Below are 427,326 nucleotides of genomic sequence, written 5' to 3' on the forward strand. Positions count from 1 at the left end.
ATTTCATTTTCCATCCTGTGGCACCAAAGGGCAGGAGTGGGGAGAGTCGCCCTCAGATTCCTGGTAGGACCATCCATAAGACCGGCAGAGAGGGTTTCTTGGGTAAAACTGCTAGTTCATCAGAAAACTGCTAAAAGGAGCAGCACCTTCTCCAAGCACTAGGTTCAGAATCTACACACTTTAGGCAACTGTGGGTAACCCTGGTCGGGTCAGCTGCCCTTTCGGAAGTTCAGTGGCAGAGCTATATGTGACTGGGGTAGAAATAGGGTACAGAAGATCAAGAGGCAAAGATCTGGGTCTGAGCTCTCACTCACTTAATTCAGCACTCAGTATGCAAATGTGGGGTAAGCAAACCAAAATATTCTGGAGTGAGGAGGGAGATAAAAATGGCAGTCATATTAGTGATGACGAACATTTACTGAGTCCTCACAACATGCCAGGAGCCATGCTGAGCGCTTTCCAAGAATTACATGAAGCAGATGCAGCTGCCCCCATCTGATAGATGGGAAACTGAGGCTCAGAGAGAAGAAATGGCACATAAGGTGACACATGGCTACTACGCAACAGAACCAGGATGTCGACTGAGGGCTAGGTAGCTGCCAAGCTCATGCTCGTATCTCCACGCTCAGGGTGGACAGGAGAAAGGGCACCTGCATTAGACCTGAGACCTGAATTCTAGACAGAGCTCTGCCGCTCAGTAGCTGGGTAAACCCTTTCTCCTCCCCGGGCATCTAAATCCACATCTACAGAGGGACTATCCCGGTGAATTTGGGTGTGTGGTAGTGGCCCAAGATTCTGTGTCAGAGATCAAACTCATTCTCTTCTCTATGTACAGATCAAACAGGTTTTTCGCTGCAACCCACTGCAGGACTGCTGTCAGCTCAGGACTTCCTTGCCAGCCCTGCTTTTTGGTCTTCCAGAGTACCCAGTCCACCACACACCCCTAGTCCCCAGTACACTCTCTTGAACCATAAGTTCCAGGGATGGTCACCCGCCCTTGCCTGCTTTGTGCTGTATATCCTTCCAGGTCTTAACCCCCAAGGCTGTGTCTGTGAACACTGCCAGGAATGGCCACCACCCTACAGGGGCACCAGGCAGGGCTGTGATTCAGCCAAGAGCCCGGATAGAGACATAGTGGTTGTTAAAATATTTAAATAGTCTGAGTAGCTGCTATAAGCTTCCTACATAACCCCTTATGATCCAGCCACTCTCCTGATGCCCCAGAACATTCTAGAATCCAGCCACTGAAGGGTTGATACCTGGCCCAGTGACCACTAACATCAGAACTCATGGGTGGATGCTACCAGAACAGTTGTTAAATATTTTGAATATCACCTCTGGCCCCAAGCACAGGCAGAGCAAGGGGTACTCCCTGAGAAACTTTTCCAAGGATATCAGAAAAGCTCCTTTCTATATCCACTTACTAATGCTTAAAATCAGACAAAACTTTAACTGCAATTAGAAAAGATTCTTACAATTCATTCATTTAGTCCTTCATCATTGCTATTATCTGAATGTTTATGTTCCCCCAAAACTCATGTGTTGGAATCCTAACCTCTAAGTTGATGGTTTTAGGAGGCAGGGCCTTTGGGAGGTGATAAGGTCGTGAGGGTAAGGTCCTCATGAATAGGATTAACGTTCCTATGAAAGAGAGAAACAAATACTGGAAGCGAGAGACAGAGACAGGGAGAGAGAGCCCGGAACTTGTCACTTATGGTAGACCACGCCAGCACTTGAGGAATGTGCAAGATTCATTCACTCATCAATAGTCATCAGCCCTAACAATGCACCAGGCTGTGTTCCAGGTGCCGGGAAACTGCGGTAAATGAGATCAGGACCCTCCATGCTTGGAACTTCCTTTCTTACGGGAAGAGACAAATAAACATGAACCACATATAAATCCGGCAACTGTAGAGCATTAAGGAAGGATGGGGAGAGGACTTGAAGTTCAGGCTGTTCAGGGTTGGCTGCTCTGAGGAGGCAGCATTTAGAGTGAGGGTGTGATAGGAGACAACCAGTGGGGAAGATTCGGGAGAAGTCAGGGGAGCAGAGGGCTTGACATGTTCCTAGGGTTGCCAGAGCCCAGTGGAGGAGCCAACAACAGCCCGGGGGCCACGCTGCAAAGGCTGCACAAGAGAGGTGGCCCGTGTTTGGGCTGCATCATAAAGGATGGATGAAGTTCACTGGGAAGAGAGCCTGAGGAGACTGGCGACTGGGGACTGGGAGACTGCAAGGGGGCAGGCAAAGGGAGGCACAGAGGCTGGAAAGTCTCTTATCACACACAACGTGTATAACATTGGGACTGATAACATTTGGCTTAAACTCACACCAAAGCATAAATTACAGGTATCAGCTTAACTGAAAGTAGTTTTTGATAATGGGGAGCTTCTTGAGCATTTTGTGGTGTTGGCGGGAGGTGGGAGAGGGTCATGGGAAGCCAGAGAAGGAAGGGGAGGCCACCTAACTAATCAACCCTCCTCGCCAGGCATCCTGTTGAGCCCCAGGGCAGCCCTTCTCAGGGGTCCCTACTGCAGGCCAGGAGGCCGTTCTGTACACAACTGCATCACATCTGAAGTCCGTGGAATCTCATGTGGGGACTCAAGCCTGTGTCCGAGGCATGAAGAGCTCATGACTCTGGTGGGTCTCTTAGAACTCATCTTCAACTCTCTCCTTCCATGGAAGGGAGCCCTGAAGCTCTCTGAGAGAGGTGAACAACTTGCCCAAGTTCGCATGCCCAGCTCAAGGTCTCCTCCCAACCCCATCCCCCACTAGCCTTAATATCTCTCCAAGCTGCTCATTATCCAAACTACAGGTTCATTGTTTAAAGCAGGTGGGTGTCACTTAGTTTTTGACGGTTGCCCTGAGATATGCCAAGTTCAAGCACCATGAGGTAGACGAGGTCCAATGCGGGGTATTTATGATGCATGTATAATTCTCAGCTGAGACTCAGACCCCACCCCTTCCACACTCCAGAAAGCACACTGCTATGCTAATGAGCCAGAGGGAGGCTATTATAAAAGGGGCCAATTTTGAAAATTATTAATGTGTCTTTTCTTTGCATTCTAATTGCAGCATTCTTAATTCTCCTTTCTGCACATGGATACGCTGAGCCATATACTAGGAAAAGCAAGAGGAAAACACCTTATTATTTTCAAAATATTACCCCCTCCCACCATTTCACCCCTTCCTTGGTAAAGTTTGCATTCCTGTGAATAACTCTTTCCACATCTAATGGCCATCATGTTTCAAGTTGGTTGGGTTCTGATCTCTATCTAAAATCTATTTTTCTCTCCATCCTCCCAGTCCTCCAATCCGGCCTCGGTAGACCCTGGTGCTAAGATCTCACTTCCCACCCCTAGGAGTCACTATTCAATCCACAAAGAGGCTTGGCTTTCCCCTAACATTGGTTACGTGACTCCTCTAAATTGCTCACCACTGGAGCAGACAGAGATCCCTTAGAACTAAACCGTGTGTGGGTCCTATAGTGTTGGGAGTGAGTAACTTATAGCAAATATGAGCTGATAATTCAACCCAATCACCCATCATGTTCTTCTCCCAACCTCTTTGAATTCTTATCCAGACTCCTGCCCGCCTGATTTAAGAGAGGAAGTGGTGCTAGCTGAGCTAGCTCTAGCAAGAGCAACGTGGCTCTCAACCTCCAGAGGCTTCTTAAACAGGTCTTGGTGTACACATTACTACTATGTTCCTTCTGATCTTGTTATAGAGTCCCATGTCTTTCTCCAAGGTGTTCCAACCAGTGAATTAATGGTCTGAGTTCCAGCTGGAATTGGCCTTTCCTCTCTGGAATAACATTTAGTCTTTAAACTTTCAGAATTCAAGAAAGGGCTTCTCTTGTTCTCTCATTCGCTAATTATTCTATGTCTGTTTCTGACTTTGTCACTGACATGCCTCCCTCAGTTTAGTTTGGGTATTTTTAATCTTCCAAAGATGCAGATACAGGATGCTTATGGCTCCTTGAAATCCTCACTGATTTTAGCCCCCACAGGTAGCTACCACAGACTCACTCATCCAACAATTTTAGTGTGTAGGAAAATGCAGCCTTATTACTCTAATTGCAGTCTGCCTCCTGATAGTGGGGCAGGGGGCTAAGTTTCAGTCCTAGCTACTTTAAAACTTTATTTGGATCTGTTCACTAAAATAGTCCCTTTGGACAGTGTTCAGTGACTCAGAGTTTCCGGTGTTCTGATCACCTCTCTGGTTACTCTGGAAGAGGAATCCGGTGTATACAGGGAGGGGAGGGTGGCTCATGTGACCTTGTGAAGGAGAAGAGCTGGTTTCTAAGGTTAACCATTCTTTGACCTGGGGGTGCTCTTGGGGAGGATTGTCTGTCCTCTTCTTTGCTAACCTGGCTTCCTCTTGTTCCCCTGGTGATAAGATCCTACCAAACCGCACATTCACCCCACTGGGAGTAGAAAGCAGCTTCAAAAAACCTCAGCTCAAGACCACTGTCGGCTGCCCTGAAAAGCCTGCTTTGCTGTGGGCTGTGCCTCAGGATGACACGGGGATGTCTGTGACTTGGCACCTTCCCAGAGTCTCAAACGGGGAGGTAAAGACAGGAGACCCCCTTCTTTCCTCAGGGTTATCTCCACCTTCCTAACGTAGCTTCCTTCTTCCAGGCCAAAGGCGGGAGAGGAGAATATCTAGACGCATCGTCTACCTGCTTTGCTTTCAATCTCTACTTTCCTTGTTTTCTGAGACTAGTGTCTGGTAATATGGGGTAAGGGATGCAACTTTTATTTTGCACCTTTTACATCATCCTCTGTGACTATGAATTGGCAAGCTCCTATCACATGTAGAAGCAGTATATGCACCACCCTACAGGAGCAGTCTTAGAGCTGGTTCTTTCAGGAGGGGCCCACGCTAAGAGAGAGACAAAGGGACTGGAAAACCTTCCAAACAAAAACACTAATATCACACCTTCTTTCTTGCTGTGAAACCTTAATGTAAATGAACATTAATTGCGGACTCCTTTGTGACATCCCCACTTTCCCATCAAATGGGTGACCAGGTCAAGTAGCATAAAGGTCAAGTGCATAGAAGGAAAAGGGAGTAAAAGCCATTACATTTTAAAAATTACTATCTCTGTTTTATTATGATAAGATGATCTTGTATCCACCTTCAATATTTCAGTATTATTAGTAACAAACTATTAACTGATAGTGTCTATAATGCAACTGTATCACTCCAGGGGAATGTGTCACCATGGTTTGTAGTCTAGCCTTGTAAAACGTCATAGGCTTCTCAGTTATCTCAAGACATGATGCAAAAGGTTCAATAATAAATTGCGTCTATAGATTTTCTAAGATGCATGAGGAGTTGATGAATGCCTGAATTTCTGATGCCTCCGAATCATCATTTTGAACCGTAATTTCTATTAATTATATCAATTGCATGGAATGCTTCAGTGCAATTACACTGAACACTTCTGTACAAAGTACAGAAAAGACTGAGCTGAAAGGATGTTTGATCCTGGATACTCTTTGTAAGTTGTCCTTTCCCCTTATGAAATTATTTATGGTCTTATCACTTCATTGTTTTTTAAATGCAGGACAAAAAGTGTCTATCCAACTGAAAGGTCTTGTTACTTTGGTTCTACTTAATCAAGATGTTGCTGTAATTCAGATATAAGCAATCTTCTTGTTCCAAAATTTGAGGCAAACCTCCTGTACTTCTCTTATGAAAGAAATTTGGCGAATCATAGAAAGAGTCTGCTTTAAAACTTGAAAATCCCGGGAGTAGCTCCAGAAAATGTTGGGCGGGGAGCCCCACTGTCATCTTTGAGTTTCAGTACTGAAAACGTTCACTTAGTACTTCTTAATTATAGCTTTCATACCATTGGCACCGCCAAAGGGTCCCCTATTCACTTGATAATCTTAGTTCATGTGCTTCTCTCTGGTTATGATGCCCTGGCTTGAGAGGGGAGCTTGAGGAAGAGGGGCAGCTTGGTGCTCCTGACTATGAATTTGATTTGATACATTAGAGAGAGACTTTAAGTGTCTGGCCTTCCAAAGCAGATTCCCTGTTCAAACAGCATTTGCCGTCATGTCTTTGGGCAGCCTAATGGGTAGAGCATGGACATGAGCCCGTTAATGTCTGGGACTGTGCTGGATTCTTCCCTTTCATAAATGATCCTTGGCTACAGGTGAAGAACACTACTGGGTAAGGCAAGGCCTATGAGAACTAATTTTAAGCCAACAGACTTCCTGCATTCTAAAAATACCTGAGATTTTGGCTGTCTGTAGGAAATGGAGATTTCCGTTTAAGACCATCAAACCTGGGATGGATATTCTCTTCCTTGACAGCTACCAACTTTAGCCACTGGGAAAGTGTACTTATTCACTCAGATGATACAATATTCTGTTTTGCCATATGCAGAGACATGATCTATAATCCAACTGGGAGTACATTTTAAAAATTATCTATGTATTTCCTTTTGTAAATATTGCAACATTCAATAGTTTTTCAATGTCAAATCTATGCCAGCACTCATTCTAGACCAAAGGATTCTCAAACTTTTTGGTCTCAGGATACCCTAACACTCTTCAAAAATTTTGAGGACCCCAAAGACCTTTTATTATGTGGATTATATTTACCAATTTCTAAATTGAAACTAAGACATTTAGAAAATTGATTGATTTTAAGTGAATAATAAATCCATTATATATTAGCACAAATCACATTTATAAATTTTATAAAAGAACCTTATTTTCAAAACAAAGAGGAAAAACTAGTGAGAAAAGTGATGTCATTTTATGTTTTTGCAAATTTCTTTAGTATCTGGTTTCATCTGACAGCTCTGCGTTAATACTCTGCATACAGTCTGTTGTGATAAAAGTTTCAGATAAAGTATATTTAAAAAATCTGCTTCTCATATAGTTATGAAGTTGGAAAAGGGAAAGTGACTTGATAACCTTTTTGGATAATTGGATAATCTGATGCTAAAATAAAACTCAATTAGCAGTAAGTTCTTAAAAGTTAGTAGCAATGAAGAATTTGAAATCGTATCAATTAACTTTTCATTTCCCGTTACATTAAAATCCATCAATCTCCTCCATTAAAACATTTTTTTTAAAGGGAGGTGGGTATTGCTCACTAGCAGAGCGTGTGATTATTAGCATGCAAGAGGTCCTGGGTTCGATCCCCAGTAGTTCCATTAAAAAAAATAATTAAACTCCATTGATCCCTCTTGCACTCAGAATGGATCCTTTAACTGTGCATACTTGTGTAACTTCATGTATTGTTCACTATGAAAATGACAGTTCCCTGAGTTATTCAGGGAGTCTAAAAGTTGACACATCACCTTATACTAGATATACTATATTTAAAAAAAAACCACATTTGTTAATATCACCAATTTAATCAGAAAAGTCTTTAAGGATTGGGGAGCTGTCAAAATGATGGTGGCAGATGCAGCTTTGCCAAAATTCTAATTTTCACTTGAAATTTTGAAATTTATCATGGGCACCTATACTGTCAGCTGTTTTCCTTGAAGTGGCATTTTCATTCATTTTTGAGAAAATGTCTGCCAGATACCCAAATACAAATAACCATAGTTTGACTGTTGGTCATTCTTTCAAGTAATAATGGTGTTTCATGAAAAATACAGCTAGTATAGCTTATACCAAACAATCGCACAAATGCTTTTCCTCAACACAATCACTCTTCATTATGCAAGGGGAATACTTTGTGGGTACCTTCTTTTCATCACATAGACCGTTAAAGGGATGTATGCTTACGAGTCACAATTTTAAAACAAATTTTCACTGCTTCATCAAGGACATTCTCTAATGAAACTTGCTTTTGTTTTTCCCTGCAAGGACATTACAGTGAGGAACACAATGACTATCTGTATAGTTTGATGCCACTGCTTGATTTGTGTTAGGGAGCCAGCAGTTCTACCCACCATCACTTTCTTATGATCATTGCAAAATGTCAACAGGATGAAAAAGACATTTAATGTCTAAACATTATTATGAAAATAGTTTGATCAGCAGTCCATGGACTACACTTTGAGAACTACTTTCAAAGCAGTGAGGATATTCATAAAGTCTCTGCTATCATGGGGATTACATTTTTCTAGAGATCAGACATCAGGGGAGAAGCCAATATACAGATAAATGAATAAGCTAATGTCAGAGAAGTAAGTGCTAATATGAACATATAGCAGAAAGGTGTGCTAGAAAGAAAGACTAGAACAGGATTACCTTATATTGGATGGTCAGGGAAGGCTTCTTTGAGGTGATGACCCTGTGACCAAAAATAAATAAATAAATAAAAGCCAGTCATGTAATGATCTAGAGGAAGAAATTTCCAGACAGAGGGAAGAGGTAGTGCAAAGCTCTGAATGGATTGGGTTTGGTGTGTTCAAGGAAGGCAAAGGAGGCCAGTGTGACTGAAGCGAGCAAATGAGATACCCAATGGCAGGAGACGGGAATACACATCCACTCAAAGGTCCACCTGCCAAGTGGCATATTGATGTGCTGACAGAGCATGGAATTTGCATTCAAATTATTTGCTAGTGTGGTGACTTTAGTCAAGTTAATTAAAGTCATTAGGTTGGGTTCCCTGAGAACTGGGCTCTGAGGTGGTGATTTGCATGCAGAATGTTAACTGGGGAGCCCTGGGGATCCACACCTAAGAGAAATGAGACAAGTAGGACTGGGAAGAGGCAACAGGAACTGTGAATCTGGAACAGCCCTTCAGCGGTGTCGTGAACTGAGGAGAGGGGATGAAGCTTTGAACCCTTTACTTGATAAGTTAGTAGATGTGGCCTACCCCAGGAAGACTGTCTGACTTCCTGCAAGGCAACTCCCTTTCCTGGGGAGGGACTGAGTGCTGATTCATCAGCAGGAGGAAGGGGAGTCTTGATGCTGAGGGGATTCTGGGTGGCACATCACAGCATCCACTTCCTTAGCCTCCCTGAGTTTTCATGTCCTTGTCTATAAACTGGAGATAAAAACCAGAATAAAGGAATGACTCCAATAGGAAAATGTGTAAGAAAGGACTTTACTGACAACGTGATTATGCAAATAGGGGTTGTTGATATTACAGGGAATTTATGTGACTTCAGTGCTTCTGCCATGGATCCTTTATGATCTTCGAACCTGTTTGTACAAATGTAGTAATATTTGTCTCGTATAGGAATTTATCTTCTGAATAGCTGGACTTTCCGAGATAACATTATTTTAACAAGCTAGCAGGTAAGCTGCACTGGAATTTTTCCTGAATGTCAAAACATATATCACGTTTAGTTTTTTTTCCATAGATACCCCTACATATAGCTATTTCTAAGTGACTATAGATCATATTTATCACCTCTTATTTTTCTCCTCTAGAGACCGCTGTCATGAATTACTGGATCATGTTCTCATGTTAGTAGCTGAGGAATTTGCCCAGTTCTCACAGGTAATTATTCTTTTGTTTTCACTCATTATTGCCCTGCTAATAAATTTAGGAAAACTAGGTTAGGGATTTCTTGGGGGAAAAGAAAGGATTCCATGATAAATATGTTTGGGCAACAGCTGCTTAAGCAGTTTACTTACTGCAAAACTTCTTGGAGCCTTTGATAAGCTAAGTATGATCTCTAAGTATGGGATATAGTATGAGGCCTAAGACTACATACAGGGCAAGAATGCATAGACCTTTTTCTCCTAATGAGTAAAATTCTGAAAAGCTGACTTTGAGACATTTTGGTTAAAACTGAATAAAGCTGTGTGTCTCAAAGGTCATCCTGTCATCTGGTTCATCTACATACGTACCCACCCTCAAGTTATAGATGCACAAGCAAAGGCGCATCCAAGAGTTCAGGACAGTGAGGTAATTCTATTTCCAGGAAATCATTCTGGAGAAACACACGAGACTGATCACGATCCAGCCTTCGGCCCATCACACTGTCAGGCCCGTCAGCACCTCTGGGTCCAGGCATCACACTCCCATGTGACTCCTGGGCTGTATGGAGGGATACAATTTCACTATCCATGTATTATTTGGCTCCGCTCGATACACCCAGCAGAAGTTTACATTTTATTTCAAGATGGGAATTGTAAAAACAAATTTTATTCTAATCAAGGCCTAATCAATTCTAATTTTTTAAGAAAACACTTGGCTGCTGGTAGGCTGGGACTCTGATTAAACAGAGGGGAAGGGTGAGGGGAAGGAGTGGAATTGGTAGAGAAAGTGAAGCAAATGTGAAAGAAAAGCAGGTTATCGTCTGATTTCTGACTATTGGAAAAGCAAGTGTAGATGCCTGTGTTAACTCTTGCTCCTCTCTTTTCCTCACTAGAAATCTGGACTAATTCTGTTAGATCACCTAAAGCCAAATTTAAAATTTAGCAACAGTAAGTGTGTATGATGGCTGACTCACATGTGAGGAGACGGGGTAAGAGGTGTAAGACTTTTTTGGTTCTATGACCCATAAAATCAGTCATGCATGTGCTATCCTTTCCTGAAGTGGCCATGGAGGGTTGGGGGAAATACCAGACCGGGAGTCAGGGACCTGAGTTGAAGTCTTGGCTTTGTCGTGGGTTGACTGACATGATCTCTTGGGTAAGTCACTTCATTTCTCTGGACCTCCGTTTCCTCCTCAATCCCAGGTAGAGGCTGAACTGGATGAGGTAACTTCCAGCTCTAATATTTCAGGTTTCTTTGCCTTTTTGACTCTTAAACATTTCTTACATTCTTAAACCTTGACACACTCCCCCACTTATTGTAGGATCAAGGCATTCTTGATCTACAACTGTTATTCAGGGCTGTTTAGCTTCTGACTCCATCCTTCCCTTCCAGCCTCACCTTTCGGCTAACCTAATCCACCAATGACACGTCTGCTTTCCCGCCACCTACTCAGATTCAGTTCACGTGTAAGGCCAGCCCACAGTACCACCTCCATTGTGAGTCCTCCTTGACTACCTTTTCTGGGAAGGATCTCTATCCCTCTAATGCTGATGGCCATTGCTTTGTCTTTGGCGGCCCTACCCGCTTACTATAGAGTACTCTTACTTCTTCTTTCCCATATAAATGTTTATCTTCACAAATATGCTAATATACCAGCAAGATACACAGGGACTTTTTTTTTTTTTTAACTGAGGACAAGGTAATCAAGAGAACAGAGTGGAAGTTTGTCAACTGACTTTTTGATTGATTGATGATTTAAAGATTTCCTATTGTTTTTAGCCATGGTGATGAATTAATTCACACATTCTAACTTGGGCCAATGGAATGGTGACAAGCCACTGATGGCTGATGAGGGCTTCTTTATATCCCTACTCCTAACAATTATGTTACCATGTCCTTATCATCTCTAAGTGTGCATTCTCATAATATTCACCAGTGCCTCTTGAATATACTTCATTCATACCTTACTATTACCTTCTGCAGTAAGAAATATGTGTTGATCAGGAAGTCTTATCAAGGAGATGTTTAAGTAGCTTGCCCTTGGTCAAACAGCTAGCACATAACAAAGTTGAAATCTGAATTAAGACTTTCTGAGTTCAGGGTCAAAGTTCTTATCTGGAGTGGTCAGGAAAAACATACAATAAGAAATCTTTATAAAGTGCATTTCATACCCACTATGCTAAAGAAAGTCTACTTAGAATGTTCTCATTTACAGGATTTCTTTTAAGTATCTGACTGGGCTAAAGGAGTGTTCCTATCTCACTGGTCCATGGTGGACAGAGAGTGAGTTAACAACATTGAAAACTATGGCTCTCCACTTTGGAAGGCCCAAGAAAAGTTATGGCAGAAATGCTGATGACTTCAGTGTGTGGGAATTGGTGTGGAAGGCACCGGGGCTTATTAGAGGCGGCAGGACTACCCCTGACACCTACCGACTTCAGGACACCTGGTGTTAGGGCAGAAGCAGCAGTATAATGATGCCCTGTGGTCAAGACGAAGAAACATCGATGACCACCAGTGTAACCTTGGGCAAGTCACTGAACCTTTCTAAGCCTTATTTTCTCTGTCTCTGAGATGGATATAGCAGAATCTGCTTCCCACATTTGTTGAGAGAATTAAATGATATAATTCATTTACTGAACATCTATTTGCTGAGTGCTTATTACGTATCAAACAACACTTTAGATCTTGGGGATTCAACAGGGAACACATTAGACAAAAATCCTTGCTCCCAGAGATTGTTCGTCTAGAGGAGACAATAAATAAAATAAAATAAGTGAAACTTATAGTACATTAGATGTTGATACATCCTAGGGTGAAACATTAGGCAAGGAAGTGGAGGAGAGGATGCTGGTGGGTTAGGTGGGGTCAGAGAAGGTATCTTTGAGAAGATCACACTGGAGCAAATCTAGAGTATGTGAGGGTCAAGGTACGCAGACAGGCAAAGAGAAAGTAAGAGGGGCAGCCCTGAGGCAAGATCTGTGCCTAAGGCAGAGCAAGGAGGCCGGTGTGGCTGAGCAGAGTGGACACAAGAGAGGAGTAGTAGGTGATAAGGTTAGAATCAGGTCTTATAGGTCATCATGAGGATTTTGTCTTTTAATTTACTCTGGGTGAGGTGGGAAGCCTTTGGAAGGTTCTGGGCTGAGCAGTGACATGATCTGACTTAGGTCTGAACAGCATGACTTTGGCTACTGTGTTCTGAACAGACTGAGGGAACGAGGGAGAAAGCAGGAAGAACGTTAGGAGGTTGTGGCAATAATCCCAGCCAGAAGTGGGAAAGAGCCTCAGAGCAGCCACTCGGGAAAATAACACAATTTCTCCCACGATACTGTGCGGACACGTCCTAAGTACAGCCTAATTTTCATGTGTCTCAGGGCATATTGGGCAGCTGTGGAGACACACTTCCCTTGCTGTTTGGTTGTGGCCAGACATGGAACCCCAAATGACAACCCCCACAGAACAAAGAAAGAAAGTTCTCTGAGCCAGCACTGTCAAGAAATGCTGGTGGCTTCAGAAGCATTATCCAAAGTAGGGAGGGTTCACTTCCCCGTGTGGAGAGGCCACAGCCGTAGGGATGCCAGCTCAAGTCTTCCTCTCATGGGGGCTACGGGAGGGCCTTCTGTTTGTTTCAGCAATCAAGCAGAACACATTACAGATCAGTGAGATTTCAGGTTCTCTGGGGATCAGGTTGGCACTGGCATCATTGATGTAGCACATCCTGGGAAGTCCAACCCGCTCTCCTGGGAGCACAGTTACCAGACCACGGAAGAAAACAACGTGTGCAAGACAGTTTCCACTGTAATGAAATTTTCTCATTACATAGACTTGGCTCCTCTGCTATTTAGAAGCAGGTGGAAAGTTCTTTCTTTTAATGAAATTATTATTAAAAAATGTTTCAGATTCCCTTATACAAGCACTGGTAGATGGCTGGCTCCCTCCCACACTGACCAGCCATCTGGCCTGACCGAGTCGTTCCATGCTTTCATCTGGACATACCTTGCATGAGGTCTTCGACATGGCAGCTATGTAGTTGGCTTTGCCAACCCCAAAAGAAAAGCCAGGCAAGTGTTCCCTTGCTAAAGCACTTCATTTAAGGATCTGGTGAGCAACGCTGCCTGTCCCAGGTTATTCCAGACCTAGCAACCCACAACCATGCAAAAACACAGAGGTTCCCCCAGAGGCCTTCTGCAGCAGCTCCATGGCCAACTGCATTTTTGGTACATGGAAACACAGCCTTCTACTGGAAAAGTTTGCTTGCTACCCACCCTCTGAAAGCTAAGAAATAGGGCCAAGGTTGCAGAGAGGCTGTACCCATTGAAAAGCAGCCATCTTCACTCTCTCCCAGAGGGGTGAAAGTCCAGGAACTGAAGTCCACATGGCACAGCCACTGGTCTGTCTTCCCTTTGGGAGCCGTCAGTCTCCATCACTGTGAAGTGGTGCCCATGTTGACTGTACCTCTGCAGCCTGTATGGGATGGGGTGAAGACTGCGGCTGCATTTCTAACACAGAAATTCTTAAGGGAAAGGACCTGGATTGCTTATGCGTCCATGAATGTGGCCGAAGAAGCCCAGTGGTTAGAGGGATGGCATTACTGTATTAGTGGTAGCTACAGAGACAGCAGCTGCAGGATCAGGATGATCGATCTAGACAGTATATATTTCTTCTTCCTGTGGAACTGTGCCACGGCCAAAGACCACAGTTAAACTCATTTAAAATTCTGGTTTCTGGGTTAGCACATCAGCCTTCAGAAGTATTACTCTAACATGCAAAACTAAAGCATGTACCCCTCCCAAGGTTGTTCTCTGCTCCTAGCTTCCACACTGAGTCTCCTCACAAGGTCAAAGTCCACCTCATCTTTACTTCTATATGATTTGCCCACTCTTCTGCCCACGTTATGTGACTAAGGGTTTTCAGTGTTTCCAAATCAGAGCCCTTAGCAGAGGATTTTATAGGTTTGTTTTTAATGTTTTTAATGTTTTATTTATTTCTATTTGTAGGATTTTATAGTTTTTGAGGATAGCTGTTACATATTAGCTTTGCAAATGCAGACATTCTACTGACCAAATTCGAGAACAGACATGCCCATCTGTCCAAACCCAATTTCCATTCTGATTCTACCATCTTAGAATAGAAATAGATCGTGCTTTAATGTCAGACAGACCTGAGTTTGAATCTTAGCTTCTCCAACTACCAGATGGGTTACTTTGATGGTTTTATGACCTTTCAGAAACTCCTCCCCTGTATTTTAGGGACAGTAACACCTACCATTATGAGTTGATTGTATAAAAAAGGCTCGGCATTTGTCAAGTGTTTGGTTCAAATGAGTGGATGAATAGGTACTCAATAAACCTTATTATAACATTCAGAGGTGAGTGGTCTTTAAGAAATCCTTTAATAATCTTACAGAAATATAAAAAAATGTGTGTATGGAGCACTATTTAAGTATGTCAAAAGTAATTACCAGAGTATTACATAAGCCATATTACATGACAAAAGTCTCTAGAAGATTAATAATGAAGAAACACGGTCTTATGTTAAGTCTTTAATTATTTCTGAGTAATTGGAATGGTGTCAGATAGGGGTCCGATTTCATTCTTCTGCATAACAATATCCAGTTCTCCCAGCACCATTTTTTGAAGAGACTATGCTTTTCCCACGGAGTATTTTTGGCTGCCTTGTCAAGTATTAGTTGAGTGTACATATCAGGATTTATTTCTGGGCTCTCAATTCTGTGCCATTGGTCCATGAGTCTATCTGTATGCCAGCACCATAACATTTTGACTACTATACCTTCGCAGTACATTTTGAAATCAGGAAATGTGATTCCTCCAGATTTGTTCTTTCACGGGATTGCTTTAGCTATTCAGGGTCTTTTGTGGTTCTATTCAAGTTTTAAAACTGTTTTTCTATTTCCGTGAAAAATATCATTGGAATTTTGATAGAGATTGCTTTGAATCTATAGATGGCTTTAAGAAGTATGAACATATGACAATATTAATTCTTCTGATCCACGAATATGAGGTATCTTTCCATTTATTTGTGTCTTCTTAGTATAATTTGGCATTATTTCACTTACTAAGTGAAATAAGTAAGAAAGAGGAAAACAATGTATGGTATCACTGTATGATATCACTTAACGTGGATTCTAAAAAAGTCAAACTCATAGAAACAGAGAAGAAAATGGTGGTTTGCCAGGGTCTGGGGTGTGGGAGGAAATGGGAAGGCACTGATCTCCAGTTATAGGAGGAGTAAGTTCTGGGGATCTAATGTACATCACAATGAGTATAGTTAACAGTACTGTACTATATACTAGAAAGTTGCTAAGGAAGTAGATCCTAAATGCTCTCACCACATTAAAAAAAATGATAGTTATATGAAGTGATGGGTTGGTTAATGCTATGGTGGTAATCATTTTGCAATTCAGAAGTGTGTCAAATCAACGTGTACATCTTAAACTTACACAATATTATATACCAGTTATATCTCAATAAAGCTTCAGTGCAGGAAGAACATTCCCTACTAGGAAGAAAAAAAGAATGAACAAGATGGGAAAGGATTTATGAGATTGGTGTGGATTAAAAAAAGGCTTAAGGATGTTAAAGACCAGTGAACTCTTTAGAAATACATATAGTAGTTTGACTGCCAAGAAAGCTAATGAAAACACAGATTGTATTAGTAAAATCAGAACGTATACAATGAGAGAATTTTATATGAGACTAGCTCTCCAAACCTAAATAGGCATATAGACAAATTGGAGGCAAATAACCAGCATGGTAAATTAATTTTGCATAATATTACATGATTGAAAGTACTGAGAATGTTTGCTCTAAGGAAGTCTGTGGTTGTTATTTTCAAATACTATATACAGAGAAGGAACATGTATGATGTTTCCCACGATAGGGTAGTCATACTACCACCAATACATTACTAATACGTTAATAATAATATTAGTAATACATTAATAAATATTATGCATGCAGTTAATAACATACTGATAATATAGTTAATATTTGTTAGAAAAACATAAAACCAGCAAATCAAACCTGTGATTTCATGGATATTATTGCTCAATTTTGAGATTAAAATCGGTGTTTAAGATACAATGTATTGAAAGAAAAAGCATGACGTGTGTAACAGTGTGAGCACGTGGTATGACAGGTGTCATAGGAACAACACGGGAACACAAGTCACGTGGATAACAGATCAGATTTCTGGGTGACCCCAAGGGAGAAAGTGAAACCCAATGAGTAGAAGCCGCCTGAAGCAGGTTTCAGCTCAACATATAGTAGACTTTCCAATCAGCTCATTCCAAATGGGCTTCTCCAAATGTGAATGAGTTCTCCAACCCGAGGGGTCTGAGAGCATAGGCTAGAGGGCACTTGGTGGGGATGGAGTAGAGATTCACGCGTCGAGTCAATAGCTGGACTAGGTCACTTTCAGGCCCCCTCTGGCCCTGCTATTGTGTGACTGAGTTCTCCACCAAGTTCACTCAGCACAAAGACTCCTGGCCTTTTGGTGCTAAGGAAATCTGTTGTTTGTTTCACTTTATTTGGAAAATGTTGGGAGGAAATCAAGACTGAATTATCAGAGATGCTCTGGGTTCCTATTAGATTGGGGCTGGTAATGATTGCCTTCGGGGCATTAATTTCAGCTAATAGCCATGGTACCCATCTCCAGCTGCGACACATTAGATGGAAGTCGTCACCTCATCCATTCCCACTTTGTTTAGTCTGGAAAAGAAGACCGTGTTCCCCAATAATAAAAATGGGATCTGGGGAAAGAATGAAACTTCCCCTTAAAGGAGAAGGAAAATGTGTGTTCTCAGGCCACTATCTGTGCTTATAGTTTTGAAGTTCTGGGCAAGTTCCTTAATATCTCTGAACTTCAATTTTTTTCTCACCCCTAAAATGGGAACATGATACCAAAAGTCACAGGTGCTAGGAGAACAGTGATCATAAAGTACACAATGTCACTTATCACATAATAGGGGCTCATTAATTCATACGTATTCTTATCAACCCCTTTTCATCGTGATTACTGTTTATGCAGCAAATGGAATGTCAGTAGTAATGCTTCTAATCATCTGCTCATTCATTTGTTCAGCAGATACTTCTGAAGGTGCCTATGAAACCAGGCACAGTGCCAAGTAAGCACCATGATATTCTCCATTCAAGTGACTAAAGGCCAAGCTTGACAGCAATACTGTTGAAAAGTTGTTAAATTATAATAACACTCTACGTTTATCCCCCGGTCTGTGTGTCACAAAATACATCTCATATGAGTTGGTGGTATAGTGGTGAGCATAGCTGCCTTCCACAAAATACATCTCATGTAACATAATCTTGTTTAAGTCTTTTCCCAAATTCTGGGATATAGCAAACTGCAGGAAGGCAGAGACCACACCTGTCTTTTTGGTTACTATAGTCCCCATCTTTAGCACAGAGTCTGGCACATAATGGGGACTTCAGAATAGTAGATAGAATAAAGGAAGGAACTGATGAATCAATGAGATTAGCCCAAAAGAGAGTTATTAGTGGCATCATTTCACAGGTAGGGAAATAAAGTGTCACTGGCTTTGGTATTTACCAGCCACTGAGTCAAGGAGTAATTTCACCAAGTAAAACACTTGTAGGGTAGATGGCATCTTACCTTTCCATTTTCTTGGATACTAACAACAAAATAAGAACAAAGTAATGTAAAATAAATGTGATCTACAACAGCAATGGCAGTAATAACAACAATACAAGAAAGCATCTGCAGGGTGCTTACTATATAAGTCAAGCTTTGTTCTAAGAACTCCATGTGATCGTGGTGACAACCCTGTTGGACAGGTTGGGAAATGTCTTTGTGACTTATTATATCTTTGTTGGCTTCAGCAGAGCATATATTGTCCCCTCTTCAAATCTTTCTCCAGTGGCAGAAATTATAAGCTCCTCGAAAGTAGGCTCTTTGTCTTAATCAGGTCTGTATTCCCAGCACCATGTAGTACACCATAGCAGGTGTTCAATATGCCTTTGATGAATAAATAAGAGAATGATCTAACTGAAGGCCAGAAATGGAAATGCTCGACGGAGCCTAGAGTCTTGAGAAAATCTGAAAAAGCGGACACTTGAACAAAACCTCAGTCGAACTTTGACAGACAGAGGGTGAGTATGACGCATTAGAAGTGTAAGAAGATTACGTATCCTGCCTAAAGACTGGGATGAGATGTGGGGTGGGGAGGAGCTGGATGACCATTTAGCCTCTTATGGGATCTTCCAGTCCTTGGTGTCATGGACCAGATACTTGGTTTCAGTCATCACCCTGTTCCTTTGCCCTTTTGTGCCTTGGCCAGCTTGACTGGTTTACTACTGAGCTCTATCTTTGCAAGCAAAGTGGAGTAATCAAAGCCTATGAGACAGACCTTCTTTCATCATATGAGAGCTTAAGGTAGGAACTCAGTGTTTTTTCCACTAGCATTGGCCAAAGTATGAGCCAGGAGCAGTTGTCCCAGGGGATAACATGGATTTATGAGAAAACAAAACAGAAAAAGGTTCAATGGTCAAATACGTGTGGGAAGTGGAATTTCATCATTGCATAACTTCCCAGAGCCTTTTCTGTGTAAGGCTTTACTAAACACTGATTCTGTCATGGGGCCTGGGGGAGCATGGTGTGCAGAGAATCCCAGACTCTTTAACCATGGGCCCTCGGAGGGGTGTGTGAATGGAATGTCACACAGGACTGGTGCTCTACAGAGCATTATTTTCTAGGGAAGTGCCATCTTAGGTCTTCTCACCAGGGAAGTATTTGTCTATTTCTTAGAGTCCTTGGATATTTATTAATTCACTGACCTGCAAATACAAGGTTTCTTCCCTCTTACATCTCCAGTCTTCTTCCAGCTGGCTTTGTCACAAATGCTCTCTGATCCCCACATCTGCCTGTTTTGCACACTAGAGGGTAGTGTTGAACCTGTTTAGAACTTCCCACACTTGGGACTGAGAAAAAGTATGATGACATTGCCTTTCCTTTTTACATAAATCAGGGGAGCCAAGTACCTAGCAGCTCTCATTCTTACTGTGAAAACCATTGTGATGGGCAGGATTTTGTTCAAAATCCCTAAATCCAAGAGTTCTTGAAAATCCCAGGCCGATTCTCCTCAGAAATTTCTCTGTCTGTACTTGAGTGCTTGGGAGGATCAAGCCTTCATCCGAGTTCTCTAGGGGTTTGTGAGTGAGGGCAAAATAATGACAGAACACACAAAACTAACTAAATAAAGATATTTCCCTGTTTTGTCCTATCTGGAGTTGTACTAAGGTTGGAATGGAGCTGAAACATCCAACAGAGTTTAGTCATGGAGATGCTTCTTAGGCTTTCTTTAGTTTCTGCATAAACTCTGTCTTTCTTTAGCTATCCCAATTGCAGGCTTCCCATCTTCTACTCAATCTTCAAGACACACTTCCAACCCCAGCCCTGCTTAAAAATTTAAAACCTGAGGGGGTCACCATCTTTGAACACTTGTGATTAGCCCTGGATTAGTAAAGTCTTAGTCTAATCCTTTAAGTTTTCATTTATGTTCTTTTTTTTCTATCAACTATATTGTGAGGGCTTCAAGAATCAGGGTGATATATACACTTGCCTGTTTCCTCCCATAAGGATTCAGAACTTGACTGAAAGGAACAGACATCTGTTGGCAGGCCCTGAGCTAGGTCCTTTCATGCTTTAGATCAATTAAGCTGGATTTTGACTGGCTGCAATATCTGTGCCCTTTTCACTAAGTTGTAGATCGTTCAAAAAGTACGTCTGAAATGGCAGAATGCATCGGGTGAACTTATGTCCTGGTTTGCCTATGAGAGACCTGGTTTACGTCTGTTGTCTCGGCATGTGTATATTTTTTTAATTGAGGTATAGTTGGTTTACAATGTTGTGTTAATATCTGGTGTACTGCATAGTGACTAAGTTATACATATACATATATAGACATACATTCCTTTTCATGTTCTTTTTCACCATAGGCCATTTCAAGGTATTGAATATAGCTCCCTGTGCTATACATACAGTAGGACCTGAATTGTTTACCTATTTTATATATAGTATCTGCAAATCCTGAACCCCCAATTTATCCCTCCCCATTCTCTTCAGTGTTTCCTTTCACTCTCAAAAGTAGCCCAGCTTGGTCTATAAGTATTATGATAAACAGGCCCTGAAGTCAGACATTTTGGGTTTGAGTTCTGGCTCTGCCCCTCACTAATTGTGTGACTTTGGGCAAGTTACTTAACATCTCTGGGCTTCACTTCCTTCATGTGGAAATTAGGAGTGATCAGGCCTTCCTAATAGGGTTGTGATGAAGATTAAAGTCAATACAGTAATGCATTTAGATGAATGGTTGGCACATAGTAAACACTCAAAAATGACAGGATGGTCAAAATGGATTCGATCAGGTGAGCACCCCCAGAAAGGCTCAAAGTGACTGCTATGTGTGTCTCTCTCAGAAATGAGAGAGAAGCTAAGGAGTGAGTGCTGATTTTAGGCAAAAGAAAACATTATAGGTAGTGAGTGGTGCTTTATAATAGTGGGTCTTAAAGTGTCTACCCGGGACCAGCAGCATCAGTGTCCCCCACTCCCCACCGCCCCCCGCTTCTTGTTGGAAGTGCAAATTCTTGTATCTTTTGAATCAGAAACTTTGAGGGTGGGGCATGGCAATCAGTGTTTTAACAAGCCTGCCAGGGGATTTTGATGTGAGCTCATGTTTGAGAACCACTGGTCTGGCACCTCCCGGCAATCAGGTCCCCATTTACTGGGGCTGTGGGGTGGTCAGAACCTTGGTTCCCCTGGAAAGCAGAAGGAACAGCAGAGCAGCTTCAACCAGACACAGAGCAGCGCATTAAGCCAGGGAGGTTCTGGGTCAACGTATCCTACCCTGGAGCCTCGTGCCAAGGGCAACCCTAGGAAGATCTAGTCTGTAGGTTGCAAATATAGACTCACAGCCTGAATGTGCCCCACATCTGTATTTTGTTTGGTCTGCTTAAAAAAAAAATTAGCCAGAAATTAAAAAATCAGAAATATTTACATAAAAATCCAGATTTCCAGCATCCCTCATAAATTCAGAATATTCAGCACCTCTGGGTGGCACTCCCATCCAGCCACAATTACTGCGATGGAAAAGCAGCTGCCCCTTTAACCAGAGCATGCAGCCCCCAGCTTCCCCTAACTCCCAGCAGGTCAGCTGCACTCCAGTATGGGTTACCTGCCTTGTCCCCATTCATACCTTAGACACTGCCCCCTGCTCTTCCATGAGAAAGTGTAGGGCTGGAGTTTCCGTGATTTGTGTTAAGTGTGTGGCCCGGGTCCTGATGTGACGTGTGTTGGGGGAGGGTGGCCTCTGATCTTTTGAGTGGGGTCTTGAAAAAGAAAGAATTTAAGTACCCGGAAGGGCTGCTCTTGCTGAGGTTCTTAAACTGCCCTCTGTGTCAGAATCATCTGGGTCAAAGATTAAAAATGCAGCTTTCCAAAGCTGTCATCTTCCCAATCTGGTTTAATAGGGTTGGGTGGGCTGGGCCCGGGAATCTGCATATTAAAAAATCTTCCTTTCTTCCTCCCTCTCTACCTCCACCCCCATTCTGAAGCAGATGGTCCAGGGAACACACTTTGGGAAACACTGAGCTATTTGTAACATTTCATGTGGGATTTATATCTAGGATGGAGTAGGGAGGTGGGAACCACAGGAAAAGATCTTATCACAGGCTGTGTACAAAGAAGGCCAAAGACATGGGGGAAATGGAGTGAAGAGATTGAAGTGTGGTAGAGTCAGATAAAGTCGGGTTCCAATAGCCTGAGAAAGTTCTTTTTTTTTTTTTTTAATATATGTGACATATAACACTGTGCAAACTGGAGGTCTATGCATGTTGATTTCATACATTTATATAGTGTAATACGATTGCATTGAAGTCATAATTAGCACCTCAGTCACATCACATAATTGTCATTTCTTTTTAACCAAACTTGTAAAAACAGAGAGTAAAACAGGTGGTTACTAGGGAATGTGGGGTGGGGGGATAGGGCAGATGTTGTTTAAGGCTACAAATGTGCAATGAGTAGTAAAGAAGTCCTGGAGATCTCATGCACAGTATAGTGAAGACACATAACAGTATGGTGATATACTCATCAAACTTGCTAAGAGACTACACTTTAATTATTCCAACCACTAAAAAAATGTAATCCATAAAGTGTAACTGCCCCTGAACCAGTGAGCCTAGCCTTTGACAGAAAGTGAAAGAGTGATGGTGGCAGAAAAAAAATATAGGGGTGAGATTTCAAGGTGAGGGTCGGCAGTGAGTTATCAGGGCTGAAGGGTGAGACCAAAAATGTTAGTTCTATGCCTCTTGTAGGGCTTAAGGGAGTTACTCTGTAAGTTCCCTTTGAAGGATACTTTGACCGTCTTTGAGTATAAAGAATCAGAACAAAGGGGATAATATTCAATATCTTGTAATAACTTATAATAAAAAAGGATATATATATGCATGTATAACTGAATCACTATGCTAACACAACATTGTAAATCAACTATGCTTCAATTGAAAAAAAGAAGGGGGAGTCCTGGTCCTTCTACTCTCCATCCTTGTCTGACTCCCCACTCCCTTCTCTACTTTCTTTTTTCTTTCCCATCTACTTACAATTGTGGTTTGGTTTTGTTTTCCTCCTTCCCTTCTCTATTTCTTTGTCTCTTTTTGTGTCTCTCTCTGTCTCTTTCTGTTTCTCTCTCTCCTCTCTCTCTGTTTCTCTCTCTCTCCTGATACTTCCCAAAATGTAACTCACAAACAACACAAGTAGATACAGCATCAAAAAATATTCAGGAAAAAGAAAACATCCATCACCCATGCAAGGAGAATCCGGGGGAAGAAACCAAATCTCTGAAAAAAGTTTCTAAAGTAATAAGTCCTTGTCAGATTCCAACCAGCCTGGGCCTCCAAATGGAGAGGCAGAGGCAGAGGCATTTGTCTCCTGTTCCAAAGGCATGAGCAACATCCCACAGAGGAGTTCCACTCCCCCTGTGCTTTTTCCTTTGACCAATTCTGTCAAATGTGCTTTGTCATGTCATTTTAGCACCAGGCCTGGAGCAGTTCTCTGTATAGTAAAAGCTAATGAGCCGTATGGCTTCTGGCAGCATCGGGCAATATACATGCTTCATTTGGAGCAAAGTAAATCCTTGGAGTCTATAGCTGTGTGCGCTGCCTCAGGCTGTCCCTTGTGCTTCATGGGTCTGTAAATATCATAGCTGTGGTCACTGCTCAGAATTATTAATATTCCAGAGGCCTGCTTTGACCCTACCCCCTACAGAGCAGGTTTCAGCAACACACGGCTTCGCATTGGACCACATCCAATTGGAATTTATGACTGGAAGTGGCAAAAGGCTCACAGTATAGCAATGTCTCACCTTCAGCTGGCTCCGTGGCTTGGACTCTAAGGACATCATGGTATTTATTTGATTCAAATCACATTTATGGTGCTTCTGATGTGCTGAGCACTGAGTTCAGATACTAGAGATGGATCGATGACAAAGACCCAACCCCTGCCCCGAAGAAAGTGATCTGGGAAGGGGACAGGGACACGTAAATAAGGTCCCTGTATGCTAAGAGATTTCACGTCTAGCCCTTGGCAGCTTTTGGACAAAAGCTGCCCATTCTTCCATTTGCATCACTTGAACTTATTGATGCTCAAGTGTGGTCCTCCGACAGCAACAGCACCTCGGAGCTTGTTAGAAATGCAGCATCTCAGGCCCTACCCCAGACTGGATCAGATGATAGTTTGAGATGCCCTAATCTAAATCAGGCCTTTCCGAACCTGGATGGGTTCAAAAATCACCTGGTGCTTCCATATTTAAGTGCTGAGCCTCATCCTTAGAAATTCTGACACATCAGATCTGACGTAGAGCTGGCGATTTCTTTCCAAGCCCTGCAGGTACTTATGATACAGCTGGTCTGTGGACTAGCATTTGGGAACTAGCCCCTAACCCTATGGTCCTCAAACTTGTTCGAATATTAGAATCACTTGAGGGGCTTTTAAAAGTCTTGATGCCCAGCCTATAGTCTGAACAGTTAAATCATAGACTGCAGGCATGGGGCTGAAGCAGGAGCAACTTTTTTCCAGTTTTATTGAGAAATAATTAACATACATCACTGTATAAGCTGAAGGCACGCAGCAGCATGGTTTGATTTACATATACTGCAAAATGATTGTCACAATAGGTTCAGCAAACATCCACCTTCTCATATAGGTACCATAAAAAGAATAGAAAGAAACAAAAAAAGGGAAAAAGAATTTTGCTTGAGTGAGAACTCACAGAATTTGCTCTCTTAATTTTCCTGTATCTCATACAGAAGTGTTACGTATAGTCACCACGCTGTACAGTACATCCCTAGTACTTACTTCTCTTGTAACTAAAAGTTTGCGCCTTTTGACCACCTTCTTCCAACTTCCTCTCCTCCTACCTTCTGTATCTGGTAATCTCTTTTTCTATGAGTTTGGGTTTTCTTTTCTTCCTTCCTTCCTTTCTTTCTTTTTTAGATTTCTCATACAAGTAAAATCATACAGTATTTGTCTTTCTCCATCTGACTTATATCACTTAGCATAATGCCTTCAATGTTTATCCATGTTGTTGGAACTGATATGATGTCACTTTTATGGCTAAATAATATTCCACTAAATATATACCACAACTTCTTTATCCATTCATCCATCAATGGACACTTAGGTCATTTCCATGTCTTAGCTACTGTGAATAATGGCAGAAGTCATTTTAAAGCTCCTCCAGGTGACTCTCATGTGCAGCTAAGGTTAAAGTCCACTGCTCTAAACCAGTGATGCAAAAATTTTAACTTGTATGAGTACCACCCAACACACAGTCCCACTGGGTCAGCAGAACTCCAGTGTTTCCTATTTGAAAAAGAGGTGGAACTAGGGCCAAAACCCAACTTTCCCAGCCCCTAACCCAGGATATTTGCCACCTGCAAAACTGATGAGAAGTATAGTGAGGGCTACATTGTGACTACCTGGATCCCTAGTGTGGGGCTAGTTGAGGAAGCTCAGATCTATAGCTCAATAGACAGTCCTTCTGGTCTTAGCTTGGAGACACATTTCAATGGCTAATTCCTTGTCTTGTTCTCCAAGGTAGAGCCTGCCCAGAGCCTCAGATCTCCCAACACAGAGGTGTTTTTCTCAGCACACTGGGCTGTAAACATACTGGTTTTCTTTCATTTTCTCAAGTGTATCCTTTTCTTTCTACCTCAGGGCCTTTGCACAAGCTGTTCCCTCTGCCAGAAATGTTCACTCTCCTGCCCTCTCTCCAGTTACTCCTTCATGAAAGTCTTTCCTGATCTTCCACATGAGATCAAATTCCCCTATTGTATACTTGTGTAGCAACTTGTAACTTTCCTTCATCATCCTTATCACAGTTTTAAATTATGTACTATGCTAATATTTGAATAATTTCTCTAAACAATTCCAATTAAGAGAGAAACCGCATCTCTTTTACTTAGAACTGTATCCCAGCTACTTGCATTGTGCCTGGAACATAGTAGTAGGGATTCAATGAATTCTCAAGTATCCATGCACCACTCATCCCGCAGTAGAGTCCCAGGTCCTTTACATATTCTCCCCGCCCCACCCAAGATCATCACCATTTGCCTCTAACACACAGGCATCATTCTCACGCCATTTGCCAAGATGATCATTTTAGCTTCTGTTAATCTTCCAGGCATATACCACCTCCTTTTTGAATCATCACGCACTCCCCAATTCTAGACTTGGTCAGTCTACCTGAGGTCCCTCCTTCATGTTTGGACATTAGTATTAGCATCCCGCCTCCAACACCCCAAGTGCTCTGAGCCTCCATGGACCTTTCTTGTTGCTGCCACTCTGACACTGGCCTGTCTGCCCACCAGGGATTCTGTCTTCATCGCAGTATTAAGTAGGAAATATTGTTATCAATGTTCTAAGATATCTTGTGCTCCTTATGTATAAAATGAGAATAACAGAATTTACCTCAAAGGGTTGACAGAGAATAAAATGATATATTCTGCATCCACAATATACTGCCCAGTCAATAAATATTTAGAATTTTTATTACTACTAATAACTTCAAAACTCCCACTGGTGCTCACTTCGGCAGCACTATACACTAAAGTTGGAAGGATACAGAGAAGATTAGCACGGCCCCTGCACAAGGATGACATGCAAATTTGTGAAGTATTACATATTTTTAATAAATAAGTCCCACTGGACCCCATGAAATGTTTTAGTGCTGCAGTTTGTACTTATTGAATAAGTTGATGGGACACTAACATGGATTTGATAATAATTTTAAATGAGTTCACATTTTACTGGTTGTGACAGCAGTAAATCCACTAGTACATCTAGGACTGGAAAATAAGGCTTATTTCCATTTTCAGAAAATGTGTGACATGTCTAAGGATTTAAGGGTCCTTTGCAACAATTCCATGCCCTATGACTCCCACACTGGGTTCTCAGGCTGTAAACTGAAGTACACACTTCGGGAAACGTTACACATACAGTTTCTCCTCTCTTATTTCATTTTTCCTTTAAGTATGCTCTGTCAGACAAGCTGGAATACTAGCCTTTTCATCAGAAGTTGCTGCTGGTTAGCCATATGAGGTCAGGACTTTCAGCCCATCTATTCTGGAACAAAGAATTTGAAGGAGGTCAGGGCTAAGCTTTGGTAACTTAGGAGTAATGAAAGGGAATCTCACTGTGGCTTCAATCCCACCAGAGATGGTATGGACAAACTGGAAAGGAAAGTAACATATGCATTTATTTTTTTTTTCAGTCAACAAATCTTTATTGAACATCCTACTATGTGTCGGGAACTGAATTTGGCACTAAGGACTTCCTGGCAGTGTGACCTGAGGCAAGTTAATTAATTTTCCCACTCTCAGATTGTTGTCTGTAAAATGGAGACAGTAATAGGGCTGAAATAGGTGTTAACTAAGATAATGTGAACTGAGAGTGACACATGGTCAGTGAATGATGCAAGGAGTGTTCACTGCTGCTGCTGCTGCTCATGTTGAACCAGGTGGACGCAGTGTTGCCATCGTGACATTCTGAGTCAAGTGGGACACAGAGAAAAGTACACAGAAAATTACAACAGTAATGGATAGGAGGAGTAGAGGGGGTGCTTTGAGCACGTAGGAGAGGCACCTAATTCAGACTTCCTAGAGGAAAGGAGATTTAAGGCTTAATCCCTGAGACATCAAGGCTGAGTAGTAGTGTTAAAGAAAAAATTATTCTTGTGCTTGTTAAAGATAGTAAGGAAGACTTTCTTCAAGAGGGACTATTGTGATGCCCATTGGCACAGGGGAGAGAGCTCAGGGTCAACTCTACCAGTGGAGTGGGGAGTTATAGCCCAGAAGTAGGGCAGGCAAGGTGAGGGGTTGGTGGGTGGAAAATCACTAAGAGTGTAGCATTATTCTTGCCAAACTGACCAAACACAATTCTTGATGAGGGCAGACCATGGGGATCAGATATTACCTGGAATGGTGGGTGGAGGGTGAGGAGTGTGATCAGATACTGAGGGTGATCAAATATCAAAGGTGAGGGATTCTCACTAAATCAACTTGAGAGAATTCTTGCTAAAACTGGACTTTATAAGAGAGAGACAGAAGTTCATGGTTGAGTCTAGTTAAGCACAGGGCTCAGAGGAGACGTGGTTTGGTCAAGGAGAGAATCTCTGTGAGTAGCCCAAGTGAAGAGGGTCCAGGTAGAAACACTATCTCATGGGAAAGGCTCAAGGCTAACAGAACACATTCTCTCCACTCCCACAAGGAACAGCCCATTCCTAGAGAAGGATTAACTTTTGCTGCACACTGGAATCACCCAGGGATCTTTAAAATATACCAATGCTTAGATCCCACCCCCAGGGATTCTGAACTAATTGGGATGGTAGGCAGCCTGAGTTCTGGGGTTTTTTGCTTGTTTGTTTTCCAGACTTATTAAGATATAATTGTGTTCCAAATACCACTTATTGAAGGGACTATATTTTAACCATTGAGTATTCTTGGCTCCCTTGTCAAATACTAGTTGACCATATATTCATGGATTTACTTCTGGTCTCTCGATTCTGTTCCAATGGTCTTTGTATCCGTTTGTATGTCAGTACTACACTGTTTTGAATATTAGCTTCATAATATAATTTGAAATCAGGAAGTGTGATGCCTACAGCTTTGTACAATCTCAAGATGGCTTTGTGGGAATTATCCTTAGGAGGCAAGGATGGTCCAAAATACACAAATCAATAAATGCGATAGACTACATTAATAGAATGAAAAGTAAAAATTGTATAATTATCTTAATAGGTGCAGAAAAAGCATTCGACAAAACTCAACATTCTTTCATGATAAAGACTCACAACAAATTTGGTATAGAAGAAACATACTTCAATATAATAAAAGCCATATATGACAAGCCCACAACTAACATCATACTTAACGGCGAAAAGCTGAAGGCTCTCAATCTAAGAGCAGGAGCAAGACGCAGATACCCACTTTTACCACTCTTATTCGACATAGTACTGGAAATCCTAGCCAGAGCAATCAGGAAAGAAAAAGACAAAAAAAAGAAAAAGAAAAAGAAAAAGATGTCCATTGGGAAATAAGAAGTAAAACTGTCCCTCTTTCCAGATGACATGATCTTGTATACAGAAAACTTTAAAGACCCCACCAAAAAATGTTAGTACTAAAAAATGAATTCAAAGTTTCAGGATTCAAAATTAAAATACAAAAATCAGTTGTGTTTCTATACACTAATAACAAAGTATCTGAAAAAGAAATAAAGAAAACAATCCCATGTACAATAGTGTTGAAATCAATAAAATAAGAATAACTTTAACCAAGGAAGTGAAAGATCTACACACCAAAACTATAAGACAGAGATGAAAGTAATTGAAGAAGAGAAATATAAATGGAAAGATATCCTATGTTCACGCATCAGAAGAGTTAATATTATTAAAATGTCTATATTACTCATATTATGAAATTACCCATATTACCCACTGAAATCTCTATCAAAATTCTGGTGGCATTTTTCACAGAAATAGAAAATACAATCCTAAAATTTGTATAACCACAGAAGACCCTGAATAGCTCTGGGGTGTTTAAAAACTCCCCATGATCCTACTGTGCAGTCAGGACTGTGAACCACTAGGTCTTTTTTCATAGCTATGATGGGCCCTTTGCCCCTAGTATATCAAGCTCTTATCAACTCAACTCTCATCACCTCCAGGGATACAGAATTACAGTCAACCCTCCGTATTCACAGGTTCCACTTCCTCAGACTCAACCAACCATAAATGGAAGATGTTCAGGGGAAAAAAATTCCAGAGAATTACAAAAACCAAAACTTGAATTTGCACACACTGGCAACTATTTACATAGCATTTAGATTGCATGAGGTATTATAAGTAATCTAGAGATGGTTTAAAGTATATGGGAGGATGTCCGTAGGTTATCTGCAAATACTGTCCCATTTTATATAAGGGACTTGAGTAACTACGGATTTTGTTATTAGCAGGAGGGTGTTCTGGAATCAATTTCCCTGCAATACTAAGGGACGACTGTATTATCTCTTGTGAAGCCAACGCTAATTATACTGAAGTAGCGGAGCACATGCCTCTCAGACTTTAGTGCGTAGGAATCACCTCGTCATTGTGTTAAAATGCAGATTTTGATTCAGTAGGTCTGGAATGGGGCCTGAGAGTCTAAATTTCTAAAAAGCTTCCAGATGTTGATGCTACTGGACCTCAGACTGGAACTTGAGTAGCAAGGACCTACATCTAAAACCTTTCCAGTATTTTGAAATTTGAAATAACATATTTCTGAATTACATAGAAAAGCACACCAGAAATGCATACTCCGTAAAGACAACGGAGTATGGTATGACTATCCCTGTTCAAATGCTGTGCTTTATTTTACAGAGGCCAGTTATTAGTAAGTTGGCTGTAAAATGAATAGCTATTCAACAAACTAGGTTTGGGCTATTGGTATTCATTAGAAAGGTAGACACATACACTTTCAGAGAACAGCTCCTTATGGAATGTCTTGAAAAGTACTGAGGAGGAAGAGGTCACAGAGGCAGGAACAGAGAGACCAATATAGCAAAGTTATTATTATAAGTTTTATCTCTGGATTCAGACTCCCTGGGCTAAAAATCTACCATTTTTCTAGCTGTGTATTCTGGGACCAGGTAGTAAACCTCTCTGTGCTTCAGTTTCTTTACTTATGAAATAAAGAGAATAACCTGTTTTCTTGAGCTGTTGTGATGATTATCAAAATAAATATTTGCAAGGAGCCGAGAAGAGTGTTCTCTGGCACATACTATATGATCACTAAAAGCCAGCCATGATTACCTGGCTCACCTTGGGTTGTATTCCCACTTTGTAAAGTGGGGACTGTGATTTTTGTGAGTTCATTGCTTGTTTTGCATCTTTGGGACAGCAGTCTGCCCTAACTCCCCTGTTTGTGGCTACTCCGCTGTCTCTCCTATGTGTGGATCCTTCAACTCTTTGCCACATAGCTCCTCATTCAGCTACTACTATGTGCCAATCACTGTGCTAAGCACCAGGCTACAAAAGACACACCTCTGACCTCAAGAAACTCAGGCAGGGAAAGTGAAACGACAACGAGAATCATGATGGTTACTCGAGATTAGAGGTATCAGACCGGAATGGACAGAAGGCTGGAGGATCACAGAACAGTTAGTCCTTCTACTTTATTTAACGAGTGCCTTTGGCTTTCAAATTCAGAACTGTAACAGTGTTCTATTATAAACAGTTTCCATTTGACCTACACACTCTTCTTATTTTCAGTTTGGGGTTATGTAAAATTAAGCAATATCAAATTTTATTAATATCGCACCATAGAAGTCATAACGTTTTCAGTCCACTGAAAATGACATGTAAAATCCACTGTGAGAACATAATGCTATTTTCTCACTGCCACCCAAGTCAGGGTCAGCAAACTTTTTCTGTTAAAAGCCAGATGGTAAATATTTTAGACTTTGTGCTTTGTGCTACACAACTACTCAGCTCTACCCTTAGATGACTGGGTGTGGCTGTGTTCCAATAAAACTGTTTATGAAAGCAGGCAGCTCAACGAGAGGTCTTGGTCTGTTCACCCTCCCGCCCAAGTGCCCGTTTTCACCTCACAAGTTCTTCATTTAAACACAGGGACAAAATAGTTCTGCACCTTCAGAGATAAAACGATCTCACTATCCCATATGCATTTGTTATCTTTATTCATTCACAAAATGCTTGTTTTCAGAAATCTGTAAGTTGACTTATCTAGAAAGCAGTGTTTTCATCATAGTCTTTAACACTATAACTTTCTTTAATATTTAGAGCTGTTTTTTACAGTGACCAGAAACACTGCAGAAGGAAAGCCCTAAATATTGTAAAACAATTAATTTTTTTTTGAAATTTGAATGCAAGATCACTTACCTTGATAAGCCTCAGAGAACAAGGGTTAAAAATGTGAACTTTTGCTAGTCCACCCAGGGTCAAGTCCTGGCTCCATCATTACTAGCTTGTGATCTCGGGTGAGTTCTTCGCCATTCAGCGCCTCTGTTCTTCACCTATAAAATGGGGATATTACAGTTCTTACTTCATAAGGTTATGGTGGAGATGATCAGATGACCTGTGTAATATGAATAGAACAGCACATATAATAAGCCCTCAATAAATGTAGCTATGGCTTTTGTTCTTTTCACTCCTGCATGTGGAAGGCGACCTTACCTTGTGCTTACTTTCTTTCTGCCAAGAAATTCGCACTGAAGATCAAGGGGACCCTCTTGGCAGGCTACAGCCCATCAGCTGCAGCATAGATGTGTTGCCCTCACCCTGGAAAGTCAAGATGGTATTCAACTAAATGAAAGTGAATTGGAGGTCACTCTGTTTTGACCTTGAGAACATTTCTTAAGCTTCAGCTATATATCTTGGGGTAGCTTTCATCTACACTGGGATTCTTCCAAGTTGGTTAAATGAAACATTAAGAGGGTCAGATGCATGTTAGTACAAATCATGTTGAGTATTCTGTGGATATTCTTACAGATTTGTTTGTTTTTGTTACTGTTGTTTATTTCACTTCATTTCTATTCTTATTTGTTATCTCTACTGAGGTATATTTTGTGGTTGAAGTCAAGGCCTCTCACATATGCATTTGGTATCTTTTAACTAATGGCCCAGAAATCCTCTCTCCATATGCTCTCCAATTTTCCAGCAATCACTATGCTTTGTAGACTTGAGTCAGGTTAGAACCCTATACAGACAGTGATGTCCAAGAGACTATTAAAGGGCATTCCAGCCCTTCAATCAGGTTGTGTGTGCAAAAGTGCCTTGACAACTATAAAGCAGGAGGCAACAATTATTTATAAAGTAACTGCTTTGTGTCTGGCATGTTCTAGGACAGTACTGTCTAATAGAACTTGCCACAATAATGGAAATATGATGTATCTGTGCTGCCCAAAACAGTAGCCACAACCCCATGTAGCTACTGGTCACTTGAAATGTAGCTATTGTGACTAAAGAAACAACATTTTAATTGTATTTGGTTTAGTTCACTTAAATTTAATTGGCCACAGTGTGGTTATAGGGTACCTTGCATGTGTTATAACAAAACAACCTTCTAAGGCAAGTCATATGCCTGTCCCCCTTTATAAAAGAGGGGGAAGTCTCAGAGAAGTTAAGGAAATTTCCAACACTCATAGAGCTAGCAAGTGGCACAGGGTCAGGCAGGATTTACACATCCCGCCCCCCATCTCTCTCTGATGCCATGCCCAGTGAGTTTTCTTCCATATCAAACTCTACAGCACTGTGCTGTAGTACAGTGTAGTATGTATTACTAGTGTTCCTTTGAAATCTATCATTAACAACTAAATATTGTTGTATGCAGATAGAATCACTCGAACCTACTCTCTCCAGCAAAACAAGGGTAGCTAACATGATTTGTGCCTAAGGAGAGAATCCACAATCGCCCATGGATAACCCAGTTTATCCCCTTTTCTTTGAAGACACTGCACAGTCAGTCTTGACCTTGTTTTTCCATCCTCACCACTAAGACAATGGACAATGACCTCAAAAGAACAGTCAGCTATCACAGCAAGCTGGTAGCTTGGGGGCAGTAGCTCATTTCTTCCAGCAAACTTAGACTGAATTGATTTCCCAACACATGTTTATAGATGTGCTCTCCTGAGTTCCACACACAGAGAGCCATTTCCCTTTTGAACAGCTTGTCTGGTTACATCTTGTAGTAATTTATCTGCATGCTCCCTGCCAACTGGTTCGTAGGGAAAACATGTTTGATGCATAACAATAGATCATTTGGGGATAAATCAAATTCTTAATGAAGTCCTGCTTTTTTTCAGCCAGGCATTTTGCTCAGAAGTCTCTCTTGGGCTCTAGTGACTTGAGGAAAGGGAATGTGGGTGCCCCAATCTTTGAGACAAGTAGGCGCACAGAAAGCTGATTTTCTCCAAGACAAGACTAACGACACAGCATCCCTGGGGTCCCTTCTCATGGAGTCCAACTGAAACCACTGAAGTTGGATTGGAGACTAGAGCCTGGAGACAGTTCAGATTAGACCTATGTTTGGAAGAAATGAGAGATCTATTTTGCCCAAAGCCTCACACTTTCCTTGGAGGGATGCCATGGCCGCCCACACACCCTTGTCTTTCCCAGTTCCTGTAAGGAAAAAGAAAGCTACAAGAACATAGAAAGTAGAAAGAAAAGGGGGAAAGTGGGGAAAGTGAGAAGAATGAACTGAACAGAAAATCTAAAAGAAAAAGGAAGAAAGAGAAATGAAGGAATAGTAGGGAGCCACTGAGCAGGAAGAATGCAAGGAAGAAGAAAAGAAATAGATTGAAAGTTTCCATTTAAAACCGTATGTATCATAAACATTGTTACTAGTTAGTTCTAGCTGAGTCCCTGCCACGTGCCAGACTAGGTGTTCCTAAACATTGCTAAGGACGGAGTGAGATGTAGAAAGCTCAAGGAAGCAGTAGTTACTTCCTCCAAAGTCCTTATCCTAAGCATCTATACCACACATCATGTAAGAAAGTGTATGTCTGTCTTACAGCCATTTTATTCTGAATATTTAGAAGCAGAAGAGTCAGAGGCTGAGCAGTGGAGGGAAAAGGCACAATGGGAGAGTCAGACTAACTGATAAAAATTTTTAATCATATCAGTCTGTCCTCATTTTAGGACATGTATCACCCATAGACATGCTTAAATGCCAAGTAAAACACATCTTGCGCTTTGAGTCTGAACTCATGAACTCCCCCGGGGAGCCCTGCAGGGGCTGGTATATGCTTTCCATGGAGTTGGGGGTGCATTTAAAGCTAAATTCTGTGATTGTTTTCTGAGGAGAAAAATGAGCTGCTTTGGTGCTTTTCTTTAGTGAATGAGGAACTCTTTCATCAAGTCAACCCCCTTCCCCAGTCTTCTCTGGCTCCCATTGCCTCCAGGATCATGTCCAAACCCTTTGTCCTGAAATCCAAGGCCTTCCACAGGCTGGCTCCAGACGGTCTTATCAACAGTGTTTTTCCACCACTCTCCACTGCGAACTATCAACTCCAGTAAAGCTGGTCTGCTCCCGCTTTCCTCTGCCCAGAGACACACATGCTGGCCCTGAGAGGACAAAGGACGGCTTCTTCACCTTCCTATGCCTTTGCGCCCGTGATTCCTTTTACCCGGAGTGTTCCTTGCTGCCTCTCATCCTCTTCTAAATCCTACGTAACCTCAAAGCCCCACTGAGGGCCAGTTTCCTTGAGAAAGATTCCCTGACCATCCAAATCCACAGTGACCTCTCCCTCCTCTGCCCCTTCAGGCTATTCAGTTTTGGTGCCACCATGATGGCAACTCTGGGCTGTCATTCAATGATGTCTCAAGTCCCTGGGAAGGAGGTTATTCTCTCTGTCCTGCTAGGCTTCCAGTTCTCTTGTATTCCTTTCCTGTCTCCTCCCTTCATGTTCATCAACACTGTCCTGCTGTCAGTGCTTCCCTGTACATTGGTCCCCATCTGCCATCTCTTTTTGTCATTTGCCAGGAAGCTAGATTACCGAAGTGCCCCCAACCGCAATTAGAGAGAATCACTTCCTCCTCTCTCTTCCTCTCCTCTCTTCCCTAAGGACAATGAGGATCAGCAAATATTTACCATAGTGTTTATTTCATTCTATTTTGTTGCAGCAATGCATGTACACATTCTGTTTTCTCTATTAGATCGTAAGCTCCTTGAGTGTAGGGATCTGATCTTGTTTGCTCCCCTCTTAGTGCCTACCACAGTGGATGATGTACAGAGAATACTCAATAAATGCTTATGAAATGTACTTGTATTATTACTGCATTTCTCAATTGTGACTTAAATACAGGCATACGTGCTGAATGAAGGCTTAGAGAGTATTCTTTTGAGAACAACCATTTCTGGAGAAACAAGAAACATTTAAAATATTTACGGTGGGGGGGTCTTCTCTCTCCTGAGCATAGGCTTCTTTCTCACATGGGCTTTTCTCTCATGGTGGATTAGTTCCCTTAAGGAGATTCAGAGTACTGTTTCCCTAAGAAGGGTGGATATAGGACAAGTGGGGTAAATTTCTCCTAACTCACAGACGTCCAAGAAGTAGAAACTAAGGGGCAGAAACATCAGGTCTCACCAGAACTAGGACTGAGGATGACGTTAAGGGGCAAACCTGTGCTCTCAACCTCTCAGGGCCACCTGGGGTCTCACCACTGCCTCTTCTGGCGCACAAGATACTTCCCTCTCTCAATGGGCTCTCTCCACCACGCAGCCCAGCTGACCCAGGGCTTTGTCTTGTGGTGATCCTAAGTGTATTTCGTAATCTCTCCACTCTTCTCCCCCGCTAGCTGGCAACAGTTGCTCAGTTTTCTAATTCCAACGTTCTGAGTGAAGAATGTGATTACCCTTGCTTACTTTTCCCTGCCAGGCCAGAAGTTCCTGGCAAGCTTCAGGATGGGTCATCTTTGATTCAGGTGCCATCCCCGGTGAAGTCAGCCACGGCTGAGAAGGGCTGGAGGGAGAGGTAACATCAGAGAAAAGATGGCTGCCTAAGCCCGGCCCATCAACAGAGCCTGTGGGCAGGTACAAACCCCTTTTCATTAGGCTGTTCTCCGAAGACAGACACTTTCATGGCAGGGTGGAAAACACAAATTCCTACAGACAAGCAATAGAAATGAGGAAAGCAGTCTGGTGTAAAGCGATGGGAAATGGTGGCTCCAGCAATTGTTAGTGTTGCCAGATCTTTCCATTTTTAAAGAGAAGTAACAAGGATGGATTTTAGTGTGACGTTCCTGAGTTTTAAAACTCAGCCAAATTTATCTGTTCAAGTCAAACCAAACTTATCCGTGTGCCATATTCGCCCTGTGGGCTGTCAGTCTGCAGGTTCTACTTTAAAAACTGATGTGCAGGGGCAGATTTCCTGAAAGTAAGGTAAATGATCTATGAGCAACTTGCCCATTATTATAATTCATTCTCTTTCACTCTAGTTATTTGCATATTAACCCCTCATTAGGTATCTACTGACCAACTTCTTAAATAAGCTTCTTGCTTTGGATTGCTTTGAGAGTAAAACTTGCTTCTGTAACATTTCCGAACCCTTCCAAACTTCTTGCCCAAGTTCCCATGATACTACATTCAACTAGGAGAAGACAAGGCTCCTGGGGGATTTTAGCTTGAGATTTCATAAAAGGTCAGTTTAGGGAAATAATCCCTTATTAATGACATTCTCCTCAGGTTTCTCAAAGACCACCCAGGCCTCTGGCTTGAAGATAAAGCCAGGACTAAGGGCCAGCTGGGTAACTGGCAAAACTAAGCCTCATGCCTTAGGAGCTGTAGAAGGTAGATTTTTGCAAGGTTGGTCTCAGAGGCCAGAACAATGGGCATGTCTGTCTACCTGGGGAGGAGGTGGGTAGGTGGAGAATGGAAACACATGATTACTGAGTGGACTAAGTCGTTCACAGGATTGATCATGCTTTACTGAAAATTTTCTGTGATGCTCAATGGTTACAGCAAATTCCCCAGGCTGTGTTGGCTGCTCCTTCCAAGAACAAAACCAAGAACAAAACTAGTCCACAGGGTGAATGATGTTTTAATGTCTCTCCAAGACAAAGATAGATGTGGTCTCTAAGCTATTTTCTTCAGAAATACCAGAAGAAATATTTCTTCAGAAATAATTTTGGAAGAATCAATGTCAAACATCATTTTTATACTATAGGATTAGGGAAAATGAAATCCCTGAGGGCCAGTGCAGTCATATCCCACGATGAGCCTTGAGAAATAAAGCCAATGCAAGCCAAAGCCACTCACCTAGAGCACACCTGTGATGTGATCTTCCCCTTCTTTTTAAAACCCTTGTGTGTGTGAGTGGGTTTGCAAGTGTGTGTTTTCTTGAAACATAATATTTGTATAGAAAAGAACACACATTTATTTATTAAGTGTACCTCTAAATAAATTATCACAAGATGAACTTATCCATATAACCACTACCCAGGCTGAGACAGAATCCTATCAGTACTACAGAAGCCCCCCCCCAACTAATCCCCCTCCCAGACTTTGGCCCCCTCCAACTCCCCAAAGATAGTCATATCTTTACTTCTAATGCCACAGGTTAGTTTTGCCTGTTCTTGAACTTCATATAACAGAAACAATATTGTGCATAAAATTTTGCGTCTACTAAGTGCAATGGTTGATTCATTACATTGCTGTATAACATTCTATCAAATGGCTATAATGCAATCTTTCTATTTTACTATTGATGAAAATCTAATTTATTTCCAGTTTGGGGCCATTACAAATAATGCTGCTATGAAATTCTCATTCACACTTTGGGTACCCTTAAGAATGAATTTGGTTTGTACCTAGAAGTGAAGCTGTTGACTCATAGGATAGGTACATTTCAACACTGGTAGACATCATCAAATAATTGTCTAAAATGGTTATACCAACTTATACCAATGTACAAGAATTCCTTTCATTTTACATTTTCATCAGCACTTGATATGGTCAGCCTTTTTAGCTTTAGTCATTCTGATGGGCGTTTGCATCCAGCAATTGGGAGGACAGGATTTTTTAGGTTTATCATAGTGTGCAAACTTCTGGTTGCATGTGGCTTTGATGTCACTCAAGTATAGAATCAATGTGTTTTTTTCATCTTTTGTTATAATATTTTTAGATGATCCAAGTGGAACATGTTTTTACAGCATTTTAGACAAAACCCAGTAGGCCTCAACCTGGATATCAGATGAAATGAAAAACCAGTCTTCATGCCTTGCTCATGTGTCCTCTTCCTCCCTTCCTCCACTTGTGCTGTTCTCACTGCCTTTTAACCTTCTCAAGCCCTCTCATTCTTTAGAGACAAACTCCAACTCCTACTCCCCTCAAGCCCTCCTTGATTTTCCTACTCCTCATCTATCGCTTGCCATTGCAATTTCTTTAGCACTTTTAGCATTTCTTTAAATTCTCTGGTATTAAGAGTCACCTCAAGTACTCGTTAAAATTAAAAATTTATTTACCCTACCCTGGTAGAGGGCCTGGGGAAGCTGTATGGTTTTTAAGTGCCCCAGTTGAGTCTGATCAGCAGGGGAATTTGAGAATCAGCCAACATCATAGAATTTGAGAGAAATAAATAAGTGGTCCCAAGTTATGACCACTCTAGTTAGGAATAATACCTAATATGACTGGTCACTCATTCAGCTTCACTAAATAGTCTCCTCCTGCCATCCCCTCACTCTGCCCACCTCCAGCCTCAAGAATTTCAGAAGATGTAGATCTCAGAGACTTCACCTGTTAACCAACCAATGGGACAGCTACATGGCCTGGCTACTCAAAGTGTGGTCCCTGGACCAGCAGCATCAGCATCACTGGGAACCTTTTAGAAATGCACAACCTTAGGCCCACCCCAGACTTACAGAACCAGTGCCTGAAGTTTATTAAGAACCCCCCAAGTGATTTGTATCCACATAAACATTGGAGAAGCATTGCTTTATGTGTGTGAAGGGAATTGCACCAGATGGTCTAGGGGATCCCAGGACCTAAGCAATACAGAAAGGGCATGAGTTTTGGAACCAGACAGTCTTAAGTGAGTCCCAGCTGACAGGGAAGTTACTTAATTTCCATCTCATCTAAGGTCATCTGTAAAATGAATGTACCACACTAAGATGTTATGAGGATTAATGAAGTTACCTAAGTAAAGTACCTGCTTCATAGTGAGAGCTTGCCCATTGAGAACAACTTGCTTTGCACAGTACCTGGTACAGTAACAAGTACTTGAAATGCTACTACTACTGCTGGTCTTAAAGGAGATGGTCCAGATAACGTTATTATAATCATTAACCCCAAGGAGCTTACAATCTAAGAAAAGGAAACAAGGTAAACACATAAAGAGTTTAAAGATGAAAGATTATAATTACAAAGGGATCCTTCTCCAAGTGAGAAGTCCTACAAGAATTAGGATTCTAAGTATGTAAGTATTAAATATATTTCAGGGCAAAGCAACTAACATGTCTAAGCACTTAGCTTATGCTAGGCATAGATTTTACATTATCTTATTCCATAACACCCAACTACAAATGAGATGGATACTATTCAAATTGCTCCCATTTCACAAATGAAACAATTATGCCCCATAAAGTTAACTAAGTGGCCCAAGGTCACCTTAATATTAAGTAGTGGAGCCAAAATTTGCTCCACTGACTCTAGAGCACATACTCTTAAATGGTGGTGATGCTGAATAGTTTTTTTCAAGTGACCTAAGATTCTTCAAAAGCAAGAGAAACCACTGTGGCCCGGAGTGAGTTGAGGGGCTTCACAGCAGAGACCCTGATTCATCCGGAGCAGCACAGACTCAGCAGAATTGGAGAGAGCGGACATGGTCACGACACTGGCAACACCTTGGATGAACTAATTATGCCTTAGTTCACAAAAACTCATTCAGGGCTACTTAGATGAAATAAAAATTGCCCCTACCTGGATGATATTAATGGCTATAGCTTTTAACTTAATGCTGCCACTACCAGAAGTTGGTGTTATCTCTGTTTTGCAGATAAGAAAAAGAGAAGTTCCGTGGCTTGTATAATATAAGGGGAACAATAGGGAGTGATGCTGGAACTTAAACTCAGATCTTCAGAATCTAAGTTTAAGGAAGCGATCATTTGCTCCTTTAGGAAGATCTAGAGGCTAGAGTGACCAACCATTATGGTTTGCTTGGAATTGAAGGGTTTCCCAGGATGCAGGACCTACGGGAAATTCCCAGGTAGACCAGGCTGAGCTGCCACCCCAAAAGGGACCTAAAAACAAAACCCATCCTTGCAGTAAGATATCCCCTTTGGTTGCCCCAAAGGGTCTTCTGTGCTAAGGTAGGGTGCACTGTTCTCACCAATCAGAGATCCAGTACCCCACACCTCACCCAAGACCTGCTCCCTGCTTAGTTCCCAGGGACATGATACCAAAGAGACAGGCTTTTCTTCTCTGAGCACTGACTATACTTCAAATTTTTCTCTGTATTTGCTTCTTCCTTCAGAACTTCCTGCAGCATGTGTCTGTATTGAGTGTAGACCAGTGCTTCTCAACCTTTAGGATATAATCACCTGAGGGGTCTTGCTAAAAGGCAGATTCTGCTTCAGTAGGGCCGAGGTGAAGTCTAAGACTGCATTTACAATAAGTGCTCTGATGTGAATGCTGCTGGCCTGTGGACCACACTTTGTAGAGGAAACAACACCCATTCTGAAAAAGACAACAGGGGCCCTCAGTCTAACACAGCATTCAAACTGGCTGAATCCAAGTAACAGTTGATTTCATTCTCCTCTGAATCTTTCTCTTGGTGTCTTATAGGTACAAGCTCAGTCTTAGACAAATCTGGATTCACACCTACCACTCACTAACCGAGTGACCACAGGCAGGTTATTTAAATTCCTTGAGCTACAGGTCCCTCACCTGTCAAGTCAGGTTGTTATTCTTCTCATAGCCTTAACGTGAAGAATAAAAATAGTGTTTGTTAAGCACACACCACATTCCCAAGTAAACACAGATGTTCTTCACTCTTGACAAAAAGACTACGGTTAGTGTTACTGTTCAAAGTTTCCCTGGTTCAGAAGAATAAAATAAATGTCTAAATCCATAGGATCACGAGTTGGGAAGGTCAAAAGTGTTACCCATTTTTCAAAGGTATTTGCCATGAAGCTCTGATGACCCAAAGAAATAAATTTCCAAATGGCAGCATTTCTGGTTTTCTTTATCCACTTATTCAACAAGTATTTACTAGGGCATGTGATGTGCCAACACAGTGATGTAAAGAACAGGTAAGATTCTTGCTCTCACAGAACTTACTTTCTTAGCAGAGCTTAAAAAATTGCTGGGGGTTGGGGGTGGGGGTGGGGGTGGGAGGGATTCTGCAAGAGCGAGAGAGCTCTCAGATCATGTTAGAAAGACTTTCTGATAACCAGAAATGAATCCTGGTTCTGATACTGGGGGTGCCCTTGCGTAAAAAGACATTGTCTCTGTATTGCTTCATGGTATGACTACTGAATGTTCCAATAGAGAAAGCAGCCAACAGACTGACCTATGTTTTCACAATAGATCATAGTAAATGTGAGGTGAACGTAGTATCTTAACAGTGTTGAAAAGGGGTCACTCCTAGAGAATGTTTCTTGGGAGCAAATTCTTTTCGCAGCAGCCCTCTCTGTACCTCCCACGTATACGAGCCTGGCAGCTCTTGTTGGCTGTAGTTCTGTGAGGGAAATGGCAGGCAAAACTAGCTGATACTCTAGGGAGGTAGGTAAATGGTGGTACAGGCAGGGGACAGTGATGAGAATTTCTTGACAGGGAGGTTAGGCTGCTTTGGTTTCTCTGCCTCCTCCAGCTCATCCTTTCTCATAGCTTTAGGTCTGGCATTTATATTACCAACTTCAGGTTCTAGCCCAAGATCCAGTTGTGCTGGGGCTTAAAAACACAAGTCCTCCAATGTCTTTATGGACAAGGAGCAAATGATCAAGTTCACGCATCACTGGCAGTAGCAGAAGCAAATATACAAAGGACTCATCCCAGAAAACAGGGAGGGTCCATTTCAAGTTCTGAGACCGACTGAAGCTTGGCGCTCCCTGACAAATGTATTCCAGCTGGTTTCATTTCACATGAGACACCAGTGTGTGTGTGCATGCGTGTGCACATGTTTATGTGTCTGCATCTTACAGAAAATGAACTCGGTAAGCAGGAGACCTCCATTTGGTCTTCGTTGTGCTGAACAGCTCTCTCCCAGAGTGGAAGAGCCATTAAACACCAGAGAAGGCTAACTCCGGGCAGTCCGAGCAGATGAGGAAGGTAGCTGGCTTTTGCATGAGGGAATTGAGAAGATTATCACAACACCTAATTAGGAGAGATTTTGTTAAGCTCTTCCTGCCAACTTTCCTATAGATAACGGTCAAGCTGTGGGGCCGTGCGTGCCCTGGACCACGAAGGAAGCAGGCAGCCATGGCCTCCTTGGCACGACGCACCCTTCAAGTTAGCAGACTCTAAGTAAACAACTGATTTCGCTAATCTCGAAGGCTTCCCTCTGGTGTCTAATAAGTACAGCTTTCCTCTCAGTGTTTGCCTCTTCTCCATGGCTTTCTTATGAAATGTGATGCTAGCTGTAGAGTTGGAAGGACAAAGTAAGTGTAATTTGTTATCCAGGACTGTTTTCAACCTTTTTCCAATTATACACATTTTTCTTTTGGCTTTGGCAGACCTGGGTTTATGAGGCTGTTCTTCTGGTCACTAATGGGCTGAAAAAGTGGGCCCCAAGTATTCCTTAAGGGATGTGTTACTGGCCTTTAGTAATTTGCCTATGGCATTAGCTCTGTTGAATGCAGTTAGTTAAATGAGAAAACTAATACTGACTCCTGCTTCTCAACCACTGTCTGCCCTCCTGCCATCCATGTACACCAAGCTTTAACTTGGGGACATTTCATGTAGGGACCAGAAAGCTGTCAGACCAACAGAGATGGAAGCCCAGACTGGGTTCAGTGCTCTTACTGGAATTTGTTCTTTTGTTCCCACTTGCTGGCAAGAAATAATGGATTTAGGAAAGACAGAAGGCTTGTATTTTAAAGTTGTGGGGCAAAAAATAAGGGGCTTGGTGACAGGAACCTTGGTTTATGGTTCTGGGTTGGAGGCTGATTTGATGTGTGACTTTGAATAAATCACTCATCCCACTGTATTTCAGGTTCCTGATCTGTAAAGGGGAGGAGTAATGAGAACTCCCTCTTGTCTGCTGGATGGGTTATGAATCAGAGCTCATGTCTTAATCCTGCCCATTTGCCTGTGGGTATTCTCCACGATTTGGAATTTGTGCCCCATTATTTCCATGTCATCCCTCGGTGAGCTCACCCTTTCTCATAGCTTTAGGTCTGGCATTTATATTACCAACTTCAACTTCTAGCCCAAGATCCAATCTTAGATAGCCAAAATGTTCATTGGAAATTTTCTAGGTGGATGCTTCGCTTTATGAAATTTACTCTTCTATCAAAATTCACCCAGGCCACTTCAGTCTTTATGTAAGAACTATATACACGGCCTGAACAGGATGTGGGCTGTGAGTGCCAATCTGTTACTTCTAACTCTGTGACTTGAGTGAGTCACTCATACACACCAAGCTTGAGATGGAGATGGTCAGACTCCTGTAAATAGAAAAGTCTTGGCAGACTGTCTGTTGTATTACAGACATTCAATAAATAATATCATCCTTCCTATTCTTGAGCTTGTTTGGAATTTATATAATGCCTTTAACTCTCAGGTTGTCTTTTATGTCTATTATACAAAGTTTTCAAATACAGAACAAGAAAGCACATACAGAGTTGACTGTCCAGGAACATTCTGGACATTGAGCCTTGTTTTCCCATGGAGTTCCATGATTAATTTGGAGATAAGTTCTACTGGAGACAAAAATAACTTTTAAGTTATCCTAAAACTACATGTAAGAATGCAGCAGTTTCTGAAGCATAAGAAGAACCATGAAATTTTTATGATAAAATGCCAGTATTAACATTCAACAATTCATCATTCATGTAAAAATACATGGAAACTGAAAATACCATGTCTACATTGTGGAAAACAATACAGTACAGAAGGTTCTTTCTTATCAGATTTGGGAAATTTTCTTACTGATTTTAAGATACTTTAGCACTGGTGGTCTCATAGCTATTGAAGGCACAGTTATTTCAGCTTTCTTTTTAAAGCTTCCTCCGACTTTTAAAAGTAATGGCCTCCCTTCAAAGACTACATTTATACTTTTGGCCACAAGATGTAGTAAAAAAAACAAACAAACTAACTAAAGACCTCTAAGGAGAGAGGTAAAGAAAACAAAAACGTAGAGACAAGTAGAACTGATCTAGAAGGACTGGAACTCAAGTGTGGTAAGTAAAATTTCTAACTCTCACCTGTCCTTCCTAGACCCAGTGCTGGGAATGGACCCCTGCCCAGGCCTTGTCTGTCTTTGTTGCTGTTTTTGTCACCAGTGGTGTCATTTTGTTGTGGTTTCAGAGCTTTTATATTTGCAGGAACTCAGTACTTCAACATTGACAGTAAAGTGAAGGTGAACATATTTCTTTCGAAATTGGCTCTGCTGTCTACGCAGTGTTGTAATAGAAATATAAATGCTGAGATTAGTGAGATTACTGAGGGGTGGTGGTATTGTAATCTTTGAAATCTCTCTATGGGAGACAGAGACAATACAAGTTACTTTCCTTTTATACAGCTAGGAAAACAGTGAAACACTGGTTATATTACTTGCTCGCAACAAAAATGAACATTATGAAGCCTTTTTAAGTGGTGCCTTGCTACCAGCATCAACCTGAGAGTCATGATTTTCCCAAGAGTAAGAAAAATACATGGAACACATCTGTGCACATGCACACACACACTTGCATGTCTATCCCTAACTTAGATACAATGTTTAAAGGAAGAATTAATGGAATAAAACACCTTCAGCTTATGGTAAATGACTTGCTTCCCTCAGAGACGAAAGAACTTTTAACACTGGAAAGTTCTAACTTGAGATCTTTTAAGCTCCAGTGGGCATGAGATCCTTTCGGCATACTATGAATAGACTATGACCTCTAAATCAGAGGAAAGAGACTGGTATTTACAGAATATTCCACAGAAATTCTCTAGTGCCTCAATTTTGACCCTCTCTCTCTGTGTATTAACAAAAAAAATGTATCTGTGGAGATTTGCACTAGAAATCTGCTTCTCTCTTTTACGTGGTTACCACTGCCAGAACTTTCATATATCCTGGAAGAAGATGCTCAGAGAGTGGCTGGAGATTATACAAGTGATGCAAGCACTAGAAAAGTGATTGGGTTTGATAAAATTGGAGGTCCTTGTCCACCCAAAGACACTGGGATTCTATGACTTCCTCTACTTCTTTATTCAGCTGTGATGACGGCATTCACACTTCCACATTCTAGAATATCATTCGTTTAATACTATGGCCAGTGGGAAATGTGTGCGTGTGTGTTTGTGTGTGTGTGTGTGCGTGTGTGTAAAAATCATTCAGGAGAAAACTAATTTTTACATTCACTGGAAAATAACTGATTGATAAACTAATTTATCTTGGTATTAAAACATTCAGCTCCATTGGACACTGTGTAAACCTAAGCACTCAGAAACCTGTGTTCCATACAAGGGGACCAGAGTCATTTTCCAATTGTAAAAGTGAAAACTAGACAGGCCAGAGTCAAAGTCAAAGTGTTAAATGAGGATTCAGATCTCTGATATTTGTGTTCCCCAATTTTCTCAGTCAAGTCCCATTTCTTTCTTTCTTTTTTTTTTTTTTCAATTGAAGTACAGTCAATTCCAATGTGTCGATTTCTGGTGCCAGTCCCGTTTCTTCGTGTTATACTACACTTGATTTTGCTGACCAAGATCACTTAGGACCAGAGTTCCAAACTGCCTGGGATGACAGCATGGGGGAACCCAGGACAAGATAGGTGTGTACTGTAATACAGAGGAAGGTAGGCAGTCTTGAGTAGATCTCAGTGTTATTTATATTTTGTCCACAAGATGGTAGCGTACACTTTCCATTTAATGTAAAGCTGGCTCGTGATTCTAATTTCCCGTAAAGTAGAGAATGATTTGTGTTGAACTGAAGTCAGCCACTCTGGATGTCACTCATTACTTTTTTTTTATTGTGATGAATTGTTGATTTGGAATATATTTAGCTCCGCCACAGCAAGGTGGAGATTCATCAGAAATAAAGAAAACCCAGAAATGTATTGCATTCCAGCTTCTAAAAGGGAATTTGAGAAGTGGGAATACTTGAGACATCTAAAAACCACACACCAAGGATCAGATACTGACATTTTCAAAAATACTACCTTAGTACATCATGCAAAAGACATTCAGGATGTCAAGTTCAATTAATCTTGGGCGAAATTTTGCACAGTATCGAAGTTCCTTCCATGAAACTAGTTTAAGAGAGCTATAGGTGGTTTCCCCTCAAATCCAGGGGGAAAGCTAGACCTTAAATGCTATGAAATTTCCATGAGCTAAATAGGAGGGCAGCATCAGCAAGCTGGCCTGCTCCTCTGCTCTGTGCCTTCCTCCCTCGTCCAGCCCCCACGCCAGGAGGGACAAGACACAGATGGGAAAAACATCTGGCCCTGTCTGCCTCCATTGACCAGAGGGCCTTCTTTGAGGTTCAGATCTTGGGCTCACATCATCTTTTATTTTTTGAACTCTTTTTAAAATGAGAAGCTCAAGTGGGATTTCCTTTCATCTTACTATATTATTTTCAAATTAAATTAGGTCTAATGCTCTGTATCAGAACCACAAAAGCAAGGCTGCAGGGCATCTAAGTGGCTTCCCATTCTGTTGTTCAGAACAGCTGAGCACCCCGCCTAAGGAGGAGCGAGGGAAAGAAGCCAGGAACAAAAGCTGGTACAAGATAACGGCAGAGGGGCAGGAGGGGAACCCCTGCTGTCCCAACTCTGTGGCTGCCTTTCCATTGGGCTCCAGAACCAAGTCAACCCAGACTCTTCAGCCCTCCATGGTCTGGCCTCATCTTAGCTATGCATCTATACTCCCCACTCACCAACAGGCATCCTCTGATCTAACCTACAGAGGTCACCTTACTTCCTCTTTGATTTCTTTCATATTCTTGTCTTTCATATTCTTTTTGGCTTCAGAAACTCTGACCTGAATCAGAAACCCAATAGCTCCAGTTTGTATAGGAGGAGCATTCATGCATCAAAAGTTCTCTAAGAAGCAATGCAAAAGGTGGGCATAGTGAGATTTTTTTCAGGAGGTGAGGGAGTATGGAGAAATGATTAAGAGAGAGAGAGGAGAGTACTTAAAGACATAGAAGAATCAACTTTCAAGACTAACCATGTTTATGATTGGGTAACTCTTCTGGCCTCCATACAAACTGGTATTTTCTCTTCTAGGTTAACACTTTTATCATTACATCTGCCTAATTGTATGGCAAAGTCAATGTAACCTAATGAGGTTTTCTGTTCCCCATATTCTTGACAGGATGAGGTTTTTTTGTTTGTTTTATTTATTTTTTGTTTTGTTTTGTATTTTGTTTTTGTTTTGTAAATAATGCCTTAAATTATATGTGATGGACTGAATATTAGTAAGAGAAATTCATCTTGACAATGCCACACTCTGAAACTTCTAGAAGCCTTAAGCCTACGCCTGTGGAAATTTAAGGATCTGTTAATGCCAGGGTGGAGCTGAAATGCTGTAGAAATGTATGAGAGAACAGAAAAACCATGGACATAGAGGAGAAACCAAGGGGAGGCGGGGTGAGGAGACCAGAGGAAGAAGGGCTAGGGCTAGCTCCCAGAGACCATTACTGACTCAGTGAGTGGACTGGAAGGTAACAGTGGTGTTGCACCATACCCTGAATTCTCTGCACTTTGTACTGCAGTAACAGAAAGACTGTTTTCCTTCTAGAAGTGTGCTCTGTCTACTAGTCTTTAGATAGTATAAGGCAAAATGGAAAGTTATAGAAACACAGTTCCTCAGGGTGGAGTTAAGTGTTATGAAGAGCCCTTCAGTGTTCGGAAGCATCCACTGTCCCTCATGTTCACTCACTCACGCTAGCTAGCTATCTGGATTGTACTATAACATGTTCTTCTTACTTAATGTATTATAAACCTTTTCCCAGGTGATTCAATAACTTTTTCCTAAAATATGAACTTTAATAGCTGCATGACATTCTATCACGTGGAAGCACTGTTTTTGTTGTTTTTTTTTTTTAGCCATTCCTTACAGTTGGGCATCTGGGGTGTTCAGCAGCAAGTTCATTTAACTGAAGCTATTTAAAGATGGAGTGAATGATCTATCTGAAAAACACTGTCACCTCCTTGCCCCTGGAGAAGGGAAAAGCTAGGCTGGACTGCACAAATTGAGGAGGAATATTAGCCCTGGGTGTGTGGCTAGGCCATGTCTTCCAACGCTGAGAGTCCAAGATTACAGCTGCTGGAATGAACTTCCAGTCACCCAAACTGGAGAACTGCAGGAGGAAAAAGCAGACAAGGAACACGATCCTTCCAAAACTGCGGACTCTCTTCCACTGGAAAGAGGGTCTTAGTTTTACGCTCAAAAGGATAACATGTGCTTGGTCTCACAGTCACCTATGAAGGCAAGTATCAGTGGACTGTAGTTCACACAAAGATTTATGTATGGGAAAGTGGTACTGCATGAGGTCCACACTTAAGGTTCGCAGATGTTCTGCACGTAATATCATTCCTTTGTGTGGTGAAAATGAAGAAAGTGTTCCGTTCTTAATTGAGAATCTAGGTGGAGTCAGTCAGCAGGAGGCATGGCCCAAAAAGAGCCCATGGATGTGGGAGGTGGGTCAGTGTCTGGACAGAGTCACTTGTGCAAAGGAAAAAGAGCACACTGCAACAGGCCCTGTGTGCTACGTGGAAGGTTGAAGAGAGTACAGATTCTAAATCTTATTACTATTATTATGACATGCCCTTATTTCCTCTTTCACTTCAAATTTTGTCATTTTCAATAAAAAATAAATTTTCTTCCATAGTTCTTCAGGTGAGGGATGCAAACAGGAAATCAGTAGATTCCCATCTGTCTCTACTTCCCCTTCCCTCATGCACCAGGCTGCAGTGGGAAAAGAGACGTGATACAGAAAAGTTCAGGTGGGCATAAGTGGCTCTTTGCACTAATTCAGGAACAGGAAGGGCTGGGGCAAAGTACCCAGAAGAGTGAGCCAGGATGTGCCTCCTGCCGCCACCCCCATCTTTTAAATCTGAGCTCCAATTCAAATCAGTATATACTGAACACCAATACTATGTCAGGGACTGAGGTGGACTTTGTGATTGTGTCCCCTCAAAATTCATATGCTGAAACCCTAATCCCCAGTGTGATGGTATCTGAAGGTGGGGGTCTTTGGGAGATAATTAGATTTAGATGAGGTCATGAGGGTGGAGCCCCCGGGATGGGATTAGTGCCTTTATAAGAAGAGGAAAGGTGAAAACTCATTGTAGTGGAATCTACAAAAAAAAGACAAATGAACTTATTTACAAAACAGAAAAAGACTCACAGACTTAGAAAATAAACTTATGGTTACCAGTGGGGGAAGAGATTTGCAGATACTAACTAGTATATATAAAATGGATAAACAACTTCATACTGTATAGCACAGGGAACTATATTCAATATCTTGTAGTAACTTATGGTGAAAAAGTATATGAAAATGAATATATGTATGTTCATGTATGACTGAAGCATTATGCCATACACCAGAGATTGACACAACATTAAACTGACTATTCTTCAATAAAAAATATATATTTATATATATATATACACACACACACACACCAAAAAAAAAAAAAAAGGAAGACGAAGGGGAAAGGACCAGAGTTTGTTCTATCTATCTATCTATCTTTTTCTCTCCATGTGATCACTCTCTGCCACATGAGGATACAGCAAGAAGGTAGCTGTCTGCAAACCAGGCAGAGAGATCTCACCAGACACCAAATCTGCCAGTATCTTGATTTTGGGCTTTCCAGCTTCCAGAACTGTAAAGAATAAATGGTTGTTATGTAAGCCACCCAGTCTGTGGTGGTTTTGTTACAGCATCCAACAGACTAAAATAGTGACTGTTTTAAGAAGCAATAATCAAAAGATAAACTCGTTATTTGTTCATTCTAAAAATATCTATTGACTGCCGGTACTGTGTGCCAGGCACTCTGACGGGCAAAGGGAAGACAATGGTGAAACAAATAGATATGGAAGCTGTACTTTTCATGAACTTCTCAGTCTAGCAGGCAATACAGATATTGATTAAAAATGACTTCAGCATTTTAAGAAATCACAGCATTATACCACCTTTTCCCTCATCCAAGTTCTGAACTGTCTGAGAGAGACAAGAAGCCAGACAGGTGGAGTTCCATGTGCCTGCTTTATGTCAGATAAAGCTATTTGGATCATGTGGCTGATTTAGTCAAGTAAGCCTTCTAATGGGCCCCTGAACTGAATTTCTTCATAAAACTACAGACCTCTTTCACAGGAGAGTAATTTAATCTTCTAACTAAGAGTCATCCTTGCAGGAAGACAGAGCCAGAAATCATTCAGGTCCTCTGCCAAAAGCATCCACTGCCAGCAATCTGTGACCACCTTCATCTCCTATCTGACCAGTGGCTAAGCCAGGATGGTCTTGCCAGTTGGCTGGGCTCCTCCATTGAGGGGGAGAGCCACACCCCTGGATAAGCTCAGTTGGTTAAGAGAACAAAAAGCCGGAATGGAATGAGAGACCAGGATGATTACTTTAGTGGAGATTCCTCCACATAATGCCAAAAAAGTTAGGATATACACATTCTTTTCAATTATGATGAATGCTTCAGAAGGGGGAGCCCAGGGTGCTACGGGAGAGCACAACATGAGGACCTAACTTATTCCAAGGAATGGGGTGTGTGAGCGAGGTACGCTTCCTAGTCTCAGGTAGCATGCAGGCTCATTAAAGGGGGGAGAGAATCATCAACAACAACAAGGGTAAATTCTGTACCAGCCATAAGTCAGGTACACAAGGAGTGTGGAGGGACAAACAACTGATGTTTAGTCACCGCTGTTTACTGTTCTTTTAAGTACGTATCTTATCTCTGATCTCTACAGTATTAAGAGATGATGTCATACAGAGACTGTCTACTATATTAATATGTAAATAAAACAATTATGAAGTAAAAGACCTCAGTCACATTAGGGACAAATTCCAAGTCTGGGTGGGTATTTTGGTTTGTTTGCTTTGTATTTTGTTATTAGGTCTACTGGTTGTCTAAGAAACTACCAAATCAGTTGGGCTTTATGACATCATGTAAACAAAATCCTAAATCCACCCAAAACTGCAAACACATCTGAAAATACTTTTAAAAGCAGTTTTTATTATGAAATTAGTACGTATTGGTTAAATCTTTTAGAACATGCAGAAAAGTCCCACCATTCAAGCTCATCCATGGTGATCACTTCGATCTACTACTTCCTTTGCTTTGTATTTATTTTCCTCTTGTGCTTAGTATCTATTTTGTTCTCTTAGTGGTTTTGTTTTGTATGCATAACCAACTCTCAATTATCTGCAGTGGCTTAACTAATTTGTGGATGGATTATTATTTAATCTAAGGCAAATAATCTATGAGAAAATGTTAATGCTATCACAAATCAGTGAAAAACTGCATTCAACAGGTATCTGCTGAACACCTGTTCTGTACCAAGCAGGAACTGCAGAGCGACCAGATGGCACATGCAGAGTTAACTACAACTTGAGGAAGCCCTGGCTCCTCCCCAACCCTCCGGGTGTGGAGGGGGGCAGGCCTGAGCTGTGGTCCCTCTGCCCTAACCCCATCCCAACATGGGTTAGTGGTCCAACAAAGGAAGTACTTCAGAGGCTCTTAATGTTATGAACTCAAGGCTGGAGATGGAGAGACTAGGTGAAAAAGAGGAAGAAAGAAGAAGCAATTCCACTCCAATACTTGAAGAGAGGCAAAGGATAGATAACAACCCCATTATTTATCAGTTAACCTTTTGGTCATTTCCCCGCAAGCCATTAGTAATATAACACGAGTCTTAACTTATTTTATAGTTTTTAGAATTTCAGATAATATATATAGAATGATAACTGGATTCTCAATTGTAGGATAGAAGTTCAACTAAGTTCACATTCAATTCGTTTCATATATTCTATGGCTAGGGTATTTTTAACTTTGGTTTGGGGGTTCTCTACAAGCTGCTTTCCTGGAGCTCCACAGATGAGGTTTATTGGGAATTAGCAATAGTTCTGATTCTTGGAACAGACTTTCTTTTTAAAAATAATTCATTATTGTAACTATTTAAGATGCTACAAAGATCTTTCCCTAAATAATTTAAAAATAATGTTAACATTATTTCTGGTTCTAAGGTAATGCAGTAATACAAGTGTATTAAAGGGAATTTTGGAAAATGTAGCTATAATGATGTGTCTGGTGAGGTGGAAGCTAATTTCATTAAATGCTATGTTTCCTCAAGTGAAAATCTTGATATTTGGAGCCTGAAGATTAATGCAGAGGGTATTAAAAAAAATTGAATGAAGAATCCAAGGACCTTAGAGTAAAGAGCAGATCAAGACCTAAACCCTCTTTTCTGGAGATAATGGTAATTTATCAAGGTGGCCCAGGGAGGCCCCAAACTAGCTCCAGAGGCAGAGAAGTTGTCCAGGGAAAATGAGGATTGCAGATGGAGAAGACTGTGGGTGCTGACATCTCGTCAACCCACAAGTTTTTTTGCTTTCTGGGTGACTGTTAGGATCATACTGTAGATTAGTCTCCCTCTCCCTCTGGCAACAAAAAAATCACTTTAATTTTAATCTGATTTAATTAAGTCTATACATTGATTTGTAAAGCAGCATTTAAAAAAAAAGTATTTACTCTGACACCTCCCTCCTCCAGAACATAAGCTCTCAATTGATTCAAATCTTTTGTGCCTCCCAGTTTAAGTTTGCAATTTTTTTGTATAACTCTCTTCTTTGTTCATGACTTGCATTTTATATAACTAGTGTTTTATGTTTATACATATAAATATATATAATATCAGGTCATTATATCCTATATATATAAGAATATATGAATATTATATCCTGTATATAGCATATATATTTTATATACATAGCAATTGATAAATTTTTCTTTATAATTTCAGATTATTACATATAGATATGAATTTTGATTATTTGTGCTGTACCCACCTTCCAAACCACTAACTGTTTTTCAATTGATTTTTTTGTGATTTTTTAAGTAGAGTATCAAATCATGGGTAAATATCAGTAGGTTTCTTTCTTCCCTTCCAATACTGCTGCATTTTACTTCTGTTCCATGCTTCATTGCCCTGACTAGAATTCTCAATATAGAATTAATAGTGCTGATAGCAATATACTTCTTTTGATCTTAGTTTTAGTGAAATACTCTGCTATATCAAGTACAGTCTTTGATTTAAAATAGTTATTCTTTACCATATTAAGAAGACAGCCTTCTGGTATTAATTTTTTAGATTTAATAGGAATACACTGTAATTTATTAAATACATTTTCAGCATTCATTTAATGATCATAAATTTTCTTTTTTTAATCTTAAATATCAACAGTATTAATAATTCTTTCTTTTAAATAGATTTTTTAAAACCCTTTTTTTGTATAAGCACTATTTGGTCAAAGTGGAATTACATTGTAGAATTAAATTGATGAATACTTTATATTTATATGTTAACTATATATTGATTCATTTATTACTTATACATCTATGAATTTATAATTTAATTAGATATTATTAAACTTACAATTAGTCATATTAATTACTATATATTAATATTTCATATGTGTTTGCTCCACATTTATGAGATATTGGCTTATGGTTTTCTTTTAATACATTTTTTAAAATTAATTTTGGGCATCAGACCTATGAAACTTTACAATTTGGAGACTTTCCACTTTTTTTGTATGCAGAGAACTTTTAAAAAAAAAGTATAGGTATTATCTTTTCTCTAAAAGTTTGAAAGAACTCACCAATTATTTGGCCTGTCAGCCTTTTGTGACAATTCTTTGATAACTTTTCAAAATCTTCGTAGGTATTAATCTTTTATAGCTTTCTACATCATCTTTAATTGATTGTGTTAACTGATATCTTTATAGAAAAATTGTTTATAATTTATTGAGGTATCTAATTAAACACTGCATTTATTTTAACTGTATTTAAAATAATTGTTTAATCAACTTATTGTTTAACTGATCCCAATTCTTACCTCCAGTGCTTTACAGTATTACATTTAACTCATAATTATGTTTTTAATTTGACTCATCTCTCAATCACCCGGCAGAATCATTTGGAATTTTTTTGTAAAGTGCACATAGATGGTATATTTTCTACACCCTTGCATACTGGAAAATTCCTCTTATTGCTTCTCAGATGAATTATGACCTCCCTATGTATAAGATTATGGGTTACATTTTTTTCTCCTAAAAAAATGAAAGAAATTGTCCCATGGACCACTTTTATCTCATATCCAAAAGCAGAAGCCAAATGTGAATCTGACGTTTGTAGATTCGTAGCTGAGGCAGATACTGCTAGTTGTTGACCCAACATCCAGTCTCCTTTCCTACTAACTGAATCTTGATTTAGTTGGGTGTAGAAATATTTAGAACTGAAACTCCATTTCCCAATCTACCTTGCAGAAAGATTTGCCACGTAACATGGTCTTGGCCTATGAATTAATTATAAGTGAAGTCACCAAACAGGACTTCTCAGAAAGAAGGGAAAAAAATTAGCTGGCAAGTGTCCATTTTGCTTTTTCTCATCTTCCTGCCTCCACACAATGTCTGGAGTCCTGGAAACTACCTTGAGAGGGTCACTTAAGGATTGCAGAGGGTAAAGCTAGAAGGAACCTGGGTCCTTGAATGGCATCATGGGCTGCCTTTCCAGTGAACCAGCCATTCATTTCTAGACTTCTTTTACATGTGAGAAAAATAAACCTTATCTTATTTAGGCCATTGCTGTTTGGATTTTCTGTTTTAGGTAGCCAAACAGGTTCCTAAATACTCAGTGGGTAATTGTTTTATTGTCACAATCTTTGTCAGATTTTTATCTATACTTTTTTTTTTAAATGTTTGCAGTCTTGGAATATGTTTTTATATTTCTTTACTTGGAGCTTACTGTGCTTTTTGGAATGATGTGCTGAAAACTTTTTCTAGGCAAAAAAGTTTTAATTATTTTTGGCTTGACCTCTGTTCTCTGCCTTCAGTATCCGTCACCTTTACTTTAAAGCATAACTGGAATGCAATTAATTCACACAGCTTCTGGCCTATGCCTAACTTTGCCATGAATTCACCTAGGACAGCTCCCCTGGCCCATGATAGAATGTGTTCTGCCTCTGTGGTGTGGTTCTCTGTAACTCTGAAGTGTACAGCTTGTGCTGTTACCTGACATGCTGGTTACCTGTTACCATCTCCTCTGAAGCACTTTGCTTAAGGGAACTAGCCCCAGAATGTGAAAGTACAGTGGTAACCAGATGACTACCACCAGTATCACCACCATCCCACAAGTTCCTACCCTGCTTTCTGAAAAAAACAATTTGCAAAATGATATTGAAAGAGACAGGATGGTGTCTTGAACAGCTTGGGATGCTACGAGAAATACCACAGATTGGGTGGCTTAAATAACAAACATTCATTCTTCATGGTTCTGGAGGCTGGGAAGTGTAAGATCAAGGTGCCAGCACCTTGGTGAGGGTGCGGGACTGCTTCCTGGCTTATATATGGCCATCTTCTTAGTATATCCTTACATGGTAGAGGGAGGAGAGAGGACACTTATAAGGGCACTAATCCTATGATAAGGGCTCCACCCTCAGGACCTAATGACATCCCAAAGGCCCACCTCCAAAATTTGGAGGGGAACACAAACATTCAGCCTACAGCAGACAGGGAAGAAGACAACAATGGCCTCCTCAAAACACAGCACCTACCTGATTTAAACACAGCTACCTGGTTTTCTAATGAGTAAAGTTCTTGAGTCAGACAGTGGTAATAAATGAAATAATGTATTTATAATTTTGCTTATGATTCTTTGGTCCCTAATAAAGTTTCTCCCAAATCCTCCCAGTGCATGTCCCACTTAATCTTTCTTCTCTCAACAGAACATCAGAGAGGAGTTTGAATTCATCCCTTACCTGAATCCAGAATTCAAGAAAAGGGCAGTCAAGAAGGCAAATTTCAATGACAAAAGAATGGTGAAGAGGAGGGTGTGTTCCCTATGCACCACACGAGGGGCCACTGGCACAGCTTGTCCAGTGAAAGATCTGTTCTTGGAACATCCCTTTCTACAAAAAGAATTCGCTTTCCTACCTTCTATCCAAACTTCATGTACTTGTCATTTTTATATGACTATGAGGGGGGCTTCTCAAGACATTTCTCCCCTTACCTTTGTACTCTCGTGTTGTCCACTCTGTGCTTTGAAAAATGGGATTCCTGTTACAATGAATAGCTAGCAATTCCAGAGGAGTTTTCATAGTTTCCCAATTATAAAACTTAACTTTGCCATGAACACATCTTTACAAAGACGTAAATTAGGAAGCTAATGTCACAGTGACCAGATCCATGCCTGATACGTTCCCCAGCTTTACGTGGTTAAAGATAACAGTACCAGTTATAAAAAAGTGACTCATCCAGAAAGCTGCGACAGCTCTGATGAAGACTGCCAACAAGACAGAAAGGGGATTCTCACGTCATGGTTAAGAGTTTTGGGGTTTTCCCCCTCTTTTTCTCTGGGACCCACCCACCACTAGCCTAATTTATTCCTTCTGTCCACCCCCACCAGATGCTACAGCCACTTGGGCAACTTAATGAGTGAGTCCCATACTTTCTGCTTACTTTCCTACCTCCTTCCATCACCCTGAATTTTCATCTGAAATACATTTTTTCCTATCCACTGAGCAAAATCTTACACATTGTGATGTTCAACTTAAATTTCATCTCCTCTTCAAAGCCTTCAAAAAAAAAAACTTTCACAGAAAGAACTAATCATTTCCTTCTTTATAATCTCATTCTCATGGTTCACACAATTAGTAGAGAAATGTCTTCACTGTATTGGTTTTTTTTCTTTCCCAATCCTCCCCCTAGTTTGTAAACTCTTTGAGAACAGGCACAATGATATAATTTGTAGCCTAAGCATCTAGCACAGGGTCAGCAAACCTTTTCTGTTAAGGGCCAGATAGTAAATATTTTTGGTTCTGTGGGCTGTATGATCTGTTGCCACTACTCAACTCTGCTGTTGTAACGCAAAAGCAGCCAGTACATAAACAAATGGGTGTGGTATGTAATATTCTGTGGCAGCCTGGAAAATCCAACTATATCCATCCCTCTTTGAATTTGTGAGTTGTAAGTCAGACTATCATATCCAAAAGAGAGTTGATTAAAAAATTAACTTGAAAATGACATTCTGTCAGGGTTACAATTCTTATTTAAGGGTACTTATAATAGTTTCCTATTAGCAAATGTGAACTCACTGGCTTACGAAAACATACATTTTTTGTTGCTATATAGGTCTGTAAGAGGTCGAAAATCGGTCTCACTGGGCTAATGTCAAGGTATAGACACGACTGGCTTCTCCTGACGACTTTAGAGGAGAATCTACTTCCTTGTCTTCTTCGGCTCCTAGAGGCCTTCTGCATTCTTCGGCTCATGGCCCCTTCTTCCATCTTCAAAGCCAGAAACATAGCATCTTCAAATCTCTCTCCCATGCTCTGATCTCTGCTTCTGTCATGCCATCTCTTTCTCTGATTCTGACTCTCTTGCCTCCTTCTTACAAGGATTACATGATGATTATATTGAGCCCACAAGAATAATCCAATACCATCTCTTCATCTCAACATCCTTAAGTAAATCTCTTTCACAAAGTCCCTTTACTAAATAAGGTAATATATTCACAGGTTCTGGGGATTAGGACATGGGCATTTTGGGAAGACCATCCTTTAGCCTACCACAGTATTTAATACTAATTACAAAGAAGAGTTCATCTTTGCTTATGGATCACTTGAAGTACCATTTTTCCTGTCAGTTGGTTCCTACAGAAGATGTTGCTTTTCTTTCCAAAAGCTGACTGCTAGCTTCAGCTGTTAATGAGAAGGACTAGGTGATGCTCCAGTTCTGTCTTTCCCAGGTCCACTCTGAATCTGAGTTCTCTTTGATGGCTGTGTTTGCTTGGAGTAACTGCTATTTTCCATGGGGATATTGGGCTGTGATGTGCATTTTAGACCCTATCTGGCAGAAACAGTACCTTTCTCCTTGGAGTGGGAGCCAGAAACAGATTCCCTTTTGTGCAAAACATGAAACCATCATACTTTCTGTGAAAACACCATGAAACACCTCCTCCCCTCCTTGAGCAATGTTGTTGAAGTCACAAAGGCCCAATAAGGAGCATACTTCTTCCTCTGCCTAAATTCTGAGCCAATTAAGAAATGAGAGGAGCAAGAAGCGAAGAAGAGAAATCAAAATATCACCTTTATTGTTATATTTGAGAATTTTGTCTGAAGCACTAAGCAAATAGGCTTCCTAATACTAAACTCCAGAATTAGATTGATTTACCCACCCTACAGAAGCAGTATGGATACTACAGGTCTCCACAAGTTGGGGCGTGCCCTGCGGAAACTTATGGCAGAGAGGCACAGAGCAAAACTTGTGATTCTTGCAGGCAGCTCACACCCAAGAGGGCATGGCTGAGCAATCTGCAGCTCCCCTCCCAAACTCACCAATCAGATTATTTACCCCACATCCACAGGGAGAAGAAAGAAATGCAGCAAGATCGAGGAGAGTCCCACTAGCGGAGCTCCCTCCAAGTGCAAGGAAACTTCAGCAAGGTTTGGAAGAAACTTCCACCACTGTCAATTCCCTGCTCACCTCAAACAGCTGGCCATCGCTAAGGAGTAGCCCAAGCCTGTTACCACTGAGTCAAGTGGCCCTAAACCAGCATTGCTAGGAACTCCTCAAACACAGACGCTGTTTGTTTTTTTAAAAGTTAGGACAGGATAAGTAATGTCAGTTATGTATAAATTCACTCATAAGGGATTGAACCAAATTACAAAAACATGCTCCTGTTTTAATTTGTATATGCAATTGCTTAAGAGTAAGCATGGCTCACTCTGAATAGTTTGCTTTAAAAGGCACCAGTATCATGAGAAAATACACAAAACTGAGAAACTGAATAAAACATAAAGAGCTGTCAAATGACACATTTTTACCCAGTCTCCCTGATCTCAGTCTCTTTCTTTATTGATGTTCCTACCAGATTAATTTACCTGGAACATACTCTGACCACATCGTTACTCAAAACTTCATACAGAGTGAAATGCAAACTCAGCTTGGAATTCAAGATCTCAGTCTATCTCCAACCTTATTTCTTACTACTTTTGTTCACATAACCTTTGCTTAAATACAGTCAGCCAGCTCATGTCCCTTTACAATTTGTCACTCTATTCTCCCTTTACAATGCCATCCCTTGCACTCACATCTCATGTGTCCCAACCCTACACCCCCCTTAATACTCAATTCAAATGTCACAACCCTCCAGCTAAAAAGAACCTTTCATCCTTCCCAGCTGTCATGTAGTCCTCTGTAGGCCCTGGACTTATATCTTGTTGATATCTTTGTGTCCCCCACTGCAGGACTGCCACGGACGGCTGTGCAGGTTGTGCATGGTGACTCTGCCCTGTAATACTTAGCACATTGCCTTTACATGATAAGCATTTGATCAATAATTACTAATAAATGAATGAATGACTATAAATTCATTGATATCATCATTATCCTTAAGTACTGACGTAATGAATTCAGATCTTCAGACACCAAAAATTCTGAGGTCAGAATCTAAGGAGAAATATGAAAGAGAGACAACACTAAAAGGAGTTTAAATCCTTCATAAGATGAACTCTGGGGTCTAGACTCCCTCTAAAAGAGAGTCTAATGAGAACACACCTCATCACCACACACACAACACACACACACACACACACACACAAAACACAGACAAACACACAGAAATACGCAAGGTGTACAGTTCCTCCCTAGTCTTGCAGATCCTTCCCTGCCAGGACCATGTGTGGTCATGATGGCTGAGCACTGTCTGTGGCAGGCCTGTGCTGGCCCCGCAGGTATGATGTTCCCTATTTTATCCCATTCTCACACCTCTGCCAGGATCCCCTCAGTGTGAGCACATTTTACCACTCAGTTCCTGTGGCCAGCACCAGGGAAACTGCTACTAGAAATGACATCCAGTGCCAACACTTTCTTTAAAAGGGAGCCTACATGGCCTTGTGAAGGAAGGGTCAGAATATACTGTAATAACAATAATGCCGGGAGCCCCCAGTGCCAAGAGATCAGATTCTGAATACATGGACTTTTTTTGAGCTGGATGGCTACCTTGAAATACAGCTTGCTTATTCAGCAGAACTTTTCCCCTGAATAGGTATCACACTCAGCAGAGGGGTAGATAACAGATCAGTGCCCTCCAAACGAAACCGGGCCCCTGGCTACTTTTACTACCACGTATGTACCCAACTGAAAAGAGAAAACAAAACGAGGCGTCCTGACAGGGTAGGATGTCGCTTCATATCCAGATGGCCTGAGCAGTTAGTGCCCCATCTCACTGTTCTCTTACTGACCTCTGTGCCAGAATTTGGAACACATCCACCCATGCAGACAAGCAACACTGTAGGAAGGGAGGCAATATTTCTAGCATCACGGATTACAGGTGTGGGAGCTGACACAGTTGGGTTTGAATTCTGGCCCACTGCTCACAGGGGAAGTTAACTTTTCCTCATTCACCCTCCACCACTTGGGGGGTGTACGATCATGTGATGGGAGGGACTGAGCCAAATTTTCCTTTGTACCCACCAAAGAGAAGAGTGGTTATAAGCACTGATTCTGGAGCCAGACTAGCCGCTGTCCATCTCCAGTCCTGCCACTTCACTACTTAACTGCTCTAAATTTTCTCATCAGTTTTCTCATCTATAAAATGAGACTGCTTATAACAGTACTGAATTCAGAGGGGTTTTTCTGTGAGGATTAAATATGATAGTGTTGGTAAAGCATCTGACACAGAGTAAGTTCTCAGTTAATACTACTACTGTTACAGTGGAAGAAATGACATTCAATTAAATAAATTCCTTTCCTTAAATGCAACAAATCAGAACCTACACCGATTTTCTCTTCTACCCTTTTCAAGTAGCTGTTTTTATTTTAAAAGGTAAACAGTCCCTGTCTTTTCTACAAGTCCCTTTCAGCTCTTATGGTTGAGGACCTCCTATGAGCCTGACTAGGTAACACTTTTAACACATGGGGTGTCTTTCAGTTCTCACTGAGGTTATAAGTCTGTGAGGAAGATAGTATTATCCTCACCCTATGTTGAGGAAACGGGCTCAGGAAGGCTAGGTGAATTGCCAAATGCACTGAGTAGATATATTTGAACCCAGGGTCCTGACTTTGAAGTTTCCTCAACTCCTAAGACTAATTTATGGATCCAAAATATTGATGTTATCAATGACCCAATAATGTAGAAATCGAGGGTATCTGGTATACTGGGGGGACACAAAATGAGACTTCCTACTCTCTTTCTAAATCCAGAGCTGAGACCTTCTATAGTGAGAAGTGGGCCCACAGGTGGCCCCTAAGCCTACATACCCACCCAGTCATAAGCCCACCCTACCTCCCAACTGACCCCAGGAGAAAGCACCAAAAGTAGCTAGTGATTTCCCCCAGACCTCTGTGCTCTCTGCATAGAGACAGGAAATAAGGATCAGAGGCTGCGAGTGCTTGCTACAGCAGCAGTAAGAAACAAAGCCTTGTTAAGAATTTTGTCCTTTCTTTTGCTCACGTGGTGGATCACATTGATTGTATTGTGTACGCTGAACCATCCTTGTGTGTTGGGATGAATCCAACTTGATCATAGAGTATGATCTTTCTTATGTGTTGTTGGATTCTGTTTGCTAATATTTTGTTGAGAATTTCTGCATCTATATTCATCAAAGATATTGGCCTATAATATGTTGTACCCCAGAAATTAATACAACATTGTAAACCAACAATACTTCAATTAAAGAAAAAAAAAAAGAGCCTTTGATGGTGATTCCACCCATCAGCAAAAACAAAATGGCCTAGGTTCTCATCAACCAGATTTTCCGCTCCTCCTCAAAGGATGAAGAGACACAGGAACAAGTAAGTGCAGAAAACAACTGATTAGTTCAACCAAGACTCATTTTTCCTGTGGAAATCTATTGGAGCAGTAAGGGGATGTGAGTAAGGATTCTGTCCTAAATGATTCACACTCCAAAGCTCATTTCATGCCTTCACATCTGCCTATTCTAGGAATGTATCCTCGATAGATGTAACACTCACTTCGTTACTGCAATTTACACAGCTGTCAGTGTAGCTGTCAAAAAAAATAAAGCCTCCTCGTGGTCATTCCACCCCATGGGAATGCTGTAAGATCCTTGAAGAAGCCTCGAAAGAGAAGGTCTGCTCAGATTTTCTACTTCTTCATAATTCAGTCTGGGTAGGTTGTATATTTGTAGGAATGTATCCATTTCTTCTAGATTTTCCAATTTGTTGGCATATCATGAGGAAAATGAAAATCAAACAGCATTTTCAAATCAAATGAGATGGCACCTCACACCTGCTAGAATGGCTACTATCAAAAAGACAAGAGATAAAAAAGGCTAGTGAAGATGTGGGGAAAAGGGAACCCTTGTACACTGTTGGTGAAATGTGTATCGGTACAGCCACAACAGGAAACAGCATGAAGATTCTTCCAAAAATTAAAAATAGAACCATCATATTATCCAGTAATTCCACTTCTCAGTATGCATCTGAGGAAACGAAATCACTATCTCAAAGAGATATCTGCACCCTTGTGTTTATTGTAGCACTATTTACAGCACTACTATTTACTACTATTTACCCCGTGTTTACGACATCACTACCAACAGATGAATGGATAAAGACTAGGTGGTTTATGTACACAATGGAATATAATTCAACCGTAAAAAGAGGGAAATCCTGTCACTTGCAACAAGATGAATGGACCTGAGGACACTAGTCTAAGTGAAATAAGTCAGACAGAGAAAGAGAAATACAGTATAATCTCACTTATATGTGAAATTTGGAAAAAATCAAGCTTATAGAAACAGAAGAAAGATTGGTGGTTGCCAAGGCCAGGGATGGGAGGAAGGGAGGGAAATTGATGAAGGTGGTCAATGGGTACAAACTTTCAGTTTTAAGTTGAATAATTTCTGGGGATGTAATGTATAACATGGTAACTGTAATTAACAATTACTTTATTATATATTTGAAAGTTGCTAAGAGAGTAGATCTTAAAAGTTCTCAACACATACACACACAAATTAAAAGTATGTGAGTTGATGTGACCTTACTGTGGTAATCATTTCACAATCAGCCCTCTGTATCTACAGGTTCCACACCAGTGAATTCAACCAACTCCAGCCTGGGGACATGGATGGCTTGACTATACTACACCATTTCATATAAGAGACTTGAGCATTTGTGGATTTTGGTATCTGAGGGAAATCCTAGAACCAATACCCCATGGGTAATGAGGGATGACTGTATACATACATCAGATCATTACCTTGTACATCTTAAACTTACACAATGTTATGTGTCAATTATATCTCAACCACACTGTAAAAAAAACAAGTAATATAATGTTAAAAATAATAATATGGACAAATTATTTGCCTAGTGTCATATGGAGTGACCCTTGTATTTTATAATTTTGGGGGGAAGAAATTCAAAAACTTACTTCACTCTCATTATATTCCAGTAATATGCCTCTTATCAGTAGTTTATAAATGTATATATTTTTTCATTTTCCATTCACTTTTATAAAGTGTCCAGATTTACACAAACATTTCCAAATGTTTGTAAAAATAGTGTATCAACTTAAAACGCTTTCTTTCTGTTGCAAGCAACAGAGAACAGTGGCTTCAACATGTAAGAATTTGCTTCTTTCACATAGAAGCAGGAAGGAGTTTGTCTACTGTGATGTAGTTGCCCAACAATGTTGTCATGGATTTAACCTCTTTATATCCTTCTGCTGCTCTACCCTTAAAGTAACAGGATCGTTGTTGTCTCCTGGTCACAAGGTGGCTGCTGTACCAATAGGAATAAAGTCCATCTGCACTTCAACTGCTAAGTAGAAGGTATAAAGAACCAAATGCCAAAGAACCATACTTTCTGGGTACAGTTCTTTGAAATAGCTTTCTCTGAAGTCCCATCCAGTGACTTCCATTTAGAGCTCATTGAGTCATGCAGGCATACCTAATCAAATTTCTGGAGCTAGGAGAAAGAGAATTGGAGAGAGAGAGACAGCATCAATTTATAACAAAGAAATCTGTTTATGTAGTGTGGCTCTTAGAAAAACTAAAAGATCTAATTTTTTTTCTCCCCCCAAGGACCAACTTTCACATCCTTGCATGATATTGCCCTTGTTTAGATTGACTTATGACTTTGAAAGTCATTCTGAGAAGTGGAACTGCCTCGTGACCTCACCAAAATTCTAATAAGTGGTAAGATCCCCCCCAAACTTCAATGAAAGCCTTGCTGCTCCCAATGTAGTAGTCATTACTGCTATCAATACTTTTGGAGCACATAGTAAGACTGCAAACACAACTCCCTATGGTTTGGGAAGGGTCATGTGTCTAGTTATGCCCATTGAGTTGTAAGTGAAAGGATCATATATCACTTCCAGCACAGAATATTCTATTGCAATTTGGAAACCTAGAACTCTCTTTCTCTCTGCCATTCAAGATGGTAGCTGTTTTGTCATCCTGGCTTCCAAAGAGAGGAGGTGTAAAGTGGAGTAGAGCTCCCAGCTGACCTGCAATGCATAAAAAATAAACTACTAAGATTTGAAGTTTGCTTGTAATTGCAGCATAACACTGCCTATCCTGAATGATACACTCAGTCATTCATTTACTTATTTAAATAAGAACCCACTCTGCCAGACACTGTACTAGACACTCATACTATAGCAATAAACTAGACATGTCCTTGCCTTCCTGGAATTTATATTCTAATGGAAGAATCTACTGAGGTCTAATTCAGCAACTCTTCAGCCCAGAAAGGAAGGGATATACTGTAGAAGAAAATTACCCCTTCTCCATGAAGACAAGGAAAAATTAGAAAATTCCATCTTGTGATATACTCTTGACAATCTTCTCTGAAACGAGCTGAGTCCAAAGTACATTGGCCCCTCTGCTCCTTCCCCAGGACACCAAAGGGATGGTAACATCCTATTTTAATTTTGAATTTTTAAGTTAAATGATTTGGGAAGGTTACTGAAGAAAATCATTGGAGAAAGAACAGGATTTAGGCAAATGTGAAGGTGTGGAGGGGTCTTCTAGATTGTAGAAGATAAAAGGCACAGAGATGTGAAAATGCAGACTCTTCTCCCCCAAACCAAATAGACCAGAGAAGCATTAGGTTATAGAATGAACTAATTTGACAAAACATCAACTTGAGCTCTTGAAAAAGTAATTTTATTTTGCCTAAGACCCCATATCACTCACAGAGAGATGTTCATTTCCCACAGGATGAAGCCCATTCTTCCTTGAGAGGAATCCTGAGCAGATACACAAATAATTAAACTGAAATAGACCATTTTAACCCCCACTGCAGTTCAAACACCCCAGCCATCAAAGCTGGCCAGCCAAAACCAGCTGCTTAAGATCATCCTTTGAGGTTCAATGAACTAGGGCTTTGTTAGACCAGGAGTGAGAAAGGATTTCAAAGACAAGGGCTCTCCTTGGGAAATGATTTCCTGATGACCTCTTCGAATTACATGCTTTTTCTCATAATACAGTTAGCCCCCTAATCCTTATTCCCTCCACTGTGAATCTCTCCTAAGCCCTCCAGCCAGGCTAGAAGAGAAAGATGGGAGCAATGACCACATCTCCCCAACTGATGACAAAATTTCACAAATTAACCTTATACTCCATAACATAAAATGAACAGGAGACAAGTTTTCCTCTGTTTCTGACTCTGCAAGCTCTAGATAACTTGAATTTGTGTCTTTATCTTATGGTTTACTTTCAAAAACAAAAAGACGCTAAATTGTAAGCCTTGCAATGATACCACTTTCAGATGCCAGCATCAGTGTTACTGTCTACTTTTAATAGCTCCATTACAACGATTTTTGAAGATTCTTTAACACTTTGGTGTTAGCTAAAAAAAACCCAAACACACACATGTTTGAGGTTTAACATCAGGTGTTTGCTTTTTTTCTCTAAAGTTAAGATAATAATCATTTTTTAAACATTTTTAATTGCGTTATAGTCATTTTACAATGTTGTGTCAATTTCCAGTGTAGAGCACAATTTTTCAAATCATTTTTAAAAGGATACATACCATAAATTCGGGTGCCCAGCTTTGATCTAAGACTATTATTATTGCTCAGAAATTTATCAAAGGGCTTTTTACCTCAGGAGTTAATATTACAGCACCCGAAAAAAAAAAGGGGACTAGGAGGAAATGAGTATGAATCCAGTTCTTAGAAGTAAACACACACCCTGGGGCTCAATATCAGTTATGTTAAGAGTGTTCATAATAATCTGTTGTTTAAAAAAAAGTCTGCCTGGAAAACAGGGTTGGGTGAGAATTCCGTCTTCTGACATTAGCTAATTGAATGACCTCGGGAAAGTAAGCCTGTGCAATGACTGCCAGACATGGTACGAAGCATTTCTCATGAATTAACTCATTTACTTTTCATGTCATCACCTTTATGGCAAGTATTATTATCCTCATTCATGACATGAGGAATTTGGTGCACAGAAAAGTTAAATAACTTACCCAAGGTCACAAGTTTCAAAGCAGGTCCTTGCCCTTAACTTTTTTCATCATTGGATGTTCTTTTAAGTCTCAGGCAGCTTCAGCATCATAAGCTTCCAAAATCCTTAGTTTTGAAGCCACACCCACCAGTTTGTTTTCTAAAATTATGTATAATTCTACCAGTGACTTCATGTTTTATGATTTTTTTTCCTTTTAAAAATATTTTCTTTTGAAGACTTCAATCAAAACCTCAAATGAAATCTTTGGCTTGGGTTAAAATTTTCAAGGAGAAGATGAAAGATGAGGAAGGGAGAAAACACCACCAATTATTTCTTTTTCTTTTTAATTTTCTTTTTCTTTTTATTGGTTTGACCATTATTTCCTGAGCATCTCAAGGGAGCCAATTTTAGCTCTATAAAGGTTTTACCGATTTTTCTCTAGGGAACTGGGGCATCATTAATCCACTGAAAAAAGCCTGAAGAGATGGAAGTCAATAAGAAATATGTCATATAAGTATATATTCATCCCTTTGTATTCTATTTTTGTTTGGTTTTTAAATAACCCCATTAAACCAAGAATGACCTAGGACCCAACACATCTCAATTTAAATCTTGCAAACTAAAAAGTCGTTATAGCATGGTGGCTCAGCTCAAGAACTCTAGCGGCAAACGACTAGTTTAAAATCTGCCTCTGCTACTTATTCAGAGTGTGAGAATGTTATTTCACCTCTCTGTGCCTCAGTGAATTCATGTATAAAATGACAACATCAATATCTTTCTTCCGAGGTTGTTTTGAGGTTAGCATGCCACAGTATGCCTATGAAGCACACAATAAATATGTGATGACTATTACTCTAATTATTTTATAATAGTGAGAACCTAATTACAGGCTCTAATTATAAGCTTCTGACTTTCCTGAAGCACAACTTTTCTTTCATTAACTCTAAACACAGGAAAATCAATTACTTAACTACTTTAAAGCATTCTCTATAAACCAGACACTATTCTAAGTGCTTTACAAATATTAACTCAGGTGATCTTCCTTCCAGCCCCACTAAGTAGGTATTGTTATCACACCCATTTTACAGCAGAGAAAACTGAGGCACAAGAAAGTTAAGAAATCTACCCAAGGTCACTATGGTAGTGATAATACATGGATTCTTAAGCCCTATTCACTCTACCCTCCATATCTGTGGGTTCTGCATCCACAGATATTGAGAGCACTGGGTGGATTTCCTGTCACATTAGTGGTTTATAAATAAGAATGGCCCATATTAATAGTATTATTAATGTCTTGGTGGACTTAATGCTGTATAGGAACAAATTCACTGGCAACCTGCTGGGACTAGTGGCATGAATTATAGTAAGTTCAGGTAATTAAAGGTAAATACTATGATTCCCCAATCAGAAGACTTTAAAAGGCCAAGAACTACTGGGTTGAAAATATGCATAATACAAAAAAATCAACTAATATTTGCATAGCAGGTTTCCATATGTGAAGCACTTTCCTATGGATTAAGTCATCTGCTCAATTCAGAAGCTTTATGAGAGTTTATATTATTGTCTCCATTAGAGGTGAAATGAACTTCAGAGAAGTCCTTACTTCAGAGAAGATCCCATGATAGCAAGTGGCAGAGCTCAGAGGCTCAACATAATTGAAAATGTAGAACATGTCTTTGTCTATTCCTTAAAAGACTGAACACAGAATTTGTTTTGAAAGTTTAGGAAGTTGTAACCTGATGGTCTCAGTTAAGAATGATAATGTGGGAGATTATACAATCATAAAATTTTGTGTGGGGTCCATCAACAATCATGTCTCTTAGTCTTCTCATTTTACAAAAAAGAAAATTGAGAAAAGAGCAGTTAAATGACTCTCCTGTAGTCACTTTGAAAATTCATAGCTGTGCTTCTAGTTGAAGATGGCAGATTTAACATATGCTTTACGTTACACTCCATCTCCAAAACCCACTAAAAAGACAGTAAAGGAATTGATTTTAAAGACATTAACCCATAAGGACAAAAAGAATGAGAAGGAAAACAACAACAACAACATTTTGGAAGATAGAAAGCAGATGGTTGAGTGGTAACTGGCTTAGCAGACCCATGAAGCTGAAATTTAAGTTGACAGTGGGGGAAGCCCAGAAGCAACCTGCTTTGTACTGCAAAATCCCAAAAAGGCTCCGAAAGTGGCAGCAAGAAGTACCTCTGAAAGTGGGCACACAGCTAAAGCTGAAATAGGATTTTTTAATAGTGTGTTTGAAAAGCAGTCCCCTTACCCTCCTGGTAGAAGACTGAAGACTAACTCTCTAGAGAGGTTGTATCAGAAAGCTCGTAGACAGAGGGCTGGCAGGCATTACTGAGAGCAGGGGTATCCTACCGAAAACAAGAAGATTCAGTAAAAGTACACATTCTGAATGGCGAGAATCCCAACCTCCTGTCTCACCTTAGCTTCCAGAACACTGACAGCCATGCTTTTATTCCATAGGCTGAAGGCTGAATGATTCTGAACTGGGAATTCTGACCAGCCCAACGTTAAGACTGAAAGATACTGATGGCCAAGTATCCTCTACTGAAATGGCCCAGCTAGATCACGTCAGTGCCACCTAGGAGTCAACAAGTCTTATCCATGTACACAGCTCTTTCTTCAGCTGCATTGTGCTCCTCTCTTAAGATAGCCAGATTTAGCAAATAAAAATGTGATAGTTGGGACATACTGACACTAAAAATGCATTCACTGATTATCTAAAATTCAAATGTTATTGAGTGTTCTGTATTTTATCTGGCAACCTTATCTTTTCTTAAATAAGAATGGACATCCAAGAATCACCAAATGTTTGGGGAAAGCCATGACATAAAGACCAAAACATACTAATTGGGGAGAAGGAACATAAAGAGCAAAAAATGCAAAGAAAGAAATAATTTCAAAACCTGTGCCATCTGTTTTCTCACCAAGTTAAGAAAGGATGTTGTATCTTTGAAACAAGATCAGTTCTTTAAAAAGAAATAGTCTAAAACACTAAAGAGCCATTATTAATTAAAGTTATGATAAGCAGATATGAAAAATTCAATAGAAGAGTCTGAAGGGAAAGCAGAGTTACAAAAAAAGAAAACATAGGGGATGGAGGAAAAAAAGTGATAAATAATTCAAGAAAATTCCCCAGAACTGAAGAGTATGAGTTTTTGGATGGAAAAGACATTTCTGAGCACAAAGGGTGACCAAATGCCCTCAGTAATGAAAAAGTTAAAAAAAAGAAAAGAAAAGAGAAAAACAGAAGGAACGAAAGAGGAAAGGAAGGAGGGAAGGGAGGGGTTGAGCTAAGACAGGTGTCTATTTTAGTACTAGGAGATCAGAATGAAAGATACTTGATAAATACTAAACAATTTGTTTACAGCCACTCTAGTCTAGAATTAATATAGGAGTTTAATAAACCTATCAAGCCCTAATAAATGAAGTTTTACAATAATAATGATACACATGAACAAGCACAATGGACTGAAAAGAACTCTAGATCAAGGGTCAGAGACACGCATTCTAGTCCTATGTTTGCCCCTGTATGACTTTAGATACATCACTTCACATCTCTGGACCCAGTTTTATCACCTGCAAACTGAGGGTTTAGATTATAAATTCCTATAATTCTATTTAATTAAGCAGTCATGAAATACATGACATTAACATAAATTGAGTTTACAACTAAAATATTTTAAAAATCCATATCCCAGTAATACTTGTTAAATATACAGCCTCTTCTTTTTATAAACCGCATTCCCAATCCTCTTTTTTCTGAGATACATTATTTTTATTGTTATATAATAATTATTTTACATTTCTATAATATTCCACAGGTTTCATTCATTCACTAACTCCCCAAATTCCAACTAATGTGAGATATATAGTAATGAATTACACAGTCTTGGGACCTACCTCATGGAGCTTTCATTCTAGTGGGGAAGACACTCAAGAAAAAATTTTTAAATAAACAAATAAATACATTTCTATATGTAATACTATGAAGGAAAATAAGATTCTATGAAAGAAAATAATAAAGGGAACCATTTTTAGAACTAGTGATTAGCAAAGGAATTTCAGCAAAAGTAGCTTTTAAAATGAGAATAAATAAGAGGTTAGGCAAAGAGCAGGCGAAAGAGCTTACCAGGTAGAGGAGAAAGTACATATGAAGGCTTTGAGGGAGAAATCGAGCTTTCAAGGAAATGACAGTGGGTGAGGATGGAAGTGTGAGATTCTCCAGAGGAAGAATGGTATGGGATGAGGTTGACACAGTGGCAGAGGCTAGGTTATAGTCTTTGAATCCATGATGAGGGTGGATTTTGTTTTAAGGACAACTAAATCATTTTAAGCATTGGAGTGGCCTCATCTAATTTATAACATATGATCACTCTGGCTGTTATTTTATCTTTGTGGATCTTCAGCACTGCACTTTGTGATACGCAGCACAGATATTACACCTCGTTGAGAAAATGAAGCACAGAGGAGTTGAGCAGCTACCTTGTGAACAGGTCCAATGCTTAGTTAATATATGGCAGACCCAGATCACTACCTTGGGTTTTCTAACACGACTTACTTAGTACGTTGCTGATGCATAATAGGAACTCAATAAATATTTGTTAAATGAATGTGCATCACACTAGGATATTCTAGCTACTGAGATCTGTGGGTCTTTTGGTAAAGAAAAATGTGGTAAGTTAGCCACCAGGGGGAGTGTATACCTCCCCCATGTAATAGAAACATTGTCCTTGGCAAAGACAATTGGCAGGAAAAAAAAAAATCTTTTAACTGAACAAAGTGCTTTCTCCAGTTTATACCAAAAAAGATTTCATGAAATAGAATTGGCACCATCACAACAGACCCTTTGTTATGTGTTTGAGCCGGCCATCTGTCCATGAGACTCAGCTATGGACAGCCTCCTGATTTAGAGTTCTCCTGACTTTGTGAAAAAAAAAAAAAAAGTGGTCCCTCCAAAGTAAAGCGTAATGAAATGGAAGTAGCAATATTTCCTGACACGATTCAAACTGTACATGTTGAACAAAAGACTTATTTTTTTTCTACCCAGACCTGCTGTTTTGAATTTCCTTGAACTTGCTTCAAAATAAAGTTTGGGAAGAAAACTTTGCCTGTGGCACAGAAATGGTCCAGGATGGCTAGAGGAGTCTACCTGTTGAAGGGAGCTCCCATTGCCCTGAGTGAGACAGGACTGCTTGTTTCTATTCTGTAGCCAGGAGAAAAGTACTACATACAAATGCATCTGGAAACAAAACACACGCGTGCACACACACACACACACACACAGTTAAAAAATGGCTTTAAAAGACTTAGATCTCACCTGCCAACCACTTTTTTCCCCATTTAACAAAGATTGAATTTTATCAACAGCCAATTGTTTGACAAAATTTGTTTGGGGTTCTGAGCCGATAAATGAAACTGGATACAGGTTTGGTCTATACATGTTGTCAGCTTTCACCTGAATTGAGGGATCAAGGAAAGTTTTCCAAAGAGTCTTTTAAAAGTAAGTCGGCCACCTATAATCAATCGATGAGGACCTGATTGGCAGTTCACCAGATGCTAAGAACAGGATTTAATCCTGTGGGAGGAACAAACAAAAGATTGACACATGGTCCCTACACTCAATAGCCAACTCCTTCTTTGCTAGTTTTTAAGGATATTTTCCAAATATTTCATTTTTAAAAAAAATTCAGAGAGTCAGTATCCAGGTAGTTAACTGAGTTTTAATTTTTTTTTTCTGGGTGTATAGAGTCATGAAAAGACATATAAAGACCAAGGATCCTCTTGAGATTCTGTGGTGAGTTATAAAACCTTCTCTTATTTGACTTTCCTCAAATCCTCTTACAGGCAGAATGTCTGGGAAGAAGGTTGGGTGTTGGGAGAAAGTCTAGGGGGACTTTGTGCTTAGTACCTTGGGTGTCTCATTATTACAAAGCTTTGGGCATTTTTTTTAAATAAAGGCGAAGTACCAATTTTGTAACAGAGGCCTGGGAGCTTCTGGGTACATTACAACTAGATTTTCATATTTTCCTTTGCCACTAACTTCTTTAAATAGGAATTCATGATCACTCTAAAAATGCTGGTGAGAGTAGTATCTTCGAGCAGAAATGAGTTTGTTGTGAGAATGACTAGTTTCTAGCATTTCCCAATCATTAATTAAGATAAAAAACAAATAGAAGGAAAAAATAAATCCCTTTCAAATCACAAGAAATAGATTTTAAAGTTTCCTAAAATTATAATTTTTTTAAAAAATTCAACATTCCACAAATATGTATCGGGGGTGACTATGTAGAAGACACTGGCCCAGGTGCTGTGCAAGATTCTAAAAAGATCTATGATACACTCTATCCCCTGAAGCTCTTAGGCACTGGAGAGGAGAGAAGCAGAGAAGTCAAGCTCTCAGAATAGGCAATGTTAAGCTGATAGTGGGCAGGGACATAAGGAAGCTCAAGCTACGTTTTGTAGGGATTCAGAGAAGAGACAGCTCCTACTGCATTTGAGCAAAAGTGCTCTTGAGGGTGGTGGGCAAAAGCGGGTCAAATATTGGAAATCACTCTGGACTTAACTAGGAAATCCTGTCATGTCATTTGATTAGAAAATAGGCTAATTATTGGACAGTACCGAGAATTAAACCTCGAAGTATCTTTAGGACTATCATATAGAAAGTCTTGAATGGCTTTTTGCAGACTCCAAAATTAACTGAGCAGAGAGGTGAAACCATGAAAGACTTTCATCAGAAGTGAGCTTCCAGAAGACTGATTTGGCCGACGTGCACTAGACAAATACAAAAGAAGGACACAAACTCAAGGAGACAGCCACTTAACAGGTTATTGCAGGAGTCGAGACAAGAAGAGAAAGTGTTAATTGGGGTGATAACAATTGCAATGAAAAGGAGGGGATGGAGCTAAGAGAAGATTCAGAAAACAACCCGATATAAAAAGTGAGTTCAATAATGGGGTGAGACAGAGCAAAGAGTCAAATGTTTTTAGTTTGCATGACTAATGTAATATTTGTAGTATTTACAAGAATAAAGAGGCCAGAAGGCAGAATAGGTTTCAAGGAAAAGGGAGTGATTTTGGTATTAAAAATTCTGTGCTGAGATGCCAGTAGTACATATAAAACAAGTCCAGCATATTGTTCGAATTATGGGTCTGGAATCCAGGAGGCAAGGGAGTTCTGGAGGAAAGTCCTATAGAGGCAAGGAGTGGTCACTGAGGCCATGGCAGTGGATGACACTTCTGAGAGAGAGAAGAGGAAGGGAGGGAAGGGGAGGAGAGAGAGAAAGGGGACAGAGGGCAGAATCTTGAGAATGCTTTTCTTTCTCAGCCAAGGAGGAGCCATTTAGGAAACCTGAGAAAAACTATCCATTGCTGCAGGAGGAGAACTACTACTATTACAGTGCCCAGGAAACATTTCAAGAAGGGGATGTCAATAGGTCATATGCCCTGGAGTGGGGAAGGTGAAGGTAAGACTGAGAAAGGAAGCAAAAGCTGGTTTGATGATTTATGAGTCAAAGGTAAAATAGGTATCTCTCCAATTGTTCAGATTGTTTCAATGATGTCAGTTGGGCAGAAGTCACGTTGCAAGGGTGTAAGGAACAAAGAGGATGATAAAGGGGAGCCAGCCACTGGGGGCGATGAATTCAGCAATTCTAATGAGGAAGGAAAGGAGGACTGGTGTACTAGTTTAAAGGGCTTTACGATGGTAAAGCTGGGAAGGACTGCGAGTCCTTCTTACAAAACGGGGAAAGGAGCTTTTGGAAAGCATGGGACTGCCCAAGAGAGGAGAAGCTGCCCAAGAGAGAAGATCCCCGGGTGATATTTGATCATCAGTCCAGGTGGGCACGTTCCATTTGGCAAGAAGGACAAATGCTTTTTAGCCAAAGGAAAGTAAGAGAGTGGATGTGAACAGAGACAAAAGAACGAAGCTTTGAGGTGGAGAGGAGTGGTGAGCAGGGAAGATGGGTCTTCTCAATGAAGTGGGAGTCAGGTGAGAGGTGGGTCTGGCGGTTTGAGAATCACATAGAAGCATTAACGCAACCCCTTGGGTGGCGGTCAGGGGACACAGTGGGAGTAAGGAGTGAGGAATTAAAGGACCGCAGCAATGGAGTTTTTCTCTCTGGCCTCCTAGACCCTTGGGCTCCCATAGGCCCTAACTTTCAGGCCTGAGACTGCTCACAACCAGCCTTCAAAGCCACAGCATTGGAGCTCTTAGCTTGGTAATTCCAAGCATTAAGACCATGCCACCCAAGACTGAAGAAAGAGGCTTTTCCAGGCCCCTCCTGCAAAAGAAGAGATGCCAAGGGCCAGAGCAAAGACGTACCACTGAAAAACAGGACTGGACCCCAGCCATCTTTCTACCACTTGTTGTGCTGACATGTCAGAATCAGAAAAATGCCTGACCTCATTCCTTGGGAAGAGGGAGGTGTGTATCAAAATACATAAATCCTAAAAAGCTCATTGTGAAGGGTAGAGCCCTCGTAATTTGTATTTTGATCACTTTTAAGTATTTCTAAAGTGAGCGCTTATAGGGGTGAGGTAAATAGTCTCATTTTGCTGGGTGCTTGATTAAATTCCAAACATATCAATGTTCTGGGGTGTGTCTGGTGACTCTGATAGCTTTGGGCAGGTTTGCCAAGAAAGCACAAATGTGAGAAGAGCTGCAGTGAAACAAGGAAACTATTCCCTCAGCGGCAGGTTGCAGGGCTGTGCAAGGGAGAGCCGGAGAGCCGCACAGACTTTCATCTCCCCAGTGGAGGGGAGATTAGGATGGAATAAATATAAATTAGCGATGTGGGCAAGAGCTGTTACTACATACAAAACATAACACTTCGTGTTCCATTCAAGGAATGCCAAGCCCTTTGACAGCACTCTTGCTTTCTCTTTGGACTTCACGAAGGCACTTGCTAAGCACATCCCAGGTCCAGAGAGAAGTGTGTCTCTCCACCCACTTAAACAATATTCTCACTCTCTGCTCCTTCTCAACCAACTACTTGCCTTCCTTTCCTTTCTGCTCACCTCTGCCCACCCTTCATCACTAAGAAACCTGCCCAGGAGAAAACAAAGCTGTACTGAACATCCACTTATAGTAGTAGCCCAGGCACTCGCTTACTGAGATCATTATGTGATCATCACAAAAACTGTATAGTCTAGGGATAGTCGAGTGATGGTCAAAAATATTTAATGACTGGTTTGGCACAGCTACCAACCAACCAACCAGAAATAATACGGAAGTTGCCCTGGAACTGAATATTAGAGGCACGCATGGTACCAGGTATGACCTCCTAGTTGCTGGAGTATGGAACTTTTACCAACTGGAACAGAAGTATTTCAATGCTTAGACAAGCAGTATGTTGAATCTTAGCCCTGACTTATCTCCATATTATAGATAAAAATGGGGCCACAGAGGTTTTAAATACCTCACCCAAAGCCATGCATTGAGCACAGGATTGGGATCCAGTGACTCAACTGCAAGGTCTTTTCCACCCCCCTTGCTGGCTCTCTGCCTTCTTTTCTTTGTCATTTTGTGCTTAGACATGAGAATACATAATAATCTGGAGAGGACATGCAGGGGCACTAGAAAACTCCCAGGAAACCCCTAAAGCTGCATTTATTAACTCTCTGCTGGTCCCATTAAAAGTCTTTTCAGTAATGGCAAAGTGGGAGGGGAGGGAGGAAAAACTGACTGAAAAGAAAGCCTATATATTTCCTCTTTTCCCCACAAAGAGGCAAAGAACCTCGTTTATTTTGTTCCTCACAGTACCCCCAGAACCCCGTATGAGGCTGATGCCCAATACAATTCAGCTAAATGAATGAATGAATGAATGAATGAATGAATAATTTCTTCCATTGCTGTAACACTTTATATTCTTGTAAAGTGCCTTTACACCTGATCTCATTGGACCTGCAAGGAGTCCAGCAGGATTGCAGGGCAAATATTATTTGCATTTACAGATGAAGAAGCTAAGATGCAGAGAGCTAAGGCAGTTTGCCTGGTTCACAAAACCAACCATGGTGGATTCATGATTATGACATTTAATGGACAGAAAAGACTAACATCCATCAATCCAACTGTGGAGAACATCTACTCATCAACTCCCTCCCCAAGGCCTCCAGAGGGCAAGGGAATTAGATGGCATTCTTTGAGCAGTTGCCTTATTCTTTTTCTTCTTTTGCTTAATACAAGTTTCCCAAGTGCGGTTTCTGGACCAGCAGCATCAGTATCACCTAGAAGCTTGTTAGAAATGGCAAAATCTTAAGTCCTAGACCCATGAGAATCAGAGTCTGTAAGGGGGTGGTCCAGTGCTCTATGCTTTAAAAGATCTCCAGGTGATTCTGATGCATGCAAAAGTTTGATGGCTACTATCCTGTTCTACCCTCTTATTTTCCTGTCTGAGCCCAGGGAGTCACTTCCTGTTCCCATTGGGTCCTCCGGGACCCTCTGCTCACTCAGTCTTCTAATACTTCTCTCCACCTGAAAGCCTGTAGTATAGTCTTGTTAAAGACAATATTAATTTACCTCCCTGGAGTAAGGGTCAGACTGAAATTTATTCAAATCAAGAAGCTCTGATCCTTCAGGGGAGTCACAACTAAGCAGATGGCCTTAAAGAAGGAAGAGGAGTATGTTGTTAGTTGTGGGTTTGTCATGCATGGCCTTTATTACACTGAGGTACTTTCCTTCTATATCCACTTTGTTGAGAGATTTTAACATAAACGGGTGTTGAATCTTGTCAAATGCTTTCTCTGCATCTATTGAGACGATGATACAGTTTTTATTCTTCGTGTTGTCAATGTGGTGTATCACATTGATTGATTTGCAGATGTTGAATCATCCTGGCATCGTCACAGCCTATTTATAATAGCCAAGATACGGAATCAACCTAAGTCCCCAGCAATGGATGAATGGATAAAGAATATGTGGTGTATATATACAATGGAATATCACTCAGACATAATGAAAGATGAAATCTTGCCATTGTGACAACCCTGAGGGTATTATGCTAAATAAGTCAGATGGAGAAAGACAAATACTATATGATTTCACTCATATGTAGAACACAAAAAACAAGCAAACAAGTAACCAAAAATAAATGAACAACCCAAACCAAATAAAAACAAACATGTAGATACAGAGAACAGAGTAGTGGTGACCAGATGGGAGGAGATGGGGAGGGGGAGGCAAAATGAGTAAAAGGGATCAACTGTACGGTGATGGATGGAAACTAAATTTTTATTGGTGAGCACGTGGTAGTCTATACAGAAGTAGAAAAATTCAATGTTGTACACGTGAAATTTATATAATGGTTTAAACCAATATTATCTCAGTAAAAAGTTAAATAAAAAAAAAAAAAAGAAGGAAGAGGAGGACTTCTGCCTAGTGAGATTCCCTTTGCTGCAGGCCCCAAGGCTGGAGTGAAGTGAGGACACAGGCCTGGGGCCAACTCTTAGTTACAGCCCCAGGAGATCTTTGATGTTCTCCCCTTGCAGTCTGGGGTCCCTGTTTTCAAGAATTTATCAGAATGACTCAGACTTAGGAAACTTGCTCTATGTACCTTGGACAAAATATTTGCTGAGTCAATTCTGTGAGGAGACTTGGATTGACAGTCTAAAAACCTGTTTATAGTTGACTTCCTCTGGCAAACTGCTATCAGACGTGAAGAAAAAAAAATAGCGTCATCGGTTTGGCATATACTGGATTATTCTCAGCATTTGCATTAGGTAGGTAGTCAAGCAAGAGCAGGGAGCAAAAATAAAAAGAAAGGATCCAGTCCCTGCCCTACATCTCCCTCACCACCCGCTCCCTTCTTTCCCAAATTCCCACCCCTGAAAAGACAACCTAAGGACTCAAAAGGAAGATGATTTCTCCATATCTGGATATTCTAATACAGTTAAGAAGATCCTAGTCCTGTTCAGTTGCTGGGTTCTCATATGCTCTCCCTTTTCAAGCTTCTACAATGGATCCATCTTACCAACCACAAAAGTTAGTTAGCTCCTAAACTTTTTGGCTTTACTTTCCTCCCTCCTCTAGGTTCTTCAAGTTATGAAAGCACAATGAGTGAGTGAATGAAGAGAGGGTTGAGTAGGAGAAGACAAAAATGTTGCAATCTTCATTGAAGACAACAGGTGAAGGTCCTGGAATTGGAGTCATGAGACTTGGGTCTCCAGCCACGGCTTTGCCACTTGGTGAACTGAGAGATAGTGGCAAGTGAATGCCCCACTGTGGGTCACTGCAAATCAAGGGGCTTGAGCGAAACAAATCTCTAGGCTGTTTTCCAATTCTTTGATACCATAAGTAGGAAGATGGGACACAATTACATCTTGTTTGGGGGTTTTATTGTCCTTGTCTGAAAACCCAGGTTTGAGGAGAGCAGGTAGACCTCAACCTGTTTATCAGTTTGATCAGTTGGTATTGACTGTCTGCAATATGGAAAAGGGTGTTGTGACTGACTATAGGATCTGCCATGGACATGATAGGGAAACAAGTGAGGGCCAGTTAGTTACATTCCCAGTGCCTCATTCGTTTCCTTCCTAGCTCTTTCACTACTATCAAACATTGGATGCATATGTCTGTTTAATTGTATCTTTGCTGCCTAAAATACAAATATTATCATATTATGGAGTCCAGTGCCTGGTAGAGAGCCTATTACCTGGTAAGTGTTCACTACTACTTTTTGAATAAATGAATGAGTCTAAGTAGCTTAAGGGCACGTCTAGAGCAATAGCACAGAGGACCACACTACACTGGACGCACGTAGAGGGAATGGCTCTGTTCCATATGTTCTCCAAGGGTCCTTGCTATCTTAGATTTTTATTTTCTCTAAGACTGAGCATCAGCCTTCAACTTGATAGAGGAGAGGACAGCAATGGTGGAAGGAGGAATTTTCCTGGGATTCAGTGAACACTTCTCTTGGAAATTGTTTCTTTTTTGAGTATTTTCACTGAGAGTTTGAATAGGAGGCAATTAGCTTGAGAAAAGATTCAAAATGGAGTCTGGCTTCTCCTTATTGCTCTGATTTTCCAACCACAGGTGAATTTTCCTTGAGTCTTGAAGACCTCATTCTGCTCCCCTTTACTCTTCGTTTGTGTTGGAGGGTGCATATTATTATAGTTGGGTATTAGGCTTTACGGAAGGCTGAGAGAGGAGGAGGCTTTCTTGGTAAGCTTGGCTCTGTGGCTTGGCAGTCGCACAATAAAATGACTTTATCCCCAAACCAGATGTTCAAGTTGTTTTAATAATATCTTATGATCCCTCCTCTAAATAAAACAAAAACTCACTCTATCAGAATGTTCTCTGGGATTAGAAGGTTGATCTCTGCTATCTGGTTTTACCCACCAGAGGGTAGTACCAAGACAAATTTGGAATAAATCCCTGGCAAAACTCAGAATTGGTTTGGGATGATTTGCTCTGGATTTTGTATAAAAGTACCTGAGAAAATCAAGATAAGTCTCTAAATGCCTCACAAAGTTTCTAGGTAGACATTGGTCTCTCTTTATTACCAGGAATAGTGTTGGGACATTGAGTAAGTGCTTGTGAACTGGGACTGATCCGCATTTTCCTTGCACAATCAGTTTACCTGGAATCTTAACGTAAGCTTTTCCAGTGCATGTGAAGTTAGAGTCAATGATTGTTGGGATCTTTTTAACTCAACAATTCTAAGACTTTCTGTAGGAATAACTTATTAATTTGTCCAGATTTTCCAAATTTGAATTCAACTGACCTGCTATCATCAGTGGTGGCTACCAACTCAGGGGCACACCTAGAGAGTCAAAGATGATATGCTTGACCCTTTGGTGGGATTATGGGTTTTCTCTGGGACCCAGGCACCTTTCTCTTCAATTTTATAATTTCACATAGCATTCTGTGCCTTTCTCCCATAGCAATATCCTAATTTGTAATTAGATAATTCTGATTAATGTCTAGTGAACAGGAACCATGTATGTTTTATCTCTTCAGCCCTAGAAGAATGCTTAATACAGATATTTTCCCTCAATAAATATCTATTGAAAAAATGAATAAATCAGTAGATGAAATAACGAATGAATAAATATAGCTAGCAATAAGCATTCTTTTGGTAAGGCACTTGAAAACTTGGAAGTAAATTTCAATTTCTTATTAATTAATTAAATATTTGTTGAGCAACAGGTTCTGGGCACTGAGAAATATAAGTTTCTGTCTTTAAGGAACTCAGAGACTCCTGGGGGAAACAGACAAGAAATTAGACTATTTTAACTGATGCCACATGAAAAATAAGAGCAAAAGGTTTTCAAGAAATATAGGAAGCAATGTCTGGCTAAGTCTGGAAGAGATCAAGGATGAATTTCCAGAGGGGATGATGCCAAGTCTTGAAGAGTAAGTGAGGAAAAATCAGTTAAAGAAATGCCTCTAACAACAGATCTTCAACACAAGAGGTGAAGTGTGTTGATCCTTCCCTGTGCATAACTTTCCTGTAGGGTCAATAGCCAAATAGGGGAGAGAATTAGCAGAGAAGTTAAGAGCGGAATCCCTGGAGGCAGACTGTCTGGGCAGGAATCCTGCTTCCACTTCACCAGTGTGCTGTGTGACCTTGAGAAAATTACTTAAACTCTTGGGGTCTTAGTTTCTTTATTTTAGAATGAGAATAATAGTAGTATCTGCCTCATGGGATTACATAAAGAATACATTCAATAAAACATGCACAGCACTTAGAGTAAACACATGGAAGGACAAAATGTTAGCTGTTATTATCATTGTCATCAATATTGAATACTTCCTGGATGTGGCACATGTTGAGAGCATGGTTTGGGGACAAAAAAAGAGAGAACAATGAATCAGGAAAGGACCACACTGATTAAAAAAAAAACTGTATCAACTAATAATAATGTAATAATAAAAAACTGTATCTAATAACCACTAATTTTGGCCCATCCACCAATACTCCATGGGATAGTTCTGACATCACTGATTGTCTGGAGACCAAAATAAAAAAATCTATGGGTCTCAATATATCAATTCCAAACCTGCCTCCTCAGTGCCTGGAACAGATTGGGAAATTAAATCATCATTATATTTATAAATATGTGAAGACCCATCCACATTTCCTAAATATTGTTTGTCAAATCCATTTAATCAGCCTTTATTGAGAAGCTTCCTTATGCATGAAAGTCAAAGATGACTATGACGTGTCCCCTGCCTGGAGAACTGAGAGCCTTATGAGGCAGATGGATGTGTGCTCAGAAAATGAGAATATAATAAATGTGATGACTGTCAGAGGAGAAGTCTGCATGAAGGCCCACTGAAGCATAGAGAAGAGAGCAAAATGTCCACCCAGGAGTCAGGAAAGTCTCCACAGAAGAGAAGTCAGAATATGATGAGCAAATATGGGAAAGGCAAGGTCTCTCGGATTCACTTTGCTATACCCACCAGGCTCAGGAAAGTACCTTGTCACAAGAATGCTCAATAAACAGCTATAATATCACTGAATGGATGAATAAGGAGGCTAGTTTTTCCTACTGCCCATTCTTCTCTACCCCCTCCTCCCCACGACATCTTCCCACACACTCTCTTCAACCCCAGGGGGAACCTCCATTTCATTACTCATCCCTTTCACTGCCTGGTCTTTTGCAAGCCTCTCAAAAGCCTCCTCTAGTATTGCTCAACAACACAGGTGTCCTGGGTGAAGCATAGAGCATTTAAATCATGGGGAAAGCCTGACGCAAATGAGCATCTTCCACTAATTTGTCACTGGAGAGTGTGAAGTGCCGAATCAGGGAAGGACAGTATGTGCTGTGTGGTCATTGTAATAACCATGCCATGTTCCACCTGGCTTTTTCCCCAAACCCCCCTGCCCCTGCAGAGAATAGTGTCAGGTCTGTTGAGGTTCATGTCTACATATGCAGACACGAAACACACGCTGCCCCTGGTGCCAAGAGGGCTGAACTCAAGACGCCCTGTGTCTCCTCACCACCTCATCAAAAAGAAAGGAGACCCTGAAAGAATCTAGGAAAATAGGCCCTCCAAACCATCCCACAGCTGCAAGCAATGTAATGGACCAGACGCTGCATCCTTTCCAATCCACCCTTCCACTCTTCATCAGCCCCACCCCCCTCCATCCTTTCTGTACCCAGATTTTATTCTCAGCGCTAGACAGCCAACAGTCTAAGAGGTCTTCCAAACAAAATCACATTTCCTTCTTTTTTCATCCCCAGAGCATGGTGCATCCAAACCACGTGGCAACTTCACTCCTCATAAATCAATTGTTTAATTGACAGAAGAGAGGATTTGTTTAGAGGCTCACAAGACACAAAATTTCATATGACCTATCTTCCTCAAATGCCCAGAAGACCTTGATAGTCTGTTGTTTTCCCAGGAACTTTGCGACTTCCAAGGTCTGGAGAAGGGTCAAGTGCCTGCACTCCAATTTTCTCCCCATCTCTCTGGTCTGAGAAGACAAGAGTATCATCTGGGATTTGTGGCCAAGTGTAATCTGTGTGGCCTCTTTGTATGAAGATGAGATGAAATGTTTCGATGAATAGGTTTTTTCTCATCCATAGATTGCCCACAATGCTATGCAGAGTCCTCTCCAAGTTTTGGAGTAAAAACAAAACAAAACAAAACAAAACAAAACATGAAAAACTTTCAAGTATTTAAGGAAGCATTTTAGCAAGTGCTGGGGGAATAGCAAGTGGTAAGATTATAGTGAAAAAGAAATGGAGAAAGGAAGAGAACTGAAGCAAAAGGAAAAAGAGGAAAACAAAACAATAATGAGAGGAGGCTTGTATCCAGAAGCGTCTTCCTTTGAGCAGAACTTAAATGCAATTCTAAGTTCAGAGAGGTGAGAGTCAAAATTTGTGTAATGATTTGTAGGTTTTTTTCTTTTTAATATCATGGACTGATTGAGCATCCATGAAGAGAGAGGCACCATGTTTCAGGGAGAGCTGTGCTGTTTTATAATTAGAAAATGTGGGTTGTTGTTTCAGTTCTGCTGATAAAGTGAGTGATATCAGGGACAGCTTCACCTGGCTGGCCTCAGCAGCACATCTTGTACCCAGCTCAAGTCCAACCCCATAGCATATCTCCTCTATGATCACTGTGGTCTACATCACCATAACCTTCCTCCTGGGGGATTGCAACAGCATCAGAAAGGACTGGAAAAATCATCAGCCCAGGGTCTCCTGAACACACATGAGCATCATCTGGGCGTCTCTTAAAACTACCAAGGCCTGGACCCCACCTCAGTTCTGTGACATGGTTAAATGGGCATCTGTGGAGGGTAGCCCTGGCCACTGTATTTTTCAAAGCTCTCCAGATGATTCTAATGAGTCTGCCTTGGCTAAGAATAATTATGCTAGCCCAGTCTCTGGGAAAGTACTTATTCATAGATTCAAAGGATATGTCTGAGTGCCTACTGAGGGTATCAGGAACTGTGCTAGGTATTTAGCAGTGAACATGACAAAATCCTAATAAGCCCTTTTACATTCAAATAGAGAGGGGGGAGAAAATGTATAAACAAATAAATAAACATCATAGTTTCAGGTAGTGATATGTGCTGTACAGAATATAAGACAAGGCAATAGAAAGTAACTGGAGGGGTATGTAAGGGTGAGAAAAGTTTACTCTAGAAGATGATTTTTGGACTGTGACCAGAATGAGAAAAGAATCCTGCCAGAGGATGTAGAAAAAGAGCATTCTGGAGTAGAGGAGAAGCAAGTGCAAAGGCCCTGGGGTGCACAGCCAAGAGACTGAAAGGTCAGCACTGAGGGAGCAAAGTCTTTCAGTAAAACAAGGATGGTGACACCTGTCCCTAAATGATCATATGGCTATGCTACATAGATGGGTGAGGCGTCAGGAAACATTTGGGAAAGAAAAGCCCAATAAAAATACCAAGAGTGTGCTGTTTCATTGTTGTCATATCATCTGATGTAACTCCATGGCCCACATACCAGATGACAGACCCATGACACCCTACTGACTCAGCTGTGGAACACAAACATTGCCCCATGATACAACTCCAGAATCCAGGCCTGAACTTCCCTGGTAAGTCCTGGATAGGTTTTGCACAAATGCAGCTTACATTCTAGAAATCTGTGATAAAAATGCTGAGACAGATTTCCATTTATTGGACTCAACTCTCTTAACGCATGTGACAAAGTTTGAAGAAAAAGTCAAAAGTCCTTCAAATGCACCAGAGGAAGATGAGTTACCAGGCTGTCTAACTGGGTGATGGCCTCCCTAGATGGTCTCTTCCCAGACAACCAATCTGCTTGCCTTTGCAACATACCACACCTTCACCCAGCAAAGGGAATACAGAAAGTCCAGTCATATGATCACTTTTTACTATCCCTGAGAAAGGTACTTTGGAAAAAGGAGGTTAATTTTTTTTGCTAAAATTTGTTTTGTTAATGTTTTTAATCATCTTTAATTATACAAGTCATACATGTTTGCATTCTCCTTATTATCAAACTAAAATATTGTAGAGAAAGAAAAAGTATCTTTGAACACTACCCATTCCCCAAAAGTAACTACTACTGACTGTTTTGATGCAATTGTGTACCTATATATATATGCCATGCCACGGAAAGTGTGCAGAATTTCTTTTCTTTTTACATAACTGGCATCACAGTGAATGTCTCCAAGGAGGCCTGCACAAGGATGCTTACTATGAACATTGTTTGTAAAGTAAAGCTACATACATGGCTATCAGTAGAGGAATACTTTAATACATGGTGGTACATTCACATGATGGGATTCTACGCAACTTTTTAGAAGAACGATGCAGCCAGCCCTGAGTGCACAATTAAAGTTCAAGAGGCATTGCTGAATTTCCTTAACTTTTTTGGGAACTGATTTTATAGTCATCTCTGAGGACTCAGGGAGGTGCGACAGCAAATCGAGACAGTTGGGGCAGGGAAAAGGAACTAGCTCTAAAAGAGGTGAGGCAGAGAGACAGAGTGAGAGAGAAGGTTCGGTTTGGCATCCAAGGCTATACAGCAAACTTGCACGGTTCAGGCAAATTAGCAGCAATCAGGGGATAGCAAGGGAAGGTGAGTTCCAGGAGACAGATGAAGCCCAGAGATGCAGAACTCAAAGCAGATGCTGCTTTGTCATGCTCAGCAACAGGCAGTCCCATTAGTGGTAGCTGGGTTCCAAAGGCTAGCCTGGAATTCAAGGTCAAGACTGCTAGTCCTCAGGGGGAGGGCAGGAAAAACAAGACAGGGCCACCATCCACTGTCCCACATATGTATGTATGTATCATCAAACACCTCCTATGTGTTAAAAACTGTTCTAGGTACTGCAGATACAGCTCTTAATAAGACAAGTACTATTCCTGCCATGATACAGACAAATTTAGCATATTTTATGGTTTCCTATATAGATTGATTATTTTATAGAGCTGAGATTTCTCCCTTGTCCTATAGTCATCGTGTTGGTGTCATACAAGCTGGGTGTCCAACTTCTCTCTCTCTCAATGCTGGACATTTGGAAGGTCATCTATGCACTATCCTTAGTGAGTCATTCCCAGACTTTAATCTATAGGATGTGCACCCGAAAGGCTAAATAAAAACTCATATCACCAGATTCCAGTCCCCAGATCCTCTGCAAAGTAGTTCCAGAATGAAGCTTGATATCTGTGTTTTAAACAAGTACCTGGGACACTTAATGAAGCAGATGATCTGCTATACACACAGAGTTTTCAAATAGTGGTTACCTGGAATTATAGAATGGCAAGCATACCAAGGGCTCACAAGAGGAAGGTACATTCTCTGGAATAAACAACCCACAATTTAAAGCAAATGCTCCTTTGTTGATTCATTCATCTTTTCTCTCTTGATAATGTCCAGAATACACCCCCACTATGTAAATATAGGGTGGAAGTTGTTAAGGTGATGGGATGAGGGTGCAGAATTAGAGGTGACTGAGGAAGATTTAATTTGGAAAGAAGCTCAACCTATGTACAAGAGGGCTCTGGGATGCCAAGAGGTAGCTTGAGTTCAACGGAGTCTTCTAAGACTCAAGCCAGACCGGGCTCTTTCCTGTGTTTCCCCAGCTTCTCCAGGAAAATGACACAATTGGCTGAGCAGAGTAGATCCCAGCAGTGCCTGACAACGAGGCACTAAGAGGAAAGTCCAACACAAAGTGCAGAGGGAGAAATGAGATTCCAGAATAAGGGATGGACTCTGTTATTCAATCAAGGGCTTTACGATAGAGTTGGACAGGCTTTCTCTGACCACCCACGTGAACTGGGTCTCTGTTTCATTCTCAGTTCATTATCCCTTATATAACAAACACTGATGAAATTCCTGCCTTGTGCACTCTTACAGAGCAATGCTTCCTCCCTCTGACATATATTTCACATCTTTTTAGTGTAGTAACTTGATTCTTCTGTTTCTACCTAGCAGGCTGAAATTTCCATGAAAGCAGGAACATGCCTGAGTTTTGCTTCTACTGCCTACCAGGCTGACTCACTGGTGTTACAACAATAAGGCACAAACCAGGGATTGTATCTAGATATGAATGTGTTCCATGGTTCCTGGGTAGGAGAGGAGAAACCAGGTTTGAACTGTACAGAACCAGACACTCACCTGTTGAAAACGTTTCTAATCATCACACACATAACACTGTAAACAGTAGATTTAGTTCTCACAGATGCTTCCTCACTACAAACTTGAAAATGCAGTCTATATAATTGTAAATGTCACATGCATTCATTTCTCTTTTCTTTTTAAATGGGAAAACAAAGGAAATAGAATTTATCATTATACCTATGTTTGTAGGGCACAAACCTGTATTAGTACTATAAATAAAGTTGATCAATATTTTTCTATTCTCTTTGCAAAAAATAGTATTATTAAACCATTGTCATATGAAAAAACAATCAAAGCATATTCAATAAAAAATTTGGTTAGAAAAAATATTATATCAATGTGCCAGGCAGCGCACAAAATTTTTATGTTTTAATTTTTATTTATATGTGCATTATTTGTCAACTTTTAAAAATCTGTAATTTATTCTTTTCCTATAGGCACAATTTTATACTTTTCTTAATGAGGATTCCCCAATCCAGGATCTGCCTGTGGTCATGCCCCATGAACTTTCTGTACACACTTAGGTAATAAACAGCTGTACAACTACTTTAAACTGAGAACACAGTCTCAGTTTAGAAGGTTAATAAGAGTCTAAGATATCAGTAAAAAAAAATCGCAGATTGATTTAGGGTTGCTTCTTCTCTCTTTCTTAGTTTGGGTATATTTCAGAAATATATATTAGGCATATTTGAAAAATTGCAGTCAGAAAGGGGAAGGCTGGTTAATTTCTTCTATGTTTTTCTACCTTATGCTTCTGTTCTTCACTCTTGCCCTAGCTGACCAGCAGTTTCTGAAGGTCAGAAACAGTGGTGAAAAAAGGTCTTAATGGAACTGCATTGGGTAGTTTCCTATTCTCTCTATGGAGGTCTTTCCATAGGTTCAGAAGATATTCTGCACTGGGTTCCTCTCCCTGCAGATCGCTTGATCCTGGGAGATGTGGATACACTTGTTTTGAGTGGTTGCTCCTGACTCCTCCCTCACTGAGGTGTTCACCTCCAGATGCTTGCTGCTGGGATCCCTCTGTACCTGTAGTGATCAGAAACAAGTCATCACTCTCTCTCTCCCAGTTGTTCCACATTCAGTCCTTAGGAAATCCTCTTGCATCCCTTGCTCCATCATGCCCTGGGAGTACAGGCCAATTCCACTGTGGAGTTCTCTCCTGACTCCACTGCCTTTGTTGTCTAACAGATTCCCCAGGCAGCAGTCAGACTGTGCTCCCAACGACACAGTGCTTTCCTCAAAGTCTCCTCGCACTAGACTAGAGGTGATAGAATAGTTGATCACCTATCACTCCTCCCTCTTTATAGTCTTGACCTGGCTCAGAGGTGAAAAATTCACCAACCAGTTCCTCAGGATCTTTTCTTTGTAAATATGCAATTGGTGATTTGGTGGAATTTTCCTTCGACTGAATTTTGGGACCTAGTCATAACTTCAATTTTAACATCCTGTTGCAGTCTTAATTGCCATTGCTTCACTTCATGGTATGCAGTTCCTCTGTCCCTGGGCCACCAAACTGACTAGCCTTAAAGAAGGCATGGTCTTTTAAAAAAGTTAGCTAACATGTGTTCAAATTAGCTCACTCTTCCTCTCATAACTGCTCATTTTAAATTCCTTTGGAAGGAATCAAACTGTACTGAAATACTTTTGGCCAATGCATGGGCTTCTATGAACACAAAATTAATTAATTACTTTACCACCAAGTATGTATGGAGTGTTTCTTTTGTGCAAAGCACTCTGCTAGACATACAAAAAAATCAACACACAACAGAAGTTATGTGAAGAAAGGTTGTGTAAATTATTCTACAACTATTTCACACTCCATCAACCATCTTTTTTTTGCTTAAATGCTTCCCAAAACCCACAGAAGCTAAAGCCAGACTGGTAGGAGTATGTTGCTAATGATATATCAATGCCTCTCTTCAATGAAGGATTAAATCCTGAGTACACTGGAACTGAGAATCTGTCCCCTTCATGTTCCCAAAAGAGAGTCACCCTCTTAGCAGTTTTTGTTCATTATCTCACAGGTGCTAGATTCCATTGTGGTACATCCAATGTGAATTTCCATCTGTCCCTGGCACCTGCATCTTCTTCTTGACTTACTACCTGGACTCTCCTTTTGAAACTGGTTATTTTTAAAATTAGGCCCCTTAGGCTGCATGATTTGATGGAATTCTTCACAGGTCTGATTACTAATGCAAATTGGTGACTAATTCTCAAGTCTTAGGAAAAGGACTTTTTCTATCTTGGGATTGGGTTTCACAAAGATCCTCTTCAAGAGCCCTGAAAGAAGACAGAATCCTTTTCTTGAAGTGTTAACTTCCTCAATCAAGACAGGTTCTGTTGTGAGTTAGATCTCTCCCCACTGCTCTTTGCTTTAGATGGGCGTCGAGTGGGAAGGATGGGTAAACTGCTTTCCTGGTACCCAGGAGACTAAGGAGTGACCTTAGATGTCTTTTCCCAGAGACTCTGGGAAGAAGTTGCAGCTGCCATTTTAGTTTTCTTACAGATAATATCTTGTGTCTTTTTTTTTTTTTAAAAAAAATGGTTTCAAGGAGTAAAATCAAATATATCTTCTTTATGACCACGCCAGGTTCTGCATTTTGCTAAGCACTAAAGGTTTTCTTAGGTCTTAAAACAAGTGTCAGGGGTTTTAATTCTATAAAAAAGAAAGAACTGGATGTTCTGAAGGCAGACCACATGGTCGCCACTTAAAAGTACAAGTTTATAGCAAATGGCTGAAACTTTCTAGTAATGCTGAAATGATTTTGTATAAGTGTACTGTTTCCAAATATTTTTCAGGATTCATTTGGGAATGATTAAGCTAATGTTACATCTTTTCAGTGTTATGAAAAAGATGACTTTCAATTGGAGAGAGATTTCAGCAAATCACTAAGGAAATAAAACCAACCTGGTCCTCTTCTTCCCGTGCTACGAGGAAAGAATGGGCTTTTGTTATTATGGCACCTTAGGACATCTGGGTGTCTGCTACGTAGCCAAAAGAATGAAGAACATGCACCCTCTGGAACTCCTTGAGGAGTTAAGAACTGACTTTTAGTTAAAGTACAGTACTGCTATCATGCCCATGACAACCTTGGAACTCTCAGAAGGCATGCCACCAACTTGCTCAGAAGTCCCAGCAAGGATAAGCTTCATTGCATTATACAAATATACAAATGGAATGAAAAGGACTGGACAGAACCATCTGGGAACAGGTCAAGAGAGGAATCAGCCAGCCAACAGCTGAATGGGTATTGTGAGGACAGCGTGCCTATTGTGGGGACCCCTGCATGCATTTGGACAACCCCGTGCTGACAGGGAGGTCTCCTGAATGTTTTATGTACTGGCTACATTCCCATGAATGCTAGCCTGAAGTCACTGATAGATACATGATGGAGACACAGCTCATCCAAAGTAGGATCCAAGAGAGGAAAAAGCAAAGCAGATGCAGATAAAAGATAATTTATAAATCTGGGTTGGTGTCCTTATGGGTTCAAGGAAAGAAGGAGGCAAGGCCGGAGAAGTAGGTCCAGGATTGCTAGAAGATATTCAAAGGCTAGAATTATTACCTATATTAATCCAATTCCAACTTAACATGGTTATATACATCTTAAGGACATGTTCATTTATGAATTCATATAAAATGTGTCTGTGTGTATATGTGTGTGTAAAGGAATCCATTATAAGAAATTGGCTTACATAATTATGGAGGCAAGCAAATCCCAAGATTTGCAGGGTGAATTGGCAAGCTGGAGACCCAGGAGAGCCAATGATTTGGTACAGTTCCTATATGAAGGTTGGCAGGCATGAGACCCAGGAAAAGCCAATGATTCAGTTTGAATACAAAGGCAGAAAAAAAAGCTAATGTTTTAGTTTGAAGGTAGTCAGCTAGGAATAATTTTCTCTTACTTAGAAGAAGATCAGGCTTTTGTTTCTATCCATGCCTTCAACTTATTGGATGAAGCCCACTCACATTAGAGAGGGTAATCTGCTTTACTCAGTCCACTAATTTAAATGTTAATCTCAAGAATATGAAAATGAATATATGTATATATGACTGAAGAATTGTGCTGTACACCAGAAATTGACAGAACATTGTAAACTGACTATACCTCAATAAAAAAATAATTAAAAATGTAAATTACTCTAAAAAACGTTAATCTCATTCAAAAACACCCTCACAGAAACAACTAGAAGAATGTTTACTAAATATCTGGGCATCTTGTGGCCCATTCAAGTGAACACATAAAATTAACCATCACAATTCCACCCCTTGTCAACTTGCCATCTTCATGCATCTCCTTAAACCATACTTTATCATCAAATGAACACAATAACAGGATCATAATTTTACCCCATATGATACAACTATCCTGAATATAACCTAAAATGCACTAACCCCCTCCCCCCGGAAGAGATAAAGTCCTTGGGTGATGCTTACTCTTTCCCTTGATATCTCATAACTGAAATACTATGATGTAAAGTTAACAGTACTAAAATACTATGCTATAAAGTCAAAACATCTTATGCGAATGATAAGAGGATAACAGAGGGAAGAAAACAAAGACACACACACAAACATAACAAAATAAGGAGGAAATACTCAGAAAATTATAGTCTTTATTTTTATAACTGGTCATGAGGTTGTGACTGGTATTTATAATGATCTTCATCCATTACCCATTCCATAGTCCCTTTGCCTCTAGCAAGATTTCAGCTGGTTGTGGTTCTTTATCTGGTGGGGTGATCCAAACTCTTATTACTGAAGAGTCTGTGCCATTACTAATCCTACTTGGATTGGATTGTTGTAGTTTTCCAGAAACCTTAAACATACGGCGTGGTAATACAAAAAAATGTCCTAAGGGATCCCTTGTGTTCCAGACATACTCTTCCTCACCTTCATTGTGCAGTAGTAGTCCAATTTCCTTTTGGTAGTCCGGATCAACCACCAAGTCAACAGAGTAACTTCCTTCTTTGCCTGTTGATTCAGAGGCATCAGGAGCCCAAAGTGGCCAGGCAGCAGTCTTAACTTCCGGTTCAGTGAATCACTGCTGTGTCTCCTGGTGGAGATATCCCTCCCTTTGAAGCTAAGACCTCCAGGTCAGCAGAGCATAAGGACATAGGAACAGGAAGCAACAATTCTGCTAGTGAGTCACAGGGTAATAGTGATTAGTGTCATTCCCATTTCCACTCCTTAATTGTTCCACCTGTGAGTTCTGGCTCTCAGACAGTATGTATGTTGCATGCTGATCAAGGCATGTATAGCCTTCTAGAGAACTTTGCCATGGCCCCGCAGGGTATGGCCACCTAGCTGACACCATAACCGAGGCTCTGAAAGGCCATGCCACCATTCTGTCAAGCCAGCTGCTTCAGGATGCTGGGGAACATGGTAAGACCAGTGAGCACGGGCCCACTGCTGCTCTTCTTTTGCTGTGAAGTATGTTCCTTGACTAGAAGTGCTGTTGTGTGTGATATCATGATGACGAATGAGGCATTCTCAAGTCCACAGGTGGTAGTTTCAGCAGAAGCACTGCGTGAGGAGAAGGCATATTTGTATCCAGAGTACATGTCTATTCCAGTAAGGACAGAATGCTGCCCCTTCCATAATAGATGGGCTCCAATGTAATCAACCTGCAGCTGATCAGACAGCTGGCTGATGAGCCCAGGGAATGGTGTCATGCCAGGGACTGTGTCGGTCTCCTGCCAGCTGATGGGCACTCAGCAGCGGCTATGACCAGATTGGCCTTGGTGAGTCCATGTTGCTGAGCCCATGCATAACCTCCATTCTTGCCACCGTGGCCACTTTTTTCATGAGCTTATTGCATCCTGACAAGGGTGGCTGGGGAAATAGGTTTATTGGTATCCACAGAATGGGTAAATCTATCCGCCTGATTATTAAAATCCTTCTCTGCTGAGGTCACCTTCTGGTGAGCATTCACCCTCAGATACAAATTTTTTCATGTTTTTTGCCCACTTAAAGAGGTATATCTACGTATCTCTTCCTAAAATTTCCTTATCACTAATTTTCAAATCATATTCCTTCCAAGTCCTTTACCATCCCACCCAAACCATTTTCCACAGTCCATAAATCAGTATATAATCACCTATCTGGCCATTTCTCCTTCCAAGCAAAGTGATCAACCAGGTGCCCTGCTCAGAGTTCTTCCCGTGGGTAAGATTTCTCTTCACCACTGTCCTTCAGAGACATTTCAGAAAAGGACTGTAGTGCCACAGCTGTCCACTTTCAGGTGGTGACTGCACATCATGCAGAATCATCTGTAGGCCAGGCCTACATCTTCTCTTCCTCTGCCAACTGATCAGAGGGAACCCCTCTGAGTCACAGGTGCAGGCTGGGAGAGAAAAGGTAGCACAGCAGGAGTGCAGACCATAGGCATTTGGGCCAATTCTTCATGTAACTGACTTACGCCTGTGGAGCCTGCTCGGGCCTGATCACATATAACCACTTCCATTTGATGATGGAGTACTGCTGTGCATGCCCAACTTTCAGATAACACCCAGTTCACAAGGAGCAGCTCAGCTCACATGGTGACTTGGTGGCCCGTAGTTAACTATTCTGCTAAGGAAGCAGGCCAAGACCTGTTTCTCAAAAGGAGAGTAGTTATGCACAGAGGATGGAAGGGCTCCCCGATGACTCACTTGCAGGGACCTGCAAAGGGCTCCAAACAGCATCCCTCTCTGCTGCTGGCACCTGAAGCACCGTTGGACCTGCTGGTCATATGGTTGAAGTGACAGCAGCTTTCACAGCAACCTGGACCTGCGGCTGAGCCTTCTCTTACTGTGGGTGCCACCCAAAACTAGCAACTTTTCAAGCTGCTCAGTAATGTGCTAGAGTCAAACAAAGAATATGTTGCCTCCAAGATCTAAAAAGGCCTATGAGGCACCGTGCCTAGTTTTTGGTTGTGGGAAGGGCCATAGCAACTTATCCGTCAGCTTAGAAGGGATGTCTGGACACGCTTTGCACCACTGGATTCCTAGATGTTTCACTGACATAGAAGACCCCTGAATTTTTAGTCAGATTTATTTGCCATCCTCTGACATTTATATGTCTTACCAATAAATATGGAGTAGTTGTTAATTTTTACCCATGAAGTCCAATCAGCATAGCTGCATCATTGTAATAGGCCAGTATGATATCTTATGGAAGGAAAATGCAATCAAGATTCCTGCAAACTAAATTATGACATGGGGCTGAGGAGTTGATACACCCCTGAGGTAGGACAGTGAAGGTGTACTTCTGGCCTTGCTAGCTGAAAGCGAAGTGATTCTAGTGTGCCAGTGGACAGGTATGGACAGAGGGCATCTGCCAGATCAATAGCCCATACTAGGTAACAAGGGATGTGTTAATTTGCTCAAGCAATGACAACAGGTCTGGTTCAGCAGTTGTAATTGAAGTCACCACTTGGTTAAGCTTACAGTATTATTCGCTGTCATTCTCCAAGATCCACCTGTCTTCTGCATATGCCAAATAGACAAGTTGAAGAGGGATGTGGTGAGGACTCCTACCCCTGCATCTTTCAAGTCTTTGATGGTGGTGCTACTCTGTGAAATCCCTCCAAGCGTGTCGTATTGCTTTTGGTTTACTATCTAAGCACAGGCAGTATGAGTAGCTTTCACCTGGCCTTTCCCATGACAATAGCCTCCCTCCACAGGTCAGGGAACCAGTGTGGGGATTGGGATTCTGCCAGCTGCTGACTATGTCTATTCCTATTATGCATTCCAGAACTAAGGACATAGCCACAGGATGGGTTCAGGGAAACAGGAGTTTTAGACCTGAGCTAAAATTCCATTAAGCACCCAACCTCATAAGCCCCTATTCTGACTGGTGGACTGCTGTAATATTTTGGGTCTCCTGAAATTAGTGTCAGTTCAGAGCCAATGTCCAGCAGTCCCCAAATGGTCTGATTATTTTCTTTTCCCTGACGCAGTTACCCTTGTAAAAAAATTGTGGGTTCCTCTGAGAAAGACTAGGAGAAAGATAAACAGCAAAAACATTTGGCAGTGTCCTGGGGTTCTTCCTCAATAGAATCCAGCCTCCCCTTCATTTGAGGGGTTCTGTAAACTGACTCAAGTCTTGGAATTGATTGAGGGGCTGCAACTTTCTGTTTTTATGATCCAAGTTAGACTTTGGTTCACTTAACAATGACACTGCTTTATTCTCGGTGAAACTGAAGAGTTTCCTTTCTATATTACAAATCTTGGTATCTTTCTCCATATTGTGTTTGTTTTCAGTGTCTGTGAGCCTACCAGCTTTCTGGGTATCACAGGGCTACTTATTCTGTGCCTACTATTGCCAGGCACTGTTCTGAGTCTTTCCCTTGTATTTTACTTATTTCTCATTTATCTATATATAGTAAGTAGTGTTGTTATATCCATTTTTCAGATGAAGCAATTATATTACATAAAAGCGAAGGAAGTTGCCCAAGGTTGTATGTGCAGTAAATAGTATAATTGTCATGTAAAACCAAGGGGTCTAGTTCCAAAGCCCATGCTTTTACCTCACTTTCCTAGGCTGAACAGGAAAGAGGATAGAGAGAACTCAGGAATCTGTAGTTCCAAGGATATTTTCTCTTTTGTTCTGGATAGTGTCAGAAAAGCCATCTACTATAAGGCAAGTTTGCTGTTTAAAATTCTGTTAGATTGCTTATCTGCATCAGCCCCCATCATGTCCAAAGGAGGAAGGTTCCTCTTTCTATCCAAGATGAATCACTCTCTGTTTAACTAAATCCCATCATTTTATTCCATCAAAAAGAATTTTTAAAAATCTTCTTGCCTGTGTCTTCATTTTTGTCTCTCCTAATTATTTTCCCTTCCCACAGGTATGTTCTCTGTTTAAGGGGAAAAATAACAACAAAAAGTACACAAAAACTTTTTTCAAACCTGTGTTTTCCTCTAAGTCCCATTCTACTTTCTGCTCCCAACTTTGCCAGTTGAATGTCTAGAAAAAAAGGGTCTAAACCTGCCGTCTTCATTTTATAACCTTCCATTTCCTCTGTAACCCACTGCAACTTGTCCTGTGTCCCTACTTTACCATCAAAATAACCCTGCTCCTGTCACCTACAATTTCTTAGTTCCTAACCCAATGTCCTTTTTCTTCACTTGGCACCATTGAGGGCTTCCTCAGTCTTGAAACCCTCCCCTCTCCTGGTTTATAGCCTCCTCTTTCCTGGTTCTTCTCTTCTCTCTGCCTGATGCTTAAATCTTGGTGCTTCCTGGGGTTCTGTTCAGAAACCTCTTCTCTTTCCAATCTTCAAGGTAAGCTAGTTAATGTCACCACCATGCTGCTCTCTTTCCGGAGCTCTCCTCAACTCTGGACTTGGGCATTGGAGTGCTCCTTGAATATCCCCAATCAGATGTTCTACAGACACATAAATTAACTTCCTCATCTTCTCGCCAGTAAACCACTTCCTTCCCATTGATCCAAGTGCTCAAATCAATAATCTAGGAGAAACTCTTAGGCCTTCCTTCTTTTTTGCACCCAAGTTATATGAATTTCACCTCTTAAAAGTATATCAAAGCCACCCTTTCACCATTCCATTGCACTGCTTTGCCTTAGGCACCCCTCCTTTCTTACTTACTAAGCCAGCACAATGACCTCTGTGTCTTCCTGCCTTAGTCTTACTATCTCAAATCTGTCCTTCAGAATGACCTCTCTAAAGCATATTTTGACCCACACACAATGGAATACTACTCATCAATAAAAAAGAACAAAATAATGCCATTTGCAGCAACATGGATGGATCTGGAGATCATCATTCTAAGTGAAGTAAGCCAGAAAGAGAAAGAAAAATACCGTATGATATCACTCATACGTGGAATCTTAAAAAATGACACAAATGAAGTTATTTACAAAACAGAAACAGACTCACAGACATAGAAAACAAACTTATGTTTACCACATGTGAAAGATAGGGGAAATGATAAACTGGAAATTTGGGATTTGCAGATACTAACTACTATATATAAAATAGATAACAAGTTTCTACTGTATAGCACAGGGAACTGTATTCAATACCTTGTAATAGCCTATAATGAAAAAGAATATGCAAAGGAATATACATATGTATTACTGAATTACTATGCTGTACACCAGAAATTAACACAACTCTGTAAAAATAAAAATAGTGAAAAAAATTAAAAGTCATTAGTCCCGTTTCTTCAAAAAAAGTATATTTCTATGCACACAAAAAATATATTCTGTCACTTTCCTATTTATACCTCTTTAGTGGCTCACTAATGTCTGAAAGATAAAGTCCAGACTCTTTAGCAGGTCATAAAAAGTTATTCATGATTTGATTTCTAACATTTGCTCAATTATTCCCTGCACACACCAGCCATCTCCAACAATCTACAATTCCAGGGGCATACCATGTTATCTGTGTCTTCTTTACACACTCTAGTTCCATTGGCTAGAATTCCGTCATTTATCCATTTGAAAACTCTTGAGCATTCCTCAAGCCTCAGCTCAAGAGTTACCTCCTTAATGAAGTCTTTTGTGACTCCCTCAAGCTAAGGTCTTCCTTTTTCCATGCTTCCTTTTTTTCTCATAGTTATTTGTACATCTATAACCCTATGAGGGCTGTACAAGGCTGTACAGTTCAACAAAAATTCCGTGAGCTAGTCACTGTTCAAGGCACTGGGGACACAGCAGTGAACCAACCATAGAAACTTTCTCCTTGGAGTGCTTACATTCTAGTCGGGTGGGTAGATTACGTTTCAGTAAATGTTTACTGAATAAATGGTCAAACATTTCCACAATTTCATTTTTAAGCCAGCCATCAGGAGATATTCTTGGATCCCAGGAATTCACCTTAGCACTTCAGTCTCTCTCAATCACAAGGACAGAAACCTCACAGAATCCTCAAGAATATTTTTCTCTTGGAAGTTTCGTGGTCTAGTCAGGAATCCAGATATTTAATGATGTCACTTAACATGATAAGGAGTGGTGACCTTGCCGAAGAAACTAACCAAGTTGTGAACGTACTAATAAGCACTCAAAGCCACTTTGCCTGCATTTCTCCAGAAAAAGTGAGACAGGGGTGAGACAGGGAGGATGATCCAGTTGATAAAAATGGCCAATAGCAAAGAATTAATAAATCAATAATACGTGGTAAGCATGGATAAGTGATACAGAGAGGGTCTGTTTGCTTGCAATATGACTGATTACAAGACTCATACCTTGGCCCAAATGAACACAGTAAATCAAGTAGCCAAAGACATCAAAAAATAATCAAGTAGCTACGGTGTGTCTACTGTGAGGTTGCCCCACTGCAGGTCTGATGCTCTAAGGACAAGCAGAGATGTTCCTGCACCGCATCCACCCGACAGAAAGCTGTGGGCTTCAATCAGCGAAAATAAAGATCCCAGCACAAAGCAACTGAAAACCTACTCTCTACCTGGAGTATGACACCTCTACTCCCCCTTGTCTTTGGAATTTGAGGCAGGTATTATTATACTCATTTTATACATGAGGACCCAGAAGCTCACAGAGATTAGGTGACTATTTTAGGGTCACACCTCTAGCAAGTGGCAGAGCTTGGATTTAAACCCAGGTCAGCCTGATTCTTAACTCAATCTATGTGCACAGTCTAGATAACTTGAAGGGTTGGGCATTTCCAGACTTGAGAGCATGGGGGTCTGTCTTCTCTGAGCAGGCATTTAAGCTGTCTTGCTCAAAAAGGATCAGGTAACTGAATTTCTGGAGATTAATCCCTGGCCAGTCCCTTGTTTATTTAATCCATCTAATGTGCGTTCAATTGTGTTATAAAAGATTTGAACATGCAAAGGCCTTTGAAAACAATAACAACATGAAAAAATTCTCCAGCCCACACTTAGTGCTTGGCAGCCTGAGTCTGGCCTGAGGCAGGATGTGAGAAAAAATATAATTAGCATCCACTCAGGCATAGAGTCTCAGGCCACAATTTCTTACCCTGGTATTAATCACTGCACACTTGGCCTGAGCCAATGTACACAACCCCAGAGCTCATAGCTTCTCCCACTTCTCCATCCGCCCCCTGGCCAGACACACAGTAGAGCTAAAAAGAGCTTTCAGGTAGAGCCCTGGTCCCATTAGCTCACTCCATGGCAAAGGCAGGGAAAAGTGTTTGGGATGGCAGGTTTTCCAATCCCTGGGGAATCCAAATCCAGACAGATACCCAGAAAGCGGCCAAGTGTTCTTTGGTGGGGAGGGTTCCAGCAGGCAGCTTCTTAAATTGGTAATTGTTCACGCACCACAGGGGGCTCCTCTGGCTGAGCTGGGACTCCCCAGCTACAGCTGTACCGAGATCCCCTCCAGTCCAGACAGATGGAGCAGACAGTCCCTCCCTCCCTCTACATGCTCCAGGAACACCACCGGTACCCACAGACAGAGCCTAGGCACAGGCAGAGGGCTTTAACTTTTCTGTCCCCTTTGGTCATATGTTTTTAAATGCTTAAAATAAAGTGCATGAGATTACAAAGAGAGCCAGTTATATAAAATAATTATTAAATATTGGAAAAATCAAATTTGTCATGTGGTGATATCTGTGCTCAGTATATTTGTTTAATAGTGATTTAAATAACAAGAGCTCACTCCCCCCTTTTTATTTAAACCAGGATTAAGTTTCAAGATCAAGAAAATTAATTTCAATAAACAGAACTACACCCAGCATTGTTTCTTGTGGTGGTAAACTTTTAAGCATATCACTCCCTGAATGATGAGTTTTGTTCTTTCATACTCATTCATTCATTTCTTCAATTCATTCTACTAAAAAAATGTGTACTGAGCAAGGAATTGTGATCACTTCTGACCAAGGATCAGAAAATGATTACTGTTGGATAAAGCTGGCCACGTCTACTCGTTTACATTTGGTCTGTAACTGCTTCCACGCTACATCAGCAGTGTTGAATAATCCTGTTTGAGACTACATGACTTTCAGGGTAAAAAGTATTTACTGTCTAGCCCTGTACAGAAAAAGTCTGCTGACTCCTGAACTAGACCTAGCTCTTACCCTTAAGGATTTTTCATAGACCACAGGAGAAAAAAGATTGAAAACAAATTTCAATACAATGTTATAAGTACACCAACAAAAATTTATCTAAGGTGTAGAAATTACTAAGAGAGGAATGAAGAATGAGGAGCATGCAAAGCTTCCTAAAAGAGGTAACATTTGAGTTGGTTTTGAAATAGAGGTTTGCCATAGGGACCAACTTTCTGGGCAGAGGGTATCACATGAGCAAAGGCATGATGGCATAAACAGCATTGTGCTCTAGAAATGATAAACACCTCACTACCGCTGACATATAGAGCCTTAGAAGGGAGGGGCAGGAGATGACTGAAGAACAAGGCAGAAATCAGACCATAAAACACTTTATGTGCCACCTTAAGGAACTCAGCTACTCTTCCACTGGTATTGGCAGTGCCGTCCAACAGAACTTCCTGCGATGATGGAAATGTTCTATGTCTGCTCTGCTAATAGGATACCCACCTGCCACACATTGTGTCTGAGCACCTGAAATCTGGCTATTGCAACTGAGACACTGAATTTTTAGTTTTCTATCATTTTAACTAATTTAATTTAAGTAGCCACATGTGGTTAGTGGCTTCCATACTTCACAATTCTAAGTGATGGAAACTGAATTGATTTTCACACACAGAGAGGTAGAGTGAAAGCAGTCATGCATAGGTCATATGTAAATGAACAGGCATGGTTAGCCTTAGCCCGGGGGCATCATTTTCTGACTCCTGATCAGAAATGATCAGACCTTGCTCAGCACGTGTTTTTGAGTAGGAAAAGTTAGAATACACAAATAAGTGAGTATGGAAGGACAAAACTATACAACATTAGGAGGGCAAAATACCTCAAACTTCACCACCATGAGAAGCAATGCTGGGTGCAATTATGTCTACTGAAATTAATTTTCATGATCTTGAAACTCAATTTTGGCTTAAATAAAAAAGAAGCGAGGACATGTAGAACGCTCATGTTTGGGAGATGAGGGAGATGTGCATGACATGTAATGATAGGAGTGGGGCAAGAAGACTGATATGCACAAGATATCTCCCACATCAAAGGCAATAGTCACGGCATTTTCCACACATTATTTTATTTAATCCTCTCCGAAATTTATAAGGTAGGCATTACTGTTCTTACTTTACAGGTGAAGTGATGAGTGAGCTATGTGAAGCGGTTTGCACAAGAACACTTGTCCAGAGAACCACATTCTCATCTAGAACTGCTTAACTCCAACCCTGGGGCTTTTTTTTTTTTTTCTATGTTGAGAAGTGGAGATGTGGGAGTTTCACACTATAAAAAGATTTGTTTTTTAAATACCGACAAGAATGACCAGAATTACAACAAGGCATGAAATTGGCCAGCATCCCTACTTCTACATATGATTCAGTCAGTTGGAGATTTTGAGAATTCTGAGTTTGAGTCTGAACCACTTCTGAAGCTGGACTATCTGCTCACCTGAAGGGTTCATGGCAGCATCACTGGGATGTGTGGCGGGACTCCAGAATGACTGATGGCAACAGGAGAGCATCTATTTAGATGAGTAGGTTCTGCTTTCATTACTTATAACTTTACTGTTACCCCTTAAATCAGAGATTTAAAATTCAGCTTGCCAAATGATCCTTCAGACAAGATGATATCTTTAGGAAACATACATACCCAACTACTGGCATTGCCACCTTCTCATTCTGCATAAACTAAACCAGTACGTTAATCAAAAGACTTCCTTCACTAAATCTGCAACTATCTACAAAGTATGTGGATTAAAACCAGCTATAGGATTATGTTTGTAGAATACTGAGCACAGTGCCACTTCATTCATTCATTCATTCAATTCACAAATTTATTACTTTAAGATGTTTTTGGAGCACTTACCATAAATCAGGTTCACTACTAAGTGTTGAGGAGACCCAGATGGACAAGACACTTCTTTATTTTGTAATAACTTGTCAATTACATGGAGACACATGAGTAAACATATTGCTAACTGTGGCCCAACTGACAGGCTCCCAAGAGAGGCATGTGCAAAATGCTAGGGGGACACTGGGAAGAGACTGGTTATATCTGCTGGTGAGGAGGGAGAGGCAGTGTCAGGAAAAGTTTTACTGGGGGAGTAAACTTTAAATTGGGCCTTGAAGGGTGGGAATGATTTCAGCAATTATCTCTTACCTGGAAATCTTTGCCTGCCTTTTCAATGGCCTCTTTGACCTGCCCTTGCCACCCCGTCCCATCAACAGAGCAACCATGTGACCTTTATGAAACAATTCAGACTGCATCTTCTTTGCTCAAGTTCTACAATGGCTTCTAAATGAAATGAGAGTGAAATCCACTTTCCTTAAGAAGTCTTATGATACAGCTTTGGCTGCTTCTCTCCTCATTTCCCTCCAGTCTCTCCCTATACCACTGCCCATGACTGCATTTCAGCTTTTCTGGTTTTCTTTCTGCTTATGGATGAGTTCTTTCTGGATATCAGGTTTATATCAAAGTAAATCTTCAGGCCTTCAAAATATTTATTGTTGCAAAAAAAGATCTAAAATCATAAAATAAAAAATCAAAGAATGTCTTCCTGCTTCCAGTCTCGGAGCCTTTGCATTTCCTGTTCCTGCTACTTGACCTTCTCTGCCCTAAGTCTCCATAAAGCTGTGTTTTTCTCTTCATTAAAATCTCAATTACTGAGAGGTCTTTCCTAATCATTTAAAAAAACATACTCGCCCCACTCCATCCTGCCCCTTGCCTCTCAGGCATTCACACAAAATTCTCTTTACTTCATTACCCACTTTTCTCTTCTTCATTGCCTTACTTAGTATCAGAATCACTGTATTTATTTGCTTTCTATACTCATTCATCTTCCTAAGTAGAATGTAAGCTCCCTTAGATTAGGAAATATAATTATTTTTCTTTGTTTTTTTTTCTCCAGGGCCTAGAATAGTGTTTAGTAAATAATAAATGATCAAGTGGAGAAAGGGAAAGCTTCCCATAGGAGTTCTTAAAGATGCTATTCTTATTATCTAATTACATAACACATTTGTTTTGTTGGTAGCAAAAGTTTTAGAGAGGTAAGCACTAAAAATATGCAAACTGTTATGCAGAAACCTCTTGAGATGTCCTTGTTTGAGATGACGTAAGTTCCCTGGAATGGTTGAGGATACAAGGAACACATTTTCCCCATGTGGATCAGTACAAATCTCAAAGTAAGTCTTGGCTTTTTGATTCTGTTTTCACTGAAATTCCTTGATTTTAACAGCCAATTGCTCAGCCTTCTTGTAAAGCATTTTAGGACATGGGAATGATGGATTTAGGGAATTGTCAGAATGAAAACTGATGCTGTCATAGGTTTTCAGCAGTCAATCCCTATGAAGCAGTAAAAGCCATGCTCATGGCTTAGGTGTCAGAAACTCAAACCAATACTCTGCTGTGTGCCTCATAAACCTTAAAAGGCCTTTTACTAGCTTTAAATATGAACTTATAGTCTTATCATGCTCCTATAGGATCCCCAAAGAAATCATAAATATAGTGAGCTGCCCCTCTATCTGCTAAGATTATCATAGGTCTTTCCCCTAGTTCTGGTCTTTTTAAGGTTCCCAGTGTTCTTTCTTATTCCCTCATGGCCCTGTCCACTATAGGAGAAGGGTCAGGTGGTCTCCTACAAGTCTAGTCAGTAGATATCTTCAGACTTGAGGTGAAAGGGAACAACCTGAACATGGGATTTTGGTTTGAAGAAATCTTCCCAATGTGTATTTCCAGTCTCATTCACAGCTTAGAGGTGGAAAAGAATTAAAAGATAAAGCAGTTCATGAGGAGATTAAATGAACTTAACTATAGAAAGTGAATAGCAAAATCCTGATTATAGTAAGTGCTCAACAAACGATAGCAATTAGCTATGACTGCATCTATATCCTACCACTTAATCCAGTTAAAATCTGATTATGTATCTTCCTCCCATTAGACAGGAGACTAGAGGTCAGAGGATTAATTTCCACAGCACTAGAAATAAGCAAGTGTCTGAAATGCATTAGTCATTCAATTTATGCTTTTTGACCTAGACAGAGCACTGGCTTCTGGGTCCCATGCTATCTCTGAGTAGCTGTGAAACATTGGGTAACTTTGCTTAGCCTTACCAGGTCTCACTGTCCTCATTTGTAAGAGGAAGAGATTCGATTTTATGGTCTCTAAGGCCCTTTCCAATTCTAACATTCCATGGCTCTACTAAAGCAATGCTATTAAGCTAAGGAAGATTATTAGAAACTATTGGAGCCAAATTCCATTTCTCTTTGCCTGTTCTGACCAAATACCCTACAATGATGAATTAGCCAAGCTGATTTCCTAGCAATCCAAGTGATTGTTTTGCTGTTATTAAGATTCCACCCTAGTCTTTCAGAGTTTATTCTAACTCAGAAAATATGGTGGAAGATGGAGATGGATATGAACCAAATGTTACCCCGATCACTTTCCCCTCTCAGCTTCCTAACAGCCTATGTATAGTTCATAAAGGCCTATGGTCTCAGTTAGCAAATAATTATTTAACAGTTCAGTTAAACAATGGCTTAATTTAAAAAAATGGTTTAACTCAGTGAAGCAAATAATTGTGTGTTTACTATGTGCCAGGTACTGGTTACATTCTTCAGATACAGATTAAATGAAAAAAAATCAAAATGTATGTTGACTAAAAAATGCTCTCTGCAAGACTGATACTTACTCAGAGCCAAATTAAACATTTTCTTTTCCAGATAGACAGCTAGATACAGAGATTTAAAGCCAAACCAGTTAATTTCTAAAATGAGTGAAATGTAGGAAATACATGTCTCCTACATTCCAGAGATCACAGATGTAAATAATTAGTACAGAGCCTAGAATTTTATAAATGTTATTTTCCTTCTCCATCTTGTTCAAGTTGACACCTAGAAGTCATTCTGAATTCCTCTGCCACTCACTCCCAGGTTGTCAAGTCTGTCTTATTAATATTGCTGTATGTTAGCTACTTCCCTACATTCCAACCTATAACAACCTTCAAGGTTCTACTGTCTCACTTCTTGCATTAATCTTCTGAATTTTTCCTGTCGCCAGTCTTGACCCCATTAATCTGCTTTTCACATTGAGGCTGAAGTGTTTTTTTTTTAAGTTCAGATTTGTATATTCCAACTGCTTCAACCAGAGACAGTGAGGAAGGGACAGAGTCCACAAATACAGAAATGGCATCAACAATTGGTGACTGAATGCATTTAGGATGGAGTGGCAAAATTTATGAAGAAGAAGGGGTCAAGAATGACTTACACTTTACAACTTCATTAAATAGATGGATGGTGTTGCCACTGGAAAAAAAAAAGGAATGAAGGAGGAACAGATTTGGTGGGGATGATGGTGTAGGGAATGCCATGGCTCACTGCACTTGATCCTCCAGCTGCTGGAAGTGTGGCTGCTGATGGCTCATGCTGATACTTTCCCAGGAACAGCCATCATCAGTTGTTCCAGTGCCTCTCCCTCAGCTCACACCTATGCCTGCATGAGAATTGCTTTGACTAAGTGATGGAGGAAGAAAAATGCCAAGTTAGGTTCATGGCTGTGTCAACTTGGGTACAAGCCAATAATGATTGCTGCTGCATCGCTCAGGAGTAGCTCTAAAAGACAGTGGTGAAGAAAAATCCCCTCAGTGGGCAGAACTCCAGGTGGTGTATTTGATTATCCAATTTCCATGGAAAGAGAAGTAGCTTGAGAAAACATTATTTATGGATTAATTGACAGTGGTAAATAGCTTGTCTGGTTTGTCTGACACCTAGAAGAAAAATATCTGGAAGGTCCAGAACAAGTCTGGTGAAGAGGTATATGGACTGATTTATGAGAGTGAGCACAAAATGTGAATAATCTATACCATACGTAAAAGCCCACCAGAAAGTATCCATGCTAGAAGAGGCACTGAACAGCCTAAGAGACAGAACAATTCAGCCAGTTGACTTCAGTTATTGGCCACTCCAGTGATGGCATGATAGGCGTGTGAATAGAGTAGCCACGGTGGGAGGTAAAGAACCTATGCACAGGCTAACAGTGTGGGCTCACATGCCTCAGGCTGATCTCCTACCATCACTGCCAAATGTTCAACCTCCCAACAACAAAGACCCAAGACGGCACCATCCCTTAAGGAAAACAGCCAGTCACCTGGTGGCAAGTCAGCTACGTTGGACTCCTTACATCCTGGAATGAGCAACAAATCATTTTGACTAGAATTGACACATATTCCAAGTACAGATTCACCTTTCCTGACCACAGAGCCTCAGTAATCACCACTGGCAGAGGGCTTAAAGAGTATTTGATCCACCAACATAACACCATATTAGATAAAAAGACTCATTACACAGTAGAGGAAGTACACTAGTGGTCACATGATCATGGGATCCACTGGCTCTTTAACAGACTGCACCACTCAGAAATTGCCAGCCTATACAGCAATGGAAGGTCTTTTGAAGGTGCAGCTGAGGTACAAGCTTGGAGATGATACCTGTAAGGATGGACTATCATCCTCTATGACATAGTGTCTACCCTAAATCAAAAATAATTATATGGTATGAAAATGAATATATGTATGTATATATATGACTGAAACATTATGCTGTACACCAGAAATTGACACAAGATTGTAAACTGACTATACTTTAATAAAATAATAATAATAATTACTATTATATGGTACAATATTTCCAATACATAGAATATAAGATCCTGGAACCAAGACGTGGAAGAAGGAATGGGACCCCTCTGACTATCAATTCCATTGACACCCACCTCCACACCAGGAATTTGTGCTCTCCAACGCTTCAATTTTAGTATCTTCAGGTCTAGATGAGTCTGTTACAAGAACAGAAAGCTCCCACCAGGGGACGTAGTTTGAAACCCATTAAACTTTAAGTTATGGCTGTTGCCTAATCTCTTCAGTCTACTTGTACCAAGAGAACTGCAGTCAAAGAAATGAATCAGCACACTGTCAGGAATAATTATCCTGATTATAAAGAGGACGTAGAGATGCAGTTATAAAATGAGACAAGAAGAATAGACTTGGCATGTAGTAGATCCACTGGGGCATCTTTTGTAACTTCCTTACCCAGTTTTGTCGTTAAATGGATGTGGAGAGCAGCCAAAGCCTTAGAAGGACATGATGGCCAGAGAATCAGACACCTCAGAGAAGATGGTCTGAGTCACCTTTTCTGGGTAAGTCACCTAAACTAGCAAAAGTGCTAAGTGAGGGTAATCAGAATGGACAGTAGAGGAGGGAGATGGTGAGTGTCAGTTGCAGTGCCAAGACCAGCTAAAAAGCAGGAAAGTTTATAATTTCATCCAACTAATCTTCCTCTTTTAAGTTTCCCCAGGATAAAAGGCAAAACAGAATCCTGGCAGGGGCTGATCCTGTATGTTGAGAACTCATTAGCAGAAGTGAAAGGATCTGGCATCTCAAAAGGTAGACTGTATCTTGAGGTACCCAGACCTCCCCTTCAGCACTGAGGCATTCATTCCTATATCTGACAGGAGCAATATCTGCTGATGGTCCATCGATTCATCTCTCTCTTGGAATTATCCTCTGCTTAAGAGTTTGCCTTAACCCTCTATATTCTTCCCTGGGGCAATCTGCCTGCAATGCAAGGACACAAAAGCTTTTCTTTATTCCCTGAATTTCAGACAGTTCTAAAGCTCTAGAACCCCCTATGTGATCACCTGAAGCCTTTGTTGCAAATGCACTTGAGTTCGAATTCTCCTTCTACCCTCACTTCCTGCCTCCCTCACTTCCTCCCATCAGGACTGTCACCAAGAGCACTCCCCAATAAACTTCCTGTATCTGAATCTCCATCTAAGAGTCTGTTCTCCAGGGAAACCAATTTAAGACAGATGATGAGTTTGGTTTAGGTTGAGGTGAGTGTAGGACACCCAAATGGAGACCTCAAGCAGGAGTCTGGATTCTGCATATTGAAACTCCAAGAAGATATTTGGACGTAAGAGGTAAATTCTGAAGATACCTGCAGAGAAGAGATAGGTGAAACTATGAAACTAGACAAGATTCCTCAGTGGGAGTGCACAGGGTGGCAAGAGTAGTGGCCTGAGAATGGAATCTGAGGAAAACTCTAGGAAGGGGAGAAGGGCTAAGAAAACCAAGAGAGAGAGTCTGATGGAGAAAAGGGCTGAGGGATGAAGGAATTTAAAGGTCATTGATGACTTTAGCAAGAGCCACTGAACTGTGGGGCTAGAAACATGTGTGATGAGCCAAGGAATGAATGGGAGGTGAGGAGGTGACAAGGTGGGTACAGACCAGGGGTCAGAGATTCAAATATTCACTTGGGACAGATAGGTGAGGTAAATGAGTAAACTAAGACAGTTCATTTAATAATGCATGTCCAGACCTACATGTGCCAGGCGCTGTAACAGATACGGAGCTTTTCAGTAGTGATCTGAGGGAAAACAGACAAAGCAGTAAAAAGAATAATTTTTTAAAAATTGAAGTACAGTCAGTTACAGTGTGTCAGGTTCTGCTGTATAGTACAATGTCCCAGTCATGCATATACATACATATATTCGTTTTTATAAAAAAGAATAATTTTGGAACTCTTTGAAAATGAATAAAATAAGACAGGGAAATGGGGCAAAAAGTAGCAAAGTGAATGGGGGGATCATGGAAGACTTCTCTGAAGAGATGACATTTAAATGCGTCCCCGAATAATAACAAGTCAACTATGCAAATATTTGAGGAAAGAATATTGTAGGTCAAGGGAAAATAGTAAATGCCAAGACCCTGAAGCAGGAATGAGCTTGGGGTATTTGAGTGGCTGGGAACTGTCAGTAAGGAGAAGGGAATTGGACAGACAGTGCCTCCCCCCTTTTTTTGCATTTAGAAATTTCTTTAATCTTACGTTAAAGGACATTAGAGGACAAAGAGGACAGTGGCTAGGAACTGTTAGCAAGGAGAAGGGAACTGTTAGCAAATGGAGCAGGAGAGTTAGTCAGGGAGCATTTTAAGTCAGGCCTAGTTAGTCATGGTGAAGATCAAAATGACATACACCTTAGAAGTCAAGCATTCAGAAAGCCACAGGTCAAGCACAAGAATACATTATGCTGGAAGTGACAGAAAGGGGTGGGGACAATGGCAGAGTAAGGAGCACTTGTCTAACCTACAGGCCAGCATCATCTCCTCAGCTCCACTTAAGAATATGGCCTCAGTTTCCCAATCTTCCAATTTCAAAAAAAAAGGAGAAATTTGGATTCTTAAATGAAATCTCCAGTGTCTAAATGATGTCATTAAATTCCAATCTTGTTTTTTAAACATACGTGCATAGTCCAACACTGTGCCTGCAGTCAGCTGACAAATGTGAAGGCCAGACTTAGCTGGCAGGTTTCTAGTTTACAACCCCTGATTCTCAACACTGTTCTAGACTTGGCTAAGACTGGAGAAAGAGAGAAGCAGCCAGCAGGATGACATGGGGCAAAGGGAGGTTCAGTTTTGAATGAGACAGGTTTATAGTCTAAAGAGTAGCCAGAAGTGAGAAGGACGGGAAGGAACAGGAGGGAAAGAGGATGGCAGGTTGAATGAGACCTCAGAAGCAGCAGGAAGGGATCGGGTCTCAGAATTGAGTGGAAGGATTGACCTTGAATGGGAGGACAACTCCCCCATCTTCTAGAACAGGGGTGGGCAAACCAACCCCCAAAGGCCAAACGGGCTCATTGCTGAGTTTGTACAGACCCCAAAGCTAAGAACAATCTTCACATCTTTAAATGGTTGAAAAATAATCAAAAAGAACAATATTTTGTCATATATGAAGATTACATGAAGTTCAAACTTCAGAACCATAAACAAAGTTTTCTCAGCACACAGCCATCTCCACATTCTTGATGGCTGCTTTCTCGCTTCAGTCATAGAGCTGAGTATAATGGCCCACAAAGCCTAAAATATTTACTACCTGGTCATTTACAGAAGCATTTCTGTCCATTCTGCCCTCGTCAGGTCGCAGGCATGTGGGCCGTGTGTGGAGCACACGTGAAGGGATGGCACACGCGCCCAGGCAGGCTGCAGTGACCCAGAGTGTCCTAAGGGAGGGCTCCCTGGAGGCTGATGGGCAGCAGTGAGTCCCCCACTAGATAACAGCAACAGTAGCAGGGAGGCCTCATTTGCAGGAAGGTGTGCAATGGAGTGTGTCAATCAGCGACGCAGACCCAAATGAAGGAAACATTCTTGTCTGCTTCTGCTCAGAAGGAAACCTCAGAAGGTGGGGAAAGTGAAATTCAAGTACTCCCTCTAGTTATTTGTACACCATAATGGAAAAAGAAAAAGGAGAGGGGGATGGGGCTGAGGGGAAGAGAATGCGAAGGGGAGGAAAGCAGAAAGGAACTATGATCTCATTTCTTGGTGGACACCATCAAAAACAGGGTTTCTCAAAGTGTTGCCTGAAGACCACAGGCATCAAATTCACTCAGGGGTACTTCCAGGTGTACTGAATTAGAATTTCCAGGGTAGGGACAAGAATATGCATTTTTTAATAGACGTCTTTTATAATAAACTGCTAATATAGTAAGTAAAATGTTCCTTTAAGTTCTGTGAGCCATTCTAGCAAATTAATCAAATCCAAGGAGGGTGTTGTGGGAACCTCTGATTTATAGCCTGTGGGTTGGAAGCACAGGTAACAACCTGGACTTGCAACTGGCATCTGAAATGGAGGACAGTCGGTAGAACTGAATCCTTAATCTGTGGACTCAGGACTCTGAGGCTATCTCCAGGTAGACAGTGTCAGAATTGAGCTGAACTGTAGGACGTTCAGCTGGTTTGGAAAATTGCCTGGTGTGTTGGAAACAAATCCCCCACCCCGACTGGAATTGGGTGCAGAACTGTTACAAAAAGTTAGACATACAGCTGTAAAATCCGCTGACAGGGGAATGCAGCATGATGGCACCTTTAAAAGGCCTAGTCTATGTGGGGACAGTTACCATACAGTTTGGTGAGGGTGGGAATGAATGCAGGTAGAATGAGAAAAAAAAGTTTTCTGATCAAACTAATTAAAGTAATCAAAGCAACTCAGATGTGCAGAAACCCATCCAAAAAAAAAAAAGTGAAATGATTTTAACCTTTTATTATGCATCCCGCTAGATTTTTCTCTTCTGAAAATCAACTCAAAACCATTTCATATATTTAACAGCAAAAGAAAAAAAGTAAAAATAAAAGTTCCCCAAAAGGATTTATTTTGCATTGCCTACTCAATTTCCACACTTGAGGAAATAACTTTCCAATTATTTCATAACTACTGTGAGCTACTATGACGGAGAGTTGGGGAGGGGAAAGCAAATGTTTATTTCTGCTTCTGTGTAAATGTTATTGTGATACCCAAGAGGCAAATTACATAATAATGCTCCTTTAAGTTGCATAGAATTTCAGGATGACTTCATGGTCCAATAAAGTCCTGAAGCCTACTGTATCTCTGGTTACAGTGTATGACTTGTGTATGAAGTGACTAATTTGGGTTTCAAACACCCTGGAGGGGAAGTACAGTATAGAAACAATACCATCTTCAGCTTCAGTGTCATTAACATTTTTTCACTCAGTGAAGACTTGTTTTGTTCGATGGGGCAGCCAGATGTTTATAGATGACACAGCATACAAAGTGGTAGAAAGCAGAGAACTGGCAAAGAGGAGAGTCTACAATGATTGACAGGCTAAAAGAAATTAAAACTGGCCTTCCTAATTTGATGAGCATGGGACTTCTTAATTGCACAATCCCGATTAGAATTTGACCTTAGCTGGGTAGCAGTTCTCAGAAAATCCTGCCACAAAGTTGATGGTCAATAGTCAAAAGTACAAAGAAGGCATGTCCTGTTAGCTCAGATAACAGGTAACCTCTGTGACTGGTTTGCTACATGGCAAGCACTGTGCTAAGAGCTTTACATGTGTCCCATTTATTTCTGTCACAATTGTGTGAGGTCAGTGCTGCTATTATTATATCCGTTTTCTTTTAGGTAAGGAATCAGAAGTTTAGAGAATTCAAAAAACTTTTCCATGTTCATACTGGCTAATAATAGCAGAACTAGACTTTATACTCAGATCTGTCTGATTCCAGGGCTGCTTCTTTAAATCACTAGACCAGGTGAAACCTTGGAAATTCTCTAAAATCCTCAAAAAAGTTAACATGAACCCAAAATTCTGTTACCCAGAACTCTAGTAACTGTGACTTCTATGCATCCACCTTTGCAGTTCAGCACTGAGTATCCATCAAGCCTCTCAGGGGATACAAAAGTACATTGTCTGCACCTTTTAAAATCTCATAAGTGTATTATGAAGATTAACTGCACAAACAAGTGGAAAATGATACAAAAGAGTTGTATGATCAAGAACTTAAGTCATAGTTGGCTTAATTAATTCACACATTACACACACACATAGACATGCTGGTCAAAATATAAGAAGAGAAAACCAAAAAGACATGGCTAAACTCTACATAAAAAAAGAACAAACATTCCGGTGATCTTGAAATGGAACCATAACACTAAATAATAAACAGACCTACTGGGCTCTGGGTCTGGTAACAGTGAGCAGAAGTTTGGCACCTGTGGGCTACTGGGGAGGAAAAGGCCCCATGTGAGATGAGGGACTAAAAGGAGACTTCCACTATAACAGCTGTTCGAAAAAATCTGCTGGTAACTTTGGTCCGTGCACTAAACTTATAGGATACTGGGGTCCAACGGAAGAAAGAAAGCATAGACATAACTTCACTGTCAAAAAATTTAAACAGCCGTCCAATTCTGTTAACAAGATAAGTGAAGCCTGCAATAACACCACAGCACGGAATCCCTGTACCATCATCACCAATCTACTTCCTTAAAATGGAGGCTGAGGAACAGATTGAAGCCATTGATAAGGAAGGGTGAATACAAACAGAGAGCGAAAAAGACAAAACACCCCCCATTCAGAAGGAGCCTACAAATTAATATTTAAAAATACTTAAAGAAATCTAACGATGTACAAGACAGTTGTAGAAAATATTGTAGTTTGACTTCCTTAACCTCTACTCCTAATTTCCCTTCAACTTTTCCATCCTCTACTTCTAAAGCTAGGAAACAGAGCTGGATCACTGGTGACATTCTTGAGCAGCTGCACAGACCTGTACTGCCTACCATGAAAACTCCTGCTATATGGAATAAAAATTTCTGTTCTATATAACCCCTGTGCGTGCGCATGCGCGCGCGCGCACACACACACACACACACACTCAGCCTCCTCCATTATCTACATCCTGCCCCAGAGTGGTACATTTGTTATAGTCAAGGAACCTACATTATCATCACCCATAGTTTATATTTGAGTTTACTCTTGGTGTTGCACATTCTATTCTATTGTAGGTTTTGAAAATATATGACAGGTATACACCATTGTAGTGTCATACAGAATAATTTCAGTGCCCTGAAAATTCTCTGTGCTTCACCTATTAATACTTCTTTCCCTAACCTGTGGCAACCATTGACCTTTGACCTTTTTGCTGTTTCCAAAGTTTAGTCCTTTATATCATGTCATGTAATTGGAATCATATTTAGTCTTTTAAGATTGGCTTTTTTCATTTGGTAATATGTCTTTAAGTTTTCTCCATGTCTTTTCCTAGCTTGAGAGCTCATTTCTGTTTTAGCACTAAATGATATTCCACTGTCTGGATATACCACATGTTGTTTATCCATTCATCTACTGAAGGACACCATAGTTACTTCCAAGATTTGGCAATTATGAATAAAGCTTCTATAAGCATCTGTATGCAGGTTTTTGTGTTGACATAACTTTTCAACTCCTTTGGGTCAGTACCAACGCCAGATCATATGGTAAGAGTATTTTCAGTTTTGTAAGAAACTGCCAAACTGTCCCTCAAAGTGACAGTACCATTTTGTGTTCCTACCAATAAATGAGAGTTCCTCTTGCTCCACTTTCTTGCTAACATTTGATGTTATCATTATTCTGGATTTCGGCCAGAATAGTTATGTAGTGACAGCTCATTGTTGTTTTAACTTGTATTTCTCTGATGATACACAGCATGGAGCATTTTTCGTATAGTTATTTGTTATCTTTACATCTTTGGTGAGATGTCTATTCAAGTCTTTTGCTCATTTTTCAATCAGGTTGTTTGTTTTGTTACTGTGAGGTTTAAGAGTTCTTTGTATATTTTAGATAACAGTTTTTTAAATCAGATATGTCTTCTGCAAATACTGTCTCCCAGTCTGAGGCTTGAATTCTCATTCTCTTGAAAGATAGAAATTTTATAAGTGGAAGATGTCATTGAAATTAAATACACATATACACAAAATGGATTATTAAACAACAGTATGGACATAGTAGACACAGCTGAAAACAGTACTGGAAAATTGGAAGACAAAGCTGAGCAAATCATCCAAAGTTAGAAAACATATAAATGCTCTTAAAACACATGAAATGAAGAGTGAGAAACTCTAACAAATGTCTAACAAGAACTCAGTAAGCAGAGAACTAGGGAAACGGACAAGAGGTGATCATCAAAATAATAATGGCTAAAAATTTCCTAGAACTGAAGACATAAAATACTCATCTCAACACACTGTGGGAACCTACAGAGTATCAAAGACAAAGAAAATATATTGAAAGATACAAAAGCCAAAAGATAGGTTTTCTACAGATGAATGAATTCTATAATTAGACCTAGAGAAAACTTTCCATCAGCACTAAATTTGTCAGAAGACAATGAAATGTCTTTGAAGTGATGAGGAAAATGATCTGAGAGAGTATAACTCTATACTTAGTTTAACTATCATTCAAGAGTATGGGTAAAAAAAGATGTTTTACATGTAAAGATAGAAAATTTACTAGTCACATATCTTAATAGAAAGATTTACTAAAGGCTGTAATGCAGCAATAAGAAATGGAACTTAGAACAATGTAGGAAACAAGATACAGTTGTAAGCAAAAAACAAGAAATGACCACAAATCAATGATATATTGCTTATTGTGAAGGGAGAGGGGCAGGTGGGTGATGAATGGTAAAAATCGAGTGGAATTTTTTTTTCAAAATTAACACCTAATTTTTCTAACATTGTTTACTTAATAAATTATGTTCTTAATAGAACTAAAATATCATCATACATCAACTTCTTGTATATACAGTTCATTTGGGACTTATTATCTTCCCAATGAGCTATTTGCCTTTTGGCAAACTAGTCTCATACTATTTTGATTATAGTAGCTGTATAATACATTTTAAAATCTGTATGAGGAATTTCACCTTTTAAAATTTTTTTTCCAAAATTTTCTTGTCCTTTTTTATTATTTATGTTCTAAACCAGGGGTCAGCACACTTTCTCTATAAAAAACCAGACAGTAAATATTTCAGACTTTAAGGGCATATAGTTTCTGTCACAACAACTCAACTTTACCATTATAAAGTAATAAAAGTACAAATACTTCTTCTGTGAACGTGTGTGGCTGTATTTCAATAGCGCATTATTTACAAAACAGGCAGCAGGCTGGGTTTGACTGGTGGGGAGCAGTTTGCCAATCCTTGCTATTAGCCATTTCTTACTTCCTGTTAGTTTTCAATACTAACCTGGCTTTGCCATATCCTTTCTGAGTTCTGTCTTCGGGGTTGGTTACTTTAACCACTCAAGTGTCTGTTTTCTGTGTGGTCCTGGCTGTCTTGCCACTGTAATATCATCACTTTTGAAGTCTATGTATGGGGCTTACCTAGTTGAGAGCAGGGACAATCTCTCCCTTGTCTTTATGATTCCAAGATCTAATAGAGTGTTTCTTACTGAGTAGGTACTCAATGAACATTGTCAGAAAAAGGTGGAGAAGGGGAATCTGGAATTCACTGTAACCCTCTTGTTTGATAGTGTGGAAACATTCTTGCTCTGATTTATAAAACTAAGTTTATGACAAAATGGAGAGACAATAAAAAGAGAGTTGTAGTACAGAGAAATAAGGGTTGGAACTAACATAGGAGCTCTCTGGAAACTTGTAATTGGCAGGTGGAGGTCAAAGAGAAACTCATGCTTAAACAAAGATCCAAAGGATGAACAGAAATTTGCAGGCAAAAGAGAAAAGAAGAAGGGAGAAGGCTCCAGAAAGAAGGGAAGATATACATAAAGTCTTAGAGGTGAGAGACAGCATGGTCGATCTGCAATAGGTCAGTGGGGCTGGAGCATGGGGTGGGAGGTGGGATGGAGATGGAAGCAGAGGGTAGTAGATAAAATAATAGACCCAGGTGAGGCAAAGGGTAGGGAGCAACCTGAAGTCTAGGCTTAGGAGCAAACTCATGTATGTAACAGAGATTTCCCAAACTGGGCAAGCAAAGCTCTGGATGAAGTAAAGGGGATGAGTGTATCCAAGCAGGGAAAGATACTAGAATCTTGGGCAAATTGTGATTATCCTGAGGCAGGGGAAGGGGATGAAGCCTTGGTGGAAGGGGCCAGAGAAAGAACAGCCACTCGGTCAGTTGAGAACATCTGCTCACAACTGTAATGGGAACAAAGGGAGGAGGAACACACACACACACCCAGGAGCTCGCTTGCCAAACAGTCGTCAGTGTGGGATTCTCTTGTTCCTGCTCATAGTCTCCTGATCAAACACACAGCAGCAACATGATGTGCTCTCTGGGGCAGAGAAAGGTTTCAGCAGTTGAGGAGGGTGTAAGGGAGGGAGGGTGAATGGGAACATCTGCTCTGTGAAGACACTTGAAAAGTAATCTTTTAATAGCTTGGGGAAAACATCTGGGCCGCACACCCCGAGACCACCAGTGGCGCGGTAAGTGGAGAAAGATTGGAGGAATTGATGAGGAAGGAGGCAGGGTGGATGGAGAATGAGCTGTAAGCTAGAGAGGAAGGACGTGGGCTTGGTGAGAGTGGTGTGGCCCCTCTGGAGAGGTCAATCACCTGTAGACTCTCTCACGCAAGGACCAAAGGCAGATGGAATTTTCACCCACTGAGCTAACAGAAAAGGCTCACTAGGTCCATGCCATTTGGAAAACTGTGCCCAAACCTTCAGTCTTCAGAGTGCTACACACATTAAGTGGTGAACAGCTACCATGAGATAGAAAAAATAAAGCTTTTAAAGGCCTCACTCACTTTCAAGAAGGTGTGTATGGACAGGGAAAAAAGGAGCCAGAATAATTTTTGAGATGAACAGACAGGGCTCCTTAAATGTGACATGTTTCTCATGCATTAGCCCCCATCTTCAGTCAACTCTAACTGGGAAATTCAACCTGAATTACTTAAGATGGGTTAGAACATCCTAAGTTTTCTTCGATTCATCTATCAACAAGTATATTATTGAGTTTCTGTCTTTTCTTAGGACTGTGTGAGACTCTGAAGCCAATTAGGAAAAATAACTTTTAGTAATTAGGAATTGTACAGGGTTTCTCGACTTTCAAAATTGGGAGTTGAGGAAAATGACACACAGGAAGTAAAATTACTTTCAAGGATCATGTAACTGGTAAAGCAGTAGATCCTGGAGAGGATTAGGTTTTCTGACCTTAATTCTGGCATAGGTTTCTCCTACTATCTGCAAGTAGAGTGGTCATATGAAACCTTTCATGAGCCAAAATGGTGTAAAGGGAGGAAGCAACTACCTTAGGATGCATCATGCCAACAGATGTACAAAACAAATCAAGATAAAGCACAGATGCTCACAGACCCAGTTCAAAGCTATGGGTGCTTAATGCTGAGATGCTGAGTGTGGTTCTTGGGAAGAAGCTTGGCGGTGCCACGCTCACTGCTCAGGGTGTGAGCTGCCTCTATAAAGTCTCAATAAAAAACAAACACTGAGCGCTATTTTTGCTTTTCACCTTTTTTTTTCCATAAAAGTGAAAATCCTCTTTAGATTTCTATCAATTAGTGAAAACAGGTACTAATACAGATCTTCCATTAAAGTGCAGTGGCATGAAATGAATTTCTGAAAAGCAGAGGACAGAAGCCCAAGTTCTCTTCCCCACATGGAAGAGCAAAAAAAAAAAAAAATCCTTTCTAGTTGGCAAGGTAAGATGGCCAAACAGGAAACAGTTAGAGGGACCATGCAAAGCTAAGTCTGGAATAACGTGTTTGCTTTGTTGATCATGTAACACTGGGAAAGAGAGAGGCTAGTGGGAGAAGAGGTAAAACAGGTTCTTCTTGGGGAAAGAAACCTGGATAAAGAGGTCAGGGCTGGCCTTTCCCTACATCTGAATAAGCTCTAGTTCAGACACATCTTTGTGCTCCAATGTGTCATTTCTGTAACTTCAACATAGAACAACAGGGCACCTCTACACACCTGGGGCCCATTGCAGTTACAGAAAGGAAGGACTACAAAAGAAAACACTGGGGCTGGTGAAAGGCATAGACACAGTTACGTGGTACTGGGTCATCATTGGGTCAAGACACTATGTTAGGTTCTTTACATCTTCATAAAAACCCTCTAAAGTGGGTGTTGTCTCCCTCACTTTATAAAAGAGGAAACTGAGGCTAAGAGACATCACACATCTAGTGAGTAGAAAGGGAAAGTTAGACGAGATCTCCAACCTCCTCATGTCATGGATGCTCTGGGGCCCATGCCTGGGGTCAGCTCTGCTGGAGTTCATTGCATATGGCTTATTACAGAAATGCAGGCTTGAGTCACATCACATCATGTTACTCACATGTTACTCCTATTTCCCTACCCAACATTTTATATTTGACAAATCAGGTTAAAATGAACCAACAAAGGGCAGCAGATGCAAACAAATACCAAAAGTGTATCTGAACCTTGTGTGTATCTGAACCTGATTAAGCCTTGCTCTGTTCATTGCAGTTGGTGGTACAGATAGCTGGGAATGCAGGGAACTGGCGTCAGAACCATCACCTGGGAGGAGTGAGTAGGAGAACAGGCCCACGTGTGGGAGCTGCGAGGGAGTTCAGTTTCACATGCAGAGCAGTACCTTAAGGAATGGCAGCACACAACAGGTGGTAGGTCAGCAAAGCAATAGGCATCGGAGAAGTCCAAGGCAAAGCACAGCATGTCCTGACCCATGGCAGGAACATATTGGAAGGCAATGTTGGGAATAGACAAGCATGAATACTTGGACTTGCTTGACTAAAGGATGGGACTTCTGCCTAGGCATGCACTGCTTCAAAGGAGACACATTTGGAACAGGAAAGGAAAGGAATTAGCAGAATACAAGAGCAGGCTCTGCCAGGAAACCCAGGCAGACGGGCAGAGTCAGCTGGCACCTGGAGAGCAGAGGCCCACCCACCAGAGACAATGATTCTAGTTCTTGGGAGGTGACTGGCAATAACGCAAGGCCTGCAGCGTGGATGGGTTAACAAGGGAGACACTCACACACAGGAATAAGAGAGGAGTTCAATTCCCAAGAGGATAGTAGAAGCCTACCTCTTCACCTAAATTCAACCCATTCCTAAAAACCTGTTGGATAACAAATGTCCAGATAGTGGGAGCCTACAGTCCCTTATTTAAAAAAAATAATAATAAATTTATGTCCCTCTTTAAACCCAAAACAATATTCCAAAACATCACTAAGTAGCCAGATTGCGATCTGTTAAGGATTTCTTCACAAATAAACTAGCAGTACTTTAGTAATTTTTGTAATTGCCTCATGCACAGAAAAAAATGTATGCATAGTAGATGGGGACAAAATTATGACAAACATTTTTCATGCAGTTGCCTCTCTCAATATACTTGATACTTCCCAGTCTTTCTTCCAATGAATGGGCTTTCCAAAGCATCTTAGGCCCACCAACTTTCTTTATACACTTTCCCATTTTCTTAGAAGACATCATCACTTAATATGGTGAATGTGACAGTGAGAATGCACAACATGTTGAAATAATGAGATGCAATTACATTAGAACAGCTGAGATGCAGCTGTAACACATCTGCACATGTTCTCTAACCTACAATCACATGTGACTTAAGCGATGTCACTGGCATATATATGCTGATGCTTTTTGAGGGGGAAGAGGGTAAATATTTGAGCAGTGGGAGCTTAGACAATGAGGGGTTCCTGTACAAAGGAGAAGCAGGTCTTGGAGATAACAACAGTTACAGATAAAACTGTGAGTTACAATGTTTAAGCCCTTTTTATGTGCCAGGCACATGAAAAACAGTTAATCTTGCTATCAGGCTTTAGGTGGAGTCTAACGAATTCATAAAGCACAGGGTTGCTCTGTTTCAAGGTTAGGAAGAGGCTGTGCAGTCAACTGGAACTCCTGTGTTCCAGCTCCAGGAATCAGGAGCTCCAGGAATCAACAGCCAAATATCCAAACTTGAGTGGGGTGAGTAATCACAGGCTTTTATCATGAAGTAGACACTTTATTGTCTCCATTTTACAGGTGAGGAAACAGAGGTGAGATGGCTAATGAATGGCAGAACCTAATGTGAAACAAGATCTGTACGGCCCAAAGACTGTGCACTGAATGCCAGACTTCCCCCTTGAGAATCACACACATAACTCAGTTAATAAGCATTAGATGCCCAGATCAGTGTTACTTAAACTTGAGTGATATAAAGCATCTTTGAAAGCAGGGATGGGCTAATTTTTCTGTAAAGGGCCAAATAGTAAGGATTTTAGGTTTTGTGGGCTATACATCCTCTGTTGTATCTACTCTATCTTTGTATTTGAAAAGTAACCACAGACAATACATAAACACATGGATGTGGCTGATCTCAATAAAACTGAATTTTCAAAAACCAGTAGAAAGTTGATTTAGCCTCTGGGCCATAGTTTGCTGACCTCTCTAAGGGAAAAATTTCGAATACTCGTGGCCTCAGAATCTAGGGCCTTGAGTTTCAAAAATTCTGACTTGAGACAATTATCTTATGTGGTATATTTATACAATGGAATACTACTCAGCCATAAAAACCGACAACATAATGCCATTTGCAGCAACATGGATGCTCCTAGAGAATGTCATTCTAAGTGAAGTAAGCCAGAAAGAGAAAGAAAAATACCATATGAGATCGCTCATGTGTGGAATCTAAAAAACAAAAACAAACAAACAAACAAAAACAAAGCATAAATACAGGACAGAAATAGACTCATGGACAGAGAATACAAACTTGTGGTTACCGGGGGGGGGGGTGGGTAGAGGGTCGGAAGGGATAGACTGGGATTTCAAAATTGTAGAATAGATAAACAAGATTACACTATATAGCACAGGGAAATATACACAAAATGTTATGATAAATCACAGAGAAAAAAATGTGACAATGAGTGTGTATATGTCCATGAGTGACTGAAAAATTGTGCTGAACACTGGAATTTGACACAACACTGTAAAATGATTATGAATCAATAAAAAATGTAAAAAAAATCTTATGAACTTATTTTTGATTGATCAATGACAAGATGACATTTTTCCTTACTACTGGTGAAATAGTTTTGTTCAAGATTATCCTTAAAACAAAGAAAACAAAAATTCTCTTGTACCACAAGGATTCCCAGCACCCCTCTGACCAGAGTTGGAGAAGCACTGTCCTGAGTGATTTCCCTCCTCCCACCTTCCTTCTGGGACAAGGGGAGAGAAGAGGGTGTGGAGACACAGACAAAAGCCTGGCTTTTGTCACTATTGGGAGGCACAAGGCTTGAGATCTGTACCACAGAGAATAGTCCACCAAGGGGAGAATCAGAGAATTCTCCATTTATTGTTCATAGTTTTCTTCCCTGTACCACTCCCTGCCCTCATCAGAGTGGAGGAGTTCTGATGACTGTCAGGTATCAGATGCTAAGGACAGAGCTTTTAAAAGAAACAGGAACTTGCTCTCCTGGCAGGGAAAAGGAGATAAAAATCTTACAGAAGCAGAACCCCAGCCTCACTCTTTACAGTTGCTCCCTAACAGCCCTTGCTGTCCCTCCTGCTGTTCTTACTAAGCCATACACTTCCTACTCATGTGAGGGCAACACTGATAATCCTGTACCACCCCTTTTACAAATACCTTTCAGGTTGTGGATATCACCCTGTCTGGTTCCAGGCCTCTGACACCTCCTTTCCCTATGTGTCTTTCCATTCTTCCACCTTTATATCTAACTCTGCCCTAGCTTAGAAAAGTAAGTGCTCAGTAAATGGTAACTCTTATTACAGGAGTGCCTCAAAAGCATTTAAGACTCCAAATTCCTTGGGTGGTAAAACAAGACTTCCTCAATCATACTTCCCATTCCCTTGGACTTTAAATTCCATTGCTCTTTTCCCATGCTTCTTTCTCTTCCCCACTCATTTGTCTTAAGACATTATTAATAACCTATCACTCTTTATCGGGTGATATTTTGATAGGGTAGGACTTCTTACCACTCTGTTTCCTTCCTTTTACCACTTCTGCTTCAGTCTAGAATGCCATTTGCAACCCTCCACCATTTTTCATTTTGCCAATTCCACTCATTCTTCAAGACACAGCCCATGTATTGCCTCATCTCTGGAGTCTTCTCTGGCTCCCTAAGTCAAAAGTGGTTATCGCGTTTAATGTTCCCAAAGCACTCTCTTCATACTTTTATCCTATAGCATTTTCTACATTATACTGTAAAGCATCAGTTTACTGTGAATCCAAGAGTACAGGAATATATCTTACTCATCTCTGTGTTTCCCAGTTCCTAGTGCCTGGTAATACAGAGCAGTCAGTAAAGATTACTTGACTGAATGAATGGATACCTTGATCGCTGTGATGATACTGATGTGGAAACTACATTACAGTCCCAAGAACAAATACTCCAATATTCACCTTGGAACTGATTTTTCAGTCTGTTACTCAAAAGAATCATTTTCTGTGTAACTCCAAGATCTTCCTACATCCATCCAAACTTCTTTCATCCCTTTGGAAGTTTGACAAAGCTAGGGGTGCTCACAGCATACAATCTCCTCTTCCAAGAGAAATGTTTTCTTGACCTCTCATGGACTCCTCAGAGATGTCTTCTCAAGAATTATAAAATGCTCTGATAACAGATATCAGATCCACAATCAGCCAGTTACTCTGCCCAGTGTACTTGTGGCAGCCATCATCCAAGCTGTCCTGTTTTCACATTTTCCTTCCCAGTCCTCACTAGTACTTGTATGTATGTGTGCATGTGTGTATGTGTGTGTGTTTTAACTCATTTGATAGCACTGTCAGATTTCCACCTTTGAAGGTCAAAACACAATGATGAACTCTATGTACCCTAAGTAGTTCAATCATTGCTGAAGAGTTTACCTCCCCATCCCTCCAAAAAACACACAAAATACATAAACAAAAATGTCACTGCTTGCTTTAGTTTTAAAATGTTTCTCACTTTTAGCTGGTCTAGACTACCTCTTATCTAACTAAGTATTTATGAGGAGCCTAGCCCTTTGGTACCCCAGGCATTCAGAACTATTTATTCCTTCTCTTTCTTGCCAAAGAAACTGTATATCTACTACTAGTTTGGTAACACACATCCACAACAACGGGCTTTTTACATACAGGCGTAGAGTCGAATACTATTTCTGATCTGCACTTTCAAAGCTACTCCCGGAGGAGTGGCCAAAACACATGAAGAAGACAGAGAGATAATGAACTCAGACAATTTTGAACTTCTCACCTTCTATCAAATCCCATGACTAAAGGTGATTTCGAATTTTGATTTTGTCTATCAATGAGAAACTCATCAGAATATTAGATTCATCAGTTTTTTAAAGGCATATTTTTTTGGGCACCTCTTTTGTGCCAGGCATGCTAGAGGCACTGAAATATAAAATTAAATGGGACCATCAAAATCTTTGAGGCATTCTCAGTCCAGTGGGAAAAACAGCCAAGGAAAGAGGCAGTTATAGCCTCCTGGGGCAAGTGCAATAGTCAAGTGACCCTCAGAATACCACAGAAACATGGAAATGCTAGTTTTGTAAAGGGTAAGCTTAGAGTATTGATTGAAAAGTAGTATTTTCTAATATAAGCACTTGATACTATAAATTCTCCTAAAATCTCTAGCTTCAACAGCATTCCATGACTTTTGTTGTATTTTCATTTTCACTCAGTTTAAAAATATTTTCTAATTTCCTCTGAGGCTTCTTCTTCAACTCGTTAGTTATTTAGAGGTGTGTTTTTAAATTTCCAAATATTTATGAATTTTCCAGGTATCTTTATGTTGTTGATTTCTAGTTTAATTATTTATGGTCACAGTATACATTGTATATGATCACATTTTTTTTTAAATTCGTAAATTTGTTGTTTCTCTTCTTCCTCTGGCCCAGAATATGTTCTCTTTTGCTGAGTGTTCCATGTGCTCTTGAAAACAGTATGTTTTCCACTCTTGCTGGATGGATTGCTCTATTAATGCAAATCAGGTCAAGTTGTTTGATAGTGTTGTTCAAGTCTGTCAAATTCTTGTTGATTTTCTTTCCAATTGTTTTATCTATTATTGATAAAAGAATGTGATCCTTTGTATTTCTCCTTTTAGCTCTATCAGATTTTGCTTCCTATATTTTAAAGCTCTGTTATTTGATGTATGCACATTAAATACTGTTATGTCTTTTTGGTGAATTGACTCTTTTTTAAAATTTTGTAAGATTCCTCTTTACTCCTAGTAATTTTCTTCATTCTCCAGTCTACATTGTCTGCTTAACATAGTCACTTCAGCTCTCTCTCTTTTTTAATTAGTGTTTTCATAGTATAGATTTTCCATCTCTTTACTTTTAACCTATCTATATCATTATATTTAAAGTGAATTTTGTGTAGATAGCATATAGTTGTGTTTTTATTTTAAAATCCATCTTTATCCTTTAATTGATTTAGATTTAATGCAATTATTAATATGGTTAGATTTATGTCTACCATTTTATTATTTGTTTTCAGTTAGTCACCTCTAGTTTTGTTGGTGGTGGTATTATTCTGCTTCCCTTTCCTGCCTTTTTTATTTGAATATTTTTTATTATTTTATTTTAATTTCTCCATTGGCTTTCTGGATATAATCCCTTAGTATTATTATTTTTTTAGTGGTTGCTCTAAAGATCACAATATTCATGCATAAGCTTTTACAGTATGCCTAGAGTTAATATTTTACCACTTCAAGTAAAACATATACTGCTTACAACCAAATAGATTCCATTAGTTTCCCCTCTCAGGTATAGCTGTCATATGTATTTCATCTACATATATTGAAAATCCCATCAGACAATGTTATAAATTTTCCTTGCAATATTCATACATTTTTTAAAATTTTAAGATAAGAGAAAAATCTATTATATTTACTCAGCTATTTGTTATTTCTGTTGATTTTTCTTCATTCTTGAAGTTTCAAGTTTCTGGAATAAGTTTTCTTCAGCCTGAAAAACTTACTTTAGCATTTATTTTAGTGTAGGTCTGCTGGTGACAAATTCTCTCAGTTTTCCTTCATCTGAGAAGGCTTTTATTTCATTTTCATTCCTGAAGGATATTTTTGCTGGATATTGAATTCTGAGTTGATAGTTCTTTTCTTTCAGCACTTTAAAGATGTTGTTCCACTCTCTTCTAGTCTCTATGGTTTCTGATGAAAATTCCACAGTTATTTGACCTATTGTTCTCCTAACCTTTGTATCTTAAAGCCATTGAATTTTGAGGTGGTTTGTTATACTCAAACCCTATAATCCAATCACACTCAACTTCATTTAGGTCTTTGAGAGCCCTTCACTTTCTTTCTTCTGGAAATTGGCATGTTTGGTTCCCTATTCATGAGAACTACACCCTCAAACATGTACACATGTTTACATACTCCCAAATGAGCCACATTACCTCCTCATTTCAGGTTTCAGGTTGTTTTCCTCCTTCCTTGACTCTTCCCTGCTCTGTAAGTCTAGATTAAGAGCCTCTCTTACACATTTCAATAGCACAAACTGTGCTTTCCACATCATAGCTCTTAAAATAAAATAAAACATGTATTGAGCACTCACTACATACTAGGCCTTGTGCTTAATGTTTTGCAAGAATCTGTGAAACAATCCTGTTATTGCTTCTATTTTCCCAATGAGGAAACTGAAGAATGAAATGGCTAATTTACCTGCCCATAATCACAGAGTACAGTTTTTAGTGGTTGAGCCAGGATTTGACCCAGACAGTTTGGCTTCAGAGCTATGTCTTTAGCCACTATTTTAAGCAGCTTCCAACTTACCCTACTGTATTATAATAACCCTTATATTGCTGTGTATAGCCAACAAGAGACTAAGCTTTGAAAAGAAAATAACTGTATCTATCTTGCTCATTTTTGGTATCTTTAATGCTTAGCCTAATCCATGATTCACAGATGGCAATCAGTACATTTTTATCAACTGCATAGCATCAAAACATTGTATTTTATTTCTCAGGTTATGCATGTTACCTCCATATTTTGAGGTTGTAGAGGGATCTTCAATTTTCATTTGTTTATCTCTAGATTCAGAAATCTGAAATATGGTGGGTTCTCAATAAATATTTTCTGAGTGCATGATTGTTGAGTGAAGAGAAAATACACAGTGCAGAGGGTTACCATGCCTTATGGATCAAAAAAGGTGCAGAGGCTCTACTTAGAGAAGCCAGGAACTCAACATCAGTAGAACATAAATAATGGTAAGTGCAGAAAAGTAAGGACCAAGACTTCTGGAATCACTTTTCTATCAAAGTTTGTAAGACTCACTAGTAATCTAATAAATGGGATATAAATTAGAATATACCATTTTTGGTGTACTAACTTATCAAACTGAAATTAATAACATTCAATGGTAGCATGGGTATACTGAAATAACACTAGCATTATCATGCTGGTGGAGATTTAAATTAGGATATTTGTTTCAATAATCCTTAAAAATATGTATACAATGGAGACTCTAATTTCTTTTATGAGAATCTATTCCTAAAGAAATGATGAGAAATACAGACAAAAATGTAGGTGTCTATGTTAGCTAAACTGGTTTAAAAAAATCAGAATCAACCAAAATTATATAGCCATTAAATTTTTGTTTAGAAAGACATGGAGACATACTTATCATACATATGCATACCAAAATAAAAAGCCTGAGAGAAAGTATTCCAAAATGTCAATAGTGATTAACTCTGGGTGATGAAATTATAAGTCATTTGAATTTTCATTTTTATAGTTCCCTGTATTTTTCAATTTTTCAACCATTGGCATGTATTTTTCTTTAATCAGATGAAAACAATAAATGTTACCAAAAGAACTGCAAACTAAGTTTGCAGCTGACCACAAGACCCATCATAAATAAACAAGCTGGAGTGAGCCATTTCAAGAAAACAAACGTAATAACTGACAGGGTGGTGGGAAAGCATACAAGCCAAAGGCCTTTCTCCTTCAGCAAAGTAAAGATTATGTTGCTAAAGACACCCTGGGAAAGCAGTGCAAGCATCAAGGAACCCAAGGATCCAAGACTTGTTGGAAGGAGAACATATAGGTTTACATCTGCCTATTAAATATGACTTGGAGGAAACTTTAAAGCAAATAAATCCCAGCACTCCAGTGCTCTAAGTGAACTGCCAATCCACAGCCAAAGCCAATTCAAGCTTTGGACCTTTGATTTGAAGGCTCTTAGTGAGAAGGGAATTGGAGACCTAAAAATTTAATTCATAGTCCACACCTCTTCATGTGTACTTTAGTTGGCCAGCACTCTACTGAGGGCCTGCTTGGATGATAGTTTCAGGCTGTTGACCTCCCTCCCCCCTGCCTTGATTGTGGCTTGTCACCAGACGTTTAGGAGATGATTCAAGAGCTCTTTCTAGTTCTCCATCCTTGCCTTTGGAAACTAACACATTTCCATACATTAAAGTCTGGTATATAAGGAAAAGTTAGGATTTCATATCTTCTTGAGTCTGTACTGAAAACTGGCTATGACAGGGATATATTTCTTCACAGCTATATTGTAAGAGCAAAGTCTAATTACGTTAGACATTTAGATACTAGAAATATAGATCTCTTTATTTTCTCACGGTGTTAAGCCTGGTAGTTTATTCAAGTGATAGAAGATGATCCACAAATACTGATTCATTGATTGACTGATGATTTTCCTTTTTCCACAGATGGGATGACAAATGCATTCATTTCACCAGAGTTGTCATTCCTCCTCCAACACCATCAGGGAACCTCAAAATTCATTCACAGAACTTTTTCTGAAATGCAGAGGAGACCTCATAGAGCTCCCCAAATACTGTTCCAAGTTGACACTATCAATGCATTAGCACACAGATCAAAGTCTATTTGCCATCCATTTCACAGGATAAAGTACAAACTCCTTAGTCCAAATACCAAAGTGTATCTCTCATTACAGCACCACAGGCCTCCTAACTACCTGTCCATCCCCAAGCAATCACCATTCTGTCTTGCTTCTCAGTATCTAATTCAAATCACTTCCTCTTTTCTGTACTTAGCAATGTGCTTTTAGTTCAGTTGTAGCATTTACTTAATTCAACTTTGGAGACTTAGTCTTATTCATGACAGCATTCATCTTTGAGAATCAGAATTCCTTTCATGGGTTCCCTTATTATAGCTGGACAGGTACTGCACCCATTTTAACCACATCTGTAACTCCAGTACCCAACACAGTGCCTGTCCACATAGTAGATGCTTGGTAAATATTTATTAAATGAGCAAATGATACCCATTAATTGCAAAGTTTATAATAATAAAAAGCTACTATGAATTGATATTTTCTCACAAATTTGCATTTCAGAATTTCATAAATATCTACATATCTTTTAAAGAAAAATAAATAGATTTGAAATAATAAAGTTTAGGGGGATGTTCTGGTTATTAAAATATTTAAGAGAGTTAAATGTATCTATGATATTCAGAGATTGCTAATACCCAAAGACTGCAAAGACAATAAAACAGACTTAATACTGAACATAATTTCAACTTTCTTTGATGATTCAGAAGGTACTTCATGACCAAGCAATACCCTAGGGTCATCATTATGTATCAATTACTCTTACTGGCAATAATGGTTAATAGAAATTTCTGGTAGTTGAATGCCAGATTAACAGGCTGTTCCTGCCTTTGGAGCCCATGTGTACACAGACTCTGCCAGCCCTAGACTGAATGAAGTATTTCTTGATTCTACTGCTTTTAGAGTTTTCCCAATAGAATTATTCAAAGTCTAACTGCATTTGGGGGAATTTCAATTGGTCTTCAACATGGCCAGTTTCTACACCCACCTCCAAATAATAAGATGTTACTTATTCAGCATATTACAATTGCCATTGGAGAGAAATCCCAGGCTCTACTTTCTGTGACTATGTGTGCCTTAAGGAAGTCACTTAACTTCTCTCTTGTGTGGTTCTCTTATCTTTTTAAATTTTAAATTACTTATTATTTCTATTATAGCTATTACCATCATAATTATCTTCTTGTCTCTTAATAGGTATAATCATAGTATCTACCTCAGATTATTATTGTAGGGGTTACACATATTGAAAACACCTGTCAGATAATAGTTGCTGAGTAGAATATAACTATTATTATTGTGATGTTGTCTATTATGTCTATCATTGAATAAAACTCTCAACCAAAAAAATCATCTCCTACCCACTTAGAAACCCTTATTTATTCATTCAATTCATTTAGCATTTTCTTGAGTGCCTACTATGCTCCAGTCTCTAAGTCAGGCATCATAAAAATAAAGATAAAAGAGTCTTGGTATCTCCTCTAAAGGAGTTCGTAGTTTAATAGGAGAGACAGACATATACCCAGGACAGTTACAAAACAATGTGGTATGTGCACACCCTCTAATAGGGACTGGATTGACCAGGCTCAGGGAGGACTTTCTTTAGAAATGATACCAGTGTGGGGTCTTAACAATAAGGCAGGGGGCAAAGGAAGGATGCAGGTGAGATATGATGAGCATTTATCGGGAAGAGGGCATTTCAGATGGAAAGAACACTTAAAAGCAGAGGAGCAAGAAAGAGTATGGTTTTGTTTGGGGAGGATGGAGAGTCCATATGGTTTAGAATTGCTGGAGTTAAAGAACAAGGCAAGGAATGATAAGAGATAGGATGCAAGTGGTAGGCAGGGAGTAGACCACAGAGGAACTTTCAGATCATGAGCCACCGATGGTTTTAAAGCAAAGAGACACTGGAACCACAGAAGTGATGCTTCCCACTGTGTCACTGTCAGAGTTCTTCTGTTCTTTACCAGGACAGTAAAAAGTTGAACCATGGCAGTTTGCACAAGACAAGGGGCATAGAAAACAGTTTATTCCTGAACCAGTGAGGCATAGATTGAGTTTGGGTTAAAACTCTCAAGAATGAAGGATTCTGGAGATGTCCATTTGACCTGGAGTGCCTCCCTCTTTTCCCAGTTAAGCACAATAGCTGGTCAGACAAATAAGCATAGGTAGACAGTGAGTCTCTAGATCTTTGAAGAAGTCCAGAAGAAAACCTGTGCTTTATGAAAGCTGTGTGTGAAGGTCTGGCCCTAGTCTACCCATCTCAATTGTACTTAAAAGCCACCAGAGCCTCCCCTGGGTTTAGGCCATAGTTAGTGGAGAGCCAGGGGTCTGTGTTTACAGACCAGCAAGGGTGTTATGCTTACAGGTGCCTCATAGGCACACGACCCATGACTTACAGCTTTGTATTCCAAGAAGTTCAGCATCCCCACAGCTCAGCCAGCTTTGGACACAAATGTCCCAAAATCAGCAAATAAACACTGTACTGTGGCCAAGACAGCAGCAGCTGCTCTAAGAATATAATGGGGTAAAGAAGGGACACAGAATGTTTTGCTGCATTGTCTCTCACAAGAAACTGGAATAATCCTGAATTAAAACTCCAATGCTGGGCTTTTATGGTTAATAACCCTTGACAAAAGACATACACACCCTGTGCTTATGCAAAATAATGTGGAGAATTTGTGGAGTTCTTGATCTGGATGATTACAGACAAAACTTCTTTTAACACATTCACCTAAAATATTTGGATAATTGAAGGGAAACATCATTTATTGTCTGAATTATCTGAAACTCTCCATTTCAGTGCACTCTACAGACACAGTTCTGAATTACATTTACCCAAGAAATGCTGCTTTGAAAAAAAAAAAAGATTGACATTGGAGGGGAGGGATGGGCCTCCTCAATGCAGTCCAAGACTTTTTTAAAAACAGCTTCAAAAAAATCAACAGGAAAGGAGAGGGTGACATGAAATGCTTTTAACTTTACTGTCATTCTTGAGTCTGTACAGATCCCTCCATCTCCATGAAGTAGAAACATGCTTTCTCAAACTCAAAGCAGACTACCTGAATGATCACATTTAAATCCTATTTAATCTGGAAAAATGTGAGCAATGCATCTGCCAGGACATCAGTAATGAATTTAGTCACTTCAGCCTAAGAAAGAAATCCATCCAAAACTGAACAAGGATGGAGTCTTTGAAGGTGGCCATGATGGAGCTAGTCACAGTGTGTTAACGATCTTAGAAGCTTTTCTCGAGAAGAAGCCAAGGCACAAATGGAACTGACTGACATCAGCTCAGAGACTGAAGATGAAGCCAGTATGTTAACCATTCTTCTCCTCCTTCTCAGTGTCCTAGGTCATCCATCTATCCCAACATTTAAGTAAAATTCCAAAGCATCAAGAACATATGTCATCTACGGACAGTTGTCTTGGCACTGGGGAGGTAACAAGATAGTCCAATTATCTGGTTTTCTTGTATCTATTCCATACTTCAACTGCCCCTGTAGTATACTCACTCACCCATGCACAGCCATACACACCAGGCAGTATTAACTGTTATAATTTTTTCAAAGCCTGTTAATGAATTATACCAAAGTATTTTGTTATCAAAAATCTATAGGGACTGTCAGATTGGGCATTCTGGTGCCTGGCAGTGCCATAATTCTCTTTGTACCAAATCTCAACACTAAATAAATATTAACTGACCTAATTGTCTCCTGTGGTCAAGTTTCTTCAACCATACTGGGAGTTCCTGGAATGCACAGACTCAAGTCCTATCCTTTGTTTGCTTTCTCTATAGCAAAGTGCTTGTAATGGAATGGGCTTGATGAAAGTTACATGTGAATTGATTGGTGTACACAGAAGCATGTTTGTTTGTCATGACATGACACTACATCTTGTTAACGATGTGGCCCAACTAGAAATATTTAAAAGACAAAGGGTTTAACAATGGCTTTTGTAACTAAGGAGTTGGCATTTTAAGGGTAATTATGCATCCTCAGTGAAGAAGAGACTTGGCCAGGGTCACTGTAACTCTGAGCCCTAATACAGCTCATGCAATACTCCCAGATCATTTCAGAAAAACCTGGAGCTCACAGCTCAACTTCTAAGGAGTGAGTACAGGGGCTCTCTCTGTTCTAAGGAGTCAACCAATATTTTCTATCTGTCAGTTCTGGCACATTTTACTGTGAGAACACAAGTTCTGAAATCCCAAAAGAGACCCAGAAGATCACCAAGCTAATCGACAAAGCAGAGCTGGCTTTGGTATATATAAGGGGATACATCTCAGGGAATTTTGCAAAACTTGAATATATGGAGTAAGCAGCTCTAGTGATTCCAAAGAGGCCAAGGGAAACAAATGAGGCTTTATTTGGGGTTATATAAAATGAGACCATGTCAGAAACATAAATCACTGGGGGAAACATTTCAAATCCAAGGTAAACCATAGCTAAATGTTCTCTGTCTGGACAGCTTGCCCTCCAGGAGATCTGAATTTACCCGAGGTCAAATGGAGACTAAGGTCAGAGACAGGACTGGAATAGAACCCTTAATTCCCAATTTGTAGGCTGCAGTTCAAAGCCCAGGCTAAGGATTACACTGAAGGCTAAAACAAGCATTGTAACAGAAATCTGTAAGCCTTTAGTAGAATGGAACAAGTTCATTGAAATCACAGAAATCTCTTCTAGGAACAACTGGTTTATAGGATTTGATGAGTTGGAGGGGTGAAAATGAGACATCATGTGTGGCACATGAATGGCAGCTTCTAAAGCATCTCTGGGGGAAATTCCTAGGAATGGGCAAGCCACCTCTGGGTATGATGGAAAACACTGCTTCAGATACTCTTATTTACTAAATAGAAACAGACTTACAGACATAGAAAACAAACTTACGGTTACCAAAGGAGAAAGGAGGTGGAGGGGAGGGATAAATTAGGAGTTTGGGATTATCAGACATACACTTCTATATATAAAACAGATAAATAATAAGGTCCTACTATATAGCACAGGGAACTATATTCAATATCTTGTTATAAACTATAAAATAAACTTCCAGTTTATGGAGAAGAAGAAAAAAAGGAGATAACTCTTCAGGAGACTTAAGCCAGGCAGATCCTCATGATGACATGAAGCATGAACACTGACATGTTCATGCTTTATCACTGTGACCAGACATCATATAGATATTGGCCAAAGTTGAAAATGACAAATGCTACCAAAAAATAAATAGAATTTTTGAAATGGCCTTGAAAATTGCCCATATTAAATGAACCTTGCTAATCTTGACAGACCCTATTTGTATTCTGTGACTCTCTGGTGTACTCAGAAGAATCTGTCTTCTTACCAGCCACTTCGCTGAGGAGAAGGAAGGGGGATAGACACCCAGCCGCCCGTTACAAAGAAAGGGACTTTAGCGATAATGAGAATAGGAAACACGAAACAGTCTGATTAAATGGAAATGAGATGAAGGGAGACTTTCCAGATTGAAGACAACTTTTCCCTTCAATACAATTATCTAAAAAAGACAGATCAATAATAGTATCCCGCATAAATATGGATCTAAATAAACAGCATCTGATCTCTAGATAAACTGCACCTAGCATTTCACTTTTTAAAAAAGTTATATGGATACTATCATGCCGTATGTATCATTCTAAAAGTTCTTTTTTCACTCAATATCACATTTCTGTTCACTAACCTGTTATTTTAACTGTTGTGTAACATTTCATCTTAAGAAGAGAACATAGTTTATTTACTCATTTTCCTACAGATGGACATTAAGTTACTTCCAAATTTTGCTATTTCCAAACAATGCTGCAATAAACAATCTTGTCCATGTGTCCTTATGCACCTGTAGGGAGACTCCCTCGGGGATATACCTAGAAGCAGAGCTGCTGGGTCATGCAGTTTGCACATTTTCAATCTTACAGGATATAGCCAAATTACTCTCAGATGACCTTCTTATCCTTATTCTGTTTACTCCACAAACTCCCAGAGCACAAGACACCACGAGGAAAGTAACAGGATTTTGCAAAAAGAGTCAGCAGATCAGTGCTCTAAAGCTCCATGGCCTTAAGATAGTCACTAAAATTTCTGAATCTTAGTTTCCTCAACTGTAATATAGAAATGATGATACTTTTCTGACCTTATTCCCTGGGCTTCAGTGAGCAAATAAACTGTGATAGTAAATGAGCTTTGTAAACTAGGAAATGCCGAATGGTGTTACTTATTTTTGTTGATAATCACACATACATAAATCAGTCACCTGCGCTCATCAAATATCTGAGTGTCTACTATGTAAACAGGCAACAGATGAAGACTCGGCTCCTACTCAAAGAATGTGTAAGTTAGTGACTACATTTCATTTTTTTTCCCCAAATTCTTCAGTGACATTGTGCTAACTACTTTACAGGCAACTCCTGATCATTTATGATTCTAAAATTCATTTCTCATTTGGTTATTTGAAATTTAAAACAAAATTTTCAAATGGACACTATGATCAAGTGATTTGGGTCCAAGCTTAAATTGTTGACGTCTAAGAGAACCAATGTATATGGAGTACCGGTTATATATAACAGAAGTTGAGCTAAATAATTTTGTATGTATTATGTAATATACTCTCCCTAACAACTTGCAATGTAAAGTTTTAATAATTTCATCTCACAAATAGGCATCTTGAGGTACAGAGACGGTAACTAACCTGCTTGAAGTCACACAATTAGAAAACAATGGAGTGAGGCTTCCAACCCAGGGCTGGTGATGCGTGCTCTTTTTACTTCTTTACATGTATACATAATCTACTCCACCACTTACAACACTTGTTCTATAGGAAAGTGAATGCCAATAAATGATGAGAAAAGGTAGTGGTAGGTCAGAGAATGTGTGTGCCCCTGGCCAGAGCCACCTCAATCTCCCATTATGAACAGTAAATATGGCAAATCAAGTTATTAGCTGTCTTTCCAGTAATGCCCCCAGAAAGCATTAGTAAAGAGAAGGAACTATAATAAAGAGAAAACATTTCCCTGCGATTGGAGACAGAACTGTTTCCCAGTCCTGTCACAGCAGAGTCACCGTTCTTGTAATGACTAACATCTGTATAGTTCTCTATAGCTTACATACAGAAGTATCTGTAAAATGTCGAAAGATGAAAGGAAACCTTGATGTACGATGGTTTGGACCTTAGAGGCTGTTTTCCCATCCTTTTTTTTCCTTTCCAAATAAGATGCTCATAAATCAGGGTATGTCCGCACTATACAGATTACTATAAACCTGAAGCTATGAGAGAACAATTGAAATCACACATGAAACTAAGTAAATCCCTTCAAGGACAAAGTCTGCTTCTACCAAACTCTACTAGGCTGTGCTGATTTCAGAATTATTTTAAATGGAATTTTATTTGAAGCAGTGATAACCAATTAGAACAAGTGATGGGAAGAAGGTTCCCATTCACGTTAGCAACAAAAACTATAAATTACCGATGAATAAAATCAAAAACAACAAAAAAGAAAAGTATGCACCAAATCTCACTTATGAACATAGTCTGGTTTTGATACTACTGTTAAGCTAAAGCTAGCCTTACAAAATATGTTGGGTGGTTTCCTACCGTTTTATATTTTTTGGAAGAGTTTGCGTAAGATGGGAATTATCTTGTTCCTTGAAGGTTTGCTGGAACTCATCCAGAGTTATCTGGGTCTGGTGCTTTTTCTTAGGAAAAAAAACCTTTGGCTTCTGTTTCCCATTTCTTTTTTGTTTATTGGCCTAGGTTGTTAAATCCATTTTGATACTTTATATTTTCCTTATTTAGGTTTTAAATTCCTTGGTACTATGTTGTTCATAAAATTTTTATAATTAAAAAAAAATTTAAGCATTTTTGTTTATGTCTCAATATTCATTTCAGATTCTATTTATTTGTGTTTTCTTTCTTTTAATTTTTTTTCCCTAGAGTATTATTCATTTTATAGGACTTTTCAAAGAACCAGCCTTCGGTTTTGTTAATTAACGCTACTTTCGGTATTAGTGCATTTTCCTCATTTATTAAAGTTTGCTTTTACCTCAATTTGTTAGTTTATTCTTCAGCTCTATCCAGCATGTTATTTATGGTACCTAATGAATTCTTGTTTTCTTTGTGTATACACAAAGACATATGCACATACACACAGGTATCACATACTTCTTCCCAGGTCTCTTACAGGTTTTTCTTCTCTTTTCTAATATCTACCTGTCCCTGTTTTATAAGCTCTGTTCTTATCTCAAGATTTCTTCCTTTATCTTTTTAAAGATCTTAAATTGTTTATTTAAAGCCCTTTCTGATTGGTTTCTAACTATTTTCTAATACAACAGTATTTCTCTTTCTTAGATTCGTTGTTCCCTGTCGTAGTACAATTGTTTCTCATGCGTTTGGTTGTAAGTCCATCTTCTGCAATAGAATTCTCATCTCTGTGTCCTGAGCTTAACTGTCTTCCATATGACTTGTGACTTTCTAGGTTGGGTCCTTATTGCAAAAGCAATCTTAATGTAGTGCTGGGACCTTTGTTCTCCATTTTTTCTATAGATTGACCTGTGGACTAAGTAAAATTCTTTCCTCATTTTCAAATATGATTTCATATTTCAATATTTAAATATATCTTTTATTTCATTTTTCTAGGTTTGGGCTGAGAAGAAAAGATTTCAGTGTGTGCTTATTCAGTTTTACTTGTATTTCTAATTGTCTTTGCCTTATCTAGTTTAATGATAGTATTTGGCAAGAAATGATTCATGATAGTGGTATCTTTATTGTGTGTCAAAAATTATTTGTAATACATAATGCTTTTTCTTGAATTTTGTCTTCAAATTAATATTACAATCTCTGTTTTCTTTCTTATCTAATAACATCTACTACTGCTCATAATTTTTATTTTAAATGCTAAAAGATGTATTACATATGCTCCTTCACAAGAAATAAATATTTTTAAAATTTAGTTTGAGACTATCTTTAAACAAAACAAATTTGCCCATGGAAGCCTTTGGTTAAAACTAACATATATGATCTGGAATTTTCTTATTACATATACCTATATAGCATGTAACACAGATATATGATCTGTGATAATCTTGTACTGTATTATTTTACAGTTTTCTTTTACTAATCCTATAAAATTGCTGCTTATGAAATTATCAAAAGGTCTTTGTGACTTCTAGCTATTTTTTAGTCTCAGTTAGAAATAAGAAACATCTTTTCAATCCTCTAATTTTCTTCCATTCTTTCCTCATTTCAACAAAGACCATGTCATGGTCTTTTGTTGACATAATCTTGGATTTTAAACCCAAATTATTTATAATATAATAATACTATTCATTTTCTATTTTTGATTTGAGAAAAAATTTGAAATTGACTTTGAGTTCTATAACCATAATATTTTGGTCTTATCTACTTTCTACTTTCATTGGCTTCAATTCTTATACCCAAAACTTTTATATATTTACTTTGAAAGTCTTGATCATTTTGTTTTACCTCATCTTTCAGTAGATTAGAGAATATTTTCATATACAAGTTTTCAAGAGGATGCAAGGTTACTCTATTTTCTCCATATATATATATACATACATATATATATATACATACATATATATACACACACACACACACACATATATATATATATATATATATATATATATATATGCGCCTTGTTTATCATTATATCTGAAGGGCCTGACTTCTGATAAGCATGACTATATTCGCAGAACACATTAATTCAATGACATTTTAGAACTTTCCCATATGAAAGAGCAAGATAATTTAGTTGGTTATAAAATTCTTTGTCAATAGTTGTTTTTCCCTCCCTCAAAATTTTGTAAACATAAAATGTACTGCTATGAAGAAGAATAAGCCTAGGTTTGTCCCATTATTGCTTCTGCAGCTTAAATTTTCAATGAATTTTTCTTTATGCTTCTAGTCCAGAAATCTTGCCTGGGTGAATATAAGTTTAATTATCTTTTCACTAATTTTCTCCTGGAATAGAGTGAGCCTTTAAATCTTTAAAAACGCCTCACTTCATCTCAGTTAAGATTATTTTGTCATATCTTTAATTAATAATTTGACTCTATTTGTGTTTTTTTTTCAGGAGAATAATTTGGTTTTTGGCTTTCATATCTGTCGTATTTAGTTTCAATTTTTAAATTTCTTTGAGCTTTTTCCCTACATTCTCAGAGAATAGCTCAGATTTATCTCTTAAACTGCTTATTGGATTCTGTATGGCACTGATTATGTTCACTACTGCCTCTAATGTGGATTTTATAAGTTTTTGTTAATGTAGTTTCAATCTTTACCATATCAATTCCTTTTTCATCCTTTTATTCTCTTTTTAATTTTATTATCATACCTTGTTATATTTCATGTTATCCTGTTAATCTCACTCTGGTACATTATAATTGCTGCCTTCTTGTCCTGAAGGATTTTATTGTATCTCTACATATAGTACGGTGCTAGTCAGCCAGTTTCAAGCGTAACAATGAGGATAGCCCACCAGGACAGTGCTTTTCCACGTGTGGTGCAGACATGTACAATCAGAAAACGGTTGCTGGTCAGAGGTAAGTAGCTTACATCTAAACAGTTATCAGTGTAGAATGAGATATGAAAAACACTCAATTTCTATACTAGTTTCACTGCTGATCTGTGACAAGCAGTCCCAAGACTAGTGCTGTTCTGAACCACACTCTCATTGCTCTAGATGATTGCAGAGTAACAAGATAGAAAGGAACTGCATGCCTTAGTGCTGCTTCCCTATCCTTGACCACCCTGCTCCAGAACATTACATGAAAGGAAAATAAACTTCTGTCTTCTTCGAAACATTGTCTTTTGGGCTTTTTCTACAGCAGCTTTGCCTATACTTTAACTAGTGCATGGCAATAGAACACTTTCTGAAATAGGACCTTCCTTTTGAGTCTTCCAGTACTTGTCCCTTTCCTTTATTCTAAAGTATTTTTTTTCATAAATCCCATGTCAGTTTTTTTCATCTTTTCCCTCTTTATTTATTCTTGAACATGGAACGGTGTTTTCAGAAAGTTTGTCCATGGACAGAGTGTGTGGGCTGCCTTGGACTTACACTGTGTCATATAACAGAAGAATCTCCTTTTCATCTATACAGCTGCATGTGTGAGCTGGGGGTGGGGGAGAAGGGGTGAGGTTAGGTCAAGGTGATTTACTTTAGCTCAATTCCTAGGTTCTATCACAATTTCACTTAACACATCTCTTCCCTTGTGCTCATCGCCTTGTTCTCTGATACTCTGAACTCATGGTATTTATTTAAAATTCAATTTCCATCATCCACTGTATTAGAGTTCTTTATTTCAGCATCTGCTTCCTCTGCCACACACACACACACACACACACTTTTTGTTTTGTCAGGACCTGTATGTTGGACAGGAGAAGAATATGAATCTATTAGGATTGTACCACAGGTGAGGGACACAGGAGAGAGATGAAGCTTAAAGGTTGCTGGCACTAAATTAAATGTCAATGGGAACCCTAATTTTTTTTTTCCTGTCATCTTCACAACAGGAATTGGTGACTGACTGGATGTTAAGGGAAAGGGAGAGGGAATACTTCAGGATAACTTTCAAGTTCCTAGTGTGAATGACTGGGAAGATGGAGAGCTAGTACTTATTGAAGGAGGAACAGGTTTCCCTGGAAAGAGGATGACTGGGGTTACAAATAAGATACTATTCTAACAGCCAAGGAGAAATTTCTAGTAGGAAGATGCTTGTATACTCTAGAGCTATGGACTGCACATATAAATTTCAAAATCACCGGTATATGGGTAATAACTGAAACCAGGGTCATGAGTGGGACCAGCTTGAGTAAGGTAAGAGAGAAAAAGGCCCAGGAATAATGTGAAGAAAACTATTAAAGAGTCAAGTGGAAAAGGAGGAACAGGGGAAATGGACCAAGATGTAGTTAGAGAAGTATGAAAACTATCAGAAGAATATAATCATGGGGGCCAAAGGAAGAGACAGCTTCAAGAAAGAGGGAATAGCCCACAGAGACAAACGCCCATTCAGAGGCTGAGCCAAGTAAGTATTAAAATCAACCCTCTTGATTCTGGAATTAGGTTGACTACCAGCCTAGCTTTTCAATGTTATTCTGAGTTGTTTCTGAATCCTTTAATTTATATGTATTTTTGTGGGAAATCAAGAAATTCTGCAGTAGAAGCTTTTCTCCAGCTGACTTTCAAAACAGAAGTCTACACTAGTACTGGGTTTTTTGTTTTGTTTTGTTTTTAGTATTTTTGCAAACCTTCTTTTTTGGTCAAGGACCATTTGGTTGCAAATAATAGTATCCTATTCAAATTAGGGTAAGCCGAAAGTGGAATGTTTTTAAAATAACACGAGTGTAATTCATAGAACCCAAAGTCAGGAAGTCTAATGAGGCCTCATGGGGCACTGGAATGAGGAACTGGAAAGTTGTCAGGGACCAAGATAGCTACTTTCTCTCTGGGCCTATCTCTCTCCAGACTCTGTGGTCTCTTGTCTCTGCTTTTCTTTGTTCATCTTCTTAATTCATCCCTCTGTGCAGTTCAGAGCTTTATTTCTCCATGAACAGGAAAGATAATAGCTCCCAAGGCAGTTCCACCCACCCTTTCTCTTTCAGCCCCATCTGAGTTTGCATAGCATTCCTGGATCTCTACCTCAATCTTCTAGAGGAAAGAAATTGATTGGCCAAGTTTGGATCATGCATCCACTCCTGGTCCAGTCAGCTATGAGCAGGGAAAATCATGTGCTCTCTTCCATTCTGAGAATGCAGAGGAGGAGAGCCAGCTCTGAGAAAGAAAGAGGAATAGGAAAATAATTCACTAAACTTCCTCATCTTCCTCATGTCACCCAGTTTCCTTCTTTGCTCAACTTACTGTCTTCACATTCATTTTGTATTTTCATTTCAGAATGTTCTCTTCTCATGATTCTCTGCTCTTATCTTTTAAAAGCCAGGGTTTATTTGCATCTTACTAAAAATTATTCTGGTTGCCATTAAAAAATAATTTTTGAAGATAATGATCTTCAAATGTGTGCAATTTTTTCTGCCATAAATTTTCATAGGCCTAGAGGATTCCTCCTTTCACACAATATAGTTTCATACTCTTCAGAGGTTGCTCTTTTCTTCTCCTGAAAAGAGGACAGATCTATAATTGATGTTTGCTACTAACAGGATATGTGGCTTGCACTTGTGTCCATTCACAAAGGTTTGGAAGAGGCCCCTTATCAAAATATCAAGGGTTGTGTGTCAAGGGGCACAAATTGGATGTGAACAAGTTCTTGCCCAAACATCACTGTCTACCAGGCCTTCTTCTGGTGTTGTTCTAATGGCCTGAGAGATGAATTTCTCCACCCTGGTGCCTTTCCCCCTTATTCTCTAAATTAAGAAAGGGAAGAAAAATTTATAGTCCCAACTTGCACTCTATTACAAGTTTCAGAATATCAAAATCCTGAAGATACTTTTATCTTTAATTTGTCAGAGGTTCACAAAACGTATAGTACATGTTCCATAAAGGTTTCGATTTGACTCTTTCTAAAAGTGCAAATTTGATCATGTCGTTTACCTGCCATTCTATAATCCTTTAATGTATCCTTGAATGCAGAGAAAATTCAAGTGTGTTCCTTTGGAATTCCAAGACCTTAACAAATTGGCCCCTACTTTTCTCACTTCTAGGAGAGAATCTTTAACTATATCCTCATAGGTATCCTAATGGGTCATATGAAATCTACCTGCACTTCCACTGTATACAATGCAGGCTCACACTTCCATGTCTGTATTACCTGTGTCATTCCCTCTACCTCAGAGTCTTATCCCTTCCTCCTTCTGTCTGCATGATAAACTTTCACTCAGCCTGCCAGCCTCAGGTCCATTATAATCTCCCACCTCTGGGGCAGCTGTCAGACTCAGATTTCCATCCTTTCTTCCTCCATGGCACCTGCATCTATGCCTCTATTAATCTAAAAACAATGCACCTTGTTGGAATCACTTTATTATTTTTCACTTGTCTGTTTCCTTGCTAGGCTGGGAGCTCTGTGGAGACAGGGACCACATGTTTTTCATCTCTGTGTATCTAGCTTCTACTTGGAACCAAGTAAGAACTCCATAAATGTTTGATGAACAAACCCATCAGTGTCTAGATATTAAGCTTGAAGATATAAAGACAAAAGTAATGAGGCTGGTAAAACAACCCAAAGGCATTAGTTAAATAGTAATTAATCCACTAGCTAAGTGTTTAGTATAACATGAGCAACTAATTTTCAAGAAGCTTGAGTTACAGAGCTTCTTAATCCTAACTCACAATAACACATCTGGATCCCTGAATACCAGTCAGCTGTAAATTATGTGCCCAGAGACAGGGAGGTAATTAAATGTGTGTGTATTGGCAAAGCTTTGCAGCTTTCTCTTTGTCACATGAAACAAGAGAAAAATGGATTTTTCCAGTAGCTCGTGAGGGAAATACTAATAAATACCTTCTTCATTTGTATAATGTTTTAAAGCTTACAAATTGCTCTCACATCCCATGTAATCCTTAAAACAATCCTGTGAGTTAATTAGAGTATCATAAGCCTACTTTACAGATGTGGACACTTTATAAAGCTCAAGAGGTAAAATGATCACATTGCCAAAAGGCGATGAAAGTAGTACTCAAACTCAAATCTTCAATCCCTGTGTTTAAATCAAGTGCTCATTTCATTAATCAGTTAGCAGAGAAAGCCAAGCAACAAATACGTTCAGCAACTTGGCTCCCAGACAATGACGACATCAATAGCAATTTATTTGGTTACACTATATATGCTATTCGGAAGGTCTCACATCCTTTCACTTGCTTCATACAAACAGCCTTGAAAGTCGATTGGACAAACACCCTACGCTTGTTTAGTTGACAAGAAGTCTGAGGGCCAAGGAGTCTAGGTGACTTTCCCCAGGTTTTTTTCAAAATTAGTCACTGAGAGACCTGATTCCTGACTCTTTCCTTCCATTCCCCTTGTTAACTAATATCTTGATATAATTAAAAGGCTCGGCAGTTGTTAGAGTTAATCCACTCTTTAGAATTCAGAAAAAGATAAATAGAAATAATTAGTCCATGTCTAGACAGCGCTAGACTTGTCCCAGTGGCAATAAATGCCCTATGATGCAATTCCTTTTGTACTAATTCCTCAGGATAGTGTCCAAAATGAATCTGTCATACTCCCTGTGGTGCTTGATTTAGAGTAGCATAGTGTTTAGTATAAGATGCATTTCTACTTGAATGGAAAGTCTCTTATCATTAGTCTAGGGCAAAGGTAAACAGCCATCTTTTAGGGGATGTATTTTGAGCTCTGTGAGTTCATACACTTCCCTCAGCTGAACTTTATGCCTGGGATTTGTATATTTCGTGCCTTCCACCTGAGCACACACTCCTCCAATTTACATGCTCATTTCTGTGCCTGTACATGCAGACCACAAATATACACATGACTTTGCATAATCATCCCTTGTACACACAAACTTTATTTAGACACACACACACACACACACACACACTCATCTTTTTATTATACTCCCCTTTCCCAACAGGAAGGCAGGTATGGACATGTAAGGCATAAATATATCCCTTTGGATGTCTCTCCTCCTCCTTATACCCTACCCCTTTAATTAAATGTGCACATATATATGTACTCACACACAAAATGCCAAGTTTCACAGTGATCAAGAGTCAGGCCAACTTTCAGGTTCTGAATGTGCCTGGTAAATTCTCTGAAATTCACCCTAGGGACCAAGACTGCTGCTTGGGCAAGACAGGAGGGAGGAATTTTAAACCCTGGAGCAGGAAGAACAGGGCAGCACAACTGGAACATAAAATGGGAGACTCTCCTTTAATAAAGTTGAAGGCTGGGAAATAGTCCAATCAAGGGCACCTTTCCACAAATACCTCCCTGACTCAGATATCATAATACTTTAGAAAATGTCCCTGACGAGCTTAGCTTTTTCATCCTTAGGGTTCTCCTTCTCCTGAGAAAGAGTCTACATGGAGGAAAGACCACTGAACACTGAAGAAAGACCCAAGTTTGAAGTCCAGATTGGCCTCTTAAACAGTCTGAGCTTCAGTTTCCTCGTGTATCAAAACGACATGATGACACTCACCGCTCAGTGTTGTAGTGAGAATTAAGTTAAGTGGGACAACATACATAAAGTACCCATGACAGTCTCTGACACAAAACAGGCTCTCAATTAACGACAGGAAAGCATTATGTTATATTCTATAAACACATGACATGTTACCAAAGCCAAGTTGTCTGAGGGGATATACAGAGTGCTTTTTACAAAGCAATGGCATATCAGCTGAATTCCTCATGGCAACATTTTTTTAAATGGGGAGAAGAAACAAAATTTGGATTCTTGATAAAACTTAGTCAAAGATTTAGGAATTCTTTGCATGAGGCTTTGATTTCCAAATAGCTAGGAAAAAAAAAAGATTTTTGCTTTGCCAGGAGAAGTTCAATTTAACCACATAAGTTTTGAAGAAAAAAAAAAGCCCAGATTTCTCAGCAAAGATGACAAATGGGAACCAAGAATCTGGAGATGTGAGCGCTTTTCTAAAAAGGTAGTAACCTGAAGTTAGGTGAGAGTAGATAGAGTATTCACAAGGCAAATTTGAAAGTGGTAACAAACTGCCAGTGTGACTATAACCTTAGAATGCATGATCTCAGTATTTTTTATGCTACCTGTAAAAAAATAAGAAAAGAATGTTTTAGAGATCAAGTAATAATTTGAATGATCTACACATCAGATCACCAGGCAGTGAGGTCCCTATGATAGAGTAGAAATAAATTAGACTTGGAGTCAGATGTTTGGAAAACTTACAAGAGCCTTGGTATCCAATAAAATAGGACTAATATTAGTATTCATCTAGTATCTTATTATACAGATAAAATGAGGTGTTGCCTGTAATGTACTTAGAACAAGTTTAGAATACTTGGCAATGGTAGTTATTATTTTTACTCAACTCATAGATTTATTGTAAAAGTGAAATAAATATACTGTAAAATATTATTTTTAATTTTGAAAGTATACTTAATAACAGCTAGATGTATTCTGAGTGGTGGAGGAGCTCCTAACTCAAATATTCACTTTCCTCCCAAGTGGATCTCTGTAAATTTTTTTATTTTAATTTATTTTTTACATGAGAAATTAAAATGTGGGCATGCTCCTCCTTCTACTCTTATTTCCCCCCTTTCATAAGCTCTTCTGTGCTTCATTAAAGAGAACCACTCCCACCCCACCTCTAGAAAATGTCAAAATGAAACATGATTTTACCCAGAAACTGCTTACCAGCAATATTGGCAAAGCATTTTTGTTCATCTGTCAGGCTTTTTAGCCAAACGTAGCCATTCTACAAAGCTGTACTAAAGCATGAAATAAACTTTTATGTAAAACATTTAATAAAACTGTAAAAGTTAAATAGCTCATAATAAGCAACCATACAAAAGTATGTAGCACAGCTCTCAGTCATTAACTTTCCTTAAGGTTTGAAGGAAAATTCAAGCCATTCTTTTAAACTGCCTAACTTACAGTATGGAATTGAATCAAGGGTATTGCTCCTAGGATTTGTTCCACTTTGATATCAGGGGGATTTCACAATTGTTTCACTGAATTAAATCTGAGATGATCAGATTCTGCTCATAGATGTAAAATTAATTTGCGTAGACACTGAATTTCTTGGAATTCCTGCATTAGGTTTGAGAAGAGAATAGAATGTTTTTTGCTTATTTCTCTAAGTGTGATGCTCAGCAAGAAATGGGTATTGGTTTTGGCTGTGCAGTATCCAGCTCTTCTTCCTAGCATTGTCCTATTTCCTTTGAGGTAGATTCCATTATATGGACTGCTGCAGGTTTGGGGTGTCCCAGAAAAACAGATGTCACTCTTCTCCAGATAAGGCTGAAGAATGTGACCAAGCTATGCTGATCAGAGTCTATCTCACAGGACTACTGTGAATTTTATCAGAATGGTAGCAACAGGAGGGAGATAGGAAATAAACAGTTGGTGCTCATTGGCTGTCACATTGGACGGTGGCACCTTGGTCAGTCCGCTCAATAGTTCCTGCTGCCAAACCCCACAGACTTGTTCAGATTCCTCTACTCCTAAAAGTCCAATGCCCTAACCTTCTCTTTGATTTTGTAAGTATCTTGTATGCCTCTAATAAATTCCTTTCTTCCTAAGTTGTCTATGGTTGTTTATTATTGCTTCTGCTATAGAATCCTAATCGCCACAGAGTATCAAGTAATAGTCGTCCTTGGTTCCTATTTATTTTCAGAGAAAGAAGTACATGTGGTGCAGGAAAATGCCACCAAAAGTAAGAATTATGCAATGATAATTTTCCCACCTCACCATTCTCCCCATGCAAAACACACAAAAGAAAAACATAAAACTCATCAAAAGATGAGTTTTTTTCAACAAAAGAAAAAGCATAAAACTCATCAAAAATTTAACTGAGGAGGTATAGACAAGAAGTATCTGTTCCACACAAAATGATTTTAAATCCCCTAATAGCTGAGAACTTCATATAAATATTTGCCTAATGGCTTGAAAGGCGCTGAGAAGAAATGAAATCCCTGTGAATTGAAACCTTATAGATTACAGTTAGTGGCTCCAAATTGTTTGAGGTTAAGAGGATTTATGACTTATAAAAGACTAGTATTGTTAGCCCTTGCATAAAACAGCTACATCTCACAGGCTCATTTTTACCAGGAGCAGCTCTCTGGAGCCAAAACGATATACAAAAGGCAATGCCAGCTTCTATACTTTGTTCAAATCCCCTCGCCTTTCAGGCCAAGATACCTTGAGTGAAAAAAAATCAGTTAGAAAGTTGGGAAGTAAGCTGGTATTTAATATAATTCCATCAGATCCTTTTCTTTCCCCCCTGAAGTCTTACTTACTGAAGAACTCTTAATTAAGGAGAAGGGAGGGAACTAGACTAAATGCATATGTGATGTATTAAATATCTGACAGACCATTTGCTTGCTGACCTGGCCAGGGAGCCAGAATGCAGAACAAACCTGTAACTAGGCTCAAGGGCAGCCTGGAGCCATCACTGCCAAATAATGGCTGCTGTCTTTTTAAAACTCTCAGAGGTTCACACTGCAGATTTCCTTCCAGTTTCCAGTGGTATGAGAGACACCGCCAGTATAAATCTTGTTGTCACAAAAGAACAAGTTATAGTATATATTCAACCACACACACACAAAAACTTTCAAATAACATTAACTTAAACCCACAAAACCAAGGAGAGTCAGAAGCAAAGCTGAATCTCTGTCCTTAAGTCACCCCATTGTGTTTCAATCTTGAAGAATGCCCAGCTCATCAGAGGGTATCACCAGGGCTGTGTCTGCACGATACTAAGACAGTAAGTCAAACTGGTTAAGAAGAGAAAAGACAAGAGGAGAAGACAAGAGAAGAGAGGAAGGGAAAGGGAAGGGGAAGGGGAAGGGGGAAGGGAAGGGAAGGGAAGGGAAGGAAAAAAGAAGAGAAAAGAAAGGAATCTTATAGTCCAAGTCTAGTTGACAAAGAAAATATAAACCAGTCTCTTTTGTGACTTTTCATCTCAGTGTGTGGACCTAAACACTCTCTCCAACCCCCACAGAGCACCTAATGCTGAAAGAAAGGGAAGAAGCAGCATAGTGCAACTTGGCGATTTCACTCCTACCATCATGGGTTCTAAGCAAAAGTTTTTTCTAAAGCAAAAGTAAACTAGTGTTATTAGTATTTGATTGAACAATGTATAGCCTTTCTTGACTCATTCATGAATCAAATCTTCTAGTTTTCCAGACTCACTTGATTTAAATCATTAGAAGACCTGGCTTTCTTTGGGAATCCATTCTGAAGAACTACAAGCATTATCAAATCTGAGACTGGAATGCTGTCTGAGGCAGTAATCTGAGGCAGTAAATCTTAGTGGTTAAGGACCAGAGCTTTAGAGCCAGAATGACCTGGGTTTCAAACCAACCCAGCAATCACTTACCAGCTGCGTGACCTGCGGCAGGAAGCTCACCTCTCTGAGTGATGAATATTTCACTAATAACATGAATGGAGAAACACCCACTCACAGGGTTGCTGAGAGTATTAAATGAGATATTTGTGAAGCCCTTATCACTGTGCCTGGAATGTGGTAAACCTTTCATATACAGTACCTACATCTGTGAGCATCAATATTTCCAAAGAGGAAAAATAAGACCTCTTTAAGATCAAGATTTGAGGATGCTGAAGTTTCTAGGTGCAAAAATAATCTGCTTTCATTACACGGAAAGTAACTTTTACACAAGGAAAAGGCTGCAAAGGTGATTCATTTGTCATTCTTTCCACAAATATGCCCTATGTGCCAGGCGTTGGGGAACTCGAAGATGAACAAGATAGAAATGGTCCCTGCCCTCCGGAAAATAACAATCTAGAGGACATGAAGACACAGAAGTGGGCAATTACAGCAAGGGGTCTATTCAAGGCTCCATCTCTAATTTATTCCCAAATTAGGAATTTGGGATTAGCAAACACAAACTACTATATACAACATAGATAGATAACAAGGTCCTACTACACAGGGAACTATATTCAATCCCTTGTAATAACCTATAATAAAAAAGAATATGAAAAAGGAGATATATATATATATACACATATGTATATAAAACTGAAGCATAGTGCAACTTGGCGATTTCACTCCTATCATCATGGGTTCTAAGCTCTACACCAGAAACTAATACAATATCTCAATCAACTATCCTTCAATTTAAAAAAATGATGTGGAGAAGTCAACTTTTCTGGCACAAGGGCAGAGCTCTTTTTGTCCTACCACAGATGACAGCAATTAACCTGATACTCTGTGTACCAACTTTTGATATACTGATAATAAATCACTTTTGTCCCTGCATCACATCATTGATTCTCCCAGGCAATTCTTAGAATTTGCCCAGTTACTGAATACGCTTCAAACTATTAAAGGATACTTTAAAAAAGTATCCCATATTGGGCTGGGCCTTCTCCCAAGTTATTTTAAATTAGTGAGGTCACTATTAATACAATCAACTATATTAATAAATGCATAAACATTTCTTGTTAGAAAAAAAAGGTTTGCTTAATGAGAATATTGCCCAACATCACTTTACCAACTCAAGCACCTACTTACACATAATTACCAACTATTTTTTCAAGGGGCTATTGTCCTAGTCAAGTGAGCCCAGCCTGGAGACTGCAACAGAATAGTGCCAAGCACATAACAACAAATGGCTTGTATTTTATTGAGCATATACTACATGACAGCCACTGTTCTAAGCACTTTATAAGTTTTAACAAGTTTAATCTTCACCATAACCTATGCATTAATTTCTTAGGGCTGCTATAATGAATCACCACAAACTAGGTGACTTAAAGCATCAGAAATCTATTTTTTCACAGTTCTGAAGTCCAGAGGCTGGACTACAGGCTGGAAATCTAAAATTAAGGTGTTGATAGAGCCATGCTCCTCCTGAAATCTGTAAGGAAGAATCCTTCCTTGTCTCTTCCAGCTTCTCACTGTTGCCGGCAATCCCTGATGCCCTTGACTGCAGCCGCTTCACTCCAATCTCTGCCTCTATTGTCACATGGTATCCTCCCTCACCTCTCTCTCCCCCGGCCCCTGTGTGTTTGTCTTGTAAGGACACCAGCACAATCCCATTTTAATTTAACAGATTACATCTGCAAAGACCCTATTTCCAAATATGGTTACATTCTGAGGTTCCAGGTGGACATGAATTTTGGGGGACATTATTCAAGCCAGTAGACGAAGGTACTTGTTATTAAGTCAGCCTTAGAGATGAGAAGACCTGGTCACAGGGATGAAGTAACTTTCCAACTTTGTCCAGATAATCAATGGCAGAGCCAAGATACAGCTCCAAAACCCATGCTCTTAGCTGCTACACAATACTGCCTATCAAAAAATATTTCCCAGATGAATGGACAAAATAGTCATAAACAGCTGAACGTCAGCATGCTTGATTATATGTCCCAATTTTACTCCTTATCTTCCCTTTCTGAGACCACTGCACCTGCCTCACAAGTAATATTCTTGTTCTCCCTTCTCAAGCCCACATGATCTAATCATCTTACTACTGTTCTTAAAACTTCAAATCCCTAACTTAGCACAGCAGCCAATAGCCTTTACCTATTGGACTGAAAGGTCCATGTGGACAGGGATTGTGTTCATTTTTGCTCATCACTGTGTCCTTAACAACAAACATGGGTCCCTAGTACCTAGTGGGCTCTCAAAAGTCATTGTTAAGCGAATGAAGAAGAGAATGAATGAATGAATGAATGATTGACCTGGGCCAACCTACATTTCAAGTCTCAGCTCTTGATGCACCCGAGTGCCTCTGCTGACGTTGTGCCCTATGCTAGGTGCATTGTAATCACCCTTTAGGGCCCAGCTCAAACATCCCTTCCCCATCAGGTACATTTAGGCAACACACACACACACACACCCTACACACATAAATTGCTTCCACTCACAGGGTACCATAGAACTTTGTGACATCACCGATGATGTGATGTGTTATGTTTCTTCCTAAGTTCACCCTTGGGATGTCCTTGTGGGCAGATCTGTGTCTTTTTTGTTTTATGTCATCAGTGCTGTTAGAAAGTGGACACTCAATAAAAGTTTGCTGGATAAATGACTGAGTGAACAGTCTAATGTCAATGTGTACATAAACACAGCTTCTTCTTCTATTTTGCCTAGGGCTTGACTGTGCCTATACAGAATCCAGTTTCCAAATAATGAGACAACTTCTTGGCTTTCGAAACTACTCAAGCACAGATATCACACAGCTAAGAGAAGGCTGAAGTTGAAGTCTTGGTTCAAAAATGGACATCCTAGGGGCAAACTCATTATAATACAGTGGAGCCCCCCACCGCTCCCTGAATTCCTATGGGTCTATGAGATGGGTAAGTGAGGTGAAGAGATGAAGAAACTGACAGTGTGATTCCAGCCCTGAGGGCTGATTTTACACAACTGACAGAGCTTTGTTCTTTTTTAATCACATCTGGAGTCCACTTCAAAGTTAAGCCCATGTACTCACTTCCCACTTAATGTAAGTATGGGAACAGTACAGCACAGAGACAGAGAGCAGGGGTTTTGGAATCAGAGAAACCAGACACACTATGGTGATGTGGTCTGTAATCCACCTGTGAGTCGGTAGGAGAGTACGTCTGTGTGGATGTCCCTCCCTTGGTCCCACATCCTCCTCTTTTTACCGTATTCCGATGATCTCCTTCACAGCAGGACTCTCTAAAGAGTTACGGACATATATGTGCACGCATGCCCCACTTCCTCCCCTCACATCCTCTCCAGAACCCTGGTGAGGCTTGTCCCCTCACACTGAGGCCGCTCCCATCAAGTTCAGCACTGTTCTCCATGTTGTCATCTCTCTGTCCTTGTCTTATTTGACCTTTCCACACCAGTCCACACATAAGGAACACCTCCCTTGTCTGAAGTATTGTTCTCCCCTCCTGGCCACTGTTAACCTCACTTTCTCCTATGCTGTCTCTCCCCACCATCTTCCAAACTGTCTCTCTGACCTCAAAATGCCAGCATGCTCCAGGACTCAGGCCAGACCTTCTCGGCCCTCCTGTCTCTCCACTACTGGGTCTTGTCCAGTGGTCTGAAGGCCATATGTATGCTGATGACTCTGCCTGTTCTGGTTTTGTCCCTGGACTTCTTACTCATCTACCTAACAGTTCTCTTGTCAGAGACATAGTGTAGAATAGAAGTAAGCATGGGCCCCACAGAACCAGAGCACCTGGATTTGAATCCCTATGCTGCCACCTTTTTTGCTTCAGAACTTGGAGAATTTCTAGAACTTGTTTCTTTGTCTAAGCAATGGGGATAAGGCCTCACAGGATTCTTTGGAAGATTAAATAAGTTGATATATTTAAGAAGTGTGTACCAGTTCCTAGAACATGCTAGGTACTCAGTAAATGATAGCGATCATTATTACCAGTAGTAGCAATAGGAATATCTTCCCTTAGATATCAAGGCAGCATCTCAAAGTTAATGTCCCTGAAATAGAACTCTGGAGTGTCCTAATAAGCCTCATTCCTACTTTTGTCTTCTCACGTCCGTATCATACTCATTTATCTTATTTTCATATAATGTATTACTATCTGAAATTTCTTTATTTATGTCTTCAATTGTTCATTGTCTGCCCCACCGCCAGTTAAGAAGCTAGGATTTAAGCTTCACTGAGGGTAGGGCCACGTCTGTCTTATTCACTGCTCTAATGCTACCACATCAGTGACTCATATTAATGCATAGTAGGCATGCAATACCCAGCTGCTGAATAAATGGATGGATGAATGAGCGACTGAACAATTTGACTTGGATTTGGTATCTATACTCAGCACTTACTACTCACAGAACATCAGGAAAATATTTAACCTTTATGAATCTTAGTTCACTCACCTGTTAAATGAGATAGCAACGCCTGCTTATAGGGTCACTGTAAATGTTAAATGCACTTAACACACCTAACACAGTGTCTGGCCCAGAGAAAAGCTTCATTATGTGGTAATTAAAAAATGAAAATAATCATTCCTATGAATCACAGAATAGTCTTTAAGAGGAACTGGCACCCAAGGAGTGTAATTCAAGAAAACAAAAAGTGTAGTATATAGCATCATGGACTTTTAGAACTGGAAGGAAACTCCATGAAGAAACTTTTTAATCTATTTCACCTAACAGATGTACAAACACATGACTGGATAATTAAGTGATTTGTCCAAGATCACAGACATAAAAATAAAACTAGAATCCAGGTCCCTCAACTCCATGTCCATTAACCTGACATGTTGCTCTACCCTTTTTCAATTACTTTGATTTTTTTTTTTACTGAGGTATAGTCAATTACTTTGATTTGATAATTAATCTACATACACACGTACCTCACGCATGAAATTCAGGTTGAATTGATTTTCATATGAAAATATATTGTAACTCTTTGAGAAGTATTTCTATAGCTGGCAAGATAGGAAAAGATGGACTAATGTGAACATATACATACCTATTATTTCTCTCTCCAGCACTTCTTCATCCATTCCTTGGTCACCTACTATGTCCAATGCTGTGCTTGATGTGGAAGAAAACAAGTGGAAGACACAGTCCCAACTTTCATGGAGCTCTGTGCACAGACTAGTAGGGAGGACATTTACTCATGCTGGTTACTCAAAAACTTCAGTTGGCTACCCAACAAACAAGTGTTGAGGCCCTGATCTGTGCCAAACATTGCCAGATTCCAAAAATGCGTTGGTGAGACAGAGTGAACTGAAGTGAACTCCTTTCTCCTGTAACAATTTGAGGTAAGGTTGAGGCTGGTGGACAGTGCTACTCCACTTGGTCGTTGGGAGACCAAAATTTCTTCCCTCACCTTCTGCCACCCTCTAGGCTTTGCCATCCATCCTGTGGATGGTAGACACTGGGTCACAGTTGGTTCCAGCAGGCAAGAACAGGAAGCAGAAATAGACGTGACATCCATCACTTGCGTCTGCATTCTGTTTGTAGAGATTTAATCACGTGGCCACACATAACTGCAAGGGAGGCTGGGCAATGCAGGCAGCTGGGCAGCCACGTGCCTGGCTACAATTCTATCACCATGAGAAAGACAAGAACAGGCTTGGGAAGACGGCTGGAAGTCTTGGCCTCAGTGAAAAAGCCTTCACAGTATCCCATCATGCGTACTCGCAATCTAGGGGGAGACAGAAAATAATCAAACCCTTACGAACTATGGTAAACATCATAAGGAAAAGTATATGGGGCCGAGAGCAATGAATAAGGGAATCGACTTGAGTCCAGAGCATCAGGAAGCAGGAATAGCCTACAGGAAGGTCTGGCAGCAGATGGGAAGGGATAGTTTAGAAATTCAGACTCTGGAGCCAGGCTTCTGGGTTTGCATCTTAGCTCTAGAGCTTACTAGCTATATAATCTTGGATGAGTTATTTAACCACTTGTGCGTTAGTTTCTTCACTTTAAAATAATAATAATTGTTATTATTGTCAAATTATAGTAACTATTATCATCATCACGATTATTAGTATATCATAGGTTCCTTTGTTATGAGGATTAATTGTAAGTGCTATGCTCTTGGTGCATACTAAATATAGCCAACACTGCCTAGGTGTTTGCAGAAACATGTACCAGGAGGCCAGGAGTTTATAATCTAAGTGAACTACCTAGTGATGGTTACTTAGGATCTTCTGGGCGAAAGCACAGGCATTTATTATGTCAAGTAATTCAAGAGTTTCTATGTTTCTACCTTTCAGTCTGTGAAAAAGCCCAAGCTTGACTAAATGTGCCCAATATACTGAATGAGGAGAAACGTCTAACTAATAAATCACTGGGCTGCTGCCGCCGGAGCATGTACAAGTAATGTCATTTGCAGTTTGTACATGCTATGGGAAGTATCAAGGAATGGCAGGAATGAACCTCAATCTGTACACTCAGGTGGATATTCCTATTCCTATGTGCCTATTCTTTTATGTTTTAAAAATGAACTAGTCTCAGTTCTAAGTCCCCATTATACTGTGCAGTTGGGGTATTCAACCATGGTCATTTTGGAGGGGGTCTTCCCTCACACTTGGCATTAGGTGGGCTCCAGGGTCTTGAGGAGCCCCCTAAAATGGGGAAGCCCATTTATTCAACAATCACTGCAGAGGTCGGTTAGTTCCAACTTGTGTTTTCTCTGTTCAGATGGTCCCCTCATGTCGTGGGATTGTGATGTGCCTCTGGGGAGTTCAGTGTTTATTCTTGGCCTCCTCAGCCACTGCCCCCTCTGGGATCCAGCCACCTCGTTGGAGCACTGCTGGGGTGATGGCGAGGAGAAGGATGCACACAGAAACCACAAACCTCTGCCCCCTTCTTCCTGTCTGAGAATTATTTTTTTTCCATCTGGAAAAGTCTCACTCTTTACATTTCCTCATGGTCATTCCCCCTCTCCTCAAACTCTCTAGAATATAGCCCCAGAAGATTTCCTCAGTGGCACGGAATTTTGGAAACAAAAATCAGGTAAGGTAGCTGTTTGCATTCTTGTGTTCCCTGCCACACACCTGCCTGAGACAGAGAAGCAAGATCCCAATTAACTGGGGGACAGCCAAGGAGAAAACTCAGGAAGATAGAAAGAAATGTGGAAACATTACTTTGCTACAATGACACCTGTATTTCTGTCCAACCAAGGAGACATCTCCTTCAGAAACTCTTCCAAGATCATCTCTTTGAGAGATTATTCTTCCCTTTTTGCCCTGAGACACTAGGACAAAGTGCGTGACTCCAGTAGCAGCAAGCTTGATACCCAAAAAAGGACAAGAAGCTGGAGTATAGTGAATGTGTGTGTGCGCGTGTGTGTGTGTGTGTGTGTGTTTTAGTTTGCGTTTACATGCTTCTATCAACAGCTGAATTTAGTGACGACTTGCCCAAGTTGTCAATGATTAAAATTCTGTAGTTTTCACACTAAATCTAGGATATCTGGCATTTCTTAAAAAAAAAAAAAACTCTCAAGAAATACTGAATATGTAGTCCCAAATGGCAACACGAGCTGAGCAGTGGTGCCCCCTTCAGATCAAGCATGTATCCTCTGGTTTCCCACAGAACTCCATGCTCTCAACTCCCTAAAATCCATGCAATGCTGGATGCCAGGTATCACTTTAATTGTGATGTCATTTTCTACTGTAGAGTTCGGAAGAAAATAATTATTTTATAGACTCATGTTCCACATAGAGAAATTAAAGACAGACAAGAAGGCATCTTTGCTGTAGGAAAAGCGGGAGAGAGGACATTTCCTTTTGCAAGTAACAAGTATTCTTACATGTTTAATATGCAAGTGAAGTATGTCTGGATCAAAGAGCACAAGTTAAGAACAGAGTTGCCAGATAAAACATGGGACATGAGTTAAATTTGAACCTCAAATAAATAACAGATTTTTTTTTTAGTGGAAATATGTTCCAAATATTGCATGGGACATACTTATACTAAAAAAAAATTACAGCTTTTCTAAAATTTAAATGTAACTGGGCTTCTGGGGTTTGGTTGGTTGGTTTGTTAAATCCAACAACCCTACTTAAGAGGCCATTAGAAAAGAAATCTGCCTCATCACTCATTTCCTTTACCTGTTGTCCACTTTCTGCTATAGCTGCAAAGGGGAAGGGGAAGAAAGGCCCTGGAGAATCAGGAACCGTCCTAGAGCATTTGGCAGCATGCTGGAGAACAGCACCCTCCTTAAATGTAGACGACGAAGACTCTGGTTCACCCCTGGACATGGACATTGAACAAGTGCAGATGCAGAGGACGATGTTTCTTTCAATAGGGAATTTGGCACTAGAGGGAATAAGTTTTGCATGAAAACATTAGAGACCACAAGAACATAAGGTCCCAGAACAAGACCAGCAGAAAGTGGACGATTAAAGGAAAAATACACCTGGACCAGACCAGAGACAATTCTCTATACACAGCTGGTCAAGGGATATTAGCAAATTCTTAGTGAGGATCAATTATAAATTAACATCTGCAATATAGTTGTCCATGGTCACAAATTAAGTTGTGTTTATTATTATGTAAACTAGATGTAGCCCCCACTCCAAAGAACACAGTCATTCATTCTGCATCAAATCTGAGTTAAAGAATCACTTTTCTGGGACTGTGCTGGATGGACTTCTGGGCTGGGTGGTTCTCGGTTCTACCTGAGCACTCTAGTGAAGACTGGAGTTCCCAGAGGGATTAATATTTGGGAAATCGCTCTTCTGTCAGAGGGCTGATTAAGAAGTTGGTTCAGGTCCTGCAGTATGGAACGGGAATCTGAAGGTAAGAATGACAGCCTCCCTGCCATTCTGCGACCTACCAGAGAGTGGGCAGAGAAGGACATGTGAATAAACTGCCGCAACACGGTGTGGTGAGTCTGACAGAGGTAGGTGTGCATGCTCCAGGGGAGGGAATTCTGTCCAGGTTTGAGATATACCTGGAAGGCTTACTTTCACAGGTAATGCCTGAAGTTAAACAAGTGAGAAAAGTGGAAAAGTGGGTTCCAGGCAGGGAGGTCATTTTGAACAAACCCAGAGACCAGGAGAGCCCTGGTGTTGCCTAGAAGGCAGCTGACTAACTGCCAAATGTCAAGCACAGAAAGGTGAGAGATAAGGCTGGAGAACAGGTACGAGCAGGTCATCGGGGCCTTGTGTGGCCATGCTCAGATGCTCAGACTTTCTTTTATAATCACTAGCAAGCTACTGAAGCATTTTAAGTAGAAGTGACAGGGTCTGATGTAAATTTTATGTCAATTTTAAGGAAAGAGCAGACAGAGCAGCTGTAGGGAGACCACTTACAAAATTACTGCAAAGGTCAAGGTGATGGCTGATGAGGGCTTGAGCTACAGCAGTGGGAGGGAAAGGGAAGGAATGAATGGATTTAATATATAATTCGGAGATAAAACCAATAGGATGTGGCAATTGATTGAGTGAGGGAATATGAGGAGTCTTGGATGAGATCACGAAGCCAAGGATGACTTCCAGCTTGGGTGACTGGGTGATGCCAACCAAAATAGGGAATACCAGAGAGGGAAGAAGATGAATTTGGCCTTGGACATGCCAAGTTTTAGATGCCTGTGGAATATCCAGATGGAGATAATACAGGAAGCAGGGCTATTTGTAAGACCTTCAAAGTCCCAGGCACTCTTATTTCTGGAAGCCCCATCCCACATCATAGCAAATATATTAAAATTTTATCCATATCCCACATTAGATCTAATCTTTACAATAAAAATGTGACAGGATTTTTATAATTTTGATTTTTAAATTATTTGCAACTTTAATTTTTGATTCGTGATGATTTTTAAATTGATTACAAGTTGAACTTTTTAAATAATAAATTCACTTTAGTAATGAAATTGACATAATGTTTTAAATGACACATTAACTTAGCTTTTGCAGGGTTGTTTTCATATTTTGGAGTTAATTATTCATCTATTTAGGCCTCGCAGGTGTTGTAGGCCCTTGAAGCTCATAGGCTATAGCACCAAGCCCATCAGATGTGACATAAAACTACCTTGTAAGCAGACAGTTGAACATATAGGCTTGATGTTTAAGACAGACAGAGGGGTATAAGGCAAAAAATACATAAGTTTTGGGTAAAACTATAAGAGTGAATTTAATTGATCCAAGAAAACATATAAATTGAAAAGAGAGCTGAACTAAAGAAGGGACAAGCACCAACATCTAAGAGAAGGTCAGAGGAACAGGGATTTCACAAAGGAGGTGGTGAAAAAGGTAGGGAGAGATTGAAAGAAGAGACCCAAGGGAGCAAAGAATATCAGACAGATCATGGTTGATCACTGGAGTCATGCCAGGTAAAGAGGAATGGTCCACCCAAAATAAAACAAGGACTGAAAACGTCTAGAAGATCGGGCTAGTGCTCTTAGCTGCTATGGGGAAGCCACCACAGACCTTAGAAGGAATATCTCCAGGGACAGAGAGTGGTAAAAACTGAGGGTTGGGAGGGTTGAGGGATGAAGACAGATGAGAAAGTTGAAGTAGTGAATGTAGAAACTGGGTAAGATTGGATAAAGAAAAGCCAATAGTTGGAGGGAGACAGTGCTCAAATTGAGGTAGCTGGTGTTTGTCTACAACAGAAAAGTTTTGAGCACACTTCTGAGCCAAGGAGAAATCTCCAAGACAGGTGGGGATATTAAGGTTAATAGAGAAAGGACGAAATTGGTGAAATGATGGCCTGGAAGAAAGGGGTGGAGTTGGGTAAGGGCTCAGGGCCAGTGTCTCCCTTGCCTAGGTAAAAGGATGTCTTTTCTCCTGGGGACAATTGTTGGGACTTCAGCACATGCTCATTTGTACCATTATTTCTCAGTTCCTGAATATGTCCTGTCCCCTAATAGGACCATGAAGCTCAGACAAGGACTGCCTCTTAACTTAGATGTAGTAAAAAGGGGGACTTTTTAGGGTTAAAGAACTGTAGAAATTATACAGAAAATTCTCTTTCAATCATTTTTTTAAAAGAAGAAATTTCAAAGAATATATATTTATGTCTTCTAAGAACATAATAGTAGAAGAGAGTCTCCCAATTCCAGAGGCAAGAGTCTCTCTTTCCAGCAATTCACATAATAAAAAGAGGAAGAGGAGAAAGAAGTGGAGGGTCTATAACCTAAAAGAAATAGAATCTCCTTTCCTAGTCAGTTACATATCAACCAATGTGAGTTTATCCAAACCCTGTTTGACCCTATTTATTGCATTCATTGATTCAACAAACGTGTGCGGGCTTGGCATTAAGGCTCTAGGTTCCTATGGGGAGTAACCAATTCTGAATGAATACTATTCAATACATAAGGCTGTTCTCTTGTTTTTTTACCCTCAAATGCTTCCTTCCAACTTTGAAGAGTGCCTCACTGCTTTACAGTTCTAGAATTTGATGAACAATTCTCTGCTGACCCTTTCTCAAGCGTGTCCTCTCTACCACAGAGCAGATACAAATGCAGTTCCCTTTGAAGACTTTCGGGTTGGCTCTGGGATGAGAGTGGGTTTGGATTGGTTGTGTGGTATGAGCTACACAAGATGAGAAATGAGCATACTGACGTGATCCCGTATTAGTCAGGAAAATTCTAAGAAACTGTTCCCAAAGAGAGGCAGTAAGAGGATTTTTTCTCTTCTATTAGACTTATATAACTCATCAAATAACAGGCTGCCATTTTAGAATAGTTGGTGTTGGCATGCTGTTGTGAAAATTACATGAAACTATTCTTTTTAGAAAATATTACTTCAGGTTTTAGGTTAAAGCTTGATGCCAAACACAGATGAGTAGTTGGTTTACACAATTATCGCCTTTTTCTTAGAAGTAAGGGTAAAACCTCAGAACATGCCACAGCAGAAAAGCTATTTCTGTCACTGGCTAACAACTGAAGGACATCCATAAACCTTTGGAAATTAATATCCCCCAGGAAAATCTATCTGACGAAAGTCACAAGGAAGTTATTAACTAGAGTTAAGTCACTGACAAGAGATGTTATTAATGATCTCATCAAAATTTCAAGTGCATTTAACTATCACATTGCAAGCCTCATTATTGACGACCCAGCGAATATTAAACTATTTTACAGTAGTTACTTGGCTAGAGATCAAATGAAAAAAGATGAAAAGCTTAAGTTCTAGGTAATTCCATAATTCTTTAGGTTTCACACAATTAAAAAGTTAAAGTCATTAGCCTTTCTGTCTCTCTCTCCCCTAAATCTACCAATCGCTAATACAGTCGGTTTCTTTTAATTGTTAATTGTTCCTTGTTTCTCTTCCAAATGCTGAGGCAGGCAGGATGAAAGTTAGAAAAATCCTCCAAGCCTTGGTTTTCCAAAAGCACTTCAGGAAGCACAGTTTATTTTCAGATTGGAAGAGACACTTGCAAGTACACTGGGTCTTTAATTGCCATCCCTCAAAGAAGTTTTCCACAAGGGAAAGAGGCATTCGCCTTCCCACTCAATTCTCTCTCTCTGAGATCTTGATCCAACTTTCAGGTTGACACCAGGTTAAACCCCAAGCTTTGCCTTTGTTAATGTTCTCCATAAGTGCCAGAGCTTGATCAAGCTCTGATGGTGGGTCATACATTTTATAGTTACATAGTGGTTTAAAAAAAACTTCTCAGAAATAGAGTTCTTTTATAAGGCTTTTTCTCAATTGTAAGTTTATCTGGTTACCTAAGACAACTGTGCCCTCCTTTCAGAGCCCCTGGTTCAACAAACATTTATTGAACTTCTATAATTCACATAACACTGTGTGAGGAGCTGGAGAGATAGAGGTAATTGTGAGATGGCTCCTAGCATTCAAGGAGATCAAAAAAAAAAAAACAAAAAAACACACCAAAAAAATCCAGGCCTTTCAATACTAAGTAAAGATGATACAAGTGGTATGCAAGAAAGCCTAGGACACAGAGAAGAGTAGAAACCTAGCCCAACATGGAAGGAATGAAGGGGAGCACAAAAGCACCCTGAAGTGGGGTGATGCCTGTGCTGAACCCTGAAAAATGAGCAGGAATTCAGAAGGAAGGAAGCTTGTACTTATTAGTGTCTACAACAAGCAGGTGCTTCACACATGGTCTTCCAAGAAATCCTTTCAACAACCCTAGGAAAATAGTATTTTATTCTCTTATTTGTAGATGAGGCTTAAAGAGAGTATACAACTTAGTCAATTTGCAAATGGTAGACGTGGGATTCCAAGCTTATGCTCTTAACTACTGCAGTCTGCCACCTCTGGTGTTAACACTCCTCCCTTCTTGCTCCTCAGGTCTGCCACTGTGATCTCTGCAAAATTTTTAGACAATCCCTCTTCACACACAGACTTGGCAAATCACTTGCTGTAGTGTGTCTGAGCCAGTGTTCTGTGGGCCACTGTGGATGGCCACAGAAGATCAAGACAGAAGGCAGTTCAGGAACCCCACTCTTCCATAATGCATGTCATTTAATGCCTGTACCACATCATTTGGCACTTTATTAAACCATGCTTTCCTTGCTAATTGGTCCACTCATTTATAACCAGATGGAGAACTTTACTCCCCCTGTGCAGCTGGTCAGAGGATTCTTTCAGAGGATGGACCATCCTTGATAGAAAAAGTCTTGAGAAGCCAATTTGGGAAAGATGATCTCCGAGGGGCAAACATGTCAGCTGGTGCCAAAGGGAGCTTCACAAATTCATGTGAGATAAAAAGAATTTAATTGCTCCTGATGTATTAGAGGAAGAAATGAAGGGGAAAGTGAGGGGAATGTAGGTGAAAGGGGCAAGAGAATTGCAAGGTGTAATGTGACTTTTTCGTGACCCTCAATTTCCCAGTAAATCTGTTGTCATGGTAAATGCTCAGTGAGATTATTAAACTCCTTGTGAAACCTGGTGAAGGAGCAGCTTCTGTGTGCAGAAGCCCAAGTAGAAGGGGTTCCAAAAGTTATGCCATAATTCTCAAAGAGACAGCCAACAAGCAGAGTATGGTGGATTTATAGACGTGTGTGTTTTGATCCATCACGTTTTCTTGCTACTGTCATTGTTGTTTTTAATATGAATGAATTTGACAATACTGTAAAATTCAGCATATCTCACTTTTAAAAATCCAGACTTTCAGCTTTTCTTGAAAAGGAGTAAACAATGTGGCAATTCTGGGCCCACAATGCTGTAAGAAAACAATTGACAGGAGCTGGATAAGGTTGCCCTATTAGGTGAGGCATGCATTCTTAAGTTTGTCACAGTCCCCACTATTCCCTTTTACCCTATGTAACTGAGTAAATCTAACCAATTTCCCTCATTTACATTATCTATCTGGTTGCATTAGGCTTTTGAGTTTGTGATCCCTGCTGTAAGGCTGAGAAACTCTCACAGATCTGGTGGTGGTGGCAATTGGAATTACAGGCAATTTCTTCTTGAAGACAAAGGTTGTACAGTTATGCTTTATTTCTGCAGCTAGGGAAGGAGGTCAAGAATTATCAGTTATTAATTATTAAGTAGGTGATTTAAATGTATTGAAGCTTTAGTCCTCACAAAAGCACTGGTAGGTAAATATCATAATTATCCATATTTTACAAAGAAACTAAGACTCAAAAAAAAGTTAAGCAGCTTGGCCAAATCCAGCCTTCTGTAGATGAGAATTGGGATGTGACTCTGGGATGTCAAGGATTTCACTCCTTGTTCTGTCTTAGCCTGACTCTGGACTGTAAGATCTACCATGTCTTTTGTGTTCTCCCACGCTGCCCCAACTAATTACCTAGTGGGTAGACAGTGGTGACCTTTATGGAGGCAGCTGGTGGCAAGCTGTGCAGATGCTCTGGCCATGCTCAAGTGCTTTTGGCTCTGAGCCAACTGGACTGGTGTTGGTGAGTTGACAAATCCTAGTACCCTCTCCAGGGGCTCTGTCCTTTAGTCCATGGTATGTGCCTCCATGTCATGTTTTTCCATAACATATCCAAGATTTGGAGTAATGGTAGGGCAGAAGGAAGATGAAGGGCTTGTGATGAGCTTGGAGAGGTGTGGCCAGAGGAACCAGCCTTTGAAAGTCATGTAGCTTTGAGATCAGTAACTGAGGAATAATAATTGGAAAAAATGGAAGAAAGAAAAAAGGAAGCAGAGAGAGAAGGGAAAGACTATTGGATAAGAACAGAGACAGCCTAAAGAAGAGAGAGAAGCAGAAAATAAGAAAAGGAAGGAGAAAAAAAGAGGAGTATGTAGGAAACACTGAGGGAGACAATCACCCTTGCAAATAACACAAAGCCTTCCACTGGAGGGATGACAAAGAGAGACAGAGATCTCCCCGCTTGGTCTCAGACCATCTCTCCCCACATCTTCACCTCACGGGGCATCATAAATCCCTTCCTTACCTTGTTTACCATACCCAACATCCTTTCTGTTCCTCTTTACAGCCCAAGATTGGATAAATCTTCTCCTCTCTGCCCCTTTGTCACAAGAAAAAAGCTTGAACTTTTAAAAATAATTTTACTAAGAACTGAGGGGAGATAGAAAGAAATATACAAGAAAACATGACAAATGACTAAACATACCACTACAATGTTCTAAGCTTAAAATAGCCAAACCTGATCTGCAAGTTGCCTGATCTAGTCTGAGGTCTCTCTTTCATTCATTCAACAGGTATTTACTGAGTATCTATTATGCACCAAGCATTGTTCTGGGTGCTGGGTATTAACGAGGGAGCAAGACAGGGAAGACTGTGCCCAGACTCCTCTTTCATCATCTTTCAGTCACTGTATCTCCTTCTACCTATACCTGCTTGGAATATTTTGTTTGCAAGTGATTGTAACTCAATTTCAGCCAGTTTAAGCAAAATTGGGAATTTATTGGCTCATATAACTAACATATTAGCTTCAGATGCCAATACAGCATTCTAATGCTTTTCTTAAGATGTCTTCTCTCTCTCCCTCTCAGTTCTGGACACCTCTTTTTAGCTTCACCTTCGATGGGCATTTTTCGTATGGTAAAAGATGATTGCCAGCAGCCCTAACTATACCATATCCTTACAGTGTCTCCTCTCAAGAAGAAAAGGAAGCATCTTTATTAATGATGGTACTAAGACTCCAATGGAGATCTTTGATTGGTCTGGCTTGGGGTCATGTCACCATCCCTGAATGAATTAAACTAATTTGAGTCCCACATTGTCCTAACCTAAACATACAGTGATAGTCACAAACAGGGAGCCACAAAAAAAAAAATAAGTGCACAATAGGTATCTTCACTCCTTGCTCGTCTCAATTAATTAGGATCTAAGAATCAGACATTTTTGAGCACCACAAATCAAAGGAGAGGGCGTATTCCCAAACAAGGCTGGGTTTAAGGACATACCCCATGAAGAAGAGGGTCACTGGCCCAGCTCCAGTCTCACCTTCTTAACTTTTCAAGGTCTCCCCAGTTGACACTGATATGTCTTCTTCACTTTTGCATCTCCTAAAGAGCAGGACATGGTGGTTTGTGTACTGCAGGGACTCTAAAACATCGGCTGAATTGCCCTGGTAAATGCAGCAGTTGGGGGAGAAAAGCAGAGGAAAGGAGAGGAGAGGAGAAGAAAGGAGACAGGGAGAAAAGAGGAGTAAGGCAGTAAGAAGAATTAGGGGAAAGAGAGAGAAAGAGAAGGAAGGAGAGAGGGAGCAAGGGAGCACATCACAGGGCTTCAGAGCCCCGAACCCTGAAAGCCAACAACCGAGTGTTCAACTCCCACACCGTTACCTTAAGAACACAGACAAGACATTAAATGCTCTGAGTCTTAGTTTCATCACAGCATAAGAAGCACAACAATACTTTCCTTACAGGAGACTTCAGAAAATTCCATGCAGTGATGCTTGTAAAGCTCTTTAGCTCAGTTTCTGGTCCAGGACATTCATGTAGTAATAACTTATACCATTTTCCTTCCTTTATACCCAGTATTACTATTGAGGGTAGGGTTACAGAAAGGGGCAAAGTCAGGCCCATAAGGGCCTTAGATGCCTCTCAGAGGCCATGAACAGCTCTCTGAAGAGGTTCGAAATGTGTTCTGGAAAAAAAAAAGTCTGCAACCAAAAAACTCAGACCACTTCTAGAACCTAATCCAAACCAAACCTTTCTGAAGGTCATAACGTGTTCTGAGGTTTCATTCCACTATTTTTCACTTATACAGTCCTCAGCCCTGCCAGGGCTGAGCTAGGATTTGAGCTCAGCACAGCCAAATACCACAAGGGGAAAAAAGTCCAAGCCCTTTGCCCTGAATGTATTTCCAGCTCAAGAAAGAACTGAAAGCCCTGGGAAGCTCTGGGCAGCCAGTGACCCCAGCAGCTGCCTCTTCAGAGCAGCTTCAGAGCATCACTCGGAGGACCTCGAGGCACTGACTGCAGTCCCCAGCTTCCTCTGGTACCTCCAGGGCCACAGACGCAGAAGGGTTCACAGCGGTCCTCAAGCTCCGGCAACCCAACCACAGGCTTGGTGAGAAAGGAAAGCGGCCAAAGTGGGATCAACTGACTGATTTTTCCAGAAAGTATCTTCCCTCCAGCAAGGCCCTTGTAGAATGCAGTCACAGAGCTGATCCGTGCCCACTTTCTTCACGGAAAAGAATTCCCCAGTACTTAGTACACTGCGTGCTCACGAATTCACTTCTTGCAAAAGTAACTGTATGGAAGATAAAATGGGCTGGGCTAATTTAGGAAACTGAGTAGGACAACTATTTGGAGAGAAGTGGGGTAGGGAGAGGAGAGCAAGAAAGAAGGAGGAGGAAAGGAGGAGAGGGAGGGAGGAGAGACAGAGATCAGAACAATCTGTTCGGGTGAAATGGAATACAACATGCTGTCTGGTAACACGTGCTTTCCACTGACACCCATGGCTGTTGCTGGAAATTTGGAGAGTGTTTGTAGGAAGAATGGCTTCTAGGAAACTGCCTTTCTGCACTTAAGATGACAGGAAAAGACGGACTGACAGGCAGGAATCTCTTACTAAGATGGGAAATAGCCATCAATTAGGCCAATGTTTAAGTCACTGATAAAATTGTTTGAAAATGAGAGAGAGAGAGAGCATGTGCATTTTTTGAGGTAGAGAGAGTCTAAAGCTTTCCTTATATATTTAGCACTATAACAGTGCTGAACAAATCAATTATATATAAATAAATTATAATAAATCTCAGTTTGAATCCCAACACTACCATTAACTAGCTATATGACTTTGGGAAAGCTATTTAACCTCATCTTTCTTATCTGGAAAATGGGCATAAACTAGAGACAACTGATAAGGATTAAACATACATAGAGTACATGGTGTCAGGGACATAATCATTCAATAAATAACTGATAATAATATTATTCTTAACAATATTGTTTCAAAGAGGTCTAGAACTCCAAAAAAGTTACAAGCCACTGATCTGGAGAGTTGTCAAGGCCAATTCCAGTTTGAGTCATCTGTGTACCTTCCTAGCCCAAGTTCCCCTCCTACACTCAGCCCAATGTCCTTCCAACTACCTGAGAAAAGGGAGAAGACAAAAACAGGTCACTCTTTCCTCTCAGCCCATCCTCTCTGCACCTCCTTCTTCAACATCTACACACCCTTTTGCTCACCCTGACCAAGCACAGTGATTCTGAGAAATATTTATTGCATGTCTTTGTTGAGCATCAGGATTAAAAGCATGAGGAAGGTCTCTACAGTGAGGTGGGATCAGGACAAGGGCATGATAGCCATGGTCCCTAGAAGTGGTTCTCAAACTTGTGTGAGTATCAGAGTCACCTGAGGGCATGGGAACACATGGATCATGGGTCTACACCCTAGAGATCTGAAAGCAGGGTCGAGAATAGATATTTGCACAACTTGTTCATGGTAACATTACTTACTATAGCCAAGCGATAGAAACTAAGTGTCCACGGACAGATGAATGGATAAACACAATGTGGTATATGTGTACACACACACACACACGCATATACCTAAGGGGGCGAGGAGTGAGAGAGAGTCCCCAAACTTACAGAACAGAGAATAGAATGGTGGCTGCCAGAGGCTGGGGGCAGAAGGGATGAGAAGTTGTTTAACGGGTAAACAGTGTCAGTTTTCTAAGATGAAAAGAGTTCTGGAGGTTGCACAACAATGTGAATATATTTATGACTACTGGGCTATACACTTACAAATGGCAAAGATGGTCTATTTTATGTTATGTGTGTATTTTGCCATATTTTTTTTAAGAAAAAGGAAACATCAATCCCTGGGTTCCACACTCAGAGCTCTGAGTGGGGGTTCTGAGCATTTGCCTTGCAAACAGGTTCCCAGGAGACACTGATGCTCTGTGTGGGGACCATACTGAGAACCAATGGGTTAAGGATTAGGAGCATCACCCCAGGCAACATCGCAGCCGTGGCTGAGAGCTCGTATATCTTAGAAGTGGTAGCCGCCATAGTGTAACTGCAGTCAAAGTCCTCTGGGATTCTACTTCAGATGCCAGATTGGCTCCCAGGCTCTTGAGACACTGGGAAAGGAAGGATAGAGACAGCTAGCTAACATTTCTAATACAACTGCTTCTCAGCTCTTAGCCTGGAAGTCCCTCAAGACAGGGATGGGGCTCCTTAAGACAGGGACTGGCTTAAACTTCCTGAAATCTTCCCCTTGCTTTCAGGTTTTTTCCCAGCAAACTTGGATCAGGAAAAGCAAAACACAGCCACTCGAGGAATATTTATGGAGCACAAAATTTGTATAGGAAATTTCAAAGGGCTCTAACACCAGCTGTTACTTATTGACTATTACCACTATTACTATGACTAAAGATCTAGCACAGCACTTACGACAATGAATTCTCCATGAACGTAATTTTTTCCCATCACCCTGTTTACCAAAGTGCTATTCCAACCTCTACTGTCGTACTCCAGGTCCCTAACCCTCTTTTCCTTCTTGGGCAAATGACTTTGACCTTTGTTAATACTTCTGAAAGATTATTACAAAATTTCCCAATTTTCTACCCCATCCCTACAACTACACATATACTTACTTCTCTAAACATTCTGATCTTCTTCCCCCTGTTTTAAAAGGAGAAGTGTCCTCCTAGGCTAATCTTTCCACCTGTCCTTTGTTTATCCCTGCCTTAGGTCTATGCAGGTGCTTATATCCATCAGCTGTGCCCCTCTTCTTCCTACACATTGAGCCCATCTCTCTCAAATTCCCTCACTGTAGAAAATAAACCCAGACTTAAAAAAACAAAACAAAACAAAAAAATCCAACAGGCCAAAAAAATGCCCCCTCTCTGGCCTCCATCTCTATGAGTTCCTGCTCTCCCCCTCTCCCTCCCTTCCCAGGCAAGTTCTTGGAAATCTAGGCCACCCCTTGCTGATTTCACTTCCTCCTTTCCTCACCCACAGCAGTCTGGCTTCCAGCCACCTCCCCACTCACTCTGTTCTTGTCAAGGTCACGCTGACCTCTGTATTTACAGATCCATGGTAGCTCCACATGCCTCACCTTACTTGACCTTCCCAAGCACTTGGCACTAGGGCGCACTCCCTCCCTGCAACTCCCTCCTCCCCTGACTCTCTCCCGTGTCCATCTGTCTCCCACACACACCTCTGCTCTGTTGCCCTATGAGTGCTTCAAAATCAGTGTCAGAACTGAACTCTGTTTTTCCCTCCAAACCAAACTATCCTCTTCTTTTTCTTTTCTTTTTAAGTGCTTTTAAATGTAAACTTTATTACCCATTCCACTTCTATTAAGTACTGAGCTCCAGAGAAAGCATTTAGGGATATGGTAAAATCTGTGTGATTTGAAGGAGAAATATGTCCATTGTGAAAAATATGGGAAACAAAGCATACTTTTCCCACAAAATTTTGTAGGATGAGATGCAGCTCTGTATCCTCTTCCACTTCTTATTCTTGATAATGGCACGACCACCCAAACCATAAACTTCTTTTTCTTTCTTTTCTCTCCATATTCAGTTGTTCACTGAACCCCATTATCTGTATTTGTTTAACAGTTTTGGGATTCATCTCTGTCACTTCTTTCCACTATTGCTGCCCTTTTTCAGGATATTTTAACACTCATCTGTACCTCATACTAGTCAGAGTGGCCATCATTAAAAAGTCCATGGATGATAAATGCTAGAGAGGGTGTGGAGAAAAGGGAACCCTCCTATACTGTTGGTAGGAATGTAGTTTGGTGCAGCCATAATGGAAAACAGTATGGACATTCCTCAAAAGACTAAAAACAGACTTACCATTTGATCCAGCAATCCCACTCCTGGGCATATATCTAGAGGGAACCCTAATTCAAAAAGATGCATGCACCCCAAAGTTCATAGCAGCACTATTTACAATAGCCAAGACATGGAAACAACCTAAATATCCATCAACAGGATACAGAAGCTGAGGTATATTTATACAATGGAATACTACTCTGGAATACTACTCAGCTGTGAAAAAGAATAAAATAATGCCATTTGCAGCAACATAGATGTACCTAGAGATCATCATTCTAAGCGAAGTAAGCCAGAAAGAGAAAAAGATAAACCACATATTATCACTCATATGTGGAATCTGAAAAAAGAAAAAAAGAGGGCACTAATGAACTCGTCTACAAAACAGAAACAGACTTATAGACAGTACACAATCTTACCATTACCAGGGGAAAAGGGGTGGGAAGGGATAAATTTGGGAGTTTGAGATTTGCAAATGTTAGCCACTATATATAAAAATAGATTTTTAAAATGTCTTTTGTATAGCACAGGGAACTATATTCAGTATTCTTTAACAACCTTAATGAAAAAGGATATGAAAATGAATATATGTACATATATGTATGAAGGGGACATTGTGCTGCACACCAGAAATTGACACATTGTAACTGACTGTACTTCTATTTAAAAAAACAAAACACTCATCTGAATTATTTCAATGGTCTCCTAAGTGATAGAAACGTCTCCAGCCACTCCTGACACCAAACTATCTGCCACAAAGTAAATGGCGATATAGTATAGTGGTTAGAGTACACTGTTCAAATTTAGGCTCAGCCCTTTACCAGCAAGTCATTTGTCTTCTCTGTGCCTCAATTTCCTCAACTGTAAAATGGGAACGATAATAATGGTAACTTTCCTTTTAGGGGTCTTGTGATACCAAATGACTTTGAATTGTTTAGAATAGTGTCTGGGAAAAAGCATATGTTAAGTATTACTTTATTATTATTATTACTGTTATTTACTGCTATCATAGTAAACTTTAAAATAACTAAAATTAAGTCACTCCCTCACTTTAGAATAAGTCAGTTCTATGACATGGCAGACAAGGTCCTCCATGTTATGTTCTCTACCTGCTGCTTCATCTCCTTCTCACGCTCCACCCAAATTCACGCTTGGGTCTTAAAGCCCAAGCCATGCACCCTTAAATTCCTGAAACTGTACATGATTTCCCTGTGCCTGGTACGTTCTAACCCCTCTTGTATACCTCTTCATCCCTCAAAACCCCTAGATTATTTGTGAAATCTGGCTATTTTTACTACCCCTAAATAGAAAAAAAAAATCACTAATTTCTGTATAATACTTCTATGCCTTCCATATACATATGTGTGAACACATGTCTGTATGTAAACACATATGTGTGCATGTACATACATATGTGTGTACACATATACACACACAGTCACGCTGCACTCCCCTTCCAGAAATTCTTAAGGACACGCACTATCTTACTACCTCAAGGTCGATAGACCTGGCATAGAATATGTCCTTACACTGACATTTTACACTCCTGGGTGCTTCAACATTTCCAAAATCATTATTTTTAGCAGACAGTCTCCAGAGATGGCCACCACCCATGCCTCCCCTTGTGGCCTGTGCATGCTGCTCCATCCGTCAAGAGTTTTGACTCTCCTTTTAAAATTAGGGACTTTTTCCTCTCCTTTTAAAATTAGGATGGTTCTATCCTTGCTTTGACAAAAGAATGCAATGAAGTTACATTTTGGAACTTTCAAGCCTAGGCCTTAGGACAACTGGCAGCTTATTCTTTCCCCTTTAAAAAACCAGGCACCATCTCAGATGTCCGATCCCCCTGAGGGCACCTCACTGCAAGGCAGCAAGGCCTGTGGACCAGGGGATGGGGAGGCTGTCTCCTGCCCATCTTCATCATCAGCGCTATTCAGGAAAAAAGCCCAGCCAGGTTTTTCCCTCCCTTAGGTAGGCTGACAAACTGTCCCAATTTACCTGGGAATTTCACAATTTCAGCAGTGAAAGTCTCATATCCCAGGAACCCTCTCAGTCCCAGGAAAACCAGGACAGTTGGCCACCCTTCCTTATGAATTCCTACCACTGTTAATATAATCTCCTGGGTCTCTGAGGTGAGCCATTCAACCTCTGCCTCCAGGAGGCTCTAGGTTGGAAAAGGACATTTATTACCTCCAAGACCAATTTCCTCACAGGCCAAAGAATCACTCTCTAGTCTATTTCCCATCTCCAATCATGCCCAGCCACATGATCCAGCAGAGCTTGCCAGAGGCTAGACAATGAACCCAACTAATACAATGAGGACTATTTCAAAGTTATGTAACTGAAACTTCCTCTAATTATTCAATTCCCGGTGAAATAAAAGCCTAAAAGTTAAACCCCAAACGAAGTCTCTTTTTAAAGCTCAAAGTACAAAAAGTTAAATACATAAAATCAAAAATCCTCTCCTCTCCAATTTCTGTCTGCTCAGTCTCAGCCAGTTGGCATTTGGGTTCCTGCAGCATCTCCTACACTATCTTCCTCAAGAATTAATAAAGCTCTTCGACCTCCTAAGTGCACAGTTTCGGCTCTGCCACCACCACCAGGTAAAACCACCACAAGCAAATGTGAACACTGTAGCCCTCACTGCATAGCACAGCTGTCCCCTTAGCACCCATCCACGTAGGTAATTTAGATCCACAAGGTCGTTGTTGGCCATGAACCACCACCGAGACGTGGTGCTGCTGTCTAGGAAAAGGGGATTGAGAGAAAAAAAAAATCAGCCAAGGCAGAAACGTGAAGGGCAGTTCTTCCCACTCAACCCAATGAGAGATGGAAGGCATTATTGCAGGGTCCTGCCTCAGTTTGTAACCCTCCACTTCCAACATCCAGGTAAGATCGTTTTACTCATTTCCATAAAATTCCTCCTTATATTTGAACTAGTTTCTGTGACTTTGTTTTCCTTGCAGCTGGAGAACCTTGACTGAAACACCATTCTTAAGAAATTGCCTATTAGAGAAGGTACTTTTCCCTACGCCAAAGATCCCACTCATTTGTTTCCCTGAATTAGCGTCTTACATAGATGGAAGAAGCTTTCAATAAAGCACACATTAAATACAATGTGAAAATGAGTTCTGAGAACATAACTGCACAGATGAGAAGCATGAGTAGAGTTTCTTAAACTTTAATGACTAAATTGCATTTTTACTCATTTATCAACCTTTTAAAATATTAATGCTGTGGGATCTCTTAACAGCATTTCTATTTTAGGGGGAAGCTTCCTCAGACATATATCATAGTGTGATATAAGATTTATGGAATTCCAGGACGCTCAGAAATATAGCCCTTATTATGGTTCCCAAACTGCAAACAGGTGAGGTAGATGAATATACAACACATGGATCCAAGGACATTAGATGTCTTTTATAAATAAACCCTGGGTGATTCCAGGATGACAGTGAAAAGATAATCTCCATATTTGAGTGGGAGTAGGGAAGCTGGATCTCATAACCACAATGCTTGCACCCAAAATTCACCATCCCCATGATCATCTCTGTCACTAAGAACAACTGCCACTACTGTGCTCGCCTAACAAGGTGGAAAGGGGCGCTTCCGCCCCATTTCACTCTCTGGTCCAAGTGAAGACACATGAGCCTTCCTTCATAGTCTGTACTACAGCTTGAGCCCATGCTGGAATGTTTAAATGAGACCTTTCTAAAGGCTCAGGAATAACAAAAGGAAAGAAAATGCAGATGTAAGCTGAAGTTCTCCCCATCCCTCTGTTCTAGAAGAAATTCCTTTAAACCATCTGCTACGCCCCCTCCATCACCAATTACCAGGGCCTGGGAAAGTCCAGAAACTTGTCAGGAGCCTACAGCCTCAGGTCTCTTCTGCCCCAGGTGTCCTGTTCCCGGATGCTGCTTCTGCCTTTGCACTGAATCAGACAATACACAGAAATCAGCATCTTCTCACGTCCCCAAAAGAGCACGCACACTCACACATACACACAGCACAGCACCACACAATCTAGACGACTAAAGATTCTACACAGGAGTCCAAGGGAAGTGAGGGCTTACATCACATACATCAAACAAGTGAAAAATCCCTTCCTGAACATTGGCTATCCCCAAATCCCCTACCCACTTTGAGGCTGACAGACATCTCTCCATCTTGCCGTTCTCCTTAGCAATGCCCAGTCTCCTCCACTCATTTCTCATTTCCCCCTCCTTATGTTCTCTCAACCCCTCATCCCCTCAGAAGCCACACAAGTTCCTTTCCTTGTCTTCTGCATAGCAGTTTAGTGACCATCTTTGGCTATTAAACCCTTGGGATACCCTTGGGACCTCATCCTCCACCCCCAGAAATTTATCAAAGAATTTCTTCCACATGCTACAGTGTATTTCTAAGGATAATTCTGCTGAATAGCACTTTAGCTGTATTTGTACAGAAATAAGCCTCCAAAATAAGATAAAATTAGGGAAACTACTTTGCAAATATTACCTGCCCTCAGTGGTCACAGACCAGATCCCATCCAAGCTTCAGGTCTGCCTTTACATGGAGGGCATTACATGGAGACCACCACCACCCAGTGGTACAAGTCTCTCGACATCTAGACCCATGAGACCACAAGCAGGACACAGCAGCTTAGGAGCCACCTTTCAGTAGCTGGCTTTCCACCTGAGGATCCATCTACATTCACTTGAGTGACTCAGGAAATCCCTCCTTTCTGAGAAAACCAATGACTTTCCCCAGCAGACTAAACATGGTCACACAGTAGGTGCAGCATCAGGGCCAGCTTCCAGGGCATGCGACCTGTGCTGCCACACAAGGCCCCACACTTAAAGAGGCCCTGTGCTTCATTTAATATTCTGTAGTCACCACCTTCAAATTCTTAATAGTCACTGAATGAGTCATTGAACATTTTCATTTTGCATTGGGCCCCACCAATTATGCAGCTGCTCCTGCCCAATATTTATGTAAGAGGTACAGGCACAGAGAACGGGGGGTGGGTCTTTTCCTTACAATGGCCTTAGAAACAGCAGCAGAAATGATCTTAGTAGTCATTACATACAAAGCGTCTCTGTGAGATGAGAAAATGGAGTGCCAAAGATGGGGAGGAAATGGCATCAATTCTCAGAACTCACTGGTGGGAGGGCTATTGCTTTGCACAACTCCATGGGGCATCAGCCTCATTATCTTATAGCTGCAGAAGTCACCATCCACCTTATTCTCTATGTGGACTGCTATCCCTGGAGATGGGTCACACAGTGACTCAGAACTAGGTCTCCAAACCAGCATGCTCTCCCCCTTGCACCACCCTAGCTCTGGAATACATCCCGCCTTCCAAAGCATTTGTTCTCTTTCCTGTGTCCACAGGGAACATGCACTTGGGCAGAGCAAAGGCAATATTGGACATTTCTAGGAACAGGTGCCCGGAGAACTGGGGAGGATTCTAAATGGTGATAGAAACCAGAAATTCATAAAGAAAAGGAGGCTCAGGGAACAATTTTTTGTTCTAAATTAAATTTCATAATGCTGGCAGGAAGATGAAAACACTAGAAAGGCAAAGCTGGAGTGGGTGGCTGACAGCTGTAGGCAGCTGGAGTGAAGAGAAAGAATAGGAAGACCATTAATGTGCAGCAGTGGGAAAAGGACCTAGAAATAATGAATGTAAAACCCTACTGAGGAGCAAGATGACACAATTAGAGACACATAATGGGCCAGTAACGTAGTTACTTAGTGCCTTTATTCTCTGCTAAAGGAGTTTTAATTTGCTACTAAGAATTTTGATGTGCTAACATGTATTGCCCAAGGAAAGGAACACACTGTTCAAATCTCAAGGTCATTTTGACAGGGTTTTGAGGCTTCTCCAAATAGGGCATATCTGAGTCCACCTCTGGCAGGAGGTTTGACTGAGGCAAGACTGGGCCTCGGGGTACAATCCCCTTGTGGTCACGTGCAGTCACTGCCCTGCCCCTGTGATTGCCTCTGGTGTTTGGGAATTATTTTTCTATTGGGAGATTCAAAGAAAAATTTTAAAGCATACAATCTTCAACCTACATTAAAGTACAGTCCCAGGGATAGTCTCAGATGGGAAATATGAATTTGGCGAAAAAGCATCTGAACATGTGGAGTAAATTCGAAAACAGAACCATCTGTTGAATAATCGGATCCAGTAGACTCCACACTTTGTACCACCAGCTGCTGTCAAACAGGAGATTATGAAACCTTGTAATAAGTGCTCCACTAAGCCTGTTTTCTTATTTCAGGGTTAACTTGGGGCAGAGCCGCAAGGCTAGGGGGATGAAGCTCTGGAGTCTTTTTACGTAAGCATTTATTCTAAGTGCGTCTTTCAATCTGGCCATGCACTGTGGATGTAAAAGTGACCCCAAGCCTGATTTGTGAGGTTGGAAGAGGAGCATAAAAAGCAAATTCCACCACTCCTCTGCTCCCTCTTGAGTATGAATTCTCACTTCCTCTCCCGTCTGTCCCAGTGTTTCTCCACCATCTTCCATCCTCTGCTCCTCCATGACCCAGTGTGGTCGGACACTCTCGGACATGGCATGGGAAAAGAAACTGAAACGGATTTAAGGATCACTATTTCAGGGCTTTTTTTCTTGGCTTCTGGCTTTGACCACAGATTCGAAGGAGAATTGTTCAGGCAGAGGAGAGTTCAATAATCCTCTCAGTGAAAAGACAAGAGGAAAAGAAGCTGGAACATTCTTCCCACTTCTACTCCATAACATTTCTTATTTCTTTGGCTCCTCTCTGGCTCCACAAACTCTTGTTCTGAGTAAGTCTTGCTTCCGTTGATGACTGAACTACTCTGAGGGTGGGCAGATAAAAGGTCCCTGTGATTATAGTTCCACAAGACAGTTCAGACTTACGAGAATCTAGAGCAAAGGGTTTATTTAATTCAAGAGCTTCCTTATATCTGGTCAAAACCTTAGAGTCTTTCTCAGTTCCTGACTTTTTCTCATTACCCACATCTCATCCAACAACTAGTCCTTTTGCCTGTGTTCTCAAAGTACATCCCAAAGTCCTCTTCACTCCCTCTGCACCTCTGGCCTCAATGACTGTCTCCTAACTTGTCTTGCTCCACCTCAAGCCTATTTCCAGCCAGTAGCAAGAGGGGTCTTTGAGAAGTTAATTCAAATGGTGTGATTTTCTGCTTCAAATCCTCCAAAGGCTTCTTTGCACCTAGAATAAAGTCAAACTCTACCATGTCCTCTACAATCTGGTCTAACATGATATGATCACTCAAATCTATTATCTCATCTATTATCACTCTTCCCCTCACCCACAACACTTCGGAGACACCAGCCTTCCTGTTTCTCAGATAGGCTATTTTGATTCCTAGCTGGGGGTCTTGCCATTGGTCATCTCTCTACGTTCAGAACATTCTCTCCCTGGGTCTTCCCATAGCTTCTTCCTTCTTGCTCTGACCACCCATGAAAGTAGCTGCCACCTCCTGGTCCCCAAGTCACTCTCTTGTCCTCATCTGGCTTGTTTCCTTCACAGTAGTGAACACAATCTGAAATTCAAAGGCTTATGTATTTGATTATTTGCTTGTATACTGCCTATCTTCCTTCACCCAAATGCAACCTTACTGAAGCCTGAGAATGTTTCTGATGTGTTCACTCCTATGCCCAGGCCAGTGTTTAAAAAAATGCCTTGTGAAATGAATAAATTCCTAGCTGGAGATGCCAGAAAGGGATTTGGGACTGAGGACACTCTCTTTTTAAGGACAATCTCTTTTTAAGGCTTCAAGTTCAGTGATTTCAGAGCATCATTTGAAAATATGGGCCAACATAGTGCTTTTGTCTGACAAATACACACATGTTTATCACCAAGGATAACATACTTAGACAACATACACTCTGTGTGGAGCCTGTTTTCCCACTGACACGTAGCTATGAACAGAGAAACAAACCCCACGTTTGGGAAGTGCCCAATCATTTTCAAAGTGCATTCACCCAACAACTCCCTTTACCCTTTCACAGCAGCCCTGTGAGGTCATCAGAGGAGGAATGACTCCTATTTCACCAGTGTTGAAACTGAGGTACAGTGACACTGAATTCCTACAAGGGTTCAGAGACAGGGAGGGAACTACAGCCCAAGCTTTCTGGCTTCCTACTCTGCCAGGCTGCCTCTCATTATTTCATCTGTTGCTCACAATGTCCTTGGGAGGTTGGAAGGGCAGGGTAGAAATCCCTGTGACATTCCAGTGAAATTTTCACATTACACACATGCATGCCAACCCCGGCTGGGGAACCCCAGTCTGCACCGATCGAACTGGGAAACACGGTTACAAGGGGCTCTCTTAATGCCACACAAGTGGTAAGGCAGGCCCTTCCAAGCTGCTGTTCTGTGTGCAGCACTGACAAAAGATGGACCCATGCGTTCTCCAGTGCCACCTGCCCCAGTATCCAAGTCACAGCCTCTCTGATTCCTCTCTCTCCTTTACCACTGAGCACCCACCTGCCCACTAAGTCTCCATGCAAGGTCAGTTCTCCTTAAAACCATCACCCTTTCTCACACCACTCTTCATCCCTTAGCTGCAAGCAAGACTGCTAGGATTACTAAACTAGTGTGTGACCTTGGCAAGCTCTTTAACTTCTCCATGCCCATTTCCTTATCTGTAAAATGGGGGTAGTAAGTAGCACTGATCTCACAGGAGTGTTATGAGGATTATATCTGTCAATGTCTATAAAGCATTCAGCACAGGGCACAGAGCAGATGCCATGGAGCTGTGAGCTGTAATTATCATCATTAGTCTTTCTAGGTCCTCGTTAACACTCCTCTGGATTCTTGTTTCAGTCTCCTAACAAGACCCTTAACTTATATCTTGCCCACCCCCTCCACTCACCACAGAGTTTCTTAACATATAAAATGGACCATGTCACTCCTCAGTTCAGAACCCTCAGTGGTGTTTCGCCGAACTCTGGATGAAATTCAGTTGCTTTATTATAGCCCAAAAGGTCATGGTCTGGCCACTTCATCCTTCTCCCACCTTACCTTATGCCAGTTCTGTTTCGGTAATTTGGTTACAGCCTTACTGGCCCTCTGACAAGTTTCAGAACACACTAAATTCTTTTATACCCCAGATCCTTTGCACATGCTATTTCTGTGTCTTACACTCCTTTCCCTTGTTCTTCATATCCTCTGGTCTCAGCTCAGAGCAGCCTTCCTGTATGCATTATTTGAGAGGGATCAGCCATATTCATGATTTTCTGCCTTGGTCCTCAAATTATTTCTTAACAGCACTTATCAAACTTCCTAATTATTGCATATAATTGTTTCTTTACTTATTTTTGTTGCTCTTTTCTCTCTTCAAAATGAAAATCTTGTGACTGCCAATGAAAAGCCAGTGACTATGTCTATCTTATCACAGAAGTAGAATTTAGAGTAAAGCCCAGGACATATAAGTGCTTCATAAATATTTGCTGAATGAATATTGAAGTTGCATGATCATGACCTAGCCAATATTTTCTCCCCACTTTTGGATAGATGGATGCCAGCATGATGACTGCTATAAACAGTCAAACCCGTTTGAACATGGAGACATGACTTATAGAAATGACAGCATGTGCTCACAGCCAACACTATTTCCAGTCCCATGAATTTTATTTCTCTTGCAGTTTTTGACCACAGCTTCTATTTTAGAAGAATAAATAACATGGAAAAAGTTTCAAAGATGCTTTACGAAACCAGCTTTGAAAAAAAATTATTTCTTGATGCTATACACACACACATACACTTTATATGCATAAAAAGCAAAGCTTCCCAGAGGAGGAAATAAAAAGAGAAGAATGATGGTTGCAGACATATAAATGGATCTGAACAATTGAAATGTCACCCACGAGTTTCACTAAAGAGGAATTAAAGGGAATTTCATTAAATTTCTCCAAGTTTTGATGGGAAGGGAAATGAAGCCTATTAAAATTGGTTGTGTTACTGAAAGTTGAAGCTGTGGCAGTGTGGATGTGTGTGTGTGTGTGTGTGTGTGTGTGTGTGGTGGAAGAAGGGGAGGTGGGTAGATTATTAAGGCCAGAAAACCTCATCAGCAGTGGTGCAGTCCTGCTGCTTGGCACATGCACTTTGAAGATTTCCCATAAGTTTGTAACCACAGAAAGAGCCAAGTAGCTTGGATGTCTGCCTCCTTCCTCCCGCCCTCCCTCCTTTTCTCCCTTCCTTCCTTTCCCAAATCTTGACTGAGCTTCTGCTATATGCCAGGTGCTTTACCAGGCACTATTAAATCAAAGCTGATAAAGACCTAGTCCCTGCACTCAGGGGACCCACTTATCTGTAGAGAAGGAAGTTGCTTAAACAAGAAGTGAGCCCAAACATCACAACTACAAAGGGAGATACAAACTACAAGGGCAGCATGATAACTTTTATTTAGGGGCAGCTAGAGTACTGGGTTATGGTCAGGAAGGCTTCTCAGTGGTGGTGACAACTGCACTGGGCTTTGTAGTTTCCATGGGAGTTGGTGCATTATCAGGTGAGGACAGGCATGCCGTTTGGTGGTAAGAGCCAGGGCAGAGATCCTATACTGCCATCCTGCGTCCTTCAGCTCTACCGCGTTTGTTCACGCATCCCTCTCTTCATCTCCGCATCCCCCCTCTTCCCCCCAAAACTTCCCCCTCGGACAGGCACTGCAAAATCAACCCACATCTCTGCAGTTCAAGGAAAGCACACAGTCTCCAAGTACGAAGCTTTGCTGCTTCCTGGCTGGGTGTCTCGAAGCAAGCTACCTGACTTCTCGGGACCCAATTTCCTCACTGGTAAAATGACAATGAACGTATTACCGACCCACCTTACAAGATTATGTGAGCACGGTAGACAGAAGATAGCAGTGCGTGTAAAGCTGCACTTGCGCTTGAGAGGACCTTTATTTAAAAAAAAAAAAAAAAGTCTGTACTCACAACTGCAAAGCAGCAACCAGGAGCGAAGGCCTACGCTGCCACAGGTGGATGACAAGGCCCGGAGCGTTCCCCTCCTCAGACGCTGGAAGGTTTAACACCCAGAATGCCCTTCGGGAGGCGCTCGCCGAGCCTTCAGTCCACGCATGCGCCTCGCTCTGACGCAGACTCCGTAGCCCCGCGGTCACGCCGCCCTGCCCTGGACGCGCATCTGCCCAGGATCACACTGATGTCAGGGGAAGCCGCTCTGACTCCGGCTCAGGCGCAACCTGACACTGGGGTTTTCTTTCACCAGCCGGCGAGAAAACATGTGGGATGAATTAACGACGCCAACTAGGGAAATCAACAGCAGGCGGACTTCAATCGGCCCCCAGACAAGGGAGCGGGGTGGGCGCCCGTGGGCCCTGCACTGCGAGGGCCTCAGAGCACGCCCGGCCTCCTCCCGCCCCCAGAGTTGCTCTCTGGTCAGCCCTCCGGCCCAGAGACGTGGGATTTGAACCCAGCTAGTCTGGTTCCCCACTAAGGAATTGATGGCGGAGAGAAAGGAGTCACAGTGAACAATATAGACCGAGACCGCATAGAAAGAGCAGGCTCAGACCTCCGCTTCACGTTTGCGGGAAAGCAGTACGAGGGAGCTAGTCTGGGAGGAGGGTCAAAGCCTTACAGCTCATCTTCACGGTCTGGCAAAGTTAGGGCTGGGAGACTGTGCACAGTCAAGGAACAGAACACCTGTAGCTGGAAATGCTCCATCACACTTGGAAATGGCTCTTTTTCCACCCCACACTTGCCCACAGGTAAGTCTTTGTCCTTTACAGTTAAGCAGTAGCTGCTGCCAGCCACACATTTCTCTAGGGGGAACAGAACCAAATTCTGGAGTCACTACTGCTCCTTCCTCCCCTCATCATCCAGTGTCCAGTATCTTCAGCCCCATCTCCTCTCTTCCTCTGGCTGCCCTGATCAAAGGCAGGTTCTCTGTGGAGATACTTCCTGCCTTGGTAGGTGATGTCCAGTTTGAAAAGTACAATCAGTGCTTACAGGTGTCTGCCAGGTGCTACATATACTGGATGTGGAACATCCCCTCCTTCAGAGGGACACGATGTAAGAGGCTGGTGAAGGAGAAAGGAGGATGAGAAATAGGATGCCCCATACCTAACAAACTACGTGAAACAAGGAGAGATGCTGGTTGCTGTTTCTCCTAACTAAAGACTGCTGTCTTAAATCGGTCTGGCAGACAGCCATGGCTTAGGTGCTTTTGTGACATCCTGCTGCTTTTGGCCAAGTGAAATGGATTTCTCTCTTCCTTGGGGAGACATGTTTATTTCAAACAGGCTTGAGAGGAGAAAGCTAAAAGTTTAAAAAAAGGTTAAGTATAACTGGCATTGAAATGGAGTCTTGGATAACCTTTGGAAATTCCAGTGTGATTATTACCTCTGCTCACATCTGAGTTCCACACCCCTCTTTCTTGCCAGAGCATGCTTCTAGCATTTTCCTGGCTCCCCCAGTTTCCCTCTGAAGGTGACACTTCACAAGGCCATCTTCACGTCCTTGTCTCTGTGACAGATGGCCGCCATCATCCGTCCTCCCTAGGAGCTTCCAACGTCTGGGCACACTTAATTAGGCTGTGAGATCAGAATGGGGGAAGGAACACCAGGGTCGCTGCCAGCTAACTGATGTCGTGAGAGGTGGACCACTGGGAAAAGTGTTCCAAGAAGGAGCAACCATAGGCTTGGGCAAGTTCTCCCAGGTACTGTCTTTACGGGACCCCAGCCACTGTAAACAGTGGATTTTCAGTCACACAGGGCTTCCTTTCTTCCTTTTTCCCCCCTTTTAATTGTGGTAAAGCATGTGTAGTATGGAATTCACCATTTCAACCATTTTTAAGTGCATATAGCTCGATGGCATTAAGTACATTTACGTTGTGCATTCATCACTACCATCCATCTCTAGAACTTTTTCACCATCGCAGACTGAAATTCCATACCCATTAAAGACTAATTGTCATACTCCCTCACCCCAGCTCCTGGCAAGCACCATCCTGTCTCTGTGAATTTGACTGCTGTAGGAACCTCATACAAGTAGAATCACCGACTATTTGTCCTTTGTGTTTTTGGCTTATTTCACTTAGCAGAATTTATTTAATTTATTGATATCACATTCAATAAATACAGGTTTGCATTGCATATGGAAAGTGGTGAAAGCCCTTATAAAAATAGGATGTTGTGCCTGCTTTTCTGCATTTTGGCTTTGTCACTCAGCATTTCCTCATGGAATTCCCTCCAAATCAAGTGGCAAGTCGATCTTTGTAATGGCTTAATCCGTGGTTTGACTGTGCTATAATTTATTCAACCACCCCTTCTTGGTGAGCATTTGGTTTTCCTGTGCTTCACATGGCAGCCTAAATGCCACTCATGGATTGTGACTCGGCTTCTGAACGCCCTCCAGAGGCACCCTTCCTCACGCAAAATGTGATCCAAAAGCCTCACAATGGCCTTCGAGGCCCTCAGTGATTTCTCCATTCTCACTTCCTCACCATCCTCTCTGTCCCAGTATTCTCTGCCTTGCTCACTCTGTTCTAGCCACACTAGCTTTCTTGATGCTCCTCAAGCCTGACATGGGCACTTCCACCACTGGCCCTTTGCACATGCTATTCTCTCAGCTCTGGAACATTTTTCACAGCTATCTGCACAGCCCACTTACTCACCTTCTCCAGGACTCTCTCAAGACTCTATCTCTAGCTTCCATGTCTAAGTAAGCAACTCCCCTTTCCCCTTGCATTCTGTATCTCCCTTCCCTTAATTTTTCCCTCTAGCATTTATCACTCATTTTTTTTGTTTATCTGACTCTCCCATTTGACTGTAGACTCTACAGGGCAGGAATCTAACTGTTTTGCTCAATTCTGTATCCTCAGTATCTCCAACAGTGCAATAAATATTAACTAACTGGAACAATGATGCTTGAATAAATGAACAAACAAAACTACATAGATTAATGTGGGATGTGGACCATCATGGGACACAGAATAGCATCTAATCAGAACAATAACAGAGACAGTTTTCATCACTCTATCAAATTAGTTTCACCAAATTCCTAGCGTGGAGGAATTGGTCATAACACTGAAATTGCATTGTATTTGAGGCTTACATGTTAACCACAGATACACACACACACTTAGCTATTCACTGAACTATAAAAAGCTTATTCCATGAGATAGGTCAACCAGTGTTATCCTGGTTAAATCCAGACTCACATCCATCTGGTCCCCATTATAGACAGCTTTGTATCCAGTAGGTTATAAATGAGCAAATGCTGTGATAGAATGGCACAGTAGCTGAGAGTGCTGGTTCTGGGGTCTGACTCCCTGGGCTTGAACCAGCTCTGCCAACTACCTCTGTGTGAACTTGGGACAAATTACCTAACCTGTCTGTGCCTCAGCTTCCTGTGTGTCCAGTGCAAATGAGAAGAGTATCTACACCAAAAGCTTCTTGTTACTATGGTTACCAAAGGGGAAAGAGGAAGAGGGATAAATAGGAGTTTGGGATTAACAGATACACACCACTGTATATAAAATATATAAACAACAAGGACCTACTGTATGGCACAGGGAACTATATTCAGTTTCCTATAATAAGAAAATTCATTGTACACTTTAGATTTGTGCACTTTTCATGCCTGTGTTGTGCTTCAATAAAAAAGTTTAAAAAATGAAAAAAACAGATGAAGATGTAAAAAGCATTATTTTAAAATAGATTTTATTTTCACCCATATGATATGATTTATTTTGGTGAAAAAAATCTAACAGTGTACAATTATTTTTCAAACCTTCATTTTAGATTTCATAAAACAATTTAAAAATCTTATTTAAAAAATTTCTTGTTGCATGGGGCAAATGAGTTAATACAAGTAAAACACTTAGAACAGAATTTGGCTCATAGCACACATTCATAATTATTATAGAGGTTAAGAACACAAACTCCAGAGACAGACTGCCTGGGATCCAATCTAGGCTCTGCTACTTACTAGCTGTGTAAACCTGAGCAAGTCACTTAACCTCTCTGATTCAGTTTCATCACCTGTAAAATGGGGATAATCACAGTGTCTCCTCCCGAGAGTGTCATGAGAATTAAATATGTTGATATGTATAGAACCTAAAGTAACATCTTTGACCCATGTTAAGTGCCATAAATCATGTAGATGTTTCTTGTCATCATCACTGTTATCATCATCATCATATGTGTAGCCCAGATTCTGAGTTACTGAGATGAAACAGCAGACATAAAACATCTCTCACATAAGAGCACTTAAGGAACACCTGTCCTTTCAGAGCCTGCACACAGGTAGTTCTATGCTTTTCCCAGAAGACTTGGACCTGGCATGTATCCCAAACTGCTGCCCCTCCTTTTTCTCTACATCCACAGATTTATCCAAGTCGTCTATGCTCCCAAAGCACCTTGTCTTTGTCTGCAGTTCACCTTCCCTGGCTGGAGGTACTGCAAGTCCCCAAAGCTGTGACCATCTCTCACCAGAAGGTGCAGAGGAGACAGACCAGAAGGCCTGAGGAGGTGGATGGTTCACCACAGGGCCCAGAGAAGAGGACAGAGGTAAGAACTGAAAAGCTCACTGATAATGTCTCTATCTCATGTCTTTCTCTGTAAAGTGGGTTAATCACCACACTGCCTCCATAGAGTCACTTTGATTGAATGAGAGGAAGGATGGGAAAAGCTTAGCCTGGTGGCTGGCACAAAGAGCAGTGATGGGGAGGAGGATGAGTGGGAGAATGCAAGTGTGCTCGGGCACTAACAGAACAGCACGTGAGCATTGCAGGGGTGAGGTGGGGGCGCTGTAGTAAATTGCGTCACCTGCTTCTCCTCCCTAGGGTGGATTATACTTGCCTGCTCCATGGATCTTGGGTTTGTGACTTTTTTAGCTAATAAAATGTGAACGAATGATGTGGTACCTCTGGGCAGTAGCTTTCAGTGTCAGTGTATGGTTTGCCATACTCTCCTGTCCCTGCCTCACCCACCATAGAGCATGTTTTAAGATGGAGTCTCCATCAGCCTGGAGGGCTGAATACTGTGATCAGAGTCCTTTTGCCAGACTGCAACTGACATGTAACACATATGAGAAATGCATTTTGCTTTAATCCACGAAAATGTTTAATTTTTGATTGTGTCAGCCTAAAAGCATTTTGGTGTTGCTGGAGCCTGAAATCAAGGAGGAGAATGTCAAGTGATGTGTGTGGTGGGGGCTGGAGGTCAGATCAGAGCCCTAGCATTCTAAGGGTCTTGAGCTTTGTCCTGTAAATTGTTAGGGAGGTGCCTCAGTCAAGCCCTCCTGCCCTTGAGGGGCCCACAGTCCTGGGAAACATTCTTTGTGTGGTGCCTGATCAAGGGTCACGTAACAATAACCAGCTCCAAAATCCTCCATGCCTCCTTTTTTGCCAAAAGATAAACTCAAAACACTTTCATCTAGCATTTAAAGACCCATATACATGGCCCTACTTACCCTACTCCTTAGCAACATGGATTGCCCACGATAACCACAGTGTTCTACTTTACTGTCTGTGGAACATGTTTTGGCAACCCTGTACATTTCAGCCTTTGTTCACGTCTTTCTCTCCCACTTGTGTTGGGCCTCTTCTCCTTCCAGTCTTTCAAAGTCCCAGTAGAAAGTTGCAGACCTTTGAGGGATTGGAGCTCTAGTCAAAGTTCATTTAATGACATCATGGAAACTGTGTTACCAGTTTTTTAAAAATTCTCTTAACCACTCTGGTCCTCATCAGTAAAAGATTATTGGACCAGATGCTCTTGAAGGTGCTTTTCATAACGCTTAGGATTTTACATTCCATTCAGCCAAAGTAACTCTTCCCACCTCTAAACTCCTTTTCTCCTTATTTTGCACATTTAAGATGTGGTCTTATGTTATCCAGTGTAAATGCCTCTCCCACCTCCTCCCTCTTCCTGAACCCCTCCCTCTAACCCAGAGAATTTGCAGTCTTTGATGCACTCATATTTCTCAGGAGAACCTCTCTTCTTGAAGCCTCACATTTCCATATGGAGGAGCCTCCTTAGTTAACATTCCTGGTCTTTCTTGGTGCCTCCAGTCATTTCTCCCCTGGGATAAATGACTATCCTGAATGGTATTTGGAAAAAGGAACCGAATATCCATGGCTCAGCCCTCTCTGAGTGGTTCTCTTTTGTGATCTGTCTGCGAAGGACGCATTTGGCCTTCTCTCTGCCATTAGATCTGGAGTTGCCCCTGTGGAAGAGGCCTGTCATTGCCAGTATTAGTTAAGATTAAGTTTGGCTGAAAATGACAGAAAACCGCAAAAGACTGGTGTTTAAGTCAAATAGAAGTTTATTCTTTATCTTATGTAAGTGAAATCCAGAGTTAAGCAGTTCAGGGCTAGCGTGGCACTTTATTACTGTCTTGGTCAGCTTAAGCTGCTGTAACAAAACACCATAGGGTGGGTGGTTTAAACAACAGAAATTTATTTCTCACGGTTCTGGAGGCTGGGAAGTTCAAGATCAAGTCCAGTTCCATTTCTGATGAAGGTCTTCTTCCTGGTTTACAGATGCCTGCCTTCCAGCTATGTTCCTCCAGGGCAAAGAGAGATCATCTCTCATGTCTCTTTTTATAACAGCACTAACCTCATTCATGAGGGGCTCCACCCTTATCACCTAATTACCTCCCAAAGGCCCCAACTCCAAATATCATCACATTGGGAGCTTAGGGCTTCAATATATGAATTTGGGGAGGACACAAACATTCAGTCCTTGGCCCCCTAAATTCATGCCTTCCTCACATGCAAAGTCCATTAACTCCATCCCAACAGCCCCCAAAATCTTACCTTATTCCAGCGTCAACTCTAAAGTCCAAAGTCCAAAGCCTCGTGCGTGTATCATCTCAATCAGATATGGGTGAGACTTGAAGCACATTTCATCCTGTGACAAAATTCCTCTCCAGCTGTGAACCTATGAAACCAAACAAGTTACGTGCTTTCAAAATCCAGTGATGGGACAGGCATAGGATAGACATTCCCATTCCTAGAGAAATGGGAAAGAAGGAAAGGGTGACAGGTCTCAAGCAAGTTCAAACTTAGCAGGGCAAACTCCACGAGACCTTAAAGGCTCAAGAATAATTCTCTTCAGCTTGATGCTCTGCCTTCCTGACCCACTGGGGCAGTGATCTTGCCTTCTAGACCACTCTCAGTAGCAAAATCTGTATTAGTCGGAGTTTCCAGAGAAAAAGGGCCAGAGAGACAGACAGACAGACAGACAGACAGAGAGACAGAGAAACAGAGAGAGACAGAGAGAGAATTGGCTAAGAAGTCTCATGATCTGCTGTCTGCAGGCTAGAGATAATAGGAAAGCCAATGATGTAGTTCCAGACTGAGTCCAAAGGCCTGAGAACCAGGACAGTCAAGGGTGTAAGTCCCAGTTGGAGTCTGAAGACTGATGTTTCAGCTCCAGCAGTCAGGCAGAGATATCAGATTCTCCTTTATGCTACCATTTTGTTCTATTCAGGCCCTTAACAGATAGGATAATAATCACACCTGTATTTGAGAGGGCAAGCTGCTTTACTGAGTCCATCAATTCAAATGCTGATCTCATCTGGAAACACCCTCACAGACACACCCAGAAATAATGTTTAGCCAAATATTTGGGCATTCCATGGCCTGGTAAAATTGACACACTAAATCAGCCATCAAAATGGTCATCCGAAAAGCAGACTTTTTTCCTCTTATTATCCATCATTGTCAACATGTAGTTAGAACCCAGTGGTGCAGTATGGCTTCTTGAGTTCCAGCCATCACATCCACCTTTCAGTCAGCAGGAAGAACAAAGGGGATAAAGAAAGACTTTCCTTTAAGGACACTTCCTAGCACACACCACTTCAAGACACTCACTGCTTAAATTACACTGGATCGCACTTAGTCATATGGCCATACTGAGCTGCAAATGAGGCTGGGAAATATGGTCTTTATTCTAGATGAGTATGTGCCCCACTATAACCTAGGAATTCTATTACTAAAGAAAGAGGAATTGTATGCTGGCTACCTAATTCATAAGAGAAATGGTATTAAGCCGACTTAGCTGTGGTTTAGAACCACATTCTCAGTATACCAGTCATGGAGGAGAAATATGGATCTCTTTTCGCCTGCCTCTTATGTGGCTGCCTCAATTGTTTCCAGCTCAGAAGGGGAAAAAGGGATTTATTTACTGAAACCCAATACTGTCAACATATCATAGCAAATCAGTTGAGATGGTAAACTGAGTATATCTGCCCCAATTTTGTTCTGGAAGCAAGGTACCAATGCACTAAAGAAACACGTTCCATCCCCCCTCCCAGTAAAAACATTGGAAATAATTACAGATAATATGAGTATGGAAATATGAACAGTTTTCTATACAAGACAAGCAGCTTATGAGAATAGCATATAGCAATATTAAGAGACTGCTTTGGAAGAAGTTAAACAGAAAAATATTATCTTCTTATTTCTACCCATTCAGTTATGAAATCAAAGAAAGATGCTAGCCACACATTCCCAAAGAGCAGGGGGCTGATAGTGAAAGCTTATTTAAGTGTCTTGTAGCTTTTTTAAAATTATTAAAGTGAGGCTAGAGCCAACTTAATACTGAATTATGATGATATTTTTACATGAAGAATTGTTAGGTACATGTTACTTTACACATTAGATAATACTAGGTACATATTTGTTAGATATATATTTTATGTTAGATACAAACAAATCTATTACTTCTGATAAAACACATTGAATAATAAGTAAGATTCCTTCTCTTATTCATCATTCATTTCATGATTCATTTCATGTCACACACACTTCATTTTTGACTGATAAAGTACATCGCAACAGGCTTTGTGAGACTTATAATTATTGAGGCTATTTTTGTGCTGCTATTCACTGCCTTTTCTAGCTTCTCTGCATTAATAATCAGCTTTTCCTCTTCATTATTCAGTATCCAACCAAAGAGAACTGGTGTCAGCCAATCAGCATCTTGGGTGATGACTCATTTGTATTCAGAAGCTTAAAAATATTAGGTCCTTATCAACAAAACTTAAGCCTGCTGTTATACACTAGGCTCTGAGCTAGGTCGGGGATATAGTGAAAAATAAGATATGTTCCTGCTAAAAACTGAAATGCAAGATTACATAGCTGCTAAGATTCCTTCCAGGAGAGGTTTGTATGTTAATACAAAATAATTACTGCCACTGATGTCACAGCTAACAAGCTGCCTTTTTTACACTGAGCTCATTTGAGCTGCAAGGCAACCTCAAGAGAGAAGTGTCTCCATTATTAACCCTGTTTACAGACCAGGAAACTAAGTCCAAGGTGAAAACTAGCCCCCACATCAAAATTGTTTTTAAAAGTCCCACTCCATATGTTCTTCAATTCTGGAATTCCTTCCAGAAATTCTGAATAAGAGTATGAAGTGTTTTCAAAGAGTGGTGCCTGAATTTCTAACATCAGAATTATCTGGGGCACTTGTCTAACAGGCAGATTCCTGGGCCCCATCTCAGACTGACTGAATTCAAATCCTGAGAGGGGTCCAGAGAAGTGGCAGCTTAACAGACTCCCCCAGGTGACTCTCCAGCTGTCAGCAGTTTGAGATCCACCAGAGTAGGCCTTTCACAGACAGAACAGGAAGGATAGGACATTCCAGGCAGGGAGAAGTGTACAAGCCAAAGTTTGGAATTATGGACAGTCACGGCAAACACAGAATCCACAGCAGACCAAAATTATCCATTTCATCAATTTCTAGACTATGTCATAGACTATCCACTGAGTTGAAAATCTTAAAGGAGGGGCTGAAATGATTTCTAAGCCCTCAATGCCCTGGTCTCTGTGACACCTCCAGCTTCTTCAATCAGATGCAGGCTGCAGCGGCTAGTAGGTCAAAAGTCTGCCTCTCTTGAAACCAGGGACACTTAATTTAATCCCAGACACAATCTGCTGCTGGCTACAAAGATTGTCTCACTGAGTTACACCCAAGTCCTAAACAAACTGTGTATGGTAATTATCAGAGTACTGGACTAGAAGCCAGGAGACTCGGGTTCAAATCCTGTCTCAGCCATTGTACTCATTATATCTCTTTGCAAGTCACGGGACTAGCTTAATTTTATAGAGGAATTTCTCGTAGAGACATGGGCGTCTCATGGGTCCCAAAGGCAGATTCAGGCCTCTAGAAAGACTATTCTGTCTATATTATTCTTCCTTACCTTGCTAGACACACCTGTTCATTTTTCTTTGCTTTGCTAGAGTAGCTTTTTCTGCTGCCCTGTTTACAGGATGGAACACAGCTGCCCCTCTGCTCCCAGTAATAGCTAACAATCACTGTTCACTTACTTGGATCAGACAGTATTCTAAGCTCTTTATAAGTATTGTATTTAATCATTACCACAATTCTTTGTAGTAAGACTGCCATGATTGCCCCCTTTATACAGATGAAGAAACTGAGACACAGAGAAGTCAAGTAACTTTCTCAACGACACACAGCTAGTTCTGTTATGGACTCCAGGCGGGCCAACTCAGAGTCAGTAGACTTGTGTTCTGCCTCGCATTCTTTCATATAACATATAAAGGTTTAATGGCTATCTCTCTGTCTGATTTCGTATTTCCAAGTAGAACCAGATTGTCCCATATGGCAGGGGGTCCCATCACACAGTATGATCATGAATGAGAGGGCTGTGTTCATGGAAGTGAAGTCCTGAGGAAGCCCCTGTGCTTCCTACAAAAGCACCTTCCATGCCTGCTAATCCAACCAAGGGATTTTCTACAGGTCCCTTCTCATCTTTTGGATTTTAGGTTCTCCTACCATAAAATGAAGGTGTTCATCCTGCTCAGTGTTTTCCAGATGTGTTCCATGAAGTACTGTGTACAGAAAAGCTCTGTGGTCCATTGGGAAATGCTGTTTACTCTATTCCTCTCTTGGATACTCACAATGAAAATGGCTCCAAAAAGGCCATTGATGAAGATAATTGCTTAACCTTAATGCAGCATTTCCCAAATATATTTGACTACAGAAACTCTCCCCCATCCTTTGTACAGACTCTGAACCTCTGCTTTATGGTAACTATAGTAGAGTTCAAATAGAAATGCTGTCAACTACCCACCACAACCCTTCATGTCCACCTACAGCTGTGTCCCTCCTCTCCTCCTCCTCTCTGGTTCCAATAGCAGAGGTACCCTTTCTCCTTTCAAAGGCTCGTGGGTCTGGATTCCATTCCCTCCTGCCTTTTCAGCAACCTTATACTATCCATTTCATATTTCTTTCTCTCCCTTCCTCTATCTCTGTCTGTCCTGTATTTCCAAACCTCTGCTTCCTGCCCCACTTAAACCATTTAAACATGGTAAAATGTCTTTCATCCCAAAGGAAAACTTCCTGGTCCTCACTTCCCTGTCCAGATATCTCCCCTCCCTGCACAGCCAAAATTCTCCAAGAGGAAACTACTCTGTCCCATGTCTTCTCCCATGCATTCTTCAGGCCTCTCCAACCTGGCTTCTGACCCCAACACAAATCACTTCCAAAATGGTTCTTGCTGGGATCGCCAATGGCTTCCATATCACTAAATCCAAAGGACAATATTTGGGTCCTTATCATCCATCTTCTCTCAACAGCATACACCATACTGCAATAACTGGTCCCAGTGCTTTCCATACTAGTCTTTTCCTATCCTTTCTGCAGATCCCAGCTAGACTTTACCTCTACTTAAAGCCTTGTGGTAGCTTCCTGGTGCTGTCAGGATAAAACCTGAAATCCTTAGCATGTCCTACAAGATCCTGCCTCATTTAGTTCCTGCCCTCCTCCCAGCCTCACCTCCATCCACACTGCCCCTTGCTCTCTTGGCACAGCTTGCATAGAGATGAGGAATGCTGATAAACATTCTGCAGTGCACAGGACAGCTCCCACAATAAAGAATTACCCCCAAATGTCATTGGAGCCAATGTTGAAAAACCCGATCTAAGCTAATCATTTCATCATCCTTCCTAATGCTAGGTTTAAAATTCCTGCAGCACACAGTGTCCACCTGGCTACTATTACAGGCCCAGGAGTGGGCATATATATCCTCAGTTGGTTCAGTCTGACTACAGAGGTGGACTTTTCTTTCCATGGTGAGAGGAGAGTGTTTCTCTCTCTCCCTGTTTCTCCCTTGCCCCCTCCCTCGCCATTGGTTGGAAACAAGAAAGCATGTTGCCTCACCTGCCACCGACAATGCCTAATGACCACATGAAGAAAGCAGTATTCACCACAATTCATATAGCAGTAGTGGTACAGCAGCGATGGGGGAGAGAGAGAGAGAGAGAAAGAACCTGGATTTTATAGCATTGTTGGGCTACTGGATCAAACAAATCTGAAGTCCATCTTACTGCTAAATTTCTTATTACATGAGATAAATAAATGTCCTAGTTTTATAAGTTAGTTTGAATCATGTTTTCTGTTACTTGATACTTCAGACTTTCAGATTCATTTGTATGGTTCCTTTCAGTCCTTTACGATTCAATGACTTTTTGATTCTAGATGTGACTAAAATCCTTCTAGCCCTGGACATATTCAGAGGAAAGGTAAATAATTCTAAGGAGTGCTGGTAGATAGCAGGGAAGAGTACATCTTTGCTACATTAAAGAATACTTTTTTCTTATTTACTACTTGGACCTCTCTTCAATTTCTGTTCCTCTCAGATCTATCTCAGATACATTCAGGCCATGATGAAAGGCAATTTATCTTACTAAGACGATGACAGGTGTGTTTGTGACCCCATCAACCTTGCCTTCTGCCTGTTCCTGTGGCTCCAGTTCCAAGCACCTGCTCCTCCCCCCATTTCTGATGTGCTGGACATGCAGGAATCATCCACACACCCCCCCCCCGCATTATCGTCATCATCATCATCCATCACAGCCGCAGCTGCTACGGTCACTTGTCATGACCATTAGGGTACTGTGGGACACACTAGCCTAGATTGCTGAGTTCTGTGTCAGGATAGCATTTGAACAGCAGCAGTGATAGCTAGGATGATCGTGTGCTTGTGATACCCAGGGCTTAGCACTTCACACGCCTTCCAGAACTGAACCCTCATAGCCACTTTGCGATTCAGGTGCTATTATTAACCCTATTTTCCAGGTGAGGTAACAGGCCACAGAAAGATTAAACAGATTGCCCAAATCCACACAGCAGGTAAATGAAGCCCTTTTTCCTGGGTCATAGAAAACAAAGGTAGAGTGGACAAAGCCACCGTGATTTAGTTTGTTTTAATTAGGTCTTTTCTAAAAATTTTTGATTAAACAGTAGGCACACAAGATAACCTAATCAAACAGTGTGGTGAGTGATCAAATGAAAGGCAGTAATCTCCCTCACCTGGCTAGGTGTCCTGTCCTGCTCTGCAAGGCTAACAACTGTTAAAAGTTTCTGGCAAATGTTTTGCAGAATTCCCTTTGCATATGCAAAGAAGCAGTTCTTCCCTTAAATCATCTTGTCCTAACTTCCTTCTCTCTTAGGGCAGCATTCTCTTGACACAAGCCATGCTGGGCCTTTTTCCTGGTCTTTCTTTCCCACCTCCCCTCACCCCACCCACCCCAGGCTTCTTTGCCCCTTCTGGGAGGACAGAGTTGCTGGTTGCCAACTTCAGCACAGTCAAGTCATCTCTGGCACAATCATGAATGAGGGGATGAGAGCTCAACCACCAGCACCTCGTGATGAGAGAAAGAAAAAAGGAAAGATCAAAAAAGAAAAATCCTGAAAAGCAGAAATTTCCTGAATAATCTCTCTGCAGCCCTGCTGGGCAGCTTTCTCTTTCTCCCGTCTGAGTTGCCACCCTAAATCCACAGACTCTGCTTGGTTGCTAGAATGTCAGGGTGAACCTTCAGCTGGACAGTTAAATAAACACATGAGGTCACTAGCAAAGAAAGACACTACCAAGGATCTAAGAAGGATCTCCTGAAGATCCCCTGGTGAAGGCAGTCCCAATTCGGGGGACTATCCTTTCTGCTTTCACCCCGAGCTGCTTATATTTTTGTGGTTGTTGTTGAAGTTCAATTGCAGCTCTCTCAGAAAGGCTTTAGGAAGTAACCTTTCAAACAGGCCCTCCACATGCACTCTCTTCCAAACATTTGCTTTGTCTGGAAGTGGCACAAACTCCCACCCACTGCTAATCCCAGCTCACTCTCCATCTCGCCACAGCATTTCTCAGTAGGACCAGCTAAAGTATTCGTCAGTAACAGACATTTAGTCCTTAGCAAACCAAGTGGAAATTGGGCAGTGGATCTCACTAGGCATTTCAGAAACATGTGCAGCCATGGCTCAGGTAAGGAGCTCCGAGCCCACACTTGGAGAATTCCATGATATTGGTGTCTGGACAGAGACTTTGAGAGGTGCCCTTGTCCATAAGGAAGAAACCTGGCCAGTGGTACAAAGCAAACATAAATTAAGCTGCCTCATGACTGTATACACACCATGAACCCACAATCCACCCTTTGATTTTGGACTAGGTAATGAAGGCAGCTCATTCCATGATGAGGTATAAAATATTAGGAATAATCTTGTTTTAGACACAGCAGCTCTACCTCTCTTTCAGTGTTCTTCACCTCCACCTTGGTGCCATCTACTGCCTTAGTCATACTCAACTCCCCAGCCACCACCAGCACCACAAGACAAGGCATCTGGTACTCTGCATTTGTATCACGCCTGGCCTGGTATCTGAAGTTCCATCTTGTGTGTTTCTAATCTTTGGACACCTTCCATTGATTGATAGTGCCTGATTGGTGGGTCTTGTCCAGATTCAAGAGGAAAAACTGATATTTCTGTCATGGGTACGTAATTGGGAAGTTGGACAGTTGGGTTGCTGTGAACTTGCAACCCACCTGTCTCACCTCAGTTTATGAGAACTTTTCCATGCAAACATGGAAATGTTAGAGCCAAAGGCTCAAATTAAGAATCAAATAAGCCTTGAGTCTGGGTCCCTCTGACCCTTGTAGTCCAGCTCCCCCGTAACTAACCTCTGCCTCCTCCTCCACCTGTGTCTGAGTCCTTTTTGGCTCTGAAGATGCCAAGGACTTCCCCTCCTTCTTCTGAACCTCAGTTTCCCTGTGACGGTAGTAGATAGAATTGTTAGCCACAATCCCTCACTCCTCCTGCATTCACAGCCTTGCCATGGTTTCTTCATGGGTGCAGTGTATTTCCCTACCTTTTGACTTTGAGTTTGATCATATGACTTGCTTTGGCCAATGGCATGTGGGCAGGAATAACAGTCTGCTAGTTCCAAGCTTAAGCCTTAAAAGGACTCTCATGTTTCCATTTACACTCATGGCTTTGCTATCACCAGGAGTTATTCCACTGGTCCCAGAGGAGAGTGAGAGATTTGTGACAGCCTCCCCATCTGCAGTAGCCTGAAGCTGAGCTACCCCAATCTAACCATAGATCTTCATTTAGAGACAGAGCTGCTCACCCAAAGCCAGGCTAGATGGACAAATCACAGCTATCCTGCAAAAGCATTAGCAATTATAAATGATTGCTATTTTAAGATACATAATTTTGGAGTGATTTGTTATGCAGCAATTGCTGATTGACACACTGATTTCCTTATACTGGCTGCAAATATCACCTTTCTGGACCATATTTTTGGACATTCACTGACCACCTGTACCTCCTAGACATCTTGTGCATCCTGGAGTAAGATATTTAGATTCTGTATGTCTAAGAACACCTCTCTTTCCTTCTCTGTAAGGTTATAGGATAAAATATTGGATGCTCAGTTTAATTTGCATTTCAAATAAAAAAATTTTAAGTATATTCCAAGCAATGTTCACAAATTTTTTTTCAAATTCAGATTTAACTGAGTATTATACATTTTTATTTGCTAAATCTGGCAACCCTACTCTTCTACTGGTGGGATTTGACAAAAGAAAAAATGACACCCTCCCACCCCAGACACACACACACACACACACACACACACACACACAGAGTTAAGCTTAGATCACTTATTCTATCACTTCATGGAAGAGTTATCTTCAATGAAAGTTTAGAGCAGTTTTTTGGGGGTAAGTCTGCTTGAAGTGATTGCCTTGTGAATATTCTCTCCAAATTCCAAGGCACAGAGGTGAGGGAAGGAAGGAGTTATTTACAACTCCACATTAGGTTAACTGGATCAGTGGAAGGACTTCATTTCTCTCTCCATAACTCTCTCTAGTGAAAATCTGTCCACTCTTAACATATCAGAGGTGAAACAGAGAGTTAAATACCAGGAGCCACATATTGGGATTGCAAATGGCTGCTTATCATTCCTCAGTGCATAGAAGGACCCTATCTTTTATTGTCAATTTGATTAAAGGCTTCAGCTTCAAAATAAAATTTGTGTCCAAGGGGCTTTCATTTTCCCTTTGATAAACAGGCATAATTCACTTTTCTTTAATGTTATTCCAAAGAGCGTTGTGTTACAATGGGGTTTTTGTGATGCCCCAAAAACATTTTTGAAACTGTTCTTATCTTTCCAGGCTCTTGCTAACAGCCACCACAATAGTCTCTTGGGGTATAAGTGTGCCTGCTCTAGCAGAGGCTCAAGAAATAAGTTTATAACCTCTGTAAGTTGGATCTCCTGGGTGGGAGGGAGAAAAGGTTGCATATAAATTCTTTTCCATAAAAGGCTTTATCAAATGACTGAAACACAGCATACTAGGTTCCAGATTCATTTTCAATCAGCATTTTGTGAGCACCAACTAGGTACCAGGTGGTTCTTAGACCACTGGTTCTTAACCTTGACTGCACATTAGAATCACATAGGGAGCTTTTTGAAAATAGTGCTCCCCAGGGCCCACCCTTGTAGAGTCCAGCGCAATTGGTTTAGGATGGAGGCTGAGCATTAGTATTTTTAAAAGCTCCCTAAAGACTCTAAGGTTCAGGCAACAGTGAGCAACACTGATACATACAATTGTGTTTATTCTCCTCAGCAATCCGATGAGGGAGGCAGGAATATTGTGTATAAAATGTGGGGACTGCTCACTGTAAAGCAGCCTCCATCACCCTCTCCTCAAGCTTGGGCCTGTTTCATGCTGTTTCATACCATGACAGCTCAGGACACCAGGGGGCTTCAGGGTTTTTTTAAAAAATTGAGTCCTCTATAAAAAGTATAATGCTCAGAACTTCTCAGATAATTAAACTCAACATACCAAAACATGATAGATATATTTTAAACTTTGTATTATCTAATATTTAATGTACATAAAAGTAAAGGAACAGCGTAACAAACCCCCGTTACCCATCACTCAACTTCAACAATTACACGCATTTTCTCAGTCCTGTTTCCTCTCTGTCTTCCAGAGTTTACATTTGTTTTGTTTTACTAGATTGTTTTAAAGCAAATCCCAGTCATATTATTCACCTGTAACTTCTCTAACACCTGAGGACTTACTTTGTTGTGGTAAAATATAAGTAACATAACGTTTACTATTTTAACCATTTTTGAGTAGAGTTCAGTGGTATTAAGTACATGCACATTGTTATGCAACCATTACCACCATCCATCTCTAGAACTTTTTTCATTTTTCCCAACAGGAGCACTGTACCCATTAAGCAATAACTCCTCAACCTCTTCCCCCAGCTTATGACGACCACCCTTCTATTTTCTGTCTGTATGAATTTGACCACTCTAGGTACCTAATATAAGCAAAATTGTACAATATTTGTCCTTTTGTGTGTCTGGCTTCTTTCACTTAGCAAAATGTCTTCAAAGTTCATTCACATTATAGCATGAAACACCTAGGACTTTTTCTGCAGCAAAATCTAATATCTTCATCCTTAACAAAATTAATATGATATTAATATGGTTAAGTTTCCTTTAAGCTAACAGTGCCCTCTCACCCAAGCCTAGCACTTTTTTGTGCCATTCATTAACTTAGAGAAAGAAACCAGGTCATTTGTTCTGTAGGATTGCCATCGTTAGGTTTGGCTGGTTATATTCTTCTTCTCTGGGAAGCATCTAACATGCTCCTCCCTTCCATTATTTCCTGGAAGCTGATGGGTGGCACAAGAAGCTTAACCAGACTGTTGTCCATTTTTTTGGCAAGATGGCTTCCTGGGGACTGTAACATACATCACGTTGTGCCATTCAGGAGGCCAGTATTGTCTGACTGTTCTGTTTTTAGTGATGTTAAGATTGCTCAGCTACTGTCACCCTGATCCTTCCATCCAACTTCTGCGTGATAGGATTTCAATACTGAAAGAAGCCACCCTGAGTTTATGACCTCTGCCCAGCTCTTCTCAGCTGTTTGAAGGAAGAAACAGAACCACGGAAGTTTAATGATTTGTTCAAAATCATTTGTTTGTCAACAAATGTTTATAAAGCTCCCACTCCTGGAAGGACGCAGGTCTCTTTCCATGTGAAGTTTCATCACTCCTCCCCATGCGACCACATGGCTCAATTCTTCAAGAGCTTGGTAGCAATGAAAGCTGTCCAGAGTAAACCACAGCCTCAGGAGGGCAGGAATCTTATCTATTTATTCTCCACTGAACTCCCTGGACAGAGCACAGTTCTGGCATAGAACAGGCATCTGATAATTATTTGTTATATGGAAGGAGGAACAAGTGAATGAAATGAATACTTACTTAATCTAATCAAAAGATGCATGAACTTTTGGGGCACTTTTTCAAACATATGTTTCTCTATCTCCTTTACCTATATACATCTTTATAAAAGAATGCCCAGATAGTTCTTATTAGTTTCTGTCCATGAGTCCATCTCAATATGAATCTTAGATATTTGTAAAGAGCAGTGTGGTCTTTTGCCAAGTGCCTTTTCTGGGAGATCACACACACACAGTCAAGGACTGGCTTTGAACTCCCCAAAAAGCTTTGAAGTCTCTTACCTGGATGGTCTGTTGCCCTTCTACAATTTCCAGAGAGCAGCCAGGGTGAAATTTTTCAAGTACAATTCTGATCATACCATTCTACACTGAAAACTCTCCAGTGTTCTCCCACTGTGCTTAGAATACAGCCCAGACTTCTCGCTGGGACCCTCAAGTTCCTGCGTGTCCTAACTCATGGCCATCTGTCCAGCCTCATTTCTTAGAATCCCTTCTCCCACCCTGGCCTCCTTTCACTCCCCTGACCACAGAACCTGCAGCCCACTCCAACCCAAGGCCCTTGGACCTGCCTTTCCCTCCACCTGGCCTGCTCCTTCACAGCTCTCCCTTCAGGTGTCTAATCAACTGCCCTGGGACAACCCTGTTTAAAACGGGCCTCCTCTAGTCACTCTGTATCCCATTGTCCTGGGTATTTGCTTCATAACACTGTCACCATATGCAATTACCTTATTTGTTTATTTGTTCCCTCTTTTTCTTAATCCCTCTCCTCCATTAGAATAGAAGCTCCATGAAGATAAATAATTTATCTTATTCACTACTCTGTTCTTAACAACTAGGACTGTGCTTAGAAACAGAAAATGAGCTTGGTAACTATTTATTGGGTGAATGAATTAAGGCAAACCTTTAAAAGTTTGTGAATGCAGAATGTCTGAATCCTTGATCAGCCTGCCTGCTTTTCTACCCTGGTCTTCACCCCAGTACACAGCTAAGCCTTTTGACACACTATAGCTCAACTTGGCCCTAGACTCTAGGAAAGAGTTGAAAGAGCCCTGATTTGTTTAGCTGTCACATAAAATTCCCTTAATGTCAGGCCTGCTCCCACCTTGGGCCCAAGGTCTGACTCCTAAGGTTGTGGCTTATTCCTGGACCTAAATATTCATATTATTTCTCAGGTCATATATAGACTCTGCCTTATCCCCCTGCTTCTCCCTCTGCCTTATTCTCACCACTGTCCTCCCACCCTAGGAGTTAGAGTCCTGGTTCTTATCCCAGTCCCCGTGCTGGAGCAGGGCTGCTGCTGCTGCCCTGGTGGGCCTCTTCTGGATTTATCCCATGTCTCCCTCAAAGCCTTTCCCATCCCCCCACCCACAACTTTGTCCAAAACAGCCAACACCCAGCCATGATGGGCCAAGTTAAAGGCTGTTACACCAAAAGCAAGCAAACTCGGCCTGCCCCTCCTCCATGGAAGCAGGGAAGGGTGTCCCCAAGATCTTACAAAGGAAGAGGAAGTGGGTCTGGTGCTCTCATAAACACTTCAAATGAAAAGAACTGTCAGCATTTTAGATTTGAACTATTAAGTTGAACCACATGAAATCGCTGGTTTGCTACCTACCAAAAATAGAAGGTTTATATCACTCAGCCACACATCTCCTGGCCTGCTTCTTCTCCCAGACATGGCACACAGAGCTATTGTCTGTTGTCTTGGATGGATCTGGAGTGAGGAAAACATGGACCATAATTAAAGGGTGAAGTCTGGGACCAAACTCTGAAAGAGAAAGCCTTCCCAACCCCTTTGCTATGGCTTAGGACACTTGAAACAAAAAATAAGAAGGAAGTGTCGATATTCATTCACACTCCCTCAGCAAAAATGCATTCAAGTCCTACTATGTGCTAGGCATTATGCCTTTAACCTAACATTCTCTTCACACTTGATGTTTGAGCCCAGCTTCGTTCTTCCTTTCGAGGAAGGCCTTTGTGTTATAAAAGAAACAGCACTCATTTAGAGTCAGAAAAGCCATGGTTCAGCTCCCAGGTATGTTATTAATGAGCTGGATGACCATTAGCAAAATTTCAGACTCTCTGAGTTCTCAGTTTCTTCATTGATAAAATGGGTATAAAAAATACCCACACTATACTTTCAGGATGAAATAAGTTGGTCTCCATGGCAAGTGTACTCACCATGGGTAAATTCCTTTCATTTTTCCTTTTTTCATAAAACCCTTTATTCATTCTCAAGTTTCCTTGGAGCAGCTATGGCCTCTGGTTTAAATAGGTTTGTTCAGGTTGGAGCAGACACTTACATTAAGTGGGATAAAAATCTGGGGTAAGGTTCATAGACACCAGGTTAAGAATTCCTGATGTATGTTTAGGTGTTTCAATACTCAGAGGATGACTCTGACCCCAAATGATCAACGTCTCTGTCTGCTTTCTTGTTCTATTTTTGGATGTTTTATAAACACGCCAATACCAGTCTACTGGACCCTGGACTTTGCTACTACCCAAAGCCCTTGGCCAGTGTTATCACTGATCACGACTAATTGTTGGCAGAGCTGCAAGGGGGAGTCACTCTCATATCCTGCTAGGGGAAGTGTAAATTGAGAACACCTTTTGGAGGACAATTTGACAGTCCCATTAAAAACCCAGAAATGTATGTAATTTGTATATTAGAAATTCAACAGTAAGAGTATCTGGTGAGAAAGTAGTTCATTAGATGTTTGTTTACAAAAACTTGGGGGAAATCCTCAATATCCAAGCAGAGGCTTAATTAAATCAAGTATGACCACCCATAAAATGGAATACAATTGGGCCATGAGAAATCTCATAATAAAATGAGAAAGTGTAATCCATTGCTAAGTGAATAAAGCTGATTATAAAACAGTACAGTGTTTATCTTTTTTTTTAACCAAATATACCAAAAGTCTAACAGTGGTTATATCTACATGGAAGGATTATTGGTCAGTTTTGTTATCCTCCATACTTTTCTATATTTTCCAATTTTTCTGCAATCTATGTAAAGTACTTAGAATATTTTCAAAATTAGAGGGTAGAGGGAAGGATCCATCTTCCTGTTTTTTTCTAAGTAGTTAATTCAAAAAACAGCTTTAATGAGGCGAACAGAGCAGAGAGCAGAGACTTCTGAGAATGGTGGTGACACAAATGGCCATTGTTACATCATGGTTATGAAAGATTTAAGAATTGCTATTTCCATGTTGTGAGTTTTCCAAGCCACATGTTTGTACGTGGAATTGCCTTGACCAGTTGCGTTCAGCTCAGTGAATAATACAATGGAATGTCAGGGCAGGAAGGACTCTTAAAAATCAATTTGTTTTGCTACATTTCTTAGGTGAGGCATAAAAGCTCAGAGGAGCCAAGTGACTTGTGTTAGGCTGCAGAGCTGGTTGTATCCTTACACGTGGCACTATGTAGCAAGTACACTGGGGTTCACATGATGAAGAGGCAAAGATTATTCCAGATTACAAAGACCCTTCACAAAAGTATCCATTTAGAATAAGGTAGAGTATAAAAAAGGGTAACAAGACAAGACTAAGACTGTGTTTGCCAGAATTCCACTTGAGGAGAGCACAGTGTTTGTTTTAAGGAATGTGGTGATAAGCTTACTCAGACTAGAAATTGAGGCCTTGGGGCCATGAAATTGTTGGTGCCAAGGCTTCAGGAAGAGGGGCAGAACCCTTCTGCACAAGGAGAGAGAATTGCCTGTGTTTCTTAAAAAGGGAAGAATTGGGAAAGAGGAAAGAGATGAAAAGTGTTGGTTATGAAATGTTGGTGAGTAGATGATTTTCTGTGAGGTCCATGAAATAGCTGAGTTCTGTATCCAAGTTGGGGCAACCAGTAGGCTGACTTGTCCCAACTCATCCTAGTTTGCTTGAGACTTTCCCGGTTTGAGCAGTGATAGTCCATGTCCCAGGAACTCCTTAGTCAGGGTAGTTAATCACCGTAGAGTAACATGTGCAATTATGGGAATTGAAGACCTCATCTCATTTCTAGATTACAAAATAAATTTTTCAAATCCAAGAGACTGTTGAATTTTGCAAAACATTGTCAAGTTTTGTAATAGGTTAAATGAGCAAAGTGGGAAAGAAAACGTCTCTTCCCACATCCAAAGAGTCTATAATTTTTCAAAAGCCATTTCCTAGGCTGTAACAATGCTTTAAATTATTTATAAATGTGAGACCCTTAATTAGAAAGCTTCTCTCTTGCCCAAAGACCAGGGATTAAATTTCTGCCCTGCCAATTGTCCAACTCACTAAATCACATCTCCTGTAAATAAAACTCAACTTCCAGATGTAAAATGAAACTATACTTGTTGTACTACTTCAAAGTCCTGAGGTTTAAATGAGCAGTTCTTTCCCATATTTAGATCCTATGCACATACACTAATACTGAAGGCAGAAGAAGGTGAACGTAAAAGCTCAACATCATCATTTTGGGCTAGAAGCAGTCCCTAGCCCCATGGAAGCTGCCAGGTTTTCCTTTCTCTCTCTTCTCTTTTTCTTCCCTAGTTTCTCTAATTCTCTGCAGCTCCAGGATGAGGAGTGGAGCACCATGCTCCTCCTGCTTCAGAGGAGAACCTGCACTTGGAAGAGTCAGGCCAGATGGGAACGAATGTGCCTTCCTCCCTGTCATTCCATTAAGGCTCTTCTGGGTTTGGCACAGCTCTCAAAATAGCCTTTCTCCTGGCATCTTTGTGGCTGCAGTGGTAAGATGGAGGTGATGTAAAGATGTGAGACAAAAAATAATACTGTCCACTGAGCTCCTCCAAGAGTTAGGAGGACCTGGTTCTAGTGAGTAGATAATAGTAGTTCTTCAACCCTGAATGAGCATGAGAATCACCAAGGAAATTTGCTAAAAACAGAGATGCCTGGGGATCCATTACAGACGTCCACAATCTGTAAGGTCAGCTATGGTCTGAATGTTTGTGTTTTTCCAAAATTCATCTATTGAAATTTTGACCCCTCAGGTGATGGTGTGAGGAAGTGGGGCCTTTGATAAATGATTAGGTCATGACAGCAGCACCCTAATGAATAGGATTTAGCGCCCTTATAAAAGATGCCCCAGAGAGATCTCTTGTCCCTTCTACCATGTGAGGATATAGTGAGAAGTCTGCAGCCTGGAAGAGGTCCCTCACCCAACTATGCTGGCACCCTAATCTTGAACTTCTAGCCTCCAGAAATGTGAGGAATAAATTTCTGTTGTTTATAAGATACCCAGTCTGTGGTGTTTTGTTATAGCCTGAACAGACTAGGACAAGCTTTTTATTTTTAGCAGGCACCAGTATATTTAACTACCTCCTCAGGTAATTCGAATGGATAGCCAGGGTCAAGAACCTTGAGTACAGAATGTGGTGCAATGGATCTCAGCCCAGGTGGCTCTGAGGCAAGTGGAACGCAGACTGCACTTTGTGAAATGTTGCTGTCGTGGTTAAGAGCACAGGTTCTGAAGTCAGGATTACCTGGGCTGGAATTCCAGTTCTGCCCGTGTGTCATCAGACAAATTACTTAATCTGAGTTCCACTTTCCTTAGGCATTAATTGTGACTTTGGGGAACAAAAATAGGACCTTCCTGTTAGATGAGAGAATGTTTGTAAAATGTTTAGAAATGCAGAACATGGTACAAAGTGGAGAGTAAAAAAATTGTCTGCTTTTTTTTTTTTTTAGTCCATACCTGAATTTTTATTTGTCTTTTGGATTGGAACAACAACAAAAACTGAATGGCTAAATTTTTCAAATTATACCAAAGCAAGGGAAGTTACATTGAAATAGATATATACATACCATGCCGGTGGCATTTTAAATATATTCCATCTTTTTGGAAATAGCTTTGGTATCACATGTTCTATGAAGCATTTAATTATTTTACATGGCTTTATAAGCCACATATTGTTGGAATTAACCAGACATTTACTAGTGGGCCATGTTTTTTGTTCCAAGGTCCTAAGATGTTATCAGTTAGTTGGTAGATAATTTGTCTCACCATTTCATATAAATTGAGCAATTTGGTTTTGAAATCTATCAGGAGATCTAAGACTGATAAAAAAAATTTGTCTACTTCTAATTAGTCACTTAGTCCTCTGTGAGCCTCACCCTCCTCATCCACAGAATAGAGTTCATTCAAGATCATCTCTAAGGTGCCTCTCAGATCCAACTTTCCATGACTGAGGATGTAAAGCAGGCATTGGCAAACTTTTTCTCTAATGGAACAAATAGTGAGTGTTTTAGCCTTTGCAGGCCATATGGTCTCTGTTGCAGCCTCTAGACTTAGCCATCATAATGTGAAAGCAGCCATAGTTAATACCTAACGAATGAGTGTGGCTGTGTTCCAATAACATTTTATCAACAAAAACAGGCGGTGGGCCGGATTTGACCCTGGGCTGTTGTTTGCAGCACCCTGGTGTAAAAGATAAAAGGAGAAAAAAGTTCCTTCCGCTCTGTGCTAGTCAGGGCCGCAGGAGTGTGCCTTCTCCCAGTACCACACTTTTGGAAAATATGAAGGCACAGAACAGTTACATGATATGCCTTAGGTAGGTTATATCTTTCAAACTGGCCGTAAAATATATCCCATTACTCACACTCTTTGTACAATGAGACTTTGACACTTTTCTCATCAAGAGATGGGGCCTACGTTTCCTATCTTTAGCTCTGGGCAAAATTATGACTATAGCACAGTGACAGTATGTGACTTTCGAGGAAAAAAAAAAAGACATTAAACATGATACAGCTTCCACCTGGTTCTCCTGAGACACCTATCTTTGTAACCTGCACACTATGCTGTGAGGAAGCCTAAGTCTCCCTGTGGAGAGGCCCACGTGGAGAAAAACTGGCAGGCAGCACCAAATTCTAAGTCGTGTGAATAAGACATCTTGGAAGTGGATCGTGCAGCTCTAGATGAGCCACCTCAGCTGGAAGGAGTAGAGATGAAACGCTCCTGGTGACCAGTGACTAGGATGAAGACTCATGAACCAAATAAATAATTGGTTTTACTTTAAGCCATAAGTTTGAGATGGTGTGTTACGGAGCAATGGACAAAGTTTGTACTGAAAATGGAAATATACATATATGTATGTGTGTGTGTGTGTGTGTGTGTGTGTGTGTGTGTATATATATATATATATATATATATATATATATGGCATTAATTTGGGGATTAGACAGAGGGCAGAAACCTTGTGGGTCTTGAAAAGAGTTTTAGTGAAAGCCTAAATGGTCTCAGGTGGTATCAGAAAGAAACATGAGTAAAATTTGTTTCGAAGCTAGAGGAAAGAGTTCCCGTATTATGTTGTGACAGAAAAACACCTGGATTAGCATGGCCAACAGGAAATGTACCTAGTGAATCTGATGATTCAGCTCAGGGGATTTCCAGAAAGAATATTGGAAGAGTCACCTTTCTTCTCATCACTACCTATGGTGAAATGTGAGAGGAGAGACATGAGCTAAAGAATATCTGTTACATACAAAGGAGCCAAGATTTGCAGGGTTTGAAAAGTGAAACCTTTTCTCATTCCCAGCTTTTCTAAGATTTTCACATCTATAACTGGTTTCAAGGCAAAGATAGTTAAATACAGGGTGTGACTATAAATTCTATTATTAAGACTTCAGAAATACTTAAGGTTGTGCCTCAGAGACCCTTTCAGATAAAAGAACTACTAAGGATATGATGGGCATATATCCCAGATCCTCTTCATTAAATAATAGGGATTCTAAGAATCTTAAGTGCAGTATCCTTTAGAAGACTTAATAGGGGACCAAAGATTAAGAGCCTGTCTCAAATAGGTTTGTAGGTGTACCTTTTGTCTAATGGGTAAACATCAATATGATTCATAGAAAACCCACAAGGTATTTATGATAATTTTTCTGGTGGAAACACTGCCAATCTGGGCTAAAAGGGACAGCAGCTATACGAAATTAAGAGACCTCGGGACTTGGATATGGACTAAGAAAATTACTCAGCTACAAACACAGGCTACAGTTATGGAAGATAAAGGATAATTCAGAAGATGGAACCAAGAGTCAGAGGGTAGAACTAAGAGCTGTGGAGAACCATTCCAAGGAGTAGGGTGAGCCTTAATCAAGGAACTAGGAATATGTGTCTGGCTGGATTTCAGAATTATTATGGCCCCCAAATTGTTTTGTGTTTCTTATTTTTCTCTCTCTTTGAATGGAAATGTCTACGAGGTTATTCAGTGCCTGTCCCAAATTATATGTTGGGTGTGGAGAGCAAATAACTTGCTTTAGTCACGGTCTTCAGAATAGTACTCAAATGGCTGTACCCAATGCCATAATGGGATAAGACTTGGATTCTGGGAAAGGAGTATGAGTATATTTTGCATAAAGGATGAATGTGAATTATTGTGGCCAAAGAGTAGACTATGGCAGATTGCATTTTCCAAAAATAGCCATAAGAACAGCTCCAATCTCACATGCTTTTCTTACAATGTAGCATTGACATCCTCTATTAAAATGTGATGATCTGTGACTTCTCAGGCTAGGTCATAAAAAAGGATACATACAGCTTCTGCCTAGGTATCTTGAAATGCTCATCCTTGCAATCCAAACACCATGCTGTGAGGAAGCCCAAGTTCTCTGGTGGAGAGGTCCATGCTGAAATTGCCAGCCATGTAAGTGAGCCATCTTGGAAGTGGATCTTCCAACCTTAGATGAGCCATCCCAGCTAAAACCATATAGAACAAAGAAAAGCTGTCCCACTGAACCCTACCCACATTGCAGATTTGTGCTATAAATAAATGATTGTTGCTTTTGAAGCCATTAAGTTTTGGAGTGGTTTGTCACATAGCAATAGGTAAGTGGAACACTTAGCAGATGGTGGAAGTCACATCTGAACAGAGATATTCTAATTTCATAGTCTATATTTGCAGTTGGTACAGAGTGCTGCACTGCCCAATACCCCTTCAGGACTGAAAGGCATATTCACTCAAATGCTATGAGTGTTGTTCACCGACAGCTCTAGGCTTTCAGGCTTCTACAATAATTGCCCTTGGCTAAAAAAAGCCACCTTCCCCAAAGTCATGACTCCTTCCAGGGACAGCCTGCATCCAACATCTGGTTAATGCAGGGGTATAAAATCTCAGCCTTCTTACCCCAACTTGGGCCAACTCTTAAGGGCAGTCCCAGCTCAGAACTCTCTGTGAGGTCATCTGAGGCTTTGTTGCTGCTGCACCACAGCCCAACTTCTCTCTTCTTCCCATCCGCTTCTTTCACTTCCTCCACAGGTGCTGATTCTGAGAGACCTCCCCCAAAACTTCCTGCACGCAAATCTCCATTTCAGAATCTTTCTGGGGAATCCAACCTGCAAGACTATTCTTAACTGTCATTAAAACAGTAAGAGTAGAATGAGATGTCCACAGAGGTGCTAACCTGGAGGCATTCATGTAGAGGCACTTGATGGGAATAGGGTAGAAGGAAGTTAGCCCATGTAAACAACTCATGTTGAATGCCTACTGTATGGAAATATAAAGTTAAGGGACTGTCTTTATCTAGAAAATTTACCATCTAATAAAAGATATAGATAAGGAAACATGAAATTACAATACAGTGTAATAAGTACTATAATAGAGAAGGATTCTAACAGGGCCATAGGAACCCAAAGGTCTGAGAAAGGTATCTCTGAACTTGGAATTATAGGAGAACAAGAGCAGCACATAAGGATCCTTAGGCACTGCTGAAAATACAAATGATGGGGAATGGTAAGTGATGTAGCTAGAAAAGTTGGCAAGGGCTGGACCATGAAGACTTTGAGTACCCTGGTTAGTGGAATGTACTTTACTTCATAGGAAACATGGAAGGGTTTCAAGAAATGAATCATCAGAGTTATACCCACAGTCTAGAAAGGTCACTATGGTCACATCTTTGTAGATGATTTAAAAAGTAGCAAGACTAGAGACAGGGAGGGCATTTAGAATTTGCTGTTATAATAACTGAGATGAGAAATTATGATCTTTTCTATTATTATTCAATGGTACCAACTAAGAGAAATGGGAATTCTGTACCTCTCCCCCAGCTCCCTTCCAAAAATTAAACCATTTAATCTGAGCAATCTACACAAAATGTGGCTGCCTGTGCTGATTAAATTGAGCAATTAGCTGATTAATCCTCCCCTCTATGGAGAGGCTGAGAAAGCAGAAGAAATATCAGCAGTTCACCAGTTTCATAAGGGCAAATTAGTTCCTCTATCCCCCAGTACTCCAGAAAAAGCACCAGTTCCTCAAAAATGAAGATCTTGGTTAATTAGACACTTCTGTGACACACCACTGCCCAGCCAAATGTGGAGACATTCTGGGTGCCCCTAAGGAGTGGCTTCCCTGCCCAAGAGTGTCATGACCACTCGAAAGACTTTCCCCAAGGATGAGAACATTACTGCTGGCGATGTATTATCAAGAACATCTAATCTGTCTTGTGCCAGAACTTATTTCTTGTTTGTGTTTGTGTTAAAAACATTTATTAGCCACCATTTCTTTAGTTCATAGAAAAGCAGAGACCTGTGAAAAATGCAACAGAAAAAGGAACCTGGAGGAGGTCACTTTTATGATTGTCTTGGGATGGGATAATCCCAACATTAGGGCTAAGGGCTAAGAACTCCAGGAAATTGCTGGAATCCTTTGAGATTCAATTCCCTTGGGATTAGAGGGTGGGCCTGGAGGTAGGGGAAGACATTTCTATTTTGTTTTATTAACTACAATCGACAGTTCACTAAAATTTTAATTTCTTAAAATACATTCTACATGAACATATTTAAAAATTAGACAGTACAACAGATTAGAGGTAAAAAAAAAAGTTTCCCTTATACTCTGCCTTTTCTCTAATTCCCAATTTCAATGCCAGATGAATCAGTGTTTCCAGTTTCTTCTGTATCCTTCTAGAGACACTCTATGCCTACATAAGTATGTATACTACATGGAATCACATCTCCAACTACTTGCCCTAAAATCTTTTGTCTCAGGGTTGACTTCTGAGGAGACTCAGTAAAAGGTACCCTCCACAAAGATTGTGATGATTTGCACCCTTCACCAACAATGGTTGTTCCCTGACCCTTCCTCAGTTCTATCCCCACCCCAACCCACTTAACAGTTTTATTGTGTATTCATTCATTTATTCATTTCTTCATTCATTTAATGGATACTTGTTGAGCATTTTCTGTATCAGGCACCTGGCCTGCCCCTAGATACAAGACAGAGTACTGGAGATCAGACATACTGTCACCATTACCTGCACTCCTCCTTTAAATTGACACCTAAACTTTCAAGAAAGGCAAGTCCAATATTCTTCCACAATTGGAGCAAAAGCATTTGAAATGCATGATCTCAACTAAAGCAATACATGAAGTGAAGACTTTCAAAAGTCTATTAACGGGCAACAAGAAGACTGATGATCAAATTTTCCCCAGGTTTGCTAAGGAATGGGGCTGAAGAGAACAGGAGATGTCAGACCCTTGAAGTAGGTCAAGGGGACCTAGGACAGAAGATATTTTTCAAAGATTTCACATGTTGATCTAGACAAAGGGGTCTGATCCAGGACAAAAAGAAGCTGTGTACTGAGCAATTTTGTCATAAGGCTACAAATGTTCTGCTTTGGTGATTTATGGATTTGTTTTTGTTTTTCAGACTGCCTGTTTTCATAGTAAAGAGCTTTATTCCCGGAGCACAAATTAATGGAGGTATTATTGTTTTTAACAGAACAAGAAGGAAAGTCACCCCTATCCTGGACCAGTGCCACAGTCTGCCTTCTCTGCTCCTAAACCAGGGCTGCCAAGCTTTGCTGGGAAGTTCCTACATTCTATAATCATAGATTCCAGTCACAGCTGGGCCCTTGATGCTCTGAATAAAGATTCAAAATCTCTATAGCACTGGTCCCAAACCAGACCAAAAAAAAAAAAATCACCTGGGAACTTGTTAAAGATTTAAATTCTTGGGCTTGACCCAAGACTTACTGAATTAGAAATTCTTGGATGGGGTTCAGTAATCTGTGTTTTAGCAAGCCCTCTAGGTGACTCTGATGTACTCTTGAGTTTGAGTTCAATACTGCTAACCTCTCCTCTTCCTTTTCAAAATTCTTTATTTGGTTTCTGTGAACTTGATATTAGTGGTTCTGCTTTTACATTTTAAGCTGTTTCTTTTTAGTCTCCTTCCTCCATTCATCCATAAATATGGTTATTTCTCTATTTTCACACTATCTGTTCTGTCCATGTGACATCATCTATTTACAACACTTCAGTTACAACCTGTATTAGTCTGGACTCTTGGTTATAAATGGCAGAAAATGCAATTTGACTTAAGTAAAGTTGAACAAAATTAAACAAAAGATAGAATTTATTTGATCAATGTAACATGCTTTTCTTGATCCAGGATCTTAAATAATGTCATCATGATTTGGCCTCATTCTTCTTGTCTCTCAGCAATGCTTCCTTCAGAGCTAGTTTTGTTTCCAGTCCAATTTCCTCTATGCGGCCCCTTGAAGCTCTAAAAGTATATGCTCACAGTTCCAGGGCCATGGTGGTCTATGTGCCTATTCTAAACCAATCATTGTTGCCAATAAAGTAGAATATGATTTTCTTAAACTTTAGTCACATCACCATCCCCAAAGTAGAAGTCAAGTCAACCTTAACCAAATTGACACCGATTTATTTAAGATACACTGAGTACCTACTATGTGCCAAGTGCTGTTCTTGGTTGTGAGAATGCAGCCATGAACAACAGAGTCAAGTCCCTTGCTCATGGCGTTTATATTCCAGAGGAGACATAGGAAATAAACAAATAAAACAAACATAAACAAACAAAGATAAACATAGGAAGTTAAAGACAGAGTGATGATGCTGCTGAGGCGGGGAAAGAGCATATCAGGATGTTGTTAACAGAAAGATTAATGGATTCTAAGTGGACAAAAACAATGGATACAACACCCAGGTGTACATCTTTAGCCAATATATCCAATTGCCTGTTGACCCTGTCACTTAATAGGGAATTGAAATGTCCCAATCTGAAATTAGCATATTCCCTATTTTTAACTTTATGCTCAGTTTTATTGAATTGATTTTTCTTTTTAAATAAAATTTTTTCAACTAATAGGGGTCTATATCTTCTCTCCACCCCATCACATTGGTATGAGTAGCAAAGGGTTGTAGGATGGAAGCCACAAAAACAGGAGTGGAGAGAAACTCCGAAGACCATTGAAAAGTCTGAGGTAGTAAGCTTGAAGAAAGACGATCAGGGTTGAAAGAAATGACCTTCTTAAGAAGTCCCCTCTAATCCCCCAGTGAAGCACTCTGAGCAGAATTTTTAAATTTAAAATGACTTCATTTACCCATTGTCTCTAGCTTCTACCAGGTGGTTCATGATATGAGCAAAGCTTATCATTCAGTTACCCAAACTCAGTTGTACTCAACAAATCATACCAATTCTGTGTCTTGAATGTTTCTGGAAAGTACTCTCTGACGTACATGCCTGTGACCACTTCCTTAATCCATAGCCCATCATCTCTCATCTGAATTTCTCGTCCAAATTCTGCCCAGTGCTCTTGCTTATAGTCTTGTCCCTTCCCCCAACATTCTTCACATTATTTCTGGAAATGTCATTGATTTCCAAGCAGTTTTGAAAGTTGACTTGATGTTTGTGGTTTGAATGTGACTATGTGTTTTCTTCAGCCACATTCAGTTGCCCAGGTGCAGGCATGGAGTTGACAAGAGATTCAGAGTTGGGATTTTGCCTAACAAGTATGATGGGAGAAGGATGAGCAAGGTGTATAACACAAGAGAATGGATTAAAGTGATATGTCATAGAATCTAGGTTGAGTAAAGAGGAAAGCAAGGGCATGAGGAAATAATAGACAGGAAAGTATGGTAGAATCAAAGGACTGAGATCCCACTGGGGCAAAGAATGGTTAGAGTACTAAAATAAGTAAGCTGGAAAGATAAAAGATGGTATGCAGGGAGTGGGTACTTGAAATGAAGATTTGGGAAATAATTCTTATTTTTTCTTCTCTGAGAACATATTTATTTAACATATTCTGAAATCAATGGAAAATGAATCTGGTTTAAAGTGGAAGCATACTTCAGCATTGGGATTTTTCATGTGCTATTTGGTAACCTAAATAAGGGGCAAAACCCACAAATCACTGCTAAACCAGGACTTGAACCCTGGCCTCTCAGACTGAAAGTCTAATGCTCTATGGACTGAGGCTATCCAGGCTAGAAGTTCACTTAACAATGACTAAAGTATGAATGTGGGGAGTGATAGCTGAAATAGAGGTGAGGAACAGATGATTGGATGCAAGAAAGTCAAGGAGTTCAGAGGCCAAAAATAGACTATCCATATAGATGCTAAATTCCTCAAGAATGGTACAAGAATAATGGTGGAAAGAAAGTCAATAATACAGATAACAAACCTTCAACACATGAAAGAGAATGATCAAGAAGACAATGGGTAATGGCAATAAGGTGGGAGAGAAGATGGCATATTTCGATAGCTTGTACTTCAAAGGAGCTAGAAGTGAAGTAGCTCAGGGACGAGAAAGCAAAAATAGTAAAGTAGTGATAGGGACACCTATCCGTCATCTCCGGGACCTGTTGTGCATGAATTACAAGAAGAAAAAAGAAAACAGTACCAAGAGAAGGCTGGGGAAAAAATCACTGTCCTGGAGAAACAGATGGGTTTCTGTTAGAGCAAAAAGGGGAAGCAAAAGAAGATGAAGAAATGGGGGGATTTTGCTGAAGACGTGTCATGAGTTCCAGAGGACACAGTAGAAGAGATTGGAGAAGTGATAATACAAAAGTAAGTCACATTGAGGGATATGCAGAGCAGTATATAGAGTCCCCATGATGACATGTGACCTGGAATGTGAAGAGGAATGAAAAGCATAAAGAATTTAGTCCATGTGGTCTTTTAGAAGGAAGTTAGTAACTAGCTTTGACTGTAGTCTCATTTCTGACACTAGACTCCAAAGCAGTTTTCAGTGATGATATGGGAAGTGTTGGAAAGCAACATGGTCTTCTAAAAAGTATGAGACCTCTATTAGCCTTATATGGACCCCCAAAGCCATTCCTATTAAACTCTGGGTAAACTGTAACTTTTCCAGGGGCTGTTTGTATTTTTAAGGGAAGCCGTTTTCCTTAAGCAGATGGAGAAGAGGGATTTGAGCCTCTGCATCTTGTGCCTCCTCTGGCCCACCTTTCTGTATGCTTCCCACTTCACCTCAGCTAGTGATCTAGAGAGTTAATATGGCAGAGCAAAGATTATAGCTGCAATTCTCCAATCATTAAAATCAGGTAAATACTGATATTTGATATCATGTCTCTCTAAATCACAGCTGGTAACTATGACAGAAAGATCAATGTGGCTATTTGTAGTTTGAATATACTTTCTGAAATTCTTTTGGGTAGCTATAAAAGTTGAATTTTAGATTTGGTTTTAGTTGTAGATTGATGACAGGGATGGTAAATTTCATAGAAGGTGAAACTTCCTAAGGGCTTCAAGATCATTCATGTTAGCTGGCTTATTTCTCAAGGCTTAAATAAATTTGGGCCTACCCAAATCAGCTGAAACAGGTCACCTTCACCTTGACCCAACTCTTCTACCAAGGAGAGGCCATCAGACAATTCTGTATGAAGATAACACAAAATAGTCTCCAAATTGGAGAACTTTATAGGTTAGTAGTTTATGCTAAATATATACAAACATCCTCGTTCAAATAACATCTACTCTATTAGCACTTTTTGTGTGCTCAGTCTTTGAGGTATTGATATCCCAATTTTATATGTAAGTTGTTTCCCAGAGAATGAGTAATTTTGCCCAGGGTCTCACACACACAGTCAGTGATGCTGCTCAACCTGGGATGGTCGATGGAAAAGCTCAGGGAAAATAAGTCACTTGCCCAAGGCCATACAACTATTTAGTGATACTCCTGGGATGTAAACCTAGGTCTTGTCTCAACTTCTATGACACTTATTTTGGGGGATAGTTATTTACTCTTTCTCACATGATGCTTCTATTCACCCCACCTAGACCATCTTGAACTTGACCTGTCCATCCAAAACTCTGGCACACATATCTAGAAGAAATGCTTTGCCCAGGCAGGTACCCATCTGTGTGTCCAAGGAGCCATTCTGTTTACCATTTGCCTTTCTACAAAGTGCCACATTAGTGAATATATGTAGCAAAAATAGACATTTCTTCCTTCTTGTTCTCTTACCCATTTGGGATCACTGTACCCCATTATTCTGTACACTGTCCCTCATCAGAGCTCCCTTTGTCCATTTCAGTGAGATATCAAGTGAATAGGCAGTTGGACCTGAGGTGGCTTCTAAGGTCCCTTCCAGTTCTAAAATTTCATGAGTCTGTCAGTGCTGTACTTCTGATTCTTATCTCGAAACATGGTATATTAAGCACTGGTAGCAGACATGTGCTTCTGTTGCTCCTCCCATGCACCAGCAAAAATATGCATAATAAATATTTTAAATGTTGGGTTTGCATTTCTGTAGTTTCTTCTATGATGTCAAGTAATGAGGTTTGATCGTGAAGAGGGAATATGGTCATGGTTTTCTGGAGCTGCCATCCAAAGTTCCAAGTACCCAACAGCAAGCAGAAAAGATGACATTGATTGCCTTTGTCTCTGAGGCTGAGGATACATATGTATTAATCAAGTAATTCAAGTTCTTCGTCTAGATGTCTACAGATCGACTCTTTTAGAAACCATCTTGTCAGTTTACCAGTTGAGCTTTGCCTATTGCAGTTTCTGATTTTCTGTGATTTTTCTCAAATAGCAATCCACCTACATCTAACATAATTTTTGCGCAGTTTTACAAGATACATTAAATTATTCCCTGCCAATAGACTAAAATTATCATTGTTATAATTCATTTATATAAACAGCAGTACCTAACTCACCAGTGATTTTTGTTCTCAGTGTTCATCGACTCCAAGAAATCTGAGCTGTATGAAGAAACTGAGGCCTGAGGACATTAATCCACTTGCTAGACTATTGGCTGTGAAGTCTCACTACAGTACACAAGTTTTTACTTTTATCCCAATTTTCTTTTTACTATACCTACTTTTAAGAGGAGATTTCTTTTTTTCCTAAAGAAAACACTTTATTTCTATCCAGTTGGAAACAGACCTTTAGGAATCCTTAGCACTAGTAAACTGTGATTTCCCCTGCTCCCCATAACAATACTTTTTTTTTTAAATTAAGTGGCAAAAAATTCAACAAAATAATGCTTGTGGTAAAAGGAAGGGGAGAAATGAGATGGCAGCTAGATGGGGAGGTAGAATCAAGAGGGGAGAAGGGCCAGAATATTTATGTGCTGATGAGAACAGTGCAGGAGAGAGAGAGAGAGAGCTGAGAATACAGGAGAGAGGGGAGGAATTTCTGGAGTGAGGTCCTTGAATAGGCAAAAGGGGATGTACGTGGTGTTTGGCCTCAACTAGGAACATGGAACTTTATGTGTATTAGTAGGAAAGAAAACAATGTGTGTGGTAACAAAAAAAGAAAAAAGGGTGAGTAGGTGAGTACTGTGGGAGGAGCTTGCAGAAAGTCTCTTATGATTGCTTCTATCTCTTTGATGAAACAAGAAGTAAGGTCTTCAACTAAGAGCGAGGATGGTGGTGGAGGTGGTAGAGAATTTGGGTGAGAAGAGAAGATCTGAAACAGCCATCTACGAAAGGAGATGAGTGAACAGACAGGGGAAATGGAGTATGATTGCCAGGCAAGGTCAAGGGCCTATTCTCCACTCTCTGCTCACCATAGCAAACACATGTAATAATGATCATATAATTTAGAAACTAATCACATTTTAAATTTGATTCATGGTTATATATCATCTTTGATTTTTTAGTGTTTAGTGTCTCTTAAGCAAGATAGCAAGTTCCTCAAGGTCATAGATCATGTCTTGTATTTCTTTGTGTCCTTACACTGATTTCTAAAGGAGCTGGGCACATAACATAGGTTCCATGAAAACTCACTGCATTCAATTAGAACCATCTCTGCTACATGTCTAGAATCAGAAATGGACATTGTGTGGTGGAGCTTACAAGCTTGATGCCAGCACAGAAAGAGAATGTGATTCAGGATGGTTGATTTTGAACTCCTTGACCTTTTAACCTTGGAGATTTTGGCTTGGGGGTCATGGCTAGGAGGGCACCAACTGAGATACCAATATCCACACTGAAGAGTCATCTGCTCTGTGCAGACTTCAGACCAAAGAGGTCACTTTGGAAAATTTACTTGTGTTTATTATAATGTTGCCAGGCAGGCATGATGAAACCTTATCTGACCTAAGACAAATATAGTAAAATCTTTATCTGTAGCATTTAGATGAGTTAACTGAGATTTATTCTTAATCCATTTGTTTGTTCATTTTTCAAGAACATTTGGATATTTGTTTCCTACCTCTGTGCTTTCAATTTATAGAAACTACAACTTCAAATAAGGAGACCATTTGATTCAACTTACAATACGAAGCTTATTCTGCCAGCTAAGAGGTTTGAAACGATTTGAGATCTTAGTTTTTATTATTGCTTCTTTAAACCATGATTACTATAACAAGTGATTTTTAAGAACAACCTCTAGATTCCTATATTTCTAGTCTTATTTCAACTTCAAATTATCTACCATCTCTCAAGTCAACCTGCCTTTAAAAGAAAACTGCTTTGGGTTCTTATTGTTTAGTCAAAGCCCACAGTTAGTGCCCTTTGTGTTTCTAGGAGGCCTCTTTTCAAAGTGGGTCAAGGCCACAATCAATTAATCCAGGTACTGGTAGAAGAACACAGATAGAAAAACATAGGTGTATTTCTAGTTCTTAGCACGTTGCCTGTGATGCTCAACAACTATTTTATGAATGAAGGAATAAATAAATGTATGAATAAAAAGTACAGTACTTACGTGCACACAAGAGGAGAAGGCATGAACAAAGTGATATAGGAGTTGACAGGGAGGAATCATCACTTCTAGGGTGCAAAGAGATGGCAGGAGGACTGAGGAAGGACAGATGGAAAACATGCTGAAATTTTCAACCAAAAGACCTGGGGCTGAGGTGGGGGAGAAGATACTTCAGCAGGAACTAAAGGGTCAAATGGGACAAAGCAAATCCAGAGCGTAGTAAGTAGTCCCAATTTGGCTAGAGGGACAGATGAAGTTATGTGATGAGGTACATTTGTTTGCAAAGGTCAGTTCAAGCTGAACTGCAAAGGGCTTGGGAATCATACTGATTCCATGATAACTTCAACCAGAAAGTTGGTGTGATTCAATACATTACTCTCCAGGATAAAGAACCCTGGGAAGCAGACATCTACAGTCTAAAAGTCTAATCACTTCTTAAGAGGACTTAGTAGAGGTTGCTTAGAAATAATTCCTTTTGGAAGAGATTTTGAAATTTAAGCAACTCAAGAAATAAAAACATGTTTTTCTGATCGTGCAGGACATCGAAGGGTCTGATTATACAAAGGTCAGTTACTCGATGATACATTCGAGCTGATCTACATCTGCATTTACTCTCTGTATCCCTAGGCCTTTCCAGAGAAGGCTTAGTTTGACGGTAGAAAGGAGCATGGCGCTATGAAGCTAAATGAGGAAAGAAAGATCTCAGATGTGAAGGGCCTATAGAATGCCTTGGCTTGCTCTTTCTTTTCTTTTTCTTCTTACTGTTTTTTACATGTTTGTTTTGTTTTGCACACATACACTTACTTAACTGGAACTACGGGATTTAGTATTATAATTCCAATTGTATCAGATTTCAAGTGTGTCTCTGTCTCAGTTACTAAAATCAGACTTCCTGGGCAAGGAGAAAGCCTCCACTGTGCTCCCAGCAAATGATTGGGACATAATGAACATCTGGAATGTATACTCAGCTTCTTTACATGATTACTGATAGACCCAATCCTGTCGTGTTCTTCCAGGACTATAAAAAAGTGTTAACACAGTTACATCACACACTTCAGCTGGTTTGTATAAGGCATGATTTTTCCACATGATATTTATTTAAGAAAGTAAATAATAGTCCCAACTCAAAGTGGTGCTGCAGCTCAGGGCACCCATGTTAGCCCAGCCCTGGAATTTCCTGCCCATTTTCTGGACTTAACCAAATTGCTTGACACTGAGCTATGTAACTTATTCTCCAGGAAGCATAGTTTAGTAGCTCCAAGAGAATGAAGTTTTCTCTAGTTTGGGGTGACCCCGCTTTAGTGTGGGTAGTTGGACTGCCCCAAGGATGAGTTGCATCTTTCAGTCATGTGTTACAGAAATGGTTTCCCTTCACAAAGAAAATCCCTCTTTTGTAGGATAACACAGCCCTGGAGTTGGCATGCTCAGGACATAGTTGCCACTGAAATTTGTCAAAGGGGCTCAGTTGAAGATCCTGCAGAATTGTTATCTATAAACTATAAAAATGCAGATTTATCACCACTGGTGCTAAATGCTGATGACTGCTATTGTCTAGTTGTTCTTGACTGTACTTAGTATCTGTTCTTGGTTCTTCTCTCCCACTGAAAGGATTCCTTTCATTCCCTGAGGGGTTCTGAGGTTTATGTTTTGTCTGTTTTGTGTTTGGGTCCTGAGAGTTGGTTGGGTTTGGATCACAAGAGTCCTTTGCCCCACTGAGTCTGTTCATAGGGGTAACACCTGGCAAATTGTCTGTAGTTCGAAGACATTTGCTTTATCTGCAAAATCCACAAAAGTCAGTGGGTCAGAAAAAGTCCAGATATTGGAAGACTTGACCTAGATGGCCCCTTGGGAAAAACAGATGTCCTCACTTAGCAGCCTCAGCCTCTCTCCAAACTTTGCAAATGCTACAATTGCCTCTGGATGTCTCTTGCTCTCCAAAGCAGTGGAGTGAATTTAACAACCTTGGCACCTTGCAGAGAAGCTAGCCAGTCCAGGATGTGGGATTGCTACCTTGATGGGAACCCAAGCTGGGAAGGAGCTTGCCAGTTGGATTGGCAGTGCTCAAACCCCAGCAAGATCCAAATCTGAAGTCACCATTTTCCCTGTGAAGAAACAGGGATGTAAAGCCAGAGAGCAGTTGATTAAAAGGAACAAGTTCAGCTAGTGTTAGCCTGGGAAAGAAGGTGGGGGCAGGAAAAAAATGCAAAGAATAACTGGGAGCCAAAGGCCAAAATACTAGGCAGTGAGCATACAATCTGGTCAAACCATCCATCCTACCTTAAACTGCAGGAAAGTCAGTAAGACTTCAGGAACTGTCCCTACTTCGTCATAAACTCCACTTGGGAATTGCCAGACAGGAAAACAATAGCTTTCTGAGAACGCCCAAGCTACACCACACCAATTCTAAGGCAGGTTGAGAGGGATTTGCTATGTTCTCTCTTTCACAGCAACCTGTAGATGCTTCCGTAACCTTGGGAAGTACAGACACCTAAGACTTAGTTTGCCTTAGTGTCTAGGAATCTAAGAAGTAAAGCATAAATTGTCATTAAATGGGAAATGCTATGGCCCTTATGTCTCATCAGAACAAAGTTTATCTAAATCAGAGTGGGATTACTCAGTTGATAGATGCTTGGCAGTGTGAGTTGCTTTACTACAGTTGAGCACATCAAACACTCCAGTAAGAATATAACCCAGAAAATCTATCCTCTGTTCTTACTGTAATTGGAAGAGTAGAAGTGTAAGTGTCTTCCAGTATGAGGCAGGCTTTGCCTGAGCTTCTGGTTTGGATTCTTGTACCTCTTATTTCTGGAGAGTAATTACTCCTTCTGCAGCTTTTGTTGCCTGTTTTGTTTTATTAGAAGAAACATATTATAGTGAAAAATCTGAAGTGATTTGATTTCCTCTCTTATTCTGAGGCAGTAGCTAAGGCTAGAAGTGGTGGGAATGAGGACTAATAAACATAATCTCTCATTGTTAGTTTCCCCTAAAATGCTCTAAACATGGCTGTAACCAGACTCCATCCTAAGTGCTCATCTCTGAACTTTCACTGGATGTTTTGGAAATGGCTATTACAATTATTCTAAACTCATGTTTAGAATTAATTATCCCTTTATTGAGTACCAGTGAAAGTACAGAATTGTACTGTGGGGAATGTAGGAGTTATACAACAAAATATTGAAAGAGATCACCCATCTACCAAAGATGTGTAAACCATGTAGTGGTGTGTATTAGAACAATCTGAATTTGAATCCTGGCTCTGTAATTTACTAGCCATAGGACATTAGGCAGATCACTTAACTTCTCCTGACTCAATTTTCTCTTCATTCATCCAATAAATATTTTTGAGAATCTTGTATATTCCAAAAACAGCACCAGGCACTTAGAAACAAAAAATGAAAGTAAAATATCTATTTCCTTGAGGTATGTGAGAATTAAGTGAGATAATTAAAATAATATGAAATAAAGAATCAAATATAATGTATACTCAATAATGCTAATGGTTTATTATCATTATTACTTAACAAATATTTAGTAAGAACCTACTGAAAACCAAACACTATGCTGGGGTGAGGGATATGCAGGTGAACAATAATGGGCTATAAAGAAGCCATAATGGACATTAGCAAGAGAGCAGACTGCTGAGGAAGGGGGTGTTTTGAATGGTAGGAGAGGATTTAGGTATGACCAAGGGCCTCTGAGGAAGTATAAAACACATGAACACGGCATTTGAGGAAGATGGTTCCAGCAACCAGAACTGGCCAGACTGCCATGAGGGAAGACTGGTTAGATGCCCATCCAATAATCCAGGAATTAATTAATCCAGTCTAGAATAACACTGAGCAAATTGAGAGGAAGAGGCTGAATTTCAAAGACATGATAAAGAAAGGAGGAAGAATGAGGGTGAGATTTGATGAGTGCATGCATGTAGATGTCACATAAGTAAGCCAAGACCAAGGCAATGAGCATAGAGGCTCAAGCTTTGAAGAATAAAGCAGTAAACTAAGTCACTAAATACACATCCACACAAACATATACGTATATACTATATTTTCAGTCAATACTAAGGACAAATAGCACTATTCAATGTTTTTAACAGCTGTTAACTGTGGAAGTAATACCTGTGAAATGTAAATAATAATGATAATAACTAGAAAATACATTAAAGTATTAAGAAGAAAGTTAAAATTGTAAATCTAACTAGACTTCAATTAAAAAAAAAAGTTAAAATCATTTGTCATCCTGCCACCCAAAAGGTCATGGCAGCATATTAGGCCAGGCATAGAGTCAGTCTTTGGGGGCAGAAGCATGTAGAAAAACCTCACTCTCCATTTTGCCAAAGGATAGAACATCACCCTTCCCCAAACATCACCTTAGGCCTGAAACTTCTTTCCATTGATCAAAACTGCAATTTTTTAAAGTAAGGGAATGAACACACTTGCTATTATGTAGAGAAATTAAGCATAGATATTTACATGTGTGATCATGTGCTTGTGTGAGTGTGCGTGTATGTGTTCGTGTGTATGTGTGCATGGGTCATATGCACAGTTGTTCTCCTCAGTGGTAGGAAAAACAAAACGCTGTTCATTTTCTTGTCATCAATGAGCAAAATCTTCATAAAGTATTAGTGACATGGCCAAGGCAAGGGTCCTGTGACTTCCTTTTGGCAGCAATCAGGGAACAGTAAGTGCAGGAGCAAAAGCTGAATGTATGAGAGGAAAATGTAATCCATTAACTTGAGTTTTCTTTTCTACAACTGGGGAAAGACTATCATTATTGTTCACTTGTCATGAGGGAGGATCAGCAAGCACACCTTTTAAGAACCACTGGTGTGATGGTTAGTTATATGTGTCAAGTTGGCTAGGCCACAGTATCCACATATGCAGTCAAACATTCTAGATGTTTCTGTGAAGGTATTTTTCAGATGAGATTAACATTTAAATCTGTAGACTTTGAGTAAGCAGATTACCCTCCATAAAGAGGGTGGGCCTCATCCAATTAGTTGAGGGACTTAATAGAAAAAGATTGATATTCCTGGAAGAAGAAAGAATTCTACTAGCAGGCTGCCTTTGGACCCAAACTGCAGTTCTTCCCTGAGTCTCCAGCCTGCTGGCCTACCTTGCAGATTTTGGACTTGCTAAACCTCCGCAATCATATGAGCCAATTCCTTAAAATATATTGATTGAGAAAGAAAGAGAGAGCGAGGAGATAGATAGACAGACAGACAGATCCTGTTTGTTCCATTTCTCTGGAGAACCCTGACTGATACAACTGGGTTTAAAGATCTATTCTGAGCTCTGGAAGAAGCTGAGGTCTTGACCAAGGTGTTGTGAAAAGGCGCAAAGTGTGTATTAGGTGTACCTGAATGTCTGCAAGGTACCAAGGGCACACCTGCACTCCACGCTCAAGGGGCTGTACTGGGCAGAGGATGAGGTACTGTCTCCAAGGATATATGCTTCTCAGATGGATCATTACCAAGGTCTTACCTAGATTCTTTGTCTTCTCCTCAGTTGATTCCTCAAACATCTGTTTAATGCAGGGAACCCTCACAGGAAGCAGTCTGAAATGTTTCTTAGTAGCCACCTTCAAGTAAAGAATCAAGGCTGAAAGCTGTATGTTCTGCTCTCAAAGAACACAATAAAGCCTCCCTTAATTGACCTACATGAAGAGTGGGATGCTCTGATAAACCAGTTTTTCCAGGAAGTTTAGGGCTAACCAGAAACAAGATCTTTTTGCCTCAACCCTTATTGTGGAAAATCTTTATCAAGTATAGTCATTTCACTTTTCCATTAAAATCTACTTACCAAGGTATAAGCACTACAACTAAATGTTTCAAAATGTAATCTCTGGCAAAACCATTGGGTGATCAGTCTCCACCTCAGTTCTTCTTATCCGGGACTGCTCAGATTGACCTAGGTTATAATGTAACCCAGGTCTGCTGTTGCATATTTACCTTGAGGCCCTGTGCCATTCCCAGAATTAATCACACATTCAGTTACAGACAAATCTTTGTTTACCAGAGAATCATGAGGGAATTGAGACTGTTTTTCAGTCTTGCAGCTCTGTGAAGGCTGCTGATGGTGCAAGGAGGACTAAGGGGCCCCCACGGTTGCGGCAGTATGAGAGCATGGCTGAAGCCTTAGCTCGCACTCACCCCAGCACTGGGAACACCTCCTCATTCCCATGTAACTTTGTCCATGCTGTTCCCTCTGCCTGGAAATAGCCTTCACTGTTTTTTTTTTTTCCAGCTTGTATGTGAACTCATGCCTCAATACTTAAATGCTGTGCAATGTACCAAGCCTTTTTCAGTATCTCCAAGCTCTATGAAAGACTAGAATGAAAAAGAGGGCGAGATTAGAGGGTATCTAAGTTCTCAAGAAACATAATTAATGCATTTACATGGTGGCAATTTTTTGTATGCAGGGTTGTTGCTCCCTGCTTCTTTCATTGTGGCTATGCTGGTTTTTTTTTTTTTTTTTTTTTTTTACTAACACATAGCATGTTATACTGCAATGATGCCCAAACATCAGACATTCCGATACCAATTACATACTGTTTTTTGTCATAACTGTCTGCCATATGTAACATAATTTACTTACTTTAAAATGTCTTTTCTTAAATTGATTTTTTTAAGACTTAGATACATATATTTTAAAAACTAAGCTTTAAAATATCTATTTCAAAAATAGCTTCACTTGTCCTAAATGGAAAGTATTCTTAAAAATAAATACCATAAAAACAGTATTATTAAATTCCAGGTAAAACCACTTCATATAAAGACTTTGGGCTTAAGATTCATTTTTGGTTTGGTTTTTTGTTTTGTTGTTGTTGTTATTGCTGTTGTTGATTTTTGGGGTTAGAAAGGGAGATTAGCAAGTATTAAAGAGGCACTGAAGACAGACTTGTACTAAACTGAGACTTTCCACGCTTACATGATTCTATAACCATGATGTCTTTGACCATCAGTGTTAAAGCCTACATTTTGAACACTGATGTAGAGAGAGTGCAGAACAGACAAGGGGACTGGATTTGAGCTCCACTTGCAAGCACCTAAATTCGTTACATTAAAACAAGTCACTTTTCTATCCACCACACCCCTTACCCCTCCTTTCTTATTTATAAAATGAAGACGTTGGTCATTTCAGTTTCAGAGAGTGTATTATCTATTTATCATAATTTATTTTCCAGAGTTTCATTCAATCAATAAAATGTTGAGAGCCTACACCAGGAGTGAGCATTGGGAATAGAGCCATGGAGAAGTCATCATGCTCTCATAAAGTTTGTCTTTCTCCACGTAGCACTCATCCCCTTTTTAAAACTAGAGTGAATTAAATACCTTTTGTTTCAAGAGGATTACTAAAACTAAAGATAAGTGCAGGTTAAAGTGTATTTGAATCCAGAGCTTTTCGCACGCCCCACGCCTCTCAAACGCCACACATCAACGGTTAAGATTGCGGTGGCAGTTTCCCCGAAGTCCACTAGAGGGCGCGCGCATTTCTCGATTCCAAAAGAAAGTTCTCTTCGGGTACTTGCCCCTGAAATTTGGAATTGGTGTCGCCTTTCCTCACTTTCTATTCATCTTGGGGCAATTGTGGTGAGCCCTCAGGTTCTCTCACTCCACCAAGCCATTCTCGCCCCACGCAGTGACTCTTCGTCAGCCATTACGAAGAATTCTTTTTCTCCCAAAACCACAAAAGTTTTGCTTCTGACTGTTCTCAGCATTTGCCCTTTTGACATTTTAGAAGAAATAAGATCCAAGTTTGATGTTGAAAAGAAAGCACTGATTTCTTTAGTGGGAGGATTTCTTCTCCCTATTACTGTTTTCCCTAGCTGTGGGGGAAAATGCTCCTCTAAGGATTTAAAGCAGTTCCTTTGAGCTAAAGATCTTTCTGTGGGATAACAGAGCTGCTTCTGAGCAGATCTTTTGGAGCTGACATTGGTCTCCTTGTTCAGCAGCATGTTATATTTTTGAGGCTCAGCCTTTTCCTCTGAGTTTTACATTCTTAATCGACAAGATCTTGATCTCAAACATTGGAGAATACGCTCCCAGACCAACCGTCCCCACAAACCACAATCCAAGAAACATGTCCAGTAGTTTACCCCAAGGTTTGTACCTGATGGGTGGCCCCAAAACCTTCAACCTCACCCTTTATTTGGTAACAAAGTCCTCTTACCTCTAAATAACTATCCTGAGCTTTTCTTGAGAGTCAGCAAAGACATTAATGAAATAACTTGTAAGCATGCCCCATTGTATGCAGATATGAAATTACCTTTTGAATGGGCAACTCTGCATTTGACATGGGGAAGCTGGGAACCTGGCTCAAGCAAAAAGAGTGGGGGAGGGGGACAGGGCTTTGGCCCCTGCTTTTGTGAATCTCAGTCAGCCTGCTCTTAAAGGAGACGAAAAACTTTTTTTTTAGAGAAAGGTGTCAGAAGTCTTCTGAGACTACAGCTTCATGCAAATACCCTACTCAAGAAGCAGGCTTTAGGGGAGAGTTATTTATATCCCACAGGCATTACACATGCAGAAGGTGAAACTGTGAATCTCTGCATTTCCAGGAGTGGATGTTCTCATGATGAGCACATCCTTGCTATTTTGGTGGTGTACAGTTCCCATACCTAACTGTCAGATTGTTCCAGGCAGGAGACCACGTAATCATTCAGTAATTTTAGAATGACCCTGTGTGTTTCTCTCCAGTGGGGCTTCTTGACCTGAGCCTTTCCTGGGGATTAGATTTACTACCATCTTGGACCCTCTAGTAATAGGTGCATTCATCTTTTTCTCCTAAACAGGTGCAGGATTTGGTCATTAAAAAGTCATCATGTGGCACATTTACTGCCCTTTGGCTTTCATGTTGACTCCTGGAATTAGCAAAGAAAATGGCCATTTCCCTAGGAATTATTGCCCTGCTCTGTTGCTGGCTCACCCTACCCAGAAATATAGACCATTCTCCACATTGAAGTATACAATAATCACTTCAGGAAATTGCTTTCCCTATTGGAAACCGAGAGCTCACATCGGAATGTTTCCACAGCACAGCTGATGATAATTACGACTCACTGAAATTTCAGTTTTCTTTGATTGTGACATAAAAACTGGGACATAAATTAAAACCCAATTATCCTTTAAGGGTAATTGGGGTTATAAAACCAAGAGACTGTGAGTCCGTGTGTCGCTGTCGCAGGAGCACAGTGTCTGATGGAATGGTATGTGTTCTATCTCCCAAAGCAGCCTTTCACTTGAAGTGGTTGGGGATCAGGAGCTCCTAATCCCCAGGTGCTCACTACTTGCCACAACAGTACATCAGACTGGGGCACGGCCTTGGAGAAGTGCAGTAAGCTTCTAGCACGTCTTGGAATGATTAAAAATGTGAAAACTGCAATGGGAAAGTTGTGGCCTCCCCCTGTGTAGGTGCTGGGTGGTGGAGCAGGGCACTGAGAGCCAAGACTCAGCTGGTACCTGACTGTGCATGTGGAAATGACAGATCTTTCCACCTGTGAGATAGGGGAAGTTCTTTGGTTCAGTACAATCTATATCATCAATGCCCATGAAGGGAAATTGGACTTTTTTTTTTTCCACAAAGGGCATGATCTGCAAAAGGTGTAGGAAAAAACAGATTTTTGGTAAATCAAGTCATAAGCTAAGTGTATGAAGCGGAGCTCATTAAAGGAAGTCTTGGATTATTCTTGAAGTACAGGAATTGCCCACTCACCTGCAGATGCCTTCCAGGCCACCTCTTGATGATGCATATTGGTAACATCTTCAGGTAAAAATTACATCCCCTGAAGCTTCCCAACCTTGTACCCCAAAGCCTCTCATGACACAGCCCTCCTCCCCGAATCTGAATTCTCAAAAGGGGTTCACTTCCTTGTCTTTCCAGAGAATTTGTTATTCCCTGCCAGTGTGCACTTTTCATAGTTTTCAAAGAGCACATACCCACCACCTGAGAGTGGCGCTTTCCTCTTTGTCTCTGCCACTTAGCTGAAAGTCCCTGTGGGGCCTTGACCATGATGTGTGTAATTGGGCACTTAGTAGGTACTCATTAAATGATGCTAAACATAGTGCACCATTGAAATGGCATAACTCCAGGTGTCTTAATTGTCTTTCTGGAAGGTAAACATTGCCACAAGTTATTAACCACAGAAAAGACTTGAGCAAACTCAACCCCCTTTCAAAACCAGTCAGGTTTTCCTTCGAGGGCACTCACCTCTGCAAACGACTTTCTGGCTGTAGGACAGTGCAAAGACCCGGGCTAGGCTTTCCAGGAGACCTGTGTTTTCGGTTGATGCGTCAGTATCACCAGGTCCCCTGAGAATCATGACAGAGAACATGCAAGGTCCAGGTTATTGCCACCATCCCTGGGAAACTGTGACTGGATAGACATCTAGGTAAAGTGGTATGTCTGACCTGGGCTTTTGCAACCTTCTTTCATAATCCGCTTTCTTATCTCCTGCTTCGCAAAACCAAAGAGAAATTTGTACAAACTGTATTGACAAAAGATTAGAACTTGATTTTCAATGGCAAAGGCAAGTATACATTATAAATAGCAAAACAGCTGGCTTGGACTATGTTGCCGGCCACTCATCCAGTTGAGAGATTTGAATGACATCATAACCCTTGAGAGGGTATTGCTAGCCAGCTGGTGTTATTTAGAATACACAAAAATTGGAGAAAGAAGGCACACTCACATACACACATGCACACACACACGGGTTCAAGTTATGCAGAAAATATGAACAACGGGAAAATCATTTGCCCCTCAGGTGCCCTTCCCCTGAGGGGTGATAGGCAGCTGAGTATAGGAAGGGAAAAAAAAGATTCGATTTTATTTTTTCAGTTGGCTTTACAGCTCAGCAAAATCTTTGCCCTGTCTTGGGCAAAAAGCAGGAGACAGTGTCCTAAAGGGAGCCGACTGCAAAGCTGCCTGCCCCCTTCCAGGTTCAAGGAAATGAGATCATTCCCCTCAGTTGGCAACTGCGGTGAGGGGTCACCCCAGCGCTGTCTTCCAATCTAGTTCAGCCCAGTCATTTGAGGGTTAAAATTGTAGGGTGTGCTTGGCATGGTCTTTTCTTCATTTCTTTTTTTTTTCTTTTAATTTTGCTTTTGCTCTAGAATGTAAAATTGCTCACCCATCCTCCACGTATATTCCTCTCATACCGGTAAGGTGTATTAGCAGATGTGTCTTCTTGCCCAGTAGAAAGTTAATCAGAGAGCAGCCCCAGTATTTTAATGTCTGCTCACCCTGTCACTAACACACATTCTTTTAAGGGAAAAAAATGCTTCTGTGCTCTAGTTTTAAAATGCAAAGGTATGATGTTATTTGTCACCATGCCCAAAAAAGTCCTTACTCGATAACTTTGCCAGAAGAGGGAGAGAGAGAGAAGGCAAGCGTTCCCCCAGCTGTTTCCTGTCTACAGTGTCTGTGTTTTGTAGATAAATGTGAGGATTTTCTCTAAATCCCTCTTCTGTTTGCTAAATCTCACTGTCACTGCTAAATTCAGAGCAGATAGAGCCTGCGCAATGGAATAAAGTCCTCAAAATTGAAATGTGACATTGCTCTCAACATCTCCCATCTCTCTGGATTTCTTTTTGCCTCATTATTCCTGCTAACCAATTCATTTCCAGACTTTGCACTTCAGAAGCAATGGGAAAAATCAGCAGTCTTCCAACCCAATTATTTAAGTGCTGCTTTTGTGATTTCTTGAAGGTAAATATTTCTTACTCTTTGAAGTCATTGGGGAATTTTCTTTAAATTGTGTACTGTTTGCTTCTGCCTAGAAATGTTCTTCACTTTAGAATTTTCATTGTTTCGGCACTGAGAGTTATTTATAAATTGCTGAATATGCAATTCTGTGGGATCTGAAAAAATAGCTCCGGGAGATAAGTGCCTTTGCACAGATATCTGTATGAGTAGAAACTATTGCAAGGTACTTATGCTAAATCCTCCACTTCTGCAGGGCTTCAGTGGTGTCATTATAGAAGATTCCTTTAAATCCTGTCTATGGTTAAGGGCTATAGAGCATGGATATGAACTTTTGGATTTTTTTTGCAGGTGCAGATGTTTTATTTTTAAGACCATGTTCGTGTGTGTGTAGGAGTGTGTGTGTGTGTGTGTGTGTGTGTGTGTAACTTGTCAGGGCTTTTATTACAAGGCATGCCACATACAAAGAGTTACATTTTAAATGATTTTAAAGCTTTTAAATAGGATCTTTGGAGCTAAGGTCCCGGAACTCTCTACATTTATGCCCAGAGAGTCAAAGTTAGAGTGAAGTTTAATTTGCTCTTCTGAAAAAAAACTCCTTAAGAACTCTTACTGACCTTGCATATTCATATAATTTAAACAAATGCATACTGTATATGGAAAGCGGAAACTTTCTAGCAACTGCTATTCCAAGTTTTTTCTTTTGAGGAGGACTCTCATGGGTGAAGTTTGGACTTGGGGTTTCGTGCTGTAAAACTCTGATTTTATACTCGATGTTGTAAAGTCTCTTTAGGTAAATTTGGCTGGCGTTGTCAATGCACTGACTTCTCGTTTCCAATCACTGGCCCTAGTTCAAGTTTCCATTCTCAGCAAAATTATATCCTTCAAGACTTGTGTTTTTCCAATTTGCAAGCACTTTTAAGCCGCTGTCACTGGCTCCCTGATGCAATTGCCTGAGGGCTCAATTCATAAACCGTCCCTACCACTAAGTACGCGGTACTCATTTGCTGCTTTCAAATACTCCACCACTGGGACTTTTCTTAGTCAAGTAAGTGGCTTAGGAGTTAAGGATACATCCTTGTCAGGCACCTGATTCTGCTGCCCTTGAGATGCTGGAATGCACACAGGCTACCTTGCTTTTAAAAGGAATGAAGTCAATAGACGTATGTGCTATGTGGTCTGACAGCTGAGGGTTTTGTCTCCCTGCTTAGACGATCCTAAAAGAGGCTATGGAGTGTTATCTCTGCATTAATTACACGTTTGGAAAACTCCAAATGTGTATGCTGAACTTTTCTGAAGTAGAGCTAGCCATTAAGTTGTTGCTTTTTCCTGTACTTGGAGCAGGAAGTGGTTTGAGGGAGCTACGTGGTCTTTCAGTGTAATTCAATGAATAAAGGTGTCTGCCAGGCAGAACTCGCAAGCTGATTGTACTCTCAGTCTCAAGATGTTTCCAAGTGTTTGAGTCAGAGGGAAGAGGGCAAGGGAGAGGACTGGAGCTTGGGTCACTGTTCAGGGAGGCTACAACAGGCACACAATGGAAATTGGTGGCTTGATTGGGAGGAAAAGATTGACTCAAATCCCAGCTGTGCAATTTGCTCATTGTCTGAATGGACAAAAGGCAGTTTACCCAGGCTCATAGCATACCTGCCCGGGTGTCCAAATGTAACTAGATGCTTTCACAAACCCCACCCACAAAGCAGCACATGTTTTTAAGTCCTCAGTTTTCTATTCACATCAGTCTCATAATACCTACCCTGACCTGCTGTAAAAGATCTGGAACAAACAAAAATGGTTACACCTACAGTGAGTATTTTCTTATGACTATTGCCCTCAAATTTTGCTGGGCATTTCTTATTGTAGCCCAGACATCTGGAATCAATTGATATTCCATTTATTTACGATAAAAAGAAAGGTCTTTTCAATTCTGGATTTGTGAATGATTTTTGAGAAAGCGTGCTCTGCTTTTTTTTTTTTCCTTTTTTTTCTTCTCTGTCTGGTCCTTCCTTCCTTTCTCTCTCTCAAATCTTTCCTTTCTCTCTCTTCGTTTCTTTTGTGTTTGGCAAAATAAAAAGGCCAAGGAATGATGAACATATGGCGACACTTTTTTTCAAACTTTTAACTCCTAAGCAAGTTCCTTATTGTTTTCTTTTTGGGGGGGGACATAATGTGATAAATTCTCTGGTTCTCTGTGGGTGTACTGGACTGTTCCCTGAATGAAAGGAAAATGCACTAGAGGTTCTATCTTGTCCTAGAACTGTAAGTGCTGATATTTATCTGAGAACATAACTCAGCAAAAAAAAAAAAAAAAAAAAAAGGAAAGGGAAAATCTGTAAAAAAAAAAAAACCTTAAATCTTAAATGCTAGAGATTTATATGTATTGCTGGATTTAAATCTGTTATACAAAAGAACTAACTATTAAAAATATAACCTTGACACCTAGTGATGTTCTTAATTCACTAAAGCTATAAATTGAATACCTTTTTCCATGAATTTCATGAGAACTGAAGAACTTGAAGCATCTACAGTTGCAGGTGCTTGGCCTTCAGCATCACTATAAACACAACAGAGAAGAGAGGGATGGAGAAATAGGACTGGCAGAATAACATTCATTCTAGAACTGGCCCATTGCCAGAGTGTGGGGTATGTTCTGTAAGATCAGTTATTAGTTCTTGCTTTTGAGAAGGGCAGTAAAGTCCAGTTGGGTTGGATTTGCTGAGGTTTCCACTGGAAATATTGAAAGGGAACACTCCCACCAATTATTTTATTATTAGGAAAAATGAGAATTGGATGATAACTTGTTTCTAGCAGTCCCAGTGGCTTTGGCTGCGTGGGGGTGGAGGGTTTCCACCAAGAGGTCCTATCAAGAAAATGGAAGAAATGTTCAATTGAGCTTTTGCCTCCTCTTCTATTTTATATTCATTATTTATGATGATTTGCAAATAGAGGATGCTTTTCATCTTCAACTGTTTTACAAGCATTAACTAAATATTTACATCGTGTTAACAAGAGTCTGGGGGTTAGGCGTTTTTTCCCAATTGCTGAGCCAAGAGTCTGGCCACAAAAATGGAAATCTTAATTAAAGTGATGGAGCAAATTTTGCCACTGATGTAGAAAGCCAATAAGTTAAGAGTTCATGGAGGGCAAGGAAGGTGGTCAGAAAATAAGTGACTGAGTCTGTTTCTCCAAAAGTGATGGGGCTGAATGGACCTGCCACTACTGGGAGGTTCAGAAAAGCCTCTTTTCATAATGATAGCTTCCAGCTTAACTCTGTGACCTTTTGATTGGGTCCCTCACTTAACATCCTGTCACTGACTCTGCCAATGCTGCTGAAAAGTAAATGCATCTGAGAGAGGTGAAGCTACTCACCTTAGGAGGCTTCCTGGAAGAAACCACATCCTTGTGCCACAAGTAGCAATATGGAAAAACTTAATGATCACCTCTGCATTGTTTCTACTGCTGAGAGTGAAGATGGAGACTTGAGCCACGGGAATCCTGCTTCTGGCAGTGCTGCCATTTGGCTGTCTATCATTGGCTAAGTCAGGCCAAGCAGGGGTCCCTGCTGTAAAATGGATACAGTGACATGTAAGTCCCTCCAAGAGATGAAATCAAAATTCCTGTGACTAAAAATAATAATAATAATAATAATAATAATAATAATAATAATAATAATAATAATAAAATTTTAAAAAAGGCTTTTCCAGGTTTTGAGCCCAGTGCCCTATTCATGGAAGGCACTGCCTACACATGCGTTGATCTGATATTGAGCTTAACACATGGAGGTTTAGAATGCAGAAGGAGTGGGGTTTACTTAGCATAAGCAATTTCATTCCTAAATGCTCACATTTTTTCCTGTTTCTGGTTTTTATATCCACTTGTAATTGTTAACTGCTGGTATCCCCCAGGTAAGAAATCTCTGTCTCTCTGTCTTTCTCTGCCTCTGTTTCTCTCTGTCTCTGTTTTTATCTCTGTCTGTCTCAAAAGTGAAAAGAAAAAAAAACTATAATGATATATAGTATTTTCACAAGTTCTTTTTCAGTCACACTGAATTCTCTTTAATCAGCAGCTGGGGAATGATGTTCTGGTTAATTTAGTATTCTGGTCAATAATGAATGCACATGCCATCTGTGGATGGCCAGTCTTCAGAGAATTTAAATTAATAAAACATATTTGGCCCCAAATCTGAAATGAGCACAATTTAACCTTTGATAGTTCCAAAGGTTTACTAGGATCTCTGAATGGTGTGCGATCCCATTGCAATAACAGCATCTTTTGCTTCCATAGTAAATGTTTCTGGATATTTTACCTCACTGAGTTGTAAAAGGAACCCATAAAGAAGGGGGTTCAGGGAGGACTTCTCAAGGTTGCACAGTAGCAGGAGGATTAAACTCAGGTTGCTTGATGCCAAGACATGCTCAGTCCACACCGCCCTGTGGTCACTCACACCTCCTGTTGCACTTCTGAGCGGGCAGTTCTGATTGACAGTATTGGAAAGCTGGGGGCAAAGGCACTCCTGCCTTACCCTCAACCCCCTGGCAAGGACCCAGGAGGAAGCGTGACTCTCCTTCTGCTTCTTTGGCAGGTAAAGATGCACGTCACGTCCTCCTCGCATCTCTTCTACTTGGCCCTGTGCTTGCTCACCTTCACCAGCTCTGCCACGGCTGGACCTGAGACGCTCTGCGGGGCTGAGTTGGTGGATGCTCTTCAGTTCGTGTGCGGAGACAGGGGCTTTTATTTCAGTAAGTAGTCCTCCCTCTCACTGCTCTGTGGATTTACAACCGCAGGGAGTGTGTGAAGAACGGAATGACTGCCCGTGGCTGGCAGTCGTCCTCAGCCTCTGAGATTCCTCACCTTAAAGTGAGCCTAGTGTTTCAGCGGGGCTGTGGCAGCTTTTGCATTTAGGATGGAATTTTCCTCCTTAGCAGTTTGTCTTCCCGCTGAGTTTTCCGGCAACTATTCTGCTCAACCCTCACTATTCCATTCCTTCCAGTGAAAAGATGGGACAAAATGGCCCTGGGGGATTGAGGTTTTTTTCCGAGATCTGTGGGTGCATGGATAAACATATGTAAACATGTAGGCCTGTTTTAAGTGCTAGGTAATTTGGAGGAAACTAGGAAGGTGGAATTGGCAAAAGAATTTTAGAGGCACATCCCAGATGTCTCCATGTGATATGAAATCACCATGAACAGACAGGTGAACTTTGCTGAAAGGCTCGTTTGCTAATACACAGGCTCTCTCTAAATGGAAACTGAAATGCTGTATTAATTTGCCCTCCATGCAAATTGACCTTGATTTTTTGTTACTGCCTTCTTTTGACGTTGCTCTTCTCTGGGGCTCTCCAGTGATGTCTCCATTTGGAAAAGGGTTTCTGACAAGTGCAAGGTCACTTAGCCCATATGTAGGTCTCAGGTGATTAAAAAGTCGACAGTCAATAAAAAGTAGACAGCCAAGTCCATGCTTGCAAATAAATAATAAACACAAACAAGAGTCAATGCTGCCTAAGGGAACAGATCACTTAAAGAACCTACCTCAGAGGCATCTGTCTCGTTGTATATTGCAGGACACTGAAAGATGGAAAGCCAGATGCTTATTCTGTATAATTCTTTGAAATTTTAGAGAGTTCCAGGGAACTGACGCTCAGGTCCTCAGGACGATGAATCATTCTTAGAGGTTCATATCTCTCAAGTGTAGACAGCTCACCTCAGCTACCCACTAGGCTTTGAATAGCTCCTGTGATGACTTACGTGCTTCAAGTCTCTCTCATCGTCTTCCCAGCAAGGGGTGTGTGTGTGTGAGAAAGAGAGACTCAGGGGAGGGGTCTGTGTGTAGCAGGCTGGGATGGGTAGGAAGAACGGGAAGGAAGAGGCTGATAGGCAGGTTGATGATCTGTACTTGGAGATTTGGCGACAAACAGCTTTTCAACAACTAGAGACAGAGAATGAGAAGTGCTTTCTACTCTTTGAATGGATAAATTCCTACTCTCTGTTTCCAGCCAGTGCTTTAATTGAGTGAATTCATTTATTTTTCTGGCAATAAAGCAATTCTATCCAGTTCTCTGTTGCCGTGCAGATGAGCGAGTTCACTGGGTGAATGCTTTTCAAATAGCAGACTTTTACCTTCAAAATATCTTGCAGAAGGCAAATGTGTCACATCAGCATCACCCAATGATGGGTTGTCACTATTCTTTACTTTGCTGCTACTGGTCCACATTTTAAAAAATGAGTAAGTGGTTCTCACTTACTATGCCCAAGAGGACTTTTTCTGCCTTGATAATCCATTTGTGCCATTTCCTTTTATCCACTTCACTAGGTGATTGCCAAGCCCCCCAGTGTCTTCTGTTATGTGCCAGGTTGAATTGTGATGTCCAACATGACATGCTCCAGGATTTCCATGCACAGTGCATGGAAACTGAATCTTTCTATAACTTTCTGTGATGTTTGCATTAGGTGACAAAAAATGAGAATGGAAAGAAATAATTTGGTCTCAAGTAAACATATTATCTTATATATTCACACAGATAGTTAAGAGTATTGTACAGCTATGACAGAAACCAATTTAAATGCACTTTTGAAATGCATTCTGTTACTCCAATAATCAGATTTTAGCAAATGCTTTTTAATTCTATTTTAGTAACTTCAAAGGGGAAGGTTAATTATGGCAATGCTTGATGTTTAGAGTGTAACTCTGGGTAGAAGTTGGTTTTATAAACTGTGTATTATTATTATTATTATTATTATTATTATTATTATTATTATTATGAGTCTATATATCATAAGTTCTGCCTTATAGAACTCCATGACTTATTGTAAATTCTTTGTCTGACATAAACCCTTATGCATAAAAGTATTATTGTTAACTTGCTATCAACTGGACCACCCTTTTGCCCAAGATAAATTAGCCCCTTTAAACTCTTTAATTCAAAACATTGATGAAGCATCTGCTATGTGTAAGACACTGTACTAGGCATGAATGAGATACCAAGAGATTAACTTTTCCTTTGAGGAACTCACAGCCTAGTTGGGAGATAAAAACAAAAAACAAAAAACAAACAAACAAAACATACGTAAGTATCATCAAGTGTCATAAGAGAAAAATAATCATGGAAGAACAGATTATGGTCATTTATGCTTTTCCTGAATATTTTGTCCCATTTTTGAAATCTCCTAACCAGAATCTACCCTCTCAGTGGACTCCTTGATACCAAGATCCGTATTTATTTACCATTGCATGCCAGTATCTAGCTCAGTGCCTGGCTGATACAGCCTCAGCTCATATTTGATTGTTGAACTGACAGGACTGACTTGAATTGAATCCAGTTGAATGGAAAGGCATTACTTGTTTGATCTTAGTCTTCTTGATCTTAGTCTTCAGAATCATCAAGAATTAGGTTTGTCAGATACTTTGGACAATTCTCATCTCGTATTTACCCAGCTATTTGATAAAACTTTATCTTTTTTTGAACTGAATACAATGTATACTAACAATGACTTAGAGGCTGCATTCTTGTCCTCCCCAAGCTACATTGATGGTCTGTTTTGTGTCTGAGCCAATTATTCTTACAGGCATTAACTGCTGTCAACAAATTTTATTGTGTTTCCTTTTTGTCCCCTGAGATTTACTGTGTATGGAGAAGTCAGCCCTAAGTATTTATAGCCTTTGAAATACTTTTTAGAGGAAAAGAGTCTTCCCCACCTCTATCCCCTATCAATTGACTCATTATCATTTTACCCTTATTTTCAAAGTTTTATTGTGGCTGTGTGTTTTATTTTAAGCTACTCCAAGTTCATTTTCAATGTATGGGTATTTTTTAATAGTGGAGGTGGTTTCTGATCTTAGTTTGAAACTCAGACATCTCAAAGAAAATTGCCTCCATATCTATCTTTTTTGTTGGGCCAGAATATTTAACCAAGAGACTTTTTTAACCCTATTAGAGACAGAACTGTTTTGAATAATATTTTTGGTAAGCTTATCTTGTATGGATTGACCCAATGTTGTAAATCAGCTCATATTTCTTTACAAGCCAAGTTCCACTACAGCACAGGGGAAGCCACCTTCTAGATTATCTGTTTTGTGAACATCTTCCCAGCATAAGTGGAACAGTTCCTCTATTATTTTTGAGCTTCCCCAGACATTTTATGAAATGGAAGTTGCGAAGATAGAACTAAGTACGGGTTCTTCCCTATGTATCGTAGTAAGAGAGCGCATCAACCAGTCTCGGACCCTCATAGTCCAGGAAGAAAAATGGTGGCATAATGGAGGTGGCACATTGGGAAAGAACTAGCTATTATCTTACCAGCCTTACAGAGCCCTCACAGAGGGCAGCTTGTTGTAACTTCACTTTGCATGGAACCAAGCAAGAGGAAAAGAGCTTCAAGTGAAACAGGAGAAGTTAAGCCTGCCATAGATATAATTCTTGACAGCCATGGTGATTGACCGTTTTAACATGTGCTTTAGAGGCTTGTGGAATTTCTCTCCTTGGAGATACTTAAAAAATTGATGGACAACCAACTACCTTGGATGGTTTCAATTAAGAGCAACCAAAAGAAAGTGAGTTTCTGGGGTCCTTTTTAGTTTTAAGAGTCTATAAACAGTCCCTTAAATAAACTGTATATGCTTTACCTCAGCGGTCTGGGAAAAAGGAGAAGTAAATCAATTAGAAAGGAAAGTTGGATACCCTTTTGGCTATTCCAGATTTATAGCTTTTGTAAAACATACTTCCAATGCATAGTTATTAAGAACAGGTCTGAATAAATGAATGGCATTCTTCATGTGTTAAAACACACTGTTTTATAAAGAGTTTAAGTGAAACTTTGCAATGAATTTCATTGTTATTGATTGCCACAACCTTCCTAGATTGAGGTTATTATTGTTAACTCAAGCTTCCTTCAGTTGAAATATAGTGTTCAGAAAACTGCTCCCAGAACTGTCATTCATTAGCTATATGACTTTGGCAGGCATTTAAACTTCCTGGGCCAAAATGTCCTTGTCTATAAAACAAGAGGATTTTGTGAAAGTAAATGACCTCTTCTAACTTTAACAGACTCATAGTCTAGGTTGTAATTAACAAGGATTTGGTGCTATTCAAAAAAGGAGAACCCTGGATTTAAATAGTGACCAAAGAACATTTAGTCTCCTTTATCTTCTTTACATAGTTTCTGTTCATCCCCAAAGATAGGAGATCCCACTTACTTAAAGAAAGAGGAGCCTCAGATTCTTTGTTTTATTTTCTTTTAAGGTGGGTTCCAATCCCTCAGGGATGGAATAGAAGCTCAGACATGACCAAATATATGCAGGTTATCTGGCCAAAGGAGCACACGCCTTGTGAAAACAGATTGTCACTTTTCTTTGCTAGGAAGGACCAGCTGACAGTTCTCATCTTTAGGTTTTCTCACTCTCTTGGAAGTGAGGAAAAGTAAGTAGGTCAGTTTTTAGCTGCCCTTTTTTAAATTAGAGGGGACAAATTAGAATCTATAGACTTCTAAACCTTGACTAAAAGCCTTTTCCTAGCCTGTTGATATTGCCTTTCCAAGAGAATGCAGTTGGGGACAAAGATGCACTCATCCACCATTAGCATTGCTTTGAGTGGGGCTGGATTTGAACTAAACCTTTTGCATTTCTTGGCTTGATATCCCTTAGGCTGCCAGCCATGCATTTGCATGATAGCTGGTCAAAGTTAGAGGTACAGTCACTGGCTTTGGAAAAGCTTTTCTCTTTGAAATCAATTGGCACATGTGGGATTTGACCTTGGCCTTGGCCATCACTAAGCTAATAGGTCACAGATATTCTTCAAGAAAAACAATGAGATTTTATATTGACCCCAAGCGCTTGCTGCTACTCTTTAAATATGCCCAAGAGGTCCAGTCTGGGCAACAGAAAGGACCGCTAAGAAAGTTATCATTTCTGTGCAAATTTAGAAAATAATTTGCATTTTTCTGACATTATAATGCTCTCTGAGACCATCTTCTCCCTGATGGATAATTACAAGAAACAGGAGAGGGAATAATTCAAGACCAAGTATGGTCTCTATTGCCAAGAATAAATGATTTGAATCCTAGCTCTGCAACTTACTTGGTGGGTAGCATTGAGCAAGTCATTTAATCTCTTTGTTCCTCAATCTCCTCATCTGTAAAATGGGGCCTACTTCATCGAACTGGTTAATATATTAGACCATATTAAATTAGAATACTGCCAGACACATCATAAGCATTGTAAGCACATGCGCGGTTTTACTTATTTATTCTCTTCCAGGATCAGTTACAGAGTCTATTGCACAGGTAAAAGTATCCGAGCAGCTCATTACACACTTTTTTTCTCCATGAAGGCAGCTGATAAAACCTGCTGCTAGTAGTAACAGGTACATAGTCATATCACAAAGTTGTAGCACAAAGGATGGTTTATATTTGACTAGTATATTCACTTTTTCAAAATCCAGTTGTATCAGTTCTCTTTACCCCAATCTTAGAAGGCAAGAATTATTGCTTCATTGGACAAATGAGAAATATGAGATTGAGATTTTGTGATTTACCTAATTTGATGGATCCAAAACCAAAGTCAAGGTCTCTTGTCTCCTAGAAGCACATTCACCTGGCCACTGATATTGTTTAAAGGTCCGAAGTGTTGTGGCATAGGGGGATGCTTCCAAAATCCCAGGCCACTTCTTAGAGATCAGGAGCAGAGACCCCTGGGTGAACTCTTCTTTGAGAGGAAATATGAGGAAGATACCCAGGTAATGACCCTACATTTTACCATCCAGAAAAACTTAGGAAATACTATAGAATTTCCTCAGGGTACACAAGAAAAGCTTCTTTAATTAGAGGCTGTGGCTGTTCAAGGGTCTTCACAGTCTGCGCCCCACTCAGAGAGGACACTGTAGCTTACCTGTGAGCACAGGGATATGTGGTATGATCTTCAGGACCCCTCCTCTGGCCAACTCCAAGTTTTCTTCTTCCTCTGCTAGCAAACCTCAAGTGTTTCATTTCTAGCAACTGCTAGTTCTGTTGGTTTTTCTGAAAGACCTACTGAAGGAGGGCTATTTATTTGGACCAAGGATCTTTCTCTGGGTGCTATAAGAGAGGTGGTAAAGGAGAGGTGGTCACAAGGCACCATAAGCCATAGAGTGGGCCAGGCAGGAGAGTCTTCCCCAACCTGACCATGAAAGGAGCTAGGGAACAGCAAAGGGCTTGGATACAAGGCTTCCACCCATACAGGTGTCCCGCAACCAGTTGCTTGAAGACCATTGGTATTGGAATGTCTTGGATCTTCAGTGGCTGGTAGGCTCATATCTCCATTTTGGATCCAAAAGAAAGTGTTGGTATTTCCCAGATCCTCTGGGCCTCCGTGTACCTTGTCCAGACATCATGTACCATGCCAGCATTCCTCAAGGCCTCTGTAAAGAGCCAACCTCATCCCTCTAACAGACTTTCTTCTGATTTCACAGCCCATACCACAGAATCAGACACACTGCAAACAGGCACAAGATCTCTCCCAAGGAGATTTCTCATTGTTCTCAATAATAGGCTACAAAGCCTTTGCTCTTTTATGCAGCCAGAGTCTTTGACAACCATGGTGGCAAAAAATGATTTTGCACTGAGCTGCTGCCCTGGCAGAGTTCCATCCTATACATCTCTGTGAAACACCAGCAAGCTCTTACATCACAAAGAATTACTTTTGGTTGCCTGGAAAGTTCAAATCCTGAGGCCTTATTAGCTGTTAGACTAAGGAGATGACAACACAGCATTTCATTTGTCTTTATCTATATGCGAGATCATGTTTAAAACATAGCGAAGAGCTGTTATTTGACATGTAATTCCTTAACTGCAGTAAGTTGTGTGCCTATTTAATGCATTGTTTAGTCTCACATTGGCTAAAGCCACTTAAAGAAGCACTTGGCAAGCTCTGGCTTTTCATTCTTGGCATAGCTGCCCCTCTTACTTTTTCACTGAACCTTAAATACCAAGAAAAACCCTTCACTTAACTTTACATCTGGCATATTGCTTTTTGCAGTTGGCCAGAACTTTTGCACGTGGCCCTCTGCATTTGTCTGAAGGTAATTAATGGCTTTGCAATATTTGATCAGCAGCAGCATGGACACAGAGAGAAGTTGTGCAACCAGCAGAGACCACACAGTCTTTTAAATTAAAACCTTTTGCATTAAATGCTCTGGTGTTCTGCAGGGATAAGGGTTTCCTCCCTCCTCCCCTACTCCCCCAAAATAGGTATGCTGAAGCCCCTGTGAAGACATCCAAGAATCTGATTCTTGATGAAGTATACATCTCTCTAATAAAACTACTTAATTTTCCAAAGGAAATAAAATTGAAGATTTCTGTAAGCTTGGAAGCCTTTGAAAAATAATCTAGTCAATATCAAGAGTGAAACTCAAAAGGAAGTGACATGTTCAAGGTCATGCTGCCAATTAACGGCAGAAGTAGAAGGAAATAGTTTTGATTCTGTTTCCTGAATCCAACGCGGTTTTCAGCCTTTAGCTGCAATGGACCAGGCCAGTGTCTATGCCACCTGGTAAATTTAAATGACCAGGAGAGGCCTCCTATCAAGCTCACCCAAGTGAACATAGATCTTGGTGGCACTCTCATTCCAATAAACTCACCTGGGACTGAAGTTGACATGTTTGTTCCCTTGCTATAGAAATCTGCACAAACTAAAAGGATTCCCTGTCTATTTCCTATACAATGCACAAGGCCTTTCAATGTGCTTCGGGCATTCCAAGTCCACTTCAGGTCATGATTTAGACTATTATTGTATATTATATTATTCTGACTCTTTGGTCACTCTCTCCAATGTCAACTTGGGTAGAACTGCTTTGGAATGACTTAGCAAAGCTGTGCTCCTGGAAAATCTGAAACAGCCTGAAGAGTTGTTGGATGGGTTTCTTTTCTGGAGATTTCTCTGGCAGCCCCAAGCCAAAAGAAATTTACACCTGATTTTTTTGCAGATTTCCAAGCAAATACTCTATGAATCTCTTCAGATTTTCTTCTGTGATCTTTATGAGGTACTAGAAAGGCTGTTGGAGGGGTCTTTTAAACTTTGAAAATGTGTTAGTCATAGAGTCAATTCTGTGAATATTGCTGGGAAGATGGTACTACTTGTGCCATTTACCCTGATGAAATGGGTCTTTCATCAGAGGCAAATGATGAAGAAAGTCTGTACTGAGCCAACCCACAAGCAACCAACTTCTGATTATCTATGAAACTGGGGAAAAGAGCACCAAGGGATGGAATTCTGGATTCAGCTGATCTGGGGACACTGTACATTTCAACCGCCTCCCTTTTCCTTCCTCCCTGCCCCCAGCCCTAGCCCTTTTGTGAGACCAAGTGACATGTTTTAAAATTCTACTTTATTCTCCTACTCCCTCCCCCAGCAGCACCATTGGCAACAGGATTTCTCAACCTCAGCACTATTGACATTTTAGGACAGATAAGTTTTTGTCTGGGGAGAGGGGCACTGTGCATTGTGGAATGTTTAGCACTATATCTGGCTTCTACCTTCTAGATGCCAGTAGGATCCTCCTCCCAGTTGTGACAATCAAAAACATCTCCAGACATTGCTCAATGTCTCCAGGTTGGGGGCAGTGCAGAATCACCCCCTCATTGAGAATTACTGGACTAGAGATGGCTCCAGAAGAAAAGTAACTGGAGAGCTGGGAAAGCTATGAGTGAAAGTGACACACCAGCTAGAGATCAGTCACTGGTTAGTGGAGTCTACAGTCCATTGCCCAGAGTTACCAATGAGAAGAGTTACTGTGGTTTTGAAAGCTTCTCTCTGAAAATAAAAAGCTCTTTCTATAGGCTATCAAAAATGTGTTCGCAGGCCCTCCCTTTCATTTAAAAGCTATAGAACTCATTTATTTTGGTAACAGTAGTCAGGGAAGGCAGAAATGATATAGAGCAAAACTGTGTGATTGTGACCACCTGGAGCACATGGAAAAGAAGCTGGCTACCTTTTTTTAATTGAAGTATAGTTGATTTACAATATTGAGTAGTTTTAGATGGACAGAGAAGCTGATCGTCTTTGACCCCAATATTTGTGGTCGTTCCCTTCTTTATCATGTAATAAATAAGCTCTCAATTCCTCACAAGTGGAAAAACGCTGGCTCAGAGAGAGGGGCCATAGTGTTTCTTCTCCATTCTTGTGTCTTTCCTGGCTGAGTATCATCACAGCCCTTCTATTGCCCGTAAACAGCTCTACCAGAAAGCAGAAAGAGATCAGTGAAGTATTTATTACTCTGAAAATCAGAGATTCCACGATTTGGCCTCACCCAGCTCCCTTACTTAACAGCTCTATGACCTCGGAGAAGTCACTTAATTTCCTTGGGTCTTCCATTCCTCATTAGTAAAATAGGAATAAGTATATTATACCTCAGAGTTTTTTTTTAAGGCTCAACTATAGAAGGTCTTTGGAAACATATTTGGAAATCCAAATACATCACCTATTAATGGATTGAATTGAATATTCTGTGTTGTCCCTCTAATCACCATCCACAAATTAGTTCAGTGGCTAGACTTTAATCTTTAATGATATTGAACCATTAGTTCAATGTTCTGCAATAATTATAATCTAGAAAATTTAATTTGGCAGTGTATCTTCTCAACCCTATCAATTATAAAGAAAAGCATGTTGGTATCTCCTATTCACCTATCACTTTGCTTTTAGACCATCCAGGAGTCAATTAATGGATCTTCAGAATGCTCATTCAGTATTACTATTTATGTCCTCATTGGAGGAAGCAGAAAAAAGATGAATCTATCACTTTACCACACTGAGCTTGCTTAAAGAGTTAGTTTACACATAGTGGTTAGGTAGTCACTGAGGTATCAGTGTAAGCAAAAGATTTTCATTCTTCCAAATCAGCTATTGGTGATTTTTGCTTAGCCTCAAAAAGCAGTGTTCAGCAGAAGGAATTACTCACTAATCAGAATTTCTTTGTACTCTCAGATTGCCCATCTAAACTGCTTCCTTATCACAACTTGATTTAGGGGAACTGAATTTTTTTGGTTTTGAGCATGGCTTTGATGAAATCAGAATTGTACGTTTTTATTACCATATAGACCAGTGACCATGTGGTTCAAATATCTCAGAGGCCTCACGTCCAACAGCTCCCAGAGACACAACAGTTGACATAGAAAAGAAGCTTTTGAACCCACAATCAAATACTGGTTATCATTGCCATGAATTTTCGTCCTCCTTATTATGAGCTCTTTCAGAAAAAAAGAGACTAAATTTTAAAAGTTGTTTCTGTCCTCCATAGCATCCAGTGTTGGGCACTTAATAAAACTCCTTGACCTGACGTTTAAAAAGGCATTCCAAAAGCGATTTCCTTCTACCAGTCCCCAGGGTATACCCCATGACTTTCCATTTGCTACCACTACCATTGTTGGATCTGAGATTGAAGGTATAGAAGAAAAAATTCTCACTGTGGCCACAGTGAAAACTTCTCCTATATCAACAGTAAGCTAATTCTAGTCAACAGAGAGTTTTCAAGAGCTACCATAGAAGCCCGCACAAGTAGATGCCACCTATGACAATGGTTTTGAGAACAGAACTTCCACTCAATTCCTCTGCCTTATTTCATCTAAAGCATTCACACTAAAAGGAGAGGTGGTAGTCAAGGGAAAGTACAAAACAAGTGATACATCCCTAGCAAATAAGTTCCAAGGTAGGTATAACAACTAGAGCATCAGCCCTCAGAGAAACAAGTGGTTTCTATTTGCCAAAGTGTAATTGAAGAATTGGAGAGCTAGAAATAACCATATAGAGCAGTCTGGTCCAGTGTTCTCATTCCCAGATGAGGGAAGCAAGGTCCAGAAAAAAAAAACATGACGTACATGAGGTTACAAAGCATGCTGGTAGGAAAGCCAGGACTGCAACTCTCTGTCTAGGGTTCTTTGCATAGTCAGACACTTTAAATTTAACCTTGATAAACTCACATGAAAGTAGCACTGGCAACCACAGTCCATAAAGTCCAAGTGAACTGCTATGTCATATTCTTCTAGTGTCATGCATCAGAATACTCTTTGAAAATTTAACCCTTAACTATGCATAAGAAAAATTTCCCAATTTCTGTCACCCATTGGATAATAACATCAAGTGTCCTTATCCCAAATCTAATCAGCCTGACTGTAGGACAGTGAATCTTCATAGACTCTAGCAGTTTGATGGTTTGGAGGCTTAAAACAAAACAAAACAAACAAACAAACAAACAAAAAGGAAAGAGCTAATTCCTTTTTAAAGGTCATTTTAGTTTAAAGGCATGTCAGCTGGTTGACTGGTTGATGCATTTTGTATTGCTTGTTAGCTCTGAAACTACCCAAAACAAAAGGTATTGTCAATGCATTATTTCTGTTTCTAAACATTCCTGACTTGCTAGTCTTCCATGAAGGTCTTCCATGAAGAAGCTTAAATTTTCCTACGTATTTTGAGTTTTATGTTTCTTTCCATTAAAGTTTCCAGCCGTTCATAGACATATTTAGTTTGGCAGAAGGTAGTGGTGACTCATGGAATGAAGAAATTTGAAAGCAAAGCTACTGAAAATGGATCTAATTTCTTTTTTGAGTAATTTGGGAGTGAGCGTTTGATAATTTGTCTAATTTTTCCTGGTTTCATGAGCTGCCATATTGCCAAATATTTGTTCCATACGGATGCTTTGTTATTCCTGAAACATGTAACAAACTTCAGCTGCAACTATATCTAATATGGTCAAAGGTAAGACTATTGTTGGCTCATTTTCTCATTGTTTTTGGCTGGACACCCTCAATCAATGGCTATTGAGTGAAAAAACAGGATCATATTGAAACCATTTTCAGCATGTTCCTTCCTATGGATCCAACCATTTCACTGTGAGTTTGTCAAGCACAGCAAATGTTCCCTATTAAAGGGACGATTATGTTTTCGGCATAGACACCACTGCCAGCTAATTGCATTCACCTTATAATTCCACTCTCTCAATTTGGTGTAGAGATGTTTTTGGCTCTGCAAAGATTCCTTCTTCTCTGATTCTTGCCTCTCAATATGAAACAGATATTTGAGGATAGATTCTGAGAAGATCAGTGGCATACTACTCATATAGTAGGTATCATTTCAGAGTTACTTTAAGATAGACAGTCTGTGTGCCCTGAGTCATGTGACTCACAAGACTTGTAAGAGGTGTTAGTACCTAAATCTGGCTGACATTTCTGTAGATTACTAGTGCTTTGCATGCAGTTATGGAGATCTCCCTAACCAGAGAAACCAGATGAGGGTTCAATAACATTGCACAAAAACACCATCATATGTAAGTTAAAGATGCAGAAGGACTTACTTCTGGCTGTTTCTGAAGTAGGCACTGATCACTTAGTGTCTTACAGTCATTTAGTGGGTGAGTGGTTTCAATCAATAGAAATGATTCCAATGCCCCCCCCCCCCCCCGATAGCAGTAATAAAGAACAGATAAGTCTATCTCTTAGAAGAAACCAGATTTTACTAAAGGCCAGGGAAAATGTTTTGTGGCAAGAAATAATCTCTTATTAATAATGGGAAGATCTAGTTTAACAAATTGTTACAAGAGGCAGGCATCAATGTCACGTAGTAAAAACAGAGTTTAGTTCGTGTGAAGACAGATCTAAAGACTTCCTACTCAAAGCAGCCTGAGAGCTTGTTAGAAATGCAGAATCAGGGGCCCTACTCCTGACTAACTAAAATAAAATCTGCATTTTAACCAGACACCCAGGGAATCTGTATGCACATTAGGGCATTTCAAGAGTCCTGGTCTAGGAAATCACAGGAAATAGCAGGTACCTGTTGACTGGTACCTGCCATCTTTTAAGAGAGAAAATACAAAATAGAGCTGAACTTTCACTAAAGATTTGAAAAACAGTGTTGGGGCCAAACCTGCTTGTGGTCATTAGCAATATATATGCTGATTCAACAGTATCAAGCCCCGATTCTCTCAAGTTGGTGGAGCCTTTCCTCAGAGGAAGTATAGAGCTGCTCCAAGCATAACCCCATGGCCTGACCTTCTGTGAACTGGAAATTGGAACTCCTAATTGCTGTGGCTGCAGTTTCCAAACCCATCACTGGGGCCAGGAACTTAGATCCAGTCCTTAAGATCTTGCCAGTTTCTTTTTCAATAGTTACATTTTTCAAGAATAGCCAAACAAGAGTCCTTTAAAAAAAAATATTTCTGATTGCATTGAGGAGAATTGTGTGTTGTATTCATATCAAATTGCTTTCTTTGTCATGTTCAGCCAGGTTCTAATATTATTTTTTATAACTCTGAGTTGATCAGTTCTATTAGGATTCCTCTCGGGATTTAAGAGAAATGGTTTTAAACTAAGAAGTGGGTTTCTGTCACATACTGGAAGGTGATGCGTAAACTTTAAATCTGCTTTACAAAGGGACCAGCTGGGTTCCCCATTTGATAGCCTTCACTAGACCCATTCTGGAATTCGGCAGTTTCCCTAGCTTGAGTCCATTAATGAAGTTCTGGTCATCTAAAGGACATGACTTCCTCAGAAAGACATTTTCCCACAGCAGGGTAGGTAAGAGTGAGAGAAGGCCAGCTGGTAACTTCCAATCCTTGAATGACACTAGGAAGAAGCAGGGATTTGAATTGGGGAGTTAGGGAATCTTGGACTCACTTAGAGCTCTTTCACTAAATAACTTGGTAAATTTGGTGATTAGTCCCATGGGTCTCCAACCCAAGTCCCATGGGTTTCCACTGGAAGAATAATATTAAGATGAACCAAGACATTCCACTTCTGAAATGGGACTCTTGTGATCTATTTTCACAATTCTCTCTGGTGGAGGGCAGGGGGTGGGGTGGTGGGGAATAAGTTGTAGTTATTTTCATATTTTTTTTTCACAAACATTTTTCTTAAACTTTTAAGTACCTGGCACCTCTTGATTATATTCAATCTAGGATAAGTTGGTATTAGACTTAGGTCACAATTATATATTGAATTTGTTTAGACTTAATCCACAGCATTTTAATACATTTTAATATCCCTGACTCTTTGGCACTCTACCTATTGAAAGAATGTTGACAAGATAATTTCTAAGACCTTTCCAAAACTAACATTTACTACTGTTTCGTGGAAATCTCTAAAATCCATTAAGAAATCCAACTAGATGTGGAGCTTAATGTATATTTCTTTATTAGCATTCTTCTTTCATTACTTTTGCTCAGTGCTTCAGTAAACTGTATACAAGTAAAATCATAGCACTAATTAATTTGATTATAGCATTGCTGGCTGGCCACATGCTATGTGCTAAGCAATACCCAAGGGAGGATGTAGCCATGCCTTCAAAGAGGTTTGATAATAGTGTATGAGGACCCATTAAATATCAGTCAGACAACCCCAAGCTTGACTCAGATAGGAATAATTCTCCCTTATTTTTTTGCAGTCCACACCATTCCATGAATACCTTCTGGTTAGCAGAATACTAATGATGAAAGGACTGGGTAAAGCACAGCCCCTACCCTCATGGAGTAAATAGTCTTGAGCAGATGTGACAAAATGGTGCCAGATCCTAATCTCAACCCACTGAATCTAGCCTATGGACATGTTTTGTTTGGGCCACTCAATGAATTTTTTTAATTTGAAATTTTAAAATCAAGAGATTTTAAATAAAAACAAAGATGAACAGCTTCTTCTGAAAAAGTGGGTGATGTAACATTGCTGGCTGGCATTCCTGAGTGGCAGCTATTGGCTCTAGCCTTTTAGGTGGGGTATGTGCCCCTCAGCTCACCACAGTGCTTTACGGGCTTGCTTTATTCCTCTACATTCCCATCTCGCCTTAGTATACATTGATCCATGCCTCTCCTGTCCCAGATATGCAAGATCTCTTTGGACACTAACCATATCTCTTTTATTCAATTCAACACTCATTTATTGCCTTTGGCACTATCACCCAGACACTAGGCTAGCCACTGCTGATACATATGAATGAGATGCAAACCTTATCTTTAAGGAACTCCATAGCTCTCCTCAAACATAGCAAAGGTACAGCTCAGGTAGAATTTAAAAGAAAATGAAGTCCTCCTAGTGAAGGAAGAACCCAAATCTGAAAAACTGAATATTCAATAATTTAAATATCATCAAAGAGATATTTCTTCAAGAGCAAGTGGAGTTTTTGGCCAGTGACCTTGGTAAAGCAAGAAAGGCCAGTTTCCCAGCCAGAGCAATGGACAAGTTATGCAATCACTCAGAGTGTTTAGGACAGTGGAGACCATCAAACCCAACTCTTCAGACAAAAGTGAGTTGCAGCATTGTAGTTTGTTTTGCACCAAGATCCAGAACAGCTGTTACCAATTCACTGGAAGATTACACGTGTCCCTCCTTCCATTCCTATCACTATTTTAGGTCTTCCTCATCACTCACCAAAACTATTGCAACAGCTTCCTCAATGATGGTTCTGTGTCCAATATCGCTTTGACACCAGCCATCCCACCCATGAGATTAATCTTTCTAAAGCGCGGTCCTAATCACTTTATCCCTCTTCTAAACAATTTCCAGTGATGGTCTGTGGCTAAGTAAATTGAATCCAAACTCCCCAGTTTGACAGTAAAGCATTTTATACAAGGCCTCTATCTAACTTTCCAATTGTGTTTTTGTCTGTAATGTTTTGTTTCTAATGTCTAACTAATGTTTCCCTACAGCAAAGCTGACAAACTGACAGTATGTAAGTGGTATCCAATCTTCAAAAGTATTCTGTTTGGCAAATATAATGTTTTCATAAAACTTCGAATTATCTGTCAGTATTTACTAGATGACTCTTCCCTCTAAATTGGCACATGCTTCCTGCTTTACCAAAGTCCCTACCACTCTGTATTACCTTACTGTGGCCCCCTTCACTCCTTCATATGACTTGCTTGGCTCTGATAGGCATTTACAAATGCCCCTTATATAGTCCAACATCCAAACTAGATGACTTACTACCACACATTTTATTTTTTGGGGCTTTCCTCCTGTTCTTCTCTCAAATGTCACCTTCTCTGTAAAACCTTCTACCTCTGAATAGCAATAATAGTCCTCTTACAACATATATAATCTATCCTATATTGTGTTTTTTAATTGAGTGTTCATGCTTTATAACCATCCGGCTGACTAGAAGCTCCTCAAAGGTGAGGGCTATTTTATTAATCTCTATAAGGTCCCACTTACTCCCCTGTACACGGATGGTACAGCCAGTGTTTGTGTGGAATAAATCATCCATTTTTCTTTGGCCTTCCAGGCCTAGGTTAGTTGTGTGTACCCATAAGAAGGCAGTAACTCATTAGAAATGCAGACAAGGCTGAGTCGGAAGGCCCCTGTGGATTTTTAGGCATTCTCAAGTAGGGAGTGAGAAATGCTGTATCTAAAGAAAACTACTGAGGGAATTTAGATAAACAGAACATGATCCTTTTTGTTGGAAGCTGGCTGTGATCTTCAGATTAAATCACTATTTCACGTCTCACAAGGAGCATCGGCAGACCCTGTGACATTTGAGAGAACGGAATACGCAACAGAATTACAGGAGTCGATCCATTCCTAGGGACCCAGCTGAAATAGTGAGTTGAGCCACCACCAGGCAGAGCACAAATAACCTGGAGAAAGTGAGACAGAAAGAGCTCTGTGCACTGCACTCAGAAATGTGTATTTCTAAAGTTACTGAATGTCCAGAAAATATCGCTCATTCCTGTTTGCCCTGGCAGAAGAGCCATCAACAAGTTACAAGGTTAAGGAGTCAAAACTCAGTGGCTTCCAGATATGGATCCAACTTAATGGATTTTGATCCAAAATGACCAGTTGTAAAATATGGACTAAATAGAAGAAAGCCACTCTTCCTAAATGTAATTCAATTCAGCAATGTTTTATGGACAACTATGTACTTGGGACAGTGTTAGAAATCAAGAGAAAACTGAAATAAGAAAGCCAGTAGAGACAACTAATATTAATGAGCAGTCACCATCTTCTCAAAGGGAGACATCGAACCTGACTTCAGGTTACCTTCAGTCTAGTTAAGAATGCAATCCTTACCCACATTGTCATCAAAGTAATCTGACAACATTAAAATAAATAATAATATATAAAAATGACATTTTTTCTAGTCCTCCCAGACACCGCAGATCTCAAAACATGTTTACTGAATTTCCAAATGAATACCAGGGTTTATCATTTTCCTTTCCCTTTCTACCATCTTGTGAGGTTTTCCACTGATGTTTAAAAGTGAGGTGGAATTTGTCACCTTCATGTAACTTCTGTCTGCCTGGGTCCTGGACTAGGTAGAGATATGGATAGGCTCTGTTGCCTTTGAGAGAGGCCAGAAATACTGTATAACCAAGGTGCTTTGACTTTGAGTTGATGGAAAGCTCATGAAAGAATCTTTCATTTTGTTAAGTTTCTGGGCCAATCTTTCCAACTCAGGTTCAATGACAATCCAGTGGCCATTCCAGTTCAAGTTCAATGCAGATCTTACCTGGAGTCACAAAGTTCCCCTTCCACCTGATCCTCCGTTTCCCCCAGTGCAGATAGGATCTGATGCAAAGAATATGTGTATCATTGGTTCCTTTTCTTTCAGCACAAGAAGTCCTCAAAACAGAGATTTTTCTAAATTAAACAGAAATCCAATTGTGAGTGTCTGGGTATATTTGAATAATATTTGTTTTGTTACCAAAGAGAAATTAGGTTTCAGAAGGAGTTCTGAACATGAGGCAAGGGGACCTAACACCCTGAGGAGGCTTGGCTTTGTTGATGATAAGCTGGGTACTTTGGGCAATTCTCTTGCTTGTAAAATGGGTACAGTCAGCCCTGCCCTTCCTCCCAAAAGGGGTTTTTGTGAGTATCAGCTGAGATAATACCTGTGGAATCGTCATAAAATTCTCCCAGACCCAAGGCCAGCTACAAGTTTCTAGAGATAATATGAATGAGGCGTTGTTGGAATCGAAGGAGTGCTAGGCCAGGTACATTCTGAAGTTGTAAGTGGTTTAGCCAAGATGGCATTCAATTCCTGCATCTTCGTTGAGAGCTTCCTCTGGAGCCATTCCTTTTTGGGCTGTGTATGCTTTCCACGGACTGGAATTACAAGGGCAAAAGGAGGAGTAGCTGTGTTACTGGTCAGTGCTTCCCACAATCCACCATCCCCGTGAGTAAGAATAAGAGGTTAATTAAATACATCTCTCGGGCAACAGAAATGATCAAGGCTGTCCCTGGAACACAGTTGCTTCAAAAAGTAGGCTTTTGTTTCAGGGAAAATCTCCCACAGAGAAACATGGAACGCCAAAGAGAACTATAAATAGGACTATCATTTATGTCAATTATAAATAGATTTGTTCCCTTTTGATTAGAAGATTAATGCTAGCTGAAAGTTGGTAGTTGAACAGAAATCAAGGGAAAACTACTGACAAAATATTATGACATGCTAGCAGTTAGATTTGATACCTTTTCCTCCCTGTGGTATTTTCTCTGATTTTCCCTAAATGAAGACTTTCTTCTCATTTGAGTTTAGAATTCAGTTGTTAGTCTTTGAAGTACATTTGTTCATAATCAGCTCCTCAGGATCACTCTTACCTTCTAGATTAGAACACACACACACACACACACACACACACCCCTAATGGAATACAGAGGGGCAAAACTTTCTTCTCAGACTCTCCTGATATGATCACTATGACCTATTACAAAAGTTCTCCTTTTCATGAAAGAGATTCTTCCCCAGATTACTATGTACACGTGGGTCCTTAGCAATTAACCTGTTAGCAGTGAGCATAGTGACTGAAGGGATAAAGATCAGTAGAGGAAGGGCCACATCCCATAGACTGTTGCAGCTGTGCACATGGTAAGACATACAGCCATTTTCCTTTCATTCTGGAGGGAACATTATCCAGAGGGATCCCAGCTCTGTAGGTCTGGCTAGCCAACTCCTTGTCCTCTGCTCATGTTCGTGACTCATCTCTTCCCAGGGCCAGGAAGAGAAATGGCAGCTTCCCATCCAAGCTGTCTGCTAGGTTCATCCTGGGACGAGGGTTTGTGGATGGAGCAGCAGGGTGCCTCAGTCCTGTACCAGGCACGATGGAATGTAAGAGAATGCATGTCTCCTGCCTACTAGGATGAGGAAATGGAAAATCTTACCTGAGTCCCCCCACCTTGCCTCATGCAGGGTCTTGATTCCCACTATCTCAGATTCAGCATTAAGAAAGAGGCTGTAGGTAGAGGTAACTGAGAGGAGAGGGCAAATGCAATGAGCAGGGACCAGCCTGGGAAATTCCTTCCCCACTTTTAAAGCCCAATTCTGGTTTCACTGTGGGATATTTTAAAATGAACTTAGCTTGTCAACTGGAAATTCGCTGCCTGACCCAAGATTCAGGGGGAGATTTCTGGAAAAACACTAATTAGGGATTTTGAAAGCCTGGGTCCCAACACATAAAGAAATATATTGAATATTTTTAAAGATATAAAATTCTTAGAACCGTTGGACAGGTTTCTGTGTGTGACCGCTCTCTTCCAAGTGGCATTGCTCAACAGCACAGCTCCCATCAGAAGGCTGACATCATGCTGTTGTGCAACTCCCAGCCGTCGCAATGTCACTTTGCTAACGGCACTTGCTGTGCATTCACTGCTGAGAAGCCAAGCGGCTTTAGGTTTTAAGTCAGAAGGATCATTCCCGTGAAACCTGAGCCGTTGGTTCTTCTAAAAAGTCAAAATACATTTGAATCTTGCAAATCAAGAATGTCAGAGCCAATAATTTCTTCTTTAATCAAAACCCAGGAATGGCACGGTGGGTGGCTGGGGCCATGTTTTCCCTTCCTCTCACTCCCTTCCCCCACACCCCTAGCCAAGATTCTCCAGGCTTGAGAGAGCTAAATAGGAAAGAAGCCCTGGGCCTTGAGTGTTCAGGCCTGAACCTCTCTGCTGAGCTCTGTGTTACGGTGGACTCTGACACAGTAGGATGTGGAACATGAGCCTGAGATCATCAGTTTGTTCCCAGACTGATAGGCAAACAGAAAATAGGAAAGGCTTCTTCCCACATACCCTTGCATTCTCACTCAAATATTTGGGGTTCTGTCCAACAGCCAAACTCTGCATCTAATGTTGGCCTCTGACTCAGTTGATCCCTTGATGGGGAATCTTTTAACTAGCTGGGTTACTTCTCTGGTTCAATCTATGAAACAATTTTTTAAATTGCAGGGATAAGACTCTTTTCTATTCTAAAATAGACTGGCTGAGAATATTCTTGGGAGCTTCATGAGGAGCTCTGAGTCCTGGCTTATTCATAAAGATGGCGATGGCCTTCGGATCGGGTTAAGTGAAACATTGGCATGTGCAGGTGACTATGTGGCTGTCATCTTTCAGGGAAATCTAGAAATAGCATAAAAACGAACCTGCCCTTCCCCCTGGTGCATGAACTCCCCTCTAGGGAAAAGGAAGGGAAAACTCTGACATTCCCCAGACTTAGTGAATCACTCCAGAGGGTCAGTAGTAGCCTTGGTTAGTGGCAAGTTTCAGAAAGAAAGCTTCTACAAATTTACCACAATTGCTTGTAAAGTGTAATGAGCATACTTAAATTTGTCTAGAAGTCATTCTGGTGTTTAGCATAGACCCTGACTAGGTAGGATTTGGAGAAATGGAGAAATCCTGGGCCAAGAAACCAACTCAATGAAAAGGTACATGGACAGCAGTGTATAGAGCCAGTTTGAATGTGCACGTGCCATCCAGCAAGTTGTTGGGGTAATATGCTCGTGGAGAGCAGAGCAAGACAGATCCCAAAAGATAGGTTAGAGCAACATGTGCATTAAAGAGTAAGAATAGCTAGCACATTCTGAGCTCTTACTATATGCCTGGTCCTATTCTAAGCACTGATATGTACTAACTCTTTTAATCCTCACAACAAACCTGTGAAGTGAGTTCTCTCACTGTCCTTACTTTACAAGTGAGGCCACTGAGACACAGAAAAGTACATCATGTGCCTAAGGGCACATAGCTTTTAAGTGGGAAAAAGCCAGGGTTTTCCCTCCGGCAGCCAATTCCTGTGCCCATGGTCCCTGACTGCCTTTACAGCATCCTACCTACGGCATGCCTTTATTTTTCACTTTGTCTTCCATCCCCTTTTCCCTAGCTGTGGAAATACTGGATAACCTCTAAGGCCAAGTTCATACATTCCTTCTTTAGTGAGACTTCTTCCAACTTTGTCTGCAAGAATTTATCTTTCCCTACTCCAGGCTCCCCTATTTCACCTAAGTAGTTTTTCCAGTCTTTCTTATATTAAAGTATGTGCTCATTTGTGAACTTCTTCTGGCCAGAGTTGACATCATACTCCCCTTTATAGCCCCAGAACCTGGGACAGTGCTTTGCCTGTATCAAGTGCTCAATTCATATTGCCTGAATCAAACTGAATATCAGAGTCTACTGGTCGTGGCCTGAAATGTCCCCTAATCCCCTGATCTTAATATTTCTTTAAGATCATCTTTTCAAACTCAAAGCTAACAAACAAAGAAATAAACAAAAAACTAAGAAATCCTGGGCCCCACAGGAAACTCTCCCACTCCTGAAAACTTACAACCCATTAAAAAATCATTTGGAAAAGCACAGTGTGGACAATCTCAGGCCACAGACCAAGAACACCATTCCAGGTTCAGCCCTGCTTGGCTGCAAAAGGAGGCGAATGGTAACAGGGCTCCTAAAGGCAAAAACACGGCCACACATGGATGAAGTCTCTCACCAAGAGTTGTGGGGTTCCAGGATTTCTGAGAAGGCTCCCTCTATCCTAATAAAATTCTCAAATTCTTGACCCCTCAACCCCAACTCCCTGCAGGAGATGCAGAAACACCCAATTTAATTAAAACCTCTTTTTTCACATTGAAATCACAAGTTTTCACAGGGTGCAACGTGTTGCTAACCCAGCAATTTCCAGACTAGACTGTTCGGCAAGGCAGGTGCTGTTTTCTTTTTAGGGCCTATGTCCTTAAATTGCTTTGCTGCTTAGATATCCCTGAGGGCCAAACTGCTGTGGCAGATTCCAGTCCAAGCTCCTCCTGTTTCGCCCAACTTGTTTGTGGTCTGGAAGATTTCTTTCCCCCACAGGAAAGATTAGCCAATAGGAAGAGAGTGTCTTACCTTTTTAAAAAAGTATTCTTTTAACCTTTGTCGTTCTTGACCTTGAAACTCAGACAATCAATAAAAACAGGAAGCATAGCACTATGCCTTCTGGAAGGATGTCCAACAAGCATGTGCAATGGCCTACAATTTTCTAACTGGCAAGACCAACATCACACAGATTGAATGTCATAGATCTGCAAAGTTGAGTGCTAAAGTAAAATGTAATCAGCAAGTGCACAGATATTTCCTGAGCATCTAGTACACACCAGGCTCTGTAGCAGGTGCAAGAGATATAATGCTGAACTAAACAGACAGGGCTTCTGCCTTAGTGCTTAGTGTTTTGTCAGAAAGATACAAATGGCCCGTGCCAGGGAAGAACAAGGACTGGTGAGACCTTTGTGCCCTGGTCTTGTCTGGGAGGAAACTACACAGTACCTTCCCCAAGTTTTCTTTCCTTCCCAACTGTGGAAATAGGTTTCTAATCAGTCTCTCATCTTCTTATTTCCCCCTTTTCTTCTTTTTATTGCCCTTTACAGCATGCACTGTTGCACACCCACTGTTACAGTCACTGATTTTAGGTTCCTTCTGGCGTGAAAGCCTCACTGTTAGGTTCAGTTTGAGCTCTTATTCTTTCCTCTTATTCCAGCCAACCAAGGGAGGCAACTTAGATTGTGTGACTTGTTGGTTTCCACCTGGAATCAAACTCATTGATCCTCTCTGTTTCCTACACATGTCGGGATATTCCAGGTACATTGAGTCTCTTGTCCTGGGAAGGCCCACAGTTCCTGAGGTGTTAAGAAAAGGAAACCATAAAATGTCCACAGGCCTATATCTTGGCACCTTTCTCTCAAGCTTCAGGAAGCACCAGCTTCCTAAAAATTTATTATCCATTCTGTGTAAACAAACGAAACAGAAAATGGTGGGAAAAAAAAATGTAGGCAATCCTCCAGTTACTTGTTTGAGAAATACACAAGTGCTCTGTAGAAGGGAAAGTAATGGTCTCCCTGCAACTTGAAGATCAAGTTTGTAAGGAAGGCACAGGGGTTTTGTTTTGTTTTTGTTTTTATTGAAGGTTAGTCAGTTTACAATGTTGTGTCAATTTCTGGTGTACAGCACAATAGTTCAGTCATATAGGTTGTGATACCTAGAAGAATTCTGGAAATATACAAGCTAGACTATGTGTGAGAAACCACTGATCAACCAAATCTGAGACTGTCACTTGATATGGTATTTTAATGTATATTTTGACATTTGCTTATTTTCTCATCAATAAACTTTCTGATTTTCCAAAAGCCTTTTCCTTGCTCTCCTCTGACATTAGCATACTAACTTTCTATGACGAGATCTTCTGAAGCCTCTTTTAAGGCTAAACCTCTGTGATTCTGCCTCCTTCAACCCCAAATCCTGCAATTAGTAGGGGTTTAGGAGAAATGAACTAAGACTCTTTCTCTGAAAATATACTTATTATTGGAGTCTTATTAGAATTGGAAAGAAGAATCAAAATTAGATTCATAGATAGAAGAATACAATATTAACAAATAATATGTAGATTTTGAGAAATGAAATTTAAAATAGCAAGAGAAAATTATGGTTACCAGTGGGGAAAGGGAGTGGAGAGAGATAGATTAGGAGTTTGGGATTAACAGATACACATTACTACATATAAAATAGAAAAATAACAAGGATCTACTGTATAGCACAGGGAACTAATTCAGTTTCTTGTAATTAGCCGTAATGGAAAAGAAGCTGAAAATGTGTGTGTGTATGTACGTGTATGTATGTGTGTGTGTATATACATATATATATCTGTATAACTGAATTGCTTTGCTATACACCTGAAACTAACATTGTAAACTAAATCAACTACACTTCAATAAAAAATAAGAAAGAAAAAGAAACTAAAAAAACTAAAAATAAATAAAATAAAATAGGAAGAGAATTTAAGGGCACCAAATGAATTTGAAAGAAAGAAAAGCAAATGTATCCTTTATCTGTATTTACCAACATAGAGTAATAACCATAATCTCCAAATTATGTGGTACATAGCCTTGGCTTTCAAGTGAGGGGTGAAAAGAGATTGAGAAGTCCAAAAAACAGCATTTTATCAGGTCTAATTTAGTCCTAGAGCTATCAGGAGTCCATTTGTCTCCAAGTGGAGCATTGCCTGGTGGCTCTGTTTCCGTTCATGACAGAAAGCTGCTGGGGCCATCAGAGCAAGAGAGACTTCACAAAGAAAGTCAGAAAGCAGGGCCAAAAGGCAAATAAGGTTCCTGTCACAGCAAAAATGGTTCACTTAGCTCTTTGTGCTACTCTCTCACTCTTTGTAATGGAGCCATTTTCTATGAGAGTTGTGTAAAAAGCTAGATTTTTAGCTCTGAGCAGCAAATGAGTGAACTGGACAAGAAAAGCATGAAATGTAAAGAGGGAAAGAAAGGGTGATAGGAGAATAATGTAAAAGCCCTGGAGAAGAGTTCTTCCTCTTTAAAGAATCCACTATGTGAAAATCCACACCTATGAAACAGATATACTCTGGATGGATTTTCTCAGTTCAGAAGAATCATCACTTTACTAAAATGCTTTTTAAATATTCATCTTGCAACCTCACATTCAACGTGGTTGAATACTTCCTTTTGGACACCTCTCTCTCTCTACTCTGCTGGAAAAGATGAAAAGGAGAATCAAGGAGGAAGGTCCCTTGGAGGTCTCTGTGCCTACCTATGTTTGTGCTTTGCTTCTACTAAGTGCATAAAATATGACAAGACTCAGAAATCCTAGGTAGTCCAGAGAGTAAGAGTTTCTGTTAAAAACAGAGGTAGAACCATGGAACTACAGGGTTGGAAAAGACCTTTAAACTCATGAAATCTCTCTACTGAGAAAGCAATCCCTTCTTCAGTGTCCTGACAGAAGGACTCTGTGGAAATCCCCCCAATGATCAGGACATCAGTGGTAGAAAAACTCTATTGCCTCCCCTATTCTGCAAGCAGAAAACCGTAACAGTAGGGTGTTAGATGAGTCCATGAGATGGTCATCTCTCTCATTAGTGGCGGTCGCCCTAGGTGACTCAGAAGGGTTCTTTCTCTTGAACCTTCATTGTACTCTGTATCTGCTAAGGCACTTCATTTTGCTTTACATTATGGTTATTTATGGTTATTTATCATGTAGCTACAAGGGAGGCTGTGAAATATAGTTAGCCAAAAATTCGTGTTCTCATTATTATGGAAAGAAGGAGAATGGATATTGAGCAATGAGTAAGAGTCCCTGCCACAGGGACCATCCCCGCATATAAGTCATATCACTTAGGTGCTCACCTATGCACTACGAAAATCAAAGGTTGATCTAGTGCCAGCCAGATCCAGATGCCAATTCTGGCAGCATTATTTGATGAGCTGTGTGATCTCTGGACCATTTCCCATGCTATCAAAAACAAGAAGAGTACTCCCTCTTCAGTTCCTGTAAGATGATGTGAGATGAGAAGTAGTGCCTAGCATAATGCCTGGCATAGCCAACATTCATTATTATTATCATTCTTCCTGCATATAGGACTGGCTCTGTTCCAGACTTTAGACCAACTTGGGCATAAAAACATTAGCAAAACTCTCAGTGGCTATGTTTCTTAAGCAGTTTCATGCCCTATCCATTAGCCAGTTGCTTTAGAGCAAATGAATGGCTGCCCAAGAGAATGTCTTTATCCTCAGTTTCCCTCTCCTTTCTGGTGTCAAACAAGACAAAAAGCAATTAATAAACTTCTCAGTCTTTAAAAAATGACAGTTAGGATCAGCAGAACTTAAAAAGGAGCCTAAAATGATGGAGGGAGGTAGGAAGCTTTTTGGAATGTGAAGATCATTTATTTTCACTTTAATTTATTTATCAGGTCAAGCAAACTAATGTGGGAAGTCACTATGGAAAAGGGTAAAGAAAAATATATCTCTTTTGGTACTGTCCACTATATCATAGCAACTAAATTGGTGAAGAGGTGTACTAGGCTTTATTTTCTATTGTTTCATACTCAGTTCCTCTTTGAAGATGCTCTAAGATACACTAAGCTCTTCCTATGGGCTTCTGTCTAGGCAGGAAGTATCAAGCTGAGAATTACTGTGGTAGAATGATTTAGTGCTTAGACAGACCTGAGTTTGAATCCTGGCTTGACCTCCTAATAGGTGGGTGATCTTGAGACAAATTAATAAACTTTTCTAATGCTTTGTATTTTCAGCGGTAAGATGAGGATAATAGTGTCCATCTCATAGAATTGTTGTAAAAATTAAATAAGAAAGTGTATGTGTAAACTAGATGTCCCCAAGTTTTCCAATTTACTTGGGTCACATTTTTGTCCAATATCTATATAGAATGTCTTGTGACCTCTTTCCACATCCTATGGGAAATCCACATACTCTGAAAAAGCTCTGAAGATTTGGGGCACCATGCTTCTCCTAAATTAGTTCACTCCGTATAGTCTGCTTCCCAGCTATTTCCCACTCCCAGTTTTCTCTCTTGACACCTGAAATTGCCATCCTCTATCACCTGCCTCCTTTGCTCTAGCTCATTTGAAAGATGAATCAAGAGTAGGAAAGAGCTGGAAGCAGAAGAGTCATGAGTGCCTGGTTTTTGCAGGCGCAATGGGAATGGGCAAGAATAAGGAGACCTGATAGCTAAGATAAAGGAAGATTTGATGTAGTATGCTGCCTGCCTGGATAAAAGGGAAAAAGAAGTAGAAAGTAGCCAGAGATAATTGTAAGATTTTGAGTCTTGATAAGCAAAAGGATGATGATGCAGACATGGGCAAGTCCAGGGGAGTATTCAACTTTGGTTGACTTTAGGCAATAGCAAAGACATTGACTTTGGTTTTTGAGATACTGAATCATAATGGGAGTGTTCAGAAGACAATCCTCATGGCTTACTAATGGTGCTGGTCTAAAACTCAAAGAGAGGGCAGCTCAGAGGAACAGGTCTGGAAGTTTCTTTGTACAGGTGATAGTTGAAGCAATACCCTCCCTCACCCCAATATGAAAATTTTAAGTTATTTTTTAAATAAAAAGGAAGAAAAGAATATTGCCATTTTAGAATCTCAAAAAAACTGAGCACCATCCTATTACATCATAAATAATCTTTCCCAAAAAACTCATTCCTTTAGCCCAGTTTCTATTCATTATTAGTTTGGTAACTAAAATTCAAAATCACAGAATCACAACATACTGTGATTGAAATAAGCTTTAAAATGTTCCTGATCCAAATGCCTCACTGACACAGGGAAAAGTGGCCCGCTAGAGAGTACAGGTGACGTGGACGTGCTCACTCAAGCTGAATGCTGCTGCCAGGGATCCACAGCCCGCCACAGGAATTTCTGCTCTTCCTCGCTCATTTTTTCACCTACAGTTTAGCTTCTGAAGATTTGATTTTAGATATTCTATCTGCATTTAAAGTGTTCCTTCCAACTAAAGTACACACATAGGTAATGAGGAGAAACTGCAGAGTAAGGAGCCAGAAAGCGTGGATCCTAGTCCCACGTAGAGAGAAATGGCTGCACGACCTGAAGAAGAGATCTTTCAAGGTCTCTGTTTCCTCATTAGAGCAACAAGAGATCGATCTGGATTAGCTCTGAAATGCCTTGCAGCTCTGATGCTCCTTAATTCTTGGAGGTATCAACTGTCTCCAACTGGATCCACATCTTCCAATCCCACACAAGATGGAGAGCAGGCCCGTATCCCAGTTTTTGGGGAGGCCCATCAGGACAAAAGCTGGCCTCTCTCTGTGGGGGCTGGAGAAGGGAAGCAGCTGAAGCAACACTATCAGTTTCCTTCCTATTCAGAGGAGAACAATCGAGCTCCTCCCAGGGGAAACCTTTCGGATTTTGACAGTGTGGGGTCTGTCTTATGACAGGAACGAAGGATTAGTGTAGAATGGGGGTGCTTAGCGGCTGGGTTTCTGAACACAGAATCAAAGATGGAAGGAAAGCCAAAAAGTCCTTAGGTCCAGTCCCCTGCCTCTATCTAAGCCTTCCAAGGCAGATGGTTGTCATCCTACATTTAAAGATCTCCAGGACAGCTTCCCACAGTGCCCTGGTTCAGCATGATTCCCCCTTACAATCAAGAAATTTTTCCTGATGTTTAAGTGGAAGCATGTTCAATGTAGCACGAGTCTATTTACCCTTCTCTAGTCCTCAGTGGAGATGAGAATGAATTCTCTGTGTAATGATAACCCTTATTATACCTAGTGGTGGAGATTAAGTCACTTAGCCTTTTCTTTTTAGGGCTAAATCTTCACTCTGTTTTCCACCCAGTTAATGTTTTTTGTTTTTTTTTTTTTTTTACTCCTATCTGGATCCTTTCCAGCTTCTCCAAATGAGTCTTAAAATAGGAGGATGAAATCTGAGTTCCCACTCTAATTAAAACCTCAGCAATGCCAAGTTTTGTGGGAAGATTACTCTCTAGGCTTTCATTTCATAATTCTCTACATACGCCGGCCTCATATTACAATTTTGTTGTAGTACTTTCTCACTCACTCAGGGCCCACAGCTTTTTTGCTATAGTACTTGTCTCTGCCAACCAGAGCCCATTTTTGTCCATTTTCAACATCGTATTTTTAATGACCTCCTCTCCCCTTCTAATCCTTCTTTCCTGCCTTAGGGCAATCTGAAAAACACTCTAGTCTATTATCAGTCACTGAGAAAGGAATCTCAATTTAAATCAATCTTATAAGAGTCTGAGTATCACTCATTTCTCCTAATACCCACAAGCATGCTTTGAGCATGAAAGGCAATGCAGACCATCCCTCTCCATTCATTTATTCAACGAGCATCTATTTGAGCACTAACTATAGGCACTGGGGATACAGCAATGAACAAATCACAATTTCTCTATCCATTCAGTAGCATATACATACGATGTATACCAAAAAAAATGTATTCATTCAGCTCTTACCCTTTGCAGACCTGCGGTGGGTGTTGGGGCTACAGCAGTGGACAGGATCTCATGGATCTAACATTCCATTGGGGGTGGGGAAGGAAGACAAAGTACAAGTCAACCAATAAACAAACAGAACCAAGTCAAATCTTGTTAAACATTTTGAAACAAACAATAGAATGACAGATGTCAGGGTGGTGGCTGTCTTAGATGTGGTAGACTCCCCAAGGAGAAAGCTTCCCAAGGAGGGGGTTCTGAAGACCTTACAGCTTAGCAGGGGTCTGCTATTCTGAACCAATCCCCTTTAGCAAATCAACTTTCCTTATGGTCTATTCTCCCAGACCTGGAACTAACTTATGCTGGGTTTTTAATGGCTGATAATGCACTGTTCATTAGTAAATTATTTACATTTCCAAAGGACTCGTTCACGTACTTTAATCAAAAGAAGTGATAAACAGAAGGAATTTCAGAATACAATACCCTTAGTTCCTTAGGAAGTTAATAGACATTCCTGGAAAACAAGGATCCAGTGGTCTATTAAATATGAGGAGAGTGGGCTTCAGTACCATCAAATAGATTTCTTCACTAGAACTTCTCACAAACTTGAATAGACTGATGTATTTTCAGAGCTTCCAAAATGGGATAACACATAGAGCTGTTTCTTACACTTTTGGCATGCAACCTCTTGAGGAACACTTTGAATGCTGAATTAAGGAGATATCTTGGATCCTTTGGTGTCTTTGACATGGGATTTGGCATTTGAGATTTGATTTCAAATCACAAGCAGCCAGCCCGGATGTTTGTGAAAGGTATAATAAAAACAAGACCAGCTTCTCTGCAAGCCTGGGCCTGTACTTCTCTAGGTTCCTCAGATTGTGGAACCTTTTGAGAATCTTTTGAGTGTCTGAATTTCCTCTTTCCAGGAAAATCCACAAACACACATAATTACACACCATGCAGAGGATTCCCAGGCCTCTTACCAAAACTCGTCTATGGACTGTAGGATTTCTAAGGACCTGTCCGGTGCTAAAGTTTTAATAGGTTTCTGCTCTCAGATCATGTTGACCTCTTGGTTCGTGTTTTTTTATTAGCTTACAGTTTTCTTGGGACCAGACCAAGTGTTCTACCTCTTCCCAAGCTCCTTCAGCCTTAGTGGAGTGCTTAGTACACAAAGGATGCTCATAAGTATTTGTGTGCCTGTGGCTGCCTCCCCAGAGGGTCCTGTGGTAGCTGAAGCCTGAGAAACAGCCAAGGAGGGTGGGGAGACCCCTGAGCACAGAAGTACCAGCCAACCCTAGGGATACCCAATTGGCTTCCCAATTAGTGAATGAGGTCATTCTCCCTCTGATGTTTTCCAGAAATAGATCTCTGAAACAGGCGTGCGCTGAAATGACCTAGCGAGGCAACGGGAAGGAAGTGACTAGAAAGGGAATCATTAAAAACCCAACTTCTTCTTTAAAGGGAAATGGAAACAGGGACCTGGAGGAAGGTTATAACTGCCAAGCCAGCAGTGGCCCCTGCTTTCCTCCCCCTGCTCCCAATATGGATTTCCTGCCTGCGGGGCACCATTTGATTTAAAGCTATGGGAGCCTCACAGTCACTCTCATGAGAAAGGCTCGGAAAAGAAATAGAGCAGCGTTTGCCCTCTTCCTGCCACTTGTGCATGGAAGCAGTTCCATTAATTAACCCTGTTTCCTCAGCAGGTCTGATCCCGACACTTGCTTGAGAAATTTTGGTGCTTATGTGAAGCCTGGCTGACAAATAACAAATCATGATTTATGATTTTTCTTCTTGCAGAATTGAATGTCCTCTGGTTTATATAACAGCCTTGGTTCTATAGGCAATCAGTGGTGTATTTTCCTTTCACTCTCCTTTGCCATGACTTTTGAATGACCCAGGAAAGGATGTTTTGATGATGTGGTCCTGAGGGTGTGCTAAAAACCCACCCCACCTGTTTGGCTTCTCTGCATTAGCCTGGGAGGTTAAAAGGGCTGAGGGCATAGAAGAGGTAGGTGTAGGTCCTCGGGAAGTCTGTCTTCTTGAACTAAGTTTTACAATTGAGCAGATTGGCTTGAATATCCACCTGACAATTTTGAAAGCCTAAAAATAAATTGAACCTGGTACTTAGAAAAGGCAGCTTTCAATATCTGAGGACATACCTGTGTTTCTAGCTTTCCATTTGGCCAGGGAATTTGTCAAGGCTCTAATTTCCCTCCCTGCAACCTGGCTTGTTGTCTTCAGGTGCTAGCTGGAAGTCACAATGGCACAGACCGTGCAAATAAAAAAGGCAGGGAAGGGAAAAAGGTCAACATGTGTTTTTCGTTTCAGTGTAGTTTCTTACTTTGGAAGGTTATGATTTTTTTTCCTTTTTGCAATAAAACTGGTTCTGCTACTAGACTAACATATGGTTACCTTTATTAGGCAATTATCAAAAGAGATAGGAAGTCTTTCTGGAGTTTTAAAAGTGTAAGGGGTTTTTCTCAGGATGCCAGCTCTCACTGGCCCTTTGCTCCTCACCAGTGCTCTACCACTTAATCACATATTATACAGATATGCTGGATGTTTTTGTCACCCAGAGCCATACGCATCACCGGAGAACTTGTTGTAAATGCAAATTCTCAGGCACCACCTCAGACCTACTGATACAGAAACTCTGGGAGGCAGACCACAAGGTTTTCAGCAGCCCTCTGGGTGATACTGGTATAGGCTCACGTTTGAGAAGCATCATTGTGCAATCACCCACCCCTTGGCCTATTAGTCATCTTAGGCACTGGCTGCTTCAGGAGCCCCCACAGGTTTACGAACCTGAAGTTCATCTTTTCATGGGGGTTAGGAAGCAGATATGTAGGTGGAGAAGTTTTACCCTTTGAAATCAAAGGAACTTCCAGATTCATAAGCCACTTAAACTCTCAGTTTTCTCATCTATAAAATGGGAGTAATTTCATCTGCCTCATAAGGTTGCTGAAATGGCTGAAGGACAGAATGTGTGTGAAAGTGATTTGTGAACTGCCAGGCACTGTGTGCAGTTAGCTCTGGAATTAGCTGTGTGGAGCAGTAACACCAATATGCAGTGTGAGCTGCAGGCTCCTGATAGGGGAGGGAGAGGGGGCCAGGAATGTCTCCTTTGTCCTCATCTGTCTTCTGAACCCTGAGTCCTGGCACATAGTAGCCATTCACTGACTCTTGGTTGAATTATGGTAACTAACATTTGGTAAGTGTTCACCCGTGCAGTCATCACAAGTACCCTGTGAGGTGGATACTGTGCACATCCCCCTTTTGGATGAGTGCTGAGAGGTTAATAACTTACCCACAGCCACAAAATTAGAAGTGGAGCCAGCGTCTGAACTCAGGTTCTCACCGCTTCACTGCACAGCCTCACAATTAATTCATTAATGTGTTGCTTAGGATAGTGACCTGAGGTGACACTTTGGGAGTGCCTGTTCTACGCCACTCACTATTCCAAGCTCTCCACGTGCCGTAACTCACTACAGCCCCGTAGAGGGAACTATGAGTCAGGTAACCATTGCTATCATCATCCCCCTTTAACAAGAAAGAAAACAGAAACACAGAGACAGGTCCTGATTTGGGGTTTCTTCTTTCCAGTGTAAAAGTCTCATCATGTTGTGCCTCTCTGTGTCTGGTTGGTGCACTTGACATCATCCACTAGTCAGTGAGCATTTATGAAGTGCCCAGTGCAGTATTCTAGACACAGAAATATGAGACCTGGTTTCTGCCCGTAAAAAATGCTTCAAATCAAGTTGGGGAAGTGGGCCAGTCTTCATAAAACAGAAAATAAAGGCTAATATTTAGTTAAGTGCTAGTCTGTGATGCACAAAGTAAACTTTTTGCACCTTCAGAGAGGTTAGTGGGAATGAAGTCCTCAGACAAGAATTCTCACAGGTGCCTGAAGGAAACGTCTAAATCATCGTAGGTGCTCAATGAACATTTGTGACTGAATGATTATAAGCAGGAGAGGATTAACGTGGTGGAAGGAGGGCAGATGTGCAGAGCCTCTGCTGTTTAGAACACAAACTCCCCCACTCCCTACGGGGCGAGGGGTGGTGCTATCTTGGCAGAGATGTTCCTTGAGTTTCCCCTCTCCCCACCCTGGAGAAGAAACCTCATAGGTACTTGATGATTCTGAAAGTTGAGAACCAAGGTTTCTTGTCATCAATTTCATTTTTTCCTGGTTTTTCTCCTACTTAGCAAACTTCTGGGTGCCAAGCCCAATTCTTGGTTACATCCCATGTTTCCTTCAGAGGAAACTGCCCTAGTAATTGAAAACAGAAATTGGTTCTTTTATTCTAATTCACGGGATGCAGGTAAGATTCTGTTTGTGCTCTACCTTGGCTCTCTCTTTTCTAATCCTGGGAGAAAAATCTGGATATAATTCTATGCTTTGGTCCTTACGAAAAATTGTGGGTTTTCATCAAAATAGGATTGTCTGATAATATTATTTGACTCAATAATTCCATTCCTGGGAATTTATTCTTACAAATGATCTAGAAGGAGTAGAAAGTCATGTGCACAAAGACGTTGCTGCATTAGTTGAAATAATGATAAAACTGGAAATAACCTAAATGTCTAATAACAGGAGAATGGTTAAAAAACAAATGGTGGCAAACCTACTCAATAAAATATTCTTTAGCTTTAAAATTATAGTTATGAAGATTATGTAGCAATACGGAAAATATTTACAATATAATTTTAAGTTAAAAAAAACACAAAAATCCTACCTTAAATTGAGGCTGTGACTGTACCTATGACAAAAGGATACATGCATCTGGATGAGAACTAGAAAAAAATAGAAAAATGATGATAACGTGATTTGTTGGGACAGCAAGGTGATGTGTAAAATTTATTTCGATTTCTGCTAAAGTTGTTATAATTTTGTGCAATTCAAGGGGATTGGAAACAAGATGTTCTGGCTGCATGAACGAACTGACTGCCCCTTTTGAAACTGGAAAGGTTCACAGTGTACTGGGTGAGATGTGAACATCCAATACCCAGCCATGCCTTAAACTGTAGGATTGCCCAGACTTTCCCCTCAAGAGCAAACCCATGCACAGCATTCCTTCTGGCACTCTCTGGAATACCTAGGCCAGAACTCTGAATGTGCTCAAACCCTAGGGTTGGTGGGCTGATTTAGATGACTTCACCCATATCCTTTGTGGATATTAGCATTATGTGCCTTTGAGAATCCTGGTAATGGAATCAACTTCAGAGTTTTCCTCACCTGGGAATTCTCCCACTTTGAAGGTGCCCCTGTTGTGGTGAACAGGCCCAGCAACTTACTAGCTGTATGATTGGGGTCACGTTACCTGACCTGCTTAAACCTCAGTTTCCTCATATGCAAAATGGATATGTAACAGTGCCTATTCCTTGTAGTTGCTGTAGGATGTAAATAAGACATGAAAAGTAATATTTACTATAGTAGCTTAATAGAAACTGCTCAGCAAAGGGAAGCTATTGGTAGTATGTTATTGCAAAGGTGCTCATTGTTCTAAATGTTGAATAAAGAAGTTTGAACATAAAATGAACAGAAGAATGAAATGCCCCCTTTCAATCTCAGGAGAAACTTGGTTTAATAGAAAAGTTTCAAAGTTTGTTTGATTATACCTTTAGGTCTCATTATAACTGCTGCTCTCTCACTAGCTAATCAATATCCTCTAGGTTTGAGTCTTCTCAAGTGTTCTTGCAGCATGGAGGTGCTGTCTGCACTGCTGAATTTAAGTCAATGTTAGGGAGCTTAACGAAGCATCAAACTGAGTAGTGTAGTCTGTAGATTAACTCTGATACTTAAAGAAATGCATAATTTTAGGTCAGATAGAAGGCTAGGAGAAAGAGCCGCTGTTGGTGATGCCACAGATGACTTAGCCAGGTGGGGGAGATGAGAAGGCTGGGACACCAAGAGTCACAGCCAAGGACAAGAGAGGAATTTGGTTTGAAAAGAGAAGGTTGAGACATCAGTAGCCTGGAAGGAGAAGTCCCGGGTGACTTGTGGCCTGTTGAGTACCAGGAAAAAAGATGTGGCAAAAGAAGGCACGGATGTTCTGAAGAATGCATGGGATTTATAGGTGGTTCATAATCCGACTGCGGGAAATGCCTGCTGAGGGCACATCTCAGTGGACGGTGGGAGCACTGGTTCAATGAGAAGATACGGGAAACTAGGACTTCACAAGTGGCTTTTACCAAACTATCATCCTGAACCAGAAGCAAAGGAGGAGGAAGGGGAGGATGAAAAGTTGCTTGAGGAGAAAAATAAATGATCAAGTCTTTAAAAGTAGATTAAAATATTTCTAAATCCATAGCCCCCTTTTTCCTATCGTTCTTTTCTGTAAAAGTCATTGTCAATGACTTGAACTCACAGTTCAGAAATGAGGAGATGTGTAGCTCTCTCCACAACCTGCTATCAAACCCCTACTTCTCAGAGTCAAAAAGCTTCACTTCTCCTCCCATCCCTGTTATACAGAAGCTGCTACAAGACCTTGACAGTCATTTCTTCTCATCAACCTAAAGGTTTATGTATACAGTTTTAATACAAATATGCATCTAATTGACCTAGGGGGGATTATGGAGATCATAACTATCGAGAGGTCAAAGGATTTGATACTCTCCTTTCTCACAGGTGTGAGAGGCTAGATGTGGGGTTATAAGGAGCAGGTACTTGCTAGAAGGCTGGAAAGAGAGAATGGAGGCTGCCCTGTTAAACAGCTATGCATCAGAAGAGGGCATTTACCCCCTGAACTTGAGCCCTCACCTCCTACTAGAGTTAACACAGAGCTAATTATGCCTAAATATTAGCATCTGCAGTGCCTTCATGCGGGCTTCCCAGCCCGGAGTCAAAGAGAGCAGACAGAAAGCAAGTGCTGAGGGGAAGAAAATGTCCCACAAGCAGTCATCCTGGCCCAGTGTCCCTGCACAGAGGAGCCTCCGCAGCTGGAGGACACATCAGGCCTCGCGACGCTTGCTTCTAATGAGGCCAACTAATTCTGCAACCACGGACAGGTTTTGTGATAAATTGGAAAATGACTTCTGGGGAAACTGTCTCCAGTTCTCAGAAATAAAATTCACAGAAGTGAGTGAGTGGCTAAAAGGCCAAGAGGCCGTTGCCTCAGAGTGGGGTCCCAGAGCAGAGCGATGTCATTCACAACATGTACAAGTATGTGAGAAAAAAATAAAAATGAAAACAAGTTTGATTTCTCCAGCCAACATCACAAGCTGAAAATATTTTTTTCTTTGCTGAATTTAGTACAATAAATAAGAGAATCAAGAAATTTTTCTTGATTAATAATAATATTCGCTAAAAAGCATTTAATGAGGTTTGGAGATGTAGGCATGATATCAGTCCCAAACGAAATAAAGATGAGAACAGGATTTAGCTTGGAGATGAGCTGCAACCTAGACACACCTCTCTCTCTCCTTATTCAAACTTCACTTGTTCAATTCAGAAACATAGTGTTTTGGGGGTGGGGAGGGAGGTTGGGAGGAATGGGGTGCCTAAAACTAATGGGGCTCACTGGTTGCCAGATTACTAAGAAACTTCTTCAGTTGACCTTGAATTTGCTATCATGTCGAAAGATATATGAAATTCTAAAATACAATAATTTGAGGAAAATCCTTAAAGTCTCTTAGTCATATTTAAGCAACCAAATATCAAGGAGAAAGGGAGAAAATTATAGTAGCAAAATTCTATAGAAAGAAAAAGAAAGAAAGGTTGGTTGGATGAGTCCAGATTTTAGCTGAAAGTTCCTGAAATAATGTCATCACTCTCTAAATGTACCATTCATTGAGCTCAGTCTGTATACCTGCTTGATATTTTGATGAATCATACTACCACTTGCTTGAGAATTCCTAGTGCAGATTTTTAAATTTTAATAACCTTAACATTAGTTTATTTTACCAAAAAAAGGTGGCATTTGAAAAACCAAGTATATAACAGTCCTTTTCTAATTTTGTCCTCTGGACAGATGTTGGGTACCAATGGCAGAGATGATGACCTATCTAGAAGCCCATTCACATTATCGGAGATGGGATAACATGTAGTTGTAGCTGGAATTTTCCAGGGAAACCATACATCTGTCCCCCAGGAAGGAACTGAACATCACACAGACGATTCATATACCACTGACAGACTCCCAGGAAGCCAGTGAAATAAAATGTAGCTCACATCAAATGCTAGGAAGTTCAGCATTCTGGTCAACAATATTAACAAACCTCCTAAGGCCTGTCATTTATCTTCTAAAGATGCTGCTTTGTGAAAAGTAATGGTAAAAGACCATGCCCAGGGATTTCTAGAAAGATTCTTCTCATACTCATTTCCAAGTGCCCACACAAGTGAGGGCCATTCCCCTTCCTCATTCCTCAAAGCCTTTAAGGATCCTGGTTTTCAAAATGAAGTTGGGTTCTTTCTAGTATTTCAACAGCTCCAGCAAGTGACTCTTATTTTTCTTATCCTCCTAATTCACACCTGTAACCCACCTTGCTCTGACTTCTGCAATCCCCATAGATGGCCTTGCCCCCTCCCCTTACTCAAACCTACCTTCATATTGAACATTTTCCCTATTTTTCCTGCATCAAATTCAGTGCTGATCCCTGCTTTTCTTAAATCAACCTTAAATATATCAATCTTGTTTTCAGGCTAAAATTAAGCCTGACAAAGAGGAAACTCCTGGTTCTCTCATCAAACTTCACTATATGTTTCTCTATTATTAGGGAGAAGCACTGATATGCCCTATATACATTGCTGATTAAAAAGCGGGCCCATAGCCATCTAGATAATTCTTTGAGTCATATCGCTAGAAAAAGAGTGCTTGATGTTATCTAGTACTTGGTCTACGTGAGAAAACTGAATCTCAGAGAGTTTGGGTGACTTGTGAGTTTGCACAAAGGATCTGGGGCTGGTATCCAATGTTGTTTTCAATACACCATATTGCCTTCTTTTTATTTCCTCTCTGCATATGGCACTGTGCTAGGTGCTATAGGAAACACTCCCCAGGACTTTTCAATTCAAGAACAACACTGTTGACACACGGCATGAAAGGGACATCACACACAACCCAACTGGCACTGAAGTGCACACTCTGCAGTTATTTATATCATATAATGCCCTAACCACCTTCTCCCTTCCTCCCTTCCCCTCCCTCCCTGCCTCCATGCCTCCCTTCTTCCCTCCCTCCCTCCCTCTTTCTCTCCCTGTGTTCAATCTGTCACTGACTCTGGCTGCTGCTTCCCTGCAGTAATGCCAAGGGCTGTCTCTGCTGCTGTGGAGGCTGCCTTCCAACAACTCACTCCCTGATGCAGGCCCGGATGCCTCTCCTTACAGGGCCTCCACCTCCTGACACTCTCCCTTCAGACACGCCAGACTGCCCTGGCAGCCGTCACCCCTTCACCTGCCATCCTGACCGTGTCACACCCACCCCTGGGAAAATTTCCAGATGTACCCTGGGCAAAACACAGAGACCTGAGTGAGGAGACTGACAGGGAGCAGGGCCCCTGAGAACACAGGGCAGCTGCCAAGTTGCAAAGAAAAATGATAGAATTTAGAGTGAAACTAAAAATAAAGAGAATGTGTTTTAATACCCCTTTGGCTGATTCATCTTTCTGTGGCACCAGAAAGAGGGGTGTTACCCTCTATTCATGAGTGCCTTATGTGTTGCCTACAAGGCCTCTCTTCCCACATCTGAAAGAGCAAACTGACAATAACAGTGATAAGTATAGGAGATAATGCTGGTGGCATGGCTACAATCTCCAGGTTGGAGCCAGACTTATCTTACAATTTCCGTCACAGTCTTTCTCAAAAAATGAGATAACTCAGGTCCATATATGCGCTTCCTCAACATCCCTTCTTATTCTTTCTCCTGTTGTCTGTTTTCATCTCATTCAGGCGTACGTCCAAGATTGAGGACCAATTAAGAAGGCATGGTGACATTGTATACTTGGTGGCTCCTTTTTTCCAAAGCATGATTGTCAGGAGAGGGAGACAGTTTTTGGTCTTTCCAGAGAGGGAACTAAACTTTAATTATTAGCCTACCATGAACTCTGCATACTATGAGCCTTTGCCCTAAAGTTCATCAGTGAGTAAAAGGAATGTCAATGGCTGCCAATAGTAGGAGACGAGAATCTATAGAGGAAGAAGAGAAAAGAAAGAGGAGAGAAATAAATATGCTGGTTGAAAGTGATTGGGAAACCACTTCTGACCAGGTATTTTGCCCACACCCATCCCATGCCTTGCAGCATTGTTTTGAAATAAGTGAATAGATACTAGCACTGAAAAACCAATTATTTTAGCCAGTGGATTATTTGGGAGAAATCAAAAGTAACAAGAGTCCAAGATAAGTCCATACACCTTTGCCTTGTTTGACTTGATTTAGAGGGTTCCTTCTCATAGGGTGTCTATTCCAGATCAAAACTATTCGTGCGTTGGTGGTATAGTGGTGAATGTAGCTGCCTTCCAGATTAAAACTGTTCAGGACAGTCTATAAAACATAAAGTTTGAACATCCTTTCAAAGGAACATTCATTTCTGTTAATGGAGAATAGTCCTTCTTTATCTAGAAAGACCATCTTTTCAACCAAACTTTGGAAAGGATGTATTTTTAAGAGGAAGAGAGGTGGAGGATACCTGCCCAGCTAGCCTTGTTGGCCAATTCAACTCCATAATGATAATAATTATAAGAGTTAACATTTATTTAGAGCTTATTGCATACTAGACATTGTGCAAAACACTTTATATACATTCTCATTTAATCGTCACAACTGTCTTGGGAGATACTCTTTTTGTATCCATTTTACATAAAAGGATCTGAGTCTTAGAAGACTTGGTGCCTTGCCCAAGGTGAACAGTGAATAAGTGGCAGAATCCAGATTTGACTCCAAAATCTGTGCTTTTAGCCACTCCCCATATTGCCTTTTTTGTTGGTATGACAGATGTCACAGGCAGATCATACTCAAATACTGTTGTATGCTCTAAATAATTGAAACTATATAACAAGAAAATGGTAGCTAACTTATATAGCAGGCCTAACTGAAATAATTCAAACGTAAAAATGACCTCCTGGCATTTGATTATCTTTTACCTTAGACGTTGATAAACCAAACCGTTCCCTTAGGACAACATTTCCGTCCAGCAAAGCATTTCTCTTGCCAAAGTATAATTTTGTTGGCTACATCTATCTCCTCCAAGCCCTGGAATCAAACCTAAGCTAGTAAATTGTGCTGACCTGGCAAGATGCTCGTCCTCCAGGGCATTGTATCAGGCTAAAGTAATACATCACGTTGCTTCCCACTCTGTCGGCCCATTTCTCCAAAGAGTCCTAAAACGGTAAAGTTTCTTCTCTGAATCTCTAGTTTTCTTGCCCGTAGGCCTTGCACTTTAGCTCCCTGGCCTTGGAGACAGAGGAATACTGAATAGCACTAGTTTCACACCTGCCCTTTAGTTGAGGCTTCCAAAAGAAAGGCGGGTTTGAAGAAAGGGGCAGCCCCACAGAGCTCTGCTTCATTTCTTTCAGACTCAGAGATACAAAAACATTGACTTGGTTGGGTAATGGGAAGACTTTGGTCTTTTGGGTTATGAGGATTTAATAGCTGAGAAACAGTTGCTGAGCAGTGGGGGTGGTGGCAGGTCAAATAGGGCCACAATTCCTAGAAAAGATGACCTCGTCCAATTGAGAAGTAGTGGGACCAGTAAACACTGGCAATTAAAAATTAACACAGGCCAAAGTGAAATCAATGCCTAAATTTGATAGGCTTTCAAGAAAAGTTTATGACATGCAGTTCATAGAATAGAGGATATTTTCTCAGTGTTCACTTTTACAGATGCCAAAGGCCAGTCCTACTTGGACAGATCCTCCTGCAGAGAAACAGAAATGTGCAGAGTCCACTAGCAACATACAAGGCAGGCAGTAGGTATATATTTTAGAAAAATTTCTTCAAAAACAATCCTAGTTTCAAAATGTTTTGACCACAGCTTGGATATTGATGATCAGTCACTTAATTCCCTGATAAGTGTGTGAGTATGTGTGTATACGTACATACCCTTGTTATTCTAAATATATAATGATGTGGTCTATAGCAGTGAAAACATCTTTCCATATCTTTACTAAGCACATGGCTACATATATCTCAATATTTGTTTTAATTCAAGTGTGATTTCCACAGATTTTTTTAAAGATGAAATATTGATTCATCAAAAGGTTTTAAGTTAAATGCAAATCCTATGAATTCAGGAAATATCAACCATTCAATATATTACATTTTGGGTCTAGGTAATAGTCCTATAACAATTTTCCTTATATCAAAAATTCATGAAAGGAGTCCTGTTTCCATATAAAGCCACAAAATGTGTAGGAAAGATTGAGAAGTGATTCTCACTTTTCCACACTTGAAAGTGGCAATTAAAATGCTAAAATGGAGACAAATTTAAGACTACTCACATTTTACCCAATTTTCCTACCAGCATCCCATGCAAAATTATGTCAACTGAACGAATTTTTATTAGATAAGGTAGTCCATGGAGCATTGTTGCCTAAGAAACTAATCATTCCGAGTTACTCTAAACTGTCAACATGTCTGGAGGTTTTGGGTAAATAGTTGGTGGAGGAAACCTAACTGTCTGGCTTCTATAGAGATTAACTGTAATATCTGATTGTGTGATCAATCCTTAGATAACCAAAGTTAAATGAAAATTCATTTCTATTAGTTAATAATATATTTGTGCTTTCTACCAGACACATAATTGTGAATTTTCTAGAAATAGCCCTGGAAATACAACTTGAACTGCCTTACTTCTTTTTTCCCTCTTTTGAAAACATGATCAACTTTAGAACCTCCTCTTGTTGGCAGTTTCTAGAGAATACTTTTTTATTCCCCAGAACCAAAAGAACAACAAGTATACGTCTTCAGAACTAGATATTTCCCTATTTGGAAAATGTTTGCATTTTTCATTATTTAAATAGTGATTCTTTAAATGAATATCTCCTCTTTTCAACAACAGAGTTAATTATAGGAAAGCTTTCTCAAGAAGCAAGAGGAGAGAAGAAGTTTCAAAGGAAATTAGAGTTGAGTACAGTGTCCTAACTGGATTCCCAAAACCCTGTAAGAAACACAGCTTATGTAGCACCAATAATAGTACTATTTTTACCAGTGATGAATGACCAGAACTCTTTGCTCTAGAAGCAATGATCCCAGTTAAATATCAGCATTACACCTTCTCCTTCAGAGATGGAGGGAAGCGGGTTGCTTGCATCCATGACAAAATGTGAGACTCAGCTAATTGATGTGGTTTTGATGATGCCACAGTTCTGCCCAAAACCCTTGTAACTAGCAAGTTCGCCCAGAAGATTATTGAATTACTCCACTGACCATGCATTATTTAAAGGGAAGTGCTATTATTATAGAAGCCAGCTGTTTAATCATTGGAATTCTGTCTGTTGGCCAACTTTCAAGATACAGCAGTGCACTGTGACTGCACTTTATGTCTACTTATAGAGGACTCAAAGCCTAGGTTAGGTGGTGGCCAACTTGTCTGCTAAGCAATCTTTGGTCTGCATGCCCTGGAGCAAACCTACCGAAAAATAAATATATAAGTTTTCAATATCAAGACTTTGGCAGCAAGGAAAATTCTGTGAAACTCTATACGTGCTTGTTCACTCTAACAATTGAGTGAATATATGAACACTTCCTAAAGCTGGTATGACAGAACTCTGGGACTGTAGTTAGTTTTAGAAAGAACTATATTCCAATCACCTGTCTTTTGTTACAGTATCAAGTAAAGAAAAATGTTTTGAGTATCTTGGGGAACTCAGACGATAAACAGAAAACAAATTTTCACCTTCTAAGTTAAAAAATATTTGAACTTCTTTCTTGAAGACAATGTAAGTGGCTTCCAACCATACTGAATATTTGGTTGGTCTAGATGAATTTTCTCCTTCATTTCTTCACTTATTATAGAATCTTTGGAATAGAAAGGATCATAGCAATCAGATACTGTGTTCCATACAGGAGTATGTTCCTAGGATCTCTGACAGGTGTTCATACAGTCTTTAGTTAACTGCTTCTAGCAATGCGAAGTTCATTATCTTTAAAAGAAGTCATTCCCATTTTCAACGCCTTTGAGTTCAAATTGTTAGAAATTTGAAATACAAGAAATTATTTTCTTGTATTAATCCAATATTTGTTTCCTGTTCACACACCAATTCTGATTCTGCCTACTGGAGCAGAATCACCTGGTGCCTAATAAGCAGTTTTTAAAGGCAGGAGTGGAACAATTCATTCCATCTCATTTAAAAATTACTCATAATGATAATAGGTATAATTTAGAGGTCATTAAAAAAAATCCCTATTTTTCTCAACATTTATACCAGAGCAAATTATTATACTGTTTTTCTAGTAAACCACATTGTATCAGGCTTATAGTTTTAGCCCATAGCAACAAATGTCTTTGTTTTGGTTCTGCAAAAAGAAGTTATATGAGGCATTTGAAAATAGAGGGCAAAACTTTGACCCTCAACTGTGGCCTCTTAATTGGTGAGAAATGAATTTTTTTTGTTAAACATCTTGATGCAGAACCGGAAATCAAGTCTATAGGACACTTCAAAGGATGAATTAAACTTTAAAAGGCAAGGTAAACACTTGTTATATTCATATATTCTCAGTGAAGTACAATTAGTCCATTGTAGACATTACGAACAGACAAAGAAAAACATCTCTCTAGGATTGTGGTAGCTAGAGATAACTAGTGGTTACATTTATGGCAAAATCCAAGTCTGTAACATTTCAACAACATTTAAAAAATAGATATAGACATAAGGTTAACTTGCTTTATAGAACATTACAGAAAAGTCCTAAATTTCTCTGTTCCTAAATTCATTGATCTATGGGCTAAAAAAGCACAGCTATTTTATAGACTGAGCCATGTCAAACTCTGAGCTCATCTAAGAGGTGACAAACCAGATGCCTGGTGGGTGCTGTTATTTTCTTTGCTGTGCTGATGATTACTTTCTATCTCACAAGAGGAAATAGATCTGTGGTGAGTTCCATGGTTGTTGATAGTCATCAGGAAGGGAATATGCAATACTTAACAACATTTAATGCTATTCTGGGAGGAAAGTTCATGTCTTCCTCCAATAGCAGGCAAGGAACTCCAGAACCTACAGGGTCTCAGATGGAAGATTCCCTTACAGATGCTTAAAATGAAAGTGCTAAATAGGTCCTGGAATCACAAAACCTGTCCCTCTCCATCTTCAACTCATAAGGATGAATTTTGAAATTAGTCTTCTAACTTAGCCATATTTGAAGGTTTCTGGAATAACTCCTGTCACCTTACCTCCAAACATCAAATTACTATTACATATTCAACAAATGAATCTCAATTATGTCCTACTAAAAAATTTACCATTTCAGCAAAAAGTGATCATTGCCTGCGGTAGATGACAGGGACAGTGACCTTACAGTAGGCTAAGCCACTTTCCCCTCTATCTCCACCCCAAGAGAAAACCAAAGTGTATCAGCTACTCCCCACTGGTGGACCCCTTCAGCCTCTTGAAAAAGCCACTTAACAAAAAGTATGTAGAAGTCCTTTGTGGATTACAAAGAACCATGTAAACCCATTTGTGTCTTTAATTTACAGTTCCAGGAAAGGATTATAAAAACAAAAAAACCAAAACATATTGTTTACATTGCCCAAAGGACCAGATGAGTCCCGGCTTGCCAGGGCCTGGCTGGCAAGCAGAAGCAGAGTCTTCTGCACCAGTCGATCCTCCAACATCAAGCGAAAGCACCACTGAGGCTTCATCTGGGGCCAGCTGCCCAGTCCCTCTCAAACTCCTCAGCCATAAGGAGCCCATAGGGTTTGCCCTGAGCGAAAGCAGCAGCCCCCATCCAAAGAGACCACAACTGAATCCTCACTAAATTACTACCCGCAGCTGCCCTAAGAAAGGCAATAAACCTGCCTTACAGGGAGGAAGCATCCCCAGGTTCTTATGCCAAGCATCAGGAAAACATTTGGATTCTTAGAGGATGCCATGAACGGCTGGCCCCTTGAGCAGCAAGGCAGCCAAACTAGTTTGGTAGCAGGCCATGACTGTGGGTCCAATCTCCCCCAGCTAGGGAGTTCAAAATACACATGGGGATTTTGACTTTCAAAACTCCATCCTGAAGTATAGTGTCATTATTAGGCAAACATCAGACTTTTAATTTAAAATATAATATGTCTTCTATGTCAGGAATAAGATTGAATATACATCACATTGATTAATTGGATCCATCTGGGCCAATGGTTCACAGATTCTCTCCCATGAAGCCTGGACATTAGTGGAGAAGACAGTCCCTCCACCTCACAAGGGAGGTCAGGGAGACAGACAAAGCCAAGATCCAGTCCCCTGCCCTTACATGAGCCAGAGCAGTTTCACTTTTGTCTGCTTTATATATTGGTATATAAGTAAGATTTGGTTTACAAAAGTTCTACTATGACAAAAAGCTTACAAATAATTCAGGTACATTTTAAGTTCCATTTAAACTTGCTTTGCCCTCTTTTTAAATCTAGAGCCAGGAAAAGTGTGTCCAAGTCTAAACAAAACAAAATAAAACTAAAACCTACTTGCCAAGTAAAGATGTCTAATTGATTTGCAAACATCAGAAAGAAATATGATTCATGGTGTTCCCTCTGAGCTATCAGAATCAAATGGAAGGTAGACATTTAGTTCATTTCATCTCAGTCTAGTGGCTATTCTATAAGGAAACAGAATTGTTTTGGTCCCCTTAGGGTGATGAGAGAAGGAGCCCTATTACATTGGTATTGTCATCAGTTCCAAGTTCCAAAGCTTCTGGATGCAGTCAGTAGTGACACTATTTCTTCACAGACCATATAAGATTCTGGAAAGGGGTTCTCAGAGAAAGGACCTACAGTGTGTCAGGTGATATGCTAAGTACTTTTCATACAGTATGTCTTATAATCCTCAAGCAATCCTTACAAGGAAGATATTATTAACCCCACTCTACAAATGGATAAACTGAGGCCCAGGAAGCTTAAGTGCCTTGTCCAGAGTCGTATCTCAGGTTTCCTGGGCCCTACGAGGCTCTTGGGTTTTGCTGGAAGTAGATCTGAGTTTGAATCCGAGCTCTACCACTTACTGCGTGGATGACCTTGAGTAAGTCATTCCCAAATCTGAGCCTTGGTTGCCATATCAGTTAAGTGAGGAGTCCTTCCCAGACTTAAAACCTCTTTGATGCTCAGTCTCATGTTATAATGGAAGCAGTTAAGCTAAGGAGCAAACATTAGAGCCATCCTGTGTGCAAAAACCATGCAGATTTGCTAAAAGATTAAGAAAATGTAAAACATGATCTTCTTTTAATTAATAGTCCCAGCAGCCTCCCAATTAAGCCAATTATATAAGGAAAGGCGAGGACTGGGCATAGATAAGATCCTTGACTACAGATGATGAATGAGTTATTGCCAGTGAATGTGGCACAGACTCCAGGAGACATCCAGAAGGATCCAGAAGGATCTGGGGGGTCAGCAGTTGAAGGAGCTTCAAGAAGAGGCTGACTTACAAATGTGTGGGTTGACAAGGTACGGGGAGAGGAGAGTCTTCAAGGGCTGGGTGGAACTGTGAGGACAGCATATTCTACTCTAAAGCCAGGACCCTCTGCTTTGAACAGACAAGCCCACGGGGTATGGCTCCAGCAGTCGGAGGGCGCCTCAGACAGGCATCGTGGATGAGTGCTGCTTCCGGAGCTGTGATCTGAGGAGGCTGGAGATGTACTGCGCACCCCTCAAGCCTGCCAAGTCAGCCCGCTCCGTCCGTGCCCAACGCCACACTGACATGCCCAAGGCTCAGAAGGTAAGCCAGCTCATGTGGGGCCAGCCGTCCTCGAGAGACCTGTATCTTAATTGTGTGGATTGGCCAAGCGGTAATTATGTCCCATAGGATCCAGGCTCCCAGGTCAGAAAATCTCCATTCTCACCCGAGAGTCCATCCCTTTGGTCACTCCACATTGTAAATTATTCCCTCTGCTGCTCTGGATGAGCTGATCACCAGAAGATGGTCAAGAGTGACTAAATGTGGGTTTTGGTATTGGACAAAACTGAAGTCCTAGCTTCGCCAATCACCAGATGCGAACCGTTGGCCAAATAATGTAACCTTCCAGGCCTTAGTTCCCTCAGTAAAGTTGAGATAATAGTAATATCTACCTCATCAGGTCATTGTATGAATTTGGTCAGTTAATGCACATGCAATGCTTTTCATGTCCCTGTACAAAGTAACTGTTGGACAAATGTTAACATCTGTCATAGTTATATGAACAAAGTATGTGACCTTTCAAGTCCTGGTATTCTACAGAGGTACAAAGAGAAAAAAAACACTCTAAAATGGGAACTGTTTGAAATTCACATTCAGTGGCAAATATAATTAAAGAAGAAAAACATTAAAAATAGAAATTTCTGTTTGGCTCTAAGAACACCAAAAAATTTCCAGTGATCAAAATCTGCAGGTATTTTTTACTAAGAGCTAGACTTTAAACAAGCCTTAAAGGTACTATCTATGCCATCAAAAGTACAGAAATCATCTGATGCAAACTGATCACTTGATAAATTTTGTTGAACGAGTGAATGAATGAACAAATGAATATAAGTGATTACATTTTAGTCATTAAGTAGTAAGAAAGAACTAAAGAGAGGGTGAAGAATGCGAGGAAGAATGAGTAAGGAAAGTAAAAAGCTCTCAAGTCTCCCTGCTCTCAAGTCTCCCTGGGAACACTGTTAACAAAAAAAAATTTTTTTTTAACTGTGGTTTTAATCTTTGGAGTAGAAACTAGAATCGTGCAGAAGGCACAAGGTGAGAGACCAAGAAGTTTATTATGACACCTTTGCTACTTCCTGGTCCTAAATTGCAGCTGAGGCTGGAGGAGGACCAGGGAGCTTAGGAGAGATGTGACCCCAGGGAGCCACCTTGAGTGATGGAAAGGGACTGGGGACAACCTGGCACACAGAGAACACAGTAGCCAGTGGACAGGTTAAGGAGCAAGCACCACAGAAGTAACTTCTAGGTGAACGTGGCTAGAAAGTGTGCTTGAGGGGACGAAGGCAGATTAATTCTTTCTCTTTCCAGGTGACTCAATGTCTCTCAGTTTCTAGTTGGTGGGGTGGGGGTGTCAGAGATGAGTTCCAAAGTCCTGGCATGTCAGGTTTTGTGACTGGGGTCTAGACATCTCTCCAGCACCAGTGCCATCTCCTGCATCATGTGGAGCCCAGGCATCTGGGCTGACGCAAAGGCTCTGTCTTCTGGGACACCAAGGGAACCACCTATTCTCAATGCAATTATTTTTGTGATGTTTACAGTATCAGCCCCCATCTACCAACAAGAAAACGAAGTCTCAGAGGAGAAGGAAAGGTGGGCCAAAGAAACATCCAGGAGGGGAACAGAAGGAGGGGACGGAAGCAAGTCAGCAGATGAAAGGAAAGAAGAAAGAGCAGAGGAGGGAGACTGGAGCTAGAAACTGAACACAGGCAAGAAAGGAAAACGGAGGAAAGAAGGACTAAGACAGAGGCAAGGACGATGAGAGAGAAGCAGACAGCAATAAAGAAAAGTGGGAAATGCTATAGCGGAGATGAAGAAAAGTAGGCCTGCTGGAGCTAGATAACGCATGTGACAGAAGGAGAAGTAACCTGTTGTAGGAGGCGGCTAATAAACTTGGAGAAATGGGAAAGAAAAATGTAATACCCAAGAAAGTCCAAAGAAAGACAGTGGCAAGAACGCAAAAAGAACAAAAATTATGAAAGACGCAAATAAAACAAAAATTCTCTTCCCCCCAAAAAACAGTTAAATAAGAGTAAAAGAATTAGAACAAAAATCAAGGCTTTTATATGCATTTAAAAATTTTGTGTGAATCCATTATAAAAGAATTTCTTCTATCTCACTATATGTCCTGAGTTAAATATTAGCCCCAAATTCTCAGCAAGACTGAATTGTGTCATAAAAGTTCCCAGATTTCCTTTCCTGCAGTGTCATTGGAGTCTGCATTTCTTAGTCAAGTTCAGGCCAAAGGGCACCCAGTATTTACCTAAAAGCCTGTGAGATCTGAGAGCTTACCTATGAGAGGAGGTCACTGAACTTTTTTTTTTTTTTGCACTTTGGAATCAGATATAAAAGATACATTAGTGTGCTACGGATGCCATAATAAAATACCACAGACTAGGTGACTTACACAACAGAAATGCATTTACACATTTCTGGATGCTGGAAGTCCAAGATCAAGGTGTTGGTAGGGCTGGTTCTATCTGGGAGCTGTGAAGGAAGGATCTGTTTCAGGCCTCTGTGCTTGGCTTATAATTGGCCTTCTTCTCCCTGTGTTTTTGTATCATCTTCCCTCTGTACAAATCTCTGTGCTAAATTTCCTCTTCTTATAAGTGCATTGGTCAAATTGGTTTAGGCCCATAATGACCTCATCTTAACTTAAATCCTTATGTAAAGACCCTATCTCCAAATTCAGTCATGTTTTGAGGTACTAAGGGTTAGGACTTCACATATGAATGGGGGGTGTGTGCACAATTCAGCCTAAAACAAGATTTCTGATGTATGATCCCATCACCTGTAAAATTCTCTCCCTCTCTTTCTCTCTTATGCATGCGCACATACACATACACACACACAAATCTAGATTTTTAAATCTGAAATCCCAAGAGTTTCTGTTCCATGGAAATATTATGTTGTCAGAGCTACAAAAAGACTCAAATCATCTGTTTCAATCCCATATTTTAAAGGTAGGGATACTGAGACCCAGAAATGGGCAAAGACAGGCTTGGGTTCTAAACCACCCTCTTTCTGGCCAGCAGAGAATAGTACATAATCAACATGAACTAAGAAAGAATTCCGGAAGGAAGAGATGGGTCAGACATGGCCACATGAAGTCTCCCCTAATTTAATATTTTTCCACCAGAAGGAAAGCAAGGAGTGAATGAGCAAGGGGCACTAGATTTCCCTGAGGGTAAAGAAAAGCTAAATAGAATCACAGAATTTGAGTCTTAGAGACCTTCTCCTTCATCTTCCCTGATTTAAACAGTAGGGTTAGGGTCTTCATTGGTAATAAAGCAAAAAGTCTGAAGATTATTCAAATTGTGACTTGTAAGTCCTGAGAGATGGTGCAAGAGCGAAGTGCTCAGCCAAATAAATGAAGACACTTGGGATAAGAAGATGACTAAACCAAGAAGGGAAGCATTTCATCCAAGTTGTCTGCTCTGAAGATGTCATGGTATAAAGGAACATCCTTTCTGCCTGGTCCTTTATGCCCCAGCCATGCTTTCTACTTCAGGATCATCCATGGTTCATTGAAAACCCAGGCTATATAATATATGGATATGCCAAGGCTCAAGCCAGGGGGAAAATTTCTGACCACAAGTGTGCCAAAATCCCAGATGGGAGCAAAGACACTGCTACTGTTCTGGATGCAAAGTGGATCCTAGCTTATCAGAACAGACAAAAGCCAGGCTAGTGCCTGAGCCATCTAGCTGGCCACCTTATTCAGGAGAAGCTCAATTCTTCTATTAAAACATCCATGCTTTGGGACCAACACCTACTGTTTCTACCACCTGAGTGTAACCTGCAAACAGAGATGGCTCTTCAAGGGACCACAGTGTGGCAGAAGAATTAACAGTTTGTGCTCTATGGAAAGATTCCTTAGAGGATTATCCCTTTTCTCTTTCATTGATGACTGAATCAATGTCAGTTTTAACACAAGGCTTTGGATAAACTACAGTTATACCCAATGATGAACTTCATTCAAGAAAAAGGCAAAGGCTTTAAAAGAAGAAAAAAAACAGCAATAGAACTTTCTAGTTAAAGAATGTTTAATTGCCAGACTATGGGTTAAAACCTGCTTATTGCAGTAGAGTTTTATCAGCTCTAAAGCAATCATCTAGAATGCCTACATGTGATTTCTGAATAATATGAACTAAGTAAACAGGAAGACTCTATTGTCTTTCCATCTCCTCCTTCCCAGTATCAATACTAAGCACCTAGCAATACGTGGCATATAATGATGGATGAATGCATGGATGGACAAATGAGTGATATAGGGAGGTGAATAGTAGCAGAGAGATAGATCATAAAAATAAGTAGTGCTGTTAAGATGAAATAATTCCTCTTGCCCTTGCATAAGACAGTGAGGCAAGTACAGAGTGAAAAATGGAAGGCAGAGAAGGTGTGCTTGCACAACTCTTGCATGTTTAGCATTTCCTACTCTAGCTTAAATTGAAATTATTCAAAAACCTACTGCTAAAGGTGGCAACTGGCTCAGTATTTTAGTGAATGTTGTGTACTTGTTAGTTCCCCTAGTGCTTTCTTGAAGTAGGCAGAGTATTCATCGTTTAAAATTCCACTGTTTCAACTGTTTCTTTTAGGACAAATTGACTATTGTACGTAAAACTAATGGGAATATGTAAGGAATCATGATCCTGAAATTAAATTGTTGAAAAATATTTTTTTATTAAGCACCTACAATGTGCAAATCTCTGTATGAGGCATGAAAGAGAATTATAAAGATTAGAGAGACAATAAAACAATAGTTAAGAGTACAGAATCTAAACTAGCCGAAATAGCTCAGTTGGGAGAGCGTTAGACTGAAGAGTACAGAATCTAGAGTCAGATTGCCTGGGTTCAAATCCTGGCTATCTCACTGAATAGCTGTATGGCCTTGGGAAAGTCATGTAACCTGTCTGCACCTCAGTTTCCTCATCTGTCAAATCGAAGTAATAATTGAATCTACCTCATAGAGCTGTGAGGATTTATTGAGATTATATATGTGTGTGTATGTGTGCATGCAAATACATATTATGGTGTTTAAAATGGTGCCTGGCACATAGCAAGCACTATTAAAGTTTTAGTTAGTAGTTTAAGAACTCAGTTCTTAAAATTAGGGCCATCTGAAAAAGCACAAATCTCCTCAGAGAGAAGTGGGTCTCCTAGCACCAAAAACTTCAAGCTCAAGCCTGCCGACACTTTACAGTGATGTAGTAGTGGGTTCCAAGCATATGATAGGAAAAGAAAACTCGATGACCCAAGACCCTTTCCGACCCAGAGAACCCCAGTTCTATAAGCTATTCCAACTTCAACTGAAGCTCATTTGTCCCATGTGAGGCACCGTTAACTTTTATTTTGAGGTCATAGAATGAGCTTTTAGAAAATCACCATTCTTCTCAACCAGTTAAAATCAAATGTAATATGTGTTTTCATTTCATGGTGCCTGAGGAAATTTTAATTGTAGCATGAACTCCAGCTCTTACTAGTTTAAAGTAAAATTGCCAAAATAAATAAAAATGTGGGATATTTCCGGGCTCACACATCTTCCGGGACATTTCAGTTTCTAGGGCTGCTGATCCAGTGCCTTTCACAAGCATTTGATCTTCCTTCAAACATCTCTTGAAAACAAACAAAACCTCATACAGCTTCTAATGCGAGTGCCGTTAGGATGTAAGGGTGGAAAAGCGGCAAAGAAATGAGCTCCCAAAGAGTCCCTCCTGTTCTCTCCCCTTCCTCTCCAGACCACATCCCTCCCACCAGTCACCAAGAGGAAACAGTGTTTTCTTCAGTAATAAATTTTGCAATTTCTCAAGTCTGTTTGCATCCTTGGGGGAAGATGTGGGCTAGTCTCCTTACTTGCGTATGTGAAGAGAATAGGGCTTTTGGCAATATCTGCTAGATGACAGGGAGCTGACTTAATCCAAGGGCAAAGATGATAGTCTGGAGTTAAAGTGGAAGCCTTTGGTAGCAATGAAAAGATAAATCATTTTAGATGAAGCACAATGCCCTTTATGAAATATCCACTATAGAATTCCTCAGGTTGTACGCTCACTTCAGTGATTAAAAGCCCAGCTGCTGAATCGTTTGAAAATCAGTGATAATATTAATTGACCTAGTCAAGATAAGTTCACTTTTAAAGAAGGCGCAGGTAAGGTTAGCAAAAGTTCTTAAGTGGTCACTGACCTTCCAAACCTGCAAGATCAAAATAAGTTTCTCCATCCTTGGGGGGTCCAACTGAAATCTGAGTACCTTTCCCTGATACCTTCATATTTGGAGTTCCTTATTTAATGCGACTCATTCAGTGCCTTTAGTGCTACCTCATTTGTATCCAGCAACCGAAAGAGATGGTTTAGAAATACAGACTTACATTTAAACTCAAGTAGAGAGAAATGGAAAATTGAGAACAGCAGGGAAATTATGAGAGATGTGGGACAATGGGTCTATGAGTCCACGTCTGGCACCTCTAGAGAGCAGCCAAGAAACTGCTTGCCACACCAGGAACCCAATTACAGCTCAGTGGGCTATTACTCGATAAGTAACAAGAGCTAGCAAACATCTTTGAAAATTCCCATCTGTATTTTATTAACTAGTGTGGTTAAAGTTTTAAGATCTTTTGGTCAGGAAACTAACTCTTTTGAAAAAGTGGAGGTTTGACAGTCATAAGAATGCTAATGGTGCATCCAACTAATTTTAATTCTAAATACCCTTGGTGATAACTTACAATCTGTAATTAACTACAGCAAATAGTTCGGGGGAGGGGTATTATTTTCTCATCTTTACTTTCTCTGTGCACACTCGTGTGTGTGTGTATTTTTGTGTTCTAGCATTGTTGCATCTGTTAGGGATTTGGGATGAATCGTTTTCTAAGATTATAGGTAAATAAAGTTTCCTGGCTTTTCTTTCAGTGAAGGCAAATTCTTCTGTAACAATTATTCATCATTCAGGAGAAAAGGCATGATTCCTTGTCTTCTCAAAGGCCTATGTTCTAGTCCTAAAATCAATATTATTCAGAAAATAGAGGGAATACTATTGACGGGGCAGAAAGACGTTGGTTTCTTTTTATGGTATCTTCCAAGGATCCAGGGACTTGAACCATTTCCATTCTAATCTACAGAAACTGACTCTGTAGATCAGGAACAAATTACTTTTACACAGAGCCAACTTGCAACCTTAGAAACTTCCAGGTCTAATTCTTGACCAAATACAATCAAGGACCAGCACATACAGCCGGTCTTCCTTTCAGCACCCCCTGCCCCAGCTCCTCTTAGAGATTGGGATTATTGGCAAAAACCATCAAGTGCCTTTTCCTCCACTTTCCCCTTCTGTAGCCATAAACGTCTAACTTCCTCTATTCCTGCTGGCATAGACTTTTGTTCCCCTTGGATCAAATAAAGGAGCATACTTTCATTTGAGCAGGCACGTGTCATTGTCACTCTGGGAGAAAAGATGGCAATGTTTTATACTTTACTCCTTGGCCCCGCTAACTGGCGGGATCAGATTTTCTATAGGCAGGTGGGATGTAAAGAGCAAGGCTTATGAAAGGCTGAGCAGGATGGCAACTCTTCTTCCTGGTAAAATAGCTCCAAAGTTCCCAATGAGAGACCAAGAAATCTTACATCAAACCCAAACTGGCCAAATGGCCCAGGCTTCCACCCGCCAAAATTTTAAGAAAATTCTGTGTAAAACATATAAACATTCGCATGGGGCTTTCTGTCTGGCCAACTCTAAGAGGTCATGTAATCAAAGCAATTTGCACAGCTGTTGATAACAATGATGGCAAGACAAAAATTCCAAATGAGTAGGAGTAAAACCATGGTAGGTTGAGGGTTGGTAAGGATTTCCAATCAGTTGACAATTGTAGACTTGGGAACATGCAATATTTATGTTATAGTGTGAGTGCGGAATGCTTGACTAGTTCATGAGGCATTGAGGACTAGGAAAAATTAGAAGTATAAATGAATCAGTAAATACCTAGCATTATTTTGTCAGTATTGGTTGGTCAAGACCACTATTGGATGCTCTGGTTTGTCTCTGTAAATAATATTTGTTTCCTTCTTCAAAAGAACACTAGGATGGGAGTAAAAGTACTTTTGGCACAATGCAACGATTCTGATTTTTTTCAGCTATACACGCAGGAATTGTTCTTGCGCCATTTTCTGTCTTGGAAAAGCACTGGCTGGCACCATGCATGTTTACTTTCATATGCTGAAGGCTCCCATCAACCTCAAACAGATGCAAATCACTTTAACTTGTCATAGTGTTATTTTGTTCATCCTAAAAGTTCAGAAGAGCCTTCCAAACTTGCAAAATTTCTCTCAATTCAGTGAGGAGGAAAATTTAGAAGACAGCATTTGAATGTTCTGCCCAGATTTGTTACACACACCAAGAATGAGTGGAAGAGGGCCACACCCTTTCCTACTAAACCCCTGAACTCATCACTATTGCGCTGAAATGACACCAAAAGGTAACAAACCTGAACCTCACATCTCACCAGAATATTGCGACATAAATTACCACATACATGAGTTTAAGTACTCCAGCCTAAGTTGTGTATCAGATGAAACAATGACATTTCGGAGGCTTAAGAGAAAAAAATAATCAAGTCCAGTTTTTAGGTAAAAATGTGCTGAATCTTTAGCACATATCAGTGAAATTGCTATAATCTGGTGTTTCACTTTTTTAACCACAACATTTGAACCTTTCAGCAATTCCAAAATCAACTCTCTCTAAGATAGTGTGCTTCAAGTTTTTTTTTAATTTAAAAATATGACACAAACACAAACAGCTAACTAAACAGACTGCCCATAAAATCAACAATCTAAGCAGCCCTGAACCCTGAAGTATTTTACAACATCCTTCAAGACTATTAAAGGCAACATAAATACCTCTTGCCAGTGAGGGGAAATACCCTTCAGCATTTTTTCCCTTCCCAACCTTCTTTTTCTTCAGCCTTTTAAACAATTTTGGTAGTGATTTCTTACATCACAGACAGAAATATTTGAAATAGACTCAGGTAGTGTCCTTTAAAGAATAAGAAAGTTGCCAAGGCAGGATAATCTGTGAAAAATTATGGAATAAATACATTCCCTAAACCTGGGGGTTCCTAGGGATGTACCAGTTACTAGAAAAAAAGAACGATACATTTGCTATCCCAGCACTCACGGGGCTCTGGGAACACAGTAGGTGACTACTCCTTTGCCAGTCAGAGAAAGGGTAGCACCCAAGCATGGTTGGGATGTGCTTTGACAGTAGTACCCACCAACAAAAAAGGCAATAAAAATAGCTGGTATTCATTGGGCATATGCCTTATGGTAAGGGCTATAGTGAATCACCTCATTTAATCTTTACTATTAACCTGTAGGGTCAATGCTCTAATTACCCCCATTGTACAGATTAGAAAACTTAGGCTGAGGGAGGCTAAATGTCTTGCCAAGGTCTTGTTGTAACTAGTGGCCAAACTCAAGATGGACTCTGGTGTGTTAACCATGCACTGTGCTCTCTCTTCTGCATTTTTTCGTTGATGTTTACTGTACTGCAGCTCTCCAATTTTAAGTTCCAGGACAGGAGGGGGCTCTGTGCCGTTTGTCCTTGTACAGAGCACAACAGGAAGTAGGAAGCCATGCAAGGATTGCTACTGACCTGAACTCTATTCCACCACTCCTGCAGGAAATTTAAATCAATTTAATAAGCATTTCCTGGTTTCCTGCTTTGCTCAAAGCAATATGCATCTGGGGGAAACAGAGGTGAAACAAGTTCCCTTCCCTCAAAGAGCTTACTTTTTAGTGGGGAAGCAAACACTTAACATAATTTATTCTACAGCACATCTGTGCTCTAACAAAGGCAACCTAAAGTGGATTCTGACAGCACAGATGCTAACAACCAAGTTCACAAAATAGATCTAAACCAACGGCCCTTGAAACAGTAGGCTCTTTTGCACTTAACTATGCCACGTAAATGTGTAAGGATGACCACATACAATCATAACAACATTATGAGGTGGGCACTCTTAACCAATCCTTTCATTTTACAGAAGAGGAAACAGAAGGAGAGAACAATGTAGTGACTGTCAAAGGTCATGCGGCTCTCAATGGGGGACTGGGATCCAAACTAGATGTGTAAGCCCAGGTCCTCCAAGAAACAGAAATGAGACTGGGTTAAATGAGAAAGGATTTTATTAGGGGAAATGCCTGTATGCAAAGAAATAGGATCAAGGAAGCGTGGGCAAGCCATCAAGGCAATGCAAGTCTGACCCCAAAGAAAGAGAGGAAGAGAGACAGTTGGGTGGAAGCATCCTAGTCTGCTATACAGTTTAAGGGAAGTTCAGCAAACCCACTGAGGAGTCCTTGAGCCAAAGCTGTCCAGTAAAGGAGTTTTGTGTTTCCCAAGAATGGGTCTGCTGTGGTATCCCCACCACACTTGTCTTGGGTATGGGAGGGGCCTGCTCAGGCCCACTAGGACCAGAGGAGAGGATCAGATTGGGAAAAAACAGGCATTCTCAGTTTAAACACATAAGAGATAGGATGAAGTAGTTTCCAGAAAAAAATAAATAAGAGGTAGGGCAGATCAACACTATGCCCAAACTATTTACCTCTCACTTTGTTAAAGAGGCTGTTACTCCACCAGAAGCATAAGTCTCTTGAAAAGTCCACCTTGTCCTTAGGTTTTAAAAGTCACATCCCAAAGCACTGAGCTGACTGCATGACACTCACTCTGCTTGGCTCTCAGAGATGAAAGGCTGACCTGGCTCTCCTAGAATTTGAACTTATGATTTGCCCAAAGTAAAGAGGTATCAAAGTTGATACTGAGACAGCTAAATCGTCCTCCACAATTTCACATCTCCAGGCCAAGACAGCAAAATAGCTAAAGCACATCCTTTATCAACAGGTAAAGAGCTGACACTGGGCCATCTCTTCAGTCATCCACTGCTTTTTTTTTTTTCCATTTTGCTCTTTTAAAGAGAAGGTCAATGCTGAGTTGGGACTTTATGCTGTACAATAGGCTGCTAACACTCCATGCTGGACAGTATTTTCCCAGCACTTTTTTTTTTATAGGGTGCCAGGCTTTTCTTAGAGCTTATGTCATACAATATTTAACTTGTTTGTAGTGGGTGGAGATGGAAATAGTCTACTGAAAACATCACTGCTTCCTCCCTAAAATTTAAAGGGCTTATTATCATCTTTCTTTTAGATTCTGTCTCTTGGGCAAAATCTCATAAAGACAGGCAGGAAGAAAACAAGGGCTTATAACATCCACAGGGTTAGCTTTTGCTAAATGAATACTATGCTACTAGACCTCTATCAATAACCATGCAAATGAGACTCGGCCATACTGTGATAAGAGAGGGTACCCACTTCCTTAGTTTAGAGTGTTGCCTTATCCTCTAAACCAGCTACCACCTCTGAGATCATAGGCAACTCATAACATTATCAGTTATTGTTATTGGAAAGAGATTTGGACCTTGAGGCACCAAATATTGTTTAACCTCTTGGGGAGGCAGTATGGCAGAGTGGCTAACTGGTGAGCCCTAGAATCAGAAGGAACTGATACAAATTCCAATCATGGTCACATCTTCACTGTAAGAGATTAGGTAAGCTGTTTAACTTTTATAAGCTTCATATTCCATAAAGATAAAATGGGCAAGACACTAGTACCCGTCTCTGAGAGAACTATGAGAATTATATAACAAAATATATACAATTAGCATATTACAATACAGTGCCCAGCACAGACGAATGTTCAAGTGATGGAATCATTATTTTTTTACTAAAATAATAAATTATTTTACTATTAGTTCTAATTCTATCAGTTTGTTCCTGTGTGACCTCAAGTAATCACTAAATCTTAGGTAGCCTCAGACTGACTGAGATGATGCAAACAACATCATCTCACCAGGTTGTTGGAGGATTCGCTGAGATTACTGTGTAAACTGTAAAGTGTCTGCAAATTTTAATCAAGATTACTATTATTGCAATTGTTATTAGCTCTCAGTGATGTTAACAAGCTTGTGGATAGCTTTCCTTTGGAAATGGAGATAATGGGGGAACGTGAATGACCCCTTCAGGGCATTTTACAGCTTCCTACATATCTACGTAGGGCACACATTGTGTAATAACTATATAACAAACTAACCCCTATCCAACTTACTCCCTCGTGAGTTGGTTCATTCTTCCTTCAGAGGGTAAACTTCCTCAACCAACCCCAGTGAGTCAGAATACCAACTTTCTTTCTTTTTTTTTTTTAAATAATCTTACCTTCCCTAGTGTCAATAGGAAACAGTATTTACTCACTACTGTTTTCCTTTCAAAAATCTGTCTAGTTGCATACTAGAAACAGTTTCAGCTGGTTTGTTTGTCTTGGACAAGCTGTTGAAGTGAAAAGTTTTTGCTTGGCTGAATGTGGGACAGTTTCATAACTCTGCAAGAAGTGCATTGAAGGTGGGTGCCAGCTCCGACGGCTGCTTCTAACATGCCTCCACTTGCCACCCACTGTCAAGGGTGGCCCGCGTCATTAAATTAAGACAATGAGCAAAGCAACAGATGCAACTGAGACCAAATCCCTGAGTGCTTTTGTTTTGTCACTGTCATCGTCTGCAACAAAGAAGTCACATGTGAGAGCCTGGGAAGAGAGCCAAATGCAAACCAGACGACATCCCAGCTGGTTTTGAATGGCCTCCACCATACGCCTGTGTGCATGGGAACCATGCTACTTGGAGCAGTGTCAGCTTTATCAAGTGAGTTTCTGCCCATGACTTTGCCGTGATGCTGAAACAGACCCAGAAGAAATAGGCCAGAGGATCCCTCCGCTCAGACTTTACACTTACACCTCTGCTTTGAGAGAAAAGAAAAAGAATTTCTGCTGGGGAAAAGGATCAGACCTATATGGCCGGCCAAGCTAAGATCAGTCCTTTTTGCTACAGCTCATGAATTTGAAGCGGGAAGCATAGAAGATACCTGAATTTTTTCCTGGAAATCTGGGATTAATTTGATTTGAGAGGAAGGCTAGAGATTAAATACCTCATGTGGCTTTCTTTCAATCTGTTACCATTTCATTCTTGAGCATTTTCCTAATTTGGCCTTTACCCAGACTCTTAAAAATCTTCCTTTTCTAAGCTAGCATGCCTCTTAAACAGAAAAAGAGGTAAAATCCAAATTAAGGTATTTTTAGACCTGTTAGTTAATTTGGTTACTAGTTTGGTAGAGGAGCAGTATCCTTAATGATAGTGACTGTGGGATTTTGATGAGCCATATACCATCAGCAGGGTCTACTGAGAACAGAACAGAAACATTTCAAGGAGTTTGGGACAATAGTGATTCTATTCTGTAGCCCTATATGTCTTTTTTCCCCCATTTTTCTGGAGAACTCCTTTGAGGAAGCAAAACAAGATGTAAGATTAGGAATACAAATTTATTTGTAGCTTACCAGCAGATGCTGTGTACAGCAGCAAATACATGTTAAGTGAACTTTGTAAAAAGTTGTATGGTATTTGGGGGGAAAGTGCCAGAATTTTAAACAGGTGGTATTTCAAGCTATCCTATACAAATGACCAATTTCTTCCCACAAGATTTTTTTCAATGGTCATTGAGCTGGATGTTTTAATAAACATTTTTACACAATGATGCCATCTTCCTCTATTCAGTAATCATAAGGTACTGACCGTCAACTTGCTAAGTGCTAACTTGCTTTTATAAAGGACTTGATAACACTAATGTTCCAGGTAGAGCTGAAAACACGTGTAAGAAAAATTATCAAATCCCTCTGGGTCTCAGCCAAGAGGTATCATTTCCAGGGATTGGTAGTTGATTCTGCCCCAGGTTATCTCTCTCTCTAGTTCTTAGGTCTGAGTGATCTCCAGAGTCCCTTACAATGATTTCTAAACTTCTAACAACAATTGGGTGAGTGGTCATTATCTTAGTCAGAAGGGAGAATTTGGAGATTCCTGTCATTATGTTGAGAATTCCTGGTTTTGGTCTTGATGGAAACATGTTCCTGGGAAAAGGGACACTGTGGATCCTTGAATCTCATTCTTTACCAATAATTATCGATTACATCCTCCTATAAGGGCCTCCTGACTAGAAGTGAAATCAAGAGAGGAAGCACCTGATGTTTATGCATGCAAATGTCATTTTCCTGGATTTTATTTTATATCTTCTTTGTCTAAATAAATGTTGCTATTTAAGTATTTTCAAGGATAAAATAATAACTATAGAAAAAGTGTACTGACTTGATTCTGCATATTATCAGAGGGTTCATTATATTCATTAATTCACTTAACTCATTCTACAGCTACTTATTGAGCACCTGAAATATTCTGGGCCCTGCTCTAGACATGGAGCTATAATAGTGAACAGATAAGTCCTTACTATCATAGGGCTTCTATTCTAAGCAAAATTCAGTATTCCTTGGATAACATCATTGTTTGTTGATAGGTGAATGGTACACCAAACCAGGGAACCCAGGACTTTTAATCCAAGAATGGCTACTTTCCAATAAAGTTGAAATAATAACAGTAAGAAGTGTGAGTAAATAACAATAGGTAATACTTATGTAGTGTTTACCATGTGCCAAACCTATTAAGTGCTCTTACATTCTAATTCTTTAATCTTGACCCTACAAGGTAGAAATTCTTAGGATCCTAGTTTATGGATGAAATTCAGACATAAGAGATTGTCATTTGCGCAAGTTCACATAGCTATTAAATGGAAGAGCTAGGATTTGAGCACAGCTCAGAATGTCTACGTTTTTATAGATTCTAAATCAACTTCAAACCCCTAAAACTGCCTCTCTCCAAAGGAGAAAAAGCAAAAAACAATAAAGAAACATCTCCCTTTTATAAAAATTAAAATAGAACAAAATGCAATAAAATAGCAGAGGATGATCCCAGCATGTGATTTTTTTTTTCTCACTAGAAAAAGATGCTCCAGGCCAGAAGACTGGATTTTAAAGACTCTTCTTCCTATCAACAAATCTATGATAGCAGCAGATGAATAAATGCACACTTTTGTGTGGTTACAAAGCAATCTGTGGTCCCCATGCCATCATAGAGGTACAGAGAGGTAGTCTGAGTGAGGTCTCGCTAAACTAAAAACTAAAGGCCCATCCACTTATATGTGTATTTCTCAGAAAAACCAGGCCCAAGTTGTTTATTAAATTGACTGGTGAAACATAAAATATGAAAGTTTGAGACCAAAGAGAAATAGATGGGTATAGGATACATAAAATTTCATCAAATTAACTTCACATTTTCTCCCTCATTTCTAGGAAGTACATTTGAAGAACACAAGTAGAGGAAGTGCAGGAAACAAGAACTACAGAATGTAGAAAGACCTTCCTGAAGAGTGAAGAATGACATGCCACCGGCAGGATCCTTTGCTCTGCATGAGTTATCAGAAGACCCACCAAAAAAGTTTGATAACATTTCAAAAGATGGGCATTCCCCCAATGAAATACGCAAGTAAACATTCCAACATTGTCTTTAGGAGTGATTGTTAAAAAGCTTTGCACCTTGCAAAAAATGGTCCTGGAGTTGGTAGATTGCTGTTGACCCTTTATCAATAATGTTCTATAGAGAAAATATATATATAGATCTTAGTCCCTGCCTCTCAAGAGCCACAAATGCATGGGTGTTGTATAGATCCAGTTGCACTAAATTTGTCTCTGAATCTTGGCTGCTAGAGACATTCATTCAGCAGCCTTGTCTAAGTGGTTTATTAATTTTTTTTATTTGCACTTCTTTCTACGCAACACAGGCTGTTTGTTTTACAGTGTCTGATAATCTTGTTCATCTATCCCACCCCCACCCCATCACCTTTATATTTGCTGAATTTGGCCTCCTCGATAGCAGCAGCAAGCAGTCAAGTAGTACACCAATTTTTAACCCACAAGATTCTATCTGTGGCATTTGTACCAAACATAAGTTGAATACATTTATTTTAGACACAAAGCTTTATTTTTCCATATCTTGTTAAAAAAAATGCAAGTAGTTGCAACTTTGAGGCCAATCATTTTTAGGCGTATGTTTTAAGCATAGAAAGTCTCAAACTCTCAATGGTTCCTTCAAATGATGAGTTAGTGTGTCACCTGATTAGTAACTTCTTTCTTTTAATTTTTTCCATATAGAGCACTATGTAAATTTAGCATATCAATTATACAGGATATATCAAACAGTATGTAAAACTCTGTTTTTTAGTACAATGGTGCTATTTTGTAGTTTGTTATATGAAAGAGTCTGGCCAAAACGGTAAAATGTGAAAGCAAAACAGAAGAGGAAGCCTGGAGCCAAAGGTGACATAGAGGGGAAGGGTACTAAAAATCCAACCATTTGGGAAAGAAAAGTTCCCCCAATTATGCCTTCCAAGAGAAATGAGACACGAAGTCCACTGATGCACAGTTGAACTTGAGCGAGAGGAGTGGAAAAAGCAGAAGGCTAGGGATTTAACAGTCCTGGTTTCTTTTTCTCGCTGAAGAAACAAACATCTGCCGACTCTGCCACAGACTCACCACTGTGTGACCTTGGGCAAGTCACTTAACCTCCCTGTGCCTCAGTTTCCTCATCTGCAAAATGGGGGCAATATATCATCTACCTACCTCACAGGGGTGGTATGAGGATTCAAATGATAAAGCTCCAGATTTTTATGAGTTGCTCTGAGGGTGGCAAAATCAGAGCCCTTGAATTGCTGGGATGCAAGGAATTCTATAAACAACCCATTCACAGCATAGCTGGAAAGCTGTTTAGCTGAATGCTCCTGACATGTGGATTCTTGTCAATGAAGCTATCCAACTAGCTATCCAACTACCTATCCAACTAACTAGTTGTTAAAAGCTAACAGCTCAATCTCTTTTAAAACACTTTTCAAAATAACTTAGAAACATTTGATCTACAATTTGCTTTTGTATTCTGCATTTGGATTTATGAATACAAAGTGAAAAGAGAGAAAGGAAAAGAAAAAAGGAGAAAAACAAAGATTTCTATCAGTGAAAGGGTGATTATTCCATTTTTAGCACTTACTGACTCTTCCAGACAGTTACTAATAATCTAATAATACTTCTTTTAATATCATGATACTCTCTTCACTTCTCTATTCACTTGAAAAACAGTTATTCCTTTTTTAGGCAATCTAAAAAATGACTCAAGATTTCAAATATTGAAATAATAACTAAGTCACAAATTTACTTTCTTTAATGAATTTTGTTCTTATCTCTAGCAGTAGGTACATATACATATATATATTTTTTTATTTTGGTAAAAATATGCTTGACTAGAGTTTCTAGATAAGAGGCAAAAATTTCCTTCACAGCTAGAAATTTTCTCTCCTGTCTGCTTAGAAGAGTGGCTCCCTAGCCGCACTCTGTGAATGTGTCTTAAAGACATTCAATTGAAAATTGGTATCAAGAAAATCCAATGATGAGGACAGGTCCACGGTGACCTAGAAAATATTTCCTGTCTACATATCAAGATTTTCTTATTAGAACAATGAATTGCCCATCATCCAGATCTTTTTATCTACCTTAGAACTTTTTGGTGAAAAGCAACCAGGCTTGATTAGTGCATGCAAATTATATCCATTTTATTCTTGGAGAGAGTACATGGAAAACAAAAATAACATCTTTAGTTTTCATCCCACTGGTTCATCTCAAGGTTCAGAAGCCAGGAAATAAAAAAAAAAGATTTCTTGGATCGCCAAACATACGCAAAAAGAAGGCCTAGTTAGTGGGTGCCCCAGCTCAGCCAACCAATATTTTAACCTCAGCCCACATCATTATTTGAATTCAGCACCTCTGGCTTGCTGAGCTATGTTCTGATCACTGTGGATAGCTATAAAAGAAACCACAGGTCATTTTTGCCCTTCATCTGTTTTCTAGACATATGGGTTCTGTGGAATGAGATGCTGGACCCATTTTCCCAAAACGGCACTTCTGATTTTTATTTCATATTCCTAGGGTATACCTTTTCAAACTACTGATTCCCAACAACACTACATGCAAACTTCTGCAGACCTATAGGTTTCCAGACATAGTTGTATACAGTAGTTCTAAGGGTGTCTATGACTTATTTGATTTGCTTAATAATTCTATTCACAAAAATACCCCAATGAGGAAAGCTTAAATATGAGAAGCCATATTACCTTTCTTAACTTTTTCCAACACACAGTCCTCTCCAACTGTATCATAAATCAGCTAATTAAAAAATTAACTACTTATACCAACCCACTTATTTTTAAATGAATTAAAACTAGAAGACAAATTGTTGTCAACACCAAAAGTCAGCTGATCACTATATACTACAGCAGAATGACCCAGAATTGACAGAAGGAAGCACATGAAATTTTACAACGAAATTTTAAGCTTAGCTTTAAATTTTTAAGATGAGGCAACATCAAGATGTTTATAAAAGAGCTACAAATATTGGTAAGAATGAATTTTCAACTTATGGGTTTATTGCCATACTAAATACCAGTCAAATTTCTGTTCCCACTTCTCCAGCTATATAATTGTATTGTTTGAACATTTTAGAATGAAGATGCTCCACTGAAAAAGTTAAAGCATTATTCCATTACCTAGAGATAAGGAAAAACTCTCCCAACACCCACAGAAACACACACAAGCACACACACACACACACTCATCCTAAAAGTTCAATGGAATACTGAGAAGAAATCACTTCCTTGAAAAATCTTATTTAAAAAAGAAAAAAAAAAAAAAAGGCCTAGCCTCACTTGAGAATCCTACCCCTCCTTGGAATGTCAGTGTTTGTATAGATGAAACCATCTCATGCTCTGTGGCTCCAGAGTTTCTGCTACTTTATGCACTTAGGAGAATACTTAAAATGGAAGATGTAGCACATTTTGCTTTCCCATTTATTGTTTGGCCAGCTATGCCAATGTGGTGCTATTGTTTCTTTAAGAAAGTACTTGACTAAAAAAAAAAAAAGAAAAAAGAAAAAAAAAAAAGAAAGCATAGACATATTTTTTTAAAGTATGAAAACAACAATTCTATAGATAGATGGCTTAGTAAAATAGCATTAGGTCTAGTCACCACCACCTTTCAACTTTTAATCACTCACAAGTAGTGTATTATTCACCAAATTGTGAGTTTGGGGGTGCAAAGGCAGAAGATGGAAACATTTTTAAGTTAGAAGGCCCCATTATTTTGTTGGCTCTCAAACTCAACAACTTTAGCAATATATTATCCGATCTGAACACCTTGATCAAGAGCATGGAGTATAAGTGGGAAAAAAAAAAAAAGACCTTATAGGTAAAAGGCAGAACTAAAAAAATGATTAAGTTACTTATTGATTGTGTGTGTATGTGTGTGCTCTCTGCTCTAAAACAGATATTCAGCAAGTGGAGGAAATAGAAACAAAGAGAAAAATGCATAGATTCACCTCCTAAAAATACCTTCTGCCACATCCCCCTTGAGTAATTCTTTGGCATTTACTGGTTTATAGAAGATATTCTCCCTTCATCTAAACATCTCAAAGAGCAGTAGCTCTCATAAAAAGCAATCACTGATCTCATTGGGAAGTGTTGGAAAGTATTTCCTTCTGAGATGGGGGTTATCTACTGAAAAGGAAAGAGAAGAATTTATGAGAAATCGTTGAAAGAGATGGCTAACAATCTGTGAAGATTTTTTGTTTTTGTTTCTGTTTTGTTTTTTTACTTTATGCAGTCTTTATGAATATCTTAATGTTCAAAAATGACTTGTTTTTTTCTTTTTTTATATTGGAATGAGGGATAAGTTAAACCCACATAGACTCTTTAAAACTATAGGCTAGATAGAAATGTATGTTTGACTTGTTGAAGCTATAATCAGACTATTTAAAATGTTTTTGCTATTTTTAATCTTAAAAGATTGTACTAATTTATTAGAGACAGATCCTATTTGGCTCTCTTCATAAGAAAGAGCATTCCCACTCACATCACCTGGGCTTCCCCTTCAGTGTTTTCAAAAGACAAATCTGATTTATGCATCATTATGGCATCATTTATTTTTTAATTTTAAAATAAAAGAAGTGTGATTCTTTAATGCCCCTCTCCTGCAATGATCATAAAGTCCAGAATCTGAAGGGGCAAAAATAAGAGGAAAATTTTGTTGATTCTTTGTTTTTGGTTTGTTTGTTTATTTTCAATGCTAGTGATTAATCCTATAGTATATATTTGCTTATTGCTATGTTAATATTCTAAAAGACTTTCTTGTTAGGTATTAGAAACTGATACATAGATACCTTTTTTGTGTGATTTCTATTTAAAAAAGGAGGTAAGAAGACTGTCTGAGCTTTAAGTGCGTATGGTACAGGATAAAGATACAAATTTAAATAACCAAAACCTATCTTGAACAAAACCTTTTTAAGGAAACCTCCCATAGATAAGACAGAGACCCAGGGAATTTTTGAAACTGTCTTTTTTCCTCCCAGTCCTTATTCATTAGGTATCTGCCTCAAAATTTTATAGAGAGCTGGCCAAGCTGAAATCCTAGTAATTAAAGGGTCTTCTTTTAAAACATACATTGCACATGTTCCTTCTTAATTTATGATGCCACACTGATCTTAAACATGGTCTCCCTTTCTCCCCATTCTTCAGCTGTCATTGATAAGGTCTTTCAAAGGAAAAAAAACCTTATTTTTTAACTAAAAAAAGAGAACACAAAAGTTCAAATGTTACTGCCCAATCGAAATGTGAATTAAGATAGAGTTTCTCCTATTTAACCCCTGCTGAATCACCTGTCAGTATCAAAATGACCTTTCACAATCCTTAGACGCTGTCTTTTTTAATTGCCTAGGCCTACTGTATCCAAAAAGTAAACATTACTCATTTTCTTTTGCCCAAAATGCACTGATGTAAAAGAAAAAATGAAAAAAGAATTTGAAAATCCCTTCCAAACCACCCACTGGCCCCACTCACCTACCCATAGCAAAGTCACTACTGTAATCCCTTAATCTGATTTTGTTTGGATATTTATCTTGTACCTGCTGCTAAACACACTGCAGGAGGGACTCTGAAACCTCAAGCCACCTACTCACATCTCTTATCTGTGTCTGTGTATTATTAAGAATGTCTATTCAAATATCAAAAACTTTCAAACATCATGCAGTTTGTATTCAGTTTACATAAAGGCCCCAAATACCACGTCAGATCTCTTTTTGCTAAGAGAGCTAATGATTATGAAAACTGGGATCACATCATGTGTTTTGCTTCATTTGTTTTTATCACATATGCAGTCCAAGTGTCATAAATAAACTTACAGACACTGAATTAATCTTCCCTGCTACTTTGAAACCAGAAAATAATGATTGGTCATTCATTATATCTGTCTTAGTTCAAAAGCATACTTTTAATTAAATTAACTGATTGTATTTGAAATTATTATTCAATTCATTTATGGCAGAGGAATATCAATCCTAATGACTTCTAAAAATGTAACTAACTGAATCATTATCTTACATTTACTGTTTAATAAGTATATTTTGAAAATGTATGGCTAGAGTGTCAAAATAAAATGCTATATCTTTCTTTAGTAATTACATTAAAATTAATCATGTTTGATTAATTAGTTCTTTTGAACAATATTGGTGTAATGTGTCATTCCTTAAGAATTCTGTTGTTATGTAGCATTTTTATTAATTAAGGTCATTGCAGCAAATAAACATGAATATTTATGCAGAAAATAAAACTAATCATACACCAGAATGTAGATACCATAGAATTTACAGATTATATTTAAAAATAAAGGTTTCAAAGAACTTGTACAAATTACATAAGAGATGTATGAATTGTACAATATAAGCATAAACAGTAAAGCAGGTTTAAGTAACTGACCCCACTTACTGTAACCCAGGAGCGAGTTATAATCCATGATACAAAGCACTTGAAAAAAGATTTTCTATCATGTAGGATACATAATATACAAGTAGCATTTAATATATTCCCATATGGAGAGATGTTATAAGAACATGATCTCTCAACATTGAGTTTTTGTTTCAGTAAATCTTTTTAATTCTTTATTGAATAGATATTGTGAATATCAGACTCACAGTAGCATTTACAGAAGCTCAAGGTGGAAAGATTAGTAATTTCCTTCTTGTTCTTTGGAAATATCTCATTCTATTTCCCTTTTCTTAAACTCTCTGTGAGTTATTTGGAAAGTTACCTAAATCTAAAAAAGGTTCATAGGCTTTGTACTTGATTTTAAGGAACTAATAATATTACCAAAGTTTCCTGTATTGTTTTCCCATGTTTGGCTCAACATCCCTACCAGCTTCAGAGTCTCCATGGCTCCCCCAGGACCAACAGGAGGACTAAACCCCTCTTCTGTTCACGCTCAGCACTGTCTCCTGTGGCCATGACTTCTAACTGCATTGCTTCCCTCCACCCTTTACTCTAGACAATACTCTTCTCCCTTCATTCTCTCTCTCTCTCTCTCACACACACACACATGGCTAATATGTGTACAACCTTCTCAATAAAGGTTTTGTGGATGGTGAAGTAAGAGGGTAGAAAATGGCTGCCAATTGTCAAACTTCACTGTCATCTTAGGATGTCATCTTAGGAATTGCTTTCTATCCAACCTTTCATCCACTCCCTTAGAAAAAATATGCAAGAAAATACTACTACGTTCTTATGCAGAGCAATCTTCCTTTATCACAGCTTTACTCACAGCGGGGATGGGGGCAGATCAGCTCACCTTTTATCATTGGATATGCCCTGTAAGTGTTTTCTACAAAACAAAAGAGCAATTCTGTCCCTGAGAGGAATTCTGCCTTTCTTCAAGATCATCTAGGCCAAATTACAGCCTCTTTTTAAAGATGATAGTTTTTCCTTCCACAGATCTTCGTTAGATCTGTGTGAGTGATAATTACCACCACCCCAACAATGGTTCATATTTGCTGAGTTCTTACTGTGAGTCAGTCACTATGCCAAATGGTTCACCTACATTATCTCATTAGTCCTTATAAAAACCCCATGAGTCAGGCACGATTATGAACCCTATTTTACAGATGAGGAAATGGAGGCTCAATGACATTATTTAACTTACTGAAGGTCACAGAAGGCAGAGAGGGCTTGAATCTGTGTCTGAGGATATCAAAACTGTGTTGTCACTACTTCTCTATTCGTGCCCCAATCCAGACACAAGGACAGTGCCATATACTGACAGATACATCCTTGTTCAAATTTAGCTTTACATGCTAGAGGCAGAAATACAGCTAATTGGATCCTTGAGTAATAAACTATTTTTGAATATGATATTTTTATGATAAATCAGCATTTCTGGTCAATAGCCAATATATCTAACTGGACTTTCAACCTTACCTATTGCCATTCCTCTACTGGTTCACACTGCAACGTTGGTTCTTGATAGTTCTTCCCATCATTGGGTATGTAATACCCACAGGTAAACCAATCTCAGTGAGGAAGGGTATGTCTTGAGCCCTTGTATAGTCCAGAAATAAGCCATTTCTACATAAATAAAACTAGAAGCTGACAATAAAGAATCTTGCCAAGAGTTCTGGCAACAATACACATACTGTTCTCTTGACAGCTTGTCAGTCAGGTGGTCTCAAAAGGGACATGGTTGAATCAGGGCTTATACAGACAAAAATGTGGACTCACAGAGTCCATGTTCCCATATCCCTGTCCTTCAAAAAGGCCTTAGTCATCCATTCTAGGGATTCCCAGCAGGTACAGTTCTAGCCCAAGATGGCATTTTGGAAACATTCAGGGACATTTGGGGTTGTCAATCACAATGACTGAGGAGGGCATTATCAGTATTTATTGGGCAGAGGTTAGGGTTTCAAACACTTCATGTAAAGTGCTATTTATAATTACCTAAGCTTAGAATATAACTCAAAGTATTTTTGCATGATTTTAATATATGCTGAATTTTCTAGGAATGCTACCACTGTAAATCAAGGGGAAGGTGGTACTTTATTTCATTTGGAACTTTACCCAGTGTTGTCCACCGTTCTAGAAAAAACATGAGTGGTAATGCTAATTGTGCTATTTGAATCTCTGCTCTCTACCTGTATCAGTCTGCTTGTAGCTGTCACAGTCATAATTCTTCACCACATCACTGTTTTCTAATAGAGTTGGGCCTTAGCATTTCTTTCTTGTAATGTATGTTATTTTACTACAAACTGTTTTCATTTTATTTTATATTACAATTCAGGCATCAGTTTGATTTTTGTTGAAATTGCATATGTATTATCAAGACTATCACCTCGGGATATTAAAGGGTTTATCATAAAATGTTTGCTATAAAAGGGGAGCTTTGGGACAAATAGGGCTGAACCACCAGCCTATCCATACCAGTTATGATCCTCTCTGGGTCATAATGACAGGTGGATGGCCGAGCCTTTGCCCTCTTCCCAGTGAGGCATCTTAAAGTGTAAAGCTGAGCTGAAAACTAGTGTCTTCCTCACCTGTTTATGGATAGAGATTAAATCTTTGGGATCCAATAAAGGATAATGGTTATGGTTAATACGACATCTAGTTTCTAAATGTTCTTTCCTTCACCCTGTGACGGGATGAGATGATTTTGAAAAGAATAAAGCAATCACTAAAAACAGAAACAGATGTAAATTGGATTTGAGACAATAGCAGCAGTACATCAGAAGTAAAATTTGACCTTGGACTTCAAGTGAAGTCAGAAATGTGGCCTAGAAGGGAGGTTTCTCTTTTTAATGGTTACTACCAGGAAAATTAGACTAAGTAATTGTCCTATACCTTTCTAATTCTCTCTCTTTTTTTTTTTATTGAACTCTATGGCTTCTGCTTAGCCCCCAACCTCCTCCACCTCCTCCAGAGGTAAGAGTGGGGAGAGTCTCTCCAAATGGAAATTTAGGGGGTTCATAATCTCTATTCATGGCAGCTTCTCTATATAAGTGCTGTGGCTGAATCCATCACTGCACCCCACAAACATGGAATTCTCCTTCCCTACCCCAAACGTCTAAAAGATGTGTGTGTGTGTGTGTGTGTATGTGAGAGAGAGAGAGAGAGAGAGAGAGAAACTATTCCTCTAGAGAGAGAAGGAGACACCAATAAAAGAGGCAGAAATGATATCTAGCACTGTGCTCACTCGTTTATTTGGCCCAGATCTTCTAATTCAGTTACACTTTTAAAACCCAAAATACTAAAAAGTAAGGTTGCCCCAAGACCAATATTCTCTCCCTATTTTTTCCGCCTCTCTCTACTTTAAAGGTCTTTTGGAAATGGAAACATTCCTATTCCCCTCCTATAGCTAAATAAATTTTCTTAGATTGTTAATATTGAAAAGCCTTTTCTGGTATCTCTAGACCTCATTGCCATAGTAAAGATACAGTGAAATAATTTAATACATATTTATTGCTGGAATGTACTGGATGCTTATCTGTTTGCTCTTATATCCATTTCCCAACATTCTCTTCATCTGTTCCGTTTCCCAGCCCTTGTGTAATCTCATTTCCAGGTAGGCTTGGCTAATAGGAGGCACTAACAAAAGACAGGGGATGCGGGAGCAGGAGGAAGGAAGAAGCCAGGGTATGTCCCCCATTTTCTCTCTGCTTCAAGTAGCATCCTTGGCAATAATTGCAGTCCCTGCCCCCAACTTAGAGCAGTACACTGTTTCCCCAGTGGACCTAGATCTATCCAGATGAGTTTTCTCAGATGGGAATACCTCTTCCTCTCTGTGTCTTTCTTGTCCTAGGGATGGAGGTGACTTCCTGACATTGTTAATACCTGGGTTGAATCCCTTCTCTTATTTGGCATCTCATCTCTTCCATCACCTGTACTAAATCCCCTCTGTTTAAAATACCGAGAATCGTTTCTGCTACCCTCTCCGGATCTTAACTATACCCACAGGAATAACATGGTGGTAAGAAGCATGAGTGCTAAAATCAGGCAGATGAGGTGTGTGTTGTGCCTCTGATACTTCTAGCTGGGTGTTTTGGACAAATTAAAACAAGTTTTGTGAGTCTCAGTTTCCTCTTTTGCAAAATGGTAATACCACTAACAACAATAACAGTAATACCTACCTCATGTTGGTATCTGAGATTAAACATTATCATGCAATAGTTCTTAGATTCCTAGGTTTCTCAAAATTGTAAAATTCCCAGAAATAAAAGTAGAATTTTTAAGAAATTGAAATAGGGTGGCAAAACCTTTATTTGGCTAAAATAAGGGCATCTGAAAACCCAATCATTATTATCATGCCATTAAGAGGGCATTCATTTTAATAACATGGCATGGGTATAATCTCAGAATAAAGGGCGGGTTCTTAAATTTAATAAATTAAGCTTTATGAAAAACTCATCACATCTTTAATTAATTTTTTTAATATTTTGTTTCTCTGTGGCTAGATGAAAACACTGGCACAGCTTGCACTGGCCTGCTCCTCAGCTTTTGTTTGGGGTGGTACCTGACATTTGTATGATTACTTCTCTTGTCACTACTTTTATTGTTATTATTAGGAATAAGAGTATTAATCAAGGATCTCAAATATCTAAGGCACAATTTTCTCCAGTGGCTTTGTCACACTCTGATTCATGGCCCCAACTTTTCTGACCAAGTGACCACCTTTTCCCCTAATACTCTGACTTAGCTAAATCAGGGGAAACTTACTATTTGAGCCTAAAAATCCTTGTATCACAAAAGCAAATGTAAAAGTTCAAGTCTAGCATTTTCTTTCTGTGTCACTAATTATACATATAATCCTTCTCTTTCTTCATGCCAGCCCAGCCCAGCCAGAGAGCTACAAACTTTCCACATGATGATTTTTAACTACTTATACATTATGTTCAGGCCCTCCCTATATAATACCAAAATAATCATTCTTGTCAATATAATCAATTCAAGGAAGCAATGCAGATAAGTCATTTGTCTGTCATTATGTACAGCCTGAACACCAATAATTTTTCTACGAGTTTTACTGGCTTCCTCAGCACATAACTTTAGTTATTCTGCCTTTTACTTTTAGTCATATTTGTTCCACACCATATTCTTCTAAGTTATCACTGTTATTCCGAGCAATCTATTAAATGGTATTTGATGGTTTGGTCTCTTACTCCTCAGACTTTTAAATTTTCCATAATGTCAAAGAACAGAAATATCCCTGATGAGGCAAACACAGCCCTGAAAGAAAAGTGAACCTATTTTCAAGTCCTCCTTAAGCTGTGAGGATTTATTTTTAATCTTTCAATGTGTGCGTAACATTATTCCAAATCCTCTTTGGGGTTACTCCTGCAGGACCTAGGGATGTATCAGTCACTGGAAAAGCAATTTGAGATCCTCTATGATTGATTTTTGAAAATGCGGTATCCACAGAAACAGACTTCAGATGCTATCCCAGCAAATACTGGAAACTCTACACTTGTGTGGAAGATGCCTTCTGTGGGTTTGTCCCAGGGCTGTTCTGCAGACACTGTCACTCTTTTAAACACAGCATATTCTAGCTATATCCTTGTGTGCCCATTTCATAAGAATTCTGAGTGTAGACTTTATTTCCCAGAAAACATATGCAGCAAGCTAAAACAGCTGGATAAGATAAGGAAAATCAGTCTATGAAAAATTTGCTTAGAGAGTCTTTAAGGCACATTCATGCTCTCCAGGGTTTATCTGTACAATATTAGTAAGCCAATTCTAAAAGTCAAACAGATAATACTTCAACACTTACAAGCAGACTCTTACACCAAGGAACCACACACTCCTGGATCAGCACACTGCTTTATACCTAAGAAGTAAATGAATGTGGGGAACAAATGCACATGACAGTTCCACGTCCATTTGGTCAGAATATTGTCTCTGAAAATGTGATCTCTGCCCCACAAGCTGATGGAGGAAGGAACACAAAGCTTCTTGAAGAAGTAACCCAGATTAACCCACTGGGAGCCATTCTTCCAGGAGTTTTAATGAATTGCACACAACCACTCACACTTTCTCACCAGGCCCTCTTGGGACTAACGCCACATAGTTTAGAGACAAGTAGACAGGATTAAGGGTGAAATCTGTGAACCACGGAACACAGTTTTCCTCTCCATGAAACTAACTCGCCCTTCTGGGTATCAAACCCATGACCTTGGACTCATTAGCACTTTACTCCAACCATGCCCAAAACAAATACAGGTTTAAAGCCAGAGGATCTTCATACCACACATAAGAATGTAATCAACAGAGCCACAGGGAAACACATAAAGTAAACACTTTCTATATAGTCAAAAAGAACAGAAGATTTGGAAAGAGCCTGCATTCTCTGAATCCCTTAGTCATCTGAAGGCTTACTGGAAATTTCCATTTGGATATCTTCCATCACTTTGACTTCAACCATTTTCCTCTCTCAGCCCCCACCCCTGAAAGGAATTTACCATTTGGAATTTTCAGTTTATGGCACCATCACTCAGTCAACCAAGTTCAGAAACTTGGAGTTGTCCTTAGCAACACATTTGATCATCCAATGCATATTTAGTCCAAAACAGCATTCATTGAGGCCTTTATTCAAACATCTCTCTTATCTTTCCACCTGCCCATCCTCAAAAGTCCAAACCTCATCACCATCTGGATGTTACGGATGTTATGGATGTTACCTTCTCAAAAACTTCAGTGACTATTCTTCCAACCTGATATCCTACATCTCCCCAAAATTTGTTAAAACTAAACTATTCATGTGCATCCCCGCCTTTGCATGTCCTTTTCCAAACATCCAAAGGCTAGCCACCATTTAAGACATAGCTTGTATTTAAATTCTGCTTTTCTAGGCTACTTCAAATCCTATGGATATTTCTCTTTTGAATTCATGGACCCCACCTTAGCAATACTATTCATGAGGAATCTAATTCTGTAATAATCTATCATTGGTTTATTTTTTTCCTCTATGTAGCACTTGTCTCTCAATCATATCAATTCTCTGAAGGCAGAGATTTGGCTTTTATCCCACAGGTATTTACTAAGCCCTAATGTGTGAGCAGTACTCTTCTGGGAATATAATTATGAACAAAACAGACTTATATTATAGTAAGAGGGAGATGGACAGTAGATGAATACATGAACAAGGTACTTGCAAACAGTTGAGAAAACAAGAGGGCAATATAAGAAAACATGAACTGAATCACTACTATTAATCTACCTCTTTTCTGGGGTCAGGCAGTCCAATGGGGAAGTCAAACCTTTACAAAATGAATTATTACCCCATTTTATCTCGGATTCACCTCTCCTCTAGCATTCCCTCCCTTACAAAGTCCATCCTGTCATCTGGTTTTCCACTCTATGTAGATGATGCCAGACTGATCTCTATCTTCTGCAATTCAGTCATTATAATCCACTGCCTGACAATCACCTCCACCTAGAAATGTACTCTTCAATGCAGCAATCACTGAACACTTGAAATACGACTGGTCCAAACTGGGATATGCTGTAAATGTGAAATACATGCTGGATTTCAAAGACATAATATGAAAAAAGAATATAACATAATAGGTATTTTTATATTGACTTACATGTTGGCATGATAATATTTTGGTATTAAGAGAATGTATTATAAAAATTAATTTCATCTGTTTCTTTTTACTTTTTTTAATGTGACTGTTAGAAAACTTTTAAATTACACGTGGCCTACATTTGTGGCTCTCATTTTATTTCCATATGACAATGATGACCCAGAAGATCTACCAACCATTCAACAGATACTGAGCACTTACTGCATACCAGGCATGATTCTACTTGATGCCTAACTTCTACTATTGCCAGTACTTCAACTTGGTGAATCTAAACTGTCTTTTCTCCCCCCAAGTCTACTCTAGATTTTGGCTTTCCCACTTTGGTCAATGATTCTGTTCCAATTTTCCAGAGTGAGGGAGTCAGACACCTTTTTTTCACAGTTCATCATTTACAAAGTTTTGTCCAGTTTCCTCTGTAGCATGGCCTCTATTTCCTTCCTCCCTGCTATTCTCATACCACTGTCCCTGACATCTCTCAGAGAACAATTTAGCAAGATCTCTGCTTCCATCCCTCCCTGTTCCAGTCCAACCTATATGCTACTGCTGTATCAGTCTTCCTAATCCAACACACCAATACCAGAATCAAAGAATGGTACAGTAGAAGGGACATTGGGTATCCTTGTGGGATCCTTTCAAAATAATGAGATGAATAGATGAGATTTATAGATGGAGAACTGTCTGTTTGTCACTGACTGTTTAGTACCTCACATATATAATCATATTTAATCATCCCAACCACCTTATGAGGGAGATGTTATTAACACACCCATTTTACAGATAGGGATCCCAAGGTGCAGGGAGATTAAGCAACATGCCTCAAGGCACAATTCTAGTTGTGAGCACAGGTCTATCTGATCCCAGAGGACTTGCTCTTAATTTCTATGTTATATTATCAGAGCAAGTGGGAAAAGTCTTCATAATCCTGTCCCCTAAAACTTGCTATTCTCTCTAGATCAATAAATGATACCACTGTTTACCTAGTGGCTTAGGTAAAAAACCTGAGTCATTCTTGATGTCTCTCTCACACTCTAACTGAATCCATCAGCAGATCCTCCACTAACTCTCTATTACAAATATATCCCAAATTCGACTTCCCACTATCTGCATATATATATATATATATATATATCTCCTCATCAAAAGCCCTGTAATTACTCACTTAAAAATTCTAATTTGGTTCCTTACTGCTATAGTGGATTGAGTTGTGTCCCTCAGAAAGATACGTTCAAGCCCTAACCCCCTAGTGCCTATGAATGTGAACTTATTTGGAAATACAGTTCTTGAAAATGTGATTAGTTAAGGATCCACAATGAAATCATCCTGGATATAGGCTGGGCCCTAAATCCAATGACTGATGCCTTCATAAGAGAAAGGAGAGGGAGATTTGGACACAGGGACACAGATGAGAGAAGGCCGTGTGGAGATGGAGGCAGAGACTGGAGTTATGTTGCCACAAACTAAGAAATGCCAGGAGCCACTAGAGCTAGAAGAGGCAAGAAAAGATTCTTCCCTAGAACCATCAGAGGAACATGGCCCTGTCTCCACCTTGATTTTGGACTTCTGGCCTCCAGGACTATGAAAGAATAAAATTTCTGTTTTTTTTTTAAATCACCTAATTTGTGGTAATTTGCTACTGCAGCCCTAGCACACTAATACACTGCCCTTTTGTCTTAGTCAGTTCTTACTTAACACAGCAACCAGAGTCATTCATTTGACTGAAAAGCAGATTAAGGCACTCCCTGCTCACAAACCTCCCTTCTGAGGTTTCTCATCACATGTCTCAGAATAACATCCAAAGTCCTGCTCATGGCCTTCCAGGCCAGATATAAACCTGTCTGTAGCTACTCTCCGACAAACCTCTGTTAAGACTGCTTTGCCCATGTCTCTGGACTCTCACTGTTCCTCAAAGGCAAAAGTATATTCCCACATCATAACCTCTGCACTTGCTGTTTTCTGTCTGGAAAGCTCTTCCCCATGGACCTTCCTTGCTTCGTAGAGGTTTCTGCTGAAAAGAAAGAAAGGCCATCGACACCGTACCTAAAATAGTATCCCCTATCCTGGCCTTTCAGTCCCTTTACCCTGCCTCATAGCGCTTCCCACTGGCTCAGTATTATACCTTGCACTTATGCATTGGCTTGCTTACGTCAGTTGACCTCACTGATGCACCCCAGCACCTAACATGGTCTCTGAGACATATAGGCCCTCAAAAAAGATTCACTTGAGAAATAACACTTGAGTTGGGGCCTAAAGAAAATTTAGTAGGATTGTCTAATGGGCTAAATGTTTTAAGTCAGGGTAATAAAAATATAAATAATAGCAGCAGCAACCATTTCTTGAGGGATATCTATGTGCCAGGTACTACGTGAAAGATTTTAAATATTTTGTCCCAATTAATCCTCAAACAATTCCATTAGGTAAGCGTGATTATCTATTAAGCAAACTGAACCTGGAAAGAGTAAGTAGCTTTAATATACAAAGTAGAAGAAAGTATCCAGAATCTTTACATATCTATGTATAATTCCTATAAGTCAATATAAAGATACAAATAGCCCAGTAGAAAAATGGGCAAAGATATGAACAGAGAACTCATGGAAATGAACTCACAAATGGCTGATAAGTCATTTGAAAAAAAGTTGTCATTCCCATTTATAATGAGAAAAATAGAAAACAATGATAAAACAGACTTTTTTACTCATAATTCTGGCAAACTTTTAAGTTTGGTAATACCAAGTACTGACTAGAGTTTGGGAAAACAGGTATTCTCATATTCTGCTTATGGGTGTATACGCTGGTTCATTGCAGGGAGAGAGCAATAATTAAAATTTAAAATGCCCATATCCTTGGAGCCATCAATTTCATTTCTGCCCTAGAGAAGCCCCAACACATATATACATGGAGGAAAGAACAAGGATATTCACTGCAATATTGTCTGTTAGAGCAAAAATCCATAAATAACATCAATGTCCACAGTAGGGGGAATAGTACATAACAGTGAATGTATTCATGGTAATAAACACTATGAACAGTTAAAAATAATGGGGTAGATCTCTATGACCTATATGAACTATATGATCAGATTTCCAAGACATAATGTCAAGTGAAAAGAGCAAGATTCAGAATGATAATATAGTAACGAATCACGTATACAATAACAAAACAATGCATTTTCCATGGAAATGACTGGTAGATGATAGATGGATAGAGAGAGAGAGAGAATCTTAATTTATTTGAGCTGCTATAACAAAATACCACAGACTGAGTGGCTTACAAACAAGTTTGTTTCTCACAGTTTGGATGGAGGCTGGAACTCTGAGATCAGGGTGCCGGCATGGTCAGGTGAGGGATCTCCAAGTTGCACATTTCTCTTTGTATCCTCCCATGGCAGAAGGCTGTAGGGAACTCTGTGGAGTCTCTTTTATAAGAGCACTAATCCCATCCATGAGGGCTTCATGACCTAAGAACCTCCCAAAGGCCCCATCTCCTAATACCATCACATTGGGCATCAAGATTTCATCATATGAATTTTGAGCAGATACAAACATTTAGAATAGATAGATAGATAGAAGTGAGGGAAGGAGAGAAGGAGGGGAAAAGGAAGAAAGGAATACAATTTAGAGCAAGGAAATGGATGATATCATCAAAAGAGAGAGTGTGGAAAGAAAAAAGTGAGGGGCCCGGGACTAAACCTGGAAAAACTCCATTACTGAGAGTTTGGGTAAAGGAAGGTGATTCTGAGATGCTGCAGTCTCAAAGGCAAGAAGAGAACCAGAACATTGTTATGTCACCGATCAAGTCAAAGTATTAAAAGGAGATAGTCAATGTTCTACTACATTGAAAGGTGACAAAGTGTTTAGTAAAATTACTTTTGCGGCATAGCATATATAAGCAGCTTTTCTTGAGTAGCTTTCATGGATTAGAGAGAGCAAAACCACACTGAGGCTGAAGTAAATAATGAATGAGAGGTGAGGAAATGAAGAAAAAAGATATAGAAAACTTTTGACCAAGGAAAGGTCAAAGATGTAAAGGAGAGAAAAGAGAAAACTTGAAGAACAAAGTCCTTGAGAAGATGAGAAGATCCAGACCCCAACAGGAAAAAAAAAAAAGATCTTTAATTGGAGAAAGGGCACTTCCTCAATGGTAACAATGGAGGGAAGAAGAAAATAAGAAGTGCAGTTGCAAGTAGGTTTATAAACTTGGTAGCAAAAAAAAAAGAGGGTGTGCCTATCTGATGTCTAATGTTTACACTCTCCATGAAGTGGGATTCAAGGCCGTCATTAAAACTGAGGGCAATATGGGGTCGGGGGAGGGAGACAGGGGAGGTGGAAGTTTGAGGTGGGAATAAAAGGTACAAAATATATTCACTGTGGTGGGTAATTAAGGGACGTCTATTTGTTGTAGTGGGTAGAAGGACATACACTACAGAAACCTATTAGCAGAGAATGTCTACTTGAGGTTGAGGATTACAAATGTATAGTGATGCCAGTATTACCATTTGTCTCTGTAGCTATAGGTTGCATATACTAGAGAAAAAAGGTCAAGATATTTTTTAAATACAGCATTAAATTTTACTTTCTTTCAACCTCCAGTAAACTCCTTATAGTCAATCAAAAAGCGTGCATTCTGTCTGGCATTTATTTTTTGAGATCAAAGAATTATTTGGAGAATACTGTTTGTGTTGCTTCATTAAAACTGTCTGGAAGCTTCCAGAGCATTTAAATGAGCAGTATTCTTTTTGTTTTTATAAATGAACTGAGAAACAATATGTATAAAGATGTTAACTTTGAGTCTTCTATCTTCCTCATTCCTTTCACCACCTGTAGCCATCAAGCCTCACCATTCTGTCTTCCAGGTCTGCCCTTCTTCAATGTGTCCTCTTGTTCCATAACCACTGCTATCACTCTAGCCCTGCACGGTGGTGGGTCCAAAGCTAGCTGTATCTAAGAATTCTCAGAGCTCTACCTAAACTTGTTCAGAACTTCTGGTAATTACATAAAATCTCCATTTTAACAAGTTCCTCTCCATGATACTTTTTCAGTCAACATCTGTCCACATTTGGAACACATTCTGCCATATACTAGGTGTATTTTGGTCTTCTCTGACTTTGGAAAGAAGCGAGGAAGGGATACAGGACTTCCACTTCTGAACCAATAAGTTATCCTCAGAGATGACTGCTTGAGTCTAAAGTATGTAAGGCCATATTGTGTGTAAGAATGATGTTTGTGGAGGAAATAAATGAATGGATAACCACTGAACACAAGAAGGTGGTGAGGAGATGCTGCATTTAGTAGCAGTCTATAAGACTGGACAAGAACTTTGCACATTCTGTGTTGAAGAGCTGCCAGGGAGAAGAAATGGCAGGCCAAGGAAAAGTTGTGTAAGAGGAAAACTTAAAGAGGAATATGGAAGCTTGGAAGGAGCCACATATGAAATAAAATGTCATTTATTCATTTCTAATCACGACTCAGTTTAATGAGGAGATTTGGCAGGGAGGGGACCCTGGTTGGAATAAAGATGCTCTATTAACCAAAGAAGCCAGTGGAGACTATGTTGCCAAATAAACGGTACCGGCCTTCCCTAATTTACCAGCTGTTTCCTTTCTGTTGAATGGAAATAGAAAAATTAAACCTTCTAAACTCAATATGAAAATAATTCCTTCAGACTCTAGAGAGCATGATCAGGTTCTTACAAGAGAAACTATTTAGCAGTGACTTAATAATACATCTCCAGAATACAAATTCAAGGGACCAGACATGGAATGTTCATCAGCCTTTCTAATGACATTCGCAGAGTTATTTTTATGCTTAATCAAATGAATCTCAGACAGCTTTTGAATATGGAAAGGATGATACACAAATGTTTGTGCCAATTTCTGGTTATGCACTTTGCTTAAAAATTGACTTGGACTAGCTGAAATTTTGGCTAAAGGCTTTTCTTGGTGAGAACACAAGAAAATATGCAGGCATTTCATCCGAATTAGGGAAGGTGTCACTTCACTGTAGGTCTCAGCGTTGTAAAAGGTCAGTTAGGTGACAAAGTGACAAAGTCTCCTTACACTATTTAACGAGATTTTATAGATTACATGTTGAAGTAGGCAATTTCCATTACCATTTCCTGGATGGAGAATACATTGAAATCTTCTATTAAAAGGACAATAAATGACTGAAAACATAAAAATTAAAGCATGTTTCCTTCATTTGCTTTTGCCTTAGAAGCACAAATTCACAATATAATTTAGAACTAAATGAGACCTAATAGAGCACCTAACTCAAAACATTTGTTTCACAAATGAAGAGAAGCTGTCAGATTTAGTTCAAAGTTAGAGAACCTAAGAGCTGATTGGATTTATGATAGTACTGCCAACTTACAGCTTAGTATCACTGAGAACTCTGCTTTGATCTTTGATATGTATATTGGAAATAAGACCAGGGCTCCCCAATAATATCCTATGAATGGTCAGTGGTCACTTCCCTCAAAGTCCTTGTCCTTGTATCTTTCCTACAATGTGCTAGTTTCTAGGAAATACCTGGTGGAATAAAGCAAAAAGGGGAAAGGAGACCCCAGCAAAATCTTACCAAAATTACTAATTCGTGTGAAGAGAAAAAAAATCATTTTTTCCTTGGCTAAAGTAATTTGGTTTGGCTTTCCACATGACCCAAATTCACCAGATAATTACCAGTTCTCTGTTTCTCTTCGTGCCGTTTTGGTCTGGCCTTTGAATCTTGAGTGTACCCACAGTCCAAGGGATTAACTGAAAATTTCCCCTGACATTATTAAACCCATATACCATGCATTTTATGGCCTGCTGCAGGACCCCAGACTGCCAGCACTAGCAAATGCACCCAGGATATTGGCCCAAGCCCCTAGATCAGGTGAAGGGAAAGGGGTTACTGGAAGACAACTGTTGGGGTTGCAAACTACATGGGGACAGGGATATGTCTGTTTTATGTGTCATTTTATCCTCAGCACCTTGCACAGTGCCTGGCAGGCGTATAGAAGGGGTTCAATAAATAGTTCTTGAAAGCATATACAAATGAATGAATAGAAAATCAAGGGAACAACCTCAGAAAGTTGACAGGGAAAATGTAACTTTTCTATTGTACAAAATTGTCAGTTTGTTAGCTCTAGCCACCCCCCACCCCCACCCCACACACACATTTGCCCTGATGTGGCTGAACACGAACGTAAGAACTTCAACTGTAACAGACAATTACTGAACCCTACTATGAATCAGGCATTGTTCTAACCCAGTTCTTCACGTGTGTTAATTTGTTTAATCACTACAAACTTATGTGGCGGATACCGTGATTATGCTCTGTGGCAGAAAGGAAGCCAAGAGTTTCACAAATTTCCTTAAAGTTTTCCAGCTAATCAAGGGATAGAGCCAGGATATAAGGTGGTCAGCCTGACTCCAGAGACCACATTATTGATAACTATGCCCATTAATTCTCAAAATTGAAATTAAACCAAGTAATGAACATGGTTGGAAATGAGGGCTAGGGACGTCCCCTCCACATTTTCATCCATCTTCTGTGCTTGTGTTTCATGGCATTTATTAGTATCTTTGGCTATTAAAAAGAGAACTATCCAAAGAGATGTTCCTGTAGAGCTTAGCAAAATCTTGGGACATTGTCAGGTATCCCTTCTCATGACAATCTATGGGTAACATGCAGGCAGCTGTTTACAGAGGGTCCTCACAGAAAAGGCTGGGAGAAACAGCTGGCATGGCCCTCATCTAAATGGCAGTGCATAGTCTGCAGGGCACCCCATCCCTCTTTGCTCACCAGCTCCCCTCCACCTGGTCCCTGTAGGTCAGGCCCTCAGCCCATCACTTCTCCTCTCCCTCTTCTAATCTGGTGACCACCATCTGCTGGCCCAGAGAGGGTGATCTGTAACCTGGTTCTTTCCCTAGTCTCCTTGTCACTTAATTTTATGTCATAGTTTCTACAACCTGCTTCCTTAAGGTCTTCCCTTTGGATTCTCAAGGGCTCTTTCCTCTTTCAAAACCTGACTCTTACTAATCAAAAGGTCTGGCATTTGAATCCATACTTCTGTCATGGACTGCAAGAACCTATTTTATTAAATTCTCCCTTTTTGCTTTCCTGATCTAACAGTCTCAACTCTCCAAAAAAGCAATACAGATGCCTCTGGTTGAACAGGGAAGAAATTCTGAAACATAAAGAGAGATTATTATTTCAAAAACAGAAACAAAAACCTCTCTTTCAAGCCAGTCAACTACAGGCCACTAAGCTTAAGACATCATCAAAGCTTAATAATTTACCTCATTGAAGTGCTGTGTTTCATCTCACTTTGGTGTGTTTTGTCTTCTCCCCAAACCTGTGGACACAATTCTTGAACATGGCTCCCTTTGCTCCACAGCGGAAAAGAGCTCTGAGCCCTAGCTTTTGCCCTAGATCTGCCATTAACTTACTGCAAACCTTGGGCTGGCCACTTCTTGCACTGGGTGGCTGTCCCAGTTGTACAGTCTGTGGAATAGTCATTTCACTCACTGTTTCTGAGGCAATTAGTGTGGGCCAGACCTCTTTGGGAAGGTGCAGATGCATTACCTCTCTTGACTCCACAAGAATCCCGGGAACCAGGAAGGTAATTTCACCCCTGTTTTACAGATGAGGCAAGTGAGGCTTATCGTCTAGGTACAGTGATACAGCCAGGATGCAAACTGAGGTTTTCTGGACTCTGAAACCCTTTTTACCCTACAACTATAGTATTTAGATTACAGGGGTGTGTATGTGTGTGTGTGTCTTAGAGCTGCTAAGTCTCTCCTAGGGGAAACATTAATGGGCAAACAAGGTCTGAAACACATCTATGCACAATACTGGAAAGGGAATACCCAATAGTTAGTCACCTCAGGCAAGGGGCAGAGCCATGGGGATATCCTGGTCCAAGAAGATACGGGCAGCAAATGTGAGTGAACAAGCAAATTCCCTTTGGTTGACCAATCTGGGTTGATTACGTTTTTGGGACAATTTCTCACTCTGCTAAGGCAAGACTAAAGTTGCAAAATCTTTAAAAAGGACAAGGCAGAGACCACAAGCATTTTGGCAAAGTTCTGGTTTGCCATGGCCTCTTACGCTGACTTATTTCTGCTGAAATGATAAGGATCCCAGGCAGGCTCTCTGGGCAGGAAACTCCAGCGCTTAGGGAGGGAGCCTAATTGGAAAATGGACAACGAACCATATGCAGACTCTTGTATCCCTGACACAGCAAAACCCTGTCTTTGCTCTGGATGGCAAAGTTGTTTTCCCACTGTGCGCGTGGGAGAGAGATGACGCATTCTGTGACAGTAACTGTGAACAGGTGGGGGGAAACAAGGCTCACTTCCAAGAGGTCTGTTAAAACTTTCCCTTTTCAAAGTCTGAGGAAATAATAATGTGGCTGCCCAAGTGAAAATCTATCTGTTGCTATGCGTTCAGTGTACACCTTGCTTATCCACTCAGAAGTCTCAATTAAAATCACAGCTGTTATTTGTGTGTTGGGTTCAGACATTCTCCCATGGCCATGGCAAAGAAACAAAGGAAAATATCCTTGTTGGTCATTACACCTGCAATTGGGATGAATGGTGGTTGATGTCAGCTGCATTCATATTGTATCTGGAATAATAATACTGCTTTTCATTTGAAGAAAGCTTTACAGTCTATGAAGCCTTTTATGTACATTTCATGCATTCATTAAAATTAAACATGGTGCCTCCCTTACAGAAAATAATATAAAAGGATACTTTTTAGAAAAATCAGCTTCTGAGGCATGTAGAAGACCAAATGTTTCTGAGTCTCTAAATATATTCTTTACACAGTCTTTACATAGCACCCCAACATTTCCCACTCAACAAATTTCTTATTCATCATGACAACAGTGACACATATACACACTCACATACACACAAAGCATATTTCCTGCTCTTAGTTGAGCTGTCTTTTTTGCTTATTGATTTATAGGAATCCCTTATGTATTTCTTGATGTGAGTTCTTTGTCAGAGGTAAGATTGTTAATCTCCTCTAATTGTATATTGAGTCTGTGATTATTACACTATTTGTTTAACTGTAGAGTTGGAAAATTTGCTTTAGTCCAACTTCTTCATCCACAAATGAGGAAAACTGGCCCAGACTGAAGTTGGCATGGCTACTTAGTGGTAAAATTAAGATTAGAACTCAAGTCTTCTGACTTTTTCTCCCAGGTTGTAGCTAATATTCTGCACTGACAAATTCTTACGTTGTGGTAGTCATACAATGTGATACAGTCATACAATTCACACACAGCAATTAAAAATTATAAACAATCCACTGACATAAGAAACAACATGGATAAATCTCAGATATAATGTCAAGTGAACAAGTCAGACATAATAGGCTCCATACTGTGTGATTCTACTCACTTAAAGTTTAAAACTAGGCAAAACCAACCTATCTATGGTGTTAGAAATTAGATCTGTATTCCTGGAAAATGACTGTCACGGGAAGATGCCATGAGGGTGCTCTCTCTGGGTGTCAAAATGTTCTATATCTTGATGTGGGAGGGAGTTACATGGATGGATACATATGTAAAAATTCATCAAGCTATATACATTTAAGATTTGTACATTTTTCTATATGTAAGTTATACATTAGTAGAAAACAAAGAAGAAAACCAAAGCACAGACTTAACTATTTCTCATTAACTTGATGGATATTGAGCAAAAGAGAATAATTTTGGCCTTCAAATGATTTTTAATCTGAATTATTCTTTTTGGCTGACTTTCACTATTACACAAACCACAAAGTTGCCAAATCTCTACTTCTTTGAATAGTCTGGCTCTGCCTTGAACAAGCTGTGGGTTGGGCTAATTGACCTTCAAAGTCACTCCTAGGTCCAAATTTCTGGAATTTTTTTTAAAAGATGCCAAAATATATATAATCTCTGAGTGGGAAGGAACATCAGAGACAGTCTGGCTCTTGTCTATTATTTTGTAGGAGAAAAGACTGAGCTTAAAAAATGGAAATGACTTGCCCAAGTTTGCCCTGATAGTAATTCAATGCAGCTCTGCTGACTTCATCTCAACTCAGGTCATCAAATAACTCTTGAGCGCCTGCAATGTTCCAGGCACTGAGTCAGACACCACATTGGGCTCCCAGGTTCCATAAAGCCACAGCCAAAGGTGCCATTGTGTTGCTCTGTGAGGGAAGCAATGAGCTCATTTCCCACAACCTAGTGTGAGACCACTGGCAGACAAGGTCAGAAGACTTAAAAAGGAAGCAAGACAAAGGTCAAAGTGCTAAAGTAATGCAATCACATAATGTTCTTTCCTGCATTCAACCATAGAACCATTGAAATCTTGTCCCAGGGTAGTGGTTCTGGGACTCTAAATCATAATAATGGTATGCTATAATTCTGGAATCTACTATATGAAAATTCTGATCATATGGCCTAAAATCAGGTAAACTTGAAATTCTCTACCTAGTAAATTTTGACTTCCTTTCTGGTGAAACTGGTATTTTTAAGCAAAGTTCTATTCTCTTCAATTGACTTAGCAAACATGAGGAACTAATTGCTGTAGCGTTCTTACAAAGTGACTATAGGAACCAAAAATGATGAATGTGAAATTTACCACTCAAAGCATGTAAAACAGAAGAATTCACTATGTGACAATAGCTTTGTAAAGTAAACACAAGCTCAGAGAAAGCCAGAGACATGGGTCTGTCATAATTCTACCACTGACCAGCTATGTGATCTTTTCCTCTCTGTGCAGTCACTTCTCTCTGAGCCTCAATTTCTTCATTTACAAATTGATGGGGTTGGACCAAAGAACTGCCCACATTTTTCTCAGCTCTGAGATTCAACAAAGTCTGTGACTCATGGGCTCATGAAAAAAACCTTGGAGTCTGGTGAGCTTTGCTGGTTGTCCCCAGGAGATCTGTTGGTAGTTAAAATGCAGAGGGTTAAAGAAGAGGAAAAGGAGTGAAGAAGATAAAAGAGGGGAAAGGGGAGGAAACTGAGGAGAATATAAGAGGAAGAGACTTTCACTGAGGGTCTGCATAACCATTTGCTAGGTCGGGCCTTCACGTGGCTCCTGCCCTGGACTTCTGACCTCCTTTCCTTTTCCTTCACTTGTGTACTCACAAAATATCTGATTCTATTTTGTCAAGTTGGCCCACTAGGGTTCCTGGACCTCAGCCTAAGGTGATGACTGACTGTTTCCCTATACTTTTTCCCTCACCTCCTACCTCTCCCTCTTTTATGCATTTGTGACCCACCCTCAAAAGTCTCCTCTGCTCTCCAAAGGCACCATAACCCACACAACATATTTCCTTATATTCATGAAATTTGGAGACTTAGTTGAGGTTTATACTTCCAAACTCTGAGCCTAATGGAGGTTATGTGAATATGCAGTCTTGCCTCCTTGAACTTGGCATGGCTCAGAATTCACCTGGGGTACAGATGGGGATTTTCAACAACAGGCACAGGATAGGTGCCCTATGTATCTCTGAGGAAATAACAGGAATGCTCAGTGCCCAGATATCAGGAAAGAACAGTTATCCTGAGGGCACAGCTGAGACACCATGGGGACAAGCTCTCAAGAGAGCATTCTTTCCCCAACACAAAGAGTGTATAGACCAGATTGGGTCTTGTTTCCTAAGACCATCATTTAATAAGAGCTAAAGAGAAGTGTGAGTTTGTAGGAGCCTACCTCTCCCATTCTCTTTCCATCACCTACAAAATCAGAACCAAACTCCCCAAACTGCCATGGAAAGCCCTTCATGAACCTCTTATATCTCCATCATAATTTGTAGCAGTTCTGCATGTGCCTGCTTCACCTTCTTGAATCTGATGCTCTGGTTCTGTGGTTCTCAAGATGGGTGCAGTAGTTCTCCACATTAGAATCACCTGGGAACCTTAAAACTTCAGATGCCCAGGCCATACCCCAGACCCATTAAATGAGAATCTCTGAGGGTAAGAATCAGGCATCAATATTTTTTAAAGCCCCCTGATGACTACAGTGGACGGAGAGCCACTGCTTTAATTGGTTTAAGAATCATCTAGAGGGGTTGTTAAGAATAAAGACTGTTTAGGCCCCAACCCCTGAGGTTCTAAATCAGCAAGTATGAGGTGGAGGCCTTGAAATTTGCATTTTCAACGAGCTCTGAGGGGAATTACTGTGCAGATGGCCTGAGAGCCACACTTGGAAAAAACACGGCTCTTGGTCCATTAGACTACTCAGTCCAAGTTGCCTGAGTACAGCAAGCACTCTCACTCTCCTTGGCTTTGATTCGGCTTTGCTCCCTGCCTGGAATGCCCTACCCTCCCCCTGACCTCTGAGAGAACTTTCGGTCACCTTCCAAATGTAAACTCTTCTCTGTGACTTTTCCTGACCCTTCCCAGGAGGAATTAATTACTCCCCCATCTGAGTTTCCATAGCACTTTGTACATGCTTCTGCTAAAACATTTATCACACGATATTATGGCTGTTTCTTTATGTGTCTGTCACACCCTTTAAACTATGAGTATTTTCCTTTCTTCATCTCGCCAGCACCTAGCACAGTGCCTGGGACATAACTCAAGTCAGTATATGTTTATTGAATTAAATGAAGTTGTTTGTGGAGTTGGTCATCATATTAGATAGCTATCCATCTGTGTGTGGCAAGACCATAGACACTGGGATAAGACACAGGAAAGATCCTAGTGCCAGAGAGGAGAGCCGCTCATAACAAGGCCAGGTAGGAGGAATGCCAGTCCCAGGACCAGGGCTAGAGCATGACTCCTCCAGCACAGACGGCATACAAACAGGTTCAGGTTTGCTTCCTAACATCAGTAGGGACAAGGAAAATACTTAGGATGGTAATTGAAAGTTAGAAGTAGATGTGAAGCAGAAGTCCAAATTCATTGATATAGTTGGTGATGATCAGAATAACTGGAGCACTTATCATTTAAATTAAAATAACAGAGACAACTGAGTCAAAGCCCAGACCTACAATCAAAATCTCTATGAGACATGCTGAGACTCTGAACAGTTAATAAGAGCTCCAGATGATCCTTTGGATCACTCAGGTTTATGAAACAGCTAGCTGAGCAACTTCCAAAAGTGCTGAGAATGGGTAGAAAATGTTTTTAATACAAAGGAAAACCAGAATCCCCAGGCACCTAATGACCTGCTCTGGTGGCACTACGTCCTTATCTGATGGGAGGCGAAGAGTAGCCAAAGGTCACCCCGGGGCCCCGGGAAGCCAGAGACCTTTAGAGAACCTTAATAGTGGGCTGCACCACCCAGAGGCAGCTCTTCTTATCTATCCCACCCCTCTGAAGCCTGGAGCTGGGCAAGGCTGGGTATCAGGTGAGGAACATTGTGAACACAGGAACCAGAAGTCGAGAAAGGCTGTAGAAAGGAAGCCAGCAGAGCAGGCAGGAAAATAAATAAGAGCACAAGCAAAGGTCAGCCCTGTCTCCCTCAAACTACAGTAATGTAAAATTATGATTCCAGTCATGTCTCAGATTCTGAGAAAGGGGAGGGACGTGGAGATGCCATTAGCGGATTTAGCCACACTGCAGTCTCGAGGCACAGTCTCCCAGACTGTCCTCACTTCTGACACTAACTGCTAGTTTAGGGGATTCCCCAAACCACTCCAGGTTTGATCATTCACTAGAAAGATTCACAGAACTCATTGAAAGCTATTATATGTATATGGTCATGATTTATTATAGGGAATGGATTAGAACCAACAAAAGGAAAATTCACAAAGGGCAGAGTTTAGGAGGGTTCCAAATGCAAAGCTTCTGTTGTCCTCAGGCCAAATTACCCTCCCAACATCTATGTGTGACAATACAGAGTATTGCCAACTTGGGAAATTCAGCTTCAGTGTCTAGAGTTTTTACTGGGGCTTCATTACACCGATATGATTGATTGCCTATGTTACTGAATTCAGTCTCTGGTGGCACTTCCCCTTCCCCAGAGGCTGGGCTAGAAGAGTCCTGAAGAGGACAGGGTGCCTGCTCTTTGCCATACGGAATTAATGCTTGAAGAATCAAAAGTGGATTTTCTGGGGAGCTGTAATACCCTCACCCACACTGTATAGTCATGGGATCAATCGAAGAACAGATTAGAACTACTATAGCCTTACTAAAAGTTTGGAATAGAGGTAAAGATACTCAATATATACACATAATGATTCACCTGAATTTTAGTAAAACCCTCAATTATGCATCAGTCAAAAATCTATCAATCAATTGCTTCTTGCTGAAAAGTGTACTTACTATGTGCCCAACACTATCCCATATGTTAAGCTACTATTTGGGGGAATACTATAGAAACAGATATAATCAAAGATTCAAGGTGTTAAAAGCTAGTTGAGTAAGTCAGACTAATGAAATAGGCAGAGATTTTTAAATAGAATGCAGTGGGGCATGTCAAACTCTCCAATACTGATTATCATTGACAGGAGAGATATATTGAGGATGGGAATGTGTGAACTAATAACTAAGTGGAGGCAGAAAAGAGTTTGAAACTCTGCTGTAATAGAATGTCTAATAGTAGGTTATTAGGCTCTTAAATGTGAGGTAGAAACTATATATGCGAAATGAGCTCAAAGGGAAAATCAGTGAGGCCTGGAAGAGCAATAGGAGTTTCTGGACAAATCTTGAATCAGCAGATGCTTTGGACAGAACAAGTGGGAAAAGAAGGCCACCTTCACAGCTCTGATGCACAGTAAAAAGTAACTCAGTACTAAATCTATTTCACTAGAGCTGGCCATCTGAGTAGCAGTGTGTACATTCTGATAATGAAAGTATCAAGCAAAAGCTTTAGAATACCTTCAAAAATTGATACACAGAAGCACATGACACATTAGGCAGGATGTCGGGTGATAACAGAGATATAAGGCCCTTTCCCATCATCTTTATGAAGCAGCTGCTGGTCAATCAAGATATACCACTTGAAGAAGAAAACATTTTTTAAAAAACAGAAGTTAGTAGTTAACTGGAAAAGGAAATGAGGGAACTCAGAAGGAGGTTTGGGAGTCGTTACTGAAGAATAGGGATCAATGTAAAAGTATTCTCAGGAATAAGCTATTAGCACAATTCTGAACAGCTAAAGAACCTGGAAGATAGCAAAGGTCCCTGAGCAATTTCAAAAACTCTCTAAAACATTTTCTATTTCATGCCTTATTATGCTATCTGAACTTTGAGAGGTCCAAACATCTCATCTGATTTCCAAGCCTTTCCATTTCCTGTTAATAAGTCTTATCTCTATCATTAAGTGATTTATTAAATTAATTATTCAACAAATATTTGAGAACTTCCACTATTCTAGGTTCTATAGATACAATAATAAACAAACAAACAAAAAAACTCTGTCTTCATGGAGATTATATCCCATCAGAGAGAGACAGACAACAAACACTATATGTCTAATATCTGATAAGCAGTATAGTTACTAGTTCTGTGATGGGAACTAAAGCATGTTTAAGGAGAGGGAGAGAAAATGGGATACTACTGTTTATATAAAGCAGACAGGGAAAGCTTCACTGATAAAGGCCACCATGGCCACTTAACTAATGAGCCCACTGAGCACCATTGGCACAGCTGAGGAAAAGGAGCTGCTGGCATTCAAGGGCAGATTATACTGGTCACCTAAGTGTTACAGGCTCTTTTTATGAACATTTACATGGAACTCAGATACTGTGGACGCATTTTGAGAACATGTCAAATCAGAGTATATCTGGGCACACCTGAATGTATGGTTTTGTGGATCAGAAAACACTGCTCAAGGTTCCAATTTCTGCATCTATTATTTACTTACAAGCTAAATTTAATGATTTATGAAAAAATATGATACTAGGTAGTCCACAAAATCTTTAGGAAAGTAAGCAGACCAAGCTCAGATGCTATACATTCAGGGATCATGCTCAAAATCGTGTTACAGAACCTGGCTGGTGAAGATACCACTGCCACTACCGGTAACAGGTGACCCACACCTGGACGTTGCAGACAGCCCTGCAGCACTGCTGTCCCTGGAAGACTAGATGTAGCAGATGTGGCTGCTGATCACTTTAATGGATCTCTGTGGTCCTTCATATTCTCTAGCTTGTTTTTGTGTTTGTGTTTACTTGTTTCATTTAAAGGCTCGTCTACAACAGCGAAGTCTAGAGGGGTAAAACAGAGTTTATAACATAACCAAAGAAAAGGGGGAAATAGATGCTGAACTAAGAGCAGTTTTTTCTTTTTTGACTCTAAAAGAAATTACTTTAACCAATGGGTGAGGGGACAAAGGATCTGAAAAAACTTGACTGGCATTTATATAAAGCAGGTTCACTAAGGGAGGGAGGGTGTAGCTCAGTGGTAGAGTGCATGCCTAGCATGCTTGATGTCCTGGGTTCAATCCCCAGTACCTCCATTAAATAAACAGATGAATAAACCTAATTACCTCTTTCCCCAAAACAGATTAATTAAAAAAATAAATGATTTTTTAAAATGTTTAAATAAATAAAGTAGGTCACTAAGAGATGACAAGCACCCTATCTCCCTCCTAGGGTCAAAAGCCCACAGAGGCAAGTGAAACCCAGCATATGTTCAGGGAAACCTGAGAGCTACAGGAACCATTGCTCAGTTCCCCAGTGTATGGCCTGGGAGAGACTCACATGAGAGACTTAGGTCCAACATGAAGGTAAAATAGCACTGATGGAAGAAGGTATAGCAGTGAGACTCGTCAAAAAAACAGACACCACCTGTGTCATTTTAAATAGAAACAACTTAATACGTGGAATTGGTTACACAGACAATGACAATGGTTACACAGAGCTAAAAGCCAAATGAAGGATGGTGAGTTATAGATACCAGTAAGAGCAGAAAACCACCATCCATAGGGCTGAAGGGGCACAGGGTATTACCAGAGCCAGGACCTGAAGCCATTGGGTGAGTTAAAATGGTGGTAGGGGTGCTCCACAGGAGCTGGGAACCCAGAGAACAGGCTTGACCAACAGGACCTGAAATTGCATAAACAAACAAGAAAACAAAAGCAGCCAGTGCTGGAAGCCTTACTGAAAGCAAAAAGGAGAAGAAATACTCTGGCTCATCCTGCCCTCCAATCTTCCACCAGTACTACCCACTGGCGAAACCTACTTAAAAACCAGTTGGCAAGAGAACCTGGGAAATGTAGTTCCCTGCAATGCAGATGGCATGGGCTCTTCAAAGAGTCCACCAGAACGAGCAAACTGTTGAGCTCCATCCTCTGACAGCACTGATACTGTAGGCATGAGAAGGTCACAGCCAGACAGGAGGTGCTGAGTCTCTCCCAAGACTTACGGCTGGAAGGTGAGTCATCATTACAGACATACTAGTGATTGTTTTATAACCTGTGGCTAAAACACCAATGCAATGCTGGTTGAGGTAACCACTGAGTTCTGAGGTGATGTGGCTGAGGGTGAGGGAGGTACCTAAATGTGTTTTTTGTTAGGACTTGTGGGTTCCTGAGAAGCCATGCTAGGCAAATGCCCTCATTTGACATCATACCTAGGCTTGTTGAGATCTGATTCCTTTAAATTGACCTCAGTAAAGTAGAACTCACATAAAATGTATATGTACTAGTGCTCATTTTCACCAGTGCTCATACCCAGTCCTCTGATGGACTTATGGAGGGGTTAGTGGGTTAACCTTTCAGGCAGCCAGAGTTTCAAGAAGAGACCTGCAGCTGGGGAGTGAAAGTAACAGTGGATTGTCTGCTGCTCATGCCTGTTTATATATTTAAGAGAAAGCTGGTCTTTTTGAAGCAGTCTTTGAGACTCTCACACAAATTTGGCTTGCTTTTTTCTGGGGCAAGATCCCCCAAGATTACTGGGGCAAGACATACTAGATACGTGGCATTTGAGAGAAAAAGGAAAACATTTACTGGAGAAATTCTGTACACCACATCCAGCATTTGCATTTTTCAAATGTACCATGTCATCAGTTCATACAATCCCCTACATGTGATAATGGTGGTACTCCAATTTATAGAGGAGGAAACTGAAGCTCAGGTAAGCAAGGCAAATTCCTAAGGACATATAATAACTAATGAGTAGAAAACCAAGAGTTTGACATCACAGCACACAAGGTCATCCCTCCAGAAAACATTTGAGAAGACCCACCTTAGAAGCAAAGAGACAAATCAAGGGATTCTTGGTGTCTAGTTATCCACACTGGGGAAATCAAAGTCCCTAAGACTAAATCAGTTGTGATTCAATTGGGATTCACAAAGACTTCAAGGCAAAAATAGGTAGGGATTCATAACACTGAACTGACAGAAGATTCTGAAGCCTTGTCTGGCATTGGTTGTTTTCAAGACGTTTCCTGTATCTGCTTTGGGTGATCAGTGACCCCCTAATGTAGATTAATCAGTTTAAATATTACAGTGAATTAAATTACATAACACCATCACATGAAACAATCTACTTAGTGTGATGGATTTACTCACCTGATCTGAGAAATGCTGGACAGAAAAGAAGGAACTGCCTCATTTGCACTTGCTTTCCAGCACAAGATGCTGATATCTCTTCTGCCCCTTCTCTCCGGTCCCACTCACATCTGACTCAGCTTCTGGTTGTCTCCCTTGCACGGTATCCTTTGGGCACCAAATCCAGACAAGGCACTTTCCCACCTGGGAGGGAATTTCAGGATCTCAGCTTCTAGAGTTGAAGTTCAATGCCTTGCTGCTGGTAAGCTCAGACGAAGTTCAATGTTTCCCACTCCATATGCTCATTTTTTTGATAAAAGAATGCTTTTAAATATGAGACAAGCCTTTCCTGGCATGGCCTGGCACTTCAGGCCCCTGGACTTCCTGCCAAACCTTCCCTGGCAGTCTCCTGGCTTGGGGACTCAGGTTCTACCTCGTTTCAGACAGTTTGTCGCACTTACCTAAGTTAAGCTATTATCTCATGGGAAGGGTTAGGGCAGGGATAGAGAGGGGGGACAGAGGGACAATCCTTGCTCTTTGAGTCTCTAGAGAAGCCGGGTTCTTTCCTGTTATCTATTTTCTCCCTCTAGCCCATAACCTAGGTTCTTTGAGAGGATGTCCTTTTTCCTGTCTCGGGACTAAACAAACTGGGATTCTCTCTGGCTTTTGGTCCTGAGGGCTTTGTCTGCTGCCCTGCCTTTATTCTGTATCCTCTCTGATCTCATCCCTCTTCCTGCCTCAGTTTTGCTCCCCTCCCCCACCACCCTAGCTCATTTTTCCTGCCCTTTACTCTTTCCAGTTCCCTGATCTCTCAGGCTATTGTCCCAGGAACTCAGCCACCCTCCCCATTATCATCTTTTCTACAAATAACTTTGGCTTTACCTGCTCACGTCTGACACAGGCCTTGGCCATTTCCTCCATCCTAGGCAATGCCATTTTCCTTGCACAGTCCCGTTCACAGCTTCACAAACTGCACCTGCATTTCAAAGCAATAGTCGTTGATCCCAGCCATATAAAATACTTATTAAGACTGCACTTTTATATGTGACAAAACAGTTTTAGTCAATGACAACTACTTTTTCAGAGGAAAATGCATTCTTTCCTAGAGAAAACACTGGTAAATAAACACAGTAAATCAGAAACACTCCTGCAAATATGGGCACTTAATTTATTTTGGTATAATGTTCAGGTCTATGTGTATCTAACAAGTTTTTCTCCTCTCCCTTCTTCAGTGTCTCTAGCAGATCTTAATACACTTACCATCAAAAACCTGCCTAATCTCTTAGGGGAATCTTCCCTGACATATTTCTAATATTTACCATATACACGGGCAAGTCCATTAAAAAGAAAATTTATGTTGTCCAGTGTCAAGAGCCAAAAAGAAAAATATATTTCAGAATTGGAAAGAAGCAAGAAACTACAAAGTCAAATAGAATTCTGGAACAACTTCAAGCAATGATGGAGTAGAACAAGGAGGAAAAGTTAAGGCAGAATAAATTGATTCTTTTTAGATAGATTTCTTGCTAAGCCAGAGAAACTCTGCTAGCGTCAGCTCCCATATGGACCACAAAACTCAAACCACAACTAAAGGTACTCTGGGGAAAAGTAGGGACCAGAAAGCAAGGTATTTCATGGAAGCATAGTTCTAGAGCTAGAAGGGAATTTAACATAGTTTTAGAGCTAGAAGTTATCCAAACAATCAGGTTGAAACAGGTAGGCTCCACAAAGTCAGTCTCAAATGTACTGGATCATACTAAAATGATACCTGAAATTTATTGTTTAATTATTATTGTAGAAAGAATACTTATCGTGAGATCTACCCTCAACAAATGTTGACGTGTATGATATATTATTAGGTGCAACATTGTACAGTAGATCTTAGAGTGTGTTCATCGTGCTTGATTGAACCTTTATGCCTGTTGATTAGTAACTCTCCATATCCTCCTTTCCCCAAGACCTTACAGGACTACTGTGAGGTAAAATAAAATAATGTATAAAAAACATTTCACACTACTATTATCCTCATTTTCCCAGTGAGGAAATTGACACTCAAAGAGACTAATTAACTCATTTAAATCTTTACAGATAGAAAGTAGCAGGGCCAGTATTCAAATGGAAGCAGCCAGAGTGCATAGATCTCTTAACCTCTGTGCTATCTAATCATCACAAGGGTCTGGTCAATTCAAACCTCTGGTTAAACTACTCAGAAAATAAAAGAATACACATTTAGAAAGGACTTTGGGGGTTTTTACTTTCTGGATGGATGGTGCCTACATTAGTTAGAATAAACCAGGTTGTGCTACAGTAACAAGCAATCCCCAAATCTCAATATTGTATAACAACAGAACTTTATTTCTCACTCATGCTATATTAAGTCAGTAATGAATCCGGCTTCACATGATGCTCACTCAGGACTCAGAATGGCAGAGCCTCCCCATCTGAAATAGTGTTGGTCGCTACAGATAAAGGATGGGAAGATAGCAACTTGTGTACTGACCTTACAGGCTTTTACCTGAAGGTGAAAGTCACCAATTCTGCTCACATTTTATTGGCCAAAGTAAGTTACGTGGCCACACGTAATGTTACAGATGTGGGGAAATACAATCTAACTATGAGGATTGCTTGCTAATATGTTATATGGCACAAGAGCACTGCCTGGAAATATTGAGGAATAGTCCCAATGACTACCATAGTACCAAATTCATGAAATTGCCCTGTAAGCTTACTTCACTGTGGTTGTGTTGACTAGCCCTAGTTCTGTAATTTACATTTGTTGGTGTGCTTTGAATTTATCTGTGTACATTATGAACAGGATTAACTCCAAATTATTTACGACCACTGTTGCTCTTCTAGAGCACTGAATACACTTTCTCTCAAGCATAAAACTACACAGGGGAACCATCAAAGACCTAGAATTGCTAAAGCATTACTGAAGAGAAAGAAAGAGGCTGGAGGAATAACTCTCCCAGACTTCAGACAATACTATAGAGCTACAGTCATCAAGACAGCATGGTATTGGTACCAAAACAGACATACAGACCAATGGAACAGAATAGAGAGCCCAGAAATGAACCCACAAACTTTTGGTCAACTCATCTTCAACAAAGGAGGCAAGAATATACAATGGAATAAAGACAGTCTCTTCAGCAAATGGTGTTGGGAAAACTGGACAGCAGCATGTAAAACAATGAAGCTAGAACACACCCTTACACCATATACAAAAATCAACTCAGAATGGATTAAAGACTCAAACATAAGACAAGATACAATAAACCTCCTAGAGGAAAACATAGGCAAAACATTATCTGACATACATTTCAAAAATTTTCTCCTAGAAGAAATAAAAGCAAGAATAAACAAATGGGACCTAATGAAACTTACAAGCTTCTGCAGAGCAAAGGAAACCAGAAATAAAGCAAGAAGAAAACCTACGGAATGGGAGAAAATTTTTGCAAGTGAAACCGACAAAGGCTTGATCTCCAGAATATATAAGCAGCTCATATGACTCAATAAGAAAAAAATAAACAACCCAATCCAAAAATGGGCAGAAGACCTAAACAAGCAATTCTCCAAGGAAGACATACAAATTATCAAAAACCACATGAAAAAATGTTCAATATCACTAATTATCAGAGAAATGCAAATCAAAACTACAATGAGGTATCACCTCACACCAGTCAGAATGGCTGTCATTCAAAAATCCAAAAATGACAAATGCTGGAGAGGCTGTGGAGAAAGGGGAACCCTCCTACACTGCTGGTGGGAATGCAGTTTGGTGCAGCCACTATGGAAAACAGTGTGGAGATTCCTCAAAAGACTAGGAATAGACTTACCATATGACCCAGGAATCCCACTCCTGGGCTTGTATACAGAAGGAAATCTACTCCAGGATGACACCTGCACTCCAATGTTCATAGCAGCACTATTTACAATAGCCAAAACATGGAAACAGCCTAAATGTCCATCAACAGGTGACTGGATAAAGAAGATGTGGTATATTTATACAATGGAATACTACTCAGCCATAAAAACCGAAAACATAATGCCATTTGCAGCAACATGGATGCTCCTGGAGAATGTCATTCTAAGTGAAGTAAGCCAGAAAGAGAAAGAAAAATACCATATGAGATCGCTCATATGTGGAATCTAAAAAACAAAAACAAACAAACAAACAAAAACAAAGCATAAATACAGGACAGAAATAGACTCATGGACAGAGAATACAGACTTGTGGTTACCAGGGGGGTAGAAGGTGGGAAGGGATAGACTGGGATTTCAAAATTGTAGAATAGATAAACAAGATTACACTGTACAGCACAGGGAAATATACACAAAATGTTATGATAAATCACAGAGAAAAAAATGTGACAATGAGTGTGTATATGTCCATGAATGACTGAAAAATTGTGCTGAACACTGGAATTTGACACAACATTGTAAAATGATTATAAATCAATAAAAAATGTTAAAAAAAAAACTACACAGGTAACATTTCAGACCAAATTAATAAAAACAAGATTTGATTAAAACTAAATAGAATCTATATTCCAGTTTTGGTCACCCTCCATATCTATAGGTTCCATATCCAGGGATTAAACCAACTGCAGATCAAAAACAGTCCTCCCCTCAAAATTCTAGAATGTTCCAAAAAGCAAAGCTGAACTTGCCACACATAGGCAACTATTTATATAACATTTAAATTGAATTTACAATTATTTACATAGTATTTATATTGTGTTAGGTTTTATAAGGAATGTAGAGATGATTTAAAGTATACAGGAGGATGTGCATGTGTTATATGCAGATACTATGCCATTTTGTGCAAGGGACTTGAATACCCGCAGACTTTGGTGTCACTGGGGAAGGTGGGGTTCTGGGAACCAATCCCCCAGAGAAACCATAGGATGACTGTAATAAACAGAAAAATTGAGACTTTATGACATGAGATAATACATGTAGAATTTCTTAGCATATTGCCTGGCACAAAGCAAGTACTGAATAATTTTTAGCTTCCTTAAACATACCAGACTTCAATTCATTTTTCTTCAAGAGACATATCTATCTCAATATCTGCCAAAGACTGCTGAATGCTAGCAATACTTCTGGCTCTAATGATGATTACCAGATACCTTGCATACTAATAAATTAAAAAATAAAAAAGAATGACCTTGAGAGATGTTGTCCCAAAGCTCTTTTTCAGGGAGAAAATGTTGAAGAGGAGTTAGTTCTCTGAGCCACAGTTATTTTCACTTGAGCTAAGCCTCCTAAAGTATAGCTCTTTCTAATTAACCAGAAGAGTTTTCAAACATTTCTGACATGTGTTGATCATCATCACCACCCTCTTTGACATAAAATTACACATTAGTACAGAATATTGGAGGCAAAGGCAGGTGGAGGACAGTAACAGTTGTTTTCACAGGAAAAAAAAAAAGAGAGCAAAACCACAATTGGCACAGTGGAATTTTCCTATTAACTGCTGGAAAGAGAGATATGGGTGTCCAAAGGCAAAACACAGAAAACTCCATACAAAACTGAACCATGGAAATCAGAATTGTAGATCTTGAGGGAAACCCATGGTATGAGAGCAATTCTCTTTGAGAATTCAGAAAACAAACAAGGGCAGTGCCAATTGCATAATGCTGCTCATCCCTTTTCTGATTAAAACTGGGGTCAAAGGAATGCCAGTCTACTAGAAAAAAAAGAATGGATTTTTTTTTCCACTGGTCTCACCCATGATGAAGACACTTTGATGATGGAAGAGCTCCTTAACTTTACTCTACCTTACTTGACCCCAGATATGAATACCTCCAACTGAAACCTTGCTTCTTCATTTTGCAATATGAAGAAGTGCTTGCTGGGGGAACTTTCTAGCCGGATACCCTTGAATGCACTTCCTGATGAAGTGGGAGATGTGCCAGCTGCCACTACAGATGCTGAAAGAACTGGGAACAAGTGAAGCTGATTGTAATAATATGTTGCACAAGGCTGAAGGAGCTATGGTGGTGGAGAGCCCCAGTTCAGGGGGTAGGCACCTTCCAGCTAAACAAAGGCCAAGGAAAAATTTGGCCCATTACTCCAGCAAAACTATTAGCATCTTTTGCTAATATATTACATGGCACGGAGGGCTGTGGAATATCTCTCAAAAAGAAAAAGAAATAGTAGCATCAGGGGAAATTGGAAGTTTCTTGTTCCTAGAGATTATGTTTGGCAATACAAGTAAGTTGTATAGCTGTAATTTCAGAAACATGGAGAAGGCTCTTGGCCAAGAAATATATCACTTTACTACTTGCAAATGCTTTAATTTCCATTATTACAGATGTATTTCTTTGATCTAACTCTTGTTCTGTTGTTAAAATAAAAATTCAGGCTATAGTAAATCAGCATCAAATCATCTACACCTTACTATGAATTAACATATCAAAATCTTATTCCAGAGATTTGTCAACACCTCCTAGTAACAAAATAGCGGAGGAAGAAAAATAAAAGGGTGCTCCATGTCTGAGGGGGTATTTATAGCATTCAGGAATGGATCACTTTAGATTAAAAATCAGAGGTTGAGAGCTAGGCTTCTGGAAATATGATAGGAAGAGGAAAACAGATGAGGGAGGCAAAGGCAAAGTTAAATTTTACTCCTTCATTTGAATGTTTTTCTTTGTTTCAACAAATTGATTAATTGAGCCATTTGCAAAAATGGGATTTTTGATGGCTAAGGTATACTAATCCTTTAGGCCAAAAATACAGTCCTGAAAACTAGCATTGTCTGATTCTTTTTATCGTTTGTAACTGTCTTTTCACTCCCTAGAAAACCACCTGGAACATAGCAGATAATAAATTTTTTTGTGTGTAAATGAATCAATGAATAAATAAGACCAAAACTTCAAATCTAAATAAACACTATTTCCTTCAAAGTTATCACATGGGAAGTTGTATACTTATTCCAATTACCCCTTATTGCTCCAAACATATCCAGACACTGTTCTAAGAATTGCCAAAGCAAATGACAAAGTCATTTTAAAATCATCAGTGGTGTCAAGTCATCTCCCTCTGGTGAAACATTTAGGTTGGTTTTTTTTTTTTTAATATTTTAAGTCCAATAACATGAATTTTCAAGCTAGTGCTATTTTTCAATAAAAAATGAGATATAATTTTATGAAAAAGTTAGGCTGACTTTCCTGTGTGACAAAAGCAAATCTAAAAGAGAACCCCAATCACTCCAAGAAAGTTCTAAGCAATGGCAGCACATCAATTAGCTAGTACTTCCATATGGCTCCTTTAAAAGATAAGTCTTATTTGAAGATCTAGATTTTGGCCTGCGTGCTATTAAACAAATAAAGTGTGCAAAAAATTTTTATTAAATTCAAACTCTGTGTTACCTTCTATTATTCATTATGCACAGCATAAAAAATAACATTTAAAAAAATCTCTTTTAGGCTAGGGCAATGATGTATAGTTCCTCTGCAGCACCTCATTTCCCCACTTGCCCAAGATCCAGGTTAGGCAATAAATTCAATGTGTATACACATCTCCAACTCTGACCTATCACCTGAGCTCTAGATTTACATTTTCAACTGTCTATCAGACTCCACACTTGTCTATGTATTATCTAACTCAAACTCAATGTGTCTAAAAAAAAGTCTTGCATACCTTTGGTTTTCCTATCTCAGTTTTTGCCTATAAAATCTAATCTCCTCAACTAGAGTGATCTTTCAAAAATATGCTCAGGTAATGTGAACTTTTTACGAACTACCATCACCTTAAAATCTAATCTAATTGCCTTGGGGCACAGTCCTCTGCCCTGGCCTCTGCCTCATCTCAGCTCCAACAACACTACCCTGTAGTCACTCTGCTCTAGGCCTTCTGCCCCACCTGTTTTTCGGAGAATCCCTAAGCTCATCATAGACTCCGCCCCTTATGATTTCTCTCTTCTTTATGCCTAGAATTTCCCTTCCCTGTCATCTCATGTCAAATTCCTTCTCATCATCAGGACACTGTTCACATGTCAGCTTCTGAAAAAGATATTTCCTAAGCTACCTAAAATTTCCCCATTGAAGTTACTCTATCCCTCAATCCTGCTTTATTTTTTTCACAGGACTAATCATATCTGAAATCACCATTTGGTTGTTTATTGTCAGTTCCCTTACATCTAGCAATATTAGGGCCATAAGGGTAGAAATTTTGCTTAACTTATTTACTATAAGACTTGAGTACAGCCCTTGGCACATAGTAGGCACACTACTATGAATGAATGAACAGATGTTCATTAAACATACAAATTGTATGGTAGTTCTAAGAAAGATTTATGTTCAGATTGCACTCTTCTAAAGGTAAAGAACTGCTGATGGAGCCAGTAGCCATCAGTTATGTAAACAAATGACTGGATTTAAAACTAATGCATCCATACAGGCTTGCCAAGGTTATTAGTTGTATAGACTATATTCAGTATTAGCTGGCAAACAGGGTATGTATCATTTCACACTATATTCAGAATCTTTGAGTACTGGATAAAACACTTCCTTGGGCAGGTGGAAGATGACCTGAAATAAATAAATGTGTGTGTGTGTGTGTGTGTGTGTGTGTGTCTATATATATATACATATATATATATATAAAAATCATGGTCAGCCCTGACAAGATACAGAAAATGACCAAAGATGGCATCGATTGGCTGTCCTTCTTTGTCCTTCTTTGCTCTCACTCCTTTTAAAGTGTGGAGCCTGTTGGAAAAGCATTATTCGAATTCAAAGCATTATCTTATCAAATCCCCACAATTATTTTAACTATGTGGCATAATCTGTGCACAGCCAGTGATTAAGCTGTGCCACAATTAAAACAATATCGTGAAACTCATTACAAAGAGCTAGAAAGACTGTGCAGATAGCACAGTCTGCTCAGAGTCCAAATGTTACACAGAGGAACGTAATTCTACTCTGCAGACACCATCAAAATCTTCCAACATATTTTTAAATCCCTGGCTGTCTGAGGGGTGGGTGGGGTCAGGGAAGGACGGCTGACAACAAAGAGTGGGGAAGAATCCTGAATGAAGTTTGGGCTTTTAGATAAGCCTTTCATCATGAGAGGGGAAAATAATCTTAAATGATTCTTAGGAAAATATTATTTTCACTTTATAAAAGCTGTTTAATCAGAAAGCCAGATAGTTTGGCTTGGCTACAGGAGCTATTTAGAAGACAGAAAGACCTGGCTGGTATACCCCCATTTAGACTGAAACCACAATTATTTTCCTAGTCAGAGCAGGTGAGGGAAAGAAGAAGGAATCCAAGGACTAATGTTAAATTCATCCTTTCACATAGTTATTCACACAAGGCCAACAGCATGAATAAAATGCTTCACATGTATGCATCCCTCTGTTACCAAAAGGTTTATGTGTTTCTTTCATTCATATTATCATTATTTTTATTCCCAACTAACAGTAGGAGACACAGCCCATAAATTCATGGGCTAACGTCAAAAGGAAGATATCCAACATGAAAAATCTGCACAGGTCTCTAACAAATGGCTACAAAATAATTCATACCGATTTTTTTTTACCCCAGTTCAGGGCTACCCTGACAAAAAAACAAAAAACAAAAAACCATACAAATAGAATCACTCTGTGGGGTTATACAAGAGAATGGGAGAAGAAGACTTAGTAGAAGGTAAGTATCAGGTCTTATCTTAGATCAGCTGGTCCTAGAGCATCTGCATAGTTTGGGAACCTGGAGGTGGGGCCCAGAAATCTGTGTCTTAATAAGACCTCCTGGTCTCAAGTTTGAGAACCACTGCCTTTTTGTTATTATCATTGCTGAATTCTTTTTTTCCAGCTTTACTGAAATATAATTTACACATAATATTGTGTAAGTTAAAAGTGGACAATGTGATAACTCTCCATGCCTTTTGTTATAGGATTATAAGAATATGCCATCCCCTAGGTGGCCTAGGCCTCCCTTTCTGCTCTAAACCTGACCGTCCCATATGTTAGATGTGTGAATAACAATGCAAATCAAGTGCCAGTTAAACTCCCCTCTACACCTGAAGAGAGCAGTGTAGGTAGACTCAGCTACAAAACAAAATCAGAGAAGGAGAACTAGAATTTCTCTGAGCAGATCTATGGTATTAGGAAAAAATAATGTATGATAAAATTATACACTGAATATTGAACTAAATTGTAAGCTCTTTGGTTCCTAGTCATCTTGAATGTTCTTCAGTACCTGTTGTTAATTTTTTGACTGTATTGGTGATCTATACATATTTGTTCAAATGAATGAAGTAATACTCCAGTTGCCCTACCATGGGAAGCAGTTATATTCACTTCTGTTTTCTCTCCACTATCTTGCGGAGCACTGTCTCACCTAGCCATGTACATCATCCTGAAAATAGAAAGAAATGGCCATTACCAGGCTCTCTGACTTAAAAGTCAGACCTTACCAGAAAGGCATGAACTTCATTCATGCATACTTCTGTTCATTCAACAAATGTTAACTGTGCATCTGTCACATGTCAGGCACTGGGCTAGAAGCTAGAGAAACACATTCAGGTGTGAAGTCCCTCTACATCAGGGAGCACACAGTTTAGTAGAAAGCAACACATATGAATAATTAAGCCCCAAAGAAGATGCTAGTTGGTACGATGAAAGTGTGTACATTCAAGTCTACTTCTAAGAATGTGACAGGGTGTCTGGTAGCATGGTGCCTGAATATACCCTGCACATCCCTCTAACCCAGCAACTCAAACTAAGTCAACTCTGCAGAGATTAAAAACTTATTCTGAGATCTGAGAGGGGTAATGACCAGCATTAGCTGGTTTAGAATTGGCCAAGGACATGAAGAGTTGAATTTTTTTTAAAAAAGTCTTTTCTTAGACTGAGTTGTCTGAATATTCTTACTGCAAACTACTGTTATGGGCTGTATACCGAATCTGTGCGTCAGTTCATTTGTGCCTCCTTGACGACTGAAGTCAAGGCCTAATGCTTGGCAAAAAAAATTTGAGCAGCATGCCACCCACTCTACTCTCTGCTGCCACAGTGATTCTAGACCCTGTGCAAATCTACCCTAAGCAACTAGGGACTATAACTAGGGAAATTGATTTCCTTAAAAAGCAAAGAGAATGGAGTTGCCAAAAGAGTTTCTAGGAGGATATGCCTGGAATTTGGGATTTTTGATCTGTGTTTCTACAAACCCTGGGCAAGCCGCCCTACTAAAATTACCATTAAGTTGAATTTATGACCAAGTAATGGTACATTTCTCTCATTAAAGACAGATCTTCTCTATCTGTCTAGGCTCGACCATGACCTGCGTGGGAAAACAGTAAATCACCAGCCCCGTACTGCTCTTTTGTGTGCCTTGGGAGTGGACAGAGAATGCCAAAGCAGTTAAGGTCAGCTTTGTGATCTGTGTCCCAGGAGGGCAGAAAAATCAGTTTGAGGATTTGCTAAAGGATCAACAAAATAATTGATAACCAGTGCACTGGCATGATTCTGTGGTTGGAATGCCTTTGAAACTATTCCCAAATGGCACCAGGGATTAGGGAAGATTCTTGAGCAGAGAATGAGTTATGTGATCTGGGGCATACTTTAACTCTGCCATAGACCTGGGTGTCGTTGTGAAGAACACTTAACCTCAGTGACCTCCTCGTCTGTCAAGGAGATAGAATAGCGGCTGCAACCCAGATGGAGCACACAAAGCACCAAAAGACATCCTCCAAAAGTGATCGATCAGTTATTTCTAGGGGCTTCCTCAAGTTTTTAAATTAAAATCAGGAAAACAAAAACAGATGAAAATAAAACCTGATTTCAATCCTCAATTCCAAATTATAAGTGACTAACAACTGGTATTCTTTGCTTGAATTTTTCAATGGTTCTTCACTTCCGTATTTCTGCCTAGAAGAAACAATAATGATGATTGCAATATTTAATATTTATTGAGTGTTTGAAACCTTGACCCAGGCACTGAACTAAGCCCTTTATCTGCATTTCGTGTTATCTTCAGCACTACCCCATGAGATGGGGATTTTTAGTTCTGTTTTACAGGTAAGAATCCTGGAGTTTAAAAAAAAAAAAAAAGAATCTTGGAGTTTATTGGGCGCCAACTCAGTGATAATGACAGGACTCAAATCCAGATTGGGCTGTTTCTAAATTCCATCCTCTTAAGCATTAATGAGTTCTAACAGAGGAAACAACAATTGATGAAGGAAGTCTTACATGTTCTTAAATTTCTAGGTCAAAATTTTTCAAATGCTAGATAAAAAGTTTAGTATTAGGAGGCTTAATAATTGGTGCCTTGGAAATATCCCCTTTCAATTTACATAACCATCCATTTCAATCTCCACTAGAAATCTATTCAATAGTCATTCTCTTCTCACCTACAATTAACTGTAACAACTTTCTATTCTGTACTTAGAATATTTAAAGTGAAAGTATTTCCAAGATAAACTCTCTGTCTTAACTCAGATCTCTGACTCCATTCTTTTACAAGTCTTACACTTTTTATAGCCTCAGATTATATCATAATATAAATTCTTTTATAATATCAAGGATTTGATTGTATGTTCCTTAAAACTTTATTCCCTTTGAGAACTTATACTTTATTCCAACCATTTCTGAAATAAATTATTATAAACTTTTGATGACTCAAGGCTCTCTGGAGAATTCATGCTTTTATGCTTTCTGTAGCTTTACAAAATAAGTCCAGACTTCTGTGTATTGTAGTTTTTGGATCTGTATTTTATCTCTCTCTCCTCCCACCATTGTAAACTGTTATTCCACATGCTGTCAGCATGGCCTCACTGCTTATAATCTATCTTACTTTATAAATAATTGTCTGCATAAAGGTCTGAAGGAAGATCCATGTTTTTACTGCGGAGTAAAGGGCATGGGCTTTGTGACATGTATTTTCATATTATCACTTAGTTTACCTCTAAGTTTACAACAGTCTCCACAACGGTTCTATCTGACCAAAGACATAAGTTAAATGTAAATGCAACTTGGACTCTTTTTTGCAAGTCACATGTACACATATGGAAATATAAATAGATAAAGATGTAGATGATGACAGAGGTATAGATATAGAGATAATATGCATGGGTGCTTTAGCTTAGACTGTTTGCAGACCAGACACGATACAGTAAGAACCATGAAAGTAAGGGTTTTCTCTAAACTAGAGACTGTTTTTGAAAGTTTGTTTCGGGCCAAGAATTCAAGTTTAAACATTACTTACCACTATGTTTATTTATACTACTGTGCTTTATATATAAAAGTCACTTAAGTGCTAACTAAAGAAAATCATACAAAAAGGCACTCAATGCCAAACCATTGAATTGTTTGTTAACACCTTTTTTCTTCCTTGATTCACCTATGCTCCTTTTTGAGCTTGAAAGAGTTTGTAAAATAACTCACATGTGTTAAAATTTTCTCTTTAAGAACATACTAAACATTAAGAGAATGAAAATAAAAACAACAGAGAGAAAATATTTGCAAATTATATATCCAACAAAGAACTATTATCAAGAATACATATGTATATATTAAAACCTCTCAAACTCAATAATCAAAAAAATAGAAAATATTTGGACAGATACTTCACCAAAGAAGATATAATGATGGCAGATAAGCATATAAAAAGATTTCCAACACCATTAAGTTATTAGAAAAAAATGCAAATTTAAACCACAGTGAGATACCATCACATGCTTATTAGAATGGCTAAAATTAAAAAGAATTACCATACAAAATATTGGTCAGGATATTCAGGAAATGGAACTCTCACCGACTACTAGTGGGTCGGTAAAATGGTCAATCACTTTGGAAAACAGCTTCTTGAAACATTAAATATATAATTACCACTCCTGGGTACTTACTCCAGAAAAATGAAATGAAATGTCAAGAACTCATACATGAATGGTCATAGCAGATTTATTCATAATAGACAAAAAAATGGAAAAAACCCAAATGTCCATTAATAGGTGGATAGATTGTGGTGTATCTATATAACACAATACTGCAAATAAAAGAAATAAACAATTGATGCATGCAACCACCTGGCTGGAGCTCAAGCTCAGTGAAAGAAGCAAGAAAATGAACAGTCCATACTCTGTGATTCTTTTTACATAAAATTCTGGAAAATGCAAACTTATCTATAGTAACATAAAGCAGCTAGCTCCATAGTTGCCTGGTGGCTGGGGTAGATAAGGAATGGAAGGATAGGCTTACCAAAGACAAGGAAATTTGTAGGGAAAATGGGTGTGTTTACTATTTTAATTATGGCAATGGTTTCATGAGTGTACAAGTGTGTCAAAAAGTTTCATTGTACACTTCAAATTTGTGCAATTATATTTCAATAAAGCTATAACAAAGGGCAAAAAAAAAGAACATAGAAAACAAAAGAAAGAGAATGAAAGTGTTTCAGAATTAAAAGTTTAGATCTGAAAGAAACTTAACAGATCAGCTAGACAATGGTTACCCAATAGGTAGACTAATCAGGGACGTTTAAAGAAGAAAAATTAGAAAATTAGAAAATTGGTAATCAAAAAAAAGCATCAAGTTGTCATGTTGGAGAAAATCAGAATTTTGTTGTATTTGTTGACAGTTATATCTGGGGTCACAGTGTAATGATATGTTCTATGCTGAGAGCTTCTGAGCATTTTAATCCTGTCACAGACCCAAATGTCAGATGACTTAACTGTGCTCATAGAAGGTGGCAGAGCAACAACGCATGTCTTTAAACTCTCATTTTAGGGCTCTATCTCTTAGAACAGGTTCACAGAGCTGGAAGAGAAGTTCACACAAGAAGAAGCAGCAGTCACTTGACTTGATGATCCCTAACCAGAAAGCAAAAAGAATTATGCAACAACTTTGCATGTCATTTGCCAAAAGCACCCCTGTGAAAACTACAGATCATGCAAACCTTCACTGATGTTAAAGATGCTACACCCATGCTAAACCCTGCTTCAGCTTGGGTTTTGTCTGCTGCAGATTCCTGTCAGAGAGCAAGGTAACTTTCCAGGGGGAATAAATACAAGAGAAATATATATACAGCCACCAAAGGAATGACTGACCAGGTAACAGGAAAAACAGATGGGTAGGTGCTTAGAAGAATCTACTAGCCTTTTCTCACAGCTGGAGGGATTACCAGGTGTTCCAGGTTTCTATCACTACATTGCAAGTCATCCCCAAACTTAGTGGCTTAAATGATAATCATTTATTTGGAATAAGAGTCTGCAATTCAAGCAGGTCTTGGTGGACAGCTCATCCCTTCTCCATGTGGCCTGCCTGGGGTTGAATGATCCATCTCCAAGAAGGCTCATTTACATGGCTGGTAAGGTGGTGCTGCCTACTGGTTCCTCCCCACTGGAGTCTCTCTATGGGTTGGCTTAGGCTTCCTCCTAGCTTGGAGGCTGGGTCCTAAGAGCAAGTATCCCAAGAGATAGGATACAGAAGCAGCCAATTTCTTAAGATCTGGTCCTAGGTCTTACCAGATCCAGTGCCAGTTTCCAAACTCATATTTTAAGAAACTGGGACAGCAATATCTCTGCCATGTTCTATTGGCCAAGCAATTATAATCCATAAGGATTCAAGGGAAAGAGACACAGATCTCCCACCTCTAGAAGGAAAGACTGTCAGAAATTTGGGGACTGTATTTTAAAGCCATTACACCAAGGTGCCACACAATCATTACAGTTAACAATTACCTGGCCACTTCTATTAGTTTCTCTTTAAGCTCTTGCTCTCTGAAGAGAGAGTGAAGGGATTTGTGTATTCACCTTGACCACAACCTCAGTATTATAAACAAGACCATTCTCTGCTGGCATGTGCAATCTTGGCATTCAAATTTTTTTCCCACTTTACAAATAGAAATGGTAACACTGCATTTTTAAACAACTCTGGGTACAATCAACCTAAAAGCTCTCTGTAGACAGGAAATTTATCATGCTACCATGCCCCAAACATAGTAGGGATTTCATGACATTGCAAATTGATAACTGCCAAGTCGGTCCTACACAATTATCAGATTCTTTTGGTAAGTATTGATTGTCTTAATATTTGGTAAGGTAAGAGATAAATAGAAGCTGTGACAGCTTCCCCTACCTCACCATTGAGTAGTAAGTGTAGTGAAAGTAAATTTCAGACCAGATTCTGCCACATAGAAATATTTATCAGCTAACAAGCTCCAAAGTAGTCATATAAACTCTTCCCATGGGCTTGAGGAAGTCCTTGCTCTGTACCTTTTAGCACTCCAACAAGATTTACAACAATGGTTGACAAAAAAATCAGCAAAACTTCTACTTGGAGCAGGTGACAGAGTCTTGATTAAATAGGGAGCACAGAACAAAATTCTAGACCTAGGGCATATTCTGAAGGTGTTATGCTTCTGGGTTTGCTAGGTTCTTCAATTTTGTTCTTTCAAGGACACTTTTAGCCAGGTGCACATCTTGCACACCATTAATTTACCTCCCCAAATTATATCCAACATCCCTTACATTCATTAATTAACCCACTGGTCCAGATTTAAATAGCAACATATGAAGTGCTCTGGGTATGGAGTCCTGAGCAGAGCACTGCAAGGGTCACAGTATTGTCTGACAGCTGGCTTGTCTTGGCTGTAAGCCTATTGTGTACACATCTTCCCAACTCTGCATTCCATGACCTCACACTGGAAGCTTAAAACTGGTCATGGTGGGAATATTTACACAACATAAATCAGCAAACACTACATATCAGGACTCCTCCCTTCCCCAAAGCTGGTTGTTAATTTACCAGCACATGACTGTAACTGACTACTCCTATGATATGAATTAAAGTTAATTTACATCATACTATTTATATGGGAATATTTGAAAGTAACTTAGTAAAAACATAATAATCAAATATTAATTGCTTAAATTGATTATTCCATACAATTCTTATAGTCAAATAAATGCCTGAGTGTGTATATGTGTGTGTGCATGTGCGTGTATGTGTGTGTGTGTGTATGTATAAAATTTATGTCATTATCATGGCTTCATTTAACAAAATCCTTACTGAGGACTTACTATGTGCTGCTCCCCTTAGTCCAGGTACCATCATTTCTCATGTAGACTATAGCAGTGGTTTCTCTACTTATTCTCTTATACCCTTCTAACTCATTCTCCTCACCTCATATACACTAGGTGATCTTTTTAAATTCCAAGAGTATCCAGATTTGAACATACTTGCTTCATGTAGCTGTCTGCCCCACCCAACCCCCAACCTTTGGAGTATTTTAATGCAAATCCTACACATTATCAATTCATATCTGTATATTTCATTATGTATTTCTAAAAAATATTGATTTTTAAACATGATTGCAATGCTATTATCCTTTCTTCACAATTAACAATAATCCCATGGTATCACCTAGCACCTAGTCCATATTCAAATTTTCCCACTTATTTAAGAAACATCTTGTTACCATTGGCTTGTTTGCATCAAGACACAAACAATGTCTGCAAATACCTTGTGTTGTTGTATCTCTTAGGTCTCTTACTGTTGAATACTCTCTTCTTTTATTTATTTTTCCATACCATTGACTTGTTGCAGAAGCTGGGTCAGCTGTCCTATAGAATGTCCTAGAAACAATGTGGTTTTCTGGATTTGTCTGTTTCCTTCCAATAAACTATACTCTTAAATAATCTACACTGCCTTAGAAGATGATAGATACTCTACTAAATAATCATTCCTGAGTTCATCAGTGAGCCAAGGTTACAAGGTAATCAGGTGAACTAAATTCCAAAGGGTAAAACGCTGCTTAAAGGAAACACAGGACACTCAATGTTCCACCTCAGAGGGAGGAGGAGGAAAAGGAGGAAGCCACAGGAGTGGGTAAGAAGAATACAATTGAAATTTTAGTACATTCTTAAAGCACAAGTGTGGTCTAGTGTGAAAGTGTAGAGTCCCCAAAGCCACAGGCACAAAGGAGTCTGCGCTCACTCACCTGTTACTCTCCACAGGCCTCGGCTGGATATTCACAAGAAAGACTGGGGGCAGACAGTAAACTGGGAAGCCCCTCTTAGTGGTGCACAGGCCTGCTAAAGTTTGCAAGTAGAACAGGAGTTCCTACAGAATCTCATCTCACGCTGGGTTCTGCGTGAGTAGTCACTGTCCACTGCCCACAGCCCAGAATCTTCTTCATAGGAAGCAAAAATCTGTCTACTGCTGGGGTAGCCGAAAGAACCTACTCATACCCTAGATATGACCATGCTTTTACATAAAGTAAAATGCATCTGTTCCTAAGGGGGAGTCAAAAAAACACTGTCATGTCCCTATTCCCAGGTAAATGTTGGCTGCTTCTGGGTGAAAGGTAGAAAACTTGCTTGTGCCCAAGACCCTACAGTGATAGAAAGCAGAGGCCTGCTACTGCTCAAGGACAAGTAGGAAATTCATTAAAAGGCAGAGTTCACCTGCACATGGGAGGGAGAAGTGTAAGCCTTCCTAAACTGAAGAGGAAGCAAAGATGACTGGCTTATCATGGGAGAGAAGTAGGAATGATCAAAAAGCCTGGCATGTGAGGCCCCAGAGCACAAGGTCTGCCTAAGACTAAGGCTGGAGCAGGAGAAGTGAAAACCTATAGCCTTAGCATGAGCCTTGCACAGAGTAATCAGTAATAGAAGGCTAAGGCTGGGGAAAGGACAAGAAAATGGAGAGAAATCCCTTCTGAGGCACAGGCACTTAGGGATTGCTAAACACTGAGGATAGAGAAGAAACATTTAGCAAATCCCTCTAGTATTCCAGGCCTCACACGAAGAACAAGGTAGCAATAGTTCACTACTAGAGGAATTTAAAGCCTAGAGTTCACTGAAGTTAAGCACAACATAGCAAAAACAACAGCAAATCCAAACCCAGCTCATCTACTGATTAGATAGTCTCTACTCCCTGAAGAATCATGACCTAATAGAAGAAGAAGCATGCCTAGTTCTGGGCAAAAACATTATTCAGCTCAGTCTCTAATGTTCTTTTATACACATTATCTGGCATGTAAACAAAATTGAGATAAACATAAAAAGCAAGAACAAAACAACCCATTGTCAAGAGATAAAACAGATCCAGGATTTGGCCTAGATTTTAAAACTAATAGGCAAGGACTTTAAAATAACTATAATTAATATGTTAAAAGATTTAGTGGAAAAAGTGTAATACATGAACAAAGAGATAGAGAATTTAAACAGAGAGATGTACGTATTTCCTAGGGATACTGTAACAGATTACCACAAATTTGGTACTTAAAACAAGAAAAAATTACTCTTTGACTGTTCTAGAGGCCTAAAAGTTATCAGAAGGGTCACACTCTCTCTGGAAGCTCTGAGGAAAAAACTTTCTCTGCTTCATCTATCTTCTGGTGGCCATTAGTATTCCTTGGCTTCCTTGACTTGTGGCCAAATCACTCCAGTCTCTGCCTCCATCTTCACATTATCTTTTCCTCTTGTGTCTGTGTCTTCTCTTCCTCTGTTTCATATAAAGACACTTATAATTGAATTTAGGATCCACTCACATACTCCAGGATGATCTCATCTCAAGAACCTTAACTTAATTACATCTGAAATAAGATTTTCCCAAATAAGATGACATTCACAGGTTCCAGAGATTTGGACTTGGACATATCATTGGGGGAGGGGGGGCACCATTCAAGCCACTAAAGATAGAAATCATAAAAAAAAAAGTAAGGTTGTGGGGGTCAACAGAATAATGAATCCCCCAAAGATGTCCACTTCCTAATAACCAACCTGTGACTATGTGACTATGTTACATTACATGGTAAAAAGGACTTCACAGATGTGATTAAGTTAAGGATAGTGAGATGGGACTACATTATGCAGGATTATCCAGATGAGACCAATGTAATCACAAGGATTCTGTCAAGTGAAAGATAGAGGTGAGAGATTAGAATATGCAATGCTGCTAGTTTTAAAGATACAGGAAGAGGCCATGAGTCAAGGAATGCAGGCAGTTTCTAGAAGCTGGAAATGGATTCTCCTCTTGAACCTCCAGAAAGAAAACAGCCTACTGATACCTTGATTTTAGCCAAAGGAAACTCATTTTTGACTTCTGACCTCCAGAATTTTAATATAATAAAGTTTGCAGTTTTAAGCCACAGTTTGTGGTAATTTGGTACATCAGAAATAGGAAATTTATACAGATGGAAATACTAGACATAAAACGTTTTTTCCTTTGATAGGTTTATCTGTAGACTGGACACAGCAGAGGAAATAACCAAAGAATTTGAAGATAGACAGATACTATCTAAAATGAAAGTCAAGGGGAGAATTGGAGAAAAAAGGATAGATTATCTAAAAATTTTGGAAGAAAATAAAATGGTTTAACATAAATAGAATTGTATTCCTAGAATAAGAAGAGAGAAGAGAAGTCCATCAATAGATAACTGGATAAAGAAGATGTAGTATATTTATACAATGGAATACTTTTCAGCCATAAAAAACAACAACATAACGCCATTTGCAGTAACATGGATGTCTCTAGAGAATGTCATTCTAAGTGAAGTAAGCCTGAAAGAGAAAGAAAAATATCATATGAGATTGCTCGTATGTGGAATCAAAAAAAAAAGAACATAAATACAAAACAGAAACAGAACTCATAGACATAGAACACAAACTTGTGGTTGCCAAAGGGATGGGGGGTGAGAAGGGACAGACTGGGATTTCAAAACTTGTAGATACTGATAGGCATATGCAGAGTATATAAACAAGATTATACTGTATAGCACAGGGAAATATATACAAGATCTTGTGGTAGCTCACAGCAAAAAAAAAAGTGACAATGAATATATGTATGTTCATGTATAACTGAAAAATTGTGCTCTACACTGGAATTTGACACCACATTGCAAAAGGACTATAACTCGATTAAAAAATGTTAAAAAAAAAAAAAAAGAGAGAAGAGAAGAAACATTTGAAGAGGTAATGGTCAAGAATTTTCTGAAATTAGCAGGGAGGATATAGCTCAAGTGCTATAGAACATGCTTAGCCTACAGAAGGTAGGGGTTCAATCCCCACTACCTCGTCTAAAAATAAATAAATAAACCTAATTACCTCCCTCACAAAAAAAATTTTTTTTAAAGAATTTTCTGAAATTAATAAAAGGCAAAAACAAAACGAAAACAAAGAATCCCAGAAAACACTAAGCAAGATAAACACACACAAAAATTTTTTTTAATTCACAGCTGTAAAAACTGTAGTCAAACAGCTGAAATTCAAAGTTAAAGAGAATAATCTTAAAGCAGATAAAGAGAAAAGAAACATTTCTTACAGAGGAAGGTAAGAACTATAGCAGGCTTTCAGTAAAATTATATAATCCAGGGGATAATAGGACACCTTTAATGTAATGAAAGAAACAAAACAGTAAACTTAGAATTATATTCTCAGCAAAAATATCCCCCAAAATAAACGTGAAATAAAGACTATCTCAGACAAAGTTGAGACAGAGAATTCATTGCTTGTAGACCTGCAATACAAGAAATATTAAAAGAAGATCTTCGGGCAGAAGAAATATACCAGATAGGAAATGGAATCTATGTAAAAGAGCAGAGTACTGAAAGTGGTAAAAATGCAGTTAAACATAAAAAGACATTTTTCTTATTTTGAAATTCTTTAAAATATAATTGACTCCCTAAAGCTATGATAGTAACAATGTATTTATGGGGCTGATAATATATGTATAACAACAGCACAAAGATTAAAAGAGAGAAAATGAAAGTACATTTGGTAAGCTTTCTACACTATATGAGAAGTAATATATTTAGAAGGAAACTGATAAGTTATAGATATTTATTTTAAACCCAAAGCACTAATAAGCTGATTATGAAAATAAATGAAATAATAAAAAAAATCCAAAGGAAGCACTAAACCAAGGGGGCAGGGGGTGGGAAGGGACAGACTGGGATTTCAAAATGTAGAATAGATAAACAAGATTATACTGTATAGCACAGGGAAATATATACAAGATCTTATGGTAGCTCACAGTGAAAAAAAAATGTGACAATGAATATATATATGTTCATGTATAACTGAAAAATTGTGCTCTACACTGGAATTTGATACAACATTGTAAAATGACTATAACTCAATAAAAAATGTTAAAAAAAAAAAGAGGCACTAAAAAGGAAAGTGGGAACAAAGAAAACCAGTGAAACAACTGGAAAACATGTACCAGATGGTATATTTAAACCCAACTATATCAATAATTACATTAAATGTAATTGAAATTAACATTCCAATTAAAAGACTGATATTGTCAGGTTGGACAAAAAAGTAAGACCCAATTATATGTTTTCTACCATAAATATGCCTTAAATATAAAGACATTATATAAGTAAAACATAAAAGAATAGAAAAATCACACCATTAATCAAAGGAAGTAAGTATGAATATTAATATCAGCTAAAGTAAACATCAGAATAAGGTATATTAATAGCACCAAAGCTATTATATAATGATAAAAGGATCAATTTATCAAAAGGAAAGAACAATTCTACATGTGTATGCAGCTAATAACACACCTCCAAAATGCATAAAGCAAAAACTTTAGAACTGAAATGAGAAATTGAGAAATACACAGTTATAGCTGGAGACTTCAGCACTTTTCTCTCAGTTATTGATAGAACAAGTAGACACAAAATCAGTTGATGATATAGAAGACCTAAATAACACTATAAACTAAATTGACCTAACTGACAACTATAGAACATTCCATCTAACAACAACAGAATACATACTCTTCAAACACACATGAAACATTCACCAAAATAGACCATATTTGGGGCTATAGGACAACAAATTTAATAGGATTAAATCAGAAAAAAATATGTTCTCTGAACACACAAAAAAATGAAACTAGAAATTAATTTAAAAAAAGAGATCTGAATGATCCTCAAATTTGGAAATTAAACAAAAAACTTCCAAATAACCTATAAGTCAAAAAGAAAATAAAATAATGGATTAGAAAATATTTTGAATTAAATAAAAATAAAAATAAAAATACACCATAGCACAATTTTTGGAACTTGGCGGTGCTTAGATGAACTCTCAAAGCTCAGAAATAAGAAGAAAACACACACACACACACACACACACACACACACACAATTTTAAAACAGGCAAGGCAAACAATTTAGATGAACACTTCACCAAAAGAGAAATTTCAATGGCAAAAAGGACTTGAAATTTTTTTCAGTATCATTAGTCATTGGGAAAATACAAATTAAATCTACGATGAGATATCATTTACACCTATAAATATGGCTAAATTTTTTTAAATAAATAAAAAACAAATTAAATAATTGGGGTGATAGAAATATTTATATCTTGATTGTGGTGATGGATACATAACTGTATTATTTTTCAAAATTCATAGAATTGTACACCTATAAAAGGTGAACTTTAGTATATGTACCTCAAAAAGTCTGACTTGAAAAATAAAAATCATTGTGCTGAGTGAAAAAGCTAGACAAAAAAGACTATATTCCATACAAGTCTATTATATGATACTCTAGAAAAGTCAAACCATGACGACAGAAAACCGATCAGTAGTTGCCAGGGCCCTGATATGAGATTAGTTGCAAAGCATCATGAAAGTACTTTTTATGGTGATGGAAATATTCCATATTTTGGTTGTGGTAGAGGTTACATCATCTTATATATTTGTCAAAACACATCAACTATATACTTAATGAAGCTGAAGTTTATTATATGTAAATTGTAACTCCATAAATGAGTGAAGGAATGAATACCACATATATTAATCCATTCATCATACCCCTGCATCAGCCAGTCTTTAAATGGAAGCTGCCCCAAGGAGAAAGCATAATCCTGGGTGAAGGTATTTTCCAAGGAGGGAACTATCAGCTATGAGCTGTCAATAGGCAATATTCCCAGGCTCTAGGGGGATGAATCTTGATCCTGAAACAGGGCTGAGTCTCTGGGTGGTACAACACAAGCATTTTGTACAAGATGTGATACCCTAATGGGATACTGGCATGTACCTGGCTAGTTAGACTCTGAAGGATATCAGGGCTATTATAACAGAAACAGAGATTGTGTGATGGGAGTCAGAGAACTAATGGCTTGGTCTGAGCCAGGGGTAAGGTGATCCAATGGAATGTCATTGAACAATTTATTATATCATTATAGAAATTAGCACACAAAGTGGTACTGGGGGCTGAGAAGCAACCTAAGGGCTAATCTCTACAGAATTCATCATCTGGGCTCCCTTGTCCTCTGGCTGCCATTGATTTGACCAGTATCAGAGAGTGAAAGAAGCTGAGTTTAGGGTATTCATTCTCTGCTCCCTCCCTGCCTCTTTGTAGTTCTGTGTTTCTTTACAGCTGCTTGTCATTCATGACTCCAGCTCTCAATGGGCTGCAATAATACCATTTCCTCCCCTTGCCCTTTCAGACCCAAAAGGAGCAATGGCTTCCTGCTATTGCTAGTCCGTGGATGCCTCACTATTTTGTGTTGGTTTCCTTATCTCAGCTCTGAAATAGTATGTTCATAAATTAGTTCAACTCTTCCAAATACGGCATGTTTCCTGCCAGAACCCCCAGCTCACCCACTGTTGCTTGGTTGTGCTCCAACTTAAAGTCTATTTCTGCTTTCTCATTCCTCTTCTCTATCTTTTGGAATCTATCAGCCAATTAATTTTTAGATCTCTCTGATGATACTTCTGCCTCATTTGGGGTTGGGTTATTTATCTCACAGGAATTAAAAGAAGTGAAGGCTAATATATTTAATAATCTAACTTGTATATCCCTCCCCTCCCTACCCATCCACACAAAGCCATGTTTTTCCTCTGCCTGTAGTGCCTGCCTTTTCCTACTCATTCCACAAGACCTTCTATAGAATCAGCTCTTCTACAGAGCCTAACCTAACCCTACAACCATCAGTAGATTTAAATGGTTTCTCCTCTTTCCTACCAAAGCTCCCTACAGATCCCTTTATCATAACACTTACCACATTGTTCCATGACTGTTTAAACACAGTCCTCTCCGCTAGACTATATATTTCCACAAGACTCTGTCCTATTTGTTTTTCTATCCCTAGCATCCAACACGTACTGGTATATAACAATTGCTCAATAAGGTTATGATGAATGAGTTAGAGAGGAAAACCTTAACAGTTCTAAGTATAATCCAGGTACACTGTGGATTTAAGGCCACCATTAATCAACAAATCCATGGGTTGTCAGGATTATGTGCCAGGAGGAGACTTGTCTAATCCCACTTAGAAATCCATGCATTTCCAGCTTTCCAGTTTCATTGGCTCATTCATACTCCTTGACATTAGCCTGTCTAATATAGAAACCCAAGTTTACAGAGTTGAAGTCCAAGAATCTCCTATATACACATGAATTACAACAAATCAAAGGGATGTATTCTTTTTTCCAGTTTCTCTAAACTGAAAACATAAGCAAAGATAGTGAAATTGCATATCCTGTACCATTTGCCCTCTCTTAACCTTCTTCCATAAAACTAACTTTGGAATCTAAAGGTTTCAAGATAGATCTTGAAAATTAGACACCTCTATGAGGATGCTATTTAAAAGAATTTTCCAAGGTTATCCTCTGGGAGGTTTAACTTTATGTGCTTTCAGCTTCCACTGAAACCTAAGTCAATCTGCTGTTTTCTACTCCATATGGTCTGGCAAGTAACTCCCCCCTTTTCCACTGCAGGGAGTTAACCCCACAGCTGAAACAGTGAGTCACAGGACAAGAACCAAATGATGTAGACGACCCCATTACAACCACTCAAGCTGGTGTAAACACTCTAACATGGCATAGGGATTAGACTCAGTATAGTGCTCCTTCTTCCCAGACCTGAGTCACCTTCCTCTAGGCATCCAATGCAATAAGTCAGCGTTTAATTGAATTCTTCAGAGCAATGACATTTATTTTGCCTATTTTTTACAGTGAAATTTATGTCAAGGAAGATGTTGATATAATTGCAAAAAGAAAAGTATGCTTTCTTACCTCCAACTACTCCATTTTAGCTTGTTCTGCTCTAGCCATCCTGTACTGGTTAGTTATGAGTTATTTAAAGCCCTTGAATGTGACATTGATTTCCTTTCACACTGAAATGGCTTATGCCAAGAAAATTCTCCTAACCAGAAGATAACTAGAAACTGGTCTAGAGAAGTGCAAAGTCAAATTTAAATTATCTATATAGACGAGTAAGAGATCTCTTTATAGTATAATGGCACTGGGATTAAGCTGAACTCAAGGAACTGAGTGCAGGAGGATGAAAAAGTGCAAGAAATTCTACTTAGCACTTTCCTTTTAGTATCATACCCCATTTAATCTTTATGGCATCCAGGGCTGGTAGATAGGATTGACTCCACCTTACAAATAAAGAAACTGAGGCTCAGAGGGTAAATAAAGAACAGAGGCTTTACTTCAACTCAATGAACTGTTTAGTTAATAGGATTAGCAGTGAGGGCAGGAAGGTTCCTGCTCTAGACAAATTGATGTACTCATTGCTATTTTGCTCTGCCCCACCCAAACATGTACTGTACTTCCCATCTCACTGCCTTTGCTTCTTCCCTCCCTGAAAATTGCTTCCCCACTGTCCTCTTTACTAATCCAAACTTCAAATCTCAACTCTTATTCCATTTCTTCCAAGAAGACTTCTCAGTTTATGCTGTCCACAGGCACTGCACCCTTGTTGAACTCCTGTAGCTTTGATTCTCTCTGCTTTGCTCAAGTGGCACTTGTCATATTTTGCCAGGTATTGGTAGCTACTTTCCCAAGAATGCCTTTTCTTTCCCACTAGCTTGTACGTAGCCCAAGATCAGGGACTTGATCTTAACATTCCTCACCATTCTTAAAAATAATTCTGAGCACACAGTTGAATACCAATATGTAAAAAGCATTTAGGAATAAAGGAATGAATAAATAGTTTACAGAATAAACATTTAAAAACATATCTTGTGTATGTCCTATTACTACCTATTTATTGCCTGCCCTTTCCATATTTACATTGCAACACAATCGTGATTGTCATTTGTCATAGAAAAAGTAAATTGATTTACTAAAGTAGGAAAATAACTAAATCCTTCTATAAGAGCTTTCAATAACAACAGTTGAAACAAGCAAAAAGCGCAAACCGCCATGACCTGAGTCAACTGAGTTAGCCTCCATTGTACATGGGCTGCCCTTATATGGCTTCATTTTTCCTTGCAAGAAAATTTACCTTTCTAAAAAGGAGTCAAGAGGCAAAGATTATTTGCCAGGGGCCCCATGAGCTCCTTAGATGGCCCTGTATTCAGATCACAAGCCCTAGAAAGACTGATAGGATTGGGAAAAGTAGTTGGAAACACTCCAAGTCTTAATTGGGCCAAAGTGAGGAAAACAATAAACTCAGAGAAAACCTAGACCAAACAAACAGCTTCACTGAATGATTCATCCCTTCAAGGGAATTGCTCATTCTTGGGAATTGTGAATCCTTTCTGTCTCTCTTTCCTTTGTCATGCTACATGATTAAGTCCTCTAGTTAATGAGAAAAACATTTGACTTACTTATGTTCAATAAATTCCCATGAAAAATATGGAAACTGGAAACATTTTCAAGCTGAGAAGCATTAAAAAAAAAGTTCAAAAGCATCCATCAAGTCACTCTTCACCAAATGGAGGCACTTAACACCATCCTGGCAACCTGAGCCATATGCCCTCCCCTGTCCACCCAACAAGAAGCATTTAAGACACCACAGGAAGCTTGTCTTAAGCTCCTCCAGCAACATTCCTCATTCTCAGATTGGGCCCAACCCAGGGTGGGATTAAACATTAGAACCAGCAGATGTCCCAGACACAGAACTCAGAATGTAATCTACATATTTTCTTTGGTCATTAAATTATTTTGACTACTAAAGCATCCTTAAGAAAAACAGAACAACAACCAAAAAAAAAAAAAAGGCAGAAAAAGAAACAATCACCCAGAATTATACCTTCTAAAGGTAGCAATTGTTAATGGAACTCTAGAATGGTATTGCCATTCAACACTTAAATTAGAAAGGCCACAAATCTAGCAATCAGCCTTTATGTCTCTCTATACCCAATTAATCATCATTTTTCTAATAGCTTTCATATTTATAAAATTTCAGGTTCATTACAAATTTAATGGGGTTAATATTTTGTAAATATTAAACTAATGTTCTCTTTTTCACTCTTTCCCATTACTCTTGTTTCCTGACAGTCATTTAACTATGATAACCCAAGAGAATCCCCCCTACAGCAAGAAGATTGTGACTTAGAGGAAGTGCTAAAAAGATAGGAGAACAGAAATCCTACTCCTCCAGCCCCTAGTGGTTTGTGAAGAAAGGATGGAGACAGAGGAAGTATACAGTATAAGGAAAAATAAAACTCTGAGATTGTAAGCTGTCAAGATTTGGGAGTACTTTATTATAGCAGCATTACTCGGCTTATCCTGACAGATATATTAAGTTGGATCAAACCCAGAAAGCCTTAATAAGCAGGTTGATCTCAAGTCACTTAGAGCCACTCAGAGCTGCCTTTCCCTACTTTCTACAGAAATGGCATAATGCTCAGACTATTCCCAAGAATATAGAATAGGTATGACTCCATGTTTGTAACAAGTCAAAAGCACATTTCTCAGGGTTTATAATCAAGGTTCAAGTCTCACTACTGCCCAGGTATACTCTGTTCCTCATGGACTTGCATCTCCATGTCTCCTGCCCCCTCCTATTTGAGACCAGTCATTAGTAACAAATGTACCCATTAAATCAGCCCTGAGAATAAACAGCCTCCTTTTATCCATCCTCATTTTCTTTCCTTTTTTTCCCCTTCTCATTTAAAACCTACATTTAATAATTCTTGCTTTTTTCTGCATCTCCTACAAAGGAAACCTGAATTTAATCATTGCTTTCTACTTATGACCAGAAAATGTTGTGGACTCTAAAAAAATCCCAACATCCCTTAACCTGCAAATTGCTCTTTCAAAAGCAGGATATGGTGTGTCAGGAATTTAAGCTTCTAATGTAAACAGTTACATTTTGAGGTAAATAGATTTGCCCCTTCCATTGCTGTGCGTAAACTGAAAACCACAGACTCTCAGCTCACCATAATTAACTTTTAACAGACAATCTACATCCTATTAGTGATGATTGGATGAGCCACATAAAGGTTCAACAATGGGACAGGATTACAGCTATCCCTCGAGGACAAAGTGACTTGGCAGACAAAGTATCTAATTCCAAGAGTAAGAGAGGCTGGATTTTCCTCCCAAGGTTCTTTTGGGGCTCTGTGGCCCTGTGATTATGTCATAAAGCTATTCTAAAGCCACTTAAGTCAAGTTAAGAGCTTTCTTAGTTAAAAATTCTATACTCATTGGAATTGCTTGAGTTTAGCGCCCACAAGATTAAAAAAAAAGAAGAAAAGAAAAAAACTCATTACCTTATAAATCAGGGTACAATTAAAAATACATATTCATGAGAATAGAGAGAAAAGGAGTTTTCATTTAAAGCAAAAGCACATATGTAACTAACTCAAAGTAAACTGAGCAACTGATCTTCAGAAGAAATTATTTATTTAAAAAAATAAACATTTAGTGGGGCTTACTGTGTGTCATGCTTTAAGTCTTATACCAACTCTACGAGATAGATACCAAACCCATTTTACAGACTGCAGAAAGGAGGCCCAGAGAGGTTAGATAACTTGCTCCAGGTTTCATAGATGGTAATTGGCAAAGCCAAGATTCAACCCAGGGATCTGATTCGAGTCTGTGCTCTTAGTCACTAAACTATGATGCCACTCAAGTAGGAGATACTGAATATAAATTTCAGGTAGACTACAGACTTCCAAAAACCTTCTAAGAATCTTAGGGTCTAGAGGGACTTTTAGGACCACCTCTTAATAGTATCTCACCAGCAGACATCCAACCTATGCTAGAACACCACTAACAACAGGAAACCCACTACTTTTCAAGGAACTTATTGAACAAATGCAATTATTAGAAAATTCTTGTTCTGTTAAGACAAAATCTATTTCTTTGTAGTATCTACTTATTGATTTTGATTGCATGCTTCAGCATATGTAGTGTTAATCTAAACTCTCATTTTCATGTCTGCCTTTCAAATATAGAAAAACTTATGTCCGAACCAGTCATTTTATTCTCTTATTCAACTTTGTTTTTCTCAGTTCCTTATTCAACTATCCCACATATGGCAGAGTTTCAAGAATCATCACCAGCCTTGTCACTGTCCCCTGAACACACTCGAATTTATCTGTATCATCCTTAAAGTGGGATACATAGAATTGAACAAAGTACTAAAGCGTGGTATAATCAGGGCTGGATAGAGCAATAGTCTCAATTTCCTCAATTTTAGATTTCTTATAATACTATGTATAAGAGCAATTAACTTTTTTGAGCAAACCATATCACATCATCAATTCATATTGAACTTACTGTCACTTTTATTTGATAGCAAAATATGGCATAGTTGCAAAAGAATGTAGAAAACATATGTACAGTTTTAAAAACAGAATAAAAATGAACATCTGTGTATCTGCCACTCAACTTTAGAACTACAGCTTTGCAAGTGGCTCGGAAGCCTCCACATACATCTCCCTAATTGCAGCCCTCTTCCCTTTACCCCAAAGTAACCTCTAGTCTGTATATTGTGATCATTTCCAAGCTTTTTAAATTATGCTTTACCATGTGTCCCTAAATAATACATTAATTTTGTTTTTAAAAATATTTTATAAATGGAGCCATAATATGTATTGCCTTACTTCAAGATTATGTTACTGAGATTCATCAATATAAGTTATTTTGCACCTTTCACTGCCAAGCTGAATCTCCCCAAATTTTTCCCATAGAGCTTTTTTAGGTAAAAGAATAAAATTTTATATTCACCTCTATTACATAGACTCTACCCAATCTCTTCCATCTCAGAAAACTCCTCTTACTAAGTAAGAAGAACGCTGAATTGATACAGAGATACACCTGTACTACAACCCCTGGATGGGCCTCTAGGGTCGCTTTAAACATAGAAGCCCCAAGTCTTGAAGAAATTGCTGAGAAATGACTGTTTCCATGACTTAAACCACATACTGAAAAGAATGCTTTTTTTTTAAATCACATGTCTAATAAATTTAAAGCTTATTTTGATTAGGTTGATAGGAAAACAATAATCATATTTTATTTGCCACAGGTATAAATTATACACGTTTAATTTTTCTCAGCAAAAGATTTCTCTAATTGCCAACATCTTCAAGTAATCTTATTATTAAATTAGCACAGAAACTATTATTAAATATACCACTTGAAACTAAGGAATTTTTATTATTATGGAGGATATTTTCAGCTAGTATAGTATATAGAGAGAGGCAACCCCAAATTTCTAGAATCAGAGAATGTAATACCTCTTAAAATCCATTTTTAATTCCCAATCTCTCTCCGTGTCTCTCCCTACCTCCATCCCTTCTCTCTCTCTCTCTCTCTCTCTCTCTCTCTCTCACACACACACACACACACACACACACACACACTCCTAAAACTCATAAATAGATGATACAACACCCTGATGTACCCTTTTAAAGTCAGACCTACTAGCATATAGGAAAAGAGTTTCATTTCCTTTCTTTCCACCTTGCAATCTTCTAAGAAGTTGAGGTGCTAATAAGCAGAATAAACACCAAAAGGCAAGTGAAAAATGGAAGGAAGAGTAAAGACTTTGGTTAATAACTGTGATTATCCATACAATCTCTCATCACACATTGACTAAACATAATAGGGAGATATCAATAAGTAATGACCCCTGGGCTCCAATCACTTGGGTCAGCAGAGTGTCTATTCCAGAGATTCAGTGTAATGGAGATTCTAATGGTCCTCTTGGTCAACAGGGCAAAGAAAAAGAGAGCTGTGTGTTCTTCTAAGCTTCATCTCAAACACATGTCATTTCTCCTGATAGCCCATTGTCCATAACTGGTTACATGACTCGACCCAACTGTAAAACTTGGAAAATTTGGGGGAACATTACCATCTCTACCATAAAAAGAGTATCCAAATCTAAATCTTATAGTTATGGTAGAAAACCGGCAATCTCTCTTTCCTACTTCTTCCCCTAATAGAAACACTAATTAAAACCCATTGAGAAATGCAAAGTTTTAATAGCCCTGGAAACAACGAGTGTTCATCTATGATCTGAATTCTATTTAAAAAAAAAAAGTCTACTAGCCAGAATGGTAGATAAAACCTATGCACAATTTGCAGAGGCATATGGACAAAAGTATATTAGAATAAATCATCTATCCAGTCTGGGTTTTTAACCTTTAAAGTTTGACTTGGCTGGCCTTGGTTGATTCAGAATTGATGTCTAAGGCAGCCTGGGATGTTTCATTCCCTCCTCAACCAGGTAGTGCTACCATTCTCTGTAGCATAATTAAACTGGAAATAGAAATAGATGGGAAGAGCTCTCGGGGCTGACATTTCTGAACTCCATATCTCTTAGTGATATAAGATAGTGGGATAAGGAAAGGAGAAAGGCAATCAAAATCCATATCAAGTAGAAGAGTAGAATACACTAGAAAATAGGTAAAGAGCTATGCATATCAACAAGTGTTCCAATTAGGGTATGAGAATTCCAGCAGCAAGCAGGCAGGAAGCCATGGGAATCAAAGAGAACCCAGTAACCTTTTGAAACTGGTATTGTTCTGCCAGGTTTGATATGTGAACAATAAACTACTAGTAATTATAAAAAGAGAGGTACTTGTTGGAGAAGGAGGGTAGAACAGTCTTAATCATTTTAAAAAGAAGTTTCAGTGTAACACTAAGATCTATTTACCCAGATTAGCAGAAAGTTTAGTACCCGATCTCTGGGGATCCCATTTCCCAAGTCTAAGAACTACCCAGAATGCTAACTCATTTTATAGACCAGTCTTGCCTCCTCTGCCTTGACTCTGAAGCTAGGAATTAGATGTGTCTCCTTGAAGCTGGAAGATTTGCTACCTTTTCTGAAATATGGCTGAGAGCTAGGGGCTACTTTCTTCTATCCAGGCCCTTCCCATGGAAGGGAGGTTCTATCTTGGTGCCACAGAGAATACAGGGTCCCAAGCTGCCCTTGCCTTGGCTCATGAGATGGAGGTCTGACACCAGCAAACAAAAGTCAAAGAAACCTGGGGCTGCTGCCTCCTGTCCACCAAGAGCTCAGCTCCTAAAGTGGGAGTATCATTTAGAGAGATATGCCATTGTCTCCACCCTCAGCACCAGAGCTGTGGCTCAGAGATTTTTTCCAGAGAGAGAAGCAGGTTATAAAACAGGGGACTCAATCTCTCCCCAAAGGAACTGACTTCCTTTCCGAAAGAGCATGAAGAAGTTCAAGGCTAAAAGCACTCTCAAAGACAAGGTGTGGTGAAAAGCAATTGGAAAGAAATTGATAGGTTAACTGGAGATATAGGCTAAACCGTAAGCTGGATGGTTTGCTGGAGGGAAATAGGAAAACAGACAGCTGGGAGGAACCTTCCTGGGATCAGAACATATCTCAAACTCTGATCTCAGGAACTATCCTTTCCTAGGAACCCAAACTTTATTGGGTCAGTTTGTGGAACAATCTATATGACCCAATCTAATGTTGAAATAGAACAATGAACCAGCATTTTTTGACCAGCTGTGTGTGAACAAAGAAAGATATAGACCAAAAAAGCACTGCCAAATCCACTGTCTTCCTAGGGTGACTGTGGACATACCCAAGTTGCATGCATTGAGGAGCAACATCAGAGGTTCCATAGTGCAGGAGAAGAAACAGATTTCACTAAAATAATAGTCAATAAACAAGTAAACAAGCAAATCATAATAACAAGTTCTAAAAGTGGGGACCAGTACCCAGAATTGTTACACTATATTATCTAAAATGTCCAATTTCCAACCCAAAAAAATGAGATAAGCAAAGAAACCCATGCAATGAAAAACAAAAGCAGGCAACAGAAACCGCCTGTGAGAAAATCCAGAAGTCAGATTTAAGACTGAAAAAAATCTTCAAAGTAGCCATTATAAATATTTTCAAATAATTAATGGACACTATGATTTAAAAAGTAAAGGGGGGTATCATGAAAATGTCACATCAAAGAGAAAATGTCACATCTAAGAGAAAATGTCAATAAGGAGATAGAAATTATTTTTTTTTAAAAAAAAAGAGCCAAATGCAAATTTTATTCTTGAAAAGCACAACTGAAATAAAAAATTCAACAGAGGGGATCAATAGTAGATTTGAACTAGAAGAAGAAAGAATCAGCAAACTTAAAGATAGATTGATAGTGATTATACAATAATATATAAAGGAGGATAGGGGAAAAAATGAACAGAGCCTCAGAAAAGTATAGAGCATCATTAAATAGATCAACATACATGTAACAGGAGAACCAGGAAGAGAGGAGAGAGAGGAAAGCAAAAAAAAAAAATATTAAAAAAAGTGTCTGTAAAGATTCCAAATTTATTGAAAACATTAATCTATACATTCAGGAAAGTCAATGAGCTCCAAGTGGGATAAATGCAAAGAGATCCACAAACATACACATGATAGCAAACATGCTGAAAGCCAAAGATTAGGAGACTTTGACTGAAGCAAGAGAAAAGTAATTCATCACTTACAAGGGAACTGCAGTAAGATTAACAGCTAACTTCTCAGCATAATTGTTTGAGGCCAAAAAGCAGTGGGATAATAATATATTCAGAATGCACAAAGGAAAAAAATTATTGACCAAGAATCCAACAAACACAAGTCAAAATAAAGACATTTCCCAATAAATAGAAACAGAAACTGTTGCTGGTAGACTTACCTTACAAGAAATACTGAAAGAAGTTCAGGCTGCAAACAACTGGCCTCTGACAGTAATTCAAGTCTATATGAAAAAGCAGAATACCGATTACTGTGTCATTATCTTTTGCAGTAGCATATTTCTTCTTCTCTTAAATGATTTTAAAAGTAATTGTATGAAACAAAGGCATACAATATATTGTTGAACCTTGGAAATGAAATATATTTGCCAATAACAGAACAAAGGAGATGACTGGGAGCAAAATTTTACTAGGCTAAGGAAATGACCCCAGATGTAACTCAGATCTACAGGAACAAATCATGAGAACCAGAAATGATAAATAAGCAGACTAATATTAGATTGTATAATCTTTTGTTCTATTAGCCTTCTTATATTTTGCATACATTTATATATGCAATATACTGCATGAGAGTTCTTATACACACGAACTTGCACTTCTCTCAGCTTCTTTAAAAAACATAGAAGTATGTAAAGTAAAAAATTATAACAGTGTATTGTTGGGTTTTCAATATTTATAGATACAATATGTATAATAATACCACAAAAAAAGGAGGGAGGAGATAGAAGTATATAGAAGTAACATTTCTATATTTTACTGAAATTAAGTTAGTATAAATCTCAAGCTGATTCTGATCACTTACAATGTATATAGTAATCCCTGGAGCAATCACTAAGGAAATAACTCTAAATATATAGTGAAAAAAGTACTAAAGGAATTAAAATGCTATACTGAAAAACAGTCAATACGAAAGAAAGTAGAAAAGGGGTAAGAGAGGAAAAAAGTCTTAAGACATAGAAAACAAAAAGTGAGATGGCAGACATAATTCAATTATTACAATAACAACATTAAATGTGAATAGTTTAAATAATCCAATCAAATGGCAGAGATGATCAGACTGGATAAAAAACAAGATCAATATATGCCATCTACAGAACACATACTTCAAATTTAAAATACAAATAAATTAAAAGTAAAAAGATGGGGAAAAAAATCAGTCAAACAGCAACCACAAGAAAGCTGAAGTAGCTATACGAATATCAAACAAAATAGACTTTAAAACAAAATAGACTTTAAAGCAAACAAATAAAAAAAAACCCTTACCTCACACCGTATAAAATAATTAAATCAAAATAAATCAAGAGCTAAAAGTTGAAAACTCTTAGAAGAAAATATAGGGGGTAATTTTCATGTCCTCAGATTTAGAAAGGAACATGTCACCAAAAGTATAAGCAAGAAAGGGTGGGGGGAGTAGACAAACTGGACTTTAACAAAATTAAAAACTTCTGTGTATCAAAGGACACTATCAAAAAAATAGAAAGTCAACTCACAGAATTTGAGAAACTATTTGCAAATCATATATCTGATAAGGATCTAGTACCTAGAAATATACAAAGAACATTTAAAACTTCACAATAAAAAGACAAATAACCTAATTTTAAAATGGGCAAAGAATCTGAATATATATTTCTGCAAAGAAAAAATACAAGTAGCCAGTAAACATGTGAGAAGATGCACAACCCTCTTAGTCACTGTATTAGTGTGCTAATACCACCATAACAAAATACCATAGACTAGGTTAAACAAGAGAAATTTATTTTCTCACAGTTCTGGAGGCTAGAAGTCCAAGATCAAGATGCTAGTAGTTTGGTTTCTTCTGAGGTCCCTCCCTCTCACTGGCTTGAAAATAGCTGCCTTCTCACTGTGTCCTTAGTACTGAACCAAACTTGGGTCTGCTCACCTGTGGGCAGTAAAGCTAATCTACTGACACTGGGTTGCAGTGAAGGAAAATGCAGTGTTTATTGCAGGGCACCAAGCAAGTAGTCAGGACAGCTAGTGCTGAAAAAAACTCCCTGAAGGATTTAGGCAAAGCATTTTTAAAGGTAAGGTAAGGGAGAGGTGTCCCAGGGTATGAGATTAGCTCATACACAGTTCTCTGATTGGCTGATGGTGAGGTAACAAGGCAGTGTCACAGAGTTTAACACTATCAATCTTCAGGCACCAGTAGGTCTGGAGGCTATGGATGGCTATGTGCTCACGATCATCAAGTAGTTAATTTCTTTCATTTGGTGGTAGCTTTAGCATCTGAAAAATAACTCCTAAAATATGCATCAGATACTGTTATCTAGGTACTTCAGAGAGGCGCTAAAGCAGAGGATGCGGGGGAGGGGTCTGTCACGTGAAGACCCCATAAGGTCCTGCTTGGTTCTGTCCTCACATAGTCTTTCCTCTGTATGCACACATCCTTATGCCTGATCTCTTCTTACAAGGACATCAGTCAAATTAGATTAGGGCTCACCTAAATGGCCTCATTTTAAACTACTTACCTCTTTTGAAAGGCCCTATCTCCAAATGCAGTCACATTCTGAGGTACTAAAGGTTAGGAAATCAATCTATGAATTTGAAGGGTGCACAATGCAGCCCATAACAGTCATCATGGAAATGCAAATCAAAACTACAATGAGATACTACTTTACCAGAATGGATAGAATCAAAAAGTCATATAACAACAATGTTGGAGACAATATAGAGAAATCAAAACCCTCATTCACCACTGAAATGTAAAATAATAAATCTGCTTTGGAAATCAGTCTAGAAGTTCCTTAAACAATTATAGATAGAGTTATCATATGACCCAGCAATTTCACTCCTTGGTTTATACTCAAGAGAAATGAATGATATATCCACACAAAAACTTGTGCACTAATGTTTATAGCAGTATTGTTCATAAATTGTTAATGCAGATGTCCATCAACTAATGAATGGGTAAACAAAATGTGGTACACCAATACAATAGAATAATATTCATTCATAAAAAGGAATGAAATACTGATACACGCTACAACATGGATGAACCTTGAAAACATTCTGCTAAGTGAAAGACACCAATCACAAAAGACCACATATTACGTGATTCTGCTTATATGAAATGTTCAACTTAGGAAAATCTATTTAGACAGAAAGTATATTAGTAGTTGCTTAGAGCTATGGGGGATGGAGGGATAGGGAGTTGATAGCTAAAGCATCCAGATATCTTCTGGTAGTGATAAAAATACTCTAAAACTGACTGCAGTCATGGTTGTGCATATCTGTGAATATACTAACCACTGAATTTTATACTTTAAATGGATAAATGTTATGAAAGTGAATTATATCTCAACAAAGCTGGTAAATCGTTATATATAACATTACACTCATGTTATTTGATTCTATTCATTCTAGTTTTCTATGGCTGCTGCAACAAATTGCCACAAATTTGGGGTTAAAACAATGCAAATTAATTCTCATAGTTTTGGGTCCCCAGGTTACCTGAGTCTGAAATCAGTTTCACAGGGCTAAAGTAAAGGTGTTGGCAGGGCCATGTTCTTTCAGGAGGCCTTAGGAGAGAATTGTTTTCCTTGCCTTTTCCACTTCTAGTGGCTCCTGTATTCCTTAGTTTGTGGTCCCTTTCTCCATCTTCAACATGCGTGATTCCAGTCTGTTTCCATCATCACATGGCCTTCTCTTTTATTTGGACCCATGTGATTACACTGGACCTACCTGAATAATCCAAGATAATCTCCTTATCTCAAGGTCTTTAAATTAGTCACATCTTCAGAGTGCCTTTTGCCATATTAGGTAACATTCACAGGTTCCAAGAATTAGGATATGGACATCTTTGGAGAACTCATTATTCAGTTTACCACAGCTGGTAAGTTGGAAACAAATGGACATTGCAAATGTTAGATCTAGAAGTTGAAAAGGAAAACCAGTTTTCTCTACACACACAACACTTCCAACACTTCTGTGACCAAATGTTTAGGTTTTTCTCTCACTACAATTCAATTCAGTTCTCTGAGGGACACTGACTAGGTATTCTGCAATTCAACTCAATTCTGACATTGTTTACTTTGAGTTAGCATCAGATCCCACAGGTTAAGAATTCAGTCTCACAAGACTGCCCCCAACTTCACATACCAGTCTCAAGTAGTAGGTTCCCAGGTTACCCATACTTCTGGCAGACTTGACTACAAACCAGGTGTTCCCATGACCCCCTCCCCTCCTTCTGTAATTTACTATGACATCTCATATAACTCAGGGAAATACTTACTTACATTTACCGGTTTATTATAAAGGATATGACAAAGGATACAGATGAAAAGCCAGATGAAGAGGTACATAGGGAAAGTCATGTGTAACAGGGTATGTAGCATTTATGCCTTTTTTGGGCACACCACTCTACCAGCACCTCTATGTGTTCTTGTTCACCAAACTGGAAGCTCTCCAAATCTCCTACTTTAGGGATTTTTATGAAGGTTTCGTCACAAAGGAATGATCAGTTATTAACTGTCTCTAGCTCCATTCCCCTCCCTAGACGATGGGGGTGAAACTGAAAGTTCCAAACTTCTAATCATGACTTGGTCTTTCTGGTGACCAGGCCCCATCCAGGAGCCTCTAAGAGTTGCACTGTTAGAACAAAAGATAATCTTATCCTCAGGAAATTCCAAGGGATATAGGAGCTCTGTGTCAGGAATCAGGACAAAGACCAAATATTAGAACAGAAGATGCTCCTGGTACCCTTATCCCTTAAGAAATTATAAAGGTTTTAGGAGCTGTGTCTGTAACCAAGGATGAAGACCAAATATATTTTTTTGTATTATAACAGAATACCACAGAAGTAGAAACCCTGAATAGACCAATACTCATTGAAGAAACAGAAACTAAAGAATTATCTCCTTCAAACTCTTTGAGTCTAGCTGGTTCTACTGGAGAGGCAACTAACGTGACCACTTTTTAGAGATTCCTTTTGTATGCATTGCCAAATGACCTTCTAAAAATCTTTACCAAAGACTCTATTATGTGCTGATAACTTCCTATGCATATTTCCTACTGGACATCTCCACCCTAGTAAGATGCCTCACAAACACCTTGAACTCAACATAGCCAAGGCTGAACTTACCCTTCATCTTTCCCTACAACTAGTTATTTCAAATGTGGCTTCTTACCAGTTTTTGAATAAATGTAAAGAAAACCCAACCCCTCTGGGCTAAAGCTAAAAGACAATTTACTAGTGCTTATAAATGAAAAAGCCCAAGGGATAGGATAGCTTTAGGAATGGATAGATTCAGAACTTAAAGGGCATCATCAGGATTTTGCTTCTATCTGTCTCTAGGCTTTGCCTTCCATTGTGTTGGCTCCATTCTCAGACAGACATTCTCTAAGTGGGTTCAAGACAAGTACAGTACCTCTACTAATTTCCATGTTCATGTCTTTTTCAATAGATCCCACAAAAGCACTGAGACTCACACTGACTGTACCAGCTGAGTTGCTGTAAACAACCTTGAAATATATCTACAAGAATGGAATACACTCACTGGCTCTGCCTGGATCATGTGAACTGGAGGTAGACAATTCCATCCAGGAACAAATGGATATAGCTGACAGGGAGGCTACTTCTGGTTGAAAATTGGGACATAATTACCAAGAATATATGCTACTTCTGGTTGAAAATTGGGACGTAATTACCAACAACCATGGTCTACCCATTGCTGTGAGTGCTTCCTGTCTTAGTAAATGGTACCGTTTACATGTTCAAGCCAGAAACCTGGGAATCCATCTTTAGGCCTTTCTCCTGCTCACTCCACACCCAGCACCATACAATTAACACATCCTTCTGGTTATCTCCCCATTAATGTCTGTCAGATCTCTCTAGTTCCTTTATTTTCACCGTTACCACTCTAGTTCCAAGCTTTCAACATTATTTTCCTGGATTCTGTATTGGCATTTTAACTGGCCTCCCTGTGTCTACTTTTCACTCACTCCAATCATGATCTACACTAGAATTAGGACCTTTAAAAAACCAAAATCTGAACATGACATGCTCCTCTTCTGTCTCTTCATTGACTCCTTGTTATTCTCAGAATAAAGTAGCCTTGTGCACCAGCCCCTAAACCCCTACCCTGAACTGTATAGTACATTTGATCAAGCCTCTTTAAGACTTTAAATGTGCCAAGCCCTCTTTTCCCTGTGGAAATCTCTCATAATGTGTCCTTTGGCTATCTTGTCTGCTTGAAATTGTATTCCTCCATCCTGTCCACTGGCACACAGCAAACTCACACCCATCCTTCAGATCTTGGCTTAGACATCCCTTAGTCCAGAAAAACTTCCCTGATTTCCTTAGTCTGGGTAAGGGGTCCCCTGTTAGGCAACTGTGGCACCCTAACACCACTCCATCACAATAAATTTTGTACATATTATTATGACCTGTGCATTTGTATGAATCTTCCACTAAACTGTCATTTATATAAGAGGAGCTAAATATGCCTGTCTTGTGGCATCGCCAGCATTTACAGCATTGTATCAATGTAATAGGCATATTACAGTGTATATATCAGCTTGATATATATACTTGCTGAAAATAATAGCTAATATTTACCAAGACTGAACACAAGAGGTTTGAGTGAATTACAAAGGTCATAGAGCTAAAGGTTACAGAACAAGATTTGAACCCAGGCAGTCTGGCTGCTGAATGCGTTTTTAACCACTCTGCTTTATTCTTACATCTATGCAAGCATGCAAAAATGCTGTCCTAGATATTTTGAGGAACACAAAAATGAGAAGGAGAGTGGAATAAGAAAGTACACAAATACACAAAATACCCAACAGAGTATTATGTAATACAATGCCTTCTCACTTTTAAAACACACAAACAGTAACAAAATCTTTGTTTGGTGAGACGGGATTTGTTCACAGAGAAATATTTCAGTATAAAAATTCCTGAATTCAAATGTGTTTGAGACTCAGTTACACAGTGGCAGTTGATATTTATGTTAAAAATGAAAAACAAAACCAACAAGTTATTCTGGGCACTAAAACCATGTTCAAAACTGCTGCATTTATGTTTTTGAAATATTTCTCTATAACTACTAACTTTTCCAATAGGACTAGCTCTTTGACATTTCTTAGGAATTTCCGTGCAAGATCTATGCTTTTCTGCTTTAAAAATAAAAAAAAGAGAGAGACTATGACTATCTGGTACTTCGGTATATAAATAATTAAAATAAAGGAGACTTCACTCAACATACCCCCAAATTAAGTTAAATCTTGGGGGAAACATTTTATAAGCATATTTAATAACAAAAATTGTTATTATTTAAGCATTACTATCTCCTTCATAAATGAATTACTTCTTTATTACAAGAACATTTAATGATTTTTAATTAATTCCATTATAACATTGTTCAAGGTAGTTAATCAAACACATAGAGAATAAAAATTCACTTTGCATATTCAACTGAAAGAAATGCTGATGTTGGTATAATTTGTGGGTCTCTGAACCCAGTTTAATGAGTTGTGGTTAAAACAATATACTTTTCAGTGACCAGAAACATCTTCCAAAAAGAACAATGACCATTTGCTGATGATAATCCAAAATGCTCTCGGCTCTTTCAAGTCTATAGAACTTTTCTATGTAGTGTAAAACAATATTGCTATCTGCTTACGTTGGTAGAAAATGTTAAGTTAATAGCCTCTATGCATATTCATGATAAATGTAATGTGAGCAAGCTTGAGTTTCTCTCCAAAAATTGGGAGGTAAATGGATTTAATGATACTTAAATAATATTCTTAGGATGGTAAATGTCAGTCTGCAGAGGAAATATGCATAGTCTATTCTCTAAGAAGTACTTAAAATTGTTTCAGCCACTCAAGAGTGAAAGAAGGTTTGCCTTTGAGATTGATTTACATGATGACTTTTGAAGCTGTAATGATATAACAAATGATTAAAAATGTATTTACTAGACTAAACTTCCAATTTGGATCTATTTAGGAAAAGATCCGTCTGAAACAGATAAAAGGCTGTACTTCAGGATAATTTGAAATAAAATCCTAGAATTTTGAAGACTTTTTTTTCAGATTAAATAAGTATTTTATTAAAATTAACTTCACTTGTATCTTTTTACGCTTTTCTTAATGTGACTACTTGAAAATTTTAAATTACACATGTGGCTTGCATTATATACCTTTGTTTTGTTTTGTTTTGTTTTTCTTTTTTTTTTTTAATTGACTTACAGTCATTTTACAATGTTGTGTCAAATTCCAGTGTAGAGCACAATTTTTCAGTTATACATGAACATACATAAATTCATTGTCACATTTTTTTTTTGCTATGAGCTACCACAAGATCTTGTATATATTTCTCTGTGCTATACAGTATAATCTTGTTTATCTATTCTATATATGCCTGTTAGTATCCACAAATTTTGAAATCCCAGTCTGTCTCTTCCCATCCCTTGCCTCCTAGGCAACCACAAGTTTGTATTCTATGTTGAAGACATTTTTAGTAATTTGAAAGAATATATTTAACAAAATTTTGGTGAAAGAGATTCTTAGAATCAAGATTTAATAAATAATACAGCAAAGATCCACAATTTGCTTTTCCATTTTGGAAAAGAGCTTATTCCCAGGTTTAAAATGTCCCATGGATTTTTGTTTTAATAACTATTTCCTTAGGAAACCCTTTGTTCATATGAGCCCAAAGTTAAACTTTCATTCTATCTTATACAAATGGTTATAAATTCTTAATTAATAGAATTTCTATGCATTATGAAATTACCATGTGAACATTTCAACATATATGAATGTAATATCTGCAAAAAACTAACTACTGTTACTGGTTCCAAATAGTTTAAGAGTATTACTCTTTAAACCAAAACTGCAAATTTTCAGTAAAAATTAAATTTTTTTCTAAGGGAAGAAGTAATGGCTGAAAGAGAAAACTAAGTGATCAGGAGTAAAAACAAAAAATTTTAAATGTTACTGTCTATGAGTGTTAAACTCGAATAATTTATCCATTAACTTTGTTAGCTGAAGAGAAAGTAATTTTGAGTAGTTACTGTAAAAGGTCAGATGGAAAACAAATTTCCTCTGTGTCAATAGGTTAACAAAATGTTATGCTTGCTGACTCTGTATAAAGAGGGCAACTCAGAGAACACTTGACCTGATTAGTTCATCAGCAGCCCATTAGGAGGTTTTTCTTGGAAAAGAAATGGGGAACCCATTTGCACCATTTTTATTACCTTCTAGATTTTTGTATGCTATTGTGTAGCAGATGCTCAGCTACTAGTGGGCACTTGATGGCAATTATTGGAATATCTGAGTTCTGGTTCAAAATTTCAGGAATTCTGATGGCTTCTGGGTTCCACAAGAAACAAAAAGGGTAAAATATTTCACACAAATGTTACCCTTTTTACCAACTTCTTTGTGTATATATAGATAATTCATTTTCCTCTGTATATCCCAAGATATAAGATATATACAGATAAATGGTATATAAAAGTATATGTATGTGTGTGTGCGCGCGCGCGTGTGTGTGTGTGTGTGTATATATATATATATATATATATATATATATATATATATATATACATATAAAACTTGTATAAATCATTTTAGTTATACTGAGTGCAAAGGAGAGAGAGAATACCATATTATATGTATTTATTTAATGTTTGTGCTTATCAGCCCCCAGCAAGACTCTGAGCTTCTCAAGAGTAAAAATTTTGCACCCCAAATTCTAACACAGTGTCTGATACTTCGTAAGTTCAATAAATGTTTTTTGAATATATCTTTCTATTGACTGGATATTCACAAGTACTTTCAGAAGGAATTTATCTTTCTTAAAGTAGTGTCAAAAGGTATAGCTACATGTTGTCTCCATCTTGCTTTAATCTTACTCATTCATACCCATTTCTCTACTTCTTTTAATGAATAAGAATTCATTTGAAGAGCAGAAAACATCTAAACATCCACATTCCTAAGGTTTGCTGGAGGAATTTTCACTTTTGACTTCTTTTTTCACCCAAATGACTTCCCATGTTTATATATACTGTTAAAATGCTTGTGTATAAATAAAGGGCTAAGGTTGAAGTATCTTCTTGATGTTTAGGGTTAAAAAAATTGTTTGCATGTTTAAATGCTTTAGTTAACTGCTTTATCTTTTACTGTATAGAAGATACTTACATTTCATTTCCTTGGCTAGTTCTTTTCAACAGAATTCACCATTTAAATGCTTGTTATCGTTATCTCAGTTTTTCAAATGACTATTAAAATTTTGGAAAATGAATAAATAAAATCACCAATACAAAGATTCTGCAAACAAGGAAATATATAAGTAGAGTGATTAATAATAAAGATTAAATCATTTTCATAAAAGATTTATACTAGGAAGTAATATCCAATAAAACTATAAAAATCATAGATCCTATAAGTATACAAAGAAACACAACTTGAAAACAACTAAATACTGAGACAAAAGAGAAGTGGAAAAATAAAGAAAAGCTATAATGAAGTAAATAATGTCATATAAATATCTTATACATTACTAGGAGTATAAATTAATATTGCAACAACACTGCAGGGGAAAAAAAAAACACTTATAAGGAGGGTAAGCTTGAGAACCCTCCTACAATATAAAGTAAAAGAATCCAAAAGATGAAAATGATAGATATGAAGGACTCAGGTTCTACAGAAATAACTGCAATAAATGGAACAGAGATGGAAAATAAAGAAATAATAAAATAAAATTTTATTTAGCTAGGGAAAAAAAATCCCGAAATTAGTAGACCAAAAGGACTTACTGTGTACTGGGAAAAACTAATTTTAAAAATTTGTCATCTCAAAATATCCCAGTGATATTTTTTAAATTGCAAGAAAAAAATATTCAGGTAAATTTTAAAGATTTCCTAAAACTTCCAGTTCTAGAAATGGCAGGTTAGGTATCTCATACCAACTCTGTTTGCTAAAATTTTTTCTTAAGAGTATCAAAGAGCTTAAAAGATAATGAGGATGAGATGCAAAGACAAGTGCTAGAAGAAAGTAAATATCTAGAAACGTAAACAGCCACAAAGTTGTTTTTTTGCTGAAGACATATGCTGATTCAGACAAAATGGAGCTGCAATTTAGATGACATCAAGGGGCATAGAGTATATAAGTCAAAGTCCAGCTCCTATGTGACCTTAGAAACCAAATAGAAAATAAGCACATTAAACTGAAACTCTGAAGTGAGTAAACACACCTTCTTAACCAAAACCCACATGCAGGGAACTTGAGGAGGGTGTGATTTCAGCTAAGCAAAGTAGAGGGGGAAAAAATAGAATAGAAAAAAACCTATCTTTAAAAAATGGTAACCACAAATGAGCTCTTGCTATTGTGATACTAGTTTATATTCATCAAATTAGTGTTAATGTTAAAAGTTTGACAAAATCAAGTGTTGAAAAGATTGTGGGGAAGTCAGTTATTCTCACACACTGCTGATGGAAGCATGAATTAGTACAGCCACTTTGGAGGCTAATTTGACAGAATCTATTAAAAGTCAAAATGTTCATACCCTATAACCCTAAAATTCCAATTTGAGGACTCTCTCCTAAGAGAAAGTCGTCATTGATGCATAAGGAGACATTTACAAGCATACTAATTGCAATGTTATTCATAATAATGAAAAAGTGAAAGGAAATGACATGTGTATTGATAGAGGAATATGATTGTGTATGCATTTGGATACAATGGAATACTATGAAACAGTTGACAGAAACTAAGAAGATCTTCAAGTTTCAACCTCAATAGACTTGAAAATTATATTGTTGGGTGTAGAAGAAAATAAGTCTCTAGACGCATAAGCATCAAACTCTTAAGGGTCTGAGGTTGGGATATTGAGAAGAAAATAGGTAAAAGTTTAGAGGCAAAAGAGGTTTCAGCTTTGTCTTTTGTATTTATTGTTTCTAAAAGTGAATGTATTCATATTTTGTTGTGTAATTAAAAATTAAATTTTAAAAGATGTTTAGAATGATCACAAATTAATAAGCAATGAAAACAGGAAGTATTCTTGCAACAGAGTTTTCATTAATTGCTAAATTTTAATTCAAACGCCATCTTTTACAACATCGTATAGCTTAGGTTGATTGTTATCAGTTAAAGCACATTATTCTATGCCCAAGGTCTTTGACTGAGCCTTGATTATAATAATAGTTGTAACGATAGTAATGTATTTCAATGTTGTTTAATGAGAAACTTTGAGCTGTTCATATAAGTGCTTTTAAAAATGCAAAGCATTGGACTAGCCATTACCCTTTGTTTTAGCTAGGTAATGAAGGAGTTTAGAGAATATTTATATACCAGTAACCATAAAATTTAAATTAAACCTATACTTATTCTGTATCATGTTATCTTAAAGTGGAATTTCTGCCTAAGTTTACAGAATAAGACAGTTTTCCTATAATATTCAAAGGTTTGTTTTAATAATTTCAAGGACTGTTGATTTGTAAAATGTTGAGAATATAAATTCTTGTTAGAGGAAACTACATTTTTTAGAATGTTGACCCTAGAGAATTGTCTTTGTTCACATAAAACTGTAAACCATGTTTGTCATAGTTTGCATTTGCTCACTAAGTTTACAATAGTTAAATACTCCCTCTGACCTTTTCCTAACTTCAGTCTTGTTAAAATTAACTCATTTAGACTGGATGGCTGTTTTTGGAGTATGAAAAAGTATACTGAAGACTATCTTTCTTGCAGAAATTATTTTTACAATTAAATTAAACAATTGATTCAAATAGATTATTTTGAAGGTACAAAACAGAATCTTATTCCATTGCACATGATTCATCAGGAACCTAAGTTAACATAAAAGTTATAAATGGAACATCATAAGATGGCAATTAACAGTCTGCTTTTTCCTTTACAACAATAAATTTCCCATTGGGAAAGATTTAAGCATAAAAATGAAAACAGAAAAAAGTACTAAAGTTAATCACGGAGTTTCAAAATAAAATCTCTTGAGTAGGGAAGGTCTGACTAAAACCATAAAAGAAAAAAGATTGGTAAATTGAACTATATATGAATAAAAAGTCTTAAGTGTCTAAAAAAGTGAGCAAAATCAAAGCGCAAACAACAAACTGAAAGGAAACATTCCCAATACAAATGACAAAGGGCTGATTTCATGAAATGTATGAAGATCACATAAAAACCAATAAGAAGAGAAAGCAAAGATCATGAACAGATAGCAGAAAAAGGAGTACAGAAGAAAATACAAATTAATTTTTTTAATAAAAAGAAAAACTACAGTGAGATACTAATTTTCATTAATCAGATGAGAAGAAAACTTATGTTAAGAGGAAACAGGCCCTCATACACTGAGGGGATTTCACTGGTATAATCCCTACTAGAGCCACTGGGCAATGTCAAAATTTTAAATCCACATAATTGTCATTCCTATATTCCACTTCTAGAATTATTATTCAGATATATTCAAATAACGCAAAAAATTATGTACAAATAGTTCATTGTAGTACTGGTCATAATAACAAAAATCTGGAAACAACCTTAACTCCCATCAGCAGAGATTGCTTAAACAAATCATGGTGCCTCTCTAGAATGGAATGTCAAATACAACTGTGGAAAAATATCCAAGACATTTTGTTACATGGACAAAGCCAAGCACAGAGCCATATGTAAAATATAATTGTGGGTCTGTTTTTAGATTATGTATACATATGACAATATGAACACCCAATATCATAGGAAACATAAAAAATTGACAGCAATAGTAAGACTGAGCGGCAAGGGTAGAAAGGAGACTTATTTTTCATTGTATATTAGCTGATGCCTTTTGAATTTTTTACCCAGTGCCCATACTACCTGCTTTAAAAATTAATTAAAATTGGGGGGCGGGGAAAGAATATGTAAGTACATGTAAACGCCTGATCAATTGGACAATTTGGGTACAATATGATTTTCTAGAAGGATTAAATAAAGAGTAGCCAACAACCAAAAACTCTAGGGACTAGCATTATAGTAACCATGGATCTTAAAGTATATACCCGGGTAAATAAGAATACATAAATTCACCAGGATAGCAGTATAATTTTATAAATCTGGAATTGCAGCTACCTTTCTCTTCTCTTTCTGGGATGTTTACAAAATACCAAGATATTTGTTGTGGGGGAGGGAATAGAGACAATCTAGTGATGGAATCACCTCTCTACGCAGATATCCTCTGAGACATACACTATCCCAATTGACGTTCATTCCCTTTAGCATCAGTCCACACTGCTTAGCAAGAAGTCGTCCTCCTAGATAAAGAAGCTGTGGTATATTTATACAATCGAATACTACTCAGCCACAAAAAGAATAAAATAATGCCATTTGCAGAAACATAGATGGACCTGGAGGTTGTCATTCTAAGTGACGTAAGCCAGAAAGAGAAAAATACCGTATGATATCACTCATATGTGGAATCTTAAAAAAAAAAAAAAGACATAAATGAACTTATTTACAAAGCAGAAGCAGACTCACAGACATAGAAAACAAAATTATGGTTACCAGTGGGGAAAGGGGATGGGAAGGGATAAACTGGGAGTTCTATGTTTGCAGATATTAGCTACTATATATAAAATAGGTATACAACAAGTTTCTTCTGTATAGCACAGGGAACTATATTCAATATCTTTTAGTAACTTATAATGAAAAAGAATATGAAAATGAATATATGTATGTATGTATATGTATGACTGAAACATTATGTTGTACATCAGAAAGTGACACAACATTGTAAACTGGCTACACTTTCATTAAAGTTTTTAAGAAAGAAGTTGTCCTCATTCCTATCTAAATGGCCACCTCAGGATCTACCATTCTGTCTGCTTTTTCCATGCCATGCTGAGAGTAAAACAGGATGCTTTTTCCTCCTGCTTTCATGCCACACCAAGGAATATGACTCTCTGTGAGCCTTGCATGCCTCTATCTTCTTGGATACAAAGGGTACAATGTCCAAGCCACCTCAGCCACTCTATCTCCAAGCATCTCTAAGGTCTGACATCTCTCCAACTGTCAGCCTGGAGAGTAGGGAGCAGTGGCCTTCTATCTGGGACCTTTCTAGATGCTCTACTTTAATCAATTCCCTGCCATATAACCTCTCTCTTCTCAGCCCTGGGGAATCTTTTTCTTGTCTGGTAAAATAAGCAGAAGCCATATTCTTTCTCAATATCTTGTCTATACCCTGAATCATCTTTTTTTTCAATATAAATTGTTTATTTTAGAACAGATTTAGGTTTACAGGAAAGTTACAAAGATTGCACATAGTATTCCCATACCAAATTTCTCCTATTAACACTTAGATTAGTATTATACCCTGAATCTTCTAACTTTACCTAAGGTTTAGCCTTTCAGAATACTGCTTTTATCTACCATGTTACATCATTTACCTGTGGAAAGGATCCCAGGGGCAATTCTCCTCTTGGTAGTAGAGGTTCTAAAAAAAAAAAAAAAAAAGAGCAAAGGTTAGTAGTTCAATATTGACTATTAGCCCATGCCCAAAACAATGGAAGACATTTGAAGTGTTTAGGATGGGGACTTGAACAAAAGTCTGGCTTCAAGGCACACACTCTTTATACCATGCATTTTTTAAGTGACAATAGCCTTTCAAAGTCCCATTCCCTATAGTATTCTTATTAATCCATGAAATCTAAACCTGTAACACCTCATATTTAAACTATTCTGTTCTCACAACCATTCCAGTTTCTGTTCCTTCTCTCTGCAGGGAAGTAGCAAAACATAGTGATTACACTGTGGACCCTGAAATCTGATACCTATGTTCAAATTCTGACCTTCCACCTTTTCACTCTGTGACTGTGGGCAAGTTACTTAATCTATCTGTGTATTAGCTTCCTCATTAGTAAGATGGAAATAATAATAGTGCATACCAAATAGAATTGTTGCAAGGATATGACAGGTTCCTAAGTGAGTGCCTGCTATATACAGTAATGGGTTCAATAAATGTTAGCCACTATTGTTCTTAGTAGTAACAGCAGTGCTATTATACATAATCATTATTATTACAGTCTGCACATCTCTACTTAGAAAATCCCACTGGTTGTCCGTTGCACCTGCTATAGTGTATTATAGCAAATTTTCATCTCCAAATGGACTTAGAAGTACTATTTGATGGATAATAGGGATATCAGAGAAGAGATAAAGGTTAATGCCCTGGGTGGTTTTAGAAAACAGATGCAGAAGACAGAATGCAAAAGACACTCTCCTACTTTTACTCCTTGGTAAGTGAAAGTTCCTTGTCTCCAAGGTAGATGACGTAGTGGGAATGGGTAGAAATATGCTACTATTTAACAGCTCAACCCCACATTCCTCCTCAGGGCTCCTTCCACGGTTTGATTGCTGGAAATTCCTCTAGGAATAGACCAGATCTTTGGCCAATATGTCTGGGGTTTAGTGCTGCTATAACTTGATATTTCTTCTATGGTCTTCATTAATATTTTAAAGGGGAGTTGGGAGATTGTTTCTCCCTGCCCCCTAGTTAGAAGGATATGTAGGGGAGCAACAGTTATACTCTGAAATTTTTCACCAATGAATTAGACACCTATGAAATTAGTTACCACTCACTCAACATTTCTTCCCACACACTATGAAAACATCTGTCCTCATGAAAGTTCAGTCTCTTCAACATTTGAAACACAAAGCAAATAGGTTGAAAAGGGAAATTTAGGTCTTACAAAATGAAAAGGGCAAGATAGGCACCTCAAAGGGAATAATTTGATTATAAAATATGAAACAAGCCTGTAGGGAAAAGTGGTAAAGCCCTTGAAAATGTCTGCAAAAAATAACTCTATAGAATCACACTAAGAAAAATCAAAAACATGAAGATAAGTATGTCATATCCTACCAATGTACCATTTGTCAGAAAATACATGCCAAAACACCAACACATGCTCCATTCCTTGTTTTAAATCAATGCAAAGTTATAACCTAAATTTTGTAATGTGAAATAAAATTAATTAGTTTCAATGATTTTCTTTTTCAAGCTTATGCCCTAATTAAATCTTTTTTCACTATTTGTCTTCAAAAACTTGTCACTATTTAAAATGGTCTCCTCTTAAAAGTATGATTTTTCTAGTACTCATTTTGTACTGATCATGGGGACTTTCTGCATAACAAAAGTGGAACCCAAACGTGGAGCTTATAAACTGTAACTCCCTATTCCTTGTTCTCATTTGAGGAGCCCACACGAAATGAAAGTCTTCATTGTTTTTCCAAACCTCAGAAAACATTGCACATAGAGAATTAGGTACAATGTGTTCAACTTTTGAACAATGTGTTCAATTTTAAATTATAAGGATGGCCTCAAAGCCATAATATTTAGAAAAAACACTAGATCAAATGTTGTATAGCTACTTTCCATTAAAATGATTGTTACTATATATAACTCAAATATACATATCTGAAATGTATATGTTTAGAAAACTCAACATAGATTACAGGATTAGGGTTCACTACAGCTTTCTGACTGGATCTAAGCCTACAGCAGGAATAAAGTTTCTTTTTTCCCTACACACTATCTCCATTAACACGAAAAAAGAAACTAAACAAATCCAGACTAGTTTCTTTGATTAAAACCATAAATTCATAGTATGCTTTGCAAGATAGCTCTGTCGGGCTAACTATACCTCTGGGGGCCAGACATCACACCACGTGTCTCTGATTCAGCTCTTTCCTTGTGGTTGACAATGAGACAGTTTCAACATGGAAACAAAAATGGGCTCAACCTTTCTCAAGTCCTGAGGAAAAGCAGGGCAAGTTTATTCCTACAGCCAGTCACTTTTTAGATCTGAAAACAACCAGACTCCATGGTGTCTGGCCTAGTTCACTCTTCTCAGATTTCACCATCTAGAATCAAAGATCTTTGCCAAAAACACCTTCTTCAAGATTCAATACCAATAAAACTAAAGCAATATAGCAGAGAAGGAACTGAGCTCAGTTCCAATGTTACTGTCTAAAAATCCATGACTAATATGGTAGAGCATTGTGAGTGAGACCATAATAAAGAATCTAAGGCAAACAGGCTTAACCTGGGGTCCAAGGGCAGAATCTAAGAGGTTCATGATCATAAGTTAGAGAAAAAAGTTGTATCTTTCCTTTTTCACTAGACTCTAACTTGACATTTCTTTTAAGTATAAACACAGGCAACAATTCATAGCAATTCAGCTGCGTCTGTAACTTTGTTACCAATAGCAATCACAAATATTTTTATTTCACATTATAGTTACTACAGATATCTAAAATTATCATTTACACTTATCACTACTCAGAACCATGGTAGTAGCTAACTTGCGGCTAAAACTGCATGTGATTACTATCTTTCTGCTCACAGATGCTCAGCATAATGCATGGATAACTGACTATTGAGTAACTCTGCAGTTCATAGTCATTTGGCCACCATATTCTCCACATGTTTTCACACTAAATTCACATGTTCTCACATGGGGGACCCAGATTCATGTTGCTTTCCAGTATCTATAATTAGTGGCCAATCATTGAAAGAGGTGAGTCAGATACTATGCCAGAGTTTAATGTTCTAATTTAAGCTAAGCAACAAAAGCCTTTATAATAATACTGTCTTTAATAAATAAAATTAACTTTAATTTAGCTATAATTTAAATGCAGTCTTTTGTAATTTAATGTGTTAATAAAGTACATATATGTCTATGTCATGAATTTAATATTTTGATAACTATATAAATATTATATTCTCTTTGTAATTCAGTGTATCTTGTTTTATTCATTTAAGCTTCACTAGATGACCAAAGGGGCCCTTTGGCACTAAAAAGGTCAAGAGATGCTGACTAACAGATCATGGTGAAATGCATTTTTCTCAAGGAAACTTGGGTCAATCAATAGAGTCAATTCATATGAGTTAGGCCAGAAATTTTTTTTAATTGAAATTTTATACATAACTATCCTCTCCTATACTTCAGGTATAAGCACTAAGCTTTTAAATCTTTAATGTGTTTTCTTTTTTAATTATCACTGCAACCTATGAACCAAGGTTGGAATTTTAGAGAATATCTCATTTAAATCATTTCTCAAACCACAACCCAATATATGATATAGAAGCACAAACATCAAATTATTTTATCAATACAGAAATACATAAAATCCCTGTCCATCCATCATCAGTTATGCTCAATACCAGATAGCTCCATTCAATGCTGTCCAAATCACCAGGTCTCATGCTAAACCATGGTTCTTAAAAGAGCTAGTAAAAAGCAGGAAGAATTTTGAGGCTCAATTTAGAATGGAAAGATTCAAAGAAGAATTCATAGGTATTCTTCTGTTTACAGGATTAATTTCCCACCTAGTATCATTTACTGCTTTTTCCTCACAATGCAATACACATGTTCTTTTTACTCAATAAAAGACTTTCCCTCATCAGCCTCTGATAAATGCTCCTGAACTCTACTTTTCATGCCCCTTCCTGCCTTACCTTAGATTCTGACTCAGAAAGTCTTCAACTCACTAAGACTAATGTTCCCATTTTCACAAATTTCTTTCTTCATTTCTTCTCTGTGCTTCTTTACCTAATCAGTAACCTCTCTAAACCATATTTTTTCACTTGTTCACTCTATTACATATATTGACTGCATAAATTGTGCCTCAAGAGATTTACAATCAGAGGAGAAATACGAAACAAAACTTATTTGGCAAAGCACTGTGATGAATACAACAGCACAGGATTATTTACAGTGCAACGAAAATACAGAGAATGTAGAGATTGGCTTTGCTGGGGAAGGTCACTTGGTTCACAGGGAAAGTAATCCTATCCTGAAGAAAGTGGCTTGAAAAAACAGAACATACACTACAATAAATGATATAATAGGAGAAACATTTTCTGTGCTAAAAAAAGAACATGTTTAAGGTTGAAAGGCCTATGAAATCAGAGAGAGAGGGAAAGAGAGGTTGTCCCATGCAAGAATAAAACGTAAAGTAGTAAAATTATAATTAAATAGAAAAGATAGAATTTAATGTTCCTCTTGACTCGCTTCTCCTGAAACCTTATTAAAATAGCATTAAAGGAGTTTGTTTTAAGATTAAAAACTCACTGGTATAGAGAATAGCAACGGAGATGAAAGCAACACAAATTTAGAAACAAGAAAGCAGATGAATAAGTAGAACTGACCAGCAGACCAGAAAAAGCTGAAACCAAACTGGCCCTGAAGGAAGCCTAGAACTAAACTGATTTGGGCTGCAGGGTCCAAGAGAGCCTCAGTAACTGGACTCCTCAGGCATCCCAGAAAGTGAGTGTGTAGGTGGAGCTAAATATGAGTGTAGTGACTGAAAGTCTGAACAAGAAGCAGTGAGATTCCTGTACCACCAGCTCACTCCACCAGCTGAGTGACTGTTCTTCTCCAACCTTGGCAGAAGTTTGAAGGTTTTCTTCTCTTACATACTGAAATCGGTTCTGGACTTAGGAACACCAGGTTCATTGAGAATTGGGGTAAGGTGTGCTACTAAAAGAGAAAAACGGAAAGATAATGGAAAGAAAATTCTGAATAGTGATATATAGGAGCCCCCATTCTTAACTTGGTTGTCAGAATACTCGTAGCCAAGATTTTGCAACTGTCAGGCAGTGAATTTAAGAACTTCGGATAAATTGACCCACTAGGGGGAAATATACATATATATTATATATATATACATAATATATATACATAATACATACATATATATGATTCTCCCAAAGAAATAGTCTTTTTCTAACACCCAACCTTGAAGCACATCATTTGAAACCTATACACAAACACACAGATACAGAGCCTCTAAGATCTTAAATATTATGGGACTACTAAAATCAATAGATATTTGAGGAAAGACTGTAATACTAAAGAGAAAAACAAAAGCAAACCAAAAGGCAGATGGAGAAACTTGGAGGAAAAGGCTCAATACTGGAAGAAAGAGAAAACCTCAAAAATAGAATTAATATCTTCCATGAGGTAAGATGTTATAGTGATAAACAAAACAGGTGATAGGAAAAAACAATCTTAGATATTAAAAATATGTTAGGACAAATGAAAAATTCAGTAGGAAGGTTAAAAGATAAACTTGAAGAAGTCTCCTAAGAAGGAGGCCAAAGACAGTCTTTTGCAATGCTTTCAATTTAGTCTTTCTTCTTCTCAAGCAGCCTTTATAACATAAAGGGTCCTATTCCATCTTGTATGTACATCTTGGATAAATACATTAAAAGACAATTCCATATCCATATTTCTTATATATTACGAATTTTATTTTTGACAAAAGAGTGATGAAAGTGGACCACCATATTTCTGCTTTCAGCAAGAATTTCTTTTATATTATACTGTTATAATTACTGTATTTTCACACAAATGAAAGGTATAAACAAAACTTTATATATTTGTGATTCTTAAATAGTTCACAGCCTTCATCATATCATCTCTGTGTCAGTAACAACCTAAGATAAGTTAAATAAAATGGTTAACTTTTCAAAAAAATAAATTATTAACACTAACCCAAGAATAAGTAAAATAAAAATCTTCAACCAATAATCATACAATAAATCAGAAAGGATGACTGGATATCCAGTCATATGCTGACCTCTTGAGAGTAGATGATGTATATCTCTTCCTGACTCTGTGTTCAGTAACATCAAATTAGTAGTTTGAAATATTCTATCATGGGAGTATTTCCGTCACAGAAATTGGCAAAGTCTACAAATCAGGGCTTTTTCTTTTCAGAGAGCCAGTTAACTGAACATTTACTGGGACATGCCTGGAATTCCAGCTCTATCAGCTCAGGTCCAGTGGTTTCCAAGAAAAGTTTTATTAAGCAACCAAAACAAATAATTACTGTATTATATTTCTTATTATTTATATTTATATTCCTTTCCATATAATCTTTATATTCTTAATTTTATAAGGTTTCCATACTCTATGCATCCAATTCTCCCTCCCCCAATTCTGATTTGAATTCACTCCAGTTAGGTTTTCATCTCCACTACTCCACTAGAATAGCTGGTATTAAGGTCATTATGACCCCAGTGTTTGACAAATCCTCTGATCAGTTCACAGTCTTCTCTTACTCAACTAATCAGCACAAGTTCACACAGATGATCATCAGCTCTTCCTTGAAACATATACTTCGCTTGGCTTCTGGGTCATTACATGACACTACTTTTGCTCCTATCCACTTGAAGTTTCTGAATTTATTGATTCTTCCTCATCTTGCTGATACGTTAAAGTGGCCCAAAGGCTCAGTTCTTATGTTTCCTCTTAATCTATACCAATTCTTTAGGAGGTCTCATCCACTTCAAAACTTAATATACATTACATATGCTAATGAATGCCAAATTTATGTCTCCAGCATGGACCTCATGTTTGAACTCAAATTCATGGGTTCAACAGCCTACCAGAATTTGCTATCTGGTCACTTAATAGACATCTCTCATTTGACATGTGTAGACATATAGTTCCTGCTATGATGAAGTAACTGGTGTCACATTTATCCTCCCACAATAAACAACTCAAAAGTTGAACAAAAATAATTTTGCAACATATACAACACCTGAAACTATTATGTAAATTATACCTCAATTAAAAATTGAACAAAAATAAATGAAGTAACTGCTTTAGGTATACAACAAAACAGTATACGTGTTATTCTCGAGAGAAGAAAAATGCATGAGGTGAACTTTATATCTCTCTGGCTTTCTGCCTGGGAGAACTTCACAAATAGCAGCACAGACAGTGGATCACAAATAGGGAGCAGAAATCTTGACAGATAGAGAAAACAAAGTGAAATTTGTGAGCAAAGGTACCAAAGAAGAGAGAGCTATATAGAATAATAGTCCCATAAAGCTACAAATACATTCCCTTTAGTCTCTTTAGTCTTTAGATCCCCATACTAAGTTGTGCATGCACAGAGCAAGACTCCAAGGAGTGTTATAAGAAACAACTACTTCAGGGACCTGAGATCAATACAGATCCTAAAACTCTCATAATACTTAGAGATGTTCATGTTTTGACAAACCAAACGAAGAGACTTGGCTGAATACTCCAGGCATTTAGTTGAGATCCTAGAAAGGACACATATTAGGTGAAGACTTATTCTGTCACTAGAGTAAGGATTATTCTAGACTGACCCAAAGAAAACTTAAAATCAAGTAGGATCAAGCTGATTGAGTAAATTTTCTGCCAGCCAAAACAAACTTCAACACTGTTCAATGGAAGATATAATCTCAGATATACTTTCACCAGATTTTCAACAACATAGCAGCATAAATGTTTAGCATACAATAAAAAATTACTAAACTGATGAAGAAGCAAGAGAAACTCATTAAAACACAAAACCAGGAAGAAAAATTAGTAGAAACCCAGAGACTGCACCAATGTTGGAATTAACTGACTTTAAATAATTACAGTTTACCTCTGAACAATAGGGGTTTGTGAACTTATAGGTCTCCTTATATCCAAACTTTTAAAATAAATATAGTTGGCCCTTCATATCCATGTGTTCTGCATCCACAGATTTAACCAACTGTGCATCATGTACTATGTTTACAATCTGCAGTTGGTTGAATCTGTGGATACAAAATTTGTAGATACAGAGGGCCAACTATAGCACTTGGGCTTCTGTGGATATTGCTATCCACAGTGGGTCTGAAACCAATCCCCCATGGATAACAAGGGAAGATGGTATTATAGGTATGTTCAAGTATTTAAGGGAAAGGTGGCTGTGTTCAGTGCATAGACGCAGAATATAAAAACAAAAATAAAAAGTAGGGAGAAAAAAGAAATGGAAATTCTAGAACTCAAAACAAATGTCTGAAATGAAATATTCACTGCCTAAGGCTTAACCACAGGCTATACATTGCAGGTGGAAAGATTAGTTTTGGAGACTCGACAAAAGAAACTATCTAAGCCGAGCACACAGAAAAAAGAAAATAAGACTGAAAAAAATGAATATTGTCTCAGTGACCTGGGGAACAATATCAAGTTATCTAACAAATATGTAACTGGAATTCTAGAAAGAGAGGGAAAAGATATTGGAGGAAAAAAAATTAAAGAAATAAAGGTCACAATTTTTTTGAAAAAGTGCAACAACTCTAGTCAGATAAACCTAAGAAAAACCACACCTAGACACAACATAGTCAGATTGTTGAAAACTAAAAAGTAAGAGAAAATACTAAAAGAGGCAGAGAAAAAGATACGTTACACACAGGTGAACAGCAACGATTGTTCAGTTCTCATTAGAAATAGTGCAAGCCAGGAGCGTACAGCTCAGTGGTAGAGTGCGTGCCTAGCATGCACAAGGTCCTGGGTTCAATCCCCAGTACCTCCACTAAAAATAAATAAACCTAATGAGAAATAGTGCAAGCCAGGTGACAATGAAATCATACCTTTAAAGCATTGAAAGGAAAACATCATCAACCTAGAAATCTATATCCAGAAAAAATATGCTAGAAATTGGAGGCAAAATAAAGATATAATCAGATAAAATCTGAGAGAATTCATATATAAGTGATCTGCACCTCAGGTTTGAGGAAAATATCAGACAGAAATTTAGATCTGCAAGGAATGAAGAGTGCCAAAAAATATGAATATAAATGACTTTCTAATTTCTGTAAAATATTGACTACTTAAAGCAAAGGTATGTTAGTGTTCTGCAGAGTTTATAAAATACATAGAACAGCTCACCAGGAAGACATAATTTAAAATGTGTATGCAACCAATAGCCAAGTTTCAAAAGAAATGAAGTAATAACTAGCAGAACAAAAGGAAGAAATATATAAATCCATATTCATAGTTTGATATTAACACTCTTCTCATTTATAAATCGAAAGGAAAAAAGCTGGTGATATTAGAAAAAGATTTGAACAACACTGTGACAAACTTTATTTTCCAAAAATGGCCTCAGCAATATTTACAGCCTCATATGTTCTTGCAGAACCTCATCACATACCCATCAAGAGGTGGAGCCTATTGCCTCCCTTTTTGAAAGTGTAGACAGCATTTGTGACTGCCACTACAAATAGAACATGGCAGAAGTAATAAATGGCAGAAATCAATGAAACAGAAAACAGTCAAACAATAGACAAAAGTCAATGAAAGCAGAAGCTAGTTCTTTGAAAAGTTAAAAAAAAAAAACCTTGATAATATTTGCCAAGATTGATCAAAAAAGAAGAGGGAAAAGAGGTTGGGGTGAAGGTTGGAGAAAGGGTACCTGGAATGAAAGTAGGCACATCACATACAAGTATTTAAAGAGAATAAGGGAATATTATTAACAAGGAAATGCCAATTAATTCAGCAACTTAGGGAAAATGGGCAAATTCCTTGAAAAATATTTTACCAGAACTGGAATAAGAAAATAGTGGAGAAACCCAGAATACCCATTTACCTCTAAAAGATACTGAATTTATAGTTAAAGCCCTTCACAAAAAAATAAACTGCAGGTCTGTATGAATTCATTTGGCAAATTCTACGAAATCTTTCAGGAAGAATAATAGCAATCTAACATAAGATCTTTCACAGCATAGAACAGAAGGAATACTCAGTTCATTGTATGAGACCAGCATAACCCTAATACCAAGACTAGACAAGAACCTTGCAAAACAAGAAAATTACAGACCCATATCCTTCACGAACATAGTCTCAAAACTCCTTTACAAAAATATTAGTATATCAAATCTTAACATATATATATAAATGATTGTTGAGCATTTAGCTAAGCTACTTTATGGTATTGCTGCCTTGGCATCCATTTTGTTTGGCCAACCTGCCTACAGGGACCTTAGACTGACATTAGTCCCTTCATGTAAGGGCATGCCCTGGATAGCAGCCCACAGAGCCACAAGTAAGTTTAAGTTCCTCATATGATTTCCCCAGAAGCCCCTGTGATAACAGTTTCCTCTGCCTCCAGGGCCTTCTCCTGTGTTCCCCTTAGATAAGACGCTTGTGGAGCTTATCAAAACCCCACTCTTTTTGGTTTGAATTGACCACTCTGATCGTGGCTTGGGAATTCCAAAGCACTCCACCAATGCACCCTAATAAAGGCATATGCCCTAAGTCCTGCCTCATTCTCTGCCTGCAACCTGCCTTGACCTCCTCATGTGGTCCCTCCTTGCATGCCTTGTACCTCCTCCAGGACCTATAAGCAGTAAACCTCTCTATTCCAATTTCTCTTGTGGCCTTTTGTAGAACTGCATCTCACCATCCAGCACTCTTGTGCTCCACTTAACAAATGTTAACTTAACAAGGTCATAAGAAGGATGATACCTCATGACTAAGTGGGGTTTATCACAGGAATGTAAGGTTGGTTTAGCATTAAAAAATAAATCAATAAAATTCATCACATTACCAGAACACAATAATTACCTCAATAATTTCCTCCATACAAGTAGAAAAGCATTTGACAAAATTAATATTTTTCTTGATAAAAACTCTCAACAAAATCATGATAGAGGGAAACTCTTTAAATTTTTTCCTTTTTTCCCTATATTTGCATAGTCTCCATATTTTAGCCTTTATACTCCTAAAGTCTATTCTCAACAGAGGAACAAAATTATCTTGTTAAAATACAATTAAAATTACTCTTTTGCCCAAAACACTCTGTGACTCCAAATTTTTCTTTTGTATTTTGCTTGAATTGGAAATGTATTAACTTAGTTATGTATATCATATTCTCTAAAGCAAGCACTAAAGAAATACAGAGAGATATAGCAAGCCAACAAATTAAAATAGATTACCAAAAAAAAAAAAGGGAGGAAAAGGAAAAAGGAATAAAATCAGAGGGAGCAAGCAAAACATATAAAACAAACAAATAATATAAAGGAGACTTAAACGCAACCATCAATAGTCACGTTAATGGAAAATGATCCACATGCCAATTAAAAAGACAGTGATTGTTAAACGGAAAAATAAAAATATTTTTAATAGACCAACTACATGTTCTCTATGAAAAAAGCCACTTTAACAGTAAAACAGAAGCATTTTTACTATAATCAAGAAGAAGTAAAATATGCCTGCTAGCTCTATTATTAATTAACCATTGTTCTGGAAGTTTACCAGTGCAGTTAGGTAAGAAAGCCAATCAAAATGTACACATATCAGAAAACAGGAAGAAAAACTAGTATTATTTGTAGATAGCATCATTTCCTAGGTATAAAACTCAAAAAAATAATTTGAAAAGCAACTAAGATTTATTAGATAGTAGTAGAGCAGTAATTACAAAATAAATAAACCTCAATATTTTCCTACATTCCAGCAATAATAAATTAGAAAATAAACTGCATTCCTAATAGCAAAACATATATCACCTAAGAGTTAAACTAATGAGAAATGTGCAGAATCTCTGTGAAGAAAACCACAATATTGTTATTGAAGAACATAAAAGAAAACTTGTCTAAATGGAGAACTATATCATGTTACTGACTAAGAAGACTTAATATTATCAAGATGTCAATTCTTCCCAAATAAATAAATAAACTCAGTGCAATCCCAGTAGGTTCGAGGATTTATTTTTGGAAATGAAACAAATGATTCTCAAGTTCATCTGGAAGAATAATGTATGAAACCAAGTAAGAAATGTTGAAAATTATAGTAACAGGACTTTTTCCTGCTAGAAAATAAAATTTGTTAGTATATAAAATAATAATTAAAATAATCATGGCACTTCCATAAAAACAAGAAATAGTAGAAGAAAATTTGTAGTTTAGAAATGTATCTTCATAAGCATAAGATTAATTTGTTAATAGTGGCATTTTAAATCAGTGAGAAAAATTAATCTGTAAGTGGTGATGGAGTACTTGACTAATAATTGTGGGAGAAATAAGCTAGATTAATACTTCATACTCTATTCAAAACAAATTCCAGACTTATAAGAGATTTAAATAGAAAAAAATGATCTATATCACTGAAGAAATATATATGTGAATATATATATAATCTTGGATGTGGTAAAGAAAATGATACCCGAGGTATATGAGAAAATATTAAACTTGCCATGAAAATATGTTTTTATTTCGTAAAATAGTACATTGACAATAAAACTAAAACATGCAAATCACTGAGAAAAAATATACCTTTAAGAAAAAAGCCCATATCAATCTATAGAAAGTTGACAAATTGACAAAGGCACCAAAAGAAAACAAAAATCACTAACAGACAATAATAGAAAAATTTCAAAAGATATAATCATTTGCCACCTAATAATTAAAAGTGCACCTTACGGGGCATACCATGTTACAATATCAAATAGGAAAAGTTCTGTATTTGTATTAGTAAGTGTATAGGAAAATAGACTACACTGGTGCAAGACTATAGATTTGTATGACTTTTTTTGAAAAACAGATTGGAATTTTTAAAATTCTATAAATATACCACTTAAAGGAGCTAATCCTAACAAAACCATAATGGATTCCTCTAAATGGATATTCACAGTACCTGATTATAAAATGCCAGACCAAAAAAATGGCTCTACTCAGTTTTTTCTAAGCAATCAGATCAATGAAACAATGAAAAAGAGAGAGAGAGGAATAATCTTTGGTAAAGCTAGGAGACCTGTAACTTTGAACTATAATGTTTGATAAAGAGCTACCAAAGGTAGGAAAAGTCACAGAGATGCAGGGAAACACTTAGACAGACATCTGTAGGGGAAGACCTCAAACAAATCAGGCAGAGCACAATTATCAAAGCATGTGGCACAACATGAGGGGCAAAACCACAAGTCTTGTCTGGAACAAAGGGAGCAGGATGCCTGGGTCTTTAGAGTAGGCTTCCCCAAACCCCATAGAATAGGCAGAGGAGGTGGGAATGAACAAGGAAACACACATTTTTGAGAGAAGCAATGTGTCATTGAGGAAGGGTAAAAGAAATAGATCTTGAATTATGAGCAGTCCAGAAACTCCTGATTTCTTTGCACTGGATAAAAATGAAGGTTAAAACAGTTCACACACACACACACACACACACGCATGCAGATACATCGCTGAGCCATGAAGAACTTTGCTGTGAACCAAAGAAAGTTACTGCTTGCCTGGAGCACTGCTCCAGTCTCTTCCCTGAAGGAACCTCTCAAAAATAACTGGAAGAATTCACCTCATTCATAAAAGTAATAAGCAAAGGGAACCAGCCAAGTATCTATGCAAAGTTTTCTAAGGACAAGGAAGAAAAATATGGGAAAAGCAAGTGACAGGTGATGAACACACATCAGAAAAATATGGCCACTGCTCAGATAAAAATCATAACCACATATATGGTCATAAATATAAGGCACCTAATGAATCAAAGAGCTCAAAGCAGAGAACTGGAGGAGATGAAACACAAACTGGCAGACTTAAGAAATAAATAGAATAAAAAAAAAATCCATCCAAGAAATCAAGGCTACATTAAGCAGCACAAAGAGCCATCACTGAAATCACACTAAATGACAGAAGAGGATTGGGAAAAGCAAGCAAAGTGATAGATGTGAATTACAGACAAAAACAAAATCAACACAAAATGAAAAGAAAAAAACAACTTAAGGACGTAATTTTGAAAAACTTTAGACTTACATTTATAACTTGAACTAGCAATTCATAATCTGTGCCCCGACCCCAAAAAAACCCTCATGCAATATGGCCTACACTAAAACATATCCCAGTGATAGCACTGGACTTCAGAGATAAAAAACAGAACAAAAAACTTTGGGCATGCAGGCAAAATGATTAAGTAACCTACATTCCTATTTGTTTCCTCTAAATTCCCTCTCAATTGTAGCTGTATAACCACCCAGCTAGACACTGCATCTCCTAACTTTCTTTGCAGTTAGTTAGGGTGGCCTTATGAGTATGTTCTAGACAACTGGATATGCACTAAAGTGAAGTGTGCAAAGTCATCTGAAATGTAAAGAAAAGCTGCTTTCTCTGAATTTGTCACTTTGCCTCTTTTGTAAACTAGTATGTAGATGTGCCAACGCCCCACCTTTATTCTTGGGGGTGAGAATAATGCCCCCAGGGATGGTGGAGCAACAGGACAACATTGTTTGCTGGATGATTGGAGCAGCAGTTGCTCTGATAACTTAGACTAGACAGGTTGGTCGATGACAGAGATATAAAGTTCAACCCTATTTACATCATTGTTATCTTGTACTTTGTTGCAGTATCACATTCATTCCCATACCTAATTAAAAAAAATTAGACTGGCCCCATACTTCACAATAATTTCAATGCTGAAAGACTGAGATATGATACTTACTGTCTTAGTTTGGGCAGCCAGAACAGAATACTATATACTGTGTGGCTTATAAAGAATGGAAATTTACTTCTCATAGTTCTGAAGGCTGGCAGGTCCAAGATCCAGGTGCTGACAGATTTGGTGTCTGGTAAGGGCTACTTCCTGCTTCATAGTGACTCTGTATGACAGAACAGGTGAGGGAGCTCCCTGGGGACTCTCATTACAGCAGTAATCCCTTTCATGAGAGCTCCACCCTCATGCCATAATCAACTCCCCAAATCCCCACCTTCGAATACCATCACAGTAGGTTTCAACAGATGAATTTTAGAGTGACACAAACAAGATCCAATCAGAAAGCTATTACAGACAATAAAAGAATTTAATAAAATGTCTAGGTTCAAAATTAATATACAAAGTATTCCACTTACAGCTTTGATAGACATTCTTATATCAAACCAAAACTTCTTATTTAAAGAAAAAGAAAGAACCTAGAAAAGTTGGATAAAATAAACACATTATTCATTTGACAACATGAGAAACTATAAAGGCAGCCAGGACTTGAGAGGTGAAGCTCTCCAAGAGCCAAGAAGTATACTGAGATAAGCCCAAGATTCTGCTCCACTCTTCCTCTGAATGCATTTGCTGATAGAGCCTAGCATCTGAGAATTGAGCAGAAAGGGGTAGCTATGATGCTAGAAGAGGAACAGAACTTTCTGTAGCCTCATAGGACTAAAAGAAAAACCAAAAACAAAAATAGGGAATTCAACCAAACAACTAAGACTTGAGAAGCCAAGATCTTCAGAAGGAATGGAAATGTATTAAGATGAATCCAACATTCAGCAAAGTAATTAACCTCTAGGAGTCTGCTCATTTATAAATAACATGGAGCTGAGACAATAAGAAGCCAAGCAGAAAGCTGCAACCAGAATCCTGTAAAGTTTGCTAGGGCTTCCATAACAAAGTACCTCAGACTGAGTGGCTGCAACAACAGAAATTTATTTTCTCATAATGCTGGAGTTTGGAAGTCCATGATCAAAGTATTGGCAGAATTGGTTTCTTCTGAGGCCTCTCTCTTTGTCTTGTAGATGGCCATTTTCTGCCGGTGCCTTCACATTGTCTTCCCTCTTTGCATGGCTATATCCTAATCTCACCTTCTTATAAGGACACCTATCATATTGGATCAGGACTAAACATTATGATCTCATTTTAACTTAACCACCTCTGTAAAGGCCTTGTCTCCAAATATAGTCACATTCTGAGGTACTGGAAGTTAGGACCTCAACAAATGAATTTACGAAGGATGCACCGTAGCCCATAGCACATCCTAAGAAGAAGAGCAAAACTTTAGGCAGTTTACCAATGCTAGAGAGAAAAAATTGAAACTCAAACCCCATCAAAGAGAAGGAACTCTAGTAAACATGCCAGATATTTAGTTAGGTCCTCTGAAAGATTATGTCTTAAGGCCAACTTGGAAGTGGATTAGCCTTCCTATACAATATAATCCATCTTTGAAGCAGCTCAATCCTAGAGTGGATTGAAGCAAACTGCCTGTCAGAAGCAAGTGCAACACTTCTCTGGAGGAAGGGACAGTATTCAGACCTGCAAATTATTTCTAAAATTTTTCATGTGGAATTCTTATCATTCAATCAAAAACTATAAAATGTAGCAGGAAACAGAAACAAATAGCTAAAACCAAGAGGAAAAGAAACAATAGAAATACCATTGATCCAGAATAACTATTCTAGATGCACTATACCAGTTTTCAAAAGGGCCTCAAAGATATCAAATGTATCTTCAAGTTAAATTAACCATCTGGTGAAACATAGCCTAACAATCCTCAAAGAAGACAATAAAATAAAGACACTCAACAATGTAAACCAGACAATGATAAGTATTTAATAGAAAATTATAGGGCATGCCAAGGAGCAGGAAAAATGTGACCCATAAACAAAAGAAAAATTGTTTAAAAAAACACACATTCAGAAATGACAGAGATGATGGAACTAGCAAACAAGAATGTTAAAATAGTTATTGTAATTACATTTAAGTATTCAAAGCAAAACACATGCGTAGTGAGAAAAGAAACTGTATGAGGTCTAGAGACAATTTCAAAGACAGGAATAAGCTGGTAAATTGCAAAAAAATGATGAAGAAAAAATCTTAAAAGCAACGGGAAGAAAAACATGATGAACAAAGGAACAAAAATAAAAATAACTGAAGATTTATTATCATAAACTATACAAACTAGAAGACAATGAAACATCTTTAAACTACTAAAAGAAAATAAACCTGCCAACACAGAACTCTACATTCAGTAAAAATATCCTTCAAAATAAAGACGAAATAAACATCTTATAATTAAAGACATATAAGTGTTGAGAGAATTTATCACCAGGATATCAGTATTAAAAGATGTATTAAACCTTTTCAGAGAGAAGAAACATAATACTAGATGGAAAGTTGGAGCTACACAAAAAAAATGAAGAGTTCATAAACGAGAAAGATATGGATAAATGTAAAACTTCATCTCATTTAAAAAATTTCTTTAAAAGATAACTGTTTAAGGCAAAAATTATAATTAAGTATAGTAGAATTTGTAACATGTGGAAGTAAAGTGTTGATAACAGTAACATAAAAGAGTGCAGGTGAATGGAAGTATACTGTTGTTTCTTACATTATATGTGAAGTGGTATAATATTATTTGAAAGTAGAGTGTTATGAGTTAAAGATGCATGTTTCAAACCTGGAGCAATCGCTAAGGAAATAAATCAAAGCAATTTTGGTAATAAGCCTATAATGAAATACCAAAAATATTCAATCCAAAAGAAGACAGGAATGAGAAAAAAAAAAAAAAAGAACAAAGAGAATAGATGGAGCATGTAGAACACAAAAAGCAGGATGGTAGATTCAAATGCAGTAATTTCAGATATCACTCATATGTGGAATCTAAAAAAAAAGCCAAACGAACTTATTTGCAGACTCACAGACACAGAAAATAAACTTATGGTTACCAGAGGGGAAGTGGGTGGGAAGGGATAAATTGGGAGTTCTAGATTTGCAGATACTAACTACTATATATAAAATAGACAAATAACAAGTTCATAATGTATAGCACAGGGAACTATATTCAATATCTTTTAGTAACTTATGGTGAAAAAGAATATGAAGATGAATATATGCATGTTCATGTATGACTGAAGCACTGGGCTATACACTGGAAATTAATACAACATTGTAAACTGACTATACTTCAATACAAATATATATATATTTAAAAAAAACAAATGCAATCATTTCAATATTACATTTGATATTAGTCGTCTAAACATCCTAGGTAAATACAAAAATTCCCAGATTGAATAAAATGAAAATAGTTTAAACCTCACTCATAACTTTTTTAAAAATTACAAAAGCAATTTTTAACTTTTTAGATTGGCAAAGAAAAAAAAAGATTGCTAATACTATCATCATGCAGGTACGGGAAACATCCACTCTCTTAAAATGCTAGTAGGCAAGTTAATTGGTACAATCTTATAAAGATCAACTAGCAACATTTATAAGGATTAGAGATGCATATAATATTTTACCTAGGAATGTTACTTAGAGACATTTATGCTACAGGTAGCCCCATTCATTCATGAAATTATACATATGCAAAATATTAATTGCAGAATTGTTTATAATAAAAAAATGATTGGAAGCAAGCTAAATGAACATCTAGAGGATAATGGCTAAACAGAAGTAAAATTTTGAACAAAATACAAATAGATCACTATATATAGCCATCAGCAACAATGAGACGGCTCTACTCAAGTAACTCCACAGAATGTCTCCCTAGTTAATATGTACCTGACAAAACACCTCTTGGGTTTTAATATGCAAACCTCATAGATGTGTGAACCTCCCAATACATTTTCTAGACAATGTTTACATAGGAACATCTAATATTTGCTTCAGAAAACACAAAATATTTTTACCAAAATGATGAGCAGGAGAAGTCTCCAGAACTGTGAGACAGTAAATTTTTGTTGTTTAAGTCACCCAGTTTGTGGTACTTTGTTACATCAGCCCTAGCAAACTAACATAGCAAGGGATTACAAGAAAGAGATGAGCTCAGAAAAGAATTGCCCAATGTGCAATCAGAATTAAAAGTCCAGGAATCTGGGGACTTACAGGGTTAGAGAAAGCAATGGCTTTTATCCAGAATGGTAAAATAAACAATTCAGCAACTAATGTTGGTTAAACTTGAGGCAAGGATTATATCAAGGGTATGGCCATCATATTAATTGTTAAATTTGCTGAATGGGTTAAGATGTCCCAGAGCAAGACTGTGACACCTGATCAATCCTTTCAATGATATGAAATGGCTTACAAAAAAAAAAGAAAAAGAAAAAAGAGAGAGAGAGATTTAGGGTATGACCTGAAAAAGGGCTCCATCTGAAAAGTAGAGTGACAGCTCAAAGAATGCTGAGCTCTTCTCACACTCATAACCCAGACTCAAAAGACAGGCATCAAAACCTTCAACAAATTGGCTATTTGGTAAATAAGAGCAAGAAAGAGGGATGGTGGTTTTATATACAGCATAAGCTTCAAAGGAGATATTTTTATCCAAGGAGCTAAAATGATTACAAGATAAGTTCAGGAGGCAAGCTCTGTTTGTTTGCAGTTGTATTCCCAGCACCTAACCCAGAACGCCTAGACTAGTAGCTGCTCAACAAATATTTGCTGATTTCAAGAATAAATAATAAAAATGAAGCCAGAAGAATAAAAGCCTTTTCTTTGCTTGCTCTTCCTGGTCCCACAATGTGGAAGGAGGGGGAGAATGGGAAGCCTGCTTGAGAAGTATTCTGAAAAAGAAATAAATCTAGTGATAGTAAAAAGGTGGAGGAAACCTTTACTTGAAAAGTTTCTATAAGACTATGTAGAGGTTCTTTGACCCTGACAATCATAGGCAATCTTGCCATTAATTTTCATCGCCTCTCTAGTTTACTTCTCCCAGAACTAGTCCAGATCTCTTGTGAAGCCCACAAACTTCCATAATCCCAACCCTTACTTTTCGGCAGATGATGCTAATTCACTTTTGTTACTGAGAGGATTGAAATTATTCAGTGTAAGTGTTCTCATCGAATCCTGTTGTCATCTCAGCCCTTAAACTGTGAAGATTGGGACTCTCTAGTATCCATACCACAGATGAGGACATCGCTTCATTTTTAAGGCAGCATATCTGAGCTCATATTTCTCTGCAAAGAGGATATTTTTGCTCCTTACATTCATGTAAAATGTATGTTCTTTTCTGAATTGAAAATTGGTGCTTTGGTTTTGTTACCCTGTGCCTTGCACCTCCCCATCCTCTGCTCCTTCAGACTAAGAATCCTTTCTCAAAATCTTTAAATATTTCCAGATACAGAAAACTCCCCTTTGAGGCCCTGGTTGTTAGATTAAAAGCATCAAAAGTCCATATGAACTACCACTACATATTGCATAGGAAAGGGAACAAAGGCACTAGAACTTAGTTAGAAGCATTCTGCAAATTGGGCCAAAGCTGGGAACAGCATTTTAAGGTTCTTAATCTTTCACCTACTTTGTCTGCAAACAGTCTTATTCACATTCACTTTCTTGATGTGCACCTTTCTTAGGACATCTCTAATCACATCCCAGTTCTTCTAAAGCCATGAGAGTATTCCTAAAATAGTATTTCCTATAATGTCTTCATGCTAACTATGATATATTCCCCCAGATGTCACCTGATCACATCCACCTCATAGATAGCTAGGTGAAATGAATTTAAGCCTCCAATTCTAGTCTGCAGAAATCCAAAGTACTCCCCAAGATTTCTACAACTTTCCAAGAGTTATGTTCTAATGATCTCTTCTGCTCAGTCCTGCATTATGTCAGTTTAGAAATAGAACTCAGTCTTTCTAATAATTCCCTTAGAAAAGCCTCTATTCTCATAAAATATGTTTTACTGAATATATAGGGACCACAGAGAAGGATCATAGCCTGCACCACAGAGCAAACATCTTAAAACTTCGTATCAACCATTCCTCTTCTCCAGAGCCTTTTCTAGCAATCCCACCGCTAGGGATTCCCCTGTTGGCCCTTAACATACTCAGCATGTAACTTCATATCTTTCCATAAATTACTCTCTATTCTTATTCTTCTCCCTCTCCAGAAAACTCAAACCTTGGAGGTTTCACTTTCCACTCCAAGGTATTTTTCTAGAGAAATACTGTATTTTCCATGAGATGAATTCTGATGCAACCTGTGTAGATTAGAACCTGTGTTAATTTCTGGAGATAATTTAATAATTAATTCTACTTTTGTTTTCTTGTTTTTTGAATGAGGAAACTGAGGCTTGGATATCCTAAGTGCCTTGCTTACTTTAGCTCTTAGAACAGCATTTACATAAATCACCTGATTCAGAAACATTTTTTTTTAATGCTAAATTTGAGGTTGCACCTTTGATCTACTGAACCAGGATCTAGTGAATAAGCTTCCAAAATAATTTTTAGGCACACAAAATCACCTCCTTATAACTTAAGGATTAGGGCAAAACAAAAACAACACTAAAGCTGTTACAAATTTAATTAACTCCAAGCTGCCAGAACGACAGTTTGCTTTCATGCAGTACCTGAAAAGACTTTAGACAATTTTGACATAGAACAAAGTAAATACCAGTGTCATTTTGGCGGAAAGAACATCAGACTAGGAGTCAAGGCTAATGGTGTGACCTTGAGCAAGTTACTTAACATCTCTGAACCTCAGGCTCCTAGGGGAAAATACTGCCTTCCCTACTTAACCCCAAGGACTGTTTGAAGGATAAAATGAGATCATGTATGTGAAAACATTTGTGGAGGAGGGGAAAATAAATAGCTCTCTACAACTGCTAGGTATTATTTCAAAGTCCTGCTTGGGCCTGGAAAATATCAATCTTCTGCATGTTACCAGTGTGCTAGTAAGGGAGCCTGTGGAGTTTTTCAAGACTGCAAGATCCAAGTTAGGCAGCTCATTGCTCAGGCTGAGTAGCCAGAGAGGGGAATTCTTGATTCAGGGCAGCATCTGTTAGTGATTAAGGTTTCAGAGGCATGTGCCTGCACTGAAGGCAATGCTACAGAACTGGTCATAGCAGCAGTCCCAGTTGTAAAACAGATTCCATCCTTAAAGTGGACACGAAAGGTAAACATGAAAGCATTATTCTGCAAGCACATGAAACAAAACAATGCTTGTTTAACATCCCCTACAGCCCATGCACAAGTGCGCGCGAGGGAAAACAACAACAGGCAGAGGCTTATGTGAAAGAAAGAGATCCTCAAGCAGCGACCACCACCACCAAACTCAGAAGAGCTCAGCTGTACTCTGTTAATCGCACATTATATTTGCAGAATGGCCTCTTTGGCATTCACTCTCTATGTTCTTCCTTTAAAACTCAAGTTTATTCAAGTTGGATCCTTAGCAAAAAGAAAAAAAAAGAGGGGGAAAAACCTTATCCAAAATTCACCATAAATTCTGTCTGTGTCAGAGATCTGACTGTAGTTAAAGTAAGCATGTTTATTATAATTCAGAAGACACAACGGACTTAGAGCAAAGACCAAAGAGCTGGGCCTGGTGTGAAGAGTGATCGCAGGATTTCTAGGTGTGCCAGATAAGTGAGAAGTTCTGAGGGTAGCTGTGGTGGAAGAAGAGTGGAGGTGGAATGAGACCCCTTGATTTCTATTAGTGTTATTTTGTGAAAGTGTGCATTTTCCATCTATAAAAGGGGATGTATATGTGTCCTCAAGTTGAACTTAAAAAGCCTGGAGAGGGGTCTCTTTAAAAATTCTAAGATAAAGTCAAGACGGGCAGTTTATGGTGGGTCAGAATTTACTGGTCAAGCTATAAATTTCAGTTGAAGTTACATGAATAAGAAATGGGACATCCCACACCAGGGGAGAGTCCTGGTTTTTATGCGGAACACCTAGAACATACCCAGAAAATCAGTGACTCAAATGACCTGGCTGGTTTAAGTTCAATCTTTCTGGAAGCACTTGAAGAGAAAGCAGGGAGAGCTGTACCTACGCCTAAAGCAAGTGACCAATAAGAAGACAGAATAAGAAGCAAAGGCTGACTGTATGATAGGTGGATCTAAGGATGATCTTAACTCAAGAAAGCTGATTCAGGAAAGCAGAGCCCTGGGCCTGTGGGCCACGGTCACCACAGCCAAAGAAGGAACAGAGGCCATGAATTATAGCCATTTCTCTTTGGTTAGAAGTTTGTTGGTTGGTCTGTCTGTTTGCTCATTTTCCATCAGAAAACAGTCACCTTGTAAACTAAATTTACCCATAAACCACTTAAATCCATTTTATAGAAACTGCTTTAGGTGATGAAACAGGCTAAAAAAAAATGTGGGATGCAGCAGAAAGTTCATTTAACTAGGAATGAAAAGACCTGGGTTCTAGTCTGAGTTCTGCCAGTCACTGGCTGAGGTGGTATTTCAGGTGGGGCATTTAGCCTGTTTATATGTCTTCTGGAAGCCTGCAGTGGGGGGACAGTGGGAGGGGGTCGGGAGAGATGGAAAGATGATCTCCAAGTTTCCTTCCAGCGAAAATACCCTATGATTCCAGTTAGCATATAAAATAATTGAGGAAGTCTGGAAGACTATATACCACAACATTACTAGAATCTACCTCAGGAGAATGGGATTAGGGTAGGGGCAGAGAGACAAAAGAAAACAATTGGAGAACCCTTTCAGTGGGGAAAAAATGAAAAGGGAGAAGAGACTTTTAAGTGAAATGTCAAACAAGAAAAATTCCAGTTAGCATATAAAACAATAGAGAAAGTCTGGAAGGCCATATATCAAAACATTACTAGTAATCAGAGTCTAAGCACAAAGCAGAAGGAGTGAAGGGTCTTGGAAGAGCCAAAAGTGTGATTATTTTATTTCTCCTCTCTCCTCTGCCCTTGTTGGAAAAGCCCATGGCAGAGCCACTGGAAGCCACACAATTCCATCTAATTCCCCTTTGTCTTCTGGGGCCCAACCCTCCATGCCCAGTGATGGGGGAAGGGGACATGGGAGGGAGTTTCCCAGGGGAGCCTGCTCTGCAGTCTCCTTTGCAATACACCATTTGATTTTCTGGCACAATGTGAAGAAAACTGACTTGGTTCTTGCCCCACACTGGTAGTGCTACTTTCCCTGGAGATTTAGCATCATCACTGTAACTTCTTATATTATCCTGCCTCTCCTCTTTTTCACCATCAGCCTCAGGGTCTACAAGTCTGCCACCCAAGCTATACAGAAGTCAAAAGAAGGCCATGCAATCAGCTGTTTTCAGAAGTTTTCCATAATTATGAGAATGACCCCATCAACAGGGTCCTAAAACTCATCATGTATCTCTTTCTGGCAGAAGATCTGGCTGTCTTCCTGTAGCTCATGACCAATGTTGGTATAGTTTCAATGGAATTGTCCTTCTGATCTTTGATGAACTATAAATTTTTGGTGTTTCAATGAAGAAAGTACAAACCCCAGATTGATTACTGAGTTGTGTTATGAGGACCAGATAAAGTCAGTTATTGAAGGACCCAAACAACACTCTCTGGCATCCCAAAACAAACAAACAAATGAAACAGAATAAGCACATGGAAATTAAAAACTCAACAGTTACTAAATCACAATTAAAGGGTTATAACACTGCACTTGTATCATGAAGGAATGTGTCCAGTATTCACTTCCAAACTTTATTAATCTGATGTTTTCTCACCTTCTTTCTCTTTACTCTCCATGACAATCTCCAGAATTGTTAGATTGAAAAGGAATTGATATCATCAATTAAAAGAATAAGGAAAGATTCAAATTAGTAGGATAACCAGAATCTCTAAGGATGGTGGAGCTTTTGCCTGAGCTTCAAAAGGCAAAGAGTGAAGATAAACACAAAAATGAAAGATAAAACACACCTCTCTAACTCTTCAAATACCCAAGTATTGGTTTTAAACCAGTTTCTCACCATAGTTTTGCCTTTATTTTTAATTTAAGGAACTATGATTACCCTACAAAAAAATTTTATTTGCGGGTAGGAGTGAAGTAATGGCCATTTAGTTAACTATTATATAATCCCTGGATTATTTTTACCCTCCTCTGACCTCATCTCTCTGGCTCACAATAGGAACAGCTACTCCTGTTAGCCTCTCTCTTCTACCTCACTGGTCCAAATAACTTTCAATTCTATTAATAACTCACAGGTGATACTGATAATCCCTGAATCCTAAAATACCATCTGATAAATGAGACTGGAACCTGACAGTTGGCCCACTGAAGTGACCACCACTCCCTTCCCGCTTCCACTTTGGAAGGGAAAAGCTCCACCATTTGGGAAGGTGGTTTCTGTTTCATTTCCTCTGGACATTGAGTTCTGAGCCTAAGTATGAGAAAGGTGCTTCCTACCATCTTCCCTACCTACCTCAAGCTTAACAGACAAGCATGTGCTTTGCTTAGGAAATTAAATGTCTGTAATTTCTATAAAAAAATAATATTAGTGGTTGCCTCTGTGTAAACGGACATGCAAGCAGTTCACTGTAAGTTATTTGAGTGGATATATATTAATAATTAATAATAGTCAGGTGATTCATATTTAGAAAAAAGCCTAAATATGATTAATAGGGAAGAATTTCTAGATGCTTTTCCCTGATTAAGGAAAAATACCTACAAAGTGAGATTTATGTTCTGCTACATTTTAAAACCACTTAAAATGGCTTCAACATTGTCCCCATGAACTCCCTGATAAAAGGTCTTATATTTGGCCCAATTGTTGCCCCCTAGTCACCAAAACTCACTTGCCAGGATCATTGCCTCAGTCAATCTATATTGTTAACTAAGTGATCTCCCCAGACATCAACACAGGTCTCTGATGATTTTATGGAGTGAAAAAAAATATACCATAAAAAGATGTAGGAAAATGGTGGAATAAATCTAATAAAATAGGTAAATATGTTGCCAGTCTCTTTGAGCTGATGATGCTTTTATGCCTAGTTTGAAACTTCATTTACCTTTGAAGCCCAAGGGGTAAGACTAAATAAAAAAGAAAAGGTCAGCAATCTGGTCCACACTAACATTAATTCTGAATCCAAGATATCATATGTGGTTGATTAAAGGAGATGTAATATAAAGATATGAATCCCTAAGTTTATCATGTCTAGAACAACAATAATTAAATACATCTTCTGATAACACTAAAGGAAAAAATTTCATGAAGCCAATGTAGCCGAGCACTGTCCTTATCTAACTTTATTTTCCTTTTTGCAGGGTCACAGAACCCACAGAGGCAGAAACGAATGGGTTTTGTATAACCCTGGCCTTCTCTGAGAGCCTAATTATTTGTTCTCAGAAACTCAAACCACTTCACTATATCTAAGCAGGCCAGAAAGTTTGCAGGTAGAGCTGAGCCAAAGAGTCTGGTTTGGTTCTATGAGCCAAAACACGAGTCGACCCATTTGAGCTGACTAGACACATAGGCAAAAGAAAATACAAAAATTTATATATGTGTGTGTGTGTGTGTGTACATGTTGGTCTGTGTCATGTTTGTATGAATGGTCACTGGGGCTGACAGGGAGTAATGACAGAGTATTTTCACTGGCTTGTCTTTTCCTTGGCTCATCTCAACTGCTGGAGGCAGAGCAGCAGTGCTAGATCCTGACTGCCTTTAATTTGCCTACCTCCTTTCTTGACAAGCAAGAATAGAAATTGCAGTACTCTTTGTTATTTCTGCAGCTGATAAAACTCTTTAAGAGGTGTCCCACCCCTACTTTAAGCATCCTTCTTTTGAACCCAAATAGGCTTCCAAGATCCTGTGTAGTATTTGCAGTAAGAGAAAATGTTACTGCTCATTTATGCAATAAATACTTGACTTTCCATTTACATTGAACTGTGCTAGGCACTGTGAAAATAAAATAAGCAAATTAAAAAAAAAAACAGAAACAAAGAATAACCCAAAGTTTCAAAATCTAAATGTAGGATAAGAAAATGTTTGTTAATAGTGTAATATTCCCTTTTAAAAAGCACAATACATATCTCTCTTTCAATATATATAGATCTAGATATAGGTCTAGGCATAGATACAAATATATAGATACAGATGAGAGCTATAGATAAATAGCTCTCCCTGCTACGTAAGGATATTTTTCTGCATTCCACTTAGAAGTTTTTACACACGGAGGTCTGGCTCTGGACAAAATTGTGAAGTGGGTGGCCTTCACTTGCAGGGCTTCCCAACATTCCTGTAGCTAGCTTTTCTGTCCTTTCAGGGTCCATTTTGCTCATAATTACTCCTGGTTGCCAAGGGTCCTCTATTGTACCTCCTTATTCAACAGTACATTGTGGTCCTTGCAAATTCCCTTTCTTCCCATCTCTACTTTCCAAAGTGTGCAGCTCTCTGAGGATGGCTACTCAGATATACCAATTTTGCTAGATTAAGCATTTACTGGTTATAAGCATTGGTCTTGGATTAAGTTAGACAACTGTGTGAAATCCTGGCTCAAATTCTTATCAGTATTGTGATCTTGAACAGTGTGCTTAACTTCACGTCCTAGTTTCCTTTTAGGTAAGATTGGATAGAGGGATGGGGGCTACATAGAAAGAATCGCTCAGGGCAGGGTCTGGGGGCTTAGGGCCAATGGAAACATATCTTTTGAGTGGCTTAGACTTTTCAATGCCCTCATTCAGGTCACACATATTTGAAGTTATTTTAAAGCTCCTACTCAAAACCTAGAGACACAAATCTGGGATCAGAACTTTTATCACAGTTTAGACAAATTTATCCCTACATTAAACAAACTTTTCAAAGGCTTTCATAATGAGCTGAAGTTTACAACCCATTCCACTCCCCCAAACTATCACTCTCCAGTCTTACTAGCTTTCCTATGCTCTTCAAACCTGGAAGTTTATTCAAAGCACCTATGACCACTTATCCTCAATATTCTAATTTCTGTCATTTGATGTGTTAAATAGGAGAAAAAATTGTACAAGCACAAAACAGGAAAGAACATCTTTTTTCTAGCAGAAACACAGCTATTTTTCAGATGAGTGACATTATAGAACAAGAATATTTTAGCAAGTACTCTGAATGACATAAATGCTGTACATTTATTTATAAATCTAACTTTGCCAACTTTATGTTAAATTCAACAGAAAATCTAAAAATGATACTCATCCAGAAGTTGGATATGATGTACATAACAAATGTAATACCCATAGAATGTGTTGTAAAGCATCATTCCTTTATAGGTCTTCAGTTTAGTCTGCAGCTTGATAACTTGTTTAGGCCAGCATGCCTGTCTGCTAAGAAGTATACTGATGATGTCGATGTGATTTTCTAATGATTTGAATACTAGTGCAACAGTTGACAATATGTTGCCACAACCGTATAACTTCATAAAATATTTCGTCTGGAACTTGCCAAAAATTCAGTGTCTATTTATAACAAGTCAACTATTTTCAGTGAATCCGTCCTTTTTACATCTCTTGCATAAACGGTATGCTATGATCTAAGTTAGTTAATGAGATAGACTAAAACATTTTATATACACTTGACCAAAACAGGTCGATCAAATTACTTTAGTCCCAAGACCTGAGTGTCACTAACTAACATTCACCAGCTCAGGCAGAATTTTGGAATAGCACATACCAGAAGTCAGTTACCCCAATCTGCAACCCAAGGCTGGAATTACACTCATCCTACGCTCAGCACTTCCCTCCACTGTACTACCCCTTTCATGTACTCATGTGGAGCATTGGTTTACATTCCAGGCTCTACTATAAAACAATATACTTCCTTGAAGACAGACATTGTACCTTATTCTTCCTGGTACATTTCTTTACCCTTTCCCTTCTTTCTCTCTACAATGCTTCATACCTGGTAGAAGCTTAAAATTTGTTAAATTAAATTGTTTATCTCCAACCTTCTACAAATTGATTGTACACTTGACCCTTGAATAATAGAGGTTAAGGGTGCCAACCCCCCATGCAGTCAAAAATCCACATGTAACTTTTGACTCCCCAAAACCTAAATACTAATAGCCTACTGTTGATCAGAAGTCTTATCAATAGCATAAATAGTTGATTAACAAATATTTTGTATGTTATATATTATACACTGTATTCTTACAGTAAAATAAGCTAGAATAAAGAAAATATTACTAAGAAAATCATAAGGAAAATACATTTACAGTACTGTACTGTATTTATTGATGTCCATCTGTTAGTACCTACATCAATATTGTCTTATACAAAACACTGTAGATGTTACACATATTACTAACACTAGATATCAAAGGTAAAAATATAATGTGAAGAAGAAATTCATATTTATTTACAGGTAAAACAGTTCATGTATTGATAATGAAGAAGCAGCAATATGATAACTTTATGGTAGTCTAGTGTAATCCATATGATTGCTTTATGGTATCCAAGTCTACACACTAATGAATGAATCATTATAAAATTTTTACGACATACAGTATTGTAGTCTTATTCATAATATAGTTTTGGAAACATTTTATATTTTTTTAGAAACCACTTATCTGTGATGATAGGCTGATATGCAGTTTTTCCAGTTACGAGAGAGAGGCAAACTATATGGTAATGTAATTCCTTGAAAGCAAAATTATAAAACAGTAAGAAAACTAACACATTATTAATTTTATATTAAATTTCACTCACCTTATGCCTATGTAAGGATAGAAAAGTATCTACACATATTTTATGCATTCATGACATACTTAACTTTTTCTTAATTTTAAAAATATTTCTAAGCTATGAGGTTCATCTGCAAGTTTTTTCAAATTGTTGAAAATTTCCAAAAAATGTTCAATATATTTATTGAAAAAAATTGCATGTGTAAGTGGACTCACACAGCTCAAACCTGTGTTGTTCAAGGGTCAACTGTACTTCAAGAAAAAAAAAAAACTCATTAATCTACACCAAGTTCTTGAAATTAAAAGTTTAGAAGGATTCACGGATTCAGCAATGAATCTACCTTTAAGTTTATCCTGGTAGAATAGCCTTGGGTAGGAAAGAGAACATGCCACGTAGAACTATATAACTAATTCATCACAAACTGCTATCATTAATTCAAAGGATTTTTTTTCTTGATATCCAGCTATTGGTAATTGGAAAAGCCCTCTAAAAGGACTGTAAATATAAAGCATTTTCCAAGATAATATGGGTTAAGGAATACTATTCAGAACATCCCCTAGGCCATCAGTCTTCCAAAGAGATAGCTATGCTCTCAAGAAACTGGAGCAGTCTGCTCCCTGCTGGTAAGACTCAAGTCAATCACCTAAATTAGAGAAATACCCTAGAAATTGACACTGGGATTAAGGAACTGGAAGGGACCTGAGAAATCACGTAATGATTCTAGTCAACACTCTCATTTTACAAATGAGAAATTCAAGTCCCAAACTAGCTATACGACTTGACCAAGTTCAGAAAACTTATCAGAGGCAGAAACATGGGGAACCCAGGGGGCTTGAATTCATAAAAATATTTTTATTGGGCTGAATTTTTAATCCTATTTGACCTGGACACAAATTGATAAAGTAGTCTCCAGGATATTTTATATAGGGCAAAAATAATATACTCTGATGAGTTTGATATCACAGAATAACATTCAATCCAGAGTCAAATAATAGGTTTGCATGTAAACCTATGCATGATAACAGGTATCAGTTCCAGGATTCAGTTCCTCAACTGTTGCTGATCCTACCCTAAAATATGTCTCTCCAACTTGTGCTGATCCTACCCTAAAATATGTCTCTCCAACTTCAACTATTACATACATACAGATTCCAAAATCTTTATTACAAGTCTTTACCTGTCTCTCTCCATCTCTTACAAAACTGAGCCCTGCATTTCCAACTGCTTATTAAAGAACATGCCATCACCTCAAAAGCAATTACCTAAAATAAAACAATTTTTTCTCCCCCTAACCCAACCTGAGCAATTTTCCAGATTTCTCATTTATAAGAATGCTTTGCAACCATTTTCTCTGATACTAAGGTTCCAAATCGCACATTAAACCAAAAGATGACATCTTAAGTTGTCCCTTACTTCCCACATCAAATAATCTCACAGTTATATTGATTCCTCTTTTTTTCTAATGATGCTTTTTCTTTCCATTTCTCTTTCCACTACTATACGATGGACTTTTATCATATTTTTTAGGCAAGTAAAAAAAGTTTTCTAATCAATTGTTCTGTCTTCAACCACTCCCTTTTCCATCTATTCTACCTATTACTATCACCATTATCTTTCTAAAATATTACTTCACCATTTCATTCCTCACTCAAAACGTTGAAATAACTCCTTGGGATAAAACTCAGAGCCCTTGACTAGCCTTCCAAAATCTGGCTTCAACCTATCTTCCAAGGTATAAATCCCACTATTCTCCTATTTTAACTCTCCCCATATAAGCTGTGAATTTCAAGTCCCTGATGCCTCCTCACATCTGAAATATCCTGCTTACTCTTCTCCAAATCTGTATACTCTTCATAGGCCAACACAAACCTCATATCCGCCATGAATCCTTTGACCATCTCCATCTGGAAATGATTATTTGCTTGTTCAAAACTGACTGTCTCTAATACTTAGTAGGCATTTAACACTCAGATTTATTTCATTTCCTCAGCCATTTGTTTACTCCTTACATACAGGACTCTATAGAGTATTTATTGATTGCCCATTAATAGCTTTGATAAATATTTAGAACCAAAATTTTAAATCCTAAATTATTAAAGAATGTTATGCTCCTATAGTTCCACTGTTAACTGTAATCATTATGGCATTACTATTAGTTTGAAAAATAGTTCTACAGAATCTCCAAATTTTGAAAAGTTAACTAGATATATTTACATTCTAAGAAAGACTTGCTTCCTGTAGTTCTAAAGTTCAAACATAAAGAAGAAAAGCAGTTAATTATTGATGTCATTAAAGCATATTTTTTAAATAATACTTTAACAGAAACACAAAAAAGAAACATTTCAAGTTATAACAAATATCATTAACCACAGTTCATCAGCTTGTGATTCATATCAGATTTCATGTGAATTAGTTCAAATTTCATAGTAACATGATTCCACGTAATAGCAGAAATAATCACTTAAAAGGATGGTGAATACTTAATATAATCCAACTAAAATGACTAATTAAATATATTCCCAAATAAGAGAACCACCCAGTTTGATAAGAATATGGATACTCTGGGGAATATTTATGCTATTTGCCAACTGGAACCTTCTCAGCTTAGTCACTTCTATTAATGGGGCAAATCCAAATCTCTACCTAAATAAGAAAATGCGTACTTTATTAGATTCTCAGTATCCCTGAGTACTCTAAGGCTCCAAATCTTTCTAAAATCTTTTGAGACTATGTGCTTCAGAACCTCAGCAGGCCCTGTGATTCTTCGCTCCTCTAGGCTGTCTTCCACATCTGCAGAGCCTGAGGCTTGACCTCATTTTGCTCTGCAGTATTTGTTAAGTGAACAACTATAAACGAAGTAAGATTCTCTATTGAGTACATTTAGAAATCAACTGAAGTTTTCTAAATTATTTCAGAATGAATCCCTTTTTTCTATTTGTTTTTGTTCTAAGATGTTTTCATTGTTGATTATAGACTGATCCATAACATCTTTGAGGACAATTTTTTTTCCTATGTTGTATACCACTGCCTGAAATGTAGTCTCCTGTGCCAGATATAATGAAGCCACTCAGGGAACAGTCATTAAATTGAATTCTTATCCCTGGAACAAATAAATGGTATCCAAGGAGGATGGGGTCTAAATTATTGGGCTCTCTTTGAAGTGGAAAATTTGTTTCAGAAGTCAACTAGGTAAAGAACTACAGTTGTTCTCCTGGGATGACTTTTGAAATGAAAGCTGACCATGAGGGAGATCACTATGACAGGCTTTAACCCTGTTGGATTTAATCACCTATGAAAGATCTTTCCCGGTTGTGCACGTCAGGAGGCTTATAAATTGGATGCAGGCAACTCAATTGCTTTCAAAGTCAGCTCTCTCTGAAAGAATTGGAAAGAATGGTTTCATAATTCCTATAGTAAGAGGAGCTGCCACAGTAAAATAGCAGCAATTGGGGTTAGGTAGGCCCCCTTTCCCATGCAGATTCCCCAGTAAGTGTTTTTGTTTCTTGGTTTTGTTAAAATAAGATCCAAGTTATGGTTTCATAATTTCCCCGTCACTAGCCCTGAAATGAAGTTACTACAGCCCTTAAACTGGAATGACTCCACTAGCTGCATAGCAAACCTTTGTCCAAGATTCAAACCAAACTGAATGTTTGAGGGTTTGGGTTGTTTTGAGTTTTCTAAACTTCAAGCTTAAATTTTCATGAACCTTATTGCACTTCCTGATCTTTTCTGGGAGAGAGAGTGGAAAAACTGACCTCTTTGGTGCCAGTGTTAGAAGCAGCTCTCCAAAGTGTTTTAACTAACTGCATGGAGAGAAGATAGGCCTCGATAGGAATATAGTAAGATGGTCAACTCTGGAGCTAAGTTTTGAAAATTTTCTCAAGGCTTCTCTTACATTCTATTTTCCTAATACCTACCACTTGATCAAAACATTCAGTGGCAAAACTGGAATGCACTGTTTCTAAAAACCATAACATAACGAAAAAAGCAAGCCAGCAAGTTTAGTTCAGAATTGAAATAAAATAGCTATTACCTATTCATAACAATCACAACTAAGTTATTAAACAAACATGGCAACATCTCAATGCCATTTTAGAAAAAGAACCGAATAGAAAAGAGAGGGGTACCCAGATTTAAGCCTTTGAACTTGGAAGGCTCATTAAAATCTACAGATCCCTGGGAATAGAGTAGAATTGTATGAGGAAAAGAAGTGCAAGGAGTAAAGGAAGTAGGGGAAATAAGACTTCAAGGCAGAGCCATTTGCTGTGGTCAAGACAATGTAAGCCATGGATCAGACATGCAGTCAAGAACTGTGTCATTCTCAATAACTGTACTTCAGTCTGTTCCTTGGGTGGACACCAGCTCAGAGACTAACTCCATCAACGACAGCTTCAGAGGTTCATACTGACAGTCCATGTCAAGAGAGAGTTTCTAGGAAGACTGACCTCCCAAAATCAGGGAAGAAAAGGGCAACTGTTACCACATCATCACTAGCACTGTCTCGTTTTTCATCACTGTGATGATAAGTTGCCCACATAGAAATTGACACTGTGGCTAAATACAAAGTTAAATGCATCTGAAGTTGCCATGAACTTTTGCTTAATAAACAATCATCATATTGACCCAGCCAGAGCCTCTCTCTTAGGAAATGTAAAGGGAGTCAATTGCCAGCAAGCCAAATTCAGAATGAGATGCTCCACAAGCCCTGCTTGTGAACATCCTTATCTTGGAAGCACTGGGACTCAGACCTCTTCACATCTCCCAACAGAATCCCCATAACCAAACATAACCTGGATATTTCTCTAAAAAGCTTAACTAGGGAAAGGCTGGTCAGATTCAGATTTTAATCTCCCTCCCATCACCAATATTGAGGAGATAAAAAATTCTTTCATTCAAATCTTTGTTAATATTGTCTTGAGCAGTAATAGCTAACTACAAATATTCTCTGAAGAGGAGCATGTCTGAACAAAACTGACCATAAGAGCAATCATCAGGTGTGGGGAGTTCTAGGGTCATGACAAAAGAGAAACTGCTAGTCAAAGACAAAACAGGAATATTGACAATCAAGGAAGTAGATCAAATTATGCATCAGTTCAGGGGGAGAGCAGTCTTAATCTGGAGCTGTGGAATCAGCGAGAATCAGTAACAAGATGGCCAGGGATAAAAATAAACTATGTGAGTTACCAATTTTTTCTTGAAAAGCTATTCCTCCATTAAACCATATCCCCCACATAGGGGTGAGTTTTTTTGTTTACAGTTCATTATTTTTCTATAACAAAGTTTAATACAGAAAATTTACAATACAGAAAAGCACAAAGAAAAATAAATACATGTATTTTAACTACCTATAATCCTACTGCCCCAAAATTTTAACACTTAATACTTTAGTGTATAATCTTTGAGACATACACACACAAATAAATATATACTTGGTGTTTTTAAAAGTTATACTAAAGTAGTTTTTAAACTTTTTTCATTAAGTAATATATTAAATACATTTTTTCATGTATATGAATACATATTGACAATGTCATTTTTAGTGACAACAAAGTATAGCTGTAATATAATTTGTTTAGCCAATGCCCTATTTATGGTCATTTAAACAGTTTCTAATTTTTCAAAACATACTATGTATGTATCTCTTCGTGTATTTTCTGATGATTTCCTTAGAAAGGATTTCTAGATGTGAAATTACCTAGCAAAAGATACATATTTCAGTACAGATTTTCAAATTACCCCCCAGAAATGTTATATCAATACATACTTTCACTAGCAGCATATGAGAGTTCTTATTTATCCACATATTCACCAATCCTAGCTTACTAGTTAATCAATTATCCAATTATCCAAATATCATTGCCAATTTAATAGGAAAACTATAGGAAGTTATTAGAGTTTAACTTGCATTTCTTTATTGGTAGGATGGCTTATTTATACAGTTTTGCTGTTCTGCTACACAGGAATCAGATTTGAATACTTACAAGGTATGAATATATTCTCTAATAGTATACCTTTGGGATTATACATAGGTCTTTTTCTGCCATAAGATTATTTCTACCATAAGATTATCTAACCATCTTCTTATGTTTTCTTCAAGTCCTTTTATATTTTGGTTTTTCCCAGTTTAAATATTTATTTATATCTGGACAGCATTTCCCTATAAGGACTAATAGACTTCTAACTTCACTTTTCCCCAGATGGTCAGGCCATTTTCTTAGCACAAGTCATTGAAGAAAATAACTTTTCATCATTGATTTGGTGTAGTCTTTAGTTTATACTAAATTCTAATAAATATCTGGGTATTTTTCTGAGCTTTCCATTAAATTCACTTATCTATCGATTTCTGGCTCTGTAGGTACCATACTGTTTTAATTATCATAGCTTTTAAAAAATAAATTTTATTATCTGGAGGTAAGGCCCTACTCAGAACTCTTTTCTTCATAATGCTTTTGGGTAGCAGTTAAGATAATCGTATCTAAGATACTGAGAAATAAAATATAACCTAAGACTTTTACATCTAGCAAAACTGATCTTCAATAAGAGGTACAATTGATTAATAAGATGCAAAAACTCAGGAAACATTGTTCCCATGAGTCCTTTTTGAGGAATCTATAAATGAATTAGGTTCATACGACCAACGTAACTAGAGATACATCAACATAAGTCTAGTAATGAGCATGAAATACATAGTTATCTATAAAACTAATATTAAATGAGTGTTAAAAAGACAGAGACTGATAATGGTTATATGTTCAGGTAATGGTCAACTCTTGTACAATGCCCAAAAATGGAGTGAGCATATGCAAAAAAAAACACACACCTTTTAAAAACTCTTCCCAATAATTACACTGGTAGTGGAAATATTAGTAGTAAATATTTTGAAATTGTTATATATGTAATTTAAGATAAAAGAAATAAATAAATAATTATGAGCTATTCCAATATGCTCTGTGACTTTAATGACTAGGATTTTTAGTGGGTAGAACAAAGGAGATATGGATTAACACAGAAGAGTTAAGTTAAAAATGCCTAGAGCTAAATTTGAACTGGAAGCATCAGTATGAACTCTAATTATTCAACATTCTGTTTTTATTTGCTCTGTCCACTGATGAAGCTTGGAAAAAATGACCAACGCATTAGCAATGAGCATCTCTGCTACCCAGGTTGTGGTGCTGAAATTCCAATTCTCACTTCAAACTTCTTAAAGAAATGCCAAATTCCAGGTCCAGGGAAAGAACTATACAAAATGTACCTAGAACATTATGTCCTATCAGATAGCAAGGAAGCTATCAAAGACTCAGGAACCCATGTAAAAAGCATTCATTGACCAAAAATGGGACAATCTGAGTTCCAAATTGGATAATAATCTTAATGTATTGAAACATAGCAAATGTCTTAAATCCATGAATTCATACTGATGCTTCAAGAAAAGAAAGTAAATGAACATTTTTGTAGGATGAGAGGGAACCAATTCATTATTTTGAATGCAGTAAATAAAGAAAATAATCATTTATCCCACATTTCTTTTATACTGTACTACTGGGTAACAAAATATTAGATAAGGGGAAGCATCTCTTATAAAGTATTCCAAATAATAAACAAAAGAAATTATAAAATGAGAATATCACCATTTAAGCCCCCAATTAATTAAGCATCAACACCTGATAATAACACAAATAATTATGTGCCTCTTGATTAAAAACAAACAAACAAAAAACCTCACGTATACTCTTGCCAAAGGGATCAAACATGAGCCTTACCAAGTCTCTGGATCCTACTACCAATTTTCATGAATAATTGGACAGCAAATAAGTATGTTGAATTTCAGCATGAGTACATAATCAGCAAAATTCTGTCTCTGGGAAACTCTAGACGTCAAATACCTTAGGTTGATCAACAGATAACTGTAAGAAAAAGAAAAAGATAGAGAGGAAACCTGTATATTAAGAGACTTAAAAGACACATCAATTTTTAAAAAAATAATCCAGAGTAAATTATGTTGTATAGGCGTGTACACTTGAATATTCAAAGTACATAGAAATTCAAAAAACTAGTTACTGTAAAAATAGTAGTAGTGGTTATTTTTAGGGGGTCACTGGAGGTTTGAGATTGAAACTGGACACAAAGGGGCTTGTGAGATGTATGGAAAAGTTCTATTTCTTTGCCTGAGTGGTAGTTATTTTATTTATAACTCAGTAAGCTATACATTTGTGTGGGATTTTTTCCCTGTATTTGTGTATTATTTTACAATAAAATGGCAAAAAAACCCACTAAATATTTGTTATTTGCATATATTTTACTGGTCCAAATATGAATTCCCTTTTTAAAATAAGTACTTAGTAAATGTTGCTGTTGAATTTTAAAATGAGGAAGCTGAACTATACAAGAAATAACTCCAATTTACATGATGATTTTCTTCATCAAATGGTATTAATCATTAATGCTAGTATAACGTTATCCTAGATTAATAAGGAAACCACACCATAGACTTCTACTAAAGAAAGAGAAGTCAATATGATTCGTTTCAATCGACTTATTTGAGTGCTTACTATGTGCTTGATTTTTCTTTCCTGAATGAATGATACTTCAGGTCACAGGGAATATTTGACTAGCTATAGTCAAACAAAACTGACCAAAAATACTTCATTATCTGAACCAGTTTTCCCTTTATAAAAGTAGAAAGTGTATTTTCTCGCTTTCCATATAGCTGCATTTGTCACATTCATGAAAGGTGACTCATCAGCAACTTCACTCTTAAAATAGCAGAGCTTTTCCACCTGCCTTCCTTTCACCAACAGTAATAGTGGCTAGGCAGTGGGCAGGACTGTAAGCTACCAACAAGTATCCATATTCTTAATGTTCCCTACTGACAGACTTTTAACAGTATTTGGCGTTCCAACTGCATCTAGCTAAAAACTACTTTCTGGCTTCCCTTGCAATAAGGAGTGATTGTGTGAGAGGGAGCCAGACCACCTTGTGGGGCTTTCAACTCACATGTGTGTGTCCTTGGCCTTTCCCTACTTCTACCTCCTTCCAGCCAGGAATACAGAAATGATGACTGGAGTTGCAACCACTACTATGGGGGCCTGGGGAAGGAATCCAGTACTAAGCATAGATAAGAAGAATGAGATAACCTAGTTTCTGGTGACATTGTGGAGCCACCATACTGGCCCTGTTCTGATTATTCCCAGACTCCTCTCTGCATAGGAAAATTAAATCCCTCAATGTATTTAAATGCCTCCTTCTATTGTGAATCTCTGTTACTCAGCTAACGATTAACCAATGTGATGATCCCTCTGATTATTATGGGTATCAACAGTGTCCATGTCCAACAACAAAAAGTATGCACAGATCCACTGCTTTAGAGAAGTCCAAGTGAAGCCGCAAAAACTACAACAAAACAATCCTCAGAGGTGTTAATTACACCTCATATTCCTTCTCATATTAAAGAAGAAGTACTAAGACTGAACAGCATAAGCAAGACTTGACGATTTGAAGGGGAAAATGAAATTTAAATACTTAACAATGATAAAGTGCCAATCTTCATGGTTTATCTTCTAGAACTTTCTATCGAATGTCATTGGCAACGTCAGCAACAGCATCAAAAGCATTTATTAGGCATCTGTATAACTGCAAATTATACAGAGTTAAGTAGTGTTTGAATGAATCTGACAGCATGATCTTTGCCTCCTGGGTAACATTCATATATGCACACATCACAACATATGAAGAGCTTCAAAGACACAATGAATGACTGCCATTAACAAGAAAAACATACTTTTGGCAACTTCCAGGACACATCATTTCTTTCCATCATTGGCAAGACCTTGGCTGGAATTCTTTTGGATCAGTTAGTGCTCAGTGATGGCAACTGTGTACTCCCAGAATAACTGTGGCTTTAAACCACAGGGCAACTGACATAATGTTAGCTCTATGTCAGAAATAAGAAAAATACAGAAAACAGTCTGAATATTACTAAACTTCTTGACTGCACTGCACTGAAAATTTTGATGTTGTCTGTAGTCCTCAACTATAAATTTCTATGTAGTTTTTTGTGACTGCAATTTGTCAGGATCTAAGAAGCTAGTGGGACTGTGCACATTAGTTAATTAATCAGCAGCCATTTAAATAGCTGTTATACACCCAACACTATGCAGATTATAGTTATTTATATGATTGTCTACTTAATGACTATCTCTTCCATTAGAATATAAACTTCATTTGGAAGGGCCTGAGGCTATTTTGTCCACTACTGAATTCCCAGTGCATAGCACAGTGCCTGGCATATATAAGATACACAATAATATGTTGTTGAATAAATAAATGTACAAGGTAATTACAAGTCACAGTATTTAATTTCCCTACTAGGGAGACAAAACATAAAATAATATCTTATTATCTAGATTAACCCTCACAGTTCCCACTGTCCAGGGCATGTGTCCAACAGAACTTTTTGCCATGATGAAAATGTTCTATAACTAAACTGTACAAATATGATAGCCACTAGCCATATGTGGCAACCGAGCACTTGAAATGTGGCTAGTGCAACCACACTACATTACCCTGCCTTCATCTTATGCCACATAGCCTCACTTATTTTTTATTGAAATTTCAACTAAGAATTTCTGGGAGACTGAAGTACAGAATGGGGAATTCTAATTTATGCCCTTCCAATAAAAAATATCCCTTTTCCCCACTAGCACTGCTCCCAAACTATACACAACTGAATGAAATCCAAGGAAGATGGTTAATAGGTTGTGTGCCTGGGAATTCCACTCTATCAAGTTGTGATTAAAGAAAGGGTAGAAGAGAGTTTAGCCATCTTTAGCTATATAGAGAACTAACAGCATTTCAAATACAAAATATTAAAAGTTAAGATTACAATTACAAAATCAAACATTTAGAATACAAAAAAATCCATAGAAATAATATCTCCATAATAATGTCAGATAGGTAGGCTATATCCCAACTCAAGCAGTGTTGGATGGCTACTGGGACTGTCTGTCACACTGTAGAGCATTTATTCAATTATTCAGTACACATCTACTGAGTGCTTACTATGTGTCAAGCACTATTTAAAACACTAGGGATATAGCAAAGAACAAACTGGTAAGATTCCTGTCCTCATGGGATTTACATTTTGGTGGATAGAGACAGCTAATCAACAAAGAAATAAGTAAAATATATAGCATGTCGTATGTTACGAAGTTCTATGGAGAAAAAGAAAGCACGAAAAAGGGGCAGGATGTAAAGGGGAAGGGCTGGCTAGGGAAGACCTGACTGAAAAGATAACATTTGAGACAAAATTTGGAGATCAAGGAGCAAGCCGGCAGATACCTGAGAGAAGAGAGTTTCAGGTGAGGAAAGAGCAAGTTCAAGGATTTCCATGTTTCAGGAACAGCAAATAGGTTAATGTGCCTGGAGGTGAGTGAGCAGATTTAGGAGTGCAGAAGAAGAGATCAGAAAGTCAGAGAGGGCACTGAATCAAGGAACAGCTTGGAAGCCAATATAAGGACGTTGAATATAATTCTAAGAATAATGGGAAACCTTTGAAGGGTTTTAAATAGACGAGTGAAGTGATCTGACTTGCATTTTCAAAGATCTATTTTGGATGCAATACTGAAGAGACTGTTGAGGGCTAAGGTAGGGTACAGAATGGAACAAAGCTGACAAAATTCCCTGACCTCACCTTACATTCTAAGGATCAGAAGTAAGTTCTTCTCAATCTTACAAAGGACTTTTCTTAATTCAGTTATTTAGCTGTACAATATATACAACTTGTTAAAAGTTGATGTCATGGATACTTGCAACAACAGTAGATAAGCTTGTGCTTCTGATGAAAATTTGTTAAGTATATTCTGCATTGAGCAAGATAATAGGAAGAGGCTGGCTAACTGGTTCTACATACTTAAACGTCTAAAGAGTGGGTGGGTGTTTCCATAATCTGAGCCAGCCAATCCATGTTTCATAAAAAGGTCTTGACTACCAATTATATTACCAAAATAAGGTCAACTTAAAACAAGGTTATAAAGATTCATGATTTCTACTCTGATTTACATTACCCAGAAACCTCTGGTTTTCCTGTTAATATTAATAGCCAACAGAAATCTCACAGCAAGTATTTTAAAATAACAGCAGCAGCAGCAACAGAGAGGCCATATATGAACTGGTTAAGAGAACAGACTCCTGACAGTGTCTGAGCTTGACTCTCACCTCTACCACTTTCTAGATGTGTGATCTTGAGCAAATGTTAGGACTGTTACCAGGATTAAATTAGCTAAGATATGAAATGTGCTTGGGACAAAGCCTGGCACATTGGAAATGCTCAGTAGGCATTGCTTTACAAATGTGATGATAATTATTGAACAATTACTTTGTTCCAGAAACTATTATGTCCTTACATATCAATTCTTACAACAACATTTTGAAGTAGGTACTATTGTTATCTGCATTTTGCAGGACAGTAACTAGGCAGAGAGGTTAAGTAACATGGTCACATGCATACAATAAGTGGTAAAACTGAGATTCAAAGCTAGACACTCTTGGCTCCACAGCACAGGATCTTAAACTATGCTATTCTGCCTCCCACGTGCTTGAGTTGATCACTTCTATGCCTGTGGTAGGCCAAAATACGGCCCCCTAAATGTAGCCATGTCAAATCTCTGTAACCTGTGAACGATACCTATTTGGGAAAAAAACATGTTTGCAGAAGTAACTAAATTGAGGATCTTGAGATCTAGATTATCTAGATTATCCTGGTGGGCTCTAAGTGCTATCACATGAATAAGAGAGGGGCAGAGGGATATTAGGGACAGACACACAGAGGACAGATACAGAGGAGAAGACCACATCAGAGCCTTTGGGGGGAGTGTGTCCCTGCCTACAATTCAATTTCAGACTTCTGGCCTCCAGAACTGTGAGAAGCAAATTTCTCTTGCTTCAAGCTGTCAAGTTGATGGTAATTTGTTACAGCAGCCCTAGGAAATTAATACAATATCCTATCATATTCTAGAATCTATCATATCTTGTACTGGTCTGTTCTCTTAACAGAACAATTATTCATACATTTATCTCTTATTTATTGAAAATCTACTATGTGCCAGACTCTGTTCTTGATACTGGGAGTGAAAAAAACAAAGTCCCTACTTCAGGGACACTGAGGGAATGGACAATAAACATGTAAGCAGATATTTTTAGAAAATAATAAGCACAGTGAAGAAAATAAAGAGTGAAATGGAATAGGGAATAACTGGGAAGAGAGCTGGTTTAGGCAGTGGGGTCAGGAAGCACTCTCAGAAATTAAGACATTAAGAACCTCATGAGTGGCAGATGCCCACACAAGTAACAGAAGGAAGATGCTCCTGATAGAGGGATCAGCAAGGCAAAGATCTTGAGCCAAAAGTTATTTTGACATATAAGACAAACATAAACAAGGCCAATGCGTCTGGAGAGTGATGCAAGAGGTAGAGAATGTTAGAAATAAACTTAGCAAGGAAGGCATGGGCCAGGCCATGTAGGCTATTTGCATCAGTTATCTACTGTGATAATAATGCTGTGTAATACACACAACGCTTCATCCTTATAGCTTGTGCTTCTAGGGTCAATTGGGAGTCTGCTAGGCAGCACTGATGACCTCAGCTGGACTTGCTCTAATGTCTGGTGTTTGAATGGCTGTCTGCTAAGGATGGCTTCAGCTGTGGCAACTGGGGCTCTGCTCCTTGGGGCCCTGTCTCCAGCAGGTTAGCAGGAGAATGTTCTTATGGTGATGGCAGAGGTTCAACAGGGAATATTCAATGTGCAAGACTGTTCCATTGATTAAAGCAAGTCACTTGCCTGAGGTCAGAGTCAAGCAGTAGGCAGGTCACCCTGCCCAAGGTAGGAAGGTAAAATTAAAAATTACATGGATGGATATAGGAAACAATGAACCACTGAAGCTATCAATGCAAGCTTCTGCAGATATGTAGGGCTTTGATAAACTAACGAATATAAGAAGCAATTATTTCTTAAATAGGATGATAATGTATTACAAATGTTGTAGGAGCTAAGAAAAAGAGAAGGTCTGGAAGAATATTTTAGATTTAGATGGGTAGAGGAACAAGATGAGGGAATTTTAAGGGCATAAGAGAATAAAATGAACAAATTTGTAACAGCAGAAAGGAGTATCTAAATAGAAAAGACTGGCATGTATACCAACATCAAGATGCTTCTATCTGATCCATTCTCTATCACAAACAGAAGATAATGAAGTCAAACAAATGAATCTCATATTCATCCTACATAATAGAAACCACTGAATTTCAAAATGTTGTGAGAGTCTAGAGTTCTCATTGTAATAATCAGGAATGCCTGAGGGCTTGAGACAGTCATAAGAGTATAAACATCAAGATTCCTAACAAATGCGACAATGAAGATTCAATGCAGATTCACCAAAATGGTGAAGAAGCCTGAAATTATGAATCAATGTGTACAATACAATCATCCTTTTCGGTAACCCGATGTTGAAAGCTATCACCAGATTGTTATTTTGGAAGCATGCAATCATATGACTCCAAAATTGCCAAGAATCAAAACAATATCCAAGAGTCATCTTTGCAAGACAGTTGAAAAATCTGGCCAGAAACATAATCTGAAGCATGTTCATGTAACTCTTGATGTTACTTATATCTTGATTTGTGACATAAAGGTTTTAAGGCAATTCTCAAGATATTAGCCTAAGCTCTAAAAATTGGTAATATATAATCGACTAGAACTGGCTATTCATTTGGTTCTTTAAAAAATTTTATTAATTCTGTTTATATGATACTAGTGGCAACATATCATCTAGTTATGAGACTCAGGGAAACAGCGAGTTCATTAGCCTTCATAGACAGAGATGAATTCACATTTTTACACAATTAACTAAAATGAAGAAACTGTATGCAAGGCAGGCCCATAATTCAAATGCATATTGTAGCAATATAAATATTCAGATCGATTAACTCACAGTTAGCAGCTGCAACACTGGAACAACACTTGAGGATACCAATGATCCTACTCACCTGATCTCATATTCACTAGGCTAATTCCAGCAAAGCATCACTAACTCTCCCCACATCTCCTACCTGCGATTCCACAAGTCACTGCATTGAGCATGGTGCGAAGAAACCCTACCCACGCCCACTGTCTGAACAAAACTGAAGAGCCTTATGGCCTCCACAATTCAGCTAGGCCTCACATTTGTGAACAATCTCTAAGTATTCCCCATAAGCCTGGGTTCTGGAAGCCTTGAATATCTTCTCTTAATCTTCAAATTAAAGACAGACTCAAAATGATTCTTCCCAGAAAGAATGGAGACAACTCAGCAATCAGATTCAAACTCTCTCAGAAGTGTAACCTAATTCCACTGCCAAATTTTGTCCTAAATGTCCACCAGGAGCTATCCTTTCCTGCCAACTACAGAAACACCACACACACTCTGAGGGGGAGGAGAATGGGGAGAGGGAGGGGAAGGGGGAGAACTCCCTTCTAAGGAAATACCAGGACTAACTCTCTTGCCATACAAGTCCACCCCCCATATACCCTGTTGTCCTTGTTCTCCACCCAGATGTGAGCCAATCTACTCATCTATCTCCCCCACACTCTCATCTCCGAATAGCTCTGTGCTTCCTCTCTCCTCCCTCTCCGATCTTTGTACGATGACTTCTGGGTAATAAACACCCTTATAGCCTTCTCCATTTCATTGGTCTTTTTACCACCACACATACTTAAATGTTGGGAACAGGAATAAATGTTTTTATTTCACACTGTCAATAGCATGTAAAACCTGTTATTTCAATCCCACAAATTTATCAATGCCACTTCTTTCTCTTCATTATGACCATGCTATAATATCTACCATCTTTATGTAGAAATCTTCCCTTGGCATCACACCCTTTTCTGTCCACTGTCCAATTTTTCTGCATTCCTCAGTGTAAATCGTTGGCATGTTGTTTACATTCACCATCTCTGCTTATTCTCTCCCTATTCTCTCTCAGATCCTCTCCTATTGGGGTTCAGTCTCTACTAGCATCATTGAGACTTCAAGGTCACCAGTACTACCACGTGCCCAAATCAAAGATGCATTCTCCGTTCTTGTCTTTCTCAGCCAGTAGTATTTGGCACAGCTGATCACTGTGCTTTCCTTCATTTATTGAGGCAATCATGTTTTTTCTCCTTTATTCATTTAATGAATTTGACTTTTTGAAAGTTAAACCACTTTACATTGCTGAAATAAAATTCACGTGGTCATGAAATATGATCTTTTTCATATAACTGGATTATGTTTGATAATATTTTGTTTAGGATTTTTGTATCTATGCTCATGAGAAAGACTGGCCTATAATTTTCCCTTTTTGTAATACCCTTGTCAGGTTTTGGTATGAAGTTTATGCAAGACTCATAAAGAGCTGGTAAATGTATCAAGATTCAGAGAAGCAGAACTACACACACATATATGCAGATATAAATATATTTATACGATTTGTTGTAGGGATTTGATCTTGTGCAATGGTAGAAGCTAATTAAGCAGTCTCCATAAGATTGTTCATCTGACGCTGGAGTCCACAGGGCCTCAGGCAGTTGAGAAGGAAAGATGGATGTAAAGTAGGGAAGAACAAGCATAATCCGGAATCCACAAGCAAGTTGAAACCAACGACAGACAAACTCCTATCAGGTCTTGCTGCATATGACAAAGATGGTATGTAAAGTGTCTTTATGACAGAACAACACACATACACACACACACACCCCCCAGGAGACAGAGAAATGGAATGTGCATTCAGGGGAATTGCAGTCTGCCCCAAACTAACCAGGTGAGCTGACAGATAAGTAATACCATTATGTGAGCTATAAAATGGTCGCTGCTTCACTTCTGTCTTCCAAATCTCATATAAGA

At 39.3% G+C, this 427,326-nt stretch overlaps 1 protein-coding gene, 5 long non-coding RNA genes, 1 other non-coding gene and 1 pseudogene across 8 annotated transcripts; 4 read left to right on the top strand and 4 right to left on the bottom strand.

The window, feature by feature from the left end:
• Positions 1–8,224: 8,224 nt before the first annotated feature.
• On the bottom strand, positions 8,225–181,206 carry LOC116282653 (uncharacterized). The gene is made up of 4 exons (XR_012078477.1): positions 181,124–181,206; positions 154,072–154,752; positions 31,892–32,025; positions 8,225–8,268 (listed from the first exon to the last, which is right to left on the bottom strand). It is a non-coding gene; the product is annotated as an uncharacterized lncRNA (long non-coding RNA).
• On the top strand, positions 26,538–26,646 carry LOC116282720 (U6 spliceosomal RNA). The gene has a single exon (XR_004192302.1). It is a non-coding gene; the product is annotated as a U6 spliceosomal RNA (small nuclear RNA).
• Positions 181,207–181,313: 107 nt separating the features above from the next.
• Positions 181,314–212,680, top strand: LOC140700185 (uncharacterized). Its single transcript, XR_012078476.1, has 3 exons — positions 181,314–181,914; positions 185,536–185,718; positions 211,417–212,680. It is a non-coding gene; the product is annotated as an uncharacterized lncRNA (long non-coding RNA).
• Positions 201,341–232,860, bottom strand: LOC116282654 (uncharacterized). The gene is made up of 4 exons (XR_004192216.2): positions 232,785–232,860; positions 228,814–228,914; positions 224,092–224,188; positions 201,341–201,423 (listed from the first exon to the last, which is right to left on the bottom strand). It is a non-coding gene; the product is annotated as an uncharacterized lncRNA (long non-coding RNA).
• IGF1 (insulin like growth factor 1) lies at positions 229,969–303,616 on the top strand. Of its 2 annotated transcripts, XM_006205897.4 has the most exons (5): positions 230,104–230,313; positions 234,887–235,043; positions 281,923–282,104; positions 283,601–283,652; positions 297,315–303,616. In XM_006205897.4, exons 1-5 carry the CDS (start codon positions 230,251–230,253, stop codon positions 297,338–297,340), a joined length of 480 nt encoding a protein of 159 aa, XP_006205959.1. In that variant the 5' UTR covers positions 230,104–230,250; the 3' UTR covers positions 297,341–303,616. The 2 variants fall into 2 exon arrangements, with proteins under 2 accessions (XP_006205960.1, XP_006205959.1); XM_006205898.3 differs by lacking the exon at positions 283,601–283,652 and having other exon boundaries at positions 229,969–230,313.
• LOC140700187 (uncharacterized) lies at positions 244,425–264,348 on the bottom strand. Its single transcript, XR_012078479.1, has 3 exons — positions 264,284–264,348; positions 252,754–252,884; positions 244,425–244,502 (listed from the first exon to the last, which is right to left on the bottom strand). It is a non-coding gene; the product is annotated as an uncharacterized lncRNA (long non-coding RNA).
• Positions 303,617–330,946: 27,330 nt separating the features above from the next.
• LOC140700186 (uncharacterized) lies at positions 330,947–369,343 on the bottom strand. Its single transcript, XR_012078478.1, has 4 exons — positions 369,252–369,343; positions 365,714–365,776; positions 331,802–331,895; positions 330,947–331,123 (listed from the first exon to the last, which is right to left on the bottom strand). It is a non-coding gene; the product is annotated as an uncharacterized lncRNA (long non-coding RNA).
• A 35,364-nt stretch (positions 369,344–404,707) lies between these two features.
• LOC116282591 (reticulon-3 pseudogene) lies at positions 404,708–405,262 on the top strand (annotated as a pseudogene).
• The last annotated feature ends 22,064 nt before the right edge of the window (positions 405,263–427,326 follow it).

The sequence above is a fragment of the Vicugna pacos genome, chromosome 12 (assembly GCF_048564905.1).
Source record: "Vicugna pacos chromosome 12, VicPac4, whole genome shotgun sequence".
In the NCBI taxonomy this organism is placed as follows: Eukaryota; Metazoa; Chordata; class Mammalia; order Artiodactyla; family Camelidae; genus Vicugna; species Vicugna pacos.

Excerpts from the sequence above, each read along its gene's own strand:
- IGF1 (XM_006205897.4), top strand. The coding sequence starts at position 230,251 with ATGGGAAAAATCAGCAGTCTTCCAACCCAATTATTTAAGTGCTGCTTT. Across the intron at positions 230,314-234,886 it reads GCTTTTGTGATTTCTTGAAG|GTAAAGATGCACGTCACGTC; the intron begins GTAAATATTTCT and ends CTTCTTTGGCAG. Across the intron at positions 282,105-283,600 it reads ACATGCCCAAGGCTCAGAAG|TATCAGCCCCCATCTACCAA; the intron begins GTAAGCCAGCTC and ends TGATGTTTACAG.